The 472,200-nt window shown below is 37.9% G+C and overlaps 5 protein-coding genes across 8 annotated transcripts; 2 read left to right on the top strand and 3 right to left on the bottom strand.

The window, feature by feature from the left end:
• Positions 1 to 51,535: 51,535 nt before the first annotated feature.
• BTBD9 (BTB domain containing 9) lies at positions 51,536 to 180,846 on the bottom strand. 3 transcript variants are annotated; one of them, XM_050894695.1, is made up of 11 exons: positions 180,710 to 180,846; positions 175,413 to 175,623; positions 173,957 to 174,320; positions 172,065 to 172,329; positions 169,598 to 169,817; positions 166,478 to 166,597; positions 100,929 to 101,038; positions 89,140 to 89,329; positions 79,461 to 79,568; positions 57,847 to 57,925; positions 51,536 to 52,982 (listed from the first exon to the last, which is right to left on the bottom strand). In XM_050894695.1, the coding sequence occupies exons 1-11, from the start codon at positions 180,789 to 180,791 to the stop codon at positions 52,788 to 52,790; spliced, it is 1,944 nt and encodes a 647-aa protein (XP_050750652.1). In that variant the 5' UTR covers positions 180,792 to 180,846; the 3' UTR covers positions 51,536 to 52,787. The 3 variants fall into 3 exon arrangements, with proteins under 3 accessions (XP_050750652.1, XP_050750654.1, XP_050750655.1); XM_050894697.1 differs by lacking the exon at positions 51,536 to 52,982 and adding an exon at positions 53,601 to 53,708; XM_050894698.1 differs by lacking the exons at positions 51,536 to 52,982; positions 57,847 to 57,925 and adding an exon at positions 75,493 to 75,553.
• A 4,517-nt stretch (positions 180,847 to 185,363) lies between these two features.
• On the bottom strand, positions 185,364 to 194,414 carry GLO1 (glyoxalase I). 2 transcript variants are annotated; one of them, XM_050893599.1, is made up of 6 exons: positions 194,362 to 194,414; positions 192,633 to 192,715; positions 191,224 to 191,364; positions 190,328 to 190,395; positions 189,147 to 189,236; positions 185,364 to 187,058 (listed from the first exon to the last, which is right to left on the bottom strand). In XM_050893599.1, exons 2-6 carry the CDS (start codon positions 192,692 to 192,694, stop codon positions 186,970 to 186,972), a joined length of 450 nt encoding a protein of 149 aa, XP_050749556.1. In that variant the 5' UTR covers positions 192,695 to 192,715; positions 194,362 to 194,414; the 3' UTR covers positions 185,364 to 186,969. The 2 variants fall into 2 exon arrangements, with proteins under 2 accessions (XP_050749556.1, XP_050749554.1); XM_050893597.1 differs by lacking the exon at positions 194,362 to 194,414 and adding an exon at positions 193,871 to 193,974.
• Positions 194,415 to 201,604: 7,190 nt separating this feature from the next.
• Positions 201,605 to 349,716, top strand: DNAH8 (dynein axonemal heavy chain 8). The gene is given in 91 exon segments (XM_050893244.1): positions 201,605 to 201,662; positions 202,507 to 202,655; positions 204,032 to 204,221; positions 205,186 to 205,349; positions 206,347 to 206,523; positions 206,863 to 206,976; positions 209,450 to 209,557; positions 211,336 to 211,437; positions 213,024 to 213,170; positions 214,126 to 214,323; positions 214,889 to 214,965; positions 215,432 to 215,531; positions 217,741 to 217,860; positions 220,313 to 220,448; positions 221,415 to 221,602; positions 222,519 to 222,599; positions 224,734 to 224,850; positions 227,366 to 227,485; positions 228,280 to 228,411; positions 228,689 to 228,695; positions 229,549 to 229,658; positions 230,591 to 230,701; positions 232,156 to 232,233; positions 234,789 to 234,984; positions 237,010 to 237,206; positions 238,846 to 238,972; positions 241,195 to 241,430; positions 244,675 to 244,779; positions 245,785 to 245,898; positions 246,492 to 246,554; positions 247,714 to 247,814; positions 248,726 to 248,863; positions 251,871 to 252,111; positions 253,137 to 253,336; positions 253,689 to 253,842; positions 253,947 to 254,110; positions 254,255 to 254,357; positions 254,970 to 255,074; positions 255,345 to 255,506; positions 257,425 to 257,649; positions 259,321 to 259,493; positions 261,334 to 261,512; positions 263,471 to 263,658; positions 265,614 to 265,700; positions 265,798 to 265,905; positions 266,681 to 266,815; positions 268,054 to 268,215; positions 271,802 to 272,048; positions 273,416 to 273,657; positions 273,738 to 273,878; positions 278,517 to 278,754; positions 279,718 to 279,860; positions 284,063 to 284,197; positions 286,909 to 287,031; positions 288,818 to 289,031; positions 289,578 to 289,687; positions 290,239 to 290,402; positions 293,487 to 293,679; positions 294,099 to 294,221; positions 295,922 to 296,052; positions 296,383 to 296,536; positions 297,003 to 297,167; positions 297,777 to 298,003; positions 298,397 to 298,515; positions 302,533 to 302,636; positions 304,937 to 305,113; positions 306,481 to 306,648; positions 307,919 to 308,131; positions 309,476 to 309,613; positions 309,954 to 310,081; positions 311,200 to 311,371; positions 312,181 to 312,336; positions 314,494 to 314,649; positions 316,008 to 316,190; positions 316,650 to 316,755; positions 317,605 to 317,857; positions 317,957 to 318,147; positions 323,237 to 323,358; positions 326,001 to 326,119; positions 327,425 to 327,627; positions 328,730 to 328,803; positions 332,733 to 332,885; positions 335,284 to 335,439; positions 337,547 to 337,663; positions 338,396 to 338,497; positions 338,878 to 339,038; positions 344,218 to 344,374; positions 344,909 to 345,061; positions 345,142 to 345,331; positions 348,656 to 348,777; positions 349,264 to 349,716. Coding segments are annotated over 90 exon segments (13,479 nt in total). The 5' UTR covers positions 201,605 to 201,662; positions 202,507 to 202,547; the 3' UTR covers positions 349,552 to 349,716.
• Positions 349,717 to 360,839: 11,123 nt separating this feature from the next.
• GLP1R (glucagon like peptide 1 receptor) lies at positions 360,840 to 451,573 on the top strand. The gene is made up of 13 exons (XM_050894358.1): positions 360,840 to 360,884; positions 392,507 to 392,603; positions 393,926 to 394,033; positions 418,564 to 418,679; positions 421,267 to 421,373; positions 424,850 to 425,003; positions 426,554 to 426,713; positions 435,223 to 435,283; positions 439,441 to 439,510; positions 440,242 to 440,330; positions 444,643 to 444,781; positions 445,676 to 445,717; positions 450,360 to 451,573. Exons 2-13 carry the CDS (start codon positions 392,534 to 392,536, stop codon positions 450,525 to 450,527), a joined length of 1,284 nt encoding a protein of 427 aa, XP_050750315.1. The 5' UTR covers positions 360,840 to 360,884; positions 392,507 to 392,533; the 3' UTR covers positions 450,528 to 451,573.
• Positions 451,574 to 455,282: 3,709 nt separating this feature from the next.
• SAYSD1 (SAYSVFN motif domain containing 1) lies at positions 455,283 to 455,827 on the bottom strand. Its single transcript, XM_050894803.1, has 2 exons — positions 455,669 to 455,827; positions 455,283 to 455,578 (listed from the first exon to the last, which is right to left on the bottom strand). The coding sequence occupies exons 1-2, from the start codon at positions 455,825 to 455,827 to the stop codon at positions 455,288 to 455,290; spliced, it is 450 nt and encodes a 149-aa protein (XP_050750760.1). The 3' UTR covers positions 455,283 to 455,287.
• Between the last annotated feature and the right edge of the window lie 16,373 nt (positions 455,828 to 472,200).

The raw sequence follows: 472,200 nt of genomic DNA, 5'->3' as shown, positions 1-472,200 counted from the left end.
AATCAAATGAACAAGTTGTTCATACTCTTAAGTCAAATGGATACTGTGCACTATATCATTGGCATCAAAGTTTTAAAACGTCTTAAATGTTCTTTCATGCATTTTGACAACTTCTGCACCTAGAGTAGCTGTATTCCAAATCATAATGGGCTGTATTCATAATGGATAAGTAGGGGAATGACTTGTTTCTTAATCATTTAGATGCTAGAAACACAAGTCTAATTAAAAAACAATGGAATGTATTAGAGGGAGAGACAATATCAAGGCAATTATTTAAAAACAATTTTGAAAATTGTTTGGAGTTGAAAATGTGCCTGATTCATGGGACACCTATGCCCATTTTTTCCTCAAATTAATACAGTACTTTCAATTATAAAACTGTGTGTGATTCTTGAACAAGATGGCTGTGTTATAGTAAAGGTAAGTTATGTAAAACAGCTCTGCCTTTTCATCAAGTTTCAGACCTATAGCTGGGTGCAAGCCAAGGCTTCGAGGAAAAACGAGAATTGCCTATGAAGGTTGCTATGCCAGAGCCTGTCCTTAATTGCACTGGTTTCTGTTTTGAAGCCATTTAGTGTCTTGAATGAGAAGCAACGTTAACTGTAAAATGAGGTACCTGAGAACATGAACTACTCTTCAGTAGTGCACAGGCAATACCCTGAAAAGAGTCCTGGTGCAATTTTAGCAGTCCAAAAGTAATACTAACTGCTTTTATTTACTCCATGGAAGGTGATAAATACATTGAAAACTTGAATTTTGCATGACTTTCTTCTTTTGGACAAGTTGTAATCCCCTGGCCTCTTGAACACAATGTTCTGTTTATATTTAACTTTGTACTCATTGTGGTGTTCGGTTTATTCTACAATCGTAGCGGTTCCTTCTGTGACTATGCTCCAATTTAGTCTGTAAGGGATAAAAGCACTTCTTTTTTTTTTTTTTTTTTAAAATCTTACAATGACTATTTCAGTACAAAGACTTGCCAGGGAAGAAAACTCATGCTAATGGTGTCATAAAAATACAGGTTTTATAACAGATTCCAAGAAATGCATCAGTGGAATAATTGACAGCACCTATGCTCACAGTTGATGTGTACACAGTTAAGTGTCCAGACAAATGAATTAAGGTTCTCTTTGTTGTAGTTTAGTTACTGAAATTGTCAAGTCGTCAGTGAAACGGCAAAGAGAAGGTCTGATCGAAGTAATCCCTTAGTGTCACGATGAAATTGTAGCCAATTCACACTGGAAATAATTTTGTATGCTCCTGGGAACTTTTATACCTAGAAAACAAATGGAAACATTTAAGACAACACTACTTAAAATGAAGTGTATTTATTGGCACCACATGTTTAATTTCATCACTCAAATACCTGATTAGAATTCTGCACACAGAACAAAAATAATAGAAGCAGTAGTAAGCTGTGGTTCAACACAAAAGCTGATGTGGCAGGAGCTGCTGTATAAGGATACCGTTCTAGTGTAACCAGTTCATAATCTTATGCTTAGCTGAGACTGTGTCTGTACATACTTTGCTACACAAAGGACCACACTGGAAAAACAGTGCATAAGATTAAACTGTTCAAAAGTATTCACAGTGGACATTTTACATGGTGAACTTGTGCAATAGCAGGCTTTATATCTCACTCTCAGCAGCTTTTCCAGGAGAACAAACCTTAATGGTGCTGGAAAGAGCCACTCCTAAATAACAGTTCTTAAAGACATCAGTGAGAAGGACATATTTTTCTTTCTCTTCCTAGTCTTCGTTCATTTTTCCTTTTCGTTGAGGTGGTCAGCATGTGCAGCTGGGCATTTGGAAGTAGCTCGGCTTGAATGTTGCTCTTTTTGGCTTTTCAGTACTCACCACAGGAAAAAAAGCATCAACTTTGTGGTTCTTGCAAGCCCCTGCACGTTAGTTCAAGCAGATTAAAATATGGACATTGGTCTATAGAAGTGATAACCTCCTTGTGTATTTTACTACACTGATAGGCTATTTCTTCAATTAACTGAAACTTAATGCAGACATGATTTACTTGTTCTGGATGTTAGGCTATGAGTTTTTTGAACTTCAATTCTGTGATATTGTTCATATACACCTTCCCATAACTCTGCATGTCTCATCTTCCCATCAAGTCAGGAGGAAAGAAGGCATGAAAGCAGGAGGCAGAGGATGCAAATTGACAAGTGCTTATTGATTACATCCACCCTCCTCAAGTCAGCTCAGATCATAAAATGGTAAAGAGGTAAATAATTACTTGCCTAACAGCACCAACTTTCTTGACTTGGTACTACAGAAAACTGTTTTGCTTTATCTTTGTGAATATACCTGTGTAGAGTTTGTCTGAGTCAATTCTGCAACATATGTTATATGCAAAGAAATGAAACAGGACTGTCGTAATTAGAAAACATTTTTGATGGATTATTTAGTAATAACTACATATTTTGCTACAGGACCTTCCTATTTTGCAATATGCTGCTATTTTCCTTGGAAGAAAAACAAGCAGAACTTTCTAAGACTAACTGTAAATGATTTCAAATTCAATACATGCATCTGAAGCATCAGGAGAAGATTACTGAAATTATATATAGTTTTTAAAGATGATGACTGCATCCTCTAACAAAAGGGTTTTGTTCTTCAGATAGTAGCAAGTGTTGATAGCAATGGTTTAACCATAAGCAGAATGTTCCTTTCTGCTAGGTTTGTGCAAAGCTATTAACATGCAGTAGGATGCTGAGTTAATAATTTGTAGCACGGTGCAGTGACTGTGTAAGTAATGAGAATAAAACTATAGAGACCTACTCTTGTCTGTTGGCTCTCCCTTCACATGAAAGGACAGAAGATGGCACCCACTATTTCCTCGTTGCTTAGTCCCCTTTATTCTTTTCTGAGTTCCAGAAGACACTTTCCTTCCCTCTACCAAGCATGCTCAGGGAGGATGGAAAAAAACACATTCTAACTAGAGTTCTAAACACTTCAGGGTTTTTAAAAAAGAAAAAAAAGTTGACATCTCTGAAAGCAAAGTGTTGAAGTCATCTGCTGTATCAGAGATGCAACACCAGAAGGAGCTCTCTTTAGGGTTCTCAGCACACTTGAAAATGTTGGGGTGTTTTTCTCCTCTTGAATTGTTCAGTGTCTCTTTGAAGCAAAGTAGCAATCCTTAATGCCATGCTTTTTTTTTTTTTTATATCATCTTTTGAAAGGAAGGCCTGCATGATCAGCCCTTCTGCATTAAGAAAGCTAAATGAAAGGTTCATTCTTAACTCCTGAAATGCTTAGTCTCATCTCTCTACTTTTCAAAGGAGCAAATAAATGCAAGATTCTTAGAGGGGGGAGAAGAGAATCTGAGCCCTCTGCTAGGTCAGCTAAATTCAGAGTTCATTCTAGCAATAGTTTGTCTTCCCCACCTCCCCCCCCTTTCTTCTGCAGTGTTTGAAGTATACTACATTTGCTTTAGATTCCTGAAAGCTTTAGCTAGACCAGTTTCTGGAGATGTCTTTTAATGTACTACATTTAGCAGCAGCATGAGGAAGATGATGAGCTCCAAGAATAAGTTAAAATTTAAGTTAACCACTGTTGGGTAGCACAGTGGTTACTTACACTAAACTTACACTAGAGTTTTAAAATGATGGCTAGCTAAAAATGTTTTAACTAACTGATCCACCCATATCAGCTTTGCATGAATCCTGCTTGTTTGGATAGCCTGTCATGTGCACAGCAGTCAGAGGTGTTATCTTTATTCTGTCTGCATGCAGACTTTCTCCTTCATTACCCCTCATGTTTGTATAGATTACAATACTAAGCAGGTCAGGAGCAGTTGTTAGTTACAAATTCTATAGCTCTCAAGTCACACTGCACACCTGTTGTTTTCACACCCATTGTTTTCTCTTTCTGTTTTTGACTGTTTGGTCTCAGGTCTCGTCAAAAATAATAGTTCCAAACAGATCTTCCCATACACAGACACATACCCATATATCCTGGGACATTAAATGACTGAAGCAGAATTACGCTGCTGGGCTAAAGACAGCTTTCACTTTCTGCACACCCACATACATATCATCAGTCCTTGTCTGGCTTGTCTTCTGGGGAAATGTAGCCTGTCCCAATATCTCAGTATGCCTGTTTAATAGTATCTGTAGTTTAATCATTATCAACTACTATAGACTTAGTCCTGGAAGCACCATTATGCTCATTTGTAATCCCATTAAAAAGACTCCTGCCTAACAGCTGAGAAGTTTGAGTGAATGCTGACAGTTGGGTTACTGGTATTTTTGAATAGTGTGTCTCATGCTATTCCTAGGGGCATGGAACTCTGTGAAGGGGTGAGTGAAGGATCAGCTAGGTGCCGCTGACCATATTCCAGCTGCTACCTTAATAGCAATACTTTGCCTCTGTTTGAGGCAGCAACTCCTGCTAAATTAGTGGGAGTAGGGAAATACGTGCTATTTGAAACTTAGTATCCAATACCTCTGTCAGCCTCTGTTCTAGCACCCATGCAGGCCTTCATTTCTCTACTCCCTGGCTTCTCTTTGCTGTAATTTCTGTAGGCTGTCTCTATTGTCCCTTTTGCAAATTCTCCCTCATCAACTACAATGCCCCCCTGTTCAAAGACAGAGTCTATGTATGTGAAGACAACATAACAGTAGACATGATCATGTCTGAAGGTATTGAGGCTTGTATTGCCAGTAGCTGTTTCCATCTGTAATGAAAATGTTATTTTTAAGTGTGAAATGACTGCTGCTGTTTAGTATATGAAATTCCTAGAGCTGTCTTAATACACTGTAGCAAATAATGTTAAGGCTGAGTTGTACTTCCAGTTTAAACCGCCTCTTCATTGCTCTTAACTTTCTCTGTGGACTTTCTCAATACAAAGAACCTTAAGGCTAGCTTGACACTACAGCCACTAGAGATATGCAAGCAGTGTTTAATAGTACCTCTACAGGTACCAAAGACCCATCCAGACCAAGAATAAAAAAATTTGTCTTTGTTCTGCCTTTAATTATTTATTTCTATTGTTAACCCAATGTTGTTATTATGTGGATAAAATACAAAGCTATCACTCATTTGCCAAGTAATGCTAAATGTTAATCACACTGATGGATTTAAAATTATTAGCATGTGGTTGATACTATGGGTTTGTTTGGTTTCTTTACATCAAGCTTCATGAAGACAATTCTCAACTGTCACAACTACTGAAACAGGCAGTTTTGATTGACATAGAAACCATGGGTCAAGTAGACCCAAGTCAAACTTCTTATGTATGTAAATCAGAACCAGTTCCTTGCCTTTGCTGTTCTCTGTCTGGATATTAAAGGTAAAGCCAATTATGCTGCCTCAGCTCCGTGCAAGTTGTCCACTGGCTCAGCAGCTGCAGTGGTGCTGTGCACTGTTATCCCAGGCCCTGAAAGATCTCAGGATTCACAGAACCTATCATCCACGAGTCCCTGAAGGCAATCAAGTTGTATATTGTACCTGCTCTTTCTAACCACGTTTGTTGTGTGAAACAATAAAATTGTTTATAAAGAGATATAATGTGTTAAAAAAAGACAGTGCTGATCTGTGATTGAATTGTGCTTTCTGGGGTGGCTTTCTTTTATCAGCCGTTGGCTGACAGCAGAAAGGTAGGGAAGGAAATTCAACAGCCTGTGGAACTTAAATAACTTCACAGGAACTGAAACAAGCGTTAGGCCCTATGCAGTTTGCATACATCCAGCAAGGCAGAAAGATTAATGTAGGCTTTAACCATTTGTTTCACACCAGCCCTGATTCAGTCACTTAACATCAACACAGATCAGTTCTCCTTAGCCAACATTCAGCACCTTTCTAGAGTAAAGGCACAGAAGATAAAACATATCAGACAGAGCTAAATATCTATGTAAGGATTACAGAGTTTTGTGTAAAATGTACCAAAACAGAATTTAATACTGAAATGTGTTTTGAATACAACACTACATTTCTGATTTCTCAGAAAGCACCGTGGGAGCTGAGATTGGGGCATTAACAGCAGAAAGAACAAAAGGCAATAGGCTTCCCACACCATGTAATTCTTCACAGTAAGACAGTCTGACCCTTGCTGTTCTTACTGCTTATGGATTTCTTGGTGTAATTTTCTGTTTGAGAGAGCTTAACTGTGAACTACAGTTTGTGGATACTGTGTAATTCCATTACCAGATAACTGCTACTCCAAAGCATATGAGAAGAATGAAAGCATTAAGTCTTAGAATCGCTAATTTATATCCTTTATTTTAGAACATATGGCTAAGGGATTGATCCCCTAAATATAGAAAAACAGAAATCTAAGTAGTAAATTCTTTCAAGGAACCTGTGTAAACTCTTCCTGCACAGAATTCATCAGCATGTTAATTCAGAGCTGCCAGGTAAATAGTCTTCAGTTTAAAAAAAAAAAAAACAATGATAAAGTGACTTGCTCACTTCAGCCAGAAGCACATTCTTCATGCCATGCTTCTATTGCATACAAATTATTCAATCATCTGCTATCCGTGACTACTGGGGCCCTATCTCTGCCAGCATAACCAGACAAATAAGAGTACAAGCATTGCACGCCAACTCTTACAGTCACTCAAGGCAGCTGAACTTCAAAGGTTCGCAACAGATAAAGGGTTTAAATGAAGCTGTTTAACCAGTCTTTTGTATTACCTCTCTGCTGGTATGTAGGCCTTATGGAGAAAGCATAACAACTTCTTTTGTACTGGTGAGGTGCTGAGCAAACTAAGAGTTAGTCAAACACCGCCAAAACCCCCAAAATAAAACAAATCTTTCCTTCTCAAGGATATGGAACCTGGTCTCATTCCTTGAGTTGCAACAGGCCTAGGACACTCACAGGATAGTCTCACACACTCAGGCATTATTTGATCAGAGATGACAGACTATGCAACCTTCACCTGCAGGCAGTTCAGCAATTTGTTCATGTAATTTGGCAAGGAAAAAGAAGTAATACTGGGCTCTAAAGTATCCACTTAGCCCAAATTTATTTGAATGTGGTAGCCAGCTCTGACACAGAGTTACAGTCCAAGCCCACTCACGTACAAGAATCAAGCTCTATTTGTGTATTTGTCCATACTGACTATGTCAAACCAGTAAAACAAATGTCATCCCCAGTGTGATTGGCATACAAGTTCCTCATCGCTCCAAAGTCACAGGCAGTATCAAGAAATTCAGTCACCTGGCCAGGCTGAGACCTGTGCGCCAACCTCTCTGCAGAGAAAAGAGTACAAAACCCTGCTACTGTGGAGAGAAGTCACTGTGAGGTTTCCTGCACTGTCTTTGGTAGACAGGCAGGAGAAAAGGGTAGTGATGTGTAAGATGATACTGACAGTACAGTGTTTGTGCAGCACTGGAGCTAGTGAGGCATCTCCTGTATTAGTTTCATGCTCTGCCCCTACATCCCTTGGCCATGATCTGCCTGTACTCTGCAGACCCTCTCCTCCAGCAGTAGGAAAGGACTTAAGACCTCCTCTGCAGTAACATCCACCCACTTTTTCTCCCCAGACAAGTGGCAGATCAACACTGTGGCAAATGCTAGATCAAAAGCTCTAGAAGAGAAGGGAAAAGAGCAGAACTCCCCATGCCACCTTGGACTGCAGAAGTTCATGATGAAACCTTCCCTCTCCCCATCCCCCAAGTTTTGTTTCACGTCCTGAAAAGTTGGCAAGCAAAGGGACACACATGCTCCACACAAACCTTCCTACATCCCACCAACTCTTGTCCAAAGTTGCAGTGGTGGCTTGGTATTTGATGGTACTGGGAGGCTTGGTGGGGGTGGAGGGGGATGCAAGACTTGTGTGGAATGTCCTCCTGGCATGCAACAAGGGAAATTGCTTTGCTGTTTTTTAGGATTAGCACTAACCAGCCTCTCTTGGAAGCCAGGTTGAAAGCAGAATCTAGCAGTTCATTTAGTGAACTGACAGTGCCCATTTTATCATCTTGGACACGGAGCTTCCTGCAACCTACTGACCCAACCTGTGGGTGCAGCAAGACCAAACTGTTCCTCAGGAACAGAAACAGTAGATCTCTCTGCCACAGTTTCATTCTCTGTTTGCTCAAGATGAGCCCTGCATCAGTGACTGCACAATGCCAAGATATGACATAACATATCTGACTCCATGCTGAAATCATGCTTTGGCTCAGTATTTGATTTTCACAAGAAATGAAAAACAAATAGACATGGAAGATTACTGAAAGGACAGGTCACTAGCCAGGGTGACTACACTAGACTGACTTCTTCTTACAAGCCGTTTAAGTTCCCTAAGGTTAGCTGGACCACTATTCTTCTCTTTCTCACACTAAGGGTGTTTGATTTTGCTTGCCATGTTGCAAATGTGTCTGTTTCCTCCCAGAGGTATTTGCCCTTTGGGAAAGGGATCAAAGTATGCAATCATATTTGTAAAGCACTGAAATACTTGTAAAAAAGTGTTACATACAGACTATTAAGAAGCTGTCTGTCAGTATTAATTTCAGAATAGGATAAAGAAACTTTTCTACCGGACAAAAAGCTGCCTGTGTGTAGGAAAAAGGGTCACACATTTATTTTACTAAGTATAAATAAAGCCAGTATGTGGCTCCTGAAGGAGAACGTGAACAAAGTAAACCCAGAAGCTGAAGGTCAGGGTTTAAAGGACTTTCCTTTCATTTAAGTTTTAGCAGCCTTGAAAGTAGAAATTCTCCCCCATCTCACACGGCTACCTCTTCCATAGATGAGGTCTTTGGTAGCACTCCAATTTCACATCTATATTTATCTAATGATCAATGGACAAAATTTATTGAACTGCAGCATTTAGCAGTGGAGAAGTAAAGCTGAGAAGTTAGAGATGTATCAAATAATAAATAGCTATGAAGACTTCTGGTATCTGGCTGAAATGAAACTTGTTCCTAGATAAACTAGCAGCTTCTTCAGTTTGACCATTAAGATTCCTTCCCCTTCAACTGGTATTTAAAGAAAACCTCTCTGGGAATGCTGCACCATCAGAGAAATTGCACAAGACTTCTGTAAATTTCTGGGCTAGCAGTGAGAACTTCAAAAAATCCCAACAAATACTAAAAGTGCCCTGAAAGTGAGTTTGCTACCATCTCTTTAGGTAGCAAAGACTACCCACAATGTCACTCTTCAAAAAAAGTTTTAGTTTGATATTGCTAATAACAATTCTGTAGACAGAAATTAAATGCACAGCATTATGCAACTGTGTTACAACACTTCAGTATAAGGAATTCTACTTAAGTGCTGTGGGAAATAAAGAGAGCAAAAGAAGAAACACTTCTTTATAGCAACAAGAAGATCTGATGCCAGGAGAGAGGCAGCCATCCTAAGGGCACAATAAACAACTGCGTAGGTGTGGCTGCACTGACCATACTTCCACTCCATGCAGATGCAAAAGCAGTTCTGTAACTTTACTGGAGCATTGCTCAGTGTGTATTGCTAGGCTTGCAAAGGCATTGATCAAGCTAGCTTGCCAGCCTGGCCAACAGTGTTAGAGCTGTACTCATCTACAATAAGTCTGGTTGAATCCTCATCACCAATCTAAATCTATGGGTCTTGTACAAGTCCAATGCTGAGATCTCCTAACTGCAAATTTGCTAGCCATACAGTGCTCAACACCTCAGTATCACCACACTACCACCATGCAACAAGGACAGCAGCAGCAACACTGACCAGACTTCAGTAAAAACTTGTATTATTTCTTATATTTGGCAGAATTGCCATTTTGGCAGCTAAACTGTGCCCAACCTTGCCCTACTGAGCCTCATGGCCCACTCTCTGACCTCAATATAGCCGATGCTTTGGCATAAAGACCATTTCCTGTTGGAAACTGGGCGAGGTCTCTTCTGCTCTAAGATCCCCAGGCCACACTAGCCTGCAGCTGCTGAGCTCTGTCATCATCTTTGTTTTTAAAGCACTCTGGACAACCACAATGCTGCACAACACACACCCATTTATTTAGCCAAATGACATTAGCTCTGCCTATTACATTGATGCAGCCAAACTGACATTTTTATTGATCCAGGTAGCCTGTTCTATGTCCCCTCTTCATTATTTTCCATTTGTCCAATTAACGTAAAAGGAGAGAAGAAAAATAGGCTGTGACAGGACCCTGAATCAGCTAGGGTATTCATGTGGAACTACTCCCCACCTTTTCTTTCAAATTAGCACATCAAAGTACACCAAGAAACTCCCAATCTCTAAACTAGAATATGTTCTAGTTTATTAGGCTCTAAAATAAGCCCTCTCTTCAAATACATAAAAAAAACTGAGATGTGCTTGGTAAGGCAGTCAATAAAAGAGTTTCAAAGCAAATCCTCATCACTCTGTCCTTGTGAAAAAAGAGAGAGGGACCTGTCTCTTCTGCTGGAGTTTCCCTACCCATGTTGCTGCTCTTCTTTCCCTCTAAAAGGTTTTCCTACCTGAGAAGAATGTCTATTTTTTTTCTGAGAGAAGGTGCAAGTACTTCCACAGTATTTCACCTGAGTGCAGCAGCTACAACAAGATAAACGGGCAGCTCTTCCTCACTGCTACTCTGCTACAACACACAGCACTTGAAACAAACTGAACAAACCAAGCAGCTACACCCTTTGCTGCATAAGCCCTCCATCTGGTACCATCTGCATCTACTAAAAAACAAAAATAAGAACTGTCCTAGCACAGCTCAAATGACATGCCTGAAATCTGCATTACTACAGTACACCCAAGATGATGAATTTCCTGCAGCCAAGGGTAACTAAAAAGTCATTTAGCATGAACAGAACACCTGGGAACAATGAGCTAGCTGAATTTAATTCAGTGTTAAACCTTGATTTTTGTTGTCAGATTTGATGCACAACTTAAAAATACACCATGAAGATCTGCAAAGACAATATTCTTCTTCCCTTTACAAAGAAGAAACTAAACAGAAGGCAGCTGCCAATAAGGTAGCATTTGTTTTAGTCGCATAAATAACATCTTCCATAACCTCCATTTCTTGATGTCAACAAATGACAGTAACAGAGAAACTGAGGTAACAGCAGGTCTCCATGAGCCCAGAGGTAACACTGGGTCTCAAGTGATGGACAGTTGAGCACTGTGTGCCAGATGGCCTTAAAACATGTGCAGTGGCTCAGCTCATTCTGAATGGCTTCTCTTTACTGTAGAATGTAAATGGTACATGTTTACTAAACTGTGCGGGAATCAGAGGGAGATGGTTTGTGTAACAGCTCTATTTTTTTGTTTTGTTTTTAAATGAGATGTGTGAACCTGTAATCCAAATGTTTTTTAAAAACTCTCCCTTTTTACAGCTTCCTTTCCCAGCTGCCAACATGTTTTATATCTACAAGCTTTGAGAATTTTCATGATTGTTTCATGTAATAGCTTCAACAGTAATTGTGGGGTTGTTCAATGTTTATAGATATATTCAATTAGTTAGCATGGCGATGGCTTTGGTTCCTAATTTGTTCCATTTCTGTCTTCTCCAATACATTTCCACTGAGATCAGAATACCAGAAACAGAGTCAAACTGCACAAGGCAATCACTGTCAGATGCTGAACCTAGCAGATGAAACTGTGAGAAGTGCCTTTTGAATACCAAAAATAGATTTTTTGTTAATTACAGTTATGCAGCACCCCCCTCTCTCTCTCTCTCATCTCCCCACCATCCAAATGGGACATCTGAGCTTGCGTATTTTGGCTAGGTTCTCTTCTCTCATTTGGAATCATTTCACTGACTTTGTAAAACAGGCACCCAGCAGGTAAAACAATTACCCAGGTTTCCCATTCAAAGGCAAGATAGGTTACAATGGTTAATCTTGGGCCCTCACCCTCTGTCTCTCAAGCAATGCTGTCATTCTAGATACAGGTGAGAAATCAGTGTAATTAGTATATATTTCTCAGTGGTAGCTGAACTGTCCTACCTTGTATATGCCATTTTTCCTCCTTGTTCCAAGTACATAGCAGCATCTGCCTTCAGCAGTATAAAGGGAAGATCAAGTCAATTAGTGGTGAGAGGAAAAAAAGCAGCTCCTCTTATATATAAGAAAGGGACAGCAAGTACTGCACAGATTAGGTGGCTCATTACATTCTTTTTCATCTTAGATTTTAAAAGGCAGCAAAAATGCTAAAATACCATCAGCAGTATTTGCTATGAGTCTCTACAGTGATACCAAAGTCTAAATGCAACAAAGAAGTATTAGAAATCCCATGCGAAGCCTAGGTGCCCAACAACTCCAGATCAGAGAACTGAAATGTTTCACATGGCATTTAGAATGCCACAAGCATCAGAGATAATGCCCTTTGGAGATGATACGAGGCATCAGTACATCTCATTATCCTTTACACTAGAAAAATCCAAATGTTCACTCCACTACTGAAATTTTACTGCTAGACCTAGCCTCACTTGCAAAGGGCTCAACCACAAAGAATTTGTTCTTACAGAAAGAAAACCTCGAATATGAAGAGCACTTTCCTTCTGCTGAGTTTCCTACATTGAAGTAAACAAAGCCCAACCCTTTTCACACAGAAAAATCATCAAATGCGTGGATTAAACACACATTAATCACTATCCCTCTGAGCACACTGGCAACACTACACATTTCTTTGGCATGAAAAAACCCAATCATGTTTAAATGAGATTGCTGTCTCCATCCAGAATACTACTGCAAGTGATTGAGTTACCATGGTGTACAGCAAATTACAGCTTGTGCATTGAGCAACAGTAGCCAAGGCCGTGTGTGCCCTTAACCCATTGCAAATGGGAAGTAAAACCACTTCCACCTGGTGTAAGCTAAAATCTTGTACTAACTTACCATTTATCACCAGCATTTCAGTAACACTTGACACACATTCTCCTCCTCTTGCAAACATAGTTCTTCACACACAGTACCTCAAACATTTGTTATCATATGAATGTAGATTTAGGGAGGCAGCACTGAAGTTGTTTAAATGGAAATTTGAACAGGCCATGCAGAATAAGACTCTCAGTGCCTTGGGAAGTTTTCAACTGCAGCATAAACCAGATGCAATTTTCACGTCATGCATGAATGATGGCACTTCCAGAAGGACAACATCCCCTGTTATCACACCAAAGTGTTGACTGCCCTTGAAGAGAGAGGAATGCCAGCTCCTCCATCAAAAACCAACACTCCTTGCAGCACAAGATTTTCCCTTAGCATTCTCCCACCTAAGAACTGACCAAGCTTGAACCTGCATTACCTCACAGAAGTTAGCAGAATCACAGCCTGTGGCACTCTGCCAGCATGCCAAGTAAAATACTACTCTGATCTGTGCAGTCAGAGTGTCTTTTTTCCAGCCTTGGCTGATTGCCTTTGAGCTGGCTCCTCCGCTCCAGTGACATCTTCGAAGAGACCAACAGCTGCAAGGTATTGCACTGATTACTACAACAGACTAGCACTAAAAGGGCTGTGAAATCTCACTGCATCAGAATGAGACAGATATTATAACCCAACAGGGAGATGTGAAATGGAATGGACAAACAAGACACGCAAAAGGAATACAGCATTCGCTGATGTTAAGGGCAGTCACCCACAGTGTCAACCCTCTTTTCCTTCATCTGTGTAAGTCCCAGCCAGATCCAATAGCTTTCTGTAAGGTCACTAGTCAGAATGAGAACAAACCAATAGCCAGTGTTTCTAAGTCAGCCCGACTTGTTACAATCAAGGCACAGCCCCATGTTTATATTGTGTGCATTATCCTCGGGTCAGAAGACATCTCCCTAGACCACAAAGTCTCTGGGATTCTAGATTAAAGCCAGGGAAAACATGGCAGAACACAAGGAACGCAGACTTCACAAGAGGAATTTCTTAAGCACAGCCATTTCATACGATACACGCAGAGAATCACAGACCAGGATTCAAAACCCCAGCTCTCTGACACAGCAGCTGCCTAAGCCCATTGATGATGCTAAGGAAGAGCACAAAGAGCTAGACCTGCACAAAGATTTCAGCAGGTGTATGTTGTGCCCAACTCACAGGCTGCAGCCACTGAGGCAGGCCTCAGCAGCAAGGTTTGCCAGCAGTAGTGGTGTGGAATGGCAATGGGGCCCACACTGACAAACTTGAGCTAACAAGCTGTAACCGGCACTGTGGGAGTGCAGTGGTAGCAGCCACAGCTACAGTTGTGGCACAAAGAAAACCTAACGTACTATGGGAGTCCTGGGTGGTATGGAGGATGGGAGAAGCAGCGTGACACGTACCTAAGAAACACCTGGGATCCAACAGCCTGGTTGGCAGAAGCAGTGTGAGGGCTCCGAGGGTTTCCTTTTCTTTTGTTTTTAACACAGGTGCTTTATAGTCTACAGACAGTTGTACTTTCAATGGTACAGGTTTCTGCACATCTGTACTCTTACATCAGGGATGATCTGGGCCTGTCTACACTGCTGAAAGGAGCTAGACAGTAGAGGCAATCTACTCAAAAAGCAGACTGCTGTCTAGACTTGGACGGTGAACCAAATTCTGCTTCAGCTTCACCAAGAACAGCCAAGTGACCAGAAAACAAATGAGAAAAACAGAGGTGGGGTCACAGGGTGAAACTAAGAGAAGGATGGGTCTAGTCCAGCAGAAGCTGCACACAGGAATCACACTCTCCTCTTCCAGGTGTGCTTAACAGCTGGGAGCAATCAGAGGTGCAGTCCCTGCCTTTGTAAGAGCTAGGCATGAGCATGTGCATCTCAGAAGTGGGAGAACAGATCTCAGGGTAAACTGAATAACTCTGCTGTAGATGCTCATCAGACTCTGCATCTTGAGACACCCAAGCTGGAAAGTATAACCCCAGTTAGCTCTGCAGTCTAACTCTGCAGTAGAGAAGCTGTAAAATGAGAGACATTCCACTTATTTATCAGCTTAGCAAGTAAAGAACTCATATAGAGCATGGATGGCTCAAATGCATCTCACCCCCCCCTTAACTGTCAGTGTAGGGGGTGCTCTGAGCTAAGCACTCTCCCTGCTATGCCAGGTGTTAACTGCCACTGGGCTAGCAGGAAATCCCAGAAGCAAGTTCTTCCTTCCCCCAAAAGCAGTGCCCCACTTACTAGACTACACAAAGAATGCAAGGATAAGCCCGAGTGACATGCCAGAAAACTTCAAAAATCACTGCACGGCCTAAACATGCCAGACATTGCTTCCTAAAATTGCTTCTGCAGTTGTTGAATCATCAGAAGAGCTCTCTTCACACCTGCTGCAGTTTAATTGGTTTGACCACAGGTGATCAGGCTGTATACAATATTCTACATATGGTGGTAGTATCTTAGTACTTCCCTTTTTCTGCTGAAAATTCCTCACTAAGCATGTCTGGAAACAGGAATACAAAATTGAGATCATCACAGGGTGCAGGTACAGCGATCTCCATCCTAACACCCACTATCCACATTCAGTTCATGACAGCTCTGTTAGGGCAAGGGGCTGGCCACTCTGTTTTCCTCTTTTCCTAAGCCCACTAGTTCCATTTGCATTACTACCACACATAAAGCAACAGTCTCTACTCCTTCACAGTTCAGTTACCTTCACTCTACAAATTTTTCTCCTAATATTGAGGCAAACTTAATTGCTCATCAAGCCAAGTGTGCCTCAGGCACACTCTTCCTGTGCTGCCCTTTAAACACGGAAGCAGTCACACAGTAAAATCCAAAGAGCCACTGAAAAAATTCTTCAGGTCTCATCTTCACTGCACTGCCCACAAGATACATGATGATGGCTGGACAGACCATGCCGTTCCAACACTGGTCACTTCACAAGTTGCAATTTGTTTCCCCCTTCTACTGTTATCCTGTATTCCTCTGGCCTCTTGTATCCCTCTCCTATTTTTCTATAACTGTTCAAAGGTCTTTGGGACAGGGCTTAACTTTTCATTATATACACAGTAGAGTCTTGAGTCTGACTTGAGCTCTTAGATGCAATGATACAAATTAATAATAATAGCTGCAGAACAGTGGTAATACTCTCCAGTTGTGATGGGCAGGCTGGAAAGATTACTTGATGTTTATAAAGCTCTTTGAGACTCTTGGATGAAAGTCAAGCTAGTGATGCACAGGATTTATTATTCTATTCAGCACTTCAGTATCCAAGGCTAGCATCTATTCTAGTTGAAAAAGATTTTTACTGTATTGTAAAATGGAAACAAAATGAAATATATACAGTGCATGGTGCTTTATATATAAGGCACAGGCAGCACAGAAACAGAATTTCATTATTGAAATGGATGTAGCTGAAGCTGTTACACACAGTAGCTAAAAGACCAGATTCAGTGACCTCTTATTCCATTTAATCAAAACTGTTAGTATATGGTTTTCCAAAGGCCAAAGAAAATTTCTGGGTTTTTTTTTTTCTTTTTTTCTTTCTTCATCAGATATTTCATCAGTTTGTAATAAACCTTTGTAGTTGCTTATGATGTGAATCTCAAGCAGGCTTGACCAGCAATGAAATGAAAATAAAGTGGATGTATGTTTAACAAACAAAACCACAGTTCTTCTGTAATACTCTGTGCATTTAACCATCAGATCATAACCATTCAAAGAGGCTGCACTCCCTCTTCCTCATCACAAGTTTCTGCTCATTTCACAGCATCCCCCGCTGCTCTACTTAGACGCGGGTCCCTAGGAAGTTCCCCCCTCCTCCAGTTCTGCACTTGCTGAGCACAGAGGGTAGATGATGCTGTTTTAATGGTGCTAGTTATGCTATACATGGTCTTGCTGTTTCTAGGAATAGATATACTCAGACATCAATTAACATCTAATTGCAGGAATTAATCTTGTTCCTCTGCCTCAGACGCCACAGAGATCAAACCAAACCCATTTGCAGCTCTATTTTTAATTTAGTGGAATTATAGTTTTTCCATCCAGTGAAAAATAATTAAGTGACACGCTGTCCAGAGAATATACAGTTCAGGGATCAGGACGTTTATGAAGAAACAAAACAAGCAGGAAGAGATCATAACTGTTTGTGCCAAAGCAAAAGCATCTTTGTTACTGCAAGTCTTTCCTCTCTTCTTCACGCCTTCTCACCAGTATTTCTCTTCACACCTTCCTGCTTGAGTGATCCTCACAGAGACAGTGAGGATTATGAGTGGCTTGGGAAGGAGCTGAATTTACCACCCTAGCGGACAATCCCTAATTCTCAGGGTCAGCCTGTGCACAGGGGCAAAACAAGCATGGAAAGAAGATAAAACAAGGAAGTGGAGGAAGAGGATTTAAAAACAACAACAAAAATATCAAGCAAAATGTTTTTGAGCACTCCCTTAAAGCAGTCACCTATCTTCTTTATTACCTGCTGAAGAGAGAAATTGCAGGCTACAGGCAAGGCTTTGTACTGTGTTTTGCAAGTCTTTGTACTGAATGAAGCCAAGCAGTTTTCAGCAGACAGCTCCCAATCTTAAGATACTGCCCCAGTTTCCTATGTACATGAGCAAGGCAGACTTGAGCTTGGCTGGTGAAGTTAGGGTGGAAACAGGCTGGATTATTCAGCAAGAAAAAACAGAATCCTGTATCATAAAAGCGAACATGCAACAGATACCAATGAGAAAGCTATCTGAGCCTGACCTTCTAAAAGGGCTGTCTGAGAGAACTCATTCATGAGACTACACTCTGGGATTGGGTCACAACACCTTCTTATATTAAACCTAAAGCAGCTGAAGCAAGCATTATGTCCACTTACAACGCAGACTAGTGACCCATATTTCTTACTGTATGGAAAGGGACTTCGATGGCTCCTCCAGTTTTCAGAAAGAACTGAACCACTCCCTTCTCATTCCTAGGTTAAATTGGCAAAGTCCTAGGTTAAATTCCAAGGTCAATTGGCAAGACATGTAGCTTCACTCATTTTTACTGCTTGTGTCAGTCCAATTATTCTCTTGGCTCCTCAGCACCAGCGCTAGATCAGAGTTGATCTCACCTAGGGCCATCACCCCTTTGCTTCCTTTTTCTGTCGTTTGCCAAATACAGCATGCCCTGTGATGAATACCACTGAAACCCTCCTTTTACTTCCTCCTGCTAAAGGAGGATGTGGAACATTCCCACTTCGATGCTTTCATAATAGCTCAAACTCCCTCCAGAAATGCAGCTTAAGGAAAAGGTGCATGTGTGAAGCTTTCTGGCATCTTTACCGTAGGTCACTCCCTGTGTGAGGAGCCCATTTGGAGTGGATGAACATCAGCCAGCCCTGCACCCATAGAAATTTCAGAATTTACCAAGAAATAAGAAGGGTGGTGGAGGAGCACCACCATTCCATCTGCTCTCATAGGCTTTCAAATCCCACTTTCTTACTTTAAAAAAAAAAAAGGAATGGTTCCTAGAGCTTTGGCAACCAGACCCATCTTTCCCACATTGCATTGTAGTCCTAAACGTGACAAGTGTTGGTGGAGATTTGCCACGTCACATCCAATTCAAGAAACTTCTGGTGCCTGTAGAAGTGGAAGATGCTCAAAAATGAGACTCAGTTTGGTGAGAGTTTCCTAGGAACAGGTCAAATTTACACATGCTTATGTCTGAGTGAAAGGCAGAGACAGGCTGTTTGTAGCAATTTGCAGTAAGAAGTAAGACAAGAAAACCAAACCCATTTATTCAATGCACATCATTAGTTACTTCATTTACATTCCTACCAAGCAGCAATAAACATCCTTCTGCTGCTTCCCATTCCCTTCCCCCCAGCCTTTCAATTAGGAGCTCAGCTGGAGGCAAGGAAGGAGCAGGAGAGGAGGGAGACAGAGAACCTAATTCCATAAACCAATTCCTAGTTCTCAAAATACTGATACATAATTCTGCCAATACGTGTCAACCTTGACTTATAACCTCTGTGCCCCCTGCAGTCCTTAGTCATTGCTGACAGTAGAGCTCCAAACTACTAACACCACATCTCAAGAACAATTTGACTTACTTGCCACTTCTACTACCTTATTGCTGGAGTCTTCCCCTGTCCCTCCTAATTGCATCCTCCCAAATCACTCCTCACCAACAATCCATACCATTACGATCCAGTACTTTTCTGAAGCAAAAGAAAGTAACGTGATCAGTGAGAGATCTGATCTGAGATCAGAGCTGAAAGAATCCATTCCATACTGTTTCATCCTATCCTACAGTAAACATACTTTCTTTAGGAGACTGACATTGCAATAAAACAAGAACATAAAGAAAAGTGAACCCTTCTCAGCACAAAGGTCTTAATTCTCTGTCCAAGTGAAACCCCCACGAAACACATAAAGCAAGGACCCTTCTAACTGGATGGTAATTGCCTCATTTGCAAATTACACAGAATTTTCCGGTGAGAAAAAGCACTTGCTATCACCTTCGAAATATATCCTATGGTATGGAAGAAAAGAAAGAATACAGAGTTAAAACTCTCGGATAAAGAAAGTAACCTTAATGTAAACCCTAAGCACAGAAACAGTACTTTAAAAGGTAAGCCATGCTCAAACAAAAACATTCTCACGTTCGGAGATCTCATTTCTTTCTTTCTTCAGAGACCTCAAAGGCACAGACAGTGACACCCTGATCCAGAAGCAATCGGCTTACTTCTTCAGCGTAACAGATACACACCTGAACTCAATGGTAACACACAGTTACAGTTAAAGTGGTGCAAACATGAGAAAAGAATTCAAATTGCTAAGCATAACAGTGGTTTGGGGAACATGCCACAGGCATGGAAGTAATGCTGAAACACACCAGCATTTACATGGTATTTGTAAATAACAGCCAAGATTTTACCGAGTAGGAAAAAAGTGCGTTTGGATGAAAGACCGCAGCATCCCATTTCTGATTTAAGTTGCAAAGCAAACCAAAATGTGACTTACATTCCTACCTCAGTTTCCCATTTATATAATGATGATACTAACATTCAGACATCTTTGAAAAATATTTTACTATCTTTGTTTGACAAATGCAACATTAAGTTTATTCATGCTAGTCACTTCTATCATACTCATTAGCTCCACTTGAAGACATCACAGCTTTATTAGAGATACCAAAACTGCTTCATAAATTTCAATTACCTAGTACAAATCATTATTACTATTATTTTATTAACTCTTGTGTAATTGCCTGTTGTGCATACAATTACAAAGTTAATATATGTAAATCCCACTTTAGAAGTTCTTTCCGTACCTTTTATCTGCATACCTAGCACACATGTGTGCTTACATAATTTTTTTCATTAGCTTTAAAATCTCCATCCTGAAATTTTCACTGTGCTTACACATACTGCTGTGATTTATACATTAAAACATGATTTTTTTTGTGATATTGCTTACTTCCAAAGCAGCCATTTATGTCACTGGAAAAAAAAAAAAATCATCTTACCATTTTGATGTATGCAGAAATACTTATATTTACAGGAAATCTTGAAGAAGAGGATCACATCATTATTTCTTTGATTTTTTTTTTAAAGAGGAAAACAAAGACAGCCACCTAGTTGGGTCTTAGGCATAATTAACATATCAAGACCCCAAATTACTAATCAACAGTTTTCACTCAGCTGTTGCCAATTGATGGCAATGGTCTGCTTTTATAGAACACCTGAGGACTTAAAACATGCACCTGAGAGAAAGCAGCATTCAGTTTTGAGCATTACTCCAAGGACCATTATTAATTGGTAAAATAACTATGTGTTCCCTGAGCCAGGGATCAGAACTCTGGACTCCAGGTGATTGAAGTACTTCATGTGGGAGCCAAATTTCCTTTTCCTATGTATTTTCTTCTGCATGATGACACAGCTTCAATAACACAAGTAACAAGTACTCCGCCTCTCTCCCAGTAAGCTATAGGCTTAGAGTATTTCTGGGACTAGAGATGTGACTTTGAAAGTTGTGAGGTTGCAAAGAAAACAATCTCTCACTTTCTGCACGGTTTCTCTGACAAGGTGTTATATACCAGGGTGACACCTTCATCTCTTCTCCTACAATGAGGATACGTTAAGGAAAAAATAAAAGCTCTCTTCTCTCTGCTCAGTAAAGAACTCCAGACGGTATCGCAAGTGTTTCTGAATTAAACACTTGAACTCTGCAGAGAGACAGGATGGATGATAAACCCTTCCACTCAGAATTTCCTACTGGTTAGCTCTGTCCTGTGTTCAAAACACTGTTCTGGAAGTCATTTTGATATACCTAGCTTTTCCTGTACCTTATTTGAGTGCAAGTGGGATTTGATACAGGTTTCAGATTCAAATCCAGGGACAGATGATTAAAAAATAAAGCATTCTGGCATTTAAAGTGCCATACTTCATTGTGCTGAATTGTTTTTCTATCTACCTCTTGGAAACTGACGTAATGAAGCTGTACTTACTTGCCTTCCTCAAAATTAACAAGCATCTGAAGGTAAACACAGCAAGTTGTTTTTTTTAAAAAAAAAAAAGTGGGGAGAAAAAGGGTACAAAACTAAATTGATGGAAAGCAGAAAATACCTGCAATATTAGAATAAAAGAAGAGATTTCAGGTAAGACTTTTACCTACACGAAGGTGAGCAGGTCCTGTACAGACCCATATTCTTCCCTGGAGCATGGCACAAAGAAGTGAATACCACCTCAGGAGCCAGGATGCATGGCAGCCCCCAAGAATTAGATGGGAAATTATGAAACCATGATTGGAAAAGCAAGGAAAACAACAGATAAAAACTGAACAAATCACGGGGCATCTCTTGTAAATAAACATAACGACAATGGAATTACTGTCAAATCAAATTATACAAATTGCAGATCGTAAGCTGTAGCTCCAAAGCAGCCTGATTGATTACTCAAAATGAAATGAGAAGCAGGACGAGGACACCTCCAGCATATTAAGCAGCTCCTCACCCAACAGCTGCAGCTCCAGCTCCAGCAGCACGGCCAGGCCCAGGAGTGAGCTGGGGATGAACCACCCTAGAAGCAACTTCATTTACAGCGTGATGTTAACAGACTACACGTTACTTTTAGGTCTTGTTTCTCCCCAGTGTGGTGTACTCTTTGGGTATGGGTGCAATTACCCGGTTGGGAAAGCATTGACAGGCATGGTGCGTTAAGCAACGGGCATAGACCATGGCAGTGACAGCGACCGACTGCGGTATGCCTGCCTACTGCTGCCGTGGCGGAGCTGCTTAGGCTAAAAAACCGAAAGTCGCTCATTTAACCGACAGAGTTAAAAGAAGGCAAAAAGGAGCCCCGGCACCACCTCCTCAGCCCGGCGGCCCCGCCTTACCTCAGCCGCGAGGCCGGCGGTCTCCGGCTCCCTCTGCCGGGGCCGCATCTGCGGCGGGGCCGCTGAAATCGCCGCTGTCCCCGGCTCCGCAGCTGCAGCCCCCCTCGGTGGGCACCCCCCCCCCCCCGGCGGCGAGCCGCCGCTCCGCCCTGCCCCGTCACGGGCGCGGCTCGAGCCGTTGGGGCGACCGTTGAAGGGCCGTTGGAGCTGCCTCGAGCAGCGTCTGGGGGCCTGTGGTTGGCGGAGAGGGAAAGAGGGGAGGTGCCGGGCAAGGCCTGGGGGTCCGGGGGAGCCCCTCTGAGGGGGCAGCGGCCTTAGGGCGTCTGCCGGGGGAGGTGGCAGCGATCGGGGTGGGGCCGCTGGAGGAGGTGCGGGCCCTGGAGCCGTGGGCGAGGAGGAAGGCCGGTGGCGATTTTGGAAGTGCTGCGGGAGAGGGGTCGGGCCCCTGTTTTGGAGCCCAGAGGAGGGAGCGCTGCGCCGGGCGGAGCCGGGGAGGGGGCCGGGGCCGGGGCCGGGGCACGGCCTGAGGGAGGGTCAGCGCTGTCGGGAGCGGGGGTTGCTCCGAATAGCACCCCTCCGGTGACAGCGGCTCTCCAGGCGTTTCTGGGCACGGCCCCAGCTCTGCTGTGAAACTGCGGAAGCTGCGGGAGGCCGCCTCTCCAGGGAGTTCCTTTGGGTCTGCCCGGCCGTCGCCTTGTGAAGGTCTTCTAAGAGGTGCTGCTGTGTTATGCCTTTCACGGTGATATCTGATCAGAGTAAGATACCTCTCCCTGGGACAGATAAACCACCTTTCTTGTAAGAAGTAATCTCATTTTAAATTTGAATGGTCTCCTTCAATACAATAAGTTGTTTTTATCGTTTATTCTGTCTGTACAAAACACACCAGATTTGTTGCTAGAGATAAAGCTATAGCAAAGGACAATGTTTAACAAAGATATCAAAGGGTTTCTCACAAAGCGACACTCAAGATACACTTCACATTATTAATACCAAGGAAAGAAATAGATGGCCATTGTAGATCATCCATCCCCAGAGGGAAAAGGACTTTCCACGGCAGTTTTTTATGTAAAATTTCATCTGGTGCCCAAAAAGTCCCAATCGGTTCTTTCAGCTGTATTTCACTGAGGATCCTAGAACAAAATAGTAAACCCATAAATAAGTGATTGCATTAAGCTCACAATGTCAATATTAATATGTCACTGTTACCCATCTGGCTGGGTGTGTGGAGATCAGAAAGCACTAAATAGTTTCTAGGTTGCTTTTCCTTCACTCTTTGCTTGCCCAGCAGTTTGGCAGCATTTGCTTGGGATACTCTGCAACAAATTATGTGAAAGAAGCAAAACCAAATATTGCCTCAGCTTCCATAACAGCGTGAAGCTCATACTGTAGCTCAGCTAAATCTTCCTTTGAGGTCTTGGCCAGACAAACTGTTATTTAACTCACCTGCTTTTATTTTTTAATAAAATTGTCTTTAAAATGTATGAGGCACATCGGAAGGGACAAGGTGTACAAGGACAGAAAGTGCACTGTCAGCCAAATAAGCAGCTAAATGCAATAAATAAGTAACGAGAAGCAGAAGGCCCTGAAAGATGGGCCCATAAAGATGTGGGAATGCCCAAGAGAGCAGTCTCGTAGAAGAGCAAACACTAAAGCTTTGCTCCCAGCCAGCCACCCAGCACAGAGGACGTGGAAGAGAAAGCTACCACTGCTCAGGGCAGATGCAGTAAGATTCCAAACGCAAGCACAGGCACTTCCAGGGCTAGAAATATTAATGCTTTACATGGAAGTAGTCAGACAGATGCTAATTGCAGGTCGCAAGAGAAAGGAGAATCAGTTTCTACTTGCAATGGTGCGCTCCATGCGAGTGCCCTAGAGGGATCAGACAGTCTGCTGTTTCAGTTCACTGAAAATCTATGGCATTGCTCAGTAATGACTGAAGCCAATTCAGGGAAATCTGGAATTGTGCCCTCTTCTTCCTTTCCCTTCTCCCAAGATGAGAAGGGCAACACTCACCTTTCCCTAATGCCATCTGTCCAGCAAGTTGGAGATGCTACGCAGGATTTCTAAACCTTTACAGAATGGGCAGTAAGTAACGTGCCCAGGCTGCTTGCTTGTTCATAAGAAGAATTAAAGTGAAGATGTGGTTGGAGGGAGGGACATGACTGTGACCTGCCACAACTGATACATACAGAAGTACATGGGGGGAAAAATCCCGACATCCATTTGTTGGAAAGTGACACTGTCATGAAACTGTTAAATCCAAGTTGATGCCATTATTCCCAAGCGTTTCATTGATTTGTTACATCGCCAAAAACATTATTAACTGCCCGGATCACTGTGTGCCCTTGGCTTTGCATTTCTCCATTTAAATAGATGGAGACTGGGGGATATATTTTCAAATAGAGGAGCTGTAAATTTAAGCACTATTTGATTTTCAGAGGTGCTGAGATCTCTTAACTGCCAGTGAAATGAATCGGAGGGGTATTTGCTCAGCACTGCTGAAAATTAGGGTGGTTTTGTTCAGGTAGTGCATCAATTCGAAAATAAAAGCCTAGTTTATGCTCCCAGGTTGAAGATTTTGACCATGAATTTTATCAAGCATCAGTCTAAGACCAAGTGCAACATCCATGTGGCACATGGAAAAAAAAAAATCCTCATTTTGTTTTTCACAAATGTTAAGAGTAGCAATTTTGACTCAGCTTTTCTTTCTCTGGTGCTCTGGAGATTAATGGGTCTGCTCTGTTATGTTAATACTTAGGTGCTGATTAACAGAGTTGTCCCCTTTGGGTGGGGAGGGGGGGCCTGAGCACTGATAGCTAAAATTTCTGACACTGGCTGTGGAAAGCCCTTGTCTCTGTTCCTTAAGAGGGGAAAACCTATAAAAAGATTTGTTTTACCATGAAAATGCAAAACAGCCTGTGGTACATTAATTTTTCATATGGAAAAGACAGAAACAGGTTGCAAGTTTAAATAATTTACTTAGAAGAGGTAACATCCTCTCTTTTATCTAAAACTCATTCATTTTTCAAATACAGATGTTTCTGAGGAACAGACGACTGCTGGCTCCTGAACAGTTTGTAGTGGGTGTGGTTTTACCGGCTCAGTGGAAAGCCCAGGTGATAATCCAGCCCCTAAAGCCAACACATCCCACCACAGCAGGATCTGGGGAACAGCGGGGTGAGGGAGAAGAAAGGCCCCATTGGCCAAGACTTCTGTAGTAAAATGCACAGGTGAAACCCAATAAACTATCCCTTAAAGCAGCCTAAATCCTTACAGTCATATCCTTATGAATTTATTCTCGAACCGTCCAGAGTTGATATTATTCCTGGACTCCCATCTATAAGGATTTCTGGGATACTCTTTCACACTGTGGTTATTAGGTGAATGGCAAGCTTTGCTGTGCCTTAGTCATCCTGCTTTCTAGGGTTAAGCTCTATATAAGGAAGAGGAACACCTCTTAAAACTTTTCTGGCTACATAGTGCAGTATTGTTGAATCTGATAATTATGATTAACACTATGCAGAGGGTTATGAATGCAACAGTGCTAAATAGAGAACAAGAACAGAAAACATTTGAAATGCACCAAAAACATTCAAAATACTTCACAATAGCAGAAAAATGGGAGACTGACTATTTACAAGCAGTCCCATCTTTCAGAAATCTCCATCCAAATATCAATGTTGGAAGCTTTCTTTGCCAAGAATTCGCTCTAGTTAGAGTCTGAATCAGAAAACAAAATCTCCTGCTGCTTTCAACACCTTTCCCAACAAGAAAGAGCATTACAAGCATAACAATAAAGCGTATTTTCTAAGGCATTGCTCTCACGCTAGGAAAAGCAGCTTTGGAAACACCACCACCTTGAGCCTCCCACCATATCGGGAACGGCATTAGCGAAGAAGCTAGCAGAAGAAGAGCGTCTTAATCTCCGCTGAGTGGTATTGGGGTGTAACCACTCACAAAGGTCTTTCTACCATGCAAGGTCTACTAATTAGGAATTAGATCGGTGTCTCTCATCTCTCACTACAGAATGGCCTTTTGAAAAGAAAAGTGTAGAAAAATAATTGTTTTCAAAATTCCACATTACAAAACCATCTGACAGATGGCAGCTGACAGGGAATGTGGCTGTTTTGACCTAACTTACACATCTGAGGAGCAAAGAGCATTCTGCACTTGGGATGGATAGTTAAATCATGCTTATACTATTTGCTAATGATTAGTTTGTGAGAGCTGATTATATTGGATACTAGCTATTTTCCAACAGCTATATGACCTCATGGAACAAGCCCATATCAATCTGATTTTAGATTGCAGACATTACAGTGCCAAACAGTGATGACTGTGAGTACAGTCCCTCTGCTAAAATTTCTTCACACAAAATACTCAGTGAGTAGCTCTGAGTGCGAGATCCACTTATAGAAACTGTTATCTGTTCAGAAACAAAATTCAAACTCAGTGGGTAAACACTTTGTTGCAGATAGCTCGGGTAGATTGACAGTGGCAGGCTGGGCATACTATCGCTGTACTCTGTACCCACAAAAACCACTTGTAAGGGTACATGCTGCGGATCAACATAAAGGACAAGCAGAACATCAAGCATTTTCTTCATGGAAAAAGTGAACGTGATGCTTTTGTCAGCTGCTTCCAGTAGACAACATGAAGCTGTGGGCAGGAAATAGGAAGCTCTAATAGAACAAAGCTTTTCTAAAGGGCAAGTCAAGCAAGCGCTCTCTAAAATTTTCAAAAGAACAAGCACACATTTTGCAGGCAAATCTGCTGTCCAGCTGGATGTGTTTACCACCTGCTTTATCTCAGAGGCACAGCTGAAGTAATAACAGGGGTTTTGATGCTGGCGAGTTGCTTAAATATGGCTCATTAAAACCCAGGGTGACTTGGGAATGTAAAGTATTTGCTATAAGACACAGTAATGTCAGTATCAGGGACTGACATGTAAGAACGCCCTTGTTGCTGGCCATAAGCTGGCCAACAATGAGGGCTGTGTGCTCGAGGCAGGTGGAATATGACTTGGTTTCACTCTGAGGAAGGGGCTTGACGAGGATATGGGAAAAGGGGAATATGTATAAATCTGAGAAGCTGCAGATGGACAACCTAGTCTACATTTATATCAGTGTCACTGTTACATGAGATGGTGGCCAAGATAAGATTTACTCTTCCAGAGCTTTTATAAGGAGCTGAAGCTTCCAGGCAGGCTGGAGAGAGAACTGCTATGGGACTGGGTATGAAATGGCGCTTTTCTTATCAAAGAAACGTGATTAGCCTATTGCTTACTGTACTTCCTGACCTTGGTGATTTGAAACCTGTTTCATGCTGACCATGCCTGGCTATGATCCCAGTTCACAGGACCTTGCTGGGAAGGCAGTTGGCTACCCAGGAGGGATGATTAGTGACTTCTCCCCATCACCCTCACCCAGAAAAGGAAAATAACTTCTTTATCTGACCTCTGCAGAAAACCTAAAGCCTCCAACAGCCTTGGCAGCAAGATGAAGTAGATACTGATCAGCAGGAATCTTGCCACTGGTATCTCTGGTCCACTCCTGCCAGACCTCAGAGCACACTTGGCTTTTGCACCCTCCAAGGAGGACTCATACTTCTCTACTAGTTCCTGAATCATCTTTTTGTCGTCACAAACATAACAGAGCAAATGGGTATTCACCAAAGCTGGGGACTTTTAACCAGGAGTTTTCTATTAACATTCATTCTGAATCCTTATACACGAAGGTGAAATGTTGGGCTCATATTGTTTATTGTTTCAAGTTAAGTAAAACAATTGATTCTTCATGGAAGGGAAGTACTGGCACAGAGGTATCAATCAAAATCCTAGTCTCTAACCCACAACTGTGTTAGCATGTGGGAACCAGAAGAATGTGTCAAAAGAATCAGTGTGCCTTTACCCTTCATTATATAATAATAAAAAAGAATTCCTGAATCTGTATCAGACTTGCTGTGCTGGTTTTGGCTGGGATAGAGTTAATTTTCTTCACAGTAGCTAGTATGGGACTATGTTTTGGATTTGTGCTGAACACAGTGTTGATAACACGCTGATGTTTTAGTTGTTGCTAAGTAGCGCTTATCCTAAGTTAGAGGACTTTTCAGTTTCCCATGCTCTGCCAGCAAGCAGGTGTGCAAGAAGCTGGGAGGGAGCATAGCCAGGACAGCTGACCTGAACTAGCCAAAAGGATATTCCATACCATAGAACGTCATGCCCAGTATATAAACTGGGGGGGGGGAGTTGGTCGGGAGGGGCTGATTGCTGCTCGGGCATCGGTCAGCGGGTGGTGAGCAATTGCATTGTGCATCACTTGTCTTTTCTTGGGTTTTATTTATCTCTCTTTTTTTTTGTCATATTCCTTTTCATTACTATTATTATTATTATTATATTTTATTATTATTGTAATTATTATACTTTATTTTAGTTATTAAACTGTTCTTATCTCAACCCACGAGTTTTACTTCTTTTTTTTCGATTCTCCTCCCCATCCCACTGGGAGGGGGGAGCGGTGAGCGGCTGCGTGGTGCTTAGTTGCTGGCTGGGGTTAAACCACAACACTTGCTCTTCTCCCTTTTGTCTCTCTGAAGCAGGGCGACAGAACATACACACACCGAGTCACCCAAATCCAGTATTTAAGACAGCAGAAAACTGATTATAATTCTATGCTCTGCCAGCTCTTCAGAGATCTTATAACAGTTCATAATTGCTAATTCAGCGTCAGAAACCCCAGTGAGATAGGCTGGAGCCATTATTCTCATTTTTAAATATGAGGAAACCGAGACAGAGCGAAAGGCTATGAATCATGGAGTATTGCTTCAGGAAGACATCTTAGAAAGGTGGAATTGCTGCGTCAGAGCAGACTGGTTCATGAAGGCTCAGCCCCCATTCTCACTGAACTCCAGAACAGTGTGCCTGCTTAGCTTAATGGTGTTGGTCACACATTGGCAGTTGCCACCACCAGACAAATCAGAGGAAGGTATAAAATCCCGTGGCATAAAATCCCATCATTCCCAGGGCATACACTAATCATTTTTATTAAAAACGCTGTCTCCCTCTTGCTTAATTGCTGCATATACCTTATGTTATTAGCTGTACAGCAGCCAAGCTTTAACAGGCCAGAAAAGGGTGCCTTCTTCCTACAGCTTTCTTTATGTCATCTTATGGCACCCTCCTGGAAGATAACTGTGAGGGTCCTTTAGATGGAGAAACTAGAGCTTGGCTATCCAAGTTTCTGGACGAGTGCTATAACTGTTTATTTTTTAAAAAATTAGAGGCACCATCACAACCACAACATTTTAATGAATTTATGACTGCAGTGCTCAGTGCTGAACCCAGAGCTATTTCTACGAGTTAGGTATCTATCCTTGGTGCCTTCTAGATGTGGCCCTACACCTGTTGTGTCTGGTTCCTGCTTCATCACTCTGGGCGTTATAATTCTGGATATCCTTTAAAAGGTAAAATGAAGTCTTCCAGTGGCTTTTTGTGTTCCCAGGATTGGACAGGCATTGGAAAAGGAGGCTGGTTTTGGTTTCATTTTCTGCAACTGTTGGTCTGTAACGTTGGACTGAAGTGCCTGAAGTTGGACACCTAAAAGTCTTTTGCACTAGCTCATCCTGAGTCCAAAGAAGGAAAGAAAATTGTACTCTACATTCAAGCTCTGTGAAACCAGAGTAATTAGTCCTTTACTAGGGAAAACCCCCCACACTTTTAACTTCAGCTTCTGTGTTTTTCCCAGAACATCTAGAACTTGAAATCCATAATATTTTGGATTGCTTACTTTGTCTGAGAGCTACTTGTTTTAACTCATCACCCACTAAATCTTCTTTGGGTCCTTTCTCTAGGGTATATCAAAGGGATGAAAAAATTTAAGTAATTCTGGGGGGAGGGATGCTGGTGTTCAGTTTTCCTTTACCCATTAGAGAATCAAGATAGTCTATTAGTGCTGTTGTAGTGAAAATACAGCTCTCCTTCAAAGTCTTTAGAATGACAAAGGAGCTGATTGTAGTGGTTAGTTGCATATTCATTTTAATGGAATTTTCCTTCCTCCCTCATTAGCCAAGAAGGGGAATGTTTCAGATTACCACTGTCCCCCGCAGTTTTCTGTGTTCTCCCAGGGAGGTGAACGTATCCAGGAGGTAAATGAAACCTGGTTTGGTTCTCTCTAAATATTTGAGTAACCAGGATTCCCTTCAAAGGTTTTTCATTTAGCTGCCTCTCCTTCTGCATATACATTTCAGTTGATCTAAGAAGCTCATCCTATTTTTCCACTGAAAATACTGATAGTCATGTATCTGATTTACCATGAAGGTGTAGAAGACAAGCACTTTTCCATGCTCAGCTCAAGACACCTTTGCAATCCATCTTCTTCTCCTGCACCTCCATTTCATAGTCACCCTAGCCGTGCAGAGCTGTAATTTGCAGAAGTTAATGCCATAGACATTACTATACAATCACCTCTCTGTTTCCTGGGATTGGATTTTTCAAATTGTGGTTTATCTCTAGTATGGCTGCAGAGGTAGTTGGCTCTGATGATACACTTTATATTATAGCTTAGGTGCAGGGGTGGAGAACATGGACATACCACTTACAGGCTTGGAAATCACAGAGCTGTTCCGTGTTGCATGGAACCCCAACTATAAACCTTGTCAGATTCAAGGTGGGCTGTCAGGAATAGTGCGAAGGGACAACTTCCAGAGCCACAAGAAGTAAGGTGTAGTACAGCTGTGCACAGCAGCTCTGCACAAGCTGGATCTGAGCTCATGCCATGCAGAGCCGCTGCCTCCGCACCTGCAGCTCCGTGCTCCTGGTTCCAGGGCTTGTTCGTTCAAGCCATGATGTAGCTGCAGACCTAGATCCTAGGTCTGGATTAATGAATCCTCGCTCTGGAAGACTGGGGAACGCTAGCGTGACTGCAAGAGCCAACCTAGCTCTGATATGGCCAGATAATAAGCTTGACTGAACCCAGACCTGCACTGGACACAGACATTGGGTATGTTATATTGTGCTCTCAGGTACACCCAGTAGTACTTGTATAGGCTTCTCATCTCATGAGTTTCCCCATTACCTTTGATAATGGAGATTTTACTATAGGATCCCTCTCCCATCTCTTGCCCGATAGTATTTATGTATATGGGAAGAAGAACAAATATGGCAGCTGAGATCTGCAAATTTGCCAAACAGTGCAACTGTGGCAGCTCAGCACACATGTTTCCATTCTTAGTTGAATGCATTTTGCAAGAGATTCTAAAGATGAAAAACTGTCCAGATACGACTGTATCAAACACAGTTTCACTCTTGGCTCGTTTGTTGCCTCTGATGCTTTACTTTTTTACACACAGATAAGACAGACAGATTGAACCTGGAGTAGCGCCTGTCTTACATTTCCAAGAGGCTAGGGAATGACCAGGCAGAGTACCAAGACTGAGGAAGCTACTGGAGAGGCCACCTGACAGAGAGAAAAATGGACTGGTTTCTCTAGCAGGGGTGCTAAATTAATTAACTGTAGTTTGTAATACATTTGATATGCTTTGGGCCTTTCATGTTCAGGAAAAACAACACTTTGGAGGGAAATAGCAGTAAATAATTTTTTGAACTAGCTGATTATGACGACTATTTCTCCACTTCTAGCTCTACTCCCAAGTCCTTGGCTGTCCTTTTTGCCCCATTTGTGTGCATGATTTCCTTCAAACTGATTTAATAGAAAGCATATTTGCATGCACATTTCGTTTCAATTCAGTTTCTCCAAAACTAAGCTTCTTTGGGATTTTTGGCTCCCTGTGTCTGCTTTTTGCCAGAGCTTCTCAGTTTTCTCTTTGTTTTGGCTGAGATACAAAATCTGAGATTCTGAGCAACTTTGCTTATTGAGGTTCCACTTTTTGGAAGAACCAGAAAATAACTCAGTCTTCTTCAGGGAAATTCTATTGGCTGCTTTCCTTTTTAATGCCTCTTCCATCTCATTCTTAAGGATCTGTACTGCCCTTTTATTTATTCCAGTTCTCCACATCTCTTTTTTTCCTCCTATTCTTCCTCACTTTCCCCCCTCTAACTTTTCATTTCCTCTTTCTTTCCAGCTTCTCTCCACTGTGGAGTAGAAACTCCTGTTCTCAGTCCTGCAGGGTTTTTCACTTGCCATGCTTTGCATGAAAAGCCTTCCACCTTTAAAATGCCTTCCACCTTTAGAGTAGAAAAGTATACCTTGGTGTCAGCCGTAATATTTGAATATAGCATGGGATTTTGAGTGTTATGCTTCAATTTGACTATCCTCTGCGCTGCCTCCTCTTTCTGTATGTCATTCTCCAGTATTGTCCTAACTTCCTGGGCAAGCCATGAGGAGGACACAGTCACGTTCACTTGAGAGGTGAAGTCAACTTCATGGTTTGCTGAGGCTTATAGGAAGTTTTGAGGTGGTTATTAGCTGATTAATAATCATAGGAGAATGAATAATCTCCCTAGCCAAATCACTGTCCTGCCAGTAGCATCTGACAGGCTGAGAAACCCATTTGAATGCAGAAGTATGTACCCAGATTCACCAAACAGGGCATTTCAGGGGTGGGTGTTCAAAATTAAAACTACGTTTTGGCAAATAAAATTTACATCAATAAAATGTAAGCCTGTAACTTTCCATCTGCAGTCAAATTACAGTCATACAAGATCCTCTACCTGACTGCAGGGACCAGTCTGGTAGTCAGAAATGCAAGTTTATTTTGAGTTTCACTCTTGAATCGCTCAGATGAGGCATAGCTTTACCACTTTTGAGCTTGTATCCTACAGAGAATTTAAAATGTCCTACAGCTATGGATCGTAAATCCCTGACCTGACATTGTAGTGAGGGATACTTGTTTGCTGTTTTCCTGCTACAACCATTAGAGAGTGCTTTCTCTTGATGAGAGTCCACAAAACTAATTCCTACAGATCTCAGGCTAGCTGGTGGGTTAGTTAGCCTCTTCTCTTTCTGTCATCCAAAGAAGAGTATAGCATGAATAGAAAGAGGCCATGAACATGGAGAACAGTGCAATTATTTCAAGTTCATATTTTTACCAGCTGTTAATCATGCCAGCAGTTTCCTCCCACTCTGCTTCACGTGCTGAGCCTCCTCATTTCCTTTAATCATGAATTAGTGCACAAATCTCTCCACCCAGCTAACTGATCAAAGAGTGTTTTTACCACAGACATGACTTCAGAATGGAAGTCATTGGCTCAGGAGGTTTTTTATAGTGTTTCTTGAGTATTTAAAGATCCCTTTGTCTTGTGAAAATACCAGCTCTTTGGGAAAGAGGTTGCCTTCAAGTCATGCATGTTCCACTGCTTCTGTCTTTCTCAGACACCTGATTTTGCCATTGCTGGGACACTGATACTTCCTTCTGATGTTACACGGGGTTTTATTCCAAGCATTTTCTGTAATTGTACATTTTAGAAACTAATGTTGATTCAGCCATAGAGCTTAACGTTACATTCTTAACTCGCTATGCCTATCTAACCTAGCTAGGCATAGGCAGTGCTCATTTCTATGGTACCTGAGTGCCCAGGCAGAAAATTCCACAAGAGTTTTCATTAAGAGTAAATAGAATGAACCAGACAATTGTGCAGTTACGAGATCAAAAGTCTCTCTCAAATGTGCCTAGAATCTGCACTGGCTGTGCCACTCTGTTGATTGCTTTTGCCAGAGTTCATTTTTCGGGTGACACGGGACAGCAAGAAGCAGAAAGAATTTCTGAGAAATCACTGCATTCTGTGTCTCTGGGCAGTGACAACAGCAGCACAAACTGACCTTATCTATCACTGATGAATGCTCCCCATAAATACAAACAATGCAGGAAAGCAGCTGATATTGCAACTTCTTTGGTAAAACTCTGTGATTTAGTGTGTAATACACTGGCGCTTACTGTGTAACTTTAATACAGAACTCCAGGATTTACAGCGGTTCACACTGTGCGAGAACATTGCCAAACCCTGTGATTTGTGCAAGGCAGAATTGGAAGAGTAGAAACCGTGGGTAAATATAATACATTGTCTTTGCTTGTTTTAGCTAGTTTGTTAGAGCTTTGATATGTATTTGCCAGTTAGCTGAGAGACTTAGGGAGCTGGATCAAAGAAAGCTCTCGTGTGTGTGTGCATCTGCATTTTTTCATACATACATGTGCATATATTCATACATCTGTAGCCTTATTTATCTAGAAAAGTGGGTGAAGAGTTAGACAGGCTTATACAGTAGTAGTTGTACAATCAATATCTATAACCAGTTGATTATTCTCAGAAAAAACTCTGAAGGGTTTAATTGTTTTTATTACTCTACTACTCCTATTTTTGTTATCTTAATGCTACTGTATATCTGATGCTTTAGAGGTGTGAAGTACTAATAGAGTATAGGCAATAACTAAAAATATTGCATATGCCACAGACCTTAGACTATGCCTTTTCCTGATTTACAGCCTTTGGATACCCACCATCTGCCTGACTTTGACTAACAGGAGAAGGGAGAAAGGAAGAAGAGTGGATTTGGGGGTTGAGGGGAAGAAGATGACAATCGTTTATGTATTTTCTGTTTTGGAACCACATGGAAGATAATCCGAAGGCAGTTAAGGTAATAGATTTCTCACACTAATGTTGTTTGTTACCATTAATTCATCTTTGTTGATGATAGGCATACACTGTACCTCTCAAAATCACGGTGGTATCTTTCACAGTGTTGCTTTCCAACATCTGATGCCATTGTAATAAGACATTATAGGAAACTCCTTTATTACTATGGCTAAGAATAGAAAAATCTAATGGATGTCTGAATGATAAACATTTAATGCAATAAACCATACTACGCTGGTAGTAGTATGCTACATTACAGTACAGCAGCTACACTACAGTGTGCTGCTCCTATCCTGAAAAGTCCCACCTAGTTTGCATTCCTTTGGACTCCGTTTTAGGATTTGTTGTCAGCGTGACTTGCTGGCTTCACTGACTCCTGCTGCCCTCTGCAAGATGAGCCTTAAGCAGGCCAATGCACTTGTTCTCTCCCACTAGAATCAATACATCATTAGCATGGACATTCCCTCAGTATGATGCTGTGAAAAGGCATGGTCTTTAGGAAAAGATAAGTGAGACAGCAGGACAAGTGCTTTATTATGAACAATATGGGTTTTTTTTCCTTTTATTAAAAATCTTCCGAGCACCCAGATTTGACTTGGCAGTATCATTAAGAAACTCATATTTTCATGTTGCATGGGTGGAACTACATTCCTGTAATAGCTCAGCAAAGATCCTTAAGCATGTAGCATGTTGTAAATTTGCTGTAATAGATCACTTTAGGGGGAAGGGAGGTCTCTTTACTGTGATTCCCCAAGTTTTGTCATGGACGTTAAGGCATAGTCACCTGCAGGTAGTAGGAAGTCAAAGCTGCCTGCTTGCGATAGCTCCCATCTCTGAACGCTCCTGTTCAATATATGATGCCTTCTGTTCACTCTTTGGTGTTTCTACAGCTTTCAGTATTCAGATATTCAACTTTAAAAGCCTTCCCCAATTTAACACAGAGTCCCTGATGCATCTCTAACTAGGGAGGATAATTAGATGAACCAGGCACACAATGATGTGCCACTAAGGATAGTCTCTGTGGCAAACCTTTGAAAAGCAGAAGATAAATTCCCACTGGAATACACAAAGAAGCAGTAACCATATGGGGATTGTGATGTTGAATATATCACAGAAATCAAGAAAAATGTATCTCAGGATAAGTCAACATATGGCAAGCATCAGCAAGGCTTAGACATTCTCAGCTTGGGCTGTGTGTTTCTTACAGAGTCACAGAAAAAATGCTAATGCCAAGAAAAAAATATGAAAGATCAAAGTCTGCACATGAGTTAAAAGCAGCTCAACATGTGGGCACAGCAAGCAGTCCACGGAGCAAAATGAGCAGTGTAATATACTGCAAGCTGACGCTTCTAACACCTGATTGCAGCCGCAGGGGTACAGCCACCTCAGTTCCCCCAGCCTGCAGCCTGGTCTTCTGACCACCAGTATTTGCATCATGAAGAAAAGAGTAATCAGACCTCGTATTGCAGAACAATCAGTCATCACATAAAAGGATAATTAGAATTTCTCTCTGCCCAAATCTTATACTATGCTGATCACCATGGTTTCTGAAAATGCACTTTAAACAAAAATTAAACTGTTGTTTTTTTTCTCCCCACCCCCCCACCCCCCCCCCAATCTCTTAGGAATTGCTTCCTGACTCTTTATCTTCTGTCCAGGACCACTCAACAGGTCATGTATGTTTTAGAGAACACTTCCCTTCAGTTGAAGCATTGGACACCAGCCCCTGCCAACAGCAATATAACTGATTTGACAGAGCAACAGATGGGTGACAACATCTATGCTAGGAATAGTTTCCTCTCTTTCTGGAGGCAGTTCACACATTGACAAACTGGTCCAATTTGTTTTGTAAGGCACCAGTCTATCATTCAGTGAAAGTGAGTTAGCAATTTCCAAGGTAATTCCCCTATTTCCCTGCCAACAGCTCTGACAGGAGCCCCTGGGGAAATAACCATTAAGCAAACATCTGTGTACTTCCTATCTGTCAGCACCTCAACAGCTTCAGAAGTGGGGCTGACATGAAGGACCTGCCAGCTTTACCACAGCCCAAATTCTGAGGCGGCTGAGATTAGCAGAAACTCTGTCTCAACAGTGATAAAGACCCAGAGATATACTGAACTGCACAAAGTAGCAAATTGCTGTTTTTCTAAATGTATTATTGTCACCTTGATACAATATATGTCAATTTTTACAATAAAAATCTCCCTTGAGAACCTGCTGCAGGATTAGTATTGTCATCTGTCTTGTGTCATCTGTCTGGTGATGATACATCGTATTGTCATCTTGTCAAAATGATTAAGTGAGCTAAAAAGCTAAAATTTTAGCACTTTCATGATAAGTAAAATGCATAAAGGGTTCTTTTTGTTTGTCAGCATCTGCTATGTTTTAGTAATTTGGCTCTGAAGGAGGAGGAAAAAGGAAAAACACAGTGGGGAGAAAGACAGGTAAGGAAAACATTTAATCTTGAGAAAAATAAGACTGCGATCTGCCCATCAACCTTAAGATTAAAATCACTCAAAAAACAATGGGCAATTTTATTTTCACTTAAGAAGAAAATGATAAAGCAACTTGCTACTTCACATTCTCAGAAGTAAAATCTACACAACAGCTGTTACCTAGTAGTTTCTACAATATTTTCCAGGGAACAGAATATGTTAGTATCTTCCTTGCCATAAAATGGACCAGCCAACATTTCCAGTCTACACCTGAAATACACCTTTGCATAGCACCTAGCAGAGAATATTGTCTTCAGTTAGACGACTAGTGAAACTGCGATCTTATGTCACCCTTAATATTTATGAAAAACAGGGAGGTGTTGCAAGTGACATTTGTGATGGAGGCTGTACTGTAATCTTGATACAAACTTGTAATCAAGTTGAAAACATTTGATATTTTGGATTTAGGTATTACACAAGCATCTCAGTTGAATAAAAGTCAACCATTAAATTTGATGTAGGACTGCTACAGGCAACCGTGGGGCATTGTTTATGGCATCTTATATTTATGTGCCTACTGCTATGTCTCGCCCATGACAGCACGGTTGATTTGGCCTGCCCACTACTGCAATCAGCGGAGAGAATTAGAGATCATATTCAACGCACACAATACAGATATCTACCAGCTTCAGTGTTCAGCCTACTTCCCGCTGACTACGTAGTGACCCAGGATTTGGCAGCCTTGGAAAGCAGATGACCTAAACTATTTTGTCATCTCCTGATCTTAGAAACTGTTACAGACACCAACCTTACTTGTAGGTCAGTTGGTTGATGTGGCCCTGAATATTCATGTTTCATCAGCTCGTTTCTGTCTCATCTCCTTCACACAGGTAAAAAAAACCTTGCAACCATTACAAGAGCATCTCCTTGACTATGGATCATGATAGCCTAAAGTGAAGTGCCAGGCCCTTTCATGAGCTCCTTCATATACCTAAGTCTGGCCAAAGGATCATTTTCTGAAGATGAATAATAAGCCTTCTTCCTCTTTCCTTATTCCGCTGAGAGAATATCCGAAATGTGTAATAGTTAAGCTTAGAAATCATTGTGTTTAAGTTACTGGGACAGTCACTTCCCTAAACAGCTACCACTGGGAGCTGTTCAGAGTTAATGCTTGGAAAACAAGAAAATGCCCTGGAGTATTAGTAAACTTGCAGCTCGTGTTTCTCAGGTTGCCAGTATTAACAAGGACGTGAAGGGAATAACAGCATCCTCTTTGAGCAGATGTTTTAATCTCCATAGTCATGTACTGGAACCCTGCAATGTTGGCCCATCACCAAAACAGATTATGTGCAAGTGTGAGAGACAGCGGAAGTTCTTAAACATACCATCAGTCAAACCTGAATCTGGCAAACGCCAGAAGATTACAGGATTTCTTGCTGTAAGTTGTGGGTCCTAGTCTAGTTTGAAACAAAAAGAAAGGTCAGTTTAATGGGGAATTCAGATCTCATAAAATGGGCAGGATAGTGTATGTATGCTTATACTATTGCTCCCAATTCCAGAACAGTGGAAAGAATACTGGAGCTTGCTGGCTGTTCTAATCAGGGGCTAATACTAAACTATAATTGTGCCAAAACTTTCCGCAGTTAGTTTTTTAAGACTTTGAAATGACCAACCCTGTATTCAGTGTTCTCTGCCCAAATACTTCTACAGGTCTGCAGTTGGGAACGATGCTTTTGACAAGGGAGCTACCTATATTTCCTTCCATTTAAATAAACCTTTTCACCAGTCCTATATGAGAACATGGACAAAGAAAATGTTTGTGTAGTAATGACATGCGTTATTTCCCTTTCAGTAGATCGAACTTGAGAGTCAGAGAACAGAACTGCCACCGGTAGAAAGCTCTCCACACTGGAGTTAGAACAACACAAAGAGGACAGAAGCTGCCAGGAGCAGGACAAGAAAGCAGTACTATTAAACTATGGGAAAGAGTTAAGTGTATATATCAACTGGAAAGCTGTTGACTGGGAATATTTGTCTACCCCTACTGTTATCTCCTGTGTTTTTGCTGAAAAACACATTTCTTCTAACAGCCTCAGTTGCAAAGGCAGTGCTTTTTTATCCTCCTAGTAGGTTTTAACCTAGACAATACTATAACAGCATCAAAAGCATAGGTAATTCCTTTCCTCATCCCATTCACTTCCAAGGGTAGCTGTTTCCATCTGATATTATCATTAATAACCAGAGAAATCAAAATATAACTATAATGTAAGCTTATATATTGGCAGCAAGCTTCTACTGATGCTATATAGCTTAGAATATGGCTAAAAGAGCATCATGACATATATTCCATTTATATTAATAAAAACCCATTTATCTGTTTATTAATAGTGAAACTATTAGCTTAAAAATACGTCTGTAAAAGAAAGTGTCACCTCCATTATGTGATGCTGAAGTCTGAACGGTGCAAGTAGCAATAAAACTACACTATGTCAGCACCTTAGCAAAAATGTCTTTTCACCCAGCAGCTGATAACAGAAAGTGATAATGTCATCTCTGAATTAAAACAACAAGGATATTTATGTAGTGGTCTAGCACAGAGCATGCAGCATAAAGAACACACCTGTCAGAAATACATCTCTCTGTACCACATTCTCATTTCTTAAAATACACATCGTGCGTATTCATTTCATTAGACTGTTAGAAAGGAACACCTTTTGAGATCCTTATAGTGGCATCGGTTTAATACATTGCAATGATGGATTGATAGTAAATTACCTTGTTAAACAGAATGGACTTGTAGAACTGCACCAGGGAGCCTCAGGTGTGCCTTAAGCAAATTTCTAATACTCTTACCATGCCCCTCATTGATATATTCAAGTACATTTGTTTGTGTTTGAACTCTTCATACATGTAGTGCCTAATGAAACCATGAAATTGGGCTGCAAAATGGCTGTTTATCAAAAATAAGTACCTCTAAATAGAGCTCAGACTTGGTCTCATGCAGTCTCCAAGGCAAGGGAAATTAGGAGTAATTGTTGCTAGAATCACTTTTATATGGTTTTCAAGCAGCAATCCTGGAATCTGCAACAAAGCTTAGTACCTAAGAATACATCAGTCCACATTTTCAAAGCTCACAAATTCTCTGAATCAAATCAGGGATCTCTCATTAGCAAAGCGTGTGGATGAACACAGCTGATTTGCTTGTAGCCATTCGCGTACATCAGGTATGCAGAAATATGTGCAAGTATGCATGACCTACAGGCAAAGAAGTCTTTATGTTAAATAAGCACAGCTGTGTCTCAACCGATGTTGCTGCCCTGTGTGTGAGCTCCAGGCAGTAGGTCACACAATTTGAGAATAACCGAGGCACGAGGCAGTAGCTAAGGGTAGACAGGGGAGCAGATGCGCTGGAGAGCAGTTAGGTCTCCAGGAGGATGCCCAAACCCCTTGGCTATTCCATAGCTGTGCTTCCCTGGCTGGGGGGCAGGTTGATTATCTGCATACAGCACATGCAGGCCCCGAGCAGCAGCTCCTGTCTTCTAAAAACCACACCACAAGCGGTAGTGAAGGACTGTGAATGAAACTGGGGACAGACAAGCGAGTCTCAGCATATGTATGACCCGACAGATCTGAAAATGTAAAAGCTATTCCACAGTGCACAGAAGCATGGGTCGTCTGTTTCCTCCTCGATAAACACACAATGGGAAAACTCAGGATGGCCTTTGTTATTGTACTGTACGTATACAATAATACATTATACATGTATTGTACTGTAATTAGAGGAAATAATTACCTCACAAATACATTCGGTGCCTTGAAGAAGTCAATGAGCACAAGTATACCAGTGATCTAGTTGGTACATTATATTTAGGTTTCCAAAAAGCTTTTGATAAGGCTCTTCACAAAATCTCACTCTGCTATGGGCTACCATTAGATACAGGATACCAGAGCAGGGAGACTGTATCGCTCACAAAAGGCTCCAAGAAACTGAGCTGTCATAGGATATACAATGTCCTCTCATAAAGAAATAACTGTTCAAATGATAGGAAACCAAATATACCTTTTATATTCTAATAATACCTCCTCTTGCCAATTTGATTTTATCCCAGAGATGGTGATATTTCAGTGCTAAGCAATACCACTATCTCCCTTATACACATGCTGTGAATCTTCACATTCAAAAAACACAGGGAGGTGTTTGATCAAACAGAGCTACAGAAGAGAGCATTTCCACAAACACATCGGTAACAACCGGCCCGCATCCTCTCTGCAAGCCAAAGGGAACCTGCGCAGCAGTCAAACAGCTTGTTGCTGAGGGGAGTGAAGATTTGTGAATATTTCAGTTTCTTGCTGAGTCACGCAGTCTTCAAGAAAAAAGCTTAACAATTTAAACATCAACCTTCAAATGTAACATCTTAAAAAGCAGACAACATAGAACAGTCATTCAGAAATGGGACTAAAGTTGGCACTGCATAGACTAGACACATGCAACTTCCCAATGACTCAGCTGCATTAAGGGATATTTTTGTGATACATCCACTCTTATTAAATGGGATATGCTTTTTTCTATACACCTTGGTTCTTCTGATGCTTTTGAGACAAGACCCACCCACTTTTCCAGCTATAGAAGGTCAGCATATTATTGGGGGAGAAAAAGGGAAAGAGAATGGTGAAGCACAGCAACACAGAGACTCAAATCAGATCTTATATGATTATTTCTTTTTTTGCCTTGAGCTATAAGGCAGCCATTGCCTACTTTCCAGGAGATTTAATTTGCTTAGCACAGCCTATGAGGATATTTTAAGCAGCAGTTAATAGAGGATAAATTACAAAATGAGTAACAAAAGTGTCCTGTTTATGTGCATTTTGCTCCGTATAGTGAAGATAAAATGATTGTGAGTTGATATGTATCTGGTCTTTCCAACTCATACTCAAATGATGCGTCACGGTGTTTTAAGCTTCAATTGCCACTGCTCATTAACAAGCAAGTCCATCACTTAGAATTAGAAACAACTTTGAAATAAATCCTCCGGCTGTAGCATCCAAACTGACTCTGCACTCTGCTACTGTTTGGAAAGGGAGCTGTATTTCCACTTTAGTCTGCACTCTCTTCATGATCCCTACCTGTTGATGATGATCTCACAAGCCTAAGCACAAAGATAAACTGGACCCTTACCAGAGCAAGGAGAAAGCATATTTCTTCTTAGCTTTGCTCTCATCCAACTTTTTTCCCCCCCTCTCTATGCTTTGTAAGTGTATTTTTTCTTCCAGTATAACATATACAACACTTGCTACAAATTGCATTATTTTGAACACAATCAAAATTTTGCCTGCTGGCTGCAATGGAAATTGCCCAAAGCCCTCAAGAGGCCTCTGATTTGTCAAGACAGAGCAAAAAGCATTTACCTTCTTTTTAACTTGGACACATGGCCTGGGAATGCAGATGGCTTCAGCATGCACTACGTCTCATTGACTGGATTATACCACTTTCTGGCTTACATTCAGCCTGTACTCTATTAGGGAAACACCGTTTCAAAAGTAAGGCTTCCTCGCATCAGTATTCCCACATGTTAGAAGTGTCACAATTTAGTAACTGAGGTGAATGGCAGCTTATGCTCCAAAATACACACATCCATTTTTAAAAACAAACAGCAGGATCTGACACTTAAAAACCCCATTTTTACTCTCAAAATCTAATAGTAATTGCCAAACTTACTAACTATTTTATGGCTAATCAACACACAAAAGAAATCAGATCTGATTATATTATGGCATTGTATGGTCTGCTGTGGTACCTCAGCTTGATCTCACAACTTGGTATCGTACTTCCATCTTTTGAGTTTGATCTCTCTACTTTCTAGGTAACAAAGGTTATATACATTTATGAAAGGAATAGCATGACACACCTACAACTGCTTAAAAGATTACGCGATAGAGGAATGTATTGTTGTTACTGGAGAACACTCACTGCTTTAGGGCATGAAGTTCTGAAATCCAGGCAAGGCTTAGAAAAATTCTGTTCAACAGGTGAGGCTGATAGGCCAGGCAGATAAAGGCCTAATATTCATGAATCAAACACTGTGCTCCCACCTTTCATAGTAGTTCAAAGGAAATCAAGTGCTAAATACCTCTGAAAAATCAAGTCTTTTTTTGTTCGTTTGAAAACGGATTCCCAAGTCTCAAAATATTTGCCCCCTTTTTTGTGAAATGAAGTGAAATACTCATTCAGACACTTCTTCCAGAGAGTACAGTGGCACATCCTGGTAGCAACCTCCAGCAGCTGTTGTTCTCAACATTCGCATTAGCTTCATGGATACCCACTGGCCTGTAAGTCACTGCAAAAATCACCAGCATTTTCTATGTTGATATTAAAACTGCGTCATTATGAGTTAATACATCAACGATGATGACATTAATTTCCTTGCCATGCTGGGAAATCAATCCAGTTCTGCCAAAACTCTTCCATTTGCACATGCAATATGTAAGCAGCACCAGACAGGCTCTATCATTATTTTAATAAAACTACAGACAAGCAGTTAAACACAAAAGATCACTTTATTTTTCAAATCACACCCCTCTCATTCTTGAAAAGGTGCATTTCTAATTGTCACTATTTTAAATATATTCTGTATTTTCCTGTGAAGTTAAATACCTCAAAGAAAAATCCCCAAAGAAATAAATACAAAGCACAACAGTTTCACTTTATGATTGGCTTTGAGCATTGTCTGGTCCTGCATCCACTATGGCGAGTTTCGCTGCTCTCTGAAACTCTTAAAAAAGAAATCCATAGCCAGCCTTCCTTGCTCTCCAGAACCCCCTGCTTATCAGCTGTTAAGATGAACTGTTAATACAATGCTAGAGCATGCACAGAATAGCTTATAGCAGTTTAATAATTCTATAACTTTCATTACAAATACACACATTGTTACTAAGGATATAATTGTGATGCTTCTTTTTCTAGATGCTCATAGAAAATTCCATGTTACAAAGCACTTGTTTGATGATGAGCACGTCTGCTGGTGAAAAGCAAATCGGTACTAACAAGATTTGCCGGGTTGTTCAACGGATAACTTACAAAACCAGACAATTCCCAAAGTTATTGATTGGATCACTGCATCACAATCTGCAATCATCATTTTACCGAAAACCTAATCAGCCCAAATGGTTGGCCATGCGCATCCGTTGTGGCATAAAATGTTACCAAGGTCATCAGAACATGCCATGTGGGGTTTATTCTCATATGATGAGCACAGTCCAATGCAATAGCACAGCTCCTGCTAACAGCCAGGAATGGAGGTCTGACGACGCAATTTTTATGACGGTTGTCACAGTAAAGAGAGGTGAAAATAGTCCAGTGCAGGCAATATCATGTTCCTTCAAAGAGCTGAGACCAGAAAGTTGAAGCACTTCCCATATCAGAAGTTGCGTGCCCGAAAAGTTTTTCTTGAAAGAGGTATCAGTATGAGCCTGAATGGGTGTGGCTGTGAATTCATCCCAGTTATGTATCTCACTCGAACAGTATTCCTGAAAATGCAATCAGGGTCTGGCAGGCTGATTTCGCTACATATACAGACGCTTAAAGAACATTCAAAGACTATGATAAAGTATTCACTTCAGCTGAAACTTGTACCTGTTCACAACAAGGTCTGAGGTAGTTTAGAACCACTCTACGTTTAGGAAATACGAGAAAGAAGGAAAGGGATTTAATGCACAAAACTTTCAAGATACAATGATAATTGCTACAGGGAAGGGCAGTGTAACCATATAGTTTTAAACTACTGTCTGTCAAGAAAGAGGAGCACTGACAGAAATGACTGAAAAAGTTAATTAAAAGCTGAACTGCTATTTAGCCTGGCTCCTTATATTTAATTTATGATCTTTGAAGGAACAACATTAACATTCACTTCAGAAAGAAAACCAATGATAACAATGAAATTGAGCAAAGTAGAAAGGAAAGAAAGGAAACAAAGAAAATTTTACAAGATATTGGACAAGGTTAATAGACATTGGCACTGAATTGTGAAGTAACGCTGTACTTCTCAAAATGAGTCCATGTGTTCAGTGTGATGTCTGAATCTTCAGACAGCTGAAATACCTTCACACAGGAACGCTGAAAAGTTACGAATTCTTTCGAGGTTCACTTCTGATGATGCAGTTTATTTAGAAAACAACACTTATGTACAACTAACACACTGAGCAATGCACAACTAACAAATTGAGCGTGTATCTGGTGCATCATGGTGAGAGAGAAATACTTAAATTTATATTTAAACTTAACTTAGATAAGCCTGCACAAAGCCTGACCTACTACTTAAGTCAACAGGAAACCTCTTATTGATTTTTCTCTGAAGGGTAACAAACAGATTGCAAACAGATTATGGAAGTACAAGCTCCAAAAGGGCTAGTATTTGCCATATCCATAGACAGCCAAATTTAGATTTTGCTTACTAGCACTTGACAGCTTAGTGGTAGTTGTCTTTAAAGTCTAATGTGAATGAACAGGGACAAGGATATTTTATTCAGCATATGAAAAAGAGGTAAAAATAAATAAATTTTAAAAAATCCTTAATATATCACAACTTGGAGGAAAGTTCCAGGGAACACCACAGCAACAGTGATACAATGCTAGGTAGGGAGGAAAAGAAAAGGAGTAAGAAGCAGATTGGGGGAAGCATGTAGGAAAAAGTAAGAGCTCTGAAGACTGAAGACAAACAGAACTAGCTCAGACCACAAGAATCATATCTTCGTGTTGCTCTTCCCATAAAAACTACTAAAGCCTTTCTCCCTACGTTCTCTTCCTCTTTTTTTTTTTAGCACTCACATTCAGATGAGTGATAGATTCCTTAACAAAATTCCCTAAATTAAAAAAAAAAAAAGGGCATGTAGAAACACAACTTTGCAAATAGTCACTTCAACTTAGGTAAGACATACATTTTCTTAGCTATATATGCACAAATGCACACACGTGAGTCCATACCAGTCTTTCCCCCAAACTGCTCCTTGCAACTCCAGCTCTTGCTGTGAGTGATATTTCTAATCTAACCACTTAAGTTCCACGAACTTTGTATTACTGCATAAAAACATCCACTCAAAGTATTTATCTCTCAAAATGAATAAGTGACATAATTCCTGAAATAGATCCAAATCATGCAACACCGATGCCCTTGTAATTAAAAATGGCATAAATAAACTTACAGAATGACCCAAACGGGATCCTGGCCTGTAGAAAGCAGAAGAAACCTGCCCCTGTTCTCCAGCAATGAACCTGCCATGATTGTTTCAAAAGCTGTTTCTCAGCGTGACAAATCTCTATGAGAAATTCCTGTGAAGAATTCTACTCTCTTTTAACAGCTGAAAATAACTAAAAAACCCAACAGACAGCTATAGAAGATGCCAAAACCCCAATTCTGTGGCCTGACCATGCTTCAAGAGCACAATCTAAAATTTTTATGTAAAGACAAAAACTTCTTAACATCTATTGTTAAACACAGTTATTGGATTCCAGGTATTAACCATAAATCACCTAGCAACTATAGCTCAGGAGTACAGAGACAACAGATAGGTGATGTAGACCAAAAATGATATGAAGGAAATGAGTGATTTCTGGTAGGTAAGTTCCCTGCTTCCTCTATGGAAAGAAGCTGCAAGAACTACTATTCACTTGAATTACATGGCACATAGTTTTAGACGCACAAACCCTCATCTGAACAGTAATACTGCCAACTTACTTGATATTTCAGGAGTCACCTGGTACTTTTTGGACACATAGCATTTGCTGTAAAAGACCATACAGGTCAGTTTTGTAAATTCCTCAGACTACTTAATATAGACTGAGGTTGTTGATGTATATCTGCCAGTTTTCAGGAGTCACTGGATAATTCTGAAAATCATGAGAAACTAGGTTACCTTCTTTTAACCGAGGCATGAGTATTTGCACAAAGGGAATAGATGTGACAACATGATAAATAAGAAATAGATGAGTAAAAGTTCTCATGAGGAAAAGTACTTACATTGCACCAACAGTGCAGCTCTCCTCCTCTACGACAGCCCAGGGCCTAAAGTAGCAGGAGGCACTGGACAGGCATGTTTACACCTGTGCCAGTTGAAGTCACCACTCAGATTTTTAGCCAAAGTAATATGAATTTCAATTTCCATGACATTTATGTAATGAATCAATTATAATTTTTTTCAGAACACTGAGTTGTATTATTCTATTAGGCTGGAGGGAACGGGAAAAGAAGTAATTCTCTGATGTCTGGTTGGGTGATAATGTCTAATGCCAAGGGTGTGTGGAGCTGATTCTTCACTTCATTCCACCATTTGTACGTATTGTAGTAATTAAACACATACAGCATTATAAAACTGGTATGTAGTTGCACTGGCAGTCAATCTATTGGTAAATGACAGATACCTGCAGTTTCCTCATATTATACTACAGTTTTTAATTTGGGCTTTCTTTATCTAAGAAAAGTTGCAGGGTAACTTTAAAACTATTTTTCTAGTAAGCATTTTCAAAATCAAACACAGACCAGATTCTATCATGGAATATGGGTGGGACTTCGACATTACCTCAGCCAAAGCTTTGCAATGAAAGCTTGTGAAGGGCCAAAGAAAAGTCTGCAGGGTTTTTCTGAGCAGTTAACAAAAGTCATATGAAGGCTTACTCTGTAAACACTGCAAGCTATAGTATACAAGGTAGCTAGGAGGAATATAGGTGTGTTCTTTGGACTGCACTCGTCTTTGAGATGAGCAGTTAACTTGCTCTATTTTATACACCTCACTACAGCCAAATTGCCAATACTTAACAACTGGGCAAAAACCAGCTTTGGACCCACCCACCCATACCTTGTTTAGACATTTGCACTTTTTAAGCAACCATAAAATAGCGTCAGCATCCTGCCATACCACAACGGCAGCATTTCGCACCTGCCTGCACAGCATTTTTTTTTTAGTTTTGGAGCTTTAGAACCTGTTCTAAATTCAAGCTAAATAATTAGCTACTAGCTCAATTTAACATATATATATATATGAATATTTAGGTACTCCTAAAACTTGACCCAGGACTTCAATTTCTGTATCCTGAACAAAGCTTTGTCGAGCTTCTATATATATCTGAGTTAACTCGTACAAGTGACAACAACAACAATCAGTTCAGAGAAAACTAAGGATTCTAACCTAAATACACCATTAACTGAGAGATGGGGACGGGAACCAAGCCTCAAGCATCCTTTGGGATCTACAAATTATTATTTCTGAAGCATGGTTTACTCCTCTGGCAACTGATATCATGACATACAAGCCTAAACATTTACTCTTAAATACATTAACTCTTACTGGCTCAGATTATTTGCTGCCTACTCCAGCCACAACAACAAAATTACCAATGTGTTCACTAGCCCATTTGACAGTATATTAACACTTGTCAGAACATAAGCCAATTAATACTTCCATAGAGAAATGCAATGTATGGCATGTCTACTTTCTGTGAAATCACATCGAAGTTCTAATTCCTTGTTGAGTGTCTCTGAGCGAGCATCACTGTAAAACCGCAACTACTAACACACAACAATCAGACAAGAATGGCATTAACTTTGTCTTCTAATTTTTGCACTGACTCTAGATGTACAAAATATCACTGAATAATGATTAGATGGCTGCATGCATTTGGTTGGAAAAGTTAATTTACTTAGAGTGGAACAATTATAGACATCTTTCGCTTTCTTTCATGGCAACCAACTCTCATCAAGTCAGATACTAAACTGAAAATTCTCTAATTTAATGTTATCATTAGTAAAGATGAAGATGCATTAAATTCATTGGAATTTTTCAGCAATGCTGAGAAGAACTGAGCTCTTTCATGAGGTGTCATAATAAACAAGAAAAACTGATTTTCATGGGGAAAAAAGAAAGAAATGGAGTGCTAAAGGAAGGAAACCGCAATGAAGAACAGTTCCTTCTCTAACAAAATTGGTGATTCCTCCTCTGTATTGTATTTTACATTAGACTTGGATTAACTTATATCATTGTAATTCCACTTAACATGCCATTTGAACTTGTTTAGAGCTGATTGGCAATGGCTTGAAAAAAGAGCTGCACAATTTTTGCTCACTTCAGCAATTAATTTTCCCAGATAAATCAGTTTTAAGGAGTTGATATTTGGCCATACATTTCTGTGAACAAAAATCTTTTAAATTCACTTGGAATAAGTTAATTAAATAAAGAGACTTTAGAAAGAGCTTTGTTGAGCTCCATATGAGTTGAGCCTAAGTCTGAATTCAACTTATGTAAGAAAAACTGAGAAAACGAGGCCCGGGGAATTTAAAGAGACTAAAGTACTAAATAGAACTAATGGCTCAATAGTGACAATATAGTTAGTTCCATTATGCAGAAATCTAACAACAGGTCTATTTTATAGTTTCTGACAAGAAAGCAATAAATAACTGGTCAGTTCTGCTCTACCCCTGTTGCAAATAAAATATGAGTAAGTGATAACATGGTTCTGAATAATTATAGTAGTTCATCACTCTGATAAACCCTGATATTAAGTCATAATATAACAAACATAACAGCACAACATACTTCCACTGAAAGGAAAACAAAAAGAAAAGAAAAAGAAAAAAAATATTTCAGAAGAATATACAAGAACTACATCTGAAATTGGGAGTCAATAAATACAGACAATAATTAGAAAGAATGCAAACATTCACACCGAACCACAAATCAGTTCTGTGTGGTATCTTCCTTTGTCACTAGTAATACGCTGCTGACACAATGTTTAAGACAGAGACCTATACTAGGCAATACAGATACTAGGGGTGTTTGTTGGCGGGTAGTGTTAGAAGACCAAGCAGAGTTCAGGTCCCTTAAACATTTCAACATTATTTCTTTGAATAAAAAGGTAAAGCATTCCCACTAGAAAATGTGAAGTTGTGGCAGGGCTTGTCTTAAAAGCCTGGGAGCTCTGTGATCACATTGGACTCACCTCAGTGACAGGTTCTAAGAGTAACTCTAACAGAAGAAAATAAAGACTATGAGAAAGGCCATGTGTGACTAAGAATCAGCCTAATACTAAAAATTTCCATTCACCTGTATGAAGGGATAATGCAAAGTTATTTTTTGTTTTGATTGATTTTTGGGGGTGGGGAACTGGAGGGTCTATAGGACCAGATAGTTTTTGCTTTGGGAATCTCTCAGATCTGCTCATTTAGATTCTTGGCAGAGAGCAAATGTCATGGGAAATAAATAGACATTTCTGTTCAACAGTGAGTCACAGGACAAGACCAAAAAGATTTGCAGTAGGTTATAGTCTACAAGACTTATTTGTATCATAAAAATTAATTGTGCACATCAAAGATTACAAACTGAAAATCCTGTTCTTTCTCTGAGAGCCTAGACTCAGAACAGCTGGCACAAACTTTTTAAAAAAATTTTTTTTTTTTTTAAACATTCTCTACAATGGTGACTACTAAAGACTAACAGCTAGGAAGTTATGCCCTTTGCTTACCCACAGCTTGAGAAAAGCAAACTTGTTTGATCAAACTGCAAAAAAATACCACCACTGACATGGAAGGACTTATCTACCAAAGACAAGACATGCTCCATGCACCTCAGTAGTTCTAGCATGGATTACAAGCGGAACAGAAAAGTTTTCTGGTTTTACTTTTCAAAGGAAAAAAAAAAAAAAAATCCAACTTTTTAGACCTATACTTAAAACAAGAGAGTTGTGCCCCCAGCAGCTGGTCTCAGTTCTTTCACGCTCCAAAAGCTGTTAAGCCATAAGGTAATCAGCACCCAGAGTAGGGGCTGGCCGGCACAAGCAGTATCCTGCCTCAGAACTCCAGACCGTCTGAGGCAGCTGTGGCATGTATTATAAGCTATATATAACACAATGGGCATGCATCTTCACCGACAGACATTCACAAGTCAGAAGACAGCAGTGGGAAGGGAGGGGGCTGTATGCAAATGTCAGAACTCAACTGCAATTTGGCAATGAAAAATACTACATTATTGATAAAGCCTAATCAATTTTATTTGAAACAAGGAAAAGGAAGCTTTTCTCCTTCGAAGTTTCTACTGATTCATTGCTACCACTTGTTATATTTCTTCCTGTTTTTAGCACAACCAGTATCCAACAGGGAAATTCTTTCAAATTAAGTAGTGTGATAAATTAACATACTATTTGCTATGTTGATATAACTCATTTTATCACTATGGTTATGCAAAGGAAAACCGTATTTATCCTACACTAGCTTTGTTTTCTTCTGACAAGGCTATTTGTCACCACAGGAAATTCCAAGTTCATAAAACTGGATAGCTGACATTTCCAATATAATATACTTTGTGAGGAGGAACAACCCTCCTAATCAATTTTGCCAATTACATCAGCGTTTGTCTTAATACAAAACCACTTTATCCCACACTGAAAGACCAACATGGAGCTCTTCCTAAAAGTCATGTAGATCTGGACAGTAAGAGACTGCATCATCATCAGTGTGGAAACACTTAGAATCAGCAAAGTAGCAGGCAATGTAACCCAGACAGACATAGATGGATAACGAATTCTGTGATTGTAAAGTAAGAGCCAGATCTTTTACAATACAGTGTAAAAGCATCATATTTTATGAAGATTATGAGAAAAGTTTATGCACACACAGCCTTTGAATTTTTAGCTCCAGACTGTAAAACATTTTTTTCTTGGAAAAAAAATAAGTATCTGCAAATTCTTCTTTTTGTATTCTGAACAACTGCTTGTCAGCGACCAGATGCAGTTCCACTTTTCTAAACCAAACATTTTTGATGATCTGTTGCAAGTCTTCTTAGAAATACAGGTAAAATTTAAGTAATCATCTTCAGGAGCGAAAAATATGTTTTTCTTCAAGACAGATGCTTGATTTAGGAATTTTCTTTCTGAGTGCAAGAAATGATAATTTTGTACTTTGAAAAGTCAACTAAGGTCAAGATTAATATAGCATCCATTAATTAGTTTGTTGATATCATGAAGGCTTTTCTTGTCATCCCACTGATGAATGAGGGAATTTGCATCTCAGCAGGTAAACATGTTTGATACTTCCTTAATCTACTGCACAGCATTTGCTACAGCCAAAAATAAGAGACAAAGTGGAATACAGAGTCAAAACAATCTAGAGAACAGATTACTAGTTACAAAGGAATATGAATGAAGAATAACTTTTAAAAATAACATATATTCTGGACTGATGTGTTCCATAAACATTTTCTTTGCTAATGGAAGCCTTCAGGGAACAAATACTTATTTCATATGTGTTTCATTCTGCTCGAGTCATTTTAGATTTCCACTGTAGCTCTGCCTTTTATTTCCTTCTGTTCTCCTTGCCTTGGTTAGATTAGAGAGGTAGGGTGTTAATGGGGTACTTGATGAAGATTGAAGACCTATTTTCTCCCCCCTCGGAGACCAGCCTGATTTGAACAAATTGAGGAGAGTGAAGCAGTCTCTTCATGTCCTTGGGAAAAGCCTTTTCCATTTCAGCATTTCCAGCTTTCAGACATGGTCCCCTTTGTTCACAAAGAAAGAAAAGGTGCCAGCACAAGAAGGTTCTGAATAATTTCATATAATGTCAGCGGGGCTGCAAAAGCTCCCTTTCAATCTCCTTTACGGTTGGTGAGCTTGTGAACGCAAGGTGGATCCAGGAGGGGAATGCAGGGAACTAGTGCTTGCAGCTCGAACAGGGCGAGAAACAAGCTGTTGTCCACCAGTCCCCACCTCTGTTGTTGCCACTTCCTTACTACTCTCATCCTTGTGGGTACTGTTTTGTGCTGGGCACTCAAAATGCACACAGTGAAACACCTGGAGAGAACAAAAAATGAAGATAAAGCAAAACAATTAAATGCTGGCAAAAGCATGATCAAAGTAAGATGAAGTCTCTATGGAAGTATGCAGGCCAGATCAGTGCCAAAGTACTTAGTCAAATTAGAATGTTTCACCATGAGGTCAAAAACGTCTATCCATGGGCCATAAACATTATGAAGTGATACAAGTGGAGCAAGAGAAGGCCTTCAAATTATACCAACCTTTACATATGGCACTAAAAATCAGAAAGATGGTTCCAAAGCCGATAGAGATATTTGTAAATGATTTTTTTCTTTGCCAAGTAGCATAACTATCTACTACACGCTATCGGATGACAACAACAATTATATTAATTGTCTTAAACGTATCTTATGATCTAATTACTTCCTCAAAAGACTGAATGTTCATACACACCAGAAATGAAATTTAAATCATTACCAATATGATTCTATTTCAAGATTGCCCTCTGCTGTAACAGCAATGGTAGCTCTACAGACATATCCTGGAGTATGTAGAAAGGCATTCAGAGTGTCCAAGGAGGCTGCTGCTTCATCAGATGAAATATTCCATTTCAAACAGTGATCATTTTCTGATGTTTCAAACAATACCTGGGACCACTGTTGAGGTGACTGTATCTTAGAGTAAGAGGACCATCTGTGTAAGCATTTTTTCCGACTTATTTTCTACTTTACTTACTCTTACTTCTACTTGTTCTTGAAGTGCCTGGGAGGAAAAGGGGGAGGAACTCTTTAAAATTGTTACAAAATTTCTTTCCACATGATTTCTCATTGCTACGAATTGCACAGCTTTGCCACATACTAAACAAATAAATCTTTTCTTATACTGATTCAAAATTTGCTATTTTCTCATGCATTGTAGTTTTATAGCTAAAGCTTGATGAATACTAAAAATTGAATTTTAAAATTATTGTTTTAACTTAATTTTGTATGCTTTTATGACATCTTCTATCATTCTTCTTGCAAGTAGATCACGTCTTTAAAGCTCTTCTCACAAACAAAGGTAATCTCTTATAATCTTAACTGCCCTTTCCCAGACCCTTTCAAGTTAATGTGGGCAAAATCAAATACCATAAACAAGACATGGGTATGCTACATATTCATACAAGACTACAGAATATTATATTTTCTATCCTTTCTTCAATACAACCAAAAATCCTATTATTCTTTTTGACCATCCCTGCTCAAGTGCACATTGAGCAGACGTCTGCAATGACATGTCTGCAATAGCCCCTGGGTCTTTTCTGAGGAGGTAGCTAGTTAATTCAAATTCTGACAGCATACATGAAACGAATAAAAAAAATATTCACAGTCACTAGTTTCTTTAATCCCCATTATATTTTCTTGTGCCTCTCAGTGTAAGAATTCTTGCAGTTTTTTATACAGATACATAGCGATGCATGTTTATACTTCTATATATACACACATGCTCACATAAAGATGTATCGCTATGCCTTTATATATACACATATGAACAGATTACAAATCTACACCCATACCCACACACATACACAAGTGCACAAAATGGTTTTTCTCTGCATTTCTTCTGGTGAGTTTTTTTTCTAAAGCTGAACTAATTTCTACAGTGGCATGAATTCTCTCCATCTGTTACAGTTCTTGAGAAGCCAATTTTTGCATTCAGCTACAGTTCTTGAGAAGCCCCTTTTATACTCATCCCTCTCCCATGTTTTTAAAGTAACAGCTATTGTCATTTTTCCAGCCACACTTACCAGCATCAGGATTTGTAGGAAAGAACATTATCTCATCAGTGCACCTCTGTAATACGCTGCTTTCCTTGAAAGGCAGCACAGTCTAATGAATGGGATGGAGGTCTCCAAGTCAGAAGATTCCATATTTCTACTGTATCCCACACCAACAGTGTTTCTCATTTAAAACTTCACTTTACGTAGTGATGCATGCTTTTTTAAATGTAGTATGGATACCACTGAAATTTAGCCAATACTAGTCTATAAAGTCTGAAGTACCCGATTCTTAAATTGTAACTTTCATTTTTACTGATTCTTTCATACTAAATTCTTAATGCTCAACTCAGCATCTGGCACATTAACGAGCCTGTGAATTTACAACATTATTTTCAGTTACTCTGCCACTTCAACATATATAGAGAATACAGCTTGTGAAAGAAGCAGAGGACAGAGCAGTACAATTGAGCTCATCTGCTTCATCCAATATCGGAATTACGTATTTCAGAACAGTATTACTAAAAAAAAAAATCTTGCATGTGTTTCTCTAAAAAGGCAGAGATGACAATTCAGCATCATTCTCTGATCAATGGCATCATATACTTCTCATGGACATTTTAAGAAGGGTCCAACATACAAAGCAGGAAGGCCAAGTACATATACACTGGTGCAGTAATTTGTAAGATAAAGCTCTCACATTAGCAACTAGGTGTCCTTTCCAGGTCAGTAATACTGAAGAGGAATAACAAGATAAAACTTACACAGTCAAAGTGTGAAGTGACCTGTCTGACAAATAAATGATGACAAGGACTAAGGAAAAATAATCCTTTTCTTTATAAAAGTAGGATGTCCGGAAGCTCAAGAAAACAAGAAGTTACACTTCTATCATGTTCTAACATACCAAAAAATATTCAAATGCCAGGTCAAAAAATCTGTGAACATCATGTCTTTCAAGAGTTGGAAAACATGGCAAAGGAAAAGACGAGTTTAGAAGATGAAATAATTCACAAAATGGAGAAATTTTATGGGATTTTTTGCAATTTAAAAATCAACTCTTCCCTTTGAAAAGTACAGATTTGTGCTTCAAAATTCAAAGGTATGTGTTGGTAGAACAAGTAGGGAGTATTTTTGTACCTATTACAGTAAAACTCCTTGATGAGAATATGCTGCCATTAGCATCTTTTGTTTAAAATGAGAATGATTTGACATAAAATACAACCAGTTCTGGGCAAATAATTCTGGAAACTGCTTGTGTTCTTACTGAAGAGACTACCAAGACTTCAGAACAAACCAAGACTTTGGTTACACTGTTATTATTTAAATTAGAAGTATGAAAAATATCTTGCTGCCTTCTTTGGAAAATGAAAATTTATGACAAAATGTTACAGACCATCTGTTTAATATATATCAAAACAATGTAATTTAGTAATATGTGCATGCTGATAATGTTCCTCCTCTACAAGCTTTAGGAGAAATAATTTTTTTCAAAAAAAAAAAAAGTTAGTGCTGGATACAGATTTTAAAGACAAAAGAGGAAAAGACCTAGAATAGCAGCATGTGTTTATAGTTCCATTGAGCCACTACATGAATAGCTGTAACCTCAATTTGCATATGCTAATCTTCACTATAGTTATGCAGTGCTCCATATAAATAACTACGCAGGATATTTAATTCCTTGGAAATAGTAACCAATTTGAAATTAGAATTATGTTTAAAAGCCCCTTACTCTTCAGGGCTTAAAGCTAACCTTAAGAATTAAAAGTTGGAGGTAATGTTTCTTGTAGGCTGATTTGCTAAGTTTACACAATGCACCTCATTCTTTTTTAATAAAGAGATGAGAACTTACAGAGACTGGCATGAGAGCAAAGAAGACTGTCTCTATGGATCAGTAATGGAAAAGGCCTTCTTCATGCACATACAACAACCCTGGAGGCAGCTTCTGACTCTGTATTTCTAAGAACTCACTGATTAAGACTGAACTGTACACCGCAAGAGACAGTGCTTAGAAAAAAAAAAAAAATTGTATTCCCAGTTCAGTTGATTGGTCAGCTTCTTTCCAACTGTCTGCTGAGAACTAACGTTGACATCTGGTGGGGCATATGTTTGCAATAAGTACTCTAAAATTGGACATAAACAATGCTATTTGACAATTCTTCTAATGCTTAAGAACCAGCAACCCCATATGCTAAATATGATCAGAAATCCTGACTCCTAATACCATTAGAGTTGACAAACTCCAATTACTACAAATGTAATAGTAATAGAACCAAAGTTCATTGTAAAGTGTGAAAGTACAATGTTTTGTGGTGAACTACGTGTGGGATGTAGACATGCATGCATACATGCAGAAGTAGCAGCTTTTGATGCCTCTAATAATCTCATCATATAAGGTCCTAATCTCACAACGATTTACATATATTCCTAAATTCACATATTGTAAACTGTTTCACTGAAGTCAACTGTAAAATCTGGACTTCATCTGAGACAATAGACAACAATTATGAAAGACAGAAGCACAAGTAAACAAAAAGAGGATGATATTGCCCTTGGTTGGTTAGGGCAAAATATATTTTTTCTGTATAAAATGAATTGAAAAAAATCTCTTAGTTTGGCCACTATTGGTTAACTGATTTACCAGGTATGAAAATTAATTATAAGAGAATCTTATGCAAATAAGATTTTCTTATGAAGAATGAGATTTTTTTGTATGTTTTATTCATTAAAAAGATAATACAAAGGTGATAAAACCAAGTAATCAGAGACTACACACCCTTCTCTAGTGCACTAAAATAATATTTTCATCATTCATCAAAATAAGGAATAATTTAAAACCAAACCCAATAGGAACGTTTGATGGCACTGTGCAAAGGTCAAAACCAGAAACAGTTTACTGTACTTTGTAAAAACCCCAAAATATCCCCCACAGTGGCAACAGCCCTTCAACTCTGTAGAGTCTGGGAAGACGATAACACAGTTCACAAATATTCAAATAAGAAAAGCATTCATTCTTATTTTGCTAGATTGCCAGAGCAAAAAAAATGAAGTACATTTTAGAAGGCATTATCAATTTCATTGTAAGATATGAAAAACTGTACTGTTGTATATTCACGAAGAATATAGGTTTTCTTAAAAGTTCCTTACCTCATTAGCTGTGTTGTGAGTTCCGACTATTCTGATAAAAGATGCAGGCTGTTTATCAAAAGTGATTGTTTGCCAGGATCTACAAAAAAGTCCAGAAAGACATACAAATAATAAAAACTGTCACAACAGCTTGCAGTAAAATATACAGAGAGTCCATTCAAGTGACAGTACATACTATTATCACTTAATAGGGCAAACAGAGAAACACTTTTCATCACCTGAATTTCTAGCACTCCTTGTTCATTTTTATTTTTAAGTGCCTTGACTCTGCTTATGTGTTTCCGTACATACCTTATACTACTATAATTTGTATGCAGGAATAATACTCATACTATTGCTGAAAGTTAAGAAAATGGTAATAGAAAAAAAACCTGAATCAAAGTCTAAAATCCTTGACTAATATTGACTGTATTAGATAAACAAAAGATCAGATAAGTAAAAGTAAATGCATCCACCTGTTAACTACTCATGAGAAATTGTCAGAGCTGGGTTAAAGAAAATTACAGCTCTAGGGAAAAAAAACCACCCAAAAACTCAAACAAACTCCTCCCACTCTAAGTAGAGCAGTGGAGGCAGAGGAGCCAAGCTTCCCTTGGGTGGGCCAACGTCCTTCCAGTAAATTACGAGTGACATAAAGCATTCTCTGCAGTTCAGGTTGTGAGGATTCCCCCATCCTGACACAGAGGCAGTGGGGAGAATAGACCACCACCCCCCCCCCCCCAGAGCTGGAGTATAACTTTTTGGGCTAGACTGAGAACACTAGAGGTAGATTGGGACCACTATAATCTTCCTTCCTCATTCATACTCTTCTGATCTGGGTGAGGTACACCACCTCAAGTAGCCTAATACACAGCAGGAAAAGGACACCAATTCCTACCATACCTTTGTGCTTACAGAACACACTGACAGTAAAACAGAAGAAACAAAAAGAATTATTGGAACTAGAGGTTTCTGTTTGATGTCAGTCTTCCACTACACTAGATGAGTACTTGAACACATTAGAATTTAAATTATTTTACATTCATAAAACATGAAAGCTAGATACAGAATTTAACTTTTTAGCAAAACTAGACTCTATCACCGAAGGCTTCAGAAACAAAATGTAGTTAAGTATAACTTGATTAACTCACTACAGAAGAAAGTTTTCCTGAATGTGTTCAGAATACCTTCAGAAGTGTTCATATAAGAAATAGGGACCAAAGCAAAACTGGAATAAAACACCACTCACCACCAGCAGACTACCCCAAAGCCTGGCAGTATGAACAGCTTGGTTGCTGACTACTTGTCAGGCACTTGAGTTTTCCCTTAGTAGGAAAACCTCTTTGTCACAAACATAGCATTTCTGGGTTTAATTTAGTTGACTATTACTTTTATCACTGCTGTCAGGTTATATTTGCTTAAAGAAGATTATGAGCCAAATCAAGACCTAATTTCAAGTAGTTTACTGGTATTACTGCATGAAGTAATGGATGTAATTAGAGTTACTCATCATAATAGAAAGGTGCGGTCTGTGTCAGGTCCCAGAGGTACAAGCAGTTATCTATCATAGAATCATAGAATGGTTTGAGTTGGAAGGGACCTTAACCATCGTCTAGTTCCAACCTCCCTGCCATGGGCAGGGACACCTTCAAACCCATCCAACCTGGCCTTGAACACTTCCAGGGAGGGGACATCCACAACCTCTCCGGGCAACCTGTTCCAGTGCCTCACCACCCTCACAGTGAAGAACTTCTTCCTTACATCTAATCTAAATCTACCCGCTTTCAGTTTAAAGCCGTTACCCCTCGTCCTATCACTACACTCCCTGATAAAAAGTCCCTGCCCATCTTTCCTGTAGGCCCCCTTTAAGTACGGGAAGGCCGCCATAAGGTCTCCCCGGAGTCTTCTCTTCTCCAGGCTAAACAACCCCAAATCTCTCAGCCTGTCCTCACAGGGGAGGTGCTCCAGCCCTCTGATCATCTTTGTGGCCCTCCTCTGGACCTGCTCCAACAGGTCCATGTCCTTCTTACACTGGGGGCCCCTGAGCTGAACAGAGGACTCCAGGTGGGGTCTCAGAAAAGTGGAGTAGAGGGGGAGAATGACCTCCCTCAACCTGCTAGCCACACTTCTTTTGATGCAGCCCAGGATAAGATTGGCTTTCTGGGCTGCGAGCGCACATTGCTCGCTCATAATGAGTTTTTCACCTGCTAATAGCCCCAAGTCCTTCTCCTCAGGGCTGCTCTCAATCTACTCATTGCCCAGCCTGTATTTGTGCTTGGGATTGCCCCGACCCATGGGCAGGACCTTGCACTTGGCCTTGTTGAACTTCATGAGGTTCGCACAGGCCCACCTCTCAAGCCTGTCAAGGTCCCTCTGGATGGCATCCCTTCCCTCCAGCCTGTTGACCGCACCACGCAGCTTGGTGTCGTCAGGAAACTTGCTGAGGGTGCACTCAGTCCCACAGTCCATGTTGCTGACAAAGATGTTAAACAGCACCGGTCCCAATACCGACCCCTGAGGAACGCCACTTGTCCCTATCTAACGGCATGGTTTATTTATAACCCTTATGTGGCTATGTCCTCCTTATTTTACAGCTCAGGCTGTTTCTTCAAGCTCTAAATAAAATACAAAATGAGAATGGACTATTTTCTTGACTGTCTCAAGATCTGAAAGATTGCTATGATTTAAACATTTTTTTCCCTAAACAGGAGAACGGTTCTTGAGTTTCTTTCTCATATTACTCTAGTACAGCCAGTCAGTTAATCTTCATGGCCGAATGTAACTTCTTACCTTGAAGCATAGAGTCCCAAAGATGAGTGCCTGGGACAATCGGATGATTGCAACACTACTTCTCATAACAAAGTATTGCCATAGTTTGCATTATGCATATGCTTTCACATTTACACGCATGCACTTTATGCAAGGAGAGTGATGATGTAAAAATCAGATTTCCCTATTTAGTGATTTGGAAAATATTCTAAAGCTATTCTAAATAAAAGAGTTTAAGATCCTAAAGAAGCTATTAAGAATAGCCTATGCCTTCCTAGCCTCTAAGGTGGAGTTTGTGTTCTGTGACAAGAAAATAGGTTAATTAGGGATCATAGAATAGAATATAAATGGGTCTGTATTTATTTATAGTACTTCTGAGCACTGGTCAAATACACATTGCAAGAGTTCAGTACAGATTTTCCAAAGATGGCAGTACATGCCATTGTCTGTCATATGAAGTGACAACAAGGAAGCTGATACATCTATTCAGGAATACAGCTGAAAAGCATGACAGATACTAAGAGATGCTGAGAAAAAGGCCTCTGAAGATCCTTTTGACAACACACTTCTGCATCAGCTCCTCCAGGAAGCTCCTAAGTTCTTCCACTTCCCACTGCATTACAAGTCCTTACTTTCTGCTACAATGCTGTTATTAGGATTGGATTATAATTACCCTTTTAATAATATTAAAACATGATAGAAAATAGTAAAAAAAATTCTTGAGGATGTGAGACTTGGAAGTGAGATAGGGTTTTCAATAAATTTGGTCCTAAGAATATTTACTGTTTTGGTATGTGTCCATTTTATTCCTTTCCCATTGGAAAAAGAAAGTCAAAATTATAGACAATTTGTAGAAGAGTTAACAACATTCAAGTTATTAAAATTCAAGAATATTGCCACTAGAGAATTAGCACTTGATGGGATAATGAGAAAATTAAGCCTCTTAGTTTATTTCCTTAGCAAAAAGGAAAAAACAAAGTAGAAAACAACCCAAATGGATTTGGAAGAAGTCACTTTTGAAATAAGCAAGGCAAACCTTCTTCACTAGAAAGTTGCACTGATTTCAACTGTAACAGTACATTTGAGAACACCGATAAATACAAAGCAATACCTCTCCAGTACAGATATAATTATGCAGCAAAGAGATAATTTATGCAGTGTAACTATACTCATATGGGAAGAGATTACTGACAGAACGTTATCAAGGCATATCTGCCCTCTTTTTGCATTTTTTGCTGATATAAAAAATTCAGTAAGTCTTCTATTTATGTATCAAGCCATAACAATTGTTCAGTGGTGTTCCTCGATTAAATTAAAGACATTACAGGTAAGCCTTAAGTTTCTTTTTAATCTCCTCCTTTTACTACTAGTTATCTCTTCTGTAACTATTGTAATAATTTCAGTTTCTCTGTAGAAATTTCATTTTGCAAATTATTTTGTAGTCATGCCATGTGTATGTGCTTATTTTATACTTTCCTTACAAAAGCTAGTCCTTCTATCCTCAAAATCGCTTTTGATGGTCTTTACAAAAATTTCCTCCAAACTTTATACATAGCTCTGGTATTGATTCATACATAAGTCACTGTACTCCAGGAACAGCAGCGTTAAAACATATCAAAAGCACCTCATTTTTGGTCTGGGATTAGATACTTCTGTGTAATAGATGCCATTTCTTCACCTTTACTCCCCATACGCCAAGCAAACAAATCTTTCAAGCTGGTGGCAATACTTTCACCTTCTTTACCTAGGCCATGGTCATAAAGAAGCCATCAGAACTTACTTCTCCCATAAACTGACATTGTTGTCTTTGGACTTTCTGTATCTCTGTACTCCTTACTAGTGACCCTATAACAAACCGATTTTTCAGGGTTTAGCTTTTTTAAATATTCAGGAAGTGTTGATCTTTTTTTCTGCGTTCACACCTGTCTTGCTGGTCGATTCATTTTAGATTTGCTGCTCAATCTGCAGCAGTCCTAGTCATCACTTTCACAACAGAAATAATCACTACCTCAAGCTGAGGTTTACATCTTCAAGAGAAGACTTGGGACTAGAAGCCTACTCAGATTTATACTAGGGTCCTCAAGCTGAAATGCAGCACTACAAGTTGTTTGGCTAGCAAAGGTGCCCTGATACCACAGCTCCATTTTCCAAAAGAAATTAGCCTTGTTACAGTCCTACGGTGTTTTATTTAACACTCTACATCTCACCTCAGCCACCCGACTTCTAACTCTCTCGTTCTGCCTGACTCCCCTAAGGAGATGCAGTAATTGATGATTAGCATTCCAAAGCCATGCTTGCATCCTGTAAGCCTGTCATATTTAATTACATTTTAACTATATTCGTCTTCTATAATAGCCTGAACATAATTTAGATAATTATCTTTTGCTCTCTTATTCTCTGACTCTGCCTGTCTCACTCAGAGCTCCTTGCAATGAAAATCACTTTCTTTGCTCAAACATATAAACAGACTCTGGGGCCAAGTGCTTTCATCTCTCCAACAGCAACAGCTGTCACTGAAAACTCAATGGCTTTGTGCATCCCACAATCTCTTCACCATATTCTATTCAGAGGAAGAAGAAAATCATTAGAAACTCCTCCACTTTCACGTTTCTTCCTGTCTTTTTCTTTATTAGGCTACTGCAATAAGAATGCAAGAAATACTGATGTCCAGGTAAATTATAACAATTGCTTGCTATTGCTTAAGCTATCTATAGCTCCAAAATGGCAATTCACCTATTAAAGAATTTAATGGCTTTTCTCAGCATTCGGAATCCTTGCCTAGTTACTTCTATGAAAAGCTGCTATCTTTCTAAAGATTTATTACATGTAACAGGATATAAATAGTGACCCTTCCCCATTATTTCCTTCTCTTCCAGAAAGAACAAATTAAGAAAGAATTGGAAGCTTATCTTTTATTGAGGTTTTCTAATGAGCCACTGGCACTACAGAATACTACCACGCTGTGGGATCACCAGAGCAGCACTAATTATAGCTGAAATCAAGTTCAGGACAAAGATGTAAGACGAAAGAGAAAGCTGTTACATGTAACTAACGTTCATCAAGCTATAACACCGTATCATATTGATATCATGGCTTGCTTTAGGCTAAGCACGTACATTTTGTGTGTGCACATTGTGTCTCCTCACTTTCCAAGGTGACATACAACCTCCATTTTTTGTTCCTCACTCCAAGAAGAAAAGCAAAGCAGAGTTGGAAGCAAATGTGGAAATGAACAACACACCCTGAAAAATGTCAATTACCAGCAAGTAACCTCCATTTTGCTTTCTAATGCTTGTCCACATACGCCTTGTTCTATGTTAAGTGACAAAATACTTCTTAGCTTATTTGAATGCGGACTTTTTCAACTGTTACTACATATTTTTTTAATGAAATACAGCATTCATTATGGTGGAATAGTGAGGAGATATTTGTAAAAGCAGATGACAGGAAAAGGAAAGAAGAGTTGTGTTGTCTTTCCATACATCAGTCTGATGACTGTACTGATGTAAAAAAGACAGCAAGTAGCTAGCATGTGATGCTGCCAAATAAAAAATTGCATGCACACATAAGCAAGCCAACTGAGAATCGAGAAGTACCATAGTATGTTCTGCATGATGTATTACATCCCTTGCTTTATTAATAAATACCATACTAACCTCTACTATGGAGTACCTACAAAATAAACACAGAAGCGTGCACTAAAAATGCTATAACAGTTATTGTTATACAGACATTTTTCTTTATAAAATACCAAAAAGGTCTACAGCTACCTTATAAATTGCCTATAAAAAACATGTTTTCCACCATAACAGTACTAAACAATAAAGTAATTCTCCCTCTCCTGTTAAAGCTGTAATTTAACATACTAATTCAGAGAGTCAGACCCATAAAGCACAGAAGTCAAACTGGGTAGCTGGCTCAGCCACCCCCTTTCCATCCAGCCTCCCAAGCCACTGAGGGGGAAGACAAAGCATGAGAAAGAAAATATTGTGAGGAATCAAAGGTCATCTACATTTTGGTTTTTAAATTAAAGTCAAATTAAGTGCAGTTCTACCCCTGGTCTACCTCACCTAAAAACCTGAGACCTAAAAATGAGTTTCCATCTATTCTGCTGTCACCATGACAGCACTCTCTCAAAAGGTGGCCTGGCAAATGTGGTACTTCTAAGGAAGCAAGGAAGGTGCAAGCTAGAAGTAACAGCTTTCTCTCTGCAGCTCTCAGAGACAGAGGCAAAACTCACCTAATAATGCATCTTGGTTATATTTATGCTATAGTCCTTTGATGAGATAGCAAATATACTTTATCCAGTCTAATAAGGAAAAAAAAAACCAAAAAGAACTCGAAGTACTAATGGCAGAGGTAATAAACACAGTTGAGAAAAATATAATGAGAGTCTAGAATAAATGTGAGAATAATAAATACTAAAAATCACCTATCAGTATTTGTTACATAACAGCTTTATAAACTGACAAGTAAAAATATGTATTCCCATCTTTTGGGAAAACTCCCCTCAAAAGTTTTCATTCTAAATATACTTCCCATAAGGAACACATAATTTTGAAAGCACCTGAACAAAATTTGTAGTTATTTCTGCCCTATGATTGGTCCCTCACACCAATCCAAACAAAATATCTGTCCTCTATAGGAACACTTCACTAAACTGCTATAAACATTTTATTGCATATGATTTATTGTAGAAACCAAATGTGGGCTTGATAAAGCAGACCTATTAGAATAAAAAATCTGATATAAAATCCTGAAGTCTATACTGACTTTCTGATATCCTTATAAAGCTTCTAATGTAAAAGACTCCTTATAGTAACCTCTGCTTTCACAGCTTCAGTGCTGACATTTTTGCTGTTCTAGAAAAAATATTACATAAAGAAAATGTTAAAATATAGTCAAATTGAGCAACAGTAAAACTGAATGTAGTAATTATTTTTCTAACTAAATGTAGTAACCAATTTTCAAATATATCCACATGCCAATGTAGGCAACCAGTAGCATTTTTGTACTGCACAAGCTGTGTACTCATATAATCTAGCTTGCTCACACATTTTTTCAATTTCAACAGGTTGTCTTTCTGTACTTCCAGAAATACAGTTTATATTTAAAAATTTTACACAAAATGAAATTATTAGCAATTTGCTGGCAACTGTCTGGCAGAACTCATGAGCCAAATTTCTATGGCATAGCAAGAACTGTGCATGTAGTATCTACACATACATCTTTGAGGGATGGCAGCAGTGGCAGACGAAAGCTGTGAACTTGAGTAACTTGACCTATGAGTTCATCTTACTTTTGTGTACACCAGAGCACACGTGCAGAAGACAAGCTTGCACAGTCCTAGAGGTTGAATCGGTTTTGTTGTGCTTACTGATTACCAATAGTTATTGCTCCTGATGTTCACACAGATAGCAAAGATATGAAAAGCCATCCAACACATTAACATACCCAATAATACCACTAGTGGGATGCTTTTAACTTTGAAGACTTCTCCCCCTCATAATCCTACAACAGATTGTAAGCTATTTTTATATAACTTTTCATACCAATGGAATAGTTGATTAACAGCAAATATATAAACAATATTTTTAGAGATATGAGACAGAATCATGCTCCCTATTAATCAGTTCTTTTGTAGCGTGTAGACTAACACTGTATTTATTGCACTTCTCTGTTACATTCCCTTGGGTGTGATTTCATGGCCCACTCGTAAAAACTTCACATTTACAGCAACTGCCTTTCTATTACTGTCGATAACATCTAATTGACATGTCAAACCTCCAAGGAATGCAGTAAATTGAACCACAGCCTCTAAGAAGAATAAAACAGTGAAAAAAGTAAATCAGCATGTGCCTCCTCATAACAGCAATACAAGCATACTGAGGTTTGCTAATGGAAGGGAGGAAAACTGTAACCCTTTCTCCTACCATACTGAATTATCTATTAACCTCAAGGTCAGAAAACAAAGCCTTGCAACCTCAGACTGAAAATCGCCTAGAAAAAAACCTGAACCGGCATCTATGACTGCAGTAATTTTAGACATGAGACTAAAGTGAACTGACAGACAAAAATAACAAATACAACTTTTGCTTCTGTTACTGTGTTACAGAACAGAAAAAATGTAGCTTCCCTCCCAATATTTTCTGATCAACTAAATTTTAGTATTTAATTCATAACTCTGTACCTTAAAAATTTATAGACTAAGAGCTAGGTAAAATTCATAAATATCATTTTAAAAACAGAGGAAACTTGACTCGTGATGAAAGAGCACAAAATAAAGTCAGACAAAATTTGTTTAAGTAGCAGCTCAGGTAACAGGAAAAAGGCAGAATAACTTTATAAATATGTAGTTGAAGGGTATGAAATCCATTAAGAAAGAAAAATTGGTTTAGAGGGATACAAGAAAAATAATGGAATGAAATTAGGTAATACGATGTTCAGTACTGGTATTGAGAAAAAAAATTCTTACTGTGGGAACTCGGTGTGATAGAAAAGCAGCAGAATGGAAGCACCATCCCTTCAAGTATATGAAACAAACTGACGGAGCATTACTCTAAAAAAATACACCACATACCATATAGCGTGGAAATCCCCAAAGGATGAACTTAAAGATATAATAATTTTTCCATTTTGTGATTCATGGATATAATCTGTCCTGGTAAAAACATTACTGTGAATAAATCAATGGCTTAATACTGCATATATCTCAATGTAGGATATTTGTAACACTAAAGACCATACCTGTTTTGGTCAGCATAAGCAAATGTGTACTTTTCAGAGTTTTAATGAAATTAGATCCTGAATATCAACAATCTAATTGGGGCAAATCTCTAGATCTGATGCATTAACATCTGACTGGCCTTCTGACTATACAAGGAGATGTCAACAGTTGCTATATTTAATGGCTTTGCCTGTAAGAAAGGGCTACAGACAAAACAGTAACTTACCATCTAGTTCATGAACATTTTGGCATCTCCTGTTCATTGGGTTATTAGATGATCTTATGCAACAATGAATTTCAAAGTAAACAAACATAACTGCAAAAGAACAGTTCAAGTATTAGGCATTCCTTTCTTATCTCAGGGAGATAAATGGTCCGGTTTCACAGGAGACATCTATCATCTGAATAACCTTTTTGTAGTAATATTTATTTATAAAGGTGCTGAGAGTGTGCGTGTGTGTGGGTGCCTGCATGCATGTGGGTATGTGCATGCATGCACAGATATTTTCAAAAGAGAGAATATGTATTGGGTCTGGCTGAGATGGAGTTAAATTTCCCCATAGCAGCCCTCATAGTATTGGTAGCTAGAAAGGTGTTGATAACACACCAGTGTTTTGGCTACTGCTGAGCAGTGCTCGCACAGCATCAAGGCTGTCTCTCCAACATTCTCCCCTTCACCCAGCAGGCTGGGGGTGGGCAAGATCTTAGGAGGGGACATAGCCAGGACAGCTGACCCAAACCGACCAAAGGGATATTCTATACCATATGATGTCTGCTCAGCAATAACAGTTAAGAGAAAGGAGGAGGAGGGGGAGCATTTGTTATTACAACATTTGTCTTCCAGAGCAACCCCTATGCATACTGAAGCCCTACTTCCAGGAAGTGGCTGGACATCGCCTGCTGATGGGAAGTAGAGAATAAATCTTTTGTTTCCTTTGCTTCTGCGCGTGGCCTTTGCTTTTGCTTTATTAAACTGCCTTTATCTTGACCCATGAGGTTTTTTCCATCTTACTTTCTCCTCACCCTGTCCTGCTGAGGAGGAGAGTGATAGAGTGGCTTGGTAGACATCTGGCATCCAGCCAAGGTCAACCTACCACAGAATATTAAGACTCAGTGAAGGCAATCCAATGTACTGCCATAGGATCCTTCCATAATATAAAAGCAGTAATCTGCATTGTTGAGTCCTCACCCAGAAGCTGCAAATTTGTTCCTGTGCCGATTGGAAAAATACTTTGCTTAACGGCATGCGAGAGAGGAGTAGTAATTCTCCTCCTAGTAAGAAAATTAGGATTTCTGTTACATTGAGCAGAGTTGGCAATAGGTGGTGAAGGAGACCTCCTAAGACGACAGGCTTTTCCAGAATTGCGTAATGTTGTAGGTCAAACTGGGACCCAAATGTTTATTGGGGGGAAATATTTAAGTATTCTTAGCCTGTATGAGCAATCAATCATAGAAGGAGGACGATAGAATTTACAAATATCTGAGAGGGGCAAGATAACACTGAGGTAAAGCTGAACAACAGAATGAAGTTAAAAAAGGAATAAACCTACTAAGAGCAAGTGTTTTTAACACTATCAAAGAACTTCTCCATGGCAATAACAGAAGGTCGAACAGGTCGTATATTTACGTGAGGCTGACCACTGAAAAACAATGGTGTTTCTTGTAAGACAGAGCAACAGCCAAGATTTTGACTACAATTTATTTTATAAGACAAAACTAATGTTTACTCATAAAGCAAAACTTAATTCTGGCAAAGCATTATCTATAAGGTTTAAAAGACACAGCGATCATTTCCCATCATCTTCACATTTAGCCTGCATCTCCAAACTAGGGTTATGTACTGATAAAATATACAATATGTAACTCTCCATCTTACTGATCTTCTTTAATACGAAAAAGTGACCACAGTACAATCAAGCAAAATATAGCAATGTAGTCATGCTGTAACTCTCAAGGAATACATGTATTTCTTGTACCTCTACACTACAAGGAACACTTACAGACCCAGTATGTTGCTGCAGGAATGGGCTGCTCAGGTACCCATCTCAGTGTCTCAAAATCTTACATTCTTCAACCTCAGCAAGCATTTCCTTATAATTAATTATCTTCTTTTCAGAATTTTTTTCAGCATCCTTAAACTTTTCAAAAGGCATAAAGGTTTCATCTTTCACTAAAAATCAGTGTTTATATCATCTGATTTCCTTTTTAGCCTGGCAGAGATGACAGATTAAGTCAAGAAGAAAGGGTTCAAAGAGGAGAGGACAAAGTTTTATAATTAATCTCAGGAATAAGAATACATAGATCAGGTCTTGGAGCTTCAGTATCCAGGAGTGTCCTCTACCTACAACATACACACCGTATTTATCAACTTAACATTGGTTCTACAAAACCTAATTCATTAACACTGGTGAAGTACTTTTAGCTGTTTCGGTGGCACATGTTGAAAACAGGCATGGTACCATGTTCAAATACATGCAGAAGAAAATCAAGTGAAGTTGAGAATAAGAATGTTTTAAAATGGAACTTCTTGTTCTCAGAACCAAGAAGTCTGAATGTTTCTATAATCTGGTCCCTGGGCTCAGGGAAACACAACTCTGTTTTGAATTTCAGTGTTTGTATAAATCTATCCTAACAACAAGCAGTAAAGACAAAATTAGAATAAGTAATATTATCCCGGATTCTGGTGTGTTCTTTCCTCCCACCTCCCAACAAATATTCTGCCCACTAAGCAATGCTGTGTCTCTGCCATATTAAAAAAAAAAAAAAAAAGAAAAAAAGAAAATGGACTGAGAAAGTCAACGGACATTGAAGTGTACATGAATCTACCCAATGCATATATTAAATAAGCAACAAAAAGCCTATGAAATGGTTGATGTCTCAGAATGACAGATTCACCATAAAACATCAAAGTGCATGTAACTGGTGAAATAGTTTAATGTAAATTCATATTGTCTTTAAGAAAAAGAATTTAAAAAACTACAACAAAAACTATTGAAAAGCTCTAGAAACTGGGTGATCAAACAAAATCTCAAGCAAATATGCGTGCAAGAAAGTCTTCACTCTATTGCTCAGTAGACAGTGAATGAGAAAAGTTGCTGTGTCAGAAGGGAAGGCAACGCTGAGTACTATGCATGGAAATAATACAAAGGACAAGTCTGATTATCCAACCCATGACTTTGCATTGATAACTTCTAAATTAAATGTGGTCAATGTATGCAAATTTGACAAATCAACTGTAACTGTATGTTGGATTAATATGTTTTTAAAAGTCACAGGCATCAAAACAGGAGGCAAGAAATCTACAGGAACACCATGTCTCAGACAGATAAATGACAGCAACAGCTTGTGATGAAAGCACCATGGCATGTCATCATGGTGATTTACATGGCTTACAAGGTAGCACAAAATCAGTGATTCTGGCAGCAGCTGGCCTTGCTCAGATTCAGCCGGGATAAATAGTTGCAAAGATGAATATATAGATGAAAGAACGGCTAGTGCAGAATATGCAAGAATGAGTGCAGCAGCCAGACGGAATCCCATCCACTTTCACAATACGGAAAACAAATCCCTACCCGGTTAAACCAAAGATGCGTTATGAATATCAACCCAGGAAGCAAGATAATCAGAAAAAGAATAAATAAGTAAATAAATAAATAATGTCTGAATATCAGAAACATATTTGGGGGTTGATAAAACAACTAAAGCAGCCTCTCTCTCCTTCAGTACTGTCTTTTCCCTCTTCCAAGCAGAATGAAAATACATGTACTAAAACCCCCTCCTGTATCTAGCGCTTACAGTAGAAGCACTGGTTACCTGTAAAGAATGAGAACTACCTTATACTTAAAATGTAATCTCTTGTAATAAGAATAACTTGAAAGTTTGCTGTTTTATCACAGAAGCTTTAGAAATCATCTGGCAAGAATCAAAAAGGCAAAGCCATTGGGAAGTTTAATTTCTACTGAAAAGTCAATGTAATAATAAATAATAATAATAATTATAAAATAATTATAATAATGGATAATAATAAAGGATTTTAAAATTTTTATTTTAAATAGAAGACTATGCAACAGATACTTTACACATACTTAATTACCACTATTTGTTTTGAAAAAAATTCAAAACCAAGAAGTGCTCACACATGCATTCAAACCAAATTTATTACCATGAAAAGTCAATATAAACTTCCTGCTATTTATCCAAGAGAAGCAGAAAACCAGGGCTTATTCTAAAGCACGATCAACAGAATAGCGTAAGTAGATTATGCACTCCTGGAAGAGCAAGGCATATTCTTTTCTTCAGGATTTATATTACTGTTTGAAACATTAAAAAAACCCCACCACCAAAAAACAGCTAAAGTGAACAGGAACTCAGTAACACAGGAATCAAGTTACCCATTCCTAGAGAACACTGTGGGTTTAGAGAACTCCCTAGGATTTCACTTTTGTGGGCTAAGGGTCTGAAGTCCTGTCTCTGCTTATTCCCTCCAACCCAGCAAAGAATAAATGTAATCCAGCTTCATCAGCACAGCTTGGCCCTTCGCAGAGGTTTTCTTTTATAAAGCTATTTGTGAATATTAATGATGCACTTTGGGATAATCATTATTTCAAGTTTCCTTCACCCCCTCCACCAAAATGTATTTTTTCTAGATGATATATTACAAGTAATACAACATACATCTATTTATATTGTTAGCTTGACAATTTTTACAGGCTTCCAAAGAGACATTCAAGTCTTTGATGGCATGGGAGAAAAATCCAATACCTAAAAGAAACAGGTACTGATACTATGGGTATTATTTAGTATTGCTTATTTTCTCTGAGCAGAACTGAGCTAACACCCAAACTGACGTCAGAGTTACTGTGATATTTTCCTCACTCTCCTCACAGTAACGTGCATGAAGAGGAGCTGAGAACATGCCAATCACAAGGCAAAGCGCAGCAAAGCAAAACTTGAATGCATATGGCACATGCAGAGCTGCAATAAGTGTATGGCAAAACATTCAAGGGAGACTAAGACACTGCAGTTTGCAAATCCTTGCTACTCTGTTCAAGGCTCATTCAAAAGATCCATGCATATTTGCGGTTGAAAAGCAATCACAAGGAACTGAAGGTAGAAGTGGAAAAAAGAAAAGACAAATGAACAATTTGAAAACCTTCTTGTGATCCTGAATCACCGCTAAGAAACATAACTTAAAAGAAGCTAGACCTTTTTTCACTCAAACTAGATTCAGCTAAAATAAAAGCTAGCAAATGAAATGTTAGACGCAGTTTTCACACTTCTGAGGGGCTCCTAATGCTCTGAAATGGAATACAACTCTGGTTTCTCTCTGTGAAATCTTAATTCTTTGTGCTTAGTAAGGCAGGTCTGTGAAGCTGGAGCCTCTTTCTTCTTTTGCTTTATTAGAATCTTTCAAAATGTGAGCATATAAACACAAGGAAAAATATGTACTTCAATGCCTCTATCATTCAGGGCTTTTAAGCTCAATAATTACACAAAATGACCCTTTATATCTGTCTGACTTGCTCCAGTAGGCATTACTAGCGGCATAATGAACAGATTAACAAGAACCCTCAGTTTATTTTTGTGAAGTGAGACTTGAAATTGAGCTTAACTATGTAGCATTTTCCCAGATATCTTGCTTGAGTATATTTCGTCTTTGTATTGTGTGAATGTGGCTACGCTGAGTTCGGCAACTCTGAAGGAGGCATTTGGATTTCACAGAGTTGCTGTGAAATTTGCTTCATGTAAAATAGGATGAACCATGGTCGAAATATACTCTGTTTGACAGAAGAGGTACAAGAACAGTCTTGCTGTGAAATTAACTTAATATAAAATAGGATGAAGTGTGGTCAAAATACTCTGACATCACAGTTCCTTTTATCCTGTTCCACCCTGCCACTTGGGAGCTCAGGCATGAGACAGAATTAAGGATTACACAAAAATTAGGAAAAATGTTATTTTCTCATTCTAGGTATGACAGGACACAGTAGATGCAAGCAATACTGATGGGAAGCAACAGAAAAAGTGATGTGAGCATACAGGCAGTTGGAAAAGCAAGAAGGCTGAGAAATGTTCAAGATGTTTTATTATGAGAGAAAACAGTCCTATGAAAGTGGTTAAGGAGAAGAATGATGGATGAAAATGGATGTGAGGGAATTCTATAGACGGGATCGTAGAGTGAAGTGGAGGAACTATAGGAGGACAGGAGGAAAAACCTGCTATGTTTGTGGCTAAGTATAAGGAACTACACATACGAGTACGTAACGTGCCATGTGCAGTTACGAGGAAAGGTATTCACACACTTCAAATATTATCTCGATAGCAAAAGAAATAATCCCATCATGATAGAGATTAGCCTGGTTTCACAAAAGTATACCCAGAAAAAAAAAATCCAAACCTGAATTTGCCACTAACATTGTGTAAAGCAGAACTATTTTCTCACTTGAAGTCCTTAGACAACATGGAAAACACTCTTCTGTACATCTGAAAAGTGCTTTAGAACTGTTAAGTGCATGACCTACATCTCTCTAGGTGTTCTTTACCTGTGATTTATTATCAAAGGAAATACAGTAGTGCCTGAAAACTGGAAATGCACACAGTACGTCATAGGATAGAAATATGAAACACTGGACAAGAGCAGGAAACCTCGGAAGCTGAAAATTATTCTTGAAAAATCAATCAGAAGACAGTTAATAAATTTTGTTAATGAATCCTGCATCCACATCCCAAAGGGCTTTTCATGTGAAAGTACTAATTACATTCATACAAAAAATATAGAAAAAAAACTGAGGGGAACTGAGCTGAGAATTTAGGCTTTGAAATACCTACTATATAATAAAAAGATAATAAGCAATGGAAACATGAAATTAAGTTTGGAAGTTTTTAAACATTTATCATAACAGCAGTATACTCTTAATAACAAACAATGAGTCCAGTAGGAAAAAAAAATTAAAAAAGGCAATATGTTATAAACCTTCTGAAAATGAAGTCATGCCCTCCACAAGAAAATCATAAAACTGTCCCAAACCAGCCATATAGAGAGTTGATACCAACTGCCTTAAAACTGCCCATCAATAAACAATATTCATTGTCTCCCAAATTCTAGCAAAGTATTAGATCCTTTTTTCCTACTGGGGAATTGAAAATGGTATATTTGCTGTCAATGGATTAGATCCATTTCACAATAACTACACAAGAGAACTTTAAAGAACGATACTGAGTTGATATCCGTCACGATAGCCTGTTTCGTATTTGTCTTTACAGGGCTTATTTTATCAAAAGCATCATTAACTCTGACGTCTGACTCTTACTGGCCTTTGGTATCTTCTGTTTTTCTTTTGACTTTCCGATTCTTTGTCAGCAAACTCTTCTAACAAGTGCAGATCTCTATTTTTTGACACTAACGCTCAAGTCCACTTATCATAAATATTTTAAAAAATAGAACGGAACACGACTGTTTTTCATTACTGTCATACTGTGTAGAGAAAAACAGCTTATTGTGGAAAAGAAAAAAAAATAGTCTCCACAAAGCATTTGAAAATTGACAATTACACAACCAGTATGCATTAATTGGCTCTCACTTAGGGAAGGTACGCAAGCTTCCCCTGTGAAGATAACAGACATTCAGCTTCTGTCTTCAGCCTTTTAAAACTGGGAGAAGGGGAGGTTAGGGGTAGCCTGTCAGTTCCCCGCTTTGAGCATTGAATTATTAATTTACACAAAATACTACATTAAAAATACCACTAAAACAACCCAAAGCAGCATACCAATAGTTTAAAGTGGAAGTTCATGCTTCAGTAGACTGCCAAAACCAATAAATGCTATTTAAACAATTTAATTTTCTTTCTCATCGTTTTGTTTGCCACTTACTGATCATCAAAGGTGTCTGTTAAGGTCTGTGTTTGCTACCTTTATGGTTCATCCTACCCCTTGTGCCAGAGATTCAGCAAAACGATTTGGAGACCTCACAGGACACTTGCGAGACAGCACGCTAATGACTTTCACAAAGGACTGTAACTCCGCTGAAAGACCAGGCAGATAGAAAGACAGGCAGCAAACAGCAAAGGAAACAACTCTTATCCACGTGTCTTTGAAGACAGGAAAGTGAACAGAGAATATTACTAGCAAAGTAAATTTTCTCATTGCAAGTATTCTGTCTCTTCAAATGTGGGCTCCTGTGAAATTCTCCCATGTTTTAACTCCATCCACTTTCATTTGCTACTGCAGCATATCCTACACAGAAAAGCAAGTGAGTTATTTTTCTGGAGTCTACTGCAGTATATTAAACACAGAACTAATGTCAGAAAGGGTGAACTCAGGATTTCAAGACCTTATCAGCCACTTATAAATTTTGAAGATGTGAGTGCAGTCTAAGAGAAACAGACGTAATTTGGAGTATTTTTTTTTTTGAAAGAATTCATATTTTAGCCTAACACAAATACATGTATAATGATTCTTAGTTGACTGTTGCTCTGAGAGGTACTTGTAGTCAAACAGGCAATTGTAGTCTGATGCAAGGACATATCTACTTCTCATTTTCTTTAAACAAAGACACATAAGCTTAAGTGATGACAATTTTTATACCAATGTAGGATTAGTCCTTTTCAGGCTGGGGTGTCCAAGTATTCATCAAAAAAATTAGGATTTGGCTGAGACAAAAAATAGTTGCAAAATTTGACCACATTAGCAATATATTTGTTTCATTTCTTCCAGGTGAGAGAGGGGTGTGGCACTCATAAACATACAGAGAACGAAGAGATGAGGGTACTGTTGCTTCCACCCCGTTATGCTGTAGTCTGGTTAAGGCAAATTGCTGAATGCAGGAATCTTTAACTGTCTGCCTAAACCTGATGATGAATCAAACCCAGGCACAGTGCACGAGTTTGATTCTTGCTTTTCCTTGGGGACTGCCTGAATCACTTGACTATAAGGCATTCAGAGGCAGATTTCTCCCTCTGTTGGAGCTGCGCTGTTTGCATAAAATACCAATGTAATCATGGTAAGAGGAAGGACAGAGACAGGAGAGAAGGGAAAAAAAAAAAAAAAAAAATCTCTTGCATCCAGCAGGAGTATCTTTACCATTACACTATGACAATAAAACAGACTAATTGCACCACCTCCACCTTACTACAGCATCTGTTAATTTTGATTAAAAACCAACTCTTCATCTCCTCTGTTTGTTGTTGTTAAAATAACATAAAGTGAAAATAAGTTGTTTGTTTTCATGGCAAAAAAATCCACGTTTTCAATTTGTTGAGATGCTTTTTTTTTTTTAAACTTATAGAAACTAAACCAAAAAGTCAGTTTTTCACATATTCCTACTAGTGACTGGTTCATTTTTCTCTTCTTCATTAAGATGTCTCCATCACCATATCGAAACCTTGCCCAACAATTTTAAGTGAGGGCCTTCATTCAGTGCTTGAGCCACTGAATGATGATGTCTCTTCCGTTCTACATTCAACTGTTTTTGAGCATTAAGAGTATGGCTTTTTAGGTCATAGTACCATGTTTCAGTATTTTTCAGTAAAATAAAAGTGGTCCAGCTCTGACTGTATGCAATTATGATCCTCTGTACTTTACAGACCAATCCTAACATTTGTAGCATTTGGCAGGTATACAGTATTTTATATATTTATTTTACATATTTAATATATAATATATATAATATATGAATATACATATATTATTGTATGTATTTAATTTTCTATATGATACATATACTTATTTATATAGTATTTAGAGTTATCAACCTGCCATTACAATCAAAGTAATTTTGGAGATGAAGTCATTTCAGCATTTCTGCAAATCCTACTTGAAAAGAAAATTAAACATATTTAAAGGGTTTTCTTTTCTGTGGTGCTGTAACTGTAAAAAAAAAAAATTCCAATTTGCTGATAATAAAGGGCAAGAGATTTAAACTGAACATGAAAAAGTGCTGTCAAATGCAAAGAAATCACCTGAAAATTGAGGGGGGGGCGTGGGGGGGCCACAAACCTTTCAACTTATCTCAGTTACAGATGATACAGTATTTAAATGTAACAGCAGAGGATAGAAAACTTTCAAAGAGAAGTAAGGTTTTTTCAAATTGATGCTTTTTCTCTACAATTTTCTACTCCCTGTTAAATTGAATTTTTCTGGAGTCTACTCAGCTTTTGTAATTGTAAGCTTCAGGACCAGGTCTTTGTATTTGTTTAGAGCAGATAGTTACAGATAGTGCTAGAACACTGTAAGTCTGTAGACTTCAAGATTAAAGACTGGCATTTTGGCAGCTGGACGCATGTCTTTCAGAGCAAGAAGTTAGGCAAAATGCAATTCTCTAATCCACATGAAAATAGTTCCTGCAGCCACGGCTTTGAGAACTTCCAGAGCACCTATGTTTTGAATCAAGATCTTGAGGTATACCATGAGAAGGCAGTTATCTATTTCAGGGATGCACCTATACTTGTCCAAGGTTAAGGCTTTAAAAAAAAAAAAGTGTCATTTGAATATGGTGAGTAGATACTTGAAATGGGCAGTCAATCAACAATTCCACCTGCACTCTGCATACTTAAGCAAGTGCTCCTTTTGACTGTTACAGGCTATTATAATCAAAATGTACAAGGAAAAAGTGCAAAAAGATTCTGATTCTGACTCTCTCTCTCTCTCTTGTGGTTTCAGCCTTTTAGTGCTCCCACTGCTGGAGGCAGACAAAAAGACGAATTTTATCTATTACGCTGAGATGCCTTTGAGAATGATTAAATCTCCTTTACTCTTTCTCCAGACCTGCAGGCAGAACCCAGGTTTTCTGCTTATCAATACCCTGCCCTTTACAGACAGTGAAAGGATGTGTCAAGTTCTCCTTCATCAACACATCTAGACTGCATTGTAACACGTTTGAATTGCCCTATTTGTTAAGAGACGGAATATAAACTTTAGAAAAATGTGTATCAGCAGTGTAGAAAGGACTGAATAACTCTCTTCCTTGAGGTGACAAACTGAGATACATCTCTGAACTTGTAAAATCAATTTTGTTTTGGTTGGCACAAATACAGGATGGGTGGGGGCTGTCCCCATATGAGCTGACAACTTCAATTTTGTCCCAGGAAAGAAAGTGTATCTTATGGAAAACTGACTTGGGGAAAAGGAGGGAAATAAGATTTTTGTAAGTCTGAGCCTCCCTGGGGATCAGCCAGGAGATCATATCCTATCAACATTCACTGAAAGCTGAGCATACCTGGCTTCTGGATATGTAACGTATAAATTTGCAGACTGTCTTTTCAGTCCCATGACAAGTATCTGGGTCATTCTTTACTTGGAATTAAAGCTATCAAATGGTTTAAGAAGGCTATCAACACTGATTTATTCTTCGATACTAGAAGATGGGTTTTATCAGCAGACCCAATAATTGAGTATACATGTGGAGAGTATTCATGCCCAATTTCTCCTCATTTAAGTATACAAATGAAAATGAAACAGTTTTTCTCTCTTTTTTATCTCTTTTTAAGATGCATGTTTTTTCTATGGAAGGGTCCTGTTCAAAAGCAGAGTGGTCAGTGCATGTAAGTCAGGTACTCTGCTTTTGAACAGGGACAAGGTCAAGCTTAGGTAGCTTTGATCTGTTATGGTTTGGTCCCTGTCCTTGCTCTCCGCACCCCCTTCAAATATCATACAATACATTTATGTGCTTTGATAAGGGAGAAAGGCGTTTGATTAAGAAAATCCTTTACCAAGCATGGCCTCTTTCCTCTCCTACCATGTTTCTCAAGGTGGGGTGATTTGACACCAAGGTCACCATAGACACGTGAACTCCGGAGAAACATGGTTTAACTTCCTGTGATCACAAAACCAAGGGTATGGTAGACAGACTGTTTCTGAGAATGAGCAATCAAACTGATTGTTTGAAGATCCAGTACTGATGCGGACCTTCAGAACTTGATTCTGGTTTGAAAGTCTAGATATTCAGCCACGCTAGAAGCTGTTACCTCCTAAAGTTGTATTTACAAGGGTCTGGAGTTAGTAATCTACACGTTATGTAATGATCATTCTTTTCACAGTCAAAAAGTCACCTAAGTAAGTAGTGAACAAAAGGATAAAAAAAAAAAAAAACCAAACAGTTTCCAGTTCTGACTTTGTGCAAATAAGTGGGAAAAATCAAACTCACTTGCAGGAAATTTTTGTGCGATCGGCCACCATAGTCCACTGCTGCTGATTCGTTGAAACCTCAATGTAGTAGCTGTAGCTCCGATCATCACAGTCCCAAAGTAGCAACCTAAGTATGAAGAAGTTGTTGAGTGATAAGTAAAATAAACTTTAAACCAAGCTGCTTAAATTTTCCAGTCCTTTATTTCCTCCTCTTAATCCTTTACAAATTTAGCTGTTTCTTTTGGAATGTGCCTCTAACACTCAACAAGGTCTTTACTGTTTCTGTCATCTCAAACTTGAGTGTCTCTATTCTTATTATCCTCAGGCCAGTAACAGACTTACAGGCTTACAATAACCATCTTAATAACATTATTCTATTACATTCATGCAATTACTTTTAACTTATTTGAAAGTCAATAAATGAACAAATCTATTTGGCATGTGGCATTGCCTGCTTTAAATCTGAACCAAAGATCTGTTTGGAAAGGTCAGTTTAAGAGGGGAAAAAAGATTCTGGTGACTAAAAAAGATTACACTGTCTTCTTAACTGTATTCTCTTTTTTTTGTAAATATATCAGAAATATTAAAAAAAAAAAACAAACAAACAAGTATGAAAATGGGAATTCCCAGTCCTGGTTCATCATAATATGAGGAAAAAGGCAATGAATTCTTGAACAAATTACTAAAAAGACAGAAGAAAAAGGAATAAAATAGAAGTCTCAAGGACTGATTCCATACTTATTCTAACAAACATGTAGCTCTTCAGGAAGGGCACTAAATGACGTATTGAACAGCCTTCAATTTCCACACGTGTCTCAGAGGAAGATCTAAAGCATCAGGGATGTGATTTCACTTAAGTATATCATTCTCAAAAAACACATCTGGCAAATGTTGTATCTTCTCTACTTCTTCTCTTTATATGGGGATTATCTCCCTGTTGTAAGAGATGTTTGAAACCTCAACATCATTCTTCAATTTCATTTTATTTCTAAGGATATGAATTAAAGCAAAACCAAGAACCTTGCCTCTCTTCTCCTCTCCCTCTCAGTGGATGGGATTGAGATATGTGTACTTAAGAAAGATATCCAGCACAGAATGCCTTCTTTCGCAAAAACCATGAAAAATTCTATCCAGCATGTTTGCGAACCAATACGGAGCATCCTTTTTTCCAATGAAGCATCAACGACAAGAGGGTATTTACACAACTTAAAGGGGCCATGGACTGGCCAGAACAGAGGCAGACACTTCTGCAATTTCTTCTTTAGAAGCAGTTAAATGTTGTCCATATTTTGATTAATAGATGTGGTTTTGCCTACATTTTACGTAAAACCCTTGGCTCGTGTCATTCCACTGATTAGCAGGGTACAGTTTAGAAAAACTAACTGCTGTTCTTACTGTTTTCATATAAATTCAATGGCAAATGTGATATCAAAAACAAAATTTCAAAAATCTTTTCTATTTGATTTAGAGGTGACTGGAGGCAAAACCAGCATGTTGCATTTACCATTCTCTGAAATAATGCTCTCTCGCCAACCTACTCAAAGTTTTTGAATTGCAATATTCTAAGTGAACAATCCACATCATGTCTGTTGTGGAAAATTATGTTTTGCTGATTTTGTTTTTGTTAAAGCTCTTATTCTCTGAATCCTTACTCAATACACCAATGGAAAATAAATACTCTACTGCAATATATTGGTTGTTACCAACTGCTGCTGTCTCTTGATCCTCAGGTTCTTGTCAAAGTTAGTGAACACTTACTAGGATTACTGCTTAAATCTGACTATTCGTTACGGAAGCAAATGAACCTGCTGTAGTCAAATAACCAAAGCACAGCTAGCTATCCAAAATAGCTATAACTGCAACGATGACCTAAATGAGAATAACTACAGCCACATGCACAGAAAAGTGCGAAAGCCAGGTAACACAGCTAACCTGGGTTCTTTCTCCAGCTGTGAGGAAGAACTTCCACAGATCCACTTTTTTCAAAGTGCAATAGATAAGGATCCATTGATTGTCAATGAAAATAGCTGAGACATACATAAAAATTAAAGGAACTTGTGCCACACTACAGACTTTCCCAGGCACAGAGTTTCAAGCTGTCTCTCTTTAATTGCCTTTCAGAAGAGTGCCCAAGTTTTATATCATAAAGTCCTTTCTTCCAGTTGAGAAAGTTTTTCTCGCGTTCAGCTGCTACCTCTTCTGGGAGGAATAGAACTGCAAAAATTATTGCTCACTTTTAACATTTAAAAACCCAACACCGCTAGAGGGGGAAAATGACCTAGCCAGTTGTTGAACACAGAATCCTTCCTCTTACAGAGAGATGCTGTCCCAACCAGAAGCTGGACTGTCTTCGGAATTTGGTTATTAAGGACACGTGTGTCAGTATCTTTGCCCTAAAAAACAGTGCTATTACCTTCTTTTCACAAGAATCTAGTTTAGCTCTTTTTTTTTTTTGGTTTTGGAATCCTAGCATTCAAAGTGGAATCAAGTCTACTGGACAACCAGATTTAAAAATAAACTCCTTAGATGCTCTCAACTGAACCCAGCTCATTAATATTATAAAAAATAATAGGCTATCAGAAATAGCTTTAAGAAGCTAAAATAAAACACTTTTAACAGAAGCCTTTTAGCACATATTAATATTGTCTATTTGCATATGAAAAAATTCAGAGCTGACTTAGTACAAAATAAAAACAGTTGCCTGTGGCATCATTAAAGACTTAAAAAAAAAAAACAAACCCACACCCCAAAACAAAACCACTCAACTCCAACCCCTCTCCCCCCTGCTTCATCAGATCCTTCCCATTCTGCTTTTCTATAGCTTGAAGGTCTCCAAATACTGAAGAGACTGAATGAAGCGCATTTTCTGTTAAAAAAAAAAAAAAAAGTTTATGGATTAAAATCCTGGACTTGGCAACTACTAATAATCAACAGATCCTGAATTGATTTAACATCTGTATTTAAACCAAGTCTTCTAAATGATAAAAAGAGGGAAAAGCAAAAACATATGTAAATTTGTTTTCTTTTAAAAAGGCTATTAAAATGTAGCTAATTATGCTTTTCAATAGTATCCTTTTCATCATGGGGGCTCAGTGTTGTTTCCCTGATCCATGTTTTCAAAGCTATGATCAAGAGTTTGAATATCAGAAGCACAGTGGTGACTGTAATTTCAACTAGCAATACTGTAATTAAAACGCAACTGGCTTGGTTTTAGAGCAAAAGGCTAACAGGACATATGTGTTCCTTTTAAGAACGTGTATAATTGCTCTCTCGCAAAACAACCTAGCTCAAGTTAAATAGGTTTAAAAAAGCATATGGCTTAGAATTATTACAAACCAAACAATGAGTGAATTAAAGTTGGCAGAATCTTTCCCAAAGTGACTTAGCATGAATACTAAATGTAGATTTTTGTTTCTTTGGGACATGTGAAAGAAAATAAAAAGTTCTTTCTTCATCTCCCTGCAGTAGCTTTTTTAGGAGAGACTGGGGAGGGAGATTGACGACAGAACCTATTTGGAATTTACTCTGCATGAAATGCCTTTCTGGATAAGCAGTGAAAAACTTCCAGGTGATTACATGAATATTCACCAGTGCACACTAAGCACAAGGGCCACTTTTTATGCCAGGTACAGTAATCTCTGAAACACATTCCAGGCAAAACTTTCGTAGAGAAGCTATGTTTTGCTCAGATGGATATTAAATGACAGGAAGGAGAATATTCCACTGCAAGTCAGAACTGTACTCATTGGAAATGCATCTGTTTATAGCAAAATTGCCCATGTTCCTAGGACTTTCCATATTAGAGTAAAAAGCTAAATTAGCTCTTGTCAGTAGATCTTGCCCTCAGGATTGAGAAGGAAAAGAGGAATGAAGCTTTATCCAGCTCAGTCCCTGCAACATCGTGAGATTTAAACATATTTCTCATATGCCACTTCTTGGGTATCTAAAGTCTAAGCCTGTTAATCATTTAATATGGTACTGTTATTTACATCACACGTTGACAATGCCTCATTTTATAAAATAAAAGCTTTTCAAATATAAATAAAATTTCATATTACAGGTGTGGGAAACTGATTATATTGGCTACCTGTTACATCAAAAGACGCTGCAGTACTTTAACAGTATTTCTCTAAATGTCATGTGTTGCCCTATGATTGATTGTTCTGCATTTATACAAGCATTTTGTGCTGTCTCTGCTTGCTTTTTAGTCTTAGATTTCTGTAAAAAAGATTGTCACTGTTTAGTTCAGACTGCTGTGTAACTACATATACTCAAGGTGTTAGCAGAATACTAAACAATAGTAGTCATGCACCTGACAGGATGATACCTGCTTCCTGAATACTCTCAGTCAGTAGTTACCACATACAGTATAAATATTTGATAGTACTGTGTTCATAAACTACTTGCATACTTATAGAAACTCAAAAGACAGAAATTAAAACATGAGGTAGTAACACTTGTTGAAAGATGGGGAAAAAGAAAGAAAACCCAAAACCGTACAGAAGGAGGTTTTTTATACAATTGTCTTTGCATTTTTGCCTCCGGTTGTCTATAATCCCCTTTCATTTTCTGCAGATATTTATGTTTCAGTAGTTATCTTGCAGGAAACCAATCTTTCTTCAGGATCCTACAAAGATGACAAAATTCCTGCATATTTGCTATGTGCTTATATGATCATTTATTCTGAGTTACGATTTCACTCTGAAGTCAGGCAAGCACAGAAAATGAGCAGCAAAGAAAGAAAAACTTCATAAGCAGAAGTGGTATGGAAAATTAGAAAGCATGAGAGATGTATATGATGATGGTATAAGCAAACAGAAAACACATTAAAGCTAATTGATATCATTTGTTAATTTAAGAATTACTCTGAATATGAAAAGCAAAACAGTTGGCTATTACTAATATGAATACATGATAAAGTCTTCAAATAGATTAAACCGGGATAAGTGGTTAATCTACTTTTACAAAGATGCAAAATATTTCTATTTATTTTAACATGAAAACCACTATGGTACAGAAGAATTCTGTCTCCCTCCACCACATACACTATAACAAATTCTGTTCTATCTTTTTGTTTGGTTGGCTGGGTTTTTTTGCTTTCTTTTTTGGAAATTCATAGGGAAAAAAAACCCCAAACCATGAAGTTATCAGCCAAAGATTGTAGCATAATAGTATTACATTTCTATTCCAGATAAATGCAGGGAGAGTTAGACAGAGAGCTCTTGTGATACGGCAGCCTTTTCAATGTTAAAGTTTTAGCCATTTAAAAGTTAAATTATGTTTACTATGTTAAACACGCCAATTGCTGTCTTTCTGTTCCTAATTAACTATAACAGTTTTTCTGTCATTGATAAGGGCCTTTTCAGAGAGGAAACATAGCAAGGTTATTTTCTGTCCAGACAGGCAACAATGTGGAAAAACTACCTAAAGTAACATTTTCTCTGTTAACTGTTCCAAGTAGGAGTCTTAAAAGAATAAACCTCTTAAATAAAAAAATGTTTTCATTTCTATAATCAAAAAGACAATATTCAGTTACAATTATTTTAAAATAAAATCATAGAATCATAGAATAGTTTGGGTTGGAAGGGACCTTTAAAGGTCATCTAGTCCAACCCCCATGTATTCCAGGTCTCTTCTATTAGAAAATACTATTGAGTACAGATTATCATTACATCTGTTTCAGAATTTCTGAGTAAATTTTGATGTGGAAGTCAAGAGCTCCGAATTTATATACAAACACCTGAAGAAGTACTGGATGTTAACAAGGTTTCAACATGGTCTCCTATAGCATCCCTGTATCCAAGCTGGGATGTTACAGTTTAGATGGGTAGACTACAACATGGGTAAAAATTAGCTAGACTGTTTAGTTCAACAGGTAGTGGTTAACAGTTCATCATCCACCTGGAGACTGGATGTAAGAGGAGTTCCTCCAGAGTCTAGTCTGGGACCTTTCCTGTTTAATATCTTTATCAACAACCTGGACAAGGAGACGCAATGAGCCCTCATCAAGCTTGCAGATGACAGCAAACTGTGGGATGCAGTCGATACACTCGAGAGTATGGCTGCCATTCAGAACTGATTGCCAGCCTCTGGGAAGACTAAAGGCATGGGCAAAAAAGAATCTCGTGAAATTCAACAAAATCAAAATGAAAATCCTGTACCTCATACAGACTAATCCACTGCAGTAGTAAATGCTACAGTCTGACTGGCTGTCCTAAAAAGGACATGGGAGTCGTATCGAACAGAAGATGCCATTAGTTGCCTGTGTGCCTTCTCAGCAATGAAGGCTAGCAGCATATGGAGCTGTAGCAACAGGACTGAGCCAGCAGAACAAGGGAAAGAGATTATCCTCCTTTACTTGACACTTGTTAGATCACACCCGACATACTGCATTCCATTTTGGACCCAACTACAACATTTATAGATCTGAGCAAGTCCAGCAGAGGACCATCAAGATGGTCGGGAGGTTGGAGCACACGCGCTGTGCAAGAGGCTGAGGACATTGGCTTGTTTAGCGTAAGAAGGCTTCAGGTCGGGGAGGAACCTAACAGCACTTTTCAATACCTGAGAGCAGGTTATCAAAAAGACTGAGCCAGGCTCTTTACTGAGGTGCACAATGGGAAAAACAAAAGACAACAGTCAAAAATTGAAACAGGACATTCCAGATGGACTAGAGGCACAGGAAAACAGGAACTGCATGAAAAGGGCAGGGGGGGTGTGGGGGGGCGAAATGTACACTGTGAGGATAATTAAACATTGGAACAGGCTACCCAGAGAAGTTGTGGAATTTCCTTCCTTGGAGGTTTTCAAGACCTGAGTGCATAAAGCCTTGAGTAGTATGGTCTTTCTCCATAGCTGACCTTCCTCTGAGGAACAGGCTGGGCTAGATGTCTTCCTCAAGTCCCTTCCAACTTGAATGGTTCTAAGATTCTAAGACAATGGGATGACTTTCGCAAAAAGCATGCATACAAGATATACTCCTGAAACATTAAGCTCTCTGTGCATTTCTAATGCATATTTGAGTACCAAGAGTCCTTCTGCTTTTTTCATACTCAGAATTTAGTTGCCATGGTAACACGTTCTGACTTGGAGGCTCTCTCCAGTGGTATTCCGATTTCTATAGACTAAGAGCAGCTACTACACTTTTTTCCAAGGCTCACATATTTACTCTCTCCAATACAAATATATTCAATGGCACATTCATGTCTCTGAACTTAAAAGATACATACTTTAATTCCTAATTATTAATTTAGAATCCAAACCCACAGGTCTAATGACTCATTTTCTGGGGACAGAGCAATTCAGGTCATTCTGCAGTCACGGTGTACAGCCAGCTTAAAGAAAATGCTCCTGGAAATTTTTTTCTATTAGGTGGGAGGGTGAGATCAAGGGACTTTTCAAGCAAGCAAACAGCAGAAAAACAGGCAATGAATACAGTTCAATCAGTTGTGGAAGACATTCTGTTCAAAAAAAATCTCTTGCTTTCATTACGATGAAATATTAAGACCTTTTGCTCTAATCTATGTTCATATGTAACTGGATTTCTGTACCAGTCACAGATTTCCTGGTGCTAAATAAAGAGACCATTGTCACTGTCACCATCTTTAGCATTGCACAGTACAAGACATGTTCTAGACCCTTGCCAAAGCTGTAGCTGCCACATAGTGAAACCTCACTTCCCCACTCAAAAGGGCATCTTTCCCTTGGCTGCCTATGAGCTGCAACAGACGTGGCTGCAACTAAAAACACTTGTTCTTCTAGGCAGAACACAAAAGGAAAAGATGCCATAGTGCTAGCATTTCTGTCTCTAGGCAATGCAGGTAGTCTCCTTTGTCGGAAGATACCCTAGATGATGATGTTTATTATTGCTGTTTTTTAAGGCAAGCTATTCATCTTGTTTGTACGATACAGGCAGGAAAGCTGACAAAGAAAGGTAAGATTCTGACCCTATACAATGCAATACCACATAAATCACTAAATGCCTATTATTTTTAAATTATGTAATGCTTGGATTTTTTTTCTTTTATTTGCTCTACACACTTGCCGATTATACAATTATCATTTCTTGGCAACCAAAAGTCCAGTTCACCTAACACACTATTTAATAATGAGACTTACTAAAAATCTTCTGCTCAAGAATAAACAGTAGCATAGTATTTAATATAGGAAAGTAAATTTTTTGCACTGACTTGAAAAGATGGTATAATTCGTCAGTTGACAGATAGCAGAAAATGGTAAGATAAGAAGACAGAGACTATGAACTGAGAAACTATGCATTTCAGTTAATATATTCTTCTCTTACTCCTTCATGTGGCCAAACCTTCTGTTGCTACTTAAATTTAAGTTTAAACTGGCATGAAAATGATGTAATTACATTTTCAATTATCTCTTTCAAGAAATCTGAGTACTGTGTCTTCCTGGTTTTCTACTTGAGACGCAATACTTAATGGAACATTAAAAACATCAAACTCAAAAGCATAAAACATTGAGTGTGGAAAGCTGCCAACTATACTTATTCAACTTGTTTCACACAGTGAGAACAATGCCGGACTTGCATTATGCATAACATCTATAGCTAGTATAGAAATAAAACAGTACTTTTGTTAGGTTAGAGATTTGCCTGGATGTCTGATTTTAAACTTTATCTTCAAAGTTTTATAACCATCATAACAATGCCACAAACCAAAACCAAAACACACAAAACTGAAATTGTCAGTTACAAAAGAGCTTTCAAGTCTCACTTGCTCATCAGTCAGTTTGAAGAGGCAACTCTTAACAGGCAGACAGCACCAAGCCAGATCCTAGCAACATGTACCTATGTACATGGTCTCTGTTGTGAGCCAGTATCTCCCCTGGGGTTTCAACCTTTGCTCACTGGTACTCTAACTTCAGAAACCTTTCTCCTTTTTTTCACTGGCACAGAGAATACAAATTAAGTCCCTGACAACATATTCTAAATTTACAAAGAACAGGAAGCCATTAAGACAAGGTTTTGTATGTCTGATTTTATGAAACAAAAAAAAACCATTTACAATCAGAGAACCTGAAGTTGGCAAGAATATTTTTGTCTTCACCTGTGAACAATCCCGCTGTCCAATCTATTTCCAAAGTTTCTACATTAGCAAAAAGTTTGTTCTTCATATGTATACAGATATTCACTGTAGAAATAGCCCAATGAACTTCAATCCAGATCTAAACACATTCATTAATCCAACACTGTAAAGCAATATTCAGGTTACTGTACCCTTATTATACACTCCATGTTCAAGTAAGAACTGGTACTAATTGTATAGTGAAAAGGAAGCCTGGCTGACTCGAGATGATGGCTTTCTTCAATAAATGTTTCTGTTTTCACAATGAGGTGGATATGAGGAACTGCACCTACTTTGACCACAAGTGAGGCTGCAATTAAATTTCTATTTCAATATACGTATATACCTTTAATCTTACAATTTGACTATTACTATTATTATGCCTCTGAAATGTAATATTTTCTGGAATTACACTGCTGTATCTCAACATATAATTCACACATTTAATTTTTAACATGCCCATTATACTGAAGTAAGACGCCAAATGACTACTAAACTAGTCCCCTAATTACCGTTGTTGCCAAATGTCATCTATTCTAAAGAAAATAACTGCTTAGCAAAAGCTTCACTGTTGCCCTTAAGTTAGAGAAAAATAATCCCTCTTACCGTATTGATCCAATCATGTAGGGCTGTGCTAGCTGTACTACAATAGCTCCACTCCCAAGCTGATGGCATGTGTACCCAGAATCCCAATCATAGTTTTTTGTGTCTCCATTCAATAAGGCATTGCGACTGCGACTTACACCCTCAATCACACTGGCGCAGTCTGCAATTGTTGCAACATTTTCAGTGGGAACTGTGAATTAAAAACACAAAGACGACAGACATACAGTCAGAAAACAGTTCAGATACCGATGGTCTTTATTTCTGCCAAAGAATTTGGGGGGGGGGGGGGGGGGGGGGGGGAGGATGAAAGTATGATCAACACAAGGAAATTTAAATCTTATTTAACATGAACTTTGAAGCACAATCAAGTGGTACAGATAACTTTTATAGCATTGGTCCCAGAATAGCCTGGTAAATTAATAATTGGATTTCTGTTGTGGTGATACGAAAGCACTCTTTTAATACAATTGAGAAAAAAAAAATCTTGTCCAGCAAAACTTTTGAAATTTTCAAACAATTTCTTCCTGTTTTCATGATGAAACCTCTCTCCTCCCCCCCCAAAAGAAGAAAAAAGAAGAAAAAAGAAGAAAAAAGAAGAAAAAAGAAGAAAAAAGAAGAAAAAAGAAGAAAAAAGAAGAAAAAAGAAGAAAAAAGAAGAAAAAAGAAAAGTAAGCGGGAGATAGTTTAAAGCACTGATCTGGACTGTGGAAAGTCAGGACTCAAAGTCTGCAAAACCAGGGCTTGAAGTCTCACAGCTCAGGAGATTATTCTCAACACATACCTGTTGGTACTTCTGATGGTCTTTCTGACTGTGATCAGAAATTGCACCCCAGAATTTAGAAAATGAAAATGCTTTTTAATACTTACAAAATCCTTCAATACAAGTATTGGACTACAAGAGGGAAGGAGAGACCAATAGATCCGCCACACAAATGGAACAGCAAGCACAGAAGTATTTCTCATTCAGTCAAGAGACAGGAAAAAGGTATGACTGAATGCCACAAAAAAGAAATTATAATAACCCCATAGCAAAAGAAAACAAACTACTTAGAACTCATCCTCTTGAAAAAAGGAAGGCCAAAACACAGGGTAATGATTTTCCTCCAGGAGATAGTGATGGAATTATACAGTACCTCCCCCGCCGCCCTCCCCTGCCATGTTAATTTTCATCAAAGATCTTTGCTGGATAATTCTTTTTCCTATCCTATATGCAGCCATGAAAAATGCCAGCATACAGTAGCCTGCTATGCCAAAGAAAGTCAAAGATATTACTGCAGAATATCAAATTTGCCTGCTTTCATTCATTAACTTATATGCAGTTATTTGAATATTACAGGGAAAATGAGCAAGTTAGTGAACTCAAAGAATTTTCAAATTAGTAAAAGCATTCCTAGAAAAATCATAACAAGAGGAAGGGAGTTTCAGTAAAAAAATGTAAGATTACAATTCTAATTGCACAGGCCAGGGCCAGCTACTTTGTGCTGCAACATCTATAATGAACTCTTTCTTTCACCTCTACAGCCCCTCTTGCAATCAGTCTACATATCCAATACTGTGGTCCATGTGTCAGCATCATCTAACTTCAGTTCTTCCTTCTCCCTGGTACATCCAAAACTGAACGCTCTAGCTTGGAAACTGCTGTTATAAACCGAATTAGATAAAGGATAATATAACCCTCTACTAGGCATTTTTAGAAGCAGAGGAACATTACATGCTCAGCAATAAAAGTGTAGTGTTGGGAGTTGTTATTCTTTAGCAAAGGACGTAACTTTAGTGTTGGTTACTAGAAAACTTTCCAAGGAGCGGAATGCTCTTCTTGTACTTACTTAGTCCTGCTTAATCTGATTTAAATCCAACGCTAAGTAGTTTCCCCCTTCCTTTCAAATCAAACAGAATTCATAGTATAGTTAGAACTTGACATAATTTCAGCAATTTCATCAAAGATCAAGACAACAGCAGCTCCTCTGGGAGCATGCTGTAAGAAGGAAGTGTATTTTCTCGTGCATAGAGTACTTTTCCAGCACTGTTTTACAAGTGCTTCAACACTTATTTTTGGAATTACCTATTATTTCCCTTTGTTAACATTTAATCAAGTACAGCACTTTCTTTCTGTTTGTAATTCAGAGAGAAACCCAAGCTTTTTGAACGTCACCTTCCAGCAAGATGACAGATGAACATTAAAAAAAGCTATTTAAGACGCCCTAGTCAGGTCCAGCTCAGTTTTTAGCTAACCTCCTCAACTTTTCAAACGCTCTCTAGTCTCTCTCTCAATCAAAAAATTAATATTAACAAGGCTGAAAAATGATGCTCTCTGAACCCGTAAAAATTAAGGTTGCCTGCGAGCCTTTGTTTTTTTTGGGGAAAATGTTAAAAGCACTAATTGTTTTATCTAAATGATAACAAAAATTCTTTCAGCACAGGCTGTATTAAAAAAAGCTAAGATTTTTTTTGTGTCAACCTCTGATAAAGGACAACCAATCTGTGTGGTAATGCAATTTAAAAGAGAGAGGAAGAAATAAGTTACCAAAAATTATCGGAATGACAATGATCAATTTAACAAAATTTCCAAATTCACAATATCTCGTACCAAACATTTTTGAAAATCAGAAAAAAAATGAGCAAGCCAAAACAAGAACGGCACAAAAAAATTAGAAATACCAAAGACGTAAAACCAACACTATTTGAATTTTCATGAGAAAACAAATTATGTATAGTAGAGATGCAAATGTACCATTTTAAGCCCACTACACACTGATAACTTAATTACATACTTTTAATAGTTGTCTGTAAAATATGTATTTAAAATACTACAACATCTGAAAATGGCTAAAATATAGCTATGTGAAATTTCAGAGCTGATTGTAAGAGTCTCCAGCATGCGAAAAAGAGATAATTTTCCATGAAGAGCTAGGATTCTGTGTGTCAGGAGCATAATCTTCAGAAAACCACCAACCAACCAAAACACCATAAAACACACAGGGGAAAAAAGTGCAAGCTCATTGCCAAGTAATAATCCAAGGCAGTGAAAAAGCAATGCTTTCTGAAAAATCTACTGCACTATCAAATGTACTATCATCTCTGTTTGCTCATAAAAAAAATTACTAAACCCACCATATTATTATTATAGAAACCTCTTGATTCCCTATTACTGAAAAGAGACATTCAGAAATTCCCAGATTCTTATGCGGGGGCAGGTGGTAGACATTAGAAGTACTTCACTGGGAACAATCTGAATAAAGCAAAGACTAACAATGCAAACGAAGAGTACTGGCATAGAAATAAAGTTTGCCTTGGATTCCTTTTCTTCCTCTTTTCCTTGGCAGTAAGGGAACTTCTTTGAGTATCCTTTTTATATAGGCATTAAAGCATCTTCTATATATTGCTGCTTTTTGTAGGAAGAGGAAGCTACTGAAATCTTGGTTAAAAAAAACAAGTAAAAGATGAAGTGTCAAAATCAATGTTCACGTTGAGGCTCTGTGGCATATTCCGGACACCCTCTGAGCTATGTAAGGTATTAATTGAAAACAGTACACCTCAGTTCATCCAACATTTTACCTGCATGCCCTCTGAGCGTCATCCCGCTCCTTCTCACATTCAGATTTCTGCACTAATCCGTGACCTCCTAAGATGATGTTACCCTGATTAGTCAAACTCCTTAACAACCGCATAGAAACTGTCTTAGTGTGTTTTTAATATAATTCTGTGGTCTTCCCTACAACGGTTAATTAGAAAGTGATTCTAACTAATTGCAGTGTGCAGAAGGCGCCATACCGTTCTTCCTCTCTAGAGGGGTCTGCCACTCCCTATTTTGAATGTTCATTATCATCTTTTATATCTGCTTGATAAATTTATTAAAAATACCATCTGGTGGGGACTCTGCTCTGTGCTGTATTTTCAAGTCTTCTGGTTATCTTCCTTTTTCCCATTAGAATTTCTGCTTCAATTTAGGTCACTTGTTTACAAAAACATACTGCCAAAACCAACAGCCTTGTGTCTATTTTTGTTTCTTTTTTTTTAATCCACCAGCTATCCAGCTTTTACAGCAACCAATGTTGTAAGAGAAAAGAAGAGAGGGGATTACAAATACAGAAATTATTTTTTCCACTGTTCATACAGCAGTTTTGCTCTGACAAATCTGATTTGCTTTTATGGAACAGAAAAGACACGCGTTAGCAAAGCATACACATTCTGTAAGCAAACAAAACAAGAAGATTGAGGTTACAGGACAGCAGCATCAAAACATTTATTAAAACTTACTTTCTTGTCTCCTGGTCTTATGCTGCAGTATGGAGCGATGAACAGCTTAGCATTATATTTAATTCTACTAATAGTATTTTTATAAAGGATTGTCATTTTCAAGGCATGGCCTAAGGGCCATCTATACTTATATACAATATACATCTATATTTAAAGATAAGACAGATATGTTATTCAACTGTCCTTAGAGATCCCCCAGGAGAAAAATGTACCAGCAGTGTGTGGTAGCCTCAGTCATATTTATTTATCACTCCTTAAGCATTTTTTATTTTTTTTTCCTTTTTTTTTTTTTCTTAATTTTTAGCATACTTGATTTTCCATAGGAATTTTTTTTCCCTGAAGTACTCAGAAAAAAAATGAATGCAGCCGTTGTTAACTGGCTTCCATATCTGAGTTTCAAGTACTTCCTTTCATCTCCAAGTCTGGAGAGGTCAGATTTTGCTTTCTGCCCATCCACTATAACTTCACTGCAATCAATTGGCTAACATGGGGGAGAAAAAAAAGACAGAAAATCCTCAAACAACTCTTTGCAACACAGGAAGGAACAGAATGGAGTGGGTTCCTGCACCAGCTCACAAAACCATCCCTTAATGAACCTTAATTTAATTACTAAAACAAACAGAGAGACAGCAGATCTACTAAGTAGTCTTATTTTACAGGAAGGTAGTAATTTAAAGCATTATGGACTGTTGAATATATTTATACTGTACTCTAGGCAACAGTCAGTCAAAGGTTCTCAGCTAAAGTGTCATAATTGCAACACAACTGTTCATTTTACTGAATTCTCTTAAGACACAAACCCATCACTTTGTGAAGAAACGATAAACAAGAAATTATACTGGAAGAAATAAATTTTTATTTTAGTTAATACGAAGACATGATTTTTCTCTCATGCTGACATCTGTTAAATGCTCAGCTTTCAATCACTCCATTTTTAATGGTAAAATTGCATTCCTTCTCTACCTGAACATCTACTGAGCTGACAAAAGTTTCCTCACTAGAGAGTGACGGTTAGAAAAAAGAAAGCTGAGAGCCAAGGGAAAAAAAAAAAAAAAAAGAATTAGGGATGTCACTACAATTCCAGGGTTTGATTTTATTGTATTAAATAATTAAAAGGATGTTGGGCATTTCCCTTTCATTATTTTCCACATGCCAAAAGATTTGTTAAGTCTAATCGTTATTCAGTATATGAATTAGCACTTGTTTATTTGCTACATGGTAGAAAATACTAAGTCTACAGACTTTTCAGTTAATTAAAAGTACAGTCACAAAGTCCTGTCTCCCCTTCCACATACTCTTTCTTCTTTTCTTGAGCTGAAACTTGCTGATGACATTGCTACATTTCATTTGAATCTTCAGTCAAGAAATCAATCAAGAACTCAAGAAATACCAACTTCAAACAAATATCAACAGCCTTTCCACCTGTTTCAGTGAAAACCTTTCTGCAAGCCATATTTAGCTGGAAAAGAAAACCCCACTAATATTTGCCTATGTCCAACTGTCAGTTTGGATTAGAATAACTTCAGAGAAGGCTGATTTTTCATTTGATATCTGCTAGAGCTCATGAGTTCTGATCCAATAAATTAGAACAAAAGCATTCAAGTCATTAGAACTGGCCATACTTTTAATTGGCAACCAATTGGCTGGCTACAGGGCTCTTTCATTAAACATTCTGTCTGAAGAAGGCTTTCAGAAATAGCAATTGTTTCAGAAGAGCCCTAGGAAGTACACATCCTTTGTCGTGGCACTGGAAATAGGAAGAAAAGAAAAAGAAAAAAAAAAGTAACTATAACCATATGAACAGATCTCTGTTGAAGAATGGGTAGCAGTCACTAAACTGACCGTGTGGCTGTCCTTTCCTGTAGAAAGTGGGGGGGCGGGGGAAATCCCTGCAGTATTTAGATTGTCTTCAAATTTTCGTAATTTCCTAAGGCTATGCTTGTAGCAGAGCTGACTTACACTGCTGGGTAAACCTGCATGGTTTTGAAAGAAGGCTAACCTTTCAAAAAGAGAAGAAACAAAATACGATAGCTTTGTGTGGAGTCAACATTAAACTAGACACAAAAATAGCATTTCTCACTGCTTCCTTGGAGAGACATAGAGCAATCTTTTACAAAGCTGAACCACACATTAGGAAACTGATATGCCTGGTTTCTCTCTGTTATACATTTAATTTTTTATTTTTATTTTTTAAATAACTGCCAGAGAGTAAGAGACAAGTGAATGATTATTTATTAATTTCATTTTTTCCCTTTTAAAACAAGTTCTAAGGCACTGAATAGCACACAAATGAAGGTTCACAATGATTCATAAGTACTGAGCAGCATTCCCCAGAGGGTGACCAAGGACATTCCAGTGTTTTATATCCATCTCCTGCTCTTCAGTCATTATTCACTGTTTTCCCTTTCGTGTTTAATGTACAAGTTACAAGATAGTCTAACAGACTGAGACAGCCTACAGATAAACACAACTTCATATAAAAGCCTTCCACATTGCACTCCCTATGACCTTAACCAAGTTCAAAATAGGACGGTAGGCTGGTCAAACCCACATGCCTGCATAGTCCTTGACTGCCCCTCAGCACTGAGTACTGATTAAAGGACTAAGCGAGGTTATAAATTTTTTCCCTTTGAGGCAGAAAAGAGGAATTGGTTCCTATATTTAGGCGGGAAAAAAAAAACCCAAAACCAAAAGGAGGCATTGCATAGAAGCAGCCCCTTACCCACTGTTGTAGCTTCCTGCCACTGGGCAGATCAGAAGCTTTTACAAAACACCACATCACACCAGGTACCACTTCTGCCTCCAAAGGAGTACGTCTCTTGCTTGTGAAAATTTTCATTTGTTTTGGATTCTAGATTAAATATTAACGACTAAAGGCCATTCAAAATTTCAGAAGCGGAAGTTCATTAAAAGCAAACACTATGCTTTTGAGATTTAAAAAATATTTACATCCCTGTTGTATGAAACAGTTATGTCATTCTCGTGAATCTAATATGTAGAACTGTTAACTTCCTTACACATTTAGAGATAATACTATGCCAAAAGGAAAACTACATCTCAACCCTAACATCTGCGTTCGGGAATAATGGTATATGACTGAATTAATTTCTGTCATTTACCTCATTTCAGAAGACAACAAAGGGTAAATCAACACTAAAACACCAGACAGTGCTAGAAAGAGCATTTCCTGCTACTTTTACTTCAAAACTGCTACTCAACTACCAATGGGTCATGTCAGTACTGCATCCAGTATTGTATAAAGTAACTGTATAAATCATTTTCCATATTAACTTTTAAATGTAATATGTCAAGTTAATAATTCGTCATGAAAACCTTGTACGCAAAAACACAGCAACATAAAATTGCTGTTATCATGAAACAGCGCCTCATTTTTATTATTTGTTTACCAGCCTTCTAATCTTCACTTTACAGTGACAGCCATTACATAGATACTACATATCAGTAGTAATATATCTGATAAATTACCCTCTTTGTATATACAGCTTTCTGACCAAGTTGAATAGGTTTCATGAAAATTAAATAAATAATTACTCTTAAGATCCTTAAACAAACATCTTAGTGGCCTTATTTCTTTGGAATGAGGTTTCAAATGTGTATTGGGTTTGCATGGCAAGGTTTTGGTAGTGGGGGGGCTACAGGGGTTGCTTCTGTGAGAAGCTGCTAGAAGCTTCCCCTAGGTCCGATAGAGCCAATGCCAGCTGGCTCCAAGACGGACCCGCCGCTGGCCAAGGCCGACCCAATCAGCAACGGTGGTAGCGCCTCTGGGATAACATATTTAAGAAAGGGAAAAGAAGTTATGGCAGTAGCAATTGCAGCTGGAGAGAGGACTGAGAATATGTGAGAGAAACAACTCTGCAGACACCAAGGTCAGTGAAGAAGGAGGGGGAGGAGGTGCTCCAGGCACCGGAGCAGAGATTCCCCTGCAGCCTGTGGTGAAGACCATGGTGAGGCAGGCTGTCCCCCTGCAGCCCATGGAGGTCCACGGTGGAGCAGATCTCCACCTGCAGCCCGTCGAGGACCCATGCTGGATGCCCAAAGGAGGCTGTGACCCCGTGGGAAGCCCACGCTGCTGCAGGCTCCTGGCAGGACCTGTGCACCCGTGGAGAAAGGAGGCCACACTGGAGCAGGTTTGCTGGCAGGACTTGTGACCCCACGGGGGACCCACGCTGGAGCAGTCTGTTCCTGAAGGACTGCACCCCGTGGAAGGGACCCACGCTGGAGCAGTTCGTGAAGAACTGTAGCCCATGGGAAGGACTCACATTGGAGAAGTCCGTGGAGGACTGTCTCCCGTGGGAGGGACCCCACGCTGGAGCAGGGGAAGAATGTGAGGAGTCCTCCCCCTGAGTAGGAAGGAGTGGCAGAAACAATGTGTGATGAACTGACCGAAACCCCCATTCCCCATCTCCCTGTGCAGCTTGCGGGGGGAGGAGGTAGAAAATTCAGGAGTAAAGTAAGACCGGGAAGAAGGGAGGGGTGGGGGGAAGGTGTTTTTTTTAAGATTTGGTTTTATTTCTCATTATCCTGCTCTAACTAGTAATAAATTAAATTAATTTTTTCCACAAGTCAAGTCTGTTTTGCCCATGACAGTAATTGCTGAGTGATCTCCCCATCCTTATCTCGACCTATGAGCCTTTTGTTATATTTTCTCTTCCCTGTCCAGTTGAGGAGGGGAGTGATAGAGCAGCTTTGGTGGGCACCTGGCATCCAGCCAGGGTCAACCCACCACAAAATGACAAACTCTTTGCATATTACCTTCAGTGTTGTTTTGGAAGAAGTAAGGGTCACAAAGTCTTTCTGAAAGGACCATAGGGCCTTCAAGGGCTGACCAACATTTCATTTTCTTAATAAAACAGGTTATAGAAACAGCAGCTGTGTTTGTTCTAACCTAATTTAATATCATATTTAATACCGTATGGGATAAAAAATGAACCCAATAGTATTACTTAATACTGGTTTTCAAGGGCTGAGGATGAAAACTTCTATACTCTGTCAAGCTTGAAAGCAACCTACTCTGATTACTGCACTTTCATGTATTTTGTGGAGCTTTCCTAACTGCTTTTAGTTCACTTTACCCTATCCAGTCACTGCAGAAATAGAAACAAACATTACAAATCCTCATTAGAGCAATAAAATAAATCTGTGCCAACTACTCCATTGGTAGTCATACAGATTTTTTTACAGAAGTGGAACTGGGACAGTCTGCTTGATCAAGGGAGCCAGACAACATGCTACCTTACAGCAACCATCACAGGTATGTAAAACAAAGCACTAAATGGATATAAGGTCACTTTGCTGGATCAAAGCTGTTGAGAATATTTCTGAATAGGTAATATTGATGGCCATGAATTCTGGTGGAACAGCCATTGTGTCCCTGTACCATTTTACAACTGGACTGCCCTCAACTAGTCCCAAAATCTTTCCATTTGTCCCTTTCACCATAAATTCTGCAGGGTCATGTATCCAACTGTTGCTGCCTCATTTACAATCAGAAGTTGGTCCACATCCCTCTCTCAATTAACTACTCACTGAATTCTTACACTTTTAATTTTCTATTAATTGCATTGACTACTATCCCTTCAATATAAAAAGCTGTAGAGCCCTACAGGCCTCTTTTTGCTTACTGTAGATCACTTCAAATGACTTACACGTACAACAGCTTGATTGACCCACGCTGAATGACAGCATAGTTCCACTGATCACCATGAACAACAATGGATACTTACTATTATGTAGTCCAAACCCTATTTACCTGTAAGATTCTGTAACTACAAAACAAATTTTCATAAATGGATAAATTTTAATAAAGCCATATAAAGTCCGCATCCCCTAGATCATCTTTGAAACTCATGAAATGCTGAAACAGATCAAATAGTTCATCTCACGAAAATGCTCACTAAACCACAAAATATCATTGAGTATCTGAAAGACAAGTCAGTACACTTCCATGAACATACACGGAAAGCAAATATGTTATTTGAGTCCTAAATTAAGTATTTGCTAAACAAGACTGATAATCTTAAATCAAATACATATAGATATATGCACCACTTATTTGCACACAATAATTCTGATTTTGTATGAAGTTTTAAAAAATTCATAGCTGGCAGTGCTAAATATGAAATTTATCTCAAAGGTTTTATCAAACTTGAAATATTTTGTTTCTCCGCTAACTAGTTTACTGAAGGTAGATGTTTTCTTTAAACACAGTTCTTCCTTACTGTTTTTTCTACTTTCTTGTCAATAGCAATTGCAGTACTACTTGCAAACTTCCTAAAACAAAGGGAAAACTTTCTATTTGCATTATGGGACAGCTTGTACACTTTGGGGCTATATAACATGAAAATTAGTAAAGTGTGATTTGTCAGGCTACTTATTCTATGTTTCTAAAAAACCATCATGAAATTACACAGCAAACCTCATGAGATCAGGTGTAACCATGCGATGCCTTTGTATAACGCATGGGGAACAGGCTGAAGGAGTTGGGTCCCAGTTTTTCACAGCTAAATATTATAGTTTTCTCAGAAAAAAAAATTTAAAAGAAATATGTCTTACTAAGATCTTTCCTCTCATTCTTTTTTGAAAACTGTTTTCCATCTATCATAGGTGCATACTTAAAATTTAAATATATGGTTAAAACGTACATGAACTCGGAGAATTTTGCTGAAATTCCCAATTTCATGCCAGAAGTAACAAACTGGGAAATCCCACCTAGACAACTACTAAAAGGCACACAAAACTCTTCCCAATGCATTTCATGATCTCACTCGCGTGAGTTATATGGAAGAAAGCACAGAAATCACCCTGTTTGGACTATCGAAAGACCCAATATTAAATCTTACTTTGACATAGTTTATCATTCAGTATTGTTGTTCTGTTGGGGATTTCTACCTTAAGTAATGCAGTACTATGTAGAGATACTTAAATCAGTATTATATAACCTGTCCCGAGCTCCAGAGGTAACAGAGCTCCATCAACGTGGCGTTCTGAGAACAAGGGTAGCCAATATAACGTTCCGCCATGGCTAAGCGTGTCTACGACTCTTTGGGGGAAAATCAACACATGAGAGTTTACTTTCAGCAGTTGAAACTAGGCTGTATAAGAGGCCCTAAATGCCCAAATCCATCTTCACTGCAATAAATAGCTCTGGTTACTCCATCCTCATTACAGAATTCAGGCTAACCTAGCGGGAGGCAAGAGCAACCATACTATTACATGCAAAGAAAAAACGCATTAGCAGCACAGAGTGACTCAATTACCAGTGGCTTTGTCAGCAGCAGTTGATTTAATTTGAACTTTAGCATTCCTGCAGTGTCACTAATTAATCCACAGAACTGGAATTTCAAAGAAGTCACAAGGACTGGCCAACTAATTCTATGCTTACAGCATCATTTAACTCAAGTTAGAGATTTCTGTGTGGAAACAGAAGTAGAGTAAGAGCGCAGTGACGGCCAGTCTTAAAAGGCAAGCGATTGCAACGGTTCATGCAAAAGGAAAACAGTTTTACCTCTTACCTATCAGACCTTTCTCAAGAGTAAAGGTTTTGTTCGTGAACATGCATTCAAATGCCACAATATGGAAAACTTTGTTCACTGTGTTGTGGGTCCCAACAATTCGAATATACCTACAGAGGGAAAAAAAAAAAGGTAAGTAGCTCAAGTTCAGCATGACAAACTTATATGCACTAAAATATAAATTATTCAGTTGGACTATATTGTGCAGGCCTGTAAGAACTGAGTAACTGTTAAAAAAAGAAAATTAAAATAAGAAAAGGAGTAATAAGAGTATAAATTTCACAGCAAACTTGCACCTACTCAGGATGCTGGCTCCAGTACAATTTAAGGGGGGGGGGGGGAAGGGGGGGGGAATTTAAAGAGCTGTGAAATCTTTCAAAAATCTTTCTGGACTAATTTGCCAAGAAAAGCAAAATGAGGGACCTTCTGGTTCAGAAATGGTCTGTTAGTGCAAATGTGTGCTCATGGAGGCTTTAAAATAAAAAAAATCCCTTTACCAACTACTTTTCACCACAATGAAAGATTTCATACAGCCAGGACAAACCCAACAGTGAGGCTTCTCTGCAGAAGCCAAAAATTAATTCCATTTTAATATGACTGTTTCTAATTCTAACACTGGATGTACAGGATATCAATGTCACTGTTGGTGTATCTTTTACTAATAACAAAAAAAAAAAAATCTGAACAGTCAAATGTTATGAAACAAAGCTAGCTCTGGGTTTCATTCCTGGTTGTATAACTCATACTTCTAGACTCTAACTGAAAATCAAATAGAGCTGGTCTTGAACACTGTGATCTATTCACTTTCTGTATTACCCTGGAGGCTTCACCTTCTATAAACAGCCATTAACCTTGATTCAGTCCGATTCCCGCATTTTCTGAAGAGATCCAACAGTTCTTACTATAAATTTTGTAAAATCCTAAATGGAATATTGTACACCATCTCAATAAATGTCGAACAAGCAACACAGAAAACTACCTAAAACAAATACAATTACCCCACAAAATGGGTTACCCACACTGCAGAAAGCTTTGTATTAAATGAACTCATTTCAATTAACAAGTATCAGAATGTATGAATCTTAAGCAATATCCTTGGTCTGTGGTATAAAACAACCTTTCACTTATGCAGTATAATTATAGTTCCAACATAATGGCCATTCACCAACAGCATCATTTTGGCTTGTGTTCTTCATCATACCAAGTTGAAAAGATACACAGCTTTCAGTCCTGAGATTTTTTTTTTAAACAATAAAAAAACCTCATAGCTATTTACCATACTAATGTTCAACCTCCTCCTACACTTCAAGATTTGAGTGCCTTATGAAAGAGCTCTTATAAGCAAGCCTCAATGACTGTTATTACTGATATTCGTTTGTCTTTACCATACATAGAAAAATACTCTAAAAAAATAATTTTTTTAAATCGACCTATTACATGCAAATAACTGCAAGAGACAACTAAGTTACCTGAATATCATGACATCGCTAAAATTGCCAGTTTTTGACCTCTGCTCCTTCTAGCTTATATAAGTTTCATTTAAAAAAAACAACTATTATATATTTTGATTAAAATTACAAAACTGATATACAATATGCTCAAAATTTCACTTTAAAAAATTATTTCAATTATCATGACTTGAAACAAAAAAGAATTATATGCTATTCCCTAATTAATATTAACTCACAGATCAATTAATTATCACAGTAGCAAATTTCCTGCAAGTAATTCTATGTAGAAAAAGTAAAACTTGCAAAACTGGAGAAAATATTTATTTTTCATAAAGAAGTTGAACCTGTATTTTAAGAGTAAAGCAGAACTTAGCCCTCACTATGTAACTGTGACAAGTGCCTGCAAAGAGCATTGCAGGAATCTCGGTTAACAGTCAGGGAAACAGCAGTTCTTTCCCCAGAGCTGCCCATGTGAACCAGTCAGTTGCTGCAAGGTGATATGTGAAATGCCATATTTTGGGATTCACATTATGAAGGCAAAACTGTATCAGCCTCAGTTTTTCTTAACATGTCGAGGATAATTTGCAGTGCTTTTACAAGTGGCACACAGTCAGGTACAGCCGTAGCAAAAGCACAGTAGACACACAGGAGCAAGACCTCGAGGTTTCTACTCACAAAGCTGACCTTCTGCAAAACTGACACTGAAGATCCACTGAAAAGATAATAATCAGATTATTCAGGGGACTAACAGTTTGCTGTTCAGAGAAAGTTAACCTGAAATTTGAATGAATCTTTCAGTTTTAGGAGGTCTGGTAGACATCTTCAGCTAAGGGTATGCCTCCTCCTTGGAGTTACAGGCACAGACATATTTGGTCCAATTTGGTCCAAAATTTTCAGATTCTTTTCTTCTTGTCAATTCATGAGCACAGTATGAACCCTAAATACACAGGCAATGACCAGGATCCAACAACAGTAAATGTTCTCGTTCTATCCAGCATCAGAAGCACAGAATTCGACTAAACACGGGAACAGTCTTGGAACATTTATAAGTGCACGAGGAGGCTGGCTCACCATAGAGACTCCCTTATCTCTCTCAGGCAAGAAAGGTATTGATTGAGTTGTGCTGCTTGGACAAAACATGCTCCAGGCTAACCAACAGAGCGTTACTAATGGAGATACTTTGACATACTTCAGTTACACTTCCTTGCTTTAAAGAGTTTAGAGAATAAACAAAGTAACAATATTAATAGGAACACAAGAAACTGCTTCATAATTAGCTTTAAAAGCTAATTTATTTAGATTTTTTGTGTTATGAAATTGTAACACTAGAGCAAACTTCTTGATTGTTTTTGGCCTTTTCGGATTTTGTTAATATATCAAGAGGGTGAAAGACACAAGATTTGAATAGTTTGCCATGGGAAAAGCATCGTTATCATACTGCACACTTAGGTTAAATAACATATCACTCACTGGTTAGTAAAATTCTCTGCCAACAGGTGGAAAGGAACAACGCTTATTCTGGTATGCTAAATAACCTATCAGTTATTTTGAACAATAGGTGACAATGTTTCACATTGCTGGAAAGCGGAAATTTTGTGGTAATATAAAACAAAATCCCATCCATTAAAATAATCATGTATACATTAATCTTCTAAAGTATATCATTTCCATGCTCTAATATTATTGCAAGGTAGAACGTAATGGTATGACAAACCCCATCCTTTCTCCGCAATACAATACATATATTTTATTCTTTCCTTATCTCTCTCAAGGTGAATGATCAACATGATTTCCTGCCTGAATCTTGCATTCTTCTACTTGGTGGAAATTAAAATAATGCAATCTCCAAAATTACTTTAAACACCCTAACTTCTAAAATCACATTCTCAGATTTTGCATAAAAATTGTAGCTTATTATTATGTAGCTTACACTTGATGCAAGATACTAAAGCCGCCATAGCCTGAGACTGTAAAGATAATCTTCCTTCAAATAAGGCAGAATTTATTAGAAATGCTTAGTACTGCTAGGTAAACAAGCTGTATCTGAATTTCAAATATCACCAATGAAGAGCGATATTGAAGGTACATAACCTGTTTCAGAAGAGTCAGATGAAGACATTGTAAATATTGAGGTAGTAAATCTTAATGAGAAGAACACTAAACAACAGGCTGAAAACAAAGAGTTGGCTCAGAAACACGACAGGGAGGAAAAACTGCAATGTGGACAACTTCAATATGAGCAACAAAGTCTTAATTCAAAGCATACAGATTTCAGACTTTTAAAATGCCTACTATAGCTCATTACATGCTTGAAAATGTGTAAATTTTCCTAAGCAGTTTTCTGCCAGATGGAAATGCAACTGAGTCATGATTAAAAGTAAAAGTATCCTTCAGGCAATCAGAGTATGTGTACCATGTCATCATTTTCCTGGAGTGATTTGTTAGCTGGAATATAAGAGCACAGGCAACAAAATTAATACGAACAACTATTCAGCACACGCAACTTTGACAAAAGCTTAAAATGCATGGAACGTGTTCTGTGTGATCACTCTAAGTTTTTAAAACATACTGTAGTGGTTTTGGCTGGGATAGAGTTAAATTTCTTCACAGTAGCTTGTAAGGTGCTGTTTTGTATTTGTGCTGGAAAAAGTGTTGATAACACTGGGATGTTTCAGTTACTGCTGAGCAGTGCTTGCACAGTGTTCAAGGCCTTTTCTGCTTCTCACCCTGTCCCACCAGTGAGTAGGCCGAGGGTGCACAAGAAGTTGGGAAGGGACACAACCAGGACAGCTGACCTGAACTGTCAAAAGGGATACTCCATACCAGGAAGGGGAGAGGCTCAGAGTGATGGTGTTTGCCTTCCCAAGTAACCATTACACATGATGGAGCCCTGCTTTCCTGGAGATGGCTGAACACCTGCCTGCCGATGGGAAGTAGTGAATGAAATCCTTCCCACTGTAGGGGAGTGAGCAAGCAGCTGCGTGAGGCTGAGCTGCACACCAGGGTTAGCCCACAACACCATGATATTGCTTTTGGCTCTGAACGGCAGAGCAGCAACAGGTAAGGCTCTCCGACTTTGTTAAAAGGCCTAAGGTATAGACAATTGAGAATTAAACACCATAAGATCTAACAGCCTTCTGGTTCCCACAAGCAAATCTGCATCATACCTGCAAGAGTATCATACCTGATGATAGTTAGGTAACATTGACAGAGATGAGATCAGTGAGCAGGCTCTGTGTACAACTGTCTACAGCAAACTAGGAAGAAAATGCTCAGGCCAGATGTATGTTTGAAAATCCATCTCTCTCTCCATCAACTGTAGGGAGATCCTTCTGTCAACTTGGACTCCAAAGCTGGGACTCTCTTCTGCAGAACCGCTGTGAATACTGGTGCTGATAATCCTTCTCTATATAATGATCTGTTCTTCAAGGCATTTGCTCAAAAAGAGGCTGAAATTCATCTCCTTTTTTTAATTAGACCTCAAACCTAAGGAGAGGTCCCTACCCGCAGGGAGCCAGGCTAGACTGGGACACAATGTTCTCTGCCACTGTGCTTTGCATGGCAGACAAGGTGTGAGGCTACTCGGTGAATCAGAGAAAAGTATCCAATAGCTCCTCACTCAAGAACCACAGTTCACATCCTATACATTGAAAAAGTTATAGGTTGAACACCCTGCCCCCTCCAAAGGCTCCTGTTATGAAATGACTATACTATAAGACATCATCATGAGATCAAAGGATACTTAAGACTTCAGGAATGAACAATTTCAGTAACCATATATCTTGCAGAGTCCAACTTTGGAAGTTTAACTGTCTTAACATTTGCTTTCTATTTACATATTTATACAAAAATTACATCCCATAAGAAAACAAATGAATCTTGGTGTTGTGGTTTAAGCCCAGCCTGCAACAAAGCACCACGCAGCCACTCACTCAGTCCTCCCCCCCGGCAGGATGGGGAGGAGAAAATACAACAAAAAGGCTCATGGGTCGAGACAAGGCCAGGGAGGGATCACTCACCAATTAGGGTCACAGGCAAAACAGACTCGACTTGGAGAAAAATAAACCAATTTAATTTGTTAACAACCAAATCAAAGTAGGATAATGAGAAATAGAACCACATCTTAAAAACACACCTTCCCCCGACTCCTCCCTTCTTCGTGGGCTCAGCTTTGCTCCTGATTCTTCTACTTCCTCCCCCCACAGCGGTGCAGGGGGACGGGGAATGGGGGTTGCGGTCAGTTCGTCACACGTTGTCTCTGCCGCTCCTTCCTCCTCAGGGGGAGGGCTCCTCACACTCTTCCCCTGCTCCAGCGTGGGGTCCCTCTCACAAGGGTCAGCCCTCCATGAGTTTCTCCAACTCAAGTCCTTTCCATGTACTGCAGTCCTCCGTGAACTGCTCCAGCATGGGCTCTCCCACAGAGTCATGGCCTTCTCCCGGCCCAGCCACCTGCTCCAGCATGGGATCCTCCTCGGGCTGCAGGGGAATCTCTGCTCCAGTGTTAACCTCCATGGGCTGCAGGGGGACAGCCTGCCGTCTCACCATGGGCTGCAGGGGAATCTCTGCTCTGGCGCACCTCCTCCCTCGCCTTCTTCACTGACCTCAGTGTCTGCATGGTGGTTTCTCTCACATCCCACTCCTCTCTTCACTATAGCTACTCTTCTTCTTCCATCTTCTTCTTCCTCTTTCTCTTTTTACTGTAGCTGCTGCTCTTCTTCCTCCATCTTCCTCCACCCTTGTATTCTCTACCTCAGTAGTCTTTTTCCCTTCTTAAATACACTACCACAGAGGCGATACCACCATTGGCTCAGCCTTGGCCAGCAGCGGGTCTGAGTTTGGAGCCGGGGAAGCTTCTAGCAGCTTCTCACAGGAGCCACCCCTGTAGCCCCTCCCCTGCTACACAAACCCAACACACTTGGTTAACTTCATATTTTCCGTCTTGCAACTAAGGGAAAAAGAAACAAGCAGTTGTGGGATTGGAAGTGCTGGAGCGAGTAACTTCTCCACTCTCTGTACCCTCTGTATGCTACAAACAACAAATCAACCCATATGGACATAAAATAAAACCTCTAACTGCATAATAAAACATTTGATTTGATCTCGATTCTTTTAGATACTTAAGAATAAGGTCAAACTTTGCATAGTTTTGCAATTACTTTTCACCTGTTCAAGTAGTGAGAACAAATACCTTCACCTCTAAGATGAGTGGTATTCTCCCACCTCCAACACTACATGCTTGCAATTACTGCAGTCCTCTGAATCAGAAAACACAGAGGAAACAAACTAAAGATCATATTTTTAACAGATGACATTTCCTGAAATAGAATACAGGTATCTTTTGTGCTGATTAAATCAACATAAATGTGTATACTAATTATTTTCGATAGCCACACAGAATCATTCTTCTGTAAGTTCTCGTGCTTGGCAAGCATGTCATTAATTAAAGAGGACCACTGACCAGACTTACTTGTGTATGCTGAATTATAAGATAATTTAAAAGCTTTGATTACCACAAGATGGAAGGGGTAAAAAACAGCAGAAAGTCCAAACCCTAAATGAACCAAAAAACTTTAAGAGCACCTTGTCAGTGGGTGACACAAGCTTGGGCAAACCTGATTAATCTGAGACATAGGAATGATGAAGAATTAACTATATAATCAAAATCCCGGTGCCAAACTATGAATTTTAATTACATTGCTCACTGAGGAAGAGACATGGCAGACAAAAAAATGAGGAGGACAGACATTAAAAACACTACAGGCAGTTTTTCCAGTGAAATTAGAAATTGTGCACTTTCCTGTCAGGAACAAAGCAGCTTTATATAACACAAAGTTATCTATAAATCTTTGTGTGATAGCAGATTAAAAGAATCACAATTCAAGGGCTAGACTAGCTCTGTCAATGGACTTTAGACTCAACTGATAGACTGGGGGGAAGACAGAAAGAACCCTGACTCATTCTTCAAAGAGAAAACCTTGATCACTTTGGGGAGTTTAAAAGTACTGCCCTGGCAGGTGAACAGGACTGCAGCATGAGAATTTTGCCCCTTTAGAAGACATTTTATTTCGGTTTCTGGCCCTGTTTGAGAATAATGGATATTGATAGTATTTAAGTGCTGTAAGAGTTTCATCCACATGTCACAGACTTCTCTAGTCACAGTCAGTCATGCTGCACTTGGCCCTGAAATTCCCACAACAGGAATACTAGAAAAATCTGTATTCTTCTTTTTTTTTTTTTCCACCCACTAACAAGAAAATTATTTTAACCAGAGGGAAACAGCATGTTCTACTGGGTCTTGGTAGAATTTTAAACTACTAAAATCTGAATGAACTACCTGGGTTGATTAATTAGGTACCCACATGGCAATGGCCCTTATCCATCCCCTATTTTTCCCCAAGCAATTCTTCACCTTCACATAAAACTATGACTTGGGCACTCTGTTCTGACTACAAATACTCACACTTCTGAACAACTACATTATGTTTTACTTCTGCTCTTTACATTTGTACAGCTGACACATTTAATTCGGGTAACAGCTGCTGCTGAGCATACCACTGATTCAGCTGTGGATACCCTGGAGGACTACTAAAACCAAAGCTCAGCTGCTTGCATCAGAACAGTATTTAGGACATATGTGTCAAAGCATAAAAATATGCATACTCTAGGATCCATTTTAATCCTTCATTATAATAACACCAGTAAGATACAGACAAACTCTGGAGTATATTAAGTACAGATTCCAATCTCTTAAGAATATTGAGACAGAAGACTAAGTAATGAGAGGTAAAGGAAATTAACTGCTATTTTGCACTGATATCCACTCTAAGTTACTATCAAAGCATCCCAGAACAGCAACAGCGAACTAAAATAAAGAACTAAATCCAATATATACAAAACAAGCTCTTAAGAACTTGGCATTTCATTTTCCTTCGTGGAGTATTTGGTATGAGACACCAGTGCTAGTCCTACATACTTTGTATCTCCTCTAGCTGCTTAGAAACCACTAACATTCACATTCTGATCACTGCCACAGAGATGCACGAGATACAGCCCAGCACACAAGGGCATTAGAAGACATTCTGTTTGTCTTTTAGTGGAAAAGGAAACAGTGCTATTCACTGCCATCTAAACCCCATTTATTGACAACTCTGTAAAACGTATAATCCTTCAGACTCACACAGCTGAATCAACAGACTCATGGCAGGAGGATAAAAAAAAGCAAGGAGGAAAAATCTATTGCCAGAATTAAATCATGTGGAAAAACAGTGGACAAAAATAAATATATAAAATAAAGAATTAAGCCAGAACAAACGTGGAAAGCATTTCTGTCTTTTGACAGGAGACAAGTTTTCCTGCACTTAGATGAGAAAGTCTAATAGAGTCTATTTTATACCAAAGGAAATCTCTGCTGCAAATATAGAAAACAACAGTGACAAATCAAAACACTTACACAAGACAAAATCATTGAACTCTAGTAGGAAAAGCATATGTAACACCTGCAAAGACTGTACAGTAACAAACATTTTCACCTTCACAATTGATGCAAACACAAGCAACAGTGTAGCAGTTTGAAACATAATACATTCCTCTTTGTAATGTGCTAAAATGTGTATCCAGATGTTTTATGCTGCAGCATTCAAGTGGCTAAAAATATTGATATACAATAATTACACTGGATATATAATTGTTTGTGTACTATATATAAGCAGCATATCAACCAAACAACCAATGTTTCTGAACATATTTAACCGAATTAACACTGATGTGCATGGGTACATAAGTAACATTTGCACGATGTGATAATGCATGATGTATTTTGTATTCCATATGTAAGAATAATAAGCTTACAAATGGTAATTTTTTCATTACTGGTTTCCAATTTTTTTTTTTTTTTTTAAAAACAGAAAACCCCAAATTTGAGGTAAACATCCTTGAATCTGAATCCTCACATTGTGTGCATCTCTAGTTCCATTCAATTTCTCAAGTCTGAACTTGGCTCTGCAGATTTTGTTTCAGGTCAGATCTCAACTCAAAACAGTTCTATTTCGCAGAACCTGTCTAGATACAGGCAGGAATCTGTAATTTCACCCGATCTCATAATGGACTTCCACCACATGAACTCACAACCTGGTAGGAGAAGACAGTAAGATTTTGATGCCATGAAATCTGTATTTAAATCCTATCCCTGATTCGACTTTGCAGCCAAACCCAACTTAAATATCACCTTCATTTATCTTTATGCCATTTCTGCTGAATACATAAAATGGGACCCTAATAAATTAAATCTTATATAAAAAACCAGTTCTTTTAAATAGAGAAGAAAGCATTGTTCCTCAGGAAGTCTGGTTCTAGCACAAAGTGGACATGGGATTTAGAGAGCCCACATGAGCTTGCTCTGCATACCTTCCAGGCTGGTGTGACACAGAGCCAGATTCTTTCCAAAATGCACATAATCTTCAACAGGACTGGTTTTCTTTGAATCACAGTATATCCTGATGTGGTTTCATGGCTTTGGGTCAATTTAGCTCAGGCTTCATTATAGAGATACATTGTAGCCTCCACATTTTTAAACATATTGAATAAAACAGAAGAAAATACAGGAAAGTTCTGTTCAATGAAATCTGAGAATCCCAGCTTCTCATGTTCCACCAGCCTATGAATTTAACATGCAATAACTATTTCGTACTCCGAGGACACCTCAGTAAGAGCTGTCTAGGTTTTGACTGGAATCAGACTATATACAATATGACAAAGAAATACTTGAAAAGTATTAGAACAAAGCAATCTAGAAGCAAAGGGGGGGGGGGGAAGAGAGATATCAACCTGTATCAAGGTAGCTCAACAAATAATTGTGGTTTTGACTTGTGTTTAAAAAAGCAAGGGATTTAGAAAGTCTTCCTATAAAACTGTAGCGAAGATATATACAGAAAATTGTATTTAGCTCTGGCGTCTCAATATCTGACAGACAGTGGCAAAGAAAGGTGGACTTTCAAAAGAGGATGAAAATGATTAAAAAAAAAAAAAAAAAAGACAGCCATTACTGAAAGAACCTTTTTTACATAAGGCTTGTCTGGATGAATCATTACTAATGAGAAGTACAGCAATTCTAGGTATTTGAGCACATAAGCAGAAGAGAGTAAGAGAAGACCTCCAGGGTTCTCAAAAGCAGCTCATAAATGCATATGAAGAATAAAATGTCAAAATAAATAAAAAATAAAATAAAAACCAAACAAGCAAAAAGCCCCCCCACAAACAGTATAATTTTTTACCTACTGAGAAATATATCCAAGGATATATGCAAGGAACACTACCATTTGTTATGTTAAAATTACACTAGAAAAGTGCCAAGCAATACTCTAGTGGAATCAGCTAAGTACTGGTAACATAAAAATGAGGATACAGCTTCTTCATCAATATTTTTATGATTTGAAAATTGTACCTATGGATACAACTCCTTGTAGTTGGAGGTGGTTAGAAAAATCAATGCAAAGTATTGCTGGCTCAATTTGTAATTTGCTGCACAAACAATTTTGGAACACTGAAATGTAGGGTAATTCATTAAGCTGAGTTTGCCTTACACATTTAAAACATTTATGATAAAGCATTTAGTGTTAATATTCAAGTGGTTTAGATCTGAGGCAAGGATGGCTTTGTTAATTGGTTCCTTAACTAAAGATATGAACATACAGTTATTAAAACCACCGTACTACTCAGTGATTTACAGATAAAGGTGTTAACAGCAATGATACCACTTAAAAGAAACATCAACTTAAATTCTTCAACAGTGGAGATTTTATGTTTGTAGGAGCAAAACTCCTAAAAAAATCACAAGTAATGCCCCACTTAAACTAGTGGAATGTCAGTTCTGATTGCTTTGGTGTTTCTTTTTAACATAATTAAAAGTGTGCAACACCTGTTCTGCTCCTGACAACACACAGCTTAACCAAACTCTTAACTATGATCATTCTTTACATGCATTTTAGAAATTATTTAGTGAAGACTCAAATTCATATGGGAATATATATCGGACACTACGAAATGGGAGAGAAGCCTCATTGGAAATTATAAGACATGTTTTTCAGATTGGTGAAACAAATGCCTGATGTGAGACAGATCAGTGAAAGTATCAACCAATTATTTCTAAATTCACTAAGTTCTGTGTTTTATGAGAAAAATCTGACATGGTATCAATTAGCAGTATCACCTGCCAGACACATATATCGTTGCTAACTCAATTAATCAGTGTCTCTAATCTGCATTGCTTACACTTTCCACCATATTCAAGACCTAACTGCTACTACTGCAGGCCTGAACTGAGCTATAAAATAAAGGACAAAAGTAATATTACTTATGGCTCTGTTCATCAGACATGGACACTGCAGCAGATTGAATCTCATAAGCTTCATAGGTCTAGCTATTTTTAGACCAAATTGTATTTTACCGGAAATAATAGATAACATGGCAAAAGAAGATCATAAATTTGGATTACAAGTAGGCCTATGTTAACCTGTACAAACAGTCCTACACAGCTCAGGAGCAGTGACATAGCAGAAGAGAAGGGCAACGACTTCCAGTATCTGAATACAGATAGTAAAATCTCCAGAAATTCAAGTTCCTGTGAGAAGAGTTGAATTATATTTATTTTAAAGACAGACAACTACTTTAATATAAGTATTTCTTGTTCATGCTGCTTCTCTCTTCTTCCACGATCTTTTTCTTTTGTGATTTGTTTTAGCTGTAGAGTGGAACCACATTTATCATATACAATTTGCCACACTTTTCTTGCTGATTTAATAAGCAATCAGGAGAAGAACTGTTTGATTAATTCAGAACAGTACTTTACAACATTGTACCGACTCAACTGATTACAATGGATATTAGCTCACTGAAACACTACCATAACGCTGGAGAGGTACATTGGGTGCCATAGCCCCAAGAAAATTTTATCATTTTGTTAAAATGCAGTTCTTTGTCTCCTACAATATGGAAATAATTTGTGTTTGACATGTCTAAGATCTACGCCACTAAAACTTGTGAGCAGGTGAGCAGACCTGCGGAAGACAGAAATATATTTACTGAGCTATTGAATTCAGGTCTCTTCAACTGGTTCCTTAACCAAAGAACAATTTGATTTAATAACCAGTCACATAGTTCCCTTTATATGGTAAAACATCTAAAAGTAATAAACTGTTTTAAATCTAGTGTCATAAATCCTAAAATCAATTTGCAGGCAATGGAAGAAGAACAGAATAAATGGTAACCAGAAAAACAAAGTAAGACTTTTAAATATTATTTCTTTTAAGTGTAAAAGAAAATAAAGTTCTCACTTGTCCAAAATTTGCTGAACATTGAGTGAGCTGCAGATAGGTTCCTTCTAGGTGATACTTATCCACCATAATAAATAAGCACCTGAAAATTAGCCATGAAGTTTCATTCTGTTGAAACATACTTTAAGTCTAACAGCTGAAGTTGCTATGTTTTTAATAAAATGATAAAAATAATTACATTTCTGGAATTCAGTTTGGTTTTGTGTGCTCTTTGGCTCACATCTTATCTTTAAGCTAATCCTTTTCTGCACTGGAATAGTTTGCTGATGATTCCAGCTCAAATGAAAGATGACTGAACATCTTTACCAGTACATGCACTAAAGCCAAGGTGCAATAAATCAAACTTTCGCATGTAATTCTACGTTAATGTAACTCCTTCAAGCATTCACCAAAAAGCTTCCACTATTTCTGTCAATATATGCAGCTCAAGCCATACAAGACAAGCTGACGCCAGAAGAACCTAGAAAAAAAAGAGAGCTGAATGAAGGAATTACCTTTCCTTTTGTCTCAAGACATTAAACAACATATTTCCACTGAAAAACAAAGAAGTTAGGATATATTTATGTTCAAACAATGTTTCACCACAGTTATTGGATTTTTTCAGGAAAATGGAAGAGTTACAGATTGTCACACATGATCACCTATATCACTGGTGGAAGAAATCTCTCACTGGGATGAATGCAGCAATTTGCCATTTATGCAACACCTTCAGGTCACCACAGCTTAACGTAACAGGACACTAACAACAAAACACAGTCAGACTGCATTGCAGTGCAGGGCATTACCATTGTGAACACTTCAACTGAGAGAATTTTATGAAAGTAACTGAGCACTGATAAAGAGGATCATATTGCATATTTGTATCAGTAACAACAAATCTGCCTTGATCTTCCTTTGTAATACCTTTCAAATACTTAATAACAGATCCCACAGAACACTGAAAGGACATGAGGAAGTCAGTACCTGCTTCTACACAAATATTTCTAACAATTGCAGGATGACTGCTTCTGCAGTGAAATAAGTTTTATGGCCATGGAAGAAAACCTAAAGTAATAACTTCCTTTGCTATAAACAAAGAATATTTTAGTTGGGAATCAAACAGAGCTTTGTCTGGATACCTACTTAAAGACAGAATGCATTAAGCCATCATCCTTTTAGCTCTATATTAAGGAGTGCCAGAGAGAGGTTTCATCAACTGTTTCAAAAAAGTAACATAAACTTACTGCATATAAAAATTGTACTGAAAATGCTGAAAGTTGCAAATTGATAGGCTTAGAGCCAAGTTATGACAAAATAAAGGCTCCTTAAATAATTTTAATCATCTACCTAGGAGCCTCTAACGTAACAAACTTATTTCTTCTCCATAAACCTCTGCCTTTCTCAGTCCAGAAGACATGTAGTACTCAGAAAGGATAAGCCTTCTTTTCCCAGCTTGATGCTGTCACTGAAATATTTCCATTACTCATGAAGGTACTGTATTAGGCCCCAATTCAGGTAAATCTTCTTGATATTTTTTCCTCTATTATTAAATTTGGTACCATGTTCAAGACCAAACCACTCAAATGTAGCTCTAAATAACAATTTTTTCTCTCTCTATAAAAAAAAAAAAAATGCGAAAGAGATTTTTTAAGTGCTCTGATCCATCTACACTCTTACCACAATATCCCTGATACCACCTTATAAACTTGGGTCCCACATCTGTTTTCACCTCTATAGCAGCTGGAAGAAGAGTTCTGCCCATACAGTACATCTCTAGCATTGACAAACCAGAGCTCCCAAAACAAAACCACAATGTTTGGTTTAATGGGAAGTTGTTTTCTTTCACTTCTGTCTGCTTTGGAGTATTCCTGAATTTACTTAGCTAACACTTGAAAATGTCACTCCTCAGTGAAGAAATAAACCACTATACTTGAAGCAGAAAGTCAGAAGTAGGAAAAAGGAAGGGGGGGAAGGAAACGAAAAGTCTTTTCAATAGTCCCTGTTCTGCATAGCAGGTGAGATAGTGAGAAGAAATTAGTGATTTAGGGTATTAGCTCTAACAATTGTACAGCCTATCAGAAACCTGCAGTTACACATTTCTGTTGGAAAAAAAAGTGCTGAGCTGGTGTATTCACATGCTTGTTTCACCATACCTACCCTCAGGATATCTGATAGCTCTCCATTGCTATTACCTTGTATCTGGCCTTCCCAAAGTGGCTACGAGCATACACAACTTTCTTGTATTCGAAATCCAATTAGATTGTTACACTACATTGGAACAACTGCCCTTGCAAGGCATTAGCTTGTATCAAATCTTCTTCAAGAAGATTTTTTCCTCTAAATAATACGATTCTTGCCTCAGAAATGACAGCAGTGCTGTGCAGCAAAGAGTATCTTTTAAAGGAATCTTACCATGCAGTTATGTGAATCTCAATTCTGTAGACATAACCTTCATTAGCATATCAATTCAATTTACCTGAATGTGCTGTATTACCTTTTAAACCATCTACTTCATTTTATTAAGCTGATAATTTGAACTCAGTACTGCATTATTTTGATTTGCAGCTAAAAGAGAAGTTTATGTATTTTGTTCTTATATATTAATGTAGTGAAAAAATGTTTCAGGAGGCAGCTCTTCATTATACTTCAATGCTTTATTCCTAGCTGTAATTGATGTCAGTTATGACTAGGCAGCTATTATCAGGCTAATACTATCTTTTCCTCCATAATATTATTATTCTCAGTATAATGACATAAATCTCTGTTTGGAAATAGAAGCAATCAATATTATTTATCGCTGTATTTTTATTAACTAGAAATTTACAGGGAATACAGGACTGCCAGTTATTTTTGTCCTTCATGGAGTGGAACCTTTGAACTTCAGAACTAAGGTTCCCCCATCACATGCCCCTCTGGCCTTCCTTACCTATGCCCAAACTCAAATTTTCACACTTGATTTTCAGATCTCTTATTATACCTCCTCCTCTCAGGTCATGCCCACTTTCCTTCACTTGGCAGCTCACTTAGTATTGGTGTTTCCCATTTCCCTACTAGGTCATGTATCCTGAAATAGATGATGTATTTGATATATTCAGAATAAATCTTGATATACTTAGAATATAGCCTCCAAATTTTAGTTGAAATCAATAACTAACCTGTGTACATTTCACCATAAAATGTTTAAGAACCCTACTGCCTCCATATTTAGCAGGTAACCGTGGTATTGATTTATGTAATATATGTCCTTTCATGTATACCCTATCCATCTATTTCGTATCTGATCAAAGAGCTTTCTTGACTTCCTACAACTCCCAACAGCTCAACTATTATCAACCCCAAACTCAAACTTCCTGATCTTTTTTTTTTATATTACTCCAGAGAAGGCTGGTCAGTGTTTCTACCTAAATACACACAGCTGACTCTCAATATCTCACCATCAGATTCTTAACGTCAACTCAGGAAAGGGATGGATAAGCCAAAAGAAACCAATAATGCCAAAATGTTAGTGAAACATTGGTTTATAGATAACTTTTAAACTGGTTTCAGGGAAAAGAGTCCAGGAACATGCTTACTTAGCAAAAGTGACTGAAGCATAGGGAAACAACGTCATGGTAATTTTAATGCCACAGTATCATTGGTTTTACACCCTGCTTTGTGGATTAAAGCACATACAAGTCTTACAAAGAACCCTCGGAATCTCAGTAGCTGAAACCTGCATCCCTACAACTCACCTGCTATTATTATCCATGGTAGCCAGATTAAAGTTAAAATGTGCATGCCTAAGTCACGTTAGGATCACATTTTCATTTTGTTATACACACACACCACAGAAATAGGTTTTCTACATGATCAAACTGCATTTAAAATGATCTCTTATACTCAGGGATTCTACTATATTTGCTGATTTTCCACAAATAAATAAGTAAAACAAAAATACAGTGGTTGGACATGAACAAATTTCTGCTCTAATAATTTTATATAGCTGGAATACTAAAAATCATTTGCCCAATGTCTGATTCCATTTTCTATATGTAATGATCAAGTCCATATATTAACCACTGTGTGAAAACATTACAATTAGATACTACTTAAAGATGCACGTCTGTACATGACAAGCAATTTGGGCAACAAACAGATAACAAAATGCATAATGCTAAGAGAAGACCAACTAGCATAAGAGACTTGACATCTACTTCTGTTTCAGGAGAGGTATTTAAGACAAAAAGAAAAAACAAATGTATTGGGTTTGCATGGCAAGGTTTTGGTAGTGGGGGGGCTACAGGGGTTGCTTCTGTGAGAAGCTGCTAGAAGCTTCCCCTAGGTCCGATAAAGTTAATGCCAGACGGCTCCAAGACGGACCCGCCGCTGGCCAAGGCCGACCCAATCAGCAACGGTGGTAGCGCCTCTGGGATAACATATTTAAGAAAGGGAAAAAAACTGCACAACAAATTGCAGCTGAAGAGAGGAGTGAGAATATGTGAGAGAAACAACTCTGCAGACACCAAGGTCAGTGAAGGACGAGGGGGAGGTGCTCCAGGCGCCGGAGCAGAGATTCCCCTGCAGCCTGTGGTGAAGACCATGGTGAGGCAGGCTGTCCCCCTGCAGCCCATGGAGGTCCACAGTGGAGCAGATCTCCACCTGCAGCCCATCGAGGACCCATGCTGGATGCCCAAAGGAGGCTGTGACCCCGTGGGAAGCCCACGCTGCTGCAGGCTCCTGGCAGGACCTGTGCACCCGTGGAGAGAGGAGCCACGCTGGAGCAGGTTTGCTGGCAGGACTCGTGACCCCACGGGGGACCCACGCTGGAGCAGTCTGTTCCTGAAGGACTGCATCCCATGGAAGGGACCCACGCTGGAGCAGTTCGTGAAGAACTGTAGCCCGTGGGAAGGACTCACGTTGGAGAAGTCCGTGGAGGACTGTCTCCCGTGGGAGGGACCCCATGCTGGAGCAGGGGAAGAGTGTGAGGAGTCCTCCCCCTGAGGAGGAAGGAGCAGCAGAAACAACGTGTGATGAACTGACCGCAACCTCCATAAAAAAGTAAAGTTAAGCCTGGGAAGAAGGGAGGGGTGGGGGAAAGGTGTTTTTAAGATTTGGTTTTATTTCTCATTATCTTACTCTGATTTGACTGGTAATAAATTAAATTAATTTTTTTCCCTAAGTCGAGTCTGTTTTGCCCGTGACGGTAATTGCTGAGTGATCTCTCCCTGTCCTTATCTCGACCCATGAGCCTTTCATTATATTTTCTCTCCCCTGTCCAGCTCAGGAGGGGGAGTGATGGAGTGGCTTTGGTGGGCACCTGGCATCCAGCCAGGGTCAACCCACCACAACAAAACAAAAACAAAAAAAACCCCAGTCAACTAAACAACCCCAAAGCATGGCTATAACTAAGGAAAGAGTAGAAATAGTAGGAAGAGTGAGAAAAAGAAAAAAAAGAGAGAAAATGCAGTGAAAACTAATAAACAGGCAGTTCCGTATTATTCTATACTTATTCCAACCCATCTTTTTAAAGGAACTTGCTTTTAAAGTAATATTTAACCTCAAAGCAAAAAGTAACCCAAAAAAAAATTCTTTCCCCATACAAATGAGATCTGATTTTACTGTGACACCTCTTAACATATTTAGCTTCAGATTTTAAAATATTCATCATGTTTTGTGAAGGAAAAAAAACCAAGAAAAAAGACGACCTTTCAGCAGAATTGGCTATCCCCCTTAGCACAATGACCTCATGTTTCAGTCTGCCTGGTTAGAACCCACCTGTGCCGCATCAGGCCATCATGGAAAGCATAAAGGGCCATTACTACACTTCTTCTGTTTCTGACAATACAAAACTTTGTTCTCCTACACAAGCGCAGCATAATTTTGAAAATATCTCATCAGGTGTGCATTGCCAATGTTAATATGTAAGAATTCATAGATTATTTTTTTGTAAATAATACACTATTGTTGTAGAATGTCAGTATTCTAAAAGGTAAACCCTGGGCATATGCTTTTAGTTCCATACCTACAGCTTCGGTTTTCCACCTCTGTTTCAAAGCAATAATGTTGCACATACATAAACAGAAAAGGACATCTACAATGAACAAATAAAATGCAAAAGTATGTTTTATTACACTACAAATGGAAAACACTGTAGCTGCACCTGTACTATGTCTAGCCATGTTTGTTTTGCATTAGTGAAGTCTATGAACATGCCTATTCTACATCAGAAAATTCAACCTTGAAATGACTCACATTCTCATTATGTCTCACTAACGCTAAAGGCCTGAGACACATTTAAATTAGAACTTAAACCTTCATGACTTTTGAAATATTAAACCATCATCATCAAAAATACATTTTTAGAGGTATTACATAAATTTTATGCTGTGATGTCCCTTTCCAGAAAGAGACATTCCAGACCTGCACTTCAATAAAAGGTTTGGACTATAGACTGAACTTTATTCAAATAAAAGGCTGAGACTGAAAACCTGAACCCTTTCGCCTGGAAAAAGCAGCCTTGCTTCCGCAAGAAATATACAGTTCAAACTAGTCATTTTTGAGAGCAAGTTCATACATGGCTAACGTACCCCTTTCCTTTTAAAACAGAAAGATTACTTGAAATATTCTGTTACCAATTTTCTTCTACATTTATACACATATTATTGTTAGTGCCATAGGAACACAATTAAGCTCTGCACCAGTAGATCAGGATAAGTAAGCCTGATTTTCCTTACTGTCAATGGATTAATACTGTTTGGCTCTGAGCAGTAGTGAGAATTCACTACGTTATTGATAACCAATATAGACTTACAATCAGTGTTCTTACTCTATAATAAATTCAGTCTGAAAATTAACATTAAACCTGTTCCACGCTGTATGAGCATGTACTTAGCAAAAAAAACCAAAAACCTGTCTGTATCAGTGGAGATTGGAATGATGACACATCCTAAAAGAGGATACATTCAGGACAGAAGTCATTAGCACTAGCCATCATTAGCATGCTCCCTATGCAGAGGGCAGAAATGCACCAATTCTAACAACCACCTTTGAAGTCCCCACACTTGGTATTTTGTTTTACAGTAGAACGTTTACTCCATGATCAACACATTCAAACATAAAGAGTTTCTACAACTGTATCTGAAAACTAACTGGTGGAGACTCCTGAAGGGGGAACAATTATGTCAAAAAAGTAGCACATCAAAAAGCGGCATCACAAAAATTGCCACTCCTCCCACCCATTATAGAATACATGATCATATTCACTGGGATTCCCTAATGAAAATTAAATGGGGTATATATATGTATACACACACATATATGTACACATACACCTAAAATCACTAAGGAAGTCAGCACAAAGCCACAATTAACAGCTAGAATGGACTTGACATTAGCTCATGAGCTTCAGATTTCACAATAAGAAGTTGATTTAACATAGCACTCAATTACAAAGATCCAATAAAAATGCTTTAAAAGCTTGAAAGAATTATGCGCCTCATCTGCTCAAGGGCAAGCATAAACTAAAGGATGCTCATGTGATGAAGGTTAAAATGACAACATGCAATTGATGATTAAAGGAATTTTATATATATTCAGGCTCCCTGATGTTTTTGAGGTGGAAAGAGAGGAAGGTTAACTTCCACGGAAATGTAGGTCAATCAAGTAAAACTGAGAACATCAGATACAAAGATAAATCATACTTGGATATTATTGTTTTGATATTATACATCTAAAATATTTTGCCAAGATTTTTGGTTTGCCTGCAGGGTTTTGGTTGGTTTGTTTGTTTTGTTTTTTTAATAGAAATGTCTTGACTCAGAATGGATGAATCTTACAAAACAATGCATTAGCCTCTTCCAAGCAGGAAAGAGGTGTAGAAGGGACATCCTGGCATTTAATTTAATATCAATAATATTGCCAGTTAATGTCCACATTCAATAAATTTGTAAGTTAAAATATGGACCAAGTAACTATCTAACATTTGATGCAAGTTAATTCCAACTTGCCAAATATACTGGTTTTGACGAGGCCAAAACTCTTATAGGAAACAAATTCATTCCCTTTTAAGGACATCCACATAAGGCAACAAAAGATTTGCCAGAATCATAAAACCTTCCTCTTATTTAAATCTTAAAATATATGACAAACTTTCTAAACCTACCACTTGACAAGAACTACGTATTACGATTATTTACTAAGGGTTGAGCTTTTTTTAATCCCCCTCAATTGGAATGAATCATTTTACGAAGGTACACAGCCTATGAGTTTAATAGTACAGAATACAACAGACAACAAAGGGGGAAGTTTTCAAGTACCAATACGAAATTTCAAAGCAAACTGCCTCCTCCAAATACATACATTACATTGTGCAGAAATCCTCAGTCACAGAAGCAGGACCAGAGATTATCAAATTTAAAGGACAAATGACAACGATCTTGTCATTCCCAATCTCACATAAAAGAGAACATGATAATGATTTAATTCTTTTTAACTATATTGGGTTGGGGTTTTTTGCCAACCTTAAAATATCAATGTAGCTCTTATTCAATTCAAAGTCTCAGGCCCTTTCTTTTTTTTCTTTATAATCCTTGCTCTGCTGAATTTAATTGCCTTGGCAATGCCAGAACACCGCCTGATCCTAACAGGTCAGCATTGATTGCTCTAAACCAATTGGCTCCTTCATTACAGAGAAAATGAAGTAAAGAGAAAAGGCAGGTGTGCTCTCACACAGCCAGCTGGACTTCAGCTTCTCTTACCCTTCTTCTCCCTCATTAACTAGCAACCAATCGATCAGGGACCTGCTCAGAACCCACAAAAAACTATTCATCACTTCCGACATGGAATGGTTTTAACAGGTCACTAAAGTAAAGAATATTGGAGGTATCTATCTTTAGAGCCTTTAGAGCTCGTATGGTTTTTAAACCGACGTCCAGGAGAAAGGAAAATTGAAACGTTACACTCCTATATAGTCCTAGTCTAAACCTCGACTCCAAAATAAAATCTCTGTTAGTTATTTGCCCAAGACAAGAATCTGTGGTGTAGGGTACCTAATTTTAAACATTCTTTATTGTGAAGAACTTTGATGGATAGAAAGACCACAGCTGGGAGAAAGAGTGCAGATGGCCCCACTCCCCGCTTCCAGCTCATTCTCTTCTGCACTTCCATGGTCTTTAGTTGAACAAATTCAAAATACCAGGGAATGTTCATCCTAAAGCTTTACACATAATTTCTACCTCCACCTTTTAAGATACTTGAACACTGCTTGTATTTCCAAGCATTCCACATCACTTTTTCCTAATAGAACCTCTCCTATCAAGCTCCACACTTCATTTGCCCATGCAATTGCAACAGAAACCCCTTTACCTCATTTGCCAAAAATCACTGTTCAAATTACTCTTAAAAATTATTCTTCTTGAAAAGTTATCTGTACTGATTAGCTCTTACTCTAGTCAGTTATTCATGTTGTTTCTTCTTTTTCTCCAATTGTAAACTCTACAGAATATGCCTTGTCATTATGCTTTGTTCACTAAAACAGGTTTGTAATTTCATATTACTATCAGTTCAAAATACTGCCACCAAGGCAATTCAGAAGAAATCACAGAGATACTGTAATAAATATATAAGCAGGGAACAAGACCCTAGAAACGGGAAAAAAAACACAAACAAAACACCTCAAGAACAGAACTAAACAGAGCATAAAGGAACAAGAAATGAACAAAGGGAAGAGATAGCAGACAACAAACAAACTGGGTGAAGAAACAAAGGAGAGTGGCACCGCTTTGACTAGAAAAAAGAAAATTCCAATGAAAGATATTGCATAAAAAATTTCACTTACTTCTACTAAAAGAACCGGAAAAGAGAAACAGAGAACCAGTATGTCACTGTATGGTATGCTGAATGGGAGGAAAAATTTAAGAGGGCAACAGAACGTAGAGGTGTAATCCTTTTATTTGCAAATCAGCGTAAGAGCCATTTCTCTCCCAGTTATGTCTATTGTCTCACAAAGTAAAAGAAAAGGTTTAGATTATTATTTTGAACAAATCCATGGCAATTAATTGACTGAATCCATAGAATATCATAAAGAAAAATCAAGTGTTTCATCTGTGTTCTTTGTAACAGAAACATGACCAGTGAAACTTATTTCAGTTGGGAAAAATTTTATCCATTCTATCCTATTCATCCCAGACTACTATAACAATTGTTAACTATACAGTAGAATGGAATTACCAAGGACAAATAAATTAACTAATTCTTTTGCTATATGTTTCCTCCGCTATGGTAACATACAGACTCAGCCTGCTTTCTGCTGTTGTTTTTCACCCACCCACCCCCTTTTTTTTTTCCTTCTCTTTTTAATCCTTTGAAGCAACCATCCTGTGTATCATTCAAAGGCCATGATTTCTGAAAAGATGATATTGCTATTCAGGAACACAGTCTCCTGTGAAGCAAATCAATTTACCAATACAGTACACTATATAAAGGGCTATTCACATGACCTAAGTTAGCAATTTGGATTCTACTTGAGCTCCAGCCGATGATTCGAGTTCCCCAAGCCTCGCTGGGTTATCCTTTGTCATTGAATCACACACACACATTCATGAGTAGGTATCTAACTTGGACAGAAATTGGATGATTACACCTGCTGTGACTATTTGGCAACACATAAATAGTCACACAGATGTCGAAAGAGAAGTATGAGCATGCTCAACAACTATTTTGAAGACTGTATGATGAGGGAACTTAACTGATCTTTCCCATAAACAGTCAGAAACTATCCTCTAATGGTAAAAATACATTCCAGTAGATTTGTGACAATCCTACTTAAAAAAAAAAAAAAAAAAACCAACAAAAAACCCAAACCTTAAAAATTTGACATATTACTGCAGAAAAAATTGCAGGACCATTTTTCCTTTGGCATTTTAAAAATCAGTTAAATCAAAGGTTCCCAAATTCTTTGGACAAGATGACAGTGGCAATCCTCCAAGTCTCTCAGACCTCTGGACACTACCAAACTTATTAAAAAAAATTATGAGTATCAGAATAAAATAAGCCTATTTTTCTACTGATGCGTCACAGACTTAATTGGTTTTGACACATGCAAACTCCAAATTAGGTTTCTGCTAAACTGGGGTATTTATAAAGCTTTTTGCTGTCTCTGTCTGACCCTTTTCTGAAGGGAGATCCTATGATGTCTGATAATATTTAGGCCTTTTTCCAGCGAAGCCATTAACAGAATCTCTTTCCTATATTTGGTGTCTGTCAGTATCAACTTCATTTCTTTATGGAAGCAGGTACATACACTATAAAAGAAACGTGCTTCACCATACTATGTCCCCACAAACAGTAATGAATAAATCATAGTTTATATACCATGGAGCTAGATTATCCCATGAATCACTTCCAACTCATGATACACGTGCTGACAACTAGAATGCAGAAGAAACATCAGCTTTTAAGAAACAATACCGTCCTGACCCTATGGTCATCATGCTGCTTTTACTTGAACTACCAATTTGAGTCACACATAATCTACAAATCAGAGTCCAGAAGTCACAGAAAAAAAAGGGCTTAAAAGAGAATTTACAATGTCATTTAGTCCATCTCTCCTATCACACTGTCACAGAGAAAGATCAAACCACATTTATTACACTCCAGACAAATAAATATCTAACCTCCTGTTAAAATTCTCCACTTAAGAAGCTTCCACAGCCTTCACAGACAACTTGTATTTAGCCAGTGTGACAGTGTTGCTTAGTGCCAAATCCAACTTTTCGTTGCTACAATTTATGCCTATTACTTCTTGTCTTATTCCTTACAAGGATGAAGAATATATTAATCTCTTGTTTTGTACAAGTTTTTTACCTTTTGAGAGCTTTTTCATGCCTCCTTTCAGACCTCTTTTCTCTAAACCAGTCAGTCACAAGTTTGTCCATCTTTTCTGTCCATCTTGTTTCCTTCTAGACTCCTCCCACGCTTCTTGAAGTATGAAGTGGTAATTTCCCCAAGGGTCCAGAATTAGCAATTCAGTTATGACTGAACTGAATGAATGATGCTCATTCATATTACAAGCTATAGTCCTGTTTATATATTCAGATATTATTTTTTGCAACAGCTGATACTGCAGTCCCATGTCCAGCTTGGCATTCAGTAAAAATTACAGTTCCTTCTGGTGCTGAAGCGCTATTCAGCCATTTGCTCCTCACCCTTATTCTTTAAATCATATTTTCCTGCACATGTACAGATTCTTGCACTTGTTCTTAGGAAACTGCATTCTACTTATTTCAGACTGTGTCTCCAATTTGTCAAGATGCTTTTTAACTCTACTTTTGTCCTTTCACATAACTGCATCTCCTCCCACAGTTTCATGCTATCCTCAAATTTAAGAAAATACGGTGGGGTTTTTTACCATCCAAAGTATTACGCATATACTGAGTAGTATGGAACACAAGAAAGACCCCATAAAAATCCCACTTCTTATATCTTTCCATTTTCCATTTCCATATAACTATGATTACAACAGGTGCTGCTCCAGTTTTATATCCACTTTACTGTATTTTCATTTAGACCATGTTCCCCTTGCTTGCATACTGAAATACCATGTTAGTGTCAAAAGCTTTACTAAAGACAAAATATAACATGTACTGATTTATTTCTTATCCATGCCCTGTTTTTCTGCCTCAGAAGGGAACTAAATTGACTATCTGTTTTTGACAAATCCAGTTTAGCTGACAGTAATTTCTTTATCTTCTAGTGCCTACAAACAATTTGGTTCAATTACTTGTTCCAATATTTTTCTGGAAACTGAAGTTCTGCAATATGACACAATTCCTCAGCTCCCTCTTTTTGCTGCTTTTAAAGATGGGAAAAGAACGAACTTGGTGCCCATCACATATTTTCCATGAGTTCAAAAAAATCAGTAACTCTTCCAAACTAATAGGTATAAGTTACAACTACTAGTTCAAAAGCTGTTTTCTGGGGATTAGAAAGCAAGTTATATATTTATATAAATAAATAAAATGGGAATTAGAATATAAATTATAGGTACCAGCAGAACAACTTTATTTCTGGTTGTACAATTACTGATTGTTAACTGCAACTGTTACCGCCAAGAAATTGGGAGCTTACATATTGTAAATTTTCAAGGACAATATCTGACAGTTTAGCTTATTAGTCATATTTCCCAATTTGCATAAAATTTTATGCATGATAGAACACGTACTTCCCCTTCCCTAACACGATTATTGCTCCTTACAGCTTCATGGTGAAATAAATATGGAATTTTGGAATTAACTTTTGCACATCATGAAATTATGTAAACAAGCTTCAGAATAGAAGAGGAAAATTATGCCTTGCTAAATAATATTCTCTAAGGTAATCACAGTGACGATATCTTTTTACCTTTTTTTCTTTTTTAAAAAAATCATTTGGAAACAATTTTCAAGAAAGCCTTTCGGTAAGAATATTCAGCTCTAGTGGTAAAAAGTGAATGTAAGCCATAGATGCCAATAGCTCTGTTCTCTAATTTAATATGATGCAATAGCGTCCTTAACGATACACCACTGAGGGCCTTTCAGAGAGCTCCACTGGAAGACAGAGGAGGAGGAAAGACCTTAAGTGAGAGACTGTCATATTCTAATCTAACCTTCCTACAGAATGAACTTAAGATACCTTTCTTCTCCTTCTCCCTCCTCCCTAACCAAAAGATATAGGTCTCTCCACTATTTACACTATGAAAAAAAACCAAGAAGAAATCCTACAGCTTTCTGACTTCTTGAGAAGATTCTACTCAAGAGAAAAACCTCTGCAGGTGAGAGCTCATCTTACCAGAAAAGCACAGAAACTACTGTTCAACACAAACCACGACAGAAGTTTTATACCTTTGAAAAACAAGCCCACCTTATTCTTTAATTTAGTGACTGAAATCACTAAAAATGTGATATCTGATCTGCTGGTATCTGCAAAGTGTCCATAAGGATTACCCATTGTTTTCTACCAAAAACTTTGAGCACTATAGAAAACGGTCTTTCAAAGTCTGTCTCATCGTACCATATATGGAGGTTAAAGTGACTTTTTTCTAAATGTAAATTGGGTGGTGGAAGGCATAACAAACTGAAGGAAGGTAATTAGCTCTGTCTTGTTCTTCCACTGCACATAAAAAATAACAATGTTGAAGTAAAATGATATGGAGTTTGTTTATTTGAAATAACTGTTTTATAATATGGCTAAATGGGAAGCAAAGAGGGATAATCTCTATTGCATTTGTTTGCTTCCTGCAAATATCTGCATGTTATTTACACTATTGTTTCAAAATTCAGGGGCCCAAGGTAAGTGAGTAAATAGAAATTCAGCTGTGTCAATAACAACTCCTTATATGCTTTGCAACAAAGAACTGAGAGCTGCCTTCCCACTTTAAATAAGTGGTTGCCTGTTTTAAAATGTTTTTTACACTTCAGTAAGTAAGTGCTGGTAACAGATCAGCGTATTTCATGTTGGCATTCTTAGATTATTTAGATGCAGTAATCTTTGGGTAAAAGAACAAAACTCAGAAACCTGTGAGACAAATTCTTATCCTAGCATTTCTGAAAATTTATACTCTGATTAGAGAGATACTTAGAATCCCACTGGGGCAGCTGAAGTTACTGCCCCCCAACCAGAAGTTACAGGCTCTTCATATGAAGCCATTTTCCTCTGCTTTACAAGAGATGCAGTACACATCATTGCACCTCAGTAGACACACCAATCCTCTACCAGAGGAAGCAGTAAATAAGAAAATGTTCAGAGATTTACTACAGGAGGTAGTTAGATAAGATTGAGATGATAAGGTACATACGTTTGTTTAATATATAAGCGTAAAAAAAGCTGTGTTTGCTCCTTTAGACATACTATATATTTCCTGACAAGAATAGCCTCACAAATAGCAAGAGGCTAGATAAAATCCAATAATACAGCTCAGAAAAAAAGCTGAGTGCTTTAGTAAGTTTAATTTTCAAAATTATTATATCATCCTTTGATGACCGTGATCAGGTAACAGAAGAATGAGCAGTATTCCACAAGAGAGATTAATTACCAGCTCTTCTTTTTTAAAGCTCAGTTATTTTACATTCCATTTTCCTCCATGTGATACATAAATCTTAAAAGAAACCAACAAAACACACCATGATTTTTAAATATTATTTCAAAAATTGTCAGTCTGAAAAAATACAATGTAAAAATAGATGAAGTCAGAATTGTGGGGAGAAGATTTCTATCTTCTGATCTCATGACCTCAAAGATACCTCAGGTTTTCCTCTTCGCACTGAGTAACGGGCCTGCCACAGAGACATTGCTTGGATATTATTTTCTTTGAGATATTCCAGTCCTCCTAATGAGGAAGGTTGTTAGGTGAGAGAGAGTAACAGAATGGAGTGTAAGTTTTCAAAGATGACAGGAGGAAGATGAATAGTTTCCTGTTCCACTCAAATGAAGTGCATCATCTCAAATTTCAATAAATATTGTATATAAATGAAATTATGTACTGATAACTGTGCATCATACTGAACAAGTATTAAGCTAAATCTTCAAAAAAAATCTTTAAGCACATTTAAGTTCTTGTTGAATATTAGATCCCTCAAAAGCAGTCATACATAGGAGTTTCTATCAAGGCGCATGTATCAAAAAAAAAAAAAATCAAACACTAAACATTTTCTCTCATTACTAAATTGCACTACAGCAAACCAATGCTTAGATAAAATCAAGAAATACATATTCTATGATCTAATTATATGGAATACCAACCTATGTATACACATTTTGCTCTCCAACTACTCTTCCAGTAACTTGGCAAACATGGTCAAGAAGGATCAGGAAAACTCCCAGTCAAAATTTTAACAAGCATGGAAACAAGTATTTCTAACTAGGGAACAGAACTTGAATGTAGCATTTGGAAACCATGGTTTTCTTTACTGAAAGACCAGTGGTATCCTTACTACAGAGAAAAGGCATATTCTTTAAGTAGTTGTATAAATTATATCTTTTTCAGCGTAAAAAAAGATAAGGAAGCAAGGATATCAGTATCTTTTTACATTAATTCTCATTTTATTTTTTAGGCAATCACCCCTTACTTGAAAATTTTCCTTGTAGCAGTTATTTCCTGTTTCTAATTTAAAGGCACCTATTGTGTCTCAAAACAAAATTCCAAACGTATGTACTATAATCAGCAGCAGCAGTATATACTGCTATAACATATATATATTCCACACCATAGTGGAAAATGATCAACAGATATTCTGGGGACTAGCCCAGATGCTAGTCATGCTAAAGAACAACTGTTTGCAAAACCTGTCCCAAAAAACAATACTACTACTGGATCAAGAACCACAGTGAATAATGTTATTGCTAAAAGAATGACACAAATTTGATTTTAAACAAAAGAAATTAAGTAAAAAAGATTAAAAATCAAAAGCAGTACTCAACTCTCAGTAACTTCTGTTCCCCCTCTTCCACCAAGCAGATTAGCCATACTACAGACTTAAACACTACTAACCCACTTCTGTGTGCAGCGTGTTGAGTCTAACACGGTTTGTTCAGCTCAAGTACCCAATCACATAAATGCTACTACACTGCTTGCATATACTTGTGTCTTCCTGATATTGAGTCCCAAATAAAAGTCCCAAATCCAGTGCTGCACTCCAGAGTCTTGGCATTGCAATTGTGGAATTGTGACCAGGAGAAACTAGTGTGGGAAGAGCAGTGTTTCCACACGGATTTAACTCAAGTCCATGGAGACTGTCCAGCCCACATCCAGGCTAACTTCTACAGGGCTGCTCAACCGTTTCCCACCCAAGTTTATTATATTGGAACAAGCACAACACTGGTACACGTATTATAAACAAAGCAAAACAGAAAAAGGAAAGTGACTGCACAGCGGGAGTGGGCATTGCTCTCTACCTGATCATCCAGAGTGGGAAGGAACAGAGGGCAGAAGCTTCCAGGCAGGTCTGCAGAAAGCAAGCTGAGCCCGCACAGGGGCTGAGATGGTGCTAATAACCCACTTGACCTGTGAGCAGCTCTTCAATATACATCTTGGAGATGTCTCCATTGAGCTTTGCAGCAAAAGGAGACTAAAAACCAGGCACTAAAGAATGTTATCCATGATATTAGTGCCCATACCATTTTCCTAATTGATAACTGCACTGTAATTTTAAGCCAAGGTAAAGGTATATTCGAACTCCCAAAGCAAAAACTGATGTCTGTCTCTTTCTCTGTACTAGTATACTTTACTTCACTGCAAGAAATAAAGTCTGCACATTGTTAAACATCTTTCCTTTGCCAACAGGCTCTTCAAACTGTAGAGTTACAGTAACAGCTTTCTAGCTTCAAGGTTTCATCTTCCTTCATTTCAGACAGACTTAATAAAATTTAGTACTAGAATTTCAAAGACTGAAAATAGCCATATCCCATTGAGAAATTTATGGGATCTATTTTTCATGTCATTATGGCGAAGAACACTGAAATGAAAGTCAAGACACTGTTCCATAGTTAATTTTCGCCCTGGGATCATACTTTCTTTTGTAGGAAATCTCTTTACTATGAATTCAACTAAAACTGCAACACGCATCTACTTATCTTGTTATTCTGCTAATAGTTCATTCTCTATTTTTAATACATAACACATACATTTTTCTGCCAGTCGTTTGTTATTTCCCTGTGAAACAAAGATGAGCTCTTGCCTTTGATCACAGTTTACCAGTTGACAATCCAGCCAACACAGTTAAAATGCAAAAGACTATCTAAACTAAAGTCATCAAACTTTGAGACATTCAATGCACTCTGGACATTACAGAAGGGTCTCAACCATCAAAGCTTTAGTGATACTAACTTCTTTGCTGATTTTAATTGGGGGGGGGGGAGAAGAAAAAAAAGACACCAAAAAAGAGCTAACATTACAAAAATTATAAGAATAAAAAATGCTGTGAAAAGTCAGCTGTAATTTGCTCTTTTTTTCTACTTCATTGACATTTTTGTTTTATAGATGAACAAGAGATGGCAATCCAACACTTTCAATTTAAAAAAAAAAATCTTTCATTTCAAAGTCAGCGTTAGCTCCTTTTCACTTAATATCTCAATCAAAACATGCAAAATACACCAAGTAAAGCATATTTGGAAATAAAAAAATATTGAACAACAAATTAACACCTGAGAGCCATTTTCATATAAGCTGCTTGACAAAAAGAAGCTTCAGGAACACTAGATCTGTAGCTTTGACACTTTGCAATTCCACGTAACATGAACAAATTTCACTTTTGAAAAAATATTACAAGTCCACAAAATGAGAATTAGTTATATTTATTTTACCACTCTATTGAGTATATTTCTAAGACTTTCTCTGCTGCTGCTCCCATTACCCACCACCATAAAAGGGTGGTAGAACAGACAGCTGCAGCAGATTCAGTATTGTTTTGCTCATTACAATACTGCCCTTTTGTTTGTAACACAGACTCTGGTTTTGATACGGTAAGAGACCACGTAACAATTAATCAGTTCAACCTTTGCCTATCTCAAAGATTAATCTGTTCTGCCCATTACAATACTATCTTACTGATAATATGGATGCAAGAATAAAATCAGAGCTAACAAAACTCATTCTGCAGCTTCCAGTCACAGTACTTCATCTCCACAAATACCATTTCCAATTAGTTGGGTTTTTTTTCTGAGACAGCAGGAAAGAAGCAGGTGGGCAGGCAAATTTTTCCAATCAAACTTGTCCTTCAGTATTAAGACACTTGATACATTTAATGTACTTCCAGGCCCAACAAAAAATGGTTTCCAAACTCATTCAATGGCACGTTATCATTCCGACTTTCAATATGTTTATTTTATCTCCAAGAGATAAGGACCCAGAGCAATCACCTCAAATACGTAACTTTCCTTATCATACTGTCCTCGGTTGGGGGTCAATTTTTGTGATGACATAAAAGACGATGCTATAACAGCCTCAGACACTATTGACTTAGCAGGAATGGCAATGACTCAAATACATTGGCCGCTCAGAGAAAAAAGATAAAGGTTAAAAACCAAGATGCAAAAAACACACCAGCATCACTAACAAACTCAAGAGAAGTAAGATAACTACAAACCTTGCGCACTAAGTGTAAATGCCTAACTTTGCAAATATATTTAAATCAATTTTATTTTTAAGCTAAATGGATACCTTCTGGCAAGAGATAGATACAAAGTCTATTTTCAATTAAATTATCTATTCACCACATTGTTTCTGAAGCAGGAATATCACAGGGAAATAATATTTTTTATAGAATACATTTGATTCTGAAAGTATCAACACCAGTTAAAAACCAAAAAGAAGACCCCTTATAAACCTATCTTTCAGAAAAAAGGCAGGACTTTGTTAAATAGATTTCTCTTCTTCTGAAGGAATTGGATACTCCAGCACACATAGCAATAGTCTGCAATACACAGAAAAATTCCCAAATTCACCACATCACATATTATTTTACACAAATTTATATTTCTGCTCTCTTTATGTCAGCTATACAATAAACCAAAATCTTACCATTCAAAGTGTAAAGCTTAAACGTGTTAAAAAATACATCATTACTCACATCGCTAACAAAAATTTCCAATGAAAAATTTTTCTATGAAACTGCACAAAGTTTTCCATTTACAAGGAATTTAGGAAAATTAAAATTAATCTTCTGAAAGGGAATGGAGTATCCTTTGTTTGCAATCACATTAGCCTGACCAGCACAATAATATTTAAGAACAAATCTTTTGTATAGCCATGTCAGTATACAGAAAAAATAAAACCAAACCCAAACTACATCTCTGACCAACATGTCCATACCAGGGAAGAACTGTAGAATGGGTGTAACTGCACCAGCAAAATACTGTTAGGAAATTAGTATAATATATAGCAGGAAAACAATACTTCCTTTACAAAGGTTTGAAGGTGGTATATTTATATTGCAAACTGTTAAAAACCCAAACAAGCCACTAAAATTTACTTGTAGGGTTAAGCAAGAGCAGTTGAAGGCTACTTGATTTCTGCATGACAGACTCATCATGGTGATTTAAGATCCTTAACTAATATATACCACTCTCTCACACTTACACTGATTCACTTTGCAGTCCTCCTGGGCCACTCCCATGTCTGTGCAGCCTGAGCAGGAGCTTTTTACGTCCCTCATAAAGGTTACTTTACTATACCACATCCCACAAAGTATACTGTGTTACAGCATATAAAATCTGTGCCAGAAAGAGAAAATGCTGCTTACAAGATACACACTACAGTAGACTGGTACTGCTGAATTTCTACCGGGAAAAAAAAAAAAAAGGGAAAAAAAAGAAAGCATAGAAATTTGGCTAGATTCCTGAAAGCAAATGTCTTCTTTCCCTGTTACATTTAATAGCAATAGCTACCTGTCACTTAACTCAAATTCTGATAATTTTCCAGCAGACCTGCACTCTCTTTTCCTCTTCTCTTGCACAAAAGTGTTGGCAATAGTGGAACCTTCTATTTCTAATACACTGCTCAGATTTGCCTGTCATTCATGTTGAGATTTAAATAATGAAGACTACAGGTATTAGCAATGTTATGTCATTTTATTTGCAGCTTCTTCTGGCTCAACAGATGCACAGTGGGCTCTTCCAATATGCCATGTTTTATGAAAGTTAGCTTAAGCCTTGACAAATTATCAGTTAGTATCTTTATTGTGCAAATTGTGTATAGGCCTGGTCTAAAGCTGTGAAAAAGTAACTTCTGCTATCCTTAGTACCACCTTAGTCTGCAAATAAGGGTGAACAGAAGCATTAAATCTCTGCATTGCGCATAAAAAACCTGGAAGTCCTGCATCCTTACCTGAAAGATTCCTGTGCATCTGATGCCCACACACCTCAGTGTATTCAACTAAAACTCTTCCCTATGTTCCAAGTTCCAGGGGCTACGTACACCCCAATTTCCCACTCCTGCCCCACCAAATTACTCATTCACCTTCCTCCGTGGAGCCTCAAGTGCTTCCACTTCTTCTCAATGCCCCTCCTCTTCTTAAGACACGTCATCCATGTGCTTCAACCATTTGCTTCTGTGCTAAGACAGGTAATGCAGTACTCTAAAGGGCAGAGCTCTGAGTTCATCCTCATCTTTTCCCCTACATCTATTGAAGTTTATTCCTGTCTAGAAACAGTAGGAGACTGCATGTGTCTATAAATATATATGAAACTTAGGCTCTTAGATGTATAACCTAGATGGTAGGAATGTTCTAGACCATCACCTAGAGGATAGGGTATTAGCTGTTAACTTGTGTACAAATTTTCACAGAAAAATCCAAGATGGAAATATGAGTGATTCAAAATCCAGAAAAAACTCCAGTAGCACAGCCAAAGCTAAGGTAATATTAGCATCAAACTGTGCCAGTATGATTCTCCCTCACTTATTTCACTTTTTAAAAGCCTTTATAGCTCTTCTGAAAAGCTTCAGCTCCACGAGACTAGCTAAAATGTCAGTGGGCAACAATTTGAAATCCACAGTGAAAAGACATTAAAGTCACATTTAGTTATATGATTCACTGCTGTTGTTTCAATATGCAATGAACAAGGCAGCAAATCGGAAAACATGTCTACAATGTGTTCTGCTAATTTTTTTGAGAGAGGCTTTACAACAAGAAGAAAAAAAAGTTACACCTTTTAGTCCTCCTGAAACTTGCAAAACATTTACAGCAGGGTTTTATCCCTTTTACTAAGTGCCTTGTGGGGCAAAAAGACAATTGCACATCAGTTGTAGGGTTTAGAAACTTGTATTGCATCTGCATAAAATAAAATACCCAAAGTACTAACAAAATGTTAAATTTGCAGTTTTAACTGAATGGAGCCTGGAGTACTTAATTTAGAATCTTCTTAGTAACTAATTTCCTTTATATGTGCTATTCATTTCATTTATCAAGATACTCCATAAAACTTTGGGGATTCATAACATTATACACACACATGTGCACAAAAATCAGTAAATATCACATTCTCAATGATGCTTTAACTTCAACATATTTTTAAAATTGAACAGTCTTTAAAAACCAGTTAAGACTCTAATGTATTTAATGCTACAAAAAGCAGGATTTTTCCCTAGCTAGAAGGGATAATTTGATTCTTGCAGTGTGATTTTGAGCCTGATAGGTTAGCTGAGTTTATCCCAAGAAGAGGGCTGTTCATTTGCCAAAATGTGATGTACACTCCCTGGTTCCTCAAAGTAAAGTATAATTGTCCTGGTTTCGGCTGGGACAGAGTTAACTTTCTTTTTAGTAGCTGGTACAGTGCTGTGTTTTGGATTTAGTGTGAGAAAGATGTTGATAACACGCTGATGTTTTAGTTGTTGCTAAGTAGCGCTTATCTTCAGCCAAGGACTTTTCAGTCTCCCATGCTCTGCCAGCAAGCAGGTGTGCAAGAAGCTGGGAGGGAGCAGAGCCGGGGCAGCTGACCTGAACTAGCCAAAGGGGTATTCCATACCATGGAACGTCATGCCCAGTATATAAACAGGGGGAGATGGCCGGGAGGCGCGGATTGCGGCTCGGGAACTAACTGGGCATTGGTCAGCGGGTGGTGAGCAATTGCATTGTGCATCACTGGTTCCCCCCCCCCCCGCTTTCCTTTTTTTGTTGTATTCCTTTTCATTACTATTATTATTATACTTCATTATTACTCTTGTTAGTATTATATTTTACTTTAGTTATTAAACTGTTCTTATCTCAACGCACGAGTTTTACTTTTTTTTCCTTTCCTCCTCCTCACCCCACTGGGAGGGGGAGGGGGAAGCGGCTGCGTGGTGCTGAGTTGCTGACTGGGGTTAAACCACGACAATAATACAAGTCAGCAAATTATGTATGCATACAGTTGGAGCTGAGAAATCAGGCTCGTACATTAAAAAAAGTGTAAGACTGACTGCAGGACACCTGCTCCATTATTGCTGAGGGCAAAAGTACAGAGTAAAAGATGAAGAAGAGTAAAAGAAACAAGAGAGCAAAGCTGCATAATTCAGGCATTTGAACGCTGCACTGTTGAACTGGGCACAGTCCCTTCACAGCCTGCAGAATTCTGATGTGATGCCCAAAACCTCAAGTAAAACAGGCTTTTCTCAAGTGCATTCAGAACTGTAAACTGAGATCAAGAGAACAACATGAAATGGCAACTACAGTAAATGCAATACTGTATTATAAAACATAAATTTAAGGAGCACAAGTAAGATTATATGTATTACCTTGATTTCGGCATTTCTAAACATCCAATTACTGGATTTGCAACTTTGCAGAGAAATTTTACACTGAAAATACACACAGAAAATTCAATAGTAATTTCTGAACTTTAAAGCCAATATGTCTGTCTATACTTTCATCCATGCAGGTGACAGCAACATACACATTCATCATGAAGGCTTGTTAACTAAAGTTAACTAAGAGCAACTAAGAACAGCAGCAGATACTCATTCTCCACCCCGATCAGCAGTACAGCTGAACGGGACACTCTCAGCAAGTTTCACAGACGTTTGCTGGCAACAGAGGAAAGCCAACATTCAAGAATTCTTGGTGCTATTTTAAAATCAACTGGATGAGGGAGACAGAGAGCAAGTCAGTCAGATGCCTCCCGGGTCTACTCCTACCCAACCTTTCCCAAACCAGTGCCATACTTGATTATTAAAGTGCAAGATATCTGAAGGTGCTATTAGTTACAAACAGAAATGTGGCACAATTAGCAGTGCTGGTTTTAATTTTGCTTCTACTTCATTCAGACAACGTCCCACAATGACATACATTTCATGTTTCAATTAAAAACAAAACAAACAAAAAAACCAAATAGAAACAAATGCTCCAACAATTAACGGTCAATTCAGGTTTACCTGACTAACAAAAGAAAAAAGTGAATTTAATTAAGGTACAGTTCCTTGAAAAGGCAATTTCAACTGTGGCTACTTTTTGCTTTTCAGCTACTTCTGTAGTACACATAGTGCAGAAAAAGCAAAAGCTGGCATTTTCTCCAAGTCTCTTGGTATTCAACTGTTAAATTTAAGAACAAAGAGCTCTACCTTTCAGCTTGGGGAAAGAAATCCAATTCAAAGACAGAATTAATACAGCAGTCTAATCCTCTGACAGAGTTAGAATACAGTAGTTTAATACAAAGTATAGTGATAGGGACCAATAGTTGCAGCGTGGATTCAGTTCTACTGACCACAGATGAGTATACTGTCAAAATACATTCATTTTCAGAATAGTGTTACAGAAACGTTTCACAGAAAAAGACTTTATTTGAACTTGCTGAAGACCAAATACTCTTTGAACCAAGCATGTTCGATTCATAGATATTTTCTTTTCCTTACATTCAAATTATCATAATGTGACTATTTGTTATCTCCTAATCACATAACTCAACTTTCTACTGCTGACATTCTCCATTAACCTAGTCATTCCCATCATCAATTCTCATCTGCTAGCCTCAAAATAAAATTATTAAAAACAGCTGAGCTGATCCAACAACTTCTCTACGATCTGAGAGGGGAGGTCTCACTCCATTTCCAATTTTATTATTTCAAGCTTCCCACCACTTTTTATACTTCCAGCCAAGGAGTTCCACCTCCTTCTTGCAACACTTCGGGTGCTTATCAGACAGTGCTTATTCACTTAATCAAGTCAACTCATTAGGAAGTAGAAAACTACCCTGTCATGGATCAGTGAGTTGAAGCTGTTCATGCAGAGGCCAGACATGCACAAGAACCAGCACAATGGAGAGAGGTGACTACGTTCACCCAAGAATGAGGAAAAAGATCTCCCATTCTTTTCAGCCTTCCCAATATCCAGCTAAGGATTGTACTTGCACATACAGCTAACCTATCTTATGAACCAATTAGTCTCCTAAGTTGCTTCAAAGTAGTAGGAAACAAACATTTCCTCGCTACTGAGAAGAATTACTCTAACAGTGAGCATCTCAGGAGATGAAGTGAGGAGACACTATTCACATCACCAACTTCGAGCACTTCTTCTCACAGCACTGCTTTGAAGCAGGGAATGAGCAGAATTCATACAGTGAAGCTGGTGTACTGAGGTACGGGAACGATAAATAACATACTTGAGATCACATAAGGTACTTAAAGCAAAGTAGAGAACTGTACCCAAGACACTTAACTCTCATGTTAGTACTTTAAGCAGAATAACCTGGCATCTTCTTAAGGAATATGAAGGCAAAGGGTCATCAACTGAGATCTGACAGATGCAATGACATGGCTATCAGAAGGCAGGCAGCTGTACTTCCAAAACCACCTTACTCAGGCCACCAGGTCATGAGTGAGTCACCACTCAGGCTTTCCAATATTTAAGCTACCCTAGCTATTTCCACACATCCCCATAAAGTTGAACCCAAATAAACCTAACTAATGAAATTTAAGAAAATTATTTACGACTTTGTAAAATCCAAGTAAGCATCAGAATCCTAGACACAAGCATTGTTTTTAAGACATACTTTATGTCCTTTTCCTTCTCTTTAAAAAGGGAACAAAGTAGGCATTTCCTTCCAAAAATGCTAAAATGTGAGCGTAAGACAAATTGCAACATAAATTTATCTGAAGCAACAAAACACATACAAAACATTAAAATATATTAGTAAAGAGATGTTTAACTAGGAAAATTATCCTTTGCCAAAAATTTAGTAGCAACATTCATTAGTTCTTTCCCCAAGACACAACTGTTCTTATTCATGCCATGCCATTTCAGGCCTGATTAAAATATAAAATCTCTTTAGGAAATGTTAAGACTATATTACACCACAATTTACAGCTTATCTGTCAAACTGTGATAACGCTGTATTTCTTATCAACCAACCTGTATGTCATCTATTACTATGTATGAAAACTCACCCTAAAATAACTTCACAGTAGTCAGAGATGATTGTAAAATTAAGAAAGTCTATGGTTCAGTAAGAAATGCATTCAATATGTAATCATAATAGGTTGTACTGAGCTTTATATCATGTACCTGTTTATGGGAAGGCATATGGCAACATTTACTCTTACTTTCACTGCTCACTCTGTCTTGAGCTTTCTTAATATTGTTTCTGTATGTGACAAGAAAAACAGAGGCATGTTGAAGTGCCCTGAACTCCTGGAAAATTGGGTCAGGGGCTGTACCATCACTGCTGTTCCTCACCTAGACTAAAGATTATTAGTGATGACTCTAAAGGGAGCTTCAGTAAAGAGGAATTTGGAAGAATCCTGATTACCACAACTTTGAAGGTCATTAAAACCGAAATAATAGACCTTATGCAAAGGTTTATACCAACATTTTAAAAGTGGCAAATAAAACAGAATAACAACGATTAAGGTCAGTTTGATGATCTGGTTGAAGAGGCTAGAAAGTTGAAAAGGACATATGGTATATAGGCATTTGATCACTGAGGGAAATGCTTAAACTGGGGAGAATAGAGGGAGTTTTGGCTGACATATTGTAGTTTTAAAAACACGTATCCAACTTTCACTTCAGTAAACCAGACAACTAGTTTTCATTTTTATTCATGGGCACCCCCAGATGAGGCATCCTAAAGCTACCCAAACTATAGTGATTAAACATGCCATGATTTTCCCCCGCCCCTCCCCAAGAAAATAGATGACCAGTTTTTTTCTGGCTGTACCCTCACTGTCAATAATGAGGTTGGGGAGCATTTTTTTTCAACTGCTATAGCTATGGACTCCTGATAACAAAATACTGTACTAGTGAGCACTCACACAATGTAAGCTATTGAATTCCAAATAAGAAAAGCAGCCAAGACTCTTACAGCATTCTAGCAGGTGTCTAATTTCAGTAAATTAAAACCTTTAAAAACTGCACAATTAAGTACTTTTGTACACCTTTTTTAGCTGAATCTATACCAAATAGCAAAAACATTCCTGATGAGATCTCTGGGCTTGAATGTTGAGGTTTTAACTTCAGCAGTGGGAGATAGGAATTCAAGTACTACCACTGTCAGGCAAGTCAACATTTTAGTCCCTTGTTTGGCGATTACACTGATTTTGTTATTTCAGCAAACACAACATTCACTTCTGCTCAACAGAAGAATCATATAGATTAAAAAAGCCTGTACAACTGGTCTGCAAAACCAAGCTTTAGTAGAAACAGCATCTACATTGAATCAGCACTTGCTTCAAATCTTCTTTTAGTCTACCAAAAAAGAAACATAGGAAGAATTATAAAGAACTATAAAACTGAAGAGAAGGAAGAAAAGAATAGATCCACTGAGCAAATACTAATTTTAAAAAAGAAAATCTTCAAAACTACATTTATCTTCAAAATTACCTGCAAAATAAGAATTAGAAAGTCTTATTTTAGGGGTTTGGGGTGGTTTTTTTGTTGGTTGGGTTTTTGGTTTTGTTTGGTTTGTTTTTTTCTTAACACATGTAATTAAATTAACGCTAAAAACAATGTCAGCAGCATTATGTTTTGGTCTAGTCAAATACGGAATTACATGAATTTGAGTAAATTATAACCTTAAAAATTTAAATAACTTGCAATGAAACCATTACTGTCATTCAAACAAGTTTCTACAGTTAAAGTCTGCATGTTAAGCGTAAACTAATTTGCCATTTGAAGAATATCAATCACTTATCTGTTTAACATGAAGAAGGAAAGATGCAATTGGAGAATTTTTTTCTGGAGAGAAAAAATTTTAGTTATTGCATAGCACTCTCTAGTGGCAAAAGGTGTTCAAGTCAACTAAGTCTTTGGAAAAATTCTATCTCACTAAAGAATTTGTCATTTAAATTATAATTTTATATGACTTAATATACATCTATGTTTTTTACTCTGGAGGAAAAATACGGTTGTTTGGGAAAAGTGCTTGGGTTTGTGGTGTTTTTGGTTAGTTTTGTGTTGTGGTTGGTTTTTTTTAACTACTTTACAATCTCTCACATGAAACTTCTCACTGCAATGTTTCAAATATCACCTTTGTGAAGACTACTGATGCTGAATCTAATAACATTTCAAACTTTCTTTAAATTATGTCTTTTAATTCATATCTTTGTAGGATATTGCATGAACAACAAAACAGAAAGCATTTGCATAACTCTCCATTTACATTCTCTGACTTCAAGCGTAGCCCGTAAGTACAAAACACTTTGAACTGCTTGAAAACAGTTTCTACAGTCTGCATGTATACTTCTTTCTGAAGTATATTTCCATGAGGTTGATGACACACAGGTTACAAATGCGGATTTGGATACCCACCCATGTAACAAAGTTGTATTTTATATATAATAAATTGTACCTAATGCACATAAAGACAAAGATCGTCTATTTCCATTAACCTACACAAAAATGATGTGAGCTATAATATTTTATGTTATATTTTTAAAAGTAAGTAATTTTATTTTAAGATAAATATTAGTTTTGCACATATCAACACAAATTTACTCATCTGTCACCTGAGAACAAAGATATGAGGTTGGTTTCTGCAAGAAGTGCAGAGGAATTTACTGGTCTTCCAATCAGCTCACTCCCTACCTCTTCTTCTAACAGCAAATCTTCAATGGGATCCTTATGCTCAACAGTGCAGATTTCCCATTATATTTGTGATATAAGCAAAAAACCTTGGTATTATTTTTCAAATGCAAGATCAACTCATTTCCATGTTCATTAAATAAATTCATCTGAAACTCAACTGTGTTTGAACTGGAACAAACCATGCCTTATTATTTAATGACTCAGGACATGCTGGTTCCTAAACTCTCATTTTATGCTAGAACTTCAGCTCAAACTTATTTCAGCTTTACTTTCTGGGAACAAGCATCTTTTCTGGCAGATTAGTAAAATACTAACTTCATTCTAGCAATAGAACAAGCACAGATAAGACTGACTAATCCATTTTCATGGCAAAATTGTAAATATTCTGTTAATAACTATCTGTAACAATTCTGAGCCATTAAAAGTGAAGTTACATCATATTAAAAAAATCATTAAAAATATAAATATTATGAGCATCTGACTTCCAATACCCTTTGTTATAAAAGAAACTGCAAAGCAAGATTAAAAACCTGAAGACAGACACGGATTTTTTTCCTTTTCATTTTTTTTTTTTAAACAAGATGTCAGGGTTAGATTAGAAAGGATTAGAATTATAGTCAAAGTCTAGGAGCTGTAGCAACTTACCACATTTTTTAGTTCTTTGTTGTTTAAAGGGTCCATTCTTAGGTATTATCACATGCGAAATTATGCTTTCTAAACAAGATTTTTACACAATAAAGCAAGTTTAAAAACATTTTAATTATTTAAGTATATTTGGGCCCATTTTCTCTCTCATACCCAAACCTCCAAACAGAAAACTAGAGCTCCGCTGGTTTGGTGTGGCATGTCCCTAGATAGGCTCACCGGGCTTTCCATCAGCTAGGAGCAGTGTATTGCAACTGCTGACAGCAAGGGCCGAGCAGGCTCTGATCAAAACAAATGCAAGAGCCATAGATACAAAAGGCTCTGGCACATAAAAAGAACTCACGTGTCTAAAAATTGATCTTGCTTCAAGAAAGCATTCCAAAAGGCTTACATCCAAGGAATCACCTAGCGCTGGAGGAATGTACAACTCACTGGAAACCCCTCAGTTGGGTTAGTTTCTTTGCATGCCTAAAACTTACATGTACAAGCTCTGAAGCATTATTGACTTCTGATACCTCTCTCCAACTGATGTTATGATGCAGAGACTAGCTAGAAAAGTCCTAATAAACCAGAATTTTGCTTAATTTCTTTAATTTTTAAAGTTTTTTTATATTAACTAGGAGTAAGCAACTCCTGTTGGGAACACAGGCTCTCTGAACACCCTTCTGAAGACACTCGTTGATTTTATTAGGAGTTCCTGTTAGCCTTTTCCAAACTTATTTAATGAATGTAAAAACGCACCTTTACTGTTTTGAAAAGCTACCCCATAGTTTCACAACTTCTGGAAAACAACACAGATACAAAACCAGCCCTGGAGCATACCAGTTTCTAACACGTATCCAGAATGCCAGAGAACTACCTTGAGCACAGCATCAGGATTTCTTTATGAACTCATTGCTCATGACAGCTTTGGAAGTACAGCTTATTCCTTTAACAAGAGCTGTATTATAAACATTCTGATGGTTTAAAAATTGCAGAATTCTTGGCATCTAATAAAAAACCCCTTAATTCCACAATAAGATAAAGCACTGATCACTGTCAATGTGTATGTTTAAAACACGAACTGCTTCCCCATAAAGAAATTTTCCTACTATCTAGACTCTGCTAGAACAGTTTGTACCATTTAGTTTTCATTTTTAACAGAGTAACAACTACATGCTGGAGGATCCTACCTCAAAAAAAAGAAAGTGGGCTTTTTAATGCCATAAAAATCCATGTTAACCTTTTTTAAAACTTCACAGAAAATATTCTTATTTCAGGCTGTCATACATTTATTCTAAATTAAAAGATTTTCTGAAGCATTTTTGATCTTTGAATTAATTTTAAGCAGCACATAACAATGAACATACAGTTGTTTTCAGAAGTGAGAATTTAGGAAAGGAAATTTATCAGTACTTTATTCTGAATTTCTTATTACATTTTATTTAACGAACAAATTCTAGTTCTTAGATACATAGCCTTCTAGACAGAAAGAACAATTTAAAGAAGTCTTGTATTATAAAAGCATTTGTTTTAAAATATTATTACATGTGGTATTTAGCTAACTAGACATTCCATATTCCCAGTTTGATCTTAATTGTAAGTAACTTTTTTGAATCATATCTTGTATTACATGTATAAGCTGTGTATTACACTAGCATACAATGTGAATTTAAAACAATTATTGATTATATTTATAAAGGACCTTTACTTAATCTTCCCGAGAGTAGTCTTAAAATCCTTCTATATAGGTTTATGTGTGTGTCTTCATGTATATAGAGATACATAAATGTGTGTGTGCATGTGTGCGTAGGTGCTTTATACTGCCACTGAAAACACTGTGACATACTGTGAAAATACTAAAGGCACAATCAATTCTACATTTGCTACACATTATTTTATTACAAGACAACACCAGAGAAAAGGGAATCAACTGTTTATATAAGAAAATCAGTTTTATTGAACTCCTACTTTATTTTACGTCAGTAAGAAGGCTTTAAATTAGAATTCAGTACCCTATGTGGGTTTAAATACGTAAAGACACAGTTTTGTTTGCTAGTCAAAGTAAGACGTGACTGTGTACATTTCATGTTAAACCTTAAAATTACTGTAAGGATGGAATAAATAGTTTCTCACAGGCATATTGGCTTTTGCTATGAAAATACACTGTACATATATGATAGTTCTTATATGCTTACTGCTCCAATATACTGTCTTGAACTACTGTGCAGACTAAAAAGCCCAGTCCCTTGCTTCCAAGAGGTGGTCTTACAGTATTTTGATAGGAATAGGAATTTGAAGTGTTAGCATGGTGTCTCAAAACTGTGACTAAATGTAGTATTTTGCTGGCATCTTTTCTTACCATTTAAAAAATTGACATTCTGCATATAAACTGTCAGAACAAAAATGACTTGATATTTCCTACTTACATTCCCATCCCAAAGCTGATCTGCCTCTGCATTGCAAATTTTAGTATAACACTAGAGCCTGAAGAGCAGCAGTTTTTTAATTTAGTATCATCTTTTTTATCAACAGGCAAGCAATATAAACCCAACAGTTTTCATCCTCCAGCCCTTGTACTCCTTTCCATGTGAGAATGCAAATGGCCCCAGTTCAATAGAAAAAAGAAAAAAGTGTCCAACAGCAGAGACAGAAACCCCTTTTTGAGCCCTTAATGAGGTCTCCAGAGCCCAAGGCAAACCAATAACGAATTGTACTTTCCACACATTGGGAAGTGGGGGCTGTGAGGGAGGAGAGGAAGAAAACCCTGGAGCTTGTCATCTGAAATTAATTTAACTTAGCCATGCCAAGGAAAACAGTGGTAATAAACCCTCCCCATCTAAATTAAGGTTTTACACCACAAAAAAAAAAATACAAATTTATGGCAGTAATTTCATCTTGGGTTTTTCAAGAAGAGCTTGCTGTTTTTCTTGCACTCAATAGAAAAATCTCAGAGGAGCAATGCAGGCAGCAATAAGGCAGACTTCTAAAAAGATACCACTTAATTTCTCACTCCTTCCCTTGCACTATTGCTCGTCTTCCACTTTTATTTAACTGAATATTAACTCTATCACTGCAATATGCTACCACAAGGTTTCTCATTCTGTAAAGGTAGTCACTCTCATGTCTCACCATCCCCCTGGGAGGGTATTAGATCTCTGCAGGTTCATCACTCATTCCATCATCCTAAAAGCAGTCCAGAGATACTAGACAACTTGGGATTAACAAAATGGCATCAAAGATCAAAACAGAAAAGATTTTAAAATATTAAATCTCAACTTGGGACAGAGGATAAACTTTCTATATAAGAGTAACTGACACTGCACTTCTTACTCCCTACACGCCACAGAAACAAAGTGATCTTGGATTTGGCAATTGCTGAATACATGTTTTGCTTCACTCACTTATGCATCTTATACCCTATTAAAAATCCAGCAACTAATATTCATTGCATCTATTTACAATACACAGCATCCAAACCCTTCATTCAAGCACTAAAAATAAAACTTTGCAATTTTAGTTTGTTCTGCAAACAAAAGCAGATTAGCCAATATCTTTTAGCTTTATTTTTCTCATCTGCAAAAGGACAGCAACTACAAGCTAAAGGAATTTTTAAGACCACCCATATTAAAAAAAAAATAAAAAAAATATTATCCATGCACTCTAGAAAACCTAAAGAATTATCAGTGACATCCTTTATTGCTTCACTCTGTATCATAACAGAAAAGGAAAATATCTATACAGCGCACATATATCTGTTGTGTCATTGAACAACTTACACCGAGATGCTTTTGGCGTGTCAGAAAAAAGACTACCAAAGCTCTCCAATCATTTAACAAGTTGAACATCATGCAAAGAGCTTTCACACTCTCTCAAACACTCTGTTCAAGCAAACTGAAGCCATGCCTTTAATGGACCTGATGGCCCCCATCTTAGGTCCACTACCTCCAAGCTGTTCCCCCTTTCTGCACAGCAGTGATTGTGCACTAAAGTATAGGAAAAGCTCTTCCAGAATTCAGTCTTGAGATTATTCTGGCTACACTATTCATTTTTAAGGTCATCTGAAAATGGAAGTAGATATACTGTCTACACTGTTAAATTGTTAGACCTGTCCCTGGCGTGATGCCAGTCTAGCCCAACTGGCACTCCCTCCTCAAGCACTGCTTCAGTGAGGGTCCACACAGGCCAGAAGCTATTCCCCCCATGGGCAATGAATATGGTCAATCCATTCTGGAAGCCGAAAGGAGTTTAATAGGATGGATGTGGCCAAACTGTGACAGTTCATTGCAGGAGTAAAGAATGGACATTGGGACTATTTAGTTCATTAATTTTTAGATGCAGTTGTAGACTACTTGAAAAGGTTACAAAAGTTTATTACAACAGTTATTAGAAACAAACATACTTTCTAGGCAGAATGATAAATTCTCTAAGTTTTTTCAGCATTCCTAAGCATTCTCTAGGCTTGTCTTGCACAGCCATGTTTCTATGTTTTGCACATGACACTTGCTCCAAATCCTGTCTTCCGCATACAGCTTATTTGCCCTTTGGCTAATACTCTCAGTTTAAAAGGCGTTCTTTACTTTAAAAGCTTATCCTCCTATTCCCCTTTTCTGTCCAGGCCTTCTAAACCTCTTCAATCTCTTCTGAGACTCACAAGCTACACAGTTCTTAAGATCTTATTTAATCCTCCTGATCAGGCTAATACAGTATTTTTAAAGAAAGTCTGGAGAAAGCCAGCTGCCTTTATCTAGGATGCAATAACCATTTTGTTATTTCAAGTGAGAGCCATAAAATTGGGATCAAGTAAGAAAATAGTGTAGTATTTGTTTCCTTTTAAATACAGTAATTATCAGGCTGATTTCCTGACAGTAACTTTGAGAATAAATCAGTGACATTGACAAGAACTATATTATCCTGCATTTATGTATTAATCCAATTATATTATCCAAAGATGCACAAAACCACTTTACAAATACTCTTGACTACCTGTCATATACATCTGCCATTTCATTTGCTGAAATAGTCCCAAATCCTATCTAGCACAAATATCACATCGTTTTCACATCAACAAGACATCCTTCCTAATTCTGTTGACACCATTTGACCCATTTTACCTGAAGTTAACACAGTACGTACAAGCTGTTGCATCACAGTAGACCACAGAATTCACCTAGCTGACCAAATTTTTCTAAGCATCTTCCAACTCAGGACAGCAACATACTGCCAGAATAACAACAGCCAATTCCAGGGAAGGATTAAGGCCTGTCTTGGGCCAAATATGAAACTTTTACTCTTCATTCTTGCCTCCCTCTTTCCTGCATTATGACCCAGGTCTCAGTTTTACCGAGAGAAATTAATGATGAGCTCTGGTTGTCTTTACCACCTCTGTCTACACGTGAGAGCATGTTTAAGCAATTAAGCCATGTAGGGTAAACTAAAAACAAAGGAAAAGCACAAATGTGAGATAGCTTTAAACTGTTACTATCTGGCATTAGCTTAGCAGAGAAGTAAGACAATCCAAAAAAACAGAAGAAAAAAGATTGATGTGACAAGATATAGAAACCCTACCAGAAGCAGCAGAGAGAAGGAAGACAGCAGCTCAGCAAAACGAAGGCTCAGCCTGCTCCACGGAATGCCAAGACCAGCACTTTCCCACTCGACTGATGACCAGCCTGCAGACAGTCACTAGGGGACTGTGCTGAGGGTGAGGAGCATATTCACGTTTAGCCTAAGAGCGTGCTTTTCTCAGTTAATTACTGTGCATATGAAGAACTATTCTTCACTCACAAACTGGGTATGATTTTGCTGTCAAGCATCCACAACCAGCAGAAGATACCTAACAGCGATCCAAAGATTTGATGACTGCACCATGTATCTCTACTAGTGTGAAGAAAGTGGGGGGGAAAGTGAAAAGGAAGTCTCAAGCTTGATCCTTGGAGCTCCTGTCTATATCTAATTCAGCAAACTGTTTTTTTTTCAATAAGAAGTTGGCAGAGTTTCCCACACACTCAGCATGGCAGTACCAACTCCCAGTCCAAGCATAAGAGGTTAAGAGAGGAAGGTGAGAGTCTCAGCCTCAAAAATCCCGACCTCAGTGCTAACCTTTAGCTCAGGGCAGAGGAGGACCAGTAGAAACCACCCGTCAACACCCAATAAGGCCTTTTGAAGGAAGACGAAGTAGTGACAGCATGGCATACGGGAGTTGTGTGTTATTCACTATTCCAAGAAACCAGCTGTCTTAACACTTGGTTTTCTGAACCAGAATGAATCACCGACAATTCAGCCCTGGCCTGGAAAGGAATTTAAAGCATTAAATAAGGAATTAATAGTTTTTCTAACTATAAAGATCTCAAAAAAGATAGAGGAGGAATGTGAGCATCAAGACGTTGTTAATGTGCAGGTGAACTGCTACATTTAACTTGCTCAACAGAAATTGCAAAGAGAAAAGCAGAGTCAAAAAGAAAAACGTCTTGTAGCTGCAGATGATCAAGCATGCCAGAGAGCAGGCATTTGTTCCATTTGTACTTTTGGGAGTTGTCAGAAACTGTATTCTAGAAAACAGGCCACAAAAATTACTCCAGTGACCCTGGAGTAAATTAGTATTCATTAAAGCTTTAATGTAACAGTAACTATAAATGATAATTCTTCTAATACTAAAGTGTGGCCATAATTCTACAAAGAGTAAAATATTCAGCTTTATTTTTAAGACCACCCTCCCCCTGTGCCTCCAAGTATGGCACAGCATATTCTAATTAGATGATGGCAATTAAGCTCACAGACTTTCTTGCATATTTCCCTCCCACATCTTAAAATAAAAAAAATCTGCTACTCAAAGTGAAAAGCACAAGTGTATTTCAGAACATCTGGATAAGAATTCCCCATTTTTGTTCTTGATATTGGTGCTCATTGCTTTATTTCAGCTACCCACTGTAACTCCCATATCTATTAACTCTTATGTACAGCTTTGAAAATATTTACCTATAATTATTATGGAAGAAGTCCACTCTAAAGCACCACGTCTGAACACCTGAAACATCATGCACAAGAAAATATAAACCACAAAAAAAGTCTTTCTTCCCCTACAGTGATGTTAATTTGTACATATTCTTCTTTTATGACAAGTCTTGCATCATTAAGATGACACACATTAGTCTATTCCATCTTCCTGGAACTTTTGCTTGCTCAGTGTAAGCGTATTTTAGCCTACTTTGATGAAACCACTGTACTAACTGGGATGGAGCTTATTAATAACTGAAGAACTGACATGTTTGTACATAACCTTCTTGACCCATAAATCAAGATAACTACGAAGTCAACATAGAAGTTCTCCTTAAAAGACTAGGTGGGTAGGAAAGCTCCATAGTACTGTCAAGTCTTTTCTTTTAGCCAACATTTGAAGTAGCACCAACTAATTCTGAAAACGAAAAGTTGGAAGGAGAAGGAGCAAAGTGTGGGAGGAAGCAAACCAAAAGACGTTCAGAGGGCCCCAGAAAAAACTCTTCTCTACTTTAAAAAGGCCACTAGAAATAGGAAAAACACTGCAGAGAGAACTAAAAAGCTCAGTCCCTTCCTATCAGCCTGATCCGATGCACCTTGTATAAAAGCATTCCCCATTGTTTTTGACTCCTGTGGTGACCTCTGTTTTCTCTTAAGTATTGCAACTACTTCAAGTAATTTCCATGGTAACCGCATACAGTTCCTAATTTTAATACCCAAAACAAATTCTTATCTGAACGAATGAAATAAAATACATAATTTAGCTCCTCATGCAGATATAATTCACTAGAAGCTAAAATGAACAAAGATACTCAAGTCCAGTTATGCCTGAAAAAGAAAAGAACTTAATTATCCAGTTTTACAGCTGCTTTCAGAATTCTGCCCGAAGGATTACACTCGGCAGTTACTCAGCTGCAAAATATTACTTCTATTCCATAGATTTTGAATACGAACTATTAAATCTATCAGATCAATACTAATTCCTCCCACTTGCAGTTAAGAAATTGATATAATGACTATAACATTTTCATACTGAAATATTTCCTTTTTAGGTAATAGAGAACAAATACACTCAACTTTTTAAATTGCATCATGGCAGTTGCATGCAATGTAAGCCATGAAGCTACATAATAAAGATTAGATTATGAATTTCACCAAAATGGCCATTTTAAACAATGTACCACTGAGCTTACTTTAAAATAAAATGGGATAACAGATGTTCTTCAGTGCCTAGATGCCTTCTTCCACCCTGCAATTTTTTTTTTTTTTTTAATGTAACCACTAAAGAAATTTGGTGATTTGTTTCTTAACAGCTCAAACACTGGTCATCCACAGTACAAAATGGGAAAAAGTGTCAAGTAAGTTCAAACAGAGTAAATAGTCAGAGAAGATATATTTTAAAATCAGTTATTTTTTAAAGATTTTATAAATGACACACCAATGAAGTCCTCCAAATGCTCAAGAGGCTGGTCAAGAACAGTACTTCCTCTCAGTCTCCCCACCTCCCATAAAAAAAAATGTTTAAATGCCATCATCCCAAAACACACAGAACAATGCATCACATTTTTAACTGAGGTCCAATAGTTGCCAAAGCTAATAGAGGAAACAGGCCAACCTGGGCAGACATTCAGTTTGCATTCCATGCATTGCTTTAAGCAATTTTCCTTAGCCTATGATTTGTAAGATTCTTTAACAATAATTTTTGGAAGAAATGTGCACTAAACCAGCTTATAGTAGAGAATAAAATGTTCAGTCAACTCCCCAGTTGCTAAATGCCTTTTTAGATTAATTTTAGACACAAACTAATATTGTGTCTAAAATGCATCTTTGGAGAATTCCAACTTAGAAATTTTTATTTAATTCAACAAGCTCAAACATTTTATTAAAAGTGTGTGATGATTCAGCAGACTTGTCATAAAAAACCCACATAAACCAGATTCTCTCCAAAATTCAAGTATCTCCACTCAGTCACCTTATTTCTGATGACAAATACAAAACAACCACAATACAGAAACAAACGCCAGTAAAATGTAGCCTGTCCACTGCCGCTTGAATAAGAAGTCTAGACTCATCTGCATTTAAAAGATGAATTCCAGAGTCCCATCATCTCCCCAGTTTACCAAATACAAACCTAACTGCTCTTCTGTCAAAGCACTCATGTTTTCTCTTTCACACTTGCCTTACCTAGTGTAGATGTTTGATGTATAGAAATCCTAGGTTATCCGAGCAGACAAGCTATCCTGTCACCTCCATCTCCTACCTACATCCTCTATTTCATTTGTACCATTTCTTCCCCCTCAAAAGTTTAAGTGATGCACATATAATTAAACTCAGAGCACTGTTTCTGAAAATACCTTCCAATAGTAATTTTCTCCCCAATATCAATCAAATAGCCATTTCCTGAGCACAGGCCTTACCTGCACCCTGCCCTTGTACTAACATTCCTCCAAAGAAGTATTAATCTCTTCCATCACATGCATATCTCCAGTTTGTAACATGAACACTCCTAACAAGAAACAATTCCCAAAGGAAAGAGGAATTATTCACATCATTTAGCTGCAGGCATTCAACTTGGGGAGCTATGCTGTGGGAATAGTCACCTGAGGTTCCCCAGCACTATCACTGAATATAAAAAGGCTCCTCTAAAAGGCATTCAAAACGCCACATTTAGGTTCATGCTCTGTCAAGTCCTGGAAGAGGTTCTCCGCTCTTTATTAATTATATGTGCAATGTAGCAAGATTAGCCTCCTCTGGCAAATTTGTGTTACCTTACATTGGCCTCTAGAATTACTTTGCTGTGCAGTCAGCCAACCTTTATCCTTGTCAGACTATTTCTGTGAAATGTTATACAGTTCTGTGCTGTAACAAATTTGACAGTAGTGGTCTCCAAACAATTCTTATGTACCAGAAAATTAAATACCTAGCAGCAAACTTTTCTGCAGAGCATCTCACATGTCACATGAAAACTAAAGTGAGCATCTGCACTTCTCCAGCATTCACACTGATGATAAGAAACAAACAGATACACAAGGAAAGCTGGCTTAAGAACAGTCTCCTAAATTTTTCGTTGAAGTCTTAGTAACAGAAGAATTCTTAATAATTAACCAGTTATGAAAAACATAAAGGAACCAATTTTTGTCAAAGAATGAACTATTGGTACATATTTTGGCATACTATTACTCCGTAAACCAAACCGTGCAAGTCAGAATTGAGACACACAACTAAAATTTCTAGAAGTTAGGCATTTTCTAGCTGCTTTGCCATGCCCATCAGCAAGAGAGAAAGATGTGTCTTTTGAACACAGCCAAACAGAACAGTTTGGCTTTGATTTTCTTTGCATTCATACAGGTGATAGGAAAAGAAAAGTTTTGGTGGCTGCAGATACTTTCCCTGCTAGCTTGCTTGTGTAGCATAACTACAAACCCTACAAGCTCAACTTGCATACGGCACTGTGAACCTTTCAAGGATGTCTCATTCTCTACAAAATGCCAAGAGACTGTCGGTCAGTTGTGGAAACAAAGTATTCTAAATATGCTGCTGACCCCAAACCTTATTATTATATTTATTTCCAGACATTTGTGGGAAAGACCAGTTACATGCTAGATGCGCTGGTGCCAACACATGCCCACGTGCCAGAGGACAGTAAAAAGCCTTCAGTATCTTCCCAGAAATCAGGTGATGCATAGATGATGCAGACGAGGCACAGGTAACTACAAACTTTCCATAATATAAAGCATAAAAAGGGTTTAAGAAGTCTGAAAAGATAGATTTTCTAACAGTGAACAGCAGCTTCTGTTAAAATGATGAATTACATGCTTTTCTGTAATTCTTGTGGAAATTACACAAGAGTATGGTGAACCCTTTTTTCTCAACTGTAATCCAGTACTCCTGAACATGTCTGACTACTGGTGATGATACGAGGAACATTCTCTTGTTACTAATCTGCAGTATGTCAATTCGCGCCAAGAGGATAAAATACATTTATAGTTTCTAGTTTCACCCAAGAGTGAATTATTTCAATTTCATTCATTTTTACTACAAAGAAATAATATAGATTTGCCATATTGAAACAATTTGTTTCCCTTTCATTTACACACTTATCTATGAAGGCAAGATGAAATATGACACAGGAAGTCATCTCTCTTCACAGCCGTTATATATGCTTTATAATTTACTACAAACTGGAATCATCAGAAATAATGTCTTCCAGCCCTTCACCCTATTTTGATCTACTGAAGTTTTAAAATCAGTTTTCATCTAAATATACATTAAATCCTTCCCTTCAAAAAAAGGGGATGAAATACAACCTGAATGGGAAGAGTGTCTATGCATACACATATACACAGTGTTTCATCCAGATTTAGTTTTCCTACCTATTAAATCAAAATCAAGAATACTCTTGTAAAAAAACAAAGCAAAAATAACCCTCGCCCTCCAAACAAAACATTAACATCACTAGTTAAACTGAAAAAAAAAAAATTAAAATTGTCCGACGTCAATGAAAGTCTTCATAAATACTCATTTACACAGAAAATTGTCCTGCTACCGATACTGTAATAAAAATAATAATAATTTTTGAAAGCCAAGCTCAGTAGTTCTTAGAAGTGAATTTTATCAGATAAGAAAACTTATTAATATGCACTGAAGAACATAACTGCTGTATGGAAACACCCTAAGGCACAGTTAAGATTGATTGTATGCCTTAATACTATGTACTCATAATTCACTCCTAATTTTTTCAAATGTCCAAACATGTGACATTTAAACTCTTAATTTCTAGACTCTAAAAAGCTTGTTACATATACAGTAACATATTATCCTCTTTTGAATTAATTGCTTTTTTAAAATAAAGTTATTTTTAAACTCCATTATCCAAATTTTGATAGCATAAAAAGAGTGAGGGCGTCTGTTAAGTTAATGAGAAAATGAACATGTAATGTCAAGTCACATGGCAAGTTAGTATAAATTCCCCACACACAAATCCTACACATTTGAAAAATCATGTGTCTCAGAAAAAACTCAAGTTCTTCAAGTTCAGAAGGGCTTTTCAGGATTTTTCCAATTCAATTTAATTGTAACCACTTAAAAATACATCTGCAAAACAACCAACAAATTCTCCCCCCCCAACTCTACATAGGAGGATGTGAAGGAAAATAATTATTTTAACTTCAGAATATTTCACTCATTTTAAAAGACCATCATTCTAGTCATTAACACAAAAAAAAAAAAAAAAATCCTGCATGTTCATCCTCCCCACAAAAATAGATATTGCGTAACTTGAGAAAATCCCCAGACAGGTTTAGAGTGAAATTTTTTTTTTGGGGGGGGGGGGGGAACCCAAACCAAAAACCATGCCAAAAAAACGACATTCAATTTTAGCTTCTGAAGTATATCAGAGAATTAATCTTTGTAAACAGTGCATCAACTTCAACCCAAAGAAATACTGCCAAAACTTACTTTTTAAAGCTTTAACATAAGGGTTGAATGAAACTGCAAGTCTCATATGGTCACACAGTTAGTCAAGGAACTGTGAAAGCCAAAGTTTTCATTTGCAAGACACTCAATATCAAGAAGAGTCACAAAATCTATAATCTTGCTTCTAAGTAGCCTGGGAGCTAACGAGCCTAAGTTCTCGTTAGTGCAGTCTCCAAGTCTGCAGATGAAAGTAAGCTTTTTTTGGGCAGTCAAATGCCAGGGGCAGGGGATCACTGAAATGTGGCACATCATTGGGAAGGGTGCTGAGAACAAAATAGTGCTGTTCTGTCACTCTATAACAGTTTGGTGCACCTGTATCTCAAGTGCTCATGTACAGTTCTGGTCTCCACACCTCAAGGAGTACACAGTAGAGTCACAGAAGGTACAGAGAAGATCACCTAAAACCATAAAAGCAACAGAGTAGATGGAACCAAAGAGGAGATGGTTGAGGGGGCTACGCTTGACATTCACAAAATCTTAGTAAGAGTGGAAAAGGTGAATGCAGTGTTGTTATTCACCAGATCCCACAATACTGGAACTAGAAGACACAAACTAGTAAAAGAATTGTCTAAATGGGTAAAACTACTTTCTTTATGCAATGGCTAAGGAGCTTTTGGAATTTGCTGCCACTAGAAGCTGTGAAAGCAGTTGGTAACAGCCCAATCAGAGAAGGACCTTAGATAAATGAATGGACAAGAAATCTATGAACGTATACTAACAGGATCAGAGGAGCATAAGGAGAACGGAAGACAGAGGATGGCCGGGCTCACAGGCTCTCCCTGACCAGCACCTCCTGCTCTCGGGGTCAGAAACAGGACACAGGGGGAGGTGCCCATTGATCTGACTCAACAGGGCACTTATGTTGTTAATGAGAATGCAGCTTGATTAGCCAACTCTGCAATTTGCCATTAAAAGAGACAGGATAATTGAATTGAACAGAATACAGATTTAGAAATCAATATTTAATACACCTTCCGTCACTGCTGTTATGCCCCAATACAAACAACAAAGAAAATGGTATGAAGAAAAGTAATGAAGGCACTACTTTACTGATCACTAATGATGTTACTTACAGTATCTAAAATTTCCGAGATCTTTATTACATCTCCAGTGAAGTATGAAAATATTTGTCCCAATCTTACAAATGGAAAACAAGCATGAAAAGTATAAAGCTGTAAAAATTGCTTTGTGGTAAAAATCAAAACCCAAATGCAGAATCTGGTGTTTTACAAAGATCACTCTTTCTCTTTTAGAAGACATTACAAATAATAAAATAACTGCTTCCAGTAGCAGCCTGAAAATGATAAATCACATGTGGTTTTCTTATAATTATCCCTACTGTAGAAAACACTTTTAAAACATTTTTCACTTGCACTGATTTTTTTTCCAAACATTGTATTTTCTCTGTGTGATCTCTCTTCCCTTGCTTTCTTTCCTTCACTTACTCATTTCTGTCAGTTGAATATGCTTATGCACACTTTCACATGTCTTATTTCCTATAAATTTGATTCTCTATAGCACCTAATTTGTTCATTTTTATTTATTGGTCTTTTCATTGGTCTTGATTTTTCATTTTGAACTCTTTGTGTCCTATCTTCTTCCATATTAGGGGTGAACATTCCTTTCATGGAACAGAAAACTATTTAAAAGCTGCATCAAATGGAACCATCAGCCTAATCCTCCCAATTGAAACTGAGATGAAAAAGAGCAAGTACAGTCCAAGCTCAAGAAGCTTAAGTTCAACACCAGTTCTACAAGCTTCTTTTGAGGAGAAAAAGGACACTGAATAAAGCAGTTTACTTTATGGCTTTCCTATTCATACACTGATTTATACCTTTAAAAAGTGCTACACAGAAGATAACTTGAGGTTTGTGAACAAAGAATCAAGTTTAACCACAGACAAATTTGCATTACTGTAAAATTTTTAACATCATCCAAATTACTCCACAACTGAGATTGGCCTAGTGTTGGCTGACAGATGGCTTTATAAACTTAGAAACTGAAAAGTGAGTCCACATAAGAGTATTACTTGGTTTTATGTATACAATTTGAATATCCATAATGTGTAATTGTAAGTGTGGTACAGTGTTACAGATACACATCAACAAACCATGCCCATTATCTGCTGAGAAATGGGGAAAAAGAGAAATGCTTTATACAATGGCATCAAACAACTTCAACAGATGGCCATCACTGATCAACAAACTAAAATAAACCAGAATTCTTACAAATTTGGCAAAATAAGATTTCCTTTTGTAAAAGCCTGTCTTTGTAAATATATATGGCAAGTTTTCAGTTAATTCTAGCTCTTGGTGTGTAACAGAAATCACAGAAGAGGATTTAAAGAAAAGGAGTGTTGAAGATGCCTTTTAAACACAGATTTGTCTTATGCAAGATTAACTTTAAAACACAACTTGCTGTAGAATTATTATGAACAATTTGATAATTTAGTGTTTAGGTGTATCTTTATGTATCACTGTCAAGCTGAATAACTACTGATAATTTTCACCTATGTCGGATCTCTTTTATGAGGTGAAACAGCTTGAAAACAAACCTAGAAACAATTTACAGTTTAAGAAACTCATAATGAATACATCAAAACTCAGAATACATAGAAATTCTAACCATACTACAAAAAAACCTGCTTATTATTATGTCAAACATGAGAAATATGTAATCTAGATCTCTTAAAAAGTTAATTGTTTCTTCTAAACTATAAACAAAAAAAAAAGAAAATAATATACTATACTTTTTTTATAATTCATATCCAACAAACTGGATTGGCAAGCTCTCTCTCACATTCTCAGGTATTTCTATACAAGCCACATTGACCCCTCTACACACACTTTTTCAGACAAATATTCATTTTCAGAGGATGAGCTGTCTGGCAGGTTGTCATTGACAGCTTAAATGCACACTAGCTTTTCTGCTTTTCCTCAAAGCTCAGTTGGGCTCTTTAGGTTAGGATAACTGAAATTGCTATGGCAGAGACAGAGAAGGAATTTCAGAAGAAAAAAGCTGCCTTGATAAAGTTCTTGATGAAAAATGTTATTGATTACGCCTGTACAGAAATGAGCTTCTATATCACTAGGACCACGTTTGGAGCTGAAATTAGAAGTGTAAGCTTAAGATCAAAAGTATACATAACCTGAAATGAAGAAAGGGATCTTTTAAATCAATAAACGCTCCATCCCAGACGAGACAATAGCTTTCTTGATCCTGTGTAGATGATCTACATTGTTTGAAAAATCTGAGACTATCACCTTATCTTCGGAAAAGAAAAAAATGCCAGATTGAACACATACTGGAAAAAAAGATGTTCAAACACTGACAGATAGAAAGATAATCAAGCTGCACCTAGCCACTAAAATGGAGACTTCAGGAAATCATTTCCTTGTATTTCACAAAGCTAAAAAGCAAGGTATTGGAAACATGCCAATAAAGATTCCTCAATATGATCACCTTCTACTAGAAAGAGTGATTAGCTCTTCTCCCAACCCCCAGAAAACCAGAAAAAGAAAACTGCTTGCCTGCTGTGAAAATTCATTTGTGAAAATAATGCCAGTGAAAACCCTCAAAGGTCTGGAGTGACATTTCAAAATTGCTTTATTTTAATAATATGTTTCTGTAATACAAACCAAGATAATTTTTACTTATCTCTGGACATTACATTATCACTGTATTACATACAGTATCAGAATTAGGAAAAGATTTTAAGATTTCAATTATCCAGAAATGAAGAAAAGCTGATTTGTATTGTGCAGCAAGGGTTTTTTTTTTCCTAAACTCTGAAACATCAGCGTATCTGCACAGTTAGAAATAAAATATTTACATAACAGTCAATGCTTCCCAAAGCACAGTACAAATAAAATAACTAATCAACATGTTGCCTATGCAACCATTTGTATTTCTCAAGTGCAGTAACTAAGGTAAAGATGGTTTCAGTTGCCCAAGTTTAATCATTCCATTTGGAAGAAGTCCTTTTATAAGGATATTAATGACTTAGTGATGAAAAATTTTTCAAATGCTTTTCAGACTGCCTGAAGGCATTACCAGAGCTCCTGTCAGTAACTCTTAGTCTATGTTTTTCAGTTAGGTCAGTGATACAGTAGGGTTGCACTTTAAGTTAAAACAATGCTCAAAAGCTTTTTTTGGATGTCTGCATGCTTTTTCTGAACATCACCATTCTCTACTGGGGGAGGGGGAGGACACAGAATTACTTGCTTAAAAAAGCCAGTGCTAAATTAGATCTGCAGACACTGCCGCCTTCTCAGTTTATTTCAACTACCTGGGACAGTGCTTCAACTGCTTTTTCCTCAAGACTTAACTCCTCACTTGTTTCAACTTCTTCTTAAATTGAACCATATTTGGAACACCTTTTGGCAAATTATTATCCACTAAGTTTCCACCAAGCACAGGAAAACTGCAAAATGGGTATCTACTACAGATAAGCATGTCAGAGACTTATCGGTAAGGCTGAACGTGAGACATTGCTGATTAATCAGTAGCTAATTTCAATGAGTGACTCTCCCAAGTGCAAAGAAAAATAAATGACTGCACCGTCACCAGTATAAAGCACAGGTACCTAAGGCTGCGTGACCAAGAACAGAATTAGAGAAAAAAGTCTTGTCTAGCCTATACTTGAAAAGCACATCTCTTCGCATGTCACTACCTGCAAAATAATTGTGCACAACTACCAATATTTCTTAGTTTGGAACTGCATTAGTACTGAAACATTGACTCTTTTTACATTTTGCTTTTTTCAACACTCAGGAGACAGGGTCTACAATTTAATTTGTCTCCACTCAGGCAGAGGATTACAAATGGTGTAATCATTAGTAGCAAAAACTGTTGAAGCACTGAACAAAAAACCCACCCAATATCATCAATGCTTAATAAAAGGAAACGCAAGAAATTCTCTCTGCACTGATAAATACATTTAATACACGAGTACACCTTCTAAAGTAAAAATAATTCTACACCACGCTTTCCACAGCAGCCAAGTACTTTAAGAGAAACACGAAGCACTTAGACATATTAATACCACTACTAATTCAACCTACTAGTAGTAGAAAACCTCAACATTTTTCAATTTATAACAAATTAAAAAACAGGAAAAAGAATATGCTTAAATAATTTCCCACATTTACAGCATTATTCTACAGGCATCTATCAGTTCTTTCAATAGAAACATGCTTTAGGATCAAAAATTTATGCAGTAATAATTAATTAATATTTCCCTTTGATTAGTCACATTACAATATCTCAGGAAGAGACAAGACAATAAAATAGTAGCAAATGCAGATAAAAATTGACTCTTTCCCCCTTTCATTATCTTTTTCAAATTCTGGTATTACTGACAAAATAGCATTACATTTCAAACTATAAATTGGTCTGGTTAGGCAAATACTCCCCCAGTTAAAACTCAGCATCATCCAATGTCAGATGAACCATGGAAGATTAATTGAGAGTTTCCTTCTGATTTAATGTATCCCCTCTATACTTGCTCCCTCTATAGCAAAAACAGCAAACCAGAATGATTCTGTAAATCTGGGAAGTTTAGTACACAAGCACAACATACACTAGGAGTAACAGTTTCACTAAAGCAGTTTAAACAGAAAGAAATCAAGTCTTTTAAACTTTTATTATAGTGACACCTTGTGGCTACATTGACTTATTTTGAGACCTCTCAAAATTTTTCATTTTCTTGGAATTGCTTTAATGAAGTTCTTCAAAAATATGGTCTAGAACAAAGTAAAAAGATGAAGCCACAAAACAAAAATGAAAGGTTGAAAAAAGTGAGAAGAACAAAACAGAAAAGCATTGTCTGTTCAAAGATCTTTAGAGGTATTAACATTCACTTACTGTATTTGCACTTTTTTATCCCAAAAAAAGAACTGTGGCTTAGAATCACAACTCTGACTGCTATCTCAACTTGAAAATCTGCCCTTTTTTTTTTTTTTTTTAATGAACTATCGTTGCTTACCCATATTCAAACTGATATCCACATAGGTTACAAAAAATACCCTGCAAGCAGCTCTTTTATGATTTTTATTACTGATTTCTTAAAACACAACACAGTCCAACATTGTCAGGACTATGGACTGAGTAAGTGTTATATAAGAAAGAGTTAACTTTTTAATATAATCAAGAAGATGGTATTCATTTTTTCAGGTTAACGACAGGGTAAACAGTTGGCTTAATTAACAGATACATATTAAAAATACTTGGAAATAGGGAAGAAAAATATTCACTTCAAAAATCAGTAACAAACCACACACGGAAAACAAACACACAAGCATTCTCTTCTACATTACCTAACTATTAAAAGAGGAAGCTGGATTAACTATGAACCTGACACTTGTTCCTAACCCTGACAGGAAGTTTCTTACATGACTATTTTCTCTCTCTCTTCTTCCCTCTAAAAGTCTTCAGCTCTACATGAAAATTGCTATGTAAGTGCAAACAATGAAACTAGGACCAAAAGAAATTTTAAGAAAAAATACAGTGCCATATTAAAAAAAATTACCCTGTAATCCTTCTCTCTTATTTGATTTTTCTGCATAGTATTTGGCTGTTCAATTTTTACAGGTGGTGGAATAATGTCTTCTAAAAGCATTTAAAGCAAAAATTAAAAGTCTAAAATACAACTATGTCAATAAAAAGCCCAGGTATTATACTTAGCATTTCCTCTTACTAAAAAAAACCCTCAAAATACAGCAACACCCTCTCACCTGTTATACTAAGCTTTGACGCCTAAGAAATAATCTTCCTTGTACAAAATTAGCTTCTATATCTAAATCAGGGATTACATCCTACAAATCACAAATAAATCATCATCTGTGTGTGACAAAGCATAAACAATCTTCTCAACTCCTTTTCATTATAGAATTTCAGAGTCTTTGGTCATTGCCCTTCCATTTTCCATCTGTTAATCTAGACAAAGGTTATGGCTGGCAAAATTTATTCCAAACCTATTAAAACATAGACTGGAGCATACAAGTAAGTAATAGGAAGAAGAAAAGAGTGTAATCTTATCACGTTACTTACTTGACTCTGCCTAATCAGTTTGGATGGCTTGGTACACACTTTGCCAAGTACAAATTATCTTTCATGGGAAGCACAATAATGTCCCTAACTCTAACACTATTGTGAATATTCCACAATGCTCCATACATCAAAAAAAAAAAAAAAAAAAAAAAAAATCAAAGTCATGATAGAGACTATGACACACATAATACAATAAATTACTTGTTAAGGAGATTGAACTGGTGGTTCATTGTGGTATAAATTACTTATTTTATTTGACAACTAACTGCCAGAAGGTTGCATTTTTTTCCTCCAGCTAGTGTGAAAGAGGCATTGATTGTAGATTTGAAAATTGATAGATTCACTTAAGAGAAAAGTGAAAGGTTTCCAAAAAACAAACCCCCCCCCCACCAACCTGCATACATGCAAATAGGAGATACACTCCATCAATTTTTATGCCCATGGAAATGTTCAAATAGCTTCTTAAAACTCAGGTGAACACGTCAGTTCAGCCCTTGACAGCTCTCACCTTGCATAACTAATATTTATGTGAAAGGTAACTCAAAAAGACAACTAACCTTGCCTAATGTTACAGGGCTCATATTCTCTTTATAATCTGTGTTTGAACAATTGCTCTACTGTATCAGACACAAACAGGCTGTCCTTCAACAATGTGTACAGAATTTGGCATGTTCTACTCCCTTGCTTTGAAAAAAGGTGTGTAAATAAAAAACACAGCCAATAACCCCAGTCTCCAATTCTTTGCTGCTCCTCAAAATGTCATCCTATACAGTGATGCCATAAAGCACTTTGAGCTAGAATAAACTTTTTTTAAATAAAAAACCCAAAACACCACCCATTTCAAACCTATACTGATAAAAAAACCACACTGTGAAAGATACTTAGTCCATCATCTTCTGCTGGAAATGCATACAAACCTTTAAAAAAATTGCTGCATGGTTCCCTAAGTGGTTGCTTGCAAAGAGATTATCTGCATTACTAAGACAAAAAGGGAATAAATGTTAAAACTAAGGGCAACAAGACAGAGCAAAGCATGATGCTCGCAATGCACTCCTCTGTACTGTTGCCCATGAACAGGAAAATTTTGGCACTGGGACTTGTCACACTGACTCAAGAGTATACAACAGAAGCAGTGTTGAGAAATATGAAAACATAACTAGTTTTGGATGTAAAGAATGTATTGATTACCCTAGTGCTAATAAATATGAGTGATTTGCTGAGTTACATTATAGTCTTGCTTTAAAAATGGGGCAGACATTTACATCTTCAAATGAAATAAATGGGTTTTTTTCATTATCTGTTGATAATGTGACAACAATTTCTTTCTAGACAGAGCATATAAAACACTTTGATAAGCATGCATAACATCTGTAAAAACAGAATATCAAATATTAAAAGAATACATTCTGACATAATCTCAAATTAGCTCGTATTTTAAATCTGTGCTCACAACACTGGAGATGATCTCTTTTTTAGATGACAAAAAACTGCTATGTATTTTAGTATTTCTGTTTTGTGTATGTTAGTATCCTAGAGATAACTACTTTAACTCATTTAAGTAAACAAAACTACTTTAAATACTTAATCACAAAACCCTGAAATTAGAGACAGAAAAAAAAGTTTAGTACTCCTTGCTTACTTCTTTCTAAACAGAATATTAATTAGAAGCCAGATAAATAAAAGTTTCAAATACTAATATGTATGTGTACATAGTCTCACCCACTCAAAGCCTCTCTCCTGGAGGTCATCTGGTCCAAACCCTTGATCAAAGCCGAGCCAACCTTCAAGTTAGACCTAACTATTTATATTAATATAAATAAATAAATACAAGGTTCTTAAAGTGGAACTCCTCAAAAATTTGTCAGCAATTTTAGGTCTCTAATTACATTTAAAATAGCCTTTTCTTCTTATTTACAGGAAAAAACACATAAAAAGAACAGTAAATTATAGCCACAGTAACTTTTACTTTTGAATAGCAAATGCACTCTTACTATAATGTAGGCTTCAATTCACTAATGTAAAGAGACATTACAGAACAGCCTTATCTAAACTACCCTGAATTATCGTGTTGACTCACAACTGAGAATTCATATTGCCTTAAGGTTACTGCTCCTTAACAATAAGTACTCATAAACTTATGCTGCTACATGATTTTCTCTTTAGCTCTTTCACTCGCTCTTCAAAGAAGCTGCACCTCCAGGGAATTCCCCACCACTTTGTGGATATGATAATGAGTAACAGATTTATAGAAAATAACAGGTTTACTTGGGATCATGGAGCAGAAGAGGAAAAATTAGAGGCATGAGGACTATGTGATAAGGAAATCTGTGCTGTAGTTACCTGGACAACTGTATACTTCAAATATCTGCTAAAATAAAACTACAAGGGGGAAGTTTCCAGGTGTGCTTGTGCATGCATTTAAGTAGAAAACATAGCTATGCATATAAAAACACCACATGAAATGAACTCCTTCCCGATAATCTGCTCCTCCAATAGAGGGTAAGTCACTTATAGAGGATTAAGGGATCAGTAGAGAGCTAGAATGTACAAAAGGTCCTTTTGTGCCAAAAAATGAGTAAGGTACCACCTAAAACTCTGGAGTAACGTTCTCCCCTCCGCTCTTCCCCCTCTGCACTTTCAGGCAAGGCTACAAAGAGCCTTCACCAGAACAGAACAATGAGGCTCTCAAAACATAGCACACACACATGCACAGATGAAAACAGCTTGGGGGGGGGGAATGACAAACAGATGAACTGATGTTGAAATAGAAAAATCACTTTTGGACAAGTCTTTGGATAAGGCGAAAGAATGGCTGCCCTTTTGAAAGAAGATTAAGGGAAGTCCCACCATAACACCCTAGACCTCTTCAGATCTTCTTGGTAACATGACGGAAGCAAAAAAGCTGTGCTTACTAACAATCCATCCACTTTGCACCAAGTTAAGGTCACACACAGACAAAAAAGTATCCCCAGAAAATGTAAAACACCTAGAAACTCCATGAGGTATTTCATCATTGCTAGCTTATTTATCACAGCCACGTTTAGGCAAAAATTTATCAGATACACACACAAATTAAGGAACAGTGCCAACCATTTCAGAAAGAGAAAACAGTAAAATCAGAATCATAAAAATTACAGGGAAAAGGTGAGAATGTATTTGTTTGTATCAGGAAAAATAAATTTCAAGTCAGTTGTGTTCAGTATGAACTTACTAAAGGACAGGGAGGCTGAGAAAGAGTTATCTGAGAAGGAGACACACACAAGTGACCCACTAGATTCTTTCTCCACAGATTACAACTGCTTGCCAGCGATCCCACATTGCAGAGCAGTAAAGATCAGAGAAAGAGGTCATTCTTTGGGAAAAAGAAAGCACTTCCCCTCCTTGGGGATTCCAAGAGTTGCTGTGCTGATTAAAAAGTTTGAGTCTACAGAATAATTATTACAATACAGGGCATTTCCTCCTTGGGTCTATGACCCAAAACCTAATGATGATAACGTCTTTGGAATCTACAGATTGTGGCCTCTCTATCAATGAGGTCAATTCAGTTTTTGGATAAGACAGCTTCAATGTGATTATAGCTTTTTCCAGAATTCCCAGCACCTACAGTAAAAAGACATCATCATCTTAATAATGATTAAACCCATCTAGCTGCTTTGGTTTACATAAAGCATTGCTTAAACCTCCTTGTCCTAACTCTCCCCTTTCACTCTTTCAATGCAACAGCAGAAAATATATAAAATACATTCCCAAGTTCTATAGCAAGTATGTAAACACATTTTAAACATTTTGGCAGTCAAGGAATGATTGACAGATAACTCAGTTTACTAGTGAGTGAAAAAAAACATATCAGCTGCAAGAGAAAAACTGAGTATGACTCAAAAAAAAAGAAAAATAAGAAAGAAAGGAGAAAGAGATACGTAGTTAGAGATGGAAGCACCAGAGTTTTCAAAACAGGATGCCTGCAATTTATCACCTATATTTATATTAAAAAAGCATCCACCAAGATAGACAAATTTATTTTTTTTTAAGATAGCTGATGGAAGTTGTGTATATCATACATTATCAGAAATACATAATACAAAATCCACCATCTTATTTTGGTGTCTACATTATTTAATGATAGCCATGCAACATTACATTGATGAACTAACCTGCAGACACGGGCAGGAAAATACAGGTTCTGCCAGGACCGACAGAGGTATTTAGAGTGATCGATAACCCGAATCCAGTCTAACTCATCCATGGACACCTCAATGTAGTAGGAATAAGACCTATGGATTGTCAAAAAAACACTGGTTAGAATACTAGCAGCCACATTTTAGGTATTAAATTTTACACTTTCTTCTGGATTTTCAGTTGTGCTGAAAAGGCGGCTATTGGTTCCTACCCACAGACCTGTATCTAAGATATCTAAAGAGATCCCTATTTTCAAACTAGCTTTGAAAATAAATTCACGTGCAGTTATGTTAAGACATGTTTTCAGAATGACTTAAAACATCCTAACACTCACAATCTGCAGTAATTAGATGAGACCATTGTCCCTCAAAAAATGCAATGGAGACTTTCAACTTAGTCATAAAAATAATAATTTGTATTCTTTCTGTGTGGTATAAATCTAAAACTCCAGTGATATAGTTATTATTTCTATTGCCATATCAGATCAAAAATGCAAATTCAAACCCTTTACTTGAAAAAAGCAAATTTACTTTATGATAATTTTCTCACTGATGTTGTTCTTCACTTCTGACCCTTTCAGTTGTTTATGATACATTGTTAAGCCTGTCACTACTTAATTACACACCCCAAAATTACCTCATCAAAAATAAAAAGTAAAAAAAGTTACCAACAGAATCTGTGTCTTTCTCTTGCTTATCAATTATGTTTAGTTTATAGTTTGCTGTTAGGAGAAAGCAAACCCAAACTAAAACTTAAAAGCCACAGCTATTTCCATATTATACCTACAACAGCGATACTTAGAATGAAGTATAAACTCCACTCGTGGATCAGCAAATCATAAAATGTATGTTTAACAAGAAGCCACCATGCACTTGTACAGTTGCCAAAACATCTCTTTTGGAGATATTATTTATGTATCCCATGAGAAAGATGCAGGTAAGTGGCTGGCAATTCTTAGACTAAAAGAGTATAGGTTGGAAAGGATCTCTAGAAAAAGCAAGGACAATCTTAGAGCAAGTTACTTAAGGTCTTGGCTGGTAAAGTTCTGCGTACCTCCAAGGGCTGATATCCATGACTCTCTGGGTAAACTCTTCCTAAGTTCAACTACCCCATTATGAATTCTTTTCCTAATATTTAATAGGAATTTATCTTGTTGCTTGTGTCCACTGCTCTTTGCCCTCTCAGCACACAGCTGTAAGAGGAGTCTGGCCCTGTATTCTCTATATTCTTCCATTAAATAGGCGAAGACAGCAATAAGTTCCCCCTTCTAAGCCTTCTCCTCTTAAAAATCTCTCAGCATCTCCTTGTACATCGTGTGCTCAAGCCCTCATCATCTTGGTGCGCCGCTGAACTCACTCCGGTATAGTATCATATACTGAGGAGCCCACAACTGGACAAAGTACTCCAAATGCTTCCTTTTCCATTTATCTTAGACAGTTGAGCTACTAGGGGGAAAAAACCTGACAATTCAGGTACTATACCTCATAAGAAGCAAAAGAAAGTCCAATAGCAAAGTTCCCACAGAAAAAACAAAAAATTCAGGATGACACAGAAACTAGATTCTAAACCACTGTACCCTCAGTATTTTATGAAGACAAAAAACTCTAGAGTAGAGGTCCATCTTGGCTGATATTCTGCCAGCAACAATGGTTTGTTCTACAAATTTCATAGGAAGGGCATAGGACACTAAGCAACAGATAGTTTTTTAATAAGTTGTCCCAAGGAGAAGGGTTTTTCCCTGAGTTTCAGCAGCTGCTGATTTATGCCTTGCAGATGAGGGGCATTTTACCAGTTACAAGCTCTCTAAAAACTGCTAGAGAATTCCTCATTATTAATATATCTCTAATACTTTTTCAAATTTTATAAAATTCGTTGACAAGTGGTTTGTAAATTTGGTTGATCTTCTGGGACAAGTAGTATAATATTGTATGATGTAGTTCCTTGTACCTTCAAAGTTTTACTTTTCAATCTTTCCAAAAGGAATAGAAAGTTGATATTTCAGTTGAAATATCAGGATTTCAGTTGAACTGAATCAGGAGAACTTACTTGAAACAATTAAATAGCTAAAAATTCATGTAGTTTGTTTTGATTGATGAATAACTGTAATTCATATTTTAAAAATAATATACTTTATAAAAAATAAAAATCAATAAAACATTAGTACACTCTTCTAGAATAACACAGCTTAGTTAAGAAAACAAAATGCAACTGTTTTGCAATTCTAAACTGTTAGTCTGGAAGTAATATAAAATTAATCTTTTATCAGAAATCTAATAATGTGTTAGAAGTAGCTTGTTTTATTGTTTTTAATAGGAAATTGCTTATGAATACCTGCATGAGCTGTCTCCTAAACTGTAAAATCTTTGTCATGGCAAGTTATAAAATTAATATATTCAATTTGTCAAATAAAAAGAACCTTGCAATTTTCCTACTTAAGCAGTCACTCAATCGTTCAAATATGCATAATTTGATCTTTCATGCATTCCATAATAATCTAAAGTAGCTGAGCATAAATTGGCTAAGGCATCCATGAAAGTTCATACTTCACCAGTCTCATCAGGAAGTGGCTTCTAATAACTACTGTAGGTAGTCGGTAATTCACATTCTAAACAAATTTTACTATCTCTGAATTATTGTCAAAGTGTTATTTCTTAACAATTTGATATATTAAAAAAATCTGAACAAACATTCCTTCAACGTTTGGAATGTAAATATGTAAAATATATGGTTTCTGCAAAAGAACTAGAACATTGTTTTTCAAACTAAAATAAAAGCAGTTGAAAACTAAGTAGCAAATAGAAAACAATTAAAACAATTTAAATTACGTAAACTTTCATTAGTAATATAAACTATTTAATGAAGACACAGAAAATACATTGAAATATTATCAGGTGGTTTAGTATCACAAAATATGGTCTGGTGCGTAAGTAACCAAAACTGCATTTAAAAAACAGGGTGTTTTCAAATAAAACTTGTCATTGTCATCTCCAACACTGTATCATGCTGTTTCTATATTTAATTAATATTTCGCGTTGATCTATTATCACCAGTATAAAATGCATTACCTTCCCGTTTTATGTCAACTTGGCACCTACCGACTATCTCTGTCCCACAGGAGTATTCGTATGTGGTTGATTATTGACGGCTGGCCTAGTTTAATTTCAATTCCAGAACGGCAGTCATCATCGATGGGGTGTCGAGAGAAGCCATGATCCAGGTCATAGTTCTGAGTATCCCCATCTAATAAAGCAGACTTCAGCTCCCCTTTTACAACCTGTGCTCCATACTTCATTGTTGCAATATTTTCCCCTGGTACTAAGAAGAAAAGGAAATAACTGCTTAATTTTTACAGTCTCATACTGCCAATTAGATGTTCTGAACATCAACTGCATTAGGTCAGAACAAAGATTTATTGCCAGTATCCTTTCTTGGCCACAAACACATGCTCAAGACTAAAAAAAAAAAGTACAAAAAGAGAGGCATTTTAGAAATTTTGCTGCTTCTGTTTCATTTGATGCTCCCTAGGTCTTTTATGGCAATAATAAGCAGTGATAATTTACTAGTACGTAGTATCTATATTCTCAGTCCCCTTCATGATTTTACAGAATTCTGTTGCACCTTCCTCATTCAATCATCACTTCCCTCCTGGTTTTAAAGTTTTGGTCTATTTAGTCTCTCCTTGTGATCAACCTCTCACCATACCGCTAATAATTTTTTTGCCCTTTCTGATTTTTTTGTTCTAATTTCAACAGTTTTTTGTTTTGCTGCTGGTTTTTTTGAAGTGGAAGGAAACTAAAAATCACATAAGATGTTCATGTGGATGCATCATGAATTTGCAGAGTGGTATATATGGTGGTATAGCTATACAAGCTATTTTGATAGCTATACAAGCTTCCAATACTCTGCAAAGCTAAATGAACCTAAGTGAAACAGGAAGCTTTTGGCTACCTGGGCTTTGAACCAACATGGTAAAGCAAGTTTTTTATGCCACCATTTCACAGTAATAAACCTGTTACATCCTAGGAACAGACCTTCCATCAAGATAACTGGGGATAATGATCCCTAACTCCAACTGCAAAACAATACATTGATGAACTACCCTGTTAAAAAGACATTTTTAACAGTCTCGTTTGAGGAGAGACCCTAGAAAACATGATCTGAAAGCTAAATGATGAAAAGCTGCCCCTGAACTCTTCAGGCAGGTTGGCAACAGAAGTATGAATTTTAACAGGATGTTAAGTTTAACATCTAAGGAACAGAATTTGAAGTGGTAAAATTTTAACTGTATTGTAGTACTACTACATAAAAACATCAAATGTACAACTATGAAATTGCAAGTGGTTGTCAGTGTTTCCACAAATAGGAAAAGTCGCAAGAGCCTGAACTAGTACTAAAACAACACAGAAATTCAATTCTCTAAAAAGCTGTGATTTTGACAAAGGTAGAAATTTTGAGATTAGGAGCATATTATTATTGAGACATAAATATGCAGAAAGAGAAGTCAGAAAACACCATTTAACTTTTTCAAATTTATCTACTGCACTGTCAACAGAATGCCTTGCATGACAAGACTTTTACAATATCCTAATATTAAACTCTTATGTTTAAATATTAATATCTGTAACTTCTAAAAGAGAACAAAGGGGAGATGCAGTTCTGAGAAAGCAGTTACCATTTTCAGGGCTCATCATGCATGACTGACAGACTACAGTGCAGGCTCTCAAAGAACATTTAACTTTATTCTCTGCTGTGGGGCAAATACTCTGTATAAATCACACATCAGATAGCAAACTAACAGTATCTTTCTAAAGCTCAGTGTTAGACATTCTTGTTGAATTAACAGAGAGCACAGACAAAAGTCAAACAAAAGGCTTCTCACACTTTTTAGGCTTCCATTAATACCATTTTGGAAGACTTGTTTATACTATTTGGGCAAGCATGTAAAGAGTACGAGAAAAATCAAAAGTAGTGGAGAAGAGATGAAAATCTTCATGAAGCAGAAAACAAGTCACCATCAACATAAAACCATTTAAATATCATATATCCCACGGCCAATGCATTTTTATTTTTAATGTTTTTGCAAAACATTTTCTATTTTTCTATTTTTTCTATTTTTCTATTTTTTCTATTTTTCTATTTTTTCTATTTTTCTATTTTTTCTATTTTTCTATTTTTTCTATTTTTTCTATTTTTCTATTTTTTCTATTTTTCTATTTTTTCTATTTTTCTATTTTTTCTATTTTTCTATTAAAATAGCACTTTTTTCTTTTTTAATTTTTCTATTTTCTATTAAAATAGCACTTCCTTTACGAAAATACACTCTTATTACAACAGTCACATTTGAGCAATATCTGAGATACAAAGCAAGAAAACATGTTGACTAATATTATTTGATGAATAGAAATGGCAAGAACAGTACATAACAAGATATTTCATTATGTAAGCCTTTTAAAACACATAATAATAGATAAAAACTCAAAGCACAAATTAACCGTATCCTCCAGACAACTATAGTCACTAAATGAGAAAACAAACAAACAAACAAAAATCCCTGATGCTTACTTAACATGCCCCTGTAGTTGAGGTCCATGTCCCGACTCTCAGAACGAATCTTAATGGCATCTAGAATGGCATCAGGTGACAACAATCCAGAAGGTCTTACAACATTTAGTAGTTCTGTTAGACTCATTAGTGGCAAACGCACTGCTTGCATGATTTCAGCATGGTTTTCCTTGGGGTTATGTTTACACCAATTCATCAAAGCTTGGAAAATGTCCTTCTCAGGAGCTGCAAATGAGTCCCTCAGTACAATACTTAGAAGAGCAGCCTGGAAAAGAAAAAAAAACCAAACAAAACCACCCAAATAAACAAAAGTAAAATTAAATTTATTTTTTTAAAAAAAGGAAATTACAATAAGGCAAAAATTAATGGTTATTTTAACTTGTAGTTATTAAAAATAATCTCCAAAGGAGTGACTACCTGAAACTGTAGCTTGTTTTAGTTACTTATGCAAGAATTATAGAATCCATCATGTAAATAATAAGTAATATTACAAATCCACTAGGAGACATAAGTTAGAATAGAAATGTGGAGAACTATTCAAATCAATTTAATTCCAGTTACTACTTCAAATTTACTTTGGAATATAAGAAGTGATTTGGGGATTTGGTAGTATAGTTCAAAGCATTCCTTTAAATTTAGGCTGGTACAAGAACGCTGATGAGGAAAATAAATTGTGGCTTGGAATCACCTTTTAAAACCATTTCTAACTACTTGGGCTTCCCCCCCGCCCTTTGGTACCAACTTAGAATCAGCAGGTAGAAACTTCAGTGACTCTAATTTATGCAGAAAACCCACTGACTGCAAAATGAGAACAAAAAGAATTGAACAGCTTTTTGATTTTCACTTAGCTAGAAGAATAATTAGGAGTTTGCCTATGAAAAGGATAAATCTCTCATATATGCCAGGACTGGCTATGCCAAAGATGTCATGAAGTATGCACCTCCTGATCCATGACGTTTGCTAATTTCTTTATTGATAATATGGTCTTAGAGCTCAGATTTAACAAACTGCGCATGACAGAGTACAGTAGAGAGGAAAAAAACCATTTTTTTCCCCTACACAACTAGTAAGTTAGTCAGCAGAGCAGAATGTCTTGCACTTATTCAAGGAACAGACCCATCATAGCTTTTCCACTAAAAACACTTAAAAAAAAAAAATAATTAAACCATCATTAATCCAAGATGCTCTGCTGCTTCATGTGAACACCACTTGAAAACACTTTGTCACTATTATGTCCAGCTCAAAGATCACTCCAGAGTAAGTGGAAAATTTCAACATCATAGAACAGCCTGACTTGGGCATAAATATTTATGCATCTAACAACAACAACAAAATCAACACACAAAAAAACCAAACCACCCTACACCACCACCATATTATGCAATTTCAGAACATGATGACCATCAGCAATATAAATCACAGCAACCTCCAGAATGCTTTAGCTTACACAGTAGAAAATCACCCTTCACTGAGGCAGCCTATATCAAGAAATTAACAGAATGCAGTATCTTCTGGTACCTTCAAATCTTTACTTTATATCCCCTGGGCAGCATTCAGAAGCCAAATTATATTATTTCAAGAACAGATGAAAAAAGACAAATTAAGATTAGATTGCCTGCTCCCACCTTTTAGAATACTCCATCAGATTTACTATATTTAGCTATACTGACTGGTCAAAATTAAATACCTAAAAAATTCAGAACAGATCACTAGCATTTTCAGTTCAGTTTGGCTTGAACATTTCCAACTGTCACGGTTTCACTGGTATAAAATTATACCTGTTAACTAACATATAAACTTGTCTTTGGTGCCCTCATTAGTATTTTATCATGAAGTTGTATACAGACTAAAATTAACATTCCTGGGGAAAAAAGTGCAAACAAAAGATATACCTTAGAAAGCGATAGGAAGCCTTCGCTGGAGAGCACCTCTTGGGCATTTCTATCCATGAACATACAGCACATACAAGTTAATTTGGGAAGGGAATAAAGACTGGCAACATCAAATGTCATACAGACGTTCTGAATATTAAGTATTGTGCAAAGATACTCAGACGTGGAATCCTCCAGTTCTGGGAACCCATATTTATGTGCTAGGCTTAGGAAGTCTAGGAGAACCTCCTCTTTCTCATCTCGTAGTGTAGCACGACCAGTGTAAATATATTTCAACAGCATGGTAAATGCTTCTGCAGTGGTGTCCTGAAGAGGAATTTCTGCTTCAGGCTGAGATTCTCTCATTCCGCCATACAATAATGCTCTATAAGGAAGATAAAATTTGAGAAATTTATATCCTGATAAAAACCAGGCAAAAAGTAGAAAGAGAAAGCAATAAATTACTATTTACAGCAAGGAGAATACAAAGTGGATATGGTTTAAGAATCTACAAAAGAAAAACCCTTATACTTGGCATTTAAAGTGCAGCTCTGCTCTGAAAGCAGCTGCACAAGAATAATATTCTAATGTATCATGTTTTTATCCTACACGACAATTGCTCCATCTCCACTTTGAACAATAGCTTGCGAAGCAGAAATTGAGATATGATTTTCATACCTTTTTTTTTAAATATAGTGCTATCAGTGAGAAAGGAAAAAAAAAAGAAAAATTTTCAGAAAGCAAGCGACACAAATAGTTCGCCACTATAATAGCAGTGGCAGACTAGCAAATCTCGGGTTTCTTGATCCTCTATTCCTTACTCTAAACCCAGCACACAGCAACTCCAATGAAATCCTGAATCTTGAGAAAAATTCAAGTCCTCACAATTATTTTTTAAAATATGATAGGCAGTTTGAACACAACTTGCATTCACACTTTAGTTTAGTTATTAGCTTATCCCTCCGACAAAATCAACTGGAAGAAGATTATCAGGAAGTGCTATTAACCACATTTAGAGGGAAAAATGCCCAGCTCTTAAAAAGGCTGGATTAGTATTATTCCTAGTTTTAAAATATATATTCTAACCTGTATCAGCCAGACCTCTTTAAATACTCAATTCCAACGCATCAAAATTAAACTTTCTAACTGAGTACATTCCATAGAAGCACACCATCCATACTCTACAAAATGAAAACAATTTTACAGCAGAACTTTTCTGTTCTGAAGTTATCTTTCTCTTGAATTTGTGAAACTATCTTCAAAATCCAATTTAATGAAGGTCAAAAGAATAACACCATGACATGGTATTTATCTTTTTATATTTGGACACAATGATTTGATGTGCTGGGAAACATTCACACAGAAAAGGTCACACTCAATGGACAGATGATTACACCCTGAAAAGTTCATAGAGAAACAATGTTTATCTTATCTGCATGAAAATCTCCTGTGAGCCTGACAAAAAGCTATACTTCACCTGAAATAATGGCACCTAGCAGCCAGGATCACTCTGTGTGCCGGAAAACGTTTCTTTTCTACAATAAAGGTAACGTCACTATATTCTTCCCCATTCATTAGAGCACCAATATGCTCTGACAGAATGTGAACGTGGTCAATCTCACCCACAGCTGTGTAAGGACGAAGCGGATGGCTGTTACTCATCTTGGAGGGATGGTGATATTGGTAGCCTAAAGGGAAAAAGAAAATAACCAGTATTATAAAGGGCACAAATATTAAAAAATAGCAAAGATCAAGCTGCAATTACGAAAAAAAGCGACTAGTCTAAGTTACCATATATTACAAGAAAAATGAAACCAAGAGATTTTCTATTAAAGTTCATTTACAACAGGACTCGAATCAGCTCGCATCAACAATTCTAGCCGACAAAATATTTCAGAGAATTCCGTCACCTTGTTGTTCTGTCAATCCATTTACTTAAAATAAAAAGCTTCCAACAAAAGGAATTAAAAATGAAACAATTTTAATTAAAGTTACCATTAGAAAGCAATTTTATCTGAATTAAAATGCACATAAATTATAAAGAAATTAATAATTTGACCAATTAAGCATAGTCTTAACTCCGAAGTCTCTATTAAAATCAGTGATGACTAAAAACATTGGTGTTTTTGCAGAATTCCAATCAACTTTCCAGAACTGGGAGAAAATAAACAATCAGGATAACTTTTAATAAATAACAAAGTCTGTCAGAGAGCAAAGCTTTACAATGTACAATTCAATTTTCTTACCCTTTCTACTCAGTTTTCTTGATACCTTCTTGTTCCCTCATATATGTAAGAAAATAAACCCCCTAATACTTCTCAGTCATAAAAGTAGGCGACTGTCCACTAATGTACAATATAGATTAATGCATTAGTCATATTTTCTATGGAATTATTTTGTTACTTCTTAATTCACAAGAGGTTTTAGTTTTGTTGGTTTTGGTTTATTTCAGCAACAGAGGCTTTCTGTAGTGTCAGTGGCAAGAGCATCCACAGGAGAATTTAGGTCTTAAATCAGCTTCTGTTGTTACACTTCGGTTTACTTTTAAATAAAAAGAGGTTGGCTGTTTCAGATAATAACCATCCATATTTTCAGAGACACCTTCTGTGTTCCAGTGACTAGCCACTTTTCGAAATGGGCACATACTTAGTGCTGAAGAAAGATGGTGTACCACAAGAAGCAGGAAAATGATGAGGCCATATCCTGCACACAGCTAACACGTTAATCTTTCAAGTGAAATATTCATTACATTAATGTATTTTTAAGCTATATTTTAAAAGTATCACGAGAAAATACGCATCTGTTTCCAGCCATTTCTACCCCAACAAAGAAAAGAAAACACATGCACACGGGGTTAAGGACTTCTTTAACATCTGGAAATGCTTAACCCAAAATCAAGATACTGCAGAAACACGGTCCCAAAGAACTTCAAACTAAACTAGAAAAAGTGATAGAAATAGAAAATAAGATTTGAGAAAAATACAGCATACTAAATTTATAATACAGATCACAGCACAAATGGGAAAAAAAACCCAGCTTTCCTCAGGCTGTCTCTGCTATTTGAATCAGATGCTGTATGCCCGTGTAGCCATTACAGTGTGGAACCAGCAATACTGGCCAAAACACTGGAGGCAGCCTAACCATGGGAACACAGAATACTGTACAGTCATTTTTCTATCCTGACATGAGAGTAAATTAATTTTTATGGTTTTTCATAATAGCAGACTGTTTCTTCCATTTGCACTGGTTAATTTACAATTAGCTAAGACAACTCTGCACTGGACAGATTTATGCAACATACACTTCCAGTAACATTTACTTTGTAACAAGCAAGATTAACTTAACTCACATCAGTCCAGTTGCATCTATTTATACTAACAATAATATTTATCACAACATAATTATTTGAGTTTAGAGACAACAGTAAAATTGAAATACTCTCAAAATATAAAACCTTTTATTACACCAAAGGAACAAACAAAAGGATGTATTTGTTACTCAGCTCCAAATCTCAAGCCTCAATACTCATTCAAGACTTCTGTACCTTACAAGTCTATAATTGCTGTTGTTGATCTTCATTCACAATAGTCAGGCAACCCAACTATGTGCTAGTTACATGCACATTATCAAGCAACTCTGTACTATCTCTCTTCTGCCGATTTTGATTGATTAGGGAAGTTTATTTATGATACTTCATACACGTACAAGTACAGGCACATTTTGGTTTTAAAATCTATTTTTAGTTCAATTTTTTCTACATTCTACTTCTTTGTTTCCTTCATCCACTCTTATATCTAAAAAGTAAGAACAGGTACTGCCTGCATAAAACTGAGAGACTGTAAAAGTGGTAAAGATAAGGGAATGCCATCAGCTGCACACTAACTTTGCTTCCAGTAGCTTTGGATGTTGTTGTGTGCCAACAGGGTGAAAAGTTCAAGGGAAAATTGTTTCCATTTCAGGTTAAATAAATAAATAAAATCAAAAGTACATTTCTCTCTCAAGGGTACATAAACCTCCCTCTAAACAAGAATCAGTGGATAGAAGAGGGCAAAGTCTGAACTGGGGACACTTGCTAATAAGCCGATGATGCCAGTCCTTACGAACATCAAGACACTGAACTACAGCAAGTGATGAAAGTAGAAATTTATAAATCCCTGTGTGTAAGCTCCAAGACAAATTTGTTTCGATGTTTAATGCTCTCCAAATTGCTGCTACAGTGTACTATTCTAAATTGTCAAACAAGAACATGCTGATCACAGGGAATACAGGACTCAAACGATGGCTACAAGCGTCTGGCTGAGGAGCCTTTCAAATGCTTGAATGACACAAAGTGTTGGAAACTGGCAACTTTAAGAAACTATGTACATGCCTTATACGCTTTCTGTGGCTAACACTAGTATACTGAAGAAGCACTGAAAACTCATTTATTTGTTTACTACTATGCATTTCCAATGCAAGTTCTGTCCGTATTGTGGATTTTCCATATAATGCAGCCCAGTGAGAGCAGTCCTGCCTTCAAAATATAGAACCAAATAATACATGACTTCAGATCTTCCCAGACTGGATTAATTAATGGTACGAATTCAGTCAACCCTTGAAGTGATCTGCACGTTTCTTGTTTGAGGAAGTAAAAAGTAACACACTGCTTTAGTTGTGGCAAGTTGCTATGAGCTCACAGCTTCCCTGTATAGCTAAACATATATTTTTCTAGTTGCAACTCAAAGTATTATTTATGACTAAAACAAAGATGGATGCTGCCGGGAGCTTAGCAAAACCCTTCCTGAAGCTCCCTCTGGCATCTTCTGTCATCAAACAACATCACCCCTTTCAGAGAATACAGGTGTTTACTCTTCCTGGCAGTCAAAGAAGAACATTTAACCAACTTCAGAATAAAAGGCTAAGCCATTTACAAGCCTCTTCCCAGCACCATAACCTATTTCCAGAAGGTATTCAGAGCTAATTAACTACTTCAGGAGTCACCTTCTGCAGCTTTGTTCACGTCACAGAAACAAACAAAACAAAACAGTCTTCTCAGTGAGTTTGAGGCACCATTAAAACTGCAACAACCTCAAAAGGCATCTATTAAGTCAGAAGGCCTACAAAACACTTCTGTCTAAGACCCCATCCGAAGACAAGCTTCTTGGTGGCCATCTTCAACAGTGAGCATGTGAAAAATGCAGCCTAGTATTTATTACATAAGGCAATATGCAATATTACACAATGTGTGTCACGGCTAGAAAAACAACAACAAAATTCCCAGTTTTCAGCTTGCTATATTTCTTTTTAGTAAGTAATCTGTAACATTACAGCATACAAAAACATGATCTAGAAAATGCAGCAACAACAGCAAAACCCCAATGACATCTTTATTAAACAACTATCAAACTAGAGCTGCAATAAAGATCGGTGCTCAGTCACTTCCCCCCCTCATTTGGGCTATCACTAGAGAGTCCTCTGAAAAGCAGTGCTGTTTCAATGAAACATGGAAGAGTTGCTTTTATACCAGGCACAGAAAAAGGAATTTAAGAAATTGTTCATGAATAATTTGGAAATTTTTTTTATATAAAATGAGTGAAAAAATGTTTACGTAACTGATAACCCTATTGAAACTTTAGAAATAAATGCAAGTAAACAGACTATTGCTAGAACTAAAAATTTTATGAAATAAGTCTGGATTATAAACACTGAGCAAATAATTTCATACCCTTGAAACACTTAATTCCTTCATCATCTAGTTTGTACCTAGCAAGATAATACAGATTTTGTCAGAATTACACAAAGGGAATTTTCTTAAATATAATTCTCTTACACTGCTATTTTATCTAGAAATAGGAATTGGTTCTCAGTTGATTGGAAGGGACTTGAGTAGTGTTTCAATTTTTTCTAAGTCATTACTTCATAAAATATTTTGCTATGCTTTAAAAAAATTCCAGCAAAATATTACTGTAATTACAATTTCTATTACCGTAGACTCACAGAACATGGTAGGTGTGACAGTAAGGCTACTGTACAAACATACCATTGTTTCAAATCATATGGTTTGGTTTTTTAATGTGTCTTTTTATACAAAAATATTCTGTTCTCATAAGTTCTGGTACAATAAGCTAACATCTCAGGAAACAGGAATTTTTAGTAAGTATTTCAACATATACAGAGTATAACCCAAGTAAATACTTTGATTCTGTCAGAACCCTCCCTACAGAAGCTCCTTTGTACTTCTAAATAACAATAACAAAGTTGACTGAGTGAAAATTGTAACAGATTTTGATACTTAGTATCCAACAATAACAACATAATCAATGCAGTACGCATTTATAGATATAGAATATGAAAGATCAAGTAAATGAAATTCATAGAACTTTTAAGTCTCATCTCCAACCCATCTGTTGTGAAAGGATTAAAAGCAAAGCAGATGTTAACTCTGGTTAATGGTAAATAACCATACCATTCAGTGACAGCATTCTAAACAACAATTTAGTACCAAAAATGTTTTGACTTAAAGCGTATGGGAAGTTATGCACTGCTCATCTGCAAACACATTCCCATTACTTAAGCGCTGTAGTGCTAACGTTTTACGTTCTGCTCAGAGACATATTCCTCTGAGAGCAGAGCAGGAATAAGTTTCGCTAGGTACAAAGAACAATATACTAAATGCAGATTATTTATTAACACACATATAAATTGGGTATTAATGCACTCGATACAACCTGGTTAAAATGGCATACAACTAAACCCTTAAATTAAAATCTCAGGAAAATACATTGGTCCACTCACCAGTAAAGCTATCTGAAGATCTACAGTGGACGTAGCCTGTAGGCAGATGACCAACTTCCTGAAAATTAGGGTTCTTTGCCATTCTGAACAACAGACAGATTGAACAGCAAGCTCATAGAAACGCTATTCAACAACATCCAGCTGCACAGCAACAACTGTACCATTTCCTGTAACAATGCAAGAAATATATACCATCAGAAACTGGGGTCATGTAGCCTATGGGAAAAGTGAGCGAGATGCATGTTTCTCAGTTAAAATTTTTGTGGAAATAAATTCTTGAAAAATCCCTCCATTCTATGGGAAAACTTCTAATAACGTTAAAACATAGCATTAGAATTTCTTTTTTTGAGCCATCATCATTTAAATTTGATCATTCATTTTTTTAACCATCAAAAAAGATGGTAACATATTGCCATTCATTTGTTCATTATAAGCCACAAAAATTTCATCCTGACATTCTTGATACAGCATTAATGTCCCCGAGAACACCGTTTTCCCACGTGGGTGTCCTAATTAAACCAGGTCTATACAAACTGTATCACACACATTTTATTCCCTACACATCCAAAGTTCTCTAAGTGTTCTTGCCTAGCTAAAGGTTTTGGGGGTTTTGTTTGGGTTTTGGTGGTTGGTTTTTTTACAATACTTAAGGCAGCTGCAGATCTTTCTCCTGTACAAGCCTTTAATTTTACAAACAGGAAAACAAAACAAAACTGTAGGGTGAGGAAATACAGAAATATAGAGGCTTTATTTGTTTAAATACGTAACCAACATAATGAGTCTCTCTCAACAAGTACAAATTATTGTTATTCTTCGCATCATATCTGCCGGCAGGAAAAATAAACTGTATTTAATTTGCTAAAGACATGATACCTTGATCTATGAATTCTCTCATAAGACACACTCTAATCTTCTTTAAAGTGTATGTTTAAGGGAGCAAGGGAGGAGAAGGAAGAAAAAAATATTTTTAGGTAGCCTCATGAACTGGAAAGTAACCACACCTTAATCCAGCAAACTGAAAACAGGTATTTGACGAAGATGATCTCCTGGTTTTGAAGAATAACATGTAATATGTAAATATTTGTTCCTACAAGTAATGTATGTTATCAAATTATCTTGTATTATCAAAATATATTCAAAAGCAATTTATGAAAATTCTTGTGGGTTTTTAGATAAATATGAGTGAACAGATCCCGATAGAACAGTATACTTCAAGCACCTGATTTACAGATTTGTAACAGAAGACATGCCAAATACACCTGCATTGTGAGTAAGCTCAAATTAAATCTTAAAACACATAAAAAATTAAGTGATCCCAGCACAGAGCTTTGGGAGGGTCTGTGCGCTGTGCTTTAAAAATAACACGAGCAAAGAGCATTCCTTGGCAAACAAGGTTACAGAAAGGTTGCTAATAACTTAACATCAAGTTGTTTTTTTTAAAGTCTGATAATATGACAGCTTCTTCTAAGTCAAATGTCATTTCAATGAATCACAGCAGTGCCTAACTTGCAAGAGTAGTTAAGTACTAAGACCCCAGAAGAACCTGTGAAAACAGTGCGTGTACTATGAAAGCATCAAAATATTGAATATTTAAAAAAAAAAAAATTAAAAAAAAAAAAAGCCACAACAGAGTCTTGCAAAGCGCAGGGGCAGGCAAAGGGGAAGGCAGATGAAGCAGGCGCATCACACCCACGGAAGAGAGGGCGGCCGAGAGCGAGCGATCCGCCCAAGGTCGCGCCCGGGGAAGCCAGGGCCGCCGCCTCCCCAGAAGCCGCCTTCCAAGTCTGGAGGCGCCGGGGAGGCGACCCCCGCCCGGCCGCCCCCCTCCCTCCCTCGCATCCCTCCCTCCTTCGCCTCAGCAAAAAGGCGCTTCAGGTGAAATCCCTTCATCGCCTGACGCGCCCAGCTGCTTCCCGCGGGCGGCCCGCGCTCCCGGTGGCGGCGCTTCCTCGGCCCGCTCCCGGGTCGACCTGCCCGCGCCCGGTAGGAGCCCCCGGCCGCAGCATGTCGGCCCGCCGAGGGGCCAGAGCCCACCACGGGGGAGGCCTCGGGAGCCGCCGCCCGGTCGTCACGATCCCGCTCCACAGGGGGGGACACAGCCGCCGCGCCCGACCGCAACCCTCCCCCGGGACTCACCGGCCCCGCCGACGACAAGGCCTCCACCCCCTGCCCCGCCGCCGTCGCTACGTCAACCGGCGCGCTGACGTCACTTAGCAACAGCAGCCGTCCTCCTGCGTACTGACGTAGGCGAGCACCCTCGGGAACGGCGCAGGAGCGGGTCCCGGCGGCGGCGTGGGCTCGCTTGGGCCTCCGTAATTCCGTTCGCGCGGCGCCTGGTTTCCTCTTCCGGCCACAGAGCGGAAGCTGCCGGTAGCAGAGCGGCACCCGCGGGCCCGGGCCAGGGCCCGGGCAAGAACGCTTAGGGCTGGGCCCTCCGCGGCAGCGCTGGGGGGGGGGGGCCGCGGGCCTGTCCGCAGCGGGCGGCGCTCCCGCTGCCCCCGTTCAGGGGAGTCGCTAGGCCTGGGGCGGCTGGAAGGCCGGGCTGCCCGCCGACAGCGTGCCTCGGCCCACCTCAGCGGGAGGGTAGGGGCGGCGAGCCGCCCCGGGCGCGCCCCCCGCGCTCGGCGAGTGGGGAGAGGCTGGCGGCCGCCGCAGCGCCAGCGGAGCTTCTCTCCGCGAGTGTTAAGATAGCGGTGTCCCGGGTCGGGCCGCATGGGACCTTCACGGCTGCGTCCTCCTGCTTGCGGGCAACAGCCAACCTGCCAGCAGGTGCCAGCGTTTGTCAGAAACCGCGCACTTGTTCAGGCAGCAGGGACGCTTAAATGCCGAGCCCGTATAAAATAGCAACTGATGTTTAACCTTCCCCGTCGTTCTCATCTGCTGTTACTCGGCGACATTCAAAATACACGTTTCCTTTAAGTGTAACGGTGTGCTTGCCCGTCTCTTGCCAATTGGTGCGTATTCTGCTTTCCTGAGTAACGAGAACCTCTTCCTGTCTGTAAGGAGAGTGTGGGCTTGTCTCTACGTGACCATTAGATTAATTTCTACTGTACTGCATGAAGCTAAATTTAGGCCCTCCAAGTGGCACAGCACTATATGCTATTTAATTCCATGCTTTATTTAGCAGAAAAGAAGTGTTACCTTGGAAGAAGTAAAAACAGCGTTGTCTGTAATCAGTGAGAACATGAAATAATTTCAAAAGTTTTTACATCTAAAATCTTTAACATCTCTTGCAGGCTAAAAGAATCATCATTAAGTGTTTTTCTTCAGTAGTTTATTCTTGGATTTCATAACTGAGAATACTGGTTTTAAGTAGTTCTCAGTATGGCAAGCAATAGTAACTTTTTTTTAAAAAAAAAACATACCTTGCCCACTTCATGATACTGCTGTAACTAGTTTGTAGATGCCAGTGGTTTTTTACTAGTTTCCTCTATTACCTCGTCATCTATCACGTTGTCTACATTTTGTCAAGCACATAAAAAAACCAAGGGTCATTCCAAGATCAGCAAACATGCTTAGAGTAACTTCTGAGTACTAAGCAGAGAACCTTCGGCATAGCCTGCTCCTCCTCGTGTAGTTATCCACTGAACTACCTACATATGCACACCCTTTGACTTACTCATCTGATTTACGAACTATCCCGGTTTTAATTACTGGATTCCATACAATTGGGTCAATAGCTTTTCTAGTCACACCTGTACTTTGAAGTGTAGTGAAACAAGTCTGAATGAAACACTCTTGATAAAATATGAACCACCAAGTTACATGCTTGTAGAATTTTGAGATTTTCCTTGCCAATGCCTTGGTCATAAAGCTTTAGATGATACATCAGTATTGACTGAAATAAAACTTTGTTTCAGACAACTTCACTTAGACTACTATTAGTCTAAATAATTTTTCTCCTCACAATCTAGTGAGAGATTCTGAATGGTAAGGAACTGCAGTTAGCACTTGTGCTTCAGTAGAGTTTTACTTCATTGCAAGTTCCTATTTCAGAACACCAGCAGCAGAAGGGATGTGCATGAAAAACCACAGTTTAGCCATCAAAACCTACGTAAGCTGCAATCAACTGAGTGCTTTGTCTCATTGCTGTTGCTCTCATGCTTCTTGGCACTATTCTCATCCTACTAACTTCAGAAGGTATCACGCTCAAGTTACACTACAATAGTCTTCAATTTAAGAGTTCTCTTAATTGCTGCTGTAAGGTATTCTGCAATATTGTGTACCTTTTTTTAAAGTAGGGTGAGGTTTCATGAGTCAGCTGAGCCAACCTAACTTTCTGCTAAAACCAACAGCTTTATTTACTCACTCGGGAAACTAAGGAGCCTTGAACTGGCTCCTCATCTCTGCTTAATAAACTTGGCACAAAACTAACCCAGCATTCCAGAAAATCTTTGCCACATTATTAAGCTGAATTAGCCTGCTTGGGGCATGGGGTGCAATGTCAAAAGCCCCACATCTGGGAGGAAGAAGACTGTGAGATCATGTGGTGACAGCTATTAAGACAGCTCAATTACTCAGATCTCACTCCAAACAGTGGTAACTATATTGTCCCTATCAAAATGACCTAACATACAAGAGAATAATCGACTGCACAAGGAACAAGACAGGGAACAGGCTAGGTATTAGTTCTGGAAGCACAGGAGGGCAGAAATAGAGAATGCAACCATGAACCAACAGTGTTTATTGTTGCAGAAAAAAGGCAACTTGGCAAATACTCAAAAAGGGAAAGAATCTACTGTATATGAATGACACTGATAAGGCACCACCTAAAGCTAAAGTATCAGGGTTGTTTCATGTAACAAACAGAAAACTGAAAAAAGATTATCTTTTGAGTTACATTTACCTCCCGATAAATTTATGATTGCTCACACATCTGTAGGAGGTATTAAGCAGGGCAATAGTTTTCACATTCCTTTTTCCAACACCTAAGGCTCAGATGAAGCATATAATCTATTTTACTCATTTCCAAGGGTAAACAAAATATCTTGGATTAAGTTTTATGAATAGTTTTTCATGTGGAGCTCTGTTACATTACTGAGTTTAAATATGCTATCTTGTTAAGATGAGGCAGACAGAATTAAGGATTTTTCAGATAAGGAGATAAGACAGCAACACTTAGCATTTAAGTCATTAACATCTACATGAGCATAGCAGAAATCAAATGCAATACTTTCTACATTTCTTTTTTAACTTATAAGCCAGGGAGTTATTGACAGTTATTATTAACTCTGCACATTAAGTTACTAAAACATCCTGCTATATAAGTCACAGTTATCTTCTTCACTACTGTACTCCCACTTCATATTTTCTTTGAGATTTCTTCTCAAAAAAGAATCCATGAACCAAAACAGCCTTTCAGTTATGTAGGATTCAACAATTAGCAAAGCAACAGGTCATACTGCTTTAAAATTATTTTGTAGTTTTCACCAATGCTTTATTTGGAAGTGAACTGCAATGCCATTACACTATTCAATAGTCACGTAACTGAAGACTTAGTAGGAGTTTTTGTCCTTGTTGGAAGAAAAAACAGGATTTCAAAACCTGACATGGTTTTACACTGTTCATAACAGGTTATTTCATAACATAAAAATCAAATAAGTTGTGTAACATATGTAAATGTTACATGTTTTCCTGCTGTTTACAGGTATCATTTCAGTAACCATCACTTGTTTTGAGAGGCTGCTCCTTAGTGAGTTTTGCCTGGCATAATACAAGTAAGATTAGGACTTTCATAAACATGCTACTACTCAAGTCAAAGTTAGTTTGACATTTTATTTTCTAGCATACAAGATAGGGCATGAAGCCTTCAGGATCTTTTGACTTCATAAAAAAAAAAAACCCAAAACTCTGGAGGTTTCTTTTTTCCCTCCTTGCTGAAGCTCATCAGTAGTAACACAGGATATTTTTTGTTGTTGTTGTTGTTAGTTTAAATCTAAACAGTGTGAGATGTAGTGAATTTCTGGTCACATATCTTTTGATAGTGTTTAGTGAAATATTAACATAATCAATGTTCAAGAGGAGAATCTGTGTAAGCGCTCTTCCAAAAAATGGTTGAGTATTCCTAATTGGAGACAAATGGCAGTGGCATCACAGGAAAAGAAAAAAGGAATTCAAGTACAGTGAGGTCCCAGGGGATAGTTTTAGAGGAGATTCTGAACACGGATTCCTCTCCATTAAGCGAGAATTTCACAAACAGTTACAGATTTTCTCCAGGGGACTGAAAGGGGACATCTGTTATAGAATATACTTCATTAGGACTAAGTGAGAGTCACCATGTGGTTAGGATTCAAAATTTCAATCCAGTAGCCATCAGGATCCTGAACAAATGCAAGTCCTTTCATTTTACCTATTAGAAAAAAAAAATACAAGATAAAGTTAAGACTACATGACTAGTTCTTAATGTCAAATATGACTACTTTGAAAAATATTTTTCCTTTTTTCCCTTTTGCATGATAATTAGTTCAAATTTAGACAGCTAATTCTGAAAACATCCAGATTAGTTTTTAATCAGCATTAGATCTTTGTATGCTAAATTGTCAATCTTACTCTCAACAACGCTCTAGTTTAAAGTCACTTTGAAATTCTGTCTTTTGTTGATTGAAGTTTTCTGTGTATGCCTCTGTAAGTGTTCATCCTCTAAATGCAGAAAAATATTTTTCTGCTCCAGGATGTTTTGACAGATTTTCTTGAACTGGCTTTGCCAGTATAAAACCCTGTGTTCCTCTCCCATCATTCCTGCCTCCACACTGAAGTTTTATGTTACTGGTTTTAGTTTGTTTTTCCCCCCGATGTGGTTTACAGTACACATTTACATCACTTCATAAAACAGAGAAATGCAGGGCAGGAATGTTTTAAATTTTACTGTTGGAAAAAATATTACTTATTAAAACAGGGTCCCCAAAAGTTGTCTTCAACAGTAGATGAGGACAGCACAGCTTAACGTGTTATCTTAAAAGTGTTAACCACACACTTTTAATTATACTTGCTCTATTAGGCTATTTACTGTAACAGAACCAACCTAACTCAATATATTCTAGTTGCAAAAACTTCTGAGGGAATAGATGTTTGATTCAGTAATGTAGGAAAAAAAAATATTAGGGGTGTCAGCCTGCTCCACAAACAATGAATGTGAGGTCTAAAACTTCCTCCTCCTCCGCGGCATTTGCTGCATCAATTTTATTTCTTAATGTTAAAAAACAGCTTTTGCTCTCCCCCCCTTGACTGCTTAAAGAGTTCTTTTCTGTGATTTATTCCATTTACAGTTTAAGCTTTCCCTCCTACGTACTTAGAGCGGTGCAGTGATACAGAATCAAAGTCAGGATCTCTTACTTCAACTCTCTCAGGGTTCAAAAGGTGCTGAACAAATTAGAAAGGGCTCAAAAACTCTAATATGCTAGAAATACTAAGTTCAATTCTTAAGAAATCTGTGTTCAAGTTAAGTTTTCAGCTACACTTCTCACATTTGCTTCAGCTGAGAACACAGTGAATAATATGAAAAAATCACTTAAGTCTCTTTCAATTACTTGTTCTTATTCCTCTAGCAAGGAACCTAGAAGATCAATTCCAATATGTGTAAATTGAAGCTTCATGTACTAATGTTACTTTCAAACTAAAAAAAAACCCACCGTTAGTACAGGCAACAGTCTAGTTTCTATAACCACAAGGAAGAACTATCACAGATTTGTGCACGCTGCTGGGTATTAAATGTCCATTTTGGAACGCATCGGTCCTAAAACTCACATGAAGTCTCTTCACGAAGGAGAATCCAGTTCAAAAATGCAAGACTTCTCACCACTGACTTCTGCATTTTAGGCTATTTTGACATAGACATTCTTTGTTTATGTACTCTCTAGACATTTGAGCTATACATTATGCACTTTTTACTAAAAGTTATACAAGTCAAATATTATAGAGACTAATGAGGCTATTTCTACCAAAGCTGACAGAACAGTTAAAATGATAATCGCTAGTAGGTGGCGTTAGGTGGATTTAAATAAAAATAGCCAGAGAAGTCAAGAATTACTCAGTTTTAATGGGTGGGAGTAATTATGTCTTCTGAGTCATCTTATTTTCATATGACAGGAACCAAACAGATGTGACATGTGAATTTGATCCATGTTAAAGTAAATTCTGTAATAACTCTAGGCAGTAGTATACATAGTAAACTATGACATCAACAGAGCACGTGAATTTTACTGAAGGTCAGACTACATACAGAAGGCATGTAGCTAAAGTGATTAACTATTGTTACCAAGATGGATCTATTGTCAGTTTTGCCCACTGTGTAAGGGGGTGCAGGAGTAACTGGTTCTAGCACCTTCTAAGCAGTGACAACTACTAGAAACGTATTACCCAGCTTTCCAGGAGGATCTACTAGACAGAATATATTAAAAACAAGGAAAAAAAATTACTTGCATTTCTGATCAAGACTTACCATCATCTGGTTTCTTCACAAATTTCACTCCTAGTTCTTCAAACCTCTTACAAGCTTTATTGACATCAGGGACAGCAATTCCAATGTGTCCTGTGTCACAAGGTAAAAAGAGTGAAGTACGCTCTAAGTATTGCTGGGTGTTGTAGGAAAAAGTTTGTTCAGCATTTCATCTTGTGCAAAAAGTTTACATGCTGTAGTTCACATAACATATGATTGTATACAAGAAAAACATTGCTTCCAGAAAGAAGAGCATTTTGGGTATTAACATTCTCCTTCAGAAAGTTGGCTTTTTGATAATGCCCTTTAAAATAGGAACTTTAAAATATCACATATTGTTTAGATGAGAATATTATTTAAAGTAGGAAAAAATAAGATTTTCAATCAAACTGTTTTATCTGTATTTCCTTTCTCGAAGCATGCCCACATAACAGGATTTTGTTGCATTTGCTCAGTTCAACAGTACAAGGAGTTTATCATAAATGCTGTATTTGTAGAGACTAACACTGGCACTATGCAAGGCCTGAGCTTACAAATCAGTTCAGAAGCTTTAAATGTCAAGTGGCTAGACTGAGTATGAAACTCATTTCACAAGCCAGTGACCTTACAAGCACTCAAAATATCAAATTGAGCCACACAAACACTATCCTCAGTGCTACAGACAAACGGAATTCTCCTTCTAGCTTAAAATGGGTAACCGGTGGATTATAAAATAGAAATCCAAATGTAAATCAGTCTAAACACCATGATAATCTGATACACAAGAGCAATTACTGTTCCTCATTCAGTAGTTACTATTAGCATGTGTTTGCTTGCCAAAGGATTACATTCTTTAAAAAAGTGTAACTGTGGCTCATTACTCTGAAACACATTTGTTTACCTATTTGCATGATCTTTCACAGCATACATGCTGGAAGAAGAGAGAGAAAGGATGAAATGCAAGTTCCCTTCTTTCATAGTGCTAGTACATTTTCTTTTCATCCATACAAGTTTAAAATATTTTCTCTACTAGTTCTCATACAAAACAGCCTACAGCAGGTTACCCAATAACCTTTGCACAGAATTTATATAGATGTTTTCTAAAAAACATTTGAAACTCCATTTTTCCCCAATACACCAGAGAAAAAAATGTAATCACAATAAACCAAAGCCTAAAAACTACAAACACAAAACTAAAGACCTACCAAATCCTCGGGGATCTGAATTGCCATTGTGATAAGACTGATTTTCATCATTTTCAGTGCCCCAGTTGCTGTAAGAAGTAATTATTACATATTGAAGAAAAGCATCGAAATTAACAAATCCTAAATGTTCAGTTTCCTCAGGAGGATAAGTTGTTTCTCCTAAGAAACCCGAGAATTTCAGCTGTTGGCTGCATTCATTAAACTATCAAGATTTTCCCTAGTCACAGGTCCTGGGGATAGTCTCGGGGCTAATCCAGTCATGTTCACAGCCCTTCACTAGTACTCAGGTTCTACATTTGGATAAGTCAGAGACACTCCTGTCTCATTCAGATTACAGAGAAGGTTGCGCTGCATGAGTCAGTTTATCTACCCATCGCTGGGGAACAAACAGTGAGGGTAGCAGGTCCTGAAGCTAAGCAAGACAGTGGGGTATTTGGGAGATTCTTTCTGCATAATAACAGTGATTAGTAGCATTAACCAAATTGTCCTGTTTACAGGAAGTGTATATTTTGACTTAATACCTCTTTTGTTAGCTTCCAGAAGCAAGTTACCCGTTATTAGGACGCTCTGGGGATCCAAAGAAAGTTCTGACCACATCAGGTTTTTCTTAAATTCTGTGGCTTCCCTACCCAGATGGCATACATACTCAAAACATAGCAAGCATTATTTCATATTTATGTACCACTGTTCACCTAGCAGTCTGAAAGAGCTCTGAAAAGAGAAAGATTAAGCTTGCCAAGTATCCAAGATCTCAGCTGTATTTTAAGGCTATATGACAGTGAAGATGTTTCCACAGTAATGATTCATTTTTTATTCAATCCAACAGGATTTACACTCATCCACTTCTGTTTAATCACTGTTAGCTACATGTCATCTCTCATTATATTAATACTTACTGTGTCAGTTCAAGCGTAGCTTTTCTAGAGAAGGTCCAAGCTGTTCTCTCAGTTTTATCTTTTGGGATATCATTTTTATCTTCATACGCCAGGAAATAGAGCGAGAACTTCATAGTAGGAAAGTCAAATTTTTGAAGCAGTCTAAATGGCAACAAATATTTTGAAATAGTAACTTAAAAAGGTAATCAGGTAGCTTGCAAGTAAACCAAGATGCTTCCCCCATGGAAGAATTACTGCTGTGATTTTTTGCCTTTCTGACTGTAATCCACATCTTAAAATAGCTACATTTTGAACTATCAAATAGAAACACTCCAGAACACATTACAAACCTACAAAAATTAGAAGAATCAGATGCTTGAAAGCCAAACTAACAGTAACTGAATAGCAAAGCCAGTACAAAGGCTCACATTTTGAGGCTGTCACTCTTTTACTTGTCAATATTTCCTCAGGAAGATCTTTATGTTTATCCACTTTAAAATATCACCAAAGAATAAAAAGATTTACTTTGACACTTATTCATTCTAGGGAGCTCACTGGCACCAGACAAAGTTTAAGAACACAGCAGGATTAAAAACCAAACGTACCTTTAGATGAAATACTTTTACAGTTTCAATAGCTAAATGATAAAATCAATTTCAGATGTGACAATTTAATCAACTAAAAAATTCTTGAGGTACGCATTTTTATGTAGGATGTTTAGCCAGAACAAGCAGGCATGCAAAACAAACCTAATTTCTTTTTCAGCTTACTAGGCATTTAATTTTTATTTTCTCACATCAACATCTTCACTGAAGTGGAAGTAGTTTATTTTAGTCTGGACTCATTTCAAGATGTTTAAAAATATGCTAGAATTTCATTTTGAAATAACTCATTTCAAATGTCAAGAATGTGCACAGAGCCTTCGCATAAATACGTTAGGCTGCTGCAGGGCATCTGCCTCCCAACAGTCTTCTCCTAAAGACTGAGTTTGGACCTTGTCTCCAGCTTCCATTGCCTTGGTCTCTTATGACCAGAGGTGGTCATAAGCCACCTCTGAGAACTAGCAGAAAATTTAATTTCAAGATTTTTAGCAATGACTCCTGATTACAAGCACTGTCATGAAAGTTACCAGTTAACTGCAGGCTCAGTGAGGAGGAAGTAAGCAAGTTGTACACTGATAATTAATGACCTATTTAAGAAAAAAAGAAATTTCTAGTCAAGGCCAATATTAGTTCATTTGCAGCTTAGGCATCACCTGCGCTGTGGCAGTTCTCAGAGATTGCCAGACTGTCCAAATGGGCATCAGCTGATGGGCCAGCATTGTTTATGTAGTTAGACCAATTAGTATAATTACATCAAAATAACAAAAACTTTTTTCAGAAGAATAGTAAGAAAAAACAAACTTATCATGGCATACAACTTCTACTCACGTCATTCCAAGAACTCTTGTATAAAAATCCAGTGACTTCTTAGGATCCTTTACTCTTAACATTGTCTGCTGCAACAAAAAATCCTGTGGGAAAAAAGGTTTATTATTTATACATCAACCAGAATTTAATTACAAGTATTAACAAAGATGCCAGTTAATAATGAATCTAAAACTAGCAGGTTTAGAAGTAACAGAGTACTGTGTTAAATGTAAATAAAACCTTTTGTCCTGATCCTACTCATACAGATTTGTGTTAAATAAACATGCCTTTGTAACATAATGTTTAAAACAAATAAACAAAACCACCACTAGTATCACTCAATATATATTATCACTGGTATCAAAAAAAGGGTATCATTCTTATCTTTATTATTCCTTTATGGAGCTGTACTGCACATGAACCACTTTGCATGCAAGCACACTACACACATATTTGATACTGGACCTCACTGCAGACACAGAATTTAAATAAAGCTAAACTCCTGAACTCGTTATTTTTATTATTTAATTGCACAGGTGTTGAATTTCTGTCAAGCCTGATGATATCTTGGCAGCAAAACCAGCCTGCAATTCTGTCAGGGTATTTTCATCAAGCCATAGGAGAACTTTATATACCAAGGGCTAATGAACAACTAAGTGGATGAAAAGTGAATGGTAGGATAGCCTTGACAGATGTATTAAAAAAAAAAAACAAACACCAAAAAACCAGAAGCAGAACAACTGAAATGCAATTACAAGGTTCTCCTAACAAAAAATAAAAATGTTTGGGGGGATTTTTTTTGCAACCCTGGCACGTGCTGGCTGCAGAGCGCCCGGTTACCCCGCGGCCGAGCGCAGAGCGGGCGCTCGCTCCCCTCAGCTCCAGCCTGACCGACGCTCAGGGCACCAGCCGAGCGCGCCGCGGCGGGCCTGGCCGCGGGACGGGACCTCGCAACGGGCGGCCCAGCGGATCCGCCCTTCACCACGATCGTGAAACCCAGCCGGGCTGGCCGACGCCGGGACGGTCTCCCCGCACCAGGCGGGGCGGCGCACCCCGAGCGTCAGGGCAGCCCCCCTGCCGAGCAACCCCCGGCCACCCCACTCGCTCCCCAACGCCGGGACCCTTCCCGGTCCCATGCCGCCTCCCATCCACGGCACGTCCGCCCAGCAAAGGCGGGGGGGGGAAGGGCACCGGCGCTGTCGCAGACCCTCCCGGCGCCGGCAGCCGCGGGGCGGCCTCGTCACCCCCATCCACCCCACCTTCGTGCTGGCATCCGGCTCCGAGCAGGCGCCGTAGGCTGCCTCATCGCTGAGGCCGCTGAGCTCTGCTGGGGCCGCCATGTCGGGAGAGGAGCAGGAGGAGGTGGCGGCGCCCAGCGGGAAGGCGGGGCTCGGCCCCGCCCCGCCCGCAGCCGGGTGGCTGCCTGGCCGGTCCCCCGAGCGCTGCGGAAGTGAGCGGTCAGGTCGGGTGCTGCCTGTTCGTTCCCATAAGCATTAACGGGAAGGAGCCTCCTGACTGGGGAGTTAATTAGCTGAAGCGGGGAATGAAACCATGGATCCGCCGCGTTGACGTGACGATGCGTCCCGCTAGCTGCCACTGGCAGGCCGGGGGTAGCATACAAACGCCTGAGCAGGCGTAGGTATCCAGCTCCGACGGCACGCTGCTTTTTTGGTAAATCCTTCCAGCTAGCGGCGTCTTAGGGTGGCTCGAAAACCTGGCCTTGCGCCTTCAGCCCTGTTCACAAACGTACCCGCGGTGCGCTCGTTTTGGTATGGAGAGAGGTTGGTTTCAGCCTTTGCCTTCAGACGCTGGGAGAAGATTGCAAATTTGACGCCCTTTAGAGTTACGCAGTGACATTTAGTATAAACAATTATTTCAGCTCTAAAAGAGAAGGATAATTTTTTTTTCAAAAACTCGGCATGAAAAACTTTTTTTTTTTCCCCTGAATTGAATACTCAGAAAAAAATTTATTTCGGTAACTGTGAAAAAAAGCACTTTTGCAGCGCAGCATTCTTGCTGCGTTACCTAAGTAACTTCCATCGGTACATACCCAAACCCTGAGCAAGGGAATTTACGATATTAAGGGCTCTCTACAGCCTGAGCCGCCTACGCCGCTGCGTAGAGGTTCTCGGTACCCAACACGATCTCTACGACAGAATTACGGTTCGGCTCGGGGGGCGGGGGGGGGCTGAATTTTGGCTGGGCCTGCGCCGGGCCGCAGCGACCCGCAGGCACAGCGGGAAAGAGCCGGCAACGGCGCCTCTGCCCCAGCGCCTGCGGCTCCCGGGGCGGGAAGCGAGCCCCAGGCGCGAGCAGCGCCGCAGCCGTTACGAGGTCCGCCGAAAACTCACCTGCCTAGCACGACTCGCCGTCTCCCTCCGCCGCGCTATATAGCCCCAGGATCGAGGCAGCACACCTGGCCGCGGGAGGGCTGGCGCGGAGGAATCGTTCCGCGGGCAGGCGTTGGAACCGCTCGCTCTGCCTTCAGAGAGGGCAGCGGCCGGCGGTTGTTGCTGTTGGGGGGGGGGGGGGGGGGCTGCTCCCCTCTCCCCGCGTTGTGAGGCATAGCTCCAGCCAGGTCGGTGAGGCTCTTTGCCTGCACCTCTCTGCTAAAGCCGACGTGCCGGTTAAGGCACCTCAGCTTTTCCGAAGAGAGCCAGAAGTCGGTATCTCTTGTGCTCTACATTTGGGAATCCTCCACTTTTCCTTCCGTCCTTCACCTCATCCTCTTCCTACTTTCTAAGACCTGTGCTGGAAACCAGACTCACCTTTTTTTGCATGAACAGGTCCTGTAGACAAGGTTTAGAGCACCTTGGAGGGGAGGAAAGGAAGTTTTAATATAAAAGTACATCAGCTGTTACAACTAGGGTAGGTAGCTGGAGTTCATGCTGGTTTTTGAAAAGTGTGAAAACCTCAGCTGAGCCACCAGACAGATGTTTGGAGAGTCAGGGAGGGTGCCAGTATACAACGTAGTCTTTGTTTCTAAAGAGAGCTGTGAGAACCCCACATCTCTCATCTTGAGCTTTAGGGGAAGGTATCAACTTCACTGTCCAACATCAAGAGAACCAGTTAAAAGGCAAGGAAGTTAACATCCAACTTACTCCATCTGAGTGTTCGGGAGGAAAGTACCACCGCTAATCTTACAGATGACCAGCCCAGACAGATAAACATGAAGGAAAAGAAAGGAATTAATTAATTTAGATTTTACTTTTTGCTTTTTTTTCATGACTTTCTTAAGTTGTTTTTTCTTAGTATTTTTACTTCAAGAAAGACGAACATTTTCTGTAACAGGTGATTGCATGCCAAAGTCCATAGAACAGTGGCCACTTTGCTAATCATGGGCAAAAATAAGGAGCTAGTAATGTAGCACCAGGTGTTGCTTTTCATGTCAGCCTCACTTCTGATTTTCTATTTCCTGAATCAGGCAATAGTGTCTAAGAGTTACACTCTAAGAGTATAACACAGTTACACCCGTGGTTGGCTGCCCTAAGGCCTCACAAGAACTACTAGGTAGTTCTTGATCGTTATTTTAATCCTTATAGTAATAGTACTCTGAGTGGAATAGCAATTTCTGTGCTTTTGTTTTTATCTGTTATTCTGGGTATGACCTTAATGGCATATCTTAACATTTGTTTTATAAAATATTTCTCTGTTGTAACATCCCCGTGAAACTGAACAAGCTGCTTTTAGAGGAAAAATTAGACACAAGTTAAAGACTTTAGGTATAGCTTTTCTGATTATTACGGTGCCTTAAAACTAGTTGCTCAATCCATGTGTAGATTTGAGCACACTGAATAAAACATTTACTTTTCTATATATATTTATGAGATCTACCAAATGGGACTGATGGCAGCCAGCAAATGCAAGTGGATGAGTATGCCCCATAATAGGAAAACATGGAGAGAGAGGATTTAGATGCTTCTTTGTAGCCCTGAATTATGGGCTTGGGATTCAGAAACGAAACCTGTCCTAGGCTTATGTGCTAGCCGAGTAGAAAGGGAAAGAAAATGGAAGGAGCCACCTTAGCATGACAGCCTACTGCTCTGCAGTCAGCCTTGAATACACTTTGGTTTGGGCTGTTTTAGAAATCCTCATCTAGGACAATTAACCTGCTAGTCCCTGGCCACCAGGAGATGAACTGAGAAATTCCTTTCTGCTGTTGAAGAATGGCATCCATTCCATATGAACTGCAGGGTTCCAGGGTTTAGGCACAGAATTAAGAGAAAGTCTGACTGTTTCATTATTCTGAAGATGTCTGATGCTAAATGAATTTTTTTCCACTGAAAAAATACTACCCAACACCTCCGTCTTGCATTACTTCTGCAAACACATGTGTTAAGAAAATTATGCATGGTGGGGCATTTGTATAAAAATCATGTGTATGTACTTCTGTGAGCAATGATTTAAGACCTGGTATGGAAGTGTATGCAAGGCTATATATGTAAGCTCAGTTGCTGAATATGTGTGTCTATTTTGCAGACTAAAATTTAAACAAATCATTTATATTCTAAACCATTTCTGTTTCTCAGTAATCAGATACTCAGTGAAAGCATTAATATTTTAAAAAATTTATTATATAGAAAGATGTTTACTCCACAAAATATAAATGTATGGTAAATTTTTTTTTTTAAATCTTTCTGTAATCATCTTCAGCTTGACCTTTGTAACCTATCATAAAATGTATATAAATGTCTATTATCTTAAGAACTTGAAGCGGATTTGATAAGACTGTTAAATTTATATACCTGGCAAGTCAGTTTTGCGATGCTCTCATTTTTCGTGTTTTTATTCCCTACCTTGCTCTTCCTTCTGGTCTTCTTGAAAAGTTGGACTTGAAAAATATAGATTGTTATAAATGCAAATTTTTTTTTTTTTTGCAATTTCAGATTTCAGAATGGAGGGGGTACAAAAAAATAATAAAGAAAGTTCAAACACTGGAGAAGATGCTGGGCCCAGTCTTGCTGCCACAAATAGTGCTGGGCCTAATCTCACTGCAGAGAGTTCTGTGCCTGCTCCTGTTACACCAGAAGATGCTGTAGTGAGATCTCTTCGCCATACTCGACAAATAGCAAGCCTTTCCTCTTCCCAAGAGTCTTTTTCTGTTGCAAGCCGAAAGTTGTCTAGGTTTTGCCGGAGCACTAGTGGAGTTCTGTCCTTGCAAGAAGTTTTAAAAGAAAAACAGGTTTAGTATTCAACCTTAGCTCTTGAAATAGATTTCTGGTTCTTTTCTCACATGATTAAATTCAATTTATATTGATTGTTTCTTTTTTCCTTTTCTTTCTTTTTTTTTTCTTTCCTTTTTGTTTATACTCAGTTCTATTAAATTATTCCTGGTAGAAAGTGAGTGAGTCTTTGTTTTTAATGTTTGCAGTATTCTGCAGTATTTTAAGATTTTATTTTAAAGTAATAGGGGAAGGAAGGAAGAGATATTAACTGAATAATTTACACTGAAGCAAAGCTGTACCCAGCTTAGTTCCTGCAAATATTTACCTACTCAAATACTTTAGTTTTAAATTGATGTTGTAACCTCTCTGTATTAATATAATAAATTGAAATATTGATTGTGAAAAATAAAACCAGTTAATATGGCACACAAATATCTTAAAATCTAGCTGTAGTATATTTAATGTTTGCCTTTCCTTGACATATCCTTAGAGTTGACTTTACATTTTATAATAATTCTTAATAATTTGTTCTTCTGTTAGCCTCTGAAAATTTAGTTATTTGGAAGAGTAGGGCAGTTATGTAGTCTTATAATACAAGGCAGTAGATTTCAGCATTAGTTGCAAGTTAAGTAGCAGGTCATTGTTGTGATCACTTTGTATATTTTTAGTTTGAAAGACATGTTTAATGTTTTAGGCTCAATACAAAGAAGCAAGAGAATATCGAAGAACAAAAGTTGATGCTTCATATAAATACATATTTGAAGTTCTCAGTGTCAGGCTAGGTTTAGACTTAACAACTGTGGAAGAAATGATTTTGGATGCCCCTTCGGTGAGTCTGTTCTATATGTTTGTTAATTTCCATTTTTAGTCAAAATATGTAGCAGATTACCCCTTTGATATGAAGTGTTATCCATCATTTAGATTGTTTCTGCCAGAAAACGTGATTAATAAGGCACGTAACTCATCTAAAATGATACCTGACTAAATCATTCAGTTTATTTGCAAATCTGCCAGGAAACTATTCCCAGGGTTTTTGAATGTGGCTTTTTTATCTTTCTTACCTCAAGGAAAATATAATTACTGCTGTTATTTTGACCCAAGGGATTCTTGTCACATCCACCAGTTCCAACAAGTTTCATCCATCTCAGCCTGACGTTATTATATTCTAAAGATGATAGTTTTTATTTGTTAAGCAAGTCCTCACTGAAATGCCAAAGATTCTGCAAAAATATGTGTAACTTCATAGGAACATTTTGAAAAATAAGAGTGTTATTTAGTAATAAGAGGGAAGATTAATCCTGTACTGTTTAATGAATGTAATTACATTTGGAAAGACCCATTAAATAATTTCCAGTTTTGAGTGCTTTTATTTTTGAATGTATAAAAGATGGGATAGTGGGTTTGTAGAGTGAGTAGATGCCAAACCTGTGGAACTTCTGAAAGCTCAGTCATTCTTTGTGTGTCTTTAGTGTTGTGTCTTTCATAGTGTTTCAAAGTGCTTGAACAAACAGGAGAGACCAGCTGAACTGTTCTTTTAGTAGAGTATCAAAACTCAGTATGGCTGTATGTGAAAAGATATGACCCTTGCCTTCTCGGATTGCATGATGTTATTTTTGTCTGTTAGAGAGATTTCACTTGGCATTCAAAACTTAGCCAGATATTGTCTCCTTTGATCAAACAAATTGTTAGAACTTCAAATGTTTACTTACAAGCCAAATTTAGTCCCAATCCAAATTTGTTGTTTGTTTACTGATATTTGTATATCATGAAAAGTACTTAACAGTCCTGTTTTTTCTTATGCTTACACAACATAGAGGTGCTTTAAGTGTTGTCAATCAACTAACATTTCCTTTTTTTACAGTTGCTAAATGGTGTATAATTTTAGATCATCCTGACTTCATGTAAAACTGCTGTTCTACACTGAGTTTGATTAATTCAGACACTTGAGAACCTTTGGTTCTTAAGGCTTTTTTTTTTTTTTTAGTTTTGTTTGGTTTTGCAGATTTTTTTTGCTGTCACCAGGACCATCTGAAAACTTTTTATGGTTGGAAATTTTCCAGTTTTAGTTTATTCATAAACAGTTTAGGCTGCTGGGGCTGTCTCGACGTTGTACCTTGCCAAATTGTCAGTTAGTAAATTCCCATATACATATCATGTCTTTGACATCCGTGAGTTAAGTTTTACCCTTTAAAGCATTAGCCTGTATGTGTATTCACACAATGAGTGTTTGTACCACATGGACTTGAACCAGCAGCTATTTGCAGAAGCAGTAGCCACAGGGACAGCTCGCTGTCTTACCTCCTGCGTAAAATCATACAAGCCCAAAAGTTACTGTTCGCCTTTCTCTTCCTCTCACGTCAGAGTGCTTTTTGTAGTAGTGAATCTTTTTCTGATTTTTGTCATTGCCCGTTCAGTATTTTACTAATTTTTCTTTTCTTTCACTATTTTGGGGGGATTTTTTCTCTATTTTTCTCAGTTTTAATCCTGTTATTCACTAGTGCCTATTAACCACAGTGAAAGCACAGCATGCATTTCTAGACCTGTCTTGCTTTTACATCTTTTATTTTCACACAATGTTGTCTTCTTAAAAGAGTGGGTTTGAATTCTGTCCACCTGGGTGTCACTCATTTTCCTATCACCATTCTGATTCAGATTTTATATTTGTTTATTTTGGGGAAAAAATCATGCTCATAAGAAATATACAACGTCTAGAGGTGTGTGCTTTGTACTTGAACAGGTGATGCATCTCCAGACATACTTGCTAGCTAAATTTCTGACTTTTTTTGAAGAGAAGGAAACAGGAGGTCTTACTACAAGGTTGAGCCCTTCAGTTGGACAGTTTGAATGCCCAGTCACATCTTGTTGAGTTAGTCATCCTTGCAGATAACTACAGAGACTGTGAAAGAAGCTGGATTTTGACCAGATCAGTACCTTCTGATCTCCAAACCTTCTTTCAGTGCTTTTTAGAGCTTTGTTCACTTTCTGCTAAATCACATATCCTGGTTTTACTAGGACACACAAATTGTCTAGGGCAGTTAGAAAATTCAGATTTTGGAAACCCTAGCTATAATTTCAGGCAAGTTCTTCAGAATGATAATCCATACACAAACAGTGTTTGTTTCAAAGCTTTGCATCCTTACTATCCAAAGCACCTATAACATGACAAAATCAAAATGGCCATCTAGAGAACCCATAGTGTTTTAGGGTGGCCAGTTTATGGACAGGTACAGCAAGCTAATTATGGGGCAGCACAGTCTCCCTCAGATGTGATCACATTGTCCTTCCGCAGGTCAGCAAAATCTTTGTTGTCATGAAAAGGTTTTTGGAGCCAGTGTGGCCAATTCATGTCTCCAGAATAAAATCCTCATGTGTCATGTTACTCCTCTTTTACAAATTAATCTTTTATATTTAGGGGTAGAGTGGCAATAGCAGGGTATGTCAAGTCATGCAAATCTGCTTTTGTGTCTAAGTCTCTTATGACCAGTTGCTTCCAGTTGATACTTTAGACTTACAGATCTCTGTGAGTGACAGAATATCCTCCAGTGTCTCTGCATTACTGGACAAGACCATAACATTTGATATACAGTTATCAGGAGCTAGGCCACCTGTGTGTGCAGGTTCAGTACTTGAAGGCAATATTTGAAATACCTATTATGTTGTTTTGTAACTTCTGACAATATTGAGGATAAACATTACATACCATCAAAATTTTAAACAGTGGCATGGCCAAATTATTTTTGTATGTCTTAAAGGCACATAAAAGTATTTTGAGTAACAAGTATTCACTTTTTGATTTAACAGTTGGAAGCCTTTGATTCTTTTTTTGCCAAGGGAGGAAGTAAAACATTGAAAATTTTCTATCAAGAAGGAGAAGCACCAGGAATAGGTAAATTTTTAGCAATATTAATACCGGCAGACATAGTAGTGCCTTCTATTGTTAATTTTGTTTAATGTTTCCGAGAATAAAATCTGTTTTTACTTGTTCATAATTTTGCAGCCTTTTGCTGCAAATGACTGAAAATTCATATTTTAAATGCTTGCTTCAAGTCAAATTGTTTAGAAAAATTTCAGTCAATTTTAGCCATTCTTGGAAGGAAGGCTATAAAAAGATAAGTTCTTCTGAAATCTTAAATTGGTTGCAACTTTTTCTTACAGGAGTTATGCCCCCAATTCATTAGAAAGCACTTTCATAAAACCTGTCTGAATTTGCATTTATTATAAATATTTGAAATTTTTTAGTTTTCACATGGTTGGTAGAGAATTAGTCTAAAATCTCTAATGATCCTCTAAGCACTGAACACGCTGTTCCCTTACCTATTTATATGAAATGAACAAATTGCCTAGGATTATATCCACAGAGGACCTGAGGATATCTCATATTATCTATTTTCTCACTTAGGCATGACATCTTGTTTGGTAGAGTGAATGCGAATAAACAAAGTACCTCAGTCACCAGCAAATTAACCGAAAATGATGGACCTGAGCAAATTCTCTTTTCAGTGCAGTACAATGCACCAAAATTGCTTTGTCAGATGTATGTTATATGTTTGGTGTAGATTTTGAATTGTATGGTTAATTACAGCCACGGATTCTGCTGGTTTTGATGCTCTTACACAAAAAAGAAGAAAAGAAATTATTTCTATGTTGAATTTTATTTCACTATATTGATTTTAAGCATTTTATAATACCCTTACTTTTAAAAATAGTAACACCTATTAAATTCTTTTCAGAATGTGGTCGGACAATTCCAGGAGTTGTAAAAGGAAGTAAAATGATGCAATTGTATGTGGACAATACACCAGACAAATTCGTAGGACTATGCTTATTTTTTGTTCGTTGTAAGAATGACAGCCGTATAAGCACAAAAACTATACATGAGGTATTCTCTCATATATTTTAAAAACTCAAAACTTTAAAAGTAGCTATTTTTGTTTCAGTATTTGTTTCAGTATTGTCACATAACTAAAGTTACTGGTAACTGCATTTTTTGAATGTTAAGCTATATCATGCTCTTTGCTCTCCTTTTTGGGTAGACAATGAATAGCTGTATTACTTCAGCAAATACTCAGGGTATCTTGTGAATTCAGTGTCTTACAGGACTCCTGTTAAAAAAGTCAGCATTTAGATTAATTTCTCATTCTCCTTGCTGTTTTTGAAGAGGTTAAAGCCACTAAGTACATTTTAGATGTGATCAAAATCTCTAAACTAGAAGGACTCACTGAGAAGTCTTTATTGCAAATACCGGGAGAGGAGAAGTTTACTTGTACCTTTCTCTTTTATGTGTCTTTGAATGTGTGAAATACACATTTATCCTATGTAAATTATGTAGTATGAGTTTTTCTGCTTTACAAGACAAACTCTTAGATAAGTGTGGGCCTCATTCTTGCTTATAGCTACACATCTTAATACTCAGGCAGTGCTCAAGGGACTGTAAATTGATAAGAATCAGTCCTATATATGTATGTCCTAATTAATATTTCAAATTCTTCAGACAGAAAATCCATTATTAATTTATATACATTATGTTATACATAAAAAATGTTTTATTCCTTTTGAGAGCTGAGAAGGTGAAGGGGGAAGAGCACTACTAGAAGTAAGATACAAGATCTGTCTTTATCAAGAGTCTCAATATTGGTCATAAATATTACTTTTGCATCAAATTCCTTACTGAAGTGATGAGAAAAGGAAATTTATGTTCTAGGTAGTTTGTTACATGAAATACGTTAATATTTGCTGATTTGAAGGACATTTAAAATACTGGAATATTAAAAATAGTCAGAACTTGTAAAGTTTAGTTTTGGAGAGTAGACAAAAATTTCATCTGATCCAAAGTAATAGACATTCAGTCAGGTGATTGCTTCTAATATAATTTCAGATACGGACATTCAGAGCATTTTTGCTACTTGCATTTCATTACTTAGTACCTAATCATAGATGGGGACATTTAGAATATTTTTAATTGTTATGTACTATTAAAAATTTCCAAACTTTCTGTATGATAGGGAAATAACTGAAATTACAAAAATATAACTGGCAGCCTTTTAAAACTGTATTAAATCATTATTGACTTCCCTTTTTTATTGAAAACAGTATCTTATGGTCACATTGTAGGTATCAGTATTTTGTAAAGATTTTGTCTCCTTAAAGTGTTCATTGGCAAATTAGAGTACCTTTATAAAAAAAATACACTGATTTTATAATACTGTTTCCAGTCTAAGTTACTGCATTACTAACAATCATTCTGTTACAATGCAGGATATATTCTTTGGTGTTTTGGATGCCACTGAAGGACTCCTGCGTGGTGTTAGGAATATGATAGAAAAGATTTTTCTCCCTGCTATCCTCGCAACAAATAATTGGGGTGCTTTAAGTCAGACCAAACAGGATGCAAAAGACAAACAGAATTTCGTGGAAACAATTAACAGATACCTTTCATTTTTAGAAGGTAAGCATTGCATTTAGGAAGTAGTCAAACTAGAGGAATTCTACGGAAGAATTTCTGTTTAAAGGCAGTAGCACATAGGTAAGGAAGTTTTCATGTTCTGCAAGGAAAAATAAAATGATCAATTACTTGCATAATAAATACAGGGGTAGATTATTTACTTAAGAAAATACTGTAGTGATATGTTACTGTCCTGGTTTTGGCTGGGATAGAGTTAGTTCTCTTCTTAGTAGCTGGTATAGTGCTGTGCTTTGGATTTAGTGTGAGAATATCACACTGATGTTTTAGTTGTTGCTAAGTAGTGCTTATCTTACGTTAAGGATTTTTCAGTTTCCCATGCTCTGCCAGCAAGCAGGTGTTCAAGAAGTTGGGAGGCAGCATAGCCAGGGCAGCTGACCCGAACTAGCCAAAGGGATATTCCATACCATGGAACGTCATGCCCAGTATATAAACAGGGGGGAGATGGCCGGGAGGGGCGGATTGCTGCTCGGGCATCGGTCAGCGGGTGGTGAGCAACTGCATTGTGCATCACTTGTCTTTTCTTGGGTGTTATTTCTTTGTTGTTGTTGTTGTTGTTATATTCCTTTTCATTAAAAGTATTATTGTAACATTATTATTCTTATTCTTAGTTAGTAGTGTATTTTATTTTACTTTAGTTATTAAACTGTTCTTACCTCAACCGACGAGTTTTACTTTTTTTTTCCTCCTCCCCATCCCACTGGGAGGGGGGAGGGGCTGCGTGGTGCTTAGTTGCTGGCTGGGGTTAAACCACGACAGTTACTTTTAAGGAGGAACACTGGATTTAAAATAAGAATTTTCTGCTTTATATGAGTGGAGTAAAATGACTATTATGTTGAAACAACACCAATTGCAGACATATATTCCCAAATTTAAATTGCTTACACTGGTAGAAATTAATTTTAGAGTCTTAACTGGTTCTGTATTGTAATTGCTTTTTTTTTCCCAGGGGCTATGATAAGCATTGAAGGAACTGTTGAGTTGAAAAAAATAGATTACATTAATTTTTCTAAACTCCAGTCGTTTGAGAAAGTAACTGCAGCAGCTGATAATCCTGACATGGTTCACCAGCTAGAGGAAGTACTTATGATATGGTATAGACAAATTCAACGGGTGAGTTGTTGTTTTAACACATCAATCCAGCACGAATATGGATGGATATTTATAAATGATATATGAGACTTGCCTGAAGTTAGCTGAAGGCTTCAGCTACATCTTCACCTGAATAAGACAAGTGCTTCACTTCTATGTACAAGTGAAGTTAAGTAAGTAGTCCTTATCCCTAGGAACTTACAGTCTAGCAAGAATAAGAGTTTCTGAATAGTTAATACACAAATAGTAAGAAGGAGAGGACAGAAGGACACAGGAGTAATAACACTGGTGAGGACCACATATATATACAGTTAGGTATACTCTATACATTACCTGTTAAGTTTCTGCTGCCAGTCATGGTATGAGAGACTACTTTTAGAAAGATCTTTGACCAGGCCTAGTAGGGCATTTTTGATCCTGTGTAAATCTTACATGGTAAGGTCTCAGTTATCCAAGAAATTGGTGTCTGAGAGTTATGTGTTAAAGCACAGAACCCTTTGTCAAAATATAGAATCTGTGTAGGCTGTGACATACTCTACTTATAAGGGCATACTATGTTTAATGTGTTTAGCTCACAAGAATAAAAATGTAAAAGACATGTAAAAAGAGCTGACTGCACGTTTATCAACATACAAATGAGTATATTTATGACTTTACGTCTGATATTTAATGTTCTTATTAAAATAGTTCTTCAAGTTTTTTACAAGTGAAGTTGTATTTGGTACATTTCAATCCATAGATTCTGATTAAAGAAAAAAATATGGGTATATGCTGAGATTCACCAAATTTATGACAGCAGTTGAACATATGTATTAGTGCCTTCATTTCAGTTTAAGAATATGATTAAGTGCAATTCAGACTTAGGATGCTTTTCCAAATCAGAACCATTTTCATGTGTCAATAACTGCAATCTTGTTCCTTTTTAAGTTAGTATCCTCAGAGTGTTTCTTCTCTTCTTCTTTATAATGATTTGTCTGTTCTCTATAGTAGACATCTGTTTTTTTCAAATTGGTTGCAGATTCTGATTGAGAGTAAGCAGATGAGGAAAGAAGCTGATGATTCAGGTCCGCTGACTGAACTAGAGCACTGGAAGTGTATGTCTGCTAAATTTAATTTTATTATTGAGCAGATCAAAGGACCAAACTGCAAAGCTGTCATTAATGTTCTGAATGTTGGACATTCTAAACTACTAAGGGTAATTAGTTTTTTCTTTTTTTATGTTGTTTTTTTACTATAGTAGACAAAGCTTGCAATATTTATATTGTTTCATTGCATCTAAGAGAGATTTCTTGAGGAGAATTAAGAGAGGAAAGTTTAGACATGGTGCTGGTGTGCTTAATATATTAAGAGAAAGAACAAGACATTTTTAGAGATACAGACGAAAATTATCATAAATGAAAATAACTTTTATTCCCTGCTTTGACAATGCCTTTTAAAAACTTAATTTACCAAAGTTTACTTCCAGCAAATCGGTGTAAGTTAAAGAATAGTTCACTATATATGAAGTTTTTTTACAGTACTGTTTTCCCTCTAGATGTGGCAAGAGTTAGATGCCAGAATCACAGATGCAGCAAATGAATCGAAAGATAATGTGAAATACTTACGCACACTTGAAAAAGTTTGTCAGCCACTTTACAGCTATGATCTTGCAAGTATACCTTTCATCATTCTTTAAACATAGTTTAGGTATTTACATAGAATGCCCAGGGCAAAAGAAATCTTCTTTGTATTTGCTTAAAAGTAAATTTTTCTAATTTACTTTTCTATTTTTCTGATTTTTTTTCTAAATGCCTGTCAAGCTAAATGTTAAAGCATTAGTTTATATTACATAAAATATAATAGTTTCAAATATGTATTTTATCAATAAACATAAATACATATCATTGCCTAGTAAGTCAGTCCTGCTGCCAATATTATTTTTAAAATGAGCTAAAACAGGTACATGTTTTATAATACAAGAATCTCAAAATATCTTTCATTGAAAATTCCGTATGTCTCAATGTATAATCACACAGCTGTAACCAAAATACCAAAGTTTCAGTTATATAGAGAATAATGAAACCTAATGAGGTCCTAAATGGGTAAATTAATATTTTGATATTGAAAACAGTATTAGCTGCTTCTATTTGCAGAAGTACCAGCCAGTCAGAATTTAAATAATTGGTTGTCCATGTAGACTAGTCAGCCCTAGTTCAAGGTAATAGTTATTAGGTTTAATATTAACTATTAATTATTATAACAGGTATATGTTTCTAATGATTGTGGCAGAATAGGGTGGAAGGAGGAAATACCCTAGGAAAGATTGCTTGTTCTGCTTTGTTTTTTAGTCCTCCTTGTCTTGGTCCTACCTGCCTCCTGTCCTCCTTCAGGAAGTGTTGCATTTCTTTTGAATTGCTGGCAGCTTAGGATCCTACTTCAAAGTTTTAACTGAGGGGAAGCAAAAAGTCTGTGATAATATATGATACAGAACTGATACTGCATGGAATAGTAGGAGAGAGGAGTATGATAAACAGTATTACTAAGATGCTGTTTATCTTCAGCTCTTCAGAGTATCACTAGAGGGTGCCAGGTACCAGGCCATAATGATGAGCTGCTTCATACGAGTTAAGATAATTTTTTTTTAATCTTAAACAAAGACAGACATTTGTGGGTGGAAACCCATTAAAGAGTTCATCATTTTACTAATACAGGATAGTTAACTATAGTTCTTTGTTTAATCTGGAAAAATTTGGATAAATCTGAATTTCTGTTTCATTTTTTGGAACATTGTTCCAGAGATCAAGGTAATTTAGGTAGGATTTTCTATGGTATTCAACTTAAAAATGATGACATCGAAGTTAAATATATCCTGTTTTTAAAAGAACTACACTCTGAATTGAGTTGAATTTAGTATCTGATATTGAAAAGTATTTTTAATGTTAGTGGATTAGGAATGGAGTACATGCAGATTTAATATGATATTTAGTGTGTGCATAAAATATGGCATTTAGTGTATGCAGTATCACACATAGTCACATTTGCAGATGAAGTGGGTTACTATATGAAAATTTAGACTGAGCGTTTAACTCGGGCTTTGATTCAGAGAAATCTCTATACAGTCCAGTATTCAGGGTTTTATTTTTTGTCAAGGATTAAAAAAGAAAACTAGCAGACTCAGAATCTCCTGATTCCATTTGGGGGGATGGGTGGGGGGAGGGTGATGAACAACATGTGGACACTGAGGGTTGTTTTGATACCATATAGCCTTTCTTTCACACTCTTCTGCCAAATGCAAATGCCTGCTATATCTATCCGCAGTGTTACTGTGTTTACTTTGAGTTTGAAGCCCAAAGTTAATTCCGGGAGCTTGGCTTCTCTGTTGAGGGGTGACAGTCAAAATTACTTTTGCTTGATGTTCTGAATTGCAACTCTGATAAGTCCATGATAATTTAAGGAATTATCATTTTTTACCTTTTTTTTTCTTTTTTTCCAAAATACTTTGGAAGTGGTTGAATTACAGAACACTTGTAATACCATGGTTTGATTTTAATGATATGAACAATGATTTCATGAAACATGTGAAAGATTTAGATGTTTCATGTGATGATTGAATGAATTAGGCACTCATTAATGAAATTAACGTTGTGACAATTATTTCATGAGTTTTGTGAAATGTCTGAATTAAACATTTTATGTAATGGTTGTAATCACAATGTAATTGCATAGAGTATATTTAACAGCTGTACTTGAAGGAAAACAAAAGCATTAGTCGCACACACCCAGTGTCAGCTGCCAGAAGAATACGTCCTTTTGTGCCAAAAAAATGCAACCTGTAATTTTTGAATCAAGGTTTGATTTTGATCATCAAAATAGCATATTAAAAATATTCATGTTAATATCTTTAATCTGATTTCTCACCAAATCATCTAAGAGTTTTATTGTTTTTATTAGTTGAGGTTTAAAAATTTATTGAGTCTGATTAGCTTTTTTTTTAACAAGAAAACTTTTGATAAGATTCCATGGCATTTTGAAGATTGGTTCATGTGATTTAGGGAAAAATGTACGTCAGAAGTTGTCAATAGAATAGAAATATAGTTGCTAAGAATAGAAAGTAAAATTTTTTCTCAAAACTCTGCTTTAAGGTATCAATGACTCATGGAATACCAAACTTGATAAATGCTATACGAATGATTCACAGTGTTTCAAGATATTACAATACTTCTGAGAGAATGACATCATTGTTTATAAAGGTAAATATATTAAGTATAATATTAATTATAAAAATTATGTGATTTTTCAGAAAACGCATTTTGTTTAAATCAGTAGGACATTTTTTAAAAAATGGTAATAAATAGTGGGTGTCTGCATGGGAAAGGAAGAGGAGTCTGTTGATCAGGAGAGGATTGAACTTGGATCAGAGACTTGTCTTCTGGAGGGAACTTTGTTGTTTATTCTTGGTTCAGCAAAATTAATTTTTTTCTTGTCTTCTTGATTAATGCCCTGATCTGAATTAATCTGCTCAGTTGTTTCCTAAATCACTGAATCCACAAAGATTCTTTTATTATCAGCTTTGAAAACCTAATTAAGCAGATGGCCATCAGTCTGACTAGGCTATTCCTCCAAAAGGTATGAAAGACAAAAGGTTCCTGTTTTCAGAAGCAAGTCATACTTGAAAAGTTAATTGAATCTCAGGTCATAAACTTTGCCACCTTAAACAGAAAATTAAGACCAGCTAGGTAATTATACCAATGTCTTTTGTGGAATCCAGGTATTCACTGCAGGAAAAGATAGTTTATGTAATCATTTTAGAACAAAGAAATCCTTCATAACTAAAATACACACCTCCAGTAAGCGTATAGAGGAAATTCATAGTAGACCCTCATTACACCACTTTCTTTTTTTTTTTTTTTTAAGAACACCCCAGGTTTTTGTGTAAAGTTTTGTTACAATTCAATTTAAACTAGGATATTAAGAAATATGTGGTTTTTTGAAGCTATATTTATCCATGGCAGGGGCTGTTTTCCATACATCATATGTTGGGTATGGATTATGCAGCAATGTTTATATTGCCTATTATGTAATTGTTTTTTATATGTTTGTGTATTGATACTTGCTAGTGTCTATTATTTAATGGTCTAAGGGATTGAGCATTTCACTACAGAGACTAATAACAAACTGGTTACATGAAGCTGTGCTAAGAAATCGCAAGGAAAAAGCTCTATTTTAATCCAGTCGCTTAAGGTCCCTCTTACTGTTTGCTTCCATTTAAAGATCATCAGAGGTGACACTGGAGGTCCTATCTACAACTTCATCAGTCATTGTATTACAGTGTGAAGCTGCCTTTGGTGTGGCAGTTTTCAGTCTTTATTCAGTTAGGGATTCTTAAGACCTGCTTACAGTACTCTCGTGTCAGGAGAGCTGTTTTGAATTGTTCACATTATTTAATAGATGAAAAAGATTATCTACCTGTAGCTGTTCTCTGAGATGTGTTTTCTATATCTGCATTCGCTCCCGTAGTCCTCTCTCTTTCTGTCATTACAAACTTTGGATTTTTGTGGTTGAGAAGTAGAAGAATGTTCTCTCCTTTTCATAGCCATGGGAGACCAAAGTAAAGACATACTGCTAGGATAGAAAATCCTTTAATGGCAGTTTTTAAATAAGGATGCACACACTACAAACTGTAAAGATGACAACGTAAGTGAAGAATAGTTAGGGTTAAATAACTTCTCTTTGTTCTTGAGTTATGGTTGGTGACATTCTGTATTTATGCATATGTATTCCTGGACTTACAGTACTTACAAATACTTCCTGGGACTTAAATACACTTCAGGGAGTGTTTTAAGACTTTTTATAGGGTGTTTGTCATGTGTATTACATATATTATTTAGCCACTGTTATTCCCACAGGTAAAATTTATCCAAACTCTGATAGTACTAATACATGCATGTGGGAATTTTGTTAGATTTTGCAAAACAGGCAAATTTTCTTCTAAGCTTGAGACCTACTTGTTTTTGTTTGTCTGCGCTAGGTTACAAATCAAATGGTCACGACGTGTAGAGCATATATCACAGATGGTGGCTTGTCTCGTGTCTGGGAGCAGGAGACATCAACAGTCATTGGAAAAATTAAGGTTTGTATTTTGGTATTTTATTATTTACCTATCAAACCTATTGATTACCTATTGATACACACAAGGAAGTCCGTATCAATATGTATCAAGTACTTCACACCTCTTTACTGTTTTATTTCCTGATGCTTTGAGTGTTTTCCCATTTCTTAGCCCACTAGCGTTTGTTGAAATTAGAATAGCCTCATCTTTATCAGGGTGGTCCGTCACTGACCTTAGAATTGGCATCTTCACCATATGTGCGACCAAGGAATTTTGTCATCCTGCATAATCCACATTCTTCCCTCTTGAGGGTATCTGATATGGTACCATCTTCCTCTACCATGGGGAACCTGGTATTTGAATAGACCCTCACTTCGTTATAGTAGCTCCTTCCAATACCAGATTTCCTTGGCACAACATGCAAGTTCAGTGCTAAGAGACTCTTCCTCTTCTTCAGCTGATGGTGACATATTAAGAACAAATTAAGCGCATGCAATATGCCATGGCAAAATATGTCCAGCTGTGGGGTTACTGGTGCCAATACTGACTTCATTTCCACCTTCTCCTTTATCAGACCTCAGCTACTGACTTCCTATCTTACCCAGAAAGGCATAGGATTTCATAGCCCTTTAAAAATCAGATCCAGAGGTACAAAAGAAAATGTATTGAATGTGTCTCTCCTGACCTGACAGGATGATATGATTCTAATAATTCGTCTGTTTCATTGAGGTCATCTTGTGATTGTTCTACAGCTGACAAGCCCTCATTATTCTATGAGAGGAAATATAAGCCCAGTTTCTAATAATGGTGATCAGTCTTCATTCTAGTATCTGTATATTCTTGAAGATCTGCACTCCTTTCAATGAGGACCTTTTTTAATTTCCTGTAATTCATAGCCAATTGTTATATATACCTGTATATTCAGACAGTCTGGTGACTGCCAGTATATTATGATAAAATCTGCTTTCTGTTTTCCAAGAACTGACAGAAGATTTTATATTCCAATGATTATAGACTTTACGTTTCTCACTGGTCATTATTTTTACATCTGATAAGGTCTTAGTATTTTAAGTAAATAATTGACTGAGAAAGATGGATTATTTTTCAATTTCACTTTAACTCAGACTTGTCAACACATTAATTTGTATAACCAATTTCCTTTAAGTCCCTTGGGAGTTCCAGACAGACTACCCTGTTACGCCAAATTCCATCCTTATTCAGAGGACAGTCTGACCATTCTTAATTAAGCTAATGGCTTTTCTTAATATTCAAATGTCTCCTTTAGAGCAGCAGTCATAAACTGCTCTTTGCTGGCCTCTAAACCACTCTTTACTTTAACAAGAACTAGAACTTTCCTGTTCTTTTTTTGGTGACTCATTTCCCAGTGTTAAGTCTTTCACTGTACCATACTGTTGTATGTTGGTATGTTGCAAATATTTGCTACACGTACTGAAAGAAAACCACTGTATGTAAGCCATTACTGCCTGTTGACTGAAACTAGATTCAGTGGTAATTAACCACTTTGGAATGACAGTAGGTTTGAGTTCTCCAGTCTCTCACCGTAAGCATAGCATAATGAGTATGGTATTTATTTCTTCACTTTTTAGGACTGCGTGTTTCTATTGAAAGAATATCAGAAATGCTTTCATGAAACGAAGCAAGAGATTTTGGAAACTCTAGGAGAAAAGACATTTGAAGTATCGGAAATGTACATTTTTGGAAAATCTGAAGCTTTTTGTAGGAGATTAGAAAAAGTGAGTATACTGTGTGCTGTTATTACTGGTAGAGAAGGGCTTCTCCAAAGAACAGTTTACAAGGTGGATGCTTGTCAACATACATGCTCACAACACACAATCATCCTGTGAAGGAGTTTGTAACTCTTTATTGAGAGAAATTAGGCACTTCCACAGACTAAGTCATCCCAATACTTTAGGCAATTACCACACAATGTCCTTCTGAATTTGTCAATTTATCTCTGTTAGAGTGCAGAGAAAGAATCTAATTGATCTAGACTTAGATCATTATTTTAGGAGGTTTAAAATTATGTGAAAAATAACACACCTTTGCTTTTTTGAATGGTGTCCTAAGGCATTAAAAACTCCTGTTACTGCCAAACACAGTTCGTCAGATAATTCTGCTGCTTAGTGTGGTCTTAACGTTTAGCTTCCTAAGCTGATGAAAGGATTTTAAACTAGCATTCATAGAGTTTGCGTGGAAAACATAATAGGTGCTCCTTGGTGCAGAATAAGGTCAGACAAGGGATAAGAGGATAATGGGGCAGTCATCACAGGGTAGGAATTCTGTGAGTCTCTGATGTTTTTCCTTATCATGCAGTATATATACTAATCTGTATGGTTGTTTTTTTATTCTGTGAAATCTCTTTGTGTCATCAGTATGTGTATGTCATGTTTTAACTATTTTTCCATATTACCCTATTGAATCTAACAGTCAAATATAAAAAAGAAACCCTTTACCATCAAAAAAACCAAAGGTGATTTTCCTTTGCATTGGGTTGTGGTGAGAACTGATGTTGAAAACTGAATTAACCATGCTCTGTTGAAGATACTTGACTTAGAAGCTCAGAAGCAACACGTTTCTGAATGCAGTAGTTAGCGAAGTGGCTATTGTTTATTTTATTTTACTCAGGTTTTGGTTTATAGAGGAAGTAACAAATAATTTATGAGCATGAATATAATGTTTATATTTCAGATTACAGAGATGATAACTGTAGTACAAACTTTCTGTGCACTGAGTGTGTCTACCATCGAAGGGATAGATATTATGGCAGTAAAATTCAGAAATATCTACCAAAGTGTTCAAAAGAAACAATATGACATCCTTGATCCACGAAAAACAGAATTTGATGTGGATTTTGTGAACTTCATGGCAAAAATTGAAGGTTTAGAGGTAACTAATATTGCTACCTATAACTTACTGAGGTGAAGAATCTCATCACTACTTACTCAGTATCTCCCTGAATGTCAGTGAGACTTTGAACTGTGAATGGGCTACACTGTTCTTCTTCCAAAGAGCATAGAGTTTGTCTTTGTCTGGAGGGACGCTTTTTCCATTCTTTCTCCTCCTTCCAAAGGAAGCTGTAAAATATATCATACAGTCCTCACTGAAGATCAGTCACTCTACAGCCGAAATGACAAAAATTACGAGACCTGAGAGAATGTTCTACATGGAGGTGGTTTATTAGCCTGGAGACACATGGTTAGAGTTTGGGCAGAACAAAGCTGCAACTGTTTTCAATACATGATTTGATTCTTTGGTGAAACGGTCTGGCATTTGAAGAGATTACTTGACTGACACTAGCTATTTATTGATTATATTAAGCATAGACTGGTGAAGGCTGCTACTTTGTGCTTTAAGCGGTAACAATTTCAAATGCTACTATGTTAAGAAGTTATCAGACACCAAAATACTATTATATGACTAGAAAAACTATACTAAATTCTGTATTCTTTAGATACAGATACAGACATTTATGCGTACCTGTTTTGGGAGAATTTTGTCTTCACAGCATGCACTTCAGTTACTTCAAAGGTATTGGCAATTATGTTTTAAAATATTTCAAAGTAACTTCAAATTACTGATTAACACAATTTAAATAACATAGCTAATTTTAGAACAAAAAGCCTAATCAAGAATTTTTCATTATTGGTGTTCTGAACCATGTAATCATCATAAAAGATGTATTTTAGCTTTCTTATGGGAATCAATATATTCTCCTGTTTCTTAATTTCATTACAGTTTATTTTTTATATACAAGAGGATACTAAAAGAAAAACCTAAAAAAGCACAACAGCAACAACAACAAAAAACCCCACCAGGGCAGAACTTTTCAACTTGCTTAAAGTTGCTCCAAGCAAAAAAATTTCCCAGATCCAGAAGCATTTCCTAGATTTGTGCTTCTTTGATTTTATGTAACGTTCATGTACCCCAAAATAAAAAAAAAAAACAACTATTTGTGTTTTAGAAATATCATTTTGGGTACTCATTTTTAATACAGGTTTCAAAATCTGAGAATGCCATGCCTTCAGGAAGAAACAGTACGTACAGTTGGTTGTATTCTTCAACATTATATAGCAGAACTTGAAGCTACTAAAAAGGTATTTCATTTTGCAATAAATTTTAAACATCATGTTAAAATAAGAGCAAATATTTTAATATGAATAATTTTTATTTATTCTGCCTATTTCATTAACTGACTGTCAATGCTCAATTTATCATACTTCTATTTTCCTGTTACAGAAAACAGACCTGAGTGTGCAGGCAACTATGATATACATGCTCTTGCAGGCAAATGTGTCATCACAATTTTACTTTCTAAACCCAAATCTTTTCTGTTATTCCTTCATCATTTAAGGAAAAAAAAGTATGTTCTTTACTGACTGTGTACATCACTTGCATATACCTTTTGGGTTTTTTATTGTATGAGGCCTCTACAGTTAATTTGCATTTACACATGGCTATTATCTAATGCTCTGACAGTATAAAATAGATATAAAATGTAGGTAAATTGCATTTAAGTTCATTATAAAATAATTTTCCATGATTTGTGTAGTGTACCATGACTGTAGCATAAATGAGAATTAACTTCTGGGGACTGTTCACATCACTTGACTTTAAACTTTTAGAGAGGAATTCATCTAACCTGGCTTTATATGTCTGCAAAATAAACATCTGCATTAGAACTAGACATCCATACTCCCTTTCTACTCAAGAAAGAAATGAGTTTTCTAGAGTCAATTAATCTGATCTATTTTATGTGTTACCCTGAAGATTGAAATAATTCCCTTGAAATGGCCATTTTTCTTCAATGAGTATAAAGGGAATCTGGAAAACCAGCCTGATGCAAATATTCTTTTTAGAGATGTTTACATTTTGTCAGATGAATGACACATGTTTACATGAGGAGCCAAGTATCTGTAAACTCTGCACTTACTAGAAAATGATTCGTCCCAACAGTGACTTAAAACTGTAGCCTAGCATAGCTGCTCAGAACTACTCTTTACAGTGTCCTTTCCCTATCTACTCACTGTATATAACACTTCCTGAACCTGTAATTACTGGCTTAATTTGATGAACATATTTTCAGCAGCACTGCCTGCTTAAGAAATCACTGACCCCACCCCTGGCTGCTTTTTCCCAGCCAAAAAAATAGGTATGTTTTCTGAGGGGGTTTCATCCAGGTCAGTTCCTCTCTTAAGTTCGCCTTGAAGCTACTTGAATTTCTTTTGTTGGGACTGTGTAGGAGACAGTATAGGGATAAGAAAACGTGCCAGTAAGTGAAGAGTGGTGTTTGCTTAAGCAGTACAGCTGTTTGTGTTATCATAGCATGAGTTTGTATGCCTCAAGTTGGGTGGATACAAATATTCCTTTCTTCTGTTGAAGAGTATGTTGCCAATATACTGGCTAGTTCTAACTATTTGTTAGATGTTATTGGATTGCTTTTTATCTTTGCTAAGCAAGTTATTTCTCGTAAAAGTTGCTCCCACTGCAATACTGGTTTTAAAGTGCTTGAATAAATGGTCAATGCAAATTTGGCATGTGATGATTTTAGGCCAGATTTTTCTTGACTATAATGCAGCAGCCATTCAGTGAGCAGGGCCCCTTTTTTTTCTTCTCAGCTTGGGCACAGATAAAAGCATGGGCTGTGTACCCAGGAGCCTCTACATGCATATTGATGAGAAGTTAGTAGAAAAGAGCGTATCATAGAATCATAGATTATCCTGAGTTGGAAAGGGACCCACAAGAATCATTGAGTCCAACTCCTGAAATGTTAGCTATTAGTCAGGTGTATGTGTCTGAAGAATAATGTTGACATTTCTGTTCAAGTAAAACCACTCAGTTAACAATATAGCTTAGGCCGTTCCTGAGGGCGGTTCCCAAGCAAAGCCCCAACAAGGGTTCTCACAACACTTCCTTACACAGCTTGCTTTCACAGCAGCTCCAAAAGATGGCTCCAAAGTTACACAGTTGCACCTGTCAGGCTTGGCCTTGAATACTGACTGCTCAGCTCCTAGGTTTGCAATGCTCTTTGGTGTACTCAGGGCTCTGTCATAAGAAAGCACAGCTAAGAAACAGCATGAGATAATGAAGACAGGAGACATACCGACAGTGGTATCAATGTGTGCATCTCAGAAGCGTAGCAAGTGGGGGAAGCAATACATTTTTCTCTCAATGAACTATTGTGTGACTCCACACAGATTTAATCTGTTTGGGAGGAGGAAGAAACTGCGGTACCAGCGGCAAAACAGTTTAACATTTCAACAGATTTTTTAATTCATGTGTTTAATGATGCTGTTCTTATTGTAGCTTTACCAAATTCAGAAAGATGACCCTCCTCTTGCTCGAAACATGCCACCTGTTGCAGGAAAGATACTGTGGGTGAGACAGCTATTCAGAAGGATAAATGAACCAATCAACTATTTCTGTGTAAGTTGATGTGAGGAAAAATTAGATGTTTTGTCTAACAGTGAACTGTCTTTCTTCAGTAGAGTGACCGTAATGTTTCTGGCTATGATGATGTCACTTCTCATATGCTAGGCAACCTGTTTATTTGTGTGTGAATATCTAGTTAAAATATGCTCTGCAGTAACCACTGTTATAGATCCAAGATGTACTGTTAGAATAGAATAGACTATTTCAGTTGGAAGGGACCTACAGCGATCATCTAGTCCAACTGCCTGGCCAATTCAGGGCTGACCAAAAGTTAAAGCATGTTATTAAGGGCATTGTCCAAATGCCTCTGAAACACTGACAGGCTTGGGGCATCGACTGCCTCTCTAGGAAGCCTGTTCCAGTGTTTGACCTCCCTCTTGGTAAAGAAATGTTTCCTAATGTCAATTCTGAACCTCCCCTGGTGCAGCTTTGAACCATTCCCATGCGTCCTATCACTGGATACCAGGGAGAAGAGATCAGCACCTCCCTCTCCACTTCCCCTCCTCAGGAAGCTGTGGAGAGCAATGAGGTTGCCTCTCAGCCTCCTTTTCTCCAAACTAGACAAACTCAGTGTCCTTGGCCGTTCCTCATAGGACATGCCTTCCAGCCCTTTCACCAGCTTTGTTGCCTTCCTCTGGACGCATTCAAGGACCTTAACATCTTAAATTGTGGGGCCCAGAACTGCACACAGTACTCACGGTGAGGCCGCACCAACGCTGAATACAGTGGGATAATCACCTCTTTTGACCGGCTGGTTATACTGTGTTTAGTGCACCCCAGGATGCGGTTTGCCCTCTTGGCTGCCAGGGCACACTGCTGACTCATATTGAGCCTGCTGTCGACCAGCACCCCCAGATCCCTTTCTGCAGGGCTGCTCTCCAGCCACTCCTCTCCCAATTTATACTTGTGCCCGGCATTACTCCATCCTAGGTGCGGAATCCGGCATTTCAACTTGTTAGATTTCATCCCATTGATCATAGCCCAATGCTCCAATCTATCTAGATCCCTCTGCAAGGCCTCCTGTCCCTCAAGAGTTAACAGCACCTCCTAGTTTGGTATCATCAGCAAACTTGCTAATGGTGCATTCAACTCCTGTATCATTGATAAATATATTGAACAGAACTGGCCCTAGAGGAACACCGCTGGTGGCAGGTTGCCGACCAGATTTAGGCCCATTCACTACAACCCTTTGAGCTTTGCCCTTCAGCCAGTTCTTCACCCAGCACACCATAAACCCACTCATCCCACAGTTGGACAACTTGTCCAGAAGGATGCTGTGAGGGACAGTATCAAAACCCTTACTAAAATCCAGAAAAACTGTTTCTTTGACTTACCACTGAACTAGCACCCCAGGTTGGAAATACGCACTGAATTGTTCATATGTCTGTCTTCATATGGCCCAAAGAAATATTTCACCATTCCAGCCAGTGTTGTTTTTCTTCTTTTTGTAATGGAGCAGACCAGGGCTTGTACATAAGACTCAGGTTCTGTATTTTAACCGAGTACCCACCTCTTCTGTTCCTCTAGCCCCGTAGGGTTCTTTATGGAGAATCATGTCTCTTTACCAAGCGGCTGCTGGGAGTAGCTTAAGGCATAAATGTGGACAGCCTGACATCCTGAAATTGTCTGGTGTATATGTCCTGGTACCACTGAAAAAGCAAGTTTATTTTAAGGACCCACACAATAGCTGTAGTACTGTAACTGAGAATCTGGTCACCAGTTTCACTGCAGATGATCTCTGAACTAGTCTGGGAACAGGGAATTCCATTACTGAACTTCTCATTCTACATTTTCTGTACCACTTAACATACAGCTGAAGGTTGGTACCAGCCACATAAGCTTTAACATTTATAGCCCTTAGGAATTTCTTGGTATTGGATTTCCTTCCTTCATTGGAATAGTCAGAATCTTGCTATACTAGGATCCGCTATAGCAGTAATATTTCTTGAAATGTTTGAATGATTCTCCTACAAAGTATCTAGGGTCTCCTGCCAAGTTCACTTCTATGTGAGAGAGGTTTTCACTTTCCTGTTTCCCTCAGATGGGAATAATGATCACCTAAATCTGCTCCAAAGAAAACAGACGTAAATATCATTACTGATTTAAAAAGGAGATTTTTTTTTTAAATCAATTTTTTGTTACTGTTCAATTTTTAGTAGAAGTGAGCATCCATTTCACTGTGAATTACAGGTGTTTATCACAATATAATAAAGTATTTGCTTTTACATGTATTAAATATTTAGTATTTATTACTTACAAGTTCTTACTGACTTTATCACCCTATACATTTGAATCATAAATACTTGATACAGTTTTTAAGAACTCTAAGTATAGTATGTAATATTAACTTATGTAATGTATAGTCAATAGTTAAATTGAGAAAAACCCAAATAGTGTGGTTTTCTTTTGATATGGTTTTAATTTGAATGTACTGTGTTGTTAATAGAAAAAGTCAAATATCTTGGCAAGTCCAGAAGGTAAAGCAGTTGTTCGATTATACAACAGAATTGCCTATGTATTGGTGGAATTTGAGGTAGTCTATCATAATGCATGGATGAAGGAAATTTCACAATTACAATATCGTAAGTAATTAAATATGTAATTGGCTTTTTTTACCAGTTATTGAATGCTAAGTTAACACAAATCAAATCAGATAATTTTTTAAGCCTCACGCTTAAAATGTGCAAATTGATCATGATCCAATAATACAAATCTCTGTCCCTTACCTTGAAACTTGGTTTTGATGCAGAGGATTGCAGATTTGGTACACTGTTTAACAGATGACTGGAAACAGTAGTGAAACAAATTTAAGGCACACAGTTGTTCATTTTTATATTCAAATTCTTTATGTATGCCATTTAATAATTCTTCCTGTTTTCTTTCCACTATGATAATGTATACAGTTGTATTATCCCAGTTCCTTTCAGGACAAGTATTATTTTATGCCTAGAAAAAATGTTTGATAATCAAGCTTTATCATTTTAAGATTAAATGGGAGTCAAAGTTTTAAAAAAAACCTTTTTGAGTAGATTTTCCATGTAAATTGTAGACACTCTGTGTGCTTCAAAACTAGGAGTAGATCTATAAGAATAAAATTTTGTCATCACACAGTCAACAGAGGTTTTTGTGTTGCTGTTTGCGCTTATATTTTGTTTTGGATATTTGCAATATCCCTATGTAAACATTCATACTCTGGGTTAACAAATTCCTGTAAGATACTGAGCATCTCATAAAAGTGTTGTGTTTCCAAGTCCTTAGAAAATGAATTTCATAATTTTGTAACTCGAGCTAAGAAAAAATATGCCACAAATAAGACTGGATCTGATACTTGTTTAGCTTATGAAGAGAAAGGTTATATATGGCAGAAAACTAATATGGTGAAAGTCAGTTGTGTATTTTCTTTAACTGAAAACAACGTGAAGCTATTTCACAAGTAACCATACATATTTAATCACCATATAGTAATATTAGAAATCTGTGTTCCATAATAACTTCTATAACAGAAACAATTGTTTGTCTTAGAAACTGATATAAAAATGTCTTTACAGCCTTACAAGCCACAATATTTGCATGTCATCCTAAAACTGGGAAGTTCCTGGTTAATTTTGATCCTCAAATTCCAGAGATTGTCCGAGAGACCAAATGTATGATAAAGTTGGGTCTGGAAGTACCGGAGCAAGCAAAAAAGATAGTAAAAATAGAAAATAACCTGAAGTCAAACAAGTTGCATTTAGAGGTAAACTTAAAAATTATCATGATTGCTGTTTAAAAAAATAAAAAAGAAAATCTGATTAACCATAGAAGTTTTTCTATGGTTAAATAAAGATTAAAGCTGGGTATGAGGTAGTTTAAGGTAAATTTGTGGAATGCACAGGTGGACATAGAGGATCTCATTTGAAAAACCTCTAGCAACTGCTGTGTGGGCTAGCATATAAATATAAACATATATAATTCTTAAACCCTGTGGCATGTTAAATATATTCTGGTGATGAAATAGTTAAAGCTATCCAAAAAGTGTTCACTCTCTGAAAATCAGTAAAACACAGTTTTACAGAGTTTTTGAGAAGGAAGATTGGAATTCTTCTGGATTGGAAGATATGGTGAGCCACAAAAACATCAAGAATTTTGCAGGTTACCTGCCAGAGAAGTCAGATTTCTGATACCTGTTGTAGTATTTGCTATTGTTGCAATATTTCAAGAAGCTTATGTATTGGGGATGAGGTATACAACGTTGTGTGTGTAAGGCTTAAGACAAGAGGATATTTTAAAACTGAGTTTATATGTGACTTTAATTATCTAAAGCATATGATACTCAGTTTCAAGAGGGTATTGCAAGTTACGGTCCCTAAAGCTCAAGGTGTCTTTAGCTCTAGAGAAAAATGATATTTTGTCTGGCTTTGTGCATAAAGAATGTGTTGCGTGAAGGCTGCTTTCATTCTTCCTTGTGTAGCATGATACAGATTCATTACATTCCAGAAATGATGTACATAAGTATGTAATGTCTGTGTAAAATTCTGTACCTGTTTCAAATGTAGTCTTGTACTGCTTTCCATGTTTTTTCTAAAGATTTGATTGTATAACAGGTTGTTTGCTTCAGTAACAAAAGCACTTAAAATATTGTTCTTGACACTACCCTTCCCAATAATTAACAGGGTCTTCTCCAATGTTATGAAGATTTGTGTCAAGAAACACCAATGATTTTTGTAAATCTAATGGCACCAAAAATGAAAAAGGTTGGTATTGCTAAATGCACTTCAGTATACTTCAGAAGAAGTTAGAATAACTTAATAATAGTTTGTAATTTTAAAATGTTGAGATGGATCTGCATGTTGTGAACTTAATGAATTATACTAAAACCTTTAAGACCAAAAGTTTGCTCTTTGCATCCCTCATACAGTGCTTAAATAATGTGTATTGCAGTAGAATAATCTTAGTGCCTATGAGATGTAAACCCAGTAGAAGAATATGGACTTTGTGGGTCTGTTTATCTACACAAATCTCTGGCTTTGACATGGAAGTAAATTATCACTTATTTCAGTTTTAGAGGTTTTAATGGGAAATTGTGCTTTTCATTTAGCTGAAGTACTAAATGTCATGATCCTTGTCTTTGCTTGGAGAGAATTATTAGCCTTGTGAATAGAGTCAAGTCTCTTCAGAGATTTAGAAAGGTTATATACTACACTAAAGGTACAGTTTTATTGGAGATGCAGAATGTCTATCCTACAAGCCATTTTGTTTTGCCAGACACTTGCAAGTGTATGTATGTGGCTGTTCTAAGTAACTCTTCCCTTTTTGGTTGTAAATAATAACATCAGAAGGTTGCAGAGTTTGCATAAGTTTGTGTAACTACATAGTTGACGTGCTGAAGTGTGAGAAACAAAAAACCTTTTCCTTGCTCTTAAGAGTTAAATAATAAAAGACAAAGAGATAAAGTGATGGTAGTCTTCACTTTAGTGATACTACTGTAAACATGATTATATCATAGAGGGAATCATACACCTCTGCATTTTAGAAGAAACAACTGGCAAAAGAGAAGGATGAGTATTGTAAAAACAACAGAAGATGAAAATGTTTTTTGAAGAAGAGAGAGAATTCTTCGGCGTATAGGAAGAAGAGAGGAAAGCACAAATCCAAAGATGGAATGAGCAAATCTAATCTATGGCTACATTGGAGCCATAATTTGACAGTAACTCATGTAGAGCCTTAAACTGTTTCTAGATTGGCTATGTTGGTTACATTACCATGCCAGCATTGTGGAGTTAAATATATTCCCCAAAAACATATATATTAAGGTGATAGTAATGGCTGTATTTGCAAATAGCTGTGTGTCTATTTGAGCTGAATTCATTGTTTTAGCTGTGATATAGACATAGCAAAAAGAAGCGTTAGGATGAAGAGAGTGGGTGAAGTCCAGGCAGTGACTTGGTAAACGTCAAGATGAAAGAGCAGATATGATAAGTGGCTATTTAAAATTAAATATGAGTGGAATCAGTTCAACGTTTCTCAGCAATGGAGCAAAATTAAATTTCTGTCACTTCAAGGATGATGGAGATGGCAAAATTTAAAATTGTGGTGGCTGTATACTGGGAAATCAGTGAGAAGTTTTGGAGTACTAGGCAAAAATTTCAGGGGAGCTCTGTGAGAGAGTCTGGAAAGGTTGATTTTCATAGCCTGGCAGTAGTATAAGACTTCCTTTTCCTCAGAGACGCATCTCCTTTGAAGGTACAGGATCTGCAGTGAAGGAAGGATCTTGGTGTAGATCATACAGTAACAGGGAAACGAGCTGATTTCAGCTATATACTGAACATCTTGGTGACAAATCCAGAAGAAACAGATCATGGAGAACCAAGAATTCAGTAAGGGAAATAGTAGGGAAGAGAGGATTTTTAAAAATAGCGTTGAGGCTGTAAAAAAATTTGGAGAGGATCAGTGTAATTCAAAAAGGGATGAATGAAAAAGGTCATTAGATCATAGATAAACGAGGTTGAAAGACAAGTAATTATGCTGTTGAGAGTGGTCAAGATATATGTTAAAGGACAATTTGTAAGATCAATAGTGGACTTGATTTTAATTTTAGGAAGTAGTGGGAACCACTAAAAGACACTATCCAGGAGAACAGGAAGGGGAAGATCTTTGCTGAGCATGTACACTTGACAGTTGTGGACAGAGGCTGTAGAATGCACTATCCTCCCCTTCCCCAATATTGCATAAATTTCTTTGATGTTTTCCTTAAGCTTGTAACCTTCCTTGCAAAACTTAGGCACAACTCTTTCTTTCATCAGTGACATTAGTGATCCTAATAATAATGGCATTTGTTTTAAATTGTTTCTTTTTTTTTAATCTATGAAATTATATTTTTATGCTTAGATGGAAGCTGTGTTGAGGCAAGGACTTACCATGTTGACTTGGTCATCTGTGACACTGGAAAGTTTCTTTCAAGAAGCTGATCAAGTTCTGTGCATATTTAAACAGTTTTTGAAAAAGGTATACACTTGATCACTATACAACTGAAATGACAGTTTAGAGAAATTATTTCTAGTACACTGCTCTTCATGTTGGAAATTAATCTGTACTTATTTTTGTACCACTTGAAATACATAGAAATTTTGTTTGCTTTTTAAAGTATGTTCTTTTTTTGAAGAATTATATACTCAGTGATTCTCTCCCATTATTACCCTCAAATGTTTGATCTTTGCTTCCATTCTTGCAGTAGAATATATTTCCACTTCTTGTCCTCAGATTCTGTGACTACCACTCCAATTTTCATGGTCAACCTCTGCTTCTCTTTGAGTGCTTGTCCATGAGTGCAATTGCACACAAGATACCTCCTTGTAAACACTGTCCAGCGGACGACTTTTTAGCATTAACTGTATTCATAGCAGGCATGCTGTGAAACTGTCTCCTCTTCGTGCAACCCATAAAATAATGAAGGGGAGCATGCTTTTCCCTCACAGCTCTCTGCATGCTGACTGAGTCTATGCTTTTTTCCTCTTAGTGTTTGCCACATAATTTCTGAATTCTTTTGATCCCATTAACATGCTTGAGGACCTGTATTGGTTCTTTTTGTTTTCAAGACTTTACCTTGATAGTCAGATCATCCTCTGGCTTGACGGTTGAACTGTATGGCTATGATCTCTCCTACCAATATCATAAATTGTGTCTCCTGTGGTAGAAGATTGTTAGTCACTGGTGGGTATATCCACTTCTTTTTCTGTATGGCAGGAAAACATAATTATGATCAAGTGCTCTGTTCGCTACTGAAACCCAAAGCTGAAAAAAAGATTTGCTATGTAAGAAATTAACAGTTCTCTGAGCCTGAGTATATCTGAAATAACCATGTCTTTTGTAGATACGCTCTGTTTTCCTTAAATATGTAGGCTGTGTACATTTCTGACTTTCTTACCCCTCCCATATCAATACAAAAATATGTAAACTTGGTTAGACTCTTGATTACTGTGAATGGGATATTATAAACAAATAGGGAAAAAGTGATGTAAAACAGAAGCAAGAGTGATATTGTGACAAACAATGGGATATCACAGATGCAGAATATTTCAGGTAAAAAATTAAAAATTGGACAGAAGTCAATTTTATTTGGATTCTGCCATGACAAAGCTGCTTCACTGTAGTTGATTGAACGCTAATAATGCTGTAATTTAGAATCAAAAACCCAGTGAAAAAGCTATGTTGAGTAAAAGAAGAAGAACTGAAGACTAACCCATCAAGCAAGTTACAGCAGGCCCTTCCTTGCCTTGCAACTAGACTCGTGGCCAGTAAGATCATGAACAAGAATCTGATCATCTTATATTAACGTAGCTTGTTTTCTTGCTCTGTTTTATTTAATCTAGCAACAGTGTATCCTGCATAACTAGAAAGATCTGGGGTCTGACTTACTATTACTGCCTGTCTGCCTAAAACTGCTGTTAAAACAGCAAGGATTCTTCAGGAGTCTAGCATGGATAACATCATGGAGCAAGAGTTCTCTTCTATTCCATCAATTCCTAAACTTTCAGGACAGAAGAAAAACAAGTTTAAAGAAGCTACTCTTCATCTTGGGGCCACTTTCTGATGAGGTTCTTGGGGCATAGGAGATAATTCTTTCCATTGTCACTCATTCATCTCATCTCCAAGACTGATCAGCTCAAAGAGCTGTCAAGAGAAGTTCATTCAAAAATTAGATCATTGCTGTTATGGTGCAGAAGTTGTCTTGGCTTATACTGTCTGTGAATTAATTTCACTTGTACAGTGAATTTAAAAATATGGTGCTGATAACCAGAAATCTGTGAAGAAGTAGGTGGAAACACCAAATTCCTCTAAAGATTTCACTTTCTCAAGTATTTGTATGTCTCAGTTTCCCAGTGTGGAACCAGCAGATACTTAAGTATTACAAGATTTTGTTTTTAAAGGACTGCCTGAAATGAAATTGTGCACACTACTAATCTTTTTAGAAATGTGTTGTCACACTGTGCAGAATTTAAATACATACACTCTTAGCAATCAAGTTCTTGTTTTCTGTGGCAATAGTAACCGTATAATTTCCAGACTTACATCTGTTCTTTCACTGTTCATATTCCAGATTGTCTGCAATGGAACATGTTAACAAAGGCTAGCTTTTTTTGTAGGGTACTTGTCTCCCTAAATTCCCTCTGTAGATAACAGAGAAAGAGGATAAGTCACAGTAAAAGCAGACTATATTTAGCCATTGTAAATATCCCCTAAGTTACCATAACCCATGAGGCATTGCTGTGCTTCCTTTTTTCTCTGTTTCTCTCATCTTGAGGTCTTTTGTGTTGGTGCTTTTACACAAGGGTTTTTTTCTGTTATGATTCACTTTCTTAGCGGATTTTCTACTGTGTAAGGTTCTTGCATTTTCATTGGGTAGAGGGGTATGATTTTTATTTTTCTGCAAAACATTGTGTACCTGTTAGAACTCTTTAAAATAGAATACATTATGCTTTAAAGATAAATGTACGGTATTAATATGATTTTCTTTTTTTAGGTTAATGATTTAAGTGAAGTGCAGATTGATTTAATATTAAAAGAAATATCAAATACCCTTTTAATTGTCTTACCAGTAGATGGTCCTATCAAAGTAGAGAAAATGTTGACCTGCAATGAGGTGTGTGCCACTTTACATCTTTGAACTTGAATTCTTGAGCATGTTAGAAACAACACCTTAGTAAATTAACGTAAAACTAGAAAAGAATTCTTCTCACTGTAGAAATACAGAGCATAATGGTTTTTTATTAAAATATTTTGGTTAAAATATTTTATATGAAGATAAATTGGTTCTTAGGTATTTGAGATACTTAAGCTGTAGTATTTCGTAGATAATTTTTATTTATTTAACTGCTTCACAACTAGATGAGATTTTTTATGTATGAAAATACTTGGACATATGCAGCCTTTTTTTTTTTTCCTATTTTTTCCAAACTGTTTTTTTAAAGGAGAAGGCAAGAAATACTTTCCAACAAGTATATTTGAGAATGTGAAAGTTTTCTTGATTCCAAATGAGGCTAAAAATGTATTAAGTTAGTAAATGAGTGCAAGTAAGTAAAATTGTTAAGGACAGTTGAAAGTATTTAGGTAATTTCAGATTCAGACTGTGACCTCCCTTCAATATTCAAGATTTTCTTCTGGCCCTTAAAAATACCAATGCATTTCAAAAATGGAAATTTAAAAAAAAAAAGCATTAAAAATATAGTGATAATATAACAGAAGATTTTTATAATTTTGGATAAAGTTTTTGGGTATGATTTCTCAGTTTTCTTTTAAAAATGTTGCTGTTTCATTGAAATAGTGTCAGTCTGAAGAATGCAATATTCAGGGAAATGTTTTGGCTCTCCATGAAGAGGAACAGTAATAAGATAATCAGTGATACTAAGATAATTGACTGATATTTTTATTTAACAGGCTCATACTAAAGAATGTGCTGAGTTATTGAACCACAAAAGCATGCATGTTGAAGATGCTGTTCAAGAACTAATATCTGTATTTGAAAAGAATTATGAAATTAAATATTCTAAGAAAACCTCAGAAAAACATGTATTACCAGGTAGATAATGTTGATTATTTAAATAAAAATTTTTGTCCCTAGTTCTGTAGATTTAGCTAGTATGTATCAAAATTGAATTGCTTTAGCTAATTTTCTTCAGACTTCTCCCTCCCACCACAGTTTCATCTCTGTCACAGTTCTGCCTTCAATTACCACTGTTAAACGAAACCACTAGCCAATGAGATACGGAGGTAATTGAGTATTGGTGGAGTTTCTAGAATTAAACTCTGTCCTTCTGTTTAGATTACCAAGGTATTTGCTCTAGAGGAAGAACGTTATGGTTCTGTTTCTCTTAGTCACTCATTAAACCTTTTTTTTCCCCTCCCCTTCTCCATAAGTGAAATACAGTGTTCCTCTCTTCTCAGCTGTGTCAGGTATTTGGTACTGTGCCTCTCTTTGTGACTTTTCTGCCACAGTAGAACTGTATCTCAAATACCAGTGCTTTACTGGCTGGTCAGTTTAAATTAGTACAGTCAGTTGACAATCAGCTGCTAGCATACGAGGCTCACAGCTGATCAATATGGCTGGTTCCCACTGCTCTGGGGTGTGTTACAAAGATTTTAGGAGGTCCTGTACCATTATAGGAGAAGTAGTTTATAGTTGGAGAAAAATATTTTGTTTTAAAGAAAAATGTATTTTGAGGCTTCATCAGTAATGGAGCTCCTTTTCTTACACAGGATTTTTTCCTTCAGCGCTCAGTTTCCTCCAGGTATAGAGGCATAGTCAGGGTCAATACTCCAGGTAGTTCAATACAATGCAACCAGAAAAGCCTGATGAAAAGATCCTTCTCTGTATTTTGTTAAATTGTTTATATTGGGTTTTTTTTTTTTTTGGCCATTTCCATCTGATATATCCATGTCTGCCTACCTATCTTTAATAACATGTTTGTAGTGCATGGTGTTTGTTAGGCTGAGGCTTATAGGCTGGGCTCTTAACCAGATTCCTGGTGTGAAAAAAATGGCATGAAAAAAATGGCATGAAATAAAACCAGTTAGCTGATCCAGGTACTAGTAAAATAAAAACCAGTATTGTTTTGCCTGTAAAGAGGGGGGATAGCATGCCTCAAAGCAGAACACAATGTTCAGTTAACAAAAAATACATATTTTCTTTAAAATTTACAGTAAAAGAAAAACATATAGTGTTTGGAAATAATGAAGAAGAGAGAGAAAAGAATACTTCTGCAGCTCGTCGTGGTGATAATAGCAAGGGCAATGATAAAGAAGATGAGTTTAGAAAGGTATTTTGTAATAAGAAGGGATTTTTTTTTTCAGACTGATCACATTAGTAGACAGTATCTTGAGTTTTGGTAGCTGGATATCTGTATTACAGAAAGACATTACATAGACAATATCAAACATCATGTAAAAATGATGAAATAGTTTCCCTACAAAGTGAATTTAAGATGGATTTTAGCTTTCAAAAGTATATTCCATGTTATTCCAGTTATCACCTTTATTAAATAAATTCTCGATATGTGAGTGGTAAGTGTAAAAGTTTGGAGAGAATATTATGCCTAAACTGTAACACAGGCTTTCCTTCTTGGGTGGGCAGAAACATTCATCCTTTCTGCCATCCTCTTCCAACTTCACCAAGAAAGATCACCTTTCTACTTTTTCCTTGAAGAATACAATCTCTTCATATTCAGCAGAGAAGGGAAGTGGAAGTAGAGAACAGAGACTCACAAACTTGCAAGCACAAATGCAATAATGTTACAAGGTTGCAGTCTGTTGTTTTGTGCTAGTGATCATTACATGTTGCTGTATTTTTATGTTGTTCTTAATCCAGTACAGTCAGATTTTACTGTATTTGTCTCTTATTTGAAAAGGGTACATATGCATCAATATTCTTGGATAACTCATGGTGGGTTTTTTTAATATGGAGAGCTTTTCTGAAGGAGGATGAGACTTCAGCCAGATCTCAGTATTCTGTCTCTGAATAAGACAAATTGAGTTTCCTCAGATGCTATATTCTCTTTTTCATGCAGCTTTTACTTATTTACTTACTTACAAGCTATTTTTCCCCCAACTTCTTCCCTTGTGTTTCTCATGTAGCTTACAGCATAAATTCCTTCACACAAGAACTAATATGTTTGACTTAAAATCTTTTGAGATAATCTTTAGGTTCCTGTCTGAATACAATACTAAATAATGTATGTTTCATTTATTACAGAAATGTAAAGAGGTGGTTGCCTATTTCAGTCACCAACTGCTAGACAGCCTCCAGAAAGCCACCCGACTGTCTCTGGATAGTCTTAAAAAAAGAATATTTGTTTCAAAGTAAGTTGCAAATGAAAGATTCCTTCAATAGTATTATCAGAACAGAGTTATTTCTGTGTTAATATAATAATGCAAATATACATTTGCATGTGTAATGATACATGCACATGTATCATTAGTCAAACAGTTCCAGACCTCTTGGCCCTTTTAGCTCAAGCAAAACCTGGAGAGTATTCACTTTTTGTTGCAGTGATGCTTTGGGCCCACACTTTTCTTTTATCTGTAATTCTTTATGTTGTTAGTTACAGTCTATGCACTTCGTTTTGTGCAGAAAATGAAGTTTATTTCTACTATTGTTTCCCCTCTGCCTGCACCCTTTTTTTTTTTTTAGTCCCGTATCTTTTGCTTGGGATTGCTTTCAAGATGCTGTGAGTACAATTTATAGTCCAATACAAATTACTAGAATTTAAATGGCCATTCTAGGTCACATATGGCAGTGTGCCCATATGTTCATCTCATTTCACACTATTTCTGCAAGCATGGCTATGCACTCAGAGTTGTTTCCCATGGGTTAAAGATCATCCATGCACTCTCTATGAATTCTATACGATAATGGCAAGATCCATATGATTTTATCATTCTCCTATATTCAGTATAATTTCTATAGATGCTTCTCTGCTCGAACAGGCATACACTTCAGAGACAGAATTGCTTCAGTATAATATATTGTATATTGAAAAGCCTACTTAGAATTCTATTAAGAGAATTTGTTTTTAAGCAGGTGAAGTTGATGGTGTTTTGCCATTAATGTGTGTTAAAGCTTGAGTTACTTTTTTCTTTTTCTGAGGACATCTTTCATAGAAAATGTATTGAAATCCTGATCTTATTGAAGTCAGTAGGAATTCATTTGAATGTGTCCTTTATATTTGTCTACAGTATCGTATTGTTGAATCCTCCCTTATTTGGTCACCATGTCATAGCATTTAGAAATTGTACTTTGCACTTTGTTTTTAGGTTTTAGTTTTGAGTGGGTTCAGGTCATGTATTTATCATTTTGCACTAGCTTGTCATCTTTGAAACTTTTTTTTTCTGTTCTGTTGAATATTTATCTAAACTGCAATGAAGCAACTTTTACTCTTGATAGGTTGTTGCATGAAATGGTCAGTAAAACCTTCTTATGCCCTAATTAAAGCACTGGCAGAGTTCCATCATTCTTGAATTGAGAGACTGAAATCCAGAATCAGAAAATATTCTGGATAAAAAATTCTGAAAGCAATGGCTGAATCCAAGGTAACCTTTGTCTGAATGATGGAGCTCTGGCTGTTATCTTTACCCTTTAAACAAGAAGCTTCTGTAAGTTTTGTCAAGTAACTTAATGTGAAAGTTCTCCATGAGGGTTTGCCCAGAAAAGGTAGCTCAAAATTATATTTCTAAGATAATTTGAGGGAGTTTCATGGTGAAGTATTTATGACATATTTCAAAATTATTTTCAGCAAAACTACATTTGGAAGAACAAAGTTTTCTGTTCGTCCAAGCAAATCTGAAGAGGTTGCTTCTTTTCTAAAAGCGGAAGTACATCTTGCTGTTCCCAATGTGGTAAGTTATGTGTCATATAGGTAAGGTAAAATACACTGTCGTATAGTTATCTCTGCATTTGCCCAAGTGCAGGGCGTGGGCACACTTCTACTGAACCAGCATCCATTCCAAAGAACAGTTGCTCAGGCCTTTCAGTGCACTGAGAGCACTGATGAAATGTGCTCGCAGTCCCAGCGTTCCTGTTTCTGTCTTAGTGGTACTTGCAGAACCTGGCCTTTTATTGTTCTTGTGTGTTTCAGCAATTATATTGCAATCTGTTCATCAGTGTTCTTTGCAGAATGATTACAGTTCTCCTTCACGTGTAGCAGTTGCATTGCTGGAATAGATTTTTCATGTTTGTTTTTTATTTTAACTGTTTTGTTCCTTGTGTGATTTAAATCCTTTGTTGAATAAAAATAATGAACATTATCTTTGCTCAGTTTGGCTTTAGTCATCTCAATAGGAAGTAAGATGACCAGAAGGAGGAACACTGACCAAAAATGAGAAGATTCAAAACCAAGGAAAGAGCTGTGGATTTCTGTGTGCAGAGAACAAAAAGGCAGCTTGATTACAAAGAACTAGTGCATGCATTTGTTTTCCTTTTGTAGAGTAAGATAACACTGTGTCAGCAATATGTATGGTATTTTATTTTATAATGAGAAGGTAACTTAATATTATCCAGTTGTCTTATAAAGATTAAAAGTTTTAAATTCATGAAATTATAATGGAAGAAAGGTTCTGTTCTAAGGTGATATTCCTTTGACATTGAACCAGTGTTCATATTGGCATTCTGTTGTACATTCGTGCTGTGTGTGTGTACACATGTTTAATGTCTGTCAAAGTGTAGAATTTTTACCTTGTTGATATTTGTATAAGCATAAAACCCCAAGCTGCACCCACTGCAAAGGGAAGTGCATCTGTCTTTCTTTCCAGTCCTCTGGAATGCTTGGCTGATCCAGGGCAGCAATCAAGTAATGCTGGGTAAAATACCACTTTGCTAATGCTAATAGGATTTTGCAAGATCCTTGCTTTTATGCATGCAACTGCTCAATCTGTGAAACTGATTTATAAAATATCAGAGTCACTTTTAAGCAGTTTATATCCCAGTTCTGAACACTCCTGTGGATGATTTCATCATTTCAAAATGATGGCTGGCACATGAAAGCTATAAGATTATGTTCTAAGGACTATATTTGAGGATTGAGCGTATCACAAGAGTGATCTTCTGAAGTTTAACAAGAAATGCTGTTTTTGTATTCTTTCCTGGAACACTCTCGGGTAGAAACTGATGTGTGCCTTTACTCCACCTTGTCCTACATAGGATTATTTTCAAACAAGGACAGGACGAAGTCACAATTAGCATTATTGCTGCTAATACGGTTCAAAAAGTTTTGGGTTCGGGACTTTATGGCTGTTCGTGTACTACTAAATAAAACAGGCTAGAGGCTGTTCTTTGACCTCAAAGTGAGCTGATGTGAAATGGTGTGTACCCACAGTAGTAAATGCTTTTCTTCCTGAATCTGGGAGTTTGCATTCAAACTGTGTGTTAGGAACAGCCCCTGTCATGTTTTATGCGCCAAACTGTGCCTGAATTTTTTCTGGAAGAGTGCTTTTTTGCATCGTCCCAAACTATGCTAAGGGAGCATACTAGCATTTATACTGTGTGGATGATGGCAGGCCAGAGCCTGTGTTTTAACCCTATCCTGTTTGCTAGTTGTTCTTGATTCAGATCAAGAATCCTTGTCTTCCTTCCAGTTCTTTTTATCATGTACTCTGGTAGTTGAATATGAGTTCTCTTCCTCTTCTGACTTGGGTATTAGATTGCTCTCAGAATTATGATACAAAATCCTTGCCAAATATGCAAGTTGAGATCTTCAGGGCTACTGCATGGAGTTCCATTAATTTACTAAACACTGTGCTCTTGCAAAAGTTTTTGAGGTAATGCTGCCTTTGAGAGAAAAGAAACATTCAGTATTTATTCAACTAGGACCTTTGACGTTTTGATCCAGGTGATTTTCTTTGCCTGAAATTACACACAATGTGAATATATGTATAGATAAGCACTTAGGAGAGGTTATATAGCTGTAAATCTTCTTTAAAATGAGCTGTCCAAAAGTATTTTTATGACCATCCCTCTTACAATGCTCTTTCACAGAATTTAGGATCCAGTGGTTAAGAGCAACACAGAGGAGGATCTTGGCCTGCAATTTTTAATACTTTATGATTCTAGAATGCAGGAAACAAGGCTTGTAATGTATTTCCACACCCTATAAAAATCATTATAAAAATGCTGTTTAAAATGTTGTAGGAATTGTAAAAGTAATTGTAAAAAACCCAATAAATCTATCTACTTATAGACTTGCTTGTCATTTTACCCACACTGTGACTGTAGAAATAGGTAGTAGTACAGTATGTTTCATTTCTTTAGAAGCATTTCTGAGCCAGACAAACTCTTAAAGTTACATTTTCTAGCTTCTCTTCTGGGTCAAGTTCTGCAATTCACTATAAGTGGCGTAAAACTGAGGTCTTAGAAAATGACAATCATCAGTTGCATTTATTTCAACTGTTTTAAATAGGTAATGGTTCCCAGTTTAGACGATATACAGCAAGCCATCAATCGCATGATTCAGTTAATACTGGAAGTAAGTCGTGGAGTTGCTAAGTGGGGACAGAGACATTTGCAAAAATCTAGTTTAAAAGCAGAATCAGGCATGCAGCAAGTATCTTCAGCAGGCTTTGGATCAGCAGGAAAAATAGCCAAAAAAGGGGAAAGTAAGTGGTTTTTTTTTTTACTTATTTCAACTTTTTACTTTAATAAAAATGCCATATATAAATATTTGTGAATAAGCTCACTTTTCTTCAGAGAGGCCAGCTGTGGGTTATCTTGAATTAATTTGTTGGGTTTATTTTGATTTAATTAGCTGTATTTGTCAGAAATAGCTTTTCAGACTTAAGGAAGTGTTAGAACTTTGAGAAACAATAAGCAAAAAAATCTTAGAAAACTTGCTAGATTCTGAATCTCCTATTTAATTTGACGCAAAGTAAGCTCGTTAATTTATCTTTTTACCTACTTACTGTGGAATGTAGCCATAATGATATAGTTGAAACCATAAACAATGATTGTAGACTAGCTCTCATTGGAATATTGAGATAGAACAAGAGCTAGTTTAATAATTAGATTTCAGTAAAGGTTTTAATTGCTGGCTATATTCCTAGAATGTATTATAAAACACTTCAAGTGTTTGTTCATGTGAATATTCAGACTGTAGATAGACCTGCATCCATTTTAGTCAGATAGTTTTTTCTTTAATATTATTTCTAAGCATCTTTCCATATGCTTTGCAAGCATCCACAAAAACCCAAATATATTTTTACCGTCAGGTTCTCTTAGCTGCTTGGCTGAGCCAGTGATCTGCAATACAGTTGTATCTTTGTTGTGATTCCTTTGGAAAGTCTTTAACATCTTGGAAAGTTTTTCTTTTTGATAGTCTGGAGCTGGGACTTTATTCTTCTACTGATGTGCTTTGTATGATTTTAACCTCTTTAATGGGCTTCAAGCAGGGTGGCAGGAAACTATCCTCATCAGACAGTCATGGCCTTTTCCTCTGCTGTGTCAAAATACAACATCAGCAAGTAACAATTTTCATCATCTTTAAACTACTCATCAGCAACACCTGGGGGCATACATTAATGTTTGGCCAATGAGATCTATGGAGTACACTGGCAAGGATGGATCAACCTGAGACTTTGTTTCCAGTGACCATATCCCTGAAAAGGTCTTCAGACTAAAAGAGAACTTGGGGTTGCATTAAATCCCTCCTGTTAAACAATGCGTGTGGTGGGAAGAGTGCGTTTTTCTTCTCCATTCCCTTAAATCTGCTTCAAAATGCTCAGGCATTGTTATGACAGAAGGGGCTTGTTAGATCTCAGGGATATCAGTGTCTATATTGACCCTGATTGTCTCAGCAATTCATCAAAGATGAAGGAGGGACATGATAAATTGCATTTTATTTTCCTTCTATTTGAGCTTACTTGCAGTTCTTAAAGGAGACAGGGCTCCTGATTCAACATCAACAATGTAACTGGAGCAGCAGCTACCAGTGTCTAAACTGCCTTTGAAACCATAATTGGAGGCAAGAAGTTTAGGAAAATATCTAGATTGTCCTTTCTCTTGTTTGTTTGTTTGTTTGTTTGTTTTTCCTTCTTCATTCAGATCTAACCTCTTTCAGACAAGACTCAAAAGACTTTGATATTAGCAGTTTGTAAGACAAGTGCAGCTCCAAAACATGACAAACTTTATTTCTGCACTCATTAATATGTGACTCGGCAAAGTTTAGCATCTTTTTTGAAACCACTAAATAAAATAACAAAAAGTTATTTATTTGAAACATGTTAGAGTTCAAGAAACTTACACTGTTTTAAGGGGTTTATACAATCAAAATACTTTAATTATATGAATTTAAAAAAAATATAAAATAACACAGAATGTTTATGAGGCCTTGTCATGTTCTAGTTACAATTAAATTACAGGGGAGGAAGTGAAATTTGTGAATTAAGAAGACTATTTTCTTTCCATTTGGAAACATTCACTCTGGATTGAATTTGCTCTAGCTCTATAGAGCCTGGCCTGAACTAGCACTTGGTACTTTCATATTAAGCAGTCAGACAGACATTTGAAGAAAGATATTCAGCCTTACTGAAAAGCATCATTGCTTAACTTGGCATGCATAGGTTTAGAAGAGTTTTCTAACCAGACTTTTAATGGTTCATTCATTTATATATAATTTTATTTTACAGAAGGAGTTGAAGATGTTGTGCTTGTCAGAAAGCTAAGAAATTTTTACTCAGGTGTTGCAGAACATGAAGATATTTCTAAATTAGTTGTGCTCCTCTCTTCTTCTGTGAATTCTATAAGAGAGGTAGCTAGTGAAGTTCTGCAGGACTTTCAGAAATATAAGGTGCTGTGGACAGAAGATAGAGATGCCAGAATTCAGGTGAGTTTAATGATGATCACCTACAGGACTGTTCTTCATTAATCTTATATTTTGAAATCAGAAAATAATGAGAAAAAAAAACCAAAGAAAAATGTGTGTTCTACATCTTAACAGCTGAAATTCTTATTTTGTCTTTCGGTAGTAATAGTATATTTCCTAAGCAGAAGTAATAGCATGCTACCTAATTTTTGTGTTGGGTTTTGGCTTTTCCTGCTTCTGTGCCATTCTAGATACTGATAAATTGGTCCTAATTTGTTAATTGCTTTAATTTTTGTTTGTGGAACTCTGGATTTTAGGCCACAAGAAACTACCCCAGTCTGACATGATTACCACAACCCATAGAAATTCCCACAGCATCAGGGCTGATAATTGTGCACTTTTCTCTATGGAAAGTGTTTACTTTGACTTTAATACATGTTTTTATTCACCACCCTTCCTGTAGTTATTTTAGAAGGTGAGTTCTGCATTCTCTGTTCCAAGAAGAATCCTCTATTCAATTCTTGGTTGTTTGAACTCTATTTTGAATCCTCAAGTGTGGTAGAAAAATTTAGCGTCTACTACAGCAAGAAAAAGTTAGTGTCCAGGAATTGGAGGTCTCTGGGACTTCTGCTTCAGAATATTTCACACCGTCTTCTACAATAGAGTTTTAATTTAGAGTTTGAATTTAAAGGTTTGGTAGAAGAAAGTTGGCTTCCATATCTACTTTATTTAACCTTGGCTTAATTGAGTTTTCTATTCTTATCTTTTCTATTTAATAGACTACTTCATATATACATAGATCTGTGAATGTTGCATCACCTTGTTTACTACAGGAGCACTAGTATCTTTTGAGTGTCACAATGCAAGTTGTGCAGTTTATGTGGGCTAAAAAAACCCACTTTATATGCAGAGCTGAGAATTTACTGTTAGTCAAATGAAAATTTTAAGTCTAATCAAATAAGTATTGTTATTTTGATCTAGTTACTGCTGAAGAAAAGGATACTGCTACAGAGAAAGCCTCAATAATAATGCAGTTAAGTTTTATACACACATGCCCTAGTTTCTACATTCTTTCTTTAGCACTACGCTAACGCTTCCACTGCCTGTCTGGGTACTCTCAGACAAAAGAATAGAAGTGGGAAACAGCTTTTCAGCATTTATTACTTGCCTGTGCAATGTAGGCATATTGAATACAGCTTTTGTGTAACATTTCTGAAATGCAGCTTTTCAGAATCACAAAACTTTTCTACACTTGAGTTCTGCTCATGGAACTACTTAGAAAACGTGTTTTATTGTGATTGTTTCACACATAATTGGGCTAATGGTGTAGTCTTTCTGTAAGTGTGGGCATGTATTTTTTGATCTCTGTTTTGTCACCTTTTTTCACAAAACCAGTAGGCGCTTAACATGTCTTGGATATCTGTTTCTCTGTTAAATTTGATTGGAATTTCCCAACGAGCTTAAGAGTTCCTGGCAGAGAAATTGATAAACATGAACGCCTCATCACATGCATTTCACTATGTTAGTAAGGCTACAGAAGGTTAAATACAGGTATAATACTGGTATACATTTTCAGTAATTCCCGAATAACTGTTGCCACTTGTTTTACCAAAAATATGAAAAAGGACATTTTTTGATTGACATTTTAAACTACACACAGCAATTTTTCGCTAGCTGTCCATCTCTGACTGAAATTAAAGAAGAAATACTTCACTATGCTATGTTTGAGCAAGAGATGGAAGATTTAAAACCCATTATTCTTCTTGGTCCAATTGAATTGCATACAGGTAAGACATTCTCTTATCTCTGTATGTACAGTAAGATAATGAATATAATAGTCATGTTATTTCATTTATTCTCAGAAATAAATGCTTGCAATACGAATAGAAATTACTGAAGAGACCTCCCTGACTGATCAGCCAGGGCTTACTCAGACCCTTCTAAGAAATCTGACTTGAAAAAACCCTCCATTCCCCTTGCCACCTTCTCTTTGGAGTGGTGAAATTAAATTCTGTCATGGCTGTGAAGTTATCATGGAGGCTTGCTAAAGAGTTAATGAATGTGTATTGACACTGATTTGATCATCCCTGGCACTCATCTCTGGCACCAGGTCAGCCAGTGGTTATAAAGAGCATTGGAAGCATGTATCACCTTCTTTGATATTGGCACAAGACTAACACATAGCTGCATTAGCTTCTTTTTCACTATCAGTGTTTGTTTCAGCAGGAGGTATGGCTGCTTAGCCATTCCCATGTTTAGCATCCATAGCTCTCAGAATATCATGTGTTTTCCTGTCCACTTCTAGTGTCTTTAAAGGTAGAGAAGCTGCCACCAAGACCTGGTGTTGGAATGTGTTCCCTCAGTTCTAAATAGCACCGTGCCTCAGTACCTGGCCTTCTGTGGCTCTGACAACCTGGTACTCATTGATCATATTACTCTGAAGAACAATCAGGTGTGGAAAAATGTATTCTCTCCAGACAACTGCTTGTTGAAGCATTAAGCTGTTTGTGCTATGACAGAGAAGCAAGGATTTCCATGGCACTTATTCTTCTCGCCTCACAGATTATTATATAGCTAACGTCTTTTCTGGACCAGTGTCACTGTTCTTTTTTTTTTTTTTTTTAACTTTCTGTGGCAGATGTTATTGTGGTTGTTATCTAGGGACAAGTAGTAAATGTATCCCTTTCCAAATATCAGTGTGGCCACGTTTCTAATGAGCAACCCCCATCTTCTGAGAGATTAGATTGATTAGATGATTGAGAAATCATCTCTGTACAGTTTGTCTTCCTTGTACATCAGAGAAGACAGAAGCTGCGCACTTTGAGAAATCATCTCTGTACAATTTGTCTTCCTCATACATCAGAAAAGACAGAAGCCGCACACTTTGATGACTAGAGTTCATTTCAGGATCTTGGTGGCGTGTTATCTCTAGCTTTCTTTCAGTGAATAAGCAAAATGGTCAGACTGCTGACTGCATATCCTCATCCAGTTCCTGGATGCAACTTCTTATTAGTGAAACCACTCTGGAGCCAATTGATTCACTCTGGAACTCTTGCTGTCTATTATTCTGTGACCAAGAGTGATAAGAAGCAGTGTATCCAAAAGAATATGGATTTTGTGGATGGTCACACTTACTCCCTCATCTGTGACCACTGCATCAGAGGGAATCAAGTCCTCTAGGCTCAAGAACAAGGATATGAAATGTTTTTATGATCTGGGGAAGCAGGTATTTTTTTCGGGCTCAATTTAGGTTTGGGAATTGATTTATTATCATTTACATATTCTAGCTTCTGGACAGGATACAGTGCCTTTCTCGAATTACCTCTGGCCTTCAGGAATCAGATTTTTAATGCGAATAGCCACATTATTAAAGAAGAAACTATATCTGCTGTAAAATTTGTTTTGTGAGCAGAAATGTTATATGCTGTTAGTATCTTTTGGTTTCTTTCACCAGAGTACAAAATGCTGCCTATTAAAATCCTAATGTATTCTGATAATAAGTTAGAGTGCCAATGATTGGCTTTTCTGTCTCTTCAGTGTTGGTTTGTGTTTATATATTAACTGCATATGATATGACACCTTACAGTTTTACTTGTGAAGTATTCCGAATCCTAGTATTGAAATCACAAGATGCCATTTCCTCAATGGGTATAAACCATTTAAATATCACTGATCTTTATACATTTGTTTAATATATATCAAAGGTATTCTCTGAAAATCTACATTAATAAGTAGGTATTTTCTTCTTTATTCATCTTCTTTATATGTTCTATTAGATAAGCTTACCAATATGTTTTACAGATATCATAATATACAATAAAACAACAGAAATATATTTAAGTATAGTTGAAATTGTTCTGAAACTTTTAAAATGCAGTAATTGGATTGCCTGTCTGCTTTTCCTAATTGCTGTTAAAGAACCATATGTGATGATGTGGGGCTTTTTTACAGAAAAGAATTAAGATGTAGATTAAATAATTTTTTTTAATTATTATTATTTTTAAATCAGGCCCACTGAAAATAGCCTTAGCAATTGAAGCCAAAGGCTGGAAGATGCTCCTCTGTCGTTATTTAAATGAAGAATATAAAAAGAAGATGACAGACATGATGTCGTTCATAACTGAATATTTAAAGAAATTGTCTCGACCTCTGCGTGACTTAGATGACGTCAGATTTGCAATGGAAGCTTTATCTATCATACGTGATAATAAAATACAAATGGATATGACTCTGGGACCTATTGAAGTAAGATGACTTTTAATTTTTTATCTTGATTAAAATGATATTATATAATAGGAATCATAAGATAAACTGAGAACCCAAACAATGAGTTTACTGTCCTGAAGCATCTAGGCTGAAGATGGGAAACAAAGTAATATTTTTGTTGTTATTTTTATTATGAATTATGAATCAGTATTAGATACTTTGCTAGATACTATATAAATGCAGAACAGAAAAAATTATTCTCTCTCAAATTATAATATAAATACAATCTAGGAGACAACATGCAGAAATAAGCAGATGAGAGCACAAGAGAAGGGAGCAATATTCTCCCTTTTGCTGTATGCTTTTCCATTAGCCTTAATCCTCTTCTTAACTTTTCTGTATCTATAAACAAACATCTTGATCATCTAACCCCTTTCAATATAAGCAGAATATGTTCATGGAGCCACACATCACTGTATGCTGTCGGAAACTTGCAGCATTCTTTTAGTTTTCCCTATAAGAAAGAAGCTAAAAGAAGCTCATTAAGTTTTATATATACTTGGTATTTATTCTCATACTCAGAAACAGTCAGCTTAATAGAACACATTTGTTTTATATTTTCATCCACCTTTCGGAGAAGAAATTGTATTGCTGTATGGTAACATTTTCTTTCTTGAAGACTGTTCTATTAGCATGATACCAGAAAGGACTTTCGGTGGATTGTTTTCACTTTTGCTAGTTTTATGTGAAGAAAGTGGGTTTTGTTTTAGCAATTTATGCAGTGGTTTGTAAGCCAGCAATGACACAGAGACTATTTGAAGGCAAACATAACCATTTCTGTGAGCCAAAAGAGGTAGAGATTAAACAAGTAAAGGAAGAACCTGAACAATAATTTCAACATTTAAAGTAATATTCAGATCTACTAAATATTATTTCTTAGACTGACTGTCTTCAGGCTGAAGATATGGACATGATAGTCATACTCATAGATGTTAAATAAAACAAGCAAGAGGAACGGAGTTCAGCACTGTCTATTTGCTAGGTTTTACATGTGTAGGAAATGATGCAAAATTTGTAAATAAATAAAAGGTATACAAAATTATGAAGTATTAACATTGCTTGTTTTTTTATACCTGCTTCTGGCACTTTGAGATGAACATTAGGATAAAGGTTCTTTCCCAAACCACTTGTATCCTATATATCTTGCAAACACTCCCTTTCTATATTAACGTAGTAAGTTCCATTACTATCTGTAGGGCTAGTCATGTTAACAAGTCACTTAGACCTTTTTTTCATGAGCTTTCCTTAAATAATGAAAGAATATAGAGCTGATAAAATCAGGAGGTGAATATAGAACAATGGCAACTGATCAGTAATTTCAATGTTTTGTCTTGTTTTCTTGGTGGATTTAATTAGAACTTTGATGGGGTGATTAGGCATTATATTTCTTACTAGAACATGATTGAAGGAAAGAGGGCTTGATGTAAGCAAAAGTAGGACAGGAAGAGGATTGAGCATAGTCAATGTGGATTTATCAAGGCAAAATCATGCCTGACCAACTTGATAGCCTTCTACGATGAGATGACTAGTGAACAAGGGGAGACTAGTGGATATTGTTTATTGTGATGGTAGCAAGGCTTTTGACACTGTCTCCCATAACATCCTCATTGACAAACTGATGAAGTGTGGACTAGATGAGTGGATGGAGAATTGGACTGAAAACTGTCAGGCTCAAAGGATTGTGATCGGTGGCACAAAATCTAGTTAGAGGCCAGTAAGTAGTGGTATACCCCAGGGGTCCATACTGGGTCCAGTACTGTGTACCTGGAGGATGGGGCAGAGCGCACCCTCAACAAGTTTCCAGATGACACAAAACTGGGAGGAGTGGCTGACACACCAGATGGTTGCACTGCCTTTCAGTGGGACCTGGCTGGAGAAATGGCCTAACAGGAACCTCATGAAGTTCAACAAAGGGAGATGCCAAGTCCTGCTCCAGGAGATGAATAACCCTAGGCACCAGTGCAGGCTGGGTAGAAAGTAGCTTTGCAGAAAAAGAACTGAGTTTCTTGGTGTACACCAAGTTGAACATAAGCTAGCAAAGTGCCCTTGCAGCAAAGAAGGTTAAGAGTATCTGGGCTGTGTTAGCAGTTCTGTTGCCAGCAGGTTGAGGGAGGTGATCCCTTCTACTCTGGGGTACGAGACTTATCTGGAGTGCTGTGTCCAGTTCTGGGCTTCCCAATACAAGAGAGACATGCACGTACTGGGCAGCCAATAACAGGACAAGAGGCAATGGGCACAGATTGAAATACAGTAAATTCCATTTAAACCTGAGAAAAATTTACTGTGAGGGTGCTCAAACACTGGAACAGATTGCCCAGAGGGGTTGTGGACTCTCCATCCTTGAAGATGTTCAAAACCTCACTGGACATGGTCCTGCGCAACCTGATTTAGGTGACCCTGCTCTGAGCAGGGGGGGTTGGACTAGGCAATCTCCAGAGGCCCCTTTCAACCTCAATGGTTCAGTCTACACCTCTCTCAGAAGCTGAACAGGAGAGAATTCTAAGTGTAGATATCTGCATGGAATAAACAACTGTATTTATCAACCATCACAAACTGCACAGAATACAAGTTGTCGATCAAAGGAGCAGCTAACATAATGCACACTGCTGTTTGTCTTCATTAGCAAATCTTTTGCCTATCTGTTGGGAAACTATAAAATATGAAAATGATCTTATTTTTAAATAATGCCATATGTGTAGGAGGAAGATAATAAAACAGAAGATATGCAAACAAATTGCAGATGAGAACAAGCGATAAGAAAATTTCATTCTGTAACAGATACATATGCAGGCATTTGATAGTTTGGCAAACATAGTAATAAATATTTTATAGATGATATAGCAAAACATTTAAAAATGTGTAGTTTAGTGTGCATAATATTCAGAGTTAGGAAAAATTCATCAAAATCTACATTCAGGTGGAATGTAGATCAGTGGAATAAAAATACCATTGAGATGATAAAATTTTATATATTTTTAATATTAAATGTATTGGTTTTGTATATTTTTTCTAGTATTTCATCCAAGACATTTTTGAAGAAATATTTTTTGCTTTTGTTCCCTGGTTCTTCATTCATCATCGTTATTTTAAGAAAAACAAATAAATATTTTATGCCTAAATTACATGAACAGATTTTCTTTGAAGTGTTTCTTATGAATTGGATCTATGTTTCTGCAAATTAACTTAAAATGCATCATTCCTAAGGTTTTATTTTTTCATCTAGGAAGCCTATGCCATTTTAAATACATTTGAAATTGAGGTTACAAAAGAGGAATCAGAAGGAGTTGATACACTCAGATATTCTTTTAATAAATTACAGACCAAAGCTGTAAGTATATAAAACTATGTTATTTTCCATTTGTCTTCATGTGCTTTTTTAGAGTATAAATGACAGTGTGGGACCAATTGTCTCTCCACTCTGTCTTCTCACTCTTGGCCTCAGTTGCACACTAATGTCTATACCTTTTATTAGTATGTTCATTTTCTAGAGCTCTTTAATATTTAAATATTATTGTAGCTTTTAGATATATGCTTAAAACCCGCAAGAAAATGTCTCGGCTCTTTCTGCTCTCCTTCATTTCCAGTTTTTGTGTCATTCTTGTCTGATCAGGAAGATTACTACCCTTAGATTACCTGTTTTTAAGAAGTGCATACTCTGCTAGTGCCCTTACCCCTAAGTGGTGATTGCACATTTACCTTTATTGTTTAGGACAGCCTTATATCCCTCAAAAGCTCAATATCTATTGAATATTTTCTGTAGTGTAGAAGGTTAGATGGAAATATGTAGCTATTTTGTTGGAACAATTAAGTTAGATCCTGTCTCACAGATTAATCACTCTGGAAAGGGCTCAAGAGTATATTTTACATTTGCATTTCATGCAGCTCTTGGTTCTTTCTCTCAAGATTTTGAGCAAAGAATAAGAAAGTTGTTAAAGAGAAGGCTGAGCCATCCATGAGGAAGAAGACCCTAACACTTTGGGTTTTGAGAGTTCTTTTGGAGGGACAGAAGGAAGGAAGAGAACAGGATCTTTTTTTTCCCCTTTTCTGTGTCCTTTTGTTTCCCCACCCCCTTGTAATGGAACGTGTTCACTTAAAGGTGGAAGGGAGATTTTGTTATGGTTTTTGGTTGTGTTTTTTTTCCTCTCCACTTTTCATCTCAAAAACTGAACATATGGCACCATAAAAGGAAAAAAAAAATCTATTTAGCTTCAAATAATTAATTTTTGTTCAGAATTTTAATACTTTTTATTTATAATTTTGGTTTATATGTAACTCAAATATCTGTTCCTGATTTTTAAAGAAATAACTTTGGTTTTAATCTTTTGTATGTCAGACCAGAGTTCAAGATGAGTTGGTTCAAGTTCAGCCCAAATTTAAGAGTAATTTGCTAGAATCAGTTGCAGTTTTTCGGGAGGATGTGTCAAACTTTGAAATGTCATATGAAACGGTAAATGAATTTAGTAGTTACCTGTAAGACTTGTACTTATTTGCAGCAGTTGGGTGCCAGAATTTTATTCTGCTCAGCTACTGGATGTTTGATGCCATGGTTGCTAAGCAGTCATCATTGTAGGTCAAACTTTTCAGTATGAAGAAATAAGTGCACACAACTCTGTAAGGAAAGAAAAGAATCCCTGGTGGTACAATTTGCCATGAAATATTAAGTTAGAAAATAATTTCTAAATTAATTTGGAAATTAATTTAGAAATTGTAGTAAATGTTGTGGCATCTTTGCTCACACATCAACATTAAAAAAGATAGTCTCAGGCCACTCACTGGGTATTTTATTTTCAGCAAAAGAACAAAATATGAAAAATGAAAGTCTAGTCCTATTGAGTTTAATTAAGCTAAAGAATTTTCAATTTAATAAAAGTTATCTTTTCTTAGATTGACCATTGTAAGTATTGCATTACCAGGATACATAACTTGATTGGATTTTGACTACCAAAAAAATATGCATTTTGTGATGACCTGTAAATATACAGTGGCATTCAGTCACTTTGAGAATTAATACTCAATTTTTGTTAACTGCTTATTTGAAAGGAAGGACCTATGGTTCCAAGTATTCCACCTCAGGAAGCCAGTAATAGGCTGCAGATCTTTCAGGTAAGAAAATAAACTGTTGAGTTTCCAAATAATTAAAATTAGATCTGCTATTGCTTATCAAAACAAGTTTAGAAAAAGACACATTTACAATCTTTGGTAAATGTGTCTTGGTGGATATTTTGTGTAGTATTATGTTAACTACACTTTAGTTTCTATCAGGCAATGTTTTCCTTTATGTGGAAGGATTGATTGATTGATGTGTAACCTTGCTTCACTCTTCGCGTTTTGTGAGCAGAAATTATCGACTTGAAGTAATAAAAGCAGTAGAAAAGGGAAGAGTCAAGTATGACAACTCGATAATGACTGAAAAGAAGCCAGGTTACATATCAGTCACGAGTCAATCTTTTCATCCTTTTAAGATCACATTTTCTATTAGATAATTGTCTTTCAACTTGTATTTGTTTGTTATGAACCTTAGTTCATGGGTCCATAACCAGTTTTTAATCTATTTTTAATCCTTCTTCCTTTCTCTGCAAGTTACAGTAACTTGAAGATTTTTTTCAACAGGGCTTTTGTCAGTCTCTTACATATTGTATAAACTCTAAAAAATAAATTCAAAGCTTGTGAAAAGCACTAAGTAACTAACAGAAGGTGCTTAAACCTCCTAATGCATCTAATATGTACTGAAAATGGAGTGATTTTGGTTGAATTTGCTGTGTTTATTACTTTGCTAAGAAAATGCTTTGTACTTATGGATAGTAACTGCCAAAATCATTCTTCTTCCCATTTTTCTATGGTGATTGTATCCTTTGGACAGCAATTATACTTTGAAAGTAATTGTATTTTTTGGCACTCTTCAGTGTTTTTTTCAGGCTGTATATTTGACCATCTGATACAAATTTTTTCTTTTTTTTTCTTTTTTTTTTCCCCTTGATGATGTGAAATTCATTTCACATCCCATTTTTATAAAATGCTTCTTCAAATTATTGCTTCTTATATAAACATTCACTATTTGAATTCAATATGTCGATTTGAGTATTACATGAGAACTATTCAAAATTTTAGATCAAATATTTTCAGACACTTAAATATGCTTCTGGTAGAATTATTTTAAGACAAGTTAAGAACTGTTTAATGGTTTATTATTAGACAATTTTACATTAAAACTTATATTATAAACATATTTTCATTTTGTCTGTATGAATCCTAATTTTATCAGGCTAACTTTGATGAGCTGTGGAGAAAGTTTATCACATACTCATCTGGTGAACAGTTGTTTGGATTGCCTGTCACAGACTATGAAGTTTTGCACAAAGTCAGGTAACTGTGGAAATACAACTGTCTTAGGTGTTTATTAAGTATGTTAGAAAGGCCTAGGGTACACCAAAGAGGGAAATATTACAATATGGAAAGTTTCCATTGCCTTAAATTAAATAATAATTAAAAAATCAATAAAAATTTTGATGAATCATGGTCTAATGAATTTGCCAATGAAAACTAATTTTGTTTATTATGGTAACAGAACCATACTAGATTATTTTACTACATGTAAATACTATATAAAGGAGAAGAATACCATGTCCTAGAAATATATATATGTATATGTGTAGATGAGTAAATATACTATTATGTATTAAGATATGGTACAAAGAGCGAACAAGGAAAAGGCAAGGAAAGGTCAGTGTGTTATCCTATATGAAAAATATAACTAGAGCTTTTATGAAAGTCTAGATCTTTTGAGCAGCTATACAAATGAGAATCAGATTCTAAAGTTTTTGCACCAGCTATTTCAATGGTTTGATGATGATTTACACCAGATGAGGATCTGACCCTTTCTGGCTGTTTTTAGATCAGCACTTTAATTCAGATTCAGAGAGTGCTTCCAAAGTAAATCAACTAATTGTCCCCACTTGCCATGCTCTGCTTTGCACTGCAGAGCCAGCTCAGGGTACATAAGCTAGGTTCCTTTTGGATGAATGGAAGTTTTATAGAACTAGACTAAAGCAAAACTTCCCCCAAATACGTTTAGTATGGATATTAGGTCCTTAGTACCAACTGTCTGCTCTTTGTTGTGGATTTTATTCAAGAAGTGTTCTTTTCTTCATTACGAAACATAATCTAATTGATCTACCTCAATTTTTTGTACTAATATTACATATACCAGGTATTTAACTATTGTGAGATATCCAAATAGCTTATTGAAATTATTGGTATGATTTTTTTTTCCCCAGGAAGGAGTTAGGCTTGCTGCAAAAATTGTATGGATTATATGATACTGTAATAAACAATATCAATGGTTATTATGAGATACTTTGGGCAGATGTAGATATTGAAAAAATTAATGCTGAACTTCTGGGTTTTCAAAACAGGTATGTTCATAATATGAATTATAACTGATGTTAAATGCATTAAGATTTAGGTGACTTCAGTAAAGCTATTTGATATATTTAAATACAAAACTTCCATGAATAAAGGTTATCATAAAGTAATACGATTCTCCAAGGAAGAGTGGAATAACACTATACTTTTAGTTAACCAGCCTTTTACCTGTAGTTTTGATAATCGAAGGGTATGCAATCAGTTGAAGAGTCGATCTCCTTAGCTAAACTAACCAAGAGGTTAGGAGAGCTGAAAGTTTATTTGTAAAAGGTAAATTCTTCAACTAGGAGGATTAGCCCATTGGTTTTAAGTCCTGAATACAAGAATAACATTTCTGAGTCTTTTAGAATATTTTATCCTTTTTTAAAAACATTTCTGCCATTTCAAATACATTAACAATGTGGAGTGTCTTAAATGGTATGGGTTTGTAAAAAAGTTACAAATATTGCAGGAATGCTGGAAGCTTAAAATGGTTTTGACCCTGTTGAGAGGATTAGATGTAATTAGTTTGATTCAGAAGTATTTTCTAACGTTTTAATTTAACTCTACTTTTAATGTTTGCAAAAGTACATATATTATTTTGGGAAGAAATATAATATAGAAGACTAGGACAAGGATTATTTTACAACAGAATAACTACATCATTGAGTGCAGTCCCCAACTCTCCTGCTCCTAATAGAGTCCTGTTACAAGCTCGGCAAGCTCCATCCTAAAACAACTCCAGCTTTCTTGGCACTTTCTTTGCACACCCAGTCCTCCTATTAGAACAATATTCCAGAATCTTTCATTGTTAGTTTCCAAAATAAAGGCATGACTAATTGTTGTATGTTTGTACTTGTGCCAGTATTTGGTATTTTAGAGTATATCTATACTACAGTTATAGAGCAGTGCAGGCCTGTTAAAACAGCTTTAAATGAATCTTAGATAATGTTAAAGTCTAATTGCTGAAATACAACGCTCTGCAAGAGCTAAATTATATTACTTTCTGAAATTGACATTTGTTTAAGGTAGTTCAAGTAGAAGCGTATAAAAGGGCAACTTCTTTTGTAACTGCAGTGAAGAGAAAAACCTTCAGTATAAATAGTTCTTTCTTAGGCTGTTAAGTACTCATCCCACTTATTTACCCATCATTTCCTTCCATTCTCCATTTTGTCAATATATCTTATTTCTTGGCATTACTTTGGCAGTTTTTCATGGCTTATCGCACTGATGGGTTCAAGTAACCAAAAAACAGGAGCATAACCTTCCTAAACTGGGGGGAGAGGATCTGTACTACAGAATGGGGAATTTTTTACTTGATTTTTTTTTTTTTGTTATTGGCTTCTAGTCCGGGGTGTCATGGTAGTCTAGTAAATATATGTTTTCCTGAAGGTTAACTGATATATCAAATATGTCATTATAAGGCATAAAATTGCTAAGTGAAGAATTTCCATAGTTTTGAAATTGCACTTTTTACAGTCAGAGTTGAAGGTTGGGTCTTAGATTTGCATTATTTCTGAATTTCTAAGTGGGAAACATTAACCAGAGACTAATAACCTTTCAAGGAAATATGTGCCAAATAGTATTTTTCTTTCCCAAAGTTGAGGATACATATACTGATAGAATTTCAGGGATTAAGAGTCTCTCAAAGAAGCAAGGTGTTGTCAGACACCTAATTGGCAGTATCTTGTCTTTGTGTAAAATGGTATCTCCTGGTTCACAAGACTCAATAAGGGTAACAGCTCTGGAACCTGCAGCATGTCATTCATAATCTGCCTCTTTGCTGTATCCGATTCCTGTGTCCCAATTCACTGAACCTGGCATTACCTCTTCACTAATGAATGAAAAGAATGGCTGCAAACAGAGAAATTTATAAAATATTCAGATGTTTTGCCTGGTTTTCTAAGGAAAAAGGTGATCTGTGATGTCACTATCTGACCATGTCTGTGCTCCTCTTTTTCAGCATTCTTGAATACTTTTTTTTTTTTTTTTAACCTATTGGCTAGTTTCAGCTTTCAACAAGGCAAATTTCTTACAAAATAACCTTAAGTGCCAATGAGTTTTATAAAAGTCAAAACTTCACAGTAGTCCAAAACCAGACACAAAATACTTTTCCCCTTCAGGGAAAGGCAGGCAGGTATTAAACATTCTGTTTGACAGCAACCAGGGAGCTAATCAACATAAATGTACTGGCAACCACACAGCACCAACATAGATCTAAACCAGACACAGACTGCTGTATTGTACCTGATTACAGAAAATGTGAAATTATATCAGTGAGAGGTAGAGAGATAAGCGACAAAGGATGCAAAACCAAGGGAAATATGATCCAGGCTGTGTTACTTTTCCTGCTAAGGATATACTTTATCATTTACATTAGGACATTCCTGTGGTGGGTCAGCTGCTTAATTCTTAGTGTGTAGGCTCTGTAAAAGTGTGGTCAAAGAGGTGAATATTCATTTAACTGTTTTGCTGGGGTTTTTTTCCACATTAGAAGTATATAATTTTCATTTTCTTAGTGAATAGTTTCAGGACCACTAACCAAAAGTAGAGGAGAAGGTGGTCATATCTTTCTAATTTTCATGTCTATCTCCGAAGTGGTATGTTAATATGTACCATGTGTATTACTGGTATTGTAAATTGAAGTAAATATATTTGTACAAGGATTACATATGTGAAATTTAACTAATTTTGCTTTGTTTTCTGTTTGGGAATAAAGAGTTTGTGATGATAAGCAGCAGATAAGCTATGTTTCAATGCAAACTGCAATATTTCTGTTTATTTGCAAAGAACATATCATTGATTACAACTGTTAAATATTATGATTTTTTAGTAGGGCATTTGCATTATTTTTTCCTAAAAAGGCAGACTAATTGACACAAATTGGAATTTTACATAGAAAATGTTGACCTCAATACAAGCTACTTCATATCTCCTTGTCTGTTTTTAAAATTTTTAAACAATTCCTATTTTGACAAAAGAGGCATTTACTACTGTATCTATTTAACTTAACTGCAGGTGCCGTAGACTACCTAAAGGACTCCAACACTGGCAAGCATTTTTAGATCTCAAGAAAAAAATTGATGATTTTAGTGAGTCTTGTCCTTTGTTGGAAATGATGACCGACAAAGCAATGAAACAAAGACATTGGAATCGTATTGCTGAAACAACAGGACATCAATTTGATATAGAATCGGATTCCTTTTGCCTTCGAAATATCATGGAAGCACCAATTCTTAAACATAAAGATGATATTGAGGTAGGTACATACATTTTTTCCCTCCATGTTTGTTTTATATTGTCAGCAAAAATAATATGATTACTTATAAAATGATCACCTTTTTTAAAAATATTTTTACTTCATTAAGGTCCTTGACTCTCAGTCAGAGCACACTAGTTTAAAATAATTTATATTTTATTTAGAAGTTCTTATCCATATGAACAAAGACAGAGGTAGCAGCTGAAATCTTTGGACACTTATTTCTAGATAATCTCTTCACATTCTTCCTGGCCCTATTCCCTATGAATTTCTTAGCCCTTTTGAAACAGGAAAAAAACCAAACTAAACTTCAAATGATCATAGTCACCTAATTTTTTAACTTTGTGGTTGCTTTAAAGATTTGTAAATAAATCAGAAATTTTAGAGGAAGGGTCCATGCTTATTAATATTTAGTATGAATACTTTCCCAGATGTTTATGGCTTCTTCTGAACCATACAACTTCAAAAGATCCCCCACATAACCTGAAAAAACTCTCAATGGAGTTTGCAAGTTTCATAGGGTAAATATGCATGCAAAAGCTTTTGTTATATTCGTACTTGATTTATATGGAAACATTCCAAGGTGATCTACTTAATTTTGAATTAAGCTCTGATTTGAATAGAATGTTGGACTTGATGACCTTTCCAGCCTAAACTATTCTTAGATTCTGTGATGCTATAGATTGAAATGTGATAAGATTGAGAGTTCATCTTGTGATGAGTCTATATCACTAACCTAAACCTTGTAGAAATGATGATTCAGAAATCTTGTTACACAGAAATAACAAAATGTGAAGCCACAGAAATGGTATATCCATGCATTTCCAAGTGTGCATTTTTCAGTTATCCATACATGTAATTTGAGTGAGTAAAATTAGTAGTGTGATCTCTGCATGTGTGACATTTCTGTACTATTTTATAAAATTTCATATATTGTTTTTAAATATTCTATTACTAGACGTGTAATATTAAGAAAGTTCATTTCTGAAGAATGGAGATTCTAAAAAATGGTTCTTTCTTTGCAGGATATATGCATATCTGCTACAAAGGAAAAAGATATAGAAGCCAAACTATGTCAAATAGCTGACATTTGGGGAAGCCAAATTCTGAGCTTTTCATCATTCAAAGGGAGAGGAGAGTTACTGTTAAAGGGAACTGAATCATCAGAAATTATAACGTTGATGGAGGACAGTTTAATGATTCTTGGCTCTTTACTGACCAATAGGTACTTTTAAATTGATTGTGTATGCTATTTTCAGAAACACACTGAGATAGCAACTGTATTATTATTAGGCTAAATCAGCAGTAAATTTGAATGGAATATTATTTTTTAATGAAAAAGAAAGTTACAATGTCTAATGAAAAACTTCCTCAAGTGGAAGACTTTCCTGTATTAGTAGCAAACTATTGTCTCAATATATTTGAATGTAATGAAGCTGGTAGAAACTTTGCATGAGATTCTTCTTGCTCTAAATGAAACAAGTGTTTGGTTGGGGTTTTTTTTCACAATTGTAAGTATTTATTTTATAATAGCTTTATTTAGAATTAAATAATTTCTGCTTCTCATCCTTTTTTAGATACAATGCACCATTTAAAAAGGAAATTCAGAGCTGGATTTATAAACTAAGCAGCTCTACAGACATAATTGAAGAATGGCTTGTTGTGCAGAACCTCTGGATTTACCTTGAAGCTGTTTTTGTAGGGGGAGATATTGCAAAACAGTTACCCCAGGTAAACTTTACAATGCTTGCCTATTATTGTGTATTAAAAGCTATCTGTGTAATAATTTCCAACTGATTATGCTGTGAAAGTACTTATGGTTTTGCTATATATAGGAAGCAAAGCGTTTTCAGAATATTGACAAATCATGGATAAGAATAATGCAACGAGCTCGTGAAACCCCAAATGTAATTAACTGCTGTGTTGGAGATGAGACTATGGGGCAACTTCTCCCTCATTTGCATGAACAGTTGGAAGTGTGTCAGAAATCACTTACAGGGTATGAATTGTTTGATTTTTAATGCATTATTATTTTGTAAATAGTTTAAATGAAATATTAATAGTATTTCAGTCTTACTTTCACTCATGTAGAAAAAATTGAAGAGCTGAAATATTCTAATAAAAATCTTGTTCAATTTTAAAGATACTTGGAGAAGAAAAGACTACTGTTTCCTAGATTCTTTTTTGTTTCTGATCCTGCCCTTCTTGAAATTCTTGGACAAGCAAGTGATTCTCATACAATTCAGGTACAACCTTAGTGATTTTTTTCTGCTTATAACAAAAAAAATTAGAATATGGAAAACATTTAATAAATTAAAATGTAACCATTTTCTTCTCATAAACTTTGCTTGAGAAAAATTTTTGTTTCTTGCTCTTTAGTCTATAACAAAATATGAAATGGATATCTGTAATTTAAAAAAATCTTCAGAAATCAGAACACTAGAATATGGTCCTATCAAGTGATTTGCTGGTCATTCCTTTCACAACTAAACTAACAGAAGGGACCCTGTGAGACTTTCCTGCTTTGCGTATTGCAAAATTCATCCAGCTAATCTGGATTGTTACTGAAGGTTTATAGTCCGACTAATCTGGATTGTTACTGAGGGTTGATTGAGATAAGATAGTTGATCTCACATAATAGCTGATCTCTGTTCTGCTAGATCACCTCTGGAAACTGTAAAAAATGAGCAAATGGAGATAAAATCCTACACAGTCATTTCTGTAATTATTACCTACAGATGGCCTGAAATTCATCTGTAGGTTCAGATGAACCTTTGCAGGATAACCTTATTTGAGATTTTTTTCTGTTTGCTAGTGTTATATATTTACATTGAATGACTTCTGAATTATCCTTACAGCCACATCTGCCTTCCATATCTGACAATATAAACGAAGTAGACTTTCATCCAAAGGATTATGATCGCATACTGGCAGTCATATCAAGAGAAGGAGAAAAAATTCCAGTAATTCTCTGAATTTTTTTTTTTCAGAAATGTTGTTAATAGATAAATCATTCTATTATTGAACATATAAGTATATATTAAATTTAATTATTGTTAATTACAAATGAACATTTCAAGGATTGGTGTAACAAAACTATAATATGTCTTCATTAAATAAATTTCTAGTATGTTTATTGAAATTAAATCTGTAGTTGTCTTGAATAGAAATTTAGTTCTTGAACTGAAGTTTGGTAACTATGTTCTATTTTGCACCTTTTATTAATTTTTCAGCTGGACACTCCAGTGGTTGCAAAAGGACCAGTAGAACTTTGGTTGCAGGATTTATTGCGTGTGCAGCAGATTTCATTGCATGGCATAATTAGGGCAGCATATTACCAAATTAGTGACCCAGGATATCAGTTGCTGAATTTTCTTAATCACTTCCCAGCACAGGTGAGATTACAGGATGTGGATTTGTGTGTGCAGTCTGGATCGGGGCGGGGGGGGGAGGTGGGATGTAAAGAGCATATGGGTTTGTCTATATGAGGAAGTTTTCATAGAGGAAACAAGGATAAGGATCTACTCAGTAGAAGGCAATCCTTAATGACTTCAGTTTTGGTACCCTGTATATAGCATAATATTTTTCTTGTAATCTACTTTAAAATGGCTTTTTTCTTCTCTTGGCAAATATAAAGCAGAGTTTATATTTTCCGTGATGGATATTGAACCCCTTTCAGATGCACATAAAATTTCATGTGCAGATTGATTTCTCTCTCATAATTTAAGATTGCAAGAGCTATGATTATGATTATTTATCTCATCATTTACAAGATTTACCTCGTTCATATATTTGTCACTAGGATAATGCAGTCCAAGTAGAAGCCTGTCTTGAAGGATTCTAGTTTGCCTGGAGACTCCTCCATCTTACTGATAATTCATAAATTTCATTAACAAGTAATGAACTGTTTCCCATCCTGTACAAATTCTGACTCTGTAATTTGCTAATCAGTACAGTGCTGGGTGTAATTCTTTTAATAGAAATTCTGCAAATATTAAAATTGGGCAATAAATTGCTAATTTAAAAAAGATTCAGTACACTTAAATATTTAATAGAATTATCTTAAAGCTGTATTTATGATGTAATTATGTATTATCTCAGCAGTATTTATTTTAAAAAATCTACTGCTTATCTTTAAGCAGATAAGGACTGTCTGTCTTGTTTGCATGTCAGACATTTTGAAGTGGCTTTTTTACCATCTGTAAAGATCTTCTTTCCCATGTCTTGCTAATCCAAATGTTTTTATGTTCAAAGAATTGTGGGGGGGTGGGGGGGTGGGGTGGGGGGGAGAAGAAAATGGTCTTTGGCCAAGAAATTTAAAGTACAGAGAAAGAAAAGCTGTGTTACAGGACAGAGAAGAAATTGGGCAAAATACAAATATTTAAAATGTTTTCTTTCCTTCAAACTGCCTTTTTCCTGTCTCAGAAGCTTCTGTTATAGGTAGCATGAAAAATTCACATCCAAAGATTTTTTTTTTTTTTCCTCTGACTAATCGATCATTCTAAAATAAATTTGGTTTAGACTCTACTGATGATAGCCTAATGATTCTAAAATGGTGAGATTTTTCCTGCTACACAATCTCTGTAACCATGAACTCACTACAGGTATAGGGAGATAGAAAAGTAGAAAGAATAGGTGAGTCAAATTTTAGGTCTTGGTGCTTTGTGAATGTAGAAATGTGGGGAAAAAAGGTATTGATACAGTTCTCGTCTATCCTGTTTTGTCATGGGTGTGCCTGATACTGTAAATCAAAACCAGTCTGAGACTGTAGCTTACACGCAACATCCTATAACTCTCTAGATTTATTTGGAAGCAAAATAACTTGTAGTTCAATGTGCTCTAGGCTGTACTCCAGTCAGGACAGCATGTTAGAAAGATAGCAATCCATCCCATGTTCAGTAGAAACACACAGCATTTTTTTTTTTTAAATGTTCTTTAATTAGCTACAAATTCGCAATGGGAAATTTTCACAAGGACTTCTCCCCACAATTTAAGACCTGTTTGTTTGTGATACTAGAGTACACTAAGGGATTGTAAGTGAAACTGACACTTGTCCTTAATTTGCGCGTGTCTCAGTATGTGACAAACTTTCATAAAAGTTTTTAAATGTTTTCTCAGGAGTTTCCAGTACCACAGCAGAGCCAATTAACTTAGGCACAGTATACTGGTGAGATAGCATCATGCTGGATGTAGTGATAATTTGGGACTCTCTACACCATAATTTATTGTTCCTGTTACTCCTAAGGCTTCTATAATAAGGCTAGTGTTCAACAAGTGATTCTTTTGTATTTTTTTCACATATTAAATTTGTAGGTTGGATTACTGGGAATTCAAATGTTGTGGACACGTGATTCAGAAGAAGCTCTACAGAATGCTAAAGAGGACAGAAAAATCATGCAAGTAACCAATGGGAGATTTCTGGAGATTCTGAATATGTTGATTAGCCAGACCACGCATGATCTTTCCAAGTTTGACAGAGTGAAATTTGAAACACTTATTACCATTCATGTGCATCAGCGTGATATTTTTGATGATTTGGTAAAGTATAGATTTTGATTTCTGACAATTAAATGCATTTTCTGTCATAATAATTTTTCTTATATGTGGTAGCTAGTTACACATATATGCATGTGTTTGTAAGATGCCCATAATCTCACTGTAGTAAAAATAGTACATTTTTGCTTAAATTAGAATAAAATCTATCAGTTCTGTCATCTAAATATTTGCTCCAAATTTTATACTTTTCTTAGAATATTTCAATTTTCCACTTCTCCCTACAGAATTGTTTTGATAGACAAAAACCTTTTAGTATGTCCTTTCTTTGAAAAACTCTTGTATTACTCGCATAACTAAAAAAGTTGAGTCTGCTGAGGGTGTTGTAGCTTTACCACTATAGATAATTTCCTCATGGCTTGTTACAGAATCTCAGTAGTGGGTACTAGGCTGCATTTTAGCTCCACCAATTCTAGAATTACGGCAATGATAGCAACATCTTCCATATCTCCTGGTTTCTTCTTTCTGTCTCTCCTGCTTCCTCGGAGAGCAGGCTACTGGGATTCTCCTTCTGGTTCCTAAGGAGAATACGTAGAAGACTGTCCTGGTTTCAGCTAGGACAGAGTTAATTTTCTTCCTAGTAGCTGGTATGGTGCTGTGTTTTGGATTTAGTAGGAAAATAATGTTGATAACACACTGATGTTTTTAGTTGTTGCTAAGTAGTGTTTTATACTAAGTCAAGGATTTTTCAGCTTCTCATGCCGCCAGCAAGAAGGCTGGAGGGGCACAAGAAGTTGGGAGGGACACCGCCAGCACAGCTGACCCAAACTGGCCAAAGAGCTATTCCATACCATATGACATCATGCCCAGTATATAAACTGGGGGAGCTGGCTGGGAGGGGCGGATCGCGGCTCGGGAACTAACTGGGCATCGGTCAACGAGTGGTGAGCAATTGCGTTGTGCACCACTTGCTTTGTATAGTTTAATTCTTTTAGTATTACTATTGTCATATTATTATTATCATTATCATTGTTTTTCATTCCTTTCTGTCCTATTAAACTGTCTTTATCTCAACTCACGAGGTTTTTTCATCCCAGGGTTGGGGGGGAGTGAGCGAGCGGCTGCGTGGTGCTTAGTTGCCGGCTGGGGTTAAACCACGACAAAGACAAACAAACAAAAAACCCTACTAAAATCAACAGATAATACCAATCCTATACTTGAACTTTTTAGACTGTGCTAAATTGTTTACATTCCTTTATTCTTTGAGGAATGTCATCCCTCAACACTACATCTCTCACATATTTTTACTGCTGACACAAGCTTATTAGATTCTACACAATTTGCCTTCCATGCCTCAGTCAGATCCTTCCTTCATCATGCCCTTTGTTCCAATGTGTTTGGTGGATTTAGCAGTGTGTTGTTTGCAAATTTCAGTTAGAGGGTGAGCTGCACTACCAAAGCAATTTAGACTTATTTGATTAACACAGATGTTGTGACAATCAGGTTAAGTGATCAGGACATTTTTTTAATATCAGTTTAGCATACATCTGAACATACTATGTGATGCTTATATGTATTTCAGTTTACTTACATAGGAACTTTAACCTGAGTAATCATTCATTATTCTCATACAAATAAGCATTTTATCACAGTTATCAAAGACAATAAATGTGGATGCTCAGTTATAATGTATACATTTATTTACTTTCTTTTAAGGTAAAAATGCACATCAAATCACCAGCTGATTTTGAATGGTTAAAGCAGTCTAGATTCTACTTTAAAGAGGATTTTGATCAAGTCTTGGTATCCATTACAGATGTTGATTTTGTTTACCAAAATGAATTTCTGGGTTGCACTGATCGTCTGGTTATAACACCTCTTACAGACAGGTTAGAAATACAATTATGCATAATGAATGCTTTTAATATATATGGTGTTTATTTAACATATATATACAAAGGTGTACATTCTGAATTAAGTCCTGTGTGGGCTAGGTCATTCATGAAAATCTTCTCATACATTTGCTGAATCATACTCTTTTAGAAAAGGTAAAATAGAGTCTCACTAGTTTGTACGCTAATTTACACTTAGTAATTCCTAGAAAAAGTTTTATCACTGCCCAGTCTTAAAAAAAAGATTTAGTAACAGAAATGAATTGTTTTAAGGTTATATAATAATGTATAGTTTAGCAGTATTTCTATACTGAAGAAAAGATTAGGTCAAATATTTTGAATTCTGTAATAAGAGATGCTATAAAGATGTTGTGGCCACCGATGTCTTTGAAAGTCTAAGACAACCAGTCAGTGTCTGTCTGTCTTATTAGTACTGGGAAACAGTTTAGATTTGTCCATAAGAATCTAGATGTCGATGAAGTCCCAGCTGTAGGCACTCACCTGCCATTCTTCTGTAGCCAGGCAAGCAAATGAACATTAATTTTGTTTCAAATGTGGCTTAACAATGAGAACTATTTTTCTTTTTTCCTCTTGGGAATTTCTTGGCTTCACTTTTTGTCAAAATTCTTCCTCCATTTATTCCTTTCTTGAGATGTCACTTTTGACCAAATGAGAAAATAGAAGGCCAAAATATACTTCACTTGCAAAAAGATACCCTCAAGAACCAAGAATAACTTCCAATCTACAATCATTTACTTTGCTACCTATGTGGAGTATGTGTCTGTACAGCTTTTTGAACACCTCTATTTTTCCAGAAGAGGTAGCACTGCTATTGTGACAATATGAAAAGTTCAGTACATTTCTGCAGTGAACTGTCCTGCCCTCAACAATCAGGTATTTTTGATGCAAAATGTTAAGTTCTACCCTAAAATTTGCCTTGACCCCAATGGAACTGTAGAAGTAAAACCTTTATGTCACTTTTAAGTTTCTTATTGGTTAGAAAACATCAAGGTCCCTGCAGTGCAAGTTTGGCATAATATATTATAGCGATTCAAGCTAAACTGTAGGAACTAGTTAGTTATTAAACTCTGTTCAATTATGGATTAAAACCAGAAATATTTTAGTTAGAAATGCATTCAGAGTATGTTGAGTTGATTTGACAGTGAAGATACCCCATCATTTGTGTAGGAACTTTGTCATTTAATTCCTTTAGCGTTACTCTTCCATACCTTACCATGAACGAAAATCATAACTAAGACTCACATATAACTAAAACAGTAGTCTAAAGTTTTTAAGACTTACCAAAAAAAAAAAAAAAAAGAGTAAAGCTTAGGGTTTTTTTCTTAGAATTGTGAAAATTTTTTACCCATAATTGTGGAAGGGGCCTTATATCCTTATTCTTTCACACCTGAGGATTTAGACAAAGTTAACCTAACCTAATGAAATGTATACAGATTAAGATACTGCAGAATATGATGAGGTGGCAGAATTCAACAGCAGAATCTGCTCTTTATAGCTGCCAAAAGAGTTAATAACAATTTAATTCCTTTGTGTGGTGTGCATTAATTTTTTAACTTGTTTAATAGTCAGTTTGTAACAAACTAGATTAACACCAGATAAAATTTTTTGCTTTTAGAAGTAATGTTTAAATGCTGTATTTTGTGACTTTTTACCACTCGGAACTTCCTGCACTCACAGAAATCAATGGAACTGCTTTATTGAAGTAATGTTTCAACATAAGAGCTGTAGAATCTATCGCATAACTCATTGTTATCTTTATATATACACGTATATCTTTCATGTGATTTAATAAATTAATATGAATTAACATTTATAGGTGCTATATAACTTTAGCGCAGGCTTTGGGAATGAATATGGGAGGAGCTCCAGCAGGACCAGCTGGAACTGGTAAAACAGAAACGACGAAAGACATGGGAAAGGCTCTGGGAAAATACGTAGTAGTCTTTAACTGCTCTGATCAAATGGACTTCAGAGGCTTGGGTAGGATTTTCAAAGGTAAGACTTCTTCATGTAGGATAGAAGAGACCTCCACAGATCATATAACAGGTGCAGTTAGAGCAGGTTTCTCAGGACCTTATTCATGTTGGGTTTTGAGTATATCCAGGAATGGACGTTCCACAACACCTCTGGGCCTCTGTTCAAGTGTTTGACCATCCTCATGGGAACATTTTTTTATACTTCCATTGACTTGGAATTTCCCACATTGAAACCTGTGTCCATTGTCTCCTCTTCTTCCACTGCACCTCTGAAAAGAGCCTGGCTCCAATTTCTCAGTGCCTCCTATTAGCTAGTTATGAACAGCAATAGGTTTTCCCCTTAGCTTTCTCTTCAGGCTCAACAAATCATGTTCTCTCATCCTCTCCCCCTGTGTCATGTCCTCCAGCCACTGACCATCATGGCAGCCATCTGCTGGACTCGTGCAAGTATATCAATGTCTCTCTCTATTGGTGAGGCCCAAACTGAACACAGTACTCCAGCTGCTGTCTCACAAGTGCAGAGTAGAGGCAAACACTGATTTTCTTCAACCTGCTGGCTACACTGTTGCCCAATATGCAGCTGGCTTCCTTTGCTACAAGGACATAATTCTGATTGATGCTCAATTAGTTGTTAAGCAGGACACCAGGTCATTTTCTGCAAAACTGCTTTGTAGCCAGTCAGCACTGAGCCTGTACTACTGCATGGAGTTATTCTGTTCCAGATAAAGGATTTGAACTTCATGAGGTTTCTGTCAGCTCATTTTTCAAAGTTATGGTATTGTATGTATTGAGAAGCAAGGGGTGACACTATTAATTTTTTTTTTTCCAAGCAAATAATTGTGCCATAAAAGTACCTAAAGCTGTGGGTTTATAAACATATTGCCCCTTTGAAAGTCAAGCTATTCAAATTTTAAAAAACCTTTGAGTACGTGACAGAATCCCTTTAAAGTGATTTAGCCTTAACTGTGTAACAATAACATACCCTGATGAACTGGATAAATTTTCACTTTTAAATAGCTATATTTCAGTATACATGAAAGAAAACTACTGCCTACTGGTACTTTAATATCATTTGGAAAAAAATGCTGCTACAAATTTTCTCATAAAATGTTGCTAAAGGAACAACAGTTCTTTTAGTTGCTACTAAATACTTACTTTTCCAAACTGAAATTAGGCAACTGTGAAATTAATCCTTTATGAAAATGTTATTAATATAGTGCTTCTAGATTTTTCTTTCCATTTAATTTTATTTCTCTGTCTTCCTCTCTTTTTTTCATAGAGAAGTTCACACAGAACATTGTCCACACTTTGCATTTTGTTAATATCCTGTACCATTTACCTGAAAAACTTGTAGTTTAGTGTGGAGTTAAAATGGTAAAGCTTATGCAATCAAATATAGTCTCTAAGATTAATATTTTCTGTCTTGTGAGATTCAGAGTTTTATTTAAACCCCTAGTTAGTGCAAAATAATTTCAATTTTTAATTTTAAACTTTGATTTATAAGAGGCAAGTAAAAAGTAATTTAAAAGCATTGTGAAGGCTGGAAGACGCAAATGAAAATAAGAAACTTGGGATTTTTTTGTTGCAACATTTAGGGCTAGTCTTTTGTAGTTCTAAGTCACTTATTTTTTATTTTTTAGATTAACAATACAGCTTTTTGCAATTAATTGAATTGCCGCTTTACAATAAAAGGCTACATTCACAAGAAGATCTGGACAAAAGATCTGCCAATGCCCCAAGATATCAAAAGATTTTTTCTGATTTTGATTCACTTTTAAGCATTTTGTATATATCAGCTAATATTAATTCAGATTGATATGGAAATAGTCAGGTGGATTGGAGGAAGATAGGACTTGGCCACAGAGCAATAAATAAAACTAATCCTATTTAATTATTTGAAGGAAAAGTCATCTAGTTCAAATATCTCAAATATGCATGAAGAACAACAGATAATAAATTTTTCTGTCCCTGTTTTAGGTCTTGCACAGTCTGGCTCTTGGGGATGTTTTGATGAATTCAACCGAATTGAATTGCCTGTCTTGTCAGTAGCAGCACAACAAATCTATATTATTTTAACAGCAAGAAAAGAAAGAAAGAAGCAGTTCATTTTTTCTGATGGAGACTGTGTAGATTTAAATCCAGAATTTGGAATTTTCCTAACAATGGTAAATGTAGTAATGGTTCCAGAGAAGTGACAAATTATATTATATACAAGTTAATTAAATGGCAAGGTGAAAATAACTGATTTTATTAAGTGATGCAATTGCTATAGAATTAGACTACACTACTGGAACACATAAATAATCTGATTATTCATGAATTGCATGCCTTCTTTTTACTTTAAGATTATTGAAAAGGTTCACAATTATGTCTTTTCATTACGGTATTGCAATTCATTATGTAGACTAAGACTTTGGCCAAACTTCCAGAATTCTCTGGGCCTACTGCGAGGACTGAAACACTAATACGCTTTACTACCTTAGCTTGAAATGTTTTAACAGTATTAGTGAGAGAGATACTGTAGGAAAAAAAAACACATTCACTTAAAGCAGGAGATATAGGAAAGACATTTTTCAAGGGTGTATGTCTTGTCTAATGGATACTTTACATGGATATATAAAAAGAATTCTTCAAGCTGATTTACAGAAAACAAATACGACGATTCTGGAATAAAACACCCTTCTTGTACTGTGGTGACAACAGGTCTTTTCAAAACCTGTGCAAAAAATTATCAGATCCTTTCATTTGTTGATACAGAATGTGTCTAACCTGGTAAATACAATGCTGGATGTCCATTTTTGGCTTTCTGGGGCAAAGGGGCCCATTCTGCTCTGTGCGTCAATCCTGGAATCAGTGCGGGCATTATGACAGAACTGTGCTTCTTATATCATGAAGTTTTTATGGGTGGTATTTGAGATACGTTGTTCCCTTTCTTATAATGGCTACTTGTGAAAAAGACTTACAGTATATATAGATCAAAGTTAGGTCCCACAACTGAATGGATAATCTGTGCAAAAAAGATATGCAAGGCAGTACGTATAATTTTACACCTGTTACCAACCATTACCCAAGGGAGAAACACAAACTCCTGGATTTAGAATATTAACTTTCAGAGTGTGCTTTCTTGTTGCCATAGGGTTCCTGAGGCTTCATAGCACTAATTCCTGTAATCTCATGGGCAGGGAATTTTATAGTGTATGTTTCCTAATGCCAAGGCAAATGGCAATCCAAGATGACTTTATGGGAAATTAAAATCTTCATCTGCATGTTTGAGTGCAGGATAATAACTGAGAAGGTCATAAATATCTTTTGACTGCTTCTGATTTCTTAAATGTCACCTGTTTGATGTCAGAGTTATTCCTCATGTTTGCAGCAAGTTTCCAGAAATCTTCTATTAGTCAAACTTTCTTGGTCATTAAAATTTTCTTTCATATGATTTTGTTGTAAAGTTTTCATGTTTTAATTCTGTTGAGTGTGTTATTTTTACCGTGTCATTACAAAATATTCTCTGCGTATTCTTGAGCCATTATTAAAATCAGTTCTGTCACTAAAAGAGAATTACAGTTTCTTAAATGATTCTTACTTCGGCGGATAGGATTCACTCACAAACTATTAAACATTCAGTGAGATTCTCTGTAGACTATTTAAGGCTAGCCTTTTAGACACAAGAAACAGAGAAAGGCATCCTAATATTTCTTCACTGTAGACTGCTTGTTATCTTTTTATTATTATTATTATTATTATTTTGGCTCTTGCTAGACACTGAATTTTTAATATACTACAAAACCTACCTCTTCTACAAAATGGTAATGAAAACTTTATTGGCATTGTGAATACACTAGAAGAAATCAACCAACTAGATTGTATTCCATGAAATTTTAAAGTTCTGACTGCTGGCTTGTTATGATAAAGAAATTCAGTTATTAGTCTGGCAATTATGCATAGGTTATTAAATTCGTAGTTATGGTTGAAGTTCTTTCTTCACATTTTTATCATTAGTAGACAAGAGTTCTAACTGAACAGATCTAGGTATTTATGCATAAATTTACTTTGATTGAACAATAAAAAGGATATTATTTTGACTGTTGTAAATAATAATGCAGTATGTTTTCTTATATAGAATCCTGGATATGCTGGACGTCAAGAACTACCAGAAAATCTCAAAATTCAGTTTAGAACTGTTGCAATGATGGTTCCGGATAGACAGGTACAATTACTGACTGAACTGAAAGAAAAAATGTATTTTACTTTGCTTACCTATCTTCAGAAAAACTAATGGAATTTCTAAAAAAATTGTATTTCAGATAATTATAAGAGTTAAGCTTGCAAGTTATGGATTTATTGATAATGTGATCTTGTCTCAGAAGTTCTTTGTTCTTTATAAACTTTGTGAGGAGCAGCTCACTAAGCAGGTAGTATTATGTATTCCCTTCTTTGTCTTCATATTTACGCAATGCAACCCCTTAGGTTTTGGTTTGTGCAGATTGTTTTTGAAGCATCACTTTTATGCTTTTTACAAAATATTGAAGTAGTTTAAATATAATTCAAACAAATATCTCTATAAAATTTTTGAACAATTAACCATGTTAATTCATGTATATGTAGTCCCATACACACATTTGTTAAAGAATGGTAGTTTGTAGTTGCAAGTGCATGAGGTTCTCTGCCTAAACATGGCAGCCAGGTAAAAATTAACCTGGTGATGTCATTTTTCTGTAAGAATTATCTAGGGCCAGAGAAAGTAGTTGGAAATTGGAAACCACAGGAGGAACGTCTCAAGTTTGATTTAAGTTGCCCTTCTCCCCATAGCACTGCTTTGATCTGAAGTCTTGGCTTTAAGCTGCCTCAGTTGGAAAGACCCAGTCTGGAATGGAACTATTGTTTTTTTAGAACCCTACTACACAGAGCTACAAAATAATTGCTATATGGCATTATAAACGGTGAACTCAATTAAATTTAAATTAGAAAAGAAAAACCTTATACCCGCCCCCCTTTCCTGAAAATAACCTTATTATCCTTCATTTATTTTAATAGAATAATTCCTAAACAACAGCAACAATTCCTATTTTAGCTACCTTTTCCAGGCATGGCAACTATACTGTACAATATGCAAGTAAGGTTTGATATACTGATGAAATAAAGCTAGAGAACTTGTTACTGCTGTGTAAGCCTTTTTCCACTCTCTAGGTCCATTATGACTTCGGTCTGAGGAATATCCTTTCAGTACTGAGGACTCTTGGATCTCAAAAGAGGGCCAGGCCAAATGAAAGTGAATTAAGTATTGTTATGAGAGGGCTAAGAGATATGAATCTTTCTAAGCTGGTAAGAATCTAATTTAATATTTGTCATGGTTTAACCCCAGCCAGCGATTAAGCACCACACAGCTGCTCACTCACTTCCTTCCCTGGCAGGATGGGGGAAAGAGAATTGGAAGGGTAAAAGTGAGAAAACTCATGGGTTGAGATAAGAACAGTTTAATAATTGAAATAAAATAATAATAAATTGTAATGAAAAGGAAAATTAAAAAAAAAGAAAAAGAGAGAGAGAAATAAAACCCAAGAAAGACAAGTGATGCAAATGAAAAACAATTACTCATCACCACTGACCAATGCCCAGCCAGTCCCCAGGCAGTGGCCCCTGGCCAACTTCCCCTAGTTTATATGCTGAGCATGACGTCATATGGTATGGAATATCCCTTTGGTCAGTTGGGGTCAGCTGTCCCAGCTGTGTCCCCTCCCAACTTCTTGTCCACCCCCAGCCTACTTTCTGGTGGGGTGATGTGAGAAGCAGAAAAGGCCGTGACTCTGTGTAAGGACTGCTCAGCAATAACTAAAACACCTCTGCATTATCAACACTGTTTCCAGCACAAATCCAAAACAAAGCCCCATACTAGCTACTATGAAGAAAATGAACTCTATCCCAGCCAAAACCAGCACAATATTTTAGCACCATGTAGAGGCAATTCTACTAGATATTTTATGGGGTTTTGTAGAATGTTAGGAAAAAATCTCAAACATCCTTTTCTTTAAAAATTGAAACATGATAATCATCATGTTATTAAACAGCAATGAGAGTTTATTAGACTTGTAAACGGTGCTCAGGGCGCAAAGGTTCAAATAGGTTAATAGTGGCTTAGCTGTGGGTGTGACATTTTATGTACTAACTTGTGTACAGACTGACTATTGTACCATAAGTAAACAGAATAATTTGAGTACCCACTAAATCAGACTTCTACAGATTTCTTTCCACATAGGATGTTCTTTCCAATATATGCTGCAAGTGTTTTACAAATCAATTTTACAAATAGATTCCAGTGTCTACTCAGTGGGAAATTTCTTTCTGTTTTGAATTTATTTCTCGTGTGACCTATGGATGACATTTTCAAAATGCTGTTTTTGTAGTGAGCTGTCCTGTTGGTTGGCTGTGTTTATGAACATAAGCATCTGTATTTAGAAAATATATTCTTACTGTTTATTATTTTAAAATGGAGACTAATTTTGGTTTGAGAACATTCTTTGGATAACCATGTTTTAAGCACTTAATAACTTTTTTTGTTTCAGATAGATGAAGACGAGCCTTTGTTTCTCAGTCTTATCAATGATCTCTTTCCGGGGTTACAGCTGGACAGTAGTACTTATGCTGAGCTTCAGGCTGCAGTAGCTAATCAGGTTGAAGAGGCAGGATTGATTAATCATCCACCATGGAATCTTAAGCTTGTTCAGGTAAAACTTTTTTTTCCAAAACATTTTTAACGAACAGGAGTCAGAACACCATGCTAGTAGTTAAACCACTGTCTCACTCAAGGACCTGTGCTTCTAATACGGGAAAAACCAAAGGTTGTGTGTACACCGCACTAAGGAAGACCAGTCCAAAGGACTTATGTTTTTATTTCTTTAAGTTATGCAGAAGAAGAAAAAAAAACCTTAAAGCATGCTGTTAACCCAGCCTTTCCCAGATATGTTAGTGCATCTAGGATATCTGAATGAAGCAGCAAGGCACCTACATGGGTCTCTAACATGAGTTTCTTAGACTAGAGTAGGGACAGTAGGGCATAAGAAGGATTGGGAGGCATTCTGAAGGCCCAAGCAGTAAGTACGGAGTGAGAAGAAACACAGCCAGGGCACAACTTCTGCTAAGTAGGAAGAGAGAGGTAAAAGACCTTTATAAGGGCAAAGAAAAATGTAAGAGGTATGTATTTCTGACTTAAATATGTTTCTGTAATGAAGAAGAGTCTTCATGATGAGTTTGAGCAGACATTGTAGTAAACAAAGGTTTTTGTTACATAAGTTTTGAGAACCTATATGTTCGTTGGGTAATCATCCAGCTTACCTGTATTGAGTTGAAAGGGTTAAAGTGTAAGGATGTGTAGAGCATATATGTCTTAGCATATGCTATGACAAGCTTATGGAAACCTATAACAAGGTTAAGCATGCAAGTGAACATGCATGTAGGTACTATAAAATGAAAGAACCAAAAATAGTGTCAGTAACAAAAATGACACTGTCATACAAAAGGAATTGTTTCTCTCAAGGACATGCATGATTGAAAGATTAAAGCTTGAAGAGACTTAGAGGCTTCCTAGACTACAAAGGATGTGAACAAGCTACTGTCAATTTGTATCTGTAGTGTTCAAAGCTAGCATCTTTCTGAAGCACATTATCCACCTGAATACTGTGGAAAGACCCCACCTAAAGTGGAGTATGTATCCCTGTGTTACCTGCATGCAAGAGTTTTAGTAAAAATGAGTAAGAAAATACATAGAATCTGAATGAGAGACTGTGTAGCAAAAAGTTGTTGCAATGTTGTTTACATAAAACAAAAAGTTGCTTAGTTTTTACATGAAAAACACTTGATTCTTAGCACTTAAAGAATAGAGAAATAGACCCTGTGCGCTGGCAGCTTGCCAGGAGCGTAGTATGTTTTGTTTACCTTGTGTTGCAAGCTCTTTAGACCTGGAGTGTGTTCTGATTGAAAAGCAAAAGAGAGAAAATTGTTAAGGTGTTACAAGAAATTATTTTGACTTGAGAATATTTGTGAGACATTATGTTTAGTAAACTAATGATTTAATGATTAAACTGTAATTTTGGATTATGGTAATTTGTGTTTAGTGTGGGATAATCTTTATGATGTGTTGTTGATTAATGAATATGTAGTTATTTAATATGAAGGAAAAAAGGTGCTTAAATGTTTTTTTGGACCTGTACTCCAACATAACATTTAAATGGCTGACAGTTGTATTTCTGACACGCAATCATGTTTGAAACTGACTTTGAATTTATTATTAAAGACAGTTAACTCATGTTCTGAGTTATGCCTATACACTTCCCTATACACATCCTTCTTTAAAAAGCAAACTTAACAAATGCAGCAGACTAACAACTCAAGAAATAAATAATTAGACGATCACTAAACAATTGTAAATTGACAAGCTAGAAAGGTCACTAGAGCATTGTTGCTCTTTTGTCTTTTTGCTCTACTCTTTTTTGAGAACACACTTTAATTATTGATGGTAATGATGTTTTTAAACATTATGACTTTGGTTTCCTGTGTTCTCTGATTCTGTTTTTTCTGCATGCAAGCAACAAGGTGTAAACACTTTTTCTTGTAACACCATGCTTTAAACAGTAATCAGCTTTACTTTATTGGCCGTATTACTCATTGAGATTGAGCTTGTAGCCTTAATTAGTGAAACTGATTTTTTTTTTAAATTCCATTAATTGATGAAATTGAATTTTGCTTTGTAAAATTTGTCAGCCAGAGAAGAATTATGCAGTCTTCAAATTTTCGTATTTTACTTATCCCTACTTTTTGGATAATTGTTAAACACTGTTAATGGTTAAGACTAATAACCTTTACCATTTCTAATGGCTGAAAACTATATTGCTCTAGAACCATTTATTTGTAATTTTGCTGACTGCCAGGCTGAGAGTATAGCTACAACAAGTGACACTTAACATTTTTCCCTATGGAAATATGTTTGCATCTTCTTGAAACACAACCTCAGAATAGAGACTTTCTGAAACTACAGGCCTTGAAGTGCTAGGCTTGTTCATTGACTGTACAGTCTTAAATTAGAAACTACAGCATTGGCTCTTACGAGCTAAGTATCTTAAAAGAAACTAGATGTAAACCAAGAAAGGCACTCTGACCTTTGTGCTTATTACCAGATTTCTGAAAACTTCCAAACTTGTCTAGCTTAAAAACCAAAACTGCTATGTGATTTGTTGAATGAGAGCAAAGGATACGATGCATTACAGTATTCTACAAAGTGCAACATTCTGCCTTATGTTACTTCAAGGTAATTAGAATATCATGTCTCTGTCATCAAACCAGAGGTAGATTTATGGCTCTGCTCAGACTCCACCTAATTTACAGAAGGTTTTGCTCCACATTCTGCAGGCTGGATCCATATTGTCCTTCACACAGCTTCACACTGATGACCAGCAGAATTTTTGCATGGGAGAAAACACTTTTGACCATCCTGCTTAAAGTCATATTCACAGTTTTATTCATGGCTTAATATTTCTGGTTGCCAAACTAGTCATAGGAAGATTGCTTGTGCCTTAACAAATTCCATCTTCCACTGGGAATAAGAAGTTTGAAATTGTCAAGTTCATGGTGGACTTGATCTTAGTTTAGATTTGTGGTGCCTGTAGATCTTCCTCCTGGACTGATAAAAGCCTTTATTCGGCTTGCAGAGGAAGCAGCTATAAATGCTTCTCCTTACAAGGTCCTGTCATCCAGGAGGACTATCACTTTTTTGTTCCTTTCAGTTGCTCCAAAAGGAGATACTTGTGTAGGCAGGCCCTGCCACTTCCATAGCAAGCCTAAAGCTAATATTAAAAGAAAAATAGAAAATTCAATAAAGAACTCTCCTGAACCTAAACCCATCTGCAATCCTGGAAGAAGTGTGGTCCCTATGTTTATTTCATACACTCAGGTACTTTAGCACTGTAGGGATTCTTCTGTTGCATTAATGTTTTGCTACTATTCATTTTTCCTTTTGAATAATATGGAAAATCCTTTTTAAAATCTGGTAAAATTATTTTCAGTTGCTTTGAAAAGTTTAGGCAAGATTTAGTTCTGTAAACTGTTTTATAGTAAACTTGCTTGGTGCTTAGAAGATTAGGATGTGAAAGTGTGTACTATTCCACAAAACACTAAAAATCAGCAAACACGTGCTGATTTAAATTCTGAGCATATAATTTGTATGTCTAATACATTTATAATCACTATCAAATCTATTAAATGCAAGCAAAAATCTTCCAAAAGCATATATTTTTAAAAATATTTTTATTTTTTTAATAGTTGTATGAAACTTCTCTAGTACGTCATGGGTTGATGACACTTGGACCTAGTGGATCTGGAAAAACAATGGTCATAACTATATTAATGAGAGCACTGACAGAATGTGGCCAACCTCATAGAGAAATGCGTATGAACCCCAAAGCTATTACTGCTCCCCAAATGTTTGGAAAACTAGATGCTGCAACTAATGATTGGACAGATGGAATCTTTTCTACACTGTGGAGGAAAACACTAAAAGCTAAAAAGGGTATGTAAATACTTTGTGTGTGGTATCATAAAAATACCTCTTGAATGATACGTTGAAAAAAGCATCCTGAATTTGCAAATGTGGTGAAGTTCCCTCTTGAGAGAAAATATAGAGAACATAGATAAGGTTACAGTTCGCTTCTCAAGAAAGAGTAACAGTTTAAAAGTTTATTATTTCAGTAGTATCTCTACATTAAAAAATTGTTTGTTTCCTTGCCACTTCAGTTCTACAGTGCAGATGTTATTTGGAAGCTGATAAATTATAATTTAGACTTACTTGTACTAATTGCACTACCTTTAAAATAATGTTTTTTCCATGTTTTTTCATATGCTGATTACCCATATTTATATTTCAGTATTTTAGGATTGGAATACTGAAATTCCTTTTCACAGTGATTCATTTGTATCTGAAAAAATAAAAATGTTTATATTAAAGAAAGGGAATTCTTCTAGGGAACATTCCTAGAAAGAGGTTCTTTTTAAAAGAAATTAAAAGAAATTTAAAAGAAATTTGTATTTTCTATATTGGAAATGTCAATATTTTATCTATTAGAAATTTTCTATATTCAAAGCCAAAATTTTTAAATTTGATTGCCAAAATTTAGGGATTTTCAGCAATATTTATGTTTCAAAATAAATTAAAAACAACTAGATTTTCAGAATTGACGAGTGATGATAGTTTTCATTAACTTAAATGGGATCTGTGAATATTCAACGCCTTTTGTTTAGTTGCACGAAGAACCCATATTTTAGCAACAAAATGCTAAATTCCCCATCCCCCCTGTGCTGCTGGGGGTGGGGGGGGCTGGGGGAGGAAGGAGGAAGAGTTAGATTAGGTTGGGAAGGAAGAAGTTGAGTCTGGACAAAGAAAAGGGGGTGGGGGAAAGGTGTTTTAGTTTTTTGTCTTTGTTTCTCATCATCCAAGTCTATGTTAATTTGCAATAAATGTATTTTCCTCAAGTTGAGTCTGTTTTGCCCGTGACAGTGGTTGATAAGTGATCTCCCTGTCTTTACGTCAACCCACAAGCATTTTCACCTTCTATTCTCCCTCTGTCCTGTTGAGGAGGGAGAGGGAGGGAGTGGTGCAGCGCCGTGTCTGTCTGGCAGCCAGCCAAGGTAATCTCACCACAAATGTTCAACATTATAAAGATATACTTGTGCCCTCATTTGCTACTAATTGTTTCAAAAATAGTTCCTTAACTAAGTATGCAATTTATACAGTAATGAGCATCTGTGGAGATGGCAGAAATTACAATAAATAAAATACATTTTTATACATTATTTAGGTTCTAGACCATCTTTTGTAAACTTATTTTCTTGCTTTTTCAGCATGGTGATATGAACTATATCTCTTGATTATTTTTCCAGGTGAAAATGTATTTCTGATTTTAGATGGTCCTGTAGATGCAATCTGGATTGAGAATCTAAATTCAGTTTTGGATGATAACAAGACCCTCACTCTAGCAAATGGAGATCGAATTCCTATGTCTCCTACATGTAAACTGTTATTTGAGGTCCACAACATTGAGAATGCCTCTCCAGCAACAGTTTCTCGAATGGGTATGGTCTACATCAGTTCTTCTGCCCTCAGCTGGAGACCAATATTGCAAGTAAGATTATCATTGCTGGCTACTCCTAACTTTACCTTTTTACACATTTTATACGTAAAAATATTGTGGATGTTTTTCAGGCGTGGCTGAAAAAACGTTCTTCTCAAGAAGCTGAAGTTTTACAAAGTTTGTATGATAGAGTCTTTGAACCAGCATATACATATATGAAACTAAACCTTAATCCAAAAATGGAGCTTCTGGAATGTAACTACATTATGCAGGTAAAACAGATATTGTGTGAGTCTGTATGAATTGACTGACTATAGTAAGCATGCAGAAATAACAAAGAGAACATTTGATAGCAATAAAATTTAATTTGAAAAGATTGTTTCCTGACAAAGAAAACCTCAAACTCAATATTTGTTTCTTAAGCAATATAAGAGGAACTGTTAGGGATGTGCAGAAGAAAATTTTACTTCTCTTTATTGCTTCAGATGTAGGCTAGTCTTCTGTTGACTGGAATTTGCAGGCTTCAGTAAGTTTTCAGAAGCATATGTTTAATAAGCTAGTGGTCTCATTCCAGTTCTTTTAATGCCAGACAAATTGTGGTAAGGGTCAGTCTAACCCTACTGGTAGTGTCAGCAGAGGGAGTGAAGTATAATTCTAATTATCTTTTTATCTCCAAATGTAATAGCTGTGATTCTGTCAGTCAGCTCTTCCAAGGTCAATGTAGTAATTTTTGCCTGTCCCTCCCTATCAATGGGAATTCTACCTTGAGTGGAGTCCAAACTTTATCAGTGGTTTATTAATAATAAAATTATGTGTTTAGCAGATTTTGCAAGACTGTCAGTCCTATACTGCATGTCTCCAGCTGCTTTGTTTATGAGTCTATTGTCATCTGCAGATTCTAAGTCTCCAGACTTTCCATTTGTCCATGTAATCTCAGTTTTATATTGATGCTCTCTTAATAAATTCAGTAGTGCCTTTGAATAAGAGGGTAGATAAGATAATATTTTGGATAACACTTCAATTTAATATTAAACTAGTCAATTTGCACCCAATATCTCTTTGCTGTTTGTTAGGGATTTAGCTTCAGATTTTCAACAGTTTGAAGTATTTTGCTGCAAATTAATAGCCACAGTAAATGCTGGAAAGATTAACTGTGTAGTATCAAATGGAATTAGGATATCTATAGAATTGAAGTCCACAGGCAGAAACTATGTAACTTGCCAATTTATGATGATACAAGAGATGGACGCACGACGCACAAATTTCTTTTAGAGAGAAATAATATTTTTTTCTTCTACATTTGTTATCTGTGAAACCTCTGACTGAATTGATGTTGTCTTCATGTCCCAGACTTTTCCTGGGACTAGAAGTTTCTATGTTATTTTTGATTAGGGCTTGTTAGGAAGTGTGAGCAAGTCAGTGTTCTACTCATACTGCTTGGTCAGGGAAAATTTCCCTGATTGAACCTGTATTGAATGTTTCTTCCTGTGAATGAAAATCTCGAGAAAGTTTCTGTCACAGGTGCGACAGAGTAAGTAAGCCTTAGTGGATCTCCATGCTGGGGTTTATCTACGAACCAGTGAGACCAGAGCTTTTACCCTACTTGATCGTTTCACAGATTCACTTCCTTTCTTGCTTCCCCCTTCCAGTGTTACATTCACTTAGTCTTGATTTCTCTTCCCAGCAAGGATTTCATTGTTGGTGTGGGAAGGTCGGGCAAAAAGTCATGTTCGTTTCTGTGTTGTGCAGCTGCTTGCAGCTACCAGGATTGGGCGTTACTTGACAAGGTTTCTTGGCATCATCCAGCATTTGTCTACATGCATCTCTCTGATCTCCAGGATCTTCCCACGTTTTCAGGATCTTTCCTCCAACCAGGATCTTCGCCTCCTTCTTTCTGGGCCCCTTTTTTTTCCAAGACCACTTCTTTTGGGAACCCTTCTTTTCCACACCACCTCTCCTTTCCAGAACCTTAAGATCCCAGTTTTGCCATAAATGGTCTCTGTGCAGAAGCACTGTACCTTATCAGCCTCCTGATTGGTGGTTCTGTCTTATATCTCTTTATTAATTGTGGGATTCAGGATGTGCTGCTTTTGTTTAGTTCAGGTGTTTTCAAAATTTACAACCATCTCAAACCAGTTGAGTCTAGCAGATAGCAGGCTTGTACTTGAGTTCTAAAGGTCAGTTTTGGATCTTCACCCAAACATGCACATGTACCCAATTGTCTGCCGTTTGTTAGCATTCACAATTTAAGCTGTTTTTTCATCTACAACAGCTTCATAATGGTTTTATATAAAAAGTGATCTCACCTTTGCTTTCCTCCTTGTAATTTCCTGTTGTGGTTTAACCCCAGCTGGCAACTAAGCACCATGCAGCCGCTCGCTCACTGCCCCTCCACCCCTGGGATGGGGGAGAGAATCAGGAAAAAAAACTCGTGAGTTGAGATAAAGACAGTTTAATAGGACAGAAAGGAATGAAAAACAATGATAATGATAATAATAATATGACAATAGTAATACTAAAAGAATTAAACTATACAAAGCAAGTGGTGCACAACGCAATTGCTCACCACTCATTGACCAATGCCCAGTTAGTTACCGAGCTGCGATCCGCCCCTCCCAGCCAGCTCCCCCAGTTTATACACTGGGCATGATGTCATATGGTATGGAATAGCTCTTTGGCCAGTTTGGGTCAGCTGTGCTGGCGGTGTCCCCTCCCAGCTTCTTGTGCCCCTCCAGCCTTCTTGCTGGCTGGGCATGAGAAGCTGAAAAATCCTTGACTTAGTATAAACACTACTTAGCAGCAACTAAAAACATCAGTGTGTTATCAACATTATTTTCCTACTAAATCCAAAACACAGCACTGTACCAGCTACTAGGAAGAAAATTAACTCTGTCCTAGCTGAAACCAGGACATTTCCACTGACTTTCTAACTGTTTACCATCCTCTGGCCCACCTCATTAGGTAGACAAATATAATTTACCTTAGGAGATTCAACACAGTTTTTGGTTAGGGTTATCCTGACTTACAAACCTAGTGGAAAAGTGAATAAACTTGTAGCTAAAGGAGATCTGATTGACGTGGTCTGCATGAAGGAACAAAGGTGTTCGACAAAGTTCTTTACCAGGGATTTACATGCAAGGTAAGCAGTCATAGCAGAAGATAGGAGGTACATTTCTAGATAAATAACTGATTAGAAGATAGGAAATGTGTGATTGGAGTATCAGTTCTTAGAAAAGACAGAGGTTACCACTGATCCTGAAGTACCTTTGCTGGGACCAATGCTGTTCAAAATGTTCATAAACAATTTGGAAAAGCTTTAGGTGAAAAAGTTTACTGACGATACTAAATTATTCAGGGTAGTAAGGACAAAACAGCTAACCATGAAGAACTGTAGACAGACTTTATGAGACTGAATAAATAGATAATAAAATGGCAAATGAAATTCAGTGAAGATAAGCATGAAGGGGTTCACACAGGGGAAAAAAACAAACTGTTCAATGCCATGAATAGCAGACCTATGGAACATCTTGCCAAAGGGTGTTACAGACTATAAAAGTTTATGTAGGTTCAAGACCAGTCTTGATATTTTCAGGGTGGAAAAATCCATAGAGGATTACTAAACCCAGAAAAAGTGTATTTGGTTCAGAAAGCCCCAAGCTGAAGAGAATACCAGCGGGAAGTACCACACCCAGTACCACTACAAGCTAAAAGAGTTTTTTCTTTGTTTTTACTCTTCTGTAAGTGTCCAGTTTTGGTCACTATTGCAGATGAGGTGCTGGGCAAGCTGAAGTTTTAATCTGATTTGTTGCAACCAGTTGTGTGTTTTTATAAGTCAGTTTAATTTTTTCTGTTTTCTTTCTTCAAAAACTTGTTACAGAATATTGCCAAGACCCAGAACATCATGGGAAATTTTGAACTTGTGTTTGTATTTGAGGGAACAAAAAGATTTTATTCAGATAAACTGGGACACAGCCTGTCCTGGAAATAATTAGATAAATCGATTGTCTTTCAAAGAAAAGAAGTAATATTATTTTAATGTTATGAAGTGTAATTAATACTGATTAATTATTTTTTAAACTGGATTTTAAAGTAATCAAAAGTATTCTAACTATTTATGTCCTTTAGGCTGCATTAAAAGTATACGTTACTGCATTACTTCCCACTTCAAGTATGAGATCCAAGACAGCATAAAGAATACTAATTCTAAGAGCTGACTGAAAATCTGCTTCACTGTTAAAAAGACATGTTTTGAAACAATGTGCTTGACACTGCCTTGTATTGAAAGGGAATATGAGGGATGTTATCTAAGACAGTCAAACATCTGGCTTCGTGAGCAACATCACAGAATTGTAGATAGCAAGTTACTAGATTTCTGGAATGTAGTTCCTAGAAACAGAGTGAAGCAATCATAAAATAGGATATTTTAATCTATTTTTTTAAAACACAAAATAGAAGTTAATGTGATAGATGCATTAATTGACCATAACTGAGATAAATACATTAGACAGATGCTGAAAATTCTTCCATGCTTAAAGATGGAAAGAAATGGCTAGGCCTCGCCTACTTTTGGAGTTCTGAATATCCCACTGGATATTATAAAATTCCTTAAAAAGCTGTTCTGTTACCCTAGCTCTTAAATGACATTTATTATATAGGCATAATTTAAAAGGATAGTTGATGATCAAATTACTTAAGTAATTTTGAAAATTTTATCCAGTTTTATATAGATATCTTTATTTTCTTGGGTTTGTAGTTCCGAATTTTATGTTATTCTTTGGTAACCTGTATTGGTTTTCAAATTATGATTTAAAGTTTGAATACATATAAATAATGTATGTGCATATATGTAAAAAAATAAAAAGTGATTACATAATATTTTCTTAATGCATAATATTTTAAAATATTTTCAGTCTATTAATCTTCTGGAGGGTTTGATTCCATCAAAGGAAGAAGGTGGTTTATCAACTATATTTCATCTGCATAAATTGTTCTGCTTTGCAATAACATGGAGTTTAGGTGCCCTTCTGGAGTTGGATGGTAGAGATAAACTTGAAGCCTTCATTAGAGCTCATGATAACAAATTAGACTTACCAGAAATCTCCCCTGGCACCAGTCAAACGATGTATGAGTTTTATGTTACTGATTATGGTAAGAAAAAGCATTAACATTCTTTTTCACACTGGCAATTTAAAACTGAGTATGGCTTCTTTGAAATTTAAAATTACTCCTTTAGTCCTTATTATACAGTTATATGAGCAGAGATTTTTTATCTAGTAACACAGACTCTGTATGCAGTACCTCTGTGGAGGTGAGAAGTCAGAAACAAGGGATAGAGTGCTCGTAACATTTTCTTATTTCTTTTGTTTTTAATTTCATTCTTACAGATTTCTATTAACTTAACCAGCCTACAATTTTTAGATAATTTATGCTTAGGCTGGTTTAGTCTAAATTAATATTAATTTTATATTTAATTTCCTCACAGCTAGTATTTTTTGTTAAAAAATATAATCTGATTTTAATTCCACTTAATAATTATTATTTATCCATGTCTGATAATCAGTAATAGATCTTACAGTTTATGAAACTCTAATAGTGTGATATTTTGAATAGTGTGATATTTTCCACAACGAATTTATAGTTTAAATAACACACACACAACCAATTTCACAAAGAACTTACTGTTCTTTCAGAGTAAATTCTCATGTGAATACATCTATTTCTCTTGTATCAAAATTCAGATTTTTTTTTTTGCCAGCAATGTTGATTTAGTGTATATACACAATCCATATTCTCACGTTCTATAATTTTTCACCATTAGTATGAGAATGCTTTTCTAGGTAAACATTCTTTTGGGTTTTTTATTTAGAGAGCTATATATAAATTTAAGAAATATGTGTATATTTAGTAGGATTGTAGACTAATTAGAGATCATGACTAAGTATGTCTTTAGTTAGATGTGTTTTAGCTAGATTTGAGAAAATTTATCCCTTTTTATACTTTGTAGTACTTCACCCATAACATCTAGGATTAATTTTTTTTTTTTTGTATGAACAAAATGTTGAACACGAATAAAATCTTGTGAGATATTTTCCTCTTTTTTTGTCGTTTCAGGTGACTGGGAGCACTGGAGTAAATGTGTTCAGGAATATGTTTATCCAACAGATAATGTCCCAGACTATGCGTCTATTCTGGTTCCAAATGTTGACAATGTCAGAACTCAGTTTTTGATAAACACAATTGCAAAACAACAGAAAGTAAGTACAGGATTACTTATTTAAGTATATGCCTACTATATGAAATAAATAGAAACCTACTTATAAAGTAACTGGGGGTTGCAATCATTCTTCATATTCTCTGTGTCTAGTCATTGCTTGCCAGATGCATCATTATTTACATATTGCTCTATTTTTATTTTCTTGACATGAATCCTCTGTACTTATTTCTGTGCACTGGCAAAACATATAAAATATGCTTTTTATAAAATAATTTTTTGTCATAAATGTTTAACACCAACAAACTATCATTTTTCTCAGAGAAAGACGTAAAACTTTGTTCTTAATCTTTACACCATATTCATTTTTCTGATTTGTGCATTCTTGAATGAAGATGATCAGAGGGCTGGAGCACCTCTCCTGTGAAGACAGGCTGAGAGAGTTGGGCTTGTTCAGCCTGGAGAAGAGAAGACTCCGGGGAGACCTTATAGCAGCCTTCCAGTACTTAAAGGGGGCCTACAAGAAAGCTGGAGAGGGACTTTTTACAAGGGCATGTAGTGACAGGACAAGGGGTAACGGCTTTAAACTGAAAGAGGGTAGATGTAGATTAGATGTAAGGAAGAAGTTCTTCACTGTGAGGGTGGTGAGGCACTGGAACAGGTTGCCCAGAGAGGTTGCGGATGCCCCATCCCTGGAAGTGTTCAAGGCCAGGTTGGATGGGGCTTTGAGCAACCTGGTCTAGTGGAAGGTGTCCCTGCCCATGGCAGGGAGGTTGGAACTAGATGATCTTTAAGGTCCTTTCCAACCCAAACTATTCTGTGATGATTCTATGATGATGAATAGGGAAACAAGGAAAATAAATTTCACAAGGCAGTTCACTAAAAACCTGAAATTCCTAGCCTTTACTCTATTTTTTTCCTCTCATTAGGAAAGCTGTAGTTAATAGCAGTAGCCACAACTATAGAAAAGGAGAGAACATTTCTCATACAGCTTTAACCAATAAGGACCAATCTGGTGGTCATGGCTTTTGACTCGGGCCACATTAAACAATAGTTATTAAAACATATATAGGCCTATTTTCAAACAGAGGAGGATCTGAAAAATACATATTTTGCTTTAGCACAATGCTCTTAATAACCCTAGCAACTTCCTATGGAAATCTGTGTCAGCTTGTGAAATATGTGTCAATGTACTCCCTTCTTAGTAGCTGGAGCCAATATTAGAAATACCACAAGTGCATGAGCCAGTGCTGGAACCTGTTTTTTCTGTAAAATTCTGGGATTTGAACAGAAAACCTGTTGATTGGGTTTGATGAAACTGTTCCAGAGGCCATAATGTGGCTATGCCTTTGATATATCTGACACAAATTATGAAAACATGCAAAATCTTTATATTTGGAAACAAATAATTAATCTTTGTACATTAATGCCTTGGGAGATATTGATTATATCTCCAGGTACATTCTTTTGGCCATCATTGCAATAGAAACAACAAACATTTAAATCTTCCAAAAAGAGTCTCTGAAACCTGGCATTTTCCACAATTCAGTGTTTCTGTAGTGTACAGTTTATATCTTCCTCTCTTCAGTTGAAAAGTTTCAGCATTCAGTGTGCAATGGGACTTGTCTATGCTTCTCTGTTGAGCAGACTGTTCTCCTCCATGGAAGCAGTCAGCTTCCTTTGTTTTCAAGTATTTTTTATTTGGTAAGGTTTGATTTTAATCACATATTGAACTGTGATAGAGAAATATCTTTTTTTTTTTTTTCCCCCTCCCCTGGATCAGATCACAGCAGCATGAACTTGCTTTCCAGCTATAGCTGAATTACATGTACCAGATGAAACCAAAGTGGTGTTTTACAGGTCTGACTTCACTTGTTGGTTCTGCAAGTTTATTGCTATCATCTGTGTTACCATTGTCAATTGGTCACGTGGGTGTTCAAAAACAGGGTGAAGAATGAGACCATGTGGTATCGTTGTGGCTATCTATTGGAGAGCATTAATTTAAAGCAGGAGCAAGTCAGTCAGGAGTATTTGAGCATTTCAAATCTCCTGCATTATCAACTTCAATGCTCACAATCATAAATAAATACATAGTCCCTTTTGCAAACTAATTAAATTCCTTTCATGGAGTGGATATAATAATGAAGGTAATACCATCTGTCAAAAACATAAGTAGGATGAAAATCTGAGCTAGAAAAAAACCCATGGAGGTTGGTTACATCTCTGAAAAAAGAGCAGGGTTCTTATCTAGCTCACTTTCATGAGATGAAATGGGTGATTTCTATAAAAGGTTTAACAGAAAGGAAAGAAGTATTAATCCTTTGGTTCAGCAACTTTCTGATTTAGATTCAGATTTTACCAAGATAAGAAGGAAACCAGGAAAGACTTTCTTTTTTCCTGACACCTCTATTACTTTTTTTTTTTTGCCAGGAAAATGACAGTGTACAGATTAACCACAAAATAAGTTTTATAATATTATATATTGTAATATACAATATTAAGAGAAAGCAGAAATATAATACTTGCTATCAATATATCAGCTTGAAACAAGAATCTTCTGCACCTTTAATTTGAATAAGCCACCAGAGAGGAGTAAAAATGCTTTGAAAAATAGAAATATATAGTGAGGCATACATTAAGATAGTATGAGTTGTAAGAGCCCAAAGTGCCATATTAGAAGCATCAAATGGTGCTGCTGTAAATACTGCAGTGATAAGGAGACAGAATAATTACATTCTCATCAAAAGGGAGTTTGTTTCCTATAATAAAACAATCAGTGAGGAGGAACAAATTTTGGGAGAAATTCTAAGATTTCCTGACCATTCTGTGAACATCCTTGGCCGAAATCTGCTTTGTGAAAGCTTGATATCCTGAATAAGTGATCTAAAGGCCCTAGGCTACAGCAATCATCTTGTTGTTAAAAGTATTCTGAAAAAAATACATTGGTTTCATATTCCTCCATGGCTGTTTAGAGAAAGAATCAAGCATGTCCATGACAGGCAGTCAATGAAATCAGGACAAAAAGCACAGGTCAAGTTTGGTTCCAGTTCTGAAAAACATACTGCTGTCCAAGGATACATGGACTCTTTAAGGATCCAGAAGACCTTTCTTGCTAAGTCAGTTTATGTCGGTGTAATTACGCTGGGGAACCTGGGTAACAGACTTAAAATTCCAATTTAGGAGAAGAGAAGGGGTGGATAGGAACCAGTGTTCCTTAAAGGAAGGATGGTGTTCTTTTGAGGGAAGTTGAAGAATAACTGCCTGCTTTGAAAACTGGTGATTTTCCTTTTGTTGCTGTTAAGTAGGAGTAGTTCTCAGTTCCTTTTGTGAGTGGAACATAAAACACATTTCAGAGTTTCACTGCTGAATTGCTTCCTCTCCTACCAGTTTCACTGGCCTGTCTAACAGGGGACATGAGCAGTACAATACTCACTGCAAATCAATTTTATGTATCTCCTCACACATTCAGTTTAGAGAAAAAGATTGGATCAGGTATTTTAGACAATATATAGAAATATAAGAGGAGCTTCAAAAAGGACTACATTTCCAGAGGTGGAAATCAACAGTCTTTTATCCATCTAATTGTTTCCCACCTTTACTAACATTTACCACAAAGCCACAGATACTGCTGGATCAGTTAAGACTTCTGTACACAGTTCAGTATCTGTTACTCTTGTTTCTAATTATCATTACATCATGTCTCTACAGACCTTTAGAGTATCTCTTTTAGTAATATGCTTGAGAAGAGATATAGCTAAATCTGATCTATACTGTATTGTTGCTTTAAGGACATTGCTGGGAAGAAGGAACTATCCTTCTATTACAAGCATGTGTCACAAAGGATACCTATAGCCAAACCAAATAGTAGAAATTTTATATTCAAATTAGATGTCAGAGACTACTTTCCATTATAAAGAAAGCCTTCTCAGGGTCATCCAGTACAAGAGAGTGCTGCAGTGAATGTGTTGGAAAGTGGAAGAAGTTAGGCAACTAGAAGAAAAATGTCTAGTACGTTCTCACTTCATCCTTTCTCTTTTGACTCTGTAAATAATTTTCTCGGAGAATCTGGGTGGGATGAAAAACACATACTGTGTCACTGCGTATGGAGGCATAGCAAAAACCTACCAGAATAATATATCATTCAAAAGTAGACACAGAAAGTATCCCTTTCTCTAAAGTAGGGCTATTATGCGTATTTAATTATAAGTGTTGATACTACTTATGTGATTTAAATATGTGTTATAGGCGGTTTTGCTCACAGGAGAACAGGGGACTGCAAAGACAGTCATGATTAAGGCATATGTGAAGAAATACGACCCAGAAGAGCATTTGTCAAAATGTTTAAACTTTTCATCTGCCACAGAACCATTTATGTTTCAGGTAAAAGTACAGATTTTAAGCAATTCTTGCATATCATTTCCTTGCTAAGTATTTAAAGTGTACTTAATTCTGATCATAAAAGAAGTGATTTAGAAATAAAGTCTAAAGGATCTTTTTCCTCTAAGTCAGTTAAACACTTCAGAAAATTCCATAAAAAATATTTTTTGCAGATCAGAATAAAATATAGTCACTCACATAGAGATACGTATATTCATGATTGCTGTCTGTTTTTTCATTATGGAATTCTAAGAATCCATTTTTTGCCGAAGACCTTTCCTTTTCATTTTAGATTAATGAAAATTTTTGGTTATACTTCTTCAGTTTTTTCCTGATTCTTTAGTTTATAACTATAATTTTTATTTTTGTTAAATAAAAAGCAGATTTCAACTTACAGATCCTCTTATTTTTCGTCAGCTCTGGAGTGACTACAGCATCAGAAATCCAATCTTTAAGGTCCTCTAGCATGGCAACTTTGTAGAGATTTCCCTTTCCCAATTTAACTGCTAAAAATCCATATAAATAGAAACAAATACTACAGCTAGTTTTTTCAAGTGATTGAAAGGATGATTTGTACTACTGTGCTATGATTCAATACTAATTTGCTAGGATGTGATCCTGTAAGTTGAATTGGCTTCATGACCAGTTCAAAGCAATGAATTCATAGTGACAATCCTCCAGTAGGATATAGTCACCTTGGAATATTTCTTGATTGAAAAGTCTGCTCATGGAGCAGGCCTTAGAAACTCCATCCCAAAATCAAGTGTCTTTTTTAAGAAGATAATGTAAATATTATTAAGAAAATGGTGAGAAGTAATGTCTTAAACATCTATTTTTTAAAATTCCAAAGTCACAGAATATCTTCTGAACTTTTCTGTTATGCATAAGGTCTCTGGCCATCATTTATATCAAACTGTGAGACGGAATAAGGCAGGCGCCCTTTCATGCATGCAAGATTAATTGAACAGTCAGTATCTCTGTCTCAGTGTGCTTTACTTAGTGTATTATGGTCCCTAGAACATTACTGTCTTGAAAACAAAACCCAGACTTCCTCATCTCTGGTGCAGAGAGTCTGTGAAAAGATCTTCCTGTGTCTTGTCTCTGCTGCAGTCCTGTAGTGCCTCAGAAGATACGCTCTTTCTTTTCAGCTAGCTACCTGAATGCATAGCTCGCTCTGCTGATTTCCAAGAGAGAGATGTAGCAGAAAAACAGTTGAAATGCTTCTAAACACTTGAAAGAGCCACACTCAAAATAGTTTTTCAATTTTGAATCGTCATTCTGAGGATATTTGAAAGATTGGGTGATTTTTGGATGTGTTAGATGTGCTACAAAATTTTTGATTTCTTATGTAATCACTTTCTCTTAGCAGTTTCTCTTTTTCACCTTAATAACATATCTCCAAAATGACACGTTAATGCTAACAATGTTCTATATGTGTTTATCTTAGAATACTCTGCTAATTATTTTCTGTTGTGAGAAAATGGGACAAAAATATTGGACAAAACTTGTATCTGTTTTCTGTTTCAAAAATGCTATTAATACTTCTATTTTTATGACAGCACGTGCCACGTTACTCATATAGGATGACATTTATGCTTGTAAAACTAAAAAATTATTTGTCTAAGGAAAACATTTGCTACCATCTTGTAAGGTATTTTTTCTGCCATTGTTTATGTTCCAAGTACCTTTAGAAAGACTGTAGGGCTGTAGAACTTTGAAGATCTATTTCAATTACATATCAACGTCATCTTTTGTCTATTGCATCCTGCTTCTCATTTAGTTCAAAACTCAGTCTTAAAAGATTATTGCCACCAAAATGTTAAAATATTGCATTACTTAGCTTACAAGACATCTGGGAAATCTTTGTAAAAGGAATCTAAGTTGCCTCTATATAGTCTGCAGTTGCACTGCAAATATAAAGCAATTGAGCTTAGCTAGGGGAAATCCAAAGCAATCATAATTTTCAGACAGTGCATGACAAACTCTCTGAAATCAGATTCCATTCCTCTCCAGAGCTATCCTTTGGAAGGGAGATTCTTAAATGCCTTTCTAAATAAGTCCAGTATTTATAAAAATTATGCTGTAGATAATGAAAATACTATTTCTGCTTGTTGATACTCCAGCTTGCTCATAATTAATACAATTTTGATTAATCCTTCATTTCTCAAATTATGTGTGATATCTTCCCACTATCTCTTACTGATTTGAGAAGCAAGAGGAAAAAAACCATATGCAACAGAATTCACAACTTCTGATCTATTAATTTTCTTTTCTCTTAGCAGTTTCTCTTGCATTCATCTTGACATGTTTGAAGACAAATACAATTTACAAGAAGATGTAATATTTCATACAGACATAATGTGTCATACTAAAATTAATGTCGTTTTAGTTTGGTGACTTCATGATAATAATTGGCTTCAATGCTGATAATGAAATAATAATTTCCAAGTTTGAAAACTTTTAAAAAAACTTCTCTGGTAGCCAGAGGTGGGTTGCAGGACATAGTCCTAAGGCCAGGGAATTGCGTAGGAATGAATGTGATGAACAGGAGAATAGCGTTCCTTAATGATAAATCAAAGATGAAACTACTAACAAAAAGAGGAAATCACTGGATAAGTGCTGTAGCAGAAAGAAAATAAGTAACACATTTTTTAACAATACATTTTAAATATTGTTGCTTTAGATGCAAAACAAGAACTTTCTTTAATTTTTAGAGGACAATAGAGAGTTATGTGGACAAACGCATTGGAAGTACTTATGGACCTCCTGGAGGCAGAAAAATGACTGTTTTTATTGATGATATCAATATGCCATTTATCAATGAATGGGGAGATCAGGTAAACTGTTTTTTTACAAATAGGACTTATTCTCAAATTATTGTGGTTGGGGTTTTTTTTGATATATATACATAGGAATCAGTGGACTACCTCAATATTTTAATTAACTTAATTATTGGAAATGCTTTCTAATCATGGTACACTGATGAAGAAAAAAAGAGAGCAAATTAGATTTACTGAAGAGACATGTAGGATAATGGTGTCATATCTTACATTATCTCCACTTTCTCATATTTTTGTAAGACTAAATAAAAAGCATCACTGTACTAAAGTACCATATTATTAATTTCAAGATTGACATTAATTTGAGAGCACCAGTAAACAAACTTTCTGCAAAACGAAAGTGTGATACCTTGGAGAAAATAATAAAGGCTGTGTCCAAATTCAAGGGTAACACATTGGCTCGCAAACTGGATTAAAGATTTTTTGGCTTTTGATGAGCCCATCTACAATTTGGGTGTGTAACATTCACATGCCTATACAGACCCAAAATCAGGCAAAAACGTCTCACGGTTCCTTTCCATACTAGGTCTGAAGTATTTCCAGGATGCTAGGTCATCTGAAATGTCTATTCTAACGTAAAGACTCAGTATGCTTACCATGACTTTTTTTAATTTGCTCAGAGTAAACAACAAATGAGAAACCCGTGGCCTCGGTGCACTTTTGAATGCTCAGGCTCTGTGGCTTCTGTGAGGCTCACAGTTTGGGTTAAGGCTGCTCAAAATATTGAGCTGGTTTGTTAACAGTGTGGGTAGTAGGTCTAGTCATGACAGTGGGCTTGGGCGCATATTTAAGTGGCAGTATGGATATAAGTGAGTCTATGTAAACTGAATAGTTCCTCCTCTTCACTTTAGAAAGCTGTTTTTGTCAAAATGGAAGCCAAGCATATGTTTTTAGTGTCTCTGAAGTGGAACCTGGCCTTCTACCTAAATGCCAATATGTATCAGTTCTTTGGTTTGCATCATTTGCTCTCACTTGAGAGAACTTTAATTTAAAAAAAAAAATGAAACTAGCGTTGAATAACCCACAACACTGAGCTGCTTGTCTATAGTCTAGAACATAGGTGGTCGTGTTTGAGGAAAAGCCCTCACAGGCCCAGGCAGTGTTCAATGATAAGAAGGATCTCCGTTATGGAGGGACCTCCACTAGGTCTTCCATTATGGCCCCAAGACATTGCTGAAATATTTTTAATGGGATGAAGGTTTGTGATCGGTGCCCTGCTTGCATATCATGTGGCTTTGTTGGGGTATGTGAGCACATAAGGCTTGCTGAGTATCGTTGGAGCGTTTGCTATGGGGGCAAGCTCTGGTGCCTTCTGATCTATACAGGTGCTGTAGAGTGGAATGTGGCGTGAATAACCTTTTCAGAATAAACAGCTTCCTGTTTAAAAAAAAAAATTAGTTGTTTTGCTTCAAAGGAGGCCCAAGGGAGAACTGAAAAGCATAGTTTGATCATCTGGAGCTGAATGTCCAGCAGCAAAATATGGAACAAAACTATTTTTTTTCCAGTTCATTGCCTTAACTTCATTTAGTTGAAAGGAATACAAACACATTTTGTCGATGATATATGGTAGTACAGCTCTGAAAGAATTTTCCTGTTGTTTAAAATCACATAAACCAAGATCTCCCATATGACTAAGGAAGATAGTTTAATCTGAGTTAATATTAAAGTGAAAACCTTTCTCTAGGGATTAGTGATAGTTACAAGAAGAAATTAAATTATCAGGGTATATTTTCTTTTTTTCTTGTTTGAATTTCTAATTTCTACAAGTTACATAAACTTACAGGTAACAAATGAAATCGTTCGTCAGATGATGGAAATGAAAGGAATGTACAGCTTGGATAAACCTGGAGACTTCACTACAATTGTAGATGTACAATTAATAGCAGCAATGATACATCCTGGAGGAGGCCGTAATGATATTCCCCAGCGTTTAAAAAGACAGTTTTGTGTATTCAATTGTACATTGCCATCCAATGCATCCATCGACAAAATTTTTGGTATTTCTTTCTCTTGTTTTAGTATAAATTTTTGTTTCAAGATTGACTTATGATGTATAAAAGTATGTTCTCTTTCTTACTTTCATCATGCAAATTCAGAGTACTTCCAGTGAAACAACTGAAGCTGTATTACACCAAAAATAGTGCAGTGGAAGAGAAATTAACCCCTTTAAATACTTGTCTTTCTAATTTTGGACAAGCAAAATAATTAATAAGAAAGTAATGGCATTTCCTGGAAGAATATGAGCACTGCTATTACTATGTAGGTTACCATTCCACCTCTGCACTGTCTGAAATACCCTCTGTTGCTAAAGTTCTCAATTCTGTTAACTTTGTCAGTACAGTATATTGTTAAAAGCCAGCACTTACTGCCAGTTGTTTCTACACTGGTTCAGAAAAGCCATGGACAAGAGAGACAAAATTATTTCATCTGTAATTTAAAAGCAAATTAATGCTTTAAATAAGTACTTGTATATCTTGCTCATAACCTACCTTATTATATCCTACAACTTGAGATTAATTGTATATTGTGTTTTATCTTTTCAGGTATTATTGGCTGTGGATACTTCCATTCCTGTAGAAAATTCAGTCCTGAAGTATGTGATATGGTGAAAAAATTGGTCCCAACAGGGAGAATATTGTGGCAATGGACAAAGGTATAAATTACAGGGAAAGTTTTATCACAATCAGTCTGAACAGAGTGCCTATTAGTGTAATTTAGGCACACATTCCTTAAGAACATATCTATAACAACAAAAAACCAGGAGAAAGATGGGCTAAAAAAGTTCAGGAAATGCAGTCTGGAAAATACCAGATTTCAGTATACGAGACAGATGAATGGAAATATCAGTCCATTCATTCCTATAGTTTTATTCATGTTACCCAAAGCTTTAATCACTATAGCTAAGGAACAGGCAGTGAAATTCTTTATAAATTATAATTTTTAATTTATAAAGCCAAAAGCAACATATAAAATAATAACATGTTATAAGAGTTGGGGTTTTACATTTAGTGCTAGTTCCTGCTTCCAAACAGATGAGATATTTTTTATGACTTCTTAGAAAGAGTTTGCCCACAGTATTATGTGTGAAAATTAGTAGTTTTGTTATTTTTATATTTTGTATGTGTTGTTAAATTATAAATTTATAATTTATATTATTCCTTCTAAATGTTACTGATTTTGAATATTAACAATATTTTTCTTTAGACAAAGATGCTGCCTACACCATCTAAATTCCACTATATCTTCAACCTTCGAGACCTTTCTAGAATTTGGCAAGGAATGTTAACTATAAAGGCAGAAAAATGCAACAGCAGCACTGTCCTTCTAACACTTTTTAAACATGAATGTACCAGAGTAATTGCTGACAGGTATAATAACTATAGCATTTTATATTTAGTAGGTTTAGCCATTTACTTAATTTATGTTCATATATCTGTAAAACTTCTTAATATGATAAACCTTATTAGGCCAATATGAAGAGTTTTGTCTTATTTTACATACAGTCTGCACTGGGGTATTATCCCAACAAATGTCATGCTACATACTGATAGATTAGCCCAGTAATTGGGTGGACAGCTCCAAAATATACGCATATTCCATGTTCTAACGTACATTTTTTTGCACTTATCTTTGGCTGCACTCAGCCAGTTCCTCTGTAAAAAAGAGGATTGTATGGAGTCCTAAATTTATACACAGAGAATAATTTAAAATTGCTTTGATCTCCTCAGAGAAAAAAGCATTGCATGCCTATGATTAAAAAATGGCCCATCTCCTCTAAATCTCCTTTAAAATACTCATAAACCAGATACAGTTATGAGCTGTATGTGTTAAAAATCCAGTAATATTTTTGTGTCTACAGTGTTTCAATTTTCTGTGAAATTCTAGATGTAGTACTGTAGCTGCCAATAAAAACTTGACATATACCCACCACTACAGTGGGTTTTCACAAATATAATTATTTCTTATTCTGATGTCTTGAGGAAGGGCCTTCATAATTTTTATAAAATTAATACTTTATAATTAAAGCATTAAAGTTAAATGTTGACTCTTAAAAATATGTATGTGTATTTCATTACACTGCATTTACTTTATAAAGCTATCACAAAGTGAAAGGAATGAAAAATGTTTTGCCATGAACACAAGAGGGCATATTATATTGCGTTTGCTTTTAATTAGATGTAAAGGCTTTGAATTGGCAAGTTCTTAGGAGTTACCTGCCATGACCAGAATTTTTTCAATATTCAACATAGTTGTAGAAGTCTAAAATGGAATTTATTTATTTTAAGATGCTGACTACATAAATGCAGTCTGGTGCAGATAATTTGGCATGGTAGCAGGCAAGATGTATACATAATGATTGCATTGTATTCAAGCATAGTCAGGCTTAATGGCTATTATTCTAGTAACTTGTCAACATAAAGGAAAGAGCAAAGGTATAAAAGAATTATGAGGAGTATCTCTGTTTTCAAAAGATTAGAGGGACAAAGTGAAATACTCCCAAGTATACATTGGTATGTGGACTTTAGCATGTACTCAGTTGAAACAGAAACAAAACAAGATATGTAAAACTTAGAGATGAATTACACATTGCCAAAACTAGTGGACGAAACAGCTGCCCTCCATTTCAGGTCAATGTTAGAAACAGTTCCAAACAAAACATAGACCATTGTCAATCAGTTTTGTTTACCATCCCTACCTGTATCTTCTAGAATCCCTCATTTTCTTCCATGAGAGCTCTGAATCAGCTGGCAGATGCCTTCTCATTTTCCCCAGGAAAGTGCATCAACAAACTTGAGTTAAGAGCCAAGGAAGTAAGATTGCTATTATGACCAGTTCCAATATCCCAGAGGAACTCTAATTTGAAAATCCTGCTCACTTTCTCCTCTCTCCTTAGATACATATGCTGAGTTCAGAAAATGCATGCAGGAAATCTAAAAGGAAATCTTATCCATCAGTTGTCAAGAATATAAAAATGAAGGCCAGAGTTTTCTGCTGACTTTAGTAGTTATTTCTCTATAATCTGAGAAAGACCACTCAGTGTAAATCCACTACAAAGTCTAACAGTGCTGGTATTTCTAAGTGCCTGAACTGCCGTATATTGTACAAACTTACAAATTGCCTGAAATTGATGTATGTGCATTTATATGTGCAATAGAGTGCTGTTGATAGAAAAAGGGGGAAAATGTTTAATTTGAGTTTGAAGTTAGGATCATACCCACTGATGCAAAAGTGTCATACAGCTTTGAGGGTATTATTTAAAGTTAGGAGCAATATCACTGACATTTACTGAAATGTTCTTATATTTTTTTTATTGTTGTGGGGAATTTAAAAATCATGGAAGGTATGTATTTGTACAGACATGTTCTATATTAGAGAGAGGGGGAGAGAGAGTGTAGTCATGCAGTCACTTCTTCCATGCTGCTTTTAGATTCCATAGTGGTTAGTATTATAATGTCATCACTAAGAACGTCTAACGATAATGAAGTATATAATGTGTATCTAGGCTGTCTCTGTACCACAGTTCTTCAATATTCTTTGTCTTATTTGAAAACTCAGAGCACTGTGTACAGCTTTTTCATGTTTGTCCTATTTTCTTCTGAGTTGTATCACTGAAAAGGAAAAGAAGTAAAGATGAAAAAAAAAATTTTTTCTGTAGTTTGACGTTCACAGTTGGCATTCCCTTTTTCTGGGGTCGAGGTGGTTCTTGTCTTTTGTGTTTACCAGTTACTGCTGAGTATCATTCTTGATTGCTTCTCAGATAATCACAGCCACAGATAATCAGAGTAGTCAAAGATCTTGATGTGTATTAAAACCATCTTGAACCTACCAAGGGAAGCAGATACAGTTGTTTAAACAATGAAATGTAGTCACTAGTATTTGTGTTTGCAAACTTTGTTTTATTTCGATCTGCATTACTCCCCGCCCCGCCCTGTGTATCCCCCTCTGTTAATTATGGATTTTGGTGTAAGAGGGATTGAGAATGGTCAGGCTGTAGTGACATATACTATCTTCCTTTCACTATTCCTTATCTCATTGCAGTTTCATAGGCAGTACTATAATAACATAAATTATGCTAGTCTGCTGCAGGTTGAAAGATGATAAGGGTCACTTAGCAATGGTTATTTGGGAGATCATTCAACCTTTTAAATCCTTTTTCATCTGAGAAATTAAATGGTCTATCATTGCCTAGTTCTAGGTGAAAGTTGGAAAGTCAAGTTGTTTTTGTGTTTTATGTTTTATGTGATTGACTATTATACTTTAGAGTATGGAAGCATTTCATTTCTGTGAATATTGCCTAATCCATTTCTGTGACTATTGTCTAATATGTTTTGCTTAATATGTATTTTTCTTTGAAATGTTACAAGTTTTTTTTAGTATTTAATTATCTGTTTTTCCCCCTATATAACTAGAAATCAGGTTTTTTAAAAAATGTATTAATCTATGATTTTTAGATTTATTACTCCTGAAGATACAGCCTGGTTTCATAAAACTATTACTAAAGCAATTGAGGAATATGTGGATACAGACATAACAGAAGTTCTCCCAGCTGAACCATATTTTGTAGATTTTTTACGGGAGATGCCTGAACCAACTGGTGATGAACCAGAAGATTTTGTGTTTGAAGCACCAAAAATTTATGAGGAGGTATTTCATTTTACACCTAAAATACTAGGCACTGAATTTTCCCTTTAATTATTAAGTATGTTATATTGCTGAACTCGTGTCATACAGAAAGTTTTGTTGAATAGCTACCACATTTTTTGTGAAGATAGATCTAGATTTTTCTGCTTAGTGTGCAATAAATCATTTTAGTGACGTTAAAGTTGATAATGCCATATAAATGTAGTTTATTCATTCCTATTCTCCTTGCTCCTTTTTTTTCCCACCATTAGCAGAAAATTTCTGCTTAAACATAACTACAATCACTACAGTGAATCAACAAGATAATCTCATTACGCATGGGCAATACATGAACTCAAGTTTGTGTAAAAATGTCAGTGCGGTTTTAAATTCTGAAGGGCCACACTAGTATTGTTACTGATTTTTTAAAATTTTTTTTTTAGGTTCCAAACTTTGAATTTCTTTGTGAAAAATTGCAAATGTATCAGAGACAATACAATGAATGTATTAGAGGATCATCTCTTGATTTGGTGTTTTTTAAGGATGCAATGACACATCTTATTAAGGTTTGGGGTTTGTTACTTTTTTGTTAGTTTAACTGTTGCAACAGTGTTCCTGATTTGGGCAAGCTATGCTTAGAGGGCACATTCTGAAAAGCTACTCTTATCCCCAAACTTGTTCGCCATCTTTGCCTAGTCATTTTCAAGAACTAGGAAAGAGCTACAGTCATTTTAGCTGTTTGCATGTTTTGTATTAAATACCTTATTTTATATATTTGTTTAAGCTTCTATGTATTCAGAGGTATGAAGATTTTCCTTGATAGGAAAGGTGAGGTCATAAAGAGGCACATTTATATTTTGTATATAGAATGATTTTTAATCATTAAGAATTCAGAGAACACTTCAAAGGTATCTGTACCTGACAAGTGACCAAAACAACGTGAGGTAGAATCTGATTGGATGAGAGACATGAAAAGAAATATAAATCAGGGCTGCAGAAGAATCAGTGTGTAGGGTAAAGTCTCAGTTTACAATCTGTTGAATCCCTATTCAGAAAGGAAGATATAAGGAAAGAATTCATCCGAAGTCAGAATCTGATTCATGGGGGGAAAAAAAAGGCTAAGCATGAGATTTGTTTGAAGTACTGTGCCTCAGGTTTAAGAAGTTGTGTTAGTTAGCTCAGGAATTACTTTAACTTGATGATCTGTTTACTGAAAGACACATAGAAGCCACAGTGAAACCAGAACAGGAGGAGATGTTTGGTTCTTCTCTAGTTGACATCAAGTGAAGTAAATGATTTTGTTTGCTTTGCATTTAAACAGAAGAAAATAATTTTATTTTTAAATACAGTTCATGTGATGCTAGGTGAATTTCAGAAGAAAGTCTCTCATACTCCATTTCCATTGGCAAGTTTTAACCAGAATATCTGGGATATGCAGTTAGGTAGTAGAAAGGAGCCCTACTGTCACTATGGTGACAATAAATTTAGTCACCCTCATAATTTCACATTTAGACTTCTGTTTTAATATAGTTATCTGGATAGGCTCAGAGGGAATGGTGCATAAACCAACATTTCTTTGAAGGAAAAAATGAACAGAATTCAAAGGCTTGATGTAGATGCCAATCTTTTGCATTTTGTACATAATTTACATGAGGAGCAAAGCAAACTGTAGCACCTTAAAAGTAATAGTGCACTAACGTATAATAAAACCAAGGAAGACGTGGTATATATACAGGAGATGTGTAAAAAAGCAATAACATAGTAAATTTGTAATCCAGCTTTTGTGTCTGGGAGACTTGTTAAGAAAACTATCTCAAAGGAAACGTAGAAGGTAGATAAAATAGAAGATAACACTAAGTGATAGTTTAAATGTGTCCACGTCTTTCAGACTCTTAAAATTAGGAATGTAGTATGTTTATTCTTCTAGTTAAATTTTTTTTCATTGATATTTCTAAACACATTCAGGATGATACCTTCAACATAAAATGGAGCTCAAAATGTCTCCCTTTATGTATTTAAATCCTATGTGTAACTGATTATAACCATCCTATATTCTTACGTGCAGCTTTTCATTAGCTACACAAAATTCCTGAAGAATGTACAAGTGTTCTTTTGCGAGGAAAAATTTTCTGCAGGTATCCTTTTAATAATCTTTACATTGTACTCTAGTAAATAAAGTGTAGAGTATAACAGATTTTTAATTTTGCTAATTAACATTTTAATTTAAATTTATTAATGAGCTTTTCTTCTATTTTTTCCTATATAGATTTCCCGGATAATTCGGACAGCATATGGAAATGCTTTACTTGTTGGAGTTGGTGGTTCTGGAAAACAGTGTCTTTCAAGGTTGGCCTCCTTTATTGCTGGCTATAAAATATTTCAGATCACTTTAACCAGGTAAGAAATGCAAGAAATATATAAATCCAATTTATGCTATTGCTTTCTCTTTACACAGTCATAACCTTATGCTTTTAACAGCCTTCCCCCCCCCCCCCCCAATTGTGTCACCATTTAAAAATGTGGAAAACAATAAATTCTTATCTGGTTTGTATACAACATTGGACTGTTCGAGCTGAAAAAGCTGGACCATGTGTTAGCTATTCCTGAACCAAAATATGTGTGTTTACAAAGGATGTTTGCACTATCATTTATAAAACACTGTAATCTGAAAATCACAGTATTCTGAGTTGTTTTGAATTAACAGGTAATGTTTCTTATTCCTTCTAGATCCTATAATGTAAGCAATCTGTCAGATGATTTAAAATTGTTGTATAGAACAGCTGGAGTAGAAGGACAAGGCATCACTTTTATTTTCACTGATAATGAAATAAAAGAGGAGTCTTTTCTGGAATATGTAAATAATCTGCTGTCTTCAGGCGAGGTAAGAGTCTCAACATGATAGGCAATGTACTTTAGAAGCAAGGAACTGCAGAATTTGTTCCCACTAGTTTATTTCTATTTGTTTTGGTAATAAATTGTAGACTCAATAATGATTAACTCTAAAATATCTCAACTTTTAAAATAAGGAGTGCTCTTGGTATGGAGTTCCTTTATCTCTATTTCAATGTAAGCCAGGAAAAGATAGGGAGCTGTGATGGGTAGTTCAGTAGCCTTTATTAAATGAGGATTCACTGGCCAGTCAAGATCTGTACTCTTCCTGAGTTAGACTTCCTAGTTTTTAATGGAGTCACATAAGTCTAAATCAGGGACAACTGTGCTTTTTAATCTGTCTAAACTGTATATATGCAGAGAGAGATATACAGATGTAAACAGACAAATATTTATAAACTCTATAATAATTACATCCATGCAATTTATTTTCTTATCGATTTTAATTTTATAAAAAGATTTCTAATTTATTTGCTCGGGATGAATTGGATGAAATCACCCAAGGATTAATACCTGTGATGAAAAAAGAGATGCCTCGGTGTCCTCCTACCTTTGATAATCTTTATGAATATTTTTTAACTCGGGCAAAGAAGAACTTGCATGTTGTCCTCTGCTTTTCTCCAGTAAGCTTTTTCTTCATATTTGTCTTCCTTACTTCCATTTGCATACTATCCTGTAAGGTGTGACAGTATTATTCAAGCTTTATATTATTAAGGAGATCTAAAGACGCATAAAAAGATTACTGAAGTCTGGTTATAATTGCTGAGATAATAAAAGTAATAGTACAGTTGTCAGAACTTAAAAGCAAAATACTTAAAAATTAAATTATTCCTTACATGTTAAAAATTAAATTATTCCTTACATATTAAAGTAGTTTTTATTTTTTCCTCCTGGCGTATTCTTTCCTATTACAAATCAATGAATGTATCTTTGTGAAATTCTTGCTTGTTACTTGAAAACAAGAATTTAATGGAAATTAAAATAAGTTAATTGAAGTTTTAAAATATTAAGAAACATTTATATTTGTCATGAAATTCTGTCTTCAAGTTTCATAAAATATTGAATGTTGGAAATTTAGCAAAATACTTATATAAAAGAAAAAACTGTGCAGGGTGTTCTAAGCAGAAAAGTAGCAAGAAAAAAATAGACTATCTAGTTGTTTGTATGAATTAAACATTTTGATCGACCTAATTAAGTATCATAGTGTAAATTAACAGTGTTACTCTCTTCAGGTTGGTGAGAAGTTCCGTGCACGTTCTTTGAAATTTCCTGGTCTCATATCAGGGTGCACCATGGATTGGTTCAGTCGATGGCCCAAGGAAGCTCTTGTAGCTGTAGCCAGTTATTTTCTTTCGGAATTTGATATGGTCTGCTCTGCATCAGTTAAAACTCAAGTAGTGGAAACCATGGGTCTCTTTCATGATATAGTTTCAGAAAGCTGTGAGAATTATTTCCAAAGGTAATATTTTATACAAATGCAATAATTAATCCCAAAAGCGTTGCTACTGATAGTGTTTTTTTGAACTCCTTGTGTTATATGAATCAATAAGTGTCTTTTAAGGCTAATACAAAAATAAATCTGCTATATCAATATATGCAAAGGCCATGAAAAGTAATTGCTATCATGTTACAAATTCATTATCTTCATTCCCACTGTTCAACAATCTTTAACATTGCTTATGTGGATAAAAACAATGTAATTGGAAATAAGGGTTTGCATTATGAAAAAATTTGATTTTGACTGAATTAAAGACTTGATTTATATAATCTTCTGTTTCATTGGAAGTAATCAAATGGCTGTACATATCAAAAATATGTACTAAGTTGATGTTGCCAATATGCTATGTTTTAGGTATCGAAGAAGAGCTTATGTAACACCTAAATCCTATCTCTCTTTCATCAATGGCTACAAAGAAGTTTATACTGAAAAGTTAGAGAGTATTAATGAACAAGCTGAACGTATGCAAATTGGTAAGCAATATAGGGATAAACGTATATTTCCATGTATGGTCTCAAATGTTCTGTGTTTTTAATATTAGACTTATTCACTGATCACTTAAAATCAGTTCTGCTGGATCACAGTCCAAAACTGGTAGCATATGAGGACCATTTCCAAGCACTCCAGCTATCACCAACTCACAATGATTCTCTTACAAAAATGCCTCAAAGAAGCTGCCAGCTTAATAATTCATCTCAGCATTATATTAAACTTTATATTTCCAATTTAGCATTTGTAATAGAAAGTAGAACCTGAAAATGGCTAGAGAGAGCATCTGATTTACTAGCGTAGAGAGAGGTAGCTCTAAACACAGTTATTTATTTACTTCTGGACTTGTCTATGGAAATTCTCGCTATACAATCTGAGCACTTCACAGTTGATTTATTTCAGATTTATGCTGTAGAGTAGGTAGGTGTTATCTGTGGTCATTTTATAACTAGGGATCTGAAATACAGAAAAGTATGATTGATGTCGTCCTAATTTTGGATATCTGTTTGAAATTACCTAATTTTTGGCATTGGATTAGTACTTAATAGGTTCTGAATAAATTTCCAGTTTTCTCTGGTTTGCATCTAGACATGCTTTTGTAAATCTACAGAGGCAACTGAACAGCTTAGGAAACTTGGTCTTTATGGGAAAAGATATTGTATATCAATCTAACAGAATAGAGAATTCTACATGATAAGAATTTTCATACAAAGGTAAAAGGATGGAGCATTTAAACAATGATTAATAATGCAACTGGTACACTTCACATGAAGAAAAGAATAGAATAAGAATGTGTAGATATTTATTTTATTCACAAACTGTTTGCTGAATTAGAGTGGACTGTAGAGGAGTAAGTGATCCTCAATATTTTCACATTATGCAAATTTCCCTGTATGGATCTGTTGCCAGTTCTAGAAATCAGAACTTATTATTAGTCCTGCTTGAGATGGAGATAAAGTCTGAGAGCTTTGAAGATTTCTGAGGGTGAGGGGTTTTTTGTGTTCTTTCTCCACTTCTATTTTCAAAAATAATTTAAAAGACGTAACCTAAGTAGCTTCAGCACTGTCAAGAAAATTTTATGTGTAGATTTTCCTAGCCTCTCACATGTTATCACTAATTCCTTACATGGTCTTCAAAACAAAATGTTCATGTACAGGTGACCATGTACATGTACATCTTCTACTGCAGCATCTTTATATCACTGATGCTCAGAAAATCATGTCTGTCAGCTTATGGGCAATACTCATGCCAGTCAGAAAATATTCTAAATAGTGTCACTCACATAGAAAAGATATATTACAAAACAACAAAAATACTGGTCAGCCCTGACTCTAAATGTGCTCCACTGTTTACTGCATCCTAAGGAACTTTCTCAAAAAGTTTGTTATGAGTTATTTAGCTACTATCTCACACATCCATCCTTTAATCCTTAGTCTTTCATCACTTAACATCAAAAAGATTTAGAAGGTTAAAAAGATTAACCTTGAAAGTTGTTTCAGTTTGTTAGGAGATTATTCTGATATGGGATTTAAATTTTATGTTATTAAATTCAGCTGAGATAATGTTGCTCTTTTCATCTCCTTGTTGAAATGTTTTTCCTGTCTGTAATGATGTCTGGGCCAATTCAAGATGCTTGTAAAGCAGCAAAATTGTACTGATTTCTAGAAAAGTTCCTGGCCTGAACCCACTGAAAGTGTGCTTGTCAGCATGGTAGTAGCTGTACAAGCAACATATTTTGAAAGATAGAAGTAATCTCTTTTCTGCTTTGTTACTTTGAGTGAAAAATCTTGTAAGACAGATGAGGAAAAAACTGAGATCCAATGACAATTACAATTATTTCTGAATGCTTAACTTCTTGTGTCTTCTCTCAGAATCTGTCTAGGGAATCCTTGGTAGAGGACCACATATATAGATAATGTCTTTTCATATAGAACTGTGGTTCTACAAGAAGACCTCAGTTTAGCTTTGACAAAGTGGGCATGTCATCCGTTTGAGCAACTTGTTGCTAGATCTCCTGCTAATTAAAAATGACAGAAATGACATCCTTGAGGTGCTAAGAGTACTGTGGCTTAGTATCTTAATAAAGATTTTTATAATTTTTCTATATTCTCTACTTTTCTGCAGTCATCATTCAGACAAGTTACAAAATACATTGACAAGAGATAAAGATTACTTCGATTCTCTCTATAAGATCAAAATATATGATGTCTTTTTAACTTGCTTTAGATAAGTTGTAGCTGATATCTTACATGGAGTTCTACATATCCCTCTGGAAAATACTATTCCTGTTTCTAATGTCTAAATCAGGCATTCGTTTATGATTGCAAGCACTAAAAAAATATTATCTTCTGGCATGGTACTGTTGTAACATTTCTTGTGATTGGAAGTATGCAGGAGACCTGAAGAAGCTATAAAGGTTTCTTGTTTATAACAGAAATTCTTCAGTTCTTCTTGTTCTGCGTATTCCCATTCTTTGTCCAACTTTCTTTCTTCTCACTCTAGGATTGTAGCAGGGAAAGCTAATGCAGCAAAGGGTATCACTTTCTCTTTCATAACTTTTCTTTCAGAACTTTTTTTTACAGTGAAGTGAAGTAACAACCATTTTGGAAATTGCTGTCAGAGGAGTGGGAGGTAGGGGTAGAATGTTACTGTGTATGTACCTCTGTCCCTCAGAGTGCTTTAGGAAGTGGCATATGTCTGGGAGAAGGAAACGTTCCAAAACATTTCTCTTGTCTCCCAGTCAATGTCTTTCAGCGAACATGCCTTTGAACTTTATTGTTGAGAGTGGCAAAATAACCTGTCTTTTGGCGGGGAATAATAAAGAGCCCGTAGAATGGCAGTAGCCTGATCATGAGGCAGCTGTGTCAGAACAAGAAATGTGCTGGGAGAGAATGCTTGTCTGTGTGAAATGTGGTAACAGAAAAGTGAAGAGACATTACACAGAAACATCACACATCAAATGTATAACTGCAAGTGTGCTCTGACTCTAGCCCTTAGGGAGAGAGGGAGATAAGGGGAATGCTTCCAGGCAAGTTGTAAGATTTTAAGATTCAGTGATGGAGAGGAGAGGCTAGAAAGGCTTCAGCATGCAACATGGAGCTCAGGAATAGCCACAAATCTGTGCTCAAATCTACGAGCAAGAGAGGAGAGAAGAAAAGAATGCATGAATGCATGGGAAAGACTGAATATATAATAATTATAGAGGGAGCAAACTCATCTCTTTCTGGGCAACTGTTAGCGTAAGGCTGAACGGCCTCTATGGATGGTTGCTTTCTTCAGCACATATAAGAGCTATGATGGGACTGGCCCTAAGCCAGGTGGGCACAGATGCTTAAATGTGCTTTTTTGCACTCTGTCACCAGGGACAAGAGAGGGTAAAATCAATATGCAGGAGCTGGAGGTTGTAATCTTGCTGTGACCTTTGGGTCCACTTTTGGTGACTCCACTTCTTCCCACTTCTTTCTAGAAAGAACTCTGTGTTGGAAGGCAGTTATGGATCCTAATATTTCTGTCATTTCCTCGTGCAGTGATACAAATGCAGTATCAGTCTGATTTTCTGATTGTCCTGTGACTTTATGACACAACATATCCTTGACATACCCCCCTTTTTTTCTTTCTTTTTTCTTTTTTTTTTTTTTTTTTTTACAAAGTCTATATAATGAGCGTAAGGATATATTTTATTGCAGGTAACATCCCAGCTATACACTTTTAGGTACTGTTTACAGCTATAACAAACTAAAACTAAGAAGTATGGATTTCTCTTTTGAAGAATCAAGCTTGTTTATAATAATTTTGCACATTGTGAAACTATTTATATCCATGAAAAGTGAATAGTAGGCACAATCATGATAGTATGACTGCTTACACCCAATTTCTCTCCTTTACACAAATTTAAATGAGAACACAAGGTACAAGGCATTTGGGATCTAGAGCTAGATTGTATTATCTAACTAGGAAAAAAATAGTTTTCATTTTTCTGAATTTTATCTTTTACTTAATAGGTCTGTCTAAGCTGATGGAGGCCAGTGAATCTGTTGCTAAACTCTCTCAGGAGCTGGCTGTTAAGGAGAAGGAACTGGCTTTGGCTTCTATTAAGGCAGATAAAGTAAGTGCTTGAGTGTTAAATAGCAAAAGGCAGCGGATAGCACCAGGATATATAGTGGGGTAAAGTGCTACTGCAGAATTTTCTCAAAATTTGTATAAGCCAAAAAATGTGCATTGTGGTCTAAAATGAGGTTTCACTCCTCTCTCTGCAGCATGTTGATTCAGCATTTGCTTCTGAAACAGAGGCACTTTAAGACTGCAACAGAGGTTGAGTGCCTTCCTTGTTCTCCTCCCATTTCTTACCCACTCCTATAAGCATCAGGTTTCATTTTTTGTTTCATGGTTTTTTGTGTGCTTGATTGATGTTTATTAAATTTGGGATTATATGTGCACTTATTTGCAGGTAAGTTAACAGATGATAATGGGACTTTACTATTTCAAAAATGCTTAGAAAAAAGTTATCACAGTTCAATTTCATATTTTGTCTTTTACATTAACAAAGTGTCTGTGTGTTCATGAGATTGGTGGTCTAGTAGAAATCTAGTTTCCAAAATGACTCTCTGAAAAAGTATGTTAGGGAATGTATTAATATAGGTATTCTGTTTTCTGAAAGATACCATAATGCTATGACGGTGCATATTTAATATGCACTGGAGAGCAAACTTTTGGCCAGTGATGGCTAAGGGACTGCCTGCATTCTTCAAGGCCTTTAATCTCATAAGAGAGAAAATTATGACAGAAAGAGATGAAATTACACTTCTAACATCTCAGGGGTATGACAGATATGCTGGTAGAGTTCACTTTGTTTAATATTTATATTTGATATACATTTTTAAATAGCTCTCTGGCAATCATTCACATAGCCTCTTAGTTGACAACTTTTTCAATAGGGCACTACTTATGAGTCATCAGAAGTAGATGATTTATGGACAAACAATAAAAGAACAGACATTTATTTAAACTACATGTACTATTGTTCATATTCTATATATTTCTTTGTTAGTACTGAGCCTATAGAAATCAGAATTGGATTTGTGGATTTTATCTGTCATTTTTTTCTCACAGATATTTGAGAGCATTATTTATGTTCTTGTAAATGCATACAGAGTGCCAGCCCTGACCGTATAGCTGATACTGGTCAAAAAACATTCAGACACCAACTGTATGTCACACATGCACAAGAGAATTAAAAATATGTGTACTGAAGAACCAGACAAAAGAAGACAGTGTGAAGAACTGGTGTGAAAACACCAGACACTGTGAAGAACACACACATTCATTCTGTGAATTCACATGGGGCTGTTCTTTGAATAGACTGATTAAAAGGAGTAACAGGGAGGCTGACCATTGGTGCAGATGGTTTGCCATCTTCCATTAGTTTTATTAGCTATACTATTTTTATTTTTATCTGCAGAATTATAGTGAAAAAACCCAAATACTTATTGTATTGAAAAAGTATAGGTTCAAATAGGATAAAAATCCATCGTAGGATAAAAACCTGGTGTCATGGTTTAACCTCAGCCGGCAGCTAAGCACCACGCAGCCGCTCGCTCACTACCCCCCCCCCCCGGGATGGGGGAGAGAATCAGGAAAAAAACCTCGTGAGCTGAGATAAAGACAGTTTAATAGGACAGAAAGGAATGAAAAACAATGATAATGATAATAATAATATGACAATAGCAATACTAAAAGAATTAAACTATACAAAGCAAGTGATGCACAACGCAATTGCTCACCACTCGTTGACCGATGCCCAGTTAGTTCCCGAGCTGCGATCCACCCCTCCCAGTTAACTCCCCCCAGTTTATATACTGGGCATGATGTCATATGGTATGGAATAGCTCTTTGGCCAGTTTGGGTCAGCTGTCCTGGCTGTGTCCCCTCCCAGCTTCTTGTGCCCCTCCAGCCTTCTTGCTGGCTGGGCACGAGAAGCTGAAAAATCCTTGACTTAGTATAAACACTACTTAGCAACAACTAAAAACATCAGTGTGTTATCAACATTATTTTCCTACTAAATCCAAAACACAGCACCGTACCAGCTACTAGGAAGAAAATTAACTCTGTCCTAGCCAAAACCAGGACACCTGGCTTTAAAAGCCACTGAAAGGTCTATCCGTTATAAAAATAATTCATTTTTTACTATCCAACTCCTGTTGAGAGACTCGTATGATATTTCTTTGTGAGGATTCTGTAAATTGTATTAATTTTTATTCCATAGCTATATAATGCCATATATAGAGTTAGCTTTATATTTTTCTGTATAATAGCCTTTATGTATCTGTCTTCTCTTGTGTCTGATAACTTAACCACTTGTTCCACCATTTTGATTTATACATTTTATACGTTTATTATCTTTTCCAGGTACTATCAGAAGTCACAGAAAGTGCTGAAGCTGCAGCTAAAGTAAAAAATGAAGTCCAAGGTGTGAAAGATAAAGCACAAAAAATTGTAGATGAAATTGATTTAGAAAAAGTGAAAGCAGAGACTACACTGGAGGCAGCTAAACCAGCATTAGAAGAAGCAGAAGCTGCACTGAATGTGAATAAAGTTCTTATGTTTTGATTAGTTTAGTACTATTTGAGTCACCCATGAAAGACAGGCTAGAGCCACCAACATGCAGTTGTCACTTGGTTTTGACTGCTGTCGCCAGCTCTTCGCAGTTAGTGGTCATGTCTCTGATGAATATTTATGGAGCTCACATTTTGCCTTAAACACATAGAAATTATTTTATAGTATTTGTTCTGCTGCCACCCTAATACTTGATCATTATGAAGAAGTAAATCTTTCCAAAAGTTACAGATGCCTTTAGAATATCTGTTATTCTGAATTCAAGAGAATATTTCTTGTGCTAAAAGAATGTTTTTTCTTCATACTTAACTAGTTGTATCTTTCTTTTAAGATGAATAAAAGGCTGTCTCTTCCTTCACCAAAAAAAAAATGTTTAATTTGGAGACAAACAGGAAACAAAGGGGATTCAGGGTGATCAGAATCAGGGTTAAGAAATTTGGAGGCATTGCTGTACTACGTAATTTCATTGTTCTGCTTTGAACAATTAAAAAATAAAGAACTCTGGAGTCAGAATCAATGATGTATTATATTTTTAAGGCCACCTGTTCCAGTTACCAGAATTTGTGACAAAAAATGTTGAGTGGAAAAAGCCAGAAAAGGAGCATTGTTTGCTCTTACACTGACATTTAGATGAGATAAATGAAACTTCCAAAATTGGTCACAAAATTCACTTATAAAATGTGTGGACTCATACATTATCCTGTGGTTTCTATAATGTGTCTGTAACTACTTCTTCTAGATAGGTAGTGGCATGCGTGTATTTTGTAGACACAAATTAATATGTTAGTTTTGAAGTTTGCAATAATTTATTATTTTTCTATTGGCTATAGAATTAAGCAAAGTGTCAGTGATGCTACTAGAAAATGAAGCAAAAAAGCGGTATCTCATACCTGTAATAATTTAAAAAACAACAAAAATAACCAAATCTGTCTTAGAATAAATGATGACACTTAACCCTTAAAAATCCAAAATACTATTTTACCAAGGAAACTGCTTTTAATGAAGTCCTATGCAATTTTACAATATACTTTTCTTCAGTCACTTAGACTGACAAGTTAAGTTAATGCTGCTGTTCCATGTATTTAAATTTGATTTTTGCGTGATGTCTTTAGCATTGGGAAAATATTCTTGTCTAATATATATTCATTAAAATTATTAAAGTTTCATGAAACTATGAAATTTGTTTAAGTAAGCCCAGTTACTCACTTTTTTTGTGTGTACTTAGTACAAACTTGTCTCAGAAAAGTATGACAAACAAACATTAAAATCAAGATATTGAATGGAAAAATAGAATAATGGTATTGATGCAGGATTCTGGTACATTTTTCTTCAAATAGACCATCAAACCAGTGGATATTGCTACTGTTAGAAAACTTGCAAAACCTCCTCACCTAATTATGAGGGTCATGGACTGTTGTCTGCTACTATTCCAAAAGCAAGTAGATCCAGTTACCATGGATCCAGAAAAGCCTTGCTGCAAGCCATCGTGGGGAGAATCATTAAAAGTAAGTAGAGTTTTCAAACAGTGTTTCTTAAACATCAGATATAGCAACTTGCATATCAGAGAATTTATGATGCTGTTTACTCAAAACAGGACAGAATTTTGTAAACAGGCAAACATATGGTTTTAAGATAGGCATAGTATACAAATAGAGTTTATTTGGTAGCAAGTAGTAGATGAATCGCTTAGAGACTTTTGCAGTAGGATCTTTAGATTTTCCTTGTCCTGTTCCTGGCACATGACCTGAAGGCAAATAAATAAATCGTACCAATCATGTTTAACCATACATGAGATAAGGGCGTTCTGGAAAAACCCTCTTTCTCTTTGGGAACTTGTAGGTTCACATTTAAACAGTCTTTCTGGAAAAACCCTCTTTCTCTTTGGGAACTTGTAGGTTCACATTTAAACAGTCTTTTCTGATCCTCCCAGGCTCCTTGATTGTTTGAAAGATTATTTGACTGACGAAGAGATAGTAGCTTTTCCCATTCTGCATTTCAATATTTCTGGCCCAAATTCCTTGGTCAGACAGCCGTCTCTTCTTTCTGGATTTTGATCTTCTCTTAGGATACTCTTTTTATTTCCATGCCTTCTCCTGCATTTCTTTAAATTCTGTTCTACCTCTATTAGTGTATTAATTTGCCAATATTATTGCCTCAATTTTTTTGTCATGCAAATGAAGAAAAATTACATATTTTTGATATGAATAGAGCTCTTGCTTTTTATTTAAGCTTTTCCAGGAATTAAGAAATCATCAAAACTTTTTATTTTCCACTGACATAATGAAATGGGATAAGCAGTTATTCCATGAGTTGCCTCTAACATGTTAAACATTTGTTAGAAAAAAGTTAAAACCAATGATTTCCCTTTCCAGAAGAATTTAGATCACATTTCACAAATGCATAAGCAGGTTTTTTGGCATTCTTTAGCTAAGTTACAAATATATCTCTGAGGCTTTATCTTGGTTCATTTTTTTTAATGAAATTCTGCTTCTTAAATGCTTTTTCAATGGCAACACAGGAATATGGAAGATGGAAAGTATGTCAATAACTTTCAAGCCTAGTTACTGGAGTGTAACTGCTTAAAACTTTAAAATAATTGAAGGCATGTGGGAGGAGTTACAACTGAATAGCACACTTATATCATTAACTATATGAATTACCTCTTTTTACAGAAGAATTTTAGGAACATTTTTTTCTAACATACTCACCTATGAAGAAGCTTTTGAATGTAAAATGTGTAAATAGCGTATAAATATCCTGTATTGTTTTTTGCAGCTTATGAGTGGCCCATTCTTGCAGAGTCTACAGCAGTTTCCTAAGGATTCAATCAATGAAGAGACAGTAGAATTACTCCAGCCTTACTTTAACATGGAAGACTATACACTGGAGTATGGTAAAAAGGTGTGTGGTAATGTGGCAGGACTCCTCTCTTGGACACAAGCCATGGCGATATTTTATGGTGTTAACAGAGAAGTCTTACCTCTTAAGGTAATACATCATCTCTTGCTTTGTGTTTGCTTTCCATGTAATTTAATTTCATTTACTTTACTAGTAGTAGGATTTAAAAAATATATTTAGATAACTTTATTCAGACATAGTTGCCTGTAGACTTTAGTGGCTAAGGATGATAAGAGCAGAAAACCCCCGTATCCTCGTCTTGATTCTAGACAGAACACAGAACAAAAAATTAGCCTAGATTAAATATATGTGCTCTGGTTTACTGTGTACACTGAAAGGTGTTTTCAGTCTTTGTTTTTATTATGTTATAATTACTTTATAATTGTTTTCAAAAAGGTGTACCAGGATCTTCATTCCTTCTCTAAAGAGTTCTGCAAACAGAGGTTTGCAGCTATTTTACCTTCTTTGCTTTCACATGGTAACTTAGAGAGAGTGAAGGACTGATAACGTGCCCAAATATTGGCATTCTGAAGAGATTCAGAGCTCACATCAATAAAGGAGTTATGTTTCAATAGTGGGAACGAAACTGAGTAAAATGTTTTTAAGAGTAATTTTTACTTTAGTATGGGTGTTCTTTTTGATGTTTGTGAATATTTGAATAAAAAATTTTATCATAGTAAAAGACCATATAGAAACTCAAAGGCAGTGATTGTTGCTTTTTGGATTCTAAAACAAGTATTTAATCCCAACATGTAGCACAGTTTACTGAGGGGGAAAAAAAAAGTAAGAGGAGAAAGCATTTGGTAATTCCAAATCTTTTCCACATTTTTTGTCACTGGTAGAAGTGTTATTTACAAAAGCAACAGTAATGCAGGTGGATGATTAAAAAAAATTATTTAATGAATTTTCTGTGTTAAGCATAAATATCAGTTTAGGAGCAATGGGAAGATTTACTGTTTTAGGACCATGGTTTTCTAATGGGTAAAAGCTATATTGTTAGCTGATAAAGGACCAGTTTACTGTTGTTGTGATTGTTGATTGCTACAGGAAGTACAAATAAAAAAGAAATAATAAAGCATATAATCAAGCAAGAAGATTGAGTGATTGTCCCTCTAGGCTAATCAACATGTACAGATCAGAAACTTTACTTCCTTAACCAGCTTCTTTAAATGTAAATTTTTTGAAAAGAAATAAATTTGACAATATATAGTAGGAACTTTGAGTACTACATTGTTATTTAACAAATTGTATCTGCAGTATGTATGTGACACAGTTTTCAGATTAAATATTTTTAATATTTATATAAATATGAATATAAAAGTTATTTTTATGTATTATTGTCTTATGATTACCAGCTAAGCAGGCTTAAAATAATTCATCAAAATATATTCAAATCTTGTATGATTATTGTTTTAATATTTCTTCGCTTTGCAGGCTAACTTGGCAAAACAGGAAGGCCTCCTGAAAATAGCTAATGCAGAATTAGCAAAGGCTCAGGAGGCATTAGATGAAAAGCAAGCTGAACTGGATAAAGTGCAGGCAAAGTTTGATGCAGCAATGAAGGAGAAAATGGTGAGATAGAAGTATTTTAGTATTATGAAAAATACTTTCATACAATACTGTTATGTAATCAGGAATTGATATAAACCCGCATATAGGGCCTGCTACCTTGAATGATGTGGATGAGGTTCAGGTATAAAAATAAGAGATTTAAATCTATGTTCTCTCATATTTCCTTCTTTCTGTGAATAGGAACATGTTAGACAATAGATGCACTTAGAGTTCTCAAGAATGAGTTTTACAAAAATAAAATAGTCATAACAAATATAAGAGGATGAAAAAATATATAAAATAACTCTTTAGATTTTTGCATTCTATTATTAAATTATGTAGGACATTTTTTCAATTGTAGGACTTACTGAATGATGCAGAAACATGCAGAAGAAAGATGCAAGCAGCCTCTGTGCTTATAGATGGACTGAGTGGAGAGAAAGTTAGGTGGACTCAGCAAAGTAAAGAATTTAAGTCTCAGATTAACAGGTATCAAATTCATCAGAGAGAAAAAAAAACAAAATATGTGTAAAAACTGAAGAGCTAGTAAGCAATTTAGTAGCTTTAATAGTTGTACTTCATTTTCCTCCTGGAAATCTTAATATAGTTACACAACTAAGTGAACTATCCTGGAATTTGAATTTTCCTCCCGTAAGTGAATACCTGAGTGCTGAGTGCTTGTATTTCAGTTCAGAACAATACCTCTGATTCGGGGATTTATTTCCAAAGGGATTATTGCTCGTGCAGTTATGTGCCTGTATTACAGCTGCTTCTCCTGCCCCCCCCAACACTGCACCTTGTTCCAATGTTACTGGGGAAGTGAAACCTTCAGATAGGTGGGAGGTAGGGATGATCTAAGGGTGACACTGAGAAGGAAAAAGGAAAGATTCCTAGCCTAATACTGGATAAGAAAAGAAGCATCCCTTTTGATATTAGTTATGGCATATTTGAATAAAAGAAGGAGGCCTAGAGACCAGACAGTAACCCTTGTCCTATAGTCTGTGTGTTGAAACACGTGGGACAGCAGGCCTTATTCTGAGAAACTTGGAAACTTGGGAGTCCCCATTGTGTTGCTGTCCAAATGACAAAATGTTGAGCAACCTAGGAGCCAGAGGTCCTAGCTGTCTAGGAATCGGGAAACTTGTCAAAATGGTTGCTAAGGTAAAGAGCCTGAAAATTTAGGCTCAGCTTCTGTGGAATGCTGCTGTTTCCATAAATTTCCCATGGGGAAATTGGGCATTTCTGGTGAGGTCTGCTCATTCCAAGAGAATTAAGTTTGTATCTTTTGATAAATATTGTATTGCAGACATATTTTTAAGAAATAAACCAATTTCTTGCTTCAGTTATGAAAGAAGGAATAGTTGTCATCAGGGCTTTATTACTTTGTACGGGTGAAGATAATGTTTTCATCCAATACTACTCTTAAGTTTTGCCACAAAAATATTTTGGAAACACAAAGAAACTATTTGTTGTTCTCAGAGCAACAGTTCTCTCCTTAAGTTGTCCTCAGAACAGAAATCTTCTTATGTTTCAAAAGCTGGTTGTCTAAATCAATAGAAATTGAAATTGTACATCACCTTTTAATTATGATTTTGTTCCTTTTCTAGACTTGTGGGAGATGTACTGCTCTGCACAGGTTTTCTTTCATACTGTGGACCTTTTAATCAAAACTTCAGGAAGCTTTTGCTTAAAGATTTATGGGAAGCAGAGATGAGAGCCCATAAAATCCCCTTTTCTGAAAATTTGAACCTGATTTCTATGTTGGTAGATCCACCAACAGTAAGTTCTTGGTGCTTGGTGGGTTTCATTTTAATTTCAATTAACATATTCTGTGACTGTTAGCCAGCATTATGCTTGCTTAGAACAGAACTATAATCCCCCATATTGCTGTGCAGTGTAGTTCTGTGGTTTCCAAATGTTCTTGGCAATTTCCACTAAATGTCTGAGTACTGAGCAATGTTAAATAGATAAACAAGTTATATATTATAAACAAGTGACATATTATACAATTAGACAATTGCCAGTAAGATAGTGCACTTTCAAGTATCTTATTTTGAGAACCCATCACCACAGCTATAGATCACATATCTACTAAAACAGTGGGTTTGGTTGTTAGCTTTTGGTTCTGTCAATATTATCTGGGTCTGGTTTCAAAAATAAATTTTATCAAAGAGAACATTTAAAAAAGAATGAATAAAGTCTTTTCATTCAGTGTGAATGTATGAGAAATCAAACAGAGGACAATGCCAGAATCTTCAAGTTTCCTTCAGTAAATATTAAGCCCCAAAAGCTCTCGTAGCCTGCTTTTCTCTTAATTGATCCCAATATTTAATTTGGCTGTCAAGCTGCCTTTTGACTTTCTTACACTTTTAAAATATATTTTTTATCATTCTATATAGTTAAAAACATCCATAAAAATAAAATCCTGGAAATATTTTTCTATCTGCATTAATAATTTTTCAGCAGGTTCAGGTATGCATCCCCTTTGGCTCAATGTCCCCATTATTTCTTATAACAATTGTAATTGAAGGATAATTCCAGTGAGATTTTATTCCAAACTGCTTTTTTTTTGTTGTTGTATTCTTCAGATTAGTGAGTGGAATCTTCAAGGACTGCCTGGAGATGATCTCTCAATTCAGAATGGTATCATTGTCACTAAGGCAACTAGATACCCACTGTTGGTAGACCCACAAACTCAAGGAAAATCATGGATTAAAAAGAAAGAACAGGATAATGAATTACAGGTGAACAGTGTTTTAAAGGAATAACGTGCTGTATTATATGCCTTCAAACATTATTGCTTTAGGGGGTGTGTGCGTTTGAGTCAGTGTAACTCATACACACATATCTGAGATAACTTTAGCTTGTACAGAGACTGACAATGATGTAGATACATCAGCAAGGAACTTGACAAGAGGTGTAAATCCCATTCGAGGACTTGGAAAAGATTATATAGGAAGTAAATACTGGTATGAAATCTAGTAAGAAGTATGAAAAAGAAGGACATAGCCTTGTGTTCAAAACTGGTGAGTATGTTCCCTATACAGAGGGCAAAGTGGTGAAAAGTATAGCAGAAGAGTATAATATGAAATTATTAAATGAGAGTGAATTGGGCAACTATTAGTAAGATTACAGACAAAGGCAGGATAACTTACAGCTTTGAAAATGTAGGCAAAGTACTTAAACTGATGCAGTCCAGAATTTAGAACCCGAGATGGAATTCATACATGAAGTTATTGCTACAAAAGTAAATTGAGGACAACCAGTTGAAACCAAACCCAAGACAAATTTGTCTATCCTAATGTTACTGCAATTTTAATAGCTCTTTTATAGCTTAAGCGAATAGGGTTAAATGTCTGCTCATGAAATATAATACAAAGATGTTTACATGTCACCTGTAGTTTGCAGCACAGATGAATTTTTCACAAATGAAGTAGCATGGGAAAAGGAATCTGCATTTTAAAACCCTTAGCCTGAATGTTGCAAAATCTCATATGTCCTCCTGAATCTCAATAAATTTTCAGGGTTTTAGGATCTCTAGATTTTGAAGATTTTAGGTCTTGGAGTAAAGTGAATGTGAAGTTCTTGCTTATCATTTTCTTATTAATAAAACAAACTGTCAGAACCACAGAAAAGTTGAGGTTGGAGAGGATCTCTGAAGATCATCTAGTCCAGCCTCCCTGCTCAGAGCAGGATCTACTAAAGCAGGTTGCCCAGGACTGTGTCCAGTTGGGCTTTGAATACCTCCAAGGATGGAGACTTCACCACCTCTCTGGGCAACCTGTTTTAGTGTTCAACCACCCTCACAATAAAGTTGGGGTTTTTTTCTTATGTTTAAATGGAATTACCTGAATTTCTATTTGTGCCCATTGCATCTTGTCCTGTTACTCTGTGCCACTAAGAGGAGTCTCTCTCCCTGTTCTTCATTCTCACCCACCAGCTATTTATATATATAGGTAAACACCCTTGTGAGCCTTCTTGAGGCTAAATAATCCCAGCTCTCTCAGCTTTCCTCATATGTCAAGTGCTCCAATCCCTTAATAATCTTAGTGGTCCTTTGTTGGACTCACTTCAGTGTCTCTCTTACACTGCGGAGCCCAAAACTAGACAGAGGACTCCAGATATGTGTCTCCAGTACTGAGCAGAGGGGAAGGATCGTCTTCCTCAACCTGCTGGTAATGTTTTTCCTAATGCAGCCCACAATGCTGTTGGCCTTTGCTGCAAAGGCAGATTGCTGGCTCATGCTCAATTTGTTGTCCACCAGGACATTCCAGTAGAATGTCCCTATTTCATACCTGCAGAGAAAATCTTGAAAATAATATGAGAACTTTCTGAAAGTCAAAATCTAGGAAGCAATACAAAATCAGTCTTTTATTTATTTATTCATGTTTTTTAATGATTTCATAATTATGAATCCCATTTCATGATATTTCAAAGATCTGAGTTCATAATATTGTAACAGCAATTCATTTATTAGACTGAATTCAGGTTTCCAGAAATAATTTCTCAACACTTCAAAGCTAAAATTAGAAAATCTAGTCCTCAGGACATAGAATAGAAGATTAAAAGTTAGGTGTCTCTGATTTCAAAAATATATGTAACAACATCTTTAATTCCCAATAAGCTGTACCAGTTTTATTTGGTACATTATTACTCTCATAATTAAGTTTTGTGGATTCCATTATAGCCAATCTTTTAGTTCACCTTTCTATAGTACTTTACATTGTATACACAGGAAGTATTTCTGCATAAATTGCTGCATGGTTAACATTTATTACTTTCTTTAAAATGCAACTAACAAAAACAATGAAAAATATTTTCATAGTTAGATCTGTGGTTTTCATGTAAGACTTTGAAGAAATGTTTTTGTCCCTGTATCAATTTATAATTTGCTTTTTGAGGTAACAACTTTGAATGACAAGTATTTCCGTACACACCTTGAAGACAGTCTTTCACTGGGACGATCACTCGTGATTGAAGATATAGATGAGGAGTTGGATCCGGTCCTTGATAATATATTAGAAAAGAATTTCATGAAATCTGGAACTTCTTTTAAGGTTAGTCATCAAACAAAAGACCTGGAATAAGTAGTTAGATTTATGATGAATGATATTTTACCCTTTTATTCCAAACCTCTGCTGAATCAGGTAAACTTTGTATTCAGTAGGCTAGTGTGAAGAATCAAACTGAACTAATAAAATATAAGAGACAGAGCCTCAGCTGAGTAGTAAGTTCATGAGTCTAAAATTTGAGTTTAACTGCTGAAGTTACTACTGAAGATTCCAAACTTGAACCAGTTATATTTATCCTATTGAATGCTTACAATACTTTCTATTGATTTTCAAGCAATTTCATTTTACACCCTTTAACAGAATTAATAGAATTGAAAAGATCTCTCTCTTCCTAGTGCGGAGCACTGATTGTAGCACCTGCAGAATCTTTAGTCTGGAATAGAGCTGTTTTCTGATGGAACAAGCCAAAAAGCACTAAGTTTTATTAATAATATTAAGTATATTCCCAACCTTGAAAAATCATGAGTCTTTCTGACCTTCATTAGATAAAGAAATCACTCCCAAATTTTAAAAACAACCCCCCTTCAAACATCCTGAAATAAAATGACTGCACATGCTGTATATTTCCGTATGTATTTTTCTCAAATAATCTTAATTAACTGGCTGGGATATGAAAGACATGGTAGACCAGATTGTTGATGATAATGAAAATAAAATTATTGCTATTTTTGTGGAGTAGTTTTACGTTGAATGTCAGAGCAAACAATATGCTTAAGGGAGTGGTTTGGTCCTACTCCTTCTTAAGCCAGGTATTTGTAGTGGCCTTGGAGAGTCATACACAGTGATCAGATTTCCTTGTGCACATGCAGCTTTCAAGTTAGGCTGCTGATTTGGAATATCTTAACTTCTGTAAAAATTTCTGTGGAAAACTCTGAATAAATTTATAGTTCCTTTAGAAAGATTCTTTAAGATCTGCTTAGTCTTAATAAATATAGAGTTAATTTCCAATAATTTATGTTCCATTGTTGGATCAAATAATTTCTTTTTTTCACTGAACACAAGAGAAGAATGATTTCTCCAAAGGTCAGTAGTTTCTATCATCTTCATTTGAGGTGTGATTAAAAGGACAAAACCTAAACCAAATGGTTATGAAGCTATTAATTAGAACCCACAGTGGAAGTAATTCCTATATTTACCTGGAGAGGAATACTACTTTTCTAATGTACCCTAACTGCTACCTTTGGTCATCGATTGTTAAGTTTTGTGACAAATTTGAATTGTGAAATAAACTTCCTCTCTTTGTTGGCATTTCAAATAATGTAATTTTTTTTCTGGTCAATATTATTTTGAGTCGAATAAAGCTCATTTTCCTCTGCTTAATACTATTCTGACTTACTCCACAGGTGAAAGTTGGTGATAAGGAAGTAGATGTTATGAGTTCATTTAGACTGTACATTACTACAAAGCTACCCAATCCTGTTTTCACACCTGAAATTAATGCAAAAACATCAATAATTGATTTTACTGTTACAATGAAAGGACTTGAGAATCAGTTACTGAGAAGAGTAATTCTTACTGAAAAACAGGTAACCTAACAGTACACACAAACCATAGTGATGCTTAATTTTTTTTTTATTTAACTGTTTTTAGTATGTAGGGAAAAAGAAATGTTCAAATGGAAAAAAGACATCAGCCATTTTCTAAAATTTTATTCAGATTAAGTATAGAAATTTCCAAATTACAAAAATACACCTAGAGGATCTTCTACATACGACTGTCAGTATGACACAAACAATTAAGCACAAGCATTTGGCATTGATACTTCATAAGATATTGAATAAACACTGCTTAAAAAAAAAAAAAGGATGTTATAAAAACATGGTTTTAGATATCTGAAAAAGTAAAATGCACATTTCATGGCTGGATCCAACTCTTCACCTATATCTTCAATCACATTTCATGAACTTGAAAAATCAGCAATTGAGTTTTAAGTATGACTCACAGTTCATAAAGTGTCATGCCATTTTCTTATTTTTTAATTATAGGAACTAGAGGCAGAACGAATTAAACTCATGGAAGATGTAACTTTTAATAAGAGGAAGATCAAAGAACTGGAAGACAATCTTCTGTACAAACTGAGTGCAACCAGAGGTTCTGTATCAAAGGATTAAGCAGATTAGGCAGATTAAGCTGATTCACATTAGAACCTTCCGTACAGAAATTGATTTATCCATCCAAGATACAATAAGAGAACATCCAATGGTAGAAATTTGAAGTATGGTGATTTACTGGAGTATGAGGGATTTGTACTATAGCATGCCACTATATACAACCCTAGACACTAAATATTTTTAACACCTAAACAAGTTTTGTGAAACAAATCAATTTCTTGAGAGCTTTCTGCCCCTCAAATGAGATAAGGTGTCTGATCATGGGCAAATCCTTAACCCATTGAAAATGTAAAGTAAAATGGGCTAGCTTAAATGGTGTTGAAAGTCTTTTGCAGTATATTATGAGCCTGTCCATGATCAATTACTATCTTTTTGGTGGAAAAAGAAGGTCGTAACTTCCAGCAAATTGGTCAGTACGTACTTGAGATGCATGAATACTGTTGTGTGACCATTGCCTTTAGGACCCTAAGCCTTTTTGACTTTGAGTGTACCAATCAACAGACTTTAAAGTAATTGAAGTACTGTGTATGAATATGTATGTTATGTGCATAAGAAAGCTGACTTCTCTAGTACATGCTGCGAAGCTGTTGGTACAGATACATTCATGTTGATGTAGGTTGAATGCATTTGTTTAGCATGTTGAATATAAAAATAATTTTTAGTATTACATATCCTGTTTGGTCTCCATTTTAAAAGCTTTTTGCAATTCAGTAAATCATTCCCATTTGTTATAAATAATTCCTGTAATTTGGCTTTTTGATTTTTACATATATGAAGTGAAAAAATTGTTACGAAAATGTCCTAAGCATCCAATATTTGATTTTTTTAGGTTCACTAGTAGATGATGAATCCTTGATTGGTGTTCTGCAAACAACTAAGCAAACAGCTGCTGAAGTAGCTGAAAAGTTGTCTGTGGCAGCAGAAACTGAAGTGAAGATTAACACTGCTCAGGAGGAATATCGACCTGCTGCTACACGTGGAAGCATTCTTTATTTTCTTATTACAGAAATGAGCATGGTCAATAATATGTATCAAACTTCACTGGCTCAATTCTTGAAGTTATTTGATCAATCCGTGGCCAAGTAGGAAGACACAGATTTTTCTACTATTCAGATGTTTGTTTTTCCAATGTATTTACTGTTATTAACATGCTTTCTTTGTGCTTTGTTTTCATGATTCAGATCTAAGAAGTCTCCTTTACCTCAGAAAAGAATGTCAAATATTATTGAGTATCTTACCTTTGAAATATACTCATATTCTGTTAGAGGCTTGCATGAAAACCACAAATTCCTCTTTACCCTCCTCATGACATTAAAAATTGATCTTGAGAGAGGACATGTGAAAAACAGAGAGTTCCATGTGCTCATTAGAGGTAAGTTTAAAAAATTGTGTTATATGTAGAGCTAATTTCAACTTTTTAAACTTTTATACCATTTCAAAGTATGATTTTTTTTGGCTGTGTGGTTTCTGCCAATAGTTCTGTGGGAGCTGCCTCTATCTTTATCCCTGCTGTGGTCCAGTGAAGTTAGATGCAGTTCCCCATCTCAGTTCTACCTCCGCCATTTACCCAGGCTGTGTTCTATCCTGAGATCAAGATGATAGTTCTGCTTCTCTCCATTGATTGGTTTAATAATTGTATATTTTTGTATTATATTTGTATCCTTATGTTTATAAATTAGGTGACTTCTTGCTCCTTTGCTTCTTTGCTTTGATGGTGCTGAATAAAGCTATCTTCTAAGTTGCCAAAACAGCTCCATATAAAGTCCAGGAGGTGCTACAGTCTTCTATCAGTTTCAGCTTGAGCTTTCTCTGACTTTTGCCAACCAGCTAACACTGACTTTTAGAGAACATAATGTGTTTCTGTGGCCCAATTGGCCAGGTCTGCCTCCTCTGTACTCTGTGAATTTGTGCCTCTGCTGAAAAATGTGATCAGGATTGCTTATGTGGAGGTCCATATAAAACCTGTTTGAATTTTAGTGTTCAAATGAATCTTGCAAAGGTCTAATGTCGAAGTAGTGAACCTAGATTTGAAGATCATTATCTGCCTTTAATTAATAAAATGGATAGAAAACAAGATTAAATTCACTTTCTGTTTTGCTTTCCAGTTTGTCGTAACGGTTTTATCCTTTGAGAATGGTATCCAGCTACCAATTTACCACTGATGTCAGGCAGGGCATGCTTGGAAATGCTTTCAGAATGAGCTGTCTGCTTTAGTAAAGCATTAGACAAGGAACCATATTTCTTGGCTTCTCAGCTCATGGATTCTTGTTTTGCCAGAGGAAAATACACCTTGGGCATCTGAAGCAGAAAGTGGTCACTTACCTCTTTCTAACTGATGCGAATCTGTAATAAAATATAGGAGTACTTTTAGCAATTTTCGTCTAGAACATATGATTGCATTTTCCTGCCTAGCTTTACCACAGTTGATTTGATAGTGAGAAATTCTTCTGGTGTATAAAATGACACCAAAGTAAAAATAGATTTTCTATAAGTATTCACATGATATTAAATAAGATTGGGAAGTGGGCAGATGCCTAGCCAGATTGTCCTGGACTCTTAGGTATCTTCTGCAATGAATGAATTGTTCAATTGTCCTCCTTGGATGAGCAGTTCTTGGTGCAAAGTGAATGCCATGTTACCAAATATCACTGGGCAGCTGAAGAAAGGATTTATTTGAAAAATAAATCTCTCTTCCTCTTCTTTCCATTTCTTTTCCAGGAAAGCTTTCATGGCTTATCATCAGCCATATTATCAGGTGATGTCTCAGTGAAATAAGCATTGCTATTTGAAATGAAAAAGTCTCTAGAACTCATTATTCAGCTACTCTCAGGAGATTATCAACTCTAAATCTTTCCTTCTGCTAAAGTACATAAATTGAATTTCATTCTATTTACTGTATTCCATTAAAGCCAAACACTAGGCCCTTCCTGAATATTTTAATGCTATAGCTTGAAGGTAACCTTACATCAGCAAAACAGAGAAAGCAGATCCCCAAATTATAGGAAAATAGCCTCCCACGATGGTGGCATAGAATTTTTATTAAAACTCTAGAAAGAAACAAAATCCAAAAGATAGGAGAAAATCTAAGGAGTTCATTGACGATTTTGTAGGTATCTTGACACTTAGGTAGGCTGTGTCCTTTACCAGTAGAAAGTGAGGGACTGGCGCAAGTGCGGAATATGATCTTCTCTAGCAGAAAATACATTTTACTAAGAAGCTCCATAAATGTTAGAAAGCAAGTTACAGAGGAATTGCAAAACATCTTTGTCTTTGTTGACTTAAATAAAAGCCAGAAATATTGCCAAGTATGCTATTTTGTGGACAATTAATGATTATGTCTTAAAATTAAGAAAAGTCTTTTTGGCTAAAGTGATTGTGATTCTCTCACAGAATTCAATAATTTGCAAAAATATTCCTGTTGGCCTATTGTATTAAATTTGTGAAAGATGTGATTGTGGAACAGGGTATCATTTTGTAACAAAAATGCTAATAATGTTTTACAGATCTGTGTAAACACTTTTTCTTATCCTCTCTTTGATTTCCATTATTTCAGTTTGCAGAGACTAAGAGGAAGTTCTGAGATCCATGCATGGATCCCAGGCAGTTATTTCAAACTATATATCCTAATGCCAAAGACATAAGAGGATGCTTTAAGGAAACTTTAACAGGTAGTTACAGGAAATACAGGAAAATCAGTATTTGCACCTCAGATTTCATGAAGCAGCCCTTTCTTTCTGTGAGGTTGCTGAAGCTTGTCATCCCTGGGGTAAAGGAAAGGAGAAAAAGCACAACAGTAGGAAAAGTTCGTAATAAAAGCAAATGAAGTAGCTTTACATTTTTGCATGACAGAAATAATTTGTACATAGGAACTTCACATTCTTGAACAAGAGTTTGCCCTTTAATCGGCCCTTCAGTAGTTCATGAAAACATTCAAATCATATATTAATCGTATCTAATTCTGTTTCTTGATTATATCTAACTGTATCCAGTATGTGGAGGAAAGCATTGCACAAATTTTTCTAGATGCTGGAACTTTTCACATGTGCCTATGAATGGCAAAATGAAAACTAATAAAAGGAAAGACTTTTTCAGGCATTGCATATTTAACTCATTAACATAACAAATGACTAACCATAAGAACTTAGCAGGATTTATCAAAAGATTCAGTTTGTATATTAATAGCAAGAATATCAAGTATTACAATGAGAAACACATTGTTTACACTTTTGTAATTCTCATTCTTCATTGAATAAGTCTGCCTCAAAAAATTAAGGTTTAAAAATTTCCCCAAAAGCAAAACCTTCCCTAAGATCTGTTTACTGCCCACTCATTGAACCTTTTACTTTCTTCTGATGTTGATTGTTCCCATTGGCATACTAATGTCCAGATTCAGCAAGGTGATTCTTGTGTTTGTACTCAAGGATATTCAGGTAGCTAGGAAAATATTTAGTCTTTCTGAATCATGTGTTTATTCTTTTAAAAGAAGCAGAGCTGCTGTTTCCTGAAAATCATCACTGATAATATAAATAAAATTCTTGCATCCTGGAAGTCTGCAGGAAAACATCTCAAAGAATCAAATCTTTCCCTGTAAAATCTATAATGTAAGCAGAAGAGACTTCAGGAAAATCGGAAAGAATTTGTTGCATTATAGCATTTGCAGCACCATAAACTCTTTCCTATAATGTGTCAGAGCTTTAAAGTAAGTCTTAGTTCTTTAGCTGCATCATAAATACTATATATAATGTCTTCCCTATAATTTCTTAAATAACAAAATTTGTGCTTTATTTAAGAAATTAATATTCTAGTCTTCTTTTCACTCCAATGATAAGTTTGTCTTCTGTTCTTTTCCTTCTTGCTTTCATGATTCATTTTCTCTACATCCCATTCATGGAGAATTTCAGGATGAGGTGGGTGCAGAATAAGAAAAAAGATCTGCGTTAAAACCTCTTGATATTCTATGGAATAATTAGACACAGTTTGTAAAAGTATTAATATACTAATTGAAAAGGAACTACATATATATTTATGTAAGTAGTTTTTAGTAAGCATGTACGTATAATTTGAAAGTATTAAAATAGTTACAGCTCATATATATAGACTATGTATACACACACATACATGCTCACATACATATAAGTGCTTAAAAATAATAGTTATTATTCCAAGGTGGTTTTTTAACAAGTTGGTGAAATTCATTATACCAGTGACCTAAGTGAATAAATGATCTTCGTTCTGGAGACCACTGGAACAACATCCTCTAGTTTTCCCAAGAAGTGTCATTAATTAATTTGTGGAGGACTGGGGAAGAGGCAACTACAACAAGAAGAAAATGATGATAAAAAGTTAATTATGATAAAAAGTTAAAATTTAGTCTGTTTAAAATTGGATTGCAGTCTTATCCCAGAGGTGTTCCTTTGTATTTCATCTTCAATTGCATTATCAAAGGATGTTAAACGCATGTATTATCTACTCGCTATCTGGCCTTATTTATGCTATTTAAAATTATTTGTGCTTGTTAGGCTGGTCTAGGATTGATTGATTCCATCAGTCCAGAGTTTGTTTCTTCTCTTGTTGTGTTTGGGTTTTTTTCCAATGATCCCAGGAGATTACTTCGCTAACATGTGTAACATTCTTTAGATATTATAACTATGCATTTCATTTGAGAAGAGGTAGAAGTTTGCAGTTAAGAAAACAAGACTTTCTTTTCAATATCTTTTCTTTTTAGGAATAGTGGGATAAAATATAGACTGTATAAAGGAAGGTCTTCAGAGGAATATTTTTGTCTTTCAGATAAATACAAAATGATCTTTACTGTATTATCACCACAGATGAAAAGAGATTATTAAAGAATTTCCCATACTTCAAATATAATCAGTATCACTGTATAAACTTATAACAACAAACTATATGGAGCACATGATCTAAGATGAGAGGCTGAGAGGACTGGGTTTGTTCAGCTTGGCGAACAGAAGGCTGAGGGCAGACCCAATAGTAGCCTTCCAACACCTATGAGAAGGCTATTAAGAAGACAAAGCCTGGCTGTTCACAGTAGTGCACAGTAGTAAGATGAGAGACGACAGAAATAAACTGAAAAAGAGAGGTTCAGAGTGGATGTAAGGGGAATTTTTTTCATTATGAGGACAGACAAACATTAGAACACATTGTCTAGAAAGGTTGTACAGCCTCCATCCTTGGAGGTTTTCAAGACCAGACAGAATAAAGACCTGATTTTATCTCATAGCTGACCCTACTTTGAACAGGTTGGACTAAAGACCTCCTGAGATCCCTTCCAGACTAAATTATCCTATGACCTTATGAAATAAATGCTAAGTACACCAGAGTGCCATTAGTACCCCAGTGAAAATTACATAGGCCAGAAAACATAATTTAAAAAGAAATATCAAATATATCTTGACCCCTGGAATGTCATGTGTATTTCATCAGAATGTTTTTATCTACAGGAGGTGCAGCATTGGATCTACAGGCTTGCCCACCCAAACCATTCCGCTGGATTCTTGACATGATGTGGCTAAACCTAGTGGAATTGAGCAAACTTCCACAGTTTGCAGAAATTTTGAATCAGGTGATATCTACTAATTATCTTTTTGATGTTAATAACCAGATTCCTGATTGTAATTGTGCTCCCATATTTTACATTTGGAATGCACAAGAGATGTAGTTAAGAACAAGGCCAGAGAGAATACAGAATAAAGGCACAGAAATGAACAGTTAGGTAGCATGAATGAGGGTATATTTATTTGCTGTACATTTTTTTAATCTGCTTTATTGTATTTTGTATTATAGTCATTGAGGTAGAAAGAGAAGAGAACAGGAGCAAAGAACTAGTAAAAAAGGAAGTCAGTGAAAGAGAGACAGAAATAAGGAGAAAGGATATAAAAGTAGAGGTATCAAAAAGGCTCAGAAAGTTAATCTATGAGTGTCAGGTTTTAAGTAACAATGTTTTATGTCTTGAGTCTGATAGATTTTACAAGTAAATTGTTTGCTGCTTGTTTTTAAATACTTATTTCCATTCCAAGGTTAACACGTTATTCAGATATGATGAGCTAGCTATAAAAATACTATTTATTTTATTGAGACATACATGAACTTATATGGACATAAGCTTGTGACATGTTTACCAGTTATTTTCTTTAGTTTGGTAAATTTATCTTTTTTTAGTGTAGTTAAAACACTCCCTAAGCATTTCTCTTTCTGTACCTCCTAAGCACTCCTTGTTAATCAGGCTGATAGCCAGGACACTAACTACTTCTTGCTGTTACAGCATTGGTCAGCCAAGTCCATTTTGTGATGGCATTTAGTGCCCTGAAGGGTAGCAGAGATTTTATCTAAATGGTGTACCTGGAAGTGGTCCTGGCTGTTTCCCAACTCTGTATCAAGGCAAGATCTGGATAAATACCAGCCCATTTCCTCCAGGTTTTGGTTTCTGGAGGTAACAAAACAGGATATTGAGTTAGGAGAAAGTTGGAGGAATTCCAGTTAGGTCTTCACTCTGGGTTGTTAGGGTGCCAGAACCCAAAATGCATGCCACTGCACACTTGCTAACATTATTTAAATTTAGCCATGGGGTTATGAATTATGTATTTTCCTTTTAATTTGTAGATTGTAATGGTTCTGTTATAGAACTTTTCTAGAATTTGTGCGAACAAAATTTTAGACTCCAAAATACTTAGGCAACTATGTTACCCCCAAAGGCCTCTTTTTTAACTAATCTTTTAGCACTAACTTAAAATTGCCATATATGTGGCATAGATAGAGATGGAATCTGGGAGGGTGCCAACTAGGATATCAATAAAAATGCAAATATGGAAATAACATCTTTTTCATACTTATTTGCATCCATTAGATATGCTGTTCTATTTGGCTCATCATATTAAATACAACTGTATCATTATTCATTTAGATAAAAACAGAAAATTATTTAAAGTAAGAAGAAAAAAAAAGCTTGAAAATGGTATGCCCAGTTCTCAAGAGGGTGCCTGTGTTTTTCTTTTTTTCTTGCCAGTTACACATTTTTTCCCTCCTCTAAAAATTAAGTCCTCCAGTCTCAGATGCCTAACTTAATTTAATAAAGACATATTCCTCTTTAAACATTGAGATGACCCTGTTCCTTTTCACACTGTTACTTCTTCCAGCTGTGCTTGAGTGAGAGATGGTACAAAGAAATATGTAATGAAAGCTTAATGATTTTACTGAATCAACTAAAGTCCCTTTAGCTCAGTAACCTATCTCTGGCTGTGGCCTAGCTTTGAGAAGATACCTCCTCTGAATACTCCCCTAGCATGTACTCAGGTTGATGTCAGTTAATGTAGAATCGAGCTGTTTGCTTATAAAGTAATTTTTTTCCTCAGACTTGGATTATAGTTCAGAAAGGGACATTTGGTGTTTATGAATCTCTCTGAATGAGTTTCATTATAGGAAATATGTGGTTGGAAGAGATCCCTGTATGTTCATTTCTCACTCCTCTCCCAGTCCATTCTTGGTGTAGGTTGTTCTGAAACTACTTCTGTTTGAAACCAAGTCACTCAACTGGACAAAGCTCCTTGGTTTATAAGAGGCATATGGAACTATATTTCAGAACAGAGGGTATCAGTGTGTTCCTTGTTCTCTTTCCAGTGATCTGAGAATATTGTGGTAGCTGACTCTTCTCAGTCACTGCATTAAAGGCTCAACTACATAGCAATTTTCACTATGTTCTGTCCCTTGTCCTATTAGGTCATGGGTTCTAAGAGGTGCCTAAATAATGATCGTATTTGTGGTCTGATTTATTCTTTCTCAAGTCAAAAGCTTACTAGAGTCCGTTATTTTTAATTTGTGATTCTTTGGCTGGCTGGACTGTACTGGGAGAGATTTTTCTGTTCCTCTTAGTACTTTGTGATCAGAAGGAATAAATTAATCACAGTATGTTCCTCTTATAGTATAGAATCCTTCTGCTAACTATTGATTTTTCTTAGGTAGCTGCATGTGTTCGGGAGGGGAATCCCTGGATAACTGATTAGCTTAAGAGCCTGCATCTTAATACTAAAATTTCTATTTGTAGTATCTTAATAGCAATTCACATGGCGTATGTCTTAAACGCTATAGACTCTTAATGTTACTTGTAATATATCCTAATATAATAACAGACTCTCATTACAATATACATTTACAAGGGGATTTTACTACAGCTGAAATATATTTATATGTGCGTTAATGTAATAAATTTAGATAGCCCGTAATGAAAAGGGATGGAAAAGTTGGTTTGATAAAGATGATCCCGAGGAAGAAATTATACCTGATGGATATAATGATTCACTTGATACCTTTCGCAAGCTTTTACTCATCAGGTGAGCATCTTCAGAAATTTGGGAAATAACATACTTGGTTGCATCATATGTCTCAGTCTGTTGGTATGCTATTATGATAATAGCATAATTTTAATTAGTTTCTGGGTGACATGAAATATGATTTAATTCAGTCACATGAAATATGATTTAATTCACTCACTTTGGAGCTATCCTCTGAAGAGTTTAAAAAGTTATTTCTAGAAAATATTTTTTATAGCTTTGCTTTTATGTCATGACAAATGGAAACTGGGAACGACATTGCAGCCTTCTCCAAAAAGCCACTGAAAAAGTAGAATCATTCAGATAGCTTTCAAAATGATTTTTTTTCATTTCTTTTAAAATGAACTATTTTAAATATATTTTTTTAATTACTTATTTAAAGATATTTGCGAAAATGCAGAACAGGTATTCAAAAGCCCCATGTGAAAAGTATGCTATACCTGATTTTATTGCATCAGCTAAGATCTCTGTGGCAGGGCTTGGGATAGAATGGATTTCCCCAAAGCAGCATTCAGCTGCCTTATGCATGAGATCATATCTTCTTATGTTCATTGTATACTTTCCAGGTGCTGCAACAAATATATCAGAGACACAACAAAAAAACAACATTAATTACTAGACCATGATTTGTCTTTGAAGCAGATTCAACCTGTGCAGTAAAAAAGGCCAGAATCTGATGGAAGTACTATATTGTTATTTGCTATACACCCTGCAGGGGGAGGCGAGCAACTAAGTCCTAAGCCTTTAAATAATAAGCCTATAAATTGAAGTTTTGCAAAGTCATATCTTTTATCCAAAAGTAGTTATTTGTTTGGGTTTTTTTTCATGGGAAAAATAAAGACTCATCCCCAACACAAATACAATCCAGTGCAAAAGAGTTGAGTCTGTACCCTAAAAGACTAACAGACCCAATGAAACATCTGCAGGATTTTACTAAAGGGCAAAAACCATCTTACTTCTCCCTGCTTGTGTTCTCAGATACAAAAGCTCTGTTTAAAATGAAGAATGTCCCAACCTGATAAAGGTACCCAGAACAGAAAATTCCAGTGCAAATAGTTTACTTAAGGCAAAATTGTAAGCAACTGAAAAGTATTGAACAGTCATAAGTAGAGGGAAGACTACCAGCTCTGTCTATTATTATATCTGTAAAGACAAACCTACAAACATACATATGGATGTGTGTGTGTAAATATATATATATATGCATATTATGAAATATGCAAAATAAAATTTCTAATTTAAGCCTGGTCTTTGCAACAGGAAGAGGCAGTGAATTTGTGTCTTGGTATACATTTTAATTTCTAGGTCTTGGTGTCCAGACCGAACGCTTTCCCAAGCCAGGAAATATATTGCAAATTCCTTGGATGAGAAATATACAGAACCAGTCATTTTGAATTTAGAAAAAACTTGGGAGGAAAGTGACACACGAACACCTCTCATCTGTTTCTTGTCTATGGGATCTGACCCAACTATTCAGATTGATTCCTTGGCTAGGAAGCTTAAATTGGGTATGAAAGTAATTATTCATCGTCATGTGTTAAGATACAGAAGGGTAATATAAGTAATTTCAGAGATTTTTCTTCTGAAAAGTATTTCTTAAATTCTGTTGCACTGTTGTTTGTTCCTGAACCATCATCTTAGAGATAAAATAATATTTTAAATAAAAGATGGTATGCTGAGAATCATTCTGTGTGCAGTTGGACAGTAATGTTTTAAGTTCTTTTTTTAAAAATTATCATCCTTTCCAGTGATGATATTTTTTTAATCGCTATCTGTAAGACAATATTTACTTTTTTTTTTTAATTCTGGCATGGTGACAATACTGTTTTCTTGTTTTAACTCTTAACTGCAGGTAACATAAAAATCAGCAATCTGCTTACAAGATTACTTTGTAACAAAAAATACCCACAGGACCTGCATTTGTATATTCTGGACTTTATGTCTACATTATATGGAAATTTTGAAAAATTGTACATACAAACTGAGTTGGAAGTAGATACATATATTCACAGGCTGCCCAGGGAAGTGGTTGAGTCGCCATCCCTGGAGGTATTTAAAAGATGTGTAGATGTGGCACTTAGGGACATAGCTTAGTGGTGGACTTGGCAGTGCTAGGTTAACAGTTGGACTTGATGATCTTAAAGGTCTTTTTCAACCTAAACAATTTTATGATATTAGTCACATCAATATGTTCCAAATGCAATTTTACAATTATGCATTGTGCTCATTTACTACACTCATTGTGGCTTCATTATCTACACTTAAAGAGAAATCTGGGTTCATATTTCAAACGCTGTGGCTTACTTCATTAAAATTTGGCACAAATTCCCATTGACAATAATAACATTAGTCACAGTCTTTCACTTCTACAAACACTGTAAATATTATGGATGTATATTTTAATGTTATTTTACAAAGTTTCAATGTTTAAAAAATTTATACATAGTAGCATAATATGATAGTGAAGGGATTCTACTTTCATAAGTATATATTTTTTATAAAAATGTACTTAATTGTGCTTATAGCACTGTTTTTTTGGACTGAATTGGAATTCTTACTTTTTCTCAAGAATGTAAGTTCATTAATCATATATTGTCGAATATGTTGTAGAATGTAGGACCATCTCTATGGGTCAAGGACAAGAAGTTCATGCACGCAAATTCATACAGCTGTCAATGCAACAGGTGGGTGTCCTGGTTTCAGCTGGGACAGAGTTAACTCTCTTCTTAGTAGCTGGTACAGTGCTGTGTTTTGGATTTAGTGTGAGAATAATGTTGATAACACGCTGATGTTTTAATTGTTGCTAAGTAGCGCTTATCTTAAGCCAAGGACTTTTCAGTTTCCCATGCTCTGCCAGCAAGCAGGTGTGCAAGAAGCTGGGAGGGAGCATAGCCGGGGCAGCTGACCTGAACTAGCCAAAGGGGTATTCCATACCATGGAACGTCATGCCCAGTATATAAACAGGGGGGAGTTGGCCGGGAGGGGCGAATCACTGGTCAGGCATCGGTCAGCGGGTGGTGAGCAATTGCATTGTGCATCACTTGTCTTTTCTTGGGTGTTATTTCTCTCTCTTTTTGTTATCTTCCTTTTAATTACAATTATATTATTATTATTGTTATTATTATTTAGTAGTGTATTTTATTTTACTTTAGTTATTAAACTGTTCTTATCTCAACCCACGAGTTTTACTTCTTTTTCCTCCTCCCCACTCCACTGGAAGGGGGGAGGAGGAAGCGGCTGCGTGGTGCTTAGTTGCTGGCTGGGGTTAAACCACGACAGTGGGGAAAAAAACACTGCAATATAAGTTGATTGTCTGTTTTAGTATTCTTTTACACCTCTTTTGCATGCAATCTTGAGTATTTTGCACTTTTACCTTACTATCAGGCATATCTCAGGGTGAACAAGTCTCCTTGAGTGCCTGAGCTTAAAAACATTCCACTGTGGGATATGCATGTGCCAGTGGAGTCCAAGTCAATACTTCCGGCAGCAGTGGTATTGAGCAGCTTTTCAAAGGTAGCACATTTCCTTCTTATCACTACGCTGTTAACCAAGGGTAAAAGGACATCGTGTCCTAGTTCTATCCTGCAGGACTTGCAGATCCCACCTCTTTACTGGAATTCTTTTTTTTTTTCTTCTTTCTTTTTTTCTTTTTTTTTTTTCCCCTCCCCTGTGAGAGCTACCTAGATGTTGCATAGTTTCTACTAGATAAAATGGTGAGTGCACACATAGCTTAAAGCTGTAGATACAGAAGGATATGCTGGCTCCTAATACTGCCTCACATTTTCCTCACATCTGTGCTAGTGAGAGGGCCTCTTGCTCACCAGCAATTGTTTTTGGTTCTTTGTTTCTTTAATTGCCAATCCTTTTGGCTTTGAGTCCCAAGGATGTCTATGACTTTCCAAACAATATTTAAGAATTTTTCTCTTAAATATTGTAGTGTATTTTGTTATGGCAGATGATATTCTCAAACAGTAAGAACATGAGAAGTCTAAGTAGCAGCTACAGAAAGATGGTAATTGAAACCTCAAATACAATATAAAAGTTACAGTGTAAAGGTAGCACAGTCTGGTCAGCTGGACACTTTGAAGAGTTGTGGACAGTGTTGCAAATGAAGACATACAGCCATAGTTGCCTGTAAACTCAAAATATTGGGAATTAGTCATACCAGTATTCTGAAGGCCTAGAATATCTCCACTAATAGAAAGCAGAAGGCTGCAAGAACTATATTGATAAATGAAACATATTTTTCACATGACCATAACCAACAGTTAGTCCTTACTAAACCAGGAGTACAGCACCGCTTGTAATATTCACCTAAAGAAACCTGAACTGACTTGTGTTCAGTAAAAGTTTTGATTGGTACCATATTACCTATTTGTTAACCAGTATATGCTTTCATATCTACAGTGGTATTCATCAAAAGTTAGATAAAAAGTTAAAGATGAATTCATTATGAGATTTAAAACTTAACTCCTCAGAATATATGACATCCATTAGATTTCCTGGGTCTCTGTCCTCACCCATTAGAGTTCTGGAAGGACAAATGGTGAAAATGAGATCACCATGCAGAACACTCTGCAAGAATAAATGTACTTTTGAGACTGTTGCAGATTCATGATCAAAATCATTTCAGATTTCCATCTGAACTAAACAGTTCTTTTGTCACTTTATTCTCTAATGTTTAATCATAATGAGATGAGGAAATGCTTGTTTAGCCTTCTGCAAAGTCCTGTCCTCTTAATCTGATCGACTGAAGTGCTTCAGAGCCTTTCCAGGACTTCCTGTCTTTCATGCAGAAAAAAAGAAAAGGTCAGGCAGTATCAGTTCAGGGAATTCCAGCTGTATTAGAGAATCAGAGAATAATTTGGGTTGGAAGGGACCTTTAAAGGTCATCTAGTCCAAGCCCCCCTGCAATGAGCAGGGACATCTTCAACCAGATCATTGCCTGCTATCTGTGACATATCTTCATTTGAGGCAAAAAAAAAAAATCTCATCAGATGATATTTATTCATTTGACCATAGTACAGTCTGCTTCATTTGTGTTTTTCTGTTATGGACATACATAATACTTACATATGGCCTTTACTGCACACTTTCTAGACATTACTGTACAATCCAAGGTTCTCTAGGTAAAACAGCCTTGGTTATGGAAATTCTCTATATTGTAACCCAGTAACCTCTCAAGTCCTACCAAATGTTGTGACACCAGTACTGGAACATAGATGTACACCACTTCAGAAAAAGAGAAAAAAGAAATCTCTTTATAGCAGATGGCATTTTTTATGATGTGCAAATGCACACATACATCTCTTATACTTCTTTGTGTTCATATTTCTACAATGTTCATCATCAACTTCCAGTTCATTGGAATGGTGAAAATTGCGGCATCCCTGCCTTTCTTTTGCCCTCAGTTAAAAGCACAAGGATACTCAAAACAGCACTCCAGTAGAGCTACTAGTAACAATTTCTGAACTAAATGCCTTGGTGGTGCACACATTTTATGGAGGGAGGGATATGTGAACATCAGATTTGAAAGAGCAAAACATGATTAGTGAATATGAGGACAAATATCTGGGTGTTTTTCCTATCTGTGGCCAAGAGTATATAATATGATTAAAACTGCTGTGCTGTGTTACAGGTAGATCATTTTAAAAAACTGAGCCTGATTCATTTGGAAATGTGACAAATTGATTAAAGATCTTCCTCAAAAAAGTGGATCTCCATAAAAGAAGGAAAAAACCTCCTTCATTTAATTTTTTTTTTAATATCCATCAGTTCACCATAAATATTTCAATTATATTTTGTCACCAAATGTTATTTATTTCTTTTTAAATGAGCTAAAACAAAATTGCCAAAATGAAATTACAAGCTGTAATGAAGTCCACACATCACTGTTTAGTACTGATTAAATAATGTCCCATTTTAATATCAGGCTTCTGATTCATCAGGCTCCTACAGTGATGCTACAAAAGCTGATTGAATTTAAATTCATAAGCAGAAGTGCAGGGAGATAATAATCAAAATAGAGCTTTCATGCAATTTGAGAGTTGAATAAGATCAAAATTAATATGCGGAGGTTGAATTTCATGCAAATGCATTTATTGCAGATAAACTAATTGCAGTTGAAAAGTTTTAGAGTCTTGTTACCATCTCTTTACACTTTCTTTAGATTATGTTATTAACAAATAAGTTTTAAAAAAGATATATTGCTTAGATTTCAGCTGTTACTTTTCCACTCACATTCTTTTGGATCTGATGGCAGGATTGCTTATCACTGGTGTTTTGCTGGGAGAGGACAGGAATTACTTCTTTTTGCCACTAGGTAGCACTGATACTTTACTTAGAATATTGGCTCTGGTTATATTATTTTCACTGTGAACAATAGAATGTGGAAATAACTTTTGCACTAACTTTTCCTATTTGCTTTAACTGTGCCAATGTCATATCCAATCAAATGATAATACATATTCAGGAACAGACAGAAAGTAAAAAAACTCAAAAAAAAAAAAATTACATGCAAGACCAAATTTGATTCTAATATAGACAGTTGATTTTAGCATCAAGAATAACTTGTTCTAAATTTTATATGGTAATAGTAGATATTCTTATTTAGGGAGGCTGGGTGTTACTTCAGAATTGTCATCTTGGACTGGATTTCATGGATGAACTACTGGAGACACTTCTTACTGCTGAGATACAGGATGAGACATTTCGAGTTTGGTTAACTACTGAACCACATCCTAAGTTCCCAATTACGCTGCTACAGGTTTGTTCAAATATTTAATTCAGGTACCTCATGCCATCAAAATTATTCAAATTAAGTGTGTAAATGGAAATGAAATAAATAGGGGGGAAAAAAACCCTAAACCCAAGAAAAAATGAACTTACCTTACAATGCAAATATCACTTTAAACAGGAAGGTTACTTACCAGTAACTGGAAGTTCTCGAAGATGCATTATGTATGTGTGAGTTCACACTAATTCTGTACACAGAAACACTTGAATCAAAACTATCAGGCTTTACCTGTATCCCTTTTTGCCCAACCAGATGCCTTGTGAACAGAGTAATGCCCACAACTGCTCTTAGACTTTTCCAGATTTCCCTATCGGAAATAAAGGATAAAGGGGACAGAACACACATGGACAGCACTTCTCATAGAACATCACCTACCAAGAAGTAACCTGTTTTTCTTTGGATAAACTATTAATGGTTGTTCTGTAGATCTCAAGGAGACATTTTTCATCAGTACTGGGAAAATTGCCTGAACTCTTACAAAGTGCATTTAAGTCACTTGTGATGGTTCCTAGCACTCTCACAGTGGGTCATAATGCTAGTTAATATCTAGTGTAGTAGCTGTGTGTTGACACTTCTGTGTTCATAGACCCCTTTCCTCTTAAAAACAGTGGGAGTCTCCTTAGTGGTTCTCATTCTCTCTAAATACAAATAGATACCATACCTGATATCTAGGATGTAAAGGGGGAGGAGGGTTCCTTTCTCGAATGAATCTAGGAGACAACCTTCAGTAAGAAATGTACGTCACCATGGAAAAACACTGTGTATAGAAAACTAGCTCTATGGACCTACATTCTCTTGTATTCTCTCAGCAGAAAATGAAATCATCCTGCATCTTCAAGGGGTTTATGAATAGTGAAGTAGATAAACATACAGTTTGCTAAAAGTGAGAACAGGGAACTGAGAGGGTTGCTAGATGAATCTTCACTGCATTTATCTCAAATGTTTCACATATGATTTCCCAGTCTATAATGTCACATTACCTGTTAAAATATTAACATATTCAGGGATTCCAGAAAATGAATAACTGAAAAACCAAAGGTCAGCTCCTTCTCAGAAGAGATAATTTTATACAGAATCTTCATCAAAAACTGAACAGGATATCCTTTGAAATGTGGAAAGACTGGTTAGCAAGTGTTCCCATTCAGTCCAACACTCTAATGTGTTCATGTACAGATAGGTCCTTGCAGAAGACTGGAGCTCATCTCTGAGACAGCTTGCCTGGGCTCTGCAGCCCAGAAATAAGTTTGTGAGACTGAAGTTGAAAAGTCATTCCTTAGAAATAATTGAAGTTCTTTACCACAAATATGGAGTTAGTAAAACTGCCAGGTGAAGTACATATTCATGAGTGTCTTCCACTAAGTGTGTCTCAGAAGCAGAAACAGTTCAGAGCCATGCTTGCATTCAGCCCATGGGCAGCCTGGCATTTACTATCGTTTCAATGCATGCTACCATGTTACCCAAGCCAGCGAGACAAGCACTTGCTGTCAGAGCAGAAAAATACTTAGTTTTTATTTGGGATCCTCCAGCATTTGAAAGTGTCTCAAGGAACAGAGATTCTGGTAAGGCCAGTCTGTGTCTGAACTACTAGATTCAAGTGTGCCCCGTGAACATTACTGAGCACTAGAATGTAATAGTCCATAGGGGTAAGTAGTTACAACATTTTCTGATGTGAAAACCTGTGCTAACTAGCAGTCTTCCAAATAATTTGTAGGTATGGTTTGACAATTAAAATTTTGTAGCAACTATTCCCATTAGGCGGTTTGCATGAAACTAAGGGGCTGTATTCTAAGGGGCTGTGGCAGTTTACTACCACAAATGCAGATTCCACGCCTGCTGACCAGAGTGCCCAGGAGCATTCTCAGGTGAATCTAATTTACTGCCGCAGACATAGCCACAGAGTCCGGAGTAGCCACTGTGAACACAAAGATCTGATCTGAGGAGAGGTGAGATTTCTTTGTATTTACTGTGAAGTCCTGGGACCAGAAATACAACAGAGTTCTTGTCATCTACTCTGGATAGTTCTCTTCTATCATTCAGTCATTGAATTAGGGATAGAGAACCATATGATGCCTTCTGAAAAGCATGGCAACTGCTTCCAGGTTGTTGATGAAAATTCTTAGATCCATGGACAAGTGTCAGTGATGGTTCTGACCAATGTAAACTGAAGGTCTATGTTCAAAATTTTTTGTGGCCTAATCTAGTATGTACTCCTTTTATGCAGTTTATAGTAAAATGACATATCAACTTTGTATCTACAATGCTGCAGCTATTTACATTTTATTTATAACTAATAGTGGTGACATTTTTGTATGTTGCTGTTTTTGTTTCAGTAAACAAATCCAATTCCTTTATCTTTTTCACATGACAGATTGCTATAAAGTTCACAAATGAACCTCCCCAAGGTATACGTGCTGGATTGAAAAGAACATTTTCTGGAATTAATCAGGATCTGTTAGATGTTAGCAATATGCCTATGTGGAAACCTTTGCTTTACACTGTAGCTTTCCTGCATTCTACTGTTCAGGTATTTCTTACAAGGTTTGCAAATAGTTTTATAATATATGGAATCACTTTAACAGAGGTTTCTGAAAATACACATTCTGATATTTATTGTAGCATGATGTTGCAGGGCTGAAGCTTTAATTTCTATAATCTGTATTTCAAGGTTCCTTATTCTCTTAATTGTTTTATAAATTTTACACAATTTTCATACTATGGGCATCTAGAATGAGTTTTTTTCTCACGTAACTTTAGCTGTCCAACAGTTAGTCATTTGGTGTAAGGGAAAAAGCTCTCTCTGTAGTCAACAGAAATAGATAAGCACCCCGAAAAAGAAAATCAGCTTATCTGTCTTAGCTGTCTCTCTGTAAAGGAGTGAATAATTTTCTAGAGATATATTACTCTTTCTATTGATTTTTTTAAAGGCAATCCAGATGCCTAGCTTAGAGTAGCTGTCTACTTTCTAGATGGCTAAAATTAAATAAAATTCTATCACTTAGCGTATTGTGTTTATCTTATTTTATCTGTGTCAATCTCTTTTCTACATTAATTCCAATGTGAGCACAATGATATCTATACTTTGTACTTTAAAGATATATAAGTTTTGAGATCACAATAAATACCAACAATTTGAGCTCTCTGAATACACCTTCTTTTCATCAAAGATTTCAAAATAGTTATAAAACACTATTTAAGCCTTAGGCTCTGTTGAGCTGCTTGTATTTTCAGTGTAGCAAAGATGGTAAGAGAAGGACAATTTGTTGAAGGTCCCTATTAAGATACAGTATTCTGCATTATTTTCCTCCTTCTACCTTTTTATAAACAGTGAGAAAGTTGTTCTGTGTACTGCCTCAGGATTATACTGTTTGTGTGGAACTAGAATATCTAAGCTTATTCAACCATCAGTACTTTTAAAAACTATTATAGCTATTCATCTGTTCAGAAAATTTATTTATGGATTGCCAATCAACAAGCAATATATACATTGCCCTGCCTTTAAACTGACCAATTCCTAATATTCTTTGGTGACAAGATCGCTATGATAACTATAGCTTAAGAAGTAATTCAGAGAATTTGGCAGAAAATCATTATACCTTTCTGCAGGGTATTATTGGTTAATGCTGTCTCATCTGCTTATAAACAATACTTGATTTTGAAAAAATAAAAGGGTTTTTTTCAATTCTAGTTCTTTTTAAATATTGTAGCTAAGGTACCTAAATGTTACTTAACTAGGTGTCAAAGACTGTCAGTCATTGTAGACCTGGTAATTTAAACTCTAATAAATATGTTACCGCTTCCTAGTTAATTTTAGAATGTCACTATTACGCTGTTTATTAATTTAATAAATGTCAGCACTATTCAGCAATTTAATTCTTAACTTCTTGGATTAATTTGTTCTACGTTCTGAAAAAAATCATTGAGCGATGTAACTGAGGTAGCTAAAACAAAGTTGTGAGAAATCTAATAGTGTTGGACATTTAAAATGTTTGGGCTGCAGATTATATTCTCTTACTTTTATAGCCAACTATTTTTCTATTACTGCAAATGTTATAATTTTATTTTCAAATATGTATGCAATAAAATTTGAATAATGTAGTGGTGGCAGCCTTATAATAAATTTGTGAATTTTGAAAAATGTATATTAAAACAATACAGTGAAACAATAAGACAAAAGTGGCAACCTGGAAGCCTTTGGATAACTGAGCATTAATACAGGAGCTTGAAAAATTGAAACTATCATTAGCAGACAGTATATGTAGAAAAAAATGAAGAACTGTAGAACTCAGAATTGTTGAGTGTGCTGAAAATGCAGAGATTTGGTAATTCTTTAATTACTTAATATAAAAATCTGATCATTCACACAGACATGAGACATTTCAAACCTATGACTGGTACATTGATTAGTAAAGGTAGCAAAAAATGATTCTGTTGCTTTTTCTATAAGTATTTATCCCTCATGGTGTAACTTAATAATAAACTTTATTACTGATGTGTATGAGGCACATAGCAGTTTCCTAGGCTACCTTTCTTCTTCAGTTCAATTCTTTACTCCGCTATTATTATTGAACTTTAATAATGAAACAAAATTATATGTTGTTCCATAAACATTTGGTTTTAATTGTATTCCTAAGGAACGACGGAAGTTTGGGCCTTTGGGTTGGAATATTCCCTATGAATTTAACTCAGCAGACTTTACAGCCAGTGTTCAGTTTATACAAAATCACCTAGATGAATGTGACATCAAGAAGGTGAATACTAAAATTTGCATACAGTATATTTAATCGCCTTGTACAGCATCTGTAATTTTTTTCTTTGTGTTACTATTTATAATAGTTTATTCATTGCTATTCTTTCAGTGCAGCTTCTAATAATCAAAGTTTCAGATTCTCTGAAAGAGTCAAGCTGAAATATTTTGTGTGCTACCATCCATGTAAAAATATGTAATAGTTAAGAACTTCAGAATTTGATCATGTTTTTTCAGTACCATATCTAAAATATTAACAGGTCTATACAATATCTGTTTTGGAAAGGGAGCTAAAATATTTACAGAGTTTGGCAGAGCCAATCAAACTTCTCTATGGCTGCCATTTGGTCTTCTACTATTTATCAGGGAATAATGAAATACAATAGCCATTCCTTGCAAAGCAGCGCTTTGCCAATAGAGAAAGATGAGAAACTGGGGGGGGGGGGGGGGGGGGGAGAAAGAGGAGGCAGTAGCAGCTGAGAGTGATTTCAGGTCACACAAGAAATAATGAGATGTATTTCTAATAGCAGGATCAAGCCCAACTCTGCTCTAAAATTATAGAGCTGAGCTCAGAAAATACATTAGAAATACAGTATTTTTTTTTTCTTCCAACAATGATCTTTTCAGCTTACATTTCAGAGCCTTATGAGCTTCAGATGAAATTGAAATTACAGGCTGGATACCACCTTCTTACATGTTATAACTACAGTCTTTCATTTACTTTACTTGCATCCAGGGGATATCATGGAACACAGTACGCTACATGATTGGAGAAGTACAATATGGAGGCCGAGTCACAGATGACTTTGATAAGCGTCTTCTTAATTGCTTTGCAAGGGTAGGAGACCTTGAAAATACAGTTGTCATTTTTATTGGCAGCTGCAATACAGAAATCAGAAGACCTTCTTTCTGCTGAATATACACTTCTTCACCAGTTTATAAGACAATTTAGAGTAAAATGAATTTTTCAAAACATCATTCTTTGGCAGTGAGGTTCTTCCCCCTGGTTTCTCTTTATTGAGGAGCAGAAACTATTAAAAAGACTTAGCTGGAACTGAAACTTAGAAGACATAACTCTTAATGATTTACTCATGTATTCAAGTAAAATTAGATGTAGTAGCTAAAACAAGAACCCTAATTCTCCAAGAATAAAAATGAGATTAAAAAACCTCTAAGTAGCAAAGTAATTGTGTTTTTTTCCCTCTGGATTTTTCACAGGTATGGTTTAATGAAAAGATGTTTGACAGCACTTTCTGTTTTTACACTGGGTATAAAATTCCAGTGTGTAAAACCCTGGAACAGTATTTTGAATACATCCAGTCACTCCCTGCCATGGACAGCCCAAAGGTCTTTGGTCTCCATCCTAATGCTGATATTACGTAAGTAGGTCTCAACATATTGAAAACAGAGACCCTTTCTTTTAGTATTTGGGAACAAATCCCTATGAAATGCTTAAGTAATGTATATTTTTCATAGGAAACCTAGGATTCATGTGAATTTCACTGTTGAGGTGGAACACTTGATGTGTATGTACATGGTTATGAATGCAGTATCTTCAGCTATACCTTACATTTTCTTTTAAAGCAGTTGGAATTCTTATTACTTCTCATGGGTTTAGAATTTTTTTTTAAATTTGAAAGCATTATAAAACTTTTATATGAACATGACACAAGATCCTATACAGTTCAACTAGAGAAAGTTTCTAATGTTTGCCTTCTGTTCCAAGTAGTATATTATTTTTCTGTGCACACTCGTTAAATGATTCTCTGGATTGTCATTTGGTTTACAAGCACGCCTTTGGATGTAGCTACAATCTTCTTTGTTGCCATCAGTCTTGCCATTTCCATTATTTAAAAGAGGTTTTTCAACCACACCAAGTACTAACTCAATTTAAAATTTTATCTTTGACTTAATTCACTTTTTCATTCCAAATAATGTGTGTAACAGCTTGGCTTTTATTTCTCCTAATGTTATATGCCCTGTGAAAGGATACAAATCATCATCATAATTTTTTCACTGAAGTTCTTAATAATTCTGCCATGAATTATTGCATTTTCATTATGTCCACATTCATTGTTTCTTAACACAGCTTTTTATATTTTTAAACAAAACAAATGTTATTCAAACACCCAACTGCTGTGGAAACCTAATAACTTCTAACATTTTTGGACTAAACAATAAACATTTCCCACAATTTTTCAGTCTCAAATTCTAAGCATGCTGTGAGAACAGTACACAGTTTTATTGTCAACTCTGCCTAGCACCTACCATTGTAAATATATACTTCTGAAGAAAAGTATCTAAGAGTAGATTCTGTTTCAAGTCATTCTCTGATACTTGCAAGACCTCCCTTCCAGAACTGATTAAAGAAGAGCCAAGACTTAACAGAGAACTAAACAAAGTCCTAAAGAGAGACATGCTTTGGATCCAAAATTAGGCTTATAGGAGGGCTAGTTTATAGGAGGAAACTTGAGACCAACAGTGTTGGGGAGCTTTAGCGAGTAGGAACAGCTCTTTCATTTCTCTCTAGTACTGAGTTTTTCTTCCACGTGGTACATCAGCATATTCCTGCTACTTTAGTCCTTTTTCTGGAGATTTTCCTTTGTAGGTATTTCTTTAGAGTTTGGGGAAAATGTTCAACAGCTTCATGCATTTTTCCATGTCTTATCACAGTCTGTTATAGGCAACTATGCACATGTACTGTCTGTCTGAATTTCATCTTTGACACACAGACCAAATGGATTAGCATCCCATACAATATAAAAAGTTGCATTCAAATTCTCCTTAAAATATCCTATCAAGTCATCTCAGAGTATGCAGAAGGCTAACTGCTAGAATTGGAACCCTGAGACAGCCAGGACCTCTCCATGTTACTATTACTGAGGACAAGAAAGACCTTATCTCTCACTGGTTTAGTGGGACAGTTTTCCAGTTCAGCCAAAAGCTCGATCCATTGGTTCCAGCTGTAAGACTTCACTGAATGTCAATACTTTCATCTACTTGGGATTAACATTTGAAGTCATTGCGATTGATTTTAACTTGCTATATGAAACATAGGCTCTGCAAAGGCAACATAGTAAACAGGTACCTGAGCAGGCAAGGAATATTCTGACAACCTTCTGTCAAAACCTCTTCTCCAGTTGGTTCCATACTGAAGCCTTAAATCTAACTGAATTTTTGTAAAGCTACTGCAAGCTGTTATTAGCCAACTGAAGATAGAGCAGAATCTCCCATTGTCCCTTGGTGCATGTAAGGATTTGAATACCACATTGCAATAGATATTGCTGTTTTCTACACAAAGCTGAGGTAATGTTTCTGTCAAACTGCATTTGTTCTTAGTTTTAACTTCCAGTACAGAAAATTCCTGATGGCACAGGCTACAGCTATCAAACTATGATAGGTTGTTGAATCCAAACTCTGTGAGAAAATATCCTTAATAATACTTTCTGGAGCAAATAAAAATCCATAGAAAATTCCTTCTTTTTTTCTTATTATGTCACAATTTGCTTTGCAATACTGCTTCAGGGAAAAACAATATAAACAGGTATAAAGTGCTTTATCTTACATGCTCACTTTTAGGCAACATTGACACTGTAAATCAGATTCACTTAATGTTGCTTTAGCTTCCTTTATTGTTACCCAAGACTTCCTTTACTGTGATAGAAAAAACAGATCCTTGGAAAGTGCAATTCCTCTGATCACAAAGCAGACATCTAAAATACATGAGCTGAATCATGCTTCTTTGTGTTACCTATAAGGGCAATCTAGACAAACAGCTGTTATGTAGACATCTACACTTAGATTTCTAAATGTGATCAGGGACACTCCATCATGTATATCTGATTTCCTTCCCAGGAACATGGTACTTCCTCTACAAACCTGTGCAATCTTTTTTTCATTATTGTTTGCATCTATACTTCAACATTTTATTTGCAGTGTTGTTGTGGTTTAATCCCAGTCAGCAACTCAGCACCACGCAGCCGTTTCCCCCTCCCCCTCCCAGTGGGGTGAGGAGGAGGAAAGGAAAGGAAAAAAAGTAAAACTCGTGGGTTGAGATAAGAACAGTTTAATAACTAAAGTAAAATATAATACTAACAATAGTAATAATGAAATATAATAATAATAGTAATGAAAAGGAATGCGACAAAACAAAAAAAGGAAGGGGGGGGAAGGAAAAAAAAAAGTGATGCACAATGCAGTTGCTCACCACCCACTGACCGATGCCCAGTTAGTTCCCGAACTGCGATCCGCCCCTTCCGGCCAACTCCCCCTGTTTATATAATGGGCATGACGTTCCATGGTATGGAATACCCCTTTGGCTAGTTCAGGTCAGCTGTCCGGCTATGCTCCCTCCCAGCTTCTTGCACACCTGCTTGCTGGCAGAGCATGGGAGACTGAAAAGTCCTTGGCTTAAGATAAGCGCTACTTAGCAACAACTAAAACATCAGTGTGTTATCAACATCATTCTCACACTAAATCCAAAACACAGCACTGTACCAGCTACTGAGAAGAGAGTTAACTCTGTCCCAGCCGAAACCAGGACAAGTGTAAAGGAAAGTCAGGTTTTCCAAAGCCCAGAAAAATTTTGTTTCAGAGTGGCTTTTATATTTGCTGTGTCCCACCATTACATGAATGAAATTTCTTGTTTCTATTTTCTCCTCCACACTGGAATATTATTTTTAATTATGTACACATCGAGATGCATCTTTTTGTCTTTTCTATTTTTATTTACAATAAAAGTCTTCTTGTTCAAACTGCTATTGCTATTCATGTTTGCTTCTTTATACAAGATTCAGATGATAATTTCTCCTCTCCAGAAGTTTCCTAGCTTGTGTCATTGAAGAAAAGAATATTACATACCTTTGATTCTGCTCCTTTGAGGTTATTTTTCAAAAATTGTCCTCTGCTTTTCCCCTAAGTTTGCATATTACCTTCTTTTTAAAATTGTTTCTATTTTTGTTAAGATTTGGGGAAAGACCATTCATTTTTATAATTCTGTAATATTTTATAATTTAATTGATTTAATAATCATGGGACCTATTCCTTCCACATAGAATAGTCTGACAGCAGCATTGGAAGAACAGTACTTGCAGTGTGAAGAGGAAGGTTCACATCTCTCTTATCACTAGTTGTTAGATCAGTGAGACCCAGAGTAAGGGTTACAACCATGAGTATGTCATCCAAATTAGGAATGAAGCCATAAGTCCAAAAGAAATTTGATTTTATCCAACTTTTCTGCTCATATGTGGTCTTCAATAAATCTGTCATTCTTTAAATGGGGCCATAAATGGAAAAAAGCTTGAGAGTTTTGAGTCTAAAGTCAAGGGTTATTAAAAACCGTGAAAGCCCCACCATTCCTACATTCAGAAGCAGAAATTATATCCTCTAAGAAGCAAACTGCCAGTAGGATTTCTTGTATTTTTCTGATTTGTAGTCTTTATACTTGCGTTCACAAACAGTTTATGTTGAAATGCTGCACTATCTAGCTTCTGTAGTCTTACGATACTATCTCCAAAGCTTATATGCTTTAGGAGTTCATGTGTTCTATCCTGTGGCACAATCCTTGTTTTCATGTCTTACATAATTATGTATAACAAAGTAATAGGAAATGGGTGTCATATGAAAGTTGAAAAGTAAAACTGACATGCAAAATCATGCTTTTAGTCAGTATAAATTTATGTTCTGATGTAGCTGATTCCATAAGGTAAAAGTAGGCAATGCCAGCACTACAGTACCAACACATACACTGTTATGTTTTCTTACTTATTGCCTCTCATAGCTCTATGCCACTAGACAGCATTGTAACAGAAGCACTCCTATAATTCTGCTTGTGTTGAAGGACTGACGTGGTCTACTGTCTTTTACCATCAAATGCCACGTGAATTTCATTCACTTTTTTGTATTGACTCAGAACATAAATTTACATTAGCACTGCCCACGCTGTACTATAGAATAGAAGGTTTTAATCTCCAATGTTGTAAATCTAGCAGCTTTTATCATTAATCTTGAAATACCTCAAAGCAAAATGAATTTACTAATTAATAAAGGGGCAGCTTGCAGAGTTTATGCCTCAACCTTTTCCTTCTTCTGCATTCTACGTTTAAGAAGTAACTAAACGAGGGAAATATTCTTCCTTGTTACAAAACTTTTGTTGCTTCTTCCCAGCAAACAGCTGTTTAGAAGTCCTTATCAGGCATATGCCATTTTCTTCCCTTTCTTCAGAATTCCTAGAAATCATATGATAGGTTTTTCTGCCACCTCACATTCTCAGCTTGCAGAACTCCTTCTTAGTCCTGAGTTAGAAAAACAGCAAGTGTGTAACAGGGTGTGTTGAGGGAAGTTCATATTCTTTACAACCATGGAAAACCAAACGTTGTTCATGATCAGTGTGTTCAGCTTGGTGCAGGACACAAAGGAAGACAGTTTCTTTTGGGAGTTTTGATTTAACCTGATGACACAATATGTTTTTTCTCAACTTTCAAGTTGTGTGTTCTACAAAACATCATTTAACAATTAAAAAATCCTATGTAATTTATAACATATTTCTTATCCTCTCAGATACCAAAGTAATACAGCAGCTGATGTTCTAGATACTATTACCAACATTCAGCCTAAAGAAAGTGGTGCAGGACCTGGAGAAACTCGTGAAGCAATTGTTTATCGTTTAGCTGAAGACATGCTAGAGAAACTTCCTCCAGATTACATACCTCATGAGGCAAGCTAATCTTAGTTGTTTTCTTACTGTTCTCTGTTGAGCTTTCACATAAGATATTCCAAAAAAGAAACTCTGAACTATAAAGAAAGATCATATAGCTAGTAGCAGATTCAAGCAGGAACCAACGTCTTTATCGCTATCGGCGTGAATCAATATGAGGCTTTTTTAATTAAAATCAAGACATCTAACAATTGGTCATGGAGATATGTCATGGAGACTATGCTTGGACTTCCAAAGCTGCATGTGAAAACACAGAAAAAAATCAGTCTTGACTTTTTGTGACAGCAGTCTCCTGGGCCTTCTGGGTGAAGTCCTATTCTAAATCATGAGTAATTGGGTAGCATCAGACAAAAACTAAAACTAAAAATAAAAACTGCAACAGTTTTAAGGGGATAAATGTTAGTTGAATAATGTGAAGTACAAGTCTACTATTTACTCTTCTGAACAGAAGAAAGTTAAGACGTCATATATGACAACAGAATTTCAACAATTCAGATTTAACTAAATTCCTTCTTCTGCACTCCTATATTTTAGGTTAAAGCTCGTTTAATTAAAATGGGACAACTTAACTCTATGAATATTTTTCTTCGGCAAGAAATTGACCGAATGCAAAAGGTGATCACAATACTCCGCAACAGTTTGAATGATCTTAAATTAGCCATAGAAGGAACTATTGTTATGAGTGAGGCAAGTACAGCATATTTACTACGTATGGAATACTGTACCTTGATTGCTTTAGTTCATATATTATAATTTCATTCCTTCAGAATTTGAGAGATGCACTTGATAATATGTATGATGCTCGAATTCCTCAAGTATGGAAAAGAGTATCTTGGGATTCTTCAACACTTGGCTTCTGGTTTACTGAACTTTTGGAAAGAAATACTCAATTCTCTACTTGGATATATGAAGGAAGACCAAATGTGTTTTGGATGACCGGATTCTTTAATCCACAAGGTAAGGGTACTGAAAGGACTTGAGTAATAATGTATTTAATCATAATTTAATGGTTTTTACTACATATCTAATTTAATATTACACCTAGAAAAGATGTTTTCATCGCTGTCAGAATATGTCATAGAAGCCAAGATGACAAATGGGTTCAAAAAGAGATTAGACAAAGTCATGGGCAACAGGTCCAATGGTAGCAATAAACATGACTGTCCAAAGTTAACCTTCGAGTTGGGAGGTCCCTAAGCTCCAGATTGCCAGAATCTGGAAGGACATAGAAGGGAAAGGATTTATGTGTCATTTTGCCATTGTAATATTATTTCACTAAGCATCCACATTTGTCTCGTGTCAGATGCTTGTACAGATGATCTTTTAGTCTGACCCATAAACACAGTTTTTATATTACAAGAAGGAAAACAAAATAACAAATAAAATGCTTTATCTTGTTGACATACTGTAGCATGATATGATACAGCTTTTAAAGAAAATATTGTTTTCCTGTGGTTTCATACTGTTTAACTCATTCCAAACTGTAAGTTACAAGTATGGAAGAGCTTTAATCTAGAGCAAGATGTTATTTATATGCTGTACAGTAGCAATAGAAAGACTTCTTTTACAGTAAGAGCAATCATTCACTGGAACAACCTCCCCAGGGACATGATAGAGTCCCTGTTGCTGGAGGTTTTCAAGATGCAATTGGACAGGGTGCTAGATAATCTTATCTAGGCTCCCTTTTCCATGAAAAGTTGGACCAGTTGATCTTTTGAGGTCTCTTCCAACCTGGGCGTGCTATGATTCTATGAACATGCAACTATACCAGAATTTATAGCAGTTATCTATCTTTCACAGAGAATCATCAAACTGTAGTTTTCACAGTGTTTCCATTTCACAGGTTATTTAATGAACAGTTTGTTCAAATTCCTCAAAGATACACTGCAAAGTACAAGTAAACATTATCTATTATTATCTGTTATAGCTTGATATATTTATCATTTATAGGAAAGAGGAAGAAAAACAATTTGTAACCATATCCATGAGTAACAAAACCTGTTGCCTTATTAGATGCATGTTCACAGAAGAATCTCATTTAGCCTACACAACTGCCCATACAAAATTTTCCTTTGAGAAACTTCTCCTATGTAACAGCTACAAGGTGGTTTTTTTCATTAGGATTAACCTCTGAGTTACCTTCATTTTGTGATCCTTCTATTCTTACTGGCCTTTCTGTGACCAGGACTGTAAAAAGTACTAATATCAAAGTCTTTTTTGGAGTTGCTCTTAGAAACAGTTGAGGTGCCTGGAGCACATCCAAATTATCATTAAAAGATGGTATTGAGGTGCCAGTCAAAACATCATTCCATTTGTATCATAAATGGCACAGCTGGTAAGCGTACTGATCTCTGGTGATTCAAGAGCAGTACTCACAGTGGTGTAAAAGAAGATAATGGACCAGATTCTTTTGACCAAAGAAAATATTTAGCCTAACAGCAAACAAACCTGAAACAGATGGCCTTGAACTTGATGATTGCTGTAAACTCTGTGTTCCAAAAAAAATAGTCCTGCAGATGGAGAAAGAAGTCTGCTAAGCACAAAAGGTGTGCTACGGCTAGGGGTGAGGTAAGTATAGTACAGTATATACAGTATAGTATAGTACAGCTTGGTGAATCAAGCTCTAAATCTATCATAGGATTGGCAAATACATTATAAGGTTAAAACATGAGGAATGTATTTTATCAGTTTAGTGGAAAAATCTATTTATAGTACTATAAAGTATTGCCAATAATTGTATTTAAACCTGTTGTGATTTTTTTAGCATTATCAGTGTTTGTCTCCTATAAATTACCAATATTAGGGGAGAATGTATGTTAATGGTGGTGCAATATTCCATTCAGTAGACATGGCATTTGGAATGAATGGGCTTATGAAAAACCAAATATCATATTATAGGGATCTAATTAATTTTTAGCAAAATTTAGAAGCCTAAATAACACTGTTTTATTTTTATCAGAATATATAGTATTTGAGAAATGAATACATGTTCATTTCAAGTACTACATTAATTGTATTTACATCACATATAAATATTTTAGCTGTGACAAATATCTTAGCTTCTAATTGGCTTTGTCCTAATTAGCATGTTAAACCACTTCTTAAATCTTGAAATGCTGTCTTCTACTGCATGCCCATGTATTTTTACGATTTCCCCCCTGGCTTGTCAGTATTTCATTCGGTGATTTCTCCTCCTTGTAGATACTTGACAGCCCACAAAATGCTAGTCGCCTTTTCCTTTATGCCCTATCAAGAAGGAACTGATGCCATTTCATCTTTAAGTCTTTACAGTAATCACTCTTAAGTATGCAGTCCTCTATTGTTAACTTTTCTCCTCAGTCTCTTTCTGACAACTCCAAGTACTTCTTCATCCAGTAGCATAAAATAGCAGCTATTGGTTTTTTTGGTGACTGCATTGTCTTCTTCTGAGACACTTACACAGAAACAACCAGGTATTTGCTATAAGTGTTTCATTTTTGTACCTTTTTCCTTTATAACACATCCAAATCTCTTTGCTGCCCAGTTATTTGTCATCTTGTGCTTATACTATTCAGCCCTTTACCTCTCAAACCTTTTTTATTGCAAACCTCTGTAAAGTCTGTTCAAAACAATACTCAAAAAATCACCTAACTCGCTGCTTGATTGTGTCATCCTCTACCTTCGTTTCTGTCTAGGACCCCCTTTTCCTCACTAACAAAACATAAATTTTTCATCCTTTGTAGGCACTGCCTTGTCTAGATTCCCCACACTCATATAGTTATTTTTATTATCACATTCAGATACACCTTTTCTGTTTTCTATCAGTGAAATTGATTTTGTATTTCTACTTCTTTCATTAAGAAAAAAAAAATTACCTTTTTCCTAAGTTGCCTTTACATAAATATCAGCTCACATAATTGGTATCTTGTCTGCCTTCAAATTCCTTCTTGAAACACACCTCTACCATGGATCCTGTAGTTGATTGCCTAATGCTAATTTGTAAGTCAGTATCCTGAGCACACATTTGTTAACTGAATAATTCAGTAGCAAAAAACCCAAAATATATTATTTTATGTGCCACTTAAAAATATTTTTCTTGGTGTAATGCATTCTATGCCACTTTTGTCATTTGTTCCTATTTTGGCCCCAAAACAAAATTTGCTATCATTAGTCAGGGTGCTCATTTTCAATAGAACTCTGAATATCTGTCTATAACATTCAGTGCAGAACCATGCAGATAACTGAGCAAGATTTTTTTTGTCATGTGAGATATATACTAAATCTCTGGCTTAATTTCTCAAGGATTCCTGACAGCAATGAGACAAGAAGCAACTCGAGCACATAAAGGCTGGGCTTTAGATACAGTTACAATACATAACGAAGTGCTAAAGCAAAACAAAGAAGAAATCACAGCACCTCCTTCTGTATGTACGACATGCAAAGATGTTTCAGTATTAATTTCGGTATTTAATTTATATTGTGCATCATTCAGTCATTTTGGATTGCTAGAGGAAAAAGTTACTATTGTCTTCACCTCTCTGTTTTTGCTCAGCACAGAAGATAAATAAGTATGAAGATTTTAATTTTTTTATTTTGCAGTTACAAAAATATTTTATTAAAAGAACCTTTTCATTGTACCACCTCTTGATTTTTGGAATTTATAGTAAACTTTACATCAAATTTTGTAGTGTATGGGCTTTATTAAACAACTTTTATTGCCACCTATTTCAGTAGCATTATCTTCTGAAAAAGGATGATATTACAGTTTAAAATTAAATAGTTTGAAAAGATTCAATGTCAGATATTTGTTACTATAAAACATATATTGCTTTTAATGTTTTAAGCCAATTGCTCATTTTACAAAACAGGTGCTTTATTTTGTGTGATGTATCTGCTTACTCTCCACACAGGAAGGAGTATATATCTACGGACTATACTTGGAAGGTGCAGGCTGGGACAGACGAAATAGCAAACTCATTGAATCTACACCAAAGATTCTTTTTGTCCAGCTGCCTGTGGTGCACATATTTGCTGTCAATACAACCAGTCCTAAGGATCCCAAGCTCTATGTTTGTCCTCTTTACAAGAAGCCCAAGAGGACAGATCTGAACTATATTACGGTGATCTATTTAAGGACAGTAGTGTCTCCAGACCAGTGGATATTGAGAGGAGTGGCTCTCCTGTGTGACATCAAGTAAACTGTTTTTCATACCATAACAGAAACAGAATATATGGCACATGTAACCAATTACATGTGTAATTCTTCTACTGCTTTTTATTTGGTGGCCATTGGTCATTATACTAGAACTTTCATTTCAGTTGGCTTAATGAATTTTTTTCTCTGCTTTCAGTAAATTCAGTTTGTCTTGGCTATTTGGTGATAGTTTTAAAGTAAAGTTTTCAAAATAAGTTCACTGATTGTATTCTTTGATGTTTTCATTATATTACTTGAAAAAGGAATATTTGCTTTAATAATACAATTAATGTAAAATAAAATGTTGTTAAACCTTAAAAAAGGAAAACTTAGCTTTTTCACATTCTTTCTCATATACAGCTTTTAGCTTGTGTTTCAGTGTCATATGATGACAACAGAAGACAATACAGAACATAACAAAATTTAAGTTCTCCTAGATACAAGCTTTTAAATATTCCTGGATTCTGCATGATACATACCTTATTTTCTTTGACTCTGCAGGAAACTTTACATTTAAGACAGAAAAGTATACTTGATCCATATTTTTTGCTTGAGGTTTCTCAGGGTTCACTTGCTCTTGTTAAACTATATAGGACGTTAAGCAAACGTACACTGGGAATGTTTGTGTCTGGAATAGCTGACAGAGACCAGTACGTTCTCTGTCCATTTTAGCTGTGTGGGAACATAGCTACAGAAGTAGAACAGTGCCAACTACTTAACATAGATGTTTTTGTAATTAAAATAGAGAACCAGATTACCTACAATTATTTTCCTGCATCTCATCTTAGCCCTAAAATATAGGCTGGAATCCTTGGAGTGGCTATCACAGCATTTTTCTGTGATAAACCTGATGAACATCCATGAATTTTCCAGACATAATTAGTATTAAATTAATTCTATGCATGTAGTACTAAACAAGATATGCAGCCTACACTATCTCTTTAATAATCTGCATAAAATTTGTTCTTCCTTCACGTACCTTTATTTGGCAACACAGTTTTTCACTTACACCCCATGACTGGACTGTGTTCTTCCTTTTGCAGTTTAAGAGTGATCAAACGCATCTGCTGTGGCAAAGTGCAGCTACTACTTAATGAAGTCCTGGGGCGTCTGATGGGATGGTAAAAGGCTCTTCCTTGAGTTAGAATCTTACAGCTTTCTGTTGGAGGTCACCATCCCAGGATATCCTCTTGCAGAAAGGCCGTGGCAGATAGGAAATAACAATACATATAGACACAAAATGATGAGCAGAGTAAGGAAAAGGAAGATCTCCAAATGCAATTAAGTAGAACGTTTCTCTCCTCTGTAGATTTAGTTAGATCCAAATACAACAAACCAGCTAAGGTGTTAGATAAAAATACACAGAAATTGTAAAAGTTAAAAGTTGTACCACAGAACTACATCTGCACGGAAGGAAAAAAAAAATCTGACTGTGCAATTGCAAGAGATTTTGCTCCAACTAATTAAAAAATTGATGACAGTACTTGTGGTGGGTTGAACCTGACCAGCAGCTAAGTACCTGGCCAGTTGCTTGCTCACTCCCCCCCGCCCCAGCAGGATGGGAGAAAGAATTGGAAGAGCAGAAGCTGAACACACGTGGGTCGAGATGAAGACAGTTTAATAAGTGAAGCAAAGCTGCACACACCAGCAAAGCAAATTAAGGAATTTATTTACTGCTTCTCACTGGCAGGCAGATGTTTAGCCACTTCCTGGGAAGAAGGGCCTCAGCACGCATAATGATTACTTGGGAAGACAGATGCAATAAGCACAAATGTCCCCCGTCCTTCTCCTTTCCCCAAGCCTTTGGTGCTGAACATGACATCATATGGTACGGAATACCCCTTTGGACAGTCTGGGTCAGCTGTCCCGGCTTTTTCCCCTCCCATGTTCCTGCGCACTCCCAGTCTACTCACTGCGGGGGCAGAGGGGGAAAAAGTTCATATCCAAAAAACAGCACAACAACTATACTGTATTCATTCCTAAAGTTTTTTTCCTGGTCTGGCCTTTCAGCTTAATTACAATGGGGAAACAATGTGTAAGCCTCTGAATGCCTCCACAGGTTGAAGATGTGCATTGCCACATTTACAAGTGAAAGTCTATACGGGAAAATACCAGGGAAGGTGCAAATTAATAATATGCTGAGTTATATAACTTACACCAAAGAGGATTTTATTCTCCATCCTGTATAATATCAAGAATAGAGATGAATAGTATATTGTTGATCTCAACTATTTCATATATTGCATCAGATTCTTTAGAGTATCTCTTTCTTCTGTTTGTCAGAGTCCAATCACCATTTCCCATCTTCTCTGAGCCTGCGTAGGGGTTTGTTCCATTCTGTTTCCTCAATACCATGCATTAGCTCATTACTTCCAGATTACAATGAATGTTAATGTCCATATAGCTTTCCAGTTAGTTTGTGGAAATAATCTATGTTTTGTGACAGCAACAATCTACTATGTATTCAGAAGGCTCCTTTTTTGTCTCTGTGTGCTTTAAGAATATTCACGAAATATTTCTCTGTCCTAGTCATATGTGGGATAGTATTCTTACACTTAATTTGTTTACAGCCAGCTCTTCAAACATCTAACAAGGTGCAGTTAATTACTTGAGTCACCACAAATCATTCCTCCCAGCTGACATAATCTATAGGAATTCAAGACCTTTCACTCCCAGGAATGCTCTGTACATCCAGGATATTGTAACAAGCCTTCAAATTCCTAAATTAACTCTAACATAGTTTTTTTCAAGTTACTGAACAAGTTACTTCCTGAACCTTTCTATGCTCATTTGCCATTCAAGATACCGCTGTTCAAGTTGTGAGACAGTATTGTGGTGCCTGAATTGACAAAGACAAGAATGCCATGTCAGCAAAACACAAACATTTAACAGATGATCAAAAAAAGACAAATACTTGAAATACGACATTTAACTAGTCTCTGTGAAAGCAAGGGCCTAACTCATGAAGATCTGTGTTTGAGAATGTAAAGAAGAATGTGTCCAGAATTAGCTTAGAAGGGTCCACCCATAGTCTGTATTATTCTTTCCTCGCTCGGTGGAACTGTCACCCAGAAGGATTTTCCTACCCATTTCCTCTGATTTTCAGAGGTAAGTTCAAGCAGGTGAGACAAGGGAAGGCATACTCTTTCCTGCTGCTTTAGAGTGGACACGTTAATTGGGAGTCATTGATCTACCGCTATGTCAAGATACTCACTTTTCACAGAAGTGTTTGTTCTTAGGTGCTGATTCATGAGAAGTCTGGAGCATGGCTGTATGATGAGCTTTTATGTAACAATGGGTAGAGTTAATAAAAACTATGGAAAAGAGCTTGCAAATGGGGGGAGAGGGGAGGGATTTGTTTTCTGGTCAGGTTGCTACATCTCACAAAACCACCGATTGGAATGAGCTTGTTTCAAGAAGGTAACATTTCAGCTAAACTTTAACTTAAAAGATTTGTTAATTCCATAGAATAATTTTCTTCATCCACACCCTCTGTTTCTGCTTCTAGATTCTTGTTGGTTGTAGCTAAAATTTGTTCAGCAGAGATTCAGAATATTCATATTTTATGGAAAAACCTACAGTTTTCTTGTTCAGTAATCTCATTCACTGACCATATCTATTCTTAATATTTAAACAAATTCATTATTTTTTGATAGTCTGGAAGAACATTTGGCAGCAGTGCGTAAGTATAATTCTGTTGACACAAGTACTGAAAATCAAATGTATGGAATGTGCAAGCTGCAGTTTTAAGTATATTGATGTTTCTGCTGATTTTTTAATATTTGAGTGTAATTGCACAGCTACAAGTCTCTTGACCAGATTTCTTCAGAAGCCACTGGTATTATTTATACTCCTAGGGCAGACATCACACATACTAAACCAAACGTTGTAAGATGTGGTACCTGTATCTGCACCACACAAGCAGGGTATTCCTGAGGCACGTCTGGTCGTATAAAAGCCAAAAGAGATGTCTTTTCCAGTGATTAATACTGCCTTCAGAGCACAAAAGAAACATGCATAGATTAACTCTTAGAAATTCAGGAAAACTTTCTTTTTTTAACTTTGCAACAGTCCACGATAAAGGTCAAATCCAGAAACAGACTTTGGAAATAGAAATACAACATGATTCTTATATAGCAGAGATTAGGATGGGGAAATGAACAACTGCTAACATGTATGACTTATTTTTATGCCTCTATTTCCATTACAATCTCTAAGTTATTAGATATAAATATATGCCAATAAGGTCATTGGGGATATCTGAACAGTCTCTGACTTACTGCATCGACTATTTAATAAAGGAATGACTCAACCAAGGTATTACTTAGATGACTAGTAATTAATGGATATCCAGGAATGCAAGACCCAACTTATCCAACTTCCACTATCTTCACATTCCCAAATGTCTAAAAGGATTAGTGGTTTTGTTCTGCCAGTTAGAAAGTCCATTTTTTGGGACTGTAACTTAATTCTTATCTTGCTGACAGACCTATCATTTGCCTTATATTTTTGTATTCTTTATTATTAATCAAAATAGTCTTCACAGCATTCCGGTCAGGTTCAATCTTTAGCAACATTATTTTATCATTTTTCATAAATACTGAGATCTCACCCAAAATTTATCCTTAATGTCAGTTCCAACATTTACCTTAATTAACATATAGTTATCAGTATTTTTTCCCCTAAGCCTCATTCAGCTCCACGGAAATGTGATTCCACTCTCTGGGCATTAGGAAAACACTACCTTTTATTCTTTCTAGGACAAAATGACACATCTGAAGTTAAACAAGGTCCTCTCCAACCCCTTGCCTTTCCCCCCACCCCTGCCCCAACCCCTGGATTTTCCTTGTGGATCTGCAACTTCTAATGTCTTACAATGTCAACAGGTTGACTCCTCCAATTCACCTTACCTTACACTTCATTTTTCCAAAGCAATCTTGGCAGCATGTCTTAACAGATAAACTGTCTGCAGCTTCCTGCATATATTGGCTAATCAGTAATTCTTCCTATCACTGTTTATATTTGATATTCAGATTAGTCAAGTGGTTGTTCAAGATGTTAGCTGATTAAAACTCCTAATATTAATTTCTCAAAATCTGCTGGCTAATCACCAAAGCGGGATTTCTGTGAACAGATACTCAAAGGCAGAACGATTATTTGCCTTACAGACACGGTAATTCAGAGAACTGCGTTAAACAGATTAATTGCCCTTCATCCTTGCAGCTTCAGATGACTTATGAGCAGGCTGCTGTATAGCGATGGAAATGAATGATGGTTAGGGTCACCCTCTTTTTTGGGGGGATGTTTATGATGCCAAAAGCTATGGCCTCCAAAGACACTGTGATTAACAGTTTGTGATCTCCTTCTCACTGGGCACATGAACACAAAAAGTAAAATTACCGTAATGTAAATGGCCATGTAAATGGAAAGGATTTAACCTGCATATTTACAATCATCTAGAGAATTTAATCCAAGCAGTACCCTTCCCTCTCTCTTTAGTCATAGCCATGACAGCACATGGGAAACCCATGAAACAGGTTCCCCATCTCACTCATTCATCCAGGGAATATTTTTTGATACAAAATGCTAGACTCGTTCTCAAGAGACACATCCTGTCCCTCTTCAAAGGATATTTATCTCAAAAACACATCAGATGCTGCAGACAAGCTACTAAATGCTTGTCTAAAGCTACTAAAGCTACTACTGAGGGAATCCAGGTCCTACCTACTAGGCATCTAGCAGCAGAGTAGACAGAAATCATCTCTGTCTCTTTGGGAAAGACCAGCATTGTGATCATTGCACAAGACATACATCAAACTGTACAAAGCGGTTTTCCTTTTCTGTATCAAGGTTTCCTTGCTGAGGCGATATTGAATGGAGTTATTTCCAAATAAATTCCTCACAGAAAAAAGCTACCACTACAGAAGAGGGCGAGAGGAGAGTAATATTTCTGTCAATTTTACTTAATAAAGAATAATTTTACTTTATTCTTTCCTTCCTTTGTTCTGTGATTCATAGCTTCCTAATTTCTTCTTGTGAAAAACGAGAAGTTCAATGCTTTACTGAGTATTTCTTACCATCATTTCCTTTGTGCTAGCATCTTTTCATTTTGTTCATCCTAGCAGCCTTCTATAGTCCAAAATACAATCCTTAACAAAGCACTCCTGAACAGGGGATTTTTAATTAGGAAATTTGAATTAGGAGTCAGGGATTGTGGTAAGAAATTCAAACTGTAATAAAAAAATTGTTTCTTATTATATTACAGGACTGGAAATAACCTTTACATTTCTATACTTCTAAGATTTTTAAATATAGGAATATCTGAGTCAGATTCACAAATTACTCAACACAGGGCCATATGAATCCTTCAACAACATTTTCTGGAAAAGATTGAAAGCAATTTCTTCTTTATAAGCCAGAGAATGTAAGCTTTGTATTGAGATTAAATACCTATCTAAATCCCTCCATACAATCATTACATAGAATAAATTCCACAAGGCAGCTAGACCCCAAGAGTAGGTACAGCTATTTCAGTTCATTATGTAGTTTACAAAACTTTAGTTAAAAAAAAAAAAAAAAATCTTTGCACTCATTTCTTTGTTGTCATCAAGAAATATATAGCCCAAAGTGTACAAGCCATACTATCTGACAGCTGAAAAATGGAGCTGTCCATTTTGCTCAAGCACTACTCGTTCTTTTCGTGTATTTACATACAACCAGGCCCTTATGTCTGGAACTGCAAACTAGCAACAACTTACGTTCATTCATTCTGACTCTGCAACTACAGCACTACACATTACAGAAAACTGTGTGATTTCAACCCCTGCACTCCAGCACTGCGTAGCTACCATGAGACGTTTCAGGTACTGAGCCACATTCTCCTACACGTGGGCAGGTAACTTAAGTAACATAGCAATTAGCACTTATAAGCACTAAACTAAAAATAATGAGATTTAATGCATAAGTGTGTACTATGGCCAGTAACCAGAAGAAATTCTCCTGCTTCCTAATGCACTACACATTTAAAAGTTTTGTACGTTGATCTGTCATATAACTATTTGCTGTAGCCATGTTCTGATACAGAATACTGTAAGACCATTTTAAGTATTACTAAGATGCGTAAATTACCCACTTCCCAAAGTCCAGGTTTCAAGGTACAATTCAGGCGATTTAGTTTCTCCAAAGATATTGAAGTATATATAGCTCCAAGACAAGATGATCTCCCCTCTAAACACCAATGTGCTTGTAATTGCAGTTCTAGCTTATGTGCTTGTAACTCATTTGCATAATACTGCTGAGCTACCTTTTTTTTTTCCAGGAGGTCTACAGAAGGATTCAGCTTAGATGAACTTTTATTTCAGTTTAAATCACATTCAATGATTCAACACTAAAATTCTTCTGCTTCCTGTCCTAAACACATATTTCAAATTTCTCAGTGATTTATTTGAATAACTTCATAGGTGCTGGTCCTCAGCTCAGACACTTTAGCTTTTATTGAGCTCGGAAAGATCTTTACTGACAGTTCCTCTGGGCTTTGTAAAGAAGAAAGTGAGCCAAAGCGTATTCACTGCTGCCGCACACTACAGTTACAAAACACGAGTAAATAGCGAACAGCCTTTCAGGCACATGGGCAACTCTTACACAGCCAGTGTACAGGGCACCAACTCCCTCCATTTTTCATATAAATCCCGAGTTTAGGTAAAACACTTCATTCTCCAAATCTCAGCAACCCTGTACCCTGCAACTTCAAATATACACTTACACTAAGAGTTTAGATCTATTTGCACTGCGGTTGTTTCCAAGAATTGTATTTCTGAATCCCATAAACAAACCTATTATAAAAGATGATGTTTATAAAAGCGAATAATTACCGGTCATGGAGAACCACGAAGTGTGTAACTTGCACTGAAAACTGTAACATTCTTTAGGATACTGCCTAAAGCAGCTTAGGAAACTGTCTGTTACTCAGCAAATGTCACAGCAGAAACACGCAGTTCCTCCACGAAACAGATTTTTCTCTTTAGAAATTTTCAGAGACAAAGCATTCAGTCTCATGTGGGATAGGGATGTTACTTTCTGTGTATACGAGGCTAGTGGTCACAGTTTCCAGGTAGCGGAGAGCCTGAACACTTGTGAAGGCTTTGTCTCTCACCCACGGGAACCTCCCCTGGCAAGGCACTGGTTATGCTGTTTCCACAGAAAGGGATTATCAGGGGAGGTTATTAAAAGAGACACTGAGCTTTTTCAAAATGCAGTTTTGCCCTCAAAATATAGTAAATTGCATTAAAAATGCTCAACGGTCATAGGAGTACAATAATCCCTGTGTTGCAGTGTAACTGCAAGGTAGCTTCTCCTTAATACATCTGAGAGGTTTGGTCCAGCCTAGAGGTAAAAGAACAAGAGAGAAGTTACAAAGTCCTGCATTTTAAATAGTAGTTCAGCTACAGAAAAAGAGGTGTTTGCCTCAACAAATAAAATTCTTAAGTTGAACAAAGCTTCCTCAACTCATTGCATTGTATTTTTCAAACTGAAAGGACCCCAGCTCCTTTCAAATTTGGATAGTGTCACTCTAATGCTTCACTTGGCTATTTTCAAACTGTTCTTTTCTTACATTAACACTGAAAAAAGATGAAGTTAAATTTTAGTATTACTAACACCATGAATAAATACAACAAAAATCCAGCAGATCCAGGTTTTAGAGACAACTTTCACCAGTATTTGCCCTCCAAAAGATTTGAATTTATTGGACAAATACCTTTCCATCTCTAGGAAAATGACCTCTCTTTTATTACAGTGATTTAAGCCAATAGGACTTGTTCAGTCTTCTGAATTTGACAATAGCTTCTTAATGGGCGCAATGAAAATGTGCCTGTTCAGAGTTTACTCTGAACCATTTTTTTTTTTCCTCCAAAAACATTCATGTAGATAACACTAGTGTATGATGTCATCATACCTAAAGAATTACCTTTGATCATTTCTGGAAAGCAGAATTATTCCAAAGTAATACCTCTGCTTCCAAAGTGACATATGTCACCCTCATAGCCCTGATAAGGCTTTTCAACAGACACACGAGCCCATTAAGCTCTTGCGAAAGCAACTGGCCCTCTGCTGCACACAGGTGCTGGGAGTCGTCTTGGGAGCAGAAGTCCGAACTGGAAAACTTAATTAATATGCCTGGTGCAGAAACAATAGAAAGCAGGAGAGATCTGCATGTGAAGTAGGGGCACCCTGCTAAGGCTGGTGGTTCTATCCAGGTGGAAGAGGTTTCTTTCCCTTTATTTAAAGGTTTCTGTTGCCTGGCCTGAAGGAAGCTGGAGGGTATTTTGCTCTGTTGCCTGGTGTTTTTGTTGGTTTATTGAAAGCAGATGTAACATGCATGGTCTTCAGCTGCCAGGAGGTAAGGCCAGCCCATAGGCACTTCCAAATGGGATCAGGTGTTGGGCTTCCAGTAAAACATTCCTGTGAGGTGGAACCAGGCTTGGGCAGGGTCCTCTCTTAGCCTTTCAGGGGAGTCAAACCACAGAAAATAGTTAACAGCCAACTGTTAGTTTTCCTAGTCACATTTCTCAGCAGTCTGGTACTGCAGATGCTCTCTGGTTGCTTCCTTCGAGGACATGTGATAACTGCAGGTAATAGAAATGTAGTTTTTTACAGAAGTTTCTTATATCTGTGCAATTTGTCTTAGCACACACACACAAATATCGATTCAGGCAAAATAAGCAGGCTTTTCCCTGTCTCATTATCTTCATCCCTTTGAGGCAAACATTAGGTATGGGTTTAAATCTTTTAAATCCAGGGGATCACTGATTTCTTTAAAAACCACAGAGTCTTTTCAGGTAACATTGCTGTGGCTGAACATGCTTTTTCAATTAGATCTTTATTCTTCATTCCTTCTCACTGTTCCCTAAGTCTTCAGCAATGTCTGTAGCAGACATAATTATTCTACAGGAACTGAGTATTTACTTTACTGGGATAGTAAAAAAATTAATCTCAATGAGCAACATAAAAAATATCACCTGAGGGAGATGTTAGGGGTTTTGACTAACTTCGGGTGTTTGGGGATCGTCTCTTTTAACAACTCAAAATGTATGTTCTTTCTCTCCTCTTTGGGAGCGATTTTTTTTTTCCCTTCAATCTTTGTTTTCTCTCACTTTAGGAAAGTTGAAGGAAATATCTTTTCAGCCTTCAGTCAACCAAACCACCATGACAAATTCTTTCTGCCTGGAATTAGCTGTTGAGATGTAACTGCTGTCCTGGCAATTCACATGCTGAGGAATTTCATGATCTCACAGCATTGATGCTCTGACTAGTTACATTCCCAAAGTATCAGCCTGATGCTGTGTTGTATTTGAAATTAATATACATCATTAATATTTAAGCTATTAACTTCTTTATATTCCAGTAGCATCTAACAGACCAATGTGAAATCTTTTCCCCAGTTCAATTTTGAGCTTTCCTTCTAAATCTGTTAGGTTCTGTATGCTTTCTTCTTCCAGATTCTGGTGTATAATCTCACCAATATATGTGATTTAGTGAAGGTTTAGTTTTACTACTCAGTGCAAAGTGAATGAATAAGGACAATGACATGAATCCAGTGAAAGCAAACTCAGAGCCTTCTTTTGCTAGGCAAATAAGTATTCTAAATCCTCCAAATCTACACATCATACTACTGCTAGCACTGACTTGTGCCCTGACTTCAACTTAGAAACCAAGCTCTGATCTGACGTGCAGCCCTGCAAATTCATGTTATATAATGGGTAATTGCATTCACTGTTATTAAAAACTAATAAAACTTGGACGTCACGAACAGCATGAAGGCCACCAAGATGCCCAAGCCTGGACAAAGTCCGAGCAAAATAAAAAAAAAAAAAAAAGAAGTTGAAAAGGTGAGGGGCAGGATCGCAAACGCGCTTTCTCGGCTTTTTTTCTTTTTTTTTTTTTTCTTCCCCTCCCCGAAACAGCCCTTCGCGCTGACGACACCCGCAACCAGCCCCTCCGCCCTGCGCGCCGCCGAGCGACCCCCGGAGCCCCCAGCCCGCGGCGGCGGCTCCCCATCCCCGCCGGGCGGCGCCGGGCCGGGCCAGGCCGGGCCGCACCGCACCTGGGCCGGCCCCGTCCCCGCCTCCGCCGCCGCTACAAAAGCGGCCGCCGGAGCTCCCGCCGGCGCGCTGCTGTCCCCCGCCGCGGAGCCCCGCGGGGAGCGGGAGCCTCGCCGGGTCCCCGCGCATGGGGGGTGGGGGGGCCGCCCCGGACATGCCCTTCTCCCCGCCGACGGCGCCGCTCGGCTTCGCTCTCCTGCTGCTGGCGGCCGCGGGAAGGTCCCTCCCCGTGAGGCGGGTGAGTGCCGCGGAGGTGCCGGCGCCCTCCGCCCAACTTGCGCGGCCGCGCTGAGCGGCTGTGAGTTGCGCGGGCGCCTGCCCCTGCCCGTCCCGAGGTTATCCGCCCGTCCCGAGGTTATTCCGCCCACCCCACCCCACCCCACCCGCGCTGGGGCGGCGGCTGCGGGGGCTGCTCTCCGCCGCGGGTTTCCGCGCCGCGGAGCGGGAGGCGGCCGCGGCTCCTGGTGCCCGGGTGCGCCTCGAGGACAAGTTAGAAGTTAAAACCGTTACTTTTTGGGTGCCCAGCGCCAACGCTTGCAGCAGAAGCAGCGGCCGCCGGGCTGGTGCGCGGGGGCAATTCCGCGCGTGGGCCCCTGTGCGGCTCCAGCGCCCGTCGCGTGCGCCCCCGCGGGGGTCTTGGGGGGGGCGAGTTTGGGTTTAAGGCGAGCGGAGGGGAGGAAAGAAGCGGAGACGCCGCTGCTGCGAGGCCATTGCCCCCGAGGTAACGCTCCCCCTCACCCGCAGGAAATACTGCGCTCGTTTGTCGTGTCAAACGAACGCGGGGCCGTGGGGAGAACAGAGCGGGGTCGTTGGCGGTGGATTGTCGAGTGGGCTGTGAGGGGGAGCGGGTGGGAAACCCCTTCACTGAAATGGAGCCGGGGACCGCGGGCAGGATCTGCCAAGGTCTGCCCCGGGCGCCTCAGCGCTGTCTCCCCGCAACGCCGGGCGAATTACTCTTAACGCTTCCTCTGGCAGCGCCCGGGTGGAACAGATGAGGCCGTTGGGTTTTCCTCTTTCGCGGGATCCGTGGGCGCGGTGGAGCCGTCAGCCCTGCCGAGCTGTTTCGTGGAAGAGCCCGGAGCAGCAGCCGGAGGCTGGGGAGGGGGCTGCTCAGGCAGGAGCTGGGCGGTGGGAAAACAAAGCGTAGTTTGTTGTGAAGAGTCAACGGGTGGCGATGGGGGAGAGGGAGTGAGGGAAGGGGTGATGGACAGAGAAGGCTAACTGCGGTTCGGTGGGGTTGCGGGCAGAGACAGACAAGAGAGACTGGGGGGGGGGGGTGAAGGAGGGCAGCTACTGTAGGCAGAGCAAGGACAGACTCGAAGCTGAGGTTGTGCACTGCAGAGGTGAAGGAAGGGACAGTGAAGCTGACGATGGACCTGTTTACTGTCTGCAGCTTCTTTTCAGTTGCTAAAAGTTTTTGAGGTTACTGGTTAATACAGAACAGCACTAAGATGATCTGTTTTGTTCCCAACTAGGTCTAAGTCTGTAGGGTTGTCTTAGGTATTGGCTTCTGGGTTTTTTTGGTGGTTTTGTTTTTCCTTGTTATGGACATCAGGCCCTTAAAGGAGCAACAGGCACAAGTTGCATCAGGGAAAATTCCAGTCGGGAAGGTCTCTTCATCGTGAAGATGATCAAATACTGAGGCAGGGGCTCAGAGAGGCTGGGGAGCCTCCATCCGTGGAGGTGTTTCCTATTTGACAGGATAAGGCACTGAGCAGCTTGAACTTGTACCAGTGAGCAAACTAATGATGGGGCTGCCAGAGGCAGAGAATCAAAGTGAAGTACCTTTGCTAGCAAAGGAGTCTCCTTTAGCTGGACACAGAACTGGGGGGAGGTGAGAAGAAAGGGGCTTCTCTGGTCTCAACGCTATGGTCGCCCTTTGACTTCAGTTTTGCAATAAAATGAGTACTTTTATAGCCTCCTCTGACACTAGAGGGTCTTATCTGACAACTTGTCTAGAGCAGTGATTGTGCTTGTTGTATGCCAAGAAAATGCACAAAATACTCTGCTCAATCGTAAGTATACAAAAGCGTGGGACTTTTGCTGTCGGGAGTCTTTTCTCAGGTTCAGTTTAGAATAGTGTTAAAGGTAATATTTGAAGTAAACTGAAAATAGCCCTGCTTAGGCAGTAGTGGATAGTAAAATCTAGGTGATTTTTACGATCAGTTGCAAGGTCTTCTGGTTTAAATGGGCAAGATGGGTGTGAGAGGAAGGTAGAATGATTTGATACGGAGTTGGAGGAGGAAGTATTTTATTGATGCTGTGACTACTGTTGTACTTTGACCTTCCCTCTCTCCCCCCCCCAACCCCTCAAACAAGTGAGAAAGGGGAGAGGGAGAAGAGAAAGCTGAGAATGTACATAGAAGGAAGAAAAAATTAAGTCCAGAGCTTTTATTTGAGGTGATGCTGCTTACTTGCCATCATCTTAAACACAGGGTGGCTGGAAATTGCGTAATAAGTGTCTAGATTTTCCTTACTGCATTGAGGGTAGTAAAATGACCAAGAGCTGGTAGCACATGGCTGCATTGCAGAATCGTATTACTAGTGACAAGCCTCTGTCCTTTCCCTGCTTGGCCTTCAGCAGCAATGTCCTGCTGCTGACAGAGCAGACACACAGCTGGCCACTGTTTCCCTACCATCTGGTTCTCTCTTCGATTTGGATTTCAGATCCCAGTTTTCTCTGTAGTACTTATGCTCGAAGGTTTGATAAGATAATCTTGAAGAAAGTAGTCTAAATGTCAGTGAAGAGCAGACAGGAGCTGTGCCGCGGTTCTTAATTGGCGATTCTATTCTTCAGACTACCCCGGTGCTTTTGTTCCACAGGCTAAAATGTGAATAATACAGGCTCCTGGGTGGACGTACAAACAGTTGAGTTCAGTGGAAAGGTTACAGATCTTTTGCTCTCCTCAGCTTTTATTTCTGAAGTGCTCTTCTATGGGAATAGAAAAGTACTCACATCAGTATCAACATTAATTAGAGCGTATGGGTATTTAGGCATGTGTATGTTATTGGCGCTCTCAATTACAATTGTGTTATTCAGGCTTATTTAGATACAGTTGCTAGTCTGTTCTCCAAACCAAGAGTCAGCACGACTACTGAGGTTGCAGGTGTTAGGGGCGTGTGTAGTTACTGCTACTTGCTCACCCTTCTGAAGCCTGCCGCAGCTGATTCTAGTTCTGCAGCATCTGCTTCTTTAACCATGGATATCTAGGATCAGGTATTTGTCTCAGTGCTATCTTTGAATCCTGATAAGCCATGATGAAAAGATGCAATGTGAGGGGGTGGTTTCGAATGCCTCATTAGTCTGCTGTGCTCTGCCCTTGACAGCACAGAGGTCCCTGTGTGTTTCAATGTCCCAGCACAGGCTCGCAGGACCATGCCTATTTTGACTTCTTGACTTCTGTTGTATGCCCTAATACTGAGAGAACTGAACTAAGGCTCCTGACTACCGCTGTCCTGTAGATTTGTGTTCTTTAGAAGTCATTAGGGTGGGAAAATGGCTATAGAGCTTGGCTGAAAAACAAATAGAAAAGTGACCTGGAAGCTAGTGACTCCATGCAGAGGCAAGGCTGGGGGGTTGGACTGCATCTTGATTAGCTGGGTCTTCACCTGGGCAAAAATCCCTCCATACTTAGGTTGGCTGGAAGTTCTGAGTTACTCTTTTCTTTCTCCCTTTTTGGCTTCCAAAGCTTGCATAGAGCTGGTTTTCTTGTTGCCTGCACTATGAAAATCAAGATGTGCTAGACTAGTCTCAGCAGCATGTACTGGCAGTGGTATAGAAAGCAGTGGAGGAAGGGGTGAACAGACAAGGTCTGACACTGTGCCACCTTGCTGTAGTTATTATCAAAGGATACTTGGCTGGCTTCTAGGTAATGGGCTGCTTTCCCAGGAATATGGCCAGGTTCTTAAAAATTCAATGTTTGTAGGCCACTTAAATTAATGACTATATTAGTATGGTGTAAAACTTTGAATTACGTAGTAGTACAATCATCTAAATTAATACAGATTTAATTGCTGTCCCAAATGACTAAAACCTTTATGTATTCATAAAATAATGTGGGTTTTTTTGTTGTTTGCCTTTTTTTTTTTTTTTTTTTTTTTTTAGAAACAACTCTAATTCTCTGGAAACTTTATAAAGCTAGTGACAGTGCATGTGCTATAAAGCTGGATGGCCTAACACAGTGAATCTGATTATACAAGCTAAAAAGACGATACTTATTTACTTGTTATAATATCCCAAACCTAACTGTATGAGGGGGGGGGAAAAAAACCCAAACCATTTCAGGCTTAAGGAGCCTAGGATATCAGATCTCCAAGGGCCAAAGGAAAGGACTGTATTTCACACAGCGGAACGGGGACTGACTTGGCATTGTTTCAAAGCTCTGATGTCCAGGCAAGTGTAAGTTAGTGAAACAGTTGTCAAATCTTTCTGCCTTCCCCATATTTCTAATGCCATTACTGCACCCCCCCACCAAGCTAGGCAGCAGTCTGAAAGAGTTTGGATAAAAGTGTTTGAGGTAAAGTGTAGGCAGATACAGCTGGGCATGGAAGGACATGTTTCATGGGTGTACCAGCAGTGAAGCACATGTAGCTCTCTTCTGTGAGAAGAAAAACTCATATTGTCAAAGTGACAGAGCTTTGCAAAAGTAAAACTCCTGCCCTCCAAAAGTTGTAGCTCTGTAGCTGCAATAAAGTTCAGTGAAACTGGGCCTGATATACAAAGCTGTCCTGGTTTCGGCTGGGATAGAGTTAATTTTCTTCCTAGTAGCTGGTACAGTGTTATGTTTTGGATTTAGTGTGAGAATAATGTTGATAACACACTGATGTTTTTAGTTGTTGCTAAGTAGTGTTTACACCAAGTCAAGTATTTTTCAGCTTCTCATGTCCAGCCAGCGAGAAGGCTGGAGGGGCACAAGAAGTTGGGAGGGGACACAGCCAGGACAGCTGACCCCAACTGGCTAAAGCAATATTCCATACCATATGACGTCATGCCCAGTATATAAACGGGGGGGAGCTGGCTGGGAGGGGTGGATTGCTGCTCGGGAACTAACTGGGCATCGGTCAGCGAGTGGTGAGCAATTGCATTGCGCATCACTTGTTTTGTATATTCTAATTATTTTAATATTATTGACATTTTATTATTATTATCATTATTTTCTTCCTTTCTGTCCTATTAAACTGTCTTTATCTCAACCCATGAGTTTTTGGGGTTTTTTTCCTATTCTCTCTTCCATCCCACTGGGTGGGGGGAGTGAGCGAGTGGCTGCGTGGTGCCTAGTTGCCGGCTGGGGTTAAACCACGACAAAAGCATAAACAGTTGTCTGCTGGCTGTCAAACAGATTTTTAAAAGTATTGTATCATATCCTGTTTCTGTTAGCCTGTCAAACTAAATTGAGGTTTAATTTGCTGCGTTGCTTGATCGCCATTACTTGAGAGGACAAACCAGGAGGAGCTGTTATCTCTGAAATCACAGAGCCTTTGCTAGTTTATAACTTGGAGCAGTCCTTTGGAAAACTGATTGTTTCCTTCTGCAATGCGGTAGTGAAATGAAAGCTATTATCTTTGCATTCGGCTTCTTTCATTACAAGCTTTTGTATTTCTTTCTCTGTGGTAAACCAGTGTATGTACTGCCGCCAAGGCTGTCTGCTCAAGTTTCCTTGGCCGCAGTGCATCGGTTCTATTAGTTTGTGTCTTAACAAAAGTAAGTTTACGCAATAGCAGATATGTCTTTGCTACGGAAGAAAGTTGTCTGCTCCATAGATAAGAGACCTTCTATTTAAGCCCTACAATGTTGTTTTCTTGTGAGGCTGAATTACAACATCGGGCAGGATCTCCTTTAATTAAATTGAATCTTCCTAACCTAGCTACCCAAGAAACGACCAAGTTTAATGCTTGCATCCAATGCTTCCCATCAGAAGAGGGATAGGGTAAACAGTATCTAGGGATCTCTAGCTTGCCAGATGGAAGGTAGCCCCTTCAAATGTCATAGTTTTATACAAAATGCAGCAAATTTGAACTTACGATAGGTGAATGTAGGTTTGCTGCTGGTGGTTTAATACTGTTCTTTGATGCCTCTTTTTGTTCAGTATTGGCACCTGGTATTTATAAATTGCAACCACACTGGCCTATGATCTGCTGCATTCCAGTGATCCTTTGGTGTGAATGTGGTGGCACTTGTGAAATGCGCGTCCATCTTCACAGGTGGAGGAGAATCTCCAGGCAAAGTTGCAGCAGCAGCAGTATCATCTGTGGTTTGTAAGCATGAGCATGGAAAGTCCACCTCTTCCACTGCTGAAGGAAAGTAGATGACACTACTCCTACTGCCATGAATGTGGACCCATGCAAAGGGGAACTCCCCGCAGTTTTATCAGGGACTTCAGTAAGCCTTACAGACACTGTTCCTGGGATACAGTGTGGCAGATCTTTGTGGAGGAGAACATGAGTGGATCTCCAGCAGTTATCTCCCCCTTAATCTTTATAGTCTTATCTTCTTAAAGAAAGAAGCAACAACCCCTGCTCTCCGATGTACGTGAATGAATTAATACAGCTTGCTAAGTGCAGACGTGATAGCATAAGAATCTCTTTCCTAAATGCTTACATGAAAACCTTGTGAGCAACCCCCGCCCCAGTTCAAGTATGGCTTCTTAATAGTCTCATAAATACTGCAGCTATGTATAGAATAGACACAGGCTTAATTTAATTGAATGAACAATTAAAAAATGGTAACTGGGTAGAGGAAATTGTAGTTTACACATGGAAAAGAATAGTTCCTTCAGCTGGTCATTTTACTGACTACATCTTATTGCTGTTTCACTATAATTCATTGTTAATGGATTGCTGTCTTAGTGCAGTCTGGTATTGACTGCTATTTTTCTTGCAATTGATTGCATTTCATTGTTAGTTCACCCTCTTGCCATCTTTTTCCTAAATTGTTTTATGCTGGCTTTCCCAATTACCGTATTTTTCTGTCTTGTGCTCTTCTGTCCATTTAGCTCATCTGCATTCTCCCATTCTGTTCTTTCCTCATCTCACTTACGCACATGCACTCTCCCAGTGCCGCCTTTGCCTTCAGGACAATTTTTGAAACTTGTGTTCTTGCCTTCATGTGTGGTTTTAGCTGTTGTTTGCTGCTTCCCTTTTCCTTGTTCTGTTGCTGCTCCGATGCACTCTCTCTGCTGCGCTACGGGAGAAGTTCAGGAAAGTGAACCTCCTTTCTGATTGTGCCGTGAGGTAGCTAAAGAGTCAAGATCTGTGTGGAAGAACCTTTTGCAAATGTTAGACTATGAACTCCTTGAGCACAATTGAGAAGCTTGTGGCTCTTTTGGTGTCCTGCCTTCTTTACCACCTCCTGTTTCCTTAAAGAACAAGTGAGCATGAGTTAGCTTGCTATCTAAATTTTTGTTATACTTGGGGCATATTGTCTGCTCACCTACTCATGCCTCTTACCATTGTTCAGACTGATTTTCCCATGCCCCCTCTGTAAAACTGCACTGCTTTTTTTTTCCTTTCCATGAAGCAGTTTCTTGCCAATTTGTTAGACTTGATGTCTTCAGGGCAAACAGGAGGGGTGTGTGTATGGACATACCTGCATAGGACAATCTCTGAAATCTTGCTCTCTTTAAGACTTGCATTTCTGACTAGGACATTTTGGTAACCCCTCTGACATCTGCAGTTCTGGTGCTGCTCAGCACATCAGTCTGAAAACTGAGCCACACTGAAAGGCCTAGCATCAGGTAAACCAAAACACTTCTGTGACCAGCCTAAAGGAAAAGCTGGAGGGAAAACAGTGCTCTCGTATCTATCCTTCTCTAAATGGGAAGAATGGTGGCCACCGAGACTTTTGCATTGAATGCATCTCTGGTGCTTGGCAGAAGCTTATGGAACAGTCCTCCTACACCAGGGCATGTTTTTGTGGCAGCATGAGTAGTTTAGACTGTGACTTGCCAAATGACTTAGACGCGTGGACAAGCCAAATGCAGACAAGAAGCTCAGCTACCAGAAGAGATGCCTCCTGAGTGCTCTGTTCATAATGGGTATTTCTGTGGTGCTTTGAAAGGTGGTCCAGCTACTTGTGAGCATGTCTTATGTGTTGAAGCAAGTTGAGGAATGGCCGCTGACGCCATAACCAAGCTTTGCCATGCTGTCTACTGAGCTCTGATAATCGAGGGAGATGTACAAAACTCCTTCCAAAGGAGTGTGTGGATTGCACCTCTTAAAATCAGACACAGGATATTTCAGGATATGTAGCATCAATCTTCCTTTTCTTCTGAATTCTGCTAGCAACAAACTTCTATGTGTTTCTTTCCCATAGGAAACAACTGTCTTATTCTTCCATTTACTAATATTCCTACTCCCTTTCTGCTCTATAGATATCAACACTGCTCAATATATTGACCAACATCTCCTGGGTGCTATATTCATCCTTATGTATTGTTTCATTCTGAAAACTGAAAAATGTTTTTTTGCTGAAAGCATAGTCCAGTTGTTTCATTGCAGCTCAACTCTTTGCAACTAAGTTTCAAAGAGTTTGTTTTTAATGTGACCAGATTATGAGTCAAATTTTGCATTTGCTCATCTCTTTCATCAGGTCAGTCTTTCTCGGCATCTGGAAAAAACCGTCATAAAACGCGTGTAATGGGACTGCATGACAGTGTAGGGTGTGACTGGGGGGAATAAAGGAGGGATGGCAAGTAGATGACTTCTCAACTGCAGCAAGCGTGACTCAGTCCTCTAAGAGTCTCTTAATAAATCAGAGGATTACCTTGTTACCTTGACGGGTGTCAAAACCTGGCCCCACCTTCAAAAAAAACAAAACCAAAAAACCACCCTAAAACAGAACTGAACTTCGATAGCATTGTAGAACATCCATTTTATTTCTTTGAAGTTTGCTGTCACTATATAGGGCATTAGGAGGATAGTGGGTGAGAGGGTATGGTATGTCCCTGCAATTGCAGAGATCTCATCACCAAATCTTTAATTTTTTCAAGATGACATAGTCAGCTTTTAATGGAGAGAAGAAAGGACAAAGGGTCTGTGCTCAGTTAGATGGGGAGACTCTGTTTTTAAGCTAGGTGTTAGATTTGAGGCCGTGTATGAGAAAGTATTTGATGTGCATGTTAGCAGGAGCCTTGGTGGCTGTGGCAAAAGATTGTATTCTATGCGGTGGTTCATCTCTAAAGCCCCATCTTTGGGGAGGGGTTGGAGACATTAAACTAGTTTTCTCTTGACTTTTGTCTCGCATCCTTCTGTGATATTCGGCTCTTTCTTAGCTTTTTGTGGAGTGGAAGATAAATCCTAGGCACACCGTGCCAGATGTGCTGTCAGCAACCCAGCAGATTTTTTTGTTCCCTCCTGTAAAGGAGACTAACTCACAACTATTGCAGGTAAAGTAATGGTAGAAGCCTTGCTCCCTTTGGAGGGTGTTTCTGGTCTAGTTTTCTAGACCTGCTTCTGCAGGTGCCTGGTAGAAATTCTGAAGTATAGAGTTAATGTAACTACTAAGCTGTGGTGTGAAAAAGTAGTAATTACTGCCTTTCAAACCTTCTAGAAGAGACTGACATGCCAGATATCCGTGGGCTTCTATCATAAGATTCATTTCCTGACATGCACAGACTCCTGGCAATGCAGTAGCCTCTTCGTAGATTTTCTTAAAGATAGAAATTGATAACTTTCTTTGCTCCTCTGACATGTCTAGAGTGCTGTACAGAAGCTACTGAAGAGTTGCTGTAAGACATTTTGACACATAGAAAGGGTTGGGTGCACAGAAGCTTTGACAAGCATCAGATATCTTACTTTATGCCGAATTGGAGGGGGAAAACCAGGAAACTTTCAAAAGACTTGGTTTATAAGTTACAGAATGCCCTATTCAAGTTACTACTTTATGAAATGAATTAATTTACTCATTCTGATTTGATCATTGTGTTGTTCAGACTCAGAGTGAGCTCCTTGGGAGCTGGAATAGGGTGGCAGGGCAAGGTACCTCTCTGGTTTGGGAAGTCCAGAAGCCTGTTGCCTTTATGGCTGGCTGTGACTCTTCTACGGACTGATCATTGTGCTGAGGATTTTCGTACACAGAAATACAAATTCTGTGCCTTTTGGACAGGGTGAGAATCTAGGCATCAGCGCTTTAATTTTTCACTCTGTTTCAGTAGGTGAAATTGAGTAGGAAGCATGAAGTTTGAAGGGAACACCAATATCTAGGGAGGTAACAGCCTGCCTCATATGTCCTAATATCACTAGAGGTGCTATTGCTGTTGTAGAAAGAGCCAGACCCTGGAAAAAAACCCTACACTTCCATGTAAGTCACCTTTAAAAGTGTTGTGGATATTGGTACAGCTGTGCATGGGTTACAAATAAGAGATGCAGCCCTGTGTCACTGGATCAATGATACTCAGTTAGGTCAATCCCCATCTTCCTCCTTCAGTCTCTTTCCTCTCAAATAAAAATATTCTGCTTTACAAAGCTAGTTATACAGAGCGAATGAAGCTTTTAGTTTTTATCTATTGAGATGGGAAAATTAAAGGTATAGTATTTGATCTGAATTGTTTGAAATGGCTATTGGTCTTTGCTTTTGTCAGATGCTGTGGTGTCCTCTAATCTATTGCCCTTTTCATTACCGTTTCTTAATGAAGAAAAATTCATCAAGTACCATTTGAAATGCATCACTCTAAGAATAACAAGAAGATCCCATTCCTTTTAAACTCGGTGACACTGCAAGCAGAGTACACTCTGGAAAAAAGACAGGAAGCTGTTATATGCTGTTTACAGTGACACTGCATAGTTATAAATTGCACATCAAATAAATCAAGATGTATTTGTAGTGGACTTCTTTCAAAAAGCCCCAAATCCTTAATATGTATGACTTGTCTAAATGAAATACGAAGCATCACAGAGATGGTACAGAAGACGTTCAGGTATAACGGCGGTCAGAAACATCCTGTTCAAATAGTATTTCAGAAAACTGAGTTCCAACACATTTAGTGTTGTGGTGGATGTGCTTTAGGCCTAGATCTCAGCACTCCTGTTTATTAGTTGAATTTAGCTAAAAGTTGACAAAGGAAACTTTTCAAAAAAACTGCATTCAGTCTCATTCAGCTTAGCTCCCTATGGACTTCCAAGGGGCAGCTATTGTTAGTTAAAGGATAAACTTGCATTAGAAGATATCTGTAGAATAATTCGGTATGCTCTGAATTTGTTCATTGCTCTTTTGGGATTAAGACACCTGGTGGTAATGAATGATGCTATTAAAGCTTTCTAGAATAAAACTGATTCTATTGCTAATGAGATGCAAGGATAAAAGAATGTTAGCTTTATAGTTTGAACTCTTAACTTAACGGCCTTGCAATAGTAGAGATGGTTGTAAATTGCAGGAAAAAAAAAGCTGGAGTTTGAAACTGCATTTTTTGTTTTCTTACTTGTTTTGATGTTGTCCTGGTTTTGGCTGGGATAGAGTTAATTCTCTTCCTAGTAGCTGGTACAGTGCTGTGTTTTGGATTTAGTGTGAGAATAATGTTGATGACACACTGATGTTTTAGTTGTTGCTAAGTAGCGCTTATCTTAAGCCAAGGACTTTTCAGTTTCCCATGCTCTGCCAGCAAGCAGGTGTGCAAGAAGCTGGGAGGGAGCATAGCCGGGGCAGCTGACCTGAACTAGCCAAAGGGGTATTCCATACCATAGGACGTCATGCTCAGTATATAAACAGGGGGGAGTTGGCTGAGAAGGGCGGATCTCTGCTCAGGCATCGGTCAGCAGGTTGTGAACAATTGCATTGTGCATCACTTGTCTTTTCTTGGGTTTTATTTCTCTCTGTTATATTCCTTTTCATCACAATTATTATTATATTTTTATAATTATTAGTTAGTATTATATTTTATTTTACTTTAGTTATTAAACCGTTCTTATCTCAACCCACGAGTTTTACTTTTTTTTTTTTTCCCCCCTGATCCTCCTCCCCATCCCACTGGGAGGGGGGAGCGGTGAGCAGCTGCGTGGTGCTTAGCTGCTGGCTGGGGTTAAACCATGACAGATGTCTAAGCTACATTGGTGTCTCAGGGCTGGAATCACAGAATGGCTGAGGTTGCAAGGAACCTCTGGAGGTCATCTGGTCCAACCTCCCTGCTCAAGCAGGGCCACCTAGAGCTGGCCCTGTGATGGAAAAATTTGTTTATTTACTTGTGTGGTAAGGTAGCATCCATGCTGATGGGTCGCTGAGCAGCCAAAGAGCTCTGTATTTCCTAATTTGTTTTCCTACTTCCTTGCTGCTTATGGTAAATGAGTGTTGGGATATCCTCTGATGATTAAAGGAAGCTTTCATCTTGCTCTTCACTCCTACCTTCTTTTACACTCTGCCCCCTTCTTCCTTCCTAATTAACTAGGAACTGAGTTTACATGTGGTATTTCATCATTCAAAACTTTTCCAAGTTGCAAAGGTCTACTAAATCTCCATAGAATAGACTTATAATCACCTGATTGGACTCAAATAGACCTTTACATGATTGCACCAGCAATGAAACATTATATGAGCAGGGAAATGGGCAAATGATTACATGGATTTATCTCTTCTCCTATATATTAGCTCTAGAGGAAGCTGTTACAGTTGTAGACTGTTAGTTTTCTGTAAAAGAAGTCTTGAGTTAGCGCAGCTTTCACTACTGCTTGGTTTTGGCAAAAGAGTGTCACAGGCTTTCCAAATGTGAACAGCAGTCTCTTGTTTAGGCCGTTATGGTGATCTTCCAGGATGCTCTTTCTTTTCCCAGAAGGAAGATAATAGGGGTTTCTGGTGGGTTTTTTTTTTTGTTTTGTTTGGGTTTTTTTGGGCAGTGGTAGGGAGTGGTGGTGTATTGTGGGGAAACTCTTTCAAAACCTTTCAGGATAAAATGTTTCTTGTTTTCAACAGAAAACTGGAATTTCTGTGTGGGGATGGGTGGGAAGTATGTGCTTTCAGCTACAAAAAGTAGTTGGGGTCCTCTTTGGGGACAAGGCTCTGACTTCTGTACAGAGAAAAGGAAAGAGGAGATGATGGGTAACAAACTGTCCATGTTGTTGCTGTAGTAGTCATGGTTAGTCTGAGCAATCAAGGGAGATGTGCCATCCAAGACAGTGGTTGTCGGTGGCAAGGAGTCTGGCCAAACTGAGACTTGTGGCTCATTCACAAGCTGTTGTTCTTTAAGAGTTTTCTTTTTCTCTTTTATAGTGCCTGCGCTTGCAGATAAAGGCTTTCTTCTAGGAACAGGGAATGGAATAGTCAGGTGAGAAAAGAAACAGGTGGCTCAAGACGATGTTAAATGTGTCTCTGGCCCCTATGCAAGTCTGGTGGAACATCAGATAGTGGCTGATAGATGACAAGAAATGTCCAGGTTTGGGCTTGGGGGTGTGTTTGCTTTTTTTCCTTTACTATCTTGCACAGAAAGATTTAAAGTTGCAAACTTTTAATATCTTACTCTCTTCGTTTTAGGGAGATTGAGTTAGGTGATTAACATACTGTGGGCATATGTTTTAGTTATTGAATAGGGAAATGGGTTACAGTGTTGCCTTGCATTTTGCATAGAAAGTAGGAGCAGTTGTCACTCTCACTATTAATAACAAGGTAGGATGACCACACGTGCATGTTGCTATAATCCATGCAGTAAGATAACCCCTTCCAAATACCTGTTTTAGGGAAGGAGTGGTAGTGATGAGCTTTCTTCTATGTGCACTTAATTTACGAAGTCTGTGTGCTTGGATACTAATATGATAGGTGCCTTGGAAATATCTGTAATAGCTACAGAAAGCAGTAGAGTACGAATCCCTTTTTATATTGAGTCGGGGTTGAAGGGCTGTGTTTTTCTGAAAATGTTCTCAGTTCCTGTATAATTGATTGTGGGGGGAGGAGGGGTTACAGCTGCACGGTAGACATCTTAATCAATGAGACTATTTGTGCTATTAAACAGTATACTCTTTAGAGCCAGGCACTTAATAACAAACTAAGCTGTCAGTCAGTGCTACACATACTACTTAGGGAGATTAAAGGCTGTAATATTGAGAGAACAAAGCTAATGTAAATATCCTTTATAGTTCATGAGGTTGACTTTCTACTTGCTCAAGCTTTCAATAATTGGTTTCCTTCATGTCTGTCCCTTGTATTGCCCCTTGCTTGTAGAGTTCTCGGGTTCAGCAACTTGGTTCACAGCCTGGCTTTAATCTTTGCTGTCTGCTGTCCCCTGTTGTCTTTGAAAATACTCTATAGTTTTTCTTCAACAGAAAGACCTACAGTCCTCTTTAATCTTGGCTTTGCCATTCTATCTGAGCTGCTTGGCATAATGTTTAAATAAAGCTTTAAAGAAAATTCATACATTCAAGTAATTCATGAATATGCCTGTACTTCAGAGAAGGGGAGGGAGAAAGAGCCTGTGTACTGGCTGATCAAGGGAAACTAAATATCTAGTTAGTGTACTAGAAAGAACTTGCATAAAAATCCTGAATTCCAAATACTTTCTCTTGTCCCCAAATTACATCTGATGATCTTAATGTTGATGCTACCTTATGGCCTCTGGCGTTTTTTGGTTTATTTTTAATTTATAGCTGTTCTTATTCTTCCTTCTTTCCCCTATTTTTGTCATGCTGGAAATATTTGGAACAAAATCAAGCTCTGGAAATAAACAGATTTTGTTACACTGTTCAAAGTGTCTGTATCCTGCTCAATGGACAGCTGGGATCAGCACAGAAGAAAAGTGCTTCTTGAAAGGCAGCATGGGCAGCAGAGTATGTCACTGGGAAATGAGAAGAAAATTTTATGGCAAATTTGTAGCAAGCTTGGAACACTGTCAAGTATGGGATGACAGGCAGCCAACATGGAAATATTCAACTTCCAATACCATTGTGAGCTAGCTGGTTTGTGCTTATTTTGCAATGCTTGTCTTTTTATTTAGTTTTATGATCCAAACTGGAAAAGAAACTATTTGAACAGTTAGGAATGGAAAGTGTCAGCCTACTTTGGTCTTGACTAAATCACTTTCTCTTTAGCCTTCTTTTCCCTCTCATCTGTCTTCCTCCACCCTGGCGCTGCCTTAAGTTTTTGACCATTTCTGGTCCAAGTAATCTGACAAGAGAAATGTTCTGCGGGTTAGTGTCCTTTCTATTAAAAGTTTTGGTAGAAACAAAGCAGACAAGCTGGCCAGTCTGCTGTGTCTTTGTCCGGTTGCCCAAGCTGCTCATCTAACGGGCTCCTCCAGGGAGCGTGTCCCAGCTCTGGCCAGAGTTGTCTTCCTGTCCTCCATATAGTGAGTTACTGCCTTTTTTGGTTGTGTTGTTTCTTTCCTTGAATTCCATAAAATGGACACTTCTGAACAACTCCAGTTAAGACTGAGGTTTTTAGGATTTCTTTTATTTTTGCCTGAAATGCTTATTTATATAGCGATCAGCCTAGAGAGATCCTGTACTCAACTGGATCCTTACTAAGTTGTAGTGATGAGCATTGGTGTTTCTTTTGTTTTTGAAAAGCTAATAAAAATGTCCTTTCTTCTTTTCTTTCTCTTTTTTTTTTTTAAACACTCTATAGCTAAATGAGTCTTCATTTTGGAGGTAGGAAGTGCAAAGGATGAAACTTTAATGAATTCATGACCCACTCATTTTAATAATTGGAGACTGTTGTGTAAAGGATGTTGAGAGAGGTTTGCATGCACAAAGACTTATTCACAGGATCCAAATAAATCTTGGTTGCCGTAAATGAGGAGGATGCACCTTACAGTAACCTGAATGGAAGCTATTCCTGCAGGTTGTTAGAGCACAAGGTTTTTCATGTACCTGCCATTTCTAGCCTGATTTTGGCTATGGGCTTTAAGAATATAATCAAAGCTGACCTTTCTTTCCTTTCCACTTAGTACTTCTAATTCTACATGGGTAGTAAGAATGTTTGGCTCGCTAGGTAAAATCTTAATTGCAGCATATTCTACGGTGTCTATGTACCACATGGCAATCTTAAAGGTCTAGCTGATCTACTGACTAGTCCTTCACAGGGTTTACAATTTGTGATTTTATTACTTCGTGATGAAGAATAACTTGGTTTATTTTGTGGGTTGGGTGGGTTGGTTTGTTTGTTTGTTTTAAAGGAATATTAGTGATTGCTTTCAGTCTGTTGAGAGCTAGGTGTGACAGAGTAATAAGACATGGAGAGAGAAGCTGTGGTAGTGAGTTTCTTTTAGAAGGTGCTCTTCTAATAAAAGTGCAAGAGCATCTCAGCTTTGGAGATATTAATCTTAGGTTAAGATTTGCTGCATTTTCGTAACATACAAAGTAAAAATGAATTCAAGTATTATATGTAGATGTATGTGTAAGAAAGGAGGATAAGACAGCTGAGAAATTTAGGCAGAATCCAATAATTAAAGTTAGAAAGTGAATGGAGATTATTAATGCTTCTGTACTGTGAATCCACTTAAGGTCCTGTGCTTTGAGTTGTATCTTCCTAGACTCCACATACACTCAGTAAGAGGGACAGGAAGAAGACAGCAAGAAAGGAAAAAGGCAAGGGACATGTAATGCTGTATTCTCTAGGTGCTTTGGAAGGGTGTAAGAGGGATGTGTGTACGCACACATATGTGTGTGTGGCTGGTGTGATGTTTGAGCAGAACTTTCACATACAGTGGCTAGTTTACCTATTTTAAACTTAAACGTTTCAGTGAACTTTCTGTCCTCAAAATCTACGCTGCTAAAGCAAAAAGATACCTGAGGTGGAAGAGGGACTGTTGTTTGCAGTATGTCAGCGTGTTATTTTGCTAGCTGTGAGGAACAGACTTATTTTTTGGGCAAGGTAGTCAGCCATGAAAGCTTTTACCAATCTCTAGAAGCAGATGTGATCTACAGCCCTGATACTGCAGCACTTCTATCTACAGATTTTGACTTGTTTACCCAATCCATTCCTTCTTCTAATTGGAAAAGTAGAAAAAATTGTAAACTACTATCTGCAGCTGCAAAGCTGAAAGAGTAAAAATGACGTGAAAGGAAAAAATTATCATATAAAAGCACAGATGCTTTTAACTTTGAGGTGTTCAAGATGCTGATAGTGTCCCCAGTACCTCCAGCTGTGTAGTCCTCTTCTGTAACGACTTAAACCATTCTTGTAAGAAATAGAAGTGGTGGCTAAAATAACTCCAGCAATGATGTATAACAAAAAGATAAGGAAGCTGATGGCAACAAGTACAAACCAACAGTTTAAAAAATGCTTATGAAGGTTGAAGTATCTGAAAAGTCTGTGGCGGCTGGGCTAAAGGAGAACTGGCTCCTTTGTCAGAAACCAACTTGGTCTTAACAGCAGTGGGGTGGAGGAGTCTGGCCTCTCCTCCACAGGGCTCCAGAGCAGAGTGTTAGCACGGTACTGTATGGTAGCAATACTGTGAAAAATTCAATTTGTGTTTGCTTTCACTAGTAACTATTAGCTGTTTAATCTGACACTCATCCAACAGTGTTGTGAAAAGGCTGAAAAATGATATAACGTCACAAATACTAACCAACCTGTTATCTAGGGAAAATTGAATCCAGTGTATTTTAATTACATCAGTCCCATTTTAGTGACTAAAACAATTGTGACATACTACGTGTTTTGCAAGGTAATTCCTTTTAAGAAAACTTATTTGCATGGTTAATTCAACTCAGACCAGAAATAGGTGTGGAATTCAATACTGAGGGTAATCAACCACAGTAGCAGCTTGCCTAAGGGTGCAGTGGATTCTCTGTCACTTGGAGTCTTCAAGTCAAGATTAGATGTGTGTCTGAGTGGTGTTTTGTGGTTAAGCAAGCATGTGTGAGATGGATGCAGAAGTTAGTGTGGGGCTCTGGAAGGTGCCATGCAGGAAATAGATGAGATTATCATCATGGGTCCTTCTGGCCTCCAGGTCACCATGGTTGCCATGTACCATTCCTAGTGGCAAAAGGTGAAAAATCCTGAGTTGTCTGGTAACGAGTGTAGATGAAGAGACCTTAAGGGCTATTTCTCCAATAGCAGAAGTCCTCAAGACTTTGCTTCTTAGTGAATAATAAACATTTGACTCCTAGCTTAACATTTTTATACAGGTAGTGGGCTTCATTTTAGGCTCCTCTTAAGGTTAGAGTTCTTAGAGTTAGGTTCTAAGATGGTGTATAATAAAGATTATTCTTATGCCTCACTGTAAGCTGTGCTGCTTTTGTCTCTGCTTCACAGCAACTCTTATCCTCTTAAACATTTTGCCTGTTTAATTTTACCCTGGAGAGTTTGCCTGTCTGGCTCACAGTGTGATGGCATGAGTGCTTATGGTGGTGTAAGGAGAAGAGAGGAGCAAGGCATAGGGGAGGAAATCACAACCTTTCTCTGGGGACAGAGAAACCACTTCTTTCAACAGCAGTTCTGGTGTATGCTGCTTTAAATGCTGATAGTTATGCTGTAAGATGACTCTGTGCTCCAGAAGTACGTCTTAAGGATGAACTGAGATGTAAAACATAAAAATCCTTTGCAGAGCAAGTTAGTTTGGAGAGCAAACTTCCTCAGAAAAGACAACATGTCAAATAAAGGCACTGCTATTTAAGTTCCCACGTTTTTTCTCTAGCCTCTTCTCTGTGAATCTATTCCTACAAGTGCTGCTTGATTTGTTAATGTCAGATGGGAAATACGTGGCTGTGAAACTACTAACATGGAACTAATGGAATGATTTTAATTCCTTAAGTGACCTATCTGTTTTCAGCTTTATTACTGCACCGTCACTGCTTTGAAAATTGGAGCTAGGGGAGGGGAAGCCTTGTGCACAACTTAAAATATTCATTTTGACCAAGGTTAGAGACTTGACTGGAGGGGCAGCTCTTCTGTGTTTCCATTTGTCCAGGCTGGACAGCTTTGTTGAGAAGCTCTCTGCATGTTTTTCTTCACTTGGCTTAGGAAGTTGTTTCACCCTGCTCTTGGGCTTTATCCTATCCCTTGCTTTCTGAAAACCAGTGTGCTTGCTGCCTGAACAGCAGTCTTCCTCTGTTGCTTGCTTTTCCCCTTTCTTTTGAGGGTATCCACAAAGAAGGGTGGGAAGAAATGTAAGCCCACTCAGCTTTAACAGCAACACAATCGCAATTCACTTCTGTAGCTTAAACCACAAACCTCTTTAGCTCCATATACCTCTACGAGAGTGTGGAAAGGAAAGAAGGGCTGAGGGGGAGACAGGCTGATTTCTGTGGAGAGTTATGATTGTCTTTGAAACTGGCTGTTGCCACAGCAGGTGTGCAGGGCTGCAGGCTGTGATATCTGCCAGAAGTAAAGAAGTAAGATCTGGCCCTGGGGCTGGTAAGGATTCTGAATGAAGAAAATCCACCAATTTCCCACATATTGGGAAAATGATGTTGTGAGACTCCAACTGACGAAGATCAAAGCCTGCTAGAAGTGGCCTGAAGACGGGGTAGGAATAAACTTCTGAAAAACTAGAGGTTACGTCTTGCATCTGAGTTCCTCTCTTGTGCTACTGTTGGGAGGCAGAACCATGGTAGCATGTGGGATTTCCTTGCAGAACTAATGCATAGACCCTTTGCTACTGATTCAACTTGTGCAGTCAGTGCCAGGATCTCTGGGCAGAAGAGGGACTGAGTATTAGTATCTGCATATTACGTATGCAAGGTTAATGCAACAGAGGTAAGAATGTAGAGGAATAGGGCAAAGAGTGAGCTGATGTATGCGTGATACTGAAATGGGTTGCAGGCTGCTTACTCATTTTGTTTCTTACCCAATCAAAACACTTGGAGAGGGAACTGGGAAAATTGCTGTTTTATTTGTTTGAGAGACTCATGGTGTAGAATGGCTGATAAACTGGCCCAATATTGACTACTAAAAGAGATGTTTGAGGATTGTTTTTTATTAACATTCTTAAACTACAAAATCCTCTGAGCTCAAGGAAAGGATATACTGAAGCAAGATCTCAGGATTAAGCATACAGAGGATTTTTAATTTTATTAACTTCTGTGTCATCTACACATGCAGCTGTTATGGTACTAACTTCTGAGAACCGCTATTATAGTCATCTCCTTGGGGAACTAAGAGAAGACAGAACTCCCAGAGTCTATTTGTCTCTTGGTCACCCATTCGCTTGCTGTAACACTTGGCATCTCTCATAATATTTTCATTCTGCTGTGCTTCCGAAATGAAGAAACTACGGTGGTCGTCTTGAAAGAGGTATTGTGGTAGACTAATTCAGATTTGAGGAAAAGCCTGATCTGATTCCTGTAGTAATAGTGTGGTTCATAAGTCGCTTTGCAGTCCTAGAGTAAGGAAAGTCTGTGATTCAGCTTGACTTGCCTGTATTTCTGTAGTCTGCTTCCTTGGCTGAGAGGGACTGTAGGAAAACTGGGAAGTCTATTCTGGATAAATTTGATAGGTACTTTTACTTGTGTAAAGGGGGAGGAGGAGAGGGTGTTACTGACCTTCCAAATCATTTGAGTCAAAGGTGGTAACATAACATTGTTACAATGAAGTACTGAACAGCTAAGAGTTGTTTGGAATTCCTTGATTTCAAAGTCTTCAGCCTGCTTAGTCCTATGGAAAGCTCTAAAAGCATCAGTCCTGTATTAAAGTAACAAAAAAAAAAAAAACCAACCCAAAAAAAGGAGAAAAAGCTAATGTCAATTAATGTATTAATTAAAGCTTCTAGTTTTAATGGCTTTCATTCCTGTGTCCTGCAACTAGATGAATTCTGTCTGATTGTAATTTTAAATATTGTAGAAGATGGTGATGACTGTCCTCAGAGAATGAGAAAGCAGAAAATTTAGGTTTCAGGTTGGAGCTGTTTTATTTTTGCCTTCAAGGAAGCTGAATTGGCCTCTGCAAATAAAAGCAAATGTAAAACTGTGCAGAAGTGAAAGCAAACATTGTAGCACGCTCATATCTGCTGTTGACTCTTGCTTGTAACATCACTTCTGGAGAAAGATGACCATACAGCCTTAGCTACCAAGACCTCACAAATACAGCAGGCTGTTGTCAAGTTAAGATGATGCTTTAAATTGCCTCTCTGCTTAGAGGCTTTCAGGAGCATAGCCAAAAAAAAGAAAAAAGCAGCCCTGTATAGGGAAGCTGAGCTATTCTAAGTTCTGTTTTAAAAGAAGCTAGAAGGAAAAGGACATGGGAGGTGGGATGAAGGCAAAAATGCAAGTTCCATGTTTGGGTGGTCTCTGCAAGTGGTAATGTCATCTGGCTCCCTCTGCCTGGGAACACAGCTCTGAGGATGCTGCTGCAGTAGTGTGGTGCCAGATTTTTTTCTTCTAGCTTGTGTCCCCTATTGATTTTGATGTCCGGGGACTGCAAGATCTTCCCCTCAAACTTTGGATAGAATAACATGATCATCCAATGTGAGCTTAACTTCAGGCATGTTGATTTGGTCCTTGTTTGTCGACCTGTGTTACTTCTGTGTTTCACGTGATCAGTGTGCAGTCCCTGGGCAGCATCTCAGTACACCTTTTTCATTTGTCTTATTACTCTTTTTTTGGTGTTTTTTTGTTTTTTTTGTTCATTTAAATGTTTCTGCATCTGGGGCTATGTTAAGACTCTAGCCTTTATGCAACATTGTTCCTGTCTTGTTTTTGGCAAATCAAAATAACACTTGGCAGCCGTGTGGGTTGAATGCTGAAAAGTGTAAGGTTATATGCAGGCTGTAAAACGCCACACTGCATACAACCAAGGAAAAGTGAACTCTACTGTATATGATACAATGCTGCAAGGATATTATTGTAGAGGTGCTGTCCTGTTGTTGTGTTATGCAAAGGTGTACCTCTGCTTGTCTTTTATTTAATATTTGGAAGGAAAACAGATGACGTCTGGAGAATGAGCTTCACTGGCAGAACTTCTCTCGTATGCTCTGTTCTCAAATGTGTCATAACTGTTGATGAAAACACTAGCAATTTGCGAAGGTGCTACATATAATGGCCTTGGCAGGGGAATGGGTAGGCGGGAAAGAGCAATATGGCAGATAATGAGACAGCGGACCCTGAGCCACTGTGACAAGGAGCTGCTGAGGGAATTAATTCGCATTAGTTAAAACCAGAATAAACTACTGCCCTCAACTAGAACTGCAAAAGCCATACAGATTTGATTGCATTCTTCTCTAGCAATCTCTAAACAACAGTAGATGCAGAACCCATGAAATTATATACTGGAGTTTTTGGTTTTGTGTGTGGTGTTGTTTTTTAAATAGCTTTGTGGTGATTGTTTTTCTACCAAATCCTTTTTTTTTTTTTTTTTAACTGGAGAACAAATTTTGTTTAAAACAAAAAAGTATAAATGGGAATGCATTCAGTGAGCAAAAGGTCTGTGAAGGTTAATATGTCTGGTTTATTTGATTTTTTTTTTTTTTTTCTTGTTATTGAGCTTATTGCAGGGATTGTGGTGATAGGATGACAAACGGGTGACCAGGTTTACGTTGCTATAGCATTTGTGATCCTGGAAAAAACAGCTAACTCTCTACGCCTTGCCTTCTGATCCAGCACCATGGCTCTTTAAGAAGAGTGACTGTTAGATAGTCATTTGAAAAGTTGGGGGGAACTTAACTCCCTTGGGACAGTTTGGTGTGAAAGGTGAAAAGATTTAGAGTTTTTCTTGCCTAGTGAAAATACAGATTATTTACAATGAAGTGATGTTTGCTCAGTCCCTGCGGATGTGATGAAGATTACTTTTGGGTTTTTTTTGTGAAATCCTCTTCATTTTTTTTGTGCTTGGAAAATCAAATGTTGTGATTCCCTGGCTCTGTGGGACTGCAGGCTCTGTCTGTCTCTCTGCTCAGCCAGAGAAACCAGTCAGTTATAAGCTTAAGAAGCAGATCCTTTTAAATGTACTTGGTTCAGTATGTCATAAAGAACCAGCTTAACTAATTGCATTTTAAACCACAGGAAGAGGAGCCAGAAGTCCAGCTTTGGCAGATGTTCTTTGCTTTGTTTTGCTTCAGCAGCTTAGAGACCTTCATGATGAGTCAGTTACCCAAATGTAGGCATCTAGTGCTGCTCAAAACTTCCTAAAATATTCAAGACCCTGTATGGGACTAACAGATATGATGTACGGTGTGGGGGAAACCTGCACCTCTGCAGCTGTGGCAGGAGACAAAGCAAGGCACTTGTGCATGTTGAGAGGAACAGTAGGTGCCTGTGATCAGGCATCTGAATTCCACCCTAAATCTCCTCTACTTTTTCAGCCCTATATATCCCTCACTGTCCCTGTACTCCATTGTGATAGCACATGACAGCAGTGTCCCTCAGGGGTCTGTATTGGGACCAGTACTGTTAAATGTCTTTATTAATTACATAGTGGGATTGAGCGTACCCTCGGCAAGTTTGCGGGTGACACTAAACTGAGTGGTGCAGTTGATTCGCTTGAGGGAAAGGATGCCATCCAGAGGGACCTTGACAGGCTTGAGAGGTGGGCCCATGTGAACTTCATGAAGTTCAACAAGGCCAAGTGCAAGGTCCTACACCTGGATCAGGGCAGTTATCAGTATCAGTACAGACTGGGTGATGAATGGATTGAGAGCAGCCCTGCAGAGAAGGACTTGGGGATAATGGTGGATGAAAAATTGGACATGAGCTGGCAATGTGCGCTCGCAGCCCAGAAAGCCAACTGTATCCTGGGCTGCATCAAAAGAAGCGTGGCCAGCAGGTTGAGGGAGGTGATTCTCCCCCTCTACTCTGCTCTCATGAGACCCCACCTGGAGTACTGCATCCAGCTCAGGGGCCCCCAGTGTAAGAAGGACATGGACCTGTTGGAGCGAGTCTGGAGGAAGACTGTGAAAATGATCCGAGAGCTGGAATACCTCTCCTATGAAGAAAGGCTGAGAGTGCTCCGGTGGTTCCGCCTGGAGGAGACAAGGCTTCGAGGAGACCTTATTGTGGCCTTTCATAGGCTGCATTTTGTTTCTAAATCTTTGAGGGTAGATCTCAAGCAGTCTTCTCATCTTCAGCTTTGTAGCTTCCCCTGCTCCCACAACACTGCTCAACTTTGCCTTTGTTCCTTCCATAGTGTTTCTAGTGCTACACCTTTTGTATCTGTCTAAAAATGCAATTTGAACTCTTTATTCTGCTGTTTTGCTTGCTCTGTTGTATAACTGCATCAATAAAAGTCCTCTTCTAAAGAGCACTTCACAAAGCATGTGTCTAGATTTGCAATGCACAGTAAAATCTCCTTGTACAGGAGTCCTGTGATAAGTGCTGGCACACTATGTCTCCCACTAAAATTGTGGGATTGCTTTCTGCTCTCCAAGAGTTTGAGAGTTATGGTTGCTTTTGAATTTTGCTTTTTTCTTCTATCTCTCTGCATAGTTGCCCAGTAGTTTCTTCTGGCACGTTTGACTGGCTCATGTAAAACATCCTTGACAGGAACATTTACCAGAATAGATGAAAGACGTTGTAATGAAAATAACATTTTCTGGTAACAGCGGCTGTCAATCCAAATATGTGTCTGCTTTAACCGTAAGCATGCAGATTCATGGATCCTACAGTGACCAAAGAGGAAGCCTCTTTCCAGGCTGGGAAAGCTCTTCATGGGGCAGAAAAACTCTGCAGGTAACTGTTCTTGTCCCAGGTCTGTCCGTCACTGAAGACAGAAACAATAGAATAACCCCTTGAACACAGGTTTGTACCACATTTTCAATCTATCCTACCTGACCTCCTGGAGCTTGTTTTTATTTATTTATGTCTCTAGAAGATGATGCTTAGTTTTGTAGCATGCTGACGTATTAGGCTGTACTTTACTCCCTTGATTTTGAGACTGTATACTATGCAAGTTGATTTAGGTGTTAAAAAAGTTTGCTTTGACATCTGTGCCTCTGAACGCCAAATACTTTGCCTTGATCCAGAAAGTGATAGAGGCCAAGAGATATTATTCTCATTGAAATGCACCTTCCCAAAACAAAAATTTCAGGGATGGGAAGAGAAAACTGGTAAGTTTCAAAGTACGAATGAAGCATCCCAGGACAGACCTGGGATGTTTGGTCCCCAAGTGGAAACCCTTGTGGTCAGGGCTGAATTCTCCCGCCTGTTCAGACAGCTTATGTGTTTGGAATGATTTGTGAAACGATAAGTCAGCTGAACTGGGAGCTGCCTGGGCCTAGTCAACAGAAGTACTGAGAAGCAGGAATGTGCCTCAAGTCAATTTTGGTTTTGTTCTTTAAAATGCCTTATCTGAGACTCCAAGCAGAAGCATTCTGCATTTGGAAATTTGCATTTCCAAACCTTCTTTAGGAGATGTGTACGCTTATCCTTTTTTCCTTAATCTAGCAAGAACAGGTCTTAAGAATGAGGGGACGGGGGGGGGTGGTAATTAGTGCCCTGTGCTATTATAGGCTGCTATGGGATTGAGCACCACCAACCCTTCCTTCTGAAGCTGTGCAGGTGTGCAAAAGAGGAAGAAAAAGGCATGAGGGCAGGCAGGCCAGGATAAGGGACCATGTAGTGCAGTGGTTATTTTCAGCTGAGACAGAGGAATGGTGAGATTCAGCCTCTGATTTAAACAAACAAAAGAACAACAACAACAATGAACACTACCAAAAAAAACCCCAAACAAAACAAAAACTACACACAGGTATTTTATACATATTCTTGTCTTTGACAGGAGTGTTGTTTGTTCTTTTGGGATGCTCTTTGGATGGGCTGAAATACTGTTTTGAAGCTGCTCAGGCAGAGGATGAAATGGAATGGGGGGATCCTGTGTGTTTTGGGAAGTTGTTGAAAGCCCAGTGTTACTGTTCAGGACTGGAGGTGTGCTGTCAGTCTGGGCTGAGCAGCTCTGAAGAGACAGGTAGAGGAGGAGTGTTTCTTCTGTGCATTGATCGGATATAAGTGCCTGATGAGAGCTTGCTCTTGCAGCTTTGAGTTCAAAAGCTTGATGTCATGAAACTTGAAGTCTTAAAGCAGTGACAGAATAGAGGGGTCTCCATGGTTAGACAGCTGGTGAAACACTGTTTTCAAGATTTGCCTTTGTTGAAGTCCTGGGACTTTTTGTTTGTCTTGAAGGTCTCGTTGTAAGTGCTAAGCTGCTGCAGCCTAAGAGGAAACTCAGCTGGCAGATGTCGCCAGGGAGTTTCTTGCTGAATCCAGTAGCTCCTTTTGTGGGAGCTCATTTGCTGCTTTTCACTAGCAGCAAGGATGCCGAAAGGTTTCTTTTTCTGACGCTCTTGAGCTACTGAAATCGTTGGTTCATTAGTAACTAAGGAACAGAAGCATTTGCAGGAAAAGCTCCTAGAAGCTGGCAATAGACTTTTCTCCGAAAGAAAAGTTGTTTTGATCCCTTGTTTGTTTTTCTGAAAGGTGAGGGATTTGTCCAGAGTGATCCAACTGCTGACGAAGTATCTTGTAAAATATGACTTGGGAAGCATAATTAATGTTATATCATCTGATCAGTCAAGCAGCCCTACAGAAGGGACTGAGAATAATGACTTTACCTCAAGGGGTCGCTTAGTCTTGCATATGTCGGATGGCTGCATTAAACTCGATACTGGGCAACGTAATATGGGAAGAGAATGTGGTAAATAAGGAAATCTGGGGGATGTCAAATGTCCTAAAGTATGATCTCATTTTATGATCTCTGGAAAAGGTATTGCTCAGGTATCTTTAATGATACTTCTTTTTTACTATCTATAGTAGAGACAGCACTGTAATTTTTGATGTACCTCCTCCTTTGACATAGCTTCAGTACTTAAAGGAGAGTAACTGGACTGTCGGAGATGTTGCCTATAATGGATTCAGATTAGCTCATTACATAGAAGTTGAACTAAGTAGTTATAAAATCAGGTTAATTCTCATCTCTTTGGGGGGTGGGGGGTGGGGGGGTGGAGTTCGAACAATAAAGCCTGCTCCCATACTAACACATTTCCAGAATCTCTTTTGGTTTTCAAGAAGCATTGTACTTGAAGGACTGATCCTCAAGAGGATTGCTTTGTCATGGGATGAACAGTGGGTCAAAGGACTCTTATTAATATGAAGTTCAGTGTCGGGTGTTTTGGTTTAGTGTTGTTTTTTGTTTTGTGGTTTGGGGTTTTTTTTTCTGCAACAGTTAAAGAAACACAACTGTTCTTACAAACTGGTGGTTGGAGCACCAACATTTGCAGGACTACTTTGACAAATTTATAGTAACTGTTGAGAAATTGGATCTTGACTGATGAGCTTAGGGAGGTAGTAATAGCATCCTGCCATTCATATACTTTAATATTTACTTCAGATTAGAAGCAGAGAAAAGTGATGACAAGTTGCGGGGGCAGATAAGTTTGTTCTGTGAGCAGCTAGCCCTGTTGCAGAGTTGTGCTGTACTACACCCTCTGTTTTTAAACTTCCGCTTCCAGAGGCGCTGTTGTAGCAAGCTGAAGCGTCTTGTTAGGTGGGAAAGTGCTTTCAGGAAGGTGACTGTATTTAAGCCCCACACAAATTAATTTGTTTAAGTTTGAAACCTGGAAACCATTCTTTCTTGGACAGGAGGAATCTCATCCCAAGAAATGCAAGGTGATATTGGGTCATAGCAAAGCTTTCTGGGGTAGCAGCATTGTGCTCTGCCCCATTTGGGCTGTGAACTGAGGACAGAACTGTCTTGTAAATTCAAGCTTAAGTCCACGCTATGAATTGAATAAACCTGTTAGGTGGCCAGCTTAGCTTCCACTCTGTATTGACTTTTGTTGATGCAGACCTATAGCTTACGCTGACATAACAGATAAGTTAATAAGATCCATATTATATAGGAAAGAATGACAAGTCAGAATGAGCATAACGCTAGTAATGTGCAATCTTCACCTATCTTGGACTTAGTTGCTGTGCTGATCCTGAGCAGAATAGCCTTGAAATAATGTGTCGCATTGCCCTTTTAAAAAAGGGCAGGAAAGTTTCAAAGTAACTCACTGGTGCTTCTGAGATAAAAGACAGTAAATGTAATCTGAACCCTTCTCTCACAAAGTAGATAGGTCATCGTTACTATCTGAGGGAAGAATACCAAGGCCATACCAAAGCATGGTTCAATGCCAGGTTGCCTAGCTTTTGCTTTTGAAGACTAAGATTAGCATTTTGGAGGTCCCAGTGGTTGTAACATTACATATGAGCCTTTAGCGGCAAGTTGAAGTCTTGCTTATTATCCTGAAATGTTAAAAGCATGAAAAAGCTGTAACGTAAGTGTTCTCATTTAAAAACAGATGACCAAAGACATAAGAAATACAAATATAAGGAGGAATTTCTCATTCGGTTGCATGTAAGACCTTTTATATGGTGATGGGAGAATAGGGAGGAAGATAACCCCAGAAGTCACTAGCTGCTTCTGAAGCTCTGAAAATTCTTCCTTCCACTCTGAATGATGCCATTTCATGGTGCATTTTGTCTGGTCTGAGCCCCCTGCAGGTTTATACTCTGTGTGCTCAGATTTCACTGTGTTAGAATAGTGCTTTTGTAGCATCGATCACCTTGGATCTGTGTGGATGCCATTTTTGTCACAGCAGGAATAGTTTCAAAGATGTTGAAGAGTGATTAAAATGCTTCCTTTTGCAGTAGGGTCTATGAAGAGAAACGATGGCTACAGAAAGAGGCTTTCCTATAAAGATGTTATGGATTTGTAAGGAATTCTGTCTTCAGAGTGTTGAATGAGCTAATTTATCACTAGAGATTAATTACACTTAATTATATACATACACTGAAAGGCTCCCAGTCTCTGTGCTCTTGCCTGTCTTAATTCTTCTGCATCTGTTTTATGCTCCTTAGGCTGCACCATCACTCACCTCCTTAATGTCCTTCATCCGTTCTTGCCTTCTGACTCCTCCACCTTAACCAGTCAGCCATGTTTCCATCCTCTTCTCCTCCACTATCCTTCTGTGATGTATTTTCACCACAGCAAAACTACTGCTGTTTTTCCTCCCATGGTTGAGTATAACTGAGGGGAAAAAAAAAAAACCAAAACACCCTCAAACTCTCAACTGAAATGCAAGGACCAGTGCTTTTAGCAACAAAAATATAGTCCTGAGTTTAATAAAGCTATTTGAACTTTTGCTATTTGCTCCAAATTTGGGTACTGACCCAGGAACCTTGTCCTCGTATATGTGTGTTTAGCGCTTTGATGTTGCAGAAGGAATTAAATAACTTTTCAAGAAAATATAGTATCTCTTATTTGAATAACTACTCACATTGTAAATCTGTGGCAGTGTATAACTTGTGATTCTTGTTCACATGGGCCAAAATCTCTGGGAAATGGGGATTAGCATATATTAAAATCAAATTTAAGTCAATTTGATAACAAAACGTGGTATTTAGCTGAACCAGAGTAAACTGTTGTGTAGAGAGAACAAATTATGTAGTCTTGGAATTTATATTTGATTGTCTTATTGGAACAGACTATAGATCGTAGAAAACTGTCTACCAAATCAGTCATCTCCACAAAAAGGCATGTCTAACTATTTTACTCTTATAGTTTGCTAATCTCCTTGTTAGAGTTGTCTTCTCACGTTATGAGAAACCAATATAAGTAGAATGTTTCTACTTTTTCATTAAATGGAGGGATAAAGGCTTGCTTTTTCCAAAGCTGTAATTAAAGCTGGTTATTCCTGCATTCATGAAGGCAATAGATGAAAACTTGATTTAGAAGAAAATACTTTAAGGCTTGCTGACTCCAAAAGAGCTGCTTTTCTTAGTGCAAGCAGTTACAGGATATTTTAAAAGGTAGAGTCTTGTTTCTAAATGAAACTCTGTATGCATCTTTATCTTGTAGTGATTTTAAAAGCTGAGTTTGGATTAACTTGATCTGGTCATCTGCATGCATGATCAATAGTTACTTTTTGGGAAGATGTGTGACACTTAGTAGCTTCTGGAATTATTCTTAATCATAATTTAAGAGTTCATCCTGAAAATGTTCCTTCTAATTCATTTATTAAAGTGTTAACCTGGTGATGAGAGGGTGGTGGAAACAATCCTGTATAACTTCAATAACCACTCTTGTAAAATGAACACCTTTTAAACATAACCTGAAAGTTACTTTTTAAAGACTGCCTGAGAGAAACTTAGGTTTGAAAGTTGTTCCCTCTCCCCATACTCTGGTCATCTGTCCTTATTCAGCCTACATGGATCTGTAGATGGCATTTTAGTTTGAGTTACTGGTTTCTCTACACACACCTGTAGATATAATTATAGGTGATGATGTTTTCTTTCTCCTTCAGGTATGCTGAGCATAGATCACTATGCTACAGGTTTGTGTGTTTCCGTAGGCACATGGGGTTAAAATTCAGTAGGATGCATTCATTTTACACTAGGGACTTTAGCACAGAACAGACTTTGGCAGCATTTATTGTCATAGATGAGATGGTTTAGTTCAGGCACACAAGGGTCAGAGTTTCAAAGATCCACAGGCTTGTGCTTGTTTTGACTTCAAGGGGAGCTGGCTAAATTCTTCTAAAATTATGGCCATGAGGCCCTAGCTATGGTTAAGTTGCATGTAGATATAGGCAGTTAGTCTTGAAACACCACACATGTATCTACTAAATGTTGTACTTCTCATCATGTGTACAGGAGCATCTTTGTAATTAAATGTGGTGGCTTAATCCAGGCAGAAGTATGATGCATATGGTGTTTTGTTTTTTTTCAAACACTTTTTTTTTTTTAATTGGAAGGATATGAGGGAACAGGACTTGAAAGGTCTGTAGTCCAAAAATGCCAGTTCTACTTCTGTTCTTTTATACCAAGGTGATTGCACTGGTGTCTAAATTTTAGTCACATTGGTTGTAGTGGATAGCATTCAGTTTGGCTTTCCTGAAATGCGGTATAGCTTTAAAATGACTTCTTCATTTTAAAACAATCCTTCCCATGCCCTGGTTTCCTTCTAGCCATCTGAAAAAGGTTTAGAAGCACAAATGGAAAATAAAATTTCACAGTTGAAGCTGTGAGAGTAAAACTACAAGGATTGTTTACCCTCATGCTTCACTTAATAAACTGATCGACAGCTGAGATTAAATAAATTTTCCTCCACTCAGTGTTAGTGTGTTGTACCATTAGGTTCATGCTGTTGATTGTATGTCTGAGACATCCATGCTGGGCCTTTCTCTGGAAAAAGAATGCTGAGTTAGCTGCATTATTGATCACTTACAGCCTGCTAATCCTGACATTTGTAATTCAGTTTATATGAATGCGGAGAGGGGAGAGAAGGACTGATGTCTCATTACTTAAACGCAATGAGTAAGCTGGGCCTTTGTGAGCCAGGTGGGGCATCTGCTAGGGTTGAGTGAGCAGCCAGTGCTAAATTTTGCAGTTTAATAACAGCTAATTTCCTTTGTGCTCAGACAGAGTTTGTACGTACTTTTCCCCTCCCCCCTCAGTACTTGGGGTAGCTGACGGTGGAACCTGCAGCCTGCCAAACTGTGCAAAAAGGAGGTCCCTGCTCTTTCTGCAGTTTCAGGAAAATTATGCTGGATGCGGGGAAAAGCTGTTCTTCATGGAAGAAAAGCTGAGCTGGAAAAGCTTTCATCCACGTTCTGGAAGAATGCTTGGGGAATATCCGCTGAATACAGTGAATTAACTTGGTCTCGCTTACGGGATAGCAGAAATACTGCTGTTGGAAAGAAAACCTCTCCTAAAAGGACTTGCTGCTGTCCCTGTCTTTTCGTGAGATAATAAATCACACAACTGGGGCATGTTCAAGAGAGCAAGGCTAGCTCAGTTTGGGTTTCAGTGAGGACACGGTATAGTTGTTTGTAGGTGTTTTCAGTTGCTTGTGGTACAAATAGGAAGGGATTTCTTTGGTTGCAATCAGGCAAATGCATGGCAGCATCTTGTACCCTCTATGATAAGCAGTGCTGTTTTGGCTTGTAGCAGTCATTTTCACACCCACCTACTCAGGCTGCATGAAAAACACACGGTGTAAATCCCTGCAATGTCTGAGACTCATGATTTCTCTTTCAGAGTTCAGATGGGTCGCTCTCTGGGGTTATGCAGAAGTGGAAGGAGTATCAGCTCCAATGCCTGAAATACTTGTATGAGGCACCCCCCATTGCGGCAGGTAAGCCTGCTTGGTAGGGATAGGATGTATTAATTTTTAAAATGCATGATAACAGTAGCAAGTGAATGATTATGAACTTGAAAATACTTCTCCAGCTTTCTTTCCAGTCCATTTCTTCTTTATCCCATTTGCTTCTGCCTGCTTTCTGTGGACTCTTCCCTCTGCTGAGGAAGCATTTTATAGAACAATTTCATTGTAAAGATGTTAGTCTTTAAGTCCAGAATGTTTTGCAGTGGCAAGTGGTGGCTGTAGCACATCAAAGCAGCACACTAATGTAATACCCCTGGAACTTTTTTAGTGGTCAGGGTTGAGAGAGTACACAGGTGTTAGGAAGTCTGAGACCATGCTGTTCACATTGACCTAGCAGTTTGTGGGCCTTAAAGGTGGTATAAATTATTTTGAGCATTGAAAAAAATGGCTTTAAAAAAAAAAAAGGGGGGGGGGGCAAGCGCCTTAGTGAAAATGAGAATGCAGCTTGTCTTAGCAGTTGAGCTGCTGTAATGTGCTGAGAGCAGCTGTGATGTGCCAGCATCATGGTGTTTAGAGGACACTGGTGACTTGTCAGTGACGCTGACAACTGGACACAGTGCAGCCTCTCCTATGCTTCAGTGCTTTTGTGACACACTGAGAAAGATAAGATGGTTCTAAAGTTGTATCTGTGAAGAATTATTTCAAAACTGTTAGTTTTCCTTCTGTTAACTGCATTATTATGGCAGAGTGAGAGCAGTAGCTGATGACAGCAATGGCAGGGAAACATTCATCTCCCTCTGCTCCATTATCCTGTTGAGCTGTTGAGTGCTGCCCTCTGAGAATGACAGTTTAATAAATCTGAAGTTGAAGTATTCTCATGTTGATTAAGCTGTAATGCAAAGTTATGGTTGTGTGGGGGTATTTTGTTGATGGATCTATATATTAGGCTAGACTTTCCGACTGCATGACTGTGAACCATTCTCGGGAATGATTATCTACTGTATTCAGAGCAAAAATTATTTTTAATTAAACTGAGATACATAAGGATGTAAAAGAGAAAAGATGGGAATGGATCAGTATTGATTTACCTTTCTTGTCCTGTGATTTAGTCAAAGGCCCTAATCTGTTCTTCAGTTTTCCCCTGAAACAACAGTTTCCTGTTGTGTGGGGACAAACTCTCTTGGACAAATAAATCTTGTTTAACTCCACATCAAAGCTTAATTGCATAATGCTGTTATGGTTTATATGCACGTGTCCATGTTTCCTTCTGTCTTCTGCTCTTCAGTCTTTTCCTCCTTGCAGTATTAATACAAGGCAGTGGCATGACCCTCCCTTCCATCTCTCTGCAGAAGGCAAGTTCTGCAACAGAACATTTGACAATTACGCCTGCTGGCCAGATGGACTGCCCGGCACCTACGTGAATGTCAGCTGCCCCTGGTATCTTCCCTGGGCTAACACAGGTAAGAGCTTTTCCTTATAGGCATAGCTTTAAACCAACCCTGTTTTCCTTGCACAGTCTTAGCAAGGATAAAAATGGCTTAAATGGCTATGAGTGCAGACAGTTCTCTGCAACATAGAAGAATGGGGCTTAGTATGATACACTCTTTATCTCCATTTAGCAGGAGAAAATGGAAATGAGAGAAGAGACTGTTCTTAAGGGTTGCATTTAGTTTGGATTTTTGTGCTCTCATCTGTTTGTGCTGCTTGAATAGTGGTGACTATTAATAAAATAGTACTGTGGTGCTTGTTGAAGACTATCTAACAATAATAATGGTGTAGTTTGAAAACTGAGATAAAAGTAGCAAAGCTAGATGGTAGGTCATCCTGTAGTAGATAAAGACAAAAAGGTCTAAAGTGGAAGTGTTTTGTGCTGCTTCCTGATCTAAGCTTATTTCTCAGAATGCTGCAAGATGAAGGCATTGTCAGTGGTTGCAAAGACTTTTTTTTCCTCTGAAGGACTGAATGTCGCCTTTAGATTTTACACCCTTATGTACATGTACACTTGACGCCACTTGAAGACAATGTGTATTAGTTTGCTTTGTCTAGTATTCTGTCTTTGAAACCAGTGACTTGTACAGCTTCTTTGTGAAGACCTTTCTACGTTTTGAAATCTAAATGAAACAGTTTAACTAGCTACCTTGGTGTGGCGAATTGGCTTTGGCCCCTGTTAAGGGATAGAGGATACTGGTTAATGAGGATGTATAAATCTGACTGCTGGACGTAAAGATGGTTTAAGTGTGGAATACACGTTGTAAGTATTGGTACAAAGGGATTTCAGGAATGAGAAAGAAAAGGAATGGGACTATCAGAGGATACTTACATGTATTGGATAATGTGGGACCTGGGCATGATGCAAATGGTATGGAATAAGGGGTGGAGATTGTACTGGGTCTGGCTGGGATGGAGGTAACTTTCTTCATAGCAGCCCTTATGGTGCTGTTCCTTGTATTTATGGCTAGAAGTGTTGGTAATGCACCAGTGGTTTGGCTGTTGCTGAACAGTGCTTGCACAGCATCAAAGCTCTCCAGCTTGCACAGCATCAAAGCTCTCCAGCCCATGCCCTGCCTGAGGCCAGCAGGCTGGGGGTCTGCAGGAGGCTGGGAGGGAACATAGCTGGGACAGCTGACCTGATCTGACCAAAGGGATATTCCCTACCATAGGACATTGTGGTCAGCAATAAAAGCTCAGGAAAAGGGGGAAGGAGGGGATGGAGGCACTCATGGTTGTGATGTTTGTTCTTTCCAAGTAATGGTTACACATGCTGAGGCCCTGCTTTCCAAGAAGTGGCTGGAGATCTGCCTGCTGATGGGAAGCAGTGAATAAATTCCTTATTTTGCTTTGATTGCACATGCAGCTTTTGCTTTCCTTATTGAACTGTCATTATCTTGAAGGAGTGGTGGTGTGGGGGGGGAAATCCTTACACCAAAATCAAAATGTCATCACAACACTGACAAAGGTAGACAATTTACACATACTGTAAAACTCCATCCCTCGTCCCTTCACCACTTTACAACCACAAAAGATTCCCCACAATTATTCCCCTCTCTGGCAATGTCCAGTCCCAGTTTTACCCATTACCTCTCCCAGTTACTGTCTTTATCTTGACCAATGAGCTTTTCCATCTTATTTTCTCCCCCATCCTGTTGAGCAGGGGGAGTAGGGGAGTGGCTGGGTGGGTGTTTGGCAGCCAGGCAAGGTCAACTCATCACATCCACCTTGGTATCTCCAGGGGCTGCAAGGTAGTCTCTGCTCTGGTGCCTGCAGCACCTCCTCCCCTCCGTCTTCTCTGACCTCAGCGCTCACAGGGCTGTTTCTCACACTTTTTTTCTCACCCCTCACTGCCAAGCGGTGTTTGGCCCTTTCTTACATACGTTTCCCCTGAGGTGGCACCATCTTGTCTGAGGGGCTCAGCTGTGCCCTATGGTGGGTCCGTTGGAACTGGCTGTGTCCAGCATAGGGCAGCTCCAGCCTCTCTTCCCAGAGGCCACCCTGCAGTCCCCTGCTGCCAACACCTAGACACAGATGCCCAGTACACTTGATAACCTCCTGTAGCACTTGACAGCTCTTACTGTTGAGTGGGAGAGATGCTTGGAAACGTACAAATTTGGTGATGGTGTGTGTGGAGAAATGTCAGGTCAACTATCGCAACCCTTTAATTTTCTGGCTAGCTTTAAGCTTGTCTCAGAGGTCAGTCCCTAAAACAAAATTGCTGAGTCTGGATTGCTATTTTCACTTTAACTTGGTGCATCTTTTATACTAGGGTTTCAAGGGAAGAGATGGGAACCAACATTATGGTGTATGTAGTGGTTAGGGACACCCATGGTGTGTGGGGGAGATATGATCTGCTCCACTCTTTCTGGCCCGGTGCTCGGGGGTCCTGCTGCCGCTTGGTTACCTCTTCAGCCTTGCCTGCTTTTCTAAGTGACCTGCAGGCTTTGGCAGTTTTATTCCTGTCTTGTCCGTGCTGAACACCTATGTTGGGGTGACTTTCCACCCCACGCCCAGATGTATTGCTCTGTATTCTGCCATGTGAATATTATGCTACTGTGTCCATATTTCTAACTTCTGCACATCTTTTGTATGTGCAGAACTCATTATCTCAACTGTCTTGGTGGTAACTGCCAATTTGATAACCTCTGAAGTTAAAATGCTGTTTGCTAATCCTCTTCAGATTATTAATAAAGATGTTATGTTTTTAGAATGGGTAAACAAGCTTTTATAAATGTATGAAATCAATATTTACCTCATAATTAATTGACATAAAATTATCGCATGCTGCAGAATTTTTCCAATAATGCTAATCTTTCTGGATATCTAAAACTCTTCACATGATTGAACTTGTTTCCTCTAAACCTGTTTACTTGCAATCTTTAAGACCCTGGACACAGTTATTTGACTTCCAACTGCTCTTGAAACATCACTGCTGGAGAGAGCCAAGGTTTAACACAATACTGCAGATTAATAAATTATTGAAATGTGCAATATCTTTCATACTTTTGGAAATAAGTCTTTTAAAAAATTAATTATCCTGAAATCAGTGTTTGTTTCAGTAAAAGAATAGCAGCATTTTGTATAACTCCTTGCTAGGGAGGATTGCAAAAGTACTTCAGAAACTCGTTAAACCTCGGGACGTGTTCCCTTGTTGTGCATACTGTGCATATACCTCAATCTCTGTTTTATCAGTGAGGAATAAGAATGGAACAAGGAGGCCTTTCATTGTCTAATATAAAACAAGAAGTCTGTATTGGTGCCAGGTATGCAATTTAGGAGCCTGAATTACCATGACCTGATACTATTTTGTGACGTCTTCCAGAGTCATGTTCAAAGTGAATGCTAATAGGCTGCCATGATGAAGAGGTAACATCTTTATAATGGAAGATCTAGAGCAATAGGAAATTGGACACCCCGTGATTTACAGTAATCACTAAAGCATGCTTATTACTTGTTCTTGCTTAGCCCCCTACTTGGAACTTGAAATAGATTCTAGCACTGCAGGGCTTCTATCTCTTCACCTGATGAAAATGAAGAAAACGAAAAGATGAGACCTTGTTTGGGAAGTACCTTCAAAACATGTTCAGTGAAGGTCATCATTAAGTATGAAGTGCTTCAGCCAAGCTTACTCACTTCAGACTGCTGTTCCTTTGATTAGGAGTCAGGTTTTCAAGTGTGTAAAAAGTTTGCTGAGGGACTGCACACCATACCCTCAGAAGCCCCCTGGGGAATAAATTGAACCACTTGAAACTGAATACTGCTTATGATGGGGTACTGAAGTGGAGCAAGCATTGAGTGCAAGTCTCTTTATGACCTTGCCATTTCCATAAAAAGTGTAGAAGAGTTGGAAGCAGTGACAGGTGACCCAGGAGGTATACAGAGACACTGATCATTCAAGGATAGGATTAGGAAAGCCAAAGCCCACCCAGAACCTGACAAGTGATGTTAAGGGCAACAAAAAGGGCTTCTAAACAGATGTGAGAGAAAAATGTGGATCCACTGCTGAATGGGGCAGGCGGATCTTGCAACAAAGGATGGAGAAATGACCGAGGTACTCACTGCTGCCTTCATCATGGCCTTTACTGGTAAAACTTGCCTTCAGCAATCCCAGGCTCCTGAGAGCAGTGGTAAAGTCTGGAGCAAGGAAGATTTACCCTTAGTGGAGAAGGATCAGATTATGGAACACTTAAACGGGACATACACAAGTCCATGGGACTTGGGATGTACTAACAAGTGCTGAATGAGCTGGTTGATGCCATTGTGAGGCCACTCTTGATTATCTTTGAAAGGTCATTGCAATTGAGGGAGATTCCTGAGGACTGGAAGAAAGCAATTGTCACTACTATCTTCAAGAAGCGCAAGGAGGAGAGTCTGGGGAACTGTAAGTGATTGGCCTCACATCAGTCCCCAGGAAGGTGATGGAGCAAATAATCCTGGAAACTGTTTCCAAACGCATAAAGGACAATAAGGTGATTAAGAGTAGTCAGCATGGATTTATGAAGGTGAAATCATGCTTGACGAACCAGATGAGATGACTAGTTTAGTAGATAAGGGGAGAGCAGTGGATGTGTTTATCTTGACTTTAGTAAGGCTTTTGACACTGTCTCCCATAACATCCTCATTGACAAACTGATGAAGTGTGGATTAGACAAATGAACAATGAGATTAACTGAAATCTTGCTGAGCTGCTTGGCATACAGGGTTGTGGTCAGCAGCACAAAGTCCAGTTGGAAATCAGTCCCTAGTGGTGTACCCCAGGGATTGGTAGTAGGGCCAATACTGTTTAACATCTCTTAATGATCTGGACAATGGGACTGAGTGCACCTTCAGCAAGTTTGCAGACCATACAAAACTGGGAGGAGTGGCTGATACACCACATGATTGTGCTGCCATTCAGAAGGACCTTGAGAGGCTGAAGAAACGGGCTGACAGGAATCCTATGAAGTTCTGTAAAAGGAAATGCGAAGTCCTGCCCCTGGGGAGGAATAGCTGCATGCACCAGTACTGACTGGCTGGAAAGCAGCTTTGCAGAAAAGGCACTGGAGGTCCTGGTGGACACCAAGCTCAGCATGAGCAGCAATGTGCCCTCGAGGCAAAGAACACCAACAGCTTCCTGGGCTGTATTAGGAAGAGCATCACTGGCAGCTTAAGGGGATGATTCTTCCCCTCTACTCTGGGGCATGAGGCACATCTGGAGTGCTTTGTCCCGTTCTGGACTCCCCAGTATGAGAGATACACGGACATACTGCGCCAAGTTCAGCAAATGACCATGAAGATTATTAAGGGATGGGAGTGTCTCTCATGTGAGACGAGGCTGAGAGAGCTGGTACTCTTCAGCCTGGAGAAGAGAAGGCTCAGAGGGGATCTTATCAATGTGTATGGTCACAAATTGAAATACAGGAATCTTCCTTTTAAATGTAATTATTTTACTGTGAGGTTGGTCAAACACCTGGAACAGGGGACCCAGAGAGCTTTTGGAGTCTCTGTCCTTGAAGAAGGTGGTCAAAGCCTGACTGGACATGGACCTGAGCCACTTGCCCTAGTTCACCCTGCTCTGAGCAGGGTGTTGCACTAGGAAATCTCTGGAGTCCCCTTTGAATCTTGGCTGTTTTGTGATTCTCTGTTTCTGTTAATGTTTTTAAGATGGTAAGTCTTGGTAACTAGTTACTGTCAGGTGTTACAAATTTCCATTGGTGTCAGCCAGAATAGGAGATGGGGAAGAGAATTTGCATGGGAAGAGTTTGTAATGCTGGAGCATTCCTTGATCAATTACAGGTTTTGCAAACCTTATACTCTAACAGCTTTTATTCTTGTTTGTGTTCCGCTCTTCTTGTCCTAGTGGCTGTCAGTCTTGAGCCTGCCCTTCTGCAAATCTCAACAGCAGATGTAGCTCAGCAGGTTGCCTAGCAGAGTGGCAAGCCGAAAATGATACAGAGAACTTTTTACCTGCTCAGCAGGTATGTGCTGTGTCGCTAGTTCAACCCCACATGATGTTAGTAGGTTCTTGTCTCTACTTGCTGCCACAGAGGTGCTCACTGAGGTGTAACTTTATTCTTGCTTCCTTAATGTGGCAACTTCTGAATCACTGTCGCACTGTGGGTATGGGTTCAGCAGTAATGCTTTCTCCAGGTCTTTGGATTGCTCATTTATCTCAAGGTACAAGAGCAGCTGCAGAGAGATGGGAATTTGTTCATTGAAAAACTTGAGAATAAAACTGGTGTTCTCAGTGCTGTATGTCTATTCAAACTTGTGTGCATTCGGAGACTCAAGACCAGTCTTTCACAAGACATCCATGGAGGATGGGCCTGCAGGTCTTTTGTGCTAAGCAATGCATGCCGTTGCAAGGTTTTGTCTCACAGCATCACTTGCCTTGTGATTGCAACATTTGTCTTCTGCCCTTTTTGAAAGTGCTTCTTGCTAAGGCAGCCTATAAAGTACAGCAAAGACAATCGATACTGTTCCACTTGTGTGTCAGATCTCTTTAGAAACGCTGAGCCTGAGACTTTTTTTTTGTTGTGTTACCTAGCATGTGTGTCAGCATCCCTGCCAAAATCGGTATTGGCATGCTGTCTGCAAGGATGGACTCTGAAGGCTGGGAATATGTCGATGATAATTGAATAGAAGAAAGATCACAACATTAGACCAAGATTTTATGCTTGAAACCATGTATCCCTGTACTGCTACAGACTTGCTTTGTGACAGGCAAGTAAATTAAACCTGAATTTTTAGAGGCATTTTTGTTTTATAGCTCGCACTGAAGTACTGGACATTGGGTTGTCAGTGCACTTCTGGGATGTGGCCTGAAGGTTGGTTTATTACATGTTTCTTCAGTAGCACGTCACTACTGCCTTTTTTCCATCTGTAGCTGTGCAGCAAACTAGACTGGGAATTTCACCCAACTGAAATGTGGGGTTTAGTCCTCATTCCTTTGAGTTTCCTCTCCCCTCTGCCCCCCCTGCAGATCAGTTTCCTGATTGGTGTGATTGCAGCTGTATTAGCATTCATCTGCTTCAAGTATATTGGTCATTATAGTATTGCCTTAACTCAATAGGAAGTTGTGAAATAAGGATATTATAGGTATGTGGGTAATCAGTATCACACTGAAGCAAAAGGAGCTGAGGTTTAGAGTAGCCTCTGCTTCAATGCAGGTTAAACCGTTGTCACTGGAATGAAAAATAGGTGGCTAATGTGTCTCACAGCACAGTGCAGGGGTTTGGTATCATAGCAAATGAGGAGCCCAGACACTGCTGGGCAGTAACTACATGGTAGGAGTTCATAAAGTCATCTGTGTCCCTCTAGTGCCATATAAAATAGCTTTGTGCATGTAGTGAGGAAGACCTTTGGGACAATGAGAAGCAGTGGCATCGGGGCAAACAGAAGGTGGAAAGGAATCTAATTTTGGTCAAACAAAGCATTGTGTTCAGGACTCTAGTGAAATTCATAACTTTTCTCTTTGGGAAGACTTCTTGTTTTTCAAAGTGGTGTTTTGAAAATGTAAAACATTTGGATTATCAAAACAAACACATGCTTAACTTCTGCCGTGCCTTGCTTCCCCACCCTGCAAAAAAACCAAAAAACCAAACCAAAGCTTTTTTTTTAGCCTGCTTATACATCTTTGAAAGAGCAAACTACAGCAATTTGAAACCTGTATGGGCTATTTCATTCCAGCTCTGTTCTGCTTCTATTTGTTCTTATGTAACTCCCACTGTTGGGCAGGTCTTCATGGGGAGATGCTGAAGTAGCAGGAGGGAGGTTATTGCTGAAAGTATTTGTTCTGTGAAGTTGCCAGCACAGATTTTGGACCATGGCCAAAGCTTGTTGAAGGCAAATTTCATATATGTCTGGCTGCCTGAGTCAAAGCTTTTGCTCCCGTATATGTCTTGGGCCAAACCTTGCCTTTAGTGAAAAGCTGGAAAGCCTACTCAGTTTATGGTAGCACTGAAGTTACACCAAGTAAACTGCACATCTTGCTATCTATATCGTAGTTGGTGAGATTACCATGAGTTATACTAGGGCAGCGGCTGTCTCAAAATCCAATCAGTGCAGAAACCTCCAAGGGGAGCAGTATTCCTTTAAGGGATGATGGGCATCTCACCTCACTGTCACTGGCTGTGTGCTTTTTCTTGTTACCTACTTATAATTGAAGGCCAGCTGCCAATAACACCATGTGGATTTGGAAACTGTGGAGCTGCACAATTCATCTTGCAATTATGCCTCCTCTGGGGTTCTGATATTTTATTGTTTAATAGCACTAAATCCTTTTTAATTAAAAAACCTTCCAGAGGTACTAGTTTCAGAGGAGTTATGTGAACAGTAGCCACGTCAGTTGCTCCTATATGCACTGGGCTGTACAAAGGCTGCCTGCAAACTTGCATTAACACAGATGTGGCTGCTATTCAGATCTCCACTCAAAATCTTCTGAACTCTTTGAATGCTTTTGTTTCAGCTTAGGACCTGTCTCTGGTTTTGAGGTGTCTGACACCTGAATTGGCTTGACTGCTGGTCTGTATCTGTATTGGTATCTTGCTCTGGCACTGTAGTGAATTTTGAAGCAACCTCCTGATTGTCCTGCTTGCTGTGACTGAGTTAGTTTGAGCAGTTTTGGGGTCTGTTTCTTTGGAGGAGACTAAACCGAAAGCTGTGCCTGAGGCATGCACTGGATTCTCTTCAGTCCTGGATGGAGGCATAAGACGTAATGATTTGTCTGTACTACTGTGAAGTCTTCCAATATGACCATACACGGGCCATTGGAGGACTCCTGAACTACCAAGCTCTCATTAAATCCTGAATGTTTCTTCTGCCAGGTAAAGGGCTGGATGGCTTGTATGCCTTTAACTGCTGTTGACCATGAGGCTTGTGCTCTCTAGATCCACCTTTCTCCTAGTTTGAAATCCTTTCCTTTGTTTAACTAATAATTTCCGTTGTCATTCACCTTTGCTTGAATCACTTGTCTCCTATAATTCACTTTATTTTCTATATTATCCTCTCCTTACTACATTATGTGTTGCAATGGTGACGCCTGCTCCTTTGTTCTCCCAGAAGACCAGGCAAAGTACAGCCTGGGGACCCCTGGAAACAACATAGCTTTTCAGCCTGTGACGTGGAAGACCTGAAAGTCTCTCTGGTGGCAGAATAACCCAGCAGTAATATCAGATGATCTCTGATAGTAACCTTGTGGCTGCCTCTGGCTACTAGAGACGCAGTCATAGTCTGATTAAATCTAATAAGTTGAAGGGCATCGTGGAGATCTGGGACCACAGCTGTACTTCACACAATAGTTTTGCCCAGTCACAGAGATTGCATGAACTGAGCTTCATGGGGAGGTGTGGTAATGCAGAGACCGGGTTGCTGCTGCAGAGTACCTTTAGGTGCAAGGACGCATCTAGGTCAGCTCTTTCCCATTTCCCCCTGCTGTAACCTAAGTTTGAGACCCTTTTTCCAGCACTCCCCATTCCCTCTCTGGTGACAGAACTGCTTTTCCTGACGTGTCTTTAGGTAGGTGTGGGCTCTGCATGAGGCTTTGGGTGGAAATGGGGCATTACCTCAGAACTGCCAAGTGCCGGAGGTTACCAGTCTGACCATGAGGATTTTATGCTTTTTAAAGGCAATTTCCCTAGGGCTATGAGATGTAGGCAAACCTTGTGGTGCAGCAGAGATGATGGAAATTGTCTGCACAGTCCCCACCCTGCATTAGTGTCTAGCTTAGTCCTGGCTACTGTTTAAATCATGAACTCAGCAAGCCCTAATACTTCCCTCCTGTGTGGTGTGTTCCCCTCCCCAAAAGCTGTGATTATAGACTTACACAGTTGTAATGGCATCATGCACAGCAATACTACAGATCCTGTTCCCTGCTACACAAGCAGCAGAAACATGAGTGTTGAAATGGATTTCGTTTGGGATCTGAGAGATTCATCTGTGGTTGTTGTGCCCACCAAGGAGAAGGGCTGAAAAAGGAAAGAGAACCTTGTCACGTTTGTCAAGGTGTTGCCACAAGTGCTTCGGGTCTGTGGCATGCCATATCGTGACCCAGGTGAGAAAGGATTACAAGTAGACTTCTGCCTCGGCAGGGATTTTGGGTCATTGACTGTTGGTGGGGGTGGCCAGTAGCGTAATGCCCTCCCCGCAGCAGAGTGCTCCCGGGCTGGGCAGGCAGCAGTGTGGTGGGGAGCAGGCTGGTGGTAATCACTGGTTTGGGGTCAGGGGAGTGATATAATCGACTTCATCTATCTGTATCTGCAGGTCTTGCTCAAATGTTGTCCCATGAGCAATGTGGTCCCACCAATCTCCTGGGCCCACCATCTGCGGGCCATTGGAAAAGCTTCTGCAGCCAACTTTTTCCTAAAAGTGATTTAGTGCCCCCCTGCCCCCACCGTCAAACATGGTCATGGACAGCTGATGTTCAAGCAGCTGCACTCCTGGGGCATCTGCTGTGCTGCAGGATTAAATCCACTGTCCTGGTCCTCTTTCCTTTCCCCAGGGTTGCCTGTGTTTAGGCACTGTTCCACCTCGGAGGGGGAGGGAGTTTGGGGACAGAGTGCCATAGTGCCACAAGCAAAAAGCAAAACCAGAAAGAAGATGCTTGCTTTTGTTTGTGATAGCTCCTATGGGTAATGAATCTGGGGTGGTGCAATGCTACTGTCACCTGTGAGAGACAGACCAAAGGAAACAATGTATGTTGCTTTCTCGAGGGGTCTGCAGAAAGCCCTACAGCTGAGGAAGCAGACGTTTGTGTGAGAGTTTTCCTTCAGACAGTTTTGAAGTATATGCATGGCTGGAACATTTGGTTCAAGGGACCAGGTTAAACCTTGTCTGGTTTAATCTCTCTCACTTTTTGTTTAATGATCCAGTTTCATAGTTTGAAATCTTCTTAAAACCAAGACAGCTAGCAGATGGCAACATCAGCGTTATAGCTAAACTGCCTGTTTGTCTTTTAACATGCAAGAAAATACATTTCACTTCAAATATTGGATACAGTGAAGATGATGAGACATTTATTACATTTCTTCCCTTCTCTGTTCTAATAAAACCAAGTTTCAGAAAGCTCTCCATAATGCTGGAAAGGGGTGTGACCTTTTTTCAGTGAAAAAGATGTTGCTTTGCATTTGCTAACCCATAAGCAATTCAAAATTTATACTTCCTTGCACTAAAAGCTGTCTCAAGCTAATTGGCAATCTCAGTTTGCTTCAAAAAAAACCCCCAAAAACCCAAAACCCCACAAACCCTAGTCTTTCAAGTTCACCTCTACCTCTGTTTGTTAGTCTCCATCTGATAGTACACCAGAGAACTCTAGAACATATGCTGCTCATCTCAAGGGTAGATACAGGGACTGCTGGAAGAAATAATTTAAAAAAATCATTAAGAGATAGTTGTTATTATTAACATGCATCTATTGTGGGCCATGTGGCAATGCCATTCTCCATTTTATCAATTTTATTTGTTTAAAAAATGAAATATATTTTTAAATAAATTGCTGGTTAACTTCAGATTGAGGTACATGCAACAGAGCAGTGGCTCATGAGCTTTCAGCTGGGGTGAGATATGTGACTTCCTTTAGGGACAGTGAAAAGCTATATGCGCTGATTCTGCTGCTGCTGCTGCCACCAAACCATGGGCATTCCTTATTTAATGTGTGATAGGAACAGAAGGAGACTTTGCATATGGCCAGGCATTGAAGTGCATGTGTGGGTGATGGGAGGAGCTGCATGTTGTTCATATGTCAGGTACAGATCTGGTCACCTGAGACCCTCTAGGACAAATTTAGTTTTCTGCACTGCTGGACATAACATAAACGCTGGACAGCCTTGCTGTAGGATATCAGCCTGCTGTGACTGCATCTGTAGGAGCTGGAGTAGTTGGCAGGACTGCATGTTTTCCAGCAAACTTTTGTTTATAACTGTAAAATGTTTTTGTTTTGTTAAAGTAATTCCTTGATATGTACTGTCAAGGATATGAAGGCACACCTCTGCAGAGGCATAGCTGAGTCTCGTTCTGCAACTGCTTGAGAAGCTGCCCCCAGCTGATCTGACTGTGAACGGGACATTTAAGTGAGAAATAAACACTGTGACACCCAGCTGCAAGGAAGCTACTGGACTGCCTCTGTGCCTTGCCCATGCTAGTCTAGCAGGAAGCTTAGCTTCCAACAGACACGTTTGAGCTCACCAATTACCATAAACTTCATCTATGCTCTCATTACAGGTCTTGCATAGCTGAAGTGTGTATTATCTACCCACTTTTATTTGTTCGCAGTACCAGTATACTCTGTTAAATGGAGGGACCTCAAACCTTTCTTCGCGTTACTTGCACTTAAGAACTTGCAGTTTTTAATTATAGTGGACAAAGAGTAAACTGAACCAATTAAGGGCCTGAATAAACACACATAGTGCTTGTGTGTGCTATATAATTAAATGCCTTGCTGAAAATAGCTTATTATCTTTCTGGCTTACTCAAATATTACTAATTAGTAAAGTACTGATTTTCTGCCCCCCCCCCCCCCCCCCCCCCCCCCCCCCCCGCCCCGGTCCCAAGGATGGGATAAAACATGAATACCTGATCTTAAAACAGCATAGGTGGAAAGCAACTTGCTAGAAAAGCCATATGACCTACAGCCCACTTCTTCCTCCCTTTTTCAGGAATCCCTGGCATTTCACCTTTGGGTGATGGGAAACGCTCCTCTCACATCCAACCTATACATGTTCTCTCACGTAACAAATACGCTTCTGGTGCGATAGTGAGCTTAAAGGTTGCTTCTTTCTCCCAAGATCCTCAGTTGAATTTGGGTGAAGAAATAACTCAGTCTACTTAGATATCTATAAAAATAAATGCTTTATGTAAAGGTGAATCATGCTCTTTGCCTCTTGGAGTTATTAGCTCTGTGTTTGAATTTTTGATAATATTTTCATTTGACAGAATAGTCATGCAAAAAATGTGGACTGACTTAGAAGGTGTCTGCATGTAAGTAGTCTAATTATAGAACATCCTCCCTTTCATGCCATTTCACAAATGCAGCTTTAATTTGAAAATGTGCTAACCTATACAATAATTGCACTTGTTAATCATGTACACAGTTTTATTTATTTTGCAGTATTATCCTTTTCTACTCGTGTGTTTTGCTGGTAACTTTCCCCTTGAGAGTTTTCTGTAATAGACTAGGTTTTCCCTGAGAGACCCAGGTCCCTGCTGTGAATTTTGAAATATGTCTAAATCCTCCTCAAACATGCTCCAAACGTTCACTATTAGGATTCCCATACATCACTTTAAATTTTCTTTGAATAAGAACAAAGTTTTTCTGCGCATGTTTATGAGAGAACCTGGGTACGTGACTAGTTCAATGACAATAATAATGATAGTGGTCGTTGGTGCCCAGCCAGACTCATCTGACCTTTCTGGAACTAATTTACTTTTTGACAATTGGAATGAGCAGAAATGAATTAGGCAAGAAAAGGATCAAATGCTCATCAGCATATTTCCTCTGAAAGCAAAAAACTGGCTTCCACACACAAAACCGGCCTGGTAATTGTCCTGGAGCTTAATGAAGCAGGGCATCAACAATTTCCTTTAAACAGAATGAAAGCATGGGTAAAAATGTGGAAAACACAGCGTTTGTGTGGCTGATGAATGACAGTGGGCCTCTCTAAGTTTTTAAAAATGTGAGATAGCATTAGCAGTGGAGATTCAAGGAAAGGATTGCACCTTGGCAGGAAAAGAAAAGTTTTAAGTCAAAAGGATTGTGTGTCCATCCAAATAGCTTTCAAGCAATGAAAATTGGGTGGAAACGAAAACAGAATAGAAAACTTGGGGAAGATTACCAATAGAATGGTGTAAGAGTTCCTGATTTTTAGATCGGGGGTAGGTCCCAACTTTGAGATGGAGGGTAAGAATCAGAGGTTGTTGTAAAGATTGGCTTTGTAATGCAAAGGTAAATCCAGACATAACTGCAGCTTTAGTGGCCTCCAGTCATTATTGACAGGAAAGATGGTGGTTTCCATAATAAAAGCACTTGGTGCTTTTTTTATTATTTGTAAGAGCTTGTATTTAGTAGCTGTTTTAAGGCTGACATTTTCAAGAACACTTTGTCAAAACCTTGTTCAGCATTTCAGCATGTGGATGAGGAAGAGGAAGATGGCTCATGTGGTATTGGTGATATGTCTCTTGCAGCTCACGGGGGTGAATTCCTTATGTGTACTCCCTAGACTTCCTAGAGTTTGTACCTACAGTCTCCAGAGGCCACATGAGAGCGGAGCAGTGGCCCTTTCTCCTCAAATCCTGTGTGACTGTTGGGCCAGACGTGCTTTTGGCGCATGGGCTGAGGGGGACTTCTCATGCCCTTGCCGGCCACAGGAGGCTCCAGATTGGAGAGCAGAGGTGCTTCATTGATTTCACTCCTCCTCACTGCTTGGCTGGAGCAGGAGGAGCTGCTGGGGTGCAATGAGGAGGCCTGAGGAGTGGATCAGCAAGAAAGGAGATGTGAGATGCTGGAGTCGGGTTGCAATTTTGTTTAATTACAGTGGTTTTGGAGAACGGCAAGTCAGAGTAGGAGCTGAGAGAGGAATGGGGAAGTGCAGGGTGTGAAGGGGAAGGATTAGCAGCAGGTAGGTAGATCAGCAGCGTAGAAGTAAGCATTGCAGCAACAGGGAGGGTTGGAGGAATAAAGCTGAAGAGGACAACCAAGGAGGGGAATGCAAGTAGGTGAGAAAGAGGAATGGTGTGACAGTAGCTAAAAGGAGAGGGGCAAAGGAGGCAGAGAGAAGAGGAAGGGGTTGGGGGAGGAAGGCAGACAAATGTTAGTGTTAAGGTATATCTGCTATGGAGCTTGAAACTCACAATCGGTATCCCCTTGTTGTGTAGCAGAGAAGTCCATTGGCAAAGCACAGTGATATATTGACGTGGCACGGGGCAGTGACCTGAGTAGTAGAATCAACGGCTGTATTTCTTCTTATACTTGAGTTAGCTGGGTTTGGGGTTTTACTGCATAGTACTACTTCTTATCGTGTAGATGCAGCTTATATCTGTAATGCTAGGTCTGCAGGGAGTATAAGAGCGACGTCTGTAGGAAAGCCTTTACCGGTTGGTATAATTTTTCTTTACTGCTTCAGATGCTTTAGCTCATGTATACAGATGTAATAAGCCTTTAACCAATGCCAGAGTGCACAGCTTGCTCAATAAAAATGTGTGTCTTCACTCTTTGAAACGCATGAGATGCTTCATTGTATTTGTTCTGCTTTGAAGTATCCACTTCCTTTACTTTCTGTAGATAGTGGGTAATCCTTGTGGAATTACAGTCATTTCTAAAGGAAGTTTGATGGTTTGGGTTCCTTTTTATGATATGTTTTGCAGCTGCCTTTGCTGAAAGCTTCCAGTTGTCTAGGATTTTCTGGTTTATGTTTATAACTGTCCTGTGAGAGATGATAAATCAGGATTATTGAATCATTGGTTCTGTATACCATTGCTTTTGAGGATAACTAAATACCACTAATTTCCCTGTTGCCAAAGATTGGCAGTTTGTTTGCAGCACCTGGCGTTGGTTTTAGCCTGCATCTTCTGGACCTTCTTGTTTTGCTCAGAAGCTGCATCAAACAACTGCTGTTTATTTGCATGTATAGTTCCCTCTCCCTCCTAGCTATGCATATTTAACATACTAGTTATCTGTTGGTTTTTCTCAAAGTTGTTTTTCCTTGCTTTAGCTCAGCAAGCATTATGCTAATGATTTGCCAAGTTGTTTCCTTTTCTTTTAGCTTGTTTTTCTTTCACTGTCTGCATGTTTTGTTTGTTTGTTTGGGGTTTTTTTGCTTGTTTTTGTAAGTCCTTGGAGCATGGGCATAGTAAAATAGATCCCTTCCTCTGCCCTGGGAAGACTTTAGTTGTCTTTTGCAGCCTTTTAAGAAAACTTTTTATTGCATAATTTTTTTGCTTCATTTTAACAGCCTCTGATGAGATGTCTTCTATTAATTACATTAATTAACTGATCCAATAACTTTAAAACACAAAACCTCTTAGCACCGTTTTTACAAGTTTGTTATGCATTAAACTTCCAATCATGTTGTTTGTTGCAATAAATTTATTCCAACCCACTTGTATTCTGAACAAAACTTTTAATGGTGCTTTTTGGTATCTTACCAAATGTTCACAAAGCTGTACCATTATCATAAATACTTGTTTTTCATAAACAACCTTCTTTCATTACATTAATTCACATATCTTTTATAGTTCATAAACACTCTCTATTAAACCTAATGCACACATACATGCGTGCATTTTTATGAGTTGTTTTTTAAAGTATATTTCAAAAAGTTATGTTAGGTTTCAGTGTGGTCTAGCATAGCCAATGCAGCTCTTTCTCAATACAAGTTACTCAGCTGAAATGCTTGGAGACTATAGCTCCTTTTAGGGTAATACTCTGTTAAAAAACAGTATTGTTTTTCAAGAAGATATTTTAATTTTTATGAGATAGTAACTCCTACACAACGATGTATAAGGTTACAACTTAATGCTTTATGATATGCTCTACTTTGCTCACACAACCTTTATTGGCCGCCATTATGCAAGTAGTTTTTACTTATGAAGCTATATCATTTTTCCACAGATCTCTCATTCCTTCACGGTGCAGAATGGATCTGCTTGTGAGATATGTAGTAAAGGAGGCTCTTCTATGCAGGATCATGGTCTCATTAACTGTGGGAGTTTGTCTTGAGTGAGGCAAGACATGGCAGAGCAGGCAAGGATGATCTCTGCACTAGGAGAACTGAATGCCCATGCAGAATAAATTTTGTGGCTGCATAATTTTCTTTGTTGTATAAATCTGGCTTTACTATGTGACTAGAATATGCTCTTTATTTTTTGGATCATCTGTGTACACATGAGATAATAGCACTTAGTGTTCATTGGAGAGCTGAATTGGTGGTCTTTGGACCATACAAATAAGAAAATACTATATTTGGTATAGACTTGATTCAATATGCTTAAATATGACTTGACGTCTCACAGTGGTAAGGATGAATAATTTCCCATTAAATGACCTTCCTCTATTCTGTATCCTGAATAAAACAGTGGATTCTGTTTGAAAAAAATGTATGTGTATGTAGAAACAGTGTTATTGGGTGGAACTAAAACCCACATAAGCAGCTATAGCTTAACGCTTCCTAATTCTCGAAGGTTTACTTTTGTTGTGTTAATTTCATTCCAAAATGAATATTTTTAAATAAGAATTTATATGCAGGCAATATCCCTTGGGTGATGCCAAACAGCATCATCTCCATATGCAGAGTCTCTGACTTCGTGCTTTTGATACCACAGCACAGGATTCAGGCACTGAGGATTTCCAGGGCATGCAGGGTGGGCTTTTGTGCAGCCTGTGGTATGGCCTGCGCTCGCTTAATTGGGTCTCCCTTTGCACCATGTAAAGGTATCTGTTAGGTCTGCATAAGCTCACATCCATCTCCTGGTAGGAGTGTGGATGCCTGACTCTTTTTCTCTTGTCACTCTTCTTCTTTGCAGTAATTTTTTTTTTTTTTTTTTTAATTGGAAGAGGCTGGAGGGATTCTTGGATCTTTCAAGCTAGGAGCTAGTGATGGGGAAAATTCAGAGTAGGGATGTTTGGATCTGTTTCCCCACCTCTCGCCCAAACCATAAAATATAACTGAAAATTATTCTCTTCCTGCTGCAAGAACTTGAAGTGACCACCAACCTTTCTGCCTCCAAGGCAAAATGCAAGGCGTAGCTGATTTTCAATTTTTTTATCATCACTAAAGCAAAGGAGTTGGGATGACTAATACGATATGAGGGAGGAGGAATAGTGGGAAAGGATACTAAATAAAGTACTCATAGTTAAACTGCCTGTTGAGGTAATATAATTTCGGACGATGTGGCAGTGAGCCCAACATAAATGCGCATTTTGATAAATGTGATTCTTGGACGGTAGTGCAGGCTGGAGCTCCTCCTGCTCTCCGGAAGCTTCGTGATCAGGCTGCTCCCTGGTGTCCTATTTCCAGCTGCACGCTCACGGGCGAGTGCATGAGTCCTGGGTTTAGGATGTCTTCGCTGTAAGCAGCACCAGGATTGGGACTGCGAGTGACACAAGCAGCAGCTTTTACAGCCAAGAGTGGCTCCTTTCAGGAGAGCAGTGCCTGGGTCACACCAAATGATAGCTGAACAAAGCTGCTGATGGGGGCACAACCTCCTAAATTCTGATGAATTGTTGTCCCCGTCAAAGGGCAAGTTGCTCATTTCAGGAACAAACCAGTCTGCTTTGAAGACTGTCGTGATACTCTCATACTGCAGAGTCCTTGTTTTATGGAGAAAATTGTTACCTTTTGCAAAATGTTTCCCCTGCTGGAAATAAAGAACAGATATTAGGAGAGGAGAGGTCTATAATACTTGACACACAGCAGCCAGACAAAACTGCGGTCTCTCTTCTTCTTTTTCTCATTCTCTCATCTCTCTGCCTGAACAGAATTGATTGGATACGTGTGGTGGGTTGACCCTGGCTGTATGCTAGGTGCCCACCAAAGCCGCTCTATCACTCCCCCTCCTCAACTGGACAGGGAGAGAAAATAAAACAAAAGGCTCGTAGGTCGAGATAAGGACAGGGAGATCACTCACTAATTACCGTCACAGGCAAAACAGACTCGACTTGGGGAAAAAGTAGTTTAATTTATTGCTAGTCAAATCAGAGCAGGATAATGAGAAATAAAACCAAATCTTAAAACACCTTCCCCCCACCCCTCCCTTCTTCCCAGGCTTAACTTTACTCCTTATTTTCTCTACCTCCTCCCCCCCGAGCGGCGCAGGGGGACGGGGAATGGGGGTTTGGGTCAGTTCGTCACACGTTGTTTCTGCCGCTCCTTCCTCCTCAGGGGGAGGACTCCTCACACTCTTCCCCTGCTCCAGCGTGGGGTCCCTCCCACAGGAGACAGTCCTCCATGAACTTCTCCAATGTGAGTCCTTCCCATGGGCTACAGTTCTTCACGAACTGCTCCAGCATGGGTCCCTTCCATGGGGTGCAGTCCTTCAGGAACAGACTGCTCCAGCGTGGGTCCCTTGCGGGGTCACAGGTCCTGCCAGCAAACCTGCTCCAGCGTGGGCTCCTCTCTCCATGGGGCCATGGGTCTGCAGGTCCTGCCAGGAGCCTGCTCCAGCGCGGGCTTCCCACGGGGTCACAGCCTCCTCTGGGCATCCACCTGCTCCGGCGTGGGGTCCTCCACAGGCTGCAGGTGGAGATCTGCTCCACCATGGACTGCAGGGGGACAGCCTGCCTCACCATGGTCTTCACCACAGGCTGCAGGGGAATCTCTCTCTGCTGCGGCGCCTGGAGCACCTCCTCCCCCTCCTTCTTCACTGACCTTGGTGTCTGTGGAGTTGTTCCTCTCACATCTTCTCACTCTGCTCTCTCTGGCTGCAACTGCTACTCCCCTGTAACTTCTTTTGCCTTTCTTAAATATGTTATCACAGAGGTGCTACCACTGTTGCTGATGGGCTCGGCCTTGGCCAGCGGCGGGTCCGTCTTGGAACCCGCTGGCATTGGCTTTATCGGACATAGGGGAAGCTTCTAGCAGCTTCTCACAGAAGCCACCCCTGTAGCCCCCCCCCCCCGCTACCAAAACCTTGCCACGCAAAACCAATACAATAGGACATGCTGTAATTTGTTTTTACAATGAATAATGTTCCAGTTTATCCTCAGGGACAGCTGAGTGAGTAATCTCACACCGACCTTGTCACCCTGATGTTGTAAAATGCAGATCAGGTTGGTTGTTTTAAGCAGAGAAATCATTTAATTCGGTTTTATTTCTAGTAAAAGGGGGCTAATAAGGAAATGTTTGTGAGCCTCCTGCCCATGTGACAACATATTTTCTCCATATATAAAAGTATTTAGCTAGTTGTAGTATTTGATTTGATTTACAGGCTCGTCAGAGAACTCAATAGATGTTATTAACTTCAGTGCTAACTCTTGCGCTCTCCTCTCTGTCTTTTATCAGTTTACAGAGACTGAGTTTTGGGCATCAATCCATGTTTTAACAAGTAATTCTAATGAGGTGTGATTGACACTGTTCAAATAAACTGGCGTCATTAAGCTGCTGTTCCAAAGGTTGTGCAACTTTGTGAATGAATGCATTTAGCTTACAGGTTAAATAAAATCAGATTCCGTATGCACTGGCTGTAGATTTTATTACTATTTTTTTTTTGTTTGCAGAGGATGATAGCCAATTCTAGAATGTAATCATCAGTGTGATTTGAAACATTGACTGTATGGTAACAAAAAACATTACAAGACAGAAAAAAGATATTGTAGGATAGCAAAGAGGCAGGAACCACTTGAACCTTCAAAAAAGATCGTTCATCATGCTGGTCTATTAGAACTGAAGCTGATCGTTGTATGTTTGATATTTGCACTGCATTAAAGGTAAGAGGGCCTGAGTCACTCTGCAGAATTCAGGCATGGACAAATGTGAATCACCTCTGACTAAACCACCTGCAAGCAAGAAGCTGAAAGTGCTCAGCAGTTGAGGGGGAAGCTGTGTGCATGTCTTCCTTCTGTCATGGCACACAGGCAACCTCCAAGCATGTCATTGTTAGTTTGCCTCTATGTATTAATAACTGAATTTTTTTTTAGCAACAGCTTCTTATGAAAGCTGAAGGAAATGAGATTCCTGGTGAGCTTTGGATCAGGCCCACGGCAAAGAGCGAATGTGTACGAATACTATCCCTTTATCCGTTTTGGGAGGTTGAAGATCTCTGCCATCCTAAGCCATGACCAGCTGTGCAGAGAGGGAGTCATAAAAAGTCCATGTGAAAAAATTGTTTTAAGAACATTTGTAGGTAGCTTTAATGCAAACCACATGCTTTCCTCTGAGCAGTAAGTATGGTAAGATACTTGCAGTGCTTGAATCAAAACATCCCTGGTTAAAAGCCAGTGGATCCCTTTCAAATTAGTTGGAACTGCTTTCACTAAGCAAAGATGAGAATTTAGCTTGTATATGAAACAAAAAAGATGTAAAGTCTCCACTTCAGGTTTTTATCAGTTATTTTGGAGACACACCAGAGCAGAGTTTCTGGCGTTGAGACTGTTCTCCATCCCTCTCTTCAGCGAGGCAAGACCAGGGAAGAGCATTCAGTTAAGGTAACATCTCGTCTGAGCTGTCAGTCATTAACAGCCTTTTTTCTTGTGTTTGGGCAGTAGCAGGTGGCTGGCTGTGATGGAACTTGTTGCCCAGAGGATGAGTAGACAGAGGCTGTTCGCCTTGTCCTTCTAGGAAACAGAGAAACCAGGAATGGCTGCAGGATGATGCGGTTCAGGGGGTGTGCAGCTGTGCTGCATGAAGGCCTGAGGCTCATGGGACTGTGGCTCTGGGTGTCCTTTTCTGGGGGGCTTCTGCAGCCGATCACGCAGCATGCAAAGATGTCAGCACCGCTGGGCTGGGTTTGCCTCACAGGTCCTGCACGGTGCTGGTGCTGGATGTGCCAAGCTGCAGGGGATGAAGGCTCTTGCGTGTGGTGTATATCCATCACCAAGCCCTTCATGGCCTCTACAGTAAACCTCTGCTGATGTTGTGTGGGTTCTGTGGTGTTCGACACATAACTGAAAATAATCTATTTCCACAATGGTGAGACTTGTTTTCACATTTCTGAGAGTAACTGGCTGCCTGCAGTGTATCAGCCCTGTGCTCTCTTCATGTCATGGTTAGTGCAATCTCTTTCATGAGCATCTCTCCATGTATCAACCAGAATCTCAATGCTGCCTTAAAGCCCAAGTTTTCTTTTTTAACTCTTTCTCTCTCATAAGCATTTTGACTAATAAGTGATTCCATAGACCAGACGTATACACTCTCACACTCTCATACGCAGTCTCATCTATGTGGATTTTTGGTTTGATTAATTCTTTCGCTTCTTAGGGCTCTTCCTGGATACTGGCAGGCCAGTTGGTCTTTAGTTGCCTCTGGGTCCTGCACTGACCACCACTCTTTTGGTGAGCAGTGAGGCTACGACAACCTGACACAGCTGGCTTGTGGCTACCCAGAGGTCCATAAGAGCCATCAGTCCAGTTTGAGTGTTTGTGACTCCTAGATGGCAGGAACTCTCCTTTCCAGTGTAATAGGGTTACATTAGTTTTTCTTCATGTCTAAATGAATTACCTTGTCTTTCTGTCTGATGGCAAATTTCATGTTTCATTTACTGTAAATTCTTCTATTCTCCAATATATGCCAGGCTTCAGCATACAATAGATTTTCCTCATTATTTCAAAAGAAGTGTTATCAATAAAAAGAAAATTAAAATGTGTCATGATGATTTGGAGAGAAAATAGATACACTGAGGCTAAGCTTTCATCCCAATTAGACCTTGACAGTAAGAACTACTGGGGGAAAAGAATTCACAGAGTTTCAGAGAATGTGAAATAACATTGGTTTTTTGTTTTGTTTTGGTTTTGTTTGTTTTTTGTTTTTTTTTTAAATCAATTCTCCTTTAGCAAGTTTTTCTTTTTTTCAGGAATATAGTGGAATTTCTTTTTGTGTGAGATGGTTTCTCATAATAATTTTGTCTTGTAATACTTCTTGGTTACAGCTCATGCAATGGCAGTCAGACTGAATTTCTGAGTCCTGTGACCCTCTGGAATTTAACCCACTGGATTTCACCTTCATTGGCTTCTAATATATAATATTTACTGATTCCTGATTCCTTGAGCTGCCTTTGCAAGGATGTTTTGAATGGCTTACTTCAATTTGCTGTCCATTAATCTTGAGGGAAAAAAAAATGATGGTTTCCTACTTGCTGCCCTCCATCAAGTGTGAGATCCTTAACAATTGTAGCAACATCCCAACCGAAGGAAGTGGTTGGCACTGCCAGCAGATAACGAGAGCAGGTGACAAAATGTTCATAGCAGTTAATGGATGTGAATGTGTATGTTGCATGTGCTGACCTAATCACTCCTTCTGTTTTTGTGTAAACATATGCAAACAAATATCCTTAAGAGTAAGGAGAAACCTCCACCAGGCATAACTTTATTTTTATGTCCTCTTTATATTATCTCTTACTGGTATATTCAGTACACCAATTACAAAAGCAAATAGACTATGCCTACCAAAACCATTATCAGTTACCATTTAGCATCCTCATTAGAAATGGCTTATTAGAATATGAATGTCTATATTATTTTTTAAAACATCATTCTTGACTTAGAGTACCTACTACTAGTCCACCACTGACAATTATCGAACAAATTACCAGTTGTCAACTAATATGCAAATAGCCTACTGGCTGGTTATAATTTCAAATAAGTTTTAATATTTTCCCATTGAACAGAAATGCTGAGTTCTAATGAGTTCTAGTTTGCAGTAATGAGGGAGCTGACAACAGGATGAGGTTGCAGGAGTCAAGGCTGGGTTTGAGCAAAAGCTGTAATTGAGAGGTATTTTGATACCTGTGCAGAACTGCATCCTCCTAACTTGGCTTCTCATACCTCAAAATGTTTTAACTGTCTGTTTCCGAACATTGCCTCGGTAGAGGCTAACCCTGGTTGAGGGATTGACCCAGCACTGCTTTTGGAGGGGCAGCTTCATAACATAGAATAGGTCAGTTTACTACAAAGCAGCCAACATTGTTACTCTAGCTATGCTCTGATACAGGGGCACCTCCAGGTTGCTTATGTACAGCAGTAAAAGTTGTTAGACTTCCCCAATACTCCAGACAGCAGAGAGAGGGTTTCTTTTGATACACCATGGTTGAGTGCTCCTTCACCTTTGTACTTTTGGTGCTTTTTCCCCTTTTATTTTGGTGCTTCAGTCTGATGTAATTTTATTATGAGCCATTTCATCGTAGCTGCTTTTACAAGATCAAGCTGCTAACTGCTTCAGAAAGGTGTTTTATTTATTACCAGTTTTGTTATTCAAACATGTAGACAGAAGGAATAAAAAGAGTACGTGGGTAGCTTAGGCAAAGATTTACAGCTTCATTTTGTAGCACAGATGTTTGTATAAGCATTTACATTTTGGGGAGCTTGTGTTAGCATACCTGTTCTCTGGCTTAACATCTCTGTCTCTGGGTCTGCATGATCTCAGAAAAGAAAAAGCACATTTACTCTTTGTGCGCAGCCTTTTCCCTGTGGATTTTGTAGCTGAGGCTTAACATTTCCAAAATCTGTGTGTTTTAAAATCTAATATTTCAGTGAGCTGGAATTTATGCATGTTGTAAAATCCACACAAAGATGGCAGCAACTATTTCAGACTGTTGTTGCTGCTGAACGGTTAGCAGTTGTCCTGGAGTATGCGCCGTCTGATCTCTTTGCAGCCGTGTCCTCCCAAGCTGCTCCCTGGCCCTGAGGACGAGCAGCAGCGGCGTCTGCTGCAGGCAGAGAGTGGGCAAAGCACTCCCCAGCAACGCTGTGGCTTCGCCTTCTAGCCAGGAGAGCGATCGGTGAGGAAGAAAGGTTGCACCAAGACTCAGACAGCTCTGCACACCTTGCCCTGAGAGCAGGCTCTCTTCCCGTTAACCCCGTGGCTCATTTTGCTTCTGGCAGTGCTGCATGGGCAGGTGTACCGGTTTTGCACCCCAGAGGGGACATGGCTGCTGAAGGAGAATTCATCCCTGCCCTGGAGGAACCTGTCTGAGTGCGAGGCCTCTGACCAGGTAAGAGTTTCTGTCTCTTGCTGCTGTTGTTGTTTAGGACAAAACAGAAGAGCGGAAAAATATAGTCGTTTATGCCCATGCGTTTTTGTCCTGTCAAAGTAATCTTTACAAACTCATCCTGGGTGCCTCATTTCAGTGAGCCTAATGGTAAGGGACGTCAGGCCTCTCCCCTGCAACAAAGGGAACATGAGGGTAGACGAGAGCAGGTTTAAATGTATGTGAGAGTGCCAAGAGAAGTGAACCAGGTAGTCCCAGCTGTGGTGCAGTGCAGGGGGCTCAACTGCAGCCCACCTGAACCAGAGGAGTGACCTAATATTATTCCTTTGCCTTTTCTTCCATTGGCATATCGTTACAATAAAATGACTGTTTGCTCTCTCTGTCTTGTTAGCAGCTATTAAGGTGATTAAGATGAACTGAACTGAAGGATATTTGCTTTTCACCTTTGGGCAGGGGGCAGTCCCTGCTTTTTGTTTGTTTGGGGTTTTTTTGTCTTTTTACCTTAATTTGCTGTGGCTGATGGAATTAGGCTTGTCAGTGTTATTTTCTTGCCCCCGTGCTTTGTGCTCTGCAGGGAGCTGAGGCACCTGGCACCAAATAAAGGAGAGCGTAGGGATTTCCAGGGGATTTTTGTCAGCCATTGGCGTCAGCTAGCGCACCGTGTGCATTCCCATGACACGTGATACCATTACTGCTGTGAGCCTCCAAGGGTGATGCTTTTCCTCACATAAATTGAGTGCACTCTCTCTGTCCCAGGATACTTGGAACTAGTACGTACCTAGCCAAAACAGTTCAAGTATATGAAGTTCCCAAGTGCTGCGGGATCTGTGTCCTCTGGAGTTCCCATTGCCTAGTGCCTCGTTCTTCAGAAGGAATAAATGGCTGCAGACTAGAAGGAGATGGGAAAAAAGATAGTTTCTAATTCTCCAAATATGTTAAATTTAACTTTTTCCTTTTAATTTGCAGCTTTATTCCTTGCCCCTTCCATGTTCTGGGGTATCCCAGCAGAGCATGTTATCTTAACGCAAAGTGTAAGCCTGGTCATTTGACTTTTCCTTGTTTGCCATTATGGTTTCTTCCAGAGTTGTGTTGGGACATGCCAAGGTCATTTGGCAACTGCCTCCAAGTTTCCATGAACTGATTTGGATTCTGAAACCCTGCATGCATGGTGTCACTCCCTGAAATGTGAACAGCCATGTTTGGTTTTCCAGCTAATGTATATAGAGCCCCCTAATAACCTACTTTGTTTTATGCATCTTGTACATGAGAACAAGAGCTTGTTTTCATAAGTTTGCAGTGTATTATGTTACAACTGTTGCTAGAACAAAATCCAAAGGGTTTGTGAGTGAATCCTTATAAAATAACATTGTTTACTTTAAGTGTGCGATGTGATTTTGATCTGTGTAGATGTTTTAAATTGTCAGGTCTCAATAGTTTGCCTGAGCTTTGATACTGAAGAGATTGTTTCTTTGGAAGGCAGCTCTCATATCATTCCCTTTAAAACATTAACCTAGCAAATCCCTGAGGAACAGCCTGTATGTTCACCTTAAATCCTCCTGGCTGTGCAAAGTACATTTGAATAGCTGTACTTATTTCTGAAGTACAATGAATGTATTCCTTTGTACAGCACAGGTCTTGGGAGTCAATTGCAGAATTAGCTTGAAGAAGGGAAGTAAAATGCCTGAGTCTGTTTAGACAAAGATACATGCTTAGAAATGAACCAGAACAGAGAATACGAATGTGCCTCAAAGGCTAGGCAATAAGTCTGTGTTAGAACTCAGACCTGCCTGTAGCTTTTCAAATACTTCTCTTCTCCTTAAAGATTTTGGCCAGCCCTTTCAAGCAAGGGTCTCGGTGGTCATGTCTGAGAGCCACAGCCCAGGACTGTCAGGGGATGCGGGCATCTCCGCTGTTCTGGCCCGCATCGGGTCGCTCCCTCCCAGGCAGTGCTGTAACACCTAGGTCATGAGATGGTGTTGGGCTATGGTTCGTTGCCAGGAGGTTGCATAGTTGAGGCAGAAGAGAGACTATACGGGGGCAGAAAAGAGTTTAGTTGTATGAATGCAAGGCATGCTTTGCCTTGGAGTCAATGATGGGACCTGGCTTGTTTTATTTCTAAGTATAGCCGTAGCCAAAGGATCCCCCTCATTCAGCAGTAAAGAGGCTTGCTTTAAGTGTTCAAGTCTGAAAACATCAGCTTTGCAGTAAAAATGGCAGGGTTGAGTTGTGTCTGTGCTTCCTGCCAATTGTTTAAGACTTGCTTGTGTGGTAATTCATGCCTCTCCAACTTTATTATGAAATAATGTCACATTATCTATTTTCTAGCCTGGCTGCAAAACCCAACTGTTTGAGCGAACACCTGGGAGCAGCTGGGGAATTAAGATTAAATTTTTATTTCTTTAGAGCATACAGAAAGTGGAAGACTGATTTGATATGTGCATTTAAACTTGAAAGTAGGAGAATGACTTCTGGTTATCATTAAGAAAAGTTAGAAAGCAGCTGGGAGAAAAGAACTGAAGCCCATGAGCTCTGTCTTTTCCCCCCCTCCCCTTTTTTTTTTCTTTTTTTTTTTTTTTTCTCCTTTGTATGCTCTCAGGATGCACCAGAAGAACAGCTCCTGAATTTGTCCATCATATACACCATTGGATATGCTCTTTCCTTCTCTGCCCTTGTAATAGCAACTGCCATTCTTCTTGGATTCAGGTAACTGGCGAAGCTCTGAAGAGAGTGGAGAAAAGGTGTTATGTTTTTCTATATGATAGTATCAGACTTTGACAGAAACATTTGATTATGTTTTTTCCATTCTTCCACCACCTCATTATTACTCTATCTTACGTCACTTCTGTGTTCCTTCCTACAATCGTTTCGTCTCAAAATGCAAGTGAAATTCCTAAATTTTTGCAGTGTTACCTGTATGAATGTGTGGAACGGATGCTTTTTATCAGTTGAAATATTTTGTTGTGATATTTTGTATTTCAATGAAATTTCCACTGGAAGAGATGGAAAATGAGAGAGATTCCAACATTCCCTCATGGTGTCACCTTGCAGATGAGGCACTAGTCTGGAGTGTGAGAGGACATTTAGGACAGAAGTTTTCATCTTGCCTTGCTTGGAATTGCACAGAGCATAAAGCTCAGTCTGGCCTATTTCCCAGCCTTCACATGCAGGGTGTATTTCAATGCAGAAGTGGATTTTTGACACAATTTCTCTTTTTGGAGAACTTTCAGAAATTCTTATTTCTTTTGCAATATGGAAGAGAACCTAATTTTGAAACTTGAAAAGTTTCTGTGAAATAAATTGCTGTCACCTGGTCAGATTGGTGTATTGGGTTCATCCAGGCATGCACCAACAAATTGCATGGAGTGCATAAAAATTAAGAGACTATTGGTTGCACATGCCAGTGATACACCGTGTATCAGGTACACCAGTTTGCTTAAAAAAAAGAGGGGGAAAAAAAACCCCAAAACCAACTTTGGACTCCAACAGAGATATCTCTTTTTTCCCCTCTGTAAATGCAAGTGGTGTCTTGATTCCAGCCAGACTTCCCTGCAGTTTGGGGATGCTTAGCATAGGAGACTGATATTTAGAAAACACAAAGATGTGATCCTACTGTGTTGTGGAAAGGAAGTCCCTCTGCCATGGCGTCCTGCTCCCTGCTGCTGTATACAGCCAGGTCCTGTCATCCATCTTACACGCTGATGAGGCTGCCTCCTACAAAAGTATAGTTTTCCATCTCTTGATACTCTTACTTGAAATCAGGTCAGGAACCTTCAGTGCTCTGATCCTTAAGAAACTTTCTTCCCTGACTAAAGAATTATCATAGCCAGTTCATGATCATTTGCTCTGGTGCCAGCACTCTCTGTTAGCAAGACAGTCCCTCTCCTTTCCTCTCTCTTAACTGTTTATACCCCTTACGTATTTAAAAAGATCAGTCATGCCTTTTAGCTTCTAATTTCCAAAACTAAAATGATGCAAGCCTTCTAATATTGTACCACACCTTTTAGTATTGTATTATCCCTCCTCCTTCCAGTGGAGAAGCATAGGCTAGCAATCTCAAAGAAGATTTGAAATGACTACAGAAACGCAGAGACATGCTCACCCTCTGGGAATGCCACGTGATAATTATGATTTGTACGTGTTGTACCTGTGCAACTTTGGGACTCATCTGATAAAACGCCAGATGGTCTTGAAGTCTCCAAATGTCTCCCAGGATAAGTGTTTTCTCCTTGTTTCACCCAGCAATGACACTTTTTGAGTAATCCTAGCAGCCCAAATGCAAAGGTCACTGAGCGCAGCCATATACTTTTTGAAGGAAGGAAGGAAAGATGCGCGTGTTTTTTTGGCAGGGAACAAAGAGCAAGTTTGTCACTGAGGACTGGTAGGAGAGAGGGAATTTTGATGCCCTGACTTTTGTGGAGAGATGCTTTAGCATTTTTTCCTTTAACTGTGAAGCAGCGACTGGAGAAATGTACATGAGTGTGTGTTTCTGATTTTGAAAATGAGGTTTCAGAGATGTTAACGGGGCTGACAGCCTTGTTAAAACTATGCCATCAATCCATTTTGTGCTTTCCTGTCTAAATTGTCCATCTGGAGACAACTTGGTCCTGGATCTCATGAAATACATGAGACCTACCCCTATGTGGATTGCAGTTGCTGGATTCTGACTGGAACCTCCACTCGTGGCCACTCCCCAGTAGGTGTGTAACCTCAACAAATGGGGATCGAAATCTGATTCAGTGGCACCAAAATGCTGATGTTCTCCGCTTTTGTAATAGGAAGGCCTTTTTAAGTTCTTAGACTACAGAATAACCTTTATATTTGTTTTTAATAACAATACAACAGAGGAAACAATATATCTCCAGTGTCCAATTTTACATCCTTTGAAAGAAATGGAAGAAAAGTCTGTAATTTCAGTGATGGAAGCTGAATTAAGCCCAAACAATTTGAATAACTTGCATTGCCTGTAGCAGAAATACTCAGTAATCTATGTGCAACCTATTTTCTTCTATTGGCTAATTTACATAATTTTTTCAATCAGATTTAAATGTGTAGCAGTTCTGAAGGGTGGCAACAAATAAATTTTGAGTTAAAGGAAAATAACTATTAATCATAGCTAAGTTTTGAAATAAGCTGTGACTTAAAAGTTTAAAAAAGTTCTATTTGACCTATGAAAAAAAAGTTCTCCTTCCTTTTCAGTGCAAAACTGACAACTTTCAGACCAAGTCTATTTTTCTACCCAAATTTATAGAGCAGTAAAAATAGACATTTAAAGCATAAGTTCACTGAAACTCTTGCTGGAACAATTGCTGTTTATCATATGTTACCTGTGTCTTTTAGCATCAAAAAGGAATCATGCCCAGTGTAACTTCCTTTGAAGCAAAGTGTGTACACTTGCAGTGCTGGAAGAAAAATGTTTGCGGATAAGGCTGGTATAAAACATTGGCAGCACTCTGCAGTTGGATGCCATTTACATGACTGCAGTTTCTTTTGCTATCCCTTAATATGCTCTTTTTTGACAAGTAGCAATTTTATTGCCTTTGCAGCTGGCTGCTGAAATTCAAGAGGATTTTTTTCTTTGTTTTTTTGTTTTCAATTCTGAATGTAGAGGTGAAAATTCTGTTCCTTTTAGTTCTACAGAAAGTATTTACAATTCCCCCAGGAGGCAATCTGAATACAGATTTTTCTCTTGTTGTCAAAGCGGTAATTTACAGGTGGATGTTTTTTCATTGTGGGTTGAGCACAGCCAGAAGCTGGTACTGCACACCAGTTCCTGAGCCTTGCCAAGGTGAACCTGTGCAGTGACATTGGGGTCAGTTCAAAGAGATTAGATTCAGCCTTATGTGAAACTTGACTTTTTTTAGTCCTTTCAAGATATGTCTCCTGAAAATGACTTTATTTTTACACTTTTTAAACTTTTAAAATCTTTTTTTCCTTATGCACTGATCTCCTTCCTTCTCCCAAACATTCACACATAGGGCTGAAGTTTTGAATGTCTTTTCCTTGATAGTGATTTCTTCCCAAAGACAGTTTGAAATCCCTACAGCCGTTCTCAAGTTATGGGATTTCCTCTGGTACCTCCTGATTTCCAGCAGGGCTCGTTGTTCCCTCTCTCAGTCCTACGTGTGATGTTGCAGCTTTTACGTAGGTGGAGGATCATGACTGGTTCTTGCTTTTTACAGACATCTGCATTGTACGAGGAATTATATTCACCTGAACCTCTTCACCTCTTTTATCCTCCGGGCTATATCCATCTTCATTAAAGACTCAGTGGTGAAGTGGATGTACAGCACAGCCACACAAGAGCACCAGTGGGAAGGACTTATCTCCTTCCAGGTAGGGGCAGACACTGTGGTGGTTCTCAGGATATTGGAGTCATCACTGCGGTGTGTCTGCATGACAGCAGGTAATTTCATTTTGTACAACAAGGGTTGTACAAAATGCTGTTCTTCAGTCCACGGAGTTTCTCTGAAACTTGTAGCACAATGTATGTGGTTGTGGTTGTGCCACCCCGGGCTTGGTACAGGCAAGTAGTTGATGCCGTGGCATGTTTCTCTGCCTGTGGGAAGTTTGCCCCTACTAGACAGAGGAAACATGAAGAGGTGGATTTTTGATATTTATATAAATGCCCATATCTTCTTGCCATGCTGCAGGTTCATTTCTTCTAGCGGTGACAAGAGGGCATTCGTTTCCCTAAGCCAGTGGCTTTTATGATAGGACTGTCCATCTTGCATAATGACCAAATTAGTTTGTCGTTCTTGGAGATCTTTATAATCTGTTGACGAAAAAAAGGGAAGCGTGTGATTAATGCAAATTTGAAAGCATTTAGAAAAGCTTTGGAGGAACAGGCTAATTAAATACTTCTAATAGAAGGGACAGGATATACAACTCTTTTGTGAATATGATGAAAGCATGCCTTTCCCCCTTCAGATTTGGAATACAAAATGTACTTGAATCTTCAAAGAAAGGCATTTTCATTATCTGTATAGCTCTTGTGATTCTAGAACATGCGTACAGCGTTTGCTGCTGCAATACAGGGTTGGGATCGTAAAGGGTATGTCTTCTGATGCATACTTAGTACCCATCCTTTTCTGACACTCTGCCTAAGGCTTAAGCACTAATACCACATAGTGAATCTCATATGATGGTTGATTTCTTCTCATCTGCAATGTATCCATTGGCAGAAAATAACGTAATACACATCTTAAATGGTTTGGAAATGTTTGCATTGGATTGTCAGTCATTCCCTCCTTCCAAAAAAACTTAGGTTTTATGCTTTCACACATGGTTTATCCAATAGTGGTTTCATCAGATCTGATGGATATATTAATTAGGTAATCAGGTTTCATACTTATCTAAAGCCCTGCTGACCACCTCTCTGTAATTTACCAGCCAAGAGAGATTTTGCACTTAGATGTGATGCACTGGGCAATATTGCTGCTCTAACAAAAATCTTTTGCTTTGGAAAATAGTCAACATTATTGCATGCACTATTTGCTCTTTAATAGAGAAATTCTCAGCTGCAGAATAGAATATCTGGGGAAGTGAAAACATTCACTGACTGCAGTTGATACAGTATCTTTCCCTTGCTGCTCTTGTCATCTTTGTGTTGTGCTTTTCAAATTATAATTCATTGCTTATTGAGGGAAAATGCAGAACATGTATTTTAAATTTTTTTTTTTAAGGAGGAATGTTGTTGAAAGCATCTATCTGCTGTGTATAGCACCTATTACTGGCTCCTGTCCCTTCAGTACTCAAATGTGATTAATTTAGCAAGTGTTGTTTTGAGGAGCAAGAGCAGGAGAGAGATCCAGTCTTTTGGGTTAGTATCCTTTTATTCTCAGCCCCTGTTGCATTCATTTGGGCTGTGCTTTCTTCCGTCACAGGAATCACTCAGCTGCCGCTTGGTCTTTGTGATGATGCAGTATTGTGTGGCTGCAAACTACTACTGGTTGCTGGTGGAAGGCATGTACCTGTACACGCTGCTGGTACTTTCAGTCTTTTCTGAGCAGAGGATTTTTCGGCTTTATCTCTGCATTGGCTGGGGTAAGTTGATCTTTCCGTGTGTCCGCCTGTGGCTGTGTGCACTGGCAGATGGTATAATAGGAAAAAATATTGTGTCTCTATCGTAGTGTGGCCCAGTTCAAGTCCTATACTCTCCGTTCCCTTTTTGTTCCCGATCTCTTACCTTGTTTGAGCTAGAGGGTGCTGGGCCGGCACAGGTCCTGGATGCTCGCGGCGTAGAGGCTGTGGGTTCATAACGCAGGGGCTGTGCGACGCCACAGAAACTCCCCGGACCAGTGGCAGGCCCATGGTACTTTTCCTGCAAGACATCGGCTTCCCAATACAAAATATGTGTGGGTGATTCCAGGTGAGTGTGGACTTTCCTGGACTGCCCTGCTTCAACTCCTGAAAGGTTTCCCATTGTATTCAAAGATGTGTTAACTACTTGTGGTGCAAAGTAGCAATGATACCTTGTATCTGGTCAAGGATAACAGTAGAGAAGTGGTGGCAGCATGAGCTAGGGGGATGCAAAGGGGCTGATGAAGAAGGGGCTGCTAGCAGGGAGTTGTCACGTTGGTTATGTGGGCAGAGCAGGTCAAGTAGTGATTGTCGGGCAAAAGAGTGGTCAGGGTGCACGTGCCGTGGGCATATGTGTGCATGAGATTAAGGACTGTGATGCCTTGAAATCAGTTGGTTGAGCTAGTCACCTTCTGTAGGAATCCTAAAGCTTTGATTCTTTCACTGTCCAGTTAGCCTGAAAATATATTACTGTTCAGGATTAATCCTATTTTTGGAATGATCTCTTGTGTGCTTTTATTGCGTTATCTCCCTTCCTTTTCTCCCCCCTCCCCTTTTGGTGGAAATCAGGCGACTTTTGGAAAGCTGGAAGTAAATCCAAGTAAATACTGCAAGTGCTTTCACAGATACTAGTTTGAACATTTAAAATGCTTTGACTGTCCTTCTCTCTATGGATTTGTCAACTGTGAATATTCTAGCAACTGAGTTCACTGGTAAAATGCATATAAATGGCATACTGTGAATTACTCAATTCTACTGAACAGTGATATATGAGGAGCAAAGGCTTTCCGGCATATTGATGGGAATAAATAAATGCAAGTAATAGCAGTTTCCTGCTGGAGACTTTTAGTTAAAAAGTTCTATATCTTCCATTATTGTTTTATATAGGATATGCAGCAAAAGCAACAGCATCTTTTATAACATTTGAACTATGTATGTTTTAATCATATTTTACGAATAGCCATACCTTCAATTAAAAAAAAAAAAAAAGATGGGGGAGCTATCCTGAAGCACTGACTGAGATCATGAGAGGAAATAGAAAAGAAATTAGAGCAAAATTACATCTAGCCAAATCTTGAGGGTATTGTGTTGTTTTATAAGTAAGGGATAGGATAGTTTTGATCTGAATCACTTCTAGTTAGAGTTTGTCTCTTGCAAAAGCAGAAGGCAAAACCAGAAGATGCTATTTTGTTTTTTTTCTTCCTTTACAATGGAGGTTTTGCTACTGTATATTGAATTTCTGGATGAGTTTGTGGAAATGAGTGGCAATGCCAGAACTTGGCACTGGATATATGGGTTTCATCCAAGCTTCTAGAAAAGCTCTGCCCGTGCCATTCAATCCTCATCTGTACAGTTTCTTGCTATTCCAGCCATGGCTGCATGTGCAAACCTTGCCAATGATTCTCCATCTTCAAATGCAGAAGCATCTGCTATTTCAGTGCTCCCAGATCAGTTATACCAGATGAGTTTCATCTCTAACAAGTGGAAAGATATGAAGATTTTTTCAACTCTTTCTTGCTTCTTCACTGGTGATTCAATTTTTTGGGTGCTCAGGTCCCTCACCAGGTGCCTTTCTGCTGTATGCAATGCTCAGAAGATGGGGTTTTTTTGAGCAGCATGATAGCCTCAGCATAATGCCAAGCCTTCAGAGAGATAGTAGGTTCGTGTTTGAGCTGAGAGAGTACTGCTCTTTGAAATAGTTTATCAACTGTAAAAATAAAGCTGGATCAAGCAACAAATATCTATTTGATGGTCAGAGCTGATTTGATATCCTGACCCTTTGTTCTGTTAGTGAATTGTCCTATTACAGGATAATTTTTTAACTTGTTCATTACTCATCATTTGATGAATATTTATGTTTTAAAATTTCGTATATGTATTGTTCACAAACTCAGTGGATGTTAGTCACTTCATGTTGTTATTTCTTCTAATTATAACTGAACTTTGTGATCACTCACAGACCGTACGGTATTGTTTTTGCTGTCTGAATAGCTTCTGCAGTCCCCCATGCGATCACATATGTTTGCACTTGTACTTCTCTCAAATGTACATATGAACAAAACTGTGTATTCTCCTCAAGGTTTTTGTCCACCTGAGTGTTTGCACGTACTCTCGGTCATGATATTTGCCCTGTTGTACTTTCTTCGAGGAACAACAGGTCTCAGAACAAACAAGAAACTAGAGCAAATTATTTCCTCAGGTAATCCCAAGCAAAACTGTAATGTAAGGGCCACCTTTCAAATAGGTAGAAATGTCCCAATACCTATTTCTCTCCAAGCTTTTAAACTGCTATATAAAGTAGTGCTACATTTTTTTATAACAGGGGAAAAAGTCCACATAATTGTGTCAGTAAAAACCAGTACTTTTCCCATTTTATGTCTAACATGATCATTTCATCTCAGTTCAAAACACGGAAAGGGTAAACCTGCTTTTCAAATAGAAACATGTAAAAGATGCCATACTCAGTCTGTGTTTTCCTTGGAACAGTCACCAGACAGTGAGAAGTGTAAAGAAAAATTAATAAATATTTCGCAAATATATTTTTGCTATATGATAATTTCAGGTCAGTTCTTAATGTTATTTAGATGGTAGTCCATTTAGTAGCAGTTCAAATGAGTAATTGTTCTTTGCTGTTGAAATGTTTTATAAGGGGAGAAATCTGTTTATCTTGTGTTATTGTACTTTGCAAAAGCTAGAAAAGTTATAAAATCTTGACAGACCTAAGGAAACTAACGTAGTTTTACAAATTGGGAGTCATTTATATTGACATCATGTATATTGCTAGGATTCTATAAAGCTTCCTGATCACTTGTGATGTAACTGTATTCGTGTAATGGCCACTTCCTTGCTGAGATTTCACACCATACTAGGCTTTGAGATGGCAGTGTTAAATTTTTCCTATTTCATTTAGTGTGGAAAATGTCTTGCTTATGCCTTCCTTTTCTTTGTAAAAGCAGACTTTCATACATTGGTGCCAACCCTGAGTTCCACATATCTTACTGCAAAAACAATGGTTTATGTCATTTTCAAAGCTGATGGGGGGGGGAAGCAGAAACACTAACAGCATCAACAAAGAAAATTCTTAATGGGCTAACGGCAGAGCAAGTAGATGAGTTGTTCCCTTCAATCTGGAGGTCAACACAACAGCAGCTAAACAGGATGTTGATTCAGATAGTCATTATCTGACTTGCAGAAAAAAAAAATCTGTTGCTATACATTGCTGGTACCTGGTGCTTCCTTCCACTGGCATAAGAGAAATGCTTGACGACAGATCTTGCTTTCTAGAGAGAACAAAACATTTGCAGAAGAAGAGGGGAAAGAAAACAGCGTAATTACGGAGATCAACATGATTACTTTTTTGGTTTGTTTGTTTCTCGGGATGTGCAGGCTGCTCTTAATCAGGGTGTCCAGGACACCAGCTCAGTGTTCATTGTGTCTGAGCCCAAGTGAAGAGTCGCTGAGCTTGACATTGACTTTAAGCAGCTGTGTCAGTGCTGTACAAAGTCTCTGGAGAAGAGCAGTTTATACTGTAACGCTGCTGTATGCATTTTTCAGCAGCTTTTAGTGGAAAAAGGACCTGTTCACATTCAGAAGCAGGGAGGAGCGAGGAATGGGGAAACAGCAACATCAACATCCCACAGTGATTGTGTGCGACATCCACGCAGGAAGAATGACAGGAGACAATTTTCAGCACTAAAGGCTAAGCAGAAAATGTTAATAAAAAGCTAAACATTCTCTGAGCTTCTATGGCAATTTTACACCCAGCTGCACTTGCAGCGGGGAAACTGCCATAAAAAATAAATAATCCCCTTCCCAAGCCTTGGCAATCCAAACTTGCTTTAAGGAAGAATACTTTGAGGGAATGAAGCTATTAAAGGCAGGAAGCCTGGCTAGGGTGTCAAAATCTACATCCTGGTTGCAAGGAAGATCTAACTGGAACAGAGCCAGTAAGAAACCTTCCTTCTGAAGCCCAGTATGAACTCAGTGTAGCAACAGGATGCATTCATTGTGCTAACCACTTCTTGTCTGTTTTCAAATGAAAACTATGTTTCAGACAAGGATGTGAAAATAGGTTTTGTGTCCAGACTGATCTTGGTAGGAAATGCATCTGTCAGGAGTTTCTCTTAATTCTCTTCACTCTTTGTCTTCTGGATTAAACTCTTTCATGCTTTTCCTTTCTTAGAAAGAAAAACATTTCATCTTTTCTTCTCACATCTTCAGTGCTCTTACTCTTTCTACATCTAGTTGTATTTATTTATCACTTCGTTCAGTTCCTCGTCACATACTTCTTGCATTCATATGTTAAGCAGTTGACCAAGTCGGACCATCCTGGATGGTTTCTGAGAGAAAGAGGAGGATTGGAGTTCTGACAGGAGTAGTGTCCCCCTGGCTTGTGTGCCTGATTGTCTCGGAGGTCAAACTTCTCAGCACGTGGAAACCAGTGATGTCAGGTTACATCTGAAATATGAGCTTATAGACAAACTCATTAGTCCTAATACGCTGTATTCAGAATAGGTCCTTATTTAAGGGTCTCAGCAGGATGGCAGTGCTCTGGTCCTACAGAAACAAATTTACTTCAGGAAGAATCTCTAATCAGCATGTGAGGATGAGGGGAGCCTCCCTTGCTCCTCATACATCTTTCTTCCCTGAAATTGCCTTTACGTAAAATGTGGTACAATGCAAAGCTAGAAATATCGTGTGTCTGTAAGAATGAAAACTTGCTTGCACATCGAGGAAAGGGAAAGAAGATGGCATGGAATAGCACCACCTGGTGACACCTTTCATGGTAACTGCTACTTAGTGGACTCCAGAACAAGCCTGAGCTTTTCTGTTCTGTTACCAAAATATCTCAGACCCGTTAAACAAAGAGACTGATTCCTACGTGCTGTTATCAGGACATGGTAACTTCCATTAGCAGCTCCACGAATTGGGACATTAGGGACGAATTGTCCATTAGGGACAATTGAGCATTGTGAAAATGTCAACCAAACGGTGGTTCTTGTGCAGAATTTCTCACAGCTTTTTTCTCTTACCTAACCTGTCCTGTTATCATTCTGGATAATGCCTGGGTTTCCAACGTTTTGGTTTTTTTTTCCCCCTTACTATGCAGACACCTGGCCAAATGTAGAATATGTAAGCTAGAGTGAAAATAAGTAGGTCGTGCTGCTTATTTGTGCAGTGGGGTGTTAAGATGTTGATTTGGCAGTTCCATTACTTTCTCATCATCTACATTATACGTTATTATCGCAGCCTATCATTCAGATGCCCTGTCCCCTGTCATTTGAAGTTGAACTTTATTAGCTGAGCTGTCGGCATGCTTATTTCCTGGTACACTTGACAGATTTCATAATCACCATGTAGCGTTCAAAGATTTTTGGTCAGTTATCGGCCTGCAAGAATTAACATGGCAGAGGCTATTATGAGCAGGCTGTTGCAGTTTCTGGCATCTTCAGCAGTGATGCAATACAGACAAAAGTAGATGTTACCATTTCCAGAATTCAGAGACCTTTCTGTGGTCAGTTAATCTGGGAAAAGATCAATCTTGGAGCTTTCTGTATGACAAAAAGCAAAACCAGAAAGAGTTCAGCCTATATCTTAAATAAATGCCTCCTATAAATGGGTGCAGTTTTTTCTCAGATATCTGATCTTCTTTGAATAGCAGCAGCAAGAGAAAGAGGTGTAGGACTGGAACTCAGATGCACCAAACGAGCTGCATGTTGGGAGCCCAGGACTAGAATACAACGCTGATTCTTTTAATGAATGATAGTCATCTGTAGAGTTTATTCAAGGAGCTGTATACAGTTTGCTTCCACTGCCTGCTCAAGCCAGCCAAATTTCTCTTGACTGAGTGAAGTAACCAGAATAATATTTGCGTTTGTGCCAGTTAATGCAGGTTAATTAGGTATCAAGATTGTAAATTAATCTATGGAGAGCTTCAGTGATCCTTGCAAACTACAATTATTGCAGAGATGCTGCAGACTTGCTCTTTTGCTGTTGTGAATGACTTCTACAGACTTGAGGTGGATTAGGGAATGTTCTTGGGGCAGTCTCCTCTTTAGATCTTGACTAGCGCTTTGGAAAACTGGATGCATTCCCATCTGCTGAGAGTGTGTCCCAGACAGTTTTCAGAGCCACCCATTTCTTAGGACAAGACTTTGTGAATTTGGTAGATGTCAGATGGTATCCGTGTAGAATTTACACTGATGTTCAAAGCTTACATGTATGTATTGCACTGTTAAGTCTTGGTGTCTCAGATTAAAATGTATATTGCTAGCATGGAAAATAATGTGACTGATGGTGTTGCAACACCAAGGCATGAGGGGCCTGCATCACAAGTGGGAATGGGCAGAGGATGTTGAACAAGTCACCTTGTAGATGCTGCCTATTAATTTGTATAATACTTGCATAGCAGGATGCTGATGCAGTTCAGTAATACCAGCCTCTCTCTAGCTAGGCTTTTTTGAAACATAATAACAGATTCTCAATTCAAATGTCAAGTAATGTGATTAAATATGGAGAGATTTCTGATGTATCTAGAAGATGGAGATATCAACAAATCATTATTGTTATCACTCAATATATCAGTTCCCTCCACTGACATACAGCCTTTGTGCTCTCAGTGTTCGTGTCTTATCCTGTAAGTTTCGTATTAAGATGTCTTAATTCTCAGCAAAGTCAAGAAAGGAATAATTCAAACTATAATTAGTTTCTATGAATCAAAGGCTCCTTTGTGTTTGGAAGTGATTTGCAATGAGCCTGTTCTTAATCTCTTATGCCACTATCAAAGCGGCACGGAGTTCTCAGTAACTTTGCTCCCAAAATACTGTGTACTCTCAGTATCAGGGACATCCATGGAACATGTTCAACCACTTGCCCCAGTAACCTCTATTCAATTCATTATCTTTGCTATTATTTTAATTATTGGTATTTTTTCTTGCTGCTCTTTATTCTCTCTTTTTTTTTTTTTAACTGATTAAGGAGAATAATTGGTCTTTTGTGCTGTATTTAGCTGTTCTGATAGTAGAGAAAGAATACAGTACAACAAGAGAGAAGGTTTTTACTGATAATACCCACTACAGATACTGCTTGTAGATTTTCAGACTGCGAGAGATCATTGATTTCCCTGTGGCTTCTGCTGTCAGGAACTGTGTGTTTGCCCTGTGCAGTGCTTACTGCTGCACGCTGATGTTCTTACGGTCCCTTACCATACTGGTTCTTAAGAATGCAATAACAAAGCACATTAAATGTTGTCCTTTCTATACAATTTATATACAGCATCAGACACTGTCCAAGGAGGTACACAGAGGAATTAGACCATCTTGATCCATCCTTAGGCAGAAATTCCTCATCCTGCTCGTTGAGTCTCAACTTGCTCTCCTTCCTTGTGGGCTTTTTTGGCATTTCCTGTACTGAGTATTGGTTGGTAGATGCACTTTAAAATTATTTTTCAAGACCTAGGCATTTCATAAATGAAAGAAATTAATTTGAGAGCCTTTGTCATTGTAAAGCAAGTAATGACTGCCAGCTTATTTGGCTTTTATCTCTTCCATTTACACCCCAGAAAAAATGACCAACCATAGCACATGCACTGTCAGGTAAGCGTAGGACCAAGCCTCTTCTCAAGACCGGATGCATCTGCTGTCTTTGCTGCAGCCACTCAAGTCCATGCCAGTATCACAGCCCAAACTTGGGACTTCTCTGCGGGGGAGGCCTGAGCACACTTGCTACGTGTCGTGTGCCTACACCCCCCTTTGCCATCGGGGGTATGTGGGGCTGAGTGTGCTCCAGCCCCGATGCCAATAGACAGCCTGAGCTTGGTGCTGCCTGAATACAGCGTAGCTGACCCACAGGCAGAAATGTGGATGCGAAGGTTCGCGTCAGAGTGCACTGTGCTCCTCCCTAGTGTGAATATAGAGGCTAACAGAGCTTCCAGAAATTTTGTTCCCTTGGCCCCTCTGTGAAACTTTCCACAGAAAAACTGGTATATGCTGAGTATGGGGGTGACAGTCTGTTGTTGTTCATTTTTCATGCCTGTTAGAAGCTAGGTGGGGGCCCAGGCAAAATGAGTTACGTGTATTAGTTACTTGCAGGTTAGATTCCTCCTCCCACCATTGACAGCCGTCTGCGCTGGGTAGGAGCTGCAACCCTGCCACCAGTTAATTATGTTGCTTGTCATTATGTGGGGGGTTTGTCCTTCTCTCTGCTTTTCCCTGTCTCTTAATGTCAGTGTCAACCCTGTCTCCTCTCTTCCCAGGTGTGCCAATGCTGTTTGTTATCCTCTGGGGAACTGTCAAGTACCTTTATGAAGATGAGGGGTTGGTTTAGTTCTGATTTTTCTAGCTATCTCATTTGTGCTGTATGCGTGCACTGGCAGGTCATTGTTTGCTTTCTGTTCAGTGTGGTTTGCTTTGGCAATGTGCTGAAACCTCACATAATTGCTTCTGTTTTGTCTGAAGGTCTTGCATAACATTTCAGAAAGGAGCATATGTTTCTTTCTGATCAGAATTTTCTGCATGTCTGAATGAATCTATCCTTTTGCAGGTCAAGGAAAGGTATGTTTTGTTTTTCTGTAGTTACAGTATCAACAGTAGCAGTCATCATACCCAACCAAGACCACTCTTGATACTGTGCCTTTGGCAGTAGCCTTTACAGTTATGCTTCAGAGGAAAGCAAAAACCTCCCACAGGATTCTGCCTGCGATTTGTAGTGGTTAGCTTATGCCTAGCAGCAGAGATGTGATTGCCTGTTCTTGTTTAAGCTTCCATTATTTAGATCTTCTTAAAATAAAGGCACATTCTCTGTCTGCTTACATTAGTCTTGCTGAAGTCAACTATACCACACACAAGACTGCTGAAAAACACAAAATACTTTTTGTCCACTTTTACCATAGGGGCTGTTCTGAAAAATTGCCTTTATATATGCTTTATGTACCAAATAGCATTATAGTTTGTTGGGTTTTTTTAAAAAAACAAAAGGGAGGAAAGCGGCTTCCTCCTCTTAGTGACAGTGACTGCCTGGAAATATTTGGGTAGCTTTCTTTGTGATGAAATAAATAACTTTATGCTATTTCCTTTTTATTCTAAAGGTACTATTTATTGGGTCTTCCTCTTACTTAGTTTCCAAACAACCCAGCAAGCACTTTTGTAGAGGGTCTTCCCCGCCCCCCGACACAATTCTTGCTGGAGAGACGCTGCAATGTGAAAATTCAGTGTAGTCAGAGCCACCCCCAGACTTTTTTCTGGTGTTCATGAGTATTAAGAACCGGCTTTTTTTTAGTCTTTCATAGTACTGAACCAGTTCAGTCAAAGCTACCTTTTCTGGCTTAAGCAATGCTAGGATTTTCTGACTTTACTTTTCAAGGTTGACTTGGTAATGTTCTGTAGCAAGATTGTGGCCGTACTGATGTCTTGCAAGTTTTGTTGAAATTATCAGAATATGTATAGAGAACATGCGGCCTCTGAACAGGCGATGTTCCATGGGCATATCTTCCCATTGATGTAGAAAATGTATTCAAAGTGCTCATTCTGAGCCTCCTACATTATGCGGTGCTCAGAGCTGATTTATGTTTTCTATTAAGGAAAACTGTCATTCACTGCCTTCAGCGGACCTTAAAAGGGGCAATTTTGCACCTTATTGAATTTTCTAAATCTTGTATAAATATTTGTAAAATACAGCAATAAATAACCACTTGCAGCAGCTTCTCTGAAAGGCAAGATTTCTGTGCCTTGGGCGGGCATTTGCTGGAGCAGCCAGGGATATCTTTCATGCTGTTTGCCATAGTGCTGTCACCATGGATGTGCAGCGGGCTGTAAATGTCATTTGTGACTTAACTACTTCCCTGGCTATGAGGAATAACTGGAAGTAAATGTGGTCAGGGCTGGGAATTTGAGGCAGTCCTGTGAACGCAGCCATTTGAATGAACGACTGAAGCCTGCAAGACTTACTTGCAGACTGGCTCCTTCTTTCCTTACATGTGCAAGTGTAAACTCCTTCAGAAAGCAGTTACTGTTTTAAAAAGTGAGCTATTGAAAAAGACTCCGTCTAGATTACAAATAAAATTAAAGGCAAACTGTGCTTCTTAGTTATTAGACTGTGCCTAAAGAGCTGATACTTACACATCTTTGTTTCTATCCCCAATTAACTATGGGAGCAAGACAGCCAGCCTACAATCTTTTTTAAAAATGGAGCCATTCAGCTGTACCTCTTCAAGGTAAAAATTCAGTGTTTTCATTTTTAGAAAAAGAATACCAGATTGATGAGCAAAGGCAGAAACTTCCCAATAGCATTTGTTTCACTGGACCAGTTCTCCATTCATGGCTCTGAGGCTGTTAGTTGCTAAGCATCTTCTCAGTGGTGCTGAGCAAACTGCAGGGATAGATCCCAAACACAATAGATGTTGGTGTATTTATCAGTGTGGCAATCCCAGAAAGCACAAATGGACAAGAAATGATGTACAGATCTATCAGTTTTATTTTCTGGACACTTTAATAGCTGTGACACTTTAATTGGGCTGTAATGATGTTTTTATTGCACATGTTTGTATAAATTTTAAAGTAGATAAAACTGTTCTGTGCCACAGGAAGCAAATTAATGCACACAGAAATGTAGCAGAGTTAATGTAAAGAATCATTTCTCAGCCTCCGTCATTATCAGGAAATTTTAAAATTGTCTCTGCTTCCACTGCAGCTAGTCAGAAAATTAGAACTTCACTTCCAGCCATGCCTATTATTCTGCCAGTCTTGAGGCGTTGCAATAAAATTAATTTTAAAGGCTCCATGAAGCTGGCTCCCAGTCACGCGTACCAATTAAGAAGTTCTTCTGTTACTCAGATTCCAGCTCAGGTACGCTGACTGCACACCTTATGTACACTTTTTTCTCCAGTATCTAAAATACAATCGAATTGTAGGTTGTGGAGCTGCTGGTTGCAATAATATGTTTGTTATACGCATTAAACTGAAATTGAAAGGAAAAATTAAATCCTGAGCCCTTCTCGGGCTTGCAGGACCTGCAAGGGGATATGGAATTGCCACAGCCAAGCTGCTTCACTTTCCTCTCTAGTATGAGTGCATGTGGGTGTGTTGTTGTAGCATGGATCCCTGCCACGTGCTGCACAGTTTGCTAGTTTCTCTCAAATTGACTGTCCCTTTACAAGATTGGGGAGGATTTACTCTCCACCAGCGTCATCCAAGCTGAAGTTTCATAGGCCTGTTAAGAAACCTTAGGGAAAATTGAGCATATATGTGTTTTGGCGGATGAGATTTGGAGATGACGAGAAACTTGTTTTGTGAAGGAACCTATGTTTTCTGTAGTGCTGTTTCACAGTTTGTTTCACAGCCTGTGTAGCTCAGAAACCTGCTGGCTTTACTGATGACTGTTGCTTTTGAGTAATGCTGAGCAATATGGCAGGAGGCTAACAAAGTTATTTCATAGAAATATTAAGAATGCTGTCACTGCAGCAACAAGTGAAGTGGCATGTGAACACTGCCGCCACACCTGGGCCATTGTGCACACACATGGCCCATCATACAGTCGGAGGTGGCTGGCTGTGGCCAGCGTGGGACCTAAAAGAACTAGATGTACAAACCCCCCAGTCTAAAGTTCACTTTGAACCAGTGATCCCAAACTGTGGCTTTCAGGCATCACTTTTCTTGTGATTGTTCTCCAGTATTGCTCAAGGCCACAGGAATTTAAAAACCTAAAATGAGACTTACGGGGAGAATGAAGAAGTATATTGCCTGCAGCATGTTACTTGGCAGAGGGCTCAGCTGGCCAACAAAAGTTGGGAACTATTGCTCCCGTCTTTGATTTTACTTGCCTATAGCTTTTAAAATTCCCTTTGGGCCTGAAACCTGTACATATACACTGAAGGAACTGGAGTTTGCTGCCTTAATTGCTTTCTCCTGGTTGAAATTAGTAAGTCCTTTTTGAAAATAAGGACAAATAAAATAGATGACTGATCTAAATATTGATACAAGAAAAGTGATGGTAGGTAATGGGATAAAAAACTAACAAACAGTTAAATAATAAGATGACCTGACATTGGAGACTGAAAAGTAATAAAAGATAATGCAGAAAGAGGAGGATAGGAACCACGCGGGAAAGGTCTGACTCAGATTCCTCCCCTTCTCCTTTCAGCCACATGACAAATTTGACCTTGGTTTTAATGGAATAAATCTTCACAATTAACTGATGATAATTCATAGCAAATTGTGGAGGAGAGCTAGCCATTAATGGGCAAGAAAGGCCAACGAGTAGTATCCAGTTAGATTATGATAGCTGCAATAGTACAAAGCATTCAGTGTTTCTAAGAAGCAACTGCATCTGTTTCCATGTCAGCGTGATGTGCTTTCCTGGTATCTAGTCCTCAATATTGTTTTCCATCTGCGTTGCTGTGACAGAATGAAAAGTGGGAGATTTTAGTAATGTACTGAAACTTTTTCTTCTTGTCTCCTTCTTTTTGCCATCTTCCTAGTTGCTGGACCAGAAACTATAACATGAATTACTGGTTGATCATCAGACTGCCCATTCTCATCGCCATTGGGGTGCGTATGGGGCGCATGCAGCGAGCTGGCAGATTTCCATGAGAACAGGACATGATATAGTACAAAGAGCAGATGTGCACATGGCTGTTGTGCATGTCCAAAGGCTAATAACCTTTGAGGGTATTGACATTTTCATTCAGAAATGTGATTTTATGAAACCAAATTGGTTTCTGTCACTGGAATTCCCGACTAGCATTTTGTTTGTTTAATTTGGCCACATGCTGTCAAGTTGTAGTGGCAGCATATGATAACAAAACAGCATGCCACAGGAATCCAGTTAACTCCCCTGTGTGCAGAAAGCTATGGCACGTAGTATAGGGAGGTAGAAGATAATATTCCAGGTACTGGGCTACAGAAGAGCAACAAATTGTGTGGCATTGTGCAGAAATGCCACGTTCTGCAGCCACAATACTGTGTCAGTCTCAGACCTCCAGACAAGGCAAATGGGACAAGCCCACACCTTTACTGTGTCTCACTCCCCAGAGATGTAGGTAAGCTCACCTGCTTTGTTTAGTGAACTGCCTGCATTTTCAAAGGTGACTTGTGCATTCACAGAGGATGTATTTAAAGCACAATTCCTTAGCAAGGAGTTGAGTTCTGTGGCAAATTCTGCAGCTGCAGAGTAGCAGGATTCACAGGGACCTACACATGCATACACAAACCAGCTTTTTTGAACACTTATGCACATGTGTTTCTTGATGATTATATAAATCCTTCTTTCATTTCTCCAGGTAAATTTCCTGATCTTTATCAGAGTTATATGCATCATCATCTCCAAACTACAGGCTAATTTGATGTGCAAAACTGACATAAAATGCAGGTATGTCATATGGTGGTCTGACGCTTTTTGTGCCCATCAGAATGGAAGTAGACAAAGGAGGTACATGAAAGGAGTGGATTGACAAAGGTGGTTAAAAATCACAGGCCTTGAGTAATGCACAGGTGTGGTGTCACACATTGGTATGACTGCTTCGACAGTCAGTCCCCAGAAGAGCCTCCTGGTGAAGCCAGGGCAGGTGTTAGACCTGTGTTATAGATAAACAGAAGGCTTGATCTCTGAGTTTGTCACTTTAGTCTTCCATAATACTGGATGAATATTAATTAAGCAGATATTTTTTAAATACTTGCAGCATATGCAAGTACTGGATGTTAAGGTCCTTGAATGCATCCGGAGGAGGGCAACAAAGCTGGTGAAAGGGCTGGAAGGCATGTCCTAATAGGAACGGCCAAGGACACTGAGTTTGCCTAGTTTGGAGAAAAGGAGGCTGAGAGGCAACCTCATTGCTCTCCACAGCTTCCTGAGGAGGGGAAGTGGAGAGGGAGGTGCTGATCTCTTCTCCCTGGTATCCAGTGATAGGATGCATGGGAATGGTTTAAAGCTGCACCAGGGGAGGTTTAGACTGGACATTAGGAAGCATTTCTTTACCAAGAGGGTGGTCAAACACTGGAACAGGCTTCCTAGAGAGGTGGTCGATGCCCCAAGCCTGTCAGTGTTTCAGAGGCATTTGGACAATGCCCTTAATAACATACTTTAAGTTTTGGTCAGCCCTGAATTGGTCAGGCAGTTGGACTAGATGATTGTTGTAGGTCCCTTCCAACTGAAATACTCTATTCTATCCTATCCTATTCTAATTCAAAAAAAGTAATATGAGTGATAGAAAGAAAAGCTATGAAGGTCAAGATGGGTCATTCTGAGTGTTGGTCCTTGTTCTTCTTGCCAGTTGTTATTGGGACAGACTTTCAATCTTGAATGCATAGGATGTTTCAAGAGAGATGTCAGGGTTATCACAGAAATGTTCAGTTTTTATTTTGCAGGCTTCACCCTGTCCATGTCTGTATTCTTCCTGTTATTTAATCACCTAGATCACCTAATCATGCTAAGATTCATGGTCACATCCTTCACTTCTGCATCTTGCAGAATACTTTTGTATTGCAGTCTGAAGAATAATGTAGAAATAACAACTTAGCTATTGAATTAACCAATGTGGAGCTACATGCTGTGGTAGCTGGACTGCTACTGGTGGTTGACTTAGCTAGTTTGAAGTTGGGTATTTCAATGCTGCAGCCTTCTAAGCTAGACACAGCGTGTATTTTGGTGCATTCTCATCAGAGTATAGAGTTGCCTTGTATGCTACCTACCTTCTTTACATCACATGAAATTTTGGAAATCCTAATGTGTGTTTAGAGCTCAAAGCAGAGAAGAGGACTTGTTTTAATGAGCTGTAGGCTTTGCTTTCATGCCTACTGTTTTTTTGAGTTTAAGCGACCTTTATTTGCCAGGATAAAATTTGTGGTGGTGAAAGGGGGGGATTTTCCTGTTCTGATGGCTTGAAGCCATTTAAAAGTCTGACTGTAAATTTACCCTGTCAAGGGAGAAAGCCCTTGCCCTCATGACTTCTGCAAGCAGCAGGAAGGTTTGATGTAGGTGAGCCATTTCTCAGGGGTGCATGTTCATTCATTTCTTCATGTTGCATGTTCAAAAATCTGCTGTGTAAACAGAAAGGCTTTATCAGAAAAGGATTTACCCAGCAACAGAGCCTTCTTCACTGATGAAGACTGTAGTCTTGGTGGTCTGTCTAGAGGTTGGTGGTTATAGTCAGAAGCTTTGGGGAAGTCTTTTACCCAAAAGAGTTCAGTTCATTGGTATGCTTCTGATGATAACAAGACCAGTAGTCAGAGGTTCCTGTATCAGAATTTTTTTCCTCCCTCTTCTTTTCTGCTCAAAGACACTGGAAAAGATTTTGGGTGGAGGGAAGACAGAACTGCTATGTTGGTATGTGTTATTTTGAACAAGGACCAGTCTAGGTGCCCTAGAAAGTCACTAGCTTAGATATGTTTGTGTATAGAAAGGAGAAAAGTGTTCTGCTCTCAGGCCAATCTTTCCTTCACCTCTCTCCTGTTGCCCATTCATTTGACAGAGAGAGTTCACTCTTCAGAATGGCAGCAAATCCCTTTTCTCTACAGAAGGACTGGAGTTGAGGAGAAACTTCTCCCCTTACTCTGGGAAAGGATTTTCTTTAGGGAGGTCTTAATTACCCAGGAAGCCTTTTCATAGGACTTTGCATGGCTTCCTGTTTAAGGCAGAGGTCTCCAAGTATCCCATCTAGAACAATTAGCATTCGTTAAATAAGCTAGAGGATTGCTGTACACCTACACAACTCCCTTTTTTTACCCAGGCAGTGTCTCCAGAGCCAATTCAGCATCAGCCTCCCGCTTCTGCCTCTATTTCAGGCAGGTGGTGGTGGAGCAGAGCCTCCATCACAAGACTTGCTGGTAAGCTGCTCATTTAAACAAGCCCCCTATCCCCCAATGCAATGGTCTGCCTAGGTCCATTACAGATCTGCATTTCTGCCTACCTGTATATGTAAACTGTTTAATTTCAGTACTTGCTTTGATTCACCATCCCTCAGTCCTTGTCTATCAAGGACATTGGCAGGCCAGTGGATGGGCTGACAGGAGCCTTGCACTTGGTATGTAATAACCCCATGCAGCACTACAGGATGGACACTAACTGGGGAGAAAACAACTTTACAGAAGACCCAGGGATGCTGGAGGACAACAGGTTGAACATGATTCAGCAGCGTGCCCTTGTGACAGCGTAGGCTGACTGCATACCAGGCTGCACTAGCAAGGGCAAGCCAGAAGGTACAGGGAAGTGACCAATCCTCTCCATTCAGCACTTGTGAGACTGCTTCTGGTGTCCAGGTTGAGGCTCCCCAGTACAAGAAGGACATTGTGTCTTGTCCCTCTAGCCCCATGGGACTTGCATCAGTTTTGTACCAAGCTAGTTCAGGGGATAGACCAGGTGACATAGAAGGAGGTGCTGAAAACTGAGTTTATTCAGTCTGGAGAACAGGAGACTAAGCAAAGATTTAATTGCAGTCTTCAGCTACCTAATGGTGGTTATGCAGAAAATGGAGTCTTTTCAGAGGTGCACAGTGAAAGGACAAGTGGCAGAGGTCGCAAGTTACAGCAAGAGAAATTCCAATTGCATGTCAGAGGTGAAAAAAAATTCACCGTGAGAGTGGTCTGATGCTGGAAGAGAGGACCAGAGGGGCTGTGGAGGACCTTGGAGATATTCAAAACTTGGCTGGACACAGCCCTGAGTTAACCTGCTGTGAACTGGAGTTGGACCAGAGACTTCCAGAGGTCCCTTCCAACCTGAATGATTACATGATTTAGAATAGCAGCCAACAGCCCTAGGGCACACAAGATCTACGAAGTACTGACAACCCTGCTAGTTGAGTGATTTTGTATCTACTGAATTGTCTCAAGACAGGTTGTTATGAGACGTTGATAGGTTCTGTGGCCCAGGATAGCCTTTAAACTCCCATGTGAGGCTCAGGCATCTTTCATTATTCTGTTGGGTGGCTAGCACGCATGTCTATCAAAAGAGAGTTAGGAACCATTCTTGTGAATGTTTTCCTGTGGTTGTATCCCTAAGCATTGCTCTGTCACAGGTGAAAAATGTTTTATTTCAGGTTGGTTTGTCTTTTTTCCTTTGCTAGGTGTGTCTTTGAACTTGCCATTTAAATCGTGGAGCCATCACTCACTTTAAGACAGCTTAACTGCTTTTACAAAGTATTCTGCAGTTATGGTTAGTTGCAATGTTTTCAAGATTTAACACACCATGGAGGTGGGAAGGAATAGCAAGTACTCCTCCCTTTGCCAAGATATTTTAAAAAGATTCTAATTATTGATAGATTATTTTTCAGGCCATCAACAAGGTAAGTTTTGGTCATCTTTCCCACTTACAGATGGGGAAAAGGATACACAAGGAGACATCTCAGGTACAAGAAAGCACATGGCCTCCTCCTGAGTTTGGAAGATTTTCCAGGTGAAATACAGCCAGTAGCTGAATACAGAGCTTTGCTCTCAGCAGGAAGTGGTCTGCAGTGGAGTGGCAGGGGCAGTTAAAACCTGTTGAAATCTGCTAAGGTTATTTTGAGGATTTTTTTTTTTTTTCTTTTTCTGCAGCCTCTGGAGGAGGACCCTGCGACACAAAGCGCAGTGACTTGCCAAAGTTGACAGTGTGTCAGAAGCAGAATGCAGAAACCCTGACTCCCAGTGATCATTGGGATCAACAATGATCTACTCAGTGGCATTGTTTTTTTCTTTACTTGTGATCTTAGGCTGGCCAAGTCTACGTTGACTCTGATCCCGCTGCTGGGGACCCATGAGGTCATCTTTGCCTTTATTACTGATGAGCATGCCAGAGGGATGCTGCGCTTTGTGAAGCTTTTTACTGAACTCTCCTTTGCTTCTTTCCAGGTAGCACTCACACTGTGCCCATGTGCATAAGATATTTTTTAACTGCTGTTTGGGGACCTGCTTTCTCTCTCATTCATTGCATGTTCCCTGTTCCTTATATTTTTCAACTTAGCACTGGATATTACAGGATTATGACAGTAGAAGGGGAAAGTATGAGGACTAATTTTTAATAGCTAACTTAGATGTTAGTGTCACATACTCTTATTTTCAATGTCTTAAATTTACCACAATAAACTGGTGTTCATAGCCACATATTAATATCTACTTCCTATGGGACACCTCCAGGCAATAACGAAATTGTGATTTCCTGTAATTGTATAATGGCATTGCTGAAAGCAAATTTTGTGCTTTCTCCAGTGTTTTTGATAGTCCTTGGAAAATCTGTGCTGTGAGAGGTTAGCTGTCTACAGCTGTAACTGCATGTGAGGAGGATGTAGGTTTACTGTGATTTTTTTATTTAGCTGTTGCCTTAGGTAAGGCCATTTCAAGAGTCTCCTTGTCTAAGGGAATCATTATTCTTCTGGTTTCCCTGCTCACCCGCTCATTCCCTGTTTATCAAGCACAGAGCTGTATTTAAGATCACTGTGAATTATTCACTTATGAAGTGTTCATAACCTGAAACCAGGTAAGGAAAAAGAAGAGGAAAGGAATCTTTAGGAAAAAATAACAGGTTGAAGAAAACAGTAACTCCTTTTTCCTAACATCATGTGCTTTGAGACATAGTTTGGTCAAACCTCTCGTCTGCCATCAGAGCTGACAGGGACCACAGATCGTCTCCATCTTTCAGTCTTATATGGGACATGCCAGTGTGGAGCCTCTAGCCCTCTGCAAGTTTGCTTGGCAAAGCAAGGGAACTGCTCTGCTCACTGCTCTTCTGTTTTTTGTTGATTTCAGGGGCTGATGGTTGCAATTCTCTACTGTTTCATCAATAATGAGGTAAGAGAGACACTAGTTGTTTCAGTTTGCCTTGTCAGCATCCACTATAGGAAAAGGAAATTGAAAATGGTCTTGAACTGCTAATTGTCCTTGTTCAGGACTTTTACTTTTTTTACAGACCCTCCTTTGTACAGCTACACAGGATAACTCCTCAGACAAATGTTGCTGGAAGGAATTCAGGCAGTATAATTTAGGGCCACTATTTGTAGACACGAAATCTTGCAAGTTGTCTTGCTCACAATTGTATAGTTTGCACTGCTGGAGCTTTTATTAAGAATTATAGCTGCTCTTCTTAATCTCTCTCATAGCACTTATTTGCTTGTTTTGGTGAATGTGGGAGTAGAGCCCATTTTATTCTGAGAAATCAGCTCAGCTGGCTGGTGAGGTTGGAGAGTCCTCTTGGCTAATGCCCATACAGTTTGGTTTCGTTTGGTTTCCCTGTGGCTCAGCTACTTGAAGACATCATCGCGCTCTCATTCAAACTGAACTTCATGGAGTAGTGAGCTCTCCCACAGGCCCAGAAGAAATGTAGCCAGGGCTTTGAGTTAATTGATTGCAAAAACCATCTTCTATGGCTTCTGCTGAATCCCAGCCCTGTTGGGGGAAAGAGTATTGTTCTGTTTCAGTATTGCAGGAATCTCTCATGTTACCTTCTAAGTGATTATTATTATTCATTCATTCAGCAGCCAGGTTTGCAAGGGAAGCAAACACTACTAATTTGGCAGCACATTATTAAGTTTAATGCACATCAATGTGTTTTACACTCATGCTAAATCTACGTTTAAACATGACACGGTAATTCAAGATCACCTATTGAGAGAGAGGCCTCATCAAGGAATTGGAATCAATGGAAAAATGTTCTACTTGTGTCATTATGGCCAGGCTGGAGTCAACAGAATAGCAGCAGGCATCCTGAATTAAGCCCTGCAGGAGACTGTTCACTTTTGTAGCTTGCGGGTAAGATTTTGTTTAAGTGAATGTGTTAATTGTACTGCTTACGAAAGTCAGAGGTGTGTAGCAGCAGGCTTTGCTCAAGCATGAATTAGAGAATATTAGTTTCAAATCCCTTGTACAGCTTTACAGGTGTACTTTAATCCTGAAATGCAGCACCGTCTGCTGGTGCATCATGTATTTCTTTTGATTCACTTTGGCCTTTGCTCATATATCTCCTGTGCAGCTGCAGCCAGGCCTCTCATGAGTAATACCCAATAATGTCCTCCAAGTGATACAAGGGCAAAGTTACATCATAGCCCAAACTTTATTACAAACCCTGAAACAGGTAGGCTTGTTTCATTTGAGGGAACTTACTGTGAAGTAGCCTACCTACATTTCTAAGAGGTCCTCCAAATCTCTTCTTGCTATAGTTCTCTTGCCTTTGTAATGTAATTTGTAAAATCTAACCACAATGTGCTCAGCTTCACAGAAAGCTGAGAGACAATCTAGGATTAATTATTTTGCTTGTTCCAGCTCTTGTTAAAAGAAAGGAGGAGGATTTTGTCAAGCCCAGTCATCAGCATCCATAAAATAAATCCATGTAAAGAGTTTGATTAGGTCAAGTCCCTTCTATTTCTTTCCTAAACTATATGAGAAATTTTTCCTAAACTAAATGAGAAACTTTTTCTTCTGACAGACTGTATGTGCCCAAAGACTATCCTTGTTTGCAATATGGTCTATATTTTTATTTTTGTCTGTGACTCATTGACTCCTTTTCTTTTTCCTTAACCATACAGAATGAAAGTTTTTTGCAAGTCCTGGTGCCAGATCAAGAGTAGAAATGAAGCTAGAAGTGATATTAATGTCCTTTTCTAGTATCTACTTATGGAAAAACATTAAAATATGTTCATATTTCAGTCATATTTCACCTGAAAGATTCTGGATTTTCTCTGATATTGCTCTGAAGCCAATAGCAGGGTCTCATCAGATTGCCTGTTGTCACCAACGTTCTGTGCAAAATGAGCTGGGCTTAATATGACCAGTTTTTCTGCAGTTAGTGTTGCTTTCCATAAGAAATATTCTAAACCACAGAGATGCTGCCTCTTTCCACCAGAATTAGTTTAAGCTGGTTCAGGTTTCATTCTCTGAGAGGCTTCTCCTTTTTGCCTCCTTCCTATCACAACGGAAGTACACTTCATTCTCTTCTACCTTAAAGAATCTGTCCTGACTCCAGGACTCCTGAATTGTTTTAATTACTGCCCAATCTTCTCTTTTTCTTTTCATTTCTTTTCATTCTCTATACAGACTATCCATTGAACTCCTCCACCAGCTCCATTCCATCCCATTTCAGACCTACTTTCCTTTCACTATGATTTGTTGAGATGTTTTTTTGCCAAAGTTTAACTTTTTTTGTAATCAGATTCCAGATCCATTGCCACACTCTCAACATCCTTGCCCATTAGCTGCATTAAGTTCAATCAGCTGCTCTCTGTGAGAAGTCTTCTCCACCTTTAACCTCTAAGACCATCTTTTCCAAGTTCTCATACCTCTTCCCTTTCTCTTTCAAAATACTCTACACCAAAATTTTCCTTCTTCCCCTTTCTCATGGGAGTTTTGTTCTTGGTTCCCTTTTCTCCGTATAGCTTATTTCTGAGGAATCTTATCCACACATGGAAGTTACTAGGCTAATTATTTTGCTGAAAGATCTGTAGATCTACTTCTGTGCTCAAGAACTTCCTCTTTACAAAATAAACCTTAACCTATTCCCTCGGCCATATATCCACAGCCGTCTAGGCAAAAACTCAGTTCAGCACAGACAGCAGAGCTGCTCTTTACCCTTTTCCTAACCTCTGTAAAGAAAACTAATATTCTGTCATTCAGATCCATTCCTAAGACAGATCCATTCCTATAGTCTTTTGTTCAGATCTTCCCATTCACTTCATCTCAGTCTTGCAGGCTATTTGTATCATAGCTCTAGGATACAGCCTGTCATGTCCAGCCAGATTGAAGACTCATTTCCTCCCTTTGACTGATTCTAAGATACCCATTTCTATTACTCATTAACTTATTCTGTCAGTAAGTACATTCATGCTTTCTTTCAGGATCTGCCTGTAAATGTCAAACCAGCTATTTTCCATGCCCACAAAAGGTACCAAGTACTGGGGTGGTAATACGGTCAATACTCCTGCAGACAGTATGGTCCCTGCATTTCACTGTTTCCTTTTTTGTCTTCATCAGGCTGTCCTCCCTTGTTCTTCTATGCCAAGCTATCCCAGACACACTGTCTTTTTCTGGTGTCTTTGTGCAGCTGTTGACACAACGACCCACAGTTATCATGGTAAAATGCAAGCTTCTGTCTCAGCATCTTTCCTTCTGTCCCATTTGGTTGTGATACAGGAGGGACAGATTCTCTTGTCAGAAACGCAGAGATGCAGCTGGTTCCCACCAGGACAGTATTCAGTACAAGGGCTGCAGCCCAGAGCTGACAAGCACTGCTAGAGGTAACCACCAAGGGAAGACAATTGGTTATATAAGGCTTTGCTCCTTTTTTAGGGCTGCCTCCCAGATTCAGTATTTCACAATGAACAGCAGAGAAGAAAGACATACAGCAGCTGGTTCCCTAAGAAGTTTCCCTCTGAGTATGAAGGTTTCAGCAGCCTGGGTCTGATGACAAACCTGCGCTGGAACTGCCATCAACCTATTTAGTCTCTTGTGGTCAGTACTGGACCCTAAAAGGAAACACAAAGGAACTCTCCAGAGAAGGCTCACTTGAGTGGCCCACCTATAGTGCAATTACTTCCAGGCTGAAGTACACACCATAATGAACTGATTACCGTAGTTGCACTCCTGCCTTTTTCTACAGTAAAAAAGGTTCCATTTTATGTCCTCTGCCTTATGTGTTAAAAGCTAATGGAGGTTCTTACTTCAGTCAAGTGGCAAGAACTTTGCCCATGGAACAGGAAGATCTAAATTCTGTTCTTGTTTAGCAGTTACAAGACCCTGGATAAACTTTGAAATGAGTACAGAGGTTACACAGTGTAACCCAGAACCTGTGACTGGATGAGCATATTTTGTAGCTTTAAAAAAAGCTAGTATCTGGAACGAGATATTGTAACTGCTGTTTAAAGGGGGGGGGGGGGAAGTACAGTCTTTAATGTGCTTAATTGTTCGTTTTTCGATTCTGAATAAATCTTCATTTTTGTATGGAATAAGAAAAAGTAAATATTCAAAGAACAAAAATAATCCAAGACATAATACTGTTTAAATCAAACCAGAAGTTAAAACAGAACTCTTAAGAATACCTGTGGTGACAGTATTGAGCAGGAAGCCAGTCTTTTCAGTCATTTCAGGGCTGATAAGCAAAATCAACTTAATTGTTAGTACTGGTAGGGCATAGAGTACATTTGGTATTGCAGCTGAATACAATTTAGAATAAAATAATGAAGATAAGATTTCCTGGTCCATAAAAGAGCTTTATTTCTACAAGTAAAAGTGAATGCTGTCATTATTTTAAATATGGAATACCCTACAATGGACTAATGAGATAACTGGATAATTTGAAGCAATAATATTGCAGGTTTAAAGCATTGCCAGCTTTTCTCAGTAGTATGGTATCTTTATTTTTCCCTTGCTCTTTTCTAATGGAGTCATTTAAAGTTCTGATTAGTTCTACGTTCATTCCTTTTGTTTCCTTCTTTGCTTCTGTTAGGTTCAGATGGAGTTTCGGAAAAGCTGGGAGCGCTGGAGATTGGAACATTTGTACGTCCAGAGAGACAGCAGTATGAAACCTCTGAAGTGTCCGGCCAACAGCATCAGTAGTGGAGGCACGGTAGGCAGTAGTGTCTACGCTGCCACTTGTCAGGCCACATTCAGCTAAGATTTCTGCAGGTGAATCAGACTGAGAACAATGAACTGTATAATATACCTGAAAACCCTTAAATACCTAAGCACGTGGCTTAAGTACGCCATCTCCAGCAAGAAACTTAAGCATATGCTGCTCATTGCCTGCAGGCTGTTGGACAAAGATTTCTAGGGAAAGCAATCTGCTAATGTAATCAACACATCCGAGGAAAAAATTGATCACATCTAAAGTAAGCTAAAAGAGTTTCTTCCTATTTGCACACAAGGCCTCCAGGTGTCCAAAACTTAAGCATAGCATTGATCCAGTCTGAAACCACAGGGTCAATGTCTTATTACTGTTGAGTGGGCGAGCTGAGTGATTGACTGATTAAATTACAAGGATACAGAATATGATTATTGCCAAAAAATACATTTAGTCTTTTATGGGGATAGAGTAAGGTGCTATCACCAGTTTTAGAAAAAAAGCACTTAGTGGGACACAACTTGTATTTTAGGGAAGAATCAGTTTTGTAGTAAGAGTTTCCCAAAGCTAAAGTTGAAAATACGCTTACCTGTTTTCTGGGTAGGTGAAGAACAGCATCCTGAAGATCTATCAGTACAGCAGGTAGCATGGTGTACATTTCTGAATGCTCTTTTTAAGCTTCACTTGAAAAAAAAAATAAACCAAAACCAGTATCTGGTAGGCCTCTTCAGCTACTGATAGGTGCGTGTTATTCTCTATTGACACGGATGGAATTATCCCCTGAATGCGCAGCCCTTCCACTCTTATATGGTACTCTGCCTCTCCAGTTGGCACACAGGTGTTAACAAGAACAGGATAATGAGCTGTGCTTCAAGAGGACATTTTCTTTCTAAGCTATACTCTGCTTCTTGTGGGTGCAAACACACAGAAGTCAGCTTGTGGCCACAGCTGATCTTAGCAGACTTCACCTACTTGGAAAAGAATGAGTAGTTCACAGTGGTGTGGGCTCACTTTTGTTTCTCCTCCAGCCTTGTTCATTTTCTCCAGGCAGGAGATACCCGCAAGGTGCTGCACTCCCGCGGGCGGGAAGGCGGCTTTTGGGCAGGCTGCGGGTTCAGCACGGAGGACAGCTCCCGGCTCCCGCCCCCGCCCCGCCCGGGGTGGGCTGCCCTCCTCCTCTTCCTCCTCCTCCTCCTCCACAGCCTACCTGCCTGCCATCAGCAGGATTCAAAAAAGCCCCCCCCAAACCACTATCCTAAACTCAGCGGGCTTTTGCCTGTTTGTTTAAAACTGCGAGGGCTCTTGCAGTGAATGCATCTACACTGCTAATTATGTTACCCTCCCTGATGTTTACAGGAGTTGCTGGGGAAAAACAGAGGTACCTTTACAAGCAGGACGTGATCCATTGCATCGCTTAATAACAAGCTTTACAAATCTTTACTCTGCTGTTATTCGGGCTCCCTTTACAGCAAAGAGGCAAGGTGCCAAAGACTAGCTCTGACAATATCCCTGTCCATAGAGTTCTTGTAATAAGTAACTTCCATGGCGTAAGAGATAGACTACTCAGCAGAGATAAAAAACTCGATTTTCAAGTCTCTCTTTGCACTTGCATTCACAGCCCCCGTCGCCAAGAAAGTGGACTGGGTATTCTGGGATGTAATTCAGCATCTTTCCTGCCTGAAGCTAGATTGCTTTGCATGGGATTATTTAATCATTGTATTAGAATCCAGATTGCCAACAGGGTTGGATTAGTTTTGCAATCATCAGGTTAGAATTGAATTACAGAGGATGGGTTGCCTTCTGATATAATGCTTGTAATTGAGCTCCAGGGGGGGAAGTCAGACATGTTTGTAGAAATCCACCACAGTTCTCAGGCTGGCTTATGTACGTTTAGCATGCTGGCTTCTACACGGGCCGCTTCCAGGCCTTCCCTTCCTAACATCGGTTGCAGAGCTGACCTTGGAATGAAGCACCTCAGGTTCTTCTGTAAATTTAATAACTAGCTTCTATGTTGTGTGACATCAATACATTACCTGACTACTACACGCGTACGTTAACTGCTGTCCTGCCATTTAATTAATTAGCTTCCTGTACGTAGAGAGTATGCTTAATGTTTCTATTTAACATCTACCCCTAAGTGCTTTGAATAGGAAAAGACTGATAAAGTTAGTCACTAGTAGGTGAAAAGGCAGCATGATGACAGATGAAATTTACAGCTGTATGATAACGCACACTGGAGGGAATAATTTCACTCACGAATATTCAAGAGTGGGTGCTAGATTTCCAGGGTCCTGTTTAGTTGTGTACAAACCTGGAAAAAAAAAGTTTCTGCTACTTGCGCAGCTGTTAGCAAGATGATAGTTTTGCTGTGACAATAGGAAGTTACAGAAGTGTTTTAACTCACTATTATGCTGGAAAAAGCATATGTAACAAATGGAAGAGGACAGACATAGGGAGTATTTACATGTGTGGTAACAAACCTGTACTTAGTTGCTGTCACAAGATTCATTCAACAGTTTGAAATGCTTTTGAGTTACTAGGCTCTTTTTGCCCCTCCTAGTCCCTTAAGAACTGAGGGCTTTGGGCCCACAAGAAGAGCTCCAGCACCAGATGTCAAACTTAGCTTTGTAACTTCTGCCTTGTTAGAATCCAAGAGAAAAATCAGACGACAAAGTGAGATCTTGGCCAAGCAGAGGGTTGTGGTGGAATTTTTTTTTTCCCCTCTCTGATTAAGCTCTCACTTCAAACCTTTTTAAATCCCTCTAAGTACTGAGGGAACAACTCAGTGAAAGTAATTGCTACCAAAGCAGAATTACAGTAATAGTATATTTTGAAAAATACTTTCAACAAGAACTAAACACCAATTTCTCCATCATACTTTATCTACTTCGGTAAAACTTTTTACAAGCCTTTGTTGTTATTCATGCCATCTCTATTTCAGAATTTATAATGTGCATTTATTTGAGTAGCATGAAATAAGCAAAGTAACACAAAGCACTGGAACAGATGAACTGTATGAATTCTTATTTCTTGCGCCTTTCAGCTTCATGCTCACTTATTGTGATAACTTGTTTCATGAAGCATTAAATAGAAGAGTCTATAAATCCACCTGGACATAATATAACTAGAGTTTATAGCAAATGAAAACTTTATTTCCAGCATTGCTGCTATAAAGTTTTATAATTTCATGGATGTTACCTTGTATTATTTATTTGCATGTATTTCCTTGTTTTAAAAAACACCCACAGAATCTAACTCTGTAAGATGTCAGATTATCAACTCCCCGTAAACATTACACTTATGCTTATTTTTATCCTTGTGAATAAAGTTTCAACTCAAAATTCTGTTACTTACTGGTATATTTACTTAAATATCACCTGACTACTTTTTACTCTTTAATTAGTAGAACACTTTCTAAGAATGGAAGGACTCACTGTTCATGGTTCTCCCAAAGAAACAAAGCTTTATATTTGCAACTCTGTCCACTACAAAAAGGCCTTTGAACCTGCAGAGGCTATGTTAAACAAAACCAAAATGCAGCATGTTATTTATATAGAGTCAAAAGGAATCAGTAAGAATAGTGAGAACTCTGAGGGGTTTTTACCAGAGGATGGTGGAATATGTGCAAATCCAAAAATTCTGTGCTTGACTGTCAATAGCAGCATTTGGAATTCATACAAGAGACCAATACTGGAAGCTAGAGCGCTGTGGAGAGCTACCGAGAGATGCTTAGCACTGTTAAACATATTACTTGTGCTTTAATCTACTATTCTCTTTCCAGTTCAATTAAATTCAATAAAGGACACTTGCTTTTGTTTCCCCAGCCAATGATGGAACATGGGGTAAGTCAAGCCTGAACACTGTGTGTAACTTCAATTAGAAAAGGCATAATGAAACAGGATTTGAAAGGCCAATTTGTGACTTTTCTTCTCAACTCAGTCCTCACAGGCATAAGCTTTACCAGCTGTTCTTCACTATGATTTATTAATGATTTGTTTTAATGCAATGATCTGTATATTAAAAATACCAGTGGATCATACAAGAAGTACACCTGACGGTCTGTGGGATGATGGTAGGAAGCATCATTAGCTGTGCTGTAGTAAAAGGACTGTATCCAACGACAGGGGAAATCCCCCTCTGTCTGAGGGCCTCTTGCATTTTCGTATCTGCTGCACACTCACCCTGATTTTTTTCAAAATGATGGTTAAAGAAAAACATGTATTACCTGCCAGGAATAATAATGCCTTTTTTGCTTACATTACAAATGATGAAAGCTGTAATATGAAGCAAACAGGGAACTTGCATTAAAATCAGATGTGTTAGATGAAAGACATGAGCATGAACAGAAGCAGCTGCCTATTTTAGGTATACTGATAGCGCCTCATGTCTTTTCTTCAGAAAGAGGATTCTAGCCAGTGGTGGGAAGAAAACCAGTTGGCCTTTCCACTAAAGGTGTCATCAAACCCCGGCCTTCCTGTTACCAGTGGCAAAGGTCAGCAGGAGCTGAAATTCACCAGCTGACACATTGACACCTACAGCTGTGAAAAGGCCATGCCTCTCGGTGCTGCTGCAACAGCAGCACAACCAGCTGCCCGGTCCCCCCAAGAAACGAGACCAGAGCACACGCTTTGCTACGGCTTTATTCGGGACCGGACCGCGCCTGGGGAAACCGGGCCAGGAGTAAGGCGCAAGCGGCGTTTTGCATAGAAATGAGCCCGTTTTCCTCCTCCCCCAGCCCTTCCTCGGGTCCGTGGTAGGAGGGGCGGAGGTAGCGGGGGCCGCCCCAGCGGCTCCCCCCGCCGCCGGGCCGGTCGCTACCTCCCGGCGGCGGGCCGGTAATGCAGCTCCCGCTCCAGCTGCTCGGCCGTCAGCGTCCCGGCGATAGCGGCGCAGCCGGGATTGAAGACGGAGTAGGCGCTCAGCTCGCCCCGCCGCCGCTCGGCGGGGCCGCGGGTGCCGGCGTACATCCAGTAGAGCAGGGAGAGGACGAAGTAGGGCAGCCCCAGCTCCAGCTCCGCGAACAGCGCCAGCAGCACGGCCCACAGCAGCACCTTCAGCAGCAGCGGGCGCGCCCACACCGGAGCCGCCGCCCCGCCGGGACGGGCCTGTGGAGGCGGCAGCGAGACGTGGCGTCAGGCACCGACCCGCCGCCACACGCCCCCGACCCGAACCGCTCCGCCCACCTCGGCGCTCACCTGAGCGCCGCCGCCCGGGCCCGCCGCGGCGGCCCGCTGTCCCGCGGCGGCCTCTGGAGCCGCGGCCTTTCCCGGCGGCTCCGCGGGGCGCGGCTCGGCGGCGGCGCTGCCGCGGGCGGCGCGGAACTGGGCCAGCCGCCGCTCCACGGCGGCCGACATGGCCGCCCCGCGCCTGCGCAAGGGCGGTGCGGCGGCCGCGCCACGCCTGCGACGATTCTGAAAGGGGGCGGGGCCGAGGAGCTCGCGGCCGCCGGGGCAGCGGTTGCCGGGCAGCGCGCGCGCCGCCCAGCGGGAGGGTCCGAGCCGGTGGCGGGGCCGGGGTGAAAACCGGAGCGAGGAGGTTGCCGGGCCTCCTAACCCCAAAACTGAGGAGGCTCGCAGAGGCTTAGGCCCCCCCATAGGGAGCCGCAACCAACCAGCTACCCCTCGCCTTTCCCTGTCTGAATGGGTAGCAGAGCCAGCCGTTCGGCTCTGGAGAAAAGCTGTAAATCACCAAAGGCCTTCCCCTTTTCGTTTTGGTTTGTTTTTTTTTTTCCATATTTAAACCTTAATGACTAATGTTGGCAGCAAAAAGAAAAGGAGTGGGAGAGAATAAAGCATGGGGTGACCAAAGCCTGGAGAGGGTGAATGAGATGTTAGCAGCCGGGGTGACTAGCAACATCTGTGTTAGGCGTTTGAGCGGCCATTTTAGAAAAGCGCTGAGCGGCTTGGGAAGGGGTGGCATGGAGGAGGAGGGCACCCGTGCTGGGCATGGCCAGCAGGCCCCGCTCTCAGTGGGGCAAGAGGAGCCGGGGCTCTCCCTGCGCCACCCACTCCTGCCCACGGAGAAGCGCGGGGTGGGCTCCCTCCGGCACAGGCCCGCAGGCCTCACCGGTGTCCCTCCACACGGGTGCCTGCTAAAACTGGGTTGGGCTGTCCTACCCTCTCTTTAAACAAAAAATTAAAATCGGGAAAACCAGCTCTGTCACATCATCTTTCAGCTATCGGTACAGCTGAGAAATAGAAATTTATTTACAGGAGCCGGCTCTTAGCCTCAGGAGTAAAATATTTATCACTCTCCAGCAGTAACAGTTAGCAATGAGACATCATTTCATCCTGCAGTGCTGTTTCCAGTTACTTATAGCTTTCTCAGAAGTGACCTTTAGGGCTGAATATCTCATGCATGTGTCAGCTCAGAAGTGAATATGAGAAGTCTAATAAAAATCAATTTGGGTGTTCTTAAGTTATCTTAATGTGGAAAAAATTGTGTTTTTTCCAGCTAAATAATTTTTCAAATGCCTATTTTATGCTTGGTTACAAAATAACTTTCTTTTAACCTTCCGACTTTACAAAAAGTGCCACAGTGAATGACATTTTTCTCTTTATTTGTGGAAATTTGATTTTGAAATAACAGTCCAAAATGTTTTAAGATAGCCTGCACAGGGCATTATTTTATTTTGATTTTTTTTTTCTTCCTCTTGTACTACTGTTCATGAAAACAGCTCCTCCAAGAAGTGCTGGGTAATTCCACATGTTATATTCTGTATGCATCATTAGCCAAATGGTTATACCTGAGCTTAATACCACCTTTGCAAGCCGCACCCAGTGATTCACATGCTATCAGATTTTATTCAAAATTTACTGGTTTTAGTATGTATTTGCTATTGTGCATCCAAATAGCTATTTTATGGCTGTGCCGGGCTACCTATATTGCCATGTATTGTTAGGAAACACAGAAAAAAGTGCCATGAATCATGCCTGTGAAGCCTAAGTGCACTACAGTAACCTCATCTGTAAATGAGTGTTACACTGCAGACAAATACCTAAACAAATTTGTATCCATAAAGTCTTAAATGACTTCAATATATCTTGTTTTTAAGCAAACAGCTTCATTGAATACACACTTAGTTTTACAGGCCATCTGGACAATTTGTTTCCTATTCCAGTGCTTAGAAAGGTCCTGGGCAGTTCACCAAGCCCAGTCTTTGGATCCTCAGCCAGTGGTTGGGAGGGCAGGGAGGGCATGGAGAGGTTGAAGAACACTTCTCTGGGACTCTTGAGTCGCTTCAGGACCTTCTCACTATATATGAGAAAAACAAATCAAATACAGTCTTTTCATAGGTGTGAGACTGAGCCAAGTCTTGCTCCCCTTTGCTGCAGCTAAGTAAATGATTAATCAAAAATGTTGGGTGCTATTGATAGATCTCTAATGCTTCATTCTTGATAACTGAAATTGTGGAACTGCCCATCAACTTTTAGGAGGCAGCATTAAGATCACTTTAAAAACTTGTGATTTTTTTAACTTGGTTTCATGCTAAATCATAATTGTCATGTCTGTAATACAAAGAAGCCCACATGCATATTTCTCTCTGCCAAGAAGAAAACCTGGTTTTCTTTATATATTTCCACTTCAGCAATTTTGAAACCTTTTCCTTTATCCCAGCTATCAATTTTTCATTATATTTTAATATTTATGATACAAAAGAATCTTTGCATTCTGCTCTTAGCCAATTATCACTGGCTTAAGGGACTACTTTTTCAGTACTTGGGAACTTCCAAACCATTAGGAACCTTGGCTATGGCACTCCATCAGCAAGAGAACTGAAGGAGATGAAGTGGCTGCTGAAAGAACTGACAAAACAAGAAAACTGACAAAGCCATGTCCAAAGTGCAGTCGATTTTTTATTTTTGGGGGGTGACTGCAGAGTTTTTGTTAATTAAATTTCAAGTGTCTCTGCTCTTTCATGCTCCTTAAGGAAGCAAGAGAACTCGAAACTAATTTGGGGAAATATTTTTACATGACAGAAGGCATTAGAACTATTTGCTGCAAAATACCAACCCAACTGAGTTAAGCTAAGCATCGATAGCAACATTCAGATCTTGTGGCACCCTTTGCATTTATCAGATCAGCAGCCCGTCACCACGTCTTGGCGTCAGCAACCTCTTTATTCAGTAGGCTCAGGGCCTTGCTCAGTGGTTTGGAGTGTTGTTGCTTACTTCCTACAGCTGCCAGATATCTGTTCGTGCATGCCAGGTTTTTCATATATCAACAGTAATCAAGTCACATTAATTCTCCTGATGGATTAATCTAATTCATTGACAGGAGCTTTCTCCTTCATGAGATAAGCATCCACACACACACTGACTTGCTAAGTGCCATAAATGCAGACAGAAGGGCAACCCATTATTAATATAATGACCTAGCTTAATTAGTTCAATGGAGCTGAGGGAGCATTAGCTTTAGTTGTTGAGGTCTTGGAGAACATGTATAAAATAGATTGAAGTGCACAGACTCATACTTGTCTAATTCCATACAGAGCTTTCTGCATATCCATTTACTAATCAGTTCTAAACTGCAGAGAAGAGCTGCTTCCTTTGTGAAAAATGGTCATTAATTTTCCTTCCTAAAATAGCAGCATCAGGGTACTTTGCCTTTAGACATAAAGGAAATTTTTCTGTCTGTCTTTTTATTGAACTAGTTTAGGTTCTGAATTGCAAATTTTAATGTCCATGTGGTTTCAAAATGTGTACCTTTGTATATTCAACAGCGCATGCTAAAAGGTTCTGAGATACTAGCACTTACGTTACTGCTTTATATGCTGAAATGCTCTATATTTAAACACATTAAAACATAGGCAAAGCAGAATTGTTAGTATTTCCTTCACAACTCTGAAACGTTCCTTATAATTTCATGGGAAACTTCCATTTGAGGAAAAGAACACAGTAAATATCCCTCACTAGTACAATGTCGGCTGCAAATGTCAGATATTTAGTGAAATCATTGTAACAGAAAAGGAAGATAAGCTGTTTTATTACATTTAGAAGCTAACACCTGATAAGCATTCTAGCTGGGATTGTTTTGCCATATTCATAACTTTGGTCTGATTCGAAAGTCAAAGTTTTGAAGCTGTTCTAAAACTTCAAAAGATCAGAATACTGCCTTGTGAATTTTATCATATAGATAGGGTGGGAAAAAATGCAGCTGCCACCTGAAATTCCCTATAACTTAAGTGAAAAGAAGCCTGATTTGAAAAAGAAGCTTCTCCTATCTGTCAACATTGTTATGTTGGGTTTAACCAGTCTACTCTTCTCAAAACTTTTTTTTAAACAAATACTTTGTAAATTAACTATCAAAGCACTTTTGTGAAGTTGGAAATACATAAGGCTCTTTGGGCTTGGAGTGAATATTGTTTTATTCTAGGTTTGCATAGCACTTAACCACAACAGTCCATAACTAGATGCTGTAACAGCATTTCCCCCATGTTACAGACAGGGAAAATGAAGTAAAGAGACTGTCAGAGAACATCTTAAATCCAACTCTAGATTTGAGTTCTGGTTCCACATCTACTTCCTTCAAATCCATTGGAGTTTAAAATATAGAAAATACTATATACTAGAAGGTGAATAAAGAGTAAGGAAGACAAAAGTGGAATACATTACCGCCTTACACACATACACACTCAGTCTTCAGAAGCCTTTCGTTAAGAGTACACCGTAAACTTTACTGTTCATGTTGACTGCCAGTTTTATACAGCCACTTCCACAAAAACGCAAACGGCAGCAGAGCACTGACCGATTTCATTTTTAGAGGAGCAGAATGCCCAGAAAGTTTTTGCAACAACCTTTTCTCATGCCTTCACATCTCTGCCCTATATGATAGGGCAAATCATCATCCAGAAGCACTGAGCTGTCGTCGCAGTTGGCAATGTGCATTCCAACCAGCTGGTTGAAGTCTCAGGCTCTTGCTGATAAATATAATTTGCCTATAAACAATCCAAATGGGGGTGAGACTGCACCTGCACCCCTGAGATAGATATACCAGGCGTTAGGGCTTAGTGCTATTTCTTAATTCCCACAAATTATTCAGCAGAACACAAGATGAAGGAGGGAGACATCATGGCAGTCCTATTCCTCCTTGGCTCTACATGAAAGAAATGAGCTAAAATAAAATAGTTGCATATGTATATCTCCACATAATCCACAGGACAAAAGTCCAAACTATTACTTCTGACAAACTGTCAGATTGTATGGAAATACTATCAGTTTACTCTTTTTGCCAATTTCTCCTCCTCCTCATCTCCTCTGAGCCCCAACACCTACACTGGATTTTGGAATATTTATGATCATTGCAACCAGAAGTGAAACTGCTCAGTAAGATCACAGCTAACAGATGACGAAGTTTAGGGGTAAGGCCTTCCCTAGTCTTTTCAAAGACAGGAATAAACTAGGCAATCCACCAAGAGAACTTTAGCGTTTCAGCATGACGTAGGAAAACGCTTTTCCAAATCGCTATTTAAACATATGATATACCAACTACTTCCTTCCAAACTCTGCTACAGAATAGTACAAATAACTGATTGTCATTGCAACAGAAGCTTTGAGCTCTAAGCTGCCCTCAGTAATGCACAAAGGTTGTGTTGGGGTCTGCCAGTGAAAGTTAGTGGGTGGCACACGCAAATAAAAAACAGGTACACCAGTAATGAACTTAATCCCTAACTTCATCTGCCAGTTACGGAAGGAATTTTTATGGGCTTGTGAACCCTGAGAGGAAGGCAGGAGCAGAAAGCTTTATATCCCACCAATGCAATGAGTCAAGGCTGGGGCATCATCAGAATCAGCTGTGAAAAACCTAGTGTTCAGTGGGGAAATACTCCAGCTGTTATACCATCGTACAAAGTGTGGGCGTCACCACCAGTACAAAGTTCCCCGAGTACTCATTCATTTCCTCAGGGAAGCGATGATTACTTTTTAATGCTCTGTGCTGAATCCAGGGCCGTCAGGTATCTCAGCCATGTAGCAGAGCGACATACCACCCCTAGGGATGAGTAGTTTGAGAATCCCAAATTAATTTTATAGAAAACAGGACATGAGGACGCTCTCCTCAGTTAAGATGACAGCACTTCTGTAGACACACAGGAGAACCCAAGAACGCTTTCTGGACAAAGCCTGGCTAATCACCAGGGCAAAGATTTTGTACATGGCTGTCTTGGATTGCAGCCATGCAATCTAAATTCTGTCCAAGTCCCTCACCCATGTTTACGTGACTGTGCCTGCTCTATTCATCTAGCATCTCATAACTGTCATTTTGGATCAAGTCAGAGTCCAGAGTGCAACTCATCTGTGTGCAAGGGTCTAATTGAAGTTTCAGCCCCACTCTAGGTAATTACATGCTATTTTGGATCTTACCCCCCAAATGTTGACTTTTAATTCATTAAGAAAATACCAACAAATTTATCTTCATGATTGTAAAGAAAACACAGGAACCCAAATGGATACAACCAGAGTAAAAGGTGCAATAGTGGTACAGAGCTCTTAGGAATCTGAGTTCCTTGCTTTGTAGGTTAAATTTAATAGGGTATAATTCACAGACAGAGTATTTTTCATGCCAATGTTTGTTCTAGTAAATGGAATAGTATCTGGAAGCAAAGCCTGTGTATGTGAGGCAAAATGGGAAAAGAGAAGCGAGATCTAAGAAAGTCTTAAATCCACGAAAGACTCACAGAAAGACTGCCTTTACTAACTGCTGAAAGCTAGTAAAAGGCAACTTTGCCTATTGAAACAGATTAATAAGTCTTTGAATTAAACACATTGCCAACCCTGACTTGCACAAAAATCTATTCAATACTCCAAAATCCAATACATAATGCAGAAACCAACCTCCGACATCCTCAAAATTGGAAAATCCTGAGTCTTCCACCAGTTACCACTTTGTCTTGAAGTTATTTCCATGGCTTGGGGCTGACTGTGAGCCTGGGAAAAACACAGTTCTTCGCAGAACCGTAGCAAGCACTACGTCAAGCAGAGACTCAGCAGCAGCCTCCTCTGGTTAGCGATCAAGATCCAGTATCTCAGGCGTAAAGCCCAGTAAGGTGGGACTAGATGAATACACAGGTAGGAGAGAAGAACAAGGGAATTCATGTGAGAACAGCAGAGGTGAGGACAGAGACACTCCAGTGGGTCTGAGAGAAATGGAGACACCAAGCCAGACCCTCAGCTTTCCTGAACTGGTGAGACCCTGCAGTGTGAAATCCTGACCCCACCGAAGTCAGTGGGAACTTTGCCAGGGCTACACGGGGGTTGGGATTACATCTCCTGACGGAACGAACTGAGCTCATACCTCGCAGTCTGCTTGGTGAGACCTGCAGGCCTCACACAAAATTGCTTCACATCATTATTTCCCTTAAAAAGAAACCAACACAACAACAAAAACTTTGTAACTTTTTTTTTCCCGTGACAAATCCAGCCAATTTTATTCTATTTATTATACTGTAAGTATTCCCCACAAATCTTGTACCTCATGCATACAGGGTTTTAAATTAAGATAAATTACATAAAGAGGACAATTAAGACCTAAATAAGGTTAGCTTCTTACATATCGTATTGTAAGGACAACCTGGAACGGGGCTGAGTCTCTAAATTTAGGACGGGTAAAGCTCAAAACTGGGTCTGGCTGGTTCTAGTGCAGTAAGAGAATGTGGAGTACTCATCCTGCCCCTGGTGAGTTTAGAAACCATGGGCTGTGTTTTGGCATTTTTGGGCTGATCCTGAAGGACACTCTGCATTGCAGCAACTTCAGCATGTAACCTCACGCCTGGGCTATCTCTTCAGTCAAACTTGACCAGAGTTTAAGTACTTCACTTGACTGGGGCCTCATAGGCCACACTTTGAGCAATCAAAGGAAGCGGGAAAAAAAGCAAATCCGAAGAAACCATGCTTCATATGTACTGGTTAAGTATAGATTTCAGATGGCAGAAAAGACTGAGGACTGGTTCTAGGTCATTTGTTTATCTCGGAGGGCAGCAAAGGATGCAATACGTTGTTTTGTCAGTTCTTCCAAAGGATGACTAAGTGGCTTTCATGGGCAGGACATTGCAAACATTTAGCAATATTATCCTATCATTTCTGTTTGAGCAGTTCAGTAAGGACAACAATCTGTAGCAGATAAGGTATGAATTAATGAGGGAGAAATATTTACAGATTAAAAGGTCTGACATTTATGTTTCTAGAGAAAAGAGAAACAGACAACAGCAAAAATCTCTACATTTTAGTTTTGTAAAATCAAAGTGCTTGTTGCAGAGCCTTCACATTTAGAAATTGAGTTCTGGCGTTAAATACATACCAGTGTATATTTTCTTCCTCCATCTGTGGTCTCTAACTCCCTTTTGGATAAATTCCACTGAATTTCAGAATTTGTTTTTTCAAGATTCTTGAGAGTAACAACACAAGGGGTAAGAGAGCCATGGATTCAGTCATGACACCGCGAACCTAAGGAGAAATGGTAGCACCCTCTGCTGTCATTTTAGATGATTACCTTCATGATTTCTGTATCAATCTCAGTAGTTTTATCTTGCCTGGAAAAAAGCTGCTGGAATATTTGGTTCATAATTTTTAATTCATGTTAGAAAGACTGTGACTGCCTTGCGATTTATTTCTATTTTATTGTTTTGTAAATGACTGTAATATTCCACAATTCAGATTAATTTATCTTTTGGGATCAAAATAGAACTGAAATTTTAAATCTATGCCATCTGCTTATGTGAGATAAGATTCACCTTTCAAAATATACCTTCTCTTTCAATAAGTGTGGGTTTTATCACATGCACACTGAATTTCAACATATGTTTTCTAAAACCCACTCTCTGACTGACGAGCCCAAGAGCTAGACAGCTTTAATCTTCACTTCTGTAGTTCATACAGCTAACATTGGAAAGCTGCACAATACGAGTTGAAATTACATCTCCCTTTTCCCTGCTGAAAACGCAGCCAATTCTGACACTGATCTCCCAAAGACATATTTGTGGATCGACTATAGAGGCCTGAAGGGATGTAATTCCAGAATTAGGGACTGAAGTACAATTTACATTACATTAGATGAATATACAGTCCCTCTCTCTCTAATTCCTGTTTCCCTTCTGTGATGGACATATGTTTGTGGTTCTGGGGTAAATAAGTTACAAAATAAATGTAAAATCACATATACAGAGACTCTTTCATTGTGTATTTATGGAGGTGGACTTATTTGCTGTAGAACTGATCTTATAGATCTCAAGTTGTTTTTAATTCACTCACACACATGAACAGAGTGAAATATATTGGATTTATATTATTGTGATCTACACAAAAGCATCTGTGTCTCCAGACTGTGGGATACTGAAAAGGGAGCTCTGGGCCAATATCAAGAAAATCCTTTTCTTTAGAAGCTTTATGTGGAGTATTGAGCCAAAAATGGATCAAGTCTTCCTGTATATGTAATGTCTGTTTCATTAAATGGATTTCAGAGTTCAATTTCAGGTTTTCCAACCATTGCTTTTTCTTTCCAGAGGAAATTTGGTATTCTGTCCTCTTTTTTTTTTTTTTTTAATCTTCAGTATCAACATTTTTAAATTGAAGTCCTAGGAAAGATTCTCCTGTATTCATTAAAAGAAGCTGTTCTGCTGGTAGTGGTTTTAAAACTTTGAGTATCAGTACTCATTCACATTCTTGAACAAAAGTGATTTTAAGTAGAGAAGTGCAAAGTAAATACTGATCATATACATGAAATAATAGAATTTTTACTAAGAGAGAACAAACACATAATTATCCCAGCATTGCTTTTGCTTCATGTCATTGCCCAGATTCATTAGCACGCAGTAAAACAACAAAACCAATGGGGAATCAACAGGACAGAACCGACTAGGTTCTTAGCGGGGATCAGCTGGTGCATAAAAATCACTAGCAATGCATGCACATACATTAGCAAGTATCTGGCCTAGTATTCCTCATGGAAGGTACAGGCCTAATGCTAAGACTCATATGGTTGGCTCAATTCAGTGTCTATGTTTATTTCTGGAAAAAAATCCTAGGAGATTGAACAAAATGGCATCTGCTCTATGGTTGTATTTACTATGCGTCATTACCTGCAGGCTATATAGCCAAAAGAACTTGTGCCGTATCTCCAGACTTATCACAGTATGGGTCTGTCTTTAGTTGCCATATTACCACCTCAGCCTCACTTCACAAGTGAGTTGATGCCCTCTCCTGTTGTTCTATGTTTTTGTGTTCTCCAATGTTGGCTGACTGCAGAAAAATGAAATCCACATTCGCAGGTCACAGCCTCGGTCCTCCTGTCCCCTCCTCAACACTTAGCAGGGCCATAAGGCTTCCAAGGCCACTTCCATCTAACAATGCTTAGGTGCCTCATTGTAACTTTATATTATAAGTTAATGCTTTATTGCACTTACAGTTTTGGTGTATACATCCAGGCTAAGACAAAAATATTCTCTCCATTTGATATGTGGTAATCTCTTCAGGCCAAGGCCACCTTTCACAGCATATAAATCAAGGTTCTTGACTTGATACACACTTCTGTGGCCTTCAGACAAGTTGCTATGGTGTTTTGCTATTGCTGACTGATGGCTCCTGTGATGTGGCACTCATATCATGGTCCAGGACATTCAGCAAAGGTTCCTCTGGTCTCTTGATGAAACCCAGTGCAGGGTCAGAAGACAGCTGTGTCTTCCTCCAATAAAAACAGTGTTGGGGTCCTTCTGGGATCTCAGGCAGTTTTACAGCGTGCATCACCTCAAAGCAGCCAAACACAAGCAAGCATCAGGCACTTAGGAGCACCAGATGAAGGAGCTGTAGCATCATGGCAGGCAGATCTCAGATGAGAGCATGCCACAGCTCTGCCTCGGCCTGCCTGCACTGCACCATGGACCAATAGTAACAGCAGGAGGGTCAGGGCCAGGAACAGCAAAGCAAAATCAGGGGAAATTTCTGCACACGGTTCCCCACACTCTTTCCCTGTTACTGACATCCAGCTCTTTACAAAAGTCTGTTTGATCACACCTCCTTATGTCCACTAGGTGGTAGCAAAAAGGCGTTATTGGGAGAGGAAGACTTTCCAGGGCTCTTCTCCAGCCGGGTGAATGCACCCTTCTCCATCAGCACACCCGGCTATCTGCAGGGCAGACCTGGAGTCAAGCTGCTGCTGGTGGTGGGTAGGCGGAGGGAAACCCTGAGGAGCTTCAATTGTATAGATCCTGGACTAGGACCTTGCTAAAGAGTAAATGCTTCTCAAACTTCAGGAAGATGCAAGGAAGGCAAGTTGCAGCTTTTTCAGAACTATAAAATAGAAAGAAGGGAGTGCTTGGGGATTTTGTCCTTGAAAGTATCTCCAAAACCTGCAGAGGAATGCTCTGGTGCGATGCTGTCCCACACACAAATTGTCAAATGCATGGAGGTTTCCATGTTCAGCTCATTTCTTCAGGGTATGCTACATATGGTAAGGCCATCCCTAGGGAGAGCGCTAAAGGCCAAAGAGGGGAGCAAGGTAAAGGCAGCTCATGGTGTTCTGATGGCATTATTATTTCATTTAAAAATACCTACAATTAATAAATTAACTGAACTATCTGTTGGAATGAAGATTCAGGCACAAGCTTGAAGACCCAAACATTGGTGGTCTTCTGCTCCACATCTGTAACACTGCTAGCACTAGAGCTTAGTAAAAAAATATGAAACTTCTGATCTCGTAGAAGTTTTCCTTTTCCATGTGGGGACAAACTCAACATTTTTTAAATGGAAGACAAGATTATTTTTGGTGAAAACAGAGCAAAAGAATTGCCTTGAAATAATTAGGGCATTTACATGGGAAAAGAAAGAAAATAAACCAAGAAAGATCTTTCATTCAAAATGCCAGCCCTGCTTGATTCAGGGCAAGCACTTGATTTCAATGGGCAGCTTTACCAGAGACTGTGACCTCTGCATTAGTGCTACTGGGTCAGCTCATGGGACACAATGATGCAGTCTGTCTCTACCCAGCTTCTGCTTATTTGCAGGTCTCTCTCAGCATGTTAATCTGAATTACCACACTACAGGAAACATCTTCTGCTGAAACATTCTTGCAATATATTTGGATTACAAAAAAAGCATCTTTTATTTGGAAAATTGCTCCAGGAACTCGTGACCATCTCTGTTCAATGGAGCAGGAAGGCCATGATTTCAGAGTAAAAAAACAAAGATCAGCAAACTGCCTGACCTCCTCCTGTGCACATACAACATCCCAGCTACTGCTGGAGCCTAGCAGAAAGGGTGGCAGAACGACTGTGCAGTCATTTGGTACCAACCAAGTAGCACTGGGAAGGATGCAATTTGTTTCTCTTCTCCAGCTCCTCAGCATTTAAGCTGCAGCAGCTCAGCCTCCTTGAGAGAAATCCTCACCAGACTGCGATTTAGTTGAGTTCTTATTGTTCTACAAGAGAAAAGCAGAGCAAGGAAAAAAACAAACAGAACAAAACCAGTAACTCTTTATTAAAAGTGAATTGTTTCAAGAGCAAAAATTCAGAAAATGTCCCAAGTCAAATGGGATCCACTATATTAGATTTTCATTCCTGCATTCCTGCAGGTTTGATTCACAGGCAAGTTAATCAGTAATCCACATTTTTCCTGATCTTAGCAACATCCTAGAGGTAGTACTTTCACAGGGATAAACTATTCAGCAGTTTCTTCAGTATATTAATCACAAGCAAGCCTTTCTTGAATGTCAGGCAGTCCTGTACTTCTACTATTTTTTTTTTTTTTTTTTTAAAGGCAATATTGAAAAGACAACAAAAAAATCCCTGGTTTATTTGACCATTACTTAACTTCATATCCTCTTCACAAGACAAGTTTGCCTTGGAACCCAATCCCTGTGGCATGTCCATTTCCTCGTATAAATTACTATTTGTCACAGTTCCTGCATTTAAGTTATAACCCAGTCTTGCTCCATTTTTAGATTTCACTGTAAAAAGAATGCTTTAAATCAAGGTGAATACATTTCTGTTACTATGGTGGACTTCACAAAGGCTTTTCCTGATGTCAGATCTTCTCTAGCCTCTTGACAAATACCATTGCATTTGTAGATGAAAGTTTTCCCACTAACAGGATATGTAGCCTTTCACCTCTAAGATGCTGTTTTGAATCCTGCCCTTCTCAGTTGCCAAACAAGTGTCAAAGAGCAGCAATTTAGATTACAAGAGCTGAAGGATCTTGATCTAATTTCCAGGGAAAAGATATTCACAAAGCATCGAAGACTCCATTTGGCCCTTTCTTTTGAGACTGGCCTTGCTAACCAAAGAGTTAATAATCAGAAACTAAAGTTAGACCAGCTCAATTATGAAATAAAGTGGACATTTTTGGTAAGTCACACAATGAAGTAGCTTACAGACTTAACAGAATTTAGATTTGGTCAGGGAGAGGGTATCCAGTGACCAGAAGCAAGTACTGCATGGGTCATGCTAATGGAAGCGTTAATACCTTTGCTTTACCTCCTGCCAGCAAGAAGGGGCTAGTGACTGCAGCATCCCCTTCTCATTTAATAATTGTTTGCCTCTGTGCTGATGGCTATCAGTGCTTTCTCCAAATCAGGGTTGGCATACAAGCAGAAGAAAAGGTACCCTTTTTGCACACCTGAACCATACCTATCCATGGTTAAACAGAGTATTCTGTTACCATGTTCTACCATCTGGATGATGGTCCAGGAGCAGCAGTAGTAATAAACTCTCTTGCCCTGGGCAATTTCATTAACCTTGTTCAATTTGTGACTATAAGCTTTGCAACCTCAAGTGTCACCTTATTTTCTCCCATCAGATGCACAAGTTAGTCATGCACAGTTTTATTTATAAAGGTAACATGACCTTGTTTATCTGAGCCCCAGAGCTTTTGGGTAAGCACAGAGCCTGGACAAATGGGGATGCTGGCCCTGAGCATAAAATCAAACTGATTTTATTTTCTGAGCACACTGTGCTGCCTTAGTAAGAGCAAGCAAACATCCTAAATAAAGGGGAGATCATAAGGAGAGCAAGCAGAAGGAGAACTTAAATTAAAGTTAAATCCAAAGGCTTTGAACACACACACACACACACACACACACACACCCCCCACACCACCAAACCCCATACACACCATGCATGGAGACAGGGAAGAAAGAGCTGCTCTTTGGGTATGACCCATACTGTGCTGGGGCAATACAGATACTGCAGTTGGCTCTTGCCAGTCCTCCTGTCACTGCTTGCCATCTTTACCTTTTTGGGGGAGCAAGGGAGAATACCAGCTGCCCTGGGACCGCTCTGCTGAGCCACTATACTCTTCTGTCAGCTGCAGTGGGCAGAAGTAGTGTTCAGAAATTTTCCATTTTTTGCTCTACAAAAAGGTCTTTTTGGTTCTGGCAGGTTTCTCCCTTTTCTTCCTGGTGAATGCTGAGGTGAAGAAACTGCTCTGTTTCCCAGCACTATCTAGCGCATCCATGAACAACTTCCCCTTGGCTTAAGTAGTCTCTCACAGACCTTTTGTTCCTGACATAATTATAAAAGTCCTACTTTGTCTTCACAGTCTTCAACCCTTTTTTGTCACAGCTTTTGTTGCCTTCCTGACATTTCTGGTTTTGTTGACCTTTTTCCATCATTTTGCTATTTCTTTGGCTTTGTGATGTTGCGTTGATCCTGCTGATTTATATTTTTTACTATGTCTTTATCTATTCCACACCCCAACGTTGAGATAACTGGCCATTTTTTGCTCATCAAGTACTTCTGACTTGGTAATAAATATCTTGAAGTCCCTATTAGTTACTTAACTTCCCCACTCCAAGCCTATGCTATTCTGTGCTGTGCTCAGTGAAGTCCATAGCCCTCCCTCAAAAGGTCAATGAAAGTCATGTTTGTGTATATCAGGACAGAATTTGGCAACAAAAGCTTAAGTTTTTCCATGTTCTACTTTGCGGAAACTTAAAAATAGAAATATAAAAAGAAGTGAAGATTTTTCCCAATCCACATTTCTCACTAGAGCAGAGATGTTTATTACCTTAGTGATGCGTTTTCACTTGTATCTGCTATCCCAAAAGCTCCAGATAGGTGTTTCTCAGGGGATTAGGACACGTGAAGTCAGTGAGTGTTTTCCTGGGACTCTCAGGGCCCCGACTTTGAGCATTCACCTACCTGCAAACCTGAGCTTGGTTGCTTTTCAAATATTTGGAAGGTCAATGGAACAATATGCATTTGGGTAGATACCTGCATATAAATATTCAGTAATTTTGCCATATAACAGAGCTGGATTAAGCACTTCAGTCCCTTGTTCTGGATTCTAGCAACAGCTTACTGTGAGACACTGGAATCACAAAGGATCGCTACACTAACACAAAGATCTTGACTTGGAAGATTCTATAAAAAGGCAACAGAAGATTAATTAGTACCATGTTATCCTACGTGATACTGGGCTTAATGCAGGGGGTGGATTTAGTACAAAACATGAGCCTGAATGTCCTCAGTAGACAAGAGGACATTCATTGAAGAGGGACAAATAAGTCTTGAAATTCATCTGCAGGTGAAATTGTTTGATTTTCCTATTTTTATTTACCGCTTCATCGATTAGATAAATTCTCCATTCTAAGCTAAATTCTCCATTCTAAGCAACATAACATCCATAGTTTTGCTCTTTACTCTAAAACAAACAAACAAATGAAAAAGTATGTGTCTTGCCTGAGTTGTTTAGGAAGTTAAATTGTATGTCATAGGTATGAGTACAATACTACCTTCCATTTTTTTCAGTCCTGGATGCCATTTTATGTAACAGAGCACTAGTTAGGGCAAGTAATCAAGGCCAAGAGGATACATGAACCTTAACTGTTAAGATCAACAAGATGAACCTCAGGCTGCTGTATTAATTGAGTCCCATCAGAGAGTTTCTTACTCCATATCTGGTAATCACATAGCACTTGAAGGTAAACCTTTCTTTTTGTGCTCTGGGCCCTGGAAAAAAGTTTGCAATATTTTTTATATTACTTTACCTGCAGATATGCTTTACTGAGGTCACATAAATGCATCTCAGTAATTTTTCATCAACATGCTGCCCGGGAGTTTGTATTCCTCTTTATACACCACCGACAACTCCACAGCTGCTTGTTTACAGGCCACATTCACAGGCTAAGCTTCTCGAATGAAGGATTTCATTTTTGTTCACTTTCCTGCTCTACTTTTACAAATTATCTATTTAAAATTGCCAGTATTGAAATGTGAAACATAACTGAAACGAACAGAAATATTAAAACTGGCCTAAGGATATAGTCTCAGCAATGTCTGTAGGTACAGTCTACATGGGAACTGTCTAGTGCCCCAACGAGAGAAACGCATTGTTTTTCAAGAAGAGTTTATACTTGCTGGAGCATGCATATACACTGACATTTCTTCCTATCTAATTTTTAGTAAATATTTCTAACAAATCACCCCACTGAAGAAGAATACAGATTCATTTAAAACAGTGCACAGTGCTTGTTTCTGGTTGTAACATGCATATAATATTTTAAAAGAATTGTCATATATTAATAGGTTTTGCAAGGCCATGATGATGCTTTCTCACATTACCTGATAGCAAATTAGTAGGCCATGTTTGCAATTATTGCATTTCATATGATGTTTAGTAATTTCTGTAGAATTCATTTTACAGACTCATTAAAACACACTCAGACTTTGTTAATAAAAACCATTTAACCTGAAAATAGAAGTGTAATGGTTTTTGATGTAGTGTTGCACCTGCAGTAATGGCAA

This window comes from Gymnogyps californianus, chromosome 3, assembly GCF_018139145.2.
Source record: "Gymnogyps californianus isolate 813 chromosome 3, ASM1813914v2, whole genome shotgun sequence".
NCBI classification, from domain to species: domain Eukaryota; kingdom Metazoa; phylum Chordata; class Aves; order Accipitriformes; family Cathartidae; genus Gymnogyps; species Gymnogyps californianus.
The sequence above is the reverse complement of the archived record's forward strand: the minus strand, read 5'-3'. Positions and strand labels throughout refer to the sequence as shown.

Bases quoted from the DNA above. Each gene is read 5' to 3' on its own strand.
- GLP1R (XM_050894358.1), top strand. From the start codon at position 392,534: ATGCAGAAGTGGAAGGAGTATCAGCTCCAATGCCTGAAATACTTGTAT. The intron at 418,680-421,266 runs GTTTCTGTCTCT...GTATGCTCTCAG, and splicing joins AGGCCTCTGACCAGGTAAGA to GATGCACCAGAAGAACAGCT. The intron at 439,511-440,241 runs GTGCGTATGGGG...TCATTTCTCCAG, and splicing joins CCATTCTCATCGCCATTGGG to GTAAATTTCCTGATCTTTAT.
- BTBD9 (XM_050894695.1), bottom strand. From the start codon at position 180,791: ATGGCAAAGAACCCTAATTTTCAGGAAGTTGGTCATCTGCCTACAGGC. The intron at 172,330-173,956 runs GTATATCTTTTG...TTTCTTTTCCAG, and splicing joins GCTTCCTATCGCTTTCTAAG to GCTGCTCTTCTAAGTATTGT. The intron at 169,818-172,064 runs GTAAGCATCAGG...TTTTCTTCTTAG, and splicing joins CAACTACAGGGGCATGTTAA to TACCAGGGGAAAATATTGCA.
- SAYSD1 (XM_050894803.1), bottom strand. From the start codon at position 455,827: ATGTCGGCCGCCGTGGAGCGGCGGCTGGCCCAGTTCCGCGCCGCCCGC. The intron at 455,579-455,668 runs GTGAGCGCCGAG...CCGCCTCCACAG, and splicing joins GCCCGGGCGGCGGCGCTCAG to GCCCGTCCCGGCGGGGCGGC.
- GLO1 (XM_050893597.1), bottom strand. From the start codon at position 193,951: ATGGCGGCCCCAGCAGAGCTCAGCGGCCTCAGCGATGAGGCAGCCTAC. The intron at 190,396-191,223 runs GTAAGTATTAAT...TACTTCTTACAG, and splicing joins GCTACGCTTGAACTGACACA to CAACTGGGGCACTGAAAATG. The intron at 187,059-189,146 runs GTAAGTCTTGAT...TTTTTCTAATAG, and splicing joins TGTGAAGAAACCAGATGATG to GTAAAATGAAAGGACTTGCA.